The sequence below is a fragment of the Coturnix japonica genome, chromosome 13 (genome assembly GCF_001577835.2).
Source record: "Coturnix japonica isolate 7356 chromosome 13, Coturnix japonica 2.1, whole genome shotgun sequence".
Lineage (NCBI taxonomy): Eukaryota > Metazoa > Chordata > Aves > Galliformes > Phasianidae > Coturnix > Coturnix japonica.
This window is the reverse complement of record NC_029528.1, coordinates 13,886,603-14,438,066: the sequence shown is the minus strand read 5'-3', so window position 1 is coordinate 14,438,066 and position 551,464 is coordinate 13,886,603. Positions and strand designations below refer to the sequence as shown.

At 47.3% G+C, this 551,464-nt stretch overlaps 16 protein-coding genes, 4 long non-coding RNA genes and 1 other non-coding gene across 59 annotated transcripts; 14 read left to right on the top strand and 7 right to left on the bottom strand.

The window, feature by feature from the left end:
* The first annotated feature begins 71,256 nt into the window (after positions 1-71,256).
* Positions 71,257-92,017, top strand: LOC107320419. 2 transcript variants are annotated; one of them, XR_001558249.2, is made up of 3 exons: positions 71,257-71,478; positions 77,703-77,778; positions 77,921-92,017. It is a non-coding gene; the product is annotated as an uncharacterized LOC107320419 (long non-coding RNA). The 2 variants fall into 2 exon arrangements; XR_001558250.2 differs by having other exon boundaries at positions 76,002-77,778.
* Positions 73,714-99,886, bottom strand: LOC107320418. Of its 9 annotated transcripts, none has more exons than XR_001558246.2 (8): positions 99,651-99,765; positions 96,584-96,654; positions 95,244-95,473; positions 94,975-95,121; positions 91,775-91,974; positions 87,446-87,555; positions 81,052-81,147; positions 73,714-74,634 (listed from the first exon to the last, which is right to left on the bottom strand). It is a non-coding gene; the product is annotated as an uncharacterized LOC107320418 (long non-coding RNA). The 9 variants fall into 9 exon arrangements; XR_004308872.1 differs by lacking the exon at positions 95,244-95,473 and adding an exon at positions 90,688-90,755; XR_001558248.2 differs by lacking the exon at positions 95,244-95,473 and adding an exon at positions 85,196-85,306.
* Positions 99,430-119,860, top strand: DELE1 (DAP3 binding cell death enhancer 1). 2 transcript variants are annotated; one of them, XM_015876257.2, is made up of 12 exons: positions 99,430-99,563; positions 99,668-99,770; positions 99,882-100,002; positions 100,357-100,491; positions 105,366-105,421; positions 106,903-106,996; positions 107,706-107,848; positions 108,602-108,760; positions 109,883-109,975; positions 113,407-113,563; positions 113,796-114,060; positions 117,543-119,860. In XM_015876257.2, exons 1-11 carry the CDS (start codon positions 99,454-99,456, stop codon positions 114,050-114,052), a joined length of 1,428 nt encoding a protein of 475 aa, XP_015731743.1. In that variant the 5' UTR covers positions 99,430-99,453; the 3' UTR covers positions 114,053-114,060; positions 117,543-119,860. The 2 variants fall into 2 exon arrangements, with proteins under 2 accessions (XP_015731743.1, XP_015731742.1); XM_015876256.2 differs by having other exon boundaries at positions 100,354-100,491.
* On the bottom strand, positions 113,952-125,688 carry PCDH12 (protocadherin 12). Its single transcript, XM_015876255.2, has 5 exons — positions 122,695-125,688; positions 122,266-122,360; positions 121,609-121,760; positions 117,543-117,916; positions 113,952-114,060 (listed from the first exon to the last, which is right to left on the bottom strand). Exons 1-4 carry the CDS (start codon positions 125,443-125,445, stop codon positions 117,555-117,557), a joined length of 3,360 nt encoding a protein of 1,119 aa, XP_015731741.1. The 5' UTR covers positions 125,446-125,688; the 3' UTR covers positions 113,952-114,060; positions 117,543-117,554.
* Positions 125,689-128,000: 2,312 nt separating this feature from the next.
* On the bottom strand, positions 128,001-135,646 carry SMIM33 (small integral membrane protein 33). 3 transcript variants are annotated; one of them, XM_032447485.1, is made up of 4 exons: positions 135,451-135,641; positions 134,919-135,106; positions 130,612-130,818; positions 128,001-129,178 (listed from the first exon to the last, which is right to left on the bottom strand). In XM_032447485.1, the coding sequence occupies exon 4, from the start codon at positions 129,160-129,162 to the stop codon at positions 128,755-128,757; it is 408 nt and encodes a 135-aa protein (XP_032303376.1). In that variant the 5' UTR covers positions 129,163-129,178; positions 130,612-130,818; positions 134,919-135,106; positions 135,451-135,641; the 3' UTR covers positions 128,001-128,754. The 3 variants fall into 3 exon arrangements, with proteins under 3 accessions (XP_032303376.1, XP_032303378.1, XP_032303377.1); XM_032447487.1 differs by lacking the exon at positions 130,612-130,818 and having other exon boundaries at positions 135,451-135,646; XM_032447486.1 differs by lacking the exons at positions 130,612-130,818; positions 134,919-135,106; positions 135,451-135,641 and adding an exon at positions 129,962-130,188.
* ECSCR (endothelial cell surface expressed chemotaxis and apoptosis regulator) lies at positions 131,452-148,650 on the top strand. Of its 2 annotated transcripts, none has more exons than XM_015876364.1 (11): positions 131,452-132,067; positions 139,987-140,028; positions 140,247-140,297; positions 141,463-141,576; positions 141,936-141,986; positions 143,225-143,272; positions 143,842-143,940; positions 145,014-145,112; positions 145,674-145,710; positions 146,510-146,609; positions 147,124-148,650. In XM_015876364.1, the coding sequence occupies exons 1-11, from the start codon at positions 132,010-132,012 to the stop codon at positions 147,130-147,132; spliced, it is 708 nt and encodes a 235-aa protein (XP_015731850.1). In that variant the 5' UTR covers positions 131,452-132,009; the 3' UTR covers positions 147,133-148,650. The 2 variants fall into 2 exon arrangements, with proteins under 2 accessions (XP_015731850.1, XP_015731849.1); XM_015876363.1 differs by having other exon boundaries at positions 141,460-141,576.
* A 1,100-nt stretch (positions 148,651-149,750) lies between these two features.
* Positions 149,751-159,430, top strand: DNAJC18 (DnaJ heat shock protein family (Hsp40) member C18). Its single transcript, XM_015876025.2, has 7 exons — positions 149,751-149,896; positions 150,065-150,210; positions 150,983-151,168; positions 152,394-152,506; positions 153,414-153,523; positions 155,513-155,685; positions 158,640-159,430. The coding sequence occupies exons 1-7, from the start codon at positions 149,859-149,861 to the stop codon at positions 158,762-158,764; spliced, it is 891 nt and encodes a 296-aa protein (XP_015731511.1). The 5' UTR covers positions 149,751-149,858; the 3' UTR covers positions 158,765-159,430.
* Positions 159,431-159,549: 119 nt separating this feature from the next.
* On the top strand, positions 159,550-164,882 carry PROB1 (proline rich basic protein 1). The gene has a single exon (XM_015875997.2). The coding sequence runs from the start codon at positions 160,357-160,359 to the stop codon at positions 164,536-164,538; it is 4,182 nt and encodes a 1,393-aa protein (XP_015731483.1). The 5' UTR covers positions 159,550-160,356; the 3' UTR covers positions 164,539-164,882.
* A 182-nt stretch (positions 164,883-165,064) lies between these two features.
* Positions 165,065-166,362, top strand: MZB1 (marginal zone B and B1 cell specific protein). Its single transcript, XM_015876026.2, has 4 exons — positions 165,065-165,379; positions 165,535-165,641; positions 165,708-165,812; positions 165,884-166,362. The coding sequence occupies exons 1-4, from the start codon at positions 165,098-165,100 to the stop codon at positions 166,068-166,070; spliced, it is 681 nt and encodes a 226-aa protein (XP_015731512.1). The 5' UTR covers positions 165,065-165,097; the 3' UTR covers positions 166,071-166,362.
* SLC23A1 (solute carrier family 23 member 1) lies at positions 166,106-170,478 on the top strand. Of its 3 annotated transcripts, XM_015876015.2 has the most exons (15): positions 166,109-166,498; positions 166,872-166,928; positions 167,014-167,121; positions 167,198-167,355; positions 167,427-167,515; positions 167,593-167,660; positions 167,728-167,909; positions 168,022-168,142; positions 168,222-168,378; positions 168,496-168,643; positions 168,819-168,924; positions 168,996-169,125; positions 169,217-169,360; positions 169,693-169,788; positions 169,861-170,478. In XM_015876015.2, exons 1-15 carry the CDS (start codon positions 166,463-166,465, stop codon positions 170,106-170,108), a joined length of 1,848 nt encoding a protein of 615 aa, XP_015731501.1. In that variant the 5' UTR covers positions 166,109-166,462; the 3' UTR covers positions 170,109-170,478. The 3 variants fall into 3 exon arrangements, with proteins under 3 accessions (XP_015731499.1, XP_015731501.1, XP_015731502.1); XM_015876013.2 differs by having other exon boundaries at positions 166,106-166,928; XM_015876016.2 differs by having other exon boundaries at positions 166,462-166,928; positions 169,869-170,375.
* A 2,135-nt stretch (positions 170,479-172,613) lies between these two features.
* On the bottom strand, positions 172,614-180,559 carry PAIP2 (poly(A) binding protein interacting protein 2). 2 transcript variants are annotated; one of them, XM_015876027.1, is made up of 4 exons: positions 180,426-180,559; positions 177,158-177,317; positions 174,942-175,121; positions 172,614-173,724 (listed from the first exon to the last, which is right to left on the bottom strand). In XM_015876027.1, exons 2-4 carry the CDS (start codon positions 177,293-177,295, stop codon positions 173,659-173,661), a joined length of 384 nt encoding a protein of 127 aa, XP_015731513.1. In that variant the 5' UTR covers positions 177,296-177,317; positions 180,426-180,559; the 3' UTR covers positions 172,614-173,658. The 2 variants fall into 2 exon arrangements, with proteins under 2 accessions (XP_015731513.1, XP_015731515.1); XM_015876029.2 differs by lacking the exon at positions 180,426-180,559 and adding an exon at positions 179,054-179,343.
* A 907-nt stretch (positions 180,560-181,466) lies between these two features.
* MATR3 (matrin 3) lies at positions 181,467-205,974 on the bottom strand. 11 transcript variants are annotated; one of them, XM_032447362.1, is made up of 15 exons: positions 205,857-205,971; positions 197,558-198,636; positions 193,269-193,330; positions 192,593-192,634; positions 192,178-192,281; positions 191,132-191,184; positions 190,552-190,677; positions 189,827-189,952; positions 189,448-189,618; positions 188,630-188,761; positions 187,661-187,704; positions 186,800-187,190; positions 184,843-185,236; positions 184,138-184,259; positions 181,467-182,592 (listed from the first exon to the last, which is right to left on the bottom strand). In XM_032447362.1, exons 2-15 carry the CDS (start codon positions 198,446-198,448, stop codon positions 182,542-182,544), a joined length of 2,709 nt encoding a protein of 902 aa, XP_032303253.1. In that variant the 5' UTR covers positions 198,449-198,636; positions 205,857-205,971; the 3' UTR covers positions 181,467-182,541. The 11 variants fall into 11 exon arrangements, with proteins under 11 accessions (XP_032303253.1, XP_015731489.1, XP_015731488.1 ...); XM_015876003.1 differs by lacking the exon at positions 205,857-205,971 and adding an exon at positions 205,708-205,772; XM_015876002.1 differs by lacking the exon at positions 205,857-205,971 and adding an exon at positions 205,564-205,689.
* A 37-nt stretch (positions 205,975-206,011) lies between these two features.
* On the top strand, positions 206,012-297,681 carry SIL1 (SIL1 nucleotide exchange factor). Of its 4 annotated transcripts, none has more exons than XM_015876024.2 (11): positions 206,012-210,015; positions 218,121-218,240; positions 233,301-233,415; positions 236,587-236,722; positions 258,987-259,107; positions 260,212-260,308; positions 262,260-262,451; positions 266,712-266,833; positions 293,773-293,869; positions 295,684-295,848; positions 297,243-297,681. In XM_015876024.2, exons 2-11 carry the CDS (start codon positions 218,233-218,235, stop codon positions 297,588-297,590), a joined length of 1,401 nt encoding a protein of 466 aa, XP_015731510.1. In that variant the 5' UTR covers positions 206,012-210,015; positions 218,121-218,232; the 3' UTR covers positions 297,591-297,681. The 4 variants fall into 4 exon arrangements, with proteins under 4 accessions (XP_015731510.1, XP_015731509.1, XP_015731507.1 ...); XM_015876023.2 differs by having other exon boundaries at positions 206,012-210,026; XM_015876021.2 differs by lacking the exon at positions 206,012-210,015 and adding an exon at positions 215,939-216,019.
* Positions 297,682-299,608: 1,927 nt separating this feature from the next.
* On the bottom strand, positions 299,609-396,795 carry CTNNA1 (catenin alpha 1). 3 transcript variants are annotated; one of them, XM_015876000.1, is made up of 18 exons: positions 396,661-396,795; positions 384,995-385,101; positions 382,546-382,741; positions 375,457-375,623; positions 374,607-374,726; positions 372,282-372,548; positions 369,464-369,667; positions 336,957-337,037; positions 336,019-336,171; positions 324,755-324,847; positions 315,639-315,795; positions 310,365-310,565; positions 309,213-309,364; positions 306,664-306,774; positions 305,119-305,300; positions 304,255-304,360; positions 301,351-301,485; positions 299,609-300,612 (listed from the first exon to the last, which is right to left on the bottom strand). In XM_015876000.1, the coding sequence occupies exons 2-18, from the start codon at positions 385,097-385,099 to the stop codon at positions 300,325-300,327; spliced, it is 2,718 nt and encodes a 905-aa protein (XP_015731486.1). In that variant the 5' UTR covers positions 385,100-385,101; positions 396,661-396,795; the 3' UTR covers positions 299,609-300,324. The 3 variants fall into 3 exon arrangements, with proteins under 3 accessions (XP_015731486.1, XP_015731485.2, XP_032303251.1); XM_015875999.2 differs by lacking the exon at positions 396,661-396,795 and adding an exon at positions 395,495-395,515; XM_032447360.1 differs by lacking the exons at positions 382,546-382,741; positions 384,995-385,101; positions 396,661-396,795 and adding an exon at positions 379,671-379,760.
* LRRTM2 (leucine rich repeat transmembrane neuronal 2) lies at positions 343,002-347,512 on the top strand. 3 transcript variants are annotated; one of them, XM_015876017.2, is made up of 2 exons: positions 343,002-343,744; positions 344,078-347,512. In XM_015876017.2, the coding sequence occupies exons 1-2, from the start codon at positions 343,741-343,743 to the stop codon at positions 345,619-345,621; spliced, it is 1,548 nt and encodes a 515-aa protein (XP_015731503.1). In that variant the 5' UTR covers positions 343,002-343,740; the 3' UTR covers positions 345,622-347,512. The 3 variants fall into 3 exon arrangements, with proteins under 3 accessions (XP_015731503.1, XP_015731506.1, XP_015731504.1); XM_015876020.2 differs by having other exon boundaries at positions 343,003-343,744; positions 344,527-347,512; XM_015876018.2 differs by having other exon boundaries at positions 343,004-343,744; positions 344,506-347,512.
* A 19,759-nt stretch (positions 396,796-416,554) lies between the features above and the next one.
* Positions 416,555-422,805, top strand: LOC116654070. Its single transcript, XR_004308944.1, has 2 exons — positions 416,555-418,443; positions 419,858-422,805. It is a non-coding gene; the product is annotated as an uncharacterized LOC116654070 (long non-coding RNA).
* Positions 422,806-453,707: 30,902 nt separating this feature from the next.
* HSPA9 (heat shock protein family A (Hsp70) member 9) lies at positions 453,708-469,716 on the top strand. Its single transcript, XM_015876197.2, has 17 exons — positions 453,708-453,853; positions 454,553-454,611; positions 455,864-455,951; positions 456,050-456,231; positions 456,780-456,904; positions 457,355-457,428; positions 457,515-457,621; positions 458,127-458,289; positions 459,298-459,390; positions 460,379-460,588; positions 462,807-463,034; positions 463,753-463,857; positions 464,754-464,871; positions 465,534-465,628; positions 466,706-466,798; positions 468,151-468,291; positions 468,984-469,716. Exons 1-17 carry the CDS (start codon positions 453,770-453,772, stop codon positions 469,041-469,043), a joined length of 2,025 nt encoding a protein of 674 aa, XP_015731683.1. The 5' UTR covers positions 453,708-453,769; the 3' UTR covers positions 469,044-469,716.
* Positions 463,263-463,326, top strand: LOC116654078. The gene has a single exon (XR_004308954.1). It is a non-coding gene; the product is annotated as a small nucleolar RNA SNORD63 (small nucleolar RNA).
* Positions 469,717-470,519: 803 nt separating the features above from the next.
* ETF1 (eukaryotic translation termination factor 1) lies at positions 470,520-492,032 on the top strand. Its single transcript, XM_015876198.1, has 11 exons — positions 470,520-470,653; positions 470,753-470,876; positions 481,407-481,582; positions 481,808-481,947; positions 484,502-484,640; positions 485,436-485,626; positions 485,929-486,058; positions 486,795-486,950; positions 487,458-487,522; positions 488,611-488,758; positions 489,913-492,032. Exons 2-11 carry the CDS (start codon positions 470,791-470,793, stop codon positions 489,993-489,995), a joined length of 1,314 nt encoding a protein of 437 aa, XP_015731684.1. The 5' UTR covers positions 470,520-470,653; positions 470,753-470,790; the 3' UTR covers positions 489,996-492,032.
* A 3,642-nt stretch (positions 492,033-495,674) lies between these two features.
* LOC107320393 lies at positions 495,675-497,442 on the bottom strand. Its single transcript, XR_001558237.2, has 2 exons — positions 496,213-497,442; positions 495,675-496,109 (listed from the first exon to the last, which is right to left on the bottom strand). It is a non-coding gene; the product is annotated as an uncharacterized LOC107320393 (long non-coding RNA).
* Positions 497,443-497,502: 60 nt separating this feature from the next.
* FBXW11 (F-box and WD repeat domain containing 11) lies at positions 497,503-550,497 on the top strand. Of its 6 annotated transcripts, XM_015876272.2 has the most exons (16): positions 497,546-497,626; positions 504,289-504,362; positions 506,762-506,870; positions 511,410-511,511; positions 527,359-527,421; positions 528,508-528,733; positions 535,953-536,139; positions 536,660-536,750; positions 542,335-542,472; positions 542,765-542,883; positions 543,318-543,567; positions 544,718-544,836; positions 545,392-545,502; positions 545,819-545,897; positions 546,353-546,541; positions 548,054-550,497. In XM_015876272.2, exons 4-15 carry the CDS (start codon positions 511,461-511,463, stop codon positions 546,512-546,514), a joined length of 1,596 nt encoding a protein of 531 aa, XP_015731758.1. In that variant the 5' UTR covers positions 497,546-497,626; positions 504,289-504,362; positions 506,762-506,870; positions 511,410-511,460; the 3' UTR covers positions 546,515-546,541; positions 548,054-550,497. The 6 variants fall into 6 exon arrangements, with proteins under 6 accessions (XP_015731759.1, XP_015731758.1, XP_015731763.1 ...); XM_015876277.2 differs by lacking the exon at positions 511,410-511,511; XM_015876273.1 differs by lacking the exons at positions 504,289-504,362; positions 506,762-506,870; positions 511,410-511,511 and adding an exon at positions 497,503-497,519 and having other exon boundaries at positions 497,552-497,626.
* The last annotated feature ends 967 nt before the right edge of the window (positions 550,498-551,464 follow it).

Genomic DNA, 551,464 nt, shown 5'->3' with positions numbered 1-551,464 from the left:
AACGCTCTCCTGCTTTGTGTCAAATACTCAAGGGGAGTATGAGAGAGATGAGCACCCCTCTCGCTTGCTATGAAGTCATGGCAGCCCTTCAAATAAGCAGAGGGATATGGTTGGACATAGGGGCACAGCAGCTGACTGGAAAGCTGCTCCTCAAAGAGAGAGCAGCTCTCCCTCTAAGATTTATATGGTTTACCTTTTTCATTTCTCCTCCTGAAGTCTGACATTTAAAAATGTGTAATTGTGTTTATCCCTGGCAAGCTGTGAATGGCTCCCCGGGCTGCCTGTGCCTCCTGCTCCGCTGTATAAATTACACTGACAACCCCTTATTACAAAGGGAAAAATAAGTTAATGGAAAAGCAAAGCAGAAATAGATGCATAAAAAATCCCAAAGTGCCTAAGTCAGCAGAATTGCCCCCACGTGACCAGTCATTGCCGGTATTTAATTAAACAGGGATCGATCGTGTGGGTGAGTGTGAGTTTGTGTGTGCACACGTGGGGAGGAATCGGTACATTTACCCTGTATTTATTTAATTTTTTTCTAATGGTGAAGTGTTATTGATATTACACTGGCAGCGACTCCGCAGCAAGGTTGGAAATGCTGGAGCAGCCAGCGCTGGGCTGGGGATGTGGCTTTGGGGATGGAGCCTCAGGGAGATGAGCCACAAGGCTCAGCCATCACCAGGTCATCCCTGCAGGATGCTGAGCTGCATATGGGGAGAAACATCGAGCCCAGGGTGCCACGAACAAATAGGAACCACAGCAGCAAGTCAGTGTGCAAGCACAACCCATCACTGGTAATGGTGGGTGACATAGGCAGGGCTGGATTGTGGAGGGATCCCAAACACTGCAGGGTGGATATAGGAGCAGAGAGGTTTGGGAAAAGGGGAGTGCTGTCTGCCTCTTCTATAGTGCAGGTGAGAAGGAAACAGTGGGATCTCAGATCTTCTGGAAATGAGAATGGGCATTTCCTGTTCCTTGTGGATATTTGGGGGCTCTTTTGAAGATCAGGACCCCATCATGGGGCTCTGCTTCCTTATTTCCAGCTCAGCCACTCAAAACATAATCAGCCTCTTGGATAAAATGCAGTGCCTGAGCAGGCTATGGGGGAAAAGCAGGAAGATTCTGTAGAAGAACTGCATTTCAAGCAAAATAACCAGTCAGAAGTGTAAATGCTTGGTTGGCAATGCTCATCTCTGCCAACAGGAGCAGGAAAGGTGTTTCTCTCTGGGATGATGCCAGCACTGAGTGCCCCCCCTCCCTCCTCTGACCCCACGGGTGAAGCCACGCAAATCTGAGCACAGGCTCCTGGCTGGATCGATCTCAACCCAGCTATCCTGGGAGCAGAGTGAGGAAGTTACCAGCTGCTGGAAACTGCACACAGCTCCTTTCTTTTCCTTGCCTAATTGGAGGGAGCCAAGCTGCACAGGGCTGGGGAGCCAGCCACCAGCTCTGAATCACTGCTGCAGGAGACTGCCTAGGGCATAAGTTGCACCAGTATGGTCTTAATGGGGCGGGGGACTGAAGAACCCCCTTTTCCTATACTTTTAGAGCACATGGCATAAATATATCTCTGCTCTTTCTGTTCCCCAGCCCTTCTCTGGCCATGACACAAGCAGAGCGCGGTGTTTTTGTTCCTCCCCCTCTGCAGCAGCAAGAAGGTTTCACTCCCATAGATGTTAACCGAGAATTCAATGCAAAGAAAATAAAACCCCAAACAAAACAAGGGGAATAATTTCTATTTTTGTTTGGTTTTATGTTCAGTCTTACAGCCCTGACATCTTCCAGATAATGACTGAAAATCCCTTCTCCCTGTAGTCTGGGCACCAATCAATACTCCACAAGCAATTTCCAGTGCTCGGCTGGCTCGTTAAAGACCTAACATTCCCTTCCCTGGAGAAGTGGGTGGCACAGTGACTCACAGAAGGCTCAGCAGGATGCCATTTCTACCTGATGCAATGCTGAAACACGGCTTGAAATCCAAAATAAGCCAGAAAAGCTTTTTTTCTGAACATCAGTGCTAGACACTGGAGCCCTGAGGAGCCTTCTTGGGCTGGTCTCAGAGGTCCGGGCAATGCCATCCTTCCTTACCCATTACCAGAAGAAAGAATGGGGTCACACACAATGTGGAGCCCATCCTCATCTCCAGGCTTTGCAAATCTGCTCCTGACAAATCACTGCAACGCGTCCATCCTAAGTGGCTGCTGCTGCGCCTTTCAGCAGGACTTCCCTTACTGCACATGGCCTCTGGTCACACTGAGGCACATTACAGATGTCTGAGACTTTGCAGGGCTCTGGCAGCATCCATCCATCAGCCTGACAGCCCCAGCCCTCAGCCCAAGGCAGAAGCAGCACTGTTGGTGAGGTCCCTTTGCAGGCGGAGGCACCAAGTCTCAGCTCCAGGACTCAGTGGGTTCATGGGGTTCTTCAGGGGCTCTTCCAGGACCTGAAACCTGGTCCTGGCTGACTGCACAGGGAGCATGCACAACACCCACCTTCCTGCTGTAACCAGGTTAACCTCTCTGGCAGCATGGAAGCCCCCAGGGGAGCTCCTCAAGCTGACAAAAAGCCTTTCATTTCAAGTTGCTTTGCTTAATTACTCCAGGAGAAGTTTAAAGATGTGACATGCCATGAGCCTTTGAAGTTCAGAGAGACTTGAGCAGGTGCCATAATCCCCTTATTTTAATCCCGATGGCCAAGATACACTGACTGCCCTCTCTCCCAGTCTAGCAGGACTCAGGTAGCTAAAAGCTGCAGTCTTTGCTTTCCTTGGATGGGAATTCTGGATTCACAGTGGTCTGACTTCAACGGGGCTGGACCAAATAGCAAAGCAGTCGTTTGCAGCCTTATGCTCTGAGAAAACAAGGATGGAGGCTTTGGGCTCAGGAATGGGGCTTGGGAAGGCAGTTGGCTTCAGTACCTCCTGCTACACCGCTGCTCATCTGATAAGGAAAGTGTCACTTATAAAAAGGTTTTGGCACATTCCCCCAGAAATACCTGGCCCTCTTCTCAGTTCCTTATTGGAAATAGCTGCCAAAAGTCAACTCTGAATATTAGCAAACCATTTCAATCAGATTATGTAACTGCATGATGTGGAATAAGCTCAGAAATAAAGTCAATTGCAGAATAACAAATGATGTATTTACTGCAGTAGAGGTGCTGGAGCTTCCAAAGCTTCCAAAATGTCTTTTATTTATTTAATTTTTTTTTCTTCCTCAGAATTGAATTTCCTTGAAATCAATGTATTCCCATGGAAATTCTTTATTACAACAAAATGCCATCCAAATGCCATTTTCTGGTGGAAACGCTCTGTTGGTTCACTACTGACACAGTTCAACTACAGTGCTCATCCTTGTGGTAGCAATGTGCCAGACAATGCACACCCAGGGCATGTTCCTCTCCTCCTCCAGACATTCCCCCACACTCAATGGGCTCCAGGATGGGCCAGGAGAACTCACCTGCATGTCTTGTCACACCTTACCTGCAGAGTCCCTCTCTGGCAAAGCCTTGTGTCTTCCTATACCCACTTAGTACTACCTGTGACCTGTGATGAGATCTTCCCCAAGGAGCAGCTCTGCCCATGTTGGACACCATGAGAAATAAGAAATCTCAGCCCATCCCTGCTTGGGGAGAAGCACTCAGACCTGTTGAGTTCCCTCTCCAGGCATGGGAGTCGTTCATTTGCTTCCCATCCTGCACTCCTCTGGCAACAGATTTGCATCTTTGCCTTTGCATTTCAGCCGTGTGACTTCTCCCACACTAGAGATCCCATATGTTTGTCACTAGACTGGTTTATAGCCAGACTGGTTTTGTCCCCAGATGCCCTGGCCCCCTTGTAATCACAGCCCTTGCAGACAACAGGCAGCCCATGCTAAGCAGCTTCTGTATACCTTAATTCAGTAAACTTGGAACCAGACCTTCTTGGAAAGGGGTCATAGCAGCTCCTGCCCCACCAGATGCCTGCTGCCTGAAGCTCTGCTCTAACCCCTTCTGCAAAGCATCTCCCCTACAAGATCCCCTTGGCTATCCTCTCCCATCAGGATGAAAGGTGCTGGCCTTAATTTGTACCAGGGGAAGTTTATGTTGAATATTGCATTTCACAGGCAACCTACACACCTATGGCAAATTAAAAGAAGCTGTTTAGCTATGCAGAGAGACCTGGCTCCATTTTTCATGGTCAAGTTGGGCCATAGAAATGCAACTTTACCCTCCCCAACAATGGACAGCAAAGACTTTGTTCTATTTGCTCTACTCTTCTTCCCAACATGAAACATTTGCAGCCGTGGCTCTGCCCCACACACACGTGTTGCCCCACCACCTCTAGAATTGGGAATTCAGCTCTGAGGGTGGCATTGACTTCATGGTTCTTTTGTATATCCGTGCACAGAAAAAGAATGGCCTGGAGTCATGACATGAGGGACTGCAATGAAAAAGATTGCAGCAGAGAGACTGCAGCGTGGAATGACTGATTTTTATTTAACACATTAACCAATATACTTTTTCAAATATAGGCTCAAGCCTACTTAAGGCAAAGTTCAAGTTAATATTGATATTTGAAGGAAGAAGCACTTTCATATTAATCACCTAACTATTAAACCTCTGTTATGAGACAGAGCTTATGGGCTACGTCTCCAGACACATTTTCAAATGTTTTGGCCTATCTTTGATCCTTCTTAATGATGGAGAGCAATTATATAATGGGTTCAGAACCACACCATTCACACAGGAGGGGTGGGGTTTTATTCTCCGCAGTGTTGTCAGATAATATCTCAATAACATTTCTGGGAAGCAAAACTGGTCATCCTCAACTCACCCGGTGTTTTCGCTGATGCATTCCCAGATTTGCAGCCTGATGGCAGCAGGCCAAGGGCTGAACGTGAAAGAACAGAGTGAGGGATGTGCAGGAGGCTCCAGGGATGCAAAATCCTGCGGGTCTCTGCTCTGGCTGGAGATGCATTGCTGTCCATTACAGGAGGGGGAGGAGCAGGTGTGCACAGCTGCATGTGGGTGTGCACACGTGTGTGTGCATGCACATGTGTTTGTGCACGTTTATGTGCATGAACTTGTGTAATGTGTGTGCATGTGTACCTGTGCATGTTTGCGGTCATGCATATCTGCAGCTGTGCATGTGTATGTGTTTGTATGCAAGTGTATGTGTATGAGCATGCATTTGGGCATGTGTGTGTGTGCATGTGTGCAAAGGTGTAGCCATGTCTATAGGTATGCGTGGCTGCATGGCTGCATTTCTATATGTGTGTATGCACACATATACACATGAGTGTGTGTACATGTTTGTGCATCCATGTGTATCCATGGCTGTGCACATGTGCAGGTATGTGCGTATGTGCTCACATAGGTATATATCTGTATGCATGACACATGGTCATGAATGTGCACAAATCTACATGTGTGCATGTGCATGTGTGTGTGTGCATGTGTACACGTATCTATATGTGCTTACTCGTGCACATGTAAGCATGTGTGCAAACACTCACATGCGCACACACACAGCTGTGCATGCATTTATTCAGCTGTGCATGGACCAATGGCCATGTGTGCTCCCACCCAGCCCTGTGCATTCCCTGCTGGCTGTCTGCAGTGCATCTGCACACGTCTGTGGAGGGCAGGGCTCCCTTTGGCCACTGGTGCTAAGCACATGTGCTTCTGTTAACAAGTAGAGCAGATAGAGCGTCAGCATGGAAAAGCTGCCAATGCCTCAGGCACAGCACAGGGCAGCAGTGAGGGATGGGCTCACACTTGGCTTTTTCACACTTCAGCATTTCTGTGTTTTGTAGCTTAACGCTGACCTGTGTCTGTGACCAGGGCTGTGGGTGCTGGTGCCCACAGGGACGTGCAGAAGCATCATGCACACATCCAGAGCACAGAAGTGTCCGTGCAGGAGGCAATGTGTCTGTGAAAGCAAAGCTGTGTCCCCACCTGCCCTCCCAGCTCTACCACCCGCCGACAGGGTTCGTGCATTTCTGCCTTTGCAGCCACAGTGGTAAACTTAACCCACCTCACTGAGCCCTGGGGCTGGGCAAGGTGCACTCCCATGGTGTTGTGCCCACAAGGCACAGCCCAATAGTGTGCAAGGATGGAGCTTCCTGAAGGTTCTATGAGCCTCAGTGGGGTCCTAAAGCATTGTCTGAGATGGGTACAGGGGTCAGGTGAAGCAGAGCAGAAAAGCCCAGGCAGTAGCAAAGCATCTCCCCGGGGTCAGCGTGAATAAATAGAGACCTCTATGCAGCACCACTGGGCTCCATCTCCTCCATGCTGAGAGCACAGCTCTGCCAGTAATCACAGAAATGCCATGAGATAAGCTGACAGGAGCCCAGGATGCCACCCAACCCACCGTGTTCCCCATCCCAGGCCTCCAGGTCACACCTCCTGCCCAGCAGTGCAGGGGATGCTGACAGTACACAGCGCTGCCTGGGAAGCAGGGGAGGTTCTGCAGAGCCGATCGCTCAAAGCCCTTCTGTGCATTTTCTGCTGAATCCTTCCAAATTTTTCCTCTTTGAAAACTGGAGGGTTTCATTCTGCTCTGTTCTGGCATCTTATTAGCCTCAGGTTCCCTTGTCCTGCTGGGTGGCTCATTAGGGAGCAGATAATGAGCTTTCTCTGCCACCGCTGATAGCATTTGATGCAAAATCCTTAGCAGATACATTTGTTTCCTGAGTATTTCTTGAGGATTTAATTCTAATAGGTGTTAGCACAACGAAACAGGGGAAATGCTGTACAGAAATCAGATACACAAAAAGCCTCTTTGTTCACTAAGATTTTCCAGCACAGTGTCAGAGCTGCCCCACCAAAGGAGTCTGCAGGGACACAAATGGTCCACGGGTGGCTGGATCCTGCTGGAAAACAAAACTCATGCCTAATGGGAAGCAGTCTCCCACCCTGAAGCTGTGATGCTGCAGCCAGACCTGTTAAAGGTACACACATCCAAAACACATGAGCTCAACTCCCTCACCTGAATGAGCACCTGGTTTGCAGAAATCTGAATGAAGGGATTTGCTGATAGTGAGGGGGAAATGACATCTATTAGGGACCCTTTTACCTGACATGTGGCTTTTGTTTAGATAACCATGAGTTCTTTGCAATGATGGGTGCTTCCAAGCATTGCTGTTTGGGTAGTGACATCCACAGCACCTCTCAGCATGACAAATCCCAGATATATAAGGAAGTATGAGGTCCCCTATGCATTACATGTGCACACCTCAAAGGTCAATTAGTTTCAAGCCAGCTCTGATGTACCTGGGCAGTGTGATAGCACAGCTGGGGGGCATGGATTGGGAGTTCTGTGCTCATATTCTAGGTGCAGCATGGGGAGATGTGTAGAATAAATGCCATGTGGTGTTTGTCAGAGGTATCCACTTGCTTCTCCTGCCGTGACAGCAAACAGCACGACAGCACTGGGTTTCTACAGCCATGGCTGTTGGCTTTCAGACGGTGATTTGGTTATCCAAGAAGAAGAGGATAGAGCAGTACTGCTCAGGTGCCACCCAGGGAGGGGAAGTTCAAGCTTCTGACTCACCATTTGGGAACTGAGGTAGGGCAGAAGAAAGGAAAACCACTTCATTTGATAATTTATCAAATTTGATAATTTGATAATAAACAGAGGTCCATGCTCACCTCCAGGAAGGTTTATTTCTCTCCCATCTGAGCACACACAGCACCAAGCCGTCCTTCAGTTAAACTAAAGATGCACCTACATGGAGAAGCTTGCTACCATCCTAAAACCATCACAGAGAGGTGACCAACACCAACAGGGGGTTATTCAGCACTGCCCTGCTTGGGGTGGAGTAGGGTCTGGTCACAGGAGCAAGGCCACAGAGGTTGCTCCTTTGTAGACCCTCCGCAGTGGCACCAGTGAATCAGAGCCCTGACACTGCTCTGCTTTGTGCCAGCAAAACTCTGCGTCCCTCCCGAAAGGTGAGAGAGCACTTAAGCCATGTTAAAGCCGCATAAAACCTTAAACCCTTAGTGTCACATAAGGACTTAAACGCTTTAATACTGTAGCACATCACAGGACAGAGTTAAAGCAACATAAGCCTCCTTTAGCCTCTGTGGTCCCCAGAGGGCAGCTGCAGGACTTCCCAGGGGCTTCTCCTCTGCTGGCCCCACAACACCAGGAGGTGGCCCATGCTTCAGGAGCTGCTGCTCTGCAGGGTGCTATGGGAGCAGGAGGGCTCAGGATGAATGAATGCAGGAGGTCTTGGGTCCTCCAGGCTGGGATGCTCCATGAAGGCAGTGGGCAAAGGCCTCTGGAGCTTGGCAAGCTGAGGTGGTTTTCTCTCTTTCTTCTGTTGTGTGAAGAAAGAAGTCTTTCTGGTGCATGAGATGTGTCTGCAAGAGGAAAAGGACCCTGCAAGATCAAGGAAGAGCTTTGTCCATCACTTCATCCATGCACCAAGTAACAACGTGACAACGCACAAGGTCAGGAAGAGCCGCCTGACAACAAGCACACCCTATGCAAACACGTACACCCTGATCCACGGGGCTTATCACAGGCTATAAAGACACATTTTGTGGAAAACCCTGTTAAGATAGTGGCTGCACATCACCGCTTTAAGCCCCTACAGCAACTTAAACTGGCTATAATGTTAAGCCTTTAGAGTATTTTAAACTGCTTAGATTGCTCAAAAGACCAGCTTAATCTTAAACTGCAGCGCAGCTGCTTAAACAGTTTAAGCTGATCTAAAAGCTTGCAGGAACACAGGGTGCTTGAACTCTGCCCAGCCCTTCTTGTTGACCGAGACACCGTGCCGGCCTTCATGCACACAGGCTGACCTAGAGGCTGCTTTCCTTAATAGACTTTGCAGGGTTTGGAGGAGAAGAAAGACCCTGTGCTATCTCTGCCCAGCACCTTGGTGTGCTCAGCCTTCCCCCGAGCACCTCCAAGGGGAGGGAGGGCTCCAGGCACTACGTCCTCAATGGTGCTGCACAGCATCGTGGGGATCATCGCCTCTGGGGAGCAGCCAGTTCTGTTGGTCTTTGCAATAAGAGTTTTTCAAGGAATGATTCTCCTTAGATGCTCCCTTGCTCAGCCCAGCAGCAGTGAATGTTGGTCATCACCTTTCTCTAAAAGAAAAATTGCTGGAATATCCATCTTGGCCTGAATGGGGCACTCGTGGGAGTCAGTTTTCCCCCACTGGCAAAAGCTGGGAATTAAATGCTTTTTATAAAACTTTAGAGAAAATAATTGATCTCACAGAGACAGTTAACATCAGTGTGCCTCAGGCTGGGTCCTCTTGGCATGGACAGGAGTCAGAGCACCGGGGAAGTTCAACCTCCATAAGGACAGCAGAGGATGTTCTGTCCCTGAGCAGGATCCACATCCACAGCAGCTCTTGCTTCACCACCAGCTCAGACCAGCCCTGTGCATCTCACTCCAACTGCACCATTTTTTTCCCATTCAGATTCCAAATGTTTTTTTTTCTTTCCATTAAACTTCTGCTTCCCCAAAGTACCTCCTTTCCATAGCAAAAAAAAATTGACATTTTCTTCAGGAGCAACTGAGTGTGAAAACATTTCTTGTACCAATCTGGCCTGGCTTCCCTTCTTTGAACTCTCCTTTTTACCACCTATGAATGCTTGTGCAATGCCTAGATTTGCTTGGGATAAATGGGTAATATTCTGCTTTGTGACTGCAGTCTGGCTGGGAAACCTGCCCAGGTGTAAGAACAGGTAAATGTAGTGCCCAAAGCACAAATGATGTTGGGCACAGCAGAAGCTTTGCTTAGCAGATGTACTCAATACTGATGATAATCCTCACCTTATATATCAAATCTTCAGCTTTTATTTGTTGTGATACTCGGGGGGAAAGGGAAAAATAAAAGCAAGGCCCTGATGTACCCCATGGAAGACTGTGAAAATCCTGCATTGTAATTTTATCCTCTAGAACATTTAACATTCATATTCATCTGCTCAAGCTGCAAAGGAATCTGCACCTCCATCTCCAGATGTGTCTCATACGACGTGCAAGCACATAATTCATTTCCATTTTGACACGTTCAGCTCTCTAGGAGTTTAAGGTAAACACGCCTGTTACTTTATTTTCCTAATGTCTATTATTTCATTTTCCTAATGCCTGCTACACCAGGACCACGGAGTTTTGCTCTTCCTGCTGATGCTAACTAATAGGCCTTAATTGTCTTGCAGGGCTTTTGTGCAGTGTTATCTGTTTCCTAATAACTGGCTGGAATATGTCTTGCAGCACCATGGCTCAGTGCTCACACATCATCTGTTGACACACACACAGAGATGGAGGGGTCACCACCACTAAGAACAATTCTCCAACCTGACAAAGGTTATGAAACGCTGCAGGGCTCTGGGAACACATCCAGACATCCATGTACACTTTCAAGGCACTAGAAGACCAAGCTTCTCCCTGCCAGCATCCAAAGCTATTTCACAGGGTTTTGCTGAGATACAAAGACCTAAAAATAGGGCTCATGATCAGCAGAGGGGCCTGGAGGTAGTGGAGAAAAAGGCCAGAAGTGTCTCTTACCCTGATGACAACCTCAACATGGATTAGATCTCAGCATGGCACCCCCCTGGCAGAGCTCAGCACTCCCATCAAACACCTCTGCCTGCACAGAGAGGCCACCCAGCACCATGCCCTGACACCCAGCACCGTACCCCAACACCCAGCACCATGCCCTGACACCCAACATGGCCCATTGCTGTGCATGGCCCCAGGGAGCTCCTCCTGGTGCTGGGAGCAGCTGGGCTGCAATGAACTTGTTAGTTTGCACTCTCGCTAAGGAATCGTTATCATTTATTGATAGGATGCCTTTGCAAGCCCCAAGGCACTCTTGCAGGCTCACAGGCTGTGCACATATGAATTCAGCTCAGCCGGTGCAGAGAAGCAGTTGCTGCATGCAGAGAGTTACAAAACTGTTCTGGCCGGGATGTACATGAAGCTTTGGCAAAGGTGGCATCGACTGTCCCTCTGCATTTCACACAGTGGTTAAACAAAAAGCAGGATGGCTCAGATGGAGAGGGTACAGCTCCTCACTGCATGTATACGAGCCTTAGTTAAATGCAGTGTTTTAGCTGAGTGCCGTGGGTCTGCAATGCTGTTTTTTGGATGCTGTCCAGTGCCCTGGCAGGATTTTGACCTGGAAGATACTTGGCGCTGCTCAGACTTTGTTCCAGTACCACGTCCCTAATTGAAGCGTGGGCTGGACTTCACTTGGTAGTGCTGGCAGGAGGAGAGGGCTGCATCACGCAGCCTTTGCAGCATTTGCTGCTCAGACAGGAGCTTGCTGGGGGGATGCTGCAGTGACCAGAGGACTGGAGGGAGCTGGCTGCCTCAGCAGGACATCAGAGCCTGCACAGAGGGCCCATGTTTAGAGTAGCCAGTTCCTGACATCTCTGGCTGTGTGCCATGTTTGAGTGAGAGCCAAGGCTGAAATGATCCTTTTGGAGTCTGTTGCAAAAAGATGAAGTAATGTGTGTGGAGGTTTTTATTCAGGCGTTTCAGATGCCACAGAGGACTTGGTGAAAATCAAGAAAATCACCTAAACTTGGTCCTGACCTAACATGACTCTATGAGCTGCATGGCTCCTCCATAACACCCTGTCCTAACATTCCTGCAGCCTCACTGCTCCCAGCCCCAGCTCTTGGACATCCCCTGCTCCAGCCACCCACACTTCCCCCCTATCAGCTCCCCAGGCAGCAACACTAATCCTACCCCAAGCATCCTCATGGAGCACCTCCACCAGTTATGCCAATCTCCTACCCTCAGTTTTTTGTGAGCTGCCATGGGCAAATGAGAGAAACTCATAAGCAAAGTTCCTCAGGTCTCTGCCTCAAGAGCAGGACTGTGGGATGGGGTGAACTCGGAGCATACTTTTTGGTTTTGGAACAGCATTGACTCTATGAATGCTGTTTGGTGAAGAAATACAACACCTCTCCTCCTCATCTCGCCTTGAGTACACTAAAAGATATTCCTGTAGTCACTGATCAGAAATGGAGTGACTCAGTGAGATGCAACGTTTCCAATAAATGGGCAATGAAGCAGCTTGAGGTCAAAGCAAAGCTGCTGCTGTTTGCTAATGGAATACTCCAAAGTGCAAATTCATTCTCAAGATCGAAACTTTAAGGTCTCTTCTGCCCACTGAAGGCTCCAGGTTGGAGGTGCCAAAGCTCTTGAAGCTTCAGAGATGATGAGGATGTTTGGACAGACTGGAATAGAATCACGGAATAGGTGAGGTTGAAGGGACCTCGGGAGGTCATCTGGTCCTCATGGCACTGGGACAGGCCAGACAGAAGTGGAGATGACACCTCAGATCTCACTGCATCCTGGTGTGTGATGGAGGAGATGGACATGATCTGGAGCTAACTCAGTACCGAAGGCTACAACAAAACACTCCCATGAGGAATGACATCGTGTTGGTTCACAGAAACTCTGATTTACCTGGCACTTTAGGAAGAGCTTAGTGAAGGGGAAGAGAAAGCAGAGTGCTTATATTTGTTGCAGCCAGCACGCACATCCCATACCCTGAGACACATGCACCTGCCCTGCCATCAGCACACCCGGGCCCGCGCATCTCAGCAGCACAGAGACAATGTCTTCCCCTAACTGGGTTAGAGGAGATTGGATTAGCAATTTGTGAGTTAGTAAAAGTCTAAGAATGGAAGATAAAACAAAGTGTGACAGGCTAAGCAGCCCTTGTCACCGGGGATTGATCACGGTGCTAATAGCCAGAGACAGCCGCACATTAATAACACAATAACCCAGCTTTGGATATTGGCACTATCACAACCCTTTAACCTGGTAATAACTCATTGGGAAAATGCTACTGGTGTCCCAGCCAATGTTTCTGCTGCTTGCATCCCCCTCTGCCTGCTGGCATGGTGAAGATGGCAGCAGGACCACCATGGGGCCACCAGCACCGCCATGCCTGGAGACAGATGGCCCACCCCACAGTGGCCCATGGCTGGCTGGGGACGTGGCACCAGGGTGTCCTGTGGGGCAGGAGGAACAGTTTGGTGGGTGGAAAGAGGAGCTGGGTGGGTGGGACAAGGGATGGGCAGGGTTAAATCCTTTGTGTAGACGCATGCTATGGGATGGGGAGAGCTGGGCTGTGGGCTGCTGGTGGAGACTGGGAGATGGGGACTGAGATCCAGCTCAGAACGGTGACAGAGACACCAGAATTTGACAGCAAGTAACTTGGGGAATGTTTCTGAATTTCTTTTCAAAATATTCTCCATTTTAGTGACACGAACCATTCCCAACCTGCCTGGGAAGCCTTCTGTTGCTACTTCTGGCTGGATGGAGGGGGGAGGGGTTAAAAGAGATGCCGGGGGAGTTGCAAAAATAAAACAGGGTTTTTAAGAAAATAGGAAATGAAATCAGAGCTCAGGAATTTTGAAACATTTCGATCAAAATGTGGGAAAAAGGCAACAAACCCTAAGTCCTGTCGTGAGGCCGTCAGCATTGCCTTGTTTACAGAGAGTTTTCTGACTGCTGTTTGGTGTCATGGAGCACAGAGGGGAGGAGGGATGAAGAAATATCACTGCTGCTCCTCCATGCCCAGCACGAGACATTTCCCTACCTTGACTGGAGCCGGGCTCTGTGCTGGCACTTACCCAGCACTTGCATCTCTAGGCTGAGCTGCTCAGTGCAATGCTGAGAGCAACCGATTTAAGGGATTCAGAGGTCAGCAAATCCTGCCTGCCAGCTGCAGGAGATGCGGCACGGAGCAACAGCCGCAGAGCAGCCCTTCCTTTCCAGCTGGGACTGGGCAAACATCACCACATGTGCCTAAAACCCAGAGCTTCCTGCAGCCAGGTGGGATGCACTCAGGGCTGATTCTTCCAACATCTCTGCAGGATGTTTAAGGTCCTATTGCTGCACCAAGTTGGCCGGGTCCAGGTCTGCTTATGGCTGATCACACCCATGAGCTGTGCACAGCACCCAGTACATAATCCCTCCAAGCAGAACCAGTTTTTGGTCCTGAGAGCTGCACGAGGCCATGAAGCCCAGGTGAAGCAGCAGGGCCATGAAGGTCCTGTGTCACAGTATAAGGTGCTACAACCTCTATATTTCTAGGGATCCTGCAGCCTGTCACTGCTGCCAGGAGCAAGATGGAGTAACACATCCATTCTGCCAAGCAGTGGGGCAGAGAAACCCCTCATTATTACAAAATGGACTGCTTCATCAGTATAGCATTCTCTGTGCCTGTTGCCCATCAATAGCTGAGGCTTCAGTTCAAGCTCTTCTTTGGAGCCATGACCACATAGATACACAGAATCATTTAGGCTGGAAAAGTCTACTATGATCACCAAGTCCACATCAACCCACCAACACCATGCCCACTAAATCATGTCACTCGGAGTCATTCCCTGCCAGCAGTGTGGCCTGAGAGCATGGAAAACAGAACTAGGGGTTACCTATGGGTCCAGTACCACGGCTTTGTCCTAAGGGACTCCAATATCCTCCCACCCCAGGCTAGGAAAAAGGCAATTGTCCTTCCTTCCCAATGGGCTGTGCCCCCACGGTGCTTCTTCCCAGCTCTTCAAGACAGAAGCCAGATCTAAATAAATAAATATAAAACACATAGAAAAGCAATTTAGCTTTGAAGGATCCCTGACTAATTAATTTTGGAGGCCAGGATCAGCCAGCCTTGCCTGCAATTACTCTGACCAAAAATAAAGACCTCCTTGAGACTTGCTGCCAAACGAGGGGCATTTCCACCCACAGCCCAGATTAAGGGAGAGAGGGGGGAAGATACTACCCTACCATCCCCTTGTTTTTTTACCCAAAGGTGCCCCCAGTGAGAGGAGTTTTGCTGCAGTGCAGCTCTGATGCATGCGAGGGACATGCATCGACAGTGAAAAAGGGAGGGCTCAGCTTGTTTGGCTTAATTAGAATAATGAAGCTGTGAGCCTAATAGGAGGAGGTTGGGAGTGCTGAGGCTGTAATTGGCAGAGATTGGGAAGCGTGAGGCTGTCGGCTGGCAGCCATATGGAAGCAGCAAAGTGAGGGTAGTGAGTGACAGCCCGAACCTGTGGCGCACTCATTAATTCCAACAGCAGAACCGTGATTGATGTGTCAGCTCCCTGCTGCTCCACGATTCGGGCGGCTGGTTCCACCTTACGTCTGCTGCTACTGCTGCAATCCCAGCTGCAGAAGGGGAGAAGAGGAGGAAAGAGCACGGAGGAGGGTGAGAGCTGTAGGAGAAGCAGGGAAGGATGCAGGGGAAGGTGGATGGATGTAAGGATGGATGGCAGGAAAAGGAAGAGGAAAAGGAAAAGGAAAAGGAAAAGGAAAAGGAAAAGGAAGAGAAAAAGGAAAAGGGTAGAAGGAGGGATGGATAGAAAGAAGAAAGAATGGAAAGATGGATAAATGGAAGGAAGAAAAGGAGGAATGGATAGAAGGATGGACAGATGGAAGGAAGGATGGATGGATGTTCTAGCCTAGATGTTAGTACCTGCAAATACCTAAATTTGAAACAGGAGAGGCTCACCATCTTTCCCACCCTACAGTGGACAAGAGCAGCCCTTACAAAATGCCTACGGAGAAGCTATGCACTGCTCAGACTCAATTTCTGTTATTACTACAAAGCTTCCACCATGCTTCTGGCATTGCTATAGCATCATCAGACCTCACTGTGAAAATGTGTATAAGGAGCAGTGTCCATTTAAGCATCCCACATGGCACACTCCTTAAGAAGGCTCATCTGCCTGAGTATGCAGGGTAGGGAGGAGAGCCTGCCTCTCTCTGGGAGGGAGCAGAGCCTCTCAGAGGAAATGTTTGCAGGATACAGACCATGGCAGTGCACAGCAAAACTGGGGAGCATGGATAGAAATGCTTGGAGCACACCAGAATCAGGTTCCTGGTCTACAAACACTGGGCACTGGGAAGGGACTGGGCAGTGTCAGCTGAAGCAATTACCAGCTGTGAGCAGAAGATAGCTGTATATAAACCCTATTTAATTTCTATTCTGTCTGGCCCTGTTATTTTGAATCTTTTCCACTGACAAAAAGAAAGAAAAAAAGTAATTATTGTAGTTCTCCAAAAGCCAGCTTCAGTAGTTTAATTGTCCTTTTACCTCTCTTTAGGGAAGGAAAAATGCCTGGGCAGATCCACCTCAGTGCTGTGGTTGTCTTGGCACAGCCCCCAGGCAGCTTTCCCTCCTGGTGGCAGTCATGGCCATGGGATGTTGTGAGACATGAGGCGAGGAGAGCACCAGCTGTGACACCACGATCTGAGGTTTCATCCATCGCTGTCTGCCGGTGTGAATCAAGACTTCTCATCCCTCCTCCTGAGGAGAGCAGCTACCCATGAAGCAGGTAGGAGAACAGGGGATGAACTGCCAGAATGACAACTCATTTGGGTAAGGCTATCAAGCTTCATTTGCTTCGCCTTGTTGCCTTTGTGAAGGAGCACGCAAACTGAAGGATTACCTTGAGGAAAACAAGACTTCAGCTTTACCCACTCCACACATTCCCATAGTCCTCAGTAGGGGAAGCCAAGGCAGTTCCCCACTGTGTAGCTGCCCCCTATGTGCTGCAAGGCTAAGGAGGAAAACATGTTGCCTTCCCTCCAGGCTGCCCCACTGTTAGCAGATGGCCATCCCACTAATCCAAGGAAGCCAGAAAAGCAAGAGAAAGAAGGAAAATTGATTTTGATTGTAGAGTTCCATCCTTGGAATTCCATACAGCCGGGGTGGCCGGAAGCTTTGTACCCAGTGCAGACACTTTTCTGGTGGGTACTCATTTGTACGATGAAGACCATTAGTTAAAGTATCTCAGAATAGCTCTCGTTTGCTGACTGCATGGTGAGGAGGAGGTTTCTGAGCAACCGGTACCTCCTACACAGTGATCATGGCAGATCCTGGGAGTGGGATGAGGCTTTTGCTCATGATGAAGCCAAGGAAGGAGTGTTTCACGCATCTCCGTCTGGGTGCCTTCCTAGTGCTCTGTCATGGCTGATGTCCAGGTAGTAGGGCCATGTATGAGCTGCAGGACAGGTCTTCTATAGCTCCCTCTGCATGTGAGAGGTGCCAGGCTGTCCCTGCTGCAGGACAGCCATAAAACCATGGCAAGGCAGCAAGCTCCTGGGAGTCTGGGTTAAGCAAGCAGTTGAGCAATCAGTTTGCTCTTCAACAAGGTTTCCTACCATCCAGCTGCCACACATCTCCTAACTGGAAAAACAGACTGTTGCAGGCTGTTCTCATCCCTGCTCTCACAGCCATGCTGTAATTTGCTCTGCAAGACAGCATTGACCTCATTGCCTTTGGACTGATCACCACTGCAAAAGATGTCTGGCATCCAATCCAGCCTGTGGCTGCCCCATCCCTGGGGCTGTTCAAGGCCAGGTTGGATGGGACACTGGGCAGCCTGATCTACTGCCTTATTTAGAGATTGGCACTAGACAATCTTTGAGGTCCATTCCAACTCAAGCCATTCTATGATTCTTTGAACAAAACACTGCAAATCTGTCTGATTTCCCTGCACATTCTCCTTCCTATAGGCATTTCCATGGGTTGAAATGCAGAATTCAGCAGGTTGAGAGCCTGTGGGGCCATTTCCCAGGCTCTGTCCCTGCAACTCCTCATGTTGTCAAACTGTCCTCTAGCCACTGTAGCTGAGAAGATGAGACTGATGCTGATGCTCAGCTCTCCAGAGCCTCATAGGTCCTTTATGACTGGTGGACAACAGAAGGCAGTATTTGTTGAGTAGATAAGAGAATGGAAGTGATTGTGTGCCATCCCATTATTTCCTCTTTGTGGGCAAGCAGCACACCGATGGAGTGGGGAAGTGGGAAGATATTTGAGCTGGCCAAGGTACAAGGCTGGGCTATCTGAACTCCTTCTGTGGCTAGTCTTGGGCTGGAGAGGACATAAGGGATGAAGGCCAGGGTCCAGAGAGCCCACCATCCATCATGGCCAGTGTAAGAGTAAATAATGACCCATAAATCTAAGATAATGTCCCCAGAATTCCATGTGCTGGTGCTATAACCAGCCCCATGTGGCAGTGATGTTTTCCACTTGCTCGTTCTGTGCCGTGAGTGGCCAGCTGTGGCTGAGCTGGGAGTACCCCACAGTGATTAACACAGTGATGCATTTGGCCATGGTTGCAAGCTTTTGGGCTGCATGGGTTGCATGACTGGGAACTGGAGCTGATTTGGTTGCAAACAAGCCCTGTGATGTGGATCTGCTCCTTAATCACATCAGGCTCCTCAGGTTTCCACCGTGAATACTCATAAGTTCAAAATTCACGTCTGAAACACATGCTGCTGCATCTTTGTGTAGAAAACATTCCTGTTGGCAAGCTCTGCAGGAATGCTTATAAAGAACAAATATCAAAGTGTGACAACCGCGGCTGATTACAAATAGCAGGAACATTTGCAGAGAGCTGCTCTGCAGAGCTGGCCCTGCACGGGGCTCCTCCGTCTGCTGGCAGCACAGAGCCTGGGCTGCCTCCAGGGACGGCCGCTCCAGTGCTGCTGCCCATTGCAAGGAGCTGCTCTGAGCCACCAAAGGCAGGAAAAAATGGTGTGAAAGGTAGAAGGAGGGTGGCAGAAATGGACGGGAGAGAAAGAGAGGCCAGGAAATGAATGCTGAAAGCTGAAGCAATATTAGCTGGGAAAGGAGAAAAATTCAGCTCCTCCCGCAGCCTGCACAAAAGCAGGATGATGGACGTGCAGGAGTTATTCTTGTGCTGCCTTTTTAAAGCAATAACGAGGAGCTGGTTAAGAAAGCTCATGTCAGTGCTGCAGAACACACCGTCCCACTCCAGGACAACAAATTCCACTTCAAAATACCACAAAAAAACGTTCCTCCAAGCAAACAAAAGCCCTTATTGTGATATTTCTGGGAGCTCATTTGCATGCAGGCTCATAATATCATCGCAATGTATGTTGCCATGGGCATTCCCTCTGCATCCATGTCAGTGTATCGGCGCTAAGAGTGGCCTCCCTCATGTCAGACTGCCCAATGCTCTGTGGATTTTATGGGAATTGTGAATTTCTTGCTGGATGTGACCGACATAGTGGTGCTCCGGTAATAGCAGCACCGCCTGCTAGCAGTTAGTGTGCTCAGATATTAAATAAATGTTCATGGACAATTTTCAGGGTACGTATTGTACCATCTGTCATAGCAGCACTGCTAGGCTTTAATTATGGTTTATATTCTGTCTTCGAGCACCTGGATCGTTGTGGTGGGTTTTTTTTTTTTTCCATCCTGTTATTCCTGATGGTCTGCTAAATAGTGCCTCGTTCCTGCTTGCTGCTATTCCCTTTGAGCAGGTGGAACAGCCATATAAATAGAAAGGTGTCAGAAGGTGTGCGATACGTGAGGGCATCTCTTGCTCAGACACTACCATATGTCTGAGCCAATTCTATGACCGTTTCTAGATTTATCCCTGGAATATTTTGCCTGGGCTAAACGAATTTCTAAGACAGATCCCAGCAGGAAGATGGAGATCCCGATGTATGAGAAACTCAGCCCAGCCCCAGTCCCGGTGCTCACAGCCAGGCACAAAGCAGTTTGCTTTCTCTCTCCCTCCAACCTGGGTATTTCAGCCCAATTTGCACTTGTCAGCTCAGCCATGAGGCAGCATGAACTGTAGGTTTGCAGCTCCGTGATAAAAGTCACTGCCTGTGGGATGTGAGCATCGAGGGATGGCTCCGAAATAATCACTAGGTTACAGGGAAGGAGGGCTGCAAGCCACACTAAAACCATTGGTGGAGTGAAGATGTGCTTGGTCAGCGAGCTGTGATGCTGATACAGCAGGGCAGGATGCACAGTGGAGACAGGTGGGACTGTGTCACCCTCTGGGGCTTGTCCAGTGACAAAGCAGCACTCTGAGTGTTGGCAGACTATGGACAGAACCCTTCAAGGCTCACAAAGTGAAGCTGCAATCTCACGACGCCCACCTAACAATTTTTAGCACGGCATCAAACTGCCCCTCAGCCCAGTTTGCCCAATGAGAAGGCGTGCATGAAACAATAAGGGCACAGACCCAAAAGAGGTGGGGAAAATCCAGGCTGCCAGATATACTCGCATCCATGATATGGCACTTCCAATGAGTAATCACTTGCCAATACATATGGTGTTTTTGTAGATGTGAAATGTCATGGAACATAACGTACTGATATGTTTAAAAATAAATTGCTGGGCTAGCTTAAAAAATAAATGACTGAAGTGATGGGAGCTACGGTGCATTTTGCTGCGGATTAATTTTGTCATTCGGTTTGGGTAAAGCTTGATTCAGGTGTCAAACTCAGTATTGACTTAATAAACAGTTTTTTTTTCCCCTGGCTCTCTGAGGAGTGTTGGGGATCGAGGTCAGTCTCTTAATTAATTTATGTAAATTGCTGTTTTCTTCTCCTCCGTTTAAATGTTAGTGATACCTGTCTTATCTCCTCAGAGCTAATTGAACAGCAACAAACACGGAACCGAAAGCAGAGCTTCAAGAAATCACATGGAGGTGTGGTGGGTTCACACCAGCATGAGCTCAGCTCCACCCCGCTGCTCACTTAATGCATCAGGGGAGAAAATGTGGTGGCAAAAGGCTGAGGCTGAGATAAGGAGAAGAAGATCGCCCACCAAATACCATCACAGGCAAAGCAGACTCAGCATAGGGGAGCACAGCCAGCATAGCTCACAGCTCATCTCCGGCCATTGGTTTGGGTCCATTTGGAGCAGGGTGAAGCTGGCTTTGATCTGGCGTGGGGCAGCTCCTGGTCTCCCCTCCCCAGCTCCCCTTCTCCATTTTATCCCAAGAGCTCCCAACTAACTCCATGCTTTTCTCCCTGAGCCGCTCTACACACACACCCAGTGTGATTCCTCCAGCCACACAGCTCTGCACCAGGCCACCACTGAGGACTGGGTACAGCCTTGCCAAGATAGCAAATCCCATTTACATATGCTTTTTGTTTTCTTTCTCTTTTTTTGCCTTTCAGAACCGCATTCTCCTCAAGTTTTACTCTTCCAATAATGCCAAACTTAGAAGATATGCTATTTTTGATGTCTAAAGTCCTTCTTACAGACAATTTCAGCTCCCCAGCTTGGTAGGAGTAGGCATGGGCAGCACTGATGAGCAAGAAAACCCCATTTTGTAATAGGAATAACAAAAAACGTGATGTTTCCCCTCCAGATATACAGCACAGAAACCCTCCTCCGCCTGGAGGCACTCGAGGAAGAGCTTAGGAATGAAACTGAAAGGGTGATACAGAACAGGGAGATACAGGATGTGCAACTCCTTGGTGGTGGAGATTGGGTTGCTGAGCAGGGCAGGGAGACCCAGAGACGGCACCGAGGGGTTTCACCTGTGCCCACTGAAACAATGAGGCTAATAATACAATTAATAGTGCAGATAATGGAGCTAACCCCTAGGCAGATGCATGGGAATAGCCTGGTTTCTTGAGGAAGATAACAGCAGCAACAAGCAGCAAATAGCAGGTATTTCCACGAGGTCTGGAAGATTATTAATCTCAGTTTCTTCTGGATCTTTGTCGCTGTCTAATAAGAATAAGAAGAAGAAGAAGAAGAAGAAGAGGAAGAAGAAGAAGAGGAAGAAGAAGAAGAAGAAGAAGAAGAAGAAGAAGAAGAAGAAGAAGAAGAAGAAGAAGAAGAAGAAGAAGAAGAAGATAAAATCAGGCTTGGACTGATAATGGCAGGTTCAGCAAGAAACCACAAACAGACTTTCAAACCAAATTTTAGGTTGCTTGTTGGCTTTGTGGAGCTGTTTTCTTTGTGAGAACCTGAACACCCCCAGAGATATATCCCAAAGGCTTTTGTTCCACTTATTTATTTATTTCTTTAGCTACCTATTCATTTATTTATCCATCTAAGAGAACTTAAATTGGTCAGGGCTTGGACTCAATGCTCCTCGTGCATCCTTTTAGCTCGGGATATTGGAGATATGGGCCAGGCTGTGCCGATGGCCGCTGGCAATCCAGCTCCCAGCTGGAGCTGCTCCGGGACACCTCTCGGTCTCCAGCTGAGCCCATGACAACTGCTTCTTGGAGGTGGCTCCTGCGGAAGCAAATTCGGTGCTGCAACAAAGTGTGAGACCGTGGGAGGCGTCTACGCTCGCCCGGGCTCCTCCGCGGCTGGCGGCGAGCCGCTCCGCGCCAGCCTGGCAGCCAGCTGCCACCGTCCGTATGGCTCTGCCCACATGCATCCCCTCTGCAGCGATTTCCCAATGTGCAATATCAACATTGCAGGAGCGCAGGATTTTTGCATGTAATTATCCCAAGGTTTATTTGAATAAAAAAGGCGGGGGGAGGCGAGGAAAAGCCCTCCCGTATCTTGCAGATCATGCAAAGTCTAGCGGCTCTGCTAACAGAGCTGGGAAGAGCCTGTAGACAGCGAAGAGCCCAGACACAGCCATATCTGTATTTGCTTTGAAGTGTGCTGCTAAAACATGTTGCCATCGAGATCCTAAGCCCCACATTTTAAAATATTCATTGCCACAGCCCAGATTCTCTCCCAAGCAGCAGAAATCCAGGCAGAGACAAGAATCTATCTGGCATCCCCTGGTGGCTTCCTTTCTCCCTGCGGCGATGGGAGGACAAGTAGCAAAACAGGACAATCCCAGATCTTCATTGGCCATGGCCAGGTCAAGAAGAGTGGTTGTGTCTTGGGTCTCTGTGATAGGGAGTGCTGGGGTAAGGAAACCACAGTGAGGTATTTGTCGTAATATTCATAGACCCATAAGAGCTGTGACAAGGAGCCTTGGTGGGCTCCTGCAGTGATACCCCTTGGGAACATCTGGGCACATCTGGTGATGTCCAAGCAGGGTTTGGGATGTGCATGGCACCCAGGAGCATGCACACGGGTGAACTTGTTGTGTAGAACATGGGGTGACCACTGCTGCCTCAGGGGAGATTCATTTAGGCTGAGGATGCTGACCCCAAGTATGCGAGCACTCTGCTGCATGGATGGGGCAGAGGACCCCCACGGGCTCAAACAGAGCCTTCAAATAGCAAAGTGAATCTGCAGCCACACCATCATTTCTGAGGGTCACTGTTAGAGGAGTCCGGGTGCTCTTAGAGCATGGAGCATTTGTCTCTGGTTATTGTCCTGGCAATTTGTATAATGGATTAGGACAGATTAGCCCAGTATTCAGAGTCACTGGGTTGCTTTGCTTGTACCATGGGCAAAGGATTCAGGCTGTATAAGGGATGATCTAATAACAAGTATAATTGCTGTTTTATAGGCTGTAAGTATTGCCATGGCAGTGGCTCCCTAACTCTACAGTGAGGGCATTGTGTGGACATAAAACCACCAGCACTATGTGGCTCTTGGTGCAGCATCAGCCTGGCCATCCTTGTGCTGGCTCAAATGCACCCCAGGAGCTGCATACCTCTGCTGTGAGCTGCCAGCAGCAAATGCATCGATGCAATCCATGTAGGACATGAGGCCAGGCACCAGGAGATATTTATACAGATCCCTCAGTGCAAACATTCTTGCTTTCTGCTGCTCCAGAGCAGCACCAGAAGACACCTTGGGGTACAAAGGGCTTTCCCTTACAAGACTCCATCCCACTGCTTTCCTCTCCAATTCACTGGGTATTAATATTCAGGGGTGCAAGAGTTGATGTATCTCAGGTGCTCTGTGCTGCTCTGGAGCAAGCCGGCCCCACGCAGCGCACATTACAAAGCTTCTTAGAAAAGGAGAGCCTGGTGATTACGACAGCACTTTTCAATCATTCATCATTTTGCAAAGGGGCAGCTTCTATAGGTGCTTCATTTCCTATACATTCGTAATGTTTTAAGACTAAAAATAGCAAAGAATTTGAGGTGCGAGGACAGATACTCTCTGTTTTCCCTGCATTGCTTGCCCACCCCCCGAGCCCTCCTGCATGGCAGGGTTCTGCTCAGACTCTCTGCCTGCACATTTCCGTGCGAGCCCTGCTGGAGCTGAGGGACACGAGGAATTCACGTCCTGCAACTTTCAGCCTCTTATTTCAGAATTAATTTTGCAAGCTCCTCCTCGGACTGAGCTCTCTGTGGGCTCAGGCATAACAGGGCCAGTGAGAGGGGAAAGTCATGTTGCTGGTTAAATCTCCAAAGCAAAAAATAATCCATTTTAATGAAGGTTCACAATCTGCAATGAATGTGAAACAATGTTGTCAGCTAAGCTGTTGCATTATTCACTTTTATTTGTACAAGGTCCTTCCATTAATATTTGACTACAAGAGAATGCAATTAAAAATTTTCTACTTGAATAAACCCCTCACCACTGTGTTAGTTAAAGGATAAAAACCTTTTAGGCCGCTGTAGCAGAGAATTTAGCACAGTGGTTCTATGCACGTGGGTCACACTGAGCTCCTCCAGCTTCCCGCACCCCAGATTTTGTTCTCAGTCTCCTGTTCAGCTCTCAGCTCACTTTCCCCTCTGCTCTGACATTTTGAGCATCCCAAAGCAATTGTTTCCTCCTGAGCAGAGACAAAACAAGCAGGGGTGCCGTGGGTATGTGGGCAGATGGGAAGAGCTCACAAACTCACAATTCCCAGCAATTTCACCAAAATAATAATGCGGTTATCCTGGGTTGAGATGGATCCCAGCCTTTGCATTCATGTGCATGGGGTGTTCAGTGGCAGAGAGAGCTGATTTATTATTTAAATTTCTGCATGCATGGATGGGCTCTGAATCAGCTGTAACCACCCAGGGAGGGGAAAAAAGACTCCTGCCAGGATTCTGGAAGACAACTCGGAGAAGGCACGAAGTCAGCAAACAAACCACTCACAAAAGGAGAGATGCTGAGAGACAGGAGAAGAAGGGTGATGCACAAAGTGTGGGTTGGCATAGAGAAATATGGAGTGTGTATAAGAACAGAGGTTATTGGGTGAAAACAGAGTTCAGGTGGCACAGATGCGCATGCAGCCAGGTAGCTGCAGTGCAGCTGGGACCATCTGCAGGCTCCCCAGGGTACCCACATCCCATGGCTGCAATGGGGAATCAGCACAGGGAGGCCAAGGAATCCCTTCTGCAGCTCCTCTCCCTCAAATTGCACAGCCACACATAGAGTGAACTCTGGACCTCCAATGCTCTGTGCTTCAGCCCTTCCCTGATACAATGAGGATTAAGAAGCACATTCATCTCAGAGTGTTGTGAAAAATCAGTCCATTAGTTTGCGTCCCATTAATGTTATCTAGGCCAAGGAGATGAATAATTCTGTCCCCAGAAGAAGATTTGTATAGTGAGAGGCGTACAAGACGGGAGCAAACCAAACAATGAAGCTGGAGCGCAATGGTGACGGATGGCTCGTCAGGGGGATGCCATTCATCCCATCCAGGCATGCCTTCCAGCACAGCGTGTTTGTAAGCAGGGGCTGCATGATGCCAAGCGTTGCAAACCGCCCTAATTGGGATGTGTCCCACCTTGCGGTGATCAATTTGCAAACCATGTATTGCTTTCTTTTTTTTTTTTTAATGCCTGTTTTCTTCTGTAATAACTTCCAGAGCTCTAATCCTTGTTAAGCACTTGGGGGAGCACAGCCACATGCTCAGGACCAACCAGGACTGTGGGGCTGCACACCCATCCCACCAAAGCACTTGGCTCCATGTAGTCAAAGGTCTCACCATTAACACCCATTTGCCCTCCAAAGTATGGCTGGCAGAACATCTTACCCAGGCTGCAACCCAAGGCCATTCAGGTCATGAAAAGTGCATGAGCTTGGAGCTGCCTTCCCTCATAAAGACACAATGGCCCCTTCCCAAATCCCAGGCTGCACCTGGGATCTACATCTTTATCCAGGTGGAGCTGCACGGGAGCATGAGCACAACCTGTGCGTATCCAAACATGCGCAAGGAAGGACATGCTCACCTGTTCATATGATGCTCAGGCTCCACACATGCACAACTGACCCTCCTACCATGGCTGAATCTACTCACTCTGAACCTACCCCTTTTGCAAACCACTGCTCCAATCAGCTGTTGGGTCCGGCACGTTGTACAAAGTGAATGTGATCTGAAGTAGCTCTCTCTGACCACCTCCACAATGTTCCAAGATATGACTTCTGATGATAAGCAAAGAAAATATTTGCATTTCATCCCAAAGACCTCCGCTAGGTGTAAGCTCACCCTTTCACAGACAGCAACATGGAAAAATCTCAGTGTCAGAGAGGCAGCCTGAAAAAATTAAAAGCAAATGGAAAAGGCAGCAGCTTAACAGGAGCTGGCAAGTAATCTCATCTTCAGGGAGCCCCGCTTGTAACAGGTACAGAGCTGCCTGAGAAGGACGAAAGGTGCTAAAATATGATGTTTATTGAATGATCAAGGAGTGCTGCACGGCTGTTCAGAAAGATTTATTCCCCATCTGTGCATGTTTTCATTCTGCTGGCATTCCTAATAAATATCAACTCTTTCAAACAAAGGCGTCTCCATTTGCAAACGTGGTGGCAAAGGCTTCCATCCCCACGTGCTGGTGGCTGCTGATAATCCCAGGAATAAGGTGGATACCAAGGGAAATGTCCAAATCACACTGGAAAATCACCCTCAGAAATCATTGCCGTGGAATTAGAAAAGAAATAAGAATAACTTTAAAAAATTAAAATACAACATCACCAAATGCCAGGGACTTGGGAGGCAGTAAGTAAAGTTTGGCAACTTCCAAATGCATTACCCGTTGTTGCAAGCTGTTCCCGTGGCTCCCCAGAGGGCTGGTCCATAAAGGATAACAACCTTTGCCTGCTGGGAGCTATTAGCTTAAATGGTAGCGGGCTGCTGCAGCATTTAAGCCTGATTATAATAGTGCCATTGGATTTGTATGCGCTGGGATCCACACAGATGGATTGCACAGAAAGTCTGAGAAATTACATTCAGGAAAGGGAGTTAAAGGGATGGCTCTACGCATGGCAAGCACGGGATGACTGAAATTGCAAATAGATGTTCTCCAGGAAAAAAGAAAAAAAGAAGAAAAAGAAAGGAAGCTTGATTAAGTTAAATGTGATTCAGCCTTGTGTTGGGAAAGCTGGAGAAGAAATGGTTTTCTGCTCTGGAACATCTGCCAGCACCCAGCACTGGGCTATAGGCCATTCTGACATTGACTCTGGGCTTCATCTCCTGTTAATAGTGTCATTACTGTTCCACAAGTCAACACTTCATCTGTGCATTAAAGCCATGTTATTTTGCAAGGCAGCCTTTGGGTGTGCTCAGTGCCCAGGGAACTGCATGCAATCTGCCAGGCACCATTCCTGCACCGCCTGGAGACCAGCACTGTTCCCTCCCAGCACTTCTGGGGGTTCAGAGGACAGACCTTAAGCTGGGGAAGCTCATCGGATCAGATAGCAAAGCCTGATTTTCCACATCCTAGAACCAAGCTGGGAATTCATACCTGGCTAAAGCACGTCACCCAGAAAAGCATCAATCTCTCACGATTCATTTGGCTTTGCCTTGCAGGCACTGGGGTATTTGCACACTGCAACCACTTTCCCTTTGCAAACACAGAGGGTTGAGCTCCCTTGGTCTCTCTTGCTGAAGGAATTTTTTGTTCTCTTTTGGGGCTGCCACAGCATCCATGCATGGTTGATAGAGCAGAGTGTCCTGCGGCCATTCCACGTGCAGCAGGCCATGCCTGAGATGGGCACTTCAGCCAATGCAAAAGTTCACACAGCCTTACAGCAGCTTCTCTGTTTGCAGAGATATTTATAAGCTCCCACCTTATTAAAATAATCACTAATAAGCCTGACAGCTCAGCATAAGGACCATGTTCCTCCCATGCTCTGAAGCCAACACCTTGGCTCAGTGGTGGCTTTGCCACGGATGCTGGAATGAATGAAAGGGTGGAGGAATAAAGGAATGGATGGAGAGGGTAGGAATGGGCACAGGAATTATGAACAAGCAGGCAAGCCCTCTGCATCCACTCCCATACCACAACATCAGTCCTTGGCTTTACAGCCTCAGCCAGAGTCCAGCTCCAAGAGCTTTAACCCTTCACTGCCTCCCTAAAGCTCTGCTGCTCAGACAAACTGCTAAGGAAGTCTGTGAGCATTTTGCAAACTCCTTCTGTCTTAATGCTTAAAAAGGAAAAGGAAAAAAAAAAAATGAAAGAAAAAGAAGGACAAAAAAAAAATCACCATATTCCCTATTTAGAAACATTCTTGTGATGTTTATTGGAACGGGCTGAAAGAGCTGAGGTTTGAAAATTAGTATCTGGCAAGGAAACAGTGTCCTCAGGGGCCGGAGAACAAGCCGCGCTGGGAGGAAAGTGATGGGCCCAGCCTTTAAAGGCTGGAAAATTGCAAACCAAGTGTGCTCAGCAGTATTTCCCTTTATGCAGTTCTTTTATTCTTAAGATGAAAATTGCTCAGGACAAAAGCATCAGCCTGATACCTGGGACAGGCTGCTCCTTCCTCTCCTTCTCCCTGTGAAAACATGGGCTCCTTTGAAGGGGAGAAATGTTCAGCACGCAGCAGCTGCCAACATGACCATTTTTAATGTGATTCCCCAAGCTGTCCCCGCTCGGCTGTAGCACAGAGATGTGTGAGAGAGTGCAGAGCCGTCACTCCACTCTGCCTCTGTGCAAAGGGAACGTGCCCACTGCTGGCTGTTCACAAGGACCCGCCTGGTTTGTTCTCGTGCTGCTTTCCCACCCTGACATGACAGCAAAAGGGATTTTTGTCCCGTTCTCCAGGACTTGTAGTGGAGTTCCTGAGAGATGGAGCTCCTCCACGTGTACCATCAGTGTCGGCCCAGGATACAGATTTCACTGCATGCTTCAACGAGTGGGAGGACATGTGGGATGTGGGGAGGAGGCTCCTACGATCCGGGCTGCCCACGGTGCAGGGAAATCACATCTCACATTGCAAATCCCAGCCCCAGGCAGCGGCGTGCACAGAGTTAAGCCCATCGCCGGCGCTCCCGGAGGCCCCACACATTCAGCCCCTGTTCCAGGGGGACGAGCCGCCTGCTTTCCCAGCCTTTCTTCCCACACTCACCCTCCGCAGGGATTCGCGGAGCCCAGAGCTGAGCCCCACCGCCCCCGCGGCCGTTCCCACCGCCCGTGCAGCCAGGTCGGACCGTGACAGCCCCCTGCCGCAGGGCCCGGGTTGTCCTCGGGGCTGGGGGGCTTATAGGGGATGTTCATGCCTCACCTTCAGGGTCCCCAACGCAATCCCACGCTGCTGGATCTCTGTGCTGGGGGTTTGTTGTGCTCTCGACACCGAGAGCATCCACAGCACCTTCAGACCTGAGCAACCTCACATTGGCACACAATTAAGCTCACATTAACATCCCTTTGTCCATAACTACACGGCTTCAGCCTTTACTACACCCCATGCATCATCCACAGCACTGGGCAGCCCATTCACCCAGATGATGAAGAAACAGGGTGGCTCAAGATCCATTATTTGAGACTCCAAACCCAACTCTCTGACCCCTCGGAGCCTCTTTCTACCTGTGTGTGAGGAGCAATCACAGCAGGGATATGGCTCAGTGACTTACGAGCCAAAAAACTTGTCCATTCTCCACGGAAGTCCTGGAAGGCATCTGTTTTTAGGTTTTTGGGTGCGTTTTATTTCCAAATTATTAATTACCAACTTTGTATGTGAGCCATTCGCAAATCACTTTCAGTGCGTGTTTGTTGCTATCCGGGCTTTTCATTAGGAGGCTTAGCATCTGCTCAGGAAAATCCAAGAGGCCGACCTTTCCTTTCTCAACACAAAATGGCCCTTCCAGACCCTCTGAGAAATTATATCGAGGCATTTCCTGCCAAGGATGCAAAAAAATATTGATTTTTGTATACTCGGGTTCATTCATTATATTTCACAAAATGTTTTCGAGGGCAAAATATCCCACGTTTTGTTTTCAGTAGAGCCTGCAGGAATGGCCAACGATGCTTCTCAGCCACACAGTGATTAACGAATGTTCATTTTCAGGATTAAAAGAGAGAGAAAGAAAGAGCGCGGGGTTTTATGGCTATTTTCATTTCACTTACAACTGGAGAGCAGTCGCAGCTTCCTACACAAACGCTGCACCGCGAGCCTCTCCCTATGAGCCCCGCTCACACCTCGCCATGGTTAAGGTGGCAGTGAACAAATAAATAAATAAATGATGCTGATAATTAGCAAAATGCCTCTGAGCGCTATATGTGTCAGCAGAGTAATGAAGTCAGGTACACACTGTACTGTGTCAAACCAAATAACTCACTTAGTATTCCTCTGGTGCTTTCTTCCAAGTAAGTGCTGTATTTACTTCCTCCGCTTTTCGAGGTTTCAAAGAAATGGAGCCAAATGTGCATTGCATCAGGGGATGGAGGAATGCTGTCCATTGTGTGTAAGTCAACCCATGATCTCACCTTCTCTGCGATGCCTGGATCTGCCATCCTGGGAGGTCATGGAGCTTTGGTCAGGGCAATGCAGACACGATGTTTGTTAGGTTGACATTCATGGACTCCTAGGCAGGGCAGATTCATGTCTTATATTCATGTCTTTCTTTCTGCATGGAGTGTACTGGGTGTATCTGTGGTTTGAAATGGATGAAGACTCCAGCAGTGGCCATGGTGTCTCCTGAGCAGACCAAGAGATATCAGAAACATCATCCTTCCCACCAGACCTTGGAGCAATCTGCTCAATGACCAACTAATGAGAAGTGAGCAGGGACCTGACTGGGGATGTTGTTAAGTGCCCAAAGGTGCCACAGAACTCAGGTCCAACTTGGGGTTTACTCTGGTTTTTACAATTATTTTTCCTCTCTTCTCTTACAGATTCAGCTTCACAAAAGCTGTGGATAACTTACAGACTATGGAGAAGGAGATATACATAGAGCAGCCTGACAGATCCCTGATCTGGGCCACTGGTGGTGACTTATGACCATAAGATAGGGATATCAAAAGGAGCAGAAATGAAACCAGCCATAAACTGGGAAACAGCCCTGTCCATCTGATGGGAAAGATGCAAATCTCTGAGGCTGCAGTGATGTTTTATGCCCATGTCCTAATGAAGCTCAAGGTACATTTCTGAATACAGTCATAAAAAGAGACCTTTGCATAATGTTTGTCTGCAGATTGGGGTGTCACACTATGATGGCTTCAGAGAAGGACATGCTGTCCTCTTGGAAGTGTCACTGAAATATGTGCTTCCTCCAGAGACTAACGGACAGCATTTGTGTTCTCAGTTCAGTGGAAAATAAGACCCAGTGGGCATTTGGTGAGATATTTATCATGTCATCCACGCCTTGGGCCAGCAGCATGAGTGCAGAAGGCGCTGCTGGCCTCATCCTGAGCACGTCCAACCTGGGAGAAGCCTGTGCCAGCCATACCCCATGAGATGTGGGAGCAATTGGGGCGTGCCGTGATGAGCAGAGCAAAAAAGCAGGAGCTGTTCCCTTTGAAGGTAACACCAGGGCCAGATAGCCCCAGATCCTCATGCGATGTATTTCTGAATGAGCAGGGGGCAGACGTTCATCAGTCCAGAGTGACAGGCAGGGAGATAGGCAGCAACTGGAGGGAAAAGGCACAGTGAGTTGGAGATATGGCACAGGTCAGCACAGTGTAACGACAAGGTTGTTTTTGTGGGAAACGATCTTCTTGAACTTAATAAAATCGGGTAGAAGCAGCCAGCATTTATGTTCTTGATGGAGGAGTGTAGCAGAAAGAGCTAATTATCTATTGCAACCTGAGGCTTAAAAAGGAGACTGAAAGTCAGCATTTGAAATGCCATCCTCCAGCCTGGCCACTCAAACAGCGCTTGAAGAAAGCAGTGTGACACCATGAAACCTGTGGATGGGAAAAGAAGATGTGCCCATCCCTGAGTTTAGTGACACTGGGGCCATACCTCGCTCCCACACTGCAGGCTTTTGTCCACCAGGGCTGCAGGAGGGCTCCCACCCACAAGACCTGAGTTTCTTCATAAGCAACAGGGATACAGGAGCTGATAGTGGACACCAAAATGGGCTCTTTTATTTTTTTCTTAATTTTTAAAGACTTCAGTACTTGAAAGCCTCCTGTTGGACCTCAAAGTGTACCTGTTACTCTGTTCTCTTCAGATGATTTATTAATTACAGGCAGAATTACGGCAGAACTGCAGTTCCCTCAGTCTTGGTGATTTGTGTGGAACTGAAAAGAACTTCACCCATTGCAGGAACAAACCCTGTGTGCAAAGCCAAAAAAAAGGGAGCGCAGTCCTTAGAAGACTACACACAAAAATATCTATTCATATATATATATAGCTTTCGGTGATGCGTCTCATGCTTCAGGACTGAATCTATTTTTATGCTTTCATAAATGACCATGGAAGAGCATTTCAAACGGATCTCAAAGAATAACACCCTTTTATTCACAGGCACTGATACACACAGAATGGACTTGGCTGGAAAATAAAACAGGGCTTTGAAAGGAGGAGAAGAAAGTTACCTGAATAGATCCAGACTTAGAGCTCCATGAGATATTTCTCTAGGATGGAGAAAGAGATGTGAATTCCTATCTTAGGAAGGATGTAAAGGACAATATATGAAATTACCATCAAATCCTGAATGCAAAGAGACATTTGATATTGTTAAAGAAGAAGTTTAATGCCCTGAATGCCTACAGAGATGTGCTAAGCAGAGAGCTCCTGCTCTTGGTGGAAGTGTGGCCATGGGAGCTATGCTCAGTGCATTCGGGGGAATAGCAAGAGAAGATGCACCAGAAACTGAATCAGTGAGTGGACTCCTATGCTCTTTCTTAAACCAAAACTGACAGAATGAGAAGGAATGGTCTCAGGTTGCACTTGCAATGAAATCACAGAACAGACAGTACAAAGCCCACAGACACGTGCCTTCAGACCAGACCAAAAGACATCTCCTTGGAAATCAGATATCAGAAACAGGAAGAAAGGTTTCGTGATAAAGACACGGGGACCAAAGCTGGGCCTTGGAGCAACAGGAAGGTGGTCTGACCTGCTGTTCTTGAATGAAGACTTAGAAAACACAGAAACCCGTCAGAACCAGAACACTGGTATGTGGGATCCAAAGTTAGGATCTTACATTCCTTTTCAAGAATGTCAGCAGGAGGAGAACCAAATAAAAGCTGCCACTGTTATTTTTCTTGTTGTCAGTCTATGGTTACAAGTGAAAGCAGAATAGGCCTTTTTGCATCAGAGGATATAATACAATCCGTAGGTGTTGCAGGAAGAAAGAGGAAAGAAAAAGCAGAAGGGGAGGCGGGGAAGAAGAGCAGAAAGTTATATAAAACTGCAAAGTTTAACCCGTTTGGGGCAATAGAGGGAAAAGGAGAAGCCATGAGGGCTGGGAAGGTTGGGACATGTCCATCATTAAGGCGGCTGTGGGGATAAAAGCTGGAGCAACACTACAGAATTGCAGAGCGTGGCTGAGCCGCGGGGCAGAAGGGAAAAGCACCACACAAGAAATTGATTCCATTAAAAAGTAATCTCAAATTTAATAAAAGTTATGATTTGATTATAGCCGCGGATCCGGAGGGCAGGGAAGGAAGGGAGGGGGAGGGGAGGGGGGAGGCACTGGGGAGGGGGAATCAGCGCTCAGGTCTGGTCCAGCCCCCAGCACTGCTCCTGCAGCCTGCCCGGCATTCCCCAGCATCTCCTATCAGCAGTACAGCTCTGCTATCCTTCTGCTCAACCCAGGCACAGACAGGCAGGATGGAGAGCACCAGCAGGCAGCTCATCTGGGTCCAAACAGAGTTCACAAAGCCTTTGCCTCGCTAAGTTTGAGCAAAGCAGAAAGCAGCCAGCAATCCCAGCACACGTGCTTGCTTCTTTCTGCATTCCCACCCGTGCCACTTCCATCTGACCCCTTTGTATGTCCTCCCTCAGCCTCTCTTTATAGTTTCCCTTTCCTGCTGCCTGGGTGGCTCTCCCTGTGCCACAGCTGCCATGGGACAAGCAGGTTTGGGAGCTCAACCAGTACCAATGCTGTGCTGGGAGATCCCCATTGGCAAGAAGGAGATGACAAGGCTGGCACTTTCAGTGCCCTCAGCTGCTGCCCTTGGCCCAGCACCTGCTTGGATTGGTGGCTGGAGAACTGCTTTAATCAGGGCCTGGGAGAGAGATGGAGCCTGATTGTGGTGTGTCTCCTGCTGGTGAGCATGGTGGGGAGGGATGTGCCAGGCCCCCCCAGCAGAGGCTGGTTCCCCTTGCTTTTGCTGCACTACAGATAACACAGCAGAAGCATTCGCTTGATCAGAGAGATTTTGTCTTGCATCTAGAATCAGATGCCAAGAACCTATGGTTCTGCAGTCCAAAATAATCATAAAAATCAAAAACGAATTGTAAGAAGCCTTAAAGCATCGTGGAAACCCAACCCCAGCCCTGTTAAACAGGAGTAACAGCTCAGTGCGGGAGTGCGTGCCGGCACTGCAACCACTGCCTGCCCCTCTCCGGGTTCTCCATGTAACTCAATATGCTCCTATTGATCGAGTTGGCAGCTGGATGGCTGCCAGTGCCTTGTCAGTAAGTGTGCGTGAGTGATATACGTGCATGCATAACATCGCTACATCATATCAGTAAAGATGTTCCTTCAGGTGGAAGTGACAGGCAGGGGCTGGTAGCCGCATATCTACGTGTGTGCATACAAAGAAGGGTAGAGAATAATTAGTACAACACCAATTATCTGCGGTGGGGGTTTTTTCCTTGTACCTTTTAAGCTGAGCTATTCTGTTATTTGAAAGTCTGTGGTTAGGAAAGCGAAGAACACAAGGAAAAAGATAAACCAACATTGTAGCAGGACTAAAAGTAATCTGATTTTAGGAGTTAAAAGGGATCCAGGGCTGGATACGGCCCACTACTGAGTGGGCATGATAAAACTGATGGTGGTGACATTGAAAAGTCAAATATGTTCCAGAAATATTTCTCCTCGGTCGTTTTAAAAAATAAAAAGCAGGACTGCCTATTGTGAGTTTAGAGATAATGAAATAGTTTTCATTATAAACTAACTACGGTGGTTATTAAATTAAATTATTGAATCAAATGCATTTAAATGTGAGATGCTGTGCCCTGCGCTTCCAAGCATCTTGGAGCAGCTCCTGGGGAACCTGTGGCCTGATAACACGTGCTGTAACAATGTGCAGTGCTGAGAGCGCAGCAGAAGGTGGGGAGAAGGGAATGCTCCATCAAAACAAAGAGCAGAACCAGGCTGCTTAAAGTGATTTTGCTGAATGGAGGATCCTACAGAAAATAGAGGGGGAGACAGTAAAAGATTTGGCTGATAGATGGGGAATAATGTAATGTTATTCAAATACACCTGCTGATGACCCTCACATGGTTTGTGTCCCTGGTAGAAGCAGTGAGGGTAACCACTGGAGCAGTTTTCTGGGTCCCCCTTGAAGCCCCACGCTGTGCTGCATGGCTGGTGGGTTGTGCAGACTGCATGGGGACACTGAGCTCAACAGCTCTAAAATAGAAATGAAATCCAGGGGTTCAGAAGTACATCCCAGAGATTCAAAAGCCACAGCTAATCCTCCAGCATATTTTAATGTACTTAACTCCAGGTCTAAAATGCCAAATACTGCCACAAAAAGCAACGTGTCAGGGGAAGGTGAAGGCATCTCTGTGATCCTTGACTCAGGGAAACCTCCTCCTTGATCCCAAACCTGGTGACCAGGTTAACCCTGGGCATGGCAGCAACATGCATCATCCCATCCAAGGCTCATCCAAACAGCTGGTTTGACTCGATGATCTGCAGTTGGACTTGATGATCTTTTCCATCCTGAGCAATTCTGTGGTTTTATGGTTCTGTGATTGCTTCTTGGGAAGCCTAAGCAGTATCCCACTGCTTTTGGTGGCGATAGGTACAGCCTGGAGCATATTAGACCCACTCACATTGTAGTACATCAATATGAAAACTTATGTTAAGTTCCTAGGGAGGAATTTAGTTAGGATTTTTTTGATGAAAGATTTTCAGCACTTGCAATTACCTGCAGAAAAGGCTATTTACCAACCAGTCAATAGATCTCTTTAATTGCAGAGTTTTATTATTATTATTATTATTATTATTATTATTTTATTTTATTTTATTTTTTGGTTCTATTCATTAGAATTTGCCCAGGTTTTTGGACTTGGTGCCCTTTTGTGTGTCAGTGTGTCCCAACCAACTGGTGGACCACGTTCAGAGGCCAAGGCAAGGTCTGAGCACTGCTGAAAGCACTCACAAGAGGCTCTGCCTCCCGCAGGCATCGTGAGCACTGAAGATAATCTCTGTGTGGAATGGGGAAAGCTCCTAAAAACGGGTGCTATAATCTATAACACCAGAAAAGCTCTCTCAGCCCAGCCCTTATCGCATATTTCCTTACATAGGGGAATGCCATCTCTTTCACTTCCTCTGCTCTCCCTCTTATGATTTACTTCTTTTTTTAACCCATAAAAAGTCTAAAATGTCCTCTTGCACTTCTGTACAATTGTACCCAGGATTTTAATAGGAACATTTGAAAAATAAATACTAGCCAAGGAGCACATTCGTTTTTATTATAGCTATTCTCTCTGCATATGCAATGGTGAATTAACTCTCTTCCTGCAAGTCTCTCTTGATTTTTATGTATCAGTGGAGAGAAGCTCAGCCCATAAAGCTTGTTGGGTCCTGTAGATATTCATGTTCTTAAATATGTAAAGATACCCCAATGGAGACCGTACTGTTGCTCCTTTCTGGTGTGATTCTATTTTAGTGCATGTATTGCCAGTGATTTTCATTTTGTTTAATTTTCTTTAAAAGCTGAAATTCTCTCCAAAGCTGTTTCTCTTCCTATTTCTGAGGCTGCCTGTTATTGTTGCGGAGTTATAGCGTGGCATTGCCCGAATATAGGCAATTTTCTACTGCAAGCACATTATCATTATTCTGTCAATACATTTATTTCCTCGGAACCTCTGGGGCAGTGGTTGTTCTGCTCTAGCAAGCATCAGAAGTGGCAGGAACGTACTGATCCCAAACACATTTCAGGTGTCCTGGTCTATGTTGCGCTATGGGGCACCTCCGAAGAGCTTCCATCTGCCAAAAGCCATTTCCCATCCTTGTGTTTTTTGACCTGATCCCACTGTATCTCCGGGTTCATAGTGATGGGATGCTTATGGGTGTACGGCTTGAGCTCTGTGCCTTCTTTATTGAGTTACTTTTATGGCAGCTCATATCCTTCTGGCTTAATCTCATTTTATGTCTTTTTCCTCTCCCAGTCCTCATAGTGGTAACTGCCTCTGATATTTAAATGCCCACATACATGATCAGCCTGTCCTAAGAATAACACTTTACCTCATTATTTAGTAAATGCTGGGTATGGTCTGCTTTACAAATGATCGGGGCGGCGTGGTGCTCCCGTTGCGTGGGCTCTTCTTCAGTGGTCACAGTGGTAATAAATAGGGTTATTGCTATTGTCAGAGACATATGTTTTAAGGCCAACAGGGCCTTTATGATTATTTGGTTGGAGATTATGGATTGCTCAGAGCAGAATTTAAAGCACCGAGTCAAATGTAATAACGTGGAGGGGAGCGCACGTGAACTGAATGCGTGACACAAAGGCAGCCCCACGCAGGAGTCCATTGAGCACGGCGTGAGCACACATGGCTTTAATTGTGTGAGCAGCCACCTCCAGACCGCGGTGCTTCTGTGAAGCGGATCTCCCAGGCTCAAGGTGGCGAGGCTCCTGCATGCGCTCTCTGAAAAAATCACACATTATTTACAGCTTGGATTCTTGCTGTGTTGATTTCCAGCAGGCAAACCTTGGAATGACAGCGTCTGTTGGCGAGCTGGATGATGTACTGAATGAACCACTGCAGCCTCATGGGCCCGGGGATGGTGTGGGGAGGGAATTGTTCTTCCTCAAGATGCCATCACAAAATGATACATCCCCCCAGAAAAGCACATTCCTTGTGGGGTCTTTAGAGCCACTTTGCCTCACTCGGGTCCTGCTGAGTTGTTGTGTGGCTGATTATGATGCTCTGCAAAGAGTTGTTTCACAACTATGATTTTCCAATTACTTAAATCACCTGGAACCGAGGACTAAACCAGTGTTCCCTGTTATTTCTCTTTCTATTTGTTTTTGTGTGGAGCTTTTGGTTCCCATTTTCTCCCCCCAGAGAGCACTTGTATAAGATCCAGAGGGAGATATGCAATCCCCACCACCCTCCCTCTGCGGGTGGGCTTCGTTTCTAATGTAACACAGCCAAGTGTAGGCATCCAGCTGCAGGTATCTGTGAGACCAGGGGTCCCAACTGCTGTTGAAAGGACCACAGTGGGGTTCACAAAGCAAAAGCACGCACATAGCTGTGTGCTAGCTCTGAGTGCTCAGGCACTTCACATCTGGACTATATTTATTACATTACAGAGGGATGCTCCCCTCTGCACCAGTCACACTCTCTTGTGAATGTGGTCAAAGCTCAGATCAGATGGAGGAGAGCACGTAGGCATTTCAGGTTGGATATTAAGAATAATTTCTTCTCAGAAAGGGCAGTAATGCATTGGCACAGGCTGACCTGGTAGGTGATGAAGTTACCATCGCTGGAGGCGTTCAAGAAAAGGGTGGATGTCACACTGAGGGACATTATTTAGTGGGCATGGTGGGGTGGGCTGATAGTTGGACTTGATGATCCTAGTGGTCCTTTCCAGCCTTAATGACTCAGTGATAAGGGATGTAGGAGTTACTCTCCCCCTGCTCAAGATGCCTTTATGAGGAGATCCTTGCTTCCAGGCTAGTGAATCACTGATGCCAGGGTTGCAGCAAAGTGCACATCCCCTTCCCTGTCCTGTACCCCATAGGGTATGTTCTTCTCCATTGGTCAAAATTCCCCCATCAGAATCTGGGTGAGGATTTAATACAAAACATTCAGGGTTGTTTTGAGAATGTAAGGTTTTGTTTGAGGAATTTCATCATTACCAGCCCTTCCAGAGCCATTACCCATTAAAGGAAGCTGAGCTGGGAATTACCTATCAAGAGCTGTTTACCATACTGTGGCTTCTGTGAGAACAATGTGGTATAAACCACATACCAGTTAAGTTGTTTAATTAACTAATTATCTATTCAGAGTTTCTTGTAGCTCCTTTTATCTCTGTTCCTTAGCTACAGTACAATATGGAAATTAGAGGAAATTAAAACACTTTATTAGACAAAATAGAATCGACAAGGTAAGAAATCACAGCAAAAGAAATACAGACCAGCTAATCATGCTTGCAGTATGTGGGCAATACTGGTGGTAGGTGGATGGTTTGACTAGATGATCTTAAAGGTCTTTCCCAGCCTCAGTTATTCTGTGATTCTACAAGAAATGATGATTTTAACTCTAGCTGTTATAATAGAGGAAGCCTAGAAAATTAAGCCAGCAAACCTAAGTCACACTGCAGCTTCTGGCCAAGGAAGCTGTGTCCGGTTTGCAGGTGAGTGCTGTGGGAGCACAGCCATCCCATTCTGCCCCTGAGCACAATGTGTGTGCTGAGCAGGCAGCAACTATTAGCAGACAAAGCCAGGCAAGGCAAGGATGTGAGTGCGTCCAAGCTTCATGTCCAGGGGTTGTTCGTCACAGCATTTTTCTCCTGCGCAGCAGCCGCTCCCCTCCTCATGCATTAAGGAGAGAGTTAAAGCCAAAGCCCCTCGCGCAGCTTTACTCGAGGTATGTGCTTTCAGAGGAGTGTTTGGACACAAAGAGCCGTCTTGTCACTCAGGTAAACAAGACACAACTATCAAGCTCGGTTTGGGGCTTATCAATTGGAACCAGCATGAAAGTGCATTCCCCAGCTCCAGCTTGCAGTCGCAGTGACTGGTTTCTCAAGATAAACCAAGAGTGTATTCAAGTAGTTTCCTCACAGAGTGATATGAAAGTCACATTGTTGTTTCCCCACATCTTACAAGCCAGTTCCCTAAATAGGATTTCAGAGGAACAAAGTGAATGGGACTCTCATTGTACAGGCAATGGGAGGCAGTACCATGTGGGCTGGTGGCTGCTGTTCCCCTCCCTCTGCTGTAGTTTACCCACCCCCTATTTCTGGCAATACAAAAGCAGCAGCATCCCCAGCATTTGGGTGAGAAAGCTCCAGCCACTTGGTCCCTGATTAACTGCACAACTATCAGTGATCTTGCTTTGTCTCTTAATTGGAGTGCCAACCGATGAGGGCTGGCACAAGGTACGTGCATGGTGACCTGCTGGCACAGGGCCACAGCAAGCATCATTGTGCTCAGATGCTCCATCTCCATGCCCTAACATAGTCCTCCAGAGTATCACAGCCACTCAGGGGTGTCACAGTGCTGTTCCCCACCCCCCTCACGCCTCTCAGATCAGAGTGTCATCATGGAGAAATGGAACAGCCCTGCACAGAGCCGCGGATTTATTGTTGCTTTAATTACAGCCCTAACAGCCTCATAGCAGTGTAACAAACAGTTATTATCCCAGTTACAATCATACTGACAATCACGCTCCGTATTAATATGGAAAAGCATCGTTAGTAATGGCCATAAACCCTGCTGGTCTCGGTCTCCAGTTGAGCTCAGCCTTCTGCTGCAGTCAGTGCCAAGGTAAGGCCAACACCTATCCTCAGGCCAACACAAAGGCACTAAGAAAATCACACTGTGAAAGCCTGCACGGCTGCTTTGGTCACTGAGAAGCAGCAGCGTTGCTGATGAGAGATGGGAGGCTCGATGCAGTATGTGGGTCTTCCTCCTGTTCTGTGATACCCAGTGCTTTGGATATGTTATTATGCTCCTTCTATCAGTACGGTAATAATTTCAGTTCTGTTTAGCACAATATTGCTTACATTTAATAGGTCATATGTATCAGACAATATAAACATATATTAACTTTTATAAGTTATCAAATATTAGAGCTTGCTCTCTTAGAAAGAATGTTTTCCTATTTTAATGCTCTTTTGTCACAAATGAAGCTTTAAATTGAAAGAGATAGAAAACCTCTTCAGGTGCTGTATGGATTTAGTTATCATTTAGGAAGGAAATGTGACAGCTTTTGGGTTTAAAATAACATATTTTTTTACAATGCCTATTTATGCACAGCCATAACACAAAGGTCTTTCATGACAGTTACTTGGGAATAACTTTTGCTGATGGTTCCATCCAGTCCCAACTTGGCTATGGAGATGCTGGAGACACAAGGACAGCGTGGGGATGGGGATCTCCTGGTCAGTGCTGGGTCTCCTCCATCACCACGTGCCCCCTACATCTCTGCCCTGCCACTCCTGTAGAGCATTTAGCTACATAGAAAACTCCATCAGCTCCCTGGTTTTAGTGCCCATTAAATTACATGGTCCGCTCAAAATCCCAAAAACTTCCCCAAAAGCCCAAGTGTGATGGGGAGTGGTGCTAACTATGGCAAAGCAGAGGGGTGAGAGCTCATTTTAATAATGCATTGCAGTGTTCACGCTGCCCAAGTATCTGCTAACTGCCCTCAATTTTAGGTTTAAAAAAATATATATGGCCTTCTTCCAGGGAGAAGTGTATGTTTATCTGCAGGCAATAATTAGAGGCTGATGATTCAGGGGCTGCAAAAGGGATAGAAATAAAAACCCAAAACCTTTGGGAGGGACTGCAGGGAAGACAGCTGAAAACTGTCCTAGGAGAAATCGATCCTGAAACCCAGCCAGGCTGAGCTTCTCCCACATTTAGAGAGATGCTGTAGGGATGCCATGAGCCCACGCCTGCTCTCCATCACTCTCTTTGGGCCATCCCCTCTAGGGCTGTAGGCATCCCCTATGGGAACACAGCAGCCTGGGCTGGTACCCCAGGGCTCCCTCCCAGCCCTCTGCTATAGAAAGAGTGTCTGTCCCTGTCCCCAGAGCCCACAGCTGATCCCCTGATGACATCCCATCACCCTCCTGGATGAGACCATCACCATGTGCAGCACTTGACCCCAGGTGTAACATGGATGGATGCAGACTGGGGCCATCCCTGTACACCAGGTGTTTAATCCCCTCTGCACTATGAGACGCTCACAAGTTCCATACAGACTTTCAATAGCTGATCCAGCAAGGCTCCTGAACATGCAGTGGGGCTTGACTGGTGCTATTAAATAGTGATTTTATCCAGGTTCACACAGGTATTGGATGGGGAAATGGAGAGAATGTAGCATAAAATAGATTTTTTTTTTCTTTTTGCAGGAGCTTTGGATTAAATAAGTTTGTGGTAGCTGGTAGAATAAATTAGATAGGAGCTGGTGAGATAGCAGGAAGGATTAGAGGTGCTTTCGTAGGGCCAAGTGAATCTGAGGGGAGAATGGTTTGGGGGCAGTAATCTGGGGGTCAGTGGGAGCAGGGGAAGCAGAGGGGTGGAAGGGACCCCTCTGAAGACCACCTCCCCTCTCTACGCAGCCAGCAGTGATCCTGTCTGTTTGCTCACCTCAGTGCAATGCCAACATCCACCACCTCACTGCAGCCACAAATTCCCTTTCTCTTGTTTGCAGAGATGTGAAGCAGACTGAGGAAAACTTACTCAGTAACTCTATGAAGAAATCCAGGAGAGGACATTAACTCTGTGCTTCTCATCTTCATCAGATCACTGCCCTTTAAGTACGCTCAAGCTCATTTTGCTTTTGCATTTCTTTGCAATATCTACTGAGAGAGAGGTATTTATGCAAAGCTATTTCTCTTTCCTGTACGCTTCTCCATTGCCCTGTTATCATTTGCACATTAAAAAAAGCTTGTCCGCTACTTCCCTTTGTATTTCACCTTCACACGTTGAAAAAGCATTCTCCGGTCTTCTCATTGCTTGACAATATTCTTATATGGGGAAGGGTTTCCATTAATCCTGTGAAGGTGTGGCCCCTTTGCAGGATCTATCGCTTCTCTTTGGGTGCCCTTCCCTGACCTGGCTGGTTAGACCAGAGACGAGTCACTAATTAGGTTGTCTATTACCTCCTCCGTGAAACTCATTTTGAGCTGATTAAATGCATCTATAAACAGTGCTCATCTGTCTCCTTGCTGCACGAGGAAAGCGCCGCCTTTTCCAAATGGTGTTTTTGCTTTGACTGTAACATCTGGGACAGAACAGAGTCAGTTTCTAAGGAACACAACATGGTACAGACCCGCTGATGCCTCCAGGCTTGCTCCTGGCCCTGTGCAGAGGGACCCACTCATCTGTTCTGTACATCTCTTCTTTAAAAGCACTAAAACCACCAGACAAATCCAGAACGAGCCTGTGTGGCAGCTGAGCTGAGGTTATAGTGCCCAACACCAAGTGCCAGCAGGGTGAATGCAGCTGGGCATCGGTGGTGGCCAACCCAGAAAGCCACAGCATCAGCTATGGGTCAGAACGTATCTTTTGGCAGGTTGATTTCTTTTCATATCCAAATAGCTCAGATCAACACTGGGGCTGTGGAGGTCAGAAGGTGGCACAAGGAGCTGTTCCACTCAAAACATCTGAAAAGAAGATGATATTGGCATCATCCCTACACATAAGAGCCTCTGTTAGAGCCTTCTTCCAAGAGCAAACCTTGGGCAGCCTGTCTCATGACACCTAGGGATCTGCAGCAGTTCTCATTTCAGAATTACTGAATGTGAAGGGCTACAAAGATAATTGGGGGCATGAAGCATTTCTCTTACAAGGAAGGGCTGATAGACCTGGGACCCTTCAGCCTGGAGAAGAGAAGCTGAGAGGGTACTTTGTGTATGTTTTTAAGTATCTAAAGTCAAGTGGATGGAGCCAGGCTCTGTGTGGTGGTGCCCAGCAACAGGATGAGGGGTAACAGGCATAAACTGCAACACAGAAAGTTCCATCTGAACATGAGAAAGAACAACTTTCCTGTGAGGGTGGCAGGGCCCTGGATAATATAAATGAGTTGCAGGGCTTCAGGCTGGGACATCACCTTCCTGCAGCTGCCAGAAAGTCACAGAATCATAGAATCATTTGTGTTGGGAGGGACCCTCAAAGGTCATCCGTATTAGTTCCCCTGTAATGAACTGGGGCACCTACAGCTCCATCGGGTGCTCAGAGCCCTGTCCAGCCTGACCTTGAGTATCCTTATGTAAGAGAAGATGAAGGATGAGGGAGTTCTCTGCATCTCAGCGAGCGGAGCAAAGGAAAGCAGGACTTGAGGTATCGCTCTGCATTTCTAAACCTAAATATTCACCAATTGCACAGCAGCACCATGGAGCTGCTTGCCAGAACTCAAGCAAAATGTCACCTCCTGGGACACACCACCAGCCTCTTCCTTCCCACTGCATTATCCCCACAGACTGCACTGATGGCAGAGGACAGAAGCTATTTCTGGCAGTCTGAGGCTGCTGTCACACATTCCTGCAAAGCCTCCCCTCTGTCGGGAAGCAGCCGCTGATCAGCAGGGATCCTCATCCCGCAGCCAGGATGGAGAGGACACCTCCAGCCAGCCCTGCACATGGGCACACAGAGTGACAGCTTCAGCTTTGCACAGTCCTGGCCATGTTTTACGGAAGCTTTGAGTAAATGTGGAAAACACACAATTAGAGGCCATTGCGTGATTGATTTCTGGGCGCAGGGGCCTTTCCTCCTTGCCTGGAAGGCCTGGCAGGTATTATTTAAAGAGCTAATGAATGTTAATGGGCACATTATTTGCAAATCTTGAAGTGGAATATTAGATCAGGGCTCCTGTGTGTCATGGTAATCAGCTTTCCCTCGCTCGCTCTGGCTCGAGGGGGGGGAACACCCTGCAGTCGCTTTGTTGTATGCTTTTCAGATTAATATCCTTTTTCCAATCCAGCAGCTTTTCTCTGGGTGTTTCAGTCAAAGAAGCAGATGGCTCTCATGCTGGTATTTGATGCCTGACCAAAGGGATTGTCCTGTTCAAAACTGCCCCACTGGGAGTGCGGAGCAAGGATCCTGCTTTGTCTTCTCCAGAATGAAAAAGGAAAAGATGTGCAGAAGGAGCCAGGGATGGGCTGGCAGCAGCTCACCTTGGGGATGGAGGCTGGCCACTGAAGCCCTGAGCTGCAGAAGCAAGTTGGTTGCATGGCAAGAGCCTGGCCCAAGCTTCTGACAGAGGGAAAAAGCTGCAGCAGAGTGAGAAGAGCAGCTCAGCCTGGCACAGAGTTCAGCTTGCTCCATAGCACCCAACATGAGCTGCAAAAGGACACATGGCCTCTGGGTGACAGAGGAACATATTTAGGCACTGGGAGTGTTGGTACTCCAGCAGAGAACAACCCCAGGTGCTCGCACACGCAGTGCAAGGAAATGATGGGGAAGGCACAGTGACTCATCAAATCAATGCCAAAACAAAATACACAACCCTCACTATACATTTCCTGCATCCTAGTTGGTGAAGCAGGAGGATTTCTACCCAGCCTAAGAAGGGGAAGAGTCTTCTGCTCTGATATGTTTGCTCTGTTGCCTCTAGACATCTTACTGTCTGCCACCCGTTCTCTTTAGCATATTGGTGCCAACCTACTTTGTATTAACAGCAATTCAAATGTTAGCAGATGCTGTCCATGTTAATCAAAAAGAAGCTTAATACAAATATATGATTACTGTATGAGTATTGTATAAGTGATATTCGGCTGTCTTAAGCTAAAATAACAATATACACTTTTATCCAATCCTGATACATTTATAAATATATTTAAATGGGTATAAATATTTATAAATAGTTTCTGTAATCTCCTGTAATTAGGCTTTAAGCTCTGTGACAGGCAGCATCTGTTTGATCTGCGTGCGCTCGCCGTGTGCATGTGTCAGGTTTCTCTATTAAAGGCAGCGGAGCCGTGCAGGTGCCTCCGAGGAGCTGCGGGGCTGCAGGCAGCAGGACAGAGCAATAGGGGGACACACAGCGAGGAGAAGGTGAGGAGAGGATGGAGAGGCAGCACTTGAGTGGCCCCATTCACATCATTGCCCTGGGGGATGCCCATGTGAACACAACTGGAGGGATGTCCCCAGCTCCCATGGGTACCACCCTGTGGTCTCCACCCATGTACCTGGCTAAAGGGATGATAGGTGTGCCCTAACCTTCCTGCCCAACCAGCCTGGGCACAAAAGCGTGTGAGAGGAGCGTGTTTTGTCCATGGCCCTGGGGTAAAACCACATCCTGGAAAGGTGGAGGACCCTTTGCTGTTGGATGGGGAGGTTTGTGGGATGGAGACAAGTGCTGGGAACTGGAGCAAAATTAGACCCAACCAGGATCAGGGACTGCAGGTTATTGTCTTCTCCAGTTTGCATCTTCAAAAACAGGAGAAGCAAGTGAAAAATAAGCACATTGCAAGCTGAAAAGTTACCGTGTGATCTTTGCTTTGCAGCTTTGCTCCTCAGCTGTGTATCTTTAATCTTACCAACGTCTTTAATCAGAAGAAAATCTGCTTTATCCCTAAAGCCCAGGGTCTGAACATGGGCCATGCAAACAAAAGGAAGAGATTGCACAGAGGGGGTTGTATCCTCTGACTGCAGCTGTGATTGGTGGGCTTTAGGGCTCCAAGTGCTTTGTGGGGCTCTTGGGTTAGGTTGGGTTTTTTGTGTTTTGTTATCGTTTTGTGTTGTGTTTTTTTAATGAGTTATCATGGCTTTCTACAGATTTGCTCTACCATGGGCGGGTGGCCTAAGAAATCACACAAATTTGATAGGGGAAGAAATACTGTGGCCATTTCACTCCCCTTAGCACACCTCTCCTGCAACACAGTCCTCCTTGTCTGCCTTTCTCCCTCTTCCCTGGGGCCAAATGCTCTTGACAGCTTTTAGCAGTGATAAAAAAGCTCTGAGGAACTGATGAGACCAGGAAATAATCCTGCATTCCGCTTGAAAGATGAGAGCAGGGCCGGCACCGAGGGATTTCTGCAGCCCTCCTGCTGGCACGGGGCCTGTGGTGCCATCTGCAGATGGTGGTCCTGGGCATGGAGCGGGATGGAAGTCACAAGCTTAACCAGAAACCTGAAACAATGTTCCTTCCCATCCTCCAGAAATTTGCATCTTGCTTAGTCCAAACTATTCCCTTAGAATGGTAACACTGATTAAATTTTATGAACTGAAAAACGTGGAGGAAGGGTCTGATTTTTAATTTAGAAAATGTCAAAAGCATGTTTAGAGTTTTAAATTACTTTTTTTTTTCTTACTTTTTTTTCCTTTTAATGCACAACCTGAGGATTTTAATTGCTTTTTAACACTGTCTCTCTTATCAGGAATAACACTCGATGAATAATGGAAACTCTGGGTTGCCACCAAAATGGTCCCAGACTTGCAGAAGAGGCATTTGGAGGAGAGGTGAGACCTGGGCCATCACCAGGACACCTTTATGGGCATCCTGCAGAGGTGAGACCTATGGGGAGCATCCCAATGGTGGCCAGGTGTGCAGAGTGGAGTGTTGAGGATGCCAGGATGGAAGGTGTTGGGATGAAAGCATTGGGGTTGGATGGATGAGCGTGGTATATTGGCTGGGTGATGCCTGGGGGTGTGAGTGGAGAAAGCTGTGTGAACAGGGTGGAAACCAGCTCCATGCTGAGGGACCTGGAATACTCCCTGGGCAAAATGGTTACATGCCCAAACAACACCAAAATAGCTGCTTCTTGGGTCAACCAGGAGAAGCAACGGTAGATTCAATCCTGAGCAAGACATGGGGCTCATTTAAAACTCAATTGAAGAGCCTCTCTAAAAGTGCCCATCATGTACTTAAAGTCAGTAGCGTTGTAGGATAGAAAGAAAGAAAGAAAGAAAAGTTCATTGCACTTGGTTTCAAAAAGGCGATCCACATAAAAGAGGTGAGGCTTGTTAAGAAGAAATTAAAAAGCAGCTGTCAAAAGGTTAAAATTCTTCAAGGGGACACAGACATTGTTTAAAAATCTTCTATTAGATGATGAGAACAGATCTATACAATTATCAGAAGAGACTTTAAAAGGGCAAAAAATTAGCTGTTCTCATTAAAGAACAGACTAAAGGAGTTAGACAGAGGTAAAATAGTGTCCTCCAGAAGGTGGAAGTCACGTCCAAATGAGGAAAATAAGAAAGAGCACAAGATGACAAATCAAGCTTAAAACTATGATAAAGGAGAGCCCCTTTTTTATTAGCAGCTTTCTAAGGTATAGAAATCCCATAATTGACCCTTTTTGTCTATCACCTCAGCAGTAAGAGCTGTGCGGAGCCGGGGAGGGTGGAGGTGTGGGATCAGAGCCTGAATGTGCAAAATGGGATAATACAGAAAAGGGCCCGAAACACCTCAATAGTCAGAGCTGATGGTGAAAGCTGCAGCCAAACGACTCTGGACAATAAAAATAAGAGGGAATCCAGGAAATGTGCAAAATGATGAGCACGGCTGAAGCCATCTATTTGTACTTTAAATAGTCGTGAGCCTTCAATGAGCTGTTACTGCCCAGGAAAGATAACTTGGACCTTGCATAGCCATCGTGTTATGAAAACATCGCCTCAGCGATCTGTGATGGCCTAAAAAGTAAATTGAGCGTGGAAATTTTTAGAGGAAAATAAAAGTGTTAAACATAACAGAAGAGATCAATTTGTCATTGAGCAGATCAATAATTCACCTGCTACTTAAATACTGCTCACAGATCTGTTCCCTCCAGTGGGAAGCAAAGAGAGGAAACGAGAAAGAAGGGGAGATGCAGTGGAAGGCAGAAAAGATGAGGGCTGGAAGAGGCTGGCAGGAAGGAGGATGTGTGAACCAGGCAAAAGAAATGCTTTTTCATAACAATTTTGCATAATGAATGTTCTGCCAAAGGGCATTGTAGAGTCTGGATGGGCTGTGGAATAACTGAGCAGTATAAGGGAGAGCAACACAGGGAGATGCAGTGGGATGCTTAGGGTCCCGCTGGCCTTGCAGCACCACCCATATGGACTGTTGGTACCTCTTAACTCCAGTTCTGGTTTGAAGCTTCGTGGAGGAATCCATCAAGAAACTCCTGAGGTGGGATCATTAGGCCAAGCTGCAATGTGAGCTCAGAGCAGGAGGTCTACACGGCAAAGCAGGTCCAAACTGGAAACAGAAAGCTGCCTTTAGTACATAGCATGTAATTTAGGGTTGAAATGGTGGAGTCACCATCTCGGGTGTTGTTCTAGAACCGTGGAGATGTCGCACTTGGGGACACGGTTAGTGGGCATGGTGGGATGGGTTGATGGTTGGACTACACAGTCTTAGTAGTCTTTTCCAACCCTAATTCCATGATTTTGAATATAGGGTTTTTCACACTGTGGGGTACACCCAGGTGGCTTTTGGTGCTAAGGCTGGGCCAAGGTCCATAGTATCCCCTGTTGACGGGCTCTGCAACTGCAAGAGATGCCATGGGTATCAAACACCCAATTCAGCTGCAATAAAGAGTTGGAAGCCCTTACAGCCAAATCCAACAGTCAGCTCTCACACATGCTGCACGTTTTTACAGCTCTGCCAACTGATTTATTGGAAAACAGAAAACCCTCAAATTCTCAGAGCTATAAATGCTCTTTGTTTCGGTTCCTTCCTGACAAGCGTATTTATGATGATCACAAAGGAAAGATCACAACAAATCCTGGCAAAAAATGGAAGCTAGAGGAGCGAGCCAAGCTGCAGATAATAAGTAACAAATCAGGAAAAGGAGGAAGGTAATGGTTGTGATTAAAAATCAGATGCTATGAAATAAAGAACAACTGATGAGAGAAGTGAAAGTATCCATTCAAAAAACCCGTATCCAAATGCATAATGGACAACAAGAAAACACCTAAAATTACCTGAAACATGAGAAATTCTAGCAAAACGGTGATGGTAGAGATCCATTTTTTGATAGATGTGGTAGTGCTGCCAATAATAACGCAGACATTGCGGAAGGGCCCAAAACCTGCTCGGGGTCTGAAACACTGAAGACAGTGCTTTTTCAGCACATGCTCCCCTCCATTCTCTATTCCAACATCAAGCACACAACAGTTACCAAACTGCTAACAGTTTAAAAGATGTTAAGCTGCCACCCTTAATTAGCTGAAATAATTATTAATTTTTAAAGGCTTTCAATTAATTTTTAAACCAGTTTTCATCTGCACAATCAGCCAACTTGTTTATAAATTTGGGAAGAAAAAGCACTAAATATTTTACAGGAATGACAGGGGGGAAAAAAAAAAGAATAGAAAGGAGGTGTTGTGGTACTTCTTGTGAGCTTGGGAGAGAAAAAAGATGCATTTCCAAAAGCAGTTTGGGAGCCTGGGGTTTGCTTTTGATGTAGAAGTTTATTGCCTTTGTTATTCTCCAAAGAAAGCCGTGAAACATGTTGATTTGCTGGGTCGCGGTGGGTGGGAGGTGATGAGGAAGGTTTGGTTTGTGATTTGTGAGGCTGTGGGTTACTCTGGACATTTGGGATTTCCCTCCTGGTCAATTTGCCATGACTCAAGCAGAATATTGGCAAAATTGCCATAAAATTATCAGGGTCACCGTGCCTCTCATTTCATGATAAATCCAGATGCAATACAAACGAAATGATGTTTAAGCAGGGAAATGATGCACTCCACCCCTACAAATGCATAAAATGTGAAAATTTGGGTTCCAAAAAGGCATCTTTAAGGAGTAATGCCTTCAGCTCTGTAATGCAGCACTTCTTGCTCGGCCAGGCTGGGGAAGCTGTGCCTGACAGAGAACAAATTGCTGTTTGGCAACCATGCCTCACGTCAGTGCCTTCTGGCATCACCATCTGCATTTCAGCAGGGTCTTGTGTTAGTTGTGTCCTGGGTCATGACACCGAGCAATGGTGGGAACAGCTGGAGAAACCCCCACATTTCCCCAGGGCAAATCCAGCAGGGTATGAGGGTATTGCTCTCAAGAATTGCATGAAATTCAGTAATTAAAAGGATAGATCAATTTTTGCTCTAGTTTTTGTATGGCATACATATATGTATATATATATACGTACAGCAATGATATGAGGTTACACGGAGCCACCAGGTTCTTGGTCTACATCTTCACCAAGCCCAAGGTGTAGGTCGTCCTGGGCAAGTGAGAGGTGGGAGCAGGGATGCAGGTGCTGCTAACTTCCATGCATCCATCCCCAGGGCCTAACAGAGCAATAACACCATGTTTAAAACAAAACAGAGCACACTATTCAACACAAGAAAATAAGAAAATGCATCAATGGCATAGCTGGAAAGTTTCAGTTTTAGCCTCTCTCCTGGTCCCTCTCACTCCATATTGAAGACATTCACCATCTTTTGGCAACTCAGTGCTTTCCGAGGCAGTCCGGACATGTGATATCATTCATGTTGATGCAGTACAATCATTAAAGATTATGTATTTTTTTTCTTTGCCATAATGGGTTTCATTTTGAATAGAGCGTGCTGATGGGAAATATCCATTGTGGTGGGGGGGTGCAGTTCCCAGCACTGCAGCAGGAGTGGGGTGCTCCATCACCTGCACCCCTGGGATGAGATCCCCAGATTGGAGCTGCAGCTGCTGCTTGTTCATTCCCACACACATGGGGCTGGTGGGCACCGGGGATGTATGAGCAGCCAGGGACTGCTGCACTCTGATCCAGCCTGGCTGGGAAGCTGATGATGCTGCAGCAGCTGGGGTTTGAAATTGGGTGTCCCAAATCAAGCTCTCCCCCTTCCAAAATCCCAAAAGAGAAGCTCAGAACACATCAGTGGCCACGCTTCCAGCCCAGCCAAATTTGTAGAAAAAGCCAGAAAAATAAGGCACCATCCAGCCCCAGCAGTGCTGGCAGTTGTTCACCATCACTGGTGCATATCCCAGCCCATCTCTGTGGCAGATGTACTCCAGTCAGGATGGGTGAGAGGGGAACACAGGTTCTTCCAATCACCAACAGAGCCCTGAAGTTCCCACCAGTGGGCAATACCTTAAAGCTGAGCTGCACAGGGTGCAGAAGGACAGGATCTATTTGGATGTGCTGAAATATTTGTCTTGTGCTCCTACAGACCCAGCCTGCCTTGCACGCCTGTTTGCCTAACTGATGGAAGCTTGATAGCTGCAGCAGGGAGCTCATTAATTGAATTCCAAAGGGATTAATTACGGCAGGAATAAGAGGGCTCTCTGTCATCTTGCAGGTTTTTCCGTGCTGCTGGATTAGAGGGGCCTGGAACGTGGTGGAAGAGACCACGGTGATCTGCCGTGACACTGCTGACCTGCTGGGCACAGAGAGGGGTAACACCAGGTCTCAGTGGGACGCTATCTGCTGTTTCCTTTATCTGGATGCTGGAGAGGTGTTGAGGTGAGTGGAAGGAGGTGGAGATGGTTCTGCGCTCCCCTCAGGATGGCAGCTGGATGGACATGCAGCAGCACCAGCTTGATGTGGTGAGACCTCAGGGTGTGCATACAGCAGCATAACAGCAGCTATGTTAGCCAAGGTTTGTCCCCATTATGCCACAGGGTGCTTTGCAGGCTGGGTATGGATACAAGGGATCCCAAGAGCTGCAAAAACGTGCCCTGGCAAAGTGCTTGGCATGCAGGGCGCTGCTGCAAAGCATTTCCTTTGGCCCTGCGACCCGTCTGGCTGAGCCCCAGGGAGGGACCAGGATTTCCTGTGTTTAAAAATACACATTTTTATATGCATATATATATAAACATAATCCTCCTTCCCTCTTTCAGAAGTCAAAATTAACTCCAGCTGTGCCAGTGATGCAGTTCACCACGCAGACCCACAGATGTGGGAAGGTATTGCCAGAAAAGCAGTGAAGGGGCTTAAGGACTTCCCTGACCCCCACAGATGCTGGGAAAAAGCCGTTCCATGCTGCTACATTGTAAACCAACTCCTGGCCCTTCCTATTCAACAGCTTTACTGCTTGACACACCATGCAGAAAATGGTTCTTGGCTGTTAAAAGGTTTTAGCACAGTTGTGGGAGGACTTTTTGCCTGGCCCTGGCTGTGCTCTGCCTTAGGGACATGGTGGCAGTTTGAGGATGACTGAAGCAGCAGCCCTGGGTCCCATCACCCAGCACTGCTGATGCTGCAGGGAGGCCAAGTGGTTTTCTCATAGGGATGGAGAAGGCTGGGCTGACAGGTCCTGGGAAACCAAATGGAGGGGGTCCCCATGTGCAAAAGATGGTTGGTACGTGGATGTACCTCCTTGCACTGCTCACAGTGAGGGCACTGCTGGTCCTTGGGGATGCGAAAGGCTGAGCTGTGAGGGGAGCAGCTCTCACATCCCCCCAGCTTCAGCCATGGCACCAGCCCCTCTTTTAATTACTGTATGTTCCTCTCCTGGTGGAGCATATGGCTCCCCTTATGCTGCTGTCGTGTCCAATCTCACACAGTGGCCCTAGTGCTCTTAATCAGCAGGCAAGTGGATGCCTTGGTAAGTGAAAGGTTTATACAGGGGATGGAAGCAATGTGTTGGTTCCCCCCCCCCCCCCCCCCCCAACACACCTTTGGGTTCCTAGGAAATAAGTGCAAAGTGCAGCTCAGAGTGCCCCCAGATGCATTTCTCCTCTGTGCTGGGGCTGGAGCATCCAAATGAGGGAGGGAGATCCCAGGATGTGAGAACAGGATGAGGAGGGGCAGCTTGGTAGGAGGAGGATTATTGCTTCCAGCGTACCCTACCAGCACCCACACAGCACCTTGAGGGCAGGAAGAGGGGCACATATCAGAACTGTAGGAAATGCCTTGCTGGGAAAGAGTTGAGGTAAAGGGAGAAGTTCCTCTAGCCAATGCTTAATAGAAAAAGGACTAAAGCTAGAGACGGCTATGGAGAAATAAGAAATCCATTTTTTAATGGATTTGCCTGTGCTTTAGACTGGTTCCAAAAAGCTTGGAGTGATCCAATTAACAAGGTAATGAGTTGCTGAGATATTTACACTGCTTCTGGACAAGGCTCTGGTCCAGGGTATTAATTTGGTTGGGAGGGGGTGCATATTGCAGATAAGTTTCCATATTTTTTTTCCTTGTGGTTATTTTCAGACTCGGATGTTTTGGGGTTTATTTTCAAAGGACTCCCATTATTTGTGACTTAGGGTTTGTTCCCTGTGGGTGTCAGCTCCCCTCCAAAGGAAAGAAAGGGGCTTTTCTGGGGGCAGCAAGGCTTTATGATTACCCGGGGGACTGCTGGGAGGTTGCAGGACTGAAAGCAAACCCAATAGAAAGGATCTTCTTCCCAGGATACAACGTTGCTATTCCAGCTCATTCTCTATTTCTATATTTAAAGAGGTTCGGGTGTTCTGATAAAGCCCAGCTCTTAAGTTTTGGGGTACTTTGGCACAAAGTCTTGTGTTGAAGGTGCAGGTGGGCTCTCCTACAGCTCCAGGACCTCGTGGGGTTTTGCTGGGCTGTTATCAGTAATAGAAACACTGGGAAAGCAACATCTCCAGCAGCTTCAGGTTTCGTTTCTCCTTTAGCCCTTGGGTTTCCAAGGTAAACTATTATATTGCTAATATTGAGTGCAGTGTTGTTTGAAAGTAGTAAGGCTTCAGATCATCAGAGGTCAGGTTGTATTTGATTTTGGCCAATTGGCAGTTCCCTATGTTTGCATCTGTTCCTGGAAGTAAATGTCTTCTTGCTTTCTGCGCCAATGCCAGCAGGAGCCAAAAGCTTCCCAGCTGGGCGAGGGGAGATCTTTACCAGCACTGCCCTAAGCTGGGGAACAGAACATGAGCCCCCATTTCTGAGCTCTAATGTTGAGCCTTTTCCAGCATCTCTGACTGCCAGGCAGGAGAAGTTGGATTCAAGCCTCAGATGGAGCAAAAAGATTTGAACCTTGCAGAGGAAAATAAAAGGGTTTTGTGCATGTACCTCTCAGCCTGCAGCTGCAATCTGTCATCCTGCTGCTTCCTGCAGTACCTGGCTGCTCTGTACGTGTGTGTGGCCAAAGTTCCCGTGCACCTGGAGAAGGGGACAGGGTTAGTGTTCAGGATCCATGCGTGGATGTGTTCCGGCTTCCACAATGGGTTTGCACAGTGTGTTTCCTGGACAACACAGTACTTGCCCCATGAGGACAAACCAGCTGCCTGTGGGCATGAGGTCCAACCTGAGCTAGATGAACACATCATTCTTTTGGTCCTACTGGTGTTGTCAGACCTTTGGGTGATATATCTTGAGTACTTGGGAAGTACAAGTCTCTGGGCCCTGTTGCTTGCAGATCTCTGTAGCCACTGGATTTTCTGGTAAGAACACCTCACTAATTTGTTCTCCTGATGGTACTTGCCAGCATAATTCAGCATTAGGACTACAGAGATCAGTGTCCCAGGCAGGGATGCTCCCATTGATGGGGACACCCTGAGCAGCAGCTGAACGTCTCACAGGATGCACGTGTTTGGGAAATGATGGTTGAGGACGACTGTCCAAATAGCACTGCTGGATGCAGATCTTTCCACAGTGCCCTGCAGGATCTTCTTCCTGCATCTCTGAGTGATGATAGAGCTGGGAAGACCTTTAAAAAAGATTGATTACACGCTAGGAAAAGAAGCATTCTTTTTTTCCTCTTTTTTTTCTCATTTTAGTCTGAAGAGTCAGGTTTCCAAGCTTTGTTTTTCAGATTTTAAAGAAATACACACACCTGGGGGGAGGCAGGCGGGTTTCATTAACAGTTCAGCACAGCCCAAAACATGACAGCAAGCCTCCATTTGAAATTACCGACACGGCGGAGCAGCCCTGCTGGGCTCCCTCTTTGCAGGACTGCCAGCATCGCTGCGAACCCAAACACCTGGACGTGGAGGCTGCCTCTCCATCTCCATTAAGGCTCTTTTCATGACACAGCTTATTGTCAAGCACCGCTTGCATCTCTTGCCTTCTGACCAATAATTGTTGCTGTTGGCTTGCTCTTATCTCATTTATTATATAGGTTGTTTTATGCGTTTTTATTGCTTCTTTCACCTTTCATCTAACCGAGGTGTATTTTTCCATTGCCTTTTTAACCAGCGCAGCTGGTATGAACACATCTGAGCATCTTTTAGAACAGTCTTCAACATCTCTAAATTAATCACTCAGAAATATTTCCTGTGATTTTCCTACCAGTTTCTAAATACTTTCAGCTTGGGCACAGCATGTGCCTGCCTTGGTGCCCAGGCACGTATCACTTTTGGGCACAGCAATGAAATCAGGGCACGACGTACCGAGATAGCTGCTAATAAGGATTTTAATTTGGTAATCAGTTCACCCTGAGCCATTAGAAAGGGGGCAAAGATGGTGATATCCTGGAGGCAACAAATGCTTTGAGCTGGAAAATAATCAGGGTATGTTTCTGAAGCTTCAAGGATATGTGATTAAGAGCCACCCGAGGTCTCCCAGGAGCTGTGCCTGCAGCCACAGTAGCGTAGGGTGCATTTATCTCCCTTTAGGTAGAGCGAAACTCAAGTCACTCAATCTACATCACTCCCTTCAGGATACAGTCTGGGGACAAGGAGGAGAACTCTCCTCTTTTGGAAGAGATAACTCCAAAAATCCCCAGTCCAGGAGCTCTGCTGGAGGAGCAGCACGTTACCACGCGCCGGGTATTTTACGGTAGATGCCGGGGGCTGGTTCCTGCCTCCTGGCACTTCCTTAGAGAGAAAATAAATCTTGAATTACCTTGTTTTCATTTCCAATAAAACCGCATGCTGACAGTTGCCTTGGAGCTAATAATCTGATACGGTGCTGTGCATCTGTGAGTGTTTGTAGCACGGGTGTGCTGCTTCTGTGTTTGAGACTGACAGGGCAGCGCTGTATTGTTTTCCTACTGCTGTACTGTGTTCCCAGCACATCACAATAAAAAGAAATGGGAAGGTAGGTGATTTATCATAATACAAAAATGAAAGGCATAATAATGTAAATTATGCACGTCATTAACCACAATTTTTGCTCTATGGTGGACACAGGCTCTACAAGAAAATCACCCTTAGGATGAAGCCATGACAACTGTCTCTAAAGGGCTTCCTGGTAGATGCTGGAAGACCAACGTGCTCTATTCTCATGAGGTTTGGAGAACTGGCTGAGTCCCATCAGTGCAGTAATGGTAGGACAAGGCACCGGGTTGCACCCTCCCCCTGTACCCGTGTACATGTCAGGCAGTGTGGGTGGGATTTGTATGGTTACAGTGGACAACAGTGGACCAGTTGCTCTTATTTCCATGTCTACTCAAGGCAGCTGAAGTCAATGGCACAACCCACTTCACCCAACAGATGGCAGAATAAAGGTAGGTGAACCACACAGCATCCCAGCACAGGAGGCTCAAAACAGCCATCTTGAGTGTCTCACTTCCATCTCTAACATTCATCGAGGTGAGTCCTATCTCACACCACTGCGTCCTCGAGAAACAAAGGAGGGAGGAAAAATCTGGCAAATTGAATGCTCCTTCCTTTCCCATTTCTCACCTTTCTGCTCATGCTTTTCCCTCATCAAAGAGGAGTTTCAGCTTTATCACCAGCTCACTTCCATCACAGGGCAGTGGTGCCTCTTTGCAGCATAGAATGGGATTTCCCAGCCCCTTCCTCACGCTGGTTTACAGCAACTTAAACCTTCCAGTGCAGAATTTTCCCCTGTAAGAATCAGACCTCGTGAAAATAAATAATTCCCACAGGAAATTTCCATTTGATTACAAATATTGACTTGCTGGGGGGAAGTTTTTTTGTTGTTTTTTTTTTCAAAAGAAAAATCCATTTGGAATCAACGTTTTTCAAATTAAACATGTATGTTTCACTCTGTCAGAGTCCTTAACTTGGAAAAGCACCAATTCTGTTTCCTGTGGTTGGGGATTTTAGGAGTTGTTTCCATCCCTGTTTTTCTGCAAGAGCTGAACAAAAAGACGTGTTTTTTAAAGCCGGGCAAAGAGGGGGGGAAAGATTTGTTTTAATTGTGGAGGATTAAAAAATGTAATGTGAAATGTTGTTAGCCACTTCAATGCTTCTAAAAAGAAAAGCATATGTATTAAAATGGAGCACATTAGTAAGGATGTGGCAACCAGCAGACAGATGCAGGAAGGACTTGGTGTTGCACCAGTAGATAGCAGAGCTGTAGCATGGGCTCCCCATTGCTTCTGGGCTGAGCCCATAAGCACAAGAGAAGTCTTCCCCCCTGAGACCTACCCTTGAGGCATTGGGTCTGGGAGGTTTATAGGGATGACTGTCCTCAGTTTGGAGCTTTGTGCCTCATCAGGGTTGTGCTTCAGACACCCCTCTGTCATTCTTGGGTTGGGCATTGGTGACAGTGCCTGGAAACTGGGCCTTGCTGGGAGCCTGGAGCAGGGACAGAGGGCTTTTCCCAGGGGGGTCATCCCAGGTCCTCCAGCAGCCGCAGCTCAGGGCCCTGCTGAAGATAAGCAAGCTCTAGCAGAGACACTGCTCACTGGAGGCATCCCGGTCCCAGCCAGAAATTACTCCAGACAGGCAAAGTGCTTTTTAGGAGCACTTTATTAATAGACATGGATAACAAACCGCTGGTAACAAATGCAAAAAGCCCTTGGACTAAAGGGCTGTTTGCCCAGGCAATATTCCCACTGAGTTCAGCAGCCATTAGTCGCAGCGGGAGGCACCAGGAGCGGCTCTCGCTGTCAGGAGAGCTGAGATCTTACATCAAAGTATGAAAATAAATGCCTGATCTATTTACCTTAGTAAAGGTGCACCTTCTGTACCTTGCCAGCTACACCCCACCATGCAGCCACCAGGTTCCTGCAAGTGATGCTCTAGTCCTACAGAACAGCCTGGAGATGTGGTTGGTGTTTGGTCACTGCTCCAGTGAGCAGCGCAGATGTCTGGCCCTTGCCCTATGATTCCTCAATATTCCTTCTCAAACAATTGTTTGTGTTTCAGATATGCTGTTCTGTGCAGACATGATTAAGCTGTTTAGGGTGAATGATGTTGCCAATGAGGATAACCTCTCGGAAGGTTAATTAATCATTTGTAAACCGACCTTTGGATGCATACATTATTCATGAGTACTCCTGAACTAACAGGATAGATCATTTCCAGCCAGTGGGCTTTGTGGAGAAGTCCTTGGTAATTCCATAGCTGAGGGTGAGTGCTGAGGTGCAGGGAGGGCAATGCCTCCAGGCACCATCTCCATGCGAGGTGCCTGTGCTTTGCCCATTGCTCAGAGCAGAGCCCTGCTTTAGGCTGGACCACAGCCTGACAGCAGCTTTTCTTCCCCACCTGCATCTTTCTTCCTTGAAGCCTGACTGACCTTAAACTATCTTGAAGACTCCTCTCCAGGAGCTTGACATTTAAAAGTGCAGTGACAGAAAATAACTTCTAAAAAATACGTGTAACTTATTTATCAGCACTAGTAGAGGGAAAGACGAATTTAAATGAAGGCATACATATACATTGTGCTGCTCAATCATGACTTTTCGTTGTTGCTGTGTGGTAGCACTGTTTCTCCTCGAGTTGAGCTGCTCAGTGCATTACAGCAGCGTGTGAGGCTTCTCCCCATCTTCCAACCCTGGGCTGGCTGAAGAGGAGCAGGGTTGAGGGGAGAAAGGAGCCCTCGGTCAGCCCATGGCCAGCGAAATAACTGCACAAGGCTTCAGTCTCGGGGGAGCTGAGGAGCTAATTTAACATTTCCCAAGCACCAAAAGTCAAAGGAAGGAAACAACAAGCCAGCATTTATTGAGAAAACACCCTGTGGATCATTCCTTATCAGACTGCTTAGAGGATGGGGGGAGAGGGGGGAAGAGAGAGAGGAAAAAGAATAAGGAAACAAGAGACTAACATTGCACAAATCGGTGAGCTCAGCACCAGGGTAACTGCTTGTGTACCTGCAGGGAAAAGCCTGTGCATCCCATCCCACGCCTGCCAGCCCCTGCCCAGACACCCTGCTCCCACCCCACGCAGCAGAGCCATGGGGGAGTCTCCCGAACGTGAAGCGTTCATGTATCTTTAATTATTGTTGCAGCCACGTAAATCCATGCTGAATTAAAATTCATGATGGTTCTAGGGTACAAGTGCAAACAATTTGTTCGGTAAACTTTGCTCTAATTGGCATTCTGAAAATTTCCTGTTAATCAAGCCCCTTGGGCTCAGTTTACCAGTGTAGTTCTGCCTGCGAATGTCAGCGCTCGGAGGGTGCATGCATGTACGCCGACTTTAAGGGTCTTTATATGATATTAACTCATACACCTTGTCCTCACATTAATTTGCAAGTAATTTTTTAACAACCTTCCGTGGCCTTGCCTTTTATCTTGCTGCTTCATTACTTGCGGCAAGCGAGCGAGCGGAAGAGCCTTTGTAAAACTCAAAATTACATTCAAAACCGTCTCAGATCTGAATGCATCTGAAACTCCTCCCGGCGGGAGCCGTGTTTCCAGTGGCACTTGACTCCAAATGGCCATGGGGGAGAAGTGAAGGAATTCAGACCAGCACAGCAAATGTCAGTTGTGTGGGTGGTGTCACTGTACGGAGACTCCAGCCAAACCCACCTCAACACAGGGCTCTGCAGGTGGGGAATGCTGTCGTTCTCCTGAGCTGACAGTATGAATATAACCTGGAGAGTCAAGGTGTTAGCAGACCTGAGTTTGTCATCTCAGTACTGACATGCATGGAGAATGCTCCCAGGAGGCGTTAAGGTGTAAGGGGTGGGCTGCTGCAGATCACCACTTCCTATGTGCCACCCTGTCCAATTCTGGATCTGTTCTCCAAGCAGTCTCTGCTGCGGCCCCCACTTGGTCCCACCTGGGGGTCCCACCACCAGAAGTATCTGGGAGTTTTCCAGTGGCCCCCTTTCCGTTCTGCAGCCCTATCAGGCTCGTCCTTAATTCACATCCCAAAAGGAAAAGCTACCTGAGCATCTCTTCCCCCCAGCACAATCACACAGGAGAATGGAAATAACAAAATAATGAGTGTCTGACAGATCAGGGAAGCTGTGGAGAAGCTCTCTTGGATGGAAATATGCTGTAAGGAAATGCAGAACTGGCAGTTCCCTGAAGAGACTAGAGATGGTGCACAACAGCAAACTGCTCCCTTGTGAAAGCAGATAAGAAGCATAATTAGATGGCATTACAGCAGCATCAGGGTCTAGAAGCTGGAAAGAAATTGTATAGAAAGTGGAAGCAGGCATGTGCTGGGGGGAGAATATGGGAAGAATACAGGCTCACAGCATGCAAGCAGCTAGGGCTGCATGCTCGAGGTTTCAGGGGAAGCCAGCAAGGGTCTGCAAATGCATTAGCTGCAAAACGAGAGCAGCAAGACCTGAAGGTGCAGAACTATCTGGGGAAGGACAGAGCTTTGACCAGCTGTTCAAAGCAGGAATTTGCCCCCTCTCCCTCGTTTCAGGCTTCAAAAAAAAGGTTAATTGTGAACAAAGCTTAACAGAACCACCTTTGAAGGGAACGGTGGAGAAGGCCAACAAAAAGAAAGAAGTGTAAATCCATTTGGATTTATCAGATGTATTCAGAATGAGAAGATCTGATAAGATGCACCCAGGAACACTGAACTCTCAGTGATTATCTTCAAAATTTATGAAGGCAGAGAGGTCCCTGGAGATGAGAGAAGCACCTTTCTTTATAGTGGAGACTTTAAGAAAATTTGGAATGATCAACTCAATCTCAATTCTCTTCAAGAGGTTAGAAGAAAGTATTAAAGGAGCAACTTGTAAGATGTAAAATGATGAATAAAATCAAAGAACACGGGTTTGTCGAGAGCCAGTCATGTCAACCCAATTTAATTTCCCTCTTTGATATGGCAACAAGCAGACATGATGATGGGGAAGCAGAAAACGCAGATGTGAGGCCTTTTGCATTTCCCCGTGGGACAGCTTCAATAAAGCTGAGAAAATGCCCTGTAAAACCATTCAGAGCTCAATGGCACAGCAACCACTCTCCAAGAGGAGGGATCAAGAGGAGAGGAGGTTTCTCCTGCTTCAACCATCACTCTTGGGAAAGGACAATTGCCCTTCCTCTCCATACAGCCAATGGGCCACGCTTCTCCAACTTGGCATCCCTGTCGTGTGGCCACATCCACAGCTTTGCCCAAGTAAAATCGAGATTAAACCTTTTTATGCTGATTTCCAGTATCTCATGTTCCTTTACCCTTAATTTCCCCATTGTGTCCCCATCTCCACACATATTCAAGTAGACATGATTTGATGCAGCATTATCCCCACATTAACCCGAGGAACTGACACTGATCCAAGAAGATGCTTTCAGTGGAGCTTTGGACCCTCCATCCACCTTGAGAACAGAGCAAATCCCAGCAACCTGCAAAGCGTGAATGCGAGCGTGGAGGCTTTGCCACTCTGTTCCAGACAGATGGATGGATGTGGGCCCTTGCAAGCCATGATCAAGGGACTTGGTGAGCTGTAGCACAGCTGCTGGAGAAATGCAGGAACAGAAGCTTTTGATACAGTTTCAAACAATATGTAATTATCAGGTAGCTGAAAATTAGCCCATCTGTGCCTCGGGAAAAGACAATGAGAAGTTGTGTGTTACTAATGGCTGAAAAGAGCTGGCAAGACAAAACAGGAAATCTTCAGTAAACTTTTCTTGAAGGTAATATAATTACACGATGTAATCCCCAAATCTCACAACTTTTTGGTGGCTTTTGATAAAGCTTATGAGGTCTTCATCCTTCTTTCATTTTCATCTCCTCATTGAAGCCAGCACGGTTGCTGGCATTTTACACCGTGCCAGCCGTCTGCCTGGGCTACCTTCAGCAGCAGATGTGGGTGACATAAACTGCCTTTGCAACAGAACAGCTAACAACCTCTATCAGGTTTTCCTCAAGCAGATTGTAAATATCCGCATGCCTTTGCCACAGCTTCTCTATCTGAAATCAAAGCACACGAACTTATAATACTGTTTTTGAACAAAATTTCTATGCTGATAGAGTTGGAGGGTCAGAGTCCAACCCTCTGATCCGGGTCAAAGCACACAGCGAGCATCAGCACAGTTTAGATTTAGATCCCTTTTTGTTTTCTCTGCTTTTGGTCGTTGCTGATCCAGCATGCAAAAAAAAAGGGGGGGGGGGGAAAAGAAAGAAAAGGAGCATGCTATTTTTTTTTATTGAAGTGCCCCGAGGATCCAGTGATAAGGTCTTTGGGGGTCAGGGAAGCAAAACTGGAATGGCATAAAACTCATGCAAATAGCCTGGGCAGGGTAAATAGCTCATGATTTTTTTATTCATACTTTTGTCTGCGGAATAACTGGGAGCAAATTGCTTTTTCCTCTCCCGGTTCAAATTATTCAGAGACTTTTTCTGCTGATTTTTGCTATTCTCCCTTTTGCAAGCGTTTGCTCTCGAAGATGGCCCGCTTAGCTCTGAATGGAAAGCAAATGTTGCCTTCACCTTCAGTGAACTTTGAAGCAATTGATTTTACCGGCATAAAAGAAAAGCTGAGAAGCGACCGCTCGTGGCTTTTGTATGGGATGGGTTTTGCCATTTCACAACTGTCTGCTCATGAGGAAGCAGACGTTGCAGAAGAGAGATGACAGCTGCTCTTCCATCTCATCCCAGCTCAGCCAACAGCCCCATCCCCTTCTGCAGGTGGGATGAACCCCTGCGCCATCAGCACCTCGCCAGCCACCAGGCTTTGAACACCTCGTTATAGGGGAGGATTCCTGCAGAAATAATTCTCGCTGGCTTTTGTCTGATAATCTGAGGTCAAGGAAACAAACTGCTTCCTCTCTGCTCTCTCCAGCACTGCGGCGAGAAATGCAGCCAAGCTCCGGCATTGAGAATAAAGGCAGAGTTGGCACAAACACAGGAGCTTCTTAAATGAGTTTGCCATTAGCCGGAAGGGCTGCAAATTGAAGCGAAGATAAGCCCCTTAGCATTTCCCTTCTTTAATCCAAGCCTCATAAAAGCGGAGATGTGTTCCTATTCAGTGGGCTTTATACAGAGGCAGGTATTTCATTTACCCAAAAACCCCTGGATCGGATAAATTATTAATGTTATTTATAAAGGCAATTCTGCCATTCAGCAACTTCTTTTGGATCCCTACGCTTAATCTCGCTGCTTAGCATAAGATACACTCCAGTTAAAAGGCAAAATCACATTCCTTTACAAGGCCTGCAAAATAACGGAGTGCTGAGGTGCCTGAAAAAGGGTTGTAGTTTAAATACCGCTTTAAAGACTAATACATTTATCAGTGGCAAACACAAGCACTAACTTGTGCTTGCTTGCATCCTCCCTGCGTGCTGGCTGGGGCCTCATTCGCACTCACTGAGAGCCGTCAGAGCTGCTCAGAGCAGCGGAGATGCAAAGCACGCTTGTGCTAATACGAGCCTTCCTAAGGCAGCTTGGTGGTTGGGTGAGCCAGCAAGGTTCCCTGTCCTCTCCTGGTCTGTGTCCTGCATTGTGCTCCCAGACACCCAGCTAAGATCAGCTGATGGAGTCAGGATGCTCCAAGACCACAAAATGGGTCATAGAGGACCCTGGGGGAGTCACCACGCCACAGGGGCATCACAGATCTCAGCCCCAGGGAAGCCAGCGTGGTGTATCACCATGAAGAGCAAGGGAAGAATCAGGAGGAGCTGGGAGTGCTGAGGCTCAGCTGGCATCACATCTTCAGCTGCAATCTGGGGCGCAGTGCAGCGGTTCCCATAGCAGAGTGCTGGCACTGAAAGGTGGAGCAGCACCACTCCAGCAAAAGGGAGAAAATGGGTATTTCAGGGCAAATGCTGAGGAAGAGGAGACTCAGCATCACTGAAATCAGATGTGCTCAGTCCTCTAGGATAACAACAACAGCTCCTTGTTCTCACGTCAGAATTACACACGGAATTAACTAAAACATGATATTCTGATAGCTTTCAGATGGGAAACATTCACAACTGATGTGTGGGGAAAGTGTATTTGCAAAGCATTAGACCTGAGCTACATGACCCAGCAGGGACACAGTGAGCAGAGCCCGACACCAGGAGGGGCCTCAGAAAGAAGCAGCAATGGCAGCTGAACAAATCCAGCACACAGAAAGAATCCTGGATATTCTTCCTTAGCAGGTAGTTTTGAATTAGCTTAGGGAAGACAATGCATCCTAACATGCATCTTTCCGAGACAGAGGTGGGGGATCAAGAAATGGAGGCTGCAGCAAAGTGGCATCAGTGGGAATTTTCGCTAGAAGTGGTAAAAAGCAGAAGGAACACACCAAATCTGGCACCGTGTTTGGACAGCTCGCATGTCTGACGCAAGTAGCATTTAGAAATGCTACTCGAAATGTCAGAGGCCTCTTGGTGTAACAGGGACGTTCTCTCTAACCCATTTGCCCCCAGAAAACAGGGATGGCTGCAGAGGGGCCGTGGACGGAGCATCCCTCAGCAGGGAAACCCAAAGGACACTCATCCCCTGGCTCCTGTGGGCAACACTCAGCCCCACATGCATCCTGGTTACAGCCACAGTAACTATGAGCTGCGAGCCATCCTCTGAATCTGAGGGCAGTGCATGTGTCATATGGAAGGTGCTGCCTGCGAGCTGCAAAGAGGTTTGGAAAATTCCTCGTTAAACGTTTTCTCCATGCAGTACGTGTGATCCCCAAATCCTTTTTTCAGCATTTTCCTCTCCAACGCCTGCAAATACAGTTTAATTGAACAGCCAGCGCCGGCTGATGTTTCGTTTCACCACAATTTGAACCAAGGCAAAGTAGTTTTGTTTCCTGAACTTGCTCCACCTTTTCTCAGCGGGGTTACAACAGCAGCACGTATCGCTCACGGGTGGTGGTGCCTCTGGGGAAGAAGGGCTCAGGGGGATTTGGGATGTGTGTTCTCTCTTGGGCTGGATGCTGAGGACAAGCGATGGCTGGTGGGTGGCAGCGTGGTTTGCCTTTGATCAGCTGTGAGCAGGGGGGGCTCCCGTGGCTGTGCTTGGAGCTGGAGATGCCGAAGCTATCGGTACCACAGAGTGCTTTTATGTCAGGGGAGAATGAAAAACACAACTTATTATAAAGATTGTAAGTTTGTTCAAGGAGCTGGAATGAAATATTTAAACACAGCACCGCGGTATTTTATTCTCACAAAAAAACGCTGTAATGCCACTTGCAAATCAGAAATGTTTTAAAGTTTGCTTTGAAATAGCAGCATCTTTATGCAGCCATGAGGGGTTTTGTTGTTGGTTTGGTTCTGGGGGGGGGGGGGTTTGAGGGGGTTGTTTTGGGTTTTTTTCCTAGGAATGGGAAGAAAAGAGCTGAAATATTGACCATTTCCTCACAGATGAGATGTCTGCTTTTCAGTCTGTTCTGGTGAGTCTGTTTGGAGCCATCATTCCCAGCTGGAGCAGAGAGAATCAGCCTCAAGAGCAGCCTATGTTGTTGCATCCAGCGTTCAAATGATATTATCTTTGTTTCTTAGGCTGACGACAAGACATTTAGGTTGCAGAGCTCCAGTGGGCATTAGAGCTGCTCTGAAGGGCTTACATGATTTGAAGAAAATGTCATAAAAGAAATACAAGTTCTTGTCTAAAAACACAGATGTCCTACTTTTTTCTTATTATTGGGGCAGTTTTCACTTTCTTTAGGTGCAGCCGATTTGTTTGCAGTTTTTAATTTCCCTTTTTATATATTAGATGTTGTTAAATACAGGAACTCAACCTGTTTGAAGCTCTCTTTAAGTCTCAGCTACTTTCTTATGCATCTCCTGGCTGCTCCCAAGCACTGCACAGCTCCAGCCAGAGCTACCCAAGCTCCTGAGCTCCTGGGTCCAGGCCATGTTTGGACTGCACTCAGATTCAGTCAACATAAATTCAGATGCTGAATTCAAATGTTTAATGTCCAATTCAGATGCAACACCGGAGGTTCAAAGTGTTATTAGGAAAGGGTTATTCTATAATGGTAACCAAAGTATACTCGAATTCATTATCTTTGCAGGATGAAAAAGCCTGAAATCCCCTAAGATGGTGACTGACTTAAAGGAGCCCTTCTGAATTGTGTACAGTTTGTTCATAGGGTTTTTAATACAAAATTCAAAGAACCACAGAGATAGAATGTTGGCAAGAAGCATAAACACTGCTTAAAAATAACATACGAAAGTGTCAGAAGAAATGTATATCACTTATCCAAAGCATCGAGGATCAGAAATAGCTGATATGGTCGAAACGAGAGGCAGAGTATGCTAACAAAAATCCTTCCGAACTGAAATGGGTCTAAACAGACAGCGCAGGCAAGGATGTGTCTTGGCCAGTTAAATGCACAGTGATAATGTCAGGGCAGTGAAAGATTTGAAGGCACAAAAGATGGCTTCCTCCATTCCCCCCATTGCTTCACTGGCTCACTCATGTTTGGGGCTCTGCTTTCCTGACTGTGGCCTCTCTTGCTTCTTCTCTCCGAGCCCACCCGTGCACACTGATCTCCAAGGCACATAAAGCTGGCTGCGATACCACCTACCCTAAAAGCATATCGTGACACAGTTCCCACCTTACAGGTGGAACAGCACTGAAAACCTGCACACATCTGGTGGCACGTTAGATGATGCTTTTGGCTCGGTGCCTTACTCCCTCACCTGCTTCTGGCTGCTGCAAACGGGGAAGCAAAACTCCCGTGATCACCGTGCAGGTGATTAGAGGAAATTGCATTGCTGAAGCGCTCGGTGGCTGCAGCCCTGCTTCAGCTCTCATCTTGCCTGCTGGTAAGCTGCCAGCGAGAGGGAAGTGTAGGCATAAAATGAATAGCAGAAGAGATTGCAGGTAATTATGTTTCTTAAGCTGTTAACAGGATTGGCCATTTGATAAATGAGAGGATTTGGTAATGTTTTGTCACTGACAAGCCATTGTAAGATCAGAGTAGAAACAGGAATGTTTCTCTTCCATAGCACGAACGAGAGGGGAATTCTCCTGGGACACTTAAACTGTGAAATTTAGCTGAAACCTGGATGCCAGAGCAGGGGGGAGAAAGGACAGACACAGGGCAGCTCTTATGCATGTCACTCCTTTGGTTCTGGGGCTCCTCCAGAGCCCACTTTGGTGTCCCCAGAGTCTTTTGTCCTTTTATGGTGCCATCCACATCCCCACATGTAGTTTCCAGGATGCTCCCATGGATGCAGCCCTCTGCTTTGACCCCTTAGAGTCCTCCATCCCACTTGGCATGGATCCTGCTTTCATTGCAGACCCTGACACTGGAGGGCAGAGAAGGAGATAAGGAAAGAACAAATCCAGCTCCCTCAAACCGATCTCTTCTACTGCTTCTCCTCAGAGTTTCACCAGGGCTGCCTCTGCCAGCCAGGACACCCTCCTTGCAGAATCGGAGCCTGAGGCAGCCCCTGCCCATGTGTGGCACAACAGGAAGAGTGGAACACCCCTCCCCCTCGAAAAAATCTCCATTTCAGCTTTTCATCTCTTTGCTTTACCTGGTTCTTAGCAGCTACAGCCAGATTACTGGTATTGTTTGGGTTTCCCTGCAGTTATCAGCAGGGAAGGGTTGCTGCTAGAAGCTGTGCCCCTCGTATATCATTTTTCCAGCAGAGTGCAAGCAGAGCTGGAGGAGACACAGTCCCTGCTTCAGTCCTGACAGCAGTCTGGAGCAAGGGTTGGGTGCCCGAGGAAGGATGAGATGGGAAGCAATTAAGCTTCCTTCCTTTCTTTCCAGCATGTCCTACACTGGACAGGCAATAACAGAAATTCAGGAAGACAAAAGAGATGTGCACCCTGCCTCAGTTTCTTCCCAGAGACTGGAGAAGCAGCCCCCTGCCCATTGTATTTGCATGGGGAAGAAGCTTTCCTGCCCTTGCTTGGCTGCAGCTCCCAGCAGGCACTGGCAACCTGCACCTGAGGAGGTAAGTGCACGTTTGGGTAATGTAGGTAGCAGAAGACACAAATAAGTTCTGGCAGTTTTACATCTCAGCTCTTCCCAACAGCAAAGCGGTGATTCAGCCTAAACAGCTGGATTGGAGAGGAAGATAAGACATGTGTTGATGCCAGCTGCAATAGCTGGTAGCAGCATCCCGGAGGAACACATTGCTGGTAGTTCTATACCAGTGCCAGCTCCCTGAGTATCCTGCCCACAAGTCAAACTGCAATTGGTTGATTTCTGTAACCAACTGTAAACGCCCCCTGTCACGGGGGGATTCCCTTTGAGGAAATAGAGTTGGCCTGTTAATGCACTCTAATATCCAGAGTCCACTAATATCCACTAATATCCACTTTAAGAACAGTGATCTCCAAAGAGACTGGGTTATGTGGAAGCAGAAAGTCTTCAGCTGTCCTTGCACAACCCATTGGGGCTGGGGAGCAAGGTCTGGCAACCTCAGCCACCCTGGTGGGGTTTTGCTCTGTTGTGGTAGCTTGTCTGGTGGGGTCTGGCCCCCACTGTCCATCTTGGTGCTTAAGACTCATCTCATTATTAAAGAAAATCTTCTTGGAGACCTCTCATTAAGGCTTCCAAATAAGGAACTCTTTAGAAAAGTCTTCTCTTTAAGAGCAAGGAGACGAGATTTCAGTGCAGAGATGAGCTTGGTCCGACCAGAGCAGATGAGGTTGTCCGAGTTGTTCCGGAGGCTCAGTTATGTGAGTAATGTGGGCACAAAAAGAGCCACACAGGTTTCCTGCTATCACACAACTCAGTCCCTGCAGTAGCTGCTGCTTAACTTCCAATTAAGCTGGCAGGGCCTATGTCCTTCCAGATGCCCTGTTGTCCTTCCCCCTAAAAAATGCCATCTACCAGCTATTTAACTGCAGTGTTTATGAAGCACATTGCAGCAAAGGCTGGAGTTCTGCAGGGGCTGTGCTTGTTGGGGTCTTGATAAAATGGAGTACAGCACCAGCTGGGCTGAAGGGAGCATTGGTGAAGGAGAAGCAGCCCCTTCTAGCACTGCAAAGAATCAGGAGCTGTTGCATCAGGACAAGTACGGCTTTGGGCTGCCCTCTTTTAGCTCCACAAACACAGCCATGAGCTTTTCCTGATGGAGAAGCTGCTGGGAAAGCTGGGGATCAGGAGCAAGGCAAGGTCTGCTTCTGTGATATGTTAGCAAGGATTAAGCAGAACGTGCACCAAACCAAAAGTCACCTTGTCTCAGTCGTGGTTTGCTCCACCTAATGGTTCCAAGAGCAAAACCAACCCAGCACGATGCTCTCATTCCTGCTCAGCATTTCCTATGGCGCGGCTCCCCAGTGAGGGCTGCAGGGAGCAGAACAAGCCGGCAAACACTGGCCCCTCCTCGAGGTGTAAATGAAGGCAAAATCCAGTTCTTCCTACTTCAAATAGGGTCTCTAAAAAACAAGATCACTAACTCCTTGCAGCTCCAGCTGAAGTCTAAAATGGTGGCCCCAAGCGGCTGGTGGAAGGGCGAAAAAGCAGAGTGAAAGAAGAAGAAAAAGAGAAGAAAGAAGAAAAAGAGGTGAAAAAGCAGTTATTCTTAGCAGTGAGTATCTAGGAAAAGAAAATATGAGTTTAACCAAAAAACCAAATAGCAGGATAGGCACTCCCAGCTCTTCCATTACAACCAGTAGCACTCAGACTCCTGCTTTCATCCAAGTACAGGCAGGCATGAAGATGTGCTCAGTGGGTTTCTGACCCTCTGCTCCAGCAGCCAAGGCTTCACATCTCAGACACCCAGCAGGGGCTGGTGCTACACGCACGGATGGACCAGGCAAAAGCTCTCCCAGAGCTCACCCAGAAGTACAGCACATCCACAGGTGCACAGCTGCTATCAGGTAGGCTGCAGTTCAAGCATTGATATACCTGCTTTTGTGGTGCATTTAGGAAAGGAAGATGGTTTGCCAGCCTGCTCCTGGGGCAGATGGACAAGATGAGGCTTCCCATAGGGCTGACCCACAGTGGCAGCCTTTGCCATTTATAGAGCCCTGAAAGCCATGGGAACTAGAATAACCAGAAAAAGCTTTTATCTACAGCGAAGAGCATCTGACAGTGGAAGACTGAGCCAGCTGCTGCTTTTTGTCCCAGCCAGCCCAGTGAGACATGCCCACATGCAACCCCAGCATACAGTTCAGAAGCCAAATGCCCTGTCCAAGCAGCCTCAACTCAGCAGTTAATCCCAGCAGAGGGCAGCCCTCCTGCAGCCCTTACATCCCTGCAGGAGAGGTGCCAGGCCTGCTGAGTGTTCCTCCCAGTCACCGGGAAAGAAAAAGTCTTCATCCCAGATTTAACTGTGCTAGCAGCAACAAATCCCCTCCAGGTTTTTCATGGATCTTCTGGGATCAGCTGACCCAGCAATAGTGGGATGCTCGTGCCCATAGAGCCTCCTTGAGGTTTAGCATTGTTCACTCATCACTTTGGGGCACTTTTCCAACATCTCCTGCTGTGCCCACATCCTCCATTGCTCCTTACATCATCACGACTGTGCTCTTTGCCTCACAGGGGCTACTGCTGCTTCATTGAGGAAAAACAGCACCAACTGCACTGAAAGAAAAGCTCTTCTTCAGTAAATGAAGGCAGAATCAGACCCATATGGGCATCTCCAACATCCCAAGTCCCAGGCCAAGTTCCTATCTGCAAACTCCAACCCAGCGAATGCTGGCTATGAACTGGCTTACTGCTGGGAGGAGTCTGGGATTCCAGCAGCTCACCAAATGCCCTGCCTGGCAGCTGAATGAATGCAAAAGCACAAAATGCTGCTCTCTATCTATTTAGCACCACCCAAGATTGTTAGCAAACACAGTCACTAGGCACCAAACACATCACTGCCCCCAGCCAAACAGTCCCTGGTAGCAGTGGGCAGCTGGGAAGCCTCAGCAATGGGCACATCCCCTGCCAGTGACAACTCTGAGCTCACAAGGCCATCAGAACAACCCAGTTCTATAAGTTTATAAGTTAATCTAGTTTGGTGTTGGCAACCTTCAGCCTCTTTCAGTTATCCTTGCGGTGCTGTTTAAACATCTGAGCTGCCTTGCTTGGAAAGTGGTTCGTTCAAGACTGCAGTGTGAACACTTCTCCCTGGGAGGACCTGTGAGTAACCTTCATACGCTGATCTATTCATACATCTTTTCAGCTGCTGTCTGCTTTAAGCTCCTTATAGTTGCCATTTAAAAAAAGCACTGAAATAAAGGAAGGTTGCTGAATGCTGACAAAGAAAACAGGGTGCTGGTCAAAATATGTATTAAATTTCAAGTAACTTTTCCACTCCCTGAACCCCTCCACGTGGTTTTCAGTACTAAACCAGATGCTCTGTTGGGCTTCTGACACCCCTTCTCAGGTCTCTGTGTACATCTTGGTTCTTTGGAGTCTATCAGCCCAGTGGAATATGGAACATACACAGGGAGGCTCTGCAAGTACCTGCACCAATGTGTGGGGCAATTCAGCTCCCCTGACCACATCAGAACAGCAGCACAGGGAGGTATTTAGAGACACAGCACGAATCAGCCCAGTCAAAACATACAGCTTTTCCTTCTGTGCTCTCTGAGTTTGGCATATTCTCACTCCTCCATGATAATAATGTGAGGCTATCTATCTGTAAGAAGAGCTGTGAGGCTCCACTGCTTGCTAGCAACCACAAACCCCGCGTGACAGACGAACCGCAAAATAATATGGAGGTTTTTTGTGTGCAGAAAGAAGTAGCCCTGGCAAACACTGCTGAAAGCAGCAGCCAAGCCTCCCTGCTGAAGGAAGGCTCAGAAAGGCAGCACGCCCACCACACCAGCTCTCTTCCAAACACCAGCCCCACTCTTCAGCTGAGTCTAGGAAGGACAGGATGACCCTTGTCTTTGGTACCCATTGCTTGACAGAATAACTGAGACTTTCTAGTTAATGTAGGGGAAGGAGTTTTGCAACAACTCGAAGGAAGCGACATGAATATGCACCAAATATAGTTGAAACCTGCTGTCTATTGAAATGGCTCATTAATACCGCGCAGACAAAGCAAATGAGTGATGCTTACTGCAGAGTTACCAGCGAACGTATCTGTGCTCAGATTATTGAAGCAGTGCAGAATATTTCACCCCATATGGTTTGCCTGAAGAGGCTGTTTCAGATAATGGTTCTCATGTTGTTTCCATTGAATTTCAATATTCCCCAGAAGACGCTCACTGGAGCACTCCAGAGCAGCCCTGTGTCATTCGGTGCCGCGTGAACTGGCAGAATGCTGGGTACTTACAATTAAAAGTGGATTACAGCAAAAATAATCATGAGGTTCAGATTCGAAAGGAGGAGGCATTAAATGTTTTCACTGGAATCAGGTTAGTAAACCTGGCTTTCAACGGGATTGTTAAATGAAAAGTGTCACTCACAGAATAATTTTATGTACATGGATAAAATTAATCAAAAGCACTGGATGAAAACTAGCAGAAGATTAAGTATCTGCAAAATATGCCCAGGCACCACAGATCTCTTGGCAGCAAGGATGGGAAGGAAGGAGTGGGACTCACGCTCCATCTGCTGCTAATGAAAATGAAGAGATACAGCGGTGAGAGTGCAAGACGAAGGTTCAGCACAGGAAAGCCCCTCAGACTGAAAGTGGTGCAATGGTTGTTATGAGAAAAGAGAGCCACTGGGCTCTAAGGTACAAAGAACACACAGATAATACCCACACAGACAAACCCAATGGCCGCACACCCTGCTTTCATGGTACCGCCTTGTCACCTGCTGGGGGTGCTGTAGAAAAAACTTACCGAGATAAATTCGTATTCTCAGCCTGGGTAATTTGCTGGATTTCCACTTGATAGCTTGTGGTTGCAGGAACAACTATTTCTCCATACATTCTACGTGCTCCTATCTGCACTGCTTCTGAGCTCTGCCAGCCAGCACTGGCTCCTCTGCTGTGTATTGCAGGTAAAATCCTGCTCCTGCCTGAAGCCAGGATGGTGCTTGTTGTTGGACAAGGTCTCTGTGGAATACATCGCTCAACACTGGCAAGTCTCAGCAGAACACACATAGACTAACACAATGAGACTCGTGACATGTCAGATTTCAAAGGGAAAAAAGAAATGCACATCTCTCACCAGGGTCATTCCTTTGCTATATTGCAAGCCCTCGCTTCAAATATTAAAAGACTCCAGCTTGTCAGAAGTGTTCTATATGGGATCGCTATTGGGGAGGTCATATATACATGTATTCATATGCACACAGTATCAAATATATATGACAGAGATAAGCGTATGTATGTGAACACTGGGGAAATGGTGTGTTATTCCCAGCTCTTTGGGCATTTTACTTGGCTCTTTAAAAAAAATCAAGCAAAAATTAATAGACTGTCAGACACTCAGCATGTAATCTTAAAACAATTGACTCGCCTGGTTAACGTTTGTTAGTCATAGCAGCAAACAAACAAACACCGAAATGTCAAACACCAGTACTGCAGATAACTTGTTGTAAATCAATAGCCAGGAAAACTCCTGACCTACATGAACAGAAGCATGAAACAAAGAAACCTCAGAATAAAATCCATGGCTGACAGAGCTTAGTACAAGAAAGTTGTGTTTGCAAAAGAAACCCTAGCAACAGCACAGGGTCACTGCTCGGTGCGGGCAGTGGAATTGTGAAGGATTATGCAGAAAATGCAGAAGTGTTCAAACAGACTTTTATTCAGTATTTGGAAAGAAGGATGATTTGCTTTCATTGCTTGAAGATGATGAAATACTTTCCAGTCTATTAGTAACTGAGAAAGATGTTAGAATCTATCAGCAATGAACGTTTTTAAATCAGCAGGCTCAGAAGCTCCGCAATAGTTGGCAGAGAAGCTCCCGGGTCCACTAACACTGAATGTTAATAGCAGCAGATCTGTAAATGCCCAACTTATAAAATCTGTTAAATGAGAAGGGAAGCAAAGGGAATCAATGAACCATCAGAGGAAAGAGCAACCGTGGGTCAAAGCAAGGGAGGGTTTTTTTCCATTCCATCTATCGCGAGGACTGTCAGGGGTAATGCACAGTCCAGTTCTCCTAATGAACTGAAGCCACCACGGTCGCTGGGCTCATTGAACCCGACAGCTCCGAGGTACCGAGTTGTCACCTGGCAGTCACACAAACCAAAGTCTTCTCCTTGAGGGCACACAGAAGCACAGGGAACCAGCCCACAGGACTGCAGTGCTGTGATGCAGCTCTCAGAGACAGGAGCCCCACCTCTCCCAAACTGCAGCAGCATCCTCGTGTCTTTGCTGGCTCCAAGCACCTGCAAGAGAACAGGCTTGGTTAGCTCCACCTGCTTTATAATGAGGGGCACTGAGAAGTGAACTATATCAGCATATACTCCACACTGCTATGCAAGCTCACTCAAATAACTGAATGGGGCTAGAAGGCATTATTAGGGAGAAACCATCCCTGCCTCAGGACAGCACTAAAATACATTGCACGTGTCCAGCTGTGCACAAATGGTTCTCTTTGGAGTTTATGTATGTTTTCAGAGCACACGAAGAAAGGTGTGGCACTGAACAAACTAGTGCAAGTCGAACAGTGGAAGCTGTAATTCACTCTGTTTGATCTCCCGTTTAATGTAATGAGGCTTCGCTGGAAAAATAAGAGCAAAAGGAAGATTAATCAAAATCCTATGTGAATTTATTTATGGATCACAAAAAATGTTTCTAGAATATCCAAGACATAGTCGAGGGATAAAGTTAGATGAAGTTAGGATTTATCTCGATTACCTAACCTGGCATTAAAATCCTTTCCACTGATCAGCAAACAGAGGGATAAAAAGATTTCAGAGACATTATGTAGGTCTGGAATAATTCCCAGTACGAATTCCTATAAGAAGAGGAATTGTGGGAGGAATACAAATATTAATCAGAAGAAAAGGTTCTAAATTGGGAAACGGTTCTGGCAACGAGACAAAAATCTAAGTCATTAGTGTAACAACCTCTAATCCCTATCAGTGCAGCCAGTCTCGGGGCAGAGATAGACGTGAAATGGCTTTCTCTAGAAACATTTCGGTTTTGATTAATTCTAGCGTTCGGTGTGTGGATGTAACAAATATGTTGTGAAACGTATCGTGACAAAACAGAGACATTGGGCTGAACAATCCAAAGCCACGAAGAAAACTCATTTTCTAGGAAACGGAGGAAGAAATGTTAAAGCTGCTTTCCTCTTAACTCAATGCAAAAAATTCCCCGGTGCCCAACTCCTTACAACAACTTGCCCCAGAAAAGCAGCCTATCTAATTAAGTCCAGAACCATGATGCTGTTTTTGACCCTGATTTCCACTGGCAACACCCCGACAGGCACCGAAATACCTTATTAATTTTTATTTTTTTTCTAGGGATAGCAGTTCTGATTTGTTAAAAAAGAAATGAGTAAATATTTTCTAGGTCAAGAGAAAAAAATAATACTAAACAACAAGAAATGTTATGAGGAGTCCTGCGGTCACAGCATTCAAACAGCGTATCAGGCAGTAAGCTCAAAGTCCTGCCCTGGTGACAAGCGCTCATGTAAAGCTGATCATCCCCATCCAGAGACTGCGGAACATACATATGCATACCAAAGCTCACAGATTACTCAGAGCGCTCTCTTTTTTGCATGTAATTACAAATCTTTTCCTTTCAGAGGCTGTGCCAGCATAAGAAGCTCCCGTGACAGCCCCACAGTTGTGACAGTACATCAGTATTGGGACAGAAGGGGGAAGGAACTCCTTACGTCACATATTGGCAATAGAAGCACTGCTCCTGTAATCACGGTCTTTGTTAGAGGTATGCAATAAAGCAGGAATTCCATGCTGGAGTGGGACACTTGAGTGCTCTTCTACCAGACATGTGGACATGAGGCTCCAGCCCTTCTGTGAGAGGATGCTTCACACTGAATCACCATCAGCATCTCCCACCACCAAACCTTCCATGTTCTTATAGAAAGCGTCACTTTGAGCAAAAGACTTGAAAAAGATCCCCACGTTACTAATTGATTTTACCAGGGGCAGCTTGGTGTGCTTTACACCAAAGGATACAAAAGTCACCATCAAATTTAGCCCCCTTTAAGAGTTTCCAATTCCCATTTTATCATGGACTTCTTATGAAGTGTATTTTAAAGACAGCTGCATTAAATTCCACTTTTGCTTTTAAGCAGTGCTACCAATCTAATTAAGTCACCATCTTCCAAGCTCACACTGTAGACAAGCAACACTGTTTTCCAGAGGACTTTAAGTCCTTCTGAGCTCCGTGGAGCCAAGTTCAGATGTGCCTAAGCACAACAGAAAATACCTGCACCCATTTAAGAGCCAGGTGGAAATACCCCCGGGATGGCCAGCCGAGCAACTCAAAATGGAAACAAGGTGTTTTCTTCTCCTGCAGCACAAAATGAATCATGAAAATACATCCAAACAAACTGGAAAATGAAAGCAGGATTAAAAGAGGGATGTTTGGAAGCACACCACACAGCTTTATTCTAAACTAAACTTATCTGCAGTAGTAGCCATGCTCATATTTTAGTACAACCAGGGTTTTGCTTCCCCGTATCAGAAAGCTGGAGATGTTCTCCAGCTTTACTCTGCAGTCCTGCATATCTTGTTGGCTACTCCTCTGAGGCATCCAATCAACCTGACCACATTCATTCGTTATTGATTGCATTCGGGATCTCATCTGCAACTTCAGTGACGACGGGAAAACCCAAGGAGTCTGGAATGAGCAAGATAAGCTCAGCTGAATGTGGCTGTTAGCAATTCAAGTCTTCAAAAACCACAGGAGCATTACTCTAGTAAAGACCAGAAGCAGTATCTGAATTCCAGTACTTAAATCTTGAGCCCCAGGTAGGAGCAACTAGCTGGAAGCCCTGGGAAGTACAGAGCTGCTGGTGGCTTGCAGCATTCCCTTCATTCATTCAACTCCAAAGTGCTGAAGACCATGAACTATGAACACTGCCTCTCGTTCCCATGTTCTGGACATAACTAGTGGCTAGTTCTATGTCCATCATTACTCTACCTTAATATTTAAAACTCCTATACTGGATTTCAAGCAGTACTTTCCTTTTTCCCTCCCTTTTTCCCTCCTTCCCTCCAAGCCTAGGCTGGGGAATACCACGCTTTCTGTTCCTGAGATCCAAACCATGGATGCCCCTTCATGGCATTCAGTGACCTCAGGAATTGATGCTGGTGGAGTGCAGACCATTTTCTCACTCTCTGTTCTGGCCTGGAAATTGCCCTTGTTGTCCTACTCTGCATCCTCAGCGTCCATCCCATTTACCTCTACCTGCAATAGGAAGGTCGGGGCCTCTATTGCTTTTGACAGTTGAATGAGCCTTCATAATTCTGTTTGGCAGGACACCATCTTCCCATCAGCCTTCCAGAAGTTTTTAATTAATTTATACTTTTTGACCTACACAACAGCCTCTGGCGGTAAGTTCTACAATTTAATAATACGTTATATGAGAATGTATGACTTCTTTTTGTTTTAGACCTGATGCCCAATAATTTTGTGGGACAGCCTTTACTTCTATTCTGAAAAAATAACAGCCATCCCTTCGTCATTATTTTCTAGGTAGGAATTTTCAACATCTCTGTACCAGGTCTAACAATTTTCTCCGTCCGGACATGAAAACCATTCCACCTTTCTCATATACTCTCTGTGGGTGGAATTCAGATTAAAACACTTCGACTTCGTGGTGGAGTTAAGGTATCTACCTCACAGATTGACACCTACAGATAGAAGCCTAAATTTAGGTGTCTAGATCTCTGAGCTAAATAACTCCCACCCATCATTTTTAGTTCTATCTTTTATGCGACAGGATGAACAGAAGTGCACGTATTAATCAATATGTGGGTTTGTCAAACATTTACGTAGTGACATAATCATATAATCATGTTTTTCTTCTCCTTTTTTCTTTTTCAACATTCTCTGTCATTCAGTTTGAATTTTTGATTGCTGCTGGTCATTACATCAGTGCTTTCAGAGTGCTATCCTACAGTCACTCTATTTCTGAGTGATAATAACTTCATGTTCAATCCATAACTGAATAAGTAGAAAATGTGATTTAATATGTATATTCCCAGAGAAACTACTTTGCATTTATTAGCATTGACTTTCACATGCCACTTCTGACACAGTCACTCACTATCATGAGATCCACCTTCCTCTCTTGGCGGGGTTAGATGTGACTTTCTCAGTTAATTTTGCGTCATCCACAAACCTTGCCAGTACATTATTGAAAAGCACAGGTCCTAACTCTTAATAGTTGTGTGACCAAATCATGATGATCCTTTCAGTAGGAACATTGATGTTTTCTCCCACTTTTTGTCCTATTTTTTCTCTGTCTTATTTACCTACAGGAGGACACCGTTTTTTTTTTTTATCCCAGCATAACTGCTTTAAGAGCCTTTGCAGGAAGACTTATTGACATTTGTTTGGGAGTCCTTACACACTATATCAACTAGATCAGCCTTACCTACAAGCGTGTTGACATCTTCAAAGAGTTCAAATAGATTTATGAGACACGGTCTCCTTCTGCAAGAACTGTAATGACTTTTTCCAAATAAATCACATTTATGAAACCGTCTACTGGTTCTCTTCTTTATTATTGCAGTTTTTACCCACTTATTCAGTTTGGAAGTGAGATCTCCTGATCTATGGTTTTTCACATTAGTCCTGGAGTCCTTTTTCCTCAAGGCTGAAGACACATTTGCCACTTCCCATTCTTCTTGAAGTGTGGTCAACTTAAATGACACTTTTCATGCTACATTTAGCTTTCTCTTAATCTAGTGTTTGAGGTCTTTCAGAACTCTTGATTGAGCATCATCTTATCTTGGTGCCTTCTTACTGTTCGTCTTATTGATTTGTTCCAAAATGTCCTCTACTGAAACTTCATTTAGGGACAATTCCTCATACCCTCCACTGCTTCACCACTAATGTACCCCCTTTCCATCCTTCCTCTATTATTTGTTCCATATTAGAGCTTTCCACCTTTCTGCCAAGTTTCCGAGGCATTTATTATATCAATAACTTCCTTTAAAATCAGACATTCTTGTTCACCTCTTTTAGGCTTCAGACTTGCAGCATTTGTATTTCTATATTTTTTATTGATCTAGTTGCCCATTTTTCACAGGGCCTGCTTAGCCTGAACTTTAATTGCTGAGACAATTCTTTGCAATTTCCTTACTCAATACTATTGATTTCAGTTCTTTGCATTTTTCTAAATTACAAGAATTTGCTTATTTCTCTTGAAGAGGAGCTGCCATCTTGAACCACGTTTTGCTGCTTAGTTGGTGAGTTTCCACAAATCTCAACTATAAAAATATCTCATTGTTTCAGAAAGTTAAAACCTTGCAATCTAGTTCCACGTTGATTTATATAGCTTATCTCTCTTGTAAAAGCTACCTCACCAACAACTGAAAATCTGCTTGTCTGGTACTGGGACAATTTATAACACCATGTTCCACTTTCACAATTTCTTTTCCCACTCATTCCTCTGTCATTGGTATCCGCATGATTCACAACTCTAACACTAAATGTGGATACAGAGATCCAGAAAAGTCCTCAGCAGCACTGCAGAAAAGGAAACTTCCCCCCAGATTTTAATAATGCATTTTGGTTACATTTCCCAGAATGCGACTCTTGTGTTTAACTTCTGATTTTCTCTAATTCTTGTATCTTGCCATGATATGCTTCAGCCTCAGTCAGCAGTGTCTTTTTTTATATACTTGGATATTCATTTGCTCTTTTGGCACATTCGAGTCTTTTTATTTCATATTCTTGATCTTGATTAAAATTTTGACCCTGACCTTCAAAGTGCATCTTGGGGTATCCACAAATCTTGTGACTGAGTTCTTTGTTAAACCATACAAGCCATTAATTAACATACTGAGTAGAACTGGGCCCAGGACACACCCTAGCCAGGCATCAGTCAAAATAACTTCTCAGTCTGACAGTGCACCATTGCCACCCACATGACAGTAACATCACGTATCTTCTAAAGGATGAACCTGAAGCTGTGAACTGCATCCTGCCTCCCAGGACAATTGACTTGGCCATAATTTCTCTTACTCTTTTCCAAATCCAGACCTGCAGAAAGGAGGGCTGCCCACTGGATGGACTATTTCGAGTTCACTGAAAGCCCACTTATGGCCTCTGATCATGGCAGTATGTGGATCTATCTGCACATATGCCATAAATCTCATTGCCCCAGGAAGCACTGGCTCTTCTATGCTTTCACAATACAGTTATGTGTTAGGAGAAGGGCTGCAACATATGGTCTCTCCCTTATACAGAAAGAAGGTAAGTGTCTCACCCAGCCAGAAATACTGGGCACACTGATATAGACCATATTTCTTTAGTCTGCTTCCGAGGGAATAATGTGGAACAGTTTCAAAAGCTTTCCTAAAGCAAAATATGTCCCATCTGCTGCCTCCTCTTCATCTACTAGACATTATTTTCTCAAAGAAGAAAATTACAGTGAGATTGCATGATTTATTCTTGGTAAATCTGTGGTGGGCTTTTTTGTGTTTGGGTTTTTTTTGGTTTTTTTGTTTTTCTTAAACCTTCTATTTGCCCTCAATTGATCGTGTATTTGATTTTTTTTTTCAGACTCATTTCCATGAAGGGTGGTCTCTCCTTCCCTGATTTTCATTCCTCCAAAAGTTCACTGTTTGCCCTTGTACACTGCTCAGTGATCTTACCTGCCCTTCCAGGAACTTCCAGGACAGTCACTAACGCTTCAGTAATTGCTTCAGCCACTGTTTCACCCAGAGCAGTTTGAGGCCAGAGCTTCTGATCTGGAAGAGCAAAGATAGAACAAATACAAGGCACAAAAACAGTGTAAAAGGACATAAGCGGGTAGGCCAAGCCCAGATTAGTTGCTCTTATCTCCCCTTTGAGGAGGCTCAGGCTCCTCTCACAATAGGCACTTTAGAAGAGCACAGCATAGCAGGAAGCTGCCTCCCAGCTGAGGAAAAGCAAGCTGACAGCTCCAGGAAGGCTGTATCTCAAAATACATTTATAGTGAAGAACTTTTGGTCTACTGTGCTGATGGGAATTTAAATACCAGGAGCAACGGTAGCTGTGGATGTGATGACAGAGATTTGCAGACTTGTAGGCAGAACATGAAGGGGTCTTTTATGAGACACCTATGTGGATGCTAGAAAATGCTAGGGAGGAGCATGAGGTCCTACCACATGTCACAGATTTTAAAGGGAAATGTAAGCGAAGGATCCTGGAAGGCAAAGTCAATCTGCTGGCTAGAAGATTTAGCCCTAGGGTACTGTTGACAGTTTCTCCAAAACCCCTCCAGTTACACACACAACTCCAATTAGGCAGAGGAGAAGAAGATGCTATCCGGAGGTGACGGTCTCCATCAAAAGTCAAAAGTGAAATCAGACTTTTCACAAGGAAAACGTATATGATGTGTTTAATTAAGTGGGAGCTGGGGGAAATCTGTCATGAGCTAAAGCAAACATTACTAAGAGTTGGTAAAATAAAAATGCTCTGTGTATCCAGCTAGTTCAGAGGAAAAGCTCAGCACAGAGATGAAAACAATTCATACATGAAACTGTATTATATCAAGACGACATCAGACCAAGAAGTTAAACAAACCCAAATTAAGAACTGTTAATGTGTGTATATAAAGCAAAAGTAAGGTTTTAAAAAAGCTGTATTGACCCAGATAACAAAATCAGATCTCAACACAGCAAAAAAAGTAAAACACAATGACGAGGCTGATGGTGTACCATAGTGCGCAGTCACAAGCAAGAGGAAAGAATATAGGTCCTAAGAGTGAGATCATTTTTATGTATTTTTAAAACATTCAAAAGAATTTATTAAGACTAAAATTTGTACTGGAAAAGAGGATTCTGGCTGTACTGGCTGAGCCGTAAGGATGTAAGTATATGAGTGGAGTTATCGGTCACCAGTGAAGTAAGAGTAAGTGTTGGATGCTGACAGGTGAAATACTAAAGATGGGGACCTCTATTATTCATAAATAAATTGAGGTAATGGCACAAAGGAATAAAAGGGTGGAGATCCAATATACAGAAACACAGTACAACTGCTTTTCAGAACTATTAGATCCTGAACATTCGGGAAGACAGGCTTAAACATTATGCAAGATACCAAAGGAGTATTTTCAAGAAGAAGTAGTCAATGGACCAACAGAGAATATGGGCGGCTCTTATAGAACAGAAAATCATGTCTTGCAGTGTAATGGTGATGACTTACGAGGTCTTAATGGACAAGGAGCTAACCACCAATGCTCAGGGTTACAGCGAGATAAAATGGCAGAAGTCATTAGAAATGAGGAATCCGTTCAACCTCTGGGTACGGCACCACTGAAACTACCAGTATATCTAATTCTGATGTTCACATTTAAAGCTGTTGAAAGATTAGTTTGGGGGCAGAAAAGAGCCATAAGAAGTGTATGAGAAGAGCATGTAACCGAGAAACTTAAACAGCTCAATTGTGGGGTGATTCGATAACTACCTTCACAAGGGGAAAATATCAACCAGCACTTTTTAATCTAGCAGAGACATAAGAAAGACCAAGGGCTGAAAAATGGAAGTGATTCAAACCAGAAATGAAACACACATTTTTTAACAGTAGTGATGATTAAATTTGGGAGCAAACTACCACCTGAAGTGATGGATTTTGCAACTCTTGACATCTGGAACATATGTTCCTGTGAAAAGTTCAAGTTTTGATAAATAAGAATATCTTTTTCCTTAAAAAAAAAGCAAACAAAAAAAACCTATTTTGTTAGCAAATTCCTAGCCGATATTTGGGTTACTTCTCTACATTAAAAGGATAGTAGATGAGCCAGAGAAATTGCTCTGTGCATTGAAAGTTGGTAAAAATGATAATTAAAAGCAGAATAATGGAATTCCTAGATAAGAAACACGATTACTGTAGGAGCTAATTATCACAATGTCCGTAATGAACATTTTGCATCACTAATATTTTAGAATTATTCAAACATATCTTTATAATAATGATCAAAAGGGAACTGCTTGACATAATCTACTTTAACATTCAAAAACCTTTTGACAGCCTTTCTCAGGCAAGGCCTATTCCAGAAGAATCCTATATGGCCAGATATTTTGGGTGCTACATGAAGTCAAATCACAGACCGGCACGCAGAGATTAGAATAAGAGTCAGAACACTGCCTAGTATTACAAACAGGTATTTCACTACCAGATTTTGCTTTTATGTTGAGGTGTTAAGTGACAGTATTCCAAGTATAACTTTTGTAATTGCAATCAAGGCACCGAGAACTCTTGTGGAAGTGCTTTTAATACACCACAGGAATGAAATACGGCACATAAAGCACAAGCAACTTGTAGAGCATCATTAAACACACCACAATCATTAACGTGCCAAGGACGGCTTGTACATCTGTATGTAACACAAGTGGAGGAGCTGGGTTCCACTTTCTTTTTTTACATCAGAAAATTCCAGCTTATCCTGAGTCAATAGAATGTGAAATACAACTGAAAAATACACCCTCTTGGGAATTTTCATTGGACTGAGAATTGTGGCACTTCTCAGTAAATGTCAGGCTTATCAGTGTTGTGAGTAAGCATCAGTTAGCTCTCAAACAAGCTGACTCTGTTCATTTTCCTCAGTACTGTATGTAATATTCTCCTGGCAGGGAACAGCTCTTTTAGTAGACTGCAGCACAAATTTGTAAAAGAAGCTTGCCTCAGCTCTGATCCAAGAACCAAAAGAGATCCGGTATGTACTGTATCGCTGCAGAAAGATCTGCTTTTTGACTTAAAGCCCGGATTGCTTGAAGTTAAAGGAACGTAAGAGATATCAGTTTTTCCTTTTAGAGAAAAACATGGATTAATTGTAAGAAAACACTCTTCTTAGTATTTGGTTACCTACTCCAAATTACATCTGTAGCTTCAAGTATGCCTTTGACCCACGAGTGGTTAACGACATCAATATTTGCAACACATTTTCATCCTTTTATAAGGGTTCTTTGTTCATTTCCACCATGTAAGCTTTTCTCTTTATATTGCTAGATGAGACCTAGCAGCATCTTGGTGAGATCTTCATTAGCATTCAAATAAAAATTCATCGCTTGCTTGTATAGTGGGGGAGATGAGTTCAGTGCTCACTGTTACCATCAGAAGTGTTTACATTCACAGCTACGTTTCATTTTCTTTTGACAGAACATAACAAAGCACAAGAAAGCCTGCACTGGGTCAGATCGAAGGTTCCCCTACTGCAGTGCCTGCTTTTACATACAAATGTCTGGGGAATGAGCTTAAGAACATAGCCAGAATACAGCGATGCTTTCTTGGAACATTATTCTGTTTCCCAGCATGCCTTTGGACTTTTTGAACCACTGACTTTGCGTTTGCTATCTAACAGGTTATGCCATAACTTCATTTTTCTCCATTAACTTTTCCTAATAACCCCAGAGCACAAGTAAACTTGGAGCATCCATAACATCCCACAGCAAAGGATTCTGCAGCTTAATTGCATGTTTTGGGAAGAACCATAAGCCAGATTGGTTTCAAGTTCTTGCTTTGGAAGAGACACTGAGAGGGCTTCAGAGTTTGGAGAGGAGGCAACAAGAGGGATATGAGTAAGGCTCATAAAATTGTGGCTGTAGCTACAAGAGGCGGACAGTCCAGGCAGATGAGTGTCACTCTGACCCACTAGAGCATTTCCTAAGTTCCTGTAACCAGATTACCTGCATCTTCAGTAGACTTTCACAGGACTGCACAGTGGATTTGTGAAATGCAGTTTCTCACTGGAAAAACGTTCCCTAACAGACCAGATTTTATCCATTTATACATTATATTCTTACAATTTCCACTCACTTGCTCTGTACAGACTCCAATGTGACGGTCTGCAGTTCTCCATTTCACTCCTGGGGACCTTCTCAGCAATTGTTGTCACATTAACCATCTTCCATGCCTCCTGCAGGGAGGCTGATTTAAGTGACGGGTTACAAACTATAGTAGCTCTATAATTGCATATTTGTTTTCCTTCAGAGCTCTTGAGTGAATACCATATGGTCTTGGCACTTTCTGACTCTTCATCTTATCAATTAGTCCTAAAATGCATTTTAATGTCACTTAATTTGAGACAGTTCCTTACACTTGTCCCCATAAGTTTGGCTCTCAAGGGAGAATAACCAACCTTAACCACAGCAAACATCAACAAAGCTCTGTTTGCCTTTCAGTGCTTTTCCTCTCTCACAGTAATTCACAAATCTCTGGAAAAGTACCTGATTGTGTTCATTTTAAATATTTCTAGTCTTTCCTTAAGGATTTCCTTAAGGATTTCCCTTGCCTGCCCTATAGGTTTAGCTTGATAGTTTATAGGTTTTGGTGGTGGGCTGTTTTGGTGGGGTTTTTCTTGTTTGTTTTTGTAGGTTTTGCTGTTTGTTTGCTTAGGGTTGCTGTTCTTTTCTGTTTCTTTTTAAATAGTTTCTTTATTTGCTCAGAACTCCCAGACTTTGAATACTGACTTCCACTCAGCAGTTGGAATATTGCCTTTTTTGTCCCCTGCAGAATCATTCCACTTTGTGATATATTGCTCTGAGCTTCGGATAGGGTGTTTTCATCTAGTTTCTCATCTTCTGCATGCTTATATCCGCTGCTTTTAATTTCCTTTTAAGAAGCTCCTGCATTTTTGAATAGGTCCCATTCATAAGTTAGTTATTACTGTGAAGTAGTTATGGAAGGAATCAAATACCCTTAAGACAATCTGTCATTAACACCTCTCAGGAAAAAAAAAGAAAAAAAAGGAAAAAAAAAGAAAAAAAAGATAGGTATCAACCCAGGTATTTCAAAAGCAAGCAGGCTTTGGAGGAAAGAGAACAGCCCCAGCTGGAAAGGAAAGGATGGAGAGCACCGCCACCACACTGCACCCTTGTGGCTTACAGTAATTCATGATTTATATGTCATGGCTGAGCTGCGTTGTTTTTTGGGTGGCTGAGAGCAGGCTCATGTGAGGGGAAAAAACTGGTCTCACAGAACAACAACAAAAAATGCCAGCCCGAGAATAAAAACAAAACAAGTAGTATGGGGCCAGCCTCCATGGGATGCAATGTGAGCCATGCAGCCCCCTCTCTGCAAACAGGGCAAGCATGCAGGGGTAACAGCTCTTTGGGCCACCAGCCAATGCTGAGCCAGACTTGGACATGTCAGCAGCTGGTCAAACTCAGCACCTTTGAGATTCCAGTCCTTCTCAGCATACCGGTGTGTCCGGGTGGCTTTCTGTTCATAGCTGAGGGTGACCCAGCACAACAGCACCCTATCTGCAGAGACAGGCTCCCTCCTCGTGCAGACAAGATGTACAAAGTGAAGTGTAAATGGGAGTGCAGAGCAGGCAGCTGGCAGCATCCAGGCAGGCCTGCAGACACACAATAACTCACACAGTGAGGTCTACCAGATGTCTCAGCCTCACAAGGAAGCCACGCTCATATCCTACTGCTGGAACTGTGTTTTGCCTCCTGCCATGTTGCTCTCCTGCAAAAATGCTGGAAAATGCTGGTGGTTTGAGAGTTACTTTCCCTTCCTAAAACTGGTGGTACCTCAGTTTCGTGTAGCCAAGTAAATATCAACAGGAAATAAATCACAGCTTGGAGAAATGCTGTTCTCCACCCTTCCTCCAGCATCACTTGTTTACACTGCTGCGCTGCAATCTGAAAAATGCCATCTATAATGAATACTAACTAGTGGGAGTCTCTCTCAGCAATGTGTTACTAAGCCTGATTGCTGTGCAGTATAATACGCCAGGGGAGAGCGGGGGCTGGCTGCGTGTCTCTGCTCCATGCAGTCATAGAAACTGTCAACCCTAGGTGCCTCTGTGATCTCTGAGCAGCATGTCTCCCTACAACCTTTCCTAGCTACCCATTTATTTTTAAAATGTTACCTTGTTACTGTAGCTCTGTTCTTTCAACCAATTTTATTGTCATTATTATTTCTATTTAAAATTCGTGTACTTTTGCAATTTAATCTTTTTTTCCGAGCCAATTCACAGCAATATGTTAACTGCTGCCTTGTAATAGAAGTCACCTAGAGGTAACGTTCAAAAGTCCTCACTATTAAGAAATGACTCACCTCTCTGTTGCGAAATCTGCACCGAATCGCCTTTCACTCCTGCCCTCGGTAACTTCATGTGTCTCAGCTCCATCACCAAGAACGTTTCCAGCCTCGCAGTGAGCGCCTGCCTGCGGAGGGCACACACAAAACCAAAGGATGCCAGAATGACAGAACACTTTTCACGCATCAGTGATTTCTAAAGTACTTCTGCAGCTCCTCAAGCTATAAGAACCAGGAAGGAGAAGGGGACCTACACTAAAGAAGATGGTAAAAATAAAAAGGGACATAGAAGTAAAGCATCTTAACAGGTCCCCTGCACATCCTTCAAAATTCTTGCTCTCAAAATGGAATGCATCTGCCTACATTTTGGGACTCGGAGGATACTTTGCATTTCCCTCCTCTGCCAGTAGGTTACATCTTCCAAACATTTCAAAACACGACTATGGTAATTCTACACAACAAAATGCACAGAAAAGAGGTACCGACCACAAGGCTCGTTAATGCATGATTAAGGGTTTGTTGAGGCACGGGTTTTATTGCCCTTTAGAATACTGAATTCAGGCAAAACTCAAGCTTCTGAAATCCAGCAAAGGGTTCGTACTGATGCAATACATGTTCATCATTCACTGACACACAGGAACATCCATATAAATATACACACACCTCCTGTACACAAGGTACCAAATGCACCAGCAGAAGTGCTTTGAGACAAAGTCTAATACCTCGCTTAGGTGAGATCAAACTTAACTGTCAGGTGGCTGTTTTGAACAGGAGATAGGAGAACTCATCACACATGCGCTTACAATGAGCTGTGCAAAGGTCATTCTGTTCTGTGAATAAGTCCGTGTCAACACTGAGCACATATTAGAGTTCAGAAAACACTTTGCTGAAGAGATCCGGGCTTTGTGGGTTAAAAGGTTATGAAATTTATTCTAATCTCTATTTCTATTTTCTTAGATCTTCACTACCAATCTATTACAGGGAAAGGAAGTTGGAGCAGCTAAATTTAAGGTTTCCCAACTTCTTTTAAATGACTCTGATTGTATCTGTACAAGACTATTCAGACTTGTAGGACCAAACGTTCAGAATACTCCCAAGCTAACTTGAAATTTCTTATTCATGTGAGACTGAATTTGCTCCTTAATTTCTCAGACTGATTTTTTTTTTCTTTTTTGTTAAAATATTCTTTTCACCATTTTCTCAACAGTCTTTTGTGTCGTTAGCACAGGTTTTCTCCTGGTAAGAAGTCTATATCATTGCCTTCACAACTGTCCTTAAAGTTCCTACATGTTGAAGCAACTTGAATCATTAAAAGTTATATTCTGCAAGTCAAACAGAATCACTAAGGCACCAAAAGATTTAATTTCCAGGAAGAGAAAAACACCTGGATAATCTGAATTATTTCTCAAGCACACAGAAACTAATAAGGAGATGAGGGCTTGTCAACATTAACTCCTCATGAAGCAACCAAGCTGACTGGGTCTAATTTCCCTCTCTAGTAGATAAGACTTTGCAGATAGGGAAGAAGCAGCAGATGCCACATAGCTCAGTGTTACTGAGGCATGCAACTTCTCCCACATGACATTCACGAGTGTATGAATGCCCAAGTTGAAGCCACAACACAAATCTGGTCGGAATCCACACACTGAGATCAGTTTCCAATGGTTCACTGTGAAATTTAAAGGAGAAATTGAATGATTATTCAGCTTTCATCAGTTCCATTCAATATTTTATTGATAGCCAGGCTGAAGAAATGGACTGTTTATTAAACCTGCCAAGATTAAATCTGTGAAGAGTGACTACAAATACACAGGAGATAGAAGTATTAAAAACTTCTGACAACTTGGACAAGCTGTCTATAAAAATAGGAATCATCTCAATTGTAATAAGTGTAGCATTTTAACTTAGGCAGGAGCAAAGTACTCAAATACAGCACATGCAACAGGTGGGCAGAAAAAAAATACCTGAAGGCTGTGATAGCTCAAATGCTGCGTGGATATATTAACAGAAGAATTACCTACAAGACATCTTGCAGGTCCTCTTACTGTATTCAATATTAGTAATGCCTCAGTGCACAGGCATGTCCAGTCTTGGATAATGCTCCTCAGGAAGGGCTGACAGGGCAAGCAGCAAGCATAACAATGGCTAGAGGTCTGGAAAACATGACCTGAATCCAAAGGTGGAGAATAGAAGTGCTCAGAAGAGAGAAGACTGAGGAAAGAGGCAATAACAGCCCTGACAGGATCAGGACAGCCAGGACAGGTGCAGTAACAGTCCTGTAGCTCACAAAAGTCTGACACAAAGTGGAAAAGAAACATTTTTGCTTATGCCACGAATGCCACAAGGTGGGTTTGATCCTGTTGTGAAAGAAGATGGACTCAGCCATAATCTGCTGAGATTTCTCCCAGCTTCATTCTACAATGATTCTATGCTTAGCTGATGCTGATCAGTTTGTCTGTACTCAATTTGTCCTGATGTACCCAAGTGACTTCATACAGTAATTGCTCATACACATTTACATCATTTCTGCATTAACATCGTCATTAAGGTTACAGTGTTATACCTTCAACTTACCATCTCACAACTATCTGTCTTACAAATACCTTATCAAAATGCTATTTGCCAAACCAACCTGACTTGCAACTCATTAATCAGAAGCCATTTGAATAATTAGTGTTCAAATATTAATTCACTAAAATCTTTGTATTTTAATTTTCCTTTCTAACCAGCACAATGGGTAAAAGGGTTTATAAGCGTTTGGCATCACTGCTTTCAGTCTCAAAGAGCGTCAATTAGAGCTGCTGCTGATGGAGTCTCCCACTCCACTCACATCTATAGCTATAATTTTAGAAGGAAAAAAATATATATACATAAATCTTGGGCCTCTCAGATTCAAACTCACAGAAGGCATCAGAGCACTGCTGCTGCTATTAGTATCTGGTCTATTCCCTATTGCAGAAACAGAACCAGCAACACCTACACCCATTCTGACACCAAAAGACACGTATTTGAATGTTTTCTCAGATTATCCGTTCTAGTGATTACACATCCCATAGGAAGAATATATTCCTAATGGCTGCCACTGCAATTCAACCTGTTATCTCCAGTGTACACAGAATAGCTGAATGACACGACTACTTCTTAATAGCAGTTACTCGCTTCAGGTGCCAAAGGAAATCAGTGCTGCCTTATCAAACAGCTATAATCAATTAGTAATATTGATCAGGACCAGCTATAGCTCAGCTCCCCACATGACTTACCAAACTAAATGGTTGCACTGCAGTATTGATGGAAGGAGGATGAAGACCCTCACAAAGCTGTGCAGGTTCTGAGAGGTATGAAAATATACCTCGACTTCACTGGCATGCAATCAGTTAAATCAACATTATATAAAACCAGAAATAATGCAAGCCACAGACCTTGTTAGCTCTGTACATCCTTACACCATTGTTAAACTGAGTTGATATGTCAGAGAGAAAATCCAAAAGATTTCAGATTTATCATGTTAATTCTTTACATCACCCTCTCAAGAATTCACACTGCTGTCATTTTCTCTTCCATTCTGATTACCTTCTTTGCAACATATTGGTTTTCTTACTTTTACTGAATAATTCCTCGTCTATTATATCTATAATTATTCTAATAATTAAGCATGCCTTTTCATCAGCTAGCAGCTAATTACTTCTGCTCCTACCCAGCTCACTCAGAAAACAGTCAATTCATCTGTATCCCTTTCACTCTCACTGTTGCTAAGCAGTCAATGCCAGTCAGCAGTGGCACAGTAACTGGCGTTGTATGGATCACTCTGGCTTTAAGTGTATTCTGCAGCATCTGACTGGTGGTGCCTTTCATCCTCCGAGCAAATGCTTTTCACCAGTAAGCACGTTTTAGTCACATGCTGAAGTGCAGCACCTGTAGGTAAAGACTGCTTATCCCCACCACTTCCAGAGAAGCTTTGGAGCTGTTAGTAAGCAGCTACTACTTGCTGCAAGGTGCAGTTTGCAATTGGAGAGATCCAAAAAGAATCAGCTAGAAAGCCAGCTTCTACCACCTGCAGATTTCCTTCTTTTGTTGCCAGGCCTTACCCATGACTTGCTATGTGCAAAAGGAAGTTACAAAGCAGTCAGATCTCTCACTTTTCTGGCGTTATCACACACTATCCTTCCAGACTTCTTGGTACCCCATCCCATGTCAGGTAACCTGAGAAGTGGATATCATCAGCATAACTCTGCTATCTCACCTTGGCTCCCACAGCCTAGTCAAAGAGTCTGCTCCAAAACACACAATCTATTATCAAGCTTCAGTGATATGGTAACAAATCAGTCCTGACTGCTTTTCTCCAGTTACCTGTTATTTCTTCTGTTGCAGGTGGGAGAGAGAAGCTGATGCTTGAGAGCAGGGATTCCAAATGTCTCCAGCCCCAGCAGCCACTTCCTTGCCTGTTTACAGTCAATGGTGAAATGTTAGCAGCTGATCATTCCAGCCTTCCTAGACACCAGGCTAGGCCAAAATCCTTAAGCCTTTCATCCAGTTTATGATATCAGACTCTGAAATGAAATAAATAAATAAATACAATTTAAATATTGGCAATTGCTGCACTTGATTCCAGAGAAGGGAATTCAAAAATGAAAAAAATTGTAAAAATAAATAAAATTTTAAAAAACAAACAAAAAGAAAAACAAACAACCACACAGAGAGGCAGCCAGAAAGGCAAAATGTTTTTAGATGGCAGGTAGACTATTTTAGGATCCTATATTGGAGGCTCAAAGCAAATGCATATAGCCTGTCAAAAAAGACTTGAGAGAAAAACAAAAAGCTAGCATCATAAAACAGCAGGATCAGGGAGGCTGTTGGAAGTTAAAAGGTACCCGGCAAAAAGCTGAAGTTGCGTCTGAAAAAGGAAAACTAAAAAGAACATAAATTCTGGCAGACTAAATGTAAAAGCACAATAATGTAGACTGAAGAAAGAGTTTAGAAGCAGTTTGCTGAAGAAATGTAAAAAAAATTGTAATAAATCCTTCTTGAGCACATCATGAGCAAGACGGTTACAAGAGCCAGTGGGCTACGTAGGTATGAAAGAAATACTCAGAGAAGATAGTGCTATAGCCAAAAACCCAAAACATTTTTTAAATCACTATTTACCTGGGGAGCCTCAAGAATCTCTGAAACCACCACCTCATTTGGAAGAGATTCATAGAAGGCCTGTCCTAATTAAAAATATTGCTAGGAGTCGATTACAAAGTAGACAAAATGAATAAGGATCCATCACTGGGAGCGGATGATATTCATACAGGGATTTTATAGAATGTTAAACATGAATCATCTGAGCTAATACTTACAGTATGTAACCTTTTGCTGAAAATCACTGCTATTATCAAAGGGCTGAAAGGTAACTAATAAGAAATCAGATTTTAAAAATAAATCCAACAGCAACTTGAGAAACCACAGCACACTAAGTCCAATGTCCATACTGGTCACGTTGGTGGAAGCTCCGTAAGGATAAGTGAATACATGAATAAATACAGCGCATAAAGGGAAAGTAAACATTGTTTTTGCAAAAGGAATCTGAGCCTATTATATCCACTGGAATTCTTTGAAGGCATCAAAAGCACATGAGCAACAGAGATCCAGCTGAGAAATTTTCCCTGTATTTCCACTTCACCCCAAGCTTCCATAAACCTCAGACATTTAAGGTGATGTCTCCTCAAAACTAAACGGCTGTGGCCTACAAGCAAAGACCTCACAGAGATAAACAACTCATTAAATATAAAAGTTGAATATTAGACTAAAGGAAGAGTTTTCTCAGAGGACAAAGACCATCAATGGAATCCCATGGGGTTACATAATAAGTCCCATGGTGCTCAGAGTATTCAAAAACGATCTGGAAAGAAGATGGAAGAGCAAAATGAAGAAGATTTCTGATTAAAATGGAATTCATTAGGAAAATAATTGCTGCAAAAATGTAAAGACATGATGACACTGAGCAGACTCGCAATAACACGGAAGAGAAATTTCAGTGCTGACAACTACAATCTGGCTATCTAAGAAAAGCAACACCAACTTTCCAAACAGAGCGACACACTCTGAACCAGTTTGCACAATTTAGGAATCACATCTTGAACGTACAAAGCTAGTTCTATGAATACATCACCTTATTGCTCAATAGCAGTCAAAAAAAGAAAGCAAATCTTAAGTTCAGAATTCTTAGGGGGAAAAAAAAGGATGACTATGTCACTGTGTGAATTCATGCTGCATCTGCTTCTCAAATATCAAGTGCAGTTCTGGTATCCTCACCTCAAGTAAAATAAAAAAAGAAGAAGAAACAAAAAAAGTCTGCAAAAGGTGAAAGAAATGATACATGGCAGAATGACAAACACGATAAGAAGTACAAAAACGCTTCCATGTGAAAAACAAAGTTAGCATGCAGAGGTTGAATAGGAAGCGATGACTTGCCATTTGTCTTTCCCAATTGTACTGAGCAGGCCAGGTGCCAGCGAGGGGAAACGGACATTGCACGAGCACTCTGTCACCTGCCTCTTTGTTCAGCTGCTGAAGCCTTCATATTCTGTCAGGGGAATTTCAAGGCATGTGTAAGAATTACGACAGCTAGGTTTCAGGCACAGATTTCAGACAATCCCAGCCTGATTTCAGGAAAAAACATATGGGGAGTAAAGGAGGAACAAAAGACTGCTGTACTTGCAGTACTTTCTGTGCCTGTTACTTCTAAATCATCACTCATTAGAGGTCTCTGCTTCCTTTCCCATCTGCCCTTCCCACACTGCAACTTTAGAATTAAAAGCAAAAAAATACAACACAAGCACCACAAAACCATCACCACAGAACACTTAGGCAGCATTTACTAACATTTAACTGACTACGGCAACCCAGCCAGGTTGCCTCCATAGCATTTTAACACAGCTCCTTTCACCTTTTTATGCTTCTCTCATTTTTCAAACTCATTTGAGCATTGTGGGTTCGGGTTATTAGCTTGGCTCCTTCAAGGACAGCACTGCTTTCCAGTCAGATGTGCAGTGGCTTGCACCAATTGGTCCCCTACCTGCTGACAGCCTTAAACTACTGGTGAGCTATTAATAATACGAAAGCAATCATTTTAATTGCAACCCGGTGTCTAGAATTTAGGATCCGCACAAAGAGTTCCTTCTATCTAAAATATTATTGTCCCATTGTGCATTTTGGAGTTTAGCTCTCATTAAAAGTAATAGAGGGAAATAGTCTGTAGCAAACTGAATGTGTTTGTTTTCACAGTTCACCTCCTGCTCCTCTACATGAAAACATACTCTCACTCAGTGACAAGACCACAGCTGTTGCCATCTTTTAGTTACCTGCTGAGTGCAATATTTAGCTTGAGGGACACTGAAGTTTTCTGTTTGTTAGTTATCAGGTCAATAACTCTCACCTTATCACTTCACTTTCCATTCTGTTGATAAAACCTGTCAGCCTTCCTTGAGTGGTTCCTGGCCCTCAGAAGAAATCACATTAAATTGGCACAACCAAGTAAATCTGGAAGGGATGTGCTCCTGACTTACCAAAGGGGAGGGGGGAGGGCTCGAATCTCCCTCCCCACTCTTTGCATAGCTCCGATGTCCCAGCACTCAGAGCTGTGCTGAAATCTTCCCTACACATTCAGCAGTTCCAATCAGCTCAGGTCTTTCAATATGGCCCAGAGGAGATGTCTGCGGAGCCAAAATTGATATGGTTAAGTGCAAGAGACAATAATCATTTCTTCAAGTATAAGCTAAAAATACCCAGAAGAAAGTGGAATTTATAATGGAGATTTTAAAGATCTGTGACATACCAGAGCCTGCACAAGGGTTTTAATGAGAGGGAAGGCAATTTAATTGGTCAGCGAGGGCAGCTGCTTTCCTGGGTGAGGGGTCTAGAACGGCTCATATTCCCATTTAATGCCACGAGCATCACCGCTGTGCTTAACATGGCTGCGACAAGCCCGTGGTACAGGAGCACATCATCAGAATCGGGAGAACCTTGATAATCAACATCTCCGTGCTGTCAGATCACAGAGCTGAGCTACAAGGAGGAAGCAATAAAAAGAGGAGGCAAAAGCTGACAACGAAACATTTCCAGAGGTAATTGCACGACCAACCATCTTTGGTTGTCGACATTTGTTTAATTATTGTGATACGGCTCAGCGTGGGGCACGAAGTAAAAACAGCCCATTAAATTTTAAGGTCTGTTAATGCGGCGCTAACAGGGAGCTGCCGAGTACAAGGGTTAAAATCTGCAGGTCTCCCATGTGAAAACACTTTGGGAGTATATGTCACCATTCAAAGGAAACCCAGAAATAACTTCCATGGACCATTCAATTATAGGCAATCACCACACAGCACTCCCTCTACTTGTGGCATTGCTCATCAATCAGGTTTCCTGTCATTATGTCTCTTCTCATAGCAGTCACCAAAAGGCTCTGAGCTCCCTCCGAATTCATGTGACATTTACTGTCAGGGGCTGTCAACACCAAGAGATTCTCCCAGGGCCTCGGAGTTCATCACAAAGCAACAAGATATATCCCCCAACCACGTTCCCAGCATCAGCTCTGGATTACAGTGACTGACTGAGGGGCGTTGCAAGCTCCAGCTTATGCCCCAATACCTTCCCTTCCTTATTTTCATGTCAGAAAAACACAACCACGTTAAGAGAAACACAGCTCAGGTTTTAAGTCTATGATTAATTATGATCTCCCCAAAAACGTCCCTTATAAACCTATTAGCAGAAAGATGAGATTGTTTACTTGGAAACGTAGGCTTCCCATCTTTAGCATTGATCCTGCATTCATTGTCTGTTGAACAATAAAGTGACCTCGTGGAATAAATTTATAAACCTTAATAAATTGCAGTTGGCAGTATTGACAGAGTGTGTATACGTACATTTGTTTTTGTGTGAACGTATTATAAGAAATCTAATAAAGTAAAACAAACACATTTTCTTTGTCTGTGAGCTGTGAAACTAGATCATCTGTAATTACAGCGTTTCAAGCAGACTTGGTCAGAGTCGCCTGATATTGTTACCATACATTTCTAACTAGAGAAAAAATGTGCATCAAAGCTCTCATCTTCCACTGGGTTACTTTGCTCAAGATGCAGAAAAAGGAAACACAGACAAAATAATTACCCGACTCACCCAAAGACCACTGTGAGACAGGAGGAAACAGTTCCAGCACGCAGGGAATAAAGTTCCAGTGGCAAATGTGTCTTAAAGAAACAACGAGGAGCTTGGATGAGTTGGTTTGGCCCAGACTTCAAAGGGAGATTCACGTTAACAAGTATTTAAACCAACAAATCAAAGAGTGACTTCAATCCTAAGGCTTCTGTAAGATCTGAGATTTTGTATGACCTCTTAGAACTTCAGTGTTTGGTTTTAGCTTACTTCCTAAAGCCACCCTGGTTTCTTCTTTCCACCAAAATAAATACATTCCTTAAGGAGCCAAGTATTTATTTTCTTTATATTATTATGTGATAATTAACCCAGATCTCTCTGCCTCTTCAGGTCACTCAGTGGGCTATTCCACAGTTCCCCATCATCTGAGCCCAGGAAACCAAGCAGTTTTCCATCTAATTTACAGCCCATTTATCCAGCCCATACCTCACCAACCTGGTAAAGCAGTACTGCAGGAGACAATGTCAGAAGCCTTGCTAAAGTCAGCATACACAACACACGCAGCTCTCTCTTTGTTCACTGAGCCTGTCTCATCACAGAAGGCAAACAGGCTGGTGAGGCACAATTTGCACCTGTCAAACTCATAGTGACTGTTCCCGAAACCTTCCTGCCCTTCACATGCTTTGGCTTTCCAGGGAAAGGTGTGCCACCACCTCTCCAGAGACCGAGGTTACGCTGACTGCTCTAAAACTGCCCAATCCTTCTTCCCATCCCTCCTGCATTTATGCAGGATATTTGGCTTTTTCCAATCAACAGAAACCTCTCCTGAATTACCACGACCTTTCAAAGTGACCCTGCAATGACATCGCCTACTTCCCTCAGCATCCTTGAAGGCAAGGAATAAAATCCCACCACCTACTATAAGAAAAGCTGTAGTCAGGCACTCCGGCACCTGCAGCAATTCCTCATGGCTTATCACCTTTGTTCCCCGTGTCCTTTCCATTCTCTCACTGCAAGGACACAAAGCAGCTGACCTGAGCGAGCACACAGCCCTCCTGCCTGCACAGCTCAGTCCCACCACTTTAACACAGTTGCTCCCTTAGCCACATTATCCCACACCAACCTTGGCTATCTCCACTTGATTCTCGCCCTGGACAGTCCCCTGCCTCATTGCTCAGAGCCTCTCTCATCTCCTCTTCATTCAGCTCTTTTCTTTTTCCATAGTAGATGCCATAAATGCGCAGCAATTGCACAACTGAAGTTGTTCCAACTCCTGTGGCATCCTCATGATATGAATCAAAACAGATTAGCTTTGCTATTGACTTGCCAGTTGCAAAAAAGACAGAGTATCACACACCAGGCAGCTGGGGACTTGAAAGAAAACTAGGATAACAGCAACAATAATTCTGTGATTAGCTGAGATCTTGGATAAACCCATAGCAACAAAGAAAGTGTACGTTTCTAGGAGCATTAATTACTGATACTACATTGATGAGAGAGAAAATTATGGCAAGATTACAGAATGGAGGTGCTTATGTTTCTATTTTGCATCTAATTTTCATCTCCAAACAAACTTAGTAGCTTGGGAAATACATCCAGTAGCATTATAGCAAGACGATCACAACATCCAACATTTTATACAGATACGTTTAGTAAAACAGATAGCTAAACAACTTTATAATTACAGTGTCAGGACCGATCTGTGGAGAAGATGATAAACAACGTGCCCCATATGATACTATGAAAAAAGGAGAAGGATGAAGAACTAAAAGAAATCTAGTGGTAGGATAAAGCTTTCAGGATGACAGCAGAGTGATTGTGTATCCTCTTAAAAGCCACATTCAGAGCTGAACCTTGCAGCCATCCACACAGACAGCAGGAGTAATGCCGAACAAGAACTACGAGTTCGTAACGAGAATTACCAGCAAAAGGAAAACCATATTCTTGAAAAAAAAGAGACAAATTGCCGGAACAACCAAGAATTTATGTGCCTACAGAACTAAGAAACAGATAGCACAGCAGTAAGCACAACCCGGGACCCTCTGCGAGCTCCTCCATCACTGAGCCAGGCTGTGGGCTGAGAGCTGCTGCAGGTTCACTGAATGCATTATTTCACACATTGCCATTCACCGATATTTCATGCATTCAATTTCCCACTTATGAATGTTCATAACTAATCAAAGCACTGATTGCGGGATCGCTCAGGTTTCCGATCACACCTGACGTGACCTTTCTCATAGAACCACAGCATAGTTTGAGTCGGAAGGGACCTTTAAAGGTCATTTAGTCCCATAACCTGCAATGAACGAGGACGCTCCATCAGGTGCTCAGAGCCCCATTGAAGCTTGGGGGTGTGCAAGGTTGGGACATCTGCTGTATGTCTGAGAAGCATCTGCCCATAGAGCAACCCGAGGTGCAGCACATCACCTGCACATAGCGTACATCACACATCACATCACCTGCACACAGGGCATTTATTACTGGGTGCACACAGGGCATTTATTACTGGGTGCACACAGGGCATTTATTATGGGGTCCACACGATCCCAAACCCGTGCCCAGAACCTCCCGGCCCCATCCCCAGGTCCGCCGAGCTGTGCAGAGGGGCGGGCCGTGCTATCCGGCTCCTCTCTATGGTACGCTCCGCTCTATCCCCGCTCTCCTCCAGGCCTCATCCCGCCCCCAGCCCCATCCCGCTGCCTTCAGCCCGTTCCTCCCATTAGGACCCCTCTCTCCCCGCAGCCCCACGCAGGAGCTGCCGCCTCAGCCCGATAAAATCCGACACAAATCCCCCTCAAACATCCCCAGCCTCCCACCGTCTCTATGGCCGCCAGGAGCCGCTCTGCTCCGCGGTCTCCAAGCAACTCGTCCCTCTCTATGGTGGCTGTGCCGCCATGTGGCGGTTGTTGCTGGGCCGTGGCGGCCCTGCTCGCTGTTTGCTGCCTCCCCCCCGCCCCGCTGCCACCGCCGCCTCCGACTCCACCGACAGCCGCTGCACCGCGCGGTGAGTGCGGGCCTCGGCCTTACCGACAGCCAGCGGCCTGCCCTGCCCTGCTCTACCCGCCCTAAGCGTTGTGAGGGCCGCCCTCACCGCCTTGTGTCTTGCAGGTGTCAGCACGGCGGGGCCCGCGATGCCCGTGAGCGTGAGGGACGGCGGCAGGCGCTGCCCGGCCTCGTACCGCGCTACTCCGTGCTGGATGCGGTCACCTGGGTGAGGAGCGGTGGGACGGGGACTACGGGCATTGCAGGAGCTGATCGCCCTGGCACAGCTCCCCGGGCTGTGGGATGGGAACAGCCCTGACTTGTGTTGTCTCTTCTCCAGGGGGCACTGGCCGCGCTCCTGCTGCAGCTGCTCAGGCAGATCTCATGGCTGCGATCGCTGCCGGACGCCAGGAGGGAGCCCAGGCCGCCCTGGTTGCCCACGCTGCCCGCACAGCACACAGGTCAGCAGCGCTGGGTTGGGAGCTGGCTCTGAGCAGGGTTTATACCTCTAGACAGCAGACATCCCTCCTGCTGCTGTCACAATGTGACAGGCAGCTTTCAAGCTCTCTGAAGGGATTGAGGGCTGGTATCTGCTCAGGGAATCTTACTCTTTCTTACCTATTTGATGCAATTCTATATTACATCCTGATTCCCATTATATTTGTCTTCTGATCTGGGCCTTACACTGTGAGCTCTCCTGCTCGGCTTTGTCGCCAGAGCAGAGAAGGCAGCTAGAATAGATAAGTTCTGTTTTGCCTCCTAGAGTGGATGCAGCGTGGCTTATGGGAACTGACTCGTGTTCTGTGTTTCAGCAGTACCTGATGCCTCAGCCAACCTTCCCTGTGCCCAGTTGGGGCCCTGCCTGCTGCGGAAAACAGAGGTTGCACCAGAGAATTCATCCTCAGGCATCCCATTAGGGCCAGGAGAGAGCCAGCTCTGGGCAGAAGAAGGTATGTATAATGTGCTACAGGACAGGATACCCAGAAGAAGGATTTCAGAGTTTTTCTAAGGCAAAGCTAGAAGAAGCATATAGCCAGTTCTTGAAACATGGAGGAGGGAATGGAAAGACAGAACTTCGAAGTAATGAATCCAGAGACAGGGAGAAAACAGCTCCTGAAGGCAGGGAGGAGCCTGTGGTATAACTGTGCAGCAGTTTTGACTTTCTCAACGTTGGTCTGCCTTTGTGACCAACATACAACGTCCAGTTTCTGTTCTTGTATTGTGGGCAGACATTTGCAATCAAGAGGGTTCAGGAGATTATTGTGAAGTGATCTGAGAGATTTGCAAGACAACGCGACACTAAGGGAATTATTTTCTTCCAGGAGTATGAAAACAAGTGCTTGTGCTGCTGATGGGGTGGTAGAGGGGGTATTAAAGGAAGTCTTATTAAAATAGGTATTATAGAAACGGGAAAATATACTTTAAAAAAAGCAAAAAAGTCTCATCCTAGGTGTCCTAACATCTAAAGCATGAAGTCAGGTCAATGAAGGTCAGATTAAGCCTACAGTATGGTTATTCACTAGATACATAAATACTAATAGTATCTTTAGGACAATGTATGATTACGGTGTGGAAGAGATACGTTAAATAAACAGCTCACAGATGTTAGATGATTTAACTGTTGCAAGGAAGGTCAGGGGGGTTCCCCATTCATTGCTTGCTTCTGTGCTGAATTAAGCTACTGCCCATCACTGCTTATCAAAGCCATCTCCTGCCAGAGGTTACCATTCCCATCAGTTGGCAAATGGAGCATTTTGTTTCCATGTTCCTAATTAGCTCCAGGAAAACAGCCAGGTTAATTTACCTAAACTGCCAATTAGACTGTTTAACCCATCTGCTTTTGCCTGAAGCATATTAAGAAGCACTCAGATACACTGCCTTGCTGGCAGATGACTGGACACGGACCTCTGGGAGAGGTGGTGGGGAATAAGTGGAGACAGGTCTGTCTTCACTTGGCACAGTTGGCAGTGAATGTGTGTCTATATCTAACGGCTTCCTACTAAGAGTCAATAGGGAGAGCTTTTAGGCAAACTGATAAATTGAACCGTGACAAGTCACTAAGGCCACATGCTCTTTGTTCAGATGTTCTCTGGAGGTTGTGAAATCAGTAAGTCTCTAATGATGGTATGTAATCCAGAGCTGAAATCTGCTGTATGACCAGACTGAACACTGACAAATTAAACACTAGCCTTCAAAAAGCAGGGTTGTTTGTACCATAGAACTGCAAAAAAATGTAATTACAGGGTGATAGAAACTGTATTATAGAATAGAAATGTTAGGTACCTGGATGAGTGTGCTATATCAAAGGTCTGGAAGGGCTTAGGAAGCCATTTCTCTGACCAGCTTGCTCCATTACCTGAGTCTTAACAGAGAACAGAGTTAGAGTTTGTAAATCTATTAGAGTTCTCTGGAGAAGTCAACAGGCATGTGGAGCAAGATTATCCAGCTTTTAGCTTTCTGAAAATCTTTCAACCAGGACCTAAGCCAAAGCTATCAGGAGGAATAAAGCTGTTGTGAGGGAAGACAGAGGGACCGCTCTTGGGCTAGAAATTCCTTAAAGCGTAAGAAATAGTTTTCATGATGGAAAGCCATTACTAGTGGATTCCCCTAAGTGCTTTACAGAAACCTGTTCTGCTTAGCAGAGTCAGCAGTGATTTGGAAAAAGGTGATGAGTGATGTGACAGCAGAAGCAAATGTATTACAAAATTATTCAGGACAGTCAAACCTGAAAGTCGCAGCAAAAGATTGCACAAGAACCTAAGAGGGTAATCTCAGAGGAGGTTAAAGGAGTATGTGCAGGGAACTGTAACTGTAAATACACATACAGAGTGGAGAGTCTCAAATTAATGATTACATTGAAACTGTTAAGTCAGTGCTCAACAGCAGTGAGGGAAATGAAATGTTATTTGTTGCAAAGGAAGGAGCTGTGGTGAAATCAGGATCATAGATCTGTGTAAGTGTACCATAGCTGCATCTTGAACAGTTTAGGAAGAGCGCTCTGTCTTAAAAATCGGTAACCAAAATGGCATAGACAAGGGTGAGAAAGGGACAATTGTAAAGAGAGACGGACTCTTCTGCTTTAGAAGTAAAGACGGTGGGCAGCAGAAATGTGCTGCTCTGAAACAGCTGCTCTGTTTTGTTGAGTGGCAAAGACCTCTGCAGACATCCCAGCTGCGCAGATGACCTATCCTAGTTTTAGTATAACACAGTAGGGTAGAATCTATTAAAACAACAACAACAAAAAAAAACCAACCCACCTGTGTTTAAAAAGAAAAACTCAAGGAAAATTGTTGAGAAGTTGCTTTACGTCTAATTCCAGATCTGACTGTCAGCAAGTTTTCAGATGCATGATCACATCCTATTTTTTCATCCAATTTTTGTCTCGCTCAGAGCTTTTCTTGCCGAAAGTTAAAGGCACGTAGTGCAGGAGCAGGTGATTACAGCCATTCTCAGTGGTACAGCAGCTGAATGTTGCCTTGGGGAGTTGTTTTTTTTTACCCCTGACGGGACTGTAAAATTCGTTATTTCAATTCTGAGATCGCAGGCATTTCCAAAGCGTGTTTTCATTTCAAAGCACAATGAAACCAATTGGAAACACTCAGATTTTCCATGAGGCAGAAATCCTGGATTGTGGCCAGCTCTTGTTGTGAATTAATTCCTGTGAAGTGTTTGGATGTTTCGTTGTGAGCAATCTAGACTATCTATGAGAAGGTTAATAAATCTGCATTTGGAGTTAGCTTCCACTAACATTTGGTAAGTGAGGGATGAACAGTGGGGAAACACTAAATATTTATTAGCTGTAAGGTCTCATGGAGGAAAAGAAAAAAGGGTGTAGAGTCTTATTACATCATAACACAGATTTAAAGGGGTAGAAATATTGTTGAGTTCTAATCTCAATTTACTGAAGCAGAACAAGATTCTCTGCTGCTTGGGGGTGCCTTTATTTCTCCACATACTACTGAAGGAACCTAAACAATGTGTTAGATGGTGTGCCTGGTTTTGAGAGGGCTGCTGTGAGACAAGACAAGTTCTAAGAGTAATGATCTCCGTGAGGAGTTTTGATTTGTGGCTTGCCCAGCTTCAAATGAGACTTCCAAGAGAATTCATTAATCTAATCCATCAGGAGACAGGACTGGGTGTCAGGATTGGCTGGTCCCTCCGTTTTCTTCCAAATGATCTTCTGATCTCTGGGAGTGGTAACTCTAGTCTGGGAAGATCATTTTCTATCTGATCTGAAAATAAATGTAAAGTGCGACTAATAAATTTGCAGACTGTATTAATTTTGGTGGAATGATGAACTGAACCTGTGTTTGCCATAGTGATCTTCCTTGTTGGGTTAGTGAGACTTGTTTAGATAAAATACAGTCTAATACTGCTGGAGGGGAGTTGTCTATAAAGGAATAATGAGGCTGCAGCTAGAAGGCAGGTCACAGTTTCATGCCCTATAGTTTGGTGCAGGCACTAGAAGTGTCGTCTTCTTGCCTGTCCCATGCTCACTTCTGCCCCTGTGCCAGCACAGGCGTTTGCAAAGCCATATGGTGATGGCAGTTAAGGCACTGAGGCTCCAAGAGGACTGACTTCTCACTCCTTTAGTTCCCTGCTCTGCAGCCATGCAGCTTGAAAGGGTGATGGGAAGACGTGGGGAGAACACAGCTACTTCTGCTAGCAGCACCAACTTAAAGTGATCCCAGCTTCACCACCTGGTGTTAGGTGCCCGGTGGGATGTAGCTGCTTATGGTGATTCAGGTTAAAAAATAATTGGCCTCAGTCAAACCTCACTGTTCATCCTTTTTGCTGGAGGTCACTGTACTCTTGGAGCAGCTGGCATAAATGCTTGTGTAATCACTTCCAGCACAGTGCTGTCGAGAGCGAAGTGTCTGAGCTTTTGTTGTAGATGTTTTCGTTAGATAATTCAGATTGAACTCAGACAGATAGTGGCTAAACAGGTGGCTGTGCCACCATCCCTGTGAGGGCAGTGATGAGTAGGTGGGGTGATAACATGAGCCTGCAAACAGCGCAGCCAGAATGGCATGTTTGATCATCCCCTTGCAGAAGCAGGACTGTGCAGTGCAAGGAAAAAAGGAGCTAGGGTAGGCAAGAGCTTAGGCATAAGATCTCTGTGTGATGCTGTGGCCAGCAGGAACGAGAATGTGATTCTGACACATGCAAACTAGGCAGTTATGAATTTGAATGAGGAGGCAATTTTATCCTTTCCGTGACACTGGTGAGAGTGTCCTCACTTCAGTAACAATGTTGAAATTTCAGGAATAGTGGCAAAAAAAAGTAAGTCATAAAATTAATCAACTCAGGCAGAAAAGTACTTCAGTTGAAAGATGTGAACAGCTCAGTCTGTTTAGAATCACAGAAAAGAATCAAGAGGGGTTGATTAGTTGTAACAGGACTTTGAAAAAGAGAATGGGCTTTTTAGTGAAGAGACAAAAGCCTCAGAGAGCGGGTGATGGAGAGCAGAAACCAGATGTATTTTAATTTGAAATGAAGCACAGATTTTTAAAGCCACGATTACAAGTTGCTGGAACAAACTTTCAGAAGAAGTGGGAGACTGTCTTATTGTCCTGGCAGGTCAAGACTGGGCCCTTTCTGGAGGAGGTGCATTAGCTGGCTGCAGATTCCAGGGCTGTATTCACACGGTGCTGATTATGATACCAAGGCCAGATCAGTGGGAGTTCCTTCTGTTATCAGTGTCCCTAACTGGGCACATGATCAGTAGTCTAGGAAAGAACTGAAGAGCAGAGAAAGGTATCAGAAGGAAGGCGTGAATATACAGCCTTGCTTAACCCTGTTTTTTGTCCTTCTTTTAATGTAGGGGAGTTCCCAGTCCCTCAGTGCTCCAGCCTGAGGCCAATTCCACGCAGTACAAAGGTAAGCTTTCATTTTCTTGTGAGCTCCGTCTGTGCCTGAGGCCCCTTTGCTACAGAAAGGCATCTCAGTGCGACCCCAAGCAGAGCCTGAGCAATCCGCTCACACACAAGACTGCTTTCTGCACTGCATAGCTGGAGGCCGGGAGAATGAAAGATGTGATATGCTGCCCTTTAGCCAGAGTAGAGCTCCAGGAGCCACAAACTGACGTCCCCATCCTTTAAAGTGTCTGTGTAACAGCCCTGCTAGTAAAGAAGCACTGGAAGAAAATGTGCCCAAAAAAAACACCAAGTAGCACCAGTGTGGTATATCTGCATTCTGATGCTATCATTCACTGGGTGTCTGTGTGCTGTTGCTATTTTGATTTTTACCAGACAAGTCCATGACTGGAGAAGGTGGTGTCACCCCTCCCAAAGCTGCAAATTGAGACTGAGACTTGTCTGTTAGAGAGAGGAAGAGATACGTTGGGCTTGAAGAGGGTATATCAGGTTGAGTCATATGGTTATAAATCATATTATTGTTTTTGTTGTGATTAAGCCTGTTAATTCCTTGCAATCCAGAGCTCCCCATTTTAAAAGTCAGTCAGCTTAGCAATTACTCAAGGACATTCTGAACAGAATGGAAATATATTCAGGATTTAACAGAGTGAGATCCTCACTGATGTGAATGTGACCTCCTCTACCAGAAAGGTTTTCAGTCGGTCTGCCCAGGGAGGTGAGAAATGAGCTCTCCATCCATCTGCAGGGCCATGTGCAGTGGGGCAGGACTCTGGAGGTTCTCTGGAAAGGAGATGAGTTGGTTTGTGTCTTGTCCTCCTGAGCAGTTTGAAGTGCTGGGTGAGCTGTAAAGCTCTTTGGTGGCAAGGGGCATTTTTGCATCGAGACTGCCCATGCAGAGGCATCTCAGCTTATGTGCAGTGTGTGCTGCTGCCACTCGATGGCACTAAATTTGTATTCAGGCTTGGAAATGAGAGCTGCAGGCCAGGCTAATCCTCCCACCTCCCAGAGCTCTGGTGAAGTTAAAAGTACTGTTCATTACTGAGGAAAAAAAATCATTGTTTCTGCTGTGCAGGGTTTTATTAGGGAGACTGCAGTGTTCAGTAAGCTGTCAGTGTGGGCTCAGTTTGAATTGTGTAAAGGATATACAGGTATGTCAGTGCATGTTTGACAGAGAGAAATGCCACTTGTGCATTGATCTTGGAGGGCAAACAAGGGCTAATCTTACTTTTGAGGAGGTGAATGATGTGTGGTATTTGTTAAATTCTGGTATGATCTAATGATGTCTGCGTGAGTACACCAGGCTCCCTGCTCAGAGGTGAGCAATGTCTGTGTGAAACAGGGAGATTTTTGTGTGGACGTGTGACACCAGATTACATTACCCTCTTGATTTACTACAGGACTGTATCACACTCCATTTCCAAGAAGAATCTCTTTTAGGGTTTGTATGTTTTTACTGTCTTACAACTTTCTTCTTTGATTCTGCAGGAAAACCCAGCTCAGGGACAGCATTTAGAGGAAGCTGCTTTTCGGTTGCAGCAGATTTTCCGGATTGATATTTCCATTGCATTCAATATCCTTGGTAATGTGGACTCGGGTTTGTTTTGTCCTTTAGCCACACGTTCCTCTTTTTGGAGGGCCTCCAAATGGTTTCAGGCCGTATGTGAAGGCAGAGATGGCATATGCCCAAACTGAAGCCTTCTTTCAGCAATTTCAACTATACTTTGAGAGATTTATTGCCCTTTGTCTCATCCTGCCACCTGATTTATGTCAGCATTTTTAAATCCAGGCTTGGTTGAAATCTGCACTGTTGTCCTGACATCTGTATTTGGAAATTAAGTCATCTCTGTCCTTTTTGCAACATGAGCTGTCCTATCTTCACAGCTCTTTTTTCATTGTCTGAGATCTCAGTCTTCCTGGCAAGCTGAAAAAGCAATTGCAGAACTGCAACTCTAAGAAGAGCTGAAGGAAGATGTAGTGATCTAAGAAAAAACTCCCTGCCCTACATACACCACTAGTTGCAGCACTAGAAAAGTAAACTGCTTCTCCATTAACCATATGTTGTGCTAGTACGTGGTCCTTCTTTGCAATGAGATCAGAATAGTTCCTAAAATACAGTGTTGCTGTTTACCCTGTAGAAACTTTGATTATGTGGGGTGGGAGCTGGTGAGCCTGCTAGGAGTGAGCCAGACCACTTGGCATGGGGCAAGGATGGTCAGTAGCTCTGGGGAATGTCTGCTGTATTTGAGACTGCATTCTGCTCTTCTGTTTTCATACCATTTTCTTCCCAGGGATTGAAAGTATGAGAGCTGGCCATTACCAGATAGGCTATACCTGCTTCAAACTGGCAGCAGATCGAGGCTACAGCAAAGCCCAGTTCAATGTGGGTTTGTGTTATGAGCATGGCAGAGGCACAGAAAAAGACTTGGAAAAGGTATCCACAGCTTGTACAGTCATGTATGTGTGTGGCACGCACCGGGGAAGTGGTCCTCGTTGGGTGTGCAAACACATTTCTCCCTTTGAATGGGTGTGACAGTCTTTGAAGTCTGACTGGAAAATGCTGGAAATAATATAAGCTGTGGGTTTGCAGTGCTGGCTTCAGTATCGTAGATCCCCTCAGAGATGTGCTCTTTCTCATAGCTGCTGAGGTCTTGTTGCAGGTACACAGGCTGTGCCACTAGCAGCTGGAAGAGTACCCAGGAGAAACCTGTCATGTTGCTGTATTTAAAACACCGCTGCACATCCAAGCATTTCTTTACATCGTGAGCCATCCAGTTTGGCTACCTTAACTACAGCCTGCCACCTAGTGAGTGCAGCCATAGTCAGCATCCTTCTGTACCTGGAAAGATCTGCAAAGGCTGCCTGTTTTGAGTAGTTGTGCAGATCCCCACTGGCATGAAGCAAGCTTTGGTATCGATGGCTCGGTGCCATACCCTTCAAAACTCGGAATTTTGACTAGAGAAGGCAGAGGTGGTTAGAGGGCTCTTGTACAGCAGTAGTCCACTGTCTCACTTGAATGCCCTCATGTTCTTCAGCAGAAAAGTGTGGGAGGGTTGCCAGGGTAAGCATGTGCAGCTTATGATATGTCTGGACAGAGAGGTTAAGCTTGTCCTGGCCAGAGGGGAGTCACATCATGTTTGAGGGCATGTAGTACCTGACTGACACAAGCATGTTTCTCTGTTCCCAGGCAGCTTTTTATTACTACCGTGCAGCCAGCAGCTGTCACCCCATGGCACAGTACCGCTACGCTAGATGCCTCTTATGTCACAGTCCTGAAAATGAATGGCACAGGCTTCAGAAGGCAGTGACTTTCCTGGAGCAAGCAGCAGTGGCCGGACTTACAGAGGTTAGTGTCCACCATGTGGGAGTGATTTCATAGGAAAGAGAGCAGTATCTTTAGGACTAAAAGCAAAATTCTTCCTACATACTGTTACCACTGCCCGTGTATGAGGGCAGCCCTGCTTGCATGTGCGAGGCAAGTAGGTGTTCATTCTGTCAGTAGTGCTGGTTGTCTGTTTTGCTGTTGGGCTTTTTAGTGTGGCCCTCCTCAACCCCCTAAACAGGAGATTTTCCACATGCTTATGGAACTTCTGCTTGTTAGTAATGTGCAATTTTTGGTCCCATCATGTGCCTGAGATAGGTATTTGCTTCTTAGCTTTATTGGTTGAAGAGAGGATGCAGCCATAACTGATACCAACTGTATAAGACTCTACTCTACAAAAGAGGGCAGAGCTTGATGCACCAGTTCTTAGAAACATGCATGTAACTGTTCTCTCCAATACCTAGATTAGACCAGCAGCTTAGGAAAACTGACCTACAGTTGAAAAACTATGTTTCATTGCCACTCAATTGACAGAGTACAGGTTGCTTTGGTGGAAGAACTTCCATGAGATTCTTTGAGTAGGAACAGATCTTCATACAGTATCTCTGACTTTTCAAGATGATTCATCTGCATAGATCTGTGTACCCTGTCCTCCTTTCCCACTCTTTAGGGGATACATTTAGACATTCGTAACATCTTGTGTTACGAATACAAGCCATTCTGGCAGTGACTGTTTCTCATGTAGCACACTGTTCCAGGAAGTACATCTGCTGTGTCTAACGGACAGCTCACGAGTAGGAGCCATTCTCTGGCTCTGACTTCCACAGTGCAGTTTGAAACAAGATTCTGGGTCTCGTACTGTTAGCATGGTGGTGTTACTGTGTGTGTAGAGGAGTTCTGTAGATCGAGTGGGATTTTTTGTGTTTATAATGACAGAGTTTCTTAGGACAGTCTTTATTCTCCGAGCAGGCTCTGCTGCAATCACGATACCGTGCATGTGAGTATCACAGGTATCCCTGATGAGTTGCCAGAGATTATGTTCTGCTCCAGCAGCAGAGCTTTTACTGGCATTTGGACAACTTGCAAAAACAGGAGTAATTAAGGTGGAAAATCCTGGCTGATTTGTATCATGTGGTTTTGCTGCAGGCACAGGCTTATCTCGGAGTGTTCTACATGAGGGGGCTACAACCTAAGGAAAAGAGAGGCCTCAAGTACCTATTGCTGGCAGCAGAGAATGGCGTAAGTAATCCTTTTGTAAGCTGTGGCTGTTTTTAATTTGGGATCTTTGCAGGTTACAGGTGGCAGATTTCAGGGCTTCTTGGAGGTAGGAGTGACTGCTGGGACTTCACTGTGCTGTCTGAAAGGTCAGAGTGGAGCTCTGGCACACCCTGGGGAGGAAGCAGGCCCTGGGATGCACACCCTACAAAACATGAGCACAGAAAATGCCATACTGGGTTAGAGCAGTTCTTACAGAACCTGTGCTTATTCTGTTTCCAACAAATAGTCCCTTAGCATAATTGTAAAGCTTTCCTGCTATGGAGCCTTTACACCCTTCCAGTCAAAGTCTTTCACCACTGTATCACCGGGAGAACTTTGCTGTGTCTATCTTGAATCTGTTCTTCAAAATAAGCCCATTATTTCTTGCTTCCTACAGAGAGGATGAAGAAACTATTTCTAATTCTTTGCAGGGACTTTTTATGTACTTAAATACTTAAATCCCCATTCATCCTTCTCCCGTTGTTTCACTTTCTCCTCACACATCATGTTGTCTAGTTCTTCTTGCTCTCTGTTGATTTTTTTGCAAGTGACCCATGCTTTTTTTAGGTGTATTTTTGTGGTTTTTGGTTTTTTTTTGAAGGACAATGCCTGACACAGTACTGCTCCTGTGGTTTTACCCATCCTTACAGAAGTGTAACATCTCGTGTCTTGCAGCCAGGTTTCCGCTTTCTTTACAGCACTGTCATTGTTCACTCATTCTCAGATTGCAGTGTATTATAAGGAGATAGGGATTTTTTTCTGAAGAACTCTTTCATTTTATCTTGAGTTCCTACAACTTCTTTGTTATGGAAAATAATGAATAACTTCCCTCTTCTGGCAAGCACTTCTGATTCTGTCAGCCTTCAGTATGTCCTCTGTGAGTCATTTCTTTTGCAGGCTGCAGAGCACAAGTTTATTTTGTCTCTCCATGTAGTTAAACTGTAACATTTGTTTTGTCAGACTTCATTTTTCTAATCTTTATCCATTTTTAAAATGCTTGGACTAAAACTGGACTCAGGGTGAAGGCATGCCAGGAATATGGCATAGGATCCCATAATGAGATCCTATGCTTAGTTCTGTATTCCCTTCTATCAGTTCCTAATGCTGTTTTCCCATTTGCTTGCCAGTGATTGGTGACTTGATGGTTTCAGGTAGATATCACAGTGATTCCCAAATTCATGTCTGTATGCATTCCTTTACATTTGTCAGCAGTTTCTTCTGTGATTGCATTGCCCACTCGTGGTGTGGGGCCTTCATTAATTAATTCTTTACAGTAAGTGTGATCACTCTGAATGACATTACGTCTAATTGCAAACTTTATGACCTCATTTTTCACCCACTTTTAAGGATGCAGACATTAGACCAGTGGTAATAGACCAGGCTAGCCCCAACTGCTCAGACATCATGTTTGTGATGGTTGATATAGTGTTTGATTCCAACTCTGCTAGAGATCTGTAAGCTTCATAGATGATTTCTTCCTTCCAGCCTGATGCCAGATGCGTATGCTGCACGATCAATGAATCATCTCATTAAATAGTTGATTGTCCTTTACCGAATGCACAGTAAACCCCTGAAAGCAGAAAATGCACAAGGTAACTGCTGGTCCCAGCAGTGCTCCTTAGTAGGTCACGGTTTAGGTCACAGCCAAGACAGTTCTCAGAAGCCAGTCATGTTTCCCCAGCTCTGTTTCCCATTGGATACTGGCTACAGACGCACCACAGCCCTGTCTTTAGTGACTGGCATATGTGCAGGATCCCTGGGATGTAACCCCATGTGTTCAGCTGGAAAAAATCCTCTATGAGTATGTTCAATTACCCTTGGCACCCTGGAGTGTTTCAGTTCAGTAGAACTTATGTTTAGTTGGCTAGAAGACTATTCGTTGTGAGTAAAGGAGAAATGGCACTGTTTAGCTACAGCTTAAGAAAGAGAAAACAAACAGAGAAATTCAGGGATTTGATATTTTTCAGGTTTTTGCTGTGCTGAAGCCATAGGGGTGGCTCTGACAAGCATTCTTCCAAACCCAGCAACACTGGAGAGAACTGTGTTTTACTTGGTTACCAAAGTAACCATTTATCTATTTTATTCTCCTTTATTTTATCGGAGCAAGCACAGAATGTAAGAAACGTGTTAAGGAGTGTTCTTAAAGAACTGAGTCAGATTTCAAAGTATTTTACAATCACACATGCCATACTAATTTCAGGATCTCCTCTCCTGGTGGTGGTCTTTGAGGTGTTCGTCATGTAGGAGAGCACTAGTAGAATATTTCATACTTATCTCATCCTGTATCTTGTCATATCTGAGCAGTCAAACCTTCAACATGCTTACCTCATCTCTAAAGAAGTTTATTGCTGTCATAAACTGAGACTTGAAACATTCTGCAGGGCGCCCACTCATTGAGTTCTTTGCTTTCCTCCACCAGCTACATCCCAGACAGCAACACTTGCAATATGTTCCTTTCTTATGGCTTTATTAAAACTTGCAAACTTGCCACTTACGTGGTTTTTTTTCCCCAAAAGCCTGATTTAGATCATTTTTCTGGCAGTTACACTATTCAAGTAGCATTGCTGGCTTTTTCAACAGGAAAGGATCTGCATGACCACTTGCCTGTGTGGTTTTTTCAATGTCTCCAGGACTGTCATCTTTCTGTTTTGCTATCCATGAGACCATGTTCCCAGCATTGGATTAATAAAAATATATAAAGTGCACAGCTGACATGGAAACATAAAACATATCATGGATTTGGATTTGCTGACCTGTCTGCAGTTTCTGGTTCATTCTCAGCAGTTGTGTATGTCTGAGTAGTTCATGCTTTTTCTGTAACGCTTACTTGCTCGACTTCCTTTCTGCTGCCTGAGATTTCTTCTGGAATAGAATTAGTGGGGCCGAGCAAGCTAGTGGTGCAGTGTTGTGTTGCAGGCCTGATGGACTGCAGGGTTGCCAAGGGGAATCTTCCAGCCTTGGTAACAAGACCTCTGGCACTTGATATGTTTTTACAAGACATCTGTGTGAACTGCAGTAGGGTATTCTACAGGGTGTGTTCACAGTTTGGGTGTGATCAGGATGTGGGTACAGTGAGGCCTCTTAGCTCTGACCCCCATGGCAGTCTGGATGCTCTGGGGAGACAGCTGCTCTGTTGTTCCTGTGACATGGACCTGGTCAGTGAAGGGAAATTAAAGTGACTTTAATTAGAAAGGGATAGGGAGGAGTGGAGTCAGAGGTAGCTGGTGAGCATTTCTGCTTGACAATGTGCTTATCAAAGGAAGGGACAGCATTACCAAAGATACAGTATGAGGAACCAAGGATAGAGAAATAAACATCAAAGTTGGTATTAAGGACTGTCTGTTCTCCTGTTGTGTGCTGTCGTCACTTCTCCATCATGTGAGGCTGATTACTGTGCTGTCTCCTGTGGCTAGGATGCCCAAAGCAGATACCACGTGGGCGTTTGCTATGAGAAGGGCCTTGGAGTGCAGCAGAACCTGGCAGAAGCGATGAGACACTATCGACAGTCAGCTGCTGCGGGGAACAGGAATGCTCAGGAGAGGCTGCGAGTGATAGAAGAGGAGATGGAAGGTACCATGGGCTGTGGGTGAAGGGGTTTTGTGGGACTGCATCGTGGCATGGGCCTGTATTGCCAGGGGAAGGGTGGCATGGGACTGTGGCAGAGGAGTCCTTTTTATTGAAGGCAAGGGAGCACTTTTCTTTCTCAATTGTCTCCACTTCTTAGCAGCTATTTCCAGTCAAGTGGAAAAGCTGTTCCCATAGTCTGATACATCATTAAGATCTCATTTTAATGTACTTTCAGATGTGCGAAGAAAGTACCCTTTCCCTTTCGGAATGAGAACCTCTTCCTCCAGCCCCTGTTTCTGGGCCACTGAGCGCGTGCCTGCAGGTCTCCATACCTTCCAGCCAAGACAGCCTGCCCTCACCCTGCCCCACTCCTGGAGTGCAGACAGACTCCACATGATGACACTCAGCAGCACAGAATGGAGCCATGCCCTAGGAAACAGGGCGAGTCCACTGGAGCAGCAGGGTTTGGAGCCTCACCACTGCGGTTACTAGAGCAGCTGGTAAGTGGAACAGGCAGGCAGAAGGAAAGGTGGGCCTTCTTACCTTGTTGCATGGGACTGGAAGTAGGGTGGTAGTGAGTGGTAAGAGAAGGCTCCTATTCCATCAACAGAAAGCTGTATTACAATACAGAGGTTTTCAGATTAAAGCTGGTGATATCTCCTATGCCACCATGTAGCTTATCTCTCTCCCTGCCAACAAAAGGCCCTTGCTTTTGCTCCTTCACTTCCATCTGAAGCTGATCTCCCTCCATGCCACTGTGGGTATAGTTTGGGGCCATTATTTCAGTAGTTTTGTACATCTTTCATGTATCAGAGCAATGCTTGCAAGGCTCCGTATGGTGATGCTGGCAACTAACTGGGTGAGTCTGGCCTGCAATCCCTGAGGCAATTTGATCTTACTTCAGGGTAGATTTCCAGCACAATCTGGGCTTCTCTCTATATGGACACTGCTGCAGTTCAGTCTGCTTTAAAACCTTGTCCAAAGCAATGCAAGCAAGAGAATAAATCCACCTGTGCTGGTGGAAGTAATGCTGTCTTCAGCCATCCTATGCCTTTGTCGGTGCCCTTCAGTCCCCAGTTATTATTCCTTTCGCTCTGGCAGTGAGTTGCTCCCACGGGGGCACCCCTTTGAGTCACAGTGAGCAAGGTTTGCTTCGAAATTTATATTGTACGTGTGTGCTAAGCACGTCAGCTCATTTCCACCAAAGTGGCTAAGGGACGCTCCCAGCAGGCGGTAGCCAACGTCAGGCAGGCAGAGGCAAGCAGCTGGTATGATAATTTCTTCCACTGAGGCAGCTGAGTCCGGAAAAAGGCATTTGTCCACACAAGTTTAAGCTGATTCAAGGGCATCTGTACAAACTGTCCAGCTTCCTGTAGCTATCTGTGTTGCTTTGGTGCTTTGTGTAGATCAGGCTCTGAAAACAAAGGCGACGGCCCCATCCTGAACTTGCTGTGGTCTCCATTCAGCAAGGGAGGGGCACAGCCACAGCTCAGTGCATCCCATAGCTCAGATTGTTCTTCTAGTCTGGTCTTTCTGCCCAGACCAAACTTTCTTGGGCTGTTTCCTTTATCAAGCAGGATACAATTAGCAGGAAATTCCTCGGGTGTATTTCCTATTCTGCAATAATCCACAGCTTGCTTACACAGTGATCAGGATGGGACAGGAGTGAGGGATGGGGAGGACTGAAAGCAATTTGCAGAATCAGGACATTGAACCAAGAGGAATTAGTCTCCTGTTTAACCTGCTCGCTGTAATGTATTTTTGTGTAAAGACTGTCCTTTGACAGGCACATCGAAGTAATGTACCAGAGGAAGATGTGAGGCTCTGCCATGTATTTGTCCTCTGTGCACCCCCAAGATGCAGAAGAATCCTGTCAGGCTGCAGCTCCTCACTGTCGCAGATATGCCACCCTCGTAGTTTGCACAGCTGCATCTCAGTTAGAATTTGGCTCACTGTCATTGTTTTGGTGCAAGAGACTGTTTTGTTTGTGAAACAAAACAGCAAGACATTTCTATCAGCATTGTGGCAGTATGAGCATGCGAGGGTAAACTCATCAGTGGAATTTATTGACAGAGATAGGGTCATCTGTGAAGCACTTTGGAGATTCCAACTGCAACAGTGGGTATCTGGGGTATTAAGAAGGCCACCTAGGGAACTCTTATTGTGTAGCTCTTGAAATTTAGTCCCAGGAGCAACACAAGAAAAAAGAGCAAAGTAAAAAGAAAAGGTTTCATTTACTTTCCTTTAAAATTATGTGTCTGATTCTGTGCTCCTGTGGCTTGTGTATGTGCATGCTAAAAGCAGGGTGCAGTTATCTCCAGGTGCATGGAAAGGGAGTGCAGGTAGGATGCTTTTGAGATGCTCCAGGTCGTATCTGTTGGGTGGTGCTGCCCATTCTTATTCAGCATAGCAGTAAAGATGAAGACTAAAAATACCCCCCAAAGACAACTGATGCAGCAGCCTCAGTGCCAGCAAATTGCTTTTAGAGAAACCTTTGTTGTGTGAACTGTGGTACCCATGGAGAACTCAGTGCGGTTTTTTAATGTAAAGGTGGTGAGGCAAAGGAAGCAGTGTGTGCAGAGCACTGCCGGCCCTGTGCTGTGGTGGGGAGGAGGCTGGCAGTCTCTTCTCAACATATCTTTTGTAGTCACTCAGGAAGCAACAGTGTTGTGAGCAGTGGGAGCGATGGCTTTCCTTTATTCCCATAGCATGATTCTGCATAGCATCGCATTGCTGGAGTGCCCCATGTTTCTTTTGTGCTTTGTATCTTAGTTGGAAAGCAAAAACGATGGTACAGAGATAGGAGTCCTGCATGTGTGTGATCCAGCAGTGCGTACCTGTGGTCTCCATTCTCCCAGAATTTTTAATGCTTCTCTACCCATATGTCAACTGTGTACCACTGCCAAAGCCTACAGTATCATAGAATCACCAAGGCTGGAAAATACCTAAAAAAAAAAAAAAGAAACCCAAAAGACAGGTCCCTTCCCAGTGCTGTCTGCCCCTGTTGTCTTGCCATTTTGAGTGCAAGTCCTCATGGTTAACAACAAATACCTTTGTGTGCCTCTTCTGCTGTTACTTGTATCTGTATCTTATCTTTTCAACACATGCTGTGATTCCAAAGCAGTCTTAGAGCTCACGTACACATGGACCAAAATGAAAACCCACAGTATGGGTGGAGTTTGTGACTGAATATTTCAAAATGGTTTTCACGCTTCCCTTTTCCCAGGTTACCTTTGACAGACTCCAGCCATCTGTTGTCTGCTTCTGGGCAAGGGCTATTCTCCAAAATCCAGTGGCCCTCAAAAGGGAGCGCAAAGAAAGGAGTTGTGAGCACCTAGTGCAACCACAGGAGAGATACCAGAGCAGAAGGGGGTGATTTGGGGGCATTTTACAAAAATCCAAGTTCTCAGTGGTAGAAAAAAGCTGAAAGCATCAGTGAAGAGACCCCTTTCTGAGTTTCTTTTTCAGGCTTTCTGCAGACACAGCATTGTCTCAGCCAAATTGGACCTTGTCACAAAGATATAGTGCTAGAAAAAAACAACTATTTTATTTAAATAAGAACTGAGATCTTGAAGCCCAACTCTGCAGTACATTGCAAAGTCCATGACCGTGCAAGTTTATCCTCCGTGCTGCACAGTCTGTAGTCACATGGATATATCTGTGTCGTTCTCAGTTGTGATCTGACAAAGCCCCCTTGCTCAGTCTGCCTGCCCTGGGAGGAGGGGGCCCTTCTTCTGTTGTGTGAGTTGTGTGTGATCATAAGGTGAAAGATGAGGGTGGAAGAAGAGTAGAGACAGGGACGGGCAGGGGGAAGGGAGATAAACACAGTGAAATCAGTCATGGAGAAATTTGATGGGGTGAGGCAAAGGAAGATATATGCCTATCATGATCAGTCTAGACATGAATGATGCTCTGGACCTCTTAAAACACATGTGTGCCCAAACAGAGAAAGCTTTGTGTGACTCTTTTCTCCTTGTCACAGCTGCCAAGCTTCCTACAGAACAGGAGCACTGTCATCCAGTCCAAGGCTCTTCCCACGTGCTGACAGCTGCCGCAGAAGCCCTGAGCCTGTTTCGTTGTGCGCTTGGACCTTCTGGGACAGAATCATTTCAAAGAGGGTGCTCATTTCTGAGAGGAAGGTACTAGCCAGTCTCGTCCCAGCAGCGTTTGAGTCAGATCCGGTGCCTTTCCCAAAGGTCTCAAAGGTCCGTGGTTTCTCCTGCCCCACAGCTTCCTCGTCCTGTGGTGAGTGCAGGGAGCCAGGAGAGAAGACGTTGTCCTTGTAATTGCCAGTGGGTGGCAGGGAGAGCCGTGCCACCCACGCTGGGTCAGCCGTCAGCCTCTTGAGGGCCAGCTCTGGAGGGAGCAAAGCAAGAATTGGTGGTGAGACTGTGAGGTGGAGGAGACCAAAGGAGGAAAGATGAGAAACAAGGAGACTTCCTGAGATGGAATCTTGGAAGACTGACTGTAAGCAAACCTAGAGTTAAGCCACCAACAGCATCATTCAAACTGACAGCTTACAAAACAAACTGAAATTGGTTTCAAACTCCTATGTTTTGTTTTGTTTTAAATAACCAGTTGGATTTCTTTGCATTCCCACTTGTTTCTAGTGGCACTTCACTAAGTGGTGAGCAAAGCCAAAGAAAGTGAAGGTTTAGGACTGCAGGGGATGCAACAAGGGAAAGCTTCCAAAGGGGAAATGTCAAACAGAAAAAGGTCAGTGGTGGACTTCCCTTAAGAGTCGCTCTGGAGTAGGGAATGGCTGCTGAGTAGTCAGACTGAGACCAAAAAGAAATGGGTTATTGTGAAAACAGTAATAAGAGAAGTGGAATGAAATTCTGGATTATGAAATGCACAGCTGGGTGGTTGAGAGCTAGCAATAAAATATTGAGCCATAAAGTAGTTGTTCATCAATTGGAAACAGATGACCAGCAGTGGGAGCCTAGTGTGGGCGTTGGCTGTGGGCTCATTAATGTACCAGTAATGTGATTCTGCCCTGAAATGGGCAAATGAAATCATACAATGTGTTGGTCAAGGTATTCCCTGTTGGCATAAAGACATATCCGTGGCATTGTTATTAGGTCTGGCAAAACCTGATTAGAGGTATTACATACAAATCTGATTATCCATCCCTAAGAAAGAGGATCTGAAATGACAGAAGTGCAGAGAAATACTGTTGAGATGAAACAGGAGCGAGCCTGAGCTTACAAGATGGAGACCCCAGAGGCAGGGCTGCTTCTCCTGCTCAAGCAAATGCTCACTGGGGATCTGACTGCAACCTGCCATTATTTTGATGAGTTAAGCACCAACAGAGGAAATCTCTATGCTTAAAATAGTGTTGGCAAAAGAAGAAGTGATTAAAAGTGGCCGTGAATAAACATACACTGGAATTTAAAGGAAGGGCCTCATAGCAGAACGAGCCTGGAATATCTTCCTCGCCAGGCAGCAGGAAAGGAAATGGGTTCTTATTTAATAGCAGAGTTTTGCAGTGGATAAACAGACTGATGTACACAGAAGCTGCTCTCCAGCCCTGCACTGATCCATATCCTAAGCAGAACCCAGAACTGCTGAAAGGTGTGAAGGGACAGGCAGGTTTGTGAGACACCTTGAGTCAGAGAGCAGCAAGACAACAAAAACGTGAAATGCCACAACGGCCTCAATCAGAGGGCGAGAGTTGGTGTCATTATAAGAATTATGCCTCTCTCACTGACTTACAGTGAGCTCAGAAAGGAGGGTCCCCATTGTCACGGGCTTGTGCTGTTTCTAGAAGAGCCTGAGACGGGCTCAAAGATAAGTCTCCTTCCTCAGCCAGCTTTACCTTTTTTCTCTGAGACAGAATTGTGCCTCAGTGTGTGTAGGGTGATGGGGAGCTGGGATTCAGCACTTGGGAAGGAGAGGAAGGCAGATGCATTACTTACATTTTGTTTCAGTGGAAACCTCAAAATTCTGTCATGTTTGAAGCTTTCCTCCTGCAGTCTCAGCATTTCCTTTTCATCACAGTGGCTGTTCCTTAAGATCTCTCCCAAGCATGCTGAAGCCCCGTGCTTTAAAACAGCCACAGCGCTGTTCTCCTCAGTCTGTGTGCAACCACTGTGCTCACTGAGTGCTGAGATGCTTCGGCTGTGGAGCAGAGCAGCCTCCTCACTGCAGGGAGAGCTGAGGCTCAGTGGGCTGATTGTTCTGGCCTCTGCGACCGTGAAATCCTTCAATTAGGTCTGTTGAATTTGACTGATGACCTTACTGCCTTATTTTAACAGTGTTTTGTTTTATGATCAATAAAGACATATCTCTTGCCAGCCACTGGGCACTCTTGTTTTGCTGGTAGGGGATAGGTGCTGCTATACTGTTCTGAGTGTCAATAGCTCAGGTGGGGGCTGGCTGCTTTACAGTGTAAACAACGCAATAGCTGCAATAGCCGGCTGGTCCAGATGACTCCTGCAGTTTTTCCCCCACTGTGAATAACACAAAGACCCAGACAGCCCCCAGCCAGCTGTTAGGATACTTCTGAGCACAAGCAATGCTTCCTTCCTCCCTCTTTCAGGATGCAGGTCCACTTGTGTTTGTGTTTGGGAGAGAAGGAAGGAGTCCAGCAGTTCTGTTGTCTGCTCTCTGTTGCCTTTTTGGGAAGGCCTGGACTCACAGTTAGGACTATTTTTCACCACGGCTTCTTTTGTCACGTCCAGCACTACAATGTGAGCAGGAAGGCACCAGCACAGACTCAGCTTGCTGCTATTTACTGTGAAATTCAACTGTTTTGGTAAAAGGCTTTTTTCCTACCAACTGCACGAAGTTTGGGGGTGTGTCTTTTTGGCTGTGCCTGGCCATAGTATGGATTACTGAAGTAAGTTACCACAATTTGCTGCAGTTATTCCCCAGCTTAATACACCTGCTTGCAAGTGGCATGGAGAATATATAAACCAGTGCTATAAGCTGAGCATAAAGAAACCAACATAGCAGGCCATAAACATTGCTGAGGAACACTGAATAACCTTGTTCTGATCGGGGGGCATGGAGAGCTGTTACAGCCCAAGATCTGACTGCGGTGTGAAAGAAGTTGAAGCTGCAGCAGCAAAATCCAATGAATTCTTCATCACTGCGCTTGCTGTGGAGGAGCACAGAGGCTCCACAAAGCAATTTCTGCTGCAGGACGTGAGTCAGACTAACTCTTTCAAATGGAAATGCCAGTAGAAGAGATTTGGAACAAATCAATAAAAGGAACATGTAGAAAATGTCAGGCCCAGATGGTATCCACCCCAGAGTGCTGGAGGAACTCAGATATGAAATTGCTCAGTTTATTAGCTGTTGTTCGTTAACTACTGCTTCAAATAAATACAATATCAGAGGAGCAGAAGGTAGAAATGATGACATGAGCTTTTAAACTCATAAAGGTGAATCTGGTCTGGGCAGATTCATAGGAATCATTATATACCAGCTAATAGCTGAATTCCTGTTACACAGACAGGAACTGACACGGCATTTGTGTCTCTGAAGGAGGTGGGTGATGAGTCCTGGCTGATAGAGGACACCTGAGTTTGCAGAGGACCTGAGCTGAACCTGAATTAACAGCCAGGTTGTGTTAGGAACTAAGGGATGTTAAAAGCTGGGAAAGGGGAGGAGTAAGGAGTCATTAGTGGAGTCCCAACAGACCTGTGCTGTTCTCCATGGGGGTAAATGGTGCAGAGCAGTTAGCACTGATTCCATTAAAACTCCCAGAGAGGTAAAAGCAAGGAGCTGCTGAAGGACCTGAATCCCAGTGACATGAGCAAACACGGCTGCTGGGTTTCTCTGTCTCTGGATAACCAACATGGGGAACCGTGCATCGTGTGTCGGCTACGTCATCTAGTCCAACCATCAACCCATTGCTACCATGCCACGAAACCACATCCCTCACTGCCACATCTTTGCTCCAGGGTCAGTGACTCCACCTGGTCCCTGGGCGAACATCCCTCAGCCCAGCCAGTATTACCTTCCCTCTGAGCTCAGCACATTGTGTGCGTGCATCCCGCTGCTGTACCCCATCCCCAGCACATGCAGTAAGGCCACCTCACCTGCCTGTGGCTCCAGCAGAGTCTCCAGCTCCTCTCCCACCAGCTGCTGCACCGACAGCTCGAAGCCACTCTCAGAGTCACGGTCCTCAGCCTCGCTCTCTCCGTGCCCGCTGTCCTTCGTGCTCAGGCAGTCAGCATCCTGCCCCACTACCCTGCGAGGGCCCAAATACAAGTCACACATCAGCCCCTGCTGTGCTTATTATTTTGAAGATGGTCGTCCTAATCCCCCATAGAAATGGGTTGTGAGCACCATTCTCCAGCTGCCCTTCACCCCACAGCTCCATGCAACCCATTCATCTGCAAATGGCCTTTCAGATGGGCCTGTATGTGTCTTCAGAAATGCCTCTTTTGCAGCCATCTTAGTCAGTTCTGCTTGAAAACATAGGAGAAAAGGAAGAGGATCAGGAGTGCCACAGACTCTTTGAAATCTGGGCTCCAAATGGGTGCTGGGCAATGTGAGTTTGGAGGAACTGTCTGTGTGCAGGACCAGGTGAGGAGCACACAAAGCAGGTCTTCATCCTTCACCAAGCTCAGCAGAGGGAGCTGGTGTTGGAAAAGGTGGAGAAAGCTGCGTCTGGCCATGGCCTGGGATGGGAACAGAGGGGACATGGGAGTGTGGAGGAGGAGGACCTGCAGGGAGATGTGAGCACACCTTACCTGCTGCCATTCTTGGCCGTGTACTTGTTTCCCCTATGGTTTGTTTTGGGCTGGAACTGGCCCTGGTGCAGCAGAGACAACAGCTGGGAGATTTGCTGTAAGGCAGGAAAAGCACGTTGAGCCCTGCAAACACTGGACAAGATGCTTCCTGCCCGGACGTCCCCTCTGAGCCACACCACCTTTTTATAGCGTTTCCTCCTCCTGCAGATGGCTTGGCATCCCCATGTTGGGCAAAACAAGGGTCCTCACAGCCCACCTGGCCCCAGCACTTCCCCTGTGCCACAGCACCATCCCTGTATGATGTCCCCTCCCTAGGAGATAGGTTGTCCCCCTCCCAGTGTCACTCCCACTCCCCACATGTCCTGGAGACATCCACAAGGCAAATTTTGGGGTCTCTATGGCTGTTACAGATTATGGGACATCACCTACCTGCACAGGGGCTGACTCCATAGCGAATTCCCCATTGGGGCTCTGCTCTGCCAGGGCCACCAGTGACAGCCTCACCAGGCTGCGCAGGATGTGCTGGGGCGGCCGGGGCTGCGGGGCTGACAGCGGGGGATCCTCAGGTGGTAGCTTCCCCACCACGTCTGTGGGGCTGTTTCTTGGCCTATGAGATGTGCAGGGCTGGCGCTGTACGATGGGGAGGGTGAACATCCCCTGCTCCTCATCAGAGTCCCTGGAGACCTTCTGGTTCCTCAGGGTCCGGTAGAGAGTAGGGGTGAGGAGTGGGGGAGGCTGCGGGGAGCCCTCCATGCTGGGCTGTTGGGGCTCATTCCCCCAGGGCCGGCCCCGTGGTGTGGGCACCAGGTGGATGTCAGCCTTCTGGATCTGCCGGGGTGGCTTCTTCAGCTGCTGCTGCCTGTGGGCATCCTCTGCCTCCCGGCAGTTGTAAGCCATGCCGTCCTTCTTCTCCTTCTTGCGCAGGGACAGGGTGAGGGCCAAAAGGAGCAGGCAGCTGCCCAGGAGAGCAGCCAGGCAGATGGCGGCCACCACAGGTGGGCTTAGCCAGCCCAGCCCCCCAGATGACATTTTGGAGAAGGCTCCATGGCGTTGGAAGAGCAAACGTACGCAGGCCTGGGTGTGCAGGGGTTCATCCCCGCCATCACTGATGCGGATGGTCAGGTCTCGCTGGGTGCCAGCCAGCCCACTGGCATTGCTGGCATTGAGGAAGGCCTGTCCTGAGAGTGGGTCCAGCACCATGAGCCCCGCACCATCCCCACCCACAATGTCGTACCGCAGAGCCCCATTGCGGCCGGAGTCTCCATCTCTGGCCACTATGGTGAAGAGCAGAGGAGTGTCAGAGCATGACATGTTGGCCAACACTGTCCCCGTGGCACTCCCATTGCCAGAGGTCACCCAGACACAGCCCGTCTCTGCACTCACCAGCACGGACAGCTTGGCCATGCCTCCCACCAATGGTGGCTCAGTGACCACGGGTGCGTTGTCATTCCGGTCGAGTACCTCCAGCCGAACAGTCACATTGGAGGCCAACACAGGGTGGCCGCCGTCCTCTGCAGTCACAAGGAATTCCAGGCTGCTCATCTGCTCATGGTCAAAAGCTTGGAGGGCAGTGATGTCCCCACTGGTGGGATCAATGGAGACCAGACCTAACACCGCAGAGTCCCGGATGCTGTATGTGACCTTCCCATTGAAGCCCAGGTCAGGATCGGTGGCACGGACATTGAGCAGGAAGGCCGGCACATCACCATTCTCCTCCACGGCACGCTCGTAGGAGGTCCTCTCAAAGGAAGGAGCGTTGTCATTGACGTCGCTGATGCAGATGGTGAGGTGCTTCCATACTGCCAGGGAGTGCTCGCCCTGGTCCCGCGCCACCAGCGTCAGGTTGTACTCAGCACGCAGCTCCCGGTCCAGCACAGCATTGGTCATCAGCAGGTAGCTGTGGCTGTTGGTCTGCTTCAGCCTGAAGTGCCCATCCCCTGGGCTCAGGGAGCAGTGCACGCGCCCATTGTTCCCCGAGTCAGGGTCGCTGGCTGTCACCAAAGCCACAAAGCTGTCTTTGGGGACGGCCTCAGACAGCACAGGTGCCCGTGCTGCCCAGGTGACAAGGACATCGGGAGCGTTGTCATTGGCATCCAGCACCCGGACCAGCACCTTGCAGTGGGCAGGGATGGAGTTAGGTCCCAGGTCCTTGGCCTGCACATCCAGCTCGTAGGTGTGGGTCTCCTCGTAGTCCAGTGGGCGCCTCAGGATCACGCTGCCCATGCGGGCATCGATGCCAAAGGTGCTCAGCACCTCTGGGGGTGCGTGCTTGCTGAGGCTGTACTCGATCTCCCCATTGGGTCCCTGGTCGGGATCGGTGGCTGTGACCATCACCAGCAGTGTCCCAGGCAGAGCATCCTCCCGAACCTCGACCACCAGTGAGCTCTCTGCAAACACGGGGCTGTTGTCATTAGAATCAAGGACAATGACTTTGATCAAAGCGGTACCTGACCGAGGTGGCTCCCCGTGGTCAGCAGCCGTCAGCACCAGGTCGAAGAAGGAGTGCAGCTCCCTGTCCACTTCTTTAACCACCACGAGCTCAGCGTGCTTTGTGCCGTCAGAGCTGGAGACAACTTCCAGTGCAAAGTGCTCGCTGGGGGACAGCACATAGGAGCAGTGTGCGTTGGGGCCAGTGTCAGCATCCAGTGCTCGGTCCAGCGGGATGCGCATCTGCAGCGATGCACTCTCTGACATCTCCAGCTCCAGCTCAGGAGTGGGGAAGCGTGGCGCATGGTCATTGATGTCCAGCACTTGGACCTCCACGTGGATCAGAGCCAGCTGCTCAGCAGCCAGCACATCAAAGGACACCCAGCAAGGATCGCTGTGCCGGCACAGCTGCTCCCTGTCCACGCGCCCAGCCGTGCTCAGCTCACCATCCCCACTCTCCACATGCAGAGGGAACATCCCAGGGCTCTGCAGCAGACGGAAGTTCTCCCCCATTTCACCACTTTCTCCATGCTCAAAATGCTCAGCCAACGTCCCTATCACGGTGCCCTCCGGCACCTCCTCGAACAGCCGGTACTGCACCGTAATGGTGGCCACCTCCTGTGCATCGGCAGAGAGGAAGAGGAGCCACCAGAGAGCCCGGAGCTGTAGAGCCGAGCGACCCAGCAGCAGCAGCCCACCAAGGGTGCCCATTGCCCAGCAAGTGGCCGTGGGCTCACCCGACTGCCTCTGCATCCTACACAGACCTCAGGGTGCACACCGAGATGCCGTGTCTTCACGTGCTGCCTGTTGCCACTCACCAGTTGGGTAGAAGAAGAAAGAGTGAGGGGTTCTGGAGCCTGTCCCCTGCCTTACAATCGCCGTGGGATGGGTGGCCAAGCATCCTGGGCTGGAGCATCCCAACAGGGAGAAGTGGGGTCGGCCACCACCGCAGGCAGGAGTGGTGTCTGGCGGTGGGAGGTGGATCAGCTGAGCTTCCTCTGGAAACCCCACCTACAGGAAAAGGGAGGCCCAGCTCGGCACAGTGCCGGCGGGGTGGGGGCTCATGGGTCAGCAGGCCACGGGGTCTGTGAGGTGTGGAAGTGCTCCTCATCTCCAGCCTGCAGGGACTGCCATTGTGTTCACCTGCAAAATGCATTTGGTAGAGTGGGCAGTTCCTGCACCCAATCCTGGAGCCAACACCAAACCCACACGGATGCTTGTTTTACCAAACTGGGATCCTTCTCTTTGTCTGCAGAGGAATACACGCTTGGGGAAGCTCTCTCTAAAGCCCAGAGGTGACAATGGGCATCTATTTCTGCATCATCCATGCTGTTGTCTTTCTTACCTGCCCTCATTCATCATAATTTGTCCAAACACAGCTGTGATCCTCACTCCTCTGCTTTTTTTCTGTTGATTTTGAGGTCAGTGTGTCCATATTTTGCACCACGTGGCTTTTTATGTGCATCAGAGCTCAATTTTCCCCTGGGTGCTCAAGGACGACTTTTGGCAATGCAAGAAACTCAGTGCAGTGTACAGACTGGTGCAGCTCAGCCATGGCACCGGGACTTGTGATGCTGGGCTCAGCCCCACATCCAGGTGACCTTGGCCGAGTCATTTCCCTTCTTTGTGCGGTGGCTTCCTCCACGGCCAAGGGAGGAGAAGCCACGAGCTGTCAGCAGGGATGCTCTCAGGATGCCCGTGGTGGGAGGAGAGGATGTCCCGCAGCCCCGGGTGGCTTTGGGTGGTGGGGAGGGACAGAGCTGCTTCCTGCTGGGGTCAGCGTGGTCTCAGGAGCTGCTGTGTGTCATGGCGTGGCAAGCAAAGTGATGCAAAGAAATGCAGAGAAGGTGAGTGGGCGATGAGCTGGGACTTGCCAGGAGCGCTGCCAGGAGCGTAAGATTCGATGCTCAAAATGAATGAGGTCCCCTCCTGCAGTTGCTTCCTGTTCACCCACTGGCAAGCTTCCAGCTTGCAGGTGCTCCAGGACCTTCACAGCCAACTTGCAGCTCCAGAACTTCCCCCTGGGAGGCTGCATCTCACCCTCCACAGACAGCTCAGGGTAAGCACCTGCTCTGCTCAGCTGCTGCATTGATCTTCAGCCACCGCATGATGCTGCTCGTGCCTGAAGTGGATGCAGAAGCCATTCACTGGTGTGAGAGCCTGGCTGCTCAAAGCTCCACCACGAGGACACTCCTCCATCCCAGCGCTGCACATCACCACGCAGACCCAGCCTGGACACATTGGATCAATCCCTGCTGTAGCCTTCCAATTGCATGTTTTGTTTGAGGATAAATTCTCCCAGCAACTCCAGAAAGAGCTCAGAAGATGGATCTTCCCCATCCCTTTGGAAGAGCTCATAGAAGCTGGAAGGGTCCCACAAGGATCAGAGTCCAACCTCCAGCCCCACACAACACCACCAACAAACACAAACCCTACAGCTGAGAGCACTGTGCCAGCCCAGATGAGTTCCCCTGCCCTGGGAACAGGAGCCACCCCTCCATCCTCCATAAAGCACCTTTCAGGCTGCTGGGCTGGGCGGGGGGAACCTGAGCACAGAGCAAATACACCAGAGTGAGCCCCACCAGCAGCTGTACTGCCGGTTAATTGGCTTTATTTGCAGAGCTGAACACAGCTGAGCAATGGCAATGAGTTTGGAAAGGTGGGTTTTCCCCAGCTCCTCCTGCACAAGTGATAGATGTGGGCCAAAGCGTGTCACAACATCACTGAGCCCTGAGCAGATGCAGATCGATGACCTTAGTAATAATTACCCGTTTTATCTTCCTCCTTATGAATATGCGAGTGGTTCTTCGTCTTATCTTTGCAAACGCGACGCCTCGGTGCCAAGGTTGTCCTTTAGGGGGAGCTGCGAGCAAAGCTCCCGTTGTTTCTCTATTAAAGCCTCTATCAAAACCAATCCCTGCTTTGAACCCACAGAAGCAATGGTCCCTCGTGGGTGATCCCACTCCACACACAGCACAAACCAGAGAGTTTTCCCAAAGCCCAACCCCTGGATCCTCACCTGTGCTGTGGGTGACCACTGGGACCACCACAACCTACAGGCATCACCTAAAGAGCTGCTCCTGCAAGGCCATGAGCTCCTCAGGGCTCGTTAATTACAGGTGTGTTGAGTTACACATAACTCTGTGCTGCCATCCTTCGGGTTTATGCTTGGACTGAGCGATTTTGTGATCCTACAGCAGGGACTATCAGAGGGTTCCAGCCCAAACAGCACATCTTACCCACACAGGGGAGCTGGAAATGCACTGACACCTCTGGAAAACAAACAGGAGAAAATCAGAAGAGAAAACAACAAGGAAAATATAAATTACTTTTATTGTGAACACCAACATTTTCCAACAAGTCCAACCGCTACTTTGTTTTAAGGTAAAACAAGCTGGAAATACATGAGCTGAAGGGAGCCAGAGCATCAGGCAGGTCAGAAACATCCAGCACCCGGGGGAATGGGGAGCAGCCCCAGTTTGTTGCCCCATCCCCATCACTGCTCACATTGCTCTGCAGGCAGCTGTACCAGGGCCAGCAGGAGGGAGGCCAGCATTCAGCTCTGCAGCAGGGCCGTGGCATGGAGCAAAAGTGGGACAGGTGGCTTTCCTGTGCCACACAAACAGAATAACGAGGACACCATGTGAAAACATCCCTAACCCATAAAGCAATTCCAAATGATGCAACTTCCAGCTTGTGCCAAGGGGCTGAGCATTCGCTCGGCACTCCCCGGGTGGAAAGAGGACCGAGGCAGCTCTCCTGGTTGTTCCCAGGCAGCGTGGGTGAAACCAGGGTGAGAAAAACCAGAAAGGATTCTGACGCTGACCCACGCAGGATGACCCACTCCCAGCTCTGCCTTGGGGCAATCAAACACCAATGTCATTGCCTGGCTGCACTGCACACTGCCTGCTGACAGAGGTCTGGGTGTCAGGGCTGATGATGGGTCACTGCAGTTGAGCCCATCTGAAGACTGATATGACCCCAAAGTGCAGGAACCAGCCAGTCTTGGGCTGAGCCAACAGCCCAGTCACTGTTTCTCCCTTGGGTCCTGCCCAAACCTTGTTACAGGTACGTGATCTCGATGACATTGGGCTCGATGCTCCCACAGGGGAGATGGTGCCTGCAGGAGCACTGACAGCTCAGGCTGCCACCCGGCTCCCACTGCCCAGGCTGAGCAGGCTTCTTTTGGGAGCCCAGCTTCCTCCAGTCCATGAGGTGCACCCCATCATCCAGGTCCTGCGGCATGGGCTCCTGGTAAAGGGTGATCTGGATGGTGCGGAGCTGTGGTCCGTAGTGCACCACGACAATGATGAAGATGGCCAGGAGGACAAAGATGACGACGATGGCTGAGATGACAGGCAGGGCATCAGACTTCTTTGTCATGCTCCTGACCACGGAGATGGGAGTGAAAGCAGCTGCATCCTGGGGCTCAGGGTGCCTCAGCGGGCTGCTGGGTGCTGAGGTGTTCATGGCTGAGCAAGGTGACCTAGGACAGAGGGTGGAAAGGTGTTACTGTCAGACAGGGGTTGTCTGATGTCCTCACCTCCTGCCCTCAGCTCCACAGCTCCTGCCTGTAGCTGCACATGCAGCTCCCCAAGCACGGAATCTTGGAATAAGGCATTGGATGCCCTTTGTTTGGGGGTGCAGGGAAAAGATTCAGCCTGAGATAAGGACTGTGGGCATTGAGCAAACCCCACAGAGCAACATGCAGCTCCAGACTGGATATGGCCAGGATAAGAGCTCATTCCAACCACGTGCCCTGCAGAAAGGCACTGTAACACACCCCAGCACTGTGAGCAGTGGCACCCAGGGGCTTTAACCAGACCAAACATGAGCAAAACCTACACTTGGCTGCCCAGCATGACCAAGCGAGATCTTTCTGCTGGCAGAAGCACAGTCCCAGTGGGCTGCTGAGGTACAGGGCTGTCTTTGCGTGTTCCCTCCCCCAGTCTCACAGGACAGAGTAAATTTGGGTGCTCACATCTGTGTTGCAGGGACAGTGAGCATTCAGGCAGCAGAGAACAGTGGGAAGGCACTGCCCTACATCTCGCACCTTCAGTGGGGGGGTCTCCTCTCCCCACTCCCACGGCTGATGGAGACTCCTAGAGGGGGAGACTCCAACCACTCCCTCTTCCCCCATTCCCAGAGCCAACCCCAGACCGAACCCCGTGGGAGGCCCAACCCTCCCAAAGCATCTTCGGGACAGGCAGGGCAGAGAGCTGGGAGAAAAGCAAGGGAAAGCAAAGAGAGAAAACCGGCCCCAGGGTACCTGGGCGTCCTGCTCCGGGGGAAGCATCACCTCCAGCGGGGCAGGGCAGCACAGCAGCCGCAGGAAGGTGCTGCGGGGCGGCCGGGCTCACCTCGAGCTGCCACGTCACGCCCGGGGCTCCCAGCGCAGGAGGAAGCGCCTGCTCATCCCACAACGAGGTGCTGCCCTACCCCTACCTACCGCCGTGCCACATCAGCACGCCCGGCTGCCATGTGCGGTGACACCGCAGCTCCCTCCGCTCTCCCCGCCGAGCTGCCGCCTGCCACACAAGCGGCTTTTGTTCGGGCACCGAAAACCTCCCGGCCCTCGGAGCGCGCAGCCCCGGCTCTGCAACCGCAGGAAGCCCCCCTCCTTTCCCTGACTTGGGTTGAAATGTTTTCGCGTTTAGAAATTAGCCTCAAAATCGCCCTTCTGTGCCGGGAGCTCTTTGCACAACTCGATAAATGGTATCTCTGCTATTCCACGAGCTGTGGATCTTACAGAGCTTTGGCACTCGAGGTGATGGTTTAGTGGGCATGGCAGTGCTGGGCTGCCCATTGGATTTGGCATCCTGGGGGTCTTTTCCAACTGTAATAATTCTATGATTTGTTTTTGCAAAGCTGTTATGAAACACCTCCCCACACTCCCATCCCAGAACAGAACCGTCCTACCTGCTCCTGCTCAGCACAACATCCTGGAGTATTTCTGCTCCATCCTTCCCTTGCACTGCAGGGTGGGTGAAGCCCCGTCCCCCACCCAGCCCAGCGAGCTTCCAGCAGAGATTTGGCTGCACATCAGAGCTGCTGCATCTGGGAATTTGCACTCATCTCAGGATCCAGTAAAACCTTAATCTACAGCGTAACCTCTGAGCATCACATCTGTGCAAGAGGGAAAAAATAAATAAAGGTTGTGGGGGGGGAGGCTGCTCACAGAGGTTTTGTAAAAGCAAAGCTTAGGGCCTGATGGATTCGTGTGTGTGTACTGAGCCCTGCGTGGTTCCTGCACCCACCTCCTGGCTGCAGAAAGCAGGGCCCTGTGAGCAGCACCTGGATCTCCCAATGCCCTCTGTACAGTGACACATAGAGAATGTGCAGCTTCAATGCCCACAGCTGGGGCTCTGCAGCATTCCAGGGCTGCAGCAGGGGCTGGATGTGGCCCCTGGAGACTGGGAAGAGCTGTGACAAATGGCCCAGGGCAAAACACCCATCCCCAGTGTCCAGCCTCCCCCAGGCTGCCAAAGGGACAGCCCCATTTCTCCTAAGTAGGGCATTTTGTAAGGCAGCAAAAGGCTCTGCACCTTGCCAGAGCAAGTGTCCTAGTCTGTGAGAATCAGACCTTGCCAGCAGCCATCTGGGAATGGAATGGACTGCTGCCAGCCTGACCCGTCAGCCCAGCTGGGACCCTTTTCCATTGAAGAACCAGGTTAGGGGAGGCTGGAGCCTGCTTTGTGCTGTTCACGCTATTGGGAGGGTGCTGCTGCTGCCCAAACAGCTGCATCCCACAACCAGCACATCCCAGTGCCCAGCCCTACTGGAGCTGCACAGAGGAGCAAAACACGGGCACAGCACAAGGTGACTCCAGCTGTAAGATTCTCCGTCCCCCTACAGTGACTTCCAAATCCCCTTTGGGGATTTTAAGCTGTCCTCTCTCAGGTGGGATGGCAGAACCAGCTCCCACAGCTCAACACAGCCCTAACGAGTGATGAGGAGCAGAACCAGACCTGCAGCACACACTTGCTCCAAACACATCTCCAAAAAGCAGCACCATACAGAAGCTACCAATGCCCAAAGCCAGGAAGGCCCATTGTGCCTCTGTTCTCCCCCTTTATGAGAACCAAATTCCCCAACAAATCGATGGCGAGGTTTCCTTTGCCGTCGGTAAGCGATGTCTCATATCCTCTTTGACCATAATGGACTAAAAAACACAGTTCCCCTGTGGATTCAGCCCGTTTCCTTCTATTCTTTAACAGGAAGCTCTGCAAGAATCAGCCCAGGCAGGCAGACCTCTCCTCACCCTCTCACACTCGGGATGGACAGAGCCTCTGCAGGGCTGCTCAGCTCCACGCCGCGATGCTGGCTCCAGCCCTCCATCCGCTCCTGTGGCTGTTTGGCTGCGTGCTGCTCAGAGGTAAGGAGCAACGGGGCACAGGTGGGGGGCAGCTCTGGGGAGCCCAGAGGTGGGTGGCAAAGGGAAGCAGCCAGAGATGAAGCAGCTGCCATCAGAGAGCTCAGCCTTAACGTTCAGGGTGCTGGGATCAATCTGGCCCCAGCAGATTTTGCGAGGTTTATTTGACTGTGCTGAAATAACAGGACCTGTTTCCTGGTTAATGAAGGGATTGTTTCTGTTGAGGCACTGAGATACTGAGGCATTTTATAGCAAGTGACTTACATCAACTGAGGATGAAGGTGGAACTTAGAAAAATATGGGACATTTTCCTCACCTTTAATTTCACCTCTTGCTGATGTAAACACGATGAGCACGTGGCACTGCGACTCACACAGTACATTATATACATTATAACTCTGCTTCTAAGTTCTCTGCCACCCTCCGCTCACAGTGTGGGATGCAGTGAGCAAACCACAAGGATCCAGGCTCCTGCTGAAGTGTGACAGGTCCCCATCCTGCAGTCAGTGACAGCTGTAGCAGCTTTCAGCTTAAAGGCATTTGGAGGGCTGGATACTGCAGTATCACCGCTGCTTCTAATAGTCAGCCAGCTAAAATAATGTGTCTTGGATCCAAAGCTTTGATCATTAAACCATGGAAGGTGTCCATGGGTCATGGCCCCTGTGTTGGTAGTCCCTGCTCTGGTCCTGGGCACATGGCTTGGGAATTCTGCCCTCTGCATCCTGCTCCATGTGATGGGCCAGGGGCTGCTCTCATTGCATGATGCCAGCCTGGCCAGCACCTGCAAACAGCAGCAGCATTGCTGTGCTGCAGCTGCACCTCTCTGGCTTCAGGCAGAACCAGCTTTAAACATCATCACGTGCTTTGCCTCAGATCTTCATACCACCACCGATACAACAGCTCAGAACTGTCATAATTCTCATCTCACCTTTGGCGCTATGGAAAAGTCATTAACATGGCCTGGTTCTTGAGCTGCTGCAAAAGGCAAAGCAGCAGGCTCAGAGCAAGGGGCACAGGTCAGTCTGCAGCACCACTCCCAAAACATGGGCAGCTGAAGGGAATGAAGGACCCTTAAATGACACAGAGCAGCTCGGAGGACCCCTTGCACCTGAGGAGGTGGAAATAACATTTTAGAGATGCAAAGTTGGTCAGAATAGCCATGAACTTGTACCTGTCCCCGCACAGGCCCTGGGGACCTTCTTTAAGTCCTTTAATTCTTTTAGAAGTAACTGTAACAAAGCTTTAATGAGGTTCAGCTGCTCTTACTGTGGAATTTCTCAAGTGGGAAGTCCTGGAGCTCTTCCAACATATTTTTCATCCCCCAGAACCACTTAATGAAAATGTATCCAAACAGACTCTTCCTATGAACAGTTTCCATTACGACAGGCAGGCATTTCCCAGGCAAAATCTTTCCACCTAAAAACTCCTTCAAGCCGAGGAGAACCCAGCAGCATTTCCCCTCTGACTGCTGCTCTCCTTATCTGCATTGCAGTCAGTGAGTGAATGGATAATGCCACAGTGAAGATGCCATAAGTATGATCCAAACCATGGGATGCAGCTAAAGGGCAGACATCCAGCTAGCAGGAGACCTCCCAGACAGGACTTGAATCCTAACAAGTATCGAGCACTAGACTCTAGAATTGAGTCTTACAGCTCGTGCTATCTTGTTCCTCAGGCAATAAGAGCAGAACTTGGGGTTTTAGGCCAAAAAAGGCAGAGCAGCACAGCCCTGTCTGGTGTACCAGGAAAAGAAACCAGGAGTGGTTGGAAGTGTTTGTTCACCAAACAAACTGCTCCCTTCTAGTAAGATGAAACTGCTGATGACACTGCAAAAAAATGATAGAAGTAACTGGGGACCGTTTCCAGCAATTATGTTTCCTTACAATAGGTGAGTCAGCAACAGGTGTCCTTGCAGGAGACACTGCTGGTAACCCAAAGACAAGAAGGTTCCTGCTGGGAAAACCCACACACGGGCTTAAGCCCAGGCTGGAGAAGGAAGATCTGTGCCTTGCAGAGCACTAACACTGCCAAGCCCAGCCTAGGAGCTCTCCTTACCCCACTTACAGATGGGCCCATTCAGCACGATCCAAACACAGCAAAAAGCAATTTCCCCATTAGTCTTTTTTTGTAGACTTATGGGCTGTTTTTACATCTCAGCTGAATCATTTCAGTATAAAAGAGGAGCCTCTGCCATCTCAGACTGCAGTGGTCTTTGCAGGACAGAGCACTGGAACAGGCTGCCCAGAGGGCTGGTGGAGTCTCCTTCCCTGGAGATATTCAAGGCCCATCTGGATACCTTTCTGTGCAACCAGCTGTAAGGAATATACTTTAGTAAGGGGTTGGACTTGATGACACTCAGATGTCCCTTCCAACCCCTATGATCCTGTAATTCTGTGACATAGAACCATGGAGTGTGTCCATCCAAGCTCCAGGGGAAGCCCTCCACTGCTGGGACAGCAACCAGCAGTTCCCAGTGAGGGAGGAGATGCAAGTTGGGCATCCCCCAGCTCTCCCACCATCAGGCATTACTGCAAGTTATGCACATTTCTATGGGCAGCACAGCTCTGGGCAAGCAGCTCCAGGCACACAGTTCAACACATTCATGTTGCCCAGAAGTAACTCTAGAGCTGCAAAAAACTTTGGAGTCAGAGCAATCAGAACAGCATGCCATAGTGACAGTGCAGTGGAGGGGGACCAAGGACCACTGTGTGTTGTGCCTGCCACTTAACACAGTGATATAACACTCCTATGCCTTGTTTTCCCCCAGATAAGAGATAAGGGAAATAAAAAGACCTCCTTCAAGGAGTGCTTTGGAATCTAGGAATAACACATAACTGATATCCTGGTCACTCACCTAAAATATGAAGCCAGATGAAGTCTGCCAGGTCAAGAAGCTTTACTTGCCTCTTCTGCATGACATGGTGCTCCAGGGAGCAGCAGGGAGGTACCTCCTTAGCACTGATGCAGAGAAAATGAATGCACCTGGGCAGGGAGTGCTTCACCTGCCCCTCAACCACTCCCCTGAGGTTCAAGGCTGGTGACCTGAGAAGAGAATCATAGAATCGCTCAGGGTGGAAAAGACCTTAAAGATCATTGAGTACAGAGAAGGCAGAAAGAATGAGGACTAGGGGAGCTCCCTGTGGCACCAGCCCCTGACACACCTCACCTCCCAGCTCACCAGGTGGGAACTGAACCCATCCAGCAGATCCCACTCCTGCATGGTGCTTCACAAACAGTGCACAGATTGGCTGTTACAGCAACACCCTGCTCTGCCGGTGTGAACGTGGGGGAAATCTTAGAGCACTTGGAAAGAGAAAACAGGGGAATAAACTGGCAGAGAGCCTCCATGAATGAGGGGTAGTGAGACGTGCCTGATAGGTACCTACCCTGATCCATCACATTGGCTGTGCTGCTGCAGGGGGTGGTGATTTGTTTGCTCTGCTGATAGCTGCCAGAGGTACAGCACAGGAGCAAATTCAGCAGCTGATCTCCCACACCAGCTGGAACACACCACGTTTGGTTAGGAACTAAATCCTACAAAATAATGAGGACCACCTGCAAGGCGACCTGTACAGCAGCAGGGCATTGGCTGAGAGCCTAATTAAGGTGTGAAAGTAGCAGTGCTAAACCAGCCTGCAACTCGTGATGCTTTTCTTCATCCTGCTCTCCCCATCTATACCAAAGCAACATTCTGAAACAAACAGGTTGTGGAGAAAGAAGCAGGCAGCTGGGAGGGCTGCAGCACAGCAGCCTGTAGGGAGCAGGTTTATTTCCCAACCCCTACAGAGAAGTGCCCAGAGGGATGCAGAGGGCACAGGCCAGGAAAAAAAGAAAGCACACTGACACAGTGTGATGCTACAGGGCCCATTCCGTTCAATGTGGTTTCCCCACATTGTTTCTCTTATGGCTTGTTTTCTAAATTCAAGTGGTTTTTAATTGCCTTCCACAAGAAGTCTGACCTGCTCACAGCAGCTCACTGGTTATGAGCTCAGAGCACGATGTTCACAGAGGATGCCCAGCGCTGGGTGCAGCCCTCGGGGGGCAGAGAAAGGCTGGGATGGTTCTGAATCCCCAATGAGATCTGGATTTAATTCCTGCCTCTCTAAAGTTTCTGTAACACTTTGGCCAAGTCATTACCATTCAGAACCACATAGCAGTGAATTGCCAAATCCCTCGAATGTCAGCTGAGAATTAGGTGTTTTAATACCTCTGTGGGTCTGGGACCTAATTTAGACTGTCAGTTATCAAGTCTGCATAATGACACTTTTCCTCTCTTCCCCACCTTTTCTGCCTCAACCTGTGAGACCTGCCAGGCAGAGGCACCTTTTCTTGGATACCTATTAAAATGGGACTGAGACTTTTGCAGAGCTCTTCATTTTCCAGGTTTTGCAATGCAGCATTTTCTTTCATGCAAAAAAAATGATAACAGTTTGGTGTTGTTGCTCTCTGCTGCTTGAACAGCTGCTGCGTTTCACCCAGGAAACAGCTGCATTTGCATTAAGGGTCAGCATATTTTTGTCTTGTTGTCTAATTTCAGGTGGCTGGTTCTCTTTCCTGAAAGCCTTTGTTTATATAAGCTGCCAGCAGAGGTGCAACAAGCCTGTGCAACACCATGCAGGCTTTAGGGCAACCTGACATGCAGTAAGCTGAGGCAGAGCATCATCAGATCTCCCCCCAGTTGCAATGGGAGATGAGTGCAGTGAGCCCAGCAATACACACCAGGGGTCAGACGGTCCCTCCCCCCATTGGTTCTGAATGGATGGGACTGGTATCTCTGTACTAATACCAGAGACCTTCCTATGTGAATCCAGCTGTATGGCTCTGGGAACTTCTCAGCTGCCATGGACAGGCCCTGTGCTCCCAGCATTTTAGAAGGACTACAGCAAATAGAAGGAATCCAAAGTTCTTTTATTGAGAATTAAGAATTAAGTAAGAAAAAACCAGCTCTGAGTCAGAGAGACAAAATGCATCTGCAGCCTCGGTGTGTTTCCCCGGAGCCCTATTGCTCTGGTCACTAATCAGGAGTTTCCCTTTCCAGCAAGAGCAGAAAGCATGATTTCCCATTGTAAATCGCTCAGCACACTCGCCGTCCCCACCTAGAAACACACAATCCCTCTGTAAATCACTGGCACCCAAACACTCCACAAACAGCTCTGCTCAGCAGCAAGAAGTCGCCTGAATGGCTTTGATGTTGATTGCAATTACAGCTGTGCTGGCTGCGTGCTGCATATCGTCATTAACTGTTTATTTAGCCACTGTGCTACGGGGGGGAGTGGGGCCGTGCTGGGGCCAGCTGCTGTCACACCATGGTGTGACTGGCAATGGGGTCCCCATGGAGCTGTGGCACCGTGCTGTGCCCATATCCTGCTGCCCAGCCCCATGGCACAGCTCGCATTGCTCCCCGCTGTGCACACAGCTGTCTGCAGTCATTCAGCGGGATGCTGAGCACCTTTGCTGGAAGAAAACACCAAACAAAGCAGGGCTGTTGATTATTTAAGTTGGCAGAGAAGGTGTAACAAAAAGCGGGGGCCAGAAGTCAGAGCCAGGAGTGCTTTGCTTTGAAACAACACGCTGTTGTGTTTATAGAAGGGCCATTTATTACGGAGCCAAGTGCTAAAAGGAGCTCTGCATCCCTTGGCCTCTCTGTAGCAAGATGGGCACTTCTCTGCAGCAAAGCTCCAATGCAGCAGACCTGGGTGAGCAGCTCCTGGCTGTGAGAACTTCAGGGACCCCAGGGTTTATTTTGGCACAGTGATTTCTGAGGACTCTTTATGAGGCAGCGCTCAGGGGGGAGCTGGTCAGCAAAGGGATGAGCTGGAAGAGTGGTTGAAAAGTACTGAGAACATCTGCCTCTCATTTCAGCACTGAGAGATCCTGAGCTTCATAGTGCAGGGCATCACAGCACAGGGCAGTAATGCCAGCTCCTTTTTCCTGGTGCTTCCCATCTTTAGAGGCTGAGCTCTCAGATTTCTTCTCAGTTACACCAAAAATAAACTGACAGCTCAGAAGCCTTTGTCCCCCCCTTTTCCTCAACAAAGATGATGCTTTCATGTTACGTGTACACTAAAAAGCGCCTATGACAACTTCAAGAAGCAAATGTGTCACAAGCAATTACTTCTCCCTGTGAAGGAACAAGATGGTCTCTGTAAGGAAGTCTGAGAAGGATGAGCTGTTTGAGTTTGGCAGGTACCAGAGGATGGGGGCCCCGTGATCATCTCTGCTGTCTGCAGAGTACTTTAAGGTGTGTGCAAACCAGTACCCAGTAACTGTGTTGTAAAGATGTTTTAGAAGAAAACCAGTGCCAAAGAGAGAGCGTGACAAGCTATTGGGATCAATGGTCAGTGCCCCACAGCATCCCACATTGCAATGGGGTGCATTCCTCTTCCCCTAAAGAAGCATCTCTGCTTCTTTAAGGAGAACCGTGTGCCCAGAAGATCTCGTCCTCCCCTGGGGTGCTGTTGATTCAGTAAATGGTGTTGCATCTGCCTGTAATTCCCATTTACACTACCAGACTGCTGTTCATTTAGGCTGCTCTTCAAAAGCTGCAAAGGATATCCCATATTTCTCCTACGCAATCACTCGCTGCCATTCACTACCCTTATGTCAAGACAGTTTCCTATTGCCCCCCTTTTTCTGGCTGCAGTCTAAGTCCTTGTTTTCTGATCCTGTTCCCAATGGATGCAGAAATCAGATTAGTCTCTTCCTCTCTGTGTAATTAAAGATCTAATCACATCTCCTCTTCCCCTTCTCCTGTATGGACTAGACAAGACATGTTTCACCAACCTGAAGTCCAGAAAACCAGAGCAGCAAAGCATGGAATAGTTCTGAAAAGCCAAGCTCATAACCAAACCCCAAACTGAAAGAGGCTATGTTTTATTATGTACTCAGTGGTTTACATGATGTTTTGGTTCCTGTTTGGCTGGGATCGTTGTCATAAAACCTCAGAGGAAAAAACAATTACGGGTCCAAGACGGTTGCATGAGAAATATGGTATCAGTCAGAATCATGCCAGAGCCAGACAGTGCCTGTGGGGTGAGCTCTGAGCCCAGCAATGATGGCCCCCACATGCAGATCCCATTCCAGATATACACCAACACTGGGGCATTCACCTGAGCTCTCTCAGAACCTCTACAGCGCAGGCACCTACCGTGATGTACATGGCCTACATCACCTCTACAGCTCCCAGCAAGAGACAGGACATGGCAGGCTGCAGCTCCTCTCCCTGTATAGCACAGATCTAAAATAGATCAGATCAGTGGGGATTTAGAAGTGCCTGATCCTCTCTTTGATGAGAAAGGGAGCCTGGAGATTAGCTCTCTTGCAGGCAGGCTCACAAAAGAGGCACGAGAACAGGTGAGATGGGCCCTGCTTGTCAGGAGGACAGAATCTGGCTGCAGGCAGGCACACAAGCACTGTGCTGCTTTGCTGGATCTCCCCATGGGTCCTCACTTCTTGCAATGAGGACTCAGTCCTTATTGCTGACCCCTTTTGTCCAAAACTTGGAGGAACCTTCAGCTGTTGTGGGTCTCTGGTGAGATGGATCACCAGTAGGGCTGGATTCTGTTGGGTTTTGTGGCTGTAATGTAGTTTCTTTCATGCGTCTTAGCTACAGACAACATTGCTATCGCAGGCAATAACCATATCAAAATGTTACACAATAAGGATGTGTGTTTCAATAATGGCAGACAACAAAGTTAAGCCGGTTGGTTTTGATTCAAGCATCAACTGTATTTACATCTTGCAGTCCTTGTTCCCAAGTATGGGAACTGAGTAGTTCTTTTTTCCCCACTTTATATGGCTGCATTTTTAATTGGCACCTGCCTAATTATGGGATTCCAGGAGCTGAAGCTTAAAGAAAACATCACTGGTGCAAGTCATGGTCACAGGCTGACATTGTTAACACTTCTATTGTTCCATTTCAGGTACTACAACTGCCACAGACTCCTCCATCCACAATGTCACAGGTACCTTCTGGGTTGTGATCTGATTAAATATCTGTTGGGATATGGGTGTGCATGCCCATATGGGATGCAAATGGAGAGGCCACTCCCTTAACAGCTCTTGCTCCCATCACCCCCTTCCATTCTTGTGGGTCAAACCCCTTTCTGGCCCATCCTTCAAACCTTCCTGCAGTGATGTGGCATGTCTGGATGTCACCTGCATGTCTCTGCTTGTGTTACAGATCAACCTCAATCAGCAACACGCAACCATGAAGTAGAGAACAATACCTCAGGTAAACAAACCCAACAGGGAAGGATTGTGAGTGTCTGTAATCCCCCACAGAGGGAAGAAGAATGGCATATGTCTGTGACTACCTGGCATCACTGCTTTGCTGGGCAGCCCTTAATGCACAGAGAGCTTGGTGCCCAGTATATGTAAGCACAGAGCCTCACACACCAGGTCTGGCCTTGGCTGTTGGGTGTCATAAAGGAAGTACCAGCAGTTAAGCCATTGTTAGAGGAGTTTCCCTGCATTACACTCACTGTTCAATACTGCTTTCCAGATCTGCACATAACCTCAGCACCTCCCACACAACAGGTCAATGTGTTTCCTGTTTTTCCCTGAGGAGGAGAATGTAACAAGGAATGATCTCTCTCTGCTTAGAAAGAGATCCCCATACGGAGAGACCCCTAAAAGTAAAGGAGAAAGATCCCAAAGCAGTCTCAGATTCTGTTGCTGTGCCTTGCAGGAAAAAGAAAAAGAATGATTCCCCATTTCAGCATTTCAGTGAAGCATTTGGATATAAGGGAAAAGCTTAAAACCATTTTCACTCGTTGCTCATTTTACTGGAAAGCCACAAGCCTGGATGGGTAACTTACCTATAGATTCCACTTTGGTGATCTGCTTTTCTTGGAGAGAACTATGACAGCTTACCTTTCCCCCTGCTATCTTGCTGTGGATCTGCAGGATTCATGCTCTGGCTCTTCCAGTACGTGGCTGAGGAAGATGTCAGCCTCCAGGCTGCAAGAAGTAAAGGATTTGTACTTACACATCTCAGCAAAATGAAACATGGAAGTTAGCATTTCACATAATGAGCAAATAAAGACGTGGGTGCCAGGCAGCTTGAGCCAGTTAGCATCCAGTGATAAAATACATAAAGAAACTATCTTTATTTTGAGATAAAACCCTTCATTTTCTAAGTGAGGAAAAGAGGTGGTAGGAAAGCCAGGCTGGCTGCGTGCACCCCAAGCTCTGCCAGCTCAGCACCTCCTCACACAGCCAATCTTGCCAAAAGAAGCAAAGCTAATGGCAGAGCATGGAAACCCTGACTCCTCCAGCAGGGCTAACTGCTACCCCACAGCTCCCATAGAGCACAAGGGCGCACTGCAGAAGGAATGCCCCCCGCTGAGCAGTTTCTGAGCAGAGCTCTTTAAAGCAATGCTGCTTTTACTCAGCAGAGCCTTCAGTGAAGTCAGCAGCCCCAGCTGACCTGAATCTCACTCACACGGACCAGACCACCACAACCAAATCTTCCTCCAGCCCTCCAGCCCTGCTAACATCATCTGCACAGGGTAAGTACACAAGGCAGGAAAACCCCAACTGTTGCTCACGTGGGACCTCTCTATGCATCCTTTCTCATCCACGCAAACATGGGTGCATTGGAAATCCACCCCCTCCCCAGGTCTGCACTGTGCTACCAATGCACCAGCAGACTCTTTTGAATACATCTCAGCTTTGGCTGAAAAAGCAGCTCATTCCAGCTCACCAAATACACATGGCTGGATGTGCACAGCCTGGACGTGGCAGCTGGACATCTTGATTTTGGTTTGGAGTTCCCCTCCTGTTCATGCCTATAAGCAACAGTTCTCCATAGCATGACTAACGGCAGCTTCTAAAGCTAATTCTCCTTTGCTGTGTTTTCTTTATCCAGATGAAAAGTCCAGTGGAAGCAGAAACACAGCAGGAACTCCATCAACTCCAGGTACCTTATTTTTTTATAGACCAACAATGGGTGCAGACAATTTCACATCAATTAACTTGCTTTATTTAGATGGTGCAGGTTATTTAAGCACTGCTCTGTCTTGGTGTTGAGCCCTTAGTACCACCCAGAATCACCTCTGCATCCTTTTGCTTCTGATGGTTTGTTTAATCTGGCTTTCAAGCAAAGGTTAGAGAATTCAGGAAGAGTTTTCTCAGATTGGAGGCAGAATCCAAATAAGTGGGAAGACTGAAATCTGGGAGCTGGTCTGATTCTCTGTTAAAGACTCAGCCCCACAATGGTTGAGACTGAAAAACTGCTTTGCCTCTCAGATCTTCCCTCACTCACACAAGGTTAAAAACCCGTGGTCAGCCGTGCCTGACAGATGTCCACGCAGCGTGTCTGTGCCCAGCTGAGCCAGGGGCCAGGAGCATCACAGCAGATTGCTATTAATTATAACCCTGCTTTAGCTGAAAAGCTCCATACATCTTCAGCTACAGAAACGCTGCTGATGCTTCCAAAACACAGAGCTCCTGTCGTGTGAGACCCTGCATTTCCCAGGAATGAGGCACACACGGCAGGATCAGCACACAAAGCTTCTGTCCTCCACTTTTCAGAATGAAACACAAGGTTTGGTGACTGCTAGAGAACAACACAACTCCACATCATTACTGATTTCTAACCAGTTCAATTTGGTACTTCCACCACTGCCCACCCTGTGCCCCACTGCCAGGAGCTGATTTACACCCCTCTGGGCTGTACCTATTTTGGCCAACAGTGCTTTTGGGAGGGAGGGGATGGGGAAAGAAGAAAAGATGCTGGAGCCCTCGTTTGAACAACCTCTGTGCTGCCACAGCTGCGCTGCATATTGGGCAAGTTAACCCAGCTCGACCTAGCTTGGTTACTTCTAGATAAAACAGCATGCAAGACATGCCCACTAATTCCATCTTCAAGTCAGACAAGCCAAGCAGCCAATCCATGCCCATGTCCTTCTGAACTGCCTCCCCTAACCAGTTTGTTTGTTTATGAGCAATAGTAAATCTGTAGCTTTCCCAGTTCGCTGTTCCAGTGTTTAATTCCTATACCTGCCAAAACAACGCATGAGTGATAGCAGAAACTAAACTGAGCGCTTAGACAGGACTATTTGAATTCCCTGTTTCTCTTTCCAGCACGACATTCATTCTTCTGCTTAGTATGTGATATTCAAGGACAACACTCATTTCTGCTTTTCCTCTGCACAGGTGAAAAGTCCAAGAGAAGTGAGAGTCCTACAGCAGCAACAACTCAAGGTGCCTTCTCCTTTTTCTCATAGAAACAGGCATCAGTAGATGTTTCACGGCCCTTTTTACAGCCAACAGCAATGCCATAGCACTGCTATTTTCAGACATTATGATGTAGAGATAACAAGAACCCGATGGCTGTTAGCCATCCCATCTAGCCCTTCAAAAGCCTTGCAGCACTCTGGGGTTACATGTCACACCTGAGTAGAGAGGCTGTGAGTCACAGCAGGAAAAGGTGACAGTGTGGCAAAAGGCTGCAAGATGGGGAGGCAGGACAAGCTCCTTCCTCAGACGTGCCAGATCAGTCCTTTACCTGCCATGCTCAGCTTCCTTGTTGCTGTCCCAACAGAAAAGCCTGTGGGTGGGGAATCGCTTTCTCAGATTGTTGATAAGCAGAGCCACACCAATGCAATCTGATTCCCACTGAGGATGTTCACATTGGTGGGGCTGCCCATGATCCCCAGTTATTCTCTTCACTAAAGTGCATGTGCGAGTTAGACCATGTAGTTCTGCTAGAAATCTTCTTCCCAATCTTGGAAGGAAGGTTTTATATGATGGTATTTCCTCTCCCCTTGTAGGCACCTCAAGAACTGTTACCCCAGCACTGGAAATCTCTGTCTCTTTGCCTGTGCCTACTCCAACAGAATACGAGTCTCCATTGACTGTGGTAGCTTTCGGTAAGGTCTTGTGCAACCAGGGGAAAGGAGGGAACCTGTTTTGTCAACTCATGCAGGTTAGAACACTCAGCCCTGAAGAAGCTCTCCCCAGTTTCACTCTCCATGCCCAATCTTGGAGATTTCAGAGTGCAAGGGAAAACTCTTGAGAAAAAGGCTTGTTACCACCAAGTAATAAAGCAGGGAATAAACACTCTTAGCCATATCCAGCCTAACAAGGAAGGAGTCTGAAAGTGTGTCATGGCTGTGGCTGAACTCTGGATCTTCTTCCCAGAGCCAGACCTGGGCAGAAATTACGCCATTCTATGCCCTGGTTTCCCTGAAAGGGAACACAATAAATGCCTTACCTTCCTGTAAGCTTAGATAACTTTGCTTTAGCCCTGAAAGCCTGTTCAGCTCTGTCCCAGCCCCACGAAACTGCTTTCCCTGTACGTTTCCACCCTGCTTAGCAGGAAGCAGCCAACTCCTCCACACCATTCAGAGATTGTGCAAGGATGGAGCAAGAGATGCCATAACTTATTCAGACAATGGCTTTAAAGATGGGCACAGGGTAGATTTAAGATACCCACTTTTCTTTGGGCTGTACTGTCTTGCTAAGAGCTCTAAAGCCATCCTAACAAGGCACAGTTTAACTGATAGTTGCCAGATGTCAAAATCAAATCTGTGCTTGACCACTGGTTCGTGAGATAGCTAACGCTGCTCAAAGTCAATAACTCATCTCTCTCCATTATATTACATATTTATCTGACTGCACATACTTTTAGGATAAGATTTCTCAACTGCAATAGGGACATGTTAAGTCTAATTAATTGGCAATATAATCAATTGACCTCTGCCTTCCTATCACTGTCTTATCAACTAGGCACACACCCTTTGAAGCTAAAGCACAAGCTGGATTAGGTCACTCACTCCAGTAACTATTTACTTTTCTACCTATTACGCCCCGTGCTTGCTTTAATGAAAACACTGATTTCCTACACAAATCACAGTGAGAGTCCCAGCCCTGCACTACCCCAGAAGCCACAGACAGGAGAGTTATTAGATCAATAGCAGAAGGTTTCTTCATCCATCCACAGGTGTCATCAGCTTCATAGTCATCCTGGTTGTGGTTGTGATCATCCTCGTCAGCGTGGTCAGCCTGAGGTTCAAGTGCAATCGCTCCAAGGACTCAGAAGGTATTTGTCTGAGGCTGCCTGTCCTTCCCTGATCAAAAAGCCATTGTTTTCTAAGTTCATTTGGCAACTCCAAAATGATGGAGGCACACACATGTACACAAACACATAGTTAGGAATGGAGTGTGACTGCTTCTTTGGAGCCCCATTCCAGACCTATGTGCACAAGGACACCGCATGAAGTTTGCTGTATCTGAAGCATCTAAGCGTGCAGATTTCCTGCAGAAATCACACTCTGACACCGATTTTCCCTCCGAATCCTATTTCCCGTTAAGCACTGCCCACTAGAGGGCAAGACTGCTCTACAGCAAGGCAGGTAACTGCCAGAAGACTGGAGGTGCCAGCAATTAAACAGGCAGCGAAGCATTCACTCCTGCCTGTATAACGTTAAATTAGTTGAAGCGTTTTCTCTGATCAGCTCTCAGATATCCAGTGGTGGCTCTGATTTCGTGTGGATTTCATTTCTAACCCTGTACAACACGATTCAGAATACAGCTGACTTTTTTATTGCACAGCCGCGATGTTTTCTCACCTGCACATCACCAACTGCTTTTCTCCCTCCAGACAAACAGAAGCCAGGGAGCTCCATGGTGTCGGAGAGGTAAGGCTGCTCACAGCATTCATAGCCTGTGGAATATTGTGTTTTATTGCACAACTAATTTTAGCAGGGGAAAAAAGCAACTTTGGTTACATCAGGTGGAAAAAAAGAAAGGAAAAATAAAAGCATATCAGGGCTCTGAAGTAGGTGAAAAACACAGTGAGTGCTGGCAAACCTCATCCTGCCTCTGATGGAGTCAAAGGTAGAAATTCAGCTTTTAGGGTCCCCATTTCACAGCTGTGCCGGTACCAGTGAAAGTTCATCACCTTCCAAAAAGGAGTTTGCTTGTCTTTTCTTGCCTAGATACAGACTTGAGATCTGACCTTGGGCTTCTGAAATTCAGAGCAGTGTCAGCAAACACAGACCAGGTCCCCCACCTACCCCCAGTTATTTGCCAGTACCGCTGTTGCTGTTACCTGGCACAAATAGGATAAAGAGGGGTCTCGGTACAGAGACCTTTGGAAGAACAATGTCAAGTGGAGAATGGTCTGTGTGAACCCCACAGAGAATCACTGCTGCCCAAATAGAGAAGCTGCAGACAGAAAGCATCATGAAGCAAGAGCTGGAAGGGACCTAAAAAGAGGAGAAGTTATCATTGCACATTGCTCCTACTTCCCTATCCTTTCCCATCTGGGTAATATCTCTTCTTTGGGAAGATACAGGGGATGCAGGGAGCAGGGTTTTTCAGAGGTCAGCTCTGGTCCCTGCATCCCAGCCAGCCTCAGCTCTGTTAGTTTATCTCACTGTGTGGAGAAACTCCCTTCTTATTTAGAAAGTAATTAATGCTTTCTCTCATCGACAGCTGCTCTGCAGGCACAAGCGTGAAGGATAACAGCATCACTCTGATCTCCATGAAGAACATCAATATGAACAACAGCATGGCTTACCCACCATCAGAAAAGGTTTCCCTTTTAAGTGTTGCTTTTTAGAGAGTAAGCTGGGGAATATTTCTGCTGCAAAAGGGCATGTATTTGAGATATTTCCTTTGCCTTTACTTCAGAAATGTAGCAACAAGCAGCTACCAGGAAGCTCCTACAGGTCCATCCAGGTTCTAATGAGCTTGAATTCTGTGTGCCCATTTCAGATTTATCCAAGCTGCTTGAACTCTAATATTTCATACTTATGGGTTCCATACAGAGCTGGAGACATTACACTTAGAGACAAGGTTTACCTTTCTGAAGTCAAGCTCCCTGCTCTAGTCCACGCTTCCCATATACTCCTGCTCTGCAGAGCTGTTGGTGATGCAGGAGCACATTCCCATCAGTCCTCTCAGATCCATTCCAAATGAATAATTTATAACGTGGTTGGTTTTAAGACTAAACTCACACTTAGACTTGGCTTGAGGGACCACATTGCTTAATTTCTTTAGCCAGCCCAAATAGGCTGCTGAGGTACCACATTTTGTTCTCTTTGCAGGTGCTATGAAGACAACAACCCAGAACTACAAGATGACGCTTGAATTTCTAAGCTTTTTTTTTTTCCTTTGGGGAAAGGACAAGGGTGGACTTTATATATAAATTATTATGCTCTTTCTGTTCAATACACTTACAGTATTTTCCCCATCTAGGGGGGATCGGGGCTTTCTCCAGCTACAGCCTGACATACTCCACGGCTGATATCTAACTGCATTTTTGACAGGCCTTCAAACCCTCAGATCATTCCAGCAGCAAGAAGTATGAAGGAACCAACTACTCAGCTAAAAACCTGCTGTCTTAGATTAATGGCCTTTACAGTCTGTGCCAGACAGCCACAGCTTTGCCAGACAGTTAATCAGCGTAGACCCCCACTGAGCTAAACCTGTGCATTAGGAAAGCATGGTCTGAAGCTGAAGGCATAGTAGGACTTAAATACCCAAGTGCTAGGTCAAATCATAGCACAGTTGTTCCAAGCCCCGTCTGCACAGTCAGGGTGACCATGCCCACCTGCCTCACAGGGCCGTTGTGAGGGTCTATTAACCAGTGTCTGCAAAGCATTTGGAAAGCCGTGAATTAAAGGTGCTGCTGAAATGCAAACTGCCATCTTAAATGCTTCGTTATTAATACCTGAGCTTCAGGCAGATGGGTCGGTATCTTCCCATAAGTTCAACGTGCAAAGAAGAAGAAGTTGTTTGAAGTACAAAAGCAAGAGCACTGCTTTGCCAGGACCTTGTCTGAGTGGTCATAAGCAAAATGCTGAGATACTCCAATTCCTGAAGTTCAGCAGCCTCAGTTTGCTGGGAGAGCTTCAGTCCTCTGTACTGCTGCTTTCCCAGAGCTTCCCAACAGACCAGAGCAGCAGATACTCCTAGTTTCAAGCACCCCCACTACCACAGCTATGGTAGTGCAGATGCATCCACAGCGTGATGATGAGAACAGTGTTCTGCTAACCTGCACAGTGCCACAGCTCACCCCAGGAACCAGCTGCCAATCATTACTCACCCACTGCAAAATACAGCCCTGTCAGCTGAGCTATGGGAGTGATGGAGCCATCAATACCCAGCTTCCAAATGACTGTAGTGGAAACAAGGCTCTATTGGGAGGTTCTGGAGATCTCAGCTGCATCATGCACTAAAGCACTGACTCTCCAACTGCTTTTCCCCCTGCCTGTCTCCCTGAGGCTCCTGGCTTCAAGCTCTACCAGTTCCTGACTCAGAGACCTTGGAGCACCTCATTTACTTGGCAGCAGTGTGGTGAGAAACTGATTTCTCCTACCACGAGCATCAAAATCTATCAGCCCTGAAGGTAAATTGTGAAATCAAGGAAAAAGGATTTATCCAAGCAGGCAAAATAGGTATCACTGCACACATCCCCTGCACAGCCCAATGAAACATATAATTTACCTCGATCTAATGTTATAGGATGGATACGGGCTGGTTACTGGAGCACGCAGTGCTAAAGATAGCCGTGCTTTGCAGCACACCACCAAGGGCTCAGCATAATAAACGCAGTGTTTTCACCACTCTCATTGAGATCATTGCTCAGCACCCACAGCGGGTATTTTTAGGGGTGGTTTGTTTTGTTTTTAGTGGGTTTTTTGTCTGGTAAGAATCCTCAATGAAGTAGAACGTGACACCATCATACATCCACCAGGAGGTGGGTTTTTTTGTCTGGTAAAGATCCTCAACGAGGTAAAATGTGATGTCATCATGGGGAGGTGGGTCTGTGTGAGGGGGTCCAGGTGATGCCCAGCTCTGTAATGAGCCTGAGAGGGAGCACTGGGGGGGGAGGGGGCTGCAGAAGTGGGGGAGAGGGCGTTTGCTCCCATCAAACAGCGGTACAAGAACGGAGAGGGATTTAAGCTGTGTCTGGGAGGGCCAGGTTGGGTCACAGAATCACAGAATCACACAGAATGACCCAGGTTGGAAGGGACCTCAAGGATCATGTAGTTCCAACCCCCCTGCCTGCAGCAACACATACATTTATAGATCATGTTGACCGAGAACCATATCTCCACTAGAAACCATACCCGTAATCCCATTAGAGACCCATAGAATTAGATCACATAAACCCCCCCATGATCCCATAGAGACCATAGAGACCCCATAGACCCCATAGACCCCATAGAGACCCCATAGACCCCATAGAACCCCATAGACACCCCATATCGCCCCATAGTGCCTGTAGACACCCCATAGAGCCCCATAGAGACCCACTGAACCCCATACAGACCCCATGCAGACCCCATAGAGCCCCACAGACAACCCATAGATCCCCAAAGACACCCCATAGATCAGGCTGCCCATGGCCCCATCCAACCTGGCCTTGAACACCTCCAAGGACGGGGCATCCACAACCTCCCTGTGCAGCCTGTTCCAGGGCCTCACCACTCTCCTAGTGAAGAACTTCCCCTTAACATCCAACCTAAATCTTCCCTCTTTTAACTTAACCCCATTTCCCCATGTCCTGCTATTATCAGCCCTTTCCAAGAGTTTACTCTCCTCCTGGGTCCTAGGGAACGTTTCATCTCAGGGAACCCTATGACGTCACTGAGACTCGCTATGACGTCACGCTGCCCGCTCCGCCGCAATGCCCTCTGGGAGTTGTAGTCCCGGCCTGCTCCGCCGCTCCCAGCGTTCCCCGGTAACCGCCTCCGCGCACAAGATGGCGGCGCGGGCGGGCCGGGGGGTCGGGCTGTGAGCGGCCGGGGAGGGGTCGGGCTGCCCCGGACCCGCCATGACCTACACGGCGGAACAGCTGGATGGAGTGAGGCGGTGAGACGGGACGGGGGGAGGGAGACACGGGGTGAGACACTGAGGGTAGAGCGGCGGGGAGGCGCCGGGCCTGGGCCGGGGGGATGCTGAGGGGATGTTGAAGGGATGCTGAGGGCTGAGGGGATGCTCCGAGCCCGGCCGTGACTCCGCTCCCGTGTGTCCTTCCAGGATAAAGAGCTGCCGGAATTACTACGAGATCCTGGGCGTGGAACGCGATGCCACCGAGGAGGAGCTGAAGAAGGCCTACCGCCGGCTGGCCCTCAAGTTCCACCCCGACAAGAACCGAGCGCCAGGAGCCACCGAGGCTTTCAAAGGTGGGGGCCTGGTTCTGTGTTGGGTGATTGTGGGGGTCCCTCCCAGCCCAGAGCTGCGAGCTGAAGTCGGGCATCCTCTGCACCCTTGTTGTGTTGCAGCTGGATGCAAAGAGTTGGGAACCGGGCCTAAAAAAGCAAAGGTTTCACTCCCTACCTGTCAAAGTAGGGGGTGTTAGGAGGGTGTTTCAAATAAGGGGTTTTAGGAGGGTGTTTCGAAGTAAGGGGTGTTAGGAGGGTGTTTCCTCGTGCGCCGTGTTGGGGTTGTGTTTCTGTATGACCTGTTCACAGCCGCTTTCTGTCAAAGAGGAAGGAAGAAGATGAAGCAGACAGGCTGCTCCATCCAGGTGGTTTGACGTGCACTGTGAATAGATGCACAGGTATTGCTTTGTGGAGATCTCTGCTGGCAGAAAGGCTTGGAATGCGGGTCTGCGTGCTAATAGCTCTCTGCAGTTATTAACTTCTTTGTCAGTACTTAGTTCAACCTGATTGAGAAGCTACTTTCTGCCTCAGCCTTTCAATACGTGAGGTCTCTTGCATTTAAGTTTTCCAAATACTTCACCTCTCTCCATATACTTCAACATTGGTGTCTTTCTCCTGGTAAAGTGATAGCAGGCCCTGGGTTTCATTGCAGGTAATGGTGGTGTCCTAATGCTTCGTATATAAAGTGAATCAGTCTTTGGCCAAACTCACATTTTCTATGACTGAGCATTTTGTTCATCTGCTTACATCCAGAAGTACTGCACTGTAACGCTCCTTTCACTTCATTCTCCAGCAATAGGAAATGCTTTTGCAGTTCTCAGCAACCCCGAGAAACGGTTACGATATGATGAATATGGAAGTGACCACGAGCATGTCAGCACTGGCCAAGCCAGGCACTACAATTACTACTCAGAATTCGAAGCAGACATTACACCAGAAGAAATATTCAACGTGTTTTTTGGTGGGCACTTTCCAACAGGTTGGTATCTGTCTGTGCTGCTTTCCAAGCATCGTGAACTGGCACTAGGCCATAAAGCAGGTTCAGTTCCACTTGATACTGATCTAATAGTTAAATTATCCTTGGAAAAAAGCAGGGACCTGTAGGGATTTTTTTCCCCTTCCTATCTTAGGCCTGTAAACACTCCTTAAATGCACAGCTTACACTTAAGGTAACTCCAGTTCCTAAAAATGACCAGCTTTGCTGTCCAGCAGAGCAATGGGGGGTTGGCTGTTACGCTGTGACACATTCCTAACTCTCAATAATTGATGGCAGCACAAATTAGGAGTAAGAAAATTTTAATTTGGCAGTGAGCAAAATTTCATTACCGTCTGTAGCTGAAGACCCTTCTCTTTATTGTTCTTTTCTCCCCACTGCCTGATGTCAGCTATGGTTTGGGAAGCAAAGTAAGATGTAAATGCAAGGGACGTGAGGCATCTTTGCTGTTGGTTTTGCCCTTGAGATATGCTCCTGGGTGCCCTGCACAATCCACTCCTGTTCTTTCTGGATTTCAGAGCAAAGTTGCTGTTTAGATATTCATGCGGTGACATAATCAGAGTTTAAGCTTCTAATCAAAACACCGTATGCAGTTCTTTCCTCATCTTAGAATTGTTAAAAATAAATCAGCTACAGTCAATGTGCAAGGAAGGAAATATGAATCGTACCTTTTCTCCTCAAAAAGCTACTTGATTCATCTCTTCCCACATTATAAAATCGTTAAGTGAAATCGTTAATAGTTGGATGGAAAAGGAAATAGAACTGAGTGTAGAAGGGCATATGCAGTAATTATAGGAAGCCACAGTTCACGACCTGAGCCCGGTGGAAGAAATTAATTCTCCTTTTGAAAGGCTGGACGTGCAAGACAGGCTGCAGTCTTGCAAGTGAATATGACAGAACTATGAGGTGCAATTATTTTATGTACACACACATATGTTATGTATACAATGTTTTTTAATCTAGTTGTGTTTTTTAATCTCTCTCTTGAGCAGTTTCTGCATTTTGATGCAGATTAAATGGATGAGGAGCAAAATTCACATTTCTTTGGAATGTTTATTGGAATAACATTATTTTGACATTCAAGTCTAAGGTCTCCTAAGTGAATTCAGCCCACGTAGGATAAACCTGGATAATCAACTAGAAACAGAATTACAGGTAAATACCAGCAGCTGGATGAAAATGATGACCCTTTTTGGGCTTCTTTTAACAGGAAATATCCATATGTTCTCAAATGTAGCCAGAGATGCACACTATTATCCACGGAGGCACCGAAATGAAAGAGCATGGACACAGGAGCAAGAGGAAGAAGAAAACAGGCCACAGGTAACTGGGCTTAAACATCTCACCAGGGTGAGAGGTTGACATACCCCTCTGACTCCATTATAGACTTACGCTCAATGCTTTTCTTCAAGAGCTGTACCCAAACAGGTGTTTACACGAGGAATTAGATTGTTTCTCTTTTATCAATTGCTGCTTTGAAAGTAGATTGTATTGATAGGATCACAGGCCTTGGAGTTTCTGTAACTTTTCTGCTGGTGCTTGGTTCTTGCAGACTTGAAGGGCTTGGTAATCTAACAGTGATTGTTCCAAGTGTGGACTGATACTGGATATAGTAGTATTGCCTTGTCCTCACTACATATTTAATACTTCATTATATTAACATACAGTTGTAGCTCAGGTCAGGATGGGTCTGGGATAGATTTCTACCAGCTGGAACCTTCAGATGAGGCACCAGGTGTCACTTATTGCTCATACACCTGTGTATACACCTGTGCTACCCACCTTGGAAAAATCTTCCTCCAGAAGCAGTCCAGTAATCTTAACAAGACTGTTCTCAAGGGAAGATGGACTTTTCCTTGCCATCTCTTATAGACAGGCTCTGGAATAGGCAGTGTGCAGACAGCTAAGCTAGGGCAAATGAATCCGTGAATCCCACCAGCTACTGTGTTGCAGGCACAGTGCTGTGGGCATCTGTTGTCTTCTGCAGGAAGCTGAAGATGGGGAAAAAAATGCTCTAAAATTGGAAGAAAATGGCTTTAAAGAGCTTCCAGAGACTGTTAGTAGAAGTTATTTTAAAACCAATGTGTCATCCTGGGCAGAATTTGGAAATACTCATCTTTTCTCAGTTGGCTTTTAATACATCATTGATTTATGATAGCCTGATTTCTATGAACGTGCAGGTTGTTTTCCGTCTATATATTTGTCCGCTGATTATTGTTGTTCTTTTCAGAACTCTTATTCTGCGTTTATTCAGTTGATGCCCGTTTTCATCATCATAATCGTATCGGTTATAACTCAGCTGATGGCCACTAACCCACCCTACAGCCTGTTCTACAAGTCGTAAGTCACTTGAAAACAATCCTTCCTTTGAGATAAAGGCAGAAGTGGATTTAACGGAAGAAATGCTTGTTACTGTTCTGTCCTTCTCTTTCTCGAAAGTGTTATCAGTCTGTAGATAAGGAAATACCAGCAGTTTCTATTGATAAGTTCTCCTGAGTAAACTATGGTGAGCTTTATTGCTCTGTGTACTGAACAGATAGAGGTGCTGAGCCAGAAAGCTTAACCGGCTGGTGTGAAATGCTTTTGCATGGTGGTACAGTGGAAGGAATGTGGGTGTAGCTTAGCTATGGTACTAATCAGCCCCTGGCCTGCCAAGCCCAGCAAGGTCTGTGGATTGTCTCTTATGTTCCCATGTAAAGTAATTAGGAAATCAGGTCTTTCAGTATAACTTCAGCCAAAATGCCATGGGGAAAATTGTCAAGTGCCACAAATGATTAAAGTTTTGAAATGGCTTGGTTTAACATCCATAAAGAGGCAGTATTCCAAAGTTATGGAGGGCAATCTAAGGTGGTTGGATCTAGAAGCAGAAGGAATGGCAGACCTGCTGCAGTCTGAGTTGGTGGGCAGTTGGAAAACTCATGTAAACCTCTTGGCATCCAGTGCTGGGAGGTGGGAAGCGCTCCAGGCTGGTTTAGCAAACTTCTCTGTCTCTTACTGAGTTAGGAATGGGAACTGGCAAGGTTTGAGGTACCATGGGTGCATACAGCAGTAGCAGAGTACCATGTAAGCTCTCCCTGCTCCCAGTTAGGAGCAAAACTATTCAGGTTTAGGCCTGTATGTATGCTTTCCACCATCATAGTGTAGATTTAATTGGCCTGACATCCCTTACTACTCTTTACCACCAGATGTCAGTATGTAGATCTAAGAGAACAAACAGTTGGAGATTTTTCTGGTTTGGATTATTTTTTTTTTTGGTTCTGTTTTCCAGAGGGTGTTTTTGCTATCTGCCCGGCCCACGTGGAACTTCACACACTGTGCACTGAGCAGCTAATCTATCCTGGCTTGCTTCACTGCCTTCCCTTGTCCTGCTGATATGAGATAGCCTGGCTTGAGCCTCGTGTGCAGTTCCAGATGCTGTTTCTCTAAATCATATCTTAAAAAAAACTAAAAGCTAACAGCTCTAAAAGAATTTATGTAAGGAAAGCATACATTTCCAAGGCTTAGTGGGAGGAAAGTTAAAACAGAGCCCAGGAAATGGAAGGAGCCGATTGAATTCCATGGGTGGAATGTAACCTCCACATTTTTTGCCGTCTGCCTCTTTCTCTGGGCAGTGACTTAAAACAATGCCTGCATATCTGTGTTCAAATAAGGAAACTCCAAAAAGAATAGTCCAGCCTCTTGTCTGTGCCATTGTGGCCTATCCCACCTACAGGATGCTTCACACACTACCAAGGCTACCGGTGATTATAAAGCACTAAAGGGAAGTGTAACTAGAATCCCCTCTGCTAATTCTTATTTCTACTAAAGGATCCAGAAATCAGGAAAGTGTAAATCCATTTACATTGTGCTCCAAACAATATTGGGCTGTGTGCCTTTCCTATGGGTTCTGTATTTGACTTTTGTTTCCCACGGATTTCTGAACCTACCTTTCCAGAAGTTAACAGCAAACAGAAGAAAGGGTGTGGAGCTTCTGTTTGCAGATAAAATTGGTTCTCAGGCCCTGGAATTATCTTAACTGAGCTGCTGAGAACTCAGTATTGGAAAGGAACAGCTTTCTGAATCAGTTCTTTGTAGATATCTCCCGGTTCTGTATATTTTCACTATGTGGGTTTTCTTTTTCAGTGAATTCAGTTTGTGGTGATAAGCTTTCATGGCCTGAGGCTTGTAATTTCCTCACTGCATGGCTGAGGGAGCTATCGTCCTGCAGAGTGACTGCTCAGAAGCAGTTGCACAAATTCTCTTCTGGAAATGTTAATAACGAGACACATATTTCTGTTTCTTCATGTTTGAACAGCTGAAAAATCTCTTTTCTCCATCATGTTTTCACAGGTCCATAGGCCACGTTATTAGCAGAGAAACAGAGAACTTGCAGGTGCCTTACTATGTTGATAAAAACTTTGAGAAGAATTATCAAGGAGCAGAACTTCAAGAGCTAGAGAGAACAGTTGAAAAAGATTACATAGACTACATTCAGACCAGCTGCTGGAAGGAGAAGCAGCAAAGTAAGTTATTTTTCTCATGACCTATCAACAGTTGTTCTTCACAAAGCGCTGCCATTTTAGCTTCATGTTCCAGTGCAGATCTAACTTCTCAGATCTTGCAGCTGTATTTCTCACATCTGTTCTTAACACTGACTTTATTGAGGGGTTGTCAAAGTTTGTTTCAGGTGATTGAAAGAGAAGTGGGAAGTAGATTCTGCTATTCGAGACTTTTTCCACTCCATTTGTATGCTTGGCCAGCTCTTAGTGAAGATGTTTTAATCGCTAACGATCACTATGTTTATTTAGCTCTGATAGTTTGTTTGGGCTAGAAAAGACATTAATGTTTCCTTTGCTGAGGCAGAATCAGTTTTGCTTTGACTGGCTCTGTGAGAAGGTCAAATGACTCCTTCAGACTTCATCAGGAAGGGTCCAAAGCCTGCCCAGGTGCTGTGAAAATCTCATAGTGCTGCTGGTATCAGTTCTCAAAGACGGTCCCTCTGTGCTTATTTTATGCACTCATTTGCATTTTCTATCTTAAGGTGGTTTGAGAGCATGTTTTTCACCGTAGTCTTTTAAAAACAGGAATTGAATGCAGGGAGGGAGACCAGAAAAACGTGAGCATCAAGTCATTCATCTCATGTTAATTCCGAGTTGGTCAGTGCCCATGTGAAGGCACATGTTGTAACCCCAAACTGTATCCCATTAGTTGCTGCTGTTCTTTAATCCGGTACAAGGGGTAGCAGTAGTGTTGCCCTTCCCATCAAAGAATCTGAACAATTTCAAGTCAGGACTCTCCATCCAGAGGCAGCTCTTTTATATCACACCAGAATTACCAGCCTTGCTTTGAAGAGAACTACACAGGTAGGGACTCTGAAGTTAAAAAAGTGGATAAATAAGTAAAGAAGCCATAATATGAAACCCTTAAAGTCACAAACATTCCCTTAACTTTTGGTGTGCTTTGTTTGTGATCTCCAAACACCTGTGGCAACAGTGGCAGCTTCTAGGTACTATGTAGCTATTAGTAACCATACACATAGGCTTCTTGTGTGGGCTTGCTGTCGGATCAGATCTATTTATTTCCTTACAGGAAATAATACTATTAATTAACATAGTGCAACTGAAACGTGCCCTGTTGTCTCTTTCATGTGGACCTTGAGCTGAAGTGCTGTACCCCAAAATGGGCAGCGGGGTTTGCAGGTCTGAGGGGTGGTGGTCAGAGATGGTGCAGTGCTGAATGCAAAGCAATGCTGCCAAAACAACCCTCTCTTGAGCTTTTAACACAAGAAGTGTTCAGTGTGTTTACGACCCAGACCAGGGAGAGCAGATATTGAGCGCAGCTGAAGCTGTGCTAACTTTAGTGCAGCCAAGTTTGTCAATAAACAAAACTGGATACAAGATGGAGCACCAGGGAAAAGTTATCTAGGGACCTTGAGGCAGTTGTTCATCAGCTGCTGTTTTGTGACTTCATTCCATTGCTTCTCGTGTGTTTAACTTTGTGGTCGGCCTCTTTCTTTTTTTGCCAGTTGAATGTTCATTAATAGTCTATTTGTTCTATTCTACATTGGCAGTAAAAGGTTTTGCCCCATTGGATAAGTGTAAACCAAGTGTCTTCACTGCAGAGCTCTGATCTTTGGGACAGTAAACCCAGTCTGGTTTTGCTGCAGGGCCATCGAGGCTCTGTACCAGCACAGCTGAGCTCTGCTGGAGTGGCACTTGAGTCACTAAAACTGGAAATTGATTCCTGACCTGCAATAAGATGTTTGTGCCCTTCAGCTTGTGAAGCTTTTTGATAAATAGGTAGAGAGTCTTATGGCTTTAAATCTCAGGGCAGAGGACATAAGGCATGAAGGGCCCTATTGAGAAATCCTTTGTGCTCCAGCTGATTTTGTGAAATGAGAGGCTCGTTTGGTGTATAAAAGCTCTTTGAAAAATGGAATGTCATCAGGTAGCCTGTGCTTAGGGAAATTTTGACCTTTTCAGAAACAAATCACTGCTATTGTCGTAGCTGCATCTAAAATACTCTTCGGGGAGAAAACTATATTAAGACTTGCTTAGCTAATCAGCAAGAGATGCTGCCCTGAGTTGCTGGGGGAAGGTAATTGAAACTGTGGGATTATTTCAGTTACGTGTTGCACATTCAGGATCGTATTGTTAATGGAAGGGCTCGGAGACCTGTCAGACAAGTCCCTCACCTGGCTGCTCATCTTCCTGTCATCAATAAGAACAACAAAAAATAGAAGAATTAAAAGAATTTACAGTGCCTTCAGGGCAAACCTCTTGGAAGTGACTTATAGACTGATAAGTGCAGCATGAAAAAACCATCTGTATATCAAAGTATCAGACCAGGTGGGTGTTTGTGCCCCAGCAGAATGGGTCCATCAGAAGAGCTGCATTTCCCAGTTCCGTGGGCAGGGATGTGGGGCTGGTATCTCCTGTTTGGCTGCAAACAGCTGACACAGCCTTAAGAAAGCAATGGGAAGAGTAGGCACGAGGATCTCCTTCCTTTGGGCTCATCACTGAGATGCTGCTGACAGGTGTAGGGTAACCCCACCCTGGGGTCTGCAATGGGAAGAGATGGGTGAATTATAGGGTGAGGGTGTCGTGTAGTTGTAAATGCTGGTATTGACCAAGACAGTGGCTGTTAGCAGAACAAACACTGTCTGACCATGTTCTGGACACACAGCTTATGCTCTCTTAGTACAGTTTTGTACTTCATGCTTTCTTTGTAGGCAGTAAAATCACTCCTGTTTTTTGTTGGTACTGCAGTGGAGTTTTGGGGTTATTCTTAACTCCTTGAAGTCTCAAGTAACGATGCCAAGTTGGCAGCCTCTCTGCACAGAAAGCACAGCTCCACTGAAATAGCAGCTAGAAGGTGAACTTAACAGATGCTCTCAGGGATAACAAAGCACTGAGAGCAGCGACTGGAAGCCATCACAGCTTTATCCTAATGATCGTGTGCTGTTTTCATCTTCCAGAGTCCGACTTGTCCAACCTGGCCAAGCTGTACAGAGACGAGCGGCTGAAGCAGAAAGCGGAGTCACTGAAACTCGAGCACTGTGAGAAGCTCTCCAGTCTGATCGGAATGCACAAAGGGGGCTGACGGGGCCCCTGCCCTTCTTTTATTTATTGCTGGGTTAAATTATGTTTTTATTTTCCTCTGTATAAAAAAAGGGAAGGAGTCCATTGCAAAGGCTGAGCGCTCGATTCCTTCGTGCTGTGCAGAGATGGGCCGACACGAGCTGCAGGGCTGTGTTTGCTGTCATATACTGTACACTGTATTTGGTTCCAAGGACCAGTGGCACTTTGTACATTTAATTCTCTGGGAAATGTTACGAGTTCGGATCGTGTCTGTGCTTCCAGCAGAGCAGCCAGGTGTCCCATGTATCCATGTATCTGTATCTATGGCCCTGCTCTGTGCTCGGTGCACTGACCTCGTGCTGCTGGGGGCTCTGAGTTCAGTGCTTGGTGCAGAGCAGCTGCCATTGCTCCATGAGGGTCCATGTCCTTGTTGGATGGAGAGCTGGGAGCTGTGCTGAGCTCATGCTGGACATGGGGCTGGGGGTGCAGGGAGCACTGACTGCAGGGGGGGGTGGCCCTGTGCCGTATTTCTGTGTCATTCTGGTTCTTATGGGCAATCTCCAGCTGTGTCACCACGGGGCTCCTCGTGTTTTCCCGTCCAGTTTTAATGTAGCATCTTTTTACTCTGTCCAACAGTTATGAATGTTTCACTGTAGAGACTAGAGCTGCAAAGAAACACAGCCGTGTATCTGCCTTGTCCTTCATCCTCCTTTACAGAGCCGTTATGGGCTGTACTCGATGCGGGGGGTGGGTTTTGCTTTGGGCCGGGGCTGCGGGACCAGCCGCCATTTGCGGCGGGGTGTGAAGATGGCGGAGCTGTTTGTGGGGGGGTTATAGCGGGGCAGACCCCGCCCCCTGTAGCTGCGCTTCGCACGTGGCTCGGTCCGGTGGTCTGAGTTCAGACGGGTTCTGTTCGCCCCGTGCTGTACCGCCCGCACTGGGGCCCTGTGAGCCGGGCTGTGCACGGGGGGTTCGGCACCGGCTGCTCCCAGCCCCGCGTGTGCCAGGTTTAATTTTAGCCGCAGCATCGTGTTGCTCGGGGCTGGCAGCGCCGCTCGGCACCTGCTGCCACTGCCCGCAAACAGCCCCACAGCCGGGACTGACCCCGCGGGGGCGGCCGGATGGAGCCGGGCGAACCGAGAGCCCCGCAGCGCCCGGCCCGGCCATTAGGCGAGAAATGAGCGCGGCCCTTCGCTCGGACCCGGAGCCGTTCGGTGCCGGTTGGGTTTCGAGGCTCCCGGCCGCTCGCTGTCGGGTCGGGGCCGGGCTTCGTGTTCCCGGGGTGGGGACGGGGATGGCGGAGCGGCGCGGAGCCTCGGCCGCACTCGGTGCTGCTGGGGGTAACGAGCGGCTCCTTGGGCTCCCACCATCCCGGGACACGACACCCGCCCCAACGCCCCGTGGGGCAGCGCTGGCTCCCGGCCCGCGGGGTCAGGGCAGCTCGGTCCTTAGGGCAGACCCTGAGCCGGGGGCGGCATCCCGGCACCGCCCGGCACCTCCCGGCTCTTGGCATCGCCCCCCCGGGCTGGCGTCCGCCGTCACGCATGTGATCGAAGCTCCGGGCAGCGCCGCGAGCGGAGCAGAAGGTCGAGCGGCTCCGGGCCCGTCCCCACCATGATCCCCCGCGGCAAAAGGGACCCGGGCCGCCCCGCGGAGCTGCCCGACGGCGCGGACGGACGCGGGTCCCCGTGGGAGGAGGACGGGCGGCTGTCCGTGCTGCCCCGCGACGACCTCCCCAAGAGCGTGTCCGACTCGTCCATCTCCTCCTACCACTCCGCGCGGTGCTCGGAGACCACCGACACCTTCAACGACTGCCTGGAGTTCCTGGAAGAGGACGATGCCGTTCGCCTCACTCCCCCGCCGCCCTACGTGCCCCCCGAGGGTCCCCCACCGCCCGGCCCCGGCTCCGGCCCGCGGGAGGAGCGCGCCCGGCAGCCCCAGCTGTCGGTCACGGCTAAGAATAGCGCGGCGCCGGGCAGGACCATGGGCGCCCTGCGCGGAGACCGGCCGCCCGTCGTCGCCTTCGTGGAGCGGCCGAGCGCGGCGGCACCGGCGGCGATGATGGGCGAGGGGCGGCGGGCGCGGAGGGGCGGCGGGGCCAGCGACTCGGACGAGGCCGACAGCGAAGTGCGGGCGCTGACGGCCAGGTCCTTCCGCAGCCTGTCGGGCCCCCCCGGCTCCCGGCTGGACATGTGCAGCTCGTCCAGCCTCTCCAACTCGATGTCGGAGGACGGCGGCGGTGGGCGGCGGTGGGCGGCCTGCGGGGAGCCCCGCGGCACCGAGCTGCCCGGAGTGCCGGCCAAGGAGCTGTTCGAGTGTGTGGACGTGGAGCTGGAGAGCGGCGACGCCAAGAAGGGGTACGGCAAGAGGAGGACCGTCCCCAAGCGGCAGATCCAGCTGAAGAGGAAGGAGAGGAAGGAGGCGGCGTTCTTCCCGTGGGGGGACAGTTTGGCCCCGCAGCCGCTGCCCCCGGCCAGGAAGGAGCCCCCGGGGAAGGGCAGGGCTGGAGGCGAGGACTTCAGGTTCAACTACAAGCAGTTCGTGAAGACGGCCTCCTTGGACGGCGACGCCAGCAAGACCAGGATGGCCTCCAGCCTGGTGAGGAACGTGCTGGCCAAGAAGATGCAGTACGAGCAGCTCATCAAGATGGAGCAGCAGAAGGTGCTGAGGGGCAGCTCCACCTCCTCGGGGCCATCCTCTGCCGGCACCGACCTGCTCGGGGATGGCATGGAGGGCAAGTCCAGCTCGTTGTCCAAGTCCGACCTCAGCGCCTCGGCCGAGGACGTGAGGCTGGTGGACATGGGGCTGCGTCCTGTTGGTGCCCACCGTCCGGCCAAGGGAGTGGTGCTGAGCGAAGCCACGCGGGAGAACGTCTGCAGGCTGAAGAAAACCTTCAACGAGCTCAACGAGAGGATGCGCTACCAGGAGGTGGTGCAGTGCCAGCGCCTGCCCGCTGCCCAGCCCTGCGCAGAGAGGACCCCATACTGGCGAGCACGTGCCCTGTTCGAAGGCCGCAGCGGGGACGGGAAGGTGCCGGCCGTCACCCCCAGGTTTGAGAAGCCGCAGAAGCCGTGGCCCAGCCTGCGGCAGCGCGCCATCCGGCCCAGCAGGGCACAGCTCGTCCCCTTCGAGCCCAAGAGCTCGGTGCCTCCTGCTGTGCCGCCCCGCAGCGTCTACACCTCCCGGGCACAGGATGTGAGGCTGGGGCCACAGAGCCGTGGGGAGGAGAAGCCGCCACCAGCACCACGAGAGACCCCAGAAACCAGGACCTCTGCAGGTAACGCTGCTGAGCCAGGCAGCAAAGGGAAGAGCTTGGTGCCGCAGCCACGGGATGTGCGTAAACTGCTCAAGAGCAGCTACAGCCTCAGCTTTGGTGCTGCTCACAGACCCCCAGCTCCCGGCCCCAGCGGGGAAAGCACCGTGGAGCCCAAACCTCCATCCCCACTCATCATCCACTGCACTTCGGTGCGACGCAGCGAGCCAGCACCCAGCACCGTGCCGCCAGCCGCTGGGGACGTGGGGACGGATGGGGTCCGAGAGCCCCCACCAGCACACAATGAGAGCACAGCAGCATCCACCATCAGCCAGGCAGCACAGGGCTCACCTGTGCAGATCAGCAAGGTACAGTCTGTGCGGAGAGAGGCAGCCACCACCAAGAGCCCCCAGCCCAGCCCGGCCCCGTGCCGCCAGCGCAGTGAGATCCGTGTGCCCTCATTGGGGGGGGCTGTGGAAGAAACGCATGTGGAGAGTCACCTCCACGTCCTGGTTGGGCCTCGGTCTCCACCCGTGGCTGTGGAGGCCTCCCCGGCTCCGAGCAGTGCCGTGCTGAGGACGGAGAAGACCCTTCGCCTCCCACCGCCACCACGGAGCCCCACAGAAGAGGATGAGGATCACGGTGTCAGCACAGGGGGCAGCACTGGAGCAGACACACGTCGCAGCAGTGGGGACAACCCAGGGCACGTCCAGGATGTGAACTCAGCGGTGAGGAGCGCTCCGAAGCCGCCCAGCAGTGAGCCGGGCAGCCAGCAGACCTCGGCAGGGAACCACAGCCCCATAGACAGCACTGGCCCCACTGTGCCATTGAAAGTGAGGGAGACTGGTGAAGGTCCCTCTGTTCCCCCTGTGTCACTTGCCAGCAGGACACAGGAACAGAGGGAGACCAAGGAGCATGTAATGAAGTGGCTGGGTGCCGGTGATCCACAACTTACTGCTGGCCAGACCGACAACTCCAACTACTTGACAATTCCTGTGAAAGCCCCCAAATCTTCCCCAGTGCCAAAGGTGCCCCCGGTCCCCAGCCCAGGCACCACCTCTACTGGGACCCCTTTGGTCCCCCATCCAAACAGTGCATCCTTTGGGACCCCCTCAGTCCCAAACTCGACCACCACGCCATTTGGGACCCCTTTAGTCCCCAGTCCAGCCACCGCACCCATTGGGACCTCAATGGTCCCCAACCCAGCATCTTTTGAGTCCCCTGCAATCCCCAGCCTGACCAGCACATCCCTCGGGACCCCTTTGGTTCCTAATGCAGCCAACAACTCTTTTGGGACGCCGTTCTTCCCATACCCACTGAGTGCACCCTTTGGGACCCCTTTGGTCCCCAGTCCGGCCACTCCATCCTTTGGGACCTCTCCAGTCCCCAGACTGCCCAGCTCAACCTTTGGAGCCTCTTTGGTTCCCAACCCATCCAGTACACCTTTTGCAACCCTTTCTGTCCCCAACCTTGCTGGCTCATCCTTTGGGGCCCCCTTGGTCCCCAACCCATCCTGCACACCTTTTGCATCTCCCTCTGTCCCCAAGCGGGTCAGCTCATCCTTTGGGAGCCCCTTGGTCCCCATTCCAGCCACAACATCCTTTGGGACTGTTCCAGTCCCCAGGCCACCCAACTCAACCTTTGGTGCCCCCTTGGTCCCCAACCCTTCCAGCACACCCTTCATGACCCCCTCTGTCCCCATGCCAGCCAGCTCATCTTTTGGGACCCCTGTGGTCAACAACCCAGACCCTACTTCCCTTGGGTACCCATCAGTATCTAACGTGGCCAGATCTTCCTTTGCATCTCCCTTATTCCCCAGCCCAGCCAGTGTTCCTCTGGGTACTGCTGTGTCCCCCCATCCAGGCGGGGAAGCCCCATGGAGCAAACCCCTCCCTGAGCCCCCCCAGCCCTCTGACGCTCTGACCACTGCTGTGCCCCCCACCCAGCCCCAACCTCACATGGAAGACGTTCCCCGTAGGACCGAGGGCTCCTCGCCGAGCAGCAAGAGCACCCCGAGCCCCACACGGCCCTTTGCTCCCCACCCATCTGCACACCGCAAGATGCTCCTTGATCCCGACAGTGGAAAATACTACTACATGGAAGCGCCGCGGCAGCCCCAGCTGAAAACACTGTATGACCCGGAGACAGGGCAGTACATGGAGGTGCTCATCCCACCGGTGCCCGTGGCCTCACATGCCGGCTACTACCAGGCTCCCTTCAACCCCATGCTCTATGGCACACCCTACATGCCCTATGGCAGCTTCCCAGGGCTGTCAGCACCCCCGCAGCCCACCGCCTCCTCCCCGGCACATCTTGACCTGCAGGGCCAGCCACCGACCTCTGAAAACCCTGGAGGCTTATCTGGAACCTTCAGCCCTGATCCTAAGGGTGAGGGGACACCTGCAGCTGGGGGTCCTGACTGCGGGTACCTGGAGAGCCCCTATTACATCCCCACAGGGATGCGGGCCAGCCCCAGCCCCAGCCAACCCCCAGCCCGTGCCAGCCCTGCCAGCGCCGAGAAGGGACCACTGCCTCCCTTGTGATCTCCAGATGCAGTGCCAGCCCACATCGCCCCCAGCCCTGGCTGGAGGGACCCTGTGGTTGTGGCTGATCTGGTGGTGGGTATTGCCTGGGCCTGACCATCATCTAGAAGGAAAAGTGATGTTTTCAGCCCCGGTGTGTTCCTGAAGTTGTGGCAGTGTGGCCACAGCAGCAAAGGGACCACGTGGATGGCCCCGCTCGGCCCAGCCTGCAGCTCCCATCCCAGGGTGATGAATAGAAGCGCCGCAGCCACAGCACGGACTCCTGGAAATAGCAATAAAGTGCAGGGCCAGCATTAACCCTACAAACCCACCCGAGTCTGAGTCGTCTCTAAAGGGGACACGAGGGGCACACCCTGAGCAGAGCCTCATGCACAGCAAACGGTGCAGGTGCAATGGTGGGGATGGGGGTCACAAGCCCAGGGGGAGGAGGAGGTGAGACAAACCCAGGGTTGATGTGTGGGAGGATGGGGGCAGGACTGAACGTAACCAGGATTCTGAATTAAACCCAACACCAAAACAGGGGCAGATGCTGCACTGAGTGTCAGCCGGATGCAGGTGCATGGCTGCGCATGGGTGCCTGGGGGTGACACAGTCCGTGCCCGCCCCCATTGCTTCCAGCATCACCCAGCGGTGCCGGGGCAGAATCATGCAGGCAGCGCTGGTGCTGTGTGTGTCCCTGAGCCTGGCAGCAAGAGCCGGGGCTGAGGATGCATGTGGGGGCCCCGAGGTCCCCTCCTCATCCTACAACATCCCTGCGCCACAGATGAGTGCTGAGGACCGGCTCTCACCCCACATGCCTGAAGCGCTGCGCTGCGACGCCTGCCACGCCATCGCCTTCCAGGTGCAGGGGGGCATCCCCAGCAGCAGCCCGGCACCGCGCTGAGCGCTGCTGGGGGGTGAGGGGGGTGATGGGGTGGGAGAGGGGTCCCGGTGCATGCAGGGGGGTCCCGGTGCATGGCCACAGCGCGGCCACTTTCTGCTCCGCTCCTGCCGCAGCTGGAGGGGCGGCTGAGCCGCGCGGAGGCGAAGCAGGGCAGGAAGGAGCTGAGCGAGTCCGACTACGTGGAGGTGCTGGAGCAAAGCTGCGTGCAGGACTGGGAGCTGTGAGTGCTGCGACCCTTCCCCAGTGGGCAGCGGGCGGTCGAGACCCCAACCTCACATCCCTGCAGTTACGGCGTGCAGGAACTGAGAGGGGAGCGGCGGCTGACGGGGCCGGGGCTGCCGAGGCAGGAGGCGATGAGCGTGGCCATGATGGGGGGCCCGTGGCCGGGCAGGTGAGCGCTGCAGGGTGGCACGGAGGGGACACGGGGACGCTCCGTGCCCCGACACCTCGTACCGCCCGCAGGCTGAGCAAGATGTGCCACGGCCTCGTGGGCGAGCACGGCGAGCAGCGGCTGTACCGAGCGCACCGACGGGGCCACACCGCGCTGCGGGAGCTGCTGTGCCACGGCGAGAAGGGGCCGTGCGCCCACCTGGGGGCGTCTAAAGCAGGGGGCTCAGCCCCCCCTAAGGCGCTGCAGAACGAGCTGTAGCCAGCAGCCTTCACCTGCCGGCACTGCGGGTGGTTAATGCTTAATGCCTGGTGACCTTTGGAGCCGGACACACGCGGAGGGGACTCAGGGAGGTGGCACTGCCGGCTCCAGGCCCGGGTTGCCGGGCTGCTGCTGTCCCCATCCCAGCTCCGTGTGTTTGCTCTCGTGGGGACATCCCCGGTGCCACCCGTGCCCCGTCCGCGCTGTTACTCTGTAACCCTCCGCCTTAATGTTTGACCGAAGCGGCGCGGGCGGCGGTGCCAGCCCTAATTAAAGCAGTTAATCGCTCATCCCTCACCACCACCACACTCCCCGGTTTCACAACCCGCAGAGTAAAGTCCTCCCCAGCACAATATAAACCACCGCGTGGTGACATCCCCGCACTGCCCAGGATGGGGACCCGCTCGGGAGAACTGCCCCAGCCCCAGGTGACCGCGGCTCCCACCCCGACCCCTTCAGCTGCCCCCATTGGGCGCTGGGGACGGGGCAGGTGGGGAGGGGCACAGCGCCTCTGGGTGGCAAAGGGTGGGGGGGGCTTGGGGGGGCGAGGCCCAGGGGACACACTGGGGCCGTGGTGGGATGCTGTGGCTGGGGCATGGCACCCATGGGGGGCTACAGTTGCTCCGGGGACAGTGGGGACCCCACCACCGTGCACTGGGTCCCCCTGGGGCGGCACCCGAGGGCCCGGATCCCGGCGGGGGTGGCCGGGCGGTGTCCCCACATCCCCAGGAGGCCGCAGCCAGGTTCCCATGGCACGCCCGGCACAACACCGATCCACCCTCTGCCTCTCCCTGCTGCCAGGACGCCAGCCCGGCCCTCGCCCCCTCTGGCCCCCAGCGACCCCCGGGGGCGGGCAGGGTGAGCACTGTCCCCATCCCTGTCCCTGCGCCCCTTGGGGCTGCCGGTGGGCTCAGCGCTTCCCCTTCAGCCGTGCCCTCCCCAGGGCCCCGCGGCGGACCCCGGCCCACCCCCAGCTCGGCGGCAGTTCGACATGTTGTACCGGATCGAGGACGTGCCCCCCTGGTACCTCTGCATCCTGATGGGCTTCCAGGTACGGCACAGCCCCCACGGCCCCAGAGCCCCCCCCGCCGGGTCCCATCTGAGCCCCCGCACCGCTGTGCCCCCAGCACTACCTGACCTGCTTCAGCGGCACCATCGCCGTGCCCTTCCTGCTGGCTGAGAGCCTGTGTGTGGGCAAGGACCAGCTGACCGTCAGCTACCTCATCGGCACCATCTTCACCTGCGTCGGCATCACCACCCTCATCCAGACCACCGTGGGCATCAGGTAGGGCTGCTCCCCCCCCGCCCCTGGTCCACATCCCCCCAAGGGCTGCAGCCCCCCCTCCCACCCCGCAGGCTGCCGCTGTTCCAGGCGAGTGCTCTGGCCTTCCTGGTGCCCGCCAAGTCCATCCTGGCGCTGGAGAAGTGGCGCTGCCCACCTGAAGGTAGGAGCGGGACGCAGCGATGGCGGCACACGCTGCCCATCAGCCCTGTGCTCACCTCCACCCTCCTCCACCCCCAGATCAGATCTATGGCAACTGGGTGCTGCCGCTCAACACCTCCCACATCTGGCAGCCCCGCATGCGGGAGGTACGGCCCAGCCCTGCCCCACGCGGCCCCACGGCTGCCCCGCACCCGCTCACGTCTCACCCCACAGATCCAGGGGGCCATCGTGGTGTCCAGCCTGGTGGAGGTGTTCATCGGGCTGCTGGGGCTGCCTGGCGCGCTGCTCAGCTACATCGGGCCGCTCACCGTCACCCCCACCGTCTCCCTCATCGGCCTCTCCGTCTTCCAGGCTGCAGGCGAGCGGGCCGGCTCGCACTGGGGCATCGCTGCGCTGTATGTCACCACCATGAGCATGAGGGTGGATTTCAGGCCCTTGTGCCAACGCCGCAGGTATCCCTGGTGTCCTCAAGGTCCCGGTGTCCTCATGGCCCTCTGCTCTCTGCAGGTCCATCGTCCTCATCGTGCTCTTTGCGCAGTACCTGCGGAACATCACCGTGCTCCTGCCCGGGTACCGCTGGGGCCGCGGCTTCGTCCTGCTGCGTGTGCAGATCTTCAAGATGTTCCCCGTAGGGATGGGGTGGGGGAGGTGCTGTGCAGCGCTGCTGGGGTGTCCCCATCCCCACGTGTCCCCATGTCCACCCACAGATCATCCTGGCCATCATGGTGATGTGGCTGCTCTGCTACGTGCTGACACGCACCGGCGTCTTCCCCAGCCACCCCGACGAGTACGGCTACAAGGCCCGGACGGATGCACGCGGGGAGATCCTCTCGGTGGCTCCCTGGTTCCGTTTCCCCTACCCCTGTGAGTGACCCATGGCTGCCCCACGGTGCCACACAGGGGCAGGGCAGTGGCACACCATTGCTGGCAGCACACACCCCATGGTGGTGGCACGTCCCCACGCAGTGCTGCTCCCCTCAGGTCAGTGGGGGCTGCCCACGGTGACCTCAGCAGCTGTGCTGGGCATGTTCAGTGCCACACTGGCTGGAATCATCGAGTCCATCGGGGATTACTATTCCTGTGCACGGCTGTCAGGAGCACCCGCACCCCCAGTGCACGCCATCAACAGGTATGGCAGCACTGCAGGGATGGGGACTGCACTGCACACCGTCTGTACTCCCATTCTGTGCCTGTGGCTGCTTCATGCTGCCACTTCCTGGTGGCACAGCCCCACACCTCGGGCACGTCTCCAAAGCCACCACAGGGAATGGCACCCTCTGCTCATCCCTCTGTTCATCCCCCAGGGGCATTTTCACAGAAGGCATCTCCTGCATCATCGCGGGGCTGATGGGAACCGGCAACGGCTCCACCTCCTCCAGCCCCAACATCGGGGTGCTGGGCATCACCAAGGTACCACCCGACCCATGTGTCCCCACGGGGTCACAGCCGCCTCCATGCACTGCCTGTGTCCCCGTGTGCAGGTGGGGAGCAGGAGGGTGATTCAATACGGCGCTGGGATCATGCTCATCCTGGGCACCATTGGCAAGTTCACTGCGCTGTTCGCCTCACTGCCCGACCCCATCCTCGGTGGGATGTTCTGCACGTTGTTTGGTAACTGCACTGCCCAGGGAGCTGCACTGAGGGCTGTCCTGTCCTACAGCACTGCGGCTCCCACAGCACTCGGCCACATCTCTGCTTGCAGGCATGATCACGGCCGTCGGGCTCTCCAACCTGCAATTTGTTGACATGAACTCTTCCCGCAACCTCTTCGTGCTGGGCTTCTCCATGTTCTTTGGGCTGACACTGCCCAACTACCTGGACGCCCACCCCAAGGCCATTAACACAGGTACCAGGAGCCCCTTACACCACTTGCCAGCAGCATCCCAGTGTGATGGTGATTAGGGTGAGCAGGGCAGGTCTGTCAGTCTGAGCACCTTAACGTGGCTCTGCTTGCTGACCTGCGGTGTGAGGGCACTCGCAGGGCAAATGTGACTTGAGTTGGGAAGGCAGCTCCAAGATAGGACAGTTCAAAGGACCTTAGAGCAGCATGGGAGAGGCTTGTGAGTGGGCAGCGGCACCTCTGAACACCGTGTGCCCAACGTGGGATGCAGCACATGCAATGAGCCTCGAGCTTCCCGCCCCTGCACTCTCTGTGCTCTCAGCCTGTCCCTCCTGCAGGCATCCCTGAGCTGGATCAGATCCTGACGGTGCTGCTGACCACTGAGATGTTTGTCGGGGGAAGCCTCGCCTTCCTCCTGGACAACACCATCCCAGGTATGTGCAGCAGGCCGGGGGGGCTCCGGTGGGTGTCCCATCCCAGTGCACAGCAGCTGAACCTGCCCGCAGGGACGCAGGAGGAGCGGGGACTGGTGCAGTGGAAGGCGGGGGCACACGCAGACAGCACGGCCTCAGCTGACCTGAGGAGCTACGACTTCCCCTTTGGGATGGGTGCAGTGAGGAGAAGCCGCTGGCTGCGGCACGTGCCCATCTGCCCCCTATTCACCGGCTTCACATGGCGGGCAAAGAAGAGCCACACGGTGGATGATGGCACACAGGATGGCACCGATGGGATGGCTGTCTGCACCAAGGTGTGACGGGGGATGCAGAGGGGCTGAGCCAAGAGCTGGGCTCCCAACAGAGAGCACCGCCCGGGCTGCGAGCCCTCCCATCCCAACACAGCGCTGGGGAAGGCATTGCCTGTGGGAATGCTATGGCTTGGTTTAGCGTGGGGCTGCAGTGACAGCGGGGCTCCCAGGCGCTGGCCCACGCTGCCTTGAGCTCCAAGCCCTGCTGCAGCTCAGCTTCCATCGAGGCGCTGGGAGCACCAGCACCAGGTTGTGCCATGCCCTTGGCTTCTGCAGGGCTGCACAGCGGATGCAGCTGGTGCTGTGCTGGGTCCAGCATTCAGAGCAGTCCGTTTTAAGGTTATGCATTAAAAAAAACCCAAACCCACGGCCCCTGTCATTTATGACACTGGGTTTAATGCTGAAACCCAAAGCTGCAGGCAGCGCTGGGCTGACACAGCCAGGCACAGGCAGCCGCTCCCTCCCCACCCCACCCCAAGCAGAAGAGCACAAAGAGCAAAAGAGATCTCATGGGAGAAGATAAGAATGGTTTATCAGAAAATCATATGACTTGGGTGGGAAGGGACCTCAAGGATCACCACGTTCCAACCCCCTGCATCAGGCAGACCTGCAGCCTTTAGGTCAGATGTTACATGAGGTTACACCATGGCCCCATCCAACCTGGCCTTGAACATCTCCAGGGATGGAGCATCCATAGCCTCCCTGGGCAGCCTATGCCAGCACCAGTGAAAAAATAAGTGAATAATAAGAGAAGGAAGGAGCAGGAGGGAGAAAACCAACAACATCAAGATCCAAGCGATGCAAATGCAACCACCTGCCTCCTCCCACGGGCCCAATGGTGGCCAGCAGGCTCAGCAATGGAAGAACCCTCCCACTGATTTTAGTGCAGTGTGGAGCACAGCATCCCCCTGCCCAGCTGTCCTGGCTGTACCTCACCCATGTCATGGCCACCAGACATGCAGGCTGAGCAAGAAAAAGAGAAAGCCTTGAGGCTGTGCAAGTAATGGTCAGACCCCCAGCATTATCAGCACTGCTTCAGCCACAAACCCAAACACAGCACCCTTGGGAGAGCTGCACAGAAAGATAACTGCCCTAGACAGACACAGCACAGACACAAAACAGTTCAAAGCCAGCAGTTCCTAAAAGCCAGGGACTGACTGCTTTGTTTCACTGCACTGATTTTAGCACAGAACAGACATAGAGCCATGGATCACCCCAAACTCCTCATATGGGGTTGAGATCCTGGCTGGAAGCAGAGCCCTTCAGCACCTTCCCACTGACTCTACGTGCCCCCAGCAGACACCAGCACTGCACTCACCACTCCAACAAACCATTCTATGTTATGGAGTTGCCTGAGATAAGAACAAAGCACAAAAGCAAATCACAGCAAACCTGCATGTTTCGCAAGCTGGCTCCAGCTGAAGCATTCAGCTGCCAATCGCCCAGAGCTGGGTGCACCTGGGCTGAGAGCTCCCAGAAGGAGCTCAGGGACAATGGCTGCAAGCAAACCAGCTGCCAGCCCTGCAGGGACCAGCTGGTGGAACCCCAGCTTCAGCTCCAGCCAGCAGTATGTGGTGCTCTGCTATTTCCCAACCCCATCTTTGGGGACTCGAGCTTAAACAGTTTCCCAGAACAGCAGAAACACCAGAAGAGTTTTGCTACGTCTGGGAAGGTCAACAGATCTGGAAAGAGAAAAGGCAGCTCTGGGCAGGGAGGCCAGGAGTGGTGGTGGATGCTTTGCAGAGCAGCACTCAGCACATGTAAATGCTTTTGGGAGAGCAGACCTGCCAGCTGGAGAAGACAAGCAAAGCAAATTGGTTCTGCTGTAGTACTGGTGCAAAGCCAGTGCCTCTCCTGTTGTACAGCACTGTGACTTCTGAGGTGTTCCCGTTTGGTTTAACCAGAGCTTAAAAGAGGGGAAAAAATACATTAACAGCAAAGGTGGGCAAAGTTCTGATGGAAGAGTGGATCAAGGCCCCACCTGCAGGCTGCTGGGGGCTGCTGGTACATCCACCCCACAGCCTGCCCACCCTTCCTGCAGCTCTGGGACTTAATGCAAAGAACAGCATCGAGAGCAGCAGCTGCCCAGGCAGGGCCTCCCAGAGCCCATGTCAAGCAGAGGGTTTTATATAGCACCGTCAGCTGCTAACTGGAACTTCCTGTGCTGCCAGAACAGTGGGGCTGAACAGGGATTAACAGCGATGAGAACGCAGGAAAATATGCTCAGGCAAACACACAAAGCAGTCGGGCTTCATAGGAGGGGAGGAAAGAGCACAGCGAGAGCTCAGATCAGTTCAGACTATCCTGTCACAAACAGCCTTACAGACACCACATCTGACATGGACACAAACCACAGAGGTCGGAAGGGACCTCTGGAGATGCCCCAGTCCAAGCCCTGGCACTGCAGGCAGCGCAGGGAGGCTGCAGGTATCTCCAGAGGAAACTCCAGAGCCCCTGTGGGCAGAAGGAGGGATGCATTTCCCTGAGGTGCACATTCACGAGACAGTCACCAAATCATTTCTACTATTATTTATTTTTTTAAATATTTTTGAAAAAATATAATTTTTTTACAATATTTTCAACTTAAACACTATTCACACTGAACACGTATGGCAGCTTAACCTACCCAGGTATGAAGTTTAAGAAGCCAAAACTGTTCTAGCTTTATTAAAAGAAAAAAAAAATGAAACAAAACAAAAAGTCGTTGTGCTGTAGACTATCGTGTAGTGATGATTAAACAAAGCAAGGGAAAAGCACCACTCAAATCACTAATGCTAGGGTTTGCTTGGTTAAATCCAGCTATAATAAAGTTGTACGCTAAAAGATACGCAGACACCGCTATGTCCGTATGTGGGCTCTTGGAAGAAACTGTGATGAAACTCACATGTCCTGTAACATAATTCAGAAGTGAAAGGCTGCTAACATGATAACACACTGCGAGCACAGGGAATCCCTTCCTTCCCACCGCTGGGATGTCAGATCAGTAGCTGAGATCTACGACTCTGTGCAGGTCTGTACGACTCCTGTAGCAGCTCAGGCTGCTCAAAAGAAGCATGGATATATATATATTTTTTAAGGGGAAAATGTAACATTAGTAACAATACTGATAATTCAAAGGAAAGTTAGCTAATCTGCATAACAATCAGATAACCTTGCTTTCATTTTAAAGTTAAGGCATTATCAGGTGCAAACTAGCACCGGTTAACACATCTTAGTTAAAAACAGACCATCCAAAGCAAATTCCAAGCCCTACTTAAAAAGACAGAGTCTGCAGAAGGTTTATAAATGTGGTACTTCATCTCAACTTGACTGGTGCTTCCTACCTCACCGTCTCCTTTGCAGAGAGCCAGGGCCCAATTATGGTTCCATTAAACTTTTGACAGATTTACTTAGTAACAGTCTCAGCACTTTTTATTGAGCATGCAAGACTAACAAAACTTTGGCAATGCATAAGTGTAACACAGTGACAAGAAGAGAGAGCTTTTACAATTAAATCTTCTAATACTGGCTTCACAGTGTGGAAATTGTGCTACATCCACCAAAAGAGGGCCCAGTCTACTCAAATATTTAAGTACTTCACCCCAGGAACAAACTCCTTTGCGTTTGGATTCAGATTACTCTTGACCTGAGGAAGGAAAAAACAGAACTCTGGTTGAATTGTTATTTTCATCCTCTACTTCCAAACTGAAATACAGTTTCAGGAGGGCAGCATTAAGAACACACAGAGTGCACAGTACCAGGCATGGTGCATGGCTTCTGCACTCACTAGAGAAGCACACTTTGCTTGCACCTATCCATCCTTCATTAGCCCCACCTGCACATTTCAGTCAGATCAGAGCTCGGTGAGTAACAAAACAAACAAGGCATGCACCAGAACCAGCAACTTCCATTAACTTCCATTAACAGAAGAAGCTGAAACAGCTTCTTCTGTAGTTCAGCTGAAGCACTACAAGGCTTTTTGTTCTTACTTAAGCAAGAAGAGACTTGCTCCGGGAACTTAAGCCACCCCTGGGAATCCAATAGATACGAGCACTGGGCTGTTCATGTCCAACCCCCCACAGGGCAGCAGCTACTCTACAGTCACTGCTCTGCAGGTACGGGGGGGCAGCCAGCACCTCCAAAACAAGCTACTAGTCATTATTAAAAACAGAGAGAGGAACAGGCTTTTGTGTTTGAGTCCCAGACTGCTGCCTGCAGCTGCTTAACCTTGGAAAAGTTCATAGGCTTGTATCTGAATTTCACAGCACTTGTGTGATATGACTGCACGCTTCCTGTGCCAAGAACCAGTAACTCCCCTTTTGTTAAGGAAAACATGTACACGCTGCCCTTCTAGTTAAACTCCACACTGAAAAGCTGTAGAGCAAGAAAGAGGGAAATAATCTGTTTATTTAGCTGCTCCCTTCTTCTTCAGAATTTCTATAAAGAGATCTGCTATGGTACCAATGATCCAAATCAGACCCTGCAATGATTTGTACCTACTTAACGTGTAAGAGCTGGCAAATACAGAATTAAACTCGATGCAGTCCTGCCATGGCAGCTCAGTCAGAGCGCTCCACTCGCTGCCTCTCTCATAATGCAGTATATGCATGCCTGAACCCACTTGAATTTATGCCATGGCCTAAAAAAGGCACCACGTGGTTATGAAGAAAATCACCGAACAGGTTTTATCACCTGGGGGAGCATACCTTGCTCAGCTGCTGCACATTTCCCCTTCCATCACACAGAGTTTAAGAGACCCTGGCCTACACATAAAGGATTTTCTATTGCCTTTAGCAGCAACAAAAATCAGCCGTGGATAAAGAGATGCCAAGTTTTAGAAATACAACAAGAAAGTGAGTTTACCACCAGATCCTCCAGTGATGAGCTGTCACTGATAACAAGGTCATTGAACTGGTCCTGGATTTGATCCATTGTTTGTGGGAGATCACGGGCAGGAATAAACCATTCGTGCTCCTCCTCTTCTTCCAGCATCTCTTGGAAACAGCGCTCAATAAATTCTTCTTCCCACAACTCCTCTTCAATCTGTTCAACAACAAGAAAATGCCTTATCAGTAAAGCTACTGAAAGCTGACATCTCCCCTCCAATGTCTGTGCACCTTGCTGACCTCCTTTCTAGCCACACAACAGGACTGCTGGCAGAACACCACTGGTGCTGCACAAAGGGAAGCAGCTTTGGCTTTTTAATGTCAAGAAGTGCTTTGTCCCAAGAGCTGGAAGAGAACGGCAGCCCTGGCTGCTCAGGTAGCACTTCTATGGAGAGCTTGTAGAATATTGGTTCCAAGTGACAGAACCCACTGGATGGGAACACCAGGGACAACACACAGCTCTGCACACTCTGTAAGGCTCCTGGGGGAAAAAGCAACTGCCTGTCACCTGGAGCAGGGAGCAAGCAGCATCTCTCCCTGACCTGTATGCTTACAGGGTGCAGTTCTGAGTTATGATATCATATGATGTGAGCAGTTGTTGGGATTGCTGCCCTGCTGTACTAAAAGCAGGACAGATCAACTGATGCAGAACTGATACACACAGCAAAGATTAAAGGCGAGTTTTGCTTGGTTGTTCAGTAAACAAGCTTTGGAGGGTGTTGATCCTGACAAATTTTCCATGTCCCACATCAGAGCTCAAGAGAGGAAAGCTGGGAAATAGGAGCTGACTTGCCAGAAATAAGGGAGTAAAAAGAAAAAAAATAAATGATTCAGAACACATTAATTCAGTGGAAGCTTAAGCAAGTTCTCTTATTTACCCTTCACTCTGAAATCACACATGCACTCAATCCTCAAGTGGAAATTCAGCCACATTCCTGAAGTTTGTGTCACGGCTCAGAACTCCCACAGACTGAGGCTCCCAGTGACTGGGAACACACACAGCAGTTCACATAGTGCTCGAGATGCACAACTGCTGGGGAATGGGGACTTGAATCACACTAAGTGAGTGTGTGAAGAATTCAAGCCCCATGAGACACTGCCTTACTGCCTTCTCAGTTTCCCTGCTGGTAAAGCAGCCCAACAAGGGCAGCAACCTCCAAGGCAATCCTTCCTGTGAAGGTTTACCATCCTGTGTGTGTGGGCAAAAGGAAGCTGTGGGCACACAGCCACAAGCTTGTGTTACAGGAGGGCTTGTGCAGCTCCAGGTTTCTGTTACATGGATGCGTACCTACACGTGCTTCCAATCTAGAAGTCATAAATGCTTAATCCCCAAATGACTCTCACTTAACGTTGCTCATTTGTATTCTCCAGCCCTCGGTTAACTCGTTCTGCTTCTCACAGGGGGATGTGCCTCCAAAGAGGACAGCATCACACAGTACCTGCCTGCTGTGTTCTCGCTTCCTCCCCACCTGCCCAGGCAGTGCACCTGAAAGGCAGTCTATTCACTTCTGAGCCTGCAGCACATTCAGACTGTATAGGTGTACAGAGAAAGCAGCAACCCGAGTACAAAGACCAAGTAACCACTAAGAGAAGGGTAGCAGAAAGAGGTGGGCTCCTTCCTTCCTCCAACACAGAGAAAATTGTACCCAGGTATAAAGTGGAAGTCAAAGTCAAGGCTTCCTTCCAACCAGGTTGTGAAGACCAGCTCTAAGTTACTTACATGTTAATTAAGTGTTAAGCAACCCTACCAGGACTTAGGTATTAAGTCACCTAACAACTACATCCATCAAATCCTGTGTGAACAACAGCCCTGCCGGTGAGGCAGGTATGCACCTGAACGCTTCCAGCTCCAAGCTGCAGCTGGCATGTTTGTACTTGTGAGACCAGAGCAGCTGGGCAGCCCAGTGAGACCAGTCCCTGCTGAAGTGCCATGTAAAGACTGTCAGCTATACTTCTTATTCCCACCTGCAGAAGCAGGGAATTAATGGATGTTTCAGAACAGTCTGCACCTCCCTCATTTTCACCAAGACTACAGACATTAAGTATAAGAAAAAAAACTGACTGAAGCATTAGTCTGCTGCCCAGGACCATTCCTGGATTCCCAGCCCTGCACCCGGTCAGCAGGCACAGCACCACTCCCTACAGCTACAGCACAGCAAGGTAAAGCACCATTGAGAGAGAGAAATGACTTGCCTGCCTGTTAAACTCCTCTTCGTTTTCCATCCACATGTACTCCGCAAAGGGATTGTCATCTTCATGAGAGTGACCATTTATGATCACATCTTCACTGATGATGCTTGGGCTAGTACTGCTGCGACTGGGATCTTTCATGGCTGCGTCTTTGATTTGAAGTCTGCAATTAAGAAATGCAGTAATTAAAGATGTGCACATTCGTTTGTCGCCCCGCCCGGGGAGGGCTGCACCTCCGCATGAAGGTGCAGGTGGCTGCAGTGCGTGATGGCACCGAGATAACGCACAGAATGAGGCGCTCTGCTAAGGGCCAGGGCTCAGCACATCCACTGCTCACCATTCCACAGCTTAGACCTCAGCATCAGCAGCTGCTGAGCACCAAGGCTGAGCACAGGGATAAAATGGAGGCAGCACGCTGGTGTCCCTGCCCACAGGCACCGTGGGACAAAACCCAAACTGATTCAGAGTGTCTTTAACAACAACAATACTGCAGCTTTACCATCAGGCTCACAAAGCATTCAAGTTCAGAGACCCGTCTGCTGATTTCCTGCATGCTGCACCAGAACGTTGGTGCTGTAATGAGGCAATCCTATTGTTCTTCCTACACTGTGCTGAAGCAGAGATAGGAATGGTGGGAGAGCTGAGCACTGCTTGGAGCTCACACTGGCAGCACCGAGTACTTCAACAGCAGCCAACAGCAACAGCATTTAACAGTCAGACTTGAGTGTTCTTCATGTCTTGGTGTATTTTCAGGAGCTGTGCTGACCAGCAGCCACACGTGGCCACAGCCAAACTGCAACACCAGCCAGTGACTGGTACCTATTTCCATTCTGGGACCAAACAGTACAACCAATCTGCAATCAGACAGTGCAGCACCGAGAAAAATTCACTGTATTTTATTGTCATATCAACACTTTAGCTGTGTGCATATAAAAAATGACTTGGCTATAACAGATAGCTGCTTCTCCCACTGCCTATTGCATACACAACAGAGAAGCCTCCAATGCTGTTATAGTACTGGGGCTTCTCACGTTGAAATACAAGGGAAAAGCATGAGCTGCTGCTGTCCTTAATACCTACAGACCTGCCAGATCCCAGTGCCCAGCCGAGGAGAGCACAAAGAAAAGGATGCTGCCTACTTTGCTCCACTTGTGGGTCTGAATTCAAAGGCAAACCTTCGTGCAGAAGTCTGTTCAGCTCCCTGGCAGGGCAACAAATGAGACACAGATGGGTATTCCAGCAACAGAACATGAGTTCCTCTGGATGTCCTTCCCAAACAGACTGATTACAGGCAGTGCTCAGCACACACCTGGAACAGGCACCGCATGTAACACCACAACTCGAGCCTGAAATGGCTCTAAGCACCTTCAGCTGCTCCCACAGCACATGGAATGGAAGAAATAAAGGACTGCAGAGTCTAACAAGCCTACTTTAAAAAGAAACAGACACGTAATTAGCGTGTATTTTCTCATGCTTTTTATGAAGCACGCACTGGGCTTCCTGCACAACACCACCATGTGCTGCAGGTGAAATAACACCTCAGCAATGTATGGCACTCAGGCCAAACTCTGGGGAGCTTCTGTGCAGAGAACACTTCATAAAGGCTGAAACAAATGGAATAAGGATGATCATAAAAGCCTGTGAGGTTTATGTGCTGAGGCACAAGGAGCTTCCCTAGATCCTAAACACTGAAGCACAATGAGCTCTTTGGTTCTGGAGAGTGAAGAAGAGCAGCGCTTCATGTCTGGACCGAACTTCTTCCATTGCTGCTCAAGGATGATGTGGTCGACCCTCAAGAAAGACCCAGATCTGCGACTGGAAGCTCCAAGTTCCCAATGATGCCCTAACCCTGCTCGTTTACACGTACATATGTATTTTTTTACACACGTAAGCACTTACCCTGCACTAACAGCCAGGAGGCCCCAGGCCAGTCTCTTAGTCACAGCAGCGCTGCTCCTTTGATTTTCTGCGACTTACAAGAAATTACCCTACACAGAGCTCTGCTACTTGCCCACTTCAGACAGCAACCAGCCTATGGCAGCCAGGCTGTGGGGATGAGATCAGCCTCAGCTGGTTCAGAGCCATTAGGAGCAGGCAGCTCCAAGTGCTGCAACGGCCCTAAGAAAAAGCAGCACATAAAGTGGCTGCTGTAGGAAACGGGGCAGGAACCGCTGCAGTCTGGATAGGAACAGATGCACCTTTCATCTGTGAATGGGTGGAGAGCGAAGGATCTCAGAGCTCCGTGCACTATGACGGCACAAACAGCATCAGCAGCGCCACGAAACAGGAAAGCGGAGCGTTCTGATACGGCGGGGTGAGAATCGGCCCCAAACACTTGTGGGGTGGGGCTGGGAACAGCTCAAGTGTTTAAGGAAAGACATAGGGGAAAAAAAAAACATAGCAAAGAACTGAGCAATGGTGTCAGGAATGGAATGATAAGCAGAGCTCTGCTCTGTGCACCGAGGGCAGCGTGGACCTGTGGCTGCCAATGGAGCTGTGCCCACAGCCTGACCCGTGTCCGAGCTGCCACCAAGGAGTGATGAAAGGCCAACAACAAAGGAACGCGATGTGATGCCCGGTGCCCATAGGGAGCTGTGGGTGCACGGCAGGGCCCTGCGGCTCCGTGACACAAAGGGAACAAGGAAAAAAGGACGGGAAAAACAAACGCAAAAACCAACAACAACAACAACAAAAAGAGACTGGAAAAAAAGGGGGCAAACAAAAAGATGGAGATAAAATCAGACGGAAAACTAAGGAAAAAAGGGGGAAACTAAAGCCGTGAACAACAACAACAACAACAGGCCCCTCCCGCACCGCAGCGCGGGGGCGGCGCTCGGCTCCGGGGATGGGCGGCCAAACACAGCAAGGCCGCAACGGGAGGATACGGGCCGCTCCTCACGGACACAACGCGGCCCCCCCGGCCGGTCAGCGCCGTGATACCCGGTATAACCCGGTGTAACCCAGTATAACAACCCGGTGTTCCCGGTGCTGCCCGCAGGGCGGGGCCGCGGCCTTTGTTCGCCCCCAGGGCCGCCCCCGCTGTGCGGGAGGGGCCGCGTCCCGTCACGCCGCCCGCCGTGTCCCGGATGAGCGCCGCTCACACACACACAATGGGGGCGGATGGACGCCGCGGGTAACGCTGCCAGCGGGGGGCGCCCGGCACAGCGCCGCTATTACCGGGATGGGCCGCGGGGGGACGGACGGACGGAGGGTGTGGCGGCGCTCCCGCTCGCACCTCGCGCTGTCCCCGAGCCGCGGCCCCGCCGCTCACCTGAGCGCTGAGGGAAGGAATGAAGGCAGGAATGGAGTCAGGCCGCGCTGCCGCCCGCTCCAGCCGCTCGCTCCGCTCCGTGCCCGCAGCCACCCGGACGTGAAATCACTTCCGGTACCTGCGTGACCTCACAGGCCGCGCCCCCCCCTCCCCCGGAAGTGGCCGGGGGGCGCCGCGCTGCATGACGGGAGCACTCGCCGGGCGGCCATTTCGCGGGGCGAGCCGCGGGGCACGATGGGAAATGTAGTGCGAGCTGAGGGGAGAGCCGCCATCTTGTGGCGCTGCCGGGAACGGAGCGCGGCCATACTTGTTATAAACTCACATCCAACAGTTATAGTGAAGTGAAATGACTGCTAACAATGACAGCACTGCTATGGTGTAAAGACCAATGCTGGATAATAGGAAAGCAGCCTCCTAGAGATAGCTGAATGACAAGTGTCATTATAGACGAGTACATCCCTGACCCAATAACTGTTGTGTGCAGGATTCTGTGGGGCAGCTTTAAGACTAAATACATTCACTGCCTTATACACGTAACTTACTCTCAGTAACATGCAAGAAATCATCGTGGTACATTAAGCCTTCATTACTTGGATGTGCTCTTTAAATACAGGCTGTGCCATCAGCTGTTTGCTGCCATTTCACCACTGTCTCCTGCCCAGCTGCTCTCACAGCTGTGAGATATTCAGCTTTTCCTCTGTCCTCACACATAATGTGGCACATCCTCCTCACTTGAGGACCCAAATCAAACGGTGACACACTGAGGAGACAAGCTACTGAGATTAGAACTATACAAAGCGAACCATCGTATCCATGAGATGCATTTACTTCAGCAAAGCAGCGTGTGCCTACCAGTGTTTTAACCAGTAATAGTTTAATTTGTTTGGAAACAGAGAAGTCTTAGAAAGTTATTTAGTAATTTTCTAAACCACAGGAGTTAAAACATGCAATTTAAGGACAGCCAAGTTACAGTGTGCTACCATGAACGGGGACTAAGAGCTCAGTAACGCGATGGTTAACGTGCCAAACACCTGTACAAGAGACTGTTGCCTAGCTCTGTTTATTGGTAAATCACTTTAGTAACCTGAATTCACAAAGAAGCAGTAAATAACAAAAACTACAGATAAAACACAGGTTACACATGCAAATTCCTGTTCACATATCACATGTGCAGGTACATTAATAGCACAGTTCTAAAAGATTCTTGACAAAACCAGATCAACAGAAACAGTTTTAAAATGCAGGTATGAAAATTTCCATGGGCAGAATATCGAGATACTGCTGTTTTGGGGTTTTTTTGTGGTTTTTTTTTTGTGGTTTTTTTTTTTTTTTTTTTTTTTTTGTTTTTTTTTTTACATTTCAGGACTCCAAATGCTGCTTTTGAACATAGCAGAGGTGAACGACAGCTGCAAGATTCAAGTAAAAGCAGGAAGAGCTGGAGGAAATAATACTGCTCAGAGAACAGGCATTTACTGCTCACTAAAAATACAAGGTGGAGCTGAATAGGAAAGTCTACCAAGAGCTTAGGAAAATAAATCACAACGCTGTAAAGCTGACTAATCACTAATTTACCTATCGGCTATAGAACAACAATGACATTAAAAGAAACCGCAATTCAACAGTTAAAAATGCAAGTTACATTGAACGACTTTTCCAAAGTGAAATGCAATGACAGCCTCACACTCCAATGAAGCGCTGCTGGGCTCAGACTGAAGTACGGAATGTTCCAGGTGAAATAAAATTGCAGTGGTATTTTTTAGTTTTTATTGAGAACGGATAGACCAAATTTCAAAGCTTGAAAGTAGTGAATTTCACTCCAAGGAATTCTTGCTGTAGATGAGCTTTTCCACACGGATGCAGGATTTTGTCTTTAATAGCTCAGTGTCAGAATGAAAACTTGGTGCCATTCCCACATTAAGAACAATTTTTTTTTTTTCATTAACTTAACTGCTTATGCTTTTTGCTACAACACTGAACACATGAACAGACCTCTAACATCTACTGTATCTCACTAAAACAAAAGAAAACAGTATTTCCATCTACTACTTGTACTGCTTTTAAAAAAAGATTAACATTAAGAACAAAGCCACTCTTTTCCTTACGTCCATCCTTCTTTTTATGCTTCTTTCTTTTGCCTGTAGTCTTCTGCCATCTTATCCAGAATTTTCTGTTAAAAGAAATCAACCACATCTTGATATACTCAGAGTTTCTCACAGTCACAACATTAAGCCCATTAAAGATTAACCCCCCGTTTTCACTCTGTAAATATCTATGAATACTGACTGCAAAGGTTGTAACGAACACGATTGGCACTTCTGCACAAGAAGTGAAGCAGAGCTCCTCTAGCACTGGGTTATCATTACATCACTGAGCATAGAGCTCACCAACAGCTCACAGCTGAACGGCAGCCATCAAGCATTTACTTGGCCCTGCCATTACCATCTTCCTAACAGGCTGGCAAGCAAAGGGAGCAACTTGCCCACTGTGTGGATTTGTGACTGTAGCTCTACCACTTACCTGCTTGAAATCTGTTATCTCCCCTCTCTAAAGAAGGGTTATGTCAGAAATGTGAGGAATTTGGTCCCACTTTCACTCCCTGCCGGCAAAGTGCTTTGCCATTGTAAATAAAAAGCTGCTTTTCCCTCTTCCCTCCCCAGTTCTAAAAACACACCGAATCGACAAAGCACTCAAGAGCAGCTCTCTCTCTATTTGTGCCATAAAAAAAGGAGATCAGGTTTCATTCAAGTATAAAAGTTAGTAATTTGCTAACAAGTCTCAGCATTATTTGCCCCACTTCCCCATTTACATCAACCCTTCAATGTCCCCACATCAGGTACCTCAAATGGGAGAAAAAAAAAAGAAAAAAAAAGAAAAAAAAAAGCTATGGGTGATGGATGAGGTGGGTTTTTCTTACTACTGGATTCTGCATGGTAGTTGATTTTCTCTTCTACTCCTTGATAATGTTATTTGCCTTGAGACATTTGTTTGTGCCACCTGCCTTCTAAATGCGTAGCCCTGTATTTGTTTTTGGATTGCCTAGCATTGCATGGGAGAAAGCAAACGTTTCCAGGTCTGAGATACCACCTTATTCCTTTCTATAGAACCCATGGGCTTTGATTTCAGCTCAATAATCAACCCATATGAAACCAAATGAAGTGAACGCTGCGTTATTAGAGCCTTGCTTAGAACTTCCCTTTCTGGGCAGTGGTATATAAAGCAGCTCACAATACAAAAATACAGCAGCAGCATTACCATTCATGCCATGCAATCATGTGATACCTCATCCAATTAGAAACTGTCAAACATGCTCACAAAATCAGAAGTTGCAAATATGGATTTTTAACAAAAGTATTTAAATTAAGTTTAAGGTCTGCAGTTAAATATACTCTCAAAGGGCCAATTGGAGGAGATCTGAGTCACCAGAATTTACTTTGGGCCACTAACTCTAAGCCTGGCCTCTGCTCCAATCAGAATGCCCTCTATAATCCAAGTTTGCAAAGAACTGCTGGAGCCCATCTTTCACAGTGTGTATCCTGGGTACTTTTTGCAAAAGATGACGTTTTAGCCTGAGTTGGAAGTTAGAGAAAAAGCCAATTTCAGCTGCCTGGGAGCTTGTTTTTGTTTTTTTAATTCCTCTTCAGTCCGGTCTCATTCAGATCTATTCCCCAAGGAAAGAATCACGCCACTTAAAATGAACAAGTTTTTGCCTTACCTTCAACTTTTGATAATGAGGAAGGCTGCTGCAATGGGTCTTTTTTGCAACATCTTCATTTGTGTAGAACAGGGAACACAATTTGCAATAAAACCCTGTTTTGGGTACCACATAATTCACACCTAGAGAAGTAAACACCACAAAATAAACTAAGAGAACTACTCTACATCATTTCTTTAATGTCATATGTCATTTCAAGCTAAATCTTAAACCATAATCCACTTTACATTAAAAGCTGCTTTGTCTTTAGAAGTCTTTGGTTTAGTTTACTCAAGCCAGGGGCCTACAGTAATATGTGCAGACTTCTTTTGAAATCAACCTTTCAGTTTAAGGGTCCGTCTTACTGACTCCTTTGAAAGAACTAACAGCGTTCTGAGGTCAATTTGTGCCTTTTGAGCAGTTAGTATGAATCTAAGCTAATATCACTGCTGTGATTTGTGCTATTAATTGAACTAGTGTTGCTAAAACATACCTCTTCCGATTTAATTTCTGCCTAAGGAAAGTGTTATGGAAAACTGTATGAAAATGAGGGGGAAAAAAAAAGAGAATACTAGAGGTAGGGGAGGAGTGAAGAAGAGAAGAATGGAGAGCCCTAAAATGAAAGGCTCAGAGGCAACACACTGCCAGAAATAAAAGCCAAATGAAATGAGACATGCTACTGCAATGTATAGAGACAGATTTGAAAAGAAATGAAAACAGCCTTACCAACAGGAACATTTGGCTGGTATGGCCCAATCCTAAATTCATCTGGAATAAGAGCTTTCTCTTGGACACACTTCGTTTCCTGTTCGTCCTGGGTGTCTGTATTTTCATTGGCATTTTTCTCAGGATCTGGCGCTGTTGTGGAATCGGAAGCTTCAACAGCTTCAGCCTTCAGATTATCTTCAGTCTTGGTACCGTTTTCTAACGTTTCATTTTCCTGCTCTGGCTCCTCAATCTTGTCTACTTTGATTTCTGCCAAACTATCATCATTTTTGCCAGCAGATTTTACTGCCAAACCTGACTTCCGAAGTTTCTGATGATCTGAGTCCTCTTCATCACCAACCTCATCTAGAGTGACAAAGCCCTCCATGCTCCGTGGAAAGCCACCCACGTATCGCTGTTGAGAGAATGTTTTCCTTAAGTCACCTTAATCTTAATGGCTTCCCTCAAACCACCTTAAGCTCACTTGCTCAAAATGTCACCCAGACATGCAGAAGTGTAACAGGTTCTTTTAAAAGTATTCCACTGCTCCAGAGTCAAGCGTTCAATTTGCACTGAACATCTCAGCATCGTGAGTGTCCATGTTCTATCACATCAATATGTGACCTTTGTCTTGATAATTCCATTTTTTTTAATCTGTTATTTTGAAAGTCCCTCTAATGTGAAGTGTTTTTAAATTAAATGAATGCCATTTTAGGATGCAGTTTTTACTTGTAACAATCCCATAAGATCCTAAAATTCAAGCCTACATGAATCTAGAATCTTACCAGAATTATTTTATACTGACTAATAGTATGAAAGTTCATAAAAACTAAGAGCCCTCTGTCGATCAGTGGAAGGCCTGGAGCTTCCCCACTGAAAACAAACAAAAAGCCTGCAGAGGGCTCTAAAAACCAGCTTCACCAACAGTGAAACTGACAGGGAGACATCAGCATTCCATAGAATTAACAGTAATCATGAATAAGTGAGGGAAGCAGCATAAGTTTTGTATCTGTGCTGTAGGAGTTTAGTTCTTCAAGGAAACAAGTCTGGGTTTTGAGGTGCCTTATCCTGACATATAGGTATGTGAAAAGAAATAGTCATTGCCACTCACATGGGCAATATTAACCTTAACACTGCACAACTACCTTCCTGATAGAAGGACTCACCAGGACTGAAACCAGTGCACATTGAATTCATTTAAAAGCAGGGAATATGCCCCTTATGTCCCCTTTCCTACCAAAAAGACAAAGAAACACGACAGTCAGTAATGTTACTGAAGTTTTGCACACATTTTGCATCCTGCCCCACACAAACAAGTGTGATTTAAAAAAAAAAAAAGAAAAAGAAAAAAGCAGCAGCTGGTAGGAGAAACAACTGTGAGAGCACACGATCATCTGGGGAGAAAAACTCAATTCACTGCAAGAAGCACATGGCTTCCAAGACCTTAAAACTATGTATTTTTTTCCTTTCTCAATTGGAAATGGCCTTGGCTAACCCAAATGGACTTGTCTGCCTTTGCAGCTCAGCATAATTAGCAGACACTCATACAATTTTGTTCAAGTCTAAAACAGCCTCAAGTCTCTTATGAATCCTCAACCAGATGTCATTGTTCTGTTCAGTGCTCAAAAGAGTAACTACAGCTTGTTAGGGATAAATAGCTCCCCTGGCTGCTTAACGTTAGTGAAGAAAGGAGCAAAGACAGGTAAGAAGAACCCCAGGAAGTAACATGGGTGGAGATGCACAAGTTAGTGGCTTCTGTCAAAACAGAAACACTGATTTGTAACTGATTTCATTTGCAAGTTGCATCCAATGGGATCTTCTTTCTTCGTGGAAGCTTTAACACCTGTTTCTCTTCAAACAGGTATGACATGCACACATTTTAAAGACCCACAGAAAAAGATCTGAAATAGGATACTGTGGTGTACTATTCAACTTAAAGAGCTCTCTAGACTCAAGTAGTAGCTTGCAATATGATTACCTTTTTAAGTTTTTTCTTCGATGCTGGATTGGCCACAACATTTCCCTCGGTTTTGACGGTCACATCATCAGCCGGGTCCTTTTTTTCTTCAGTAGTCACATCAGTTAAATTGGCAACATCTGCATCATCTCCTGCTGAGCTGCCACTTTCCAGCAGCGCTGCTGCTTCCTCCTCATCCACTAGGAGCTCATCTTCAGATTCAAGGAGTAAACTAGGCTCATCTTGGTCTGCCTGCTCACCGCTTTTAGCGCCCGATGGCTCAGCAGTGTCATCTTGCTTCTCCTCTTTTACTTTATCTTCTACAGTGCCACTTTCTGGTTTCTGAGTAGCATCAGTCTTAGTCTTCTTATCACTTGGAGAGTCTTTACTGTCTGGAGAATATGTTCTCTTTCTGTAAAGAAAGAACACTTGCTTGTGAATCTGAATGGCATCCAGAAGCAACTAAAAAAGACCTTCTGTCTAGAAGGGCTTAGCTCTTCTAGACAGAAGCTTCCAAACTGTGGTTCTTTGTTCAGATAATGGAAGCTTGAGGGAAACTGAATACCATTCTTCAAGCATGCAAGAGGCTGCTGCAAGGAGGAACTGTCCTTACCAGACAGGACAACTGCTCCTGGGTTTAAATTGGAGGAAGGCAAGGATAATTAAGGACTGCAGCAGATTTCCTGAGCAGTCCAGGGAGGCTGTGAGGTCTTGTTTAAAGGAAAAGGATAGGTACCATATTGAAAACAGTTAACCTTAGTGCACAAACAACATGATGATCTCAGAGCCTGCCAGACTTCTTTAGTATAATTTCTATGCTTTGGACAAGGCATTTTCATATACCCTTTTAAACAACATTGTATTTTAATAAGAGGCAGTTACCTAGTTTTATCCTTTTTCAGAAGTTCGACTCCCTTGTTTGGAATCTAAAATTAAAGGAAGAAAAGTCTTAAGTCACAACAAAGTATTATTTATAGAAATATTGAAACATTGTTCTGCCTGGTCTGAGTTAATCTAGGCAAGCGCTACCTATTTAATTAATCCAGGAGTACCCTTTTACAAAGCCCAGATAGCAACCAATCAATGAACTGCTAAATTGTTACAGTATCTCCTTGATCTAGAAATCCCACCTGTCTTCACCAAAACTCTGTTATTCAGCACAAAAATAGGGTAGTCTGCTAGAGAAAATTATGTACAGCATCTCTTGTTTATGAGCTAATTCAGCATGTTGCAAGCAACCATACAAGTCAGCCAATCTAACCTTTTCACTACCACCAGGAGCGGGCTATGCAGGAAGCAGAAGACTCCCATCACTTTGCTTATTTAGGAATTCCTCAATAGGAAATTCCACTTATCTCCCATGTTAATAATACACAAGTTGAAGCTCTGGGTAAGGGTTTGAATTTGTCACGACATTCATTTTTGGTGCACAGTCATAAGCAATAGTAAGACTGCTCCATACTCCATGAGAAAAAGCCCTTATTTAACTATGCTGTTGATTAGGCAGCTTGACAAAGCCTTCTCCTACATGTAGTTCTGCCACCTAGCTTATGATTTTAAAATCACAGATCATTTGGAGAGAAGAAAGAGAAAAAAGGAACCACATAAGAGGATGTTTAAACAGAACATTTAGTTAAGAGCTGCACTGATTACTTTAAACTTTGATTTTTCATTTTTTCCATCTGATAGGAGAACCCTTCATTCTCTTCTACACCTCAGAACGCCACACTCCTGCTATGGATCATTTAAGCAGCCAGCACTGAATTCTCAAGGAACAAGAGGGGTCTTCTACTTCACTTTATACCTTCACCTACAATTACAAAACAGTTTGCAGCTAAAAATTCAACTTACCCTTAACACCAATTTCTTATATTTTTCAGACAGATCCACTTTCACACATCTGCCTTGGAACCAAAGAGCTTTGTTGGCACAGTGTTCAACCATGGCTAAAGCATCTTCTCTGGTCTCCATTTCAATGAAAGCCTGAAAAGATTAAAGTACACAGCACAAATTACTATAAAATAATTCTACTGGCAAAGCTATTTAATTTAGAACACAGCATTTCATAATGCTGAAATCAAATTGTGCCTTGGCTTTATCCAAGCCCTGCAAACTAGCCAAATATTTTAGTATTTGCTGAAGTGTCCTACATAACCTTGCTTTTGAATTCCATAATATCTGTGCACTACAAAGTTTACAAATTAAATGTCAGTTATTTCAGTAATCTGGAAAAAAAAGTCACCTTAAAGTGAAATACAAATCAACTGAAAAAGCACCTCTCTCATTTACTCTCTTTTACACTTGAGAGCACTACAGAGCTGCTTCTACTGAAAGAATGAATACTTAAGTGAAAGAAAGGTGTAATAGCAGAAGATAAGTATTAATGTTTCTTCAGCCTTAAAAAAAGTTCAAAATGCCTTCAGATATACATAACAAAAAGTCTCAGTGCTAAATTATACTTCACAGCTAACATCTGTTTTTGCTGTGTCTTTTTTTCCCTTTCTTTTTCTGAAGCAACTTAAGCTTACATTACAGTGACTTACACCCTAAGCTAAATAGCAAACCACCTACACCATTCCCATATCTATGCTACAGGAGCAGCCTAACATTTCTACACAGTTGTGTCTCAGCTTCCAACCCCCACACTCTCAGTTCCTGCCACTGGTTACCTGACTCTTCATCCTCATAAGGATGTAGTTCTTAATTTTTCCATATGGTTCAGCCAGTTTGAGCACTGCGTTATCAGAATACCCCGAGTGAGGTAAATTGCTGAGGTGAATCACACGACCAAGTTCTGGTTTTGGTGGCTCCGTTTTTTGGTCAGGTTTGCCTTCAGGTTTCTAAAATTAAAGAGTACATACATTGTTTAAAGTAGATACCGTAAGTAGTACATTTAACACTGTACCACTTAAAACACGTAAATAAATTATATCCCTTGATTAATTTGATATAGCTCAGAAGTACATAAAGTAACAATTTAAAAGCAGCGGCCAGGTAACAATCACTGCCTTGGACTGAAATAACATTAAATAAGCAGAAATATCTTACCTTTATCCTTTTGTACTTCTGTGACAGGTGGACTCTGACTGGTTTACCAAATACCAGCGCAGGTGTTGTTGAATAGTACTCTACTGCAGCCTGAGCATCTTCGGTGGTTGACATTTCAATAAATGCCTGAAAACATAAAAACACATTAAGCATCACCGTGTTTTTATTTCAGGTCTCAAACTCTCCCTTGTTTTCTCATAAATATGTCTACATTGAAACAAAAGTTGCCTTTTGGCTATGACGTTAACTGGCCCATAGAACCAGGCATGAATTTCACATACTTCACACAGCATTTTAGATCTGGATTTAGAACATTCAGTTGCTTCCTGCACTCCTTTCATGCTTTTTCACCTCTGTGAAAATACACTGGCTTTTTTCTCCCTTCAAAAAATGACACAGTGTATAAACTACATTTGAATTTCCAGAGAAAATTAAAACAACAAATTGAATTATTTGCAAACCATATTTTCAAGAAAGCTAAAATGAACCAGTTGGATTCTTAACAGTATTAAAGTTGAAACGCAGTACTACAGTATTTGTAAAAAGAAACACTCTAGTCACTCTTCCCTTCACACATCAGCTTGGTGATGAGCGCTATTTGGCTTAGAAGCCATGCATGTCCTTTACCAGAGCTTCAACTCAGACAGTAAGCATACCTAAGAAACCAAGCAGTCCCAACAGCACTAATAAAGGGCTAATAAAGCACTAATAAAGCCTAATCTTACCTCGTTGATCTTGTTCAGAATCAGGTGATTTGTAATTATTCCAAACGGTTCCACAAGCTGAAGCAGTTGATACCTCAAGTTCTTCCCTCTCTGGAAATCCATGATGTGAACAACTCTGCTCGTTTCCTATTGAAGAAGTACACACACACACATCATACACAACACATGTGACAACTAACCTTAAAATAAAACTTTGTAAAGATCTGTTCTTTTTTTCCTGCACTATTATTTTATAAAGTCTTAATTAGCAAACAAAACTAGACACACAGAAAATGCACAGCACCTCCAGGGATCTTCAGAGGAAGATGCCTGCTGTGACAGTTATACAGACAGCAGATTGCCTCATGTCTTCTTCATGAGAGAACATGCAGAGTTTGTGCACTTTTAAAACAAACATTTTGGAGAGTATTTGGCAAAATGAAACAATCTCTTTGCAAAGCTTCAATATTTCCTCACAAATAAATCTCAGCATTGTACTATTTTAAAGGCACACCACTCATTAAAAAAATAAAATCCAAGGAACAATACATTTGATTAAATAAGAAGCATATCTGAGATTCACAATGTATTTAATACTAACCACTCTGCCCTTCTGCATGTGTCTCGGTCCTTGCATATTTCCATTTCCAGCTCCTTCAAGAAATTAAAAACAAAATGAGCAAGCTCAGTTCAGCTGACAAGGCTGCCTGCTATTAACGGCTTCTTTACAAGTTCTGGACAGAACTTAAAATTCTAAAACAGAATCACATCAAGTTTTAAAAAGCCACTTAATTAGTGTCACTAATTGATAAATTAGTACTACTAAGCCTAAAAAGGCTGTTAATGTTGTATATGTCAAAACTCAAGTCTGAGATGTATTGAAAAGTTTACAACGATGCTGTAACAACATCAACTATTAAAACACCCATCACTCAATTACTCCTTTAATGCCTGAAAGATTTCTTATCAGTCAGGATTAGGTAAATCAATTAGTTTTGCTTTTTACTGACTCTATTTATTTATAAAGTAAGTAATAATGACTTCAGCTGAGAACCTGATTCTTATCCTGCCTTCCTGGGAAGATAAGGCTATTTCTCAAATCTATTTCTCAAATCCATTCCAAATCACTTTAGGAGTAAAGACAGACAACATTGAATTCTCCCAAGCTTCACCAGCATGTAGGTAGCTAAATGGAAGATGTGCAATAGATCGCTACACAGGAAAACGTGTACGACCCCAGGCATGTGTTGGTTGATAAATCCAACAGCTGAGAAAAGAAACCCATCATAATGTCTGCAGTAGTTTCAAGAGGGGAGAAAGGTGAAAGCATGGAAACAAAGTATTTATGGTGAGGAAAATAAATGAAAGTATTTCAGTTCCACCCCTCAGAGAGCACTGCTCTGTTGTTCCACAACACTGATCAGAAATCAAGAACTCATGTCTGGTTGTAAAGGATTTTGTTTGTTTGTTTTTCAAAACAAGGCAACTAAAACCCCAAGTATAACATGTGTTAAAGCTGGTGTTACTGCTGTGACTGTGCGCTGCCTACTTGATACAATAACAAGCCTCAGGAACACAACTGAGATCCAGTAACTCATGAGGTGATTTTCAGAAAGGGGCATCCAGTCTGGTGTCGTCCAGCATTACCTCTTGGCCCAACAGGAGGCCCTCCTAGGTGGAATGGAGGTGGTGGGGGTCCCAGAATTCCCGGTGCAGGGTTTGTGGACTGCTGCAGCATAAAGGGATCACCCCTAGAAAAAGGGGGAAAAAGATTAGAACAAAAATGGTAAAGCCTTTCTCCTCCAACCACCCAATTCCCAATGAGCATCCAAGCACAAGTCAACCTGAGCTGCTTTTACCTGCTCAGAATGCAGAGCTACCCATTTGAAGAAGTTATGTCGTTTCACATTAAATGTTAAAAAAACCCAGCTTAAGATAATAGTAATAATGTTCAAAATTACTTTAAAGCATTTAGATTAAATAGCAACCCAAACTACACAGCTCTGATTAGTACTGTACTGCTTAACCCAGCAGAAGAATAGCATGTCCATTCGTTACTTACATTCCATGTCCTGAATCACTGTCAGGGTTCCACTCTGGATATCTTAAATAGAGAAAAAGAAAAAAAAAAAAAAGTAAGAGGAATCCAATCTACGTGTGCTCACTTTTATACCTATACCTGTATTTTCATATAGGCTGCAATACCTTTACATGTTACACAAACTGCAGCATCTAATTACAAAAGGGAATGCTAGTCTTTATGAGAAAATTCCTACATTCAAAGTAACATGGCTGCTGATATATGTTAGAATATGTTATGTGTAGAATAACTTAATCATACAAAAACAATATCTTGGCATAAGCCTGATTAGTAAAAAATAGAAGTTGCAGCAGATTTGCAAGCGATGGGATGCAAGTGAATGGCCTCAAGGTGCATCAGGGGAGGCTCAGAGTGGGCAGGGGGATGTTCCTTGATGGGAGGCCGGTCCAGCGTTAGGGTGGGCTGCCCAGGGACATGCAGTCCCCATCCCTGGAGGCACTTAAGGCATCAGCAGGATTCTGATTTAAAAACCAGCACTTCTTTTGTGTCCCCAAAACGCACTATTAAAGCAGCATATCTTTATTCCCTGCAACATAAGGGGTGGTTTTTTAAGCTTGCTCTGAGCATCACAGTTGACAGTTGGTTACTTCTAAGTGCCCTCACACCACAAGAATGTTTATGTACTTCGAATTCATACATTTCAAGCAGCAGCTGACAGCGTCGGCCATGAGTCGCTCCATTGATATGGTGATTCCACTCCTGCAGCAAAGTAAATAACTGTAAGTTAGCCTGCTGTGTGTGGCTCTTATTTCTAACAAAATAACACTGCAGTAGTACTACCTTCTTTTCTAACCTAAAGTATCTAAGATTAATGTGATGATATCAAAATACTTCTTTAGTGCTCTGGAGACACTCTAAAACTGGACTTACGTCTCAACCCCGGAGCTGGGTGGGAAGGTCTCTGACCAAGGATGCCTTGCAATCTCTGGGCTTCACCCTGCCTCAAACATGCGAAGCTTGCAGGGTAACTGCCACAGCTTTCGTGTGTATTGCTGACGTTCCAACTTCCAAAAGTAGGTGCTGAGATTGTTACGTTTTTAATTTTTATTTTTTAATTTTTTTTAGTAATTTTAGAATTTCCTCTACTCTCTCTGCTTCATTCCTCACATTATCAAAGATGAACGTGGGCTACAGACTCGAGTTTTCAAAGCCAAGAAGGAATTCAGAAAGGAAAGACTAAAAGAAACAAAAGTGCATAGCTAGGACAAACTACAGCTATACATGTGAAATACAAAAACTGATGAGCATTTGAGGGGAATAGTCAAGAAAAACAGGGCACCTAATAAGGATGGTACAAAGGAGGAATAACAGAACTACATCAAATTACCTTAGTACCACAGTGAAGTTCTTAGTGGAAATATCCATTGCATATAGAGCAAGAGCTGGGACAGGTCAGCAGCGCAAAGGGTAACGTACCATGCCACAGGGAGCAACGTGTGGGAGAGTAATTACATCTTCTGGGGGGCAGTTTAACATCTGATGGGTTTTCATCAGCTCTATTTGCTGATGCAAACACACACACACTGCATTGGCCAACTGTTTGATACACCTTTTATTTTAGCTATAGGATTTCCCAAGCCTTGCCCTTTCCTGCTTTTTTCACTTGCACCCTACGCCATCCTCCCTGCAGCAGCACAGGGCTTTCAGTGTGTGCCCCAAGTGCCCACCTTGCGCTTCCCACAAAGGAGAGCAAACTGCACCTCACAGCTCCCACAAAGCACCAGCATTAAGCCATGCTGTGTTATTACACTCCATGATACACAGGAGAGAACATGGAGCAGGACCAATTTTTTATTTTTAAAGTCAAGGTGGAAAACGAGCACTTTCTCTTGTTAACTGCACAAGTTGTAGGCTCTGCAGCCCTAAATTAGCAAACATGCTTGCAATTAGGATGCAAACAGAAGCCCCAAAGCCCCACAAGCAAGTCCTCTGTCTGTGAAACACTCAGTACTTTAAAGCAAATATTCTTCAGTTTTGAGGCCAGTAGCAAGTTTTAGTGCTGTAATACACAGAGCAGCCCTTCTACCACTAACACCCCCTAAATTCAGCTGCACTAACTGTCAAACCTCACTGCTGACTCTGCAAGGATAACACACGTCTGGAGCTGCCTTAACATGCACTTGGAGACTGTTATGAACTGAAATGGAAGTTATCTGCAAACTGGAGCCAAAGTTTGGGGGATTTGATTCTCATATCTCATCAAACACTTTTTTATGCTGGCAAAGAAAAAAAAAATAAGCAGAGAGATCTGATGTATAAACTGGGATTATTTTCCCCCCAGGGAAATTTTCCAGCACAACAGCTAATCCATGTTATTAAGTTTTTATTAAGTTCAGTTCTTAATCTACACATTGCTTTCCTCCCCTCCTATATCCACTCTGAGGTGCCACTTGTCTGAGGTTGCAGGGCCCCAGATATTTACAGACACCAATTAATTCTGGGCATTTGTGTTAAAGCTCAAGAAATTCTCAGTCAAGTTTATTAAAACAGAAATGACTTTTACTTCAACTGATGCAAGCAAGAGGACACACTGTTCCCTAGAAAAGAAGGCCAAACTTAAGCACCTAATTTTAGATACTGCCTTATGAGGGACACAGCCAGGCTTTCCCTTTGAGATATATCACAGTTTCAAGTGTTTAACCTCCAAACTCATCTGCTCTACTGCAGCAGGCTCTTTGTTTGCAGGAAAAATAGTTGCTATGCATTCAACACCTCATTCCTTGACAAAGGGATCAAGATGGACTGAAAAGCTGGGCTAAACTTCATTCCTAATTAGTTAAAACAAGCTGGGTCACAGAGTCTGTATGCAACACAGTAATGAAGCAATTGGCAGCATCGCTAAAAGAGGAAAAAATGAGTCCTAGCCTGCCAGGCTGAACTCTACCAAGGGGGGCTGTCTGTCTCCTTGGCCTAAAGCAGATACACTGCTTTATCATAGACTTCTTGTTGTATATTCTGCAGTATTTTTATTTGGGGTTGGGAAAGTGAGATTTTGATAATACAACAATGAGTTTATATTGTCCTAGCTAAGAAAAGCATTCCCTTTCTGCTTTCCATACGTTTTGGTTCAAATCAAATTACTTCAAACGTTAAGTTCTGCTTGATTTAATTTTGTGGGAGATACAGAATAGGAAACTCTGTAACTGTTAGATATGCAAAGTGGAGGAAAAAAGGAGAGAAAGAGAAGAATTCTTGCTATAACAATATTTCTGAATCAGAAACAAAACCCAAATCGGGTCGTAAGAAACAGAAGATCCAATCTCAAATATTTTATGGTGTTCTCAGCAGCTTAAGCCAAACGTGTCACTAAAAAAAGATGGGTTTGTGTGTCGTAGAAGGAGTCACTCACTAAAGTTACGCTGTCAAAAGAATTTGGTATTTCTTGTACTTGGAAAGACACTTCAGGTTGGGCAGCCTTTAATTAAACAGACCTTCATACCAAAGCAAACGACGAATAAAGGCTAAAAAGAACCCTACTTACAGGAGCACTGCTGCCATCTTCAAGGGCCTCAGAAGTTTATGTCCTCAATCTAACCAAATGAAGTCCTTTATACAAAACTGAGTGTGGCATCTCAGTTGTTCGTATTTAAACCTTTCACAAAAACAAATGTCTTGAAAGTACGTAGACAAGAAACCCAGACTGTTGTGATTAATTTATACCAAGTAATTAAAGCAAAACAAGTTTGTAAAGTGTCAGATCAATTGGAGGAGTACAGCACGTGCTCTAAAGCGTCTTGATCAGCTCCTGGCGGGGACAGGACAACTCACGGTTCAACAAGATGGGATGTATAGAAGCAGCGCTTTATTGAGAGGGAACTGTAAAGAAATGGTTAGTAACAGTAATTCCACATGGCACCAATTTCACAGTCATGGCATGTACTGCATTTTCAATTGAAGGCTAATAAGCCACTAATTGCGACAAGAGGGGCACTGTATTTGCCAATTAGCCAATTAAATTGCCTAGTATCCTGAAAATCAGCAAGATGAGTCAAATTGGAAAAGCTGAAAGTGAGAAGGCTCTGAAAATACCGTCTGAATAAACAGGCCATTTTGAGTCAAGCGCTACCGCTGCAGAGAGCTGAACCAATGGTGGATAAACTAAGAGGGAAGCTTCAGCGTCACTGATCATACCCGAAGACCCACTGTACCTGCCAGCCAAGTAAAGAACACTACTAGGAACACAGAGCAGATACTGCAGCAGGCTGATTGCTCGGAGAGTCTACAGGGATAGATGCAACATGGGACAATAAAAAGTGAGTTGGAAGTGTCTAAGAAAGTTGTGAAAAAGGAGAAAAATGACGACAAATTTCAGCCATAGTATGAGATCGAGTGTTAAAGTGAAATTAAAAAGGCAAGAATGAGCTAATCTAAAACGTGATTTATTTTTACTTATTTATTTTTAAACTTTTTTTGCAAACAGGTTCCAGGGCTCTACATTAACTCTTTCCCTTTGGACAGGGAAAAAGCAGAACTGTGCAAGAATGCATCTTAACTACATGTAAACCGGTAATCAAGACAGATGTGGAGGAGAGCTGAAACTGGCTTCCTGAAGGGCACAGTAGATACACTGCAAAACAAAAATAACCCAAACCAACCAAAAACCCACCAAAAAACTGCTTAAATGCCAGATGTTTGTGGTTAAGAGAACATGTAGATGTAAAATATAAATAAGATATCCCAGTAGATGACAGCTGTTTGACTGGAAGTTAAGCAATCTGGGCAAACAAAATACATTAATGTAAAGCCCTGGTTTACAATGTTTGTTAACAATTACTCGTAAATAAACCAAGTGCCTTTCTCACTCTCAAACCAACTTTCAGATCATTTCAAAAGCAACCAGGCTATAGAAATAATTAAAGAAATAGGTAAATACAGAACAGATACTACAACGTAAAGGAAAATAGAAGTATCTGGTGCATAACTCACCTTATTAGAATGAACTGGCATATCACATATAGAGCACAGATGGGGATAACCCTTCGGTAAGAATCCATGGAAGTCTTCAATATTGCTATTTGGAGGAGCACCTCTCTTTTTCTCAAAGAGAGATCTCTCGGGACCAGGGCCGCGACCCATTCTGTCATACTCACTGTCAAATTTATGATAGTTATGCGAAGTCTCGCCATAGAAAGATTCATCCCTACACCTTTCTCCATCTCTCAATCTGTCATCTTCATAATCCATTCTGTCATAATAACCAGATTCTTGAGAACGACTTCCATGGTCATAGTCAACTACCGGGTTGAGACTAGGACCACGATCATCAAAGCTATCTCTTCTAAAATGCCTTTTTTCTTCCCAATCATCCCTAGGTACTCTGTACGGTGGTTCCCGTGTGGATGATCTGCCATCTCTACCATAACCTTCTTCAGCTCTCCTCCTTTTAAGTTGTAGAAGGATCTGAGGCAAGTTTTCAGGAGTGATCTTGTCCTCGGGATAGCGACTCAGTTCATCTAAGTCTCTAGCGGACAGACCAAAGCTGGCCAAAATATTAGTGGCCTGGTCTGCATCTCCACGGTGCTGAGAAGACAAAGGGAGCGGACCTCTACTTCCAATGTTAAATATAGACTGCAAATTATGGGAAGAGGTACTACCAGAAGACAGTGCACTATGAGATCCTTGTTGGTTCAATGAAGAACTCATTCCAAGATTCATTAAGCTAGCAAGGCGTGCAGTACCCTGGTTCATCCTTCCAAGAGATGCTGGCATATTTAAAGACTGGGTAGCAGCAGCAAGAAGGCCTATTCCTGCAGAGAGCTCACGCCCATGACCTTGTGAATCCCTACTCAGAGATGACTGCTGGAATGACTTGGACATTGTAGAACTAGAGCTTGTCTACTTTACGGATCAAAATCTTTGTTTGTTTGGTTGGTTTGGTTTAAGATGGCTGAAAAGAAAGCTCGCACTAGAAAGCTAGGCAAACTTCACTTCGAAAATGGTAACGCCAAGAAAGAGGATCAATAATGACTGCAGATCTTCTTCAAGCTGAGAAACACCAGACAATTCTGTAGAAAAACAAGCAGTTTTAGTCATAAATCCCTTTAAACAGATGCAGTTTTAAACTTATGCATCATGTTGATCTAAAACATTAAAGATCTCAATCTTATAAGGCTTTCATTATATAATAAAACAGATACAAGATGTACCCAGAACCTACAAATATCGTTTCAGATAAAAATACAGCACTATTTCCTGTACATTCTTCTACAAAAAACCAAAAATAAACAAAAATAAACCAACTACTTTCATACTGAAGACAAGTGAATTGCAGAAGTTTGGGATGCCTGGAAGCATCTAAAGTTTCCCAGCACGTGAGCCCTGATCTCTGTTTTATGGCTTTGTTTATAACCTGCAGTGCTGCACTACACCCTGTGAGAAGACCATAAAAAAACCCTCAGTGCACAGAATCAGAGATGACTTTGGCATATAACACACATTGAAAATGAAACCTATACCACCACAGAACAGGACGAAAAGAAGTTAAAAGTAATTGAAGTTTGGGTAACAAGTTTCTGCTGTAAGATCTGGTAAACAAGACCAACCACAATATTTCAGTCTTTATGCAGTTAAAATCCAATCACTGACGTGAAGATAGATGTGAACAAGAAAAACAAGTTTCAAATTTTTCAGGAAGTAAATAAGACCTCTTGCTCAAATTGCAGTTATACAGGTAGCAGCACATAGGAAGCGAATCTTTACTGTTATATTGCAGCTGTGACATCAGCCTGTACCTTCAGACCTCAAGCTAAACAAGGTCAGGCTTAGTTCTGGGCTGGGAGCCCAAGGGAAACCTGCAGAAAGAGACCCTGGGAGTCAGTAGATGGCACTGGGGCCGTGCAGCCCCGCCAGGCAGTGGCAGCTGTGGCTCTTACCCATGTTCGGCTGCTTTGCTTTGCTTCTGGCACTTCTGATATCATGACCACACGTGGCAGTTAGAGATCCTAAGCCAGCACTCAGGAGAGATGCTTATCCACCCTACGTCCTAACATAGACGCCCTAGCCTAGCACTTAAACTCCTGATTAAACTGCATTTATTCTAAGTTTCTAACAGTATACCTTATAGACTAATGGCTATCTTTCAAAATACTTTTTTTAATGCAGAGCAGGTATAAGCTGCACTACTTCTCTCCCATAATCCTTCAGCCTTGGGATCTATACACAAAATATAAAGCAATTTGACACACATGAAAACATTCCACAAGGGACATGTTGTTCTCGCACCCCGATGCAGTAAAGTCCTTCCAAATCTCTGCAGACACGTTTTGCTTTTGCTCTGCTCCTCAGTTACTCATGGCTTGAAGAAGAAAAAGGCAGAAATCGCATAGCACCAAACAAAACCAGCTCCTGAGAACAGGCACGTGTAGGGAGGAATGGGAAGGGTAAAAGGAAAGCAAAGGTTTTTCCTTGAAGAGTCCAGTTGTGCAAAAGGCAATTTCTTTTGTACTGGAAACAAGAATAAAGGTGAAGGTTCTGCATGTGCCTCTGCCCCAGCTGCCTGCTCAATGCAGAGCCCTGTTCCAGCACTGCACAAAGCTCTTCCACTCTGTTTTCATTAAGCTGTAAAGCACTTCCCATTTCTTTCTCATATTACATACAAAAGTAGCACTGTTACAAAATTACACTTCCATGGAGAAAAATAATGAATACTACAAAAGAAACTGAGCACACAAAACCCTGCCAGAATTCCACCCTGGAACATATCTGCTTCATACCATTTCCTGTATCTTTTGTTATTGGTACCATTGAATTTGTGGGTTTTAAATGCACATATTTTGGAGCTACTTTCTTGCAAGTTTAATTGTGCAGTATCTGGTTAAGGCTGAGACTGAGAAACATGGGATGGAAAGAAGTTTGGAAGTATCTGAGGCAGAAGATACAAAAGCACTGCAGAGGTGAGATAAGAACAGGGGAGGGCAAATCAAATGCTGAGCAGGCATCCAGGACAGGCTGAACACACTGAGCGCTGCTAAGCAGCATTTCAGCACTGCTAGAAAAATCAAGAGTCATTCAAACGAGAGAAAGCAACCGTATCCATCTGGTACCACGTTTGGTCTTACATACGGTCTGTACTCTTCAAACAGCTGCACAATCCTTACTCCATTTCTATGTCAAATTTCCTGCTCCTTTCATGCACTCACAGAGCGGTGTGACACCAAACTTAGTTTCTTCATCAAGTCAGGTGTTGGAGAGCTTTACAAAGCAGGCCGTCACAGTGAGGCAGCAGGCAGCCCTATGGGCAGGCACAAGGCAGGATTTCACTATATCAGGAAAGTTCTCTGCTTTCCAACATAACCCTTTCTCTTTGAACAGATGCTCGCTAATCCTCTTGTCACAATTTTCAATTGGCAGCTCATTGTCCACTGCTTTGCAGAGATTATCAGAGAACAAAACCCAACAGCCCAGCCCAGCTTGCAATTGGGCTGCAGAGTCTGATTAGATGCCGTGCTTCAACCACACAGAGCTGCACAACCACACCACGCTGCTGCAACCCTGCAGAAGAAAGAAGCAAGCAGGAGAAAAATAAGAATGGGAAGATGGGGAGGACAATAAGACAAAGAAACAGGGACAAACTTATGCTAAAACTGCAGAACTTTAACTGCCACGTGGTCAGGTCTGTGCACTGATTGCTTAGGAAAGATTTCACATCAGTATCCAACAGAGAGAAGCTCCAGCTGCCGACGTCTGCTGGCTTTGAAGAGTGCCATCAACTGAGTCACAGCACCAAGATGAGTGCGGCTGAACAAAGCCATCTAAAGATCCAGATACGATTTAGCTCAGCTGAAAGTATTTTGCTAATTGCTCTTCATGTAATTTCAGCTCCACCAGGAACAGACAGGCTTTCAGATATACATTTTTAAGATCTGTGGTCAGAAATTTGGACATAGAGAGATTTGAAAATACATCATATGAAGCTATCCTGAAACGAGTTTAAAGCCAAAGCGTTAATAGATTCCCAGACAAACGTGGGCAGTGATCAAACACTGTATCTGAGAGGTGCACAAGAGCTTTCTGTAAAGGCAGACAACAAAAGCAAGGGATTTGAATCCTATGGATCCACAGCTGCCAAATGAAGGCCCAAGTAAGGCCGTAAGGCTGGTTTCTCAAACAATACAGAAGAACTTTCTTTTATATGGAAAACTGATTACTCCCAATAGAACAGGTTGAGTTCTGGTTCCACATCAATTAGTTTTGTTTCTGACAAAGTTTGGCCCCCAAATTCTCACAGTTTGATCCCAATCATTTAAGATCCCCTCCAGGGAACAGCCCTGGGCTGGAAGTGTTTCAGGTTCCTATTCCTTCTACCACTCCGTTCCTCTGCTACGTGCAAACACATTGATCCTAAGCTCCTTCCTTTCTTAGAACAACTCCTCTTTGTCCCATTTTTCTTCATTATTAATAGAAAAGTCTCAAAAATGAAAACGACATTCACCTTCTATTCAGTTTCACTTTCACTTAAAAAACCCAGTTTGATTAAATTCCGTGTGTTCTGAGTAAATCCGCCTAGAATAAAGACATTAAGTAATCCAGAAGCTGAAAAATACACCATCAGTTTGCAGCAATAAAGGACTTATGAAGACTACACAACTTTGAAACCAAAGTCCCAAGTTTCCCCTCTGAAATCCCTGCTTTCCAGACCCAGACATGCAGATCTTCCCTCTCGTTTAGGTGTTACTCTCAGTGCTGCCATCTGTTTGCAACAACCTACTGTGCCGTGGAAGAAGCCGTACATTTCTCAGCACAACAGATTATAACACATCACGGCATGGAAGGTTACCTACAGGAGAGATCTGGGAGTTACAGACTTAGACTGACAGCTCCCCTTGTTGCTCTGCGAAATAACTGCAGTGAACACAAGAACCTGCACAGAAACTGGAGGCAGATGTTTTTCAGGAGCTGAACCTCATCTCAGGCCAGCAGGATCGTTTCAGCTTGGGCAATTAAAAGCCACCATTTTCTCAAAGGTAAAGGAGGAAGAACAGATTGTCCAGCAGCTTCATGCAGAACATGCAGATTATCACCCATTTCAGATATCAGTATTGCAGGCAAGGAAACAACTCTTGATGCTGAAGCAATCTTCAAAGGTTGTGACCTCAAAAGCCTTCAGCAGCACGTGGCCCATGGCAGCACGCAGAGCCGGGCAGGGCAGCCAGCCCCTTCCAGGGCTGTGGAGCAACTGAACCAGCTCCGTTCCTTAGGATTATTTTCAGCTTCATCTCAGCTTGATCGGAGGAGCAGGTGGTAACCTGAGATCTGGAGTTACTGTAACACAAGACTGCTTCAGAACAGAGAAATTACACATGAAAAGACTTGTTTATAGAAGGGAAATTACCTACTTCAGCCGTTATGACATCCTGAAGAACTGACACGGTTTCTAACACACGAGTGCACAGCAGAGCACTGTAGAAATAAGATGCTGAGTTCCTATTTCTGCTCATTACATAATTTCATCAATTCAAGCATCCCTTTCTGTATAAGGCTGCAGAGTGCACTCATTCCTTCACAGAAACAAAGACCCTGAACAGCACAGGAAGAGTAAAAGAGGGAAAAAAAAGTGCATTTAAGAAACTGAAACACAAGTGGCCAAGAATACACGGAATAGAAGCCAGCACTGCACTGACGGCTCCACAAACAGGCCGTTACCTCTGCAGCATCCATGCATTCCTTCCTACCACCTACATGCCCGTGATTACCGGCAGGCAGCAGCTCCACAGGAGGATACACACACACACACACACACACACACACACACACACACACACACACAGCCTCCAGCAGTGGGAAATGCTGTGTGAAGCTGTGAGCGCTGCTCCACAACGTGCTGTGCCAGCAGTGCAGCCCTGCACAACAGAACCAGCCAGGATCCCAGGCTGGACACTCTGCTCATATCATGCCCATGCACTCGCCAAAGGAGGCAGCTTCTGTGCACCCACGTCAGTTTTGGAGATAAATTGACTCTTCCAAATTGACTATGACTCTTCCAGGCAAGGCATGTACCAGAAGTGCCTTTTCAAAGGAAACAGATCACACAAAATGATGTAAAGACAGATCAAACCAGAGAACAAGAGCAGCATTCTAACAGACAACTAATTACCCTTTTTTTTTTTTTAAATGATTTTTAACTTCTGTATTTTGCTCCATCAAGCAATTAAAAAGTCTTCTGATGAATAACGGAGTGCAAGTCTGCCTGCAGGCGTTTCAAGATCCGGGCTAAAAGTGCATTCTTTCCCAAGCAGAACCGTGCTCCTGATGCCAGAGATGCATTCAAGCTGCAGCCATGCCCAAAGGAAAACCCTCCTGTTGGAGTTCTGGCTGCACAACGCTGTACAGGGACCCCCACGGGCTGCATTAAGTCAGAAATACAGTGGGGTATTTGGTATTAAGACTTGCTGGCTTCAGAGCGCTGAGAAAAAACGCAAGCAGCAAAAAGGGCTGCACAAATACGTTCATAAATGAAGAGGCTGAAATAAAATCGTGTCTCTGCAGCTTTGCTCACAACATCTTGAGCTGCCTCAGTGTTCAGCTCAGTCCGTGTGCACGGCAGAGAAGGGCAGCAATATTCCCTCATTGCTCACTGAAGTCAGGACCATTTCTATGGGCACACACAGACATCAGGGACTGAACTTCTCAGGGCGCAGTAACTTCAGAGCTTTCAAAACAGGCACATAAATGGCTCAGGGCATCACAACCAACAGCAGAAACACGAGCAAGAGATCTCCCTTCTGAAAAAGACAATATATTCTTACTTGGAATTCACCTCCTTGCCCAGCACACAACAAAGGGCAGAGATACCGAGAACACATCTGTGCAGGGCTCAGTTTCCAGCATCCTTGCTCACATTTCATTATTCCATATAATTCGCTTATGAACCATTTCTCTCATCACAATTCCGAGATAAAAGTTCACTAGTTTTGGAGTAACACGTTAAAAACATCAACGTACAGTTTGCTGCAACCTGCAGGGAAGGTGCTTTGATTTAATATGACTTTTAACACACAACGCTGCAGGGTTCACCCTCAGCAATACAAAAGGCACCGGCTACTGCTGTGCTCGCAAGGCAAAGACCTGCAGGGACCGTGCAGAAAGCAGCTCTCTGGGGAGGAACCAGAGCCACCCAGAGCCCGAAGAATGGAGGATGGATGGAAGGAAGAGCCCTGATCAATAGCTGAGAACAGCTGGATGTTCTTCCCAATGGACTGAAAGGAAACAGCCACAGACTAAAGATGGATTTTTCAGCTTCTGCTGTGCAGCATCAAGGCCCCGTTGGAGCAATGGAGCAGCATCAAGGCCCCATTGGGGCAATGGCACAACATAAAGGCCCCGTTGGAGCAATGGAGCAGCATCAAGGCCCCGTTGGGGCAATGGAGCAGCCGAGTCTCGCCCAGCTCATTTGGACTCTTGTATTTTAAACCCGGCAGAACACACGGCGCGTTATTAACGCGGCAGCGATTCACAACCGCAGCCACAATGACACGAAAGTGAAACTGAATAGAAGCAGCGCTTGGTCCGTCCCCGTCCCGCGGCCTATCCCGTTAATTAACATTGGATACCGGCCCATTAACACACATCGCACCGCAGGGCTGGGATGGCCTCGCTTTGTTCGGCCGTGCCGGGCGCTGCGGGCGGCCCCCAGGGGTGCGGGGTGCGCATGCGCGCAGCGCCTCACGCAGCGGCCTCGCGCCGGGCCCGCTCCCCATCCGTCCCCTCCCCCCCCGCCGCTCCTAACGGCCGGTCCCGCTCCGTCCGTCCCTCCGAGCGGCGGCCTTGTTCCGGTTGTTGGCCGTTCCGCTCCTACCTGCGGGCCGCCTCCCGTTGGCCGTCGCGCCAGCGGCGGGGGAGGGACGGGAGGAGGGACGGTGAAAAGCGGCTGCGCGACCCCGCGCGAGTCCCGCAGCGCTCGCGAGAGCACGGCCCGGCTCCCCCCGCTCACGTGCCCGTTGGCCGCTATCCCGCCGCTCTATCCCGCCGCTCTATCCCGCCGCTCTGCCCCGCCGTCCCGCTCCGCCGCCCGGTGGGATGTGGCCGGGCTGAGGGAGGCGCCGCCGGGCCGGGTCTCGCGAGAAGCGGAGGCCGCTCACCGAGCTCTCGCGAGAACGCCGCCGCTCCGCCGCTCGTCGCCTCATGGCCGCGCGCTGCCGACGGGGCGGGCTTTGGCCGCGCTCCTCCCGCCCACCGGCCGCGGGTTCGAGCCCGCCCTCCGCCTCCCTCATACCGCCAGCTCCGTTACCTGCCCCGGGCCGCGGCCAACCATCGTCCCGCCGCTCCTGGGCCGGGCGATCGGCGGGACCGAGCCGTTACCTGCGCGGAGATGTCTGTGAGAACGGGCTGCGGGCCCCGCCGGGTGCATTAGAATGTTCTAGTAAAGGGGGGGAAAAAAACCGCCACGAACCGGCAGCTCCGGGCTCCACAAGGCGCGGCGCATATCGCCACCGCGCGACCAGTGCGGGGAACTGAAGGGCGCTGCTCCATCCTGCACCGAGCGGAGCACACACGGGGCGGGGGATAAAGCAGCGAATCGAATCCAGGCGGTTCCCGTTGAGTTCCGTGCCCGAGTGACACCGTGTCCATCGGGGAGCAACGGCAGCGGTAATGGGACTGAGGGCAGCAGGGCAGCACGGAGCACAGTGAGGGCTCAGGGGCTGTGCAGTGCACCACAAGCACTGCTGTGAGCTTTGGGCTCACACAAACCAACCCTGCCCCTCTTTTTGTGCCATTACAGCCAGGCCTCAAGGCCTCAGGCTCAGCCCAGAGATGGATCCATCAGCCCAGCGCTGCAAAGAGTTCTACAAGGCAAGGAGTCAGCCTGCATGTGTTTGATGTACACATAGCTCATGCTCTGCGGCTCAGAGCAGATATTCCTATTTCTTGCCAAGTTTCAGACATACAGCAGGAGAGACCAACGACCTACATGTGTTTCTTGGCAGGTTAAAGGCCTCAGCCGTGAGCACACAGGCCCCTGTCCCTCCTGGGGGCATCTATATGTTAATTGTAACATAATGTGACTCAAAACTTGGAAAATTTTGCCCTGAAAATCTGCTGAGCCCGCAGCATTTCTCACTGCACAACACGGAGCTGTGCTCACCACGCTGCATTGAGACGGGCCGGGCGCTTTGCTGGGAGTGATGCCCCCATTTCTCAGTTACCCACTTTTGAATTAAGCAGCATCTTCCTCTGAACCCACAACAGTGCAGGAGGAGAGGAAGGGAGCAGCAGCACGGATCTCCCTGCAGAAGCAATGGAGGGAAGGATGCACACACTGTGAGGTCTGGGTGCTGCATCACCTCCCTGTCCTCCTCGGCTGCATTCAACACCGCAAACCCTCCCATATCCCACAGCCGAAAAACAACAGAAACAACAGCGAGCAAGGTGAAGTGATTTTAATCAACAGTCCAAAAGAAAACAATAGGATTCTGAACAGGCATCGGACATGGGCTCATCGTTTAATTCCCATTATACCTCACACGCAGCCCCTTTTATTTGCTAAGGCCGGATCCTGAAGCCATCACTCCGGAGCAGCACAAAGCCTCCACGTGGGACCTTCAGATCGGCACCGACGGCTCCTTTTGTTCCTTCGGACGGGATGGCGCAAACCTGCGATTAGAGCAGATACAGGAGTTAACACGAGAAGTATCCACCCCTTCCTTACCAGCTTCATCCCCCGCCCTCCGTTTTCAATCGAAAGACGAGCCGAGCTCGGAGCATTGTCCGCATCCCATCCAGGAGCAGCTCCACCCGGAGCCCCCCACTCTCGGCACACGGAGGCTGCCGACCCCCGGCTCTCCATGGCCAGAACGGCCCGTCGGGCCGGGGCTGCCCGGCAGCTCGCTGCTCTTCCAGCGGCATAACACCGCCCGCGCACTGCAGCGGGGGAGGCTGACTACCGCTGGGTGCTGCGGGACACAAGAACACACGGCCATAACACAGCCCGCATCCTCACCTCGTGCTCACCCGCACCGAAGAGGCCGAGCCCCGCCGCGCAGCCCGGGTGGTTCCGCAGGCGCCGCCCCTCCAGGCGGGTCCGGGTCCGGGCCGCTCCCCCAGGCGGGGCAGCCGCTGTTGGGCTGTGATGTATCTGTGCATTGACTCGAGGCTGTGGGAGCCCTTTAACATCACTGCGGTGCTGTCTGTGCTGCGCGGAGTTCAGGCTTTGTGTAGACTTTTGCTCTTGTGAAGGTTGGCGATGCTTCCGTTTGTGCCAGCTTCAATCTCTGATCTGCCTTGAAACAAAGCGTCTCGACTCGTCAATCCCTGACACCGCACTTGTGGGAGAGAAAGAGAACGTACTTAGCTTCTACCAGGCTGAGATGAACAACAGGCCCAGCGAGTGCTTCGGTATCAAAGAATAATGAGATGTTTGCTGACATCGGCTGTAGCTGAAATCCTGCCTGGGAGAGGAGGAAGGACAGCACAATTAAGCAGATGAAACCTCTGTGAAAGCTCTTGGCAGCCGATCAGCGCAGGCAGGCAGAGCTGTGCACAGAGCAGCTCAGGACCTGCTGCCCTGCCAGGCGCTGTTTGCACTCACTGCAGTTGTACTCGGCTCGGCATGCTGTGCTTGGCAGGGCTGCTGCGGCACAGCTTCCAAGGAAGGCAGTGCTGGGCTCAGGATGTCCCAGGATCATTCTCTCAGCAGCCAGAAGGGCTGTGGTAGGTGTAGGGGACATGTCTGCCAGGAAGCTGTGACTTGATTGGATACCCAAGGCAGAGCTGACGTGCTTCACTTGGCACAACAGCTTTTATCCAAGTTCATAAGTGATGTGTGAGCGTGTGCTTGAGCCTGCCTCACTGCATGAGATGAAACAATGCTCCGTGCCCAATTACTAGATAGGAAAGCTGTGCAGGAGCTCAAGGAAAGCCTGTGTTGTGAAATTAGAGGGTGTTCCTGACACTGAGAGTCACTGACTTCTGGTATTTGGCATTTGGAAAGCTTTTGAAGCATCTCCTTGGTGCTGCTGGAAACATCTTAAGGTTATGAGTATTGTCCCCACTCTGCACTCATGAATTATATGGGTTGAAACTGGAACAGTCTTAAGCAGCCTGTGCAGGGCTTGGCAGGGCTCGTTGTCCAGGCTGCAAGAAGAGATCACAAAGTGCCCTCTGTGTTTGCAATCACTTGTCCCTCCATCACTGTAGCTTTACATCAGCCCTGGTGATAACCCTGGATTTTCTACCCTGGAGCACAGCTGAGAACTGTTGTTCAGGCCCTTTCCAGTGACCATCCCATTTGGTTTGTGTGCAGCTGGGGTGATGTGCACCACTGGCAGCACATGCTGGGAGGATCTCTCCCAAGTGCAATGGCAGTGGGCAATGAGTGATGAGAAAACCCCATGGAGGCACCTCAAAGACCAAGGGCTCCATCTCCACCATGGGCTGTGTCGGCCTGTGGTGCAGCCCTGTGGAGTTCTGGCACCGTGTCCTCTTGCTGAGATATTTGAGGAGTAGGATGGGGAAAGTTAATGAGTTGTGAGCCTCAGTGCTAACTGAGAGCACCTAACGCTCCTCACCTTGAGCACCAGTGATCCTCCACCAGTGCTGAAGCATCTCAGCATTCAGGTTGGTGTGGATGCTTACAACAAAGCTGACCTCACTGAACTCTCTGGCTTCAATCAGGGAAGAAAAGTGCCTTTACTGCTTGAATGTGGCACTGTTTCCTTCCACGCTGAAAGAGAAAATTAGTCCTCAGTACCTAAAGAGAGACCTAAATCAAATTCCTCAGCCTGGAAGAAATTGCTTTCTTAGCCAGAGAATTGAACTAGAAGGATAAATATTAATGAAATGAATCATTTTCACTCTCTCAAAGCAGGAGTAGGGACTTCTCTGTCAGAGATGGATTTCCTCTTAGCCCCAAACTTGTTGAACAGGGGCACTCCTGGGCTTTCCAGCTGCCTGAACAAGAGCCACGTGCTTCATTAAGCTCCACAGAGGGGACCCTGCCGTCTCCACTATAATCACAAGGTGGCATTACAGACTTAAAAGCAGAGCTGGCTCTGCTGAGGGGCTGGAGATCTTTCCCAGACCCCGGGGTGTTCAACCCCAGAAGGCCTCTAAAGGAGCTGTGGACTTAACCCTGCCTGCTGAGCTTCCCATAGATCCGAGCCTCTGACACTTGCTTTTAATCATGTCACTTTAATGTCAAGACTGTAGTTTAATCGCGCAGCATGTGCAATGAATAGCTGCAGCGGTTGCTCCTGTAATCCATGAGCAATCTAATTGCACTGATTTAAGCGAGTTACAGTTTTGACAGTTAATGGCACACGCAGCATTTTCATCTTGACCTGCAACACCTCGGGCTCTTCGCTGCCTCCTCTGCCCTGGAGCAGACGCTGCTGATCAGACCAAATGCTGAAGCAGTTAAAGATGTGGCTAAAGAAAGGCAACAGTGAACCGTAAGTAAAAGGTATCTTGATTGTTTTTGTTGGAAAGCACATTTAGCACTAGCTTTTGTCTGCCCGAGAATGATTTGGGAGAGCTGCAGTAAAGCTTTCAATAATTCACAGCTGGAAAATGAAAACAAAGAAAAATGCTCCTCCTGGATATGTGGGTCTTGTTAAAAGCCTAAGAGTGCTTCAGGTGCAGCACACAGAGCCCTGCTGCATTATCCCTGTGTCCCTCAGCACCTCCCCTGGCACCACGGTCTCATGTCTTCTTCCTGCCTGGACACAGTGGTGGGTCCTGTGTGCTGTGCATGGAGCTGCTGGTTGCCCTGTAAACAGTGCCTGGCTCTGCCCACTGCTCTCAGGCCTGGGGGACACAGCCCGCTGGTGAGGCTGGTACTGCTGCAGGCTCATCTTTGCTCTATCTCCCTTAGGGGGCAGCTAACACTTGATCTTATCTTGTTGCAAAAGCAAATACAAAAACTATCTCCATCAACTCTACAACACCATGGACCTTCTTGGGACCCATGGGAAGGTCTGTCCTGCTGTGATGTTCCCAGTCTGTAACAGGGCTGTGTTAATGTAAGTCTCAGTTTTCTTGCAGGCAAGTGTGCACTCCAGGCTTCATTCACCAGTGCTTCCCCATGAGAACAGTGCTGTGAGATGCTGCAGAGGTCTCACTGCACCTCCATCCCTGGCTAAGGGTCCCACAATCTCCCAGAGGCCCTTGGGATTCACTTTTTTGGAAGCCAGATCTGAGACTGTAGCTGGATAAGACCCTCTGCATGTCCCCCATTCAGGCCTGCCTGTGTCTCTTCTCGCTGCCAGTGCCTGGCTCTTTTACTGTTCAAAGTGCACTCAGGCGATTCAGGCATCTGTGCAGTTTTCCCTTGGTTCTCATTTAACTACAGAGCAATTTCTTTTTTCCCTTTGGTCTCTGGCAGAGCTCTGCAGATGCTCTGCTCCCCTTCCCTCCCTTCCATTCCCTTCTCTGAGCTCCCCTCTGGCTGAGTGCTCCCCCCCTGCTGTCCCCCTTCTTTTCCCAATGCCATTTAACCCTATTTTTCTCTTCTCTCTTTCCCTCCTGGGTGTTTCTCAGTTCTGTGATAAGCAGCTGGAATGACCGCACTGCGCAGCCCTCTCAGCTCTGGGACTTCCAAGCCAGCCCCAGCCCTGGAAGCTGCAGCCCTGCAACATTTTAGCCTCATCTCGTCACTGAAAAAGGCTTTTTTTTCTTTCTTTTTCTTCCACTCTTCCTCCTCTGAGAATTAGTTTTTACCAGTGCAGCATGTCTAACACAGTCAGGGAACTTCACAGTGAGTTGAAATCACATTGATTTCCTGAGGAAGATGCTGCATACTAATTCCTCCTGTCTTCTTCCCGTGAGCAAAGCAGGTTAACAGCTTCAGGAAAGCACCCTGCTTTGTAGATGCTGTGATCCCCACCGCAGTCAGGATGGTCTGAGGTCTGTGTGACCATCATGGGGAGGAAGGGAGCCTTGACTGCTCTGACTGGCTCCTGGGACTGAAGCTGGCATTGATGGTAAAGTGAAGCACGTCACTTGAAGAACATCAAAGCAATAAAACAACATTTCCACTGTGTTAATTCAACTGTCCTGAGGACTTACAGGGGTCTCCCCTCTTGCTGTTATGTTAATGCTGAGATCTAGTGGTAGGAGGCAGAAGAATAAAAAGACCCTTCATTTACTGAGAGGGCTCCACTGCCCAACAGAAAGGCACTGCAGGGAGCCTCAGTGGCTCCTGGGGGCTGACTGAAGCTTCTTACAGTTGGAGCCCCGGCAAAAGCCCTCTCAAAGGGAGCAGAGCCTGAGCATTGAGCCTGTCTAGAGCTCGTGGCTGTGCTCATCCCCACTCTGCTGTTGTGCTGCTTTTGATTCCCATTGGTGCTGTGTGAAATGAAACGATGGAAGAATGAAGACTCCAGATCCAGTCTGCAGCAAAGGCATCCCAAAAGTGCTCAGGACCATTTCCCCTCAGTGAAGTCAGTGATGCTTCTCTCTGTGTCTGGGATAGTTTTTGCATCCTGAAACCTTCTGAGGGCAAAGGAAGGAACAGCATGAATGTGAAGGAGGAAAAGCATAGTGGTGGAGTGGAAGAGGGGACATTTGAGACTGCTCCTGAAACTCCCATAAGCTGTTTCAGATGCCTAAGTGGATTTGCCCAGCTTCAGCAGCTCCATGTGCTTGGCTCAGTGCTGGTAAGGGCTGATCTCCTCTCCTTGGAGACAAACCCACGCCTTCAGCCTGTCCCATCTCACTCCTCCTCCTCCCCCTCAAAACAGTCATTACTATCTTGATGATCTTTAGGCGGTATTAAACGAGAGGGAGGTTTCCATACAGAAGTCTCACTGTGATTAATGGATTAAGAGATTTCGTGAAAATTAAAGCCTTTCTTCACACTTCACGTTTTTTCCTTTTCAGCTGCTGCTTTCACCCTTCTACCACAGCACCAAAATCCTTGTGCAGGGCAGGGATCAAGGAGGCACTGGGGGATGCAGGGGAGCAGCCTGCCTTGCTCCATCCCTTTTGCTGATATTTTTCTCTATGTCAGCATCCTCCAGCAGAGCCAGAGTGATGCTGGATGTTCTTTTGCACCACTTTCCTCAAAGCTTCACCCTGCGAAGCCCCAGGCAGAGCTCACTGCTCACAGCATTTGCAGAGACAAGAAGTCTACGAGCAGGGCAAATTTATATACAAAACAACCCAGGAGAGGGGGTGTAAATACCTCTGTATTCACATATTTAACACCGGGATTCAGGATGCATGATGAGGAATCGGAACACTCAATGGAAAGTTGAGGCAAAACAGAGAGGAAATGAAAAAGTATCTGCAAGTGGCAGCTCAGACGAGAGACTGGCAGCCTTGAGGGTTTCCAGCAGCAAAAAGGCTTTCAATTACTGCTGTGCACTGCTGCTCGATAACATCTTCATTTCCCCTGCCACGCTGCTGGCAGGCTGCAGACAGGACGAATTGGGAAAACAAGTCCTCACTTCACTGTCGCCTTCTCTCCACTGTGGGCATGCCCGGCTGTTTTCCTAAAGCCTTGTTGGTAGGGGGAGATGGAGCTGAGGCCCTAAAAATCCACAGTGCATCTTGTTGCTGATTTATGGGGCTGTTTGCTTCCCAGGTGCCAGTAGATACCATCCTTCCCTGAAGCTCATGTACAAGCAAAGGACGCCCTGATGGTGGGGTCCCCCCTGCATCACCAAGCCCAGAGGGAGCCCAACTTCTGAAATCCTAAACCAAGCAGCTGCACCACCTTAACTCAGCCCTCGGGGGCTCTCAGGGGCTGCACTGATTTTTTACATATACTGGCACCATGTGGGCTCCCAGGACCTGTCTGGCACCACTGATGTGCTTCCCCGGTGCTCTTCTGTTAGGTAGTGTTACTGAAGCTGTGTGGGGTCTGGTAACCATTTGTAACTAACATTTGACACCACAAAAAACTGTCCCTTGGGCAGCAGCACAATGCAGATGCTGACACATAATAAATATCCCCAGGTGACCAGCAGCAGGGTCCCTGTGTGCAGCGTGGTGGAAAGGAGTTGCAAACGCTCTGCTGGATCACTTCAGAGCATCCAGCGCTGGGTGTTGGTGAGAAGTGATAATTTTAAGTCCATTTTTGCAAGGAATAACTTCTAGCAGTTTTCTCTCCCTTAAGCATGCAGCGCTGCCAAAGTTCACAGTCTCCTTGTTTCCACCTAATGGGAAGTGTTTCATTAATTCTTTTAGTGGTTACTCCCTAAACAGTGTGTGCCGTGGCCCAGAGATGCCCCAGCGGTGGGGATGAGGAGGTAGCAGCACTGGATATGGCCATGGGGATGATGATGCAGTCAAGCTGCAGCCTGCAGCCCCACACATTGAATGAATGAAGTTGTCACAACTTGTGGTGGGATGCTGGGGTCATCTAGAGCTGTGGGGCTCTAGAAATAACCTGTGCCCTGCTGCAGCCTCAGCTGCAGGGCTGAGCCGTCCCATGGATGCACCCGAGTGGGAGAAGTGGTGTTGCAGGCTGACACTTGCTGGGTTCACTGCCCTGGGCTCTGCATCAGCTTGCCCGCAAGCCTTCATGCTTCATCTCCAGTGCTGGCCCTGCTGGCACAGCTTCCCCAAGAGCAGGGATGGTCTCTCAGCTCATCATATTCCATTTACCACTCCAGAGCCTCCAAGCGACTGACAGCAAAGCCCCTTTCACCCACCAGCTGCAGGCAAGATGGATTTTTTTTGATGGCAAGCAGAACAGCATTTGGGCTGGTGGGGATTGGGGACTGCAGGCAGGGCATGGCTGATTATCACAGCGATTTGGAGAGGATGATGCTGAAATGGCAGAACTAGTCCTGCAGAAGCTGCTGGGTCCCAGCAGTGAGAGCAGAGATACAACCTCCAAAATCTCTAATTGGCAGCTCTGGGAGGAAACGTTGGCCTCAGCTCCAGAACAGGACAGGAAGGAGACTCGGGGATGTGGGAACATTGTGCCCAAGGAGGGGAAAAAGAAGAATAAATCATGTGCTGTGGGTGAGAAAGAGCATTTCCAAAGGATGCAGGGCAGCCCTGCAGCTCTGATGCCATCCACTCAAGTCTGTCCTTCCCACAATGAAACTGCTTGCAGAAATCAAGACATTGTGGTCAGTGGCAAAGGCAAGGAAAAGTTTTACGGGTTCAGCTTCTATTCCATTCCCTGGAGCAAAATCCTGAGCATGCGCTTGAAGCCCAGCAGCAGAAAACAAAGCCTGCCTTTAGCAGGAGGTGTTTAAACACAAGGAATCAATTGCATTAAGTGCAAATTCATCGGCTGACACCAGCACCTGGGGGCAGAGCGGCTGCTCAGAGCAGTGTGCGATGCTTCGGGCCGTGGGGAGCAGCAGCTCCGCATTCGTTAACACTATGGGCCAGTAACAGTGTCCAGCAGTGGTTGTGAACAGATACAGCTGAAGCCTGATGGATTAATGCTGCCTCCCACCAATACAGCCCGTGATCCATCAACTACCTACCTGCTTAGTCCTTTTCTCCATCCTTTTACAATCTAGATAGTGCATTTTATAGTCACTGCTAAGTGATGTGATCAACATCAATTACCTACTGAAAGAGAATCGAGTCCCGATTTAAAATTAAGTGCCGCGTTTTGCCATGTTCTTTCTATGTAGCCAACAGAATAATTGCAGCGACATAAAAACTAATTACACAGCTCCACAATTAGGGCTCCCTCCTAGCGCTGTGATTGCCTTTAACTACACTGATAAAAAACTATTCTCAGCCCCAAATTATTCTCTCACACCCATCTTTTGGAACAACCCTCTGTCCCATCAGATCCAACAGGCGTTGTTGAAGAACTCAGCTCTTGAAATGCAGAAGATCCTGCATGCAGAGCGTGTTTTTTTACATCTCTGATGTGTGAGCGATTACAGAGGAGGGGATTAGGCCGGCATTGCAGCACGCTTCTCTCTGGACCAAGCATGAGTGAGACTTTGCAGGCTGCCTGGGGCTGGCACCCAATGCTGCTGCCATTGGGATCAATGGCACAGAGACCCACACCCACACAAGGCTGTGGGTCTGCAGCAGCCATGGGCTTGTCCTGTATGAATCCTAACTTGTGATAAGGAATCCTGAATCCTAATCTTTTATCTACTATCTGCAACAGAGCAGTTCTATCCTGCAGCTAAAGCTCTTTGCTGCCCAAGGATGGAGTGCAGCCTTCCCCTGTGCTGTGCTGCAGGGCAGGACAAGCCCTGTGTCACCCTTCCCTATCAAGGGCAGCACCCAAAGCACTTTGCAGCCCACCATCCCGCTGCCGGTTGGGCTGGATGATGGTGCAGGTCCTTTCTAACCCTGTGGTTTACGATTCAAACCTGGTTCTCACCCGCTATTTGTGTGACTTTAACTCATCTCATGTCCCCCTCCATCACACCACCCCCTCCCCCGGCCATGCTGGCAGGCAGCGGGCGGAGCCTCCATTGCGCAGCCGCGTATCAGCCGGCGGAGCGTGCGCAGTGCGGAGCGGTGAGTGGGGGGGTCCGTGGGGTCCGGCCGTACCGGGGCGGCCCGTTCCGTTCCGTAGTGGATAAAGGAGGGATCCAGGCCTGTCGTGGTGTAGAAGCAGCCAACAAAAGGCCAGGCAGAGCGCTCAGCTCCTGCTGGAGGCAGCGTGTGACCAGCAGCTGGGCCTGCACCGAGTCACAGCCGGCCTGGTACCTGGGAGCAGACATTGAGTTAATCAATTTAATCACCCAGTTGTGATGAACTGAGCGTGAGGTTGAGCTCTGTCATCTGCCCCAGCACTAACGCAGCCCTCCTGCTTGCTGTGAGCCCATCTCTGTGCTGGGGGTATTGCTAACAAGGCTCCATGCTTTCTCCAACCTTACCGTGGCCAAACTGGCTTACACGTGTATTTGTGAGCCACCTGTAGGGTGCTGCTGTGCTGGAAGCAGCCCAAATATTGTCCCAGAGTCTCGTCCCAAGCACTGCAGGAGTGCAGCAGGTTCCTTCTGCACAACTGCTTGTTTGCAGACTTGAATGGACACAGATATTTTTCTATTACATATTATTTCTATCATCTGGAAACCGGTGATCCCTGCTGTGTCTTCCCTGCCCTTTGGCCTGCACAGTGCTCCCTATGCCCTGGACGAAGAAACCAGCCACTCCCACGTCCTCTCTCACTGTTGAGAATTTCCTTAGCATGAACAGCAGAAAGCTTCCCAACCTTCCTGCAGCCCCTGAGCCCCCCCTCTCCCTGTTCTTACCTTGAAGGACTGGTAAAACACTGATGTGGTCAAGCTCTGCTGATGTGATTGAAACTTGCCAGCTTTACAGTGAGAGTTTGCAAGGCAGTGGGTTATTGCAATAAATACATATAGCAGCCAGCCCTTCTGTGTGCTGATCCTCCCTGCTATGACTGTGGCTCTATTACTGCTCAGGTTTCCCCTGTGAAAAATAATATTTAACTTTCACTCCTGGAGCAGGTGAATCAGCTTTAATTAAGATTTGTCGAGCGCTTTGTTGATAAGCTCCCTATAAAGCTGGTTATTATTTATTATTAACATGCAGATATTCTTGGCACCTCAGATGTGTAATGCCACAACATGGGATCCTCTGGGAAACAGCCACGTGGAAAGAGATAGCGTGGGTTAAAGGCTTTGTCAAATCTCTTCTGGCTGTGGTTTGGGAGGCGTTGTGCTCCCAAAGCTCTGATCCAAGAAAAAAGAAATCCTCTGGGTTACTGTGGAATCTTAAATGTTCCTCAAAGTCACATTCTCGTTCTGCAAAGGACTTGCAGATCTTGCCCATGTGCTGGCAGAGCTCTGGGTCAGGGCCCTGCTGAGTTTGGTGCAGCTGTGTGCGTGTATGTCAGCTGTAGGGGCATAGCTGCTCTGTGCAGTACCCTGATACAGCGAGCCCTTAGATCCTTGCATTGCTTTTGGTAATGATTGCTGCTGATTCCTTTGGAGTGACAGGGAGCTGAGCTAGTTGAGGACCCTGAAAGGCCCCAGCCTGCGGTACAGGTTGGCTTGGTGGCAAGTTGAGCTGGGAGCTCTGTTTATGAGATCATAGGTGACAGAGGTGTGAATTGGAATGGGCACGGCTGTGCTCGTGCTGTGTGTTGCTGTGTGGGTGCCCCTCCAGCAGTGTGAGCAGCTCTATTGTATTTTCGGGAAGAGAAGGCTGTTAATTTAGCTCTTAAATGTCATTGCTGTAGTGGTGTAGGAGTGTCCAGATGGAGGGTACTAAAATAAAACATGAGGCTGGAAAAGCCACCTTGTTTGTACCCCCATCCTGAGGCCAGCAAGGGATGCTCGGAGCAGTTTCCAGACTGGGTCTCACAGGGCACTGCTTGGCCCATAGGGGCACTGCATTTTCTTTAGCATTACCTCTATCTAGAGTTTCCCCTCATGCTGTATTTGTGCATCTGATCTCTGTTTTTGCTGTTTTCGAGGGTAGTTCTTTGCTTTGTTTTTCCTGCTTTTCTTTTTATTGATCTGTGGGTATTTTTGGAACTTTCCTTTAAGTTTATCAATTCCGATCATGACCTCTAGAGTGCTTCAAGCTCTTAACTGCTGGGCACCCTTTCAGCTTTTATAAAAGTACTTTCTCTTTCATTGTGCAGGCCATGAATGAAAAGGATGAATAGAATCAAACCTGGTCAGAACTCTGAGGATCACTCCGTGACATTTTCTCCCCTTGCAACAAGGAGTCATTGACAGCTACCCCTGGAGTGGATGCGTGGGTGAGTCACTTTGTTGTCCTTCTCTAGACATTGCTCTGCCTTATTGAGGTGGGCTCACCTCATCTGAATTCTTCCGAGTTGCCTAAGAGTGATGGATGTGGGAAAAGACTGCTTTAATTCCTGTGTGCTGGCTGGAGATGTGATGGGCTGTTCTCTGTGGTAATTGTGGCCTGCACCTCCTGGATGGCAGGTCTTACTGTGAGCTGCTCAGTGTGGGGATGGGAAGAAATGGCAGCTCCTGGGATGAGCTTCCTTGGAGCAGCAGCACATAAAGTGTAGGAATCTCTCTGCTTTGGTTGCAGAGGGATGTGCGTTGGGGAATTTGTGTCTGAAGTGCATTGCTGTATTTTCATTGTAAATCTGTCCATAGTGAAGGTTAGGTTTGTCTGTATGTAAAATACATTTTTCTTCTCATGCAGTTCTAAGAAAGTTCCCTGTGCGTTTTCTCAACCCTGGAATAAAACTGGCTTGCTGTGGGTTAATTAATTACGGTGGTTTTCTTATTCCTGAATAGAGTCTTCATGTGGGAGCAGTTGCAGGATACCTCATTCCAGCAGAGCTCTGCTTGTTATGTTCTCAGTATGAACTGTGCTTAAGGAAGAAGGGTTGCTTTAACCAATGAAATCCATTTAACTAGGGAGAATGTCACTGTCCAAACAGGGCTGGCTCCAGCTGCCTGAGTTTGGTCAGTACTGAGCTTTTGTCTTCAGCTTTTTGAAGGTTAAGAGGCTGATCCTGTTCAGAAGTGCACTTCCATCCACTTACCATCTTTCTCTGCATGTCTGTGTAGCTGGAGGTGAAACTTGGCCCCACCAAATTAAAGGCCAGCTCAGGGTTCCTCTGTGTTTCACCTCCTCTGCCTCTCAAGGCTTGTAGCTGGAGGTACTAGGCCACTGTTGTTTCCTCTGTGCTCCGAGGTTGTCAGCAGTGTAACAGAGGAGCTGTGCCCTGTTCTCCTTTTTGCTCCACAAGTGATGTCAGTGCTCTGACCAAATTATAGTCCCAGCGAAGAAAATTCAGCTTCCCTCCAGCATTCCTGCAATTTCAGCCAGAGTTTGCTTCACTTCTCTCAAGGAAGCTGTGTGCTGCAGCTGTGAGAAGGTGGTGTTCCACACTGGGTACAGCAGAATTTCAGCGGTTGATAAATGGTAACCTGAGTCCATGTTGTAGAGCCCCCTGGGCTTCCCGTGGTGCAAGAAGCTGTTTTATCCTGAGTGTGGGTTCGCTGATAATTCTGTAGGATTTTCAGTGGATAAGAGTCCTGCTTGTAGCAGTTCTCTGCACAATCAGAATCTCTGCCAAATAATTCCAGGGTCTGCTGCAGGGAGGGGAAGATGGATTGATGTTAGAGAAACCTGTGGGTCACTGGAATAGGTGGGGAGAAGGTGCATACATATGTTGATCTGAAAGAGATACCAAGCCAGGTATATATCTTTAAGTCCCTCAGGAAAAGCCTAAGCAGTTGTCTATTTTAAACCAAAACAGTTGCTTTAATGAGAGTTTTTAAGGGTTTAAGTGTTAATTTTAGGACTTTTTATTTCAAGCATGCTTTCACAAAATTAACTTTTTCAACATAGAACATTTTAATGTCTTCTGTGTTGGTGCTCATTTGCAAGATATCTGTGCACAATTATTTCTTATGTACCAGTTAAATCTATCAGCCAACAGATGTCAAGAGTAGCAAAAATGCTATAATAATATTATGGTCTAATAATAGTTATAATGATTCTAATTACCTGGCACGGCTTTTGAGAGAGGCAGACTTGGAAATTAGTACAAATGAAATGTTTAACCTTGAACTATAGAAGGAGGAAATGGGCACTTGTGCAGATGTTTGAGCTGTGCCCCCTCCTCCCTGTCAGACACCCCATGCCTTCCCTTTCCTCAATCAAATAAGAATGGCAATACAGTTTGCTTTAAGTATTAAAACTTCATTCTCATTACAGCAGAGATAGAGAACAGGGCTGGTGAGCTGTAGATGAGCAGGTTTCTTGAAATAACTGTGGATGGGAAGCCCGGTCATTTTTAACCTTGTGCTGCAGTCTAGCCTTGCTTTCCTGCTGCCTGATGATTGCAGTGCACACAGATTGATCTCGCCCTGGGAAGGCTGGGGGAGGCTCAGCAGTCTTCATCTTTTATGCAAGCTGGTTGTGCTGCTTTTAAGTGTCAGGGAGGCTTTGACTCAGCCTGGGAAGCACAAAGCCAGATCCAGCTTGTCTTGGTGCTGCCATGCAGCTTTTGTGCTGACTGTTGTTAGGAAAGGGGGGCTGGGGGGAGTGCAGGTGATTGGGAGTGATGATGGGGGGCAGGGCTGCAGGTAGGTGACAGCCATGTTGTTGGCAGGTTTGGTGCTGCTTTGCCTCTGGCACCTTGGGCCATAGTGGAGACTGTCCCTCATGCAGGAGGGATGCTCTGTGCACCAAGTCTATGCAACTCCTGATTCATCTCCCTCCACCGTATGTTTCTATTAGGAAGGATCCTGGGCTGTTTCTTCATACACTTAGGTGGTTTTTGCCCAACCTTGCTTTGTGCTGTGAGTCTCAGGAGCTCAATGCATAATGAATTGCTTCTTGCCACAGCTGCTCATTTTAATTTTGCAGAGTGATGTTGGAGAGGAGTCCGTGATTCATGGGGAAGGATCCCACAGAGGAAGCGCAGGGTAGGCTGGAAGTTGACAGCTTCCAATGGTTATATGGCAGGCTGAACTTTCTGCCTCTAAGTAAGATATTCAGCGTGCTGATAACTCAGTGGGACCACTGGGAATTCAACTGTTGGTTCTTGATCCCCAGCATGAGCTGCAGCTGTGAATCTTTCGTCATCTTCCTGTAAGAGGAAGGATCCAGATGTGCCCTCACGAGGTTTTCTTTTCTCTTTCTTACAGGCCGGCGTGTTCTGCTTCTCACAGTAGTGAGCATCTCACACACTTGGCTCCTCCAGCCCACCTTCCTCATGGGCTGGCACTGCAGAGGGCTCTGCCACCCCCAGTCTTTTCTTGGGGAAGGTTTGCCTTTGTGCTGAGATTTGCACTGCCATCGGCTCCTTCTGTGTGTGAGCTGGTGTATTGCCATGGAGATGGGAGCTGCAGGGTGCAGCCTTTCCCAGACGTGTGTGAGAGAGGATGCAGTCTTGGGCTACCCTTGTTTAAAGAAAATTATTTCTCGGAGTAAATAGTTTGTCAAAGAACAGTTGGCGTTGCCCCAGATGCTATTAAGGAAAAGACAAATCTTGGATCTCCTCAAGCCTGAGCTGTAAAGCTCATGCAATATTCACTTGCTTTGCTCTTCTCAATATCCGACATTGCTCCTCTGACTGACGCTGACTCATTAACCTGTCTGTGCTTTCACTCTAAGAAACCAAAGTTCCCTTTGTTTTTTTTTGCTCCATGTAAATGTTAGCACAGTATATCTTGTGCTGTCTGCCACAAGAATGCTTTTCTACATCCCTTCTCTCAGTCTTTTGAGTGTTCTCTTCACTGGTCTGAATCCTCTGGCCTGGTTTCCAAAGGACACGTGGGGGCACTGACCTTCTCTCTGTCATTACTCCCACTCCCTCTCGGTGTGTTTCTCAGCACTGACCAGTTTCACCAAGGAGTGCTCAGAGATGCAGAGTTTGCCCACGTTTGATGTCCTTATCAGGACAGAAGCTGTGTGTGGATCTGCCTCCTGTGGGCGCCAGAAACCTGGAAGGGAGAGTAAGCAGGGCCCATGTGTCCTCCGGAGATGGGGAAGCACCAGCACTGCTAGGAAACAACAGCTGGCTGCTTGTGCCAGAGATGTAAGGGACCCTTTGTTAAGCCTGTGTGCATGGTTTGATCTTTGCCGTTGAGTTAAACGTTCTCAAGTTGAGCTTCTATTGCTTTACTACTGTTGTCGTGCATATATGGTACCCTGACTTCATGCTTATCAACCTGTGTGGGCAATGTGTGCCAAGAGCTCGTGGAAAACACCCTTCTTCCCTTTCCACTGCTGTTGCTGTTGCCCTTCTCCCTCCTGAGCTTGGATGCTCCTTGCAGTACTGGTGCTGAATCTCTCCTGAATGCAAAATAACACCTCTGGGCATGTCCAGCTGTGCCAGCACACGCCAAGTGCTGGATGAGCGTCTGCTGGCCTCCTGGGGACTTGGGGATGCTGCCCTTTCTGTTTGCCTGGTGCTGGCATATGCTTCCTTTGCTGGTATGTGGAGAACCTTCCTAGCGAGGTCTGGAGGAGCCCTCTGGCACCTCTCTGCCTCATTGCCTCCACATCTCATTTTGGTTTTCATCTGTAAACATCTCTTTGCCCTTGCTAAACACTGTGTCTCAATTTCTCTCTGCAGGAGTATTATTTAATTTGTAAATGTTTTAGGACGCTACTTGAAAGATATGATATGAAGCTGTATTTCATTTAGTGTAATGATCCACTAATGCAGGCATATTTCAAAGGCAGGCTAAGCTGTACTGTGGGCTTTAATTAAATTTTATTTTTCAAGTAAGCATCAATAGCCAGACAATAACAAATGGTGGACAATATGCATGCAAAATGAATTCACTCCGTTTTCATTCCCAAGGCCATAGGAGTGGGAATGTGTAGCCCTTATAGCGCACTTGCCCAGCTCACCATTTCTACTGTAGTGTGGTTACTTTAGGGACCTTTTTCAGTGTAGTTTGTCTTATGTTTCTTGGTCTCTTCCTGCCCCTAAAATCAACTCTGTTACACTGTGTTCAGTTAACAGCAGCAGCTTTGAGTCTGGTAGGTTCTTCTGGAAGCTCTGAACTTAAGGAGTTTTGAATATGCTGGTGTTGCTTTAATGCACGAGGGCTTGTAGCAGTGTGTCCTTGTCAGGGTTACGGGCTGAAGAGTGAGGAGCAAGGCTCGTGTTCCCTCAGAGGAAGCACTTGTCTGCTGTGGCAGTGAGGTTGTTGCATGTGCATTGCTGCATCCACATCAGGAATAAGCAAGTGGCTTTGCTTTAGTGCGCTGCTTTCCTTTCTTCCGATGAGCACGGAGTAATCAAGTGCAAAATGTGTGCAGAGGAGCTTGCAAAGTCTGTTCAAAGTCAGCAGGAGGCTGCTGGAAATCGTAATGGCACTCACAAGTGTGGCACTTTTACAAGTTTTCTAGGGTTAAAGCAATTGGCTGGTGATGTTGTAAATGAGTTCTTTTGTTTGGGTTTTTGCAGAGCATCGCTTTGGGAGGGAGCGAGATTGCTGTCTGAAGCAGCTTTGAGTCCTCGCTGCTTTTCTGGTGGCTTGCGTGGTTTTTGTTCTCTTTATTGTTCAGAAAATTTCCCATTGTTTAAAAACATAATCAGAACTTGCTGAGAAAATCAGTGCGGGTGCCCTGGAGCTCCTCAGCACCTCGTCCGTTTGATTTCTCTTTGAAATCTGCTCGAGTCAGGATGCTGAAGATAAGTGAACTTCTGAGAGGAGGAACTGCTGTCCTCTGCTCAGAGCTGGGAGTTGAAGCCGTGCTATGGGTTTCCATGTGAAGCTCTGCCTGCTGCTCAAGCGTCTCCTGTGCTGGGGTGGGTGCACGCTGAAGGGGGTCCGTGTCCTGTGCTTGTGGGAAAGCAAAGTGTGTAAGGTCTGAGGGAGGCGGCAGGAGCCCGGCTGCAGAGCATCACTGGAAGTGACGTCCTTGTGTCTGCTAACCACCTCCTCCAGGATATTTCGGTGTCACACTTGCAGTGTTATGGCGGCAGTCTGCGTGTTCTGCTTGCTGGAAGTGAGTGCTTCGCAGTTCTTCTCTGCACGTGCCAGCTGACTGTGCTTGTGCTGCACGAGGTGCTGGCAGGAAGCAGCAAGGCCGGCAAGTCCATGTCCTGCACCTGGTGCCATTCCTTGAGGCAGGAGAGAAATCCCAGTACACATCAAACAGCGTCTGGATATGACTTGTCATGGAACATCAGATGCCCTTTAAGTAAATTCTGGAGAAAAACAGCTGCTGAGGTTTGTGCTCCCGATACCGAGGGGAGCTCCCCGTGCCTGCCTTCTGTTTCCCATGTTCTTTGCTCCAGGCCAGTTTGTTCTGTTCGGGTTTTGTTTGTTGTTTATGTGTCGTGTCAGTCAGGCTCTGTTGTAAGATTTTGGGACAGACGTTGCTTTCTGGTGACTGGAGGCAGCGTCTCCTTCTCTCATCTTTCCTTTAGATCTCTTACCTTGCTCCCATTCGCTCTCACTTTGAAGTAAACCACCCTCCTTTGTGAGTTATAAAGCTTTCCATCCACCTCAGGCCTCCTCGTGCAAACAGTCTGTCCTGTGTTCATCTCCTGTAGCAGGGGAGATTTGTGTGGTTGGTCTCAGATGGGTGATGCTGACCGTCAGGTGGGTGCAGTAGTGCTTCTCACATTAAGGTTTGACCAAGGAAGGAGAACTGAAATCCCTGCTCATGCTTAGAAGGTGTCCAAGTGTGTTTTGGCTTTGTCATCACAGTGTCACCCTCTCTAAAAGGCGCTGGGACCTGTGTTGTGGTTGCAGGGAGAGCAGGAGAAGGGTAGGAAAGAAGAAAATGTGCCGTGGATGGGAAGGAGCTGAGGAGGAGTGAGGGATGGAGGAAAGAAGCTGAAGTGAAGGAGGGGGAAGAGTGTGAGGCTGGCTGGGAAGGAGCAGCACTTGCTCAGATGGATGAGAACCCACTGCAGGTTGGCAGCACTTCACGTTACTGAAGGTTGTCTACCAGCATTTGCCTTCATAATGGTTCCCTGGGCTGAGTGGGATGCTGTGCTGCTGGATGAGGAGCGTGAAGTCTGTGTTACAAGGGGCTTCAGCCCAGAGTGATAATTTAAAACCCAAGTTCTTTTTAGTAATGGATCCTACCGACGTCTGCCTACAGAGGAGGTGCTGCACAGGAACAGATTGCCTTGGATTGCCTTGTGCTGATGTGTTTTATAAATGGAAAGTGTTCTGGTCTTTGTGAGCACTTGGGTCTAGCGCTGGCCAGCTCAGGTTTCTTGAATTTTTCTTTTGGAGTTTGGCAGCCGTCTGCTTCAGGGAGTGCAGCGGTCTCATAAGAGTTGATTTGATCTGACACATGACAAATTGTTTCTGCTGGTGGGTACTTGAGGTGCAGTTTGTTAGCTGGCAGCCTTGGCTTTGTGGGCACTGGGGAAGTGGGGCAAGGCACGTCTGCCCTCCTCCCACACAGCATCATTGCAGCAGTGCTCTTGTAGCTCGCTTCCCATCCCAGCCTTCCTTTTCCTTGTTGTTAAATTGTGCTATTTGCATAGATTATTAATGTTGCTTATGGGCTGAGTGTTCCTGCAGATGCTCTTTGTGTTTCTCGTTGCACTTTGGGCAAAGCTTGCCTTTCTGGAACTGGACCCAGTGGCCATTAAGGATGCTTTGTTAAGTTACCTTTCTTTTGGGCACCCTTTTAACTCTGTAATGAGGAGTGGAATATTACTCTCCTCAGCAGAATTACTATCTAGTAATGTTACCTAAAAAGTACACGTCCCTTGTGAGATACTGTAAATACATTTTATCTCTTCTATTACCTGCTGTTTCAAGAATATGTCCCCTAAGCATTTTAATCTTGTTTTCCAGACTTGTCTCAGGGTGAGGAATCACTCTTATTTGCAACCTGGGGCATAATTACTCTGTGCATTAATTTTGTCTCTTTCTTGTTGTCCATCTATTATTGCTTCCAAGAGAAAAAAAAACCCTCTGTAAATCTCCACTGAGACAGGACTGACTGCTTGATTACCAGGAGAGTTATCCTTGCTAGAAATGTTTGTGGGACAGCATCCCCTCGGTGTGTGTGTGTGTATCAGGGCTGGCTCAGTGCTTCCAAGAGCAGGTGGGTCCCTGGGCAGTTGTGACACCCCTGCAGTGCTGGGTTGAGGTCGGGCTGCTCAGCCCCCAGGCTTTGTTTTGTCTCCTGTAGCTCTTTTCCCAGCAGTGCCCGGCTGCTGTTATGAAATAGAAATTGGAGAGGACAATGAGGGAAGCGGTTCCTCGGATGACCCTCTTTTGTCTGGGCACTAAAAGCCAATTCGGAGATTTTTGTAGAAATGCTGTTTGCTTTGGTTGTTTTTGCTCTTTAAGTACAGACTCTCAGAGCTGGAGACTGGAGGCCACTGTAATTATTTCTTCCCGTAAAGTAGAATAAATGCTGGAGCTGCTTAATGCACAAATGGCAGGGTCCTTGCCCTAGGAAAAGCAAGCTGTGTGACCCTGATGCTGCAGACCCTTCCTTGTGAACAGCCATCCCTGCCATGGGCTGGGTGCACTGATATCACTCTGCCAAAGCTCAGCATGTGCCATCTGTGGGCACTGGGAGCACTGTGGATGTTGGAGCCGTCCCATGGAGAGGATCCACATGGAGCCAGTGGTGCCTGGTGGCCCTGGTAGCACACACTGAGCTCATGGTGGCCAAGGTGTTCACTGTGATGCTGTCTTACAACACCTGCTGGGATCTGTGAGCCATACAGAGGCAGGTTCCCTGGTATGTCACCGTGTCATAAGGATTTGAGATGGAGAAGCTCTTGGAAGCATCAATACAACGTGTTCTGCAGTGACAAGATGGAGACTTGCGTGGTTTTCCTTCCCCTTCCTCAGGGAAGACACTCTTTCACACAGATCACAAGCCATGGCCCTGCTGGTGTTTGAAAAGACCAGAGGAATTGCAGAGACCAGCTCTTGGTACAGCATCAAAGCCTGCCTGTGTGAAGCACAGGTGCTCAGGAACTCGAACTCGCTGTCCTTCATGTCTGGGCAGCAAAAAGAAAGAAGGTCTCTGAGCCTGGAGTCACTTGGATCAAAGCTCTGCGTAGCGGAGACTGATAAGGTGAAAAGCAAGATTGCATGGGAAGGTCAGAGCGTGTGTGGATGGTGAAGGCTGGCTGGTAACACAGTGGGTCCCCTGGGGGGATCTGTAGAACTGATCATGGAGCTCTCAGTCTGCACTGCCCTGTGGGGTGCTGTGGCTGTGCCGGGTCGGGGCCATTCTGCGGCACCCGAGTGATTGTTCCAAGTGTTCCCTGTAAGAAGAGCTGGAGGGGCTGCGACAGCTGTGAGGCAGCGATAGCTATAATTAAAAGGATGCTGCACTGTCGTATTTCGATCTGTTTTTTTCCGTGCATCACACCTAAAATAGCTCCATCTGACAAGAGATCAGAGAAGGAAAGTATTTTTAAGTTGTGGACTTTCTGCAGTTGATGGTGCATTGTGTGCGGGCAGTTTCTCTTTTAACCTAGTCTCCTTATTGAGAAGCCAATATGTGAAGACTGAAAGGAGGTTATTACTCAATATGAGATCCATGACAGTGAACGTGGGTGTGGGGTGGAGCTCGTCCTGCATTCAGCTTCAGGAAGATGTTTGTCCCAAAGGTTTTCTGTGCTTCTCCTCTCTTTGGGCACGTCCTGAGCTGGTAGAAATGAATGTTCCTGTGCTCTGATACAAGCATTAGCCCCGACGCTGCTGAGCGAGAATGTCAGGTGTGTGTGCAAGCAGGCACAGAGCTGTCGTAATGTTGAATACATTTGTTATTTATCAATAATAAATGATGAATTCAGTTCTCTGATCTCTGAGGTGCGCTCTGGTTCTGCTCACTCCACCCAGCACTGAGCAGCAGGCCAGACCCTCTGCAGTTGTTAATGAGCTGTGGGCTGGCACAGGGCATGGCACAGCTCTGCTCGGGCTTCAGACATCCAGAGCACAAAGCTGTGCCCCTGCCCTGCATTTGCTGTGAATGCTGAAGTTTCTGAATGAATTTATGAAGTAAATTTAATAAACAGTAAATGATGTTCAGTGTTAAACTGTGTGCAGTTTGTATAAACAGTGCTATTTAAGTAACTAATGAGGTTTCCAAGAAAAAAGCTACTGGTTAAGATGTGTCTGCTGGGTTCATCAGGATGATGGAGCTGAGCAGCAGCTTTAACTGCTTGCTCCAGCACTCCTCCCTGTCATCCTTGGCATCACCATGTGCTGGGCATTGGTTCTGTGTGTGGTGCTGAGCGTGTCACACTGGTGCTGTGGTTGCAGACAGAGCTGTGCAGGCTTCGTCAGTGAGTATGGTATGATAGCAGTAAATATAGCAGCAGGAAGTAGTGTGATGTCTTGGATGGAAAATAAGATATCGAGGAGGTTTTATGTGTGATGGGGAAGCTCTGGCTGGGTGCAGCAGGGCAGAGGGGGGCTGGGGGATGCTCATTCCCCTGAATGCAGCCCTGGAGGAGCAGGTCTTACTAAAGGTGAACTGGAGATTTCTGTCACCTCCTTGGCCATCCCAGGCACTGCTGGGTCCAGAGGACTGATGGCTTACAGACTAATCTGCTCTGAGCCTGGGTGTCTGCAGTGCTGGAGAGTTTCCCTCTCCGCTCTCTGTTACGTTGGTGTAGGGCAGAGCAGTGTAAGGTGGTATTGCAGCTGTTAGAGGGGTTGACCGGTAATGTTAGCTGAAGGCTAAGCCTTCAGGGGCTATTCATATTTATTGTTGTGAATTATTAATAGTGGCTGTAAAGATTGCATGATGCAACAGTAGGTGCCAGGCTGTGTAAGCACATGTTTCTGCTGTGGTTGCCCTTGTCTTTGCTGTACAACTTTGCTTGTGGGACAGCATAGGATGGAGAGCTTCAGTGGGGTGCCAGCAGCAGCCTGGCAGCCATCCCTTCTGGGGCACGGCCTGGGACAGAGCTTGGTGGAGCTCTCTTCTATTGAAGTGCAGGACTTGCTGTCCCAGGGTGATTTGTGCCCAAGGAGCAGAGTCTCTATTGTTACTTATTTGTGTAAACCTAGAAGCACGGCCTCCTTGCTGTGTGGGCTCTCTGTAGGCTGCAGATATGGCAAGGTGCTCCCACTACCTCTTCCTTGCGTAGGAGTGCTTTCAACACACTACAGCATGGTCCTGGTAGGAGTAAGTGATGAGGAGCAAGCAAGAAGAATAAATGTTTTAGAAGTAGCTTATTAAGTGATAGCAATAGGATTGTCTGTACCGCGGTTTCATTCCATCCTGAAATCTGGTGTGGGGTGAGGTGTCTGCAGACAGGCTGTGTGTGCTGTCCTGTTACCTGTGTGTGAGGCACTGTGCTGAGGTTGTCCCTCAAGCAGATACGTGATCACCTGGGCCTGTGTCCACTGAGACACGGGTGTTTTTAGGCTGTCCTGTCTTAGCCTGGTTACAGGAAAATGGCCACATCTGCAGAACGACCCCATGTGTCCATTTGGAGGTGAGGGCTGTGCTGATCAGATGGAAGTAAAGGGGGAAGTGCGCTGTGAGAGGACAGCAAAGTGACAGCAAACCAAATGCCAAGTGTCAGTGATTTTATTGGAGCAGTGAAACTTAACTACAGAAGCGTCTATTTCTAAGCAAAAGAATGAATGATTTAAAAGTGAGCATAAAAAGCAAAATGTGAACAATTCAAACACGAGCATACAAAGCGAAATGCAAACAGTTTAAACAGGAGCGTACTGAAGCGGAGGATAAGTACACTCATCAAATTGACAAGGGATGCTGCTTTTGTGATTAATTTCACCCACTGATGAGCCGCAGTCGGGGATGCTGCCGACCTCTCACATTCTGTCTGACGACATCAGGCTTCTCTGCCAGGCAGCACCCCTGGAGCTTCAGGAGCTACTGTGAGCTGGGAGCTGCTCTGAGCAGTCTGTTGATACCTTTAAGGAGCAGTATGCAATAAATCATGGATTTCATACTGTTAATTGTTGATTGGTTATGCATGCAACTTACAGGGGCATCCTTTTGCTTTATGGCAGACCTGAGGAAAGGAGCATCCTTCCACATGTGCAGCACTGGCAAAACATGTGCTGTGGTCACTTTGTTTGTCCTCAAATGTCTTCTTCATTCACACAGGCTGGACTTCAGATAAAACCTTCCTCTTCCTCCTGTCCACACAGCTGCACAGCTTGTCAGAAGAGCTGGGACTACTATCTAACCTCAAGCTGTTCCTGAGACATCTCTCTGCTCCTCTGCTCATCAGCAGATCAACATTAATGGGTGCTCACTGTGGATCTGGGAACCCTATTGCTCAAAGAAATGAAATTCTAGGTTGCATCAGCTGGATTTCCTTTTCTTTCTCTGTTGTGTTTCCACATCACCTCACATGTCATGCTGGCCTTGGCCATGGATGCTGTCTCATTGAAACAATACTGGGTTTGGACAGGGATCTTGTAACTTGGTGCTGCAGCATCTGCTGTCCTGAGCGCATCTCCTCAGTCCAACATCCCAATTTACACAGTTGTCTTTAAAACCATTTTCTTAACTGCTTATTCCTGGCAATCAAACTTCAGGTCGAGCCTAATTGCTGGGCGCTCAGAGGCCTTTGTGTCACCAGTTCAGCTGAAGGGTTCCTGGGCTGTATTCCTCGGGGCCTTTTATTGTTTGATCGCTCTCCACGCTGTCTTATGCTCAGCAAGAGGAACTTTATGAACAATTTCTTCCTATAGACACGAAGTGCTTTGGGTCTGTTAGTTGCCATTGGCCGTCTCAATGAAGGCTGACTGCACAGGTACCGAGCCTGAAACTAGTAAATTTTCAGGCTGTTTTGTGATGCTTACAATTCCCATGCTGCACCCTTGATCCCTAGATGAGAACAAGGATTAGCTTATTGTTATTGCTTCCTCTTGGCCATAAAACAGAGCACGGGCTGGGGAGCTCTCAGAGATGTTTGTGTGCTCTTATGAAGCAGCTGATCAGAATTCAGATGAGGCTTTGGATAGATTTATTGAAGTGACACAGTGTGCGCAGTACACGCTTTGAGTTAGGACATGAAAGAGTGGTGCATTCCCAGCAGCAGAAGGCATTAATGAAATATGTTCCTGTTACTGACTTCCTTTGAACTGTCACCTATGACTACAGCAACTGCATTTGCGGGGCTGTGCAGCACTTACTGATGTGCAGCGAGTGAAACGAGTAAAATATCTCTTCTAGCAGAGAAGGCAGTGGGGATGTTGGGGTGTCTGCAGTCACCGGTGCAGGAAGCTTTTCTGGAGCCATGGGGCACAATTGCTCTGTGCTGCAAAGCTGGTAGTGAGCTGTGGCACGGGAATGCTGCCCGCTGTTACAAGGGGATGCTGCCAGGAGCTGACACTCCTTTGAGGGTGACCCTTTGCTCTTCCCTAATTACATGATTTTCAACCACAAGAAGAGGAGGATTGAAAATAACGCCCTGCTCCTTGCCGGGGGAATTGGCAGGGGTGGGCATCCTATGGCTGTACTGATGGACCACAGCTGTGTGTGTGTGCTGCTGCATCCAAAACGATGCCTGAAAATCAGCACCAGCTCTCTGTGCAGGTGAGGTCACAGTTACCATCCCTTCTGCTTTGCCAGCTGCAGGGCTGTGTCCAAAAAATGCTTTGTATGTATATAATATTACGTTTGGAAGTTCTCTCACACCATCTGCTTGTGTCTGCCTTGTAACGAGATGTGAGCTTGCACGGGCTTCTCTCCAGGAGCTTCAAACCCCCAGGTTTCACATGTTAGCTCCTCCTGCCTACCTGGGACCGAGGCAGACTGCTAATTGTTGTGCAGATGTCATGTTCCAGGCAGCCATGAGGTTGTAGGCTTTAAAGAGGCTGTGCTGTCACTTGCTACCAGCCTCCTCGGTACACGTGAGCTCTATTTATATGGGAGTGCACATTTTCTTTCAACCGCTGCTTTGTTGAATTTCTTTTTCTTCTTTTTGTTTCCAGACTTGCAGGTGAGATGTTCAGCATACATCTATTTTTTATTATCCCAGCTTCACCACCTCTTTTTTTATTTATTTATTGGTTTTGTTTTATTTATTGCCACTAATATGAAGAGAACAGCGTGGTTCCTATATAAAAACCTCTTCTGATGTGAGTCGGGGGGAGGGGGGTCTTTTTGTCTTGGTCAGTCTGAGTTTGAAGCCCTGAGTGTGGCATCAGCTGGAAGGACACGTTCACCTGCTGAGCATTTGAGCCCACATTCACTTCTCTGGGTCTTGGTCGTAGCTGTGTTGCATTTGGCAGCATCCTAAGGGAGGAGTGTGGATTTTGGCCATGGGTTGACTTTGCCACCTTCCTTGGTGTGATTCTTTGCTTTATGAGAGAGGAGGAGACTATCGGAGAAGGAGACTGGGCTACATCTGCGCAGAAAGCAATTACACGAGTTCATGGGTGGGGAAGAACCTTACAAAAATAATTCCACTGCGGGCTGGTGAGCTGATGGATTTGGTCCTGACAGCTCTGCTTAAAGCTTGGTTTTGATTCTGTGGAATTAGAAGGTGGTTGCATGAAGGAGAGGAAAACTGTGATGTTATTTGCCATCCTGATGGACAACAGAGGGAGAAAGATATTTAGGACTGCGTGTATGGGAGGCAGTTCTTTAAAACCTGGATAGGAGTAGGAGCAGGCTTGATGGAGGGATGAGTAATGGAGGAGTGCTTGAACGGAACTAATCAGTCCCATCTTCTTTCAAAAGACCTCATTTAGTTTAATTTAGTAGTGTGTAAATTTAGAGCCAATCAAAGGCAATACTTCTCCAGCCTATGTGCTGGCAGCCTCCCTACCCTCTCCCTACCCAGCACGAGGACAGGCAGGCTGGGCTGCCTTCAGGCTTCAGCCTCGTGCTGCGGCTCACTGGGAGCGTGGCTGTGCATCTAATGGGTAAATAAACCTGCAGCTCTGGGCTAAGATGGCCGGTGTCCTGCTTCTGCCCATAGTCCATGTGCTTGCAGTGTGGGAGCCATGTCCCACTGCATCATGAGCAGAGCCAGCCCCGGTGCACAGAGTGGGCAGGGAAGTCTTCGTGCTGCAGGAACTGCTGAGCAAATCTTGTTCATCTCTACAAACTGTTGTAAGCAAACTGTAGCAAAACCACAAACAAACCCTGCTTTTCCCTGTAGTCTCTTCATATTTTCCGGGAGGCGTGAGCCCTTGCAGGGTCAGTACAGAGTACTTTGTCATTACCTGCCATAAACTCCATTAGCAATGAAGTCAGCACCCTGTGCTTTTGTGTTCCCCCTGATGAGCTAACAGCTACATCTGGAGTGTCCTGCCACCTCACACTCCTAAACCTGTGCTGTGGTGAAAAATATTGGGTAAAGAATGCTGAAACCTGTGAAAATTTGTTCTAAAGTGTCCTTGTTTTGTTTTCCTTTGCTTCGCAGGTGGGTGGCAATGTCTCACTGGGCTGGTCTCCTCTGCACTGCTGCCAAAGTCAGCCTCCTGCTCCTACTGGTTTCTGCAGTGTTTTTCCAGTCAAGCCTAAGCGACAGAGTTCCCGTAAGTGTCTGGATGCCAGGTTTGCACAGGGTTGTTCAGACTCTGGTGGGGTCACACCTCCCTTGGTCATGCTGTAGTGTCACGCAGAGTCTGACAGCAGTTGCTCCGTCACTGCTCCCCTCCTCAATAGTTGATCAATAACAAAATTTCACAAGGGCTTCTTTCTTAAGACTATTTGCCTCAACCTCAGGAATCCCACTGTGATGCTCAGTCAAAAGGCTTTGCAAAGGGAGCTGTGCTCTTGGGCAACTCTCATTTGCTGGGTGTCACTTGTCATCCATACAAACAGCCAGAGCTAATGATGTGGTCTAGTGGCAGGAAGAGATGGCCTCAGTTATTGTGCTAGCTGTGCCTCTGTTGTCACTACAAGTGAGTCAGGTTTAGAAGAGCACCCTCTTGGGTTCTCATGTCTCACTTGCCTGCATTTTGCTGCTTGTGAAGCTGTGGTTGCAGTGGGTGGAAGCTGTCTGCCCTTTGCACTTGTCCACAAATGCAAAATTACCCCCCATTCTGCTTCTGAGCCCGGGGGCCCAGCCCTGTAAGATCAAATCTGGGAAGTTTCCTGGAGGTTTTTGTATGAAGGAGACTCTGTAGCAGTGCGGAGTGGAGTTTTGTTTGTTTGGATGTTTGGTTTTGTCTGTGGGTTTTTATTTAGCTTAATTTATGCTGTGGCTTAAAATTGATTTCTGCAGCAACACCCACATAGGGGATTACTGGCCTCCCATGTCCCTGGATGCTCACTCCTGCCTATGTGTTGCAGCTTGCTGGTCTGTTGGTTGTGTGGGCTGTGCTATTAACTGGAACATATGCGAGGGGCAGATTAAAGTATATGCTCTGCAGGCCCCGGATCCATGTGGAGTCAGGTACTGATGTGATAATTTATCTTCATTGCAGAGAGGGCAGGGAGGAAGCTGGAGGTGGAGTGTAGTTAGTTCAGCTGTAGGAAAAAGCTGGAGAAGAATATTGAGACAGCCACTGAGTGCCACCTGCCTGTCCTGGCAAGCAGCCCCATCAGCTCAGTAGGTAGTTACCTCTTAGATCCCCTTTTCCTGTGCTCCTCCTGCATGGGCTTTGTGGTGGTCACATCTCCGAGAACAACTATCTCAGCTGTCCCTGCTGAGGGTCCTCAGCTCACTGTAGTGGATTCAGACTGATCAAAGGAAGGAGGATTTTTTACCCTTGAGGTTTCCATTGGTCTTTAGAAAACGTCTTTCTTCTGACTGTTTTAATTGTGAAAACAAACCAAAAAGGATTCTGCATAACGATGCGATTTGTCGCTCTGCATAAATGAAGGTTTGTGTGGTGTTGCCTTGTTTCAGCACTCTGGAGATGTTAATGGCACACAGGGTATTGCAAAGCAATGTGGGGCCAAACTATGACAGTTGCATTTAAATGAGCCAAGTCACATCGTTTTACCCATATAGAACATTTAGACCACGGCTCTTCTCTTGAGCAGAGGCCATAAACATCAGCCATCTCCATTAAGTGTTTCAACAGATACAACGGTCAGGGGCCTGTCAGTAAATTTACAATGGACTGTATGGGTAAGTCCCTCTTGGATAATAATATAGCAGTGCAAATAAGCTAAGTAATAACTGCGCTCACTCATTTATTTCAGTCCTGTTGAGTCTGAGCTCAGAAAATGTTAACATTGATTTTCATCAGTAGAATCTGGCTTTTTATGTTTATGATTGTTACTGAGCTTTAACCATTTGTCATAATCTTAACAATTTCAATCCTCTGCTGCACTGAGCAAAAGCTGGAGTTAAGCTCTGTTTTCACAGTGTATTTCTAAAGTTTCGATCCCTTTTGACAGACAAGATAAAAACATTCTGTGGATTTGTCAACCATCGTAATGTGTTACCACTATCTCGGCTAATTGGATGTGTGCAGCTCAGGCTGCTGTTTTTCTTGCTCAGAAACACTCTCCTCGTCCGGATAATAGATATTTATATGCAAAGCATCCAGATTCTGGCAGTAAACATGCACACTTTTTTCCAAGGAGTGGAAGGAGTGAAGGCAGAACATGGCCTGAGATTTCCAGTTAACCTCTGGTCTTTTTTTCCTTTCCCTCTGTGAAAATATTGTAAGGTTTAATATCAGAACACTTCATGAAGTGAGCTGGCTGTAACTCTTACATTAATTGCCAACAATTAGGAGCCGTCTTTCCCTATAGACTGGTTATTTGAAATTATTCTGTGGTGTCGTTCTTGGCAATATCAGAAGCAGATAATGCTCCCTGCAATGGAAACAGAGCTATCTGGATGATTAGCCTGGACTGGGTTATCTGTTCCTGTGAAAACCAGAATAGCAGAGCCCAGCTTCCCGAGCACTTAATAGTCTGCTGTGAGATAGTACAAGGCCGGTACTTGCTGTGCACTCTGAATAATTTTGTCCTCTGAGGTTTGTGGTGACTCCCACCATCTCCCTGGGGAGACCTTTCAGTGAATGCTGAGCTTTCCTGAGGGGACAAGGACTTTTTTTCCTGCTTTTCATCCCCTTTGTACAATGCAATGTCCCTCCCGTAACTGTTCTACCACACCTCTGTGTCCACGTGCAGCAGCACAAGGTGAGCAGTGTGTGGATGGCTGCCTTGTAGTTTGAAAGGGCTTGTAGGGCACTGGTGTGTGCAAGGAGAAGGATGCTTCCATCTTCATCGTGTGGGCCGGTCGGTGTGTTGTCATGTGTCCTATTTTGGAAATAGCTGAACTATTTTGGTTGAAATCTTCTCCAAGCCTGAAATAAGTGCATTTAAGAGAAAAAAAATAAAAATGCTTGAGGCGTTCCAGTAGTGTGGAAAATTTCAGCTGAAAAAGTTTGAAGTTTGACATATTTTTAGGCGAGGGAAAACAGGGTCCCACAATGTTACACAACCCTAATAATAGTCCTGACTCCAGCCGTAAGATAGGTGAGGCTCTGCAGCAGCATCTTTTAAGCCTGCAGCCTGCACTGGAATAGGAAATAAGCTGCGTTGCTTTGTTCAGCACAAATGTCGTGCTAGTTATGCATGTTTAACCTTTAATATACTTTAAATCTAAATTTAACCATGTGGAAAGAATCTCGGATGTCAAAAAAAAAAATCTGCTGGCGAGGGAAAAATGTAGTATTCTCAGCCGGCACTAAATTACCCAGATGTGATTGCTAATGAGCTGAATCTCTTCTGTCCAAAAGGAATTTGCCCTTACAAAAATAGAAGAGAGCGACATAAAAGATGACAGCGGGAAAGAGCCAATAACAGATGATGATGCTGATCCCGAGGACCTGGAAGTGTTTTACCCGACACATCAGTGGCAAGCTGTCCGTCCAGGTAACGTGCTGATGACTAATTGTAGTGTCCCTCTGAAACCTCATCTGACACCACTGACAGGAGCCTTGTGGAACAGCTAAAAATACCTATTTGTTCCCATGACAATTTATTCTTTTGCTGCTGTTCAGACAAAGAGGAACGGACCCAGTGACCCAATACAGAGAAAAGCCACCATCACCACACCGACTGGCAACAAGAGTGGCTGCTAAAGTGCTTTCAGTTCAGCAGAGCAGGTCGGAGCGGGCTGCCAGTCACGTTGTAGGTGGTGACGTGTCTTGGTCACTAGCTCCGGAGCCCTTTCTCTCTTTGTGTGCTTGTCAAGACTCAGATTTTATAACATTTGTTGGCACGCAGTACTTCAGGTCTGCTGCGCTCCAGTGTGGGTTGATGAAATGCTGCTCAGTGGCAATCTGATTAAGAATTGTCACTGTAACACTACACAGCTTCTTAACAATGGGGTTTCTGTTCCTTAGCTGAATGAAACACAGCTTTTATTCCTCAAATCTTAACCAATGCATCCCACAGAAAAATCTCTTCAGTTATTTTGAGTTGGTATCTTTTATTAGACATTTGTGGGACAGTGTATATCAGAAGGCACCAACTGAGCCGGCTGCTTCACTGCAAAAGCCTGTGTAGTGGGCAAGGCTGTGCGGAGGATAAGCCCATTTGAACACATGGAAATGCATGAGCGTGCACACTTTGTTAACTAGGATGATCAGTAAATCTGCCTCTGTGGTTTTGGCCAAGGTGTTTAATCCACTTGTGCACTGGTGTCCTCGTGTGTGCACAGGTGCGATGGCTTCTCACCTCAGAAGGGTGGACTTACTAGTAATTAATTTTTATGGAGTGCTCTGAGTTTCTAAGAACTCTATTCAGTCTTCACTATTATTATTGAAAGAATAAATATGGGATCCATTTATCTTGAAATTTCTGCCAGTTAGAGCAAGATTACTTTTCAAATGCAAGTCTTTCTGTAACGGAGATGTCTACCAAAGCTGCACTATATACTTAGATTCCATTTCTGTACCATTATGTATGGAAGGCATGTGCTGTCCCTGCTCAGTATGCAGACTGGCAGATCACTACCACCCTTGCTGAAGCAGAATATGGATATACTTGCAGTCATTATAAATGTCATTGCTGTTTCTGTTCAGGAGTACCTTCTCCATTGCTTGGGTGTTTTGTTCCGTTTTATTTCTGTAGAAATTCCACGTTAGGTATGTGCAGTAAAGGACTTATGGAAGCAGAGCACTTGTCAGCATTCAGTGTGCTGTAGGGGAAGAATTTCAATTACTGCTGTAAAAAGACTTAAATGGTGGCCTGCTCGTGACAGATCCTCATTACAGGTATGTGTGCAGGCTTTGGTCAGAAACAACAGGGAAAAAAGAAGTCTTTTTTGACAACCTCCTGCCAGCCTGTTTTTTGCCTGCTGCAGGTTTGGCTGAAGTGAAATCTTGTGGTGGCTGTGTGGCTTGTGTTATACACATAACACCGCGTGTCCTGCTCATAACAGAGGGATGCAGGTTGGCGTTGTGACCAGTCCAGCAGCTCTGCACCCTCAGTTGTTTCCTGATGTGATTCCTGTGCCTGTAGCTGTGTGCCCTGCTGGCTGCCCTGACCGCTGTGCGCTCAGCACTGCTCAGGGGAGGCTGCAGCCAAACACTCCAAGTCTGCTGTCCTCTGCACAGCTCTGGGTTGACCTCCTGCTGTCTTCCATTGGTATCCGTATAGCGAACAGAGCCCTCCTCTTCCAGAGGGACCAAATGTCACTCACACTCTGGATCTTCAGTTTTAAATAGTAGAAGGGAGATCAGAGTCCCATTGCCCCTGTCACGTTCCTGTTTCATCTCGTTCCTGTTCTGAGCTCAGCGCTGGGTTTTTGTGCTCATGTCCGGTCCCACGGTTGCTCAAATTTTATATGTGTGTTGCCAGTTTTATTCTGCTGCTTTTCTTGTTCCTGGTTGCTAATTGCGTCAAACCACATTTCCACCGAGACTGCAGCAGTGTCATCAACCTGTAACCTGTCAAATCTCTCCACAAAATTCAATTGTTATTGTATATGTAATGCTGCTTTGTACAGTTGTTCCCTTGCTGCCTAAAATGTGAGCTGGGTTTTGATCGAGTTCTACCTTGTGCTTTGTGCATGCTTCAGGCTGCTGGAGGTAGCTGGATGCAAACACAGAGAGACAGTTACCCGAAGAGCTCTGCCTCCTGCAATCGGGAAGCAGGGAGCTCAGCTGTCTCCTCTGCCAACCGGCCGGGCAGCTGACAAGCTGCGGAAGGTTGGTAAAACTTCACCAAGTCCTTTAACGCATTTGTTAGGCACTGCTTCTTTTGCACATGGTACTAAATAATACACCAGGCACCGCTGGGCTAGACACAAAGGATACGTGCACCTTCAAACGTCTCCTGGCTCCTCCATGTGTTTGTTTGGTATCACCTAAGGAAATGATGACAGTGTCTGCAGGGCTTTTCTCTCTGTTCTTGGTTTGTGTGTCAGAACTTGCAGTTTGCTTGGGTTTAGGTGAGTGGGCCTGCAGTGGTTTGCAATGAATGTTCACTCCACTGATTGCCTCGTTTCCCATCTCAAGTTCTATCACAGAAGCAGACTTTTATTTTTGCAATGCTTCTTCTAATTTTTCTTTCCTGTTCTGTCTGCACTTTTAGCAGACAATAGTGCCGTTATGAATTCAAAGCTCTCTGGAGACACCTAGCAGAAGTGACCTGCTTTTGTTTCTTATGATGAGCTCTTCCAAGTGCATGGAGGTGAGTCTGTCAGCATGCAGGAGCACCCTATTGCTTTTCAAGGCAGTCTTTGTTGATTGGTGTGACCAAAACCTGATCCTTAGCCTTTGGCATGCCAGAGATGACTGGAAGCATTTGGATGGGGTTCTTGTTAAAGAAATTCCTTGTTTGTGTGGGTGGCTGTGATGTTGATTCTTATGATGAGTGTTGAGATTATTGCAGTCATGGCTGTTCTGCTTTTCTGTGTCAAACTAATCGATTTTTTGGGCTCTTACATATAAATGCATTTGTATACCATATTTCCACGTGGCCTCAGCACAACATCCTACAGTGCATTAGTACTTCATTTACAAAGCATTACCTGTTTTTTGTCATTTGGGCACCTCGTTTCCCCCTTATTATTAAAGAGCTGTTCCTTCTGATGGTTGGAAATTGGGTTGCTCTGATTATCTAATCACATCACCAACCAGCAGTTTTTCCACTTGACATTAGCAACAGAAGTTGCTCCTCAGGGAAGGCATTGCTGCAAAAAAAAAATATATAATGGCAAACTCTGTAAATAATCACTTTATTAGATAACCTAATGTGCAACTTTGAGGGGCCGTGCTGGTTTATACCACAGGCTTGTGCTGACCAGCATTTCATCTTGGCTGTGACAAGTGGAAGTGCCTGGCACAGTGCAAGGGCAGTGGATGTGTGTAGTGCTGAGCCCTGTACTTCCAGAAGCTGCCCCTGGCTCCAGGACAGTGGAGCAGAGCTGAGGTCTTTCTGGGCTGGTTTCAGTGGTTTGCTGCTTTTCTGTTTCCTTCTTGCAGTCACTATCACTCAGGTTTTTGTTCTTAGCCAACCTTTTCCTTTGGATGTTTCTGCTGAGATTCTAGACAGCTGTGTAATTTGTTGAAGAAGCAGAAAAGGCAACTACTTAATAGGGAAGAAAAAGGATTAACTGCCTTTGCCATCGCCGGGACCAGTGAGGTGGGGAGCCTTGGTCCTGTGGTGCAGCTGCAGATGGGCTGTGTCCAGCTCCGTGACAGCAGCACTTGTGCAGTCCCCAGCATGGCAGGAGCTGGCTGGCGGCTTTCTGGCCTGTCAGTTTAAAGTTGTGAATTAATGTGTCCAGTCTCCAAATCCAGATGGATCAGATGGGAGTCTCATCTGCCCAAAATGTGAAAATATTTACAGTCTACCTTGCGTGCTTTCCATTCGAGAGGAACCAGTGATGGGGCTGAGGAAGCCTTCCTTTGGTCCTGAGTATCAGAGCAGAATCTCTTGCTGGTGGCTGACATGCAGCAGCACTGGATCTCTGTCGGCATTGTAAGACAGGTGTTTGTATCTGCACTGATGGAGCACATGCTGCAGGAGCTGGGCTGGCCTTGGACCTTCAGCTGTTGTTAAACTTCTGACTCGCAGAGCTCCGTGCTGCTACCTGCCGTTATTCGGTAGCATCTGTACTGTGCAGAGTCATTTTCCTAAGTGCCTAATTATATTGCAGTTAAAAAATAAGAAGCCATGACTGCTGCTGTTGATCAAACTGCAAGAGAGAAGTTGATGTGAGCATGCTGTTGTTGCTGCTTCTGTGAAGATGAAACCATCTTAAGTTCAGCGGGGAGCTGATGATACATCACTTAGCATTTAAATATCCACGGCTGCAGCTTCCAAAGGTCCTCGGGCTGCTTTCTCTGTCAGTAGCTATCTTTGCTGTTCATATTTGTCCCAGGTCTTCCTGTGTGTCATTTACTGCACAAACAAAGTTTTATGCATACAGAAACATGGTTCTCAAAGAAAACATTCACACTGGGGAGGTAAGTTCAGAAGTTGCTTTGAAAGACTTGCTGAGATGCTGTTAGAAAAAGGAAGACTCTGGATGGGGAATAACTCAGTCCAGCTTTATTGCTAGTCTTTCTTTCAAGAGCTCTCAGCATCCAGACGAGCCAGCACTACTGGAAGCTGGGCAGAGCTTATTAAAGCTGGGAGGAGAAGGTGATGACAGGAGCAGGTTTGTGCACACAGAGCTGCCAAGTGCCCTGCCAGTCTCTGTCACTCTCCTCCACGTCTAAAGGGACCCCTCTGGCTCAGGAGTCCTGTGCCAGCCCTCCCCACAGCCTGGCTGGGTGACAGGAGGCGGTGTCCGGCTGGATATCTTGCTTGTACCGCTCAGCAGGATGCCTGGGTCCTGCTAATTGCTTTGCTGAATTAATGAATCTGTCCAAATCTTTGGCTTTGGTGTGACCCAGACCTGCCTCAAGCAGTTGTGGGCAGGTCTCTGAAATGTCTGTGTCAGTCCTGGCTAGAGAGGGCTGTGAAAAGTCAGTAAGCTGCAGGGCTCTGCTTGTTGTAGTAAAGCTTGAAGTGCATAAACCTCATTTTTACTGGATGAAATGCTTCTTCCCCAGTTCTTTAAAATGAACAAACCTGTGTTCGAGTAGGTAATGTTTGAACTGGGAGATTCTGTCTATAAAAGCATTTTCCAGCATGCTGTTGAGGTGCTGTTGCAGCTGCCAATGCGGTGATCATAGAACGATAGAATGGTTGAGTTGGGAGGGCTCATACAGCTCCCCAGCCCCATCCTCTGCCATGGGCTGGGTGCCCCCCACCCACTCAGGCTGCCCAGGGCTGCATCCATGGCCTTGGGCACCTGCAGAGATGGAGCAGCACAGTTCTCTGGGCAGCAGTGCTGGAGCTTCAGTGCCCTCTGAGTAAAAGAATTTCCTCCCTAACATCTAATATAAATCTCTCGTCTTCTGGTTTAAAGCTGTTCTCCTTTGTCTTATCACTGTCGTCTTGCATAAAAAGTCATTGCTGGGAGCATGATCACCTTCATCCCATGTAACTGAAACACCCTCAATACAGCCACGTTGCTGTGTGCTCGGACGTCAAGCTGACTTTCTCCTGGAGACAGCTGAGGTGCAGAACCTTTTTCTTTCATGCTCTGAAGTGGGAAACCATAGCAAATGACAGAACTTTATAGGGCAGTAATTGAACACACACATTAAAAAAGAAAGAAAAAAGACTCTCATTTAAGTAAATGTTCTGCTTCTCTTGTTTGACAGGCGTCCCCATGGAGCTGTGGTCTGTATTCCCCACTAGGCACTGACCCGGCTTGGAGGATTTTCCCCTTGTTTCTCCCCTGTGTCTCCGTGACCTGAGAAATTCTGCAGCCATTGTTCTCAGCAGCACGTCCGTGATGGTGTCAGGTTCAGAGAAATGAACTGGGAGCCCTTTTTTTTCCCCCCCAAGTGCAGATAACAGTTGGGCAGCTTCTCTATCACAGCCAATAGTTCAGATACTGGACAGAGTTGGAGGAAATATGTACTGATGTGTTTTCACATGAGACAGGCTGGTGACTCCCACTGGCTGCTTGTGTGAGCCCATTGCCCCCACTGTGTGTTAGTGGTTGGTTCGGAGCAGTCACAGTGTGAGTGATGGAGCTGTAGAGAAAAGTGGCTTTTCTTGTGCAGTGATAAGAAGCTGGGCTGCATTTTTGTTCAAAGTATTTTTGGAGGTAGCTTTGGTGATGCTCTGGCTGGCGTTATAAACATAGCATTAGTTAAAGGAGTAAGTATATCAGCTGTGTGGTGGTGGATGTAGGCAGAAGGAATCATCTGCATGGCTGTATTTGCTTTGTTTGGTGGGGATCTCCTCCCAGGCAGATCTCTCATTCCTCACATCCTTTTTTCATCCAAACCAGGAATGCTGTGAACTTGTGAGCTACAGAGATGCTTCAGCGTGTACTGGGGGATGAGAAATGTCTTAGTCTGGTTTTAATGTGTGAGCATGCTGTATTTTCTGTAATAACGTTAATAACCTTCCTGTGGCTGTTTAGAAGGATGAACCTCATTAAAGAAGAGGTATTTAATAACAGACCTATTTTTATCTCTGTCTTTATCTAACAGCCTGCCTATTTATTTCAAGCTTGTAAGAGTGCTTTGGAAGAAAAATGTTTTCCCTTCTGGAGAACATGTTGAGAGTGCACCCAGCCTTTGTAATCCTGTATTTCCCATCTGAGCATCTTCTTTCTCCTATGACCAGAGTGACCGTTCCTGAACCCCTTTCTGAAGACACAGATGTGGTTTGGGGCCCAGCTGTGTGTTTGACAAGTTCACATCATCTTTTTCATCATTAGGAAGAAAATCTTTTTTCTGTGATCCTGCTCAGGTTGTTCCTTCCTGTTTGAGCATGAGGACCTCACTGATATTTATATGAAGCTGATTTTTAGGTAGCACGAAGATGTCTGCTGGGTGTGCAGCACACAGTGAAGCGGCTCCTGCAGGGCACGGTCACCCTGCTCTGTCACAGCTCCTGCCTCCAGTCGGTGCTCTTACTCACATGTGGCTGCACAGATTCTTTTTAACATTTCCATACATTTCTATGGGGTCACAGTTGAAGCAGATTCTCTTTTTCCACAAAACCTTCCCTGAGCCAGGTGCTCTGCCTCCTGCATTGGTGCTTGAAAGCACCTTCCGAGGGAAAGTCTAAATATCCATCATGCTGTCATTGCCAACACATTTGGCAATGTGTTTTCTTTGCTCCCTGCCCTCTCTTCATTTCAGAACCTGCAATGAATTTGACTGGGGTATAAATTAAAAAGGGCGTTTGATGTTTCTTGAGGTCTAGAAGGTTGCTTTGCATTTGTTCTTTCTTGAATGCATGCTGAAACGAATGTCTGCTGTACTGAAACAGCTTCCTTTAGCATCTCACGGAAGATTCGGAGTTGAAAATATATATATATATATATACATACGTGTTTTCCAGCCCAGCTCTACCAGCATAAGCTCGGGAAAGAAATGTAATCTCCTTGGGTCTGTTTTGACGTTTTGTAGAACTAATTCCCATTTATTGCAAGAACTCTCATAAAACTAAATTCAAGTTTAATTTTTTATTACGTATTTACATTTTGGAAGGAGTAAGTGTGGCGGTGCTGGAAATTCTAATTAGGGATAACATCTCTGCTTCAAAATACCTCCCTTCAATTCAGAGATGCTTTTTTCTCTGTCCTGATTTTCTGCCTACTCCTTCAGACTGCAGGAAGTTTCGCTTGGGTCATTCACTTGCAACAGGATGTTATCTGAATACTGAATTAATGTATGCAGTCTGTCACTTGGTATTTCTTCTGTTCTTCTGCTGGAGATCTCCCAGGGTTGTAAAGTCCGTGGAAGCAGCAATGGCAATAACAGGAATGTGCCTGTGATCCTGCAAAGTGAAAGGGAAAAACATTAGGCTGCGTGTCTGTGCCATCACTGCAGGGTGTGAATAAACAGATCTAACCAACGACTTACATTCTAACCCCAGACCAGGTTTTATTTCTAGAGTTTGTCACGCAGCCCACGGGAAACCTTTCCGCTTCTGTCTGGTGGTATTTCCAAAAACACCTTGTAAATTATCCTCCAGACCCTATTTTAAGATGCATTTACCTTTTGATATAATCTGCTTTGCTTATTTGAAACAAAACCCACCTGTTCTTCATCCATTATGCTGCCGCTTCATGTGCTAACCGGCTACCTGCTAATTATGATTGCTTCACTGTTCTGCGGTTGCTGATATGCAGAAATGATCAGAAATTTGGTATCTTCAGTAAGGAGAGCTGTAATAAGCTCAACTGGATGCAGTTGTGGGCAGCCTAGTTGATGTGTCCCTGCTTGAACAGGGCTAGGGCTGGGCAATCTTGCAGCCCCACCAGTATGTGACTGCAGGACAGTGCCCTTCTGACCACAGTAGATCTCAAGGTGGGATTCACCGAGAGCTGCAAGTCCTGACGGTGATGCTGGTTGTTCCTTCCTGAAATGTGGGTTGAAACCTGCATGGAGCAAACATGGGAGGAGCTGCTGAGACTCTGAGGTGGGACAGCAGAAGGTGATGGCTGAGACAGTACTGGGGAGGATCTGAGAAGGGCTGGAGCCAGCTGCCAGAATCACAGAATGAAGGTGCCCCACCAGACCAGAGTCTTTGTGCTCTTTCCCAAAACCTTGGCTTGCATTCTGGGGTGGAAAGAGCCTGTCCTGCAACGTGAGCAGAGCGAGGCTGCAGGGAGGACAGCTCTTACCTCCCCCTGCCTGTGGAATGCCCCTGTTTGCTGGCAGGAAGGGAGGAGGAAAAGCTGAGGCTCTTCCACGTCCAGCTGTGTTGGTGAGAGGTGTTAATACAACTGCTCTGCAGGGAGCCTGTGTGTACACTCCCCTTTGTTTGCTACAGCACAAGTCCTCAGGTTAGGTCAAACACTGTCTGTTTCCACTGTTCAGTCCCTTCTGTACTCGATAGACTAATTTATGGTGTGGTTTTGTGGGTGTTTGTTTTCTTTTTGAGTTGGACTAGAGATGGTTTACCTGATTCCTTTAGGCTGCTTTGCAGTGCAGGTGATGCAGACAGCAGTTGGATGATAGCATCTTCTTTTCTCAAGCATCCATCCACAACCCACAGCACTGCCATGCACAGCCTGAGTGCAGAGGTGATTTTTCTTTCAGACTGAAGTACAGCGCACAAACAGATAAAACAAGGTTCTCTGTGAAGACCACATTGAGGACATTGTGTTCAAGGTCTAAGCTGGATGCGAAGTCACTGAGAGGCACATCGCACAGGTAGTGGAGCTGAGGACCCTCACACAAAGCTGAAGCAGCAGCTGCTGTTCTCTGCATCATCTCTGCCTGTGAAGGAGGGAGAAAATGACCCTTGTGCTGCATCGTGGTTAGCACAGTGGAGCCAGCACATGAGAAAGTGGTCTGTGTTCACCTGAGCATCACTGCTGCTTTTATAGTTCATCCCTCTGCACACTACCGACACTTTATGCTGAGTGGAGCTGCTCATACTTGGGGGGACAGGTCAACCCCAACTGGTGGCTTGTCAGGATTTGCAACACTGGCAGCTGGGGAGCAATGCTGTTATTAAGTGTAACACAGCACCTTGGATACAGAAAGCATGGGGAGACGGTAAATACGGATTGCTACACTGTCACTTTATAGTGTCACTCTTCAGAATACATTAAGACTTAGTTGCAGCGATTCCTGCAGCTCCTTCTAGTTGAATCAGTAAATTCTGCTCATTAACTCCACTGCTTCCTTTGACCTGGTGTGCTTAAAGGAACTATCAGAGGCACAGGAGCACCTCACTTACTTTCTTTACCAACTGGTTGTTTTTCGGTGTCAATCCGGCCGCTGTTCGGTTTGCTGCTGACACCCCAGTCAGGCAGTGCTTGTCTGCGGGGATGGGCCTGAAACGTGGAGCGCTGTGAGATGTGAGCACGTCGGCCTTTGGTGCCAGCATTTCTGTTTTAATCGCTGCAGCTTCCTGCGGGGACTGTGCAGGAAATGGAAAAGAGCTGAAAGGAGGAGGGCTGTGACTGTCATCATGAGCCTGGCTGCCTTTTCATCCCACCTTGACATTGTTTCAGCATGCGAACAGAATCTTGGACAGGTTTGGGATGTCTGGAGGCAGAGAAGAGTTCCTGGAGCTTCCTGAAGTACCAAAAGGCAGTAGCTGGAGCTCTGAGAGTCGCTCACTGCCACCTCACTGTGGGTATTGCCCCTCGTTTGTTGTTGGCAGCTCATTGTGTTGGTGCTGAGAACTGCACAGGTGTTTTTCAAGCATTACTTGCTCTACAGATGAAATCATGGCTATTTCTCCAGTTCTCTGTCAGGCACAAATCACAGCACCGCTGTGTTCGTGTGCCTTTGCTCCCATACTCAGCATTTAGCTGTCCAGGGTGGAAGAAAATGAGTTCAGTTCCAACTTGGTGATGATTTATTATGTTCCTCGCATTTAAGGACGAAATTTAAGTTGCCAAAAGCAGATGTTTGCTTGCTCCTTTTTTAGCTCTCGAAGTACTTTCTGTGTGCTTGATTGATGGACGTCCCCGTTACGTTAATAGCTGGGCTTTGCAGAAAGCTGTTATTACCAGGAGAATTTGGTGTGGGTTTCAGTTTTTCTTCTTGCATTGAAAATCCATTATTAATGTCTTCTTAAGAAAAAGGGCTTCAACTCAGGCATTTTGCTTTCCTTTCTCAGGCTCTTTTGCAACTGTCTTCTCTTAGACACTTTAAAAAAAAAAATCAATGTTACAAGCGTTCTTTGTATTTTACTGTGTGGTTGAGGGTTTCTGCTTCTTGCTATTGATTTCTAATTTTGTTGCAGGACATTTGGGTGCACACAAATTGCCGTGTGACAGATTGCTTTATACGTGTCTTCCTGGTCATCCCTGAGTTGGCTTTGTGCAGGTTTCATGATGCTGCTGATGCTGGTGACTGGCTGGAGAGCTTTACCTGCTTGTAGCATGAGAGTGTGGGCTTGGAGCGTTTAACCTCTGAATGTGACCATGTGCCTCAGGTTTTGCCGTTGGGTTTGGTTTTGTGCTGAGTGTGGAGGTGTGTTTGTGTGGTCTCGTGTTGCCATTACAGAATTGTTTTGCTGCTGCTGCTTGTGCAGCATAATGTTGTGCATCGCAGGAGCCTAAAGAATGTCAAGCTTCAGTTTGGGATGATAAACTGCATCTGCAGCTCTTTGGATCGATGCTGGTGTGAATCCTTTGGATCAGCTCTGCTGACAGCCCTTGGCATTTCAGAGGTGCAAAGTCCAAGACTTGCTGAAATAGCATGGAAACACAGACACATCTGGAGCTCCTGTAAAACCACATCTGCAGGCAGAGGCACTTGGAATGTGTCAGCACAGAGGTGGTGTGGGCATATCTGTTGGGGGAGCCTGATGGGACTGAAGGAGAGCAGGTGGAATGGTACGTGTTTGTGCATCCTCAAACCAAGCAGGGAGCTGAGCATTCTGCTCCAGGGCTCCCCAGGCACTTGTGGATATTCCAGGACCTCAGTGCTTCAGCAGCACAGGCTGCACGACTGCCAGGTGGTTTGGTTACAGCGATGTGCAGTATGTAGGTGGCGTGGATATACAGTCAATTGCTGCTGAATAGACTGGAGTGTTTGCTCATCAAGCTCGTCTTCAGTAAGGTTCAAGTCCTGCACTTCACAGAGGCCAGTTTCAGCTCCTTAGGAATTAGTTGTAATTTATCCCTCTGTGCTGGGAACCAGAGGAAAAAGATGGCAATGGCACTGCGGCCATGTCTCCAGAGTTACATTGCAGGGTGCGTGTGTTTCAGACCTGCTCACAGAGGACACCAGCAGCCTGACACCTTCCTGGTGACAGTGTGCTGGAGCTGGCAGGCAGGAGGGGCCGGCATGCATAACTATGGGCAGGCTTCGACCTTGCTGCTGGAACTTACTTAATGATTCTGTTGATGTTCTGGAAACGAAAATATAATTCAGGCCACTTTCTCCTCCAAGCTGACCCTGAGAATCTGTGAGAAGAACTACTGAATAATTAGGGGACTTTTTTTTTATCCCCTTCTCCTCTTTTTGCCAGAGTTACTGCTTGGTGTTGAACCACACTGTAAAGTGTCATTAGTTTCCTTGAACTTATTGGTCCAAGTGTACTTTGCATTAATATAATTACGTAAATTGCAGTCTCATTAATCACAGCATGTTCTGCAGCACATCACTATCTCGCCTTATTTTGCAGATGCTCTCACGAGTAGGAGCCCCTGCAGCCCCCAGCCAGGGGGTAAAAGCAGTGGCTGTGATGCTTCCCCTGTGCTCTGTTTTTACATCCTGCTTTGTGTTTGTGTGCTTTTTACCCCTGAGACCCAAGAGCATCTGCCAGCTGCGCTGTGGCTGAGGAGAAGGGCAGCTGGGATGCAGGTAGGTTCCTTTCAGGGTATTTAAGTTGTGCCATATCCCTGCCTGCTGCTGTGTCCTTCTGGGACCACAGCAGTGCCAGCACACTGGAGTCCAGGCTGCTTGCAAAGCTTCTGTGCTGTGCTCAGGACCCAGAGCCTGGGTTCTCACCTGGGGAAGTGCTGCAGGGCACTTGGTTCTGCAGCAGCTCCGTCTCTGTGACAGAGCTCTCAGCCTTCCTGGCAATGTAAATTCTCCTGGCTGCATGCTAAAATTACACTGAGTTATTGATTTATCTTTGAGAGGATTTCCTTCCCAGGGGACGTTTCTGGCCATCGTAATGATTTAGCTCTTCTGCGAGCACAGAATCTGTAGCAGAGCAGAGCTGTCCTCCTGCCTGTCAGCCCGCAGCCCCAGATCACACTCCTGAAAATGAAAGGGTATCTTGTCTTTGTGCTGAGGAAGCTGCAAGTCTCACATGAGCTTTTTTGCCTTGACCCCAACATTATTATCCTGGACTTGTTGCAAATGCAGCTTGGAGGCTGGTGGATACGAAGCATGAAACTGGTAGTAATGCACACGAGCTTGTGTGAGCGTGTTAACTCTTTCAGAAAGCTCCTGTTTGGTGCTGAAGGGGAAGGTTTGGGCCAGGATGTCAAAGGCAACATGTCTGTTGGAGTGGGAGCAGCCTTGCTCAGACAGAGGCTGGCTTGCTAGAATATATTAAAGCTCTTGCAGTTTTTATCACTGGGTGGCTGCATTGTGACAGATGTCAAAGATATTAGCAGGGATATGATGGGAGCAGGATCATGCAAATGTTTTTTTTCCTCTGATGATACAGGTTACGGCCCCTCTTCTCTTTCTGCTGACTCATGGAGCATCTCCCAAAATCAGGCCAGGCAATTTCCATTTTAACTTCCTCCTTGAGCAGCTGAGGAGACAAAGCCAATTCTCTACCTCCAGCCCTGAAGTTACACTCTGCGATTACAGCACTGAGCACCATCAGTGACCCTTCAGGAAATGTTTAAGTAATGTGTATAGAAGTGAAAGGACGGGACTTTTATGTCTTTGGGTGTCTGAAGTACATTCTTTGGGTTCCCATATCTATTCCTATTGTGGGTTTGGACCTGATTTCTGCTGCAGGGAGTGCACTGCACATTGGTCCAAGTGCAAGGCCGCTGATGTGCATGTTGTTAAACCCCCCCCCACAAAACCCAGCATCTCCCAGTGAGGCCCAGGAGGAATGTCTATTTATTTTCCTGTGAGCCAAGCATGGCACAACTACTTTCTTTCTCAGTGATCTATCTGTGAGATAAAACAAGTCCTTAGTGCCTGTCTTAAATACTGCAGTGTTGACAAGTTCTCTTGACAAAAATTAGGCTAATGTCCCTTACGACTGCATTAGCTGTAGAAATGAGGCTTTAAATTGAAGCTTAGGAAAGCACTATACCAACACGCTCTCCAAGGCATCTTCTTATTCCAGCTTTTATTATTCAAATTCATTCTCACTATGGCTTGGCAGCAGAGCTGGCAGACGTTGCACGCGGTGCGTTCTGCTCGTCTCACAGCCAGGCACTTCGGATCAGGCACCTTCCAGTGCTTAGCAGGGGAAATGTTGTCCAACTGTCTGCAGACCTGCGCTCTCTTGGCTCTGGTGGATGCTGTAGGCCTGGTGGAAGCGGTGCTGGGCTGTATTGTGACCATGCTGTGCAGCGTGAGTTGGGCCAGCTGACACACATCTCGTGGAGATGCAATCCCAAGCATTAGGCAGCACACTCTGCCAGCACTACAGCACATCGTCATCTGTCCAGAGATGGGGTGGATGCCCTGTCCCTGGATACACTCAAACTCAGGCTGGATGAGGCTCTGAGCAAACTGATTAGTTGGAGCTGTCCATGTTCGTTGCAGGGGAGTTGGACTTGATGACCTTTAAAGATCCCTTCCAACTCAAACAGTTCTGTGATTCTAAGGGAGCAACTGCTCCTTTCCATGCATTGCCGGGTTGTCTCAGGGCAGTTTTCTGTGCGTGGTCATCTCAGTGCTCTCTGGAGAGAGGAGGAGAGGCTCTTTGAGAGTGACTTTTCCCTCTCTAGGACAGATAACGAAGACAGCCATGTTTGGTGATGTTTTGGAGGTGCTAAAGTCTTGCACAATAAAGAAGCTGATGGTGCCTGACTCAGAAAAAAGTATCTACCAGATTCCTAAAATTAGGCAGGATAAATATCTCATTCAATTCCTCCTGTAGATTCTCAATTCTCCTGGTCATCCCCACTGTCCTCCTCCTACGTTCTGCGTTGTTCTCTGAATGTAGATAAGCGTGCAGCATCCCAGATGGGCTTTTGAGTATTACAAATACACCTGTGGGATGACAGTTATTGAACAGGTTGCGGTGACATTATGAGGTAGTTTAGGAATAAATAACATAGTGAGCTGGCGAGGGTTTATGCCTGGCTTTTGTAAATAACAGGTCTGCTCGATGTTGGCTTGGCGACACGGTGAGACTCAGGTCAGCAAAGAGTGTGTACAGCTGGATAGCCAAAATGAGCCCGGTGTGGCTGGGACCTCCGATCCCTGCTTTCTTCTTGCTGCCCAGAGCTTTGGAGCAAAGTGCTCTCCGTACTGCTGCACTTCACAGAATCCAGCCTGATATGAGCATGGAAAATAAATTAAGTGCTTTGTATTGAATTGCTAAGCCACATGCATCATGCTGTAAGCAGGGGTGTGGGGTGGTGCGTAAGAAATGGCTGGCTTAAAGCTGGGGATAAGGTTTTGCTTATAAAGCAAGACCATATGTTTTTGTCAGCGTGATGCCTTCATGCTACTGCTTTTTTTGTTGTTTTTTTTTCTTCCTGGTGTATTATCTCCTGTTGTAGTGCAAACGAGAGAATCCTTTGCAGAAAGGGAGGTGGAAGGGCAGCAGCACTTGTTGCAAGGAGCTCTTTGCCATTTGAAGCTTTTCTGTGTTGGCAGCGGCAGCAGCAGATACATCAACAGATGCTACAGCAGTGCCTCCCGTCAGAGTGGCACCATATGTCCTCCCTGAGCACTCCCAGCACTCCTTCCCTGGGAGCCTTCCTCGCTATCATCCGCCTTCGCTGCCATCGTTCTCTATCTGAGCATCCCATGAAGTGGCAGACGCGCCGTTCCCTGCCCCACGCCTGCCTGCAGGCTCTTGTCCTCTGCGGTAACTCCTGCTGCAAGGTGTTTGAGTTCTGATGGGTTTTTGGGCTGGCAGCTGGCTCTTTTTGCTCTCCTGGCCAAGGCAGCAGGTGGGTTTGGCAGGAGCTGCAGCCCAAGGCACAGCGGGCCTGAATAACCCAACTCTCAGCGCGTGCTTACAATTCAGAGAGCACAAATACTGGTGCAGTGGGAGAGCGCTGGCTCAGCTTAAATTGGCAGCCATAAGCAGTGGTCCAGCCGAGTGTCCAAATGTAACCGATGCTTTCACATGTCTGACCAAGTGTTACCTGTTGGAAAGCACCTTCCTTGCGAGCTTTTGTTCTCCTTTAGCTGCAGATCAATTCACAGAAGGAGGGATTGGATTCTGAAGACGTTTTAAAAACATTTTCATTATATATGGTGAGGGAAACAAATTACAGAGAAGACTTTTCTGCACTAGAACAAAGGAGGAGCTTTGAAACCATTTCCAAATAAACACGCGTTGGAGCGGTAGGCCTGACGGATGGTGTTTAAAGACATCATCATTACTGCAGCAAGCAAGCTGTTGACATTAAAATCCTATGATACAAAAAAGATTAAGTCCTCCCAGGGTTTGCTGTGGGCACTCAGCCCCCCATAACCTTGGCTTTATGGAACCCAGAGCACTCCAAATCCGTGCAGGGCACTCTGTGGCATCAGCCATAGGAAGGCAGAATCCCAACAAGCACCAGTAAGTGACTTCTGACTCACTGAATGAGAAACTGGAATAGAAAATGGCTTTTTCTGTGCCCTGAGGAGTGACTCAAGTCCAGCAGAAAGCAGGTTTTTTCCTTTGGGGCACAAAAGGGCGCCTGGGCAAGAGCAGAGATGGGGGAGCTTTGGGATGTGTCAGTGGAGTTCTGGGGGTTTCCTTGGGGGTGGCTTTGCTGCCAGCAGCAGCACTGGGGGTTGGTCTGGGAACAGGTTCAGATGGCTCCATCCCTGCTTGGAGTGGAGCACAGTCAGTGCTGGAGAAGATTTTGTATTTAGACATCACCATTTTGACAGGCTGAATTGCAGGGTGTTTATTAGCGTAGCTTGGAGTATTATAGAAAGGATTTGTCAGATAAATGGACCGACTAAGTCTTTTATGTGAAACATCCTCATTGGGTTTTTTGTTGTTGTTGTTGGTGGTGGTTTGGTGTTTTTTTTTCTATGTTCTGTTTTTTAACTGTTTCTTCAGCCCTTGATAATCCATCAGTTTCAGCCATTCCTGGAGGATGCGGTATGAGTTGCTGCTGAGAGCTGGTAAGCACGAGGGGATGCAGTGCCCCACTTGCAACAGTCTGTGGGGTGTTGATGCCCAGAACAGTGTCTGAATCCTATGTTTGCCCCATTTAGAAGAACACAGTAATTTAATTTTGTTCATCTTTAGGAAGAAGAGGCTGAATATCTGAAACTTGTGAGCTTTGTAGCCTTCTTCAGCAGTAATGTGAGCTCATAGCAGTGGTTGTGAGAAACAGTTTGTATTTGCTGCTTGCGTGTGCCATAAGGACAAAGCTATTCTCTCGTGGTTTCCTCGGTGATCCCAGCAAGTGATGTCTCTCTGTCCTTGTAGGTACTTTGCGCAGCGGGTTCTTTGTTCATACTGAGGTCTCCCAGGTGCCATAATAATGCAGAATAATGGTGATGGGAGCAGCTTGACGCTGTGAGGACTTTTGCAGACAGAGGCAGCCCATCAGCCATCCGGGCAGCCCTGGAAGGGATGTGAACTCTGCAGATGCCACAAGCACTTCTTTAAGTAATAGGCTGTGAACACTGTTGGCATGCAGTAATTATAAAAGGGAGTTTCCTCTCTATTTAATTACAGCAGGCACTCGAGCCCCTGCTGTCACTGACTGTGCAGAGCTGAGAGTCATGGAAGGATGGGCAGTGAGTTGGATAGGGCTTCACAAAGGGTGTGCTGCACTCAGCAGGCTGCCACTGCCCAGCAGGAGAGCAGAGTCACTGGAAATACGAGGAGCACACACAGTGGCCGTGGCATCTGCATAAAGTTTGGTCCAGCATCACAGAAGCTCATGCTTAAAGGTGAGCATGAGTGTTGGAGCAGGAGCTTCCTCACTGCTTCTGCTGCAAATGAGGGGCAGTGGGAGATGCCTGGGATGGCTCCTGTGCAGAGCTTTGGGGGCTGATGCTGCTGGGTCTCCCCCCAGGAGGTGACCTGTAGTGTATTAATTTCCTTTTCAGGTGGCACTGAACTGGGAGGACCTGTGAGTGCTGGGCAGCAAACTAATGTAAAAGGCCGCAAGCAGAAAAAGTGAAGGGCAGAAAATAGCAAAATGAGATTCAGGCTCTGTGCTTTCTCTTCCCATCAGTAATCCATCTCTTCTTGACCTGTGCCTGCTACACATCTTCTTTTCCTTTTGCATGTAAAAATGTTCTGTTTTGAAATAACAAGTAGCCCAAGGAGTGCTATGACTCAGCCTCAAGAAAACCCAGGCTGCCTCTGTGCTCACCACTGCTAACCAGTGAGTCTGGAGCTGAAGCATGCTCCAAACCACTCCAGAGTAATGCTTCATCTGCTTTTCTTTGAGCACAGCACTCAGCCTGGCAAGCAAACTGACAGCACCGTGCTCACAGGGCTTCTCGTGTGAAAACCCACCTGCTCAGCAGGCAGAGCACACAGCGGAGCACGCAGCTGGGAGGTGCTGGACAGTTGTCATTGCATTGCATGGGCAGAACTATCTCCAGCTGCTGCCTTGGCTCTGTCCCCTTCCCTTTGCACCAAAGAGGCTGTGGTTGTTTCTGACCTGAGCTGCACTGGGGCTGGTCAGTATCCAGGGGCTGATGCTGGTGCTGCTGGCTGCTCACAGCACTTCAGAGGCCACCAGAATTCCTCAGCATCTCCTCCCTGCCTGCCATGGTGCTGATGGCTCCTGGACCACAGCAGAGGGGAGCTGTTCTGCCTCTGGGGATTTGTCTCCTTGTGCTTTTTAATGATAATTTTTAAAGGAGGGGAGGTGGTTTTATCAGGTAACTTCTCAGGGATGCTCTGCCAGCCTTGTGCAGCCTTATTATTTTCACAATTGCAGCGGTGCTGGTTTGCTTTGCTGGGAACGTTCAGGCATCGATTTGTGGATTCTTTTGTTGCTTATATCAGAAAGTTCCATCCCCTCACTCCTCTGCGCTGAAAGAAACAAAGAGCAAAGAAAGGTAGATGCTATCTGCCAGTCTCTGAGACACCAAGGTGATTTCTAAGAACTGCGGAGCCAGCCACTGACTTGGTGGTTTGTTTTCACTCTCTTTCTTCTGCAGTGGTAAATGAGGATACTTGCTTGGGAGGAGAGCAGGCAGAAAGGAGGAGCTGAGCTCCCTGCTCCTTCCTGCTGAAGCCATCCCAGAGCAGCTGCCTGCTGTGGGAATGGAGCCGAGCTGCTACTGCTGGGCAGGTCCACGGGGCGCTGCTCTGTTGGAGGTGGGGAACCTCAGGGACAGGTTCCAGATTGCTGTGTGAGGTTTATTTATATACATGTGCTGCAGAACTTTCCCTGTTATTTGTCATGCCTGCTTATCGTTGTTTGAGTCTGTTTGGCTTTGCCTTGTCCCTGTGCAGAGGTGCAAAACCAGAGGCCAATGTGGGCAGCCCCACACAGAGCAGTGCACTGGAAGGGTGCTGGGCAGGATTGCACCTTTCTTGTTCAGAGAGGAAATGCTGCTGGCATTTCATCCTTGTCTGGAAACAGAGGGATGAGGTTACCTGGGGATTGCTATGTGACAGATCCTCAGCACAGCAGCCCTCTGCTTTCAGGTACTCTGCATATACTGTGCTGATTCTTCCCTTAGCAGCGCGTGTGATGGAAGTGTGTTGTTTTCCATTTGTTTATTTGCTTATAGTCTTGTTTTCAGCCCCTGCAGAACTTGATATAGGTGCAGAGCTTCAGAAACGTACACATAACAGAATAATAGATAACTGTGATTTGGTTACAAGGCAATAATTTAAGCCGACAGGTTTAGCTGATAACATAAAACACACAAGAGAAATAAGATCAGTTTATAAATGTCAGCAGAACCCCTGAGAGTGAGTTGCTGTCTCGCAGCTGACTCCGGTGCGGTTACTCCATCTAATATATTATAAGGAGAAATAAACGGATGTCTGAAAAAATCTGGCTGACCAAGATTAAAAGAGTGAGGCTATAAATTAAATCCTTCCTCGGTGTCACTTGAAGCAACTTTCAAGACAGACAGGACCCATCTGTGTGTGACGAATGCTGATGTGTCGCTAAGAGCTCGGGGACCTGGCGTGTCTACCCAAGGGGTAGAGCTGGAGGAACTGGAGGTCGCTGCAAGGTGTGGTTCTAAGTGTGAGTGTGCAACACACACCTGTTTGGATAAGCTTTTCTTTTCCAGAGGCATCAAGGAGAAAAAAAAGGGCAGAAAATCACTTAAATATAAAATAGTTGTTACTATTTTTAATTGAGCTTTGGTTCCCAAACAAATAATAAAAACAATAAGTAACAATGAATTCCTCTAGGAAAAAAAAAAAGCCATTAAGAATATGCTTGTGTATCAACAGAACGTTAAGCTGTGATTGCTTACAGACGCGTTGCTCCGGTGCGTGCTGCTGGTTGTTGAATAGTATCAAATTATAGGAATCAAAGAGAATCAACTGTTTTTGAGGGGAACGTCTGGGAGCTGCGCTCTGCAATGGGATTAACGTGCAGGGTTTCCAGCTTGCTCATTGAAATCAGCAGCTTTAATTACGTTGTTGAAGTCACCCTGCCCTGAAACGCGCGCTGTGAACAATCCTCCAAAGTTCCCCGAGCTGAACAAGGCCGCAGAGCTCACCCTGCCTCAAACATCTGCAATGTCTTAAGTGGATGCACGAATCTTCTTCTGAAAGCGGGGCTGTCTTTCCTGGTTTATTTCATAAGGCAATATGTTTGTCCTGCTGTTGCATCAACCTGTGCTGCTGTGCACAGAAACTCCTGCAGCAATAACTGCCGTTTAAATACATCAGAGCTGAGATTTCTGCTCTGGGCTTTGGACAGTCGCAGTCAAATCTCGTTTAGGACAGTGGAAAGGAGCAGGAGTAGAAAGGTTTGTGTCTTCTCTGATGGCAACATCCTTAATTCAGCCGTGCTGGGTTTGTGAGCTCGTGCACGCCGGGGTTCAGATTCTCTTTTATTTACTGCTCACTGAAAATAGAAACTGGGAGGACTGGTCACATGGGAGTCGGGCAGCCCTACTGGGGGCTGCTCCATGGCTGTGCCTTTTTATGTTTCTTTCAAGTAGAGCCCGTCAGCCTTGTTCCTCTCCCCTGGCAACAGCGTGAACTAATGTGGCCAGATGCACCAGCAACATGAAAGCCAGAATACACTGTCCTGTTGTAAGAGGGACGTTTATTTCTGGCTGCATTTGACAAATCAGGGACTGCTTGAGCAGGTGCTGTGGTTGCAGCCTGGGCTGCCCGAGTGCTGTGTATAACAAGTCAAGGAGCAGTGCAGGGGTTGGGCCACAGGGCTCTCCCCTGGGCTCACAGAGTTAACACAGATGATCACATCAATCCCTTTGCGCATCAAACTGAGGCAATGTTCTGCTGATAGGATGTGGTGGAAAGAAAGAGTTGCTATCAGAAATGCACTCAGAAATCCTGCAAACTGGATTTCCCTGGGTTCTGTGGGTGTTTGTACCTGCTGTATGGCTTCAGGCTTTGAAATGCTTTGCATTGTGACAAATGTTACAGTCTGAAGTAGGAAGAGCTGCATCCTTTGATCAGTGAAATGTCTCTTTGGTCTTCAATAGGCGGGATCAATCTGTTGATTCCCTAGATTAGAGGATTTTATGTATGAGAACATGCATTTATTGTACAAAATAATTATCCTTGTCTTCACTTCCCTTTGACAGGAGATGCTACCTGTCTCCTACATGCTGAGTTGTTTTATTCTAGACATCATCGTAGGAAACAAAGGAAAGACGAAGGAGGAAATCCATGTAGAGAAGCCAGTGAGCAGTTGTCTGTCTGTCTGTGTGCTTCCGGGTATGTGCAGCTGAGATTTCCATGTTCCTTCAGCTGTGATCCTGCTTTCTTAAGCAGACAAACTTCTTCCATTAAATGGAGAGGAAACAAAATGAAGAGGAAGCAACCAAACATTGTTCTCTCTCCATCCCTGTGCAACAGTTGGCCATTGTGATGTGTTTGTGCTGAATTGTGACCAAGAAAAATACTCTGAATTTCCCATCTTTTGTGCATTTAGAAGCAAAGCTTAATGTATTCCGTGTATTTTTGTTGGCAGGTAGCAGTGATCAGCTATTCCTTTTAATACAATATTTCCAAACCAACACAACCTCACATCGGTACACTTGATATTCAGTGCACCAGGCTGTACTCAGATGTGTGCTTTGATTTCATTTTGGCAGCTGCGTTTTATTCAGCAGTCTATTCCCCTTCCTCCAAATAGTCTCCCAATTCACTCCTGATGTAGGTTTTTAATGCTTGCTTAGGAACTGGCATGTAAGGTCAGTGTGGCATTTCTGCAGGGTTGAAGCAGCACCTGTGTCCCAGGGTTGAGTGCCCAGCAGTGAGCAATTTGCTGTCTGTACAGCGCAGGATGGGTTTCTGTGTGGCTCTTTGGAGCAGGAGCATTTGACTTCAGCCTTTTGAATACAAACCTGCAGTAGTGCAGGTGACCTAAAATAACCTGACTTTTTGTTTATAGGTCAAGCTGTTCCTGCAGGGTCACACGTTCGGTTAAATCTGCAGACGGGAGAGAGAGAAGCCCGGCTTCCAGACAGTGAAAGTGGGAAAAGTGATGCAAAAGAAGAGAAGAGAAGAAGAAGGTACGGTGACACAAAGCTCCAGACTCCTGGCTGTGCAGATCTGGACAGACTGTGGTTTCACGTCTTTCATTAGCAGCCAGGATCCCTGGTGCACTCAATTGCTGTCTCTGCTGGAGACGTAATTGCTGGTTTAAGGGTTCAGCGGTGCAGAAAACTGGCCCCCATCCTTTGTGTGTCCTTTGGAAGGTGGGTAGAAGTGCTGAGCATGGATATTCACACCCCCCCTTTGTGGCTTCCTGTGCCACAGTGAGGATGCAGTCTGAAACTATCATCCTAAACCATCAGAGCAGCTGTGGGAGCTTCGTTTGTGTTGACCTGAGCAATATGACATAGTTTTAACTCTGTGCTGCCTGAGGGCTTACAGCATTCACTTACATGAGTTACTGCTGATGGGCTCCTTAGATCACACAGCCTTCCCTGCACCCAGGCTGATGTCCAAAGTTTCTCTCATGCTGGCTTTTCCCTTTTCCCTTAATAAAGTCAGGTTCAGTTACTGTGGGTACCTTTCTTTCCTGAAGTAGGGAGGTTTGCCATTGTATTTGCCATTGCAAATGGTATTTATCTGGAGTACAGAGAGGCTCATAAGCTTCTTGGTGCCTCAACTGCTGGTTTCCTTTTTTCCTGTGCAGGTGTTTATGGCTCAGGTAAGTTCCCAAACCAATGAGGTCCATGTATAGAGTAATTCAGTGTCATAGATCTCCATGTTAAAGCTCACGAGTTCTTAGCAATCTTCCAGTGACACAGTGATCCTTTTGAATTCTGAAGCATTTTCTGGTTTTCTGTATTCCTACATGAAAGCAGAGGCATATATTAATTAGCAATATTTACTGCCTCAGGACTTGAGATTTTAGGCCAGCATGCAGATTCTAAAGCCTTTTGTGGTTGTCAGGGTGAGGTATCTGCAAACCATGCACAGAATACAGCACTGGGACTAAATCTTTTGTCAAGTGTGGAGTTCTTCTAGTTTTAAGTGAGATACATGTAATCTGGTGCTCCTAGCTCTTTTTCCCCCGGTATTATCCTTCGCTGATATATTACAGTGAAAATATTACAGATAAAATTGTTCACTCGTATAATGCTTTTTCTGTTTGCTTCCTCTGCAAGGCTGAACAAGATGGATATTGACACAAATTCATTCACATCCCAGGAGCTCAAAAAGGCATTGGCGAAAATGAAGGAAAATGAGAAAGCAGAAAGAACGGTAAGGACAGTTCCTTGTTTCTAAAGCAAAGCACAGGATGCTGATGCAAACACCCTGTGTAGAAGGCCTTGGAAGTACAATGGTTAAAACAAGCCACCACATTTCTTGCTGTCATTCTTGGTGATCCACTGCTGGTGTGAAATTACAAGATCTTTGCTGTGAACGCAGTGCAGGTGCAGTAAGATGACCAACCCCTGAGAGTTTTCTGTTTGGATACTGCTGTGAGTAGACCTGAATTAATAATGCAGAAACGTTACTTGCAAACACTTATGTGAACCCACTGCTCATTTCCTTTCCATTGTTTGCACTGTGTTTTTATCCATTGTTTAGATGTATTTGTTTAACTGCCACTTAGTTCACAAAGATGTCTGCAAACCCCAAAGCAGAATGAATTTCAATGTGGTGATGTTTGTAAAGGAAGTTATGTGCTGTTCCTTATCCTCATTAGAGTGAGGAAGTGCAGAAAGTTCAGCTCAGTCCCTTCTGTTTTGAATTCAGTGATGGTGACCAACCACTGGATGTAGCATCCTCTGAACACTTGGATCTCATGGCTCAAGTTTTCAGTCTCATCTGGTAGCAAAAACCAGATGGCTGTGCTGAAGCATAGGCTAAAGTTTGCTTACAGAAGCTGTAAACGTCCTGGTCAGTTACACAGAGGAGACAATCTGAAGTCAAACAGAATATGTGCTGCTTGGACCTGGTCCCCAGGATGGGACCAGCCACAGGCATGACATGGGTGGATTGTATATGATCCATTGTATTGTTCACAGCCTTTTTTCTCCTTTTCTGCTTACAAGCATTTCCTTAAGCCCTGGCTCCTCCTGCTGCCTTGCAGTTGAAGGGAAATTGAGGTGGGAATCAAGGCAATAGTCTTTGAGTCCCAGAAAATCTTTTCTCCTCTATCTGGCATCAGGGCAGTGTTTTGTTTACTGTACGATTATTTATGCAGCAGCCAGCATTACTGATAGCAGGACTTCTTGAAATGAGTGTCATTTAAATGCAAAAATTAGTGACACTCTATTATGTGAAAATAAGCCATATTTTAGAAAAACCTGTTAGAATAGCTATTGTCCCAGCAACTGGGCTAAAACCAGCTACATCTAATGGACCTAAAGTACTCCATTTAAAATCTCTCCTGCAGGGAGCAAATTCATCCTTGAAGTAACTGTGTCAAAGTAAATTGAGTTACACCAAGCATGCTCCTGTATATGCTATTGCAAAAGCAATTTCTCCTATGTGGTTGGAGTTGGGATAGCATTCTGTGTGTCTGTGCAGTTCCTATAGTGATTAGGCTGGCAATCATTAGTGCAGATTGTACATCATTAGATTGCTTTTACCTCCATCTCTGTTTCTTGCCATCTTGCTTTCTCCAGCTCTTGGGCAGCCCACCTTTAGTGTGTCCCCTCTGCTTTCTGTGTCCCTGTACACAGCAGCAGGCTTTGCCCCTCCTGTCCCAGTGTTACCAGTGCTGCAGCTCTTTAGGCTCCGATCTCTGGCAGAGCCTTCCCTACCACACACCCTTCCATTGCTCTTGGTTCCTCAAAGCTCTCTAGATGTTGTTTGTACAAGCAACACTGCAAAATGGCCACTGTCCTGCAATGAACCCCATGGCATCATGCTTCAGCTGCCTCCCCTTTGTGCAACATATTGCTCAGCACAATCAACTGCCACAGCACGAGAGCTTGCCCAGGGCTGTGAGCAAGTCAGGTCCTGAGAACATCCTCATACAGGCAAATGAAGACCAGCAGTGCTTGCCTTTGTTCAGTGTTGTTTTGAAAGGTTCACAAGGTATAGAAGAGGTGTACAGGTGCTAAGCTGCATGGGGAATGTGTGCTGAGACCCAGGGGCTGTATTTTACAGATAATTAGGTTCCAGGGCTTCTCAGAAGGGCCTGGGTTTGCTTGCTAAACTTTGTCTAACCTGCCTTATTTGATTTTCTCCTGCTTTCAAGGCCCACGAAGAAGAAGTAAGGAAGAAGTTCCGTCCCATAGAGCAACTGAAGGAAGAGTTTGAAAAGCTGAACGTGAAGATGGAGACGGATTATGAAATCATGGATAAACTGATCAGCAAATTTAACAGCTCCGCTTCCACGCTGGATGAAAAAGTAGCGGCACTTTATGATCTTGAATATTATGTTCACCAGGTAACAAAACCCCATTTGTATCTACCATGTAAAATCCAGGGACTAAGGTATCATAAATGAGGTTTTATTTTTCTTATCAGTATCAGGTAATATAAATTCCTTAATTAGCATAATCCTGGGACAATAACAGATAGTGGAGGGCTACTGCAGGCTTATTTTTTTATCCGAGTTTGAATAAATCAGCACTCGTAACAGTAGCAAGCAGTTTCCTAGGGGTTAGTGTTGCTTGATTTGTTGTCTGTTCTCAGGCTTTTTTTTTCCTGTCCTCTTTTTCTTTCTTTATATATGTGTTAATATTGTGAAAATGGGTTTATCTTCAGTTTTGTGGCTGAGTGTTGTGGTGGCTGCTAGAAGAAAGCAGCTGTATTTTCTCGCTCCTTCCATGGGAAGCATCTGTAGCTGCAGGTAGGTGCCCTTACACCAGCTGACAGAGAATGTCTTCGTACCAGGGAAGATGAGAGACACCCAAAGCCTGTGTTTTGTCTTGGCATGAGTAAGGAATGGCCTGCAGAGCCGTTCTCAGAACTGGTGGCAGAAATGACTGAAGGCTCAGGCAAACGGCCAGTTGCTGAGCATCAGCTGAGCCGTGCTAATTAACTGTGCGTGAGGCTGAATATCTCCTGAAATCTGTCCTCTTCAATTTGTGCTCACATTCTCTTTTCCCCCCTCATATCTCTCTTTGTGTGCTTTAAGCTCACACATTCTCAGCTCTGGTTTGCTGCAGGCTGTGGGCAAATCACTCTTTCTTTGCCGTCGGCTGCTGCGTGTCCATGCATTGAGGCTGTGCACAACCTTGTGGGGAGGATGGGGTTCTCCCTGCCCAGCAACTGGGAGAACTGGAGCAGACTGGGAGAGTAGTTGCCCTCATTTCTGAGGGTGAATTTATTAAAAAGCAAACACGTATTTTTTTTTGCAGTTAGCTGAAGGAATGAGCTGCTGGGAGTGGAGTCCCATGTTCCATCTAATAGAAGTGTTATTTCCAGGGCTCTTTGTCTTGTGTTTCCACATTAAATCTCTGTCATGCACACGCAGAGGCTTCCTTGCTGTTTGTTCTCAGTGCCTTTGTTTCACTGACTGCATCTGTCTGACTCAGAGAAAAACTGTGAACAATGGGCGCCCTCAGAGCTTTGTATTTATTTATACTCAGGCTAATTCTTGTGGTTAAGGGTGCCAGAGCATCAGGCCAGCATGCTAAGAAGTAGCCCCCAAACACACTGGGATGCTTTGCTTTCCAGCATCGTGTTCTGGATTATTCCAGCAGAAAATCCTGCCTGCTTAGGGTGAAGGATTTCAGCCCATCAAGAGCAGCAGGGAAATGATCTGCGCTGCCTGGCCAGGGACTGACTGGAGCATCAAAGGGAGCCGCATCCAGCATCAAATGGGTCAGACAGGGGAAATGGCAGGGAAGCTGGCACGGAGCACAGAGGGCTCCTTTGTGCATCGATCACAACGCCGCTCTGTGCCCGCACTGCTGGGGCAGATGGCTGGGCAGCACCTTCTCATCAGGCAGGAAGCTGATAAGAAATATGACTTGTCTGTAAGCCAGCATGGCTTTTCCTTCCCTTTCTTCTTCCAGTGACTTGAATGCGTCCAGAACATTATCTCTGCTTGGTACTGACTTGAGCAGCACTGGCTTAATGTAATTACTGAACAGCAGCCAGATCTGCCTGCACTGCATATCAGTGGGCTGACCCATGGCCGGGAGACCTGGGGCATCCAGCCTGGGTGCAGTGCTAACTGCATACAGAGTTCCTGTTGGGCAGCGCACACTGTGCCCCAAGAGCTGAGGATCATGTCCTGCTCCACAGCGTGGTCTGGGCATCCCGGGCCTGACTCACCACGAGGAGAACTGCAGGCAGGGGCTGAGCTCCTTCTCCCGAGCGCTGGCCCGAGGGCTCTGTACTTGCTGAGGGTTGGGTTGCCAGCTGTGCTTTGCTTCTCATCAGTCAGGATTCAAGTTGGCATGTTTGGGAACCCATCTTGGAGGAAGGATTGGCTTGCTAGGTTATCTGTGATGCATAAAAACCAAATGCAAATGTGAAGGGGCCAGAGCATAACTCATTTATAAACAGAGTTCACGGTGCTTGCACAGCAGTGTGCGGAGCCAAGCCCAACTCCATGCTTTGCAGGCTCTTTCTCTCAATTATTTACTCTCCTTATCTTTCTCCTTTCCCTCCTCTGACATGCTACACCATTTCTCGTTGCTAATTTCCTCTCCATTGCAGATGGTTGTCATGCAGCTTTCCCTCGCTCTCATTCTCCAACATTTCCTCTCTCATCTCCCCTCCCCAGTTTCTTTCTATTCCAATTTGAAGGTGTTCCCTGAGTAACTGCTGTCATATTTGTTCTTCTCCCATCCCTCTCCTCTCCAACCTTGCCTGTGTACTTTAGTCAAGAGCTCTTTTGATCTTTGCCTTTCTTTGTGCTGTTTTCAGTGGACTGAAATGAGGCACAGGCAGAGTGCCTCTCAGCAGCCTCTGCTCCCCAGAGAGGTCAGTGCCTCCGAGTTGTGGGGTTTGGGACTCGTGTTGTGGTTTTTGGTGTTCCTTTTCTCTGTGGTGAGGGAAGGAGCTCTCACGAGATACTCCAGAGAAGAAAAGGATGCTGCTGAAAAAAGAACTCACCTTCAAAATAGGCTTTGCAGCACAATCTGTATGCTGTGGCACAGCTCTGGCTGGCAGGAGAGCTGCCCCGCAGGACTCTGCTCTCAGTGAGGATACCACGGCGGCTGCGTTCATCCCAGCTGCTGCTGGGTGCAAACTTTCTGGCCTGTTATTGCCTGGTGAGTCTGTTCCTTCCTGAGCAGAAGAAAATGTCCAGTTCTGGCCTTAAATCTGCCCCCAAGTTCTTACATTGGAGCCATCAAAGCCCTGGCCAGTGGGGGGGATTCAAATCCTGAATGAGCTGCAGCAAACACACAGAGATGGACTTTCTGTTGGCAGCTTTGCAGTGGGACAGCGAGTGGCAGCTGTTGTCTGAGTGGGGGGAACGGGCGAGCTATAGCTCCCCAATTTGTGCTTGTAAAGGCTCATAGGACATAAAGCTAAATAGCTTATTTGTTCTCTTGGGTGCCTGAAGTGTGTGACGTACAGCCAATTTTGGTGAAGGTACACGGTAAAGAAAAAAATTAAGCTGGGCACGAAAGAACTGTCAGCTAAGGGAGCACATGGGAGCGGCGTGCAGTGTTTATTCTGTCCTGCTCCGTCAGCTCAGCGCTCTCACTGAAATGGGGAGGTCATTTGGCACAGTTATTCTAATTCTTCTGTTCTGTTTCCATCCACTAACACGGCGCTGTCGTCTTTGTGTCTTTCACAAAGGAAATTTTTTTTGCACAAGCAATTGGGCAAATTTGTCAGACGTTTCCTTTTAAGCTGCAAAAAAAGCCTTTAGAACCAAAATGCATCGATTTGACTTTGGACTGAGTTTTGTACTGGAAGCACTTTGCTCTGCTTCTCTGACTTCAGTCTGCAAAGCACCCAGAGCCCTGCTTTAACTTTCCCCCTAAGAACAGACGTTTGCTGTGATTTCTGCCTGCTTTGCCCCACGTCTCCTTCAAGTCAGAGACTGATGAATTTCCCGCAGGAATTCCCACTAACGTTTAAACTTCTCCCTAGTGGCGCTTAGTCCAATATTGTCGGATTTAGACAAATCATTGTATGGGCTGCCCCAGGGAAGGGCTCCTTGCTGGCGCTCCCAAACAGGGGCTGCCTGCTTGCTATTCACATCTGTGTGGAAGTTTTCACTGTGGTCATGGAAAACATGCAGGAACAGCCGTGCAGCGGCTGATGTTCTGGGGCTGCTGATGGGCTCTTAGACACTTGTAACTCCTGGTGCTACCATTAGAGCATTAATTAATTAATTGCGTTTGCAAAACAGATGATTCCCTGGGTTCGGGTAATGGCCGCTCAGGGGACTGAGCGGAGAATTTTCTCTGCTGACATCACTGTGCTCCCTGCACTCCCAAAGCACGTGCTGAGGGAAGCTGGGATGGTTAATCTGAGTGTCAGCAATGCCTTCTGCATTGGATAATAGTCACCTGCCAGCAGACACATGACGTCCATTGCTCACCGGCAGCACTGTATGAAACACCGCCACAACTGCTCTGTTAATTTGCAATTGCTTTTAATGCTCAGAGCTGATGAGATGGGCAGGGACGGGGAGCTGATGCTCCTTCTGAAACAAAGCGCTTCTGAAGAACTGCTGCATTGGCTCCACAGGCCTGTGGCCGTTCTGTGCTGACAGGGATCTGCTCTCTCCCAGGTGGACAACGCGAAGGATTTCCTCTCCATGGGCGGATTGCGGCTGGTGATCGAGGGCCTGAACAGCACGGAGGCTGTCCTGAAGGAGCACGCTGCCTTTGTGCTGGGAGCTGCGCTCTCCAGGTGAGCTCTGTGCCCCCACACCAGGTGTGCCAGCTGCTTCTCAGCCCTCTGGTTTATTTCCCATTGCCAGAGCTGCCAGCTTTTCTCCTCCTGCAATGCCCAAATTTCCTCTTCCCCCACCCGGCCTTTTCCTCGCAGCCCTTTGCTTCCCCCAGGCTTCCCTTCAGTGCATCCTCATCCTGCTCATTAGACTTAGCCAGAAGTAATTCAGCATGGGAACTGATGGCTTTTTTCTCTGAGCTCCTCATTTTTGCACAGTCCAAGGGGAATAGTTCTGCCTCTCCTCCTTTCCCCTTAGCAGCCCTTTGAGAGGGAAGATTTTGAGGATGATGCAGTTATGATTGCCCCGAGAACTCCTTTCCTCCTCCTATTCCTTGCTCCTGGGCTGCTTTAGGACAGTGAGATGCTGATTTCAGAAACGTAGCAACTCTCATGATCTCTGAAGGTTTTGTTCTTAGCCCTGGGGACACGTGCCTCTGACCTACAGGCACAACCTACAGGGTTTCAGTTAGGCAGGGGGTTACAGATTGATCTGGAGGATTCTTGTGATTCACTATGGGATGGCTGTTGCCCAGAGGAGCTGCTCAGGCTGCCTGGTGCCACCTGGGAACATGCACCACTCTGGCTTGCTATATGGGCAGAATGGGGATTGTGTTGGTGCTCGTTTTGTTTGATGGCTCTCTGGGCTTTTCCCTGTGCGTGTATGTGGTGTGCATTCATCTGAGACTTCAGAAATGCATTGGATGGACCCAAACTTCAAGGTCAGAAGCTCAGACTGAAGATTGAAAGTCAGGGCCATTATATCTGCTTATTTCTATGCCTAAAAATACGATCGCTTTCTCCGCCATTATAAATTATTTATCGCTTAGTCTAATATATGGTCTACAGATCTACATTTCTTTTGCAATCTTATATACAATGCAATTGGTCTTCAGCATGTGTAAAGTAATGTGGCTTCAGTGACAGCAGCAGGTGCCCTGATTTACACCAGGAAATGATCCAGCTCGTGGTTTGAAGCAGAGCTTTGACTCACTGATCACCATAAGATTCATTCCTTGACTTCAGAAATGCAGACCTGCCCTTCTTATGCCAGCACGCATTAATATTTGAAACAACATTATAATCTTTTCCTTAGGATCTTTAATGGCATGTGGATGTTTAATTATGTTTCATAAAGAGAAAAGTCATGCAGGGGCTCTGGAAGCATTTAAAGAAAACCTACAAGACATAAAGGGACTATTGAATCCTGCCTTCCCTGGCTTAGCTAATGTGACATTATCAGGACTCGAGAAATTAATTGTCTGACGATATGAGCGTGTAGCAGTGGCTGACGAAACTAATGCCTCGCCTGGTGTTCCTCAATTAGAAGTGCCTTTCTTTGGACAGAAACTGTACTTCTCCAACACGACAATGTGAAAATGTAACTTTGGAAACTTTGAAGCCTTTTTTTCTTTAAAGGATATTCTGACAGATGGTAATTTTTAGTGGTTCAGATGAAGTATTGTCTGAGAGCTCAGACATTCCACATTCCAGAATGTGAGGAAATATTATGCCTGGGTTTTGAATTTGCTTTTTTCTCCTTGCTGTGCTGTGCTTAAGCTTTCTCAGTAGACACCTACATGCCAACTCATCTGCTTTGTGCTAGCTCCTTAATTTGTTTGTTCGTACATTTTCTCAGGTTACTCTGTGCTCTGTTTTAGCTGCCAGGGGCATTTCAAGTACTTAATGCCAAGCAATTTGGGTTGTGTTTTGTTCTTTGAAGGGGTTGTTATTCCTTTCTTTCCCCCAGAGCTGTTCCTAATGGCCTCAGTCTGTAGGCTGCAGGAATTTTCTTGCAGTGCCTGGAGAAGCAGCGTGCTGGGCTGTGTGCTGTGCTCACCTGCTGGGACCAGGTCCTGTGCTGGATGTCTGGGCACTGAAGGGGCAGCAGTGCTCACAACCTCCTGCTGGCTGCTTGGCCATCCCCAGAGCAGCTAGTTTGGCTCAGGTCAGGGGTTTCAAGCTAAGCAAACCTTCCCCCCAAAAATCAGACTGTGATTGTAGCAGCTCCTCAGCCAGTGTGGGATGGCTGGAACTCCTTCTGTGGCTGAATCTGGAGGAGGGAGCTTTACCTGTGCTGTTGTGAATAGTCAGCTTGTGTTAGGCCCCAGAGAAACCACAGGGCTCTGAGCGGTCTCAGACCTCACTGAGTCAGAGCCAGAACCTGTAAAAAAGTAATAATAATATTCAGGTTTTCTACAGGCATTCTTTGTCCCTGACCGTTCAGGTGGGTACGGGTGTGAAGCTGGTGAGGGATGGGGCAGCCAGGTGCATCACCCTGATCTTGCTCTGCTGTGCAGACGTTTGAGCCACGTTCTCATACAGAGCCCAGTGATTTCCCAAGTCCACAGGCTAAAACCAAAACCTGATTTCTGTCCCCAGACTTGGAACTTTCTCAGTGCTGAGCGAGCTGCTGCAGGGTGAGCAGGAGCTGGAGATTCTCCCCTTGCTTTGGCCACGGTTTCAGTGTGGATTTAAATGCAGCTGCTGTAGGATGGGTGGCAGTGCTGCATCAGGCTGTGTCCCTGGAGCTGCCTGCCTGCAGTCCAGTTGAATTCTAGCTCAGATCTGAAAACCAAGTTAGAAGAAAATGGTTTTCAGGTATTGGCAACCGCAGCCCTGGGGCCGTGTAACCTGTGTGAGGTACTGAATCAGCAAAGGAAGGAGGAGGCAGAGGGCACAGCAGGGGCAATTCAAGATTTCTTCTTGCTTGAAAAGCAGCCTTAGCACAGAGGGGTCTGGCTCCCAGAGCAAGGAGTCGCAGAGTCTGCTTGCCTGGGTGTTGCTGGGACGGATGCTGTCCTCCAGGTGTCCATCTGCCTCTGTTTGTGAGCCTCCCTCTTGGAAGAGGGTGACCTGGTATGAAAGAAATCAACATTTCACCTCTTGTTTCTCTTCTACGTCCTTCATTTTTGACACTTGGGGTTTAATCGCCGCGTTTGTGACCAAATCAAACATCGTTCCATCTGGCAGAGCTCTCTGAGCGCCGCCCTTATTGCAACTCTGCAACCTCATCACAGCCTCTCTGTTCTTAAACCTTTAACAAAATGTTTTCCATTCAGCAGTTTACAAAAGTAAACTTCATTGGAACAATCCTCAAGTGCTCTGATTGCAAATAAAAGTTAAATGCACTAACAAAAATAATTGCCAGGCATGTGGGGTTGTACATTTAGGTATCCATAATTCACTAACAGAATATGCCAATACACAACATTATCTGGATTTTCAGTGATTGCATTAGCATAAAAGCACGTTAGCGTGTATCCAGTGGTACTAACATTGAAATATATATAAAGTATGAAATATTAAGATACGGCATTTTGGAGGCAAGTGAAACTGCTGTCTGTAAAACGTTGCTGCGTGTTTCTGAAGGTACGCTGCAGTGTCTTGGGGTGGCAATCAGCATTCGCACCATTGGGTCCAGACATTGCAAAAATGTCAATGTTTTATGCAAAGAGGAGCTATATTAAGCTAAAAAGATTGCTGATGAGAGAAGTGTCTTCTGATGTCCTCTGAGCTATTTACAGGCTGCATCTTCCTTTGTTCGCAGCACTGCCAGGCCTCTGCAATTTGTATCGAGATGTTTCACAAGGCTGGAAATGTTAACCAGCATGGATTATTTTGTGATTAAAGCCTCAGTTTTTACAAACTTTACAGCCAGGAAACGTTTTTCCACACCAATAATTTGAACATTTTAATATTTTGTAATAAAAGGATTTTTGTAATCCGTTTAAAAGGGGAACAGTAATTTATGTCAAACGCCTTCTTGAAGCTTTATCCCAAACGCTCCCCATATGCTTAGGGGTGAATTAGAGGTGAGGATGGAGAGAAGCTAAGCCATGCAACCTGTGAGGCAAAGAGAAGCAGTTGGTATTTCAGGGGGAGAGGCAGACAGGGCAAAGAGTGAGGAAGGAGCCACGTGAGGAGCCAGGACTGCAGTTCTGATCAAGCTGCATGGCTACAGACAGGGTGTCAAAGCTGTTCTCTGAGCTGGTGTTCGCTGTATGTCCTGGCAGGATGCTGGGCAGCCCCATCTCAGCTTCTTAAGCTGGGAGACCTTTCAGTGAGCCCAGATCTTGCTGTTCCCCATTTGGGGTTGGTGAAGTCTTGGGAGCAAACTCATCACAGCTGGTAGACTGAGCTTCGTCTTGTTAAGTTTCCTAGGGATACCTCATGTCAGCCCATTGCTTCTCTTACCCGTTTGGTTTGAGATTATTAATCCCTTAAACTCCAACCGTGTGCATCACAAACATCCCAGCAGCCGCTGTTCCCCTTACCAGCCTCAAGGTGCATTTCGGGCTCACTCAGGTGCACATGTATTGCCCAGCACCACAAAGTGCTTCTCTTTCCAGTTTGGCTTCTGCTTTCTCATCTTCTTTTCTTTGGGGTCCGGGCTGGGGAAATGCTGCCTCGCATCCCTGCCGTGTGTGTATTCGGAGGTGCCTGTTGTGCAGCGTGTGGCTGCTGTGCTGTGTCAGAGCAGCACTGGCTCCTTCCAGGGTATCTTTGTTAGAGGAAGATGTTCCCACCAGGTTTAATGGCTTTGAGTTCAGTTTGACCTCACTATGGAGCTGGTTGATACTTACTGCTGTTTGATGGTTAGGTCCAGTGTTAAGCAATAAAACTCAGAAAAAGTGAAATTAACGACCTTGCTTCAGTTCTGTCTCATCAGGACATCAGAATGTCCAGGCAGCAAAATACATACAGTTAGCTTAACAAGCGCTGTCCCTACCCATTTATTTCAAATCCATCTTCATGTTTGTCCCGTCCTCCTCCGGCTTCTCTTCTTACACCCTACAATCTTTTCCCATCTCTTCATTCATTTGCACTGTTTGCTTCAGTGGCCTTGTTTGACAACTCCGTGTGCTTGGCACCTCTCAGACACGGTAATTCTCGCTCGACTCCCTGCCCACTGGTAATTTCCTGCTTTGTAGGCTCTCTTCTATTTTGATTTGAACTCCTGACTTGTGTGGAGTTAGCAGCCTCGCTGCACTTCATTTCAAATTAATTTGATTGGGTCGCATCAATTTTTTCAGCAGCGATAATGAACTCAACCTATTTAGCCTTTCCCCATTATAAATAACCTTAACAAAAACCGCGGTGTGGTGTAAAACTGTGTTTCATCATCATGGTTAATTACGTGGAAGAATCAATCCCTAAACATTTTTCAGCGTCTAAAATGTAACAAGGAAGTGTAATTAACAATTATATAGTAAACTGCCGTCCTTGGCCTCTCAGGAAGGCAGGGAGAGCAGACACCAGGAGAAAAATCTAGAATCAAAGGTTTGCTTCTGTTTTCATTTTCCTGAGTGATTTGGCAGGTTAAATGCTGGTTAAATGCTGGTTAAATGCTGGTTAAATGCTGGTTTCTGGGAGCTGGTTGGGTGCAGCAGTGGAGGCTCAGCTGGACATCTGGGGCATCTCAGTCTGCCCCACAGGGATTGTTTTCAAGGCTGAGGATGTTTCACTTGTATTATATGTGGGAAGCTTTCAGGTGTTTACCACATCCAAGGGTTTGGGTTGGGTTGCACTGCTGGAAGGAAGGGAGAGAGGAGGAAGGAGGCTCCAAAATGTAAGTTCAGTTGCTGATGGCTGAAATCAAAGTGTTGGAACTCCTGCTCCAACAGTGAGAAAACCTGCAGCTTACCTCCCAGCATCACTCAGCTTTGCTCTTTCTAGACTTGGACAGAACTGGAGTATCCTCAGTCCCAGGTGTGTTTGCTCACTGCTCTGGGGCTCAGCCTGGGTGATGCACATGATCCCATCCCCACATCCCTCACCAGGAGGTGAGGCCTCAGAGCCACCCAGGTCCAGCGTTACGTAAAACAAGCTGCTTCTGTCTTCTCTCATTCAGTAAATGCACAAGGCGTGCTCTCTGCTAAAGTAGTTGAGTTATTGTGGTTTACATTTAAAATATGCATTTGGACTGGTTACCTAACCACTTTCTGCACAAGCCAGTGTTTCATCACTGGACACAACATCTATTCCGTTGTCACTGCAGCCACTATTTATTCATCATCCATGCTCTCTATTTATCCTTTCTACTACAGCCTCCGTGCTCAGTTAATGGCTTTACGAGCTTCAAAGATTTTCCTACATAACACCTACATTATTACATTATTTTCCTGACCTGCAGTGACTTTTCCACATTGCGTGTTCTCTGCATTCCCTCCAAGTAATAGGTGCAAAAAGCTCCACAAAGAAGAGGCATGTGTGTCTACTCTTTAATCACATTGTGCAAGAGGCTGTAGCAGCCCCTCGTTAATGTGTTTTTAGAAGGGAGGTTGAAGAAGTGCTTTGAATAGAACAAAGAAACAAAAAAGTGGAAGGAGGACGAACAATGGGAGCAGGAAATGCAGGATCTAGCCTCAATTATGTACCTGCACTGAGGTGTGTTTGGGGCAGTCAGAACTGACCCAATGGCTACATCAGTTGTTTGAGCATGTGTAGGAGGATCTGGATCCCATCCCCTTCTTGCAGGTCTTGCTATGTGCACCCTCCTACCCCTTTCCTGATCGCTGCTTTTGTTGGATTTAATTGCTGGCAGGCTCTGTGCTAGCATGCGTAGGCAGATCTGTCCAGGTTTGGTTTGCAGTGTGAGTGGTAAAGGTGGACTCAGGCTTTCAGAGGGGATTTGGGGACCTGCCTGTAGCTCTTGCGGGGGTCCATCCAGCAGCTGCAGGCATTCACAGCATTAGGGCTGGCCCTGGCCTGTGCTGGCTGAAGAGCCACCAAGGCTCAGCATGTGACCACGTTCCCAGGCTGGCATCTTCCAGCCCGCCTGTTTTCCAGTTATAGTGTTTTGATAAAGTGTTTCCTCTTGTGTCTGCTCAGATGCCTTCCGATTCATTGAAATAGTTGGTTATTCATCCACAAAGACAGTTCCTCGGGTCTTCTACCAGATTGCTTCCAACTTCAGCCCCTTCAAGGCTCTCCACATGTTTGTATAGGGTAATGTTCTGCCAAGAGAAAAAACAACAGCTTACTGGAAATTATCTTTTTCTGAAGAAACTCATCATCACTGCTGACTGCTTGCTGCTTCCCTCAGGTGCTGACGTTCTGCATCTTCTTGTGAGCTGGGTTTTGATCTGTATTTTAGATGATCCTAATTCTGCTCAAAAGAAAATGTCCGTCGGAGCCCCTCGAGCTGCCTCGTGTGCTTTGGAGGGGCTGACTGGCTGGGCTGGCTGGGAAGCTGGGCACAGCTCTCAGCCCCTCGGCCTCCTGGGGACAGCCCCTTTCCCACACCTCGAAGCCATCACCAAAATTTGAGAGACATTACTGCTGCTCCCTGACACCCCTGTGTGAGATCTGAATAGATTTGAAAACTAATTTGCTTCTCTGTACGTCACTTGTCCTTTCTGCTGCATTTAATGAGTTTCAGAGGCAGTGCAGCCACTTCCAGTAGGCTGCCGTCAAAGGACCACGTCCCTGCCTCCGTCAGAGTCCTGCAGCACGCTGTGCTCCTCGCACATTCTAACCAGTGCTGTCTCCTGAATCTGTCATGGAACGCATGGTGTGAGGTCTTACAGATGTCCTTTGCAGATTGGCTCTCCTTTATGAATCTTCAGAATGCCCTGGAAATAGGCAACAGGAAAGAGAAGGAACTCCGACAGCATTTGGATGGTGTTAGCAGGAGTGCACGGGACATGTGGGTCATGGTGGAGGTCCCGTCCATCACACTGCTTCTCCCCACGTTCATGATTCTTTATCAGTCATTCCTTCCCAGATGTTTGATTCTGCTTATTGCCCTGTGCATTTTGAGCATCCTTGCATATGTCTTGCCTGTCACAGACTCAGCATCACCTCTTTTCTTGGGAGAGGAATGAGTGAACGTGGTGCTGGTGGAGGCTGTTCATCCTTGACTCCATCTGCTGAGATCAATAATGAGAGCTGCTGCTTCGTATGAACCACCAGATCAACATAGGAATTGCCTTATTAATGCAGATGTGTGGTCTGTCTGGTCAGCACGCACCTGTGGCTGGAGTCAGTGCAGGTAGGAGCAAAAAGCTTGAGGTGGCGATGGTACAGTGAAATGCAGATGAGGTTCCCTTGCCTGAAGCAGCTAAAAACTGCCGTATGTGATGAGATGCAAGGGTTCTTGTTTTTTAAATCTATTTCTGTGGATGTGACAGAATTTAAAAGGGTTTCTGGATTCTGGTGCATGCCTGGTGCAGCAGGGGGCCGGCTGCAGGAATCCGCCGCTCGGCTGCTGCACACGTGAGCCCTCTGATCTCCCTCTGCGAGCTCCTGGCCTCCCATTGGAAGCGGGCTGCCTTGCCTTCCCATCCCTGCTCTGGTCGTGAGAGCCCATAAACAGGGCACTGGTGTGTTTGCGTGTCTCTCACTAAGCAGGAATTCACCTGTGATGTTTCCCGAATTAATACCTTGCCACTCTTTTTATTTAACAAGATCATTTTCCAAGCTGAGAACGGTAACTACCCTGAAATTTTCTTTCTGAAAGATGCTTTTTCTTCTCAGGCACTTTATATTGAAATCCGTCTTAATTTCAGTTCAGCTAGTGTGTGAAAACACACAATGCAGCAGTATCAGTCCCTGAAGGAATAAAGACAGATGGAGCCCAAAATGGGCTTGGCATTGTGATTAAGTGAATCCTTCCAGAGTTGCAGGGAACCAGAGCTTGGTCCTGCCCAGTCAGGGACCTGAGATCAGGTCAGTGGGTGAGGAGCCCCATATGACAACCACCACTGATGTCTCTCAGTGGGCTTCATCCCCTGTTGTTCCCCTCCAAGTGATCTGACATGGCTGCTGCTGCTGGAAGAGGGCCTGAGAGCGGGCAGAGCTGTGCCAGCGATGGGTGGAAGAACCAAAGGGTGTAACAGGGTCCCTGGTGCGTGATGACGTGCGTTAGTAACAAGCTGCTATTTCTGGTCCCGAGCTTCCCACAGCTGTGCTTCCACTGATGGCTCTTGTGTGGCTGTGGTGATGGAGAGCAGAGGGGGAAGGCTTTGAAGGTGTTCCAGCAAACTTGGGAACGTGGAGGTGCAGAGGCAGAGTGTGGTTCGTGTGTGCTGAGGGCTTCTTTGCTTTTGAGATGTGGAGGGTTCACCTACCCCTGAAAGGGAGCAATAGAGAAATACGGGTGTTGTTGTCTGGGCTGGTATCAGCATTAGCAGATGTTTTCGGATTCACACGCTTTTGGAGCTTTTCTCACCTAACTGCTGGAAAGGAGAAAGAAGAAGTGTTGCAGAAAGGACATCTCTGCTGTGTCTAATGGGATCAAGGCCTCCCCATGCAAATCAGCCGTACAGCTCAGACCACGCAAGCATGGGCAGCGAGCTCTCAGCAGCTTCGGCAATGGGGAGAAGCAGTGAGTGAAGGCTGAGTTGCTTTGCAAAGGCCAGAACAGGGCAGCACACAGGGTTGTGCCTGACTGGATAGGGTGCCAAGGGGACAGCTGAGCATAGTGCTGGCATCCCAGGGCATGGCCTCGTTTCCCACCCCATGGCTTGCATCTGTCCCTGTGCACAGGACGGTGGGTTGTGCTGGCACAGGGCACGCTCTCCAGGGAGGGTTTTGGGTGCCTCCACCCTGACCAGTTGAATGAGGCAGAGAGTTTTATGATAATTTCATGAAGGATTTAGTGTAGAAAGCTGATATTGCCCACAATAACCATGGTTTAGTGTGTGCACAGTGGGCAGAGAGATGGATGAGGAGTAGCCTCCATGGATGCACATCAGTGGGGAAGAAGAGAGCAGAGGGACATAACATCTCTTCTGGCCAACCAGGGCAGTCTTCCTCAGCTCCTGGTATGCTCTCCTGCAGTGCTTCTAGGTTAAGAATGCAAATAGGACCTCGCTAATTGTCCTAATGAGTGGGAGGGCTGCTGCAAATGAGCCGAAATTGCCAATCAATAGAGAGTTGAGCAAACAGGTGGAGCATCCAGCCTGGCACCTCGCAGAACATCCATAGTTCATTTATTCTGACAAGTGCAATTGAGGTTTTGTTATTCATGACACCCTCTAAGCACAGCAGGAAACTGCCACAGTTTATTTTGTGCAGGGAGGGAGGGTGTGTGATGTGAACTTTCTCTGCAGGATGGGGCCAGGAAGTCTCAGAGAAATTGTAGGGGGTTGTTGTGGATTTTCCCTTTCTCCCCTGGGGACTTTGTGGATTGCAGATCAGCGGATGGTGGATTAGTGGATCAGGAATTAGAAATGCATTTTTCATTTCTCTGTTACACACTAATGAACCGACAAATTTAATTTCTTTAAATCCAGCTGCTTTAGCTCAAATAAGTGAAGTCTTTTTCTGTCTCTTTTGGTAACCTCAGAAAAGCCTGAATCAAGATCTCCTTGGGCATCACGTCACAGAGATGCAGTTATTTGTCTTCAGCCTGTTGCTGTTATGAAAGTGGAGTCTGTTTGCAGAAGAGATCATTGCCCGTGGGTGTTGCTGCGTGGGGCTGTAGGCAGAGCTCCGTGGTGGGATGCAGCTCTCCTCCAACAGCCTGTCAGCACAGCCAGGTGACCTGAGCCTGCAGGAGCAGCGTGGCAGAGCCTGGTGGCTCTGGCTTCATATCTCACAGAATCACAGAATCACAGAATTACCCGGGTTGGAAGGGACCTCAAGGATCATGTAGTTCCAACCCCCCTGCCTAGCAGGGCCACCAAACATACACCTTTACTAGATCAGGTTGCCCAGGGCCTCGTCCAACCTGGTCTTGAACACCTCCAAGGACGGGGCAAGTTGCCTCCAGCCAACTCAGGCAGCCCTCTGGTTGCTCCTACATGCACATCATTCTGACATGCAGTGCTACTGCTCTGCTGAGAGTCTGCATGGCACAGCATGGGTTGTTGGCTGTCTCTAGGTGAGATGTGCTCGGCTCACATCTCTGCATTTCTCCTGTGCTCATGTACGTGAATGAAGCTGAGTTTGGATTGCTGTGGAGGGTCCCAGTGTGCAGCTGTGCTGTTCTGCAGGCCCTGTGGGATGCACCTCCCTACCCAAATTTGTGCCAGGGTAACACAGAGCAGTAAAAGGCATTTGTGTCATTAAATGCCTGACCAGCTGCGCTGTGGGACCTGATCTACAGGGGGAAACCAGCTCTATTGTTACCCAGACACATTTTGGAGCTTTAAGTGAGATCTAAACAAAGCAGCCTTGGCTTTTTGGAGCAGGCTTTGTTCGTTCACTTTGTGATCTTGAAAGTGGGTCTGAAGTGCAGCTCGGTGCCAGCACCCAACAGTGCCGTGAGCTCATGCCCATGGCTCCATGGCTGGAGGTTTGCAGTGGGAGCACATGGCTGAGCACAGTGCTGGGGTGTCACTGCTCCCCAGTGCTGATGGAGGGCCCTGGGGCTTTGCTCACCATATCTTGATTAACAATTAACGTGATGGAACTGGGAAGTGCATCTCATTTCTCCACCCAACCTGACAGATGATAATATATGTTTCTTGGTTTATTGCTGTGCCTTATTACAGCCTATTTATGATTGATTGAAAAGCAGAGGCTTTCGATAAAGAGAGACCTTTAATCTCCTGGCAGAGATGAGTGTGTTTCCCTTCAGGAAGCACTCAGTCTTTGCTGCTTTCTCTAACCCACTCTTTAAACTTGAACCTGGCGGAGACGAGAAAGAAGGCAGGATCAAAGCAAAGATAATTGGGATCGCTGGCTTCTGTGGGCAGTTTAAACCCATTATTCCTGCTCACTAACTAGTTATTCCTAAATAACTCTTGCTAGAGACAATTCAGCAGTTGCAGCATCTTCTTGATAAAAAGCTCTCAAATGTAATAACCATGGCAACAGTTGCTGAGGGCCGGCCATGGCGAGGGACAGAGCTGGGTTTGCTAAAGGACAGCAGACCCAACTTCACCAATAAGTGACTGTAATGCTCCAAGGGGACAATGTATGGTGAGCTCTGTGTGCCAGCCATTGGTCTCGTGGGGACCCATCTGTGTGCTCTGTCCTGGGGATGTGGTTTGCCTCAGTGCAGCTGTGCTTCATTGACGGTGGTGCATTCCCTTCCAAATGAAGGGGGGGTTCATTACCTGAAACCAGAGGAAACACAGGGATAGTCAATTAGGAGAGGCCAGGAAGGCAACCTCAGGAGGAGGCACAACCTCCTGTCCCAAGTCACAGATGTGCTTCGCACCAGTTGTGTGCCTGTCTGCCCCAGGTATGACTGCATCTTTCTGCTTCTTTCTGGTTCACTGGGATGCAAATAACTGCTCTCCAAGAGCCCGTCCAGCCCAAACCTCCGAGCTCTCACTTGGACTCCAGAGGCTGCTTTAATTCTGGGTAGATTCAGCATTCACCACCTTTCCGTAGATCCTGCCCTCGTTGCTAGGCAGCAGAATTAAGGTAAGGAAAGTACCTCGATCAACTGAGTCACTTCTTTGAGTTTCAGTAGGACTCAGTTGCATGAGGTGCTCCATTTCTTTTGGAAAAGTTCTCTTGTCCTTCCCAGGCACGGAAGGGATGAGAAGGCAAGGCAGGCTGTAGGAGGTGGCCAGTGGGTCCTGCTCTTTGTGTGTGATGGCAGCAGGTGCTGCAGGCAGGTATCAGGTACAAATACCTGACAGGTTGAATTTCAGAGCTGCTGCTCTGTGAGCCGTCTTTAAGACCACAATGGAAGTTGTACAGGTGATGTGAGAGGTGCCATGTGGTGTTGGAGCTGGAGGAGCTGGTAAGAAATGAGGCGTTTTGACTTGGGGGAGTTGGTCCTTGCCTGCTTGGTGCCATGGGGTGGGAACCAGCTGAGCTAATGGTGCTGGACCTGAGCCTGGGCCCTCAGCCCTGCTTCGTGCTGTCCTCTTGCCCAGGGCATCTTTGGAGCACTCGCTGTCAGGACAAGGCTGAACAGACCTCTCCAGATGTTCTGGTCTTAAGCTCAGGTTGGGAGCAGTTTAGGTTATGAGATCCAAGCCTTTCAAATGCCACTGTGGGAACCATGTTATTTTTATCAGGCAATATTCTCTTTCTGTTGTCTTATCTAAGCGAACATTCTCTAAGTCTGAAAAGTAAGAGGAAACTCTAATATTAAAGAGAAGAAAAGAAGAGGCTGCTGAAAGGCAGCATTTCCACAGATTTCTGAGAAGGAGGCAGTAAATACTCCACCTCTGCTTAATAATAATAATAGCTGGGCTAAGTATCTCTAAAAATATAAAATAATGTGTGCCTATTTGGAATAGTCAACATCCTTATCAGCCTGCTGTCATCTCTGCAAATAAGTTTCACTAGAGATTCTGGGCATGATTTTCAATGGCTCTGAGCAGCTGGAGCTTCTTTGACTTCAGTGAAAAGTCTGAGTGCTTGGCACGGTGGCAAACCAAGCCTCTTCCTTTCTGCCTCAAATTGGGTCTTGATTCTAAGTGAGATGAATTTTCTCCTCCTGATAATTCTGTGCATCTGAAGTGATTACAGCTCCGCGTGAGTGCTCTTTGCCGAGATTTGAATGCAGCGTTTTCTTCCGTCTTAAAAAGGTTCCTTCGAGCTTCTGATGCTGGAGAGGGGGGGAAAAAAAAAACCCCGGTGGAAACTGTCACGTCTTCCCATGCAGATCGGAGATTAAAACTTGTATTTTTGTACAACACATACGGGGGCTAAATCAGAAAACTTCTGTTCAGGCGAGCAGGTTTTGGCTGTGCTGCTAAATTCTTCCCTGGCGATGGGGAGGCAGAGCCAGCGAGTGGTATTATTTGGAGTTCTTAGAGAGTGAGCTTTAATGTTTGCTTAACTCCACTAAAAATAGACACCGCCCTCTTTTCCTAATAGGCAGCATTTGTCACACTTGATTCATTTCCTCTCCCAAACTGAGTTCCTTCATGAATATTCATCCGTACTCCCCAGGAATCCGCCTGTCCTCAGAAGTTGTACTCGGTGGCTACGCCGTAACAACGCGACTCAACCTTTCCTGCTCACCAAATACCCAGAGCCTGAGCTGGGAAATGCTGCAATACCAACAGCTCTCATTGATTTCTGTCTTCTCTGTGAGCCCTGATTGCTCGTTATCCCTCTAGATGAGACCCTTAACAAGGCTCCCGTTCCTGTTGTCATAGCAGCGCTGCGTAGCCCAGTATCGCAAAGTCTCTGTCACTGTTAATTGTGTGATGGGAGGATCATTTTGGCAGTTTTTCTAGTGAGGATTAGGCCAAAAGGTCCCTTCTGAGCTATGATGAATGTGGTTGCCTTCAGAAGGCACTATAAGTCGGTAGTTACAGGGTATTTCTGAAGGGGGAAGCTTTGCACAATGGAGAGAGGGACAGCAGTCCTTACAGGGCTCTTCCCATTCATGCTCAGATGCTGCTTGAAGCAGGGAAAAAAACTGGGCTGCTATAGGGAAATATGAGATAGGATTTGTGTGTAAGGAGCTACATCAGGAGCTCAGCCCTGCTGTCCCCAGAAGCCCCAAGCAAGGTGAAGGCCCCTGACCCTGAGCTGTTGGGCTGCAGGTTGGGGCTGCAGGGGAGCAATCTGCTGGTTCTGGGGGGCAAAGTGTTGGCACGGGGCAGGAGGAGCCTGAGTTCAGCAGAGCTGCTGGATCCACCAGCCCTTGGCCAACGGGGTGTTACATGGAAAGATGTCTGTAGGACTGCACGACAGGTAACGTGTGCCACCCAGCAGTGATCCAGGAGGACACCTGGGACATTGCTGTGTGTCTGCTCCTGCACTCACTCAGCATCCTCACCCCGCTTGCTCCTTATCACCTCCCAGCCTTGCTAATTGCTGAACTGAGTCAGGAGTTGGATGTGATGGTCCTTATGGTCTGTTCCAGCTCAGGGTGTTCTGTGATTCCATCACTAGGGCTGGTAGATCTCAGCAGCCTGTTGTCCTCACGAGGAACACCCGGGGGGCAGATTCCTGTTGCCAGTGGGTCTTTGCCAGCAGGGAACAATATTGCTTTCCAGCAGAGGGCTTCATAGGGCTCGCTCTGATCTTGAGAGTGAGAAATACGTGGGTGAGAAGGAGTGATCTGTTAACAACTTCCTCCCTCAGTACATGCCCTGCTCCTGGTGGAGGAGCACGGAGTGATGCGGGTGCTGTTGGCTCAGCACGAAGGGGTGATTTATCAGCAGCAATGCCATCATTAGCTCAGGGACCTGCCTGTGACACCGGGTCAGCACGCCTGCTCCCTGCACAGCACTGCGTGGTTGTTGGCCAGCAGTGCTGGGCTGGGGTTGTGTGTCATCTGCAGCCTATGGCTTCTCATCTGCAGGCCGGCTGCTGGCTCAGCACAGTGCTGGGCATAGGATGGCTGACTCCCTGCACGCTGAGGGATGGGATCAGCTGTGCTCCTTCCCACTGATCTCTGTTAATACAGAGGGCAGACGCGTCCTCTGTGCATATTGCTGGGTTCACTCCAGAACTCTGAAATTGAGCCAAAATAACCCATGACCTGAGTGCAGATACGAGCAATATTTCTGAAGGATTCTAATTCTAAAGGAAAAAACAGATCCTCACCCCTCAGCCTCTCCCCAGAGATGAAAACCTCCAATGGCTGCGCCCCACAAATGAGCTTTTTGTCTTCTTCGTACGTGCAGTTGGGAGCCAGATTTTTAAAGGCTGGCTTTGAATTTTACAGGCATTTATTATAGGCATGAATAATTGCTGGCACCGTGTTACCACTGCTGTTGTTTGCTCTTACGGTTTAGGCCAATTACATATGTAAGCCTCTGATTTACAAGCAAAAGCAGAACTAAAGTGGCTTTGTGGCCTACATTTGAAGAACAAGAAATGTGTCCCCAGTTCGTTGTAAGTCCCCAGGTTTGTGCCATGGAACATGGAGGTCCTTTGGCACAAATAAGGGTCCCAGATTGTCACAAGCATTGCTTGACGTGTTATGTCTCTGCACAGCATGAAGGACATGGACACAGAGCCATGTCTGGGCAGTGGGAGCTTGCCTAGATTTATCCCATGGCAAACATGCTGGAAGATTTGTGCTGGAATTGGGGAAATTACAGAGAAAGCACACAAAAAGAAGGAATTTGAGTTAAACAGTGGGTTCTGCAAGATGGACTTAAAAGCAAAGTGCTATTTCCCAGTGTGGTAATTGGCTTCTCTCTGGCTGTCAAGGGATCCCTCCTGGGGGCGAAGGACAGCCCAGACCTGCTGCTGAATATCACATCGATCAATTGAGATCAAGTTGAGATTTTTTTCCTTGCTTTTGCACAGTGGGTGGGAGTGGGGAGCAGTGGGGTTGGGTGGGTGTGTTGGCTTCTCTGCAGGGCTGGGTGGGACATCCCGTCCAGCTCTGGGATGTGGAGCTGTGTGGATCCTCCTGGGGCTGGTGGAGAGATGCTGCTGGGGGAGCTGAGTGAGGGCAGGAGCTGCAGGAGGTGTGAGGCCAATGATGGCTTCAGCAGCAGCCATAAGGGATGTTGTCTGCAGGAAGCAGCAAGAGCTCTGCTTGGGAAGGAGGCCAGACTTCATAATTGAGGGGATGGCCGGGGGAGGGTGATGCACTCATGTCGTCATTAGTGCAGTGCAGGTGGCTCCTTACCTTGCTGGGTTTGTGCTCGCTGCTTGATGCTGGCGCAGCCTCCCCTGTGTAACTGGGCTGGAGTCGATGTGACTGTGTCATGCCGAGCTGATGATGCTGGTACAGGATGTCCTCCCCAGTTCCTGTGCAGCAGCCTGTGACACTGCCCCAGGGATGTCTGTCTGTGCAGGAGGAACTGGGGAAGGACTCTCAGTTCTCAAAGTGGTTTCCCTCAGGAACGTGCAGCTCCTGCAGGTCGGTGCTGCCTCCCCCAGCCCTACAGGCAGAGCTGGGCACACACCATGGCTGGGAGAGCTCCACGGGGCAGCTGCTCTCCTCTCTCCTCCTGTGACCTACAAAGGACAGATGGAAATGCAAACCCAGATTTGTTTACTAGGCTGTGATCAGCTGGGGCTTTCTGCCCCAGCAATTGCTGACAACTATACTCTCCTAATGTGCCTTTGCAGAATGTGTGAACTCCTACCTGTGTCACCTTCCCATCCCCTCCTAGTAACACTGAGCGGTGGGAAGCAGCCATCACAACAGGTGCCATGAGTCTTTCCACAGTTCTGGAGTGCTGAATAAGTGCAGCCCCCCCTTTCTTCTTTCCCTCTTCTTGTTTAAGCTGTTTCTGAATCCTGGCATCTCAGAGTTTTTTCTGCCCCAGGGATTCAGCCCTTACCTCCCGTCCTGGAGAACACACCTCTGGCACCCCTATAGCTGCTCTCTGCTATGGTATTCATCTCAAGATCTTCCAGGCTTTTCTATACCAAGTCTGCCTGTTGGCTCCCTCCTCCACTGGAGCAGAGGAGGGCTTTTAGTCTTTGCCTTTAAGGTCATGAAAACTTAATTGGTATGTTGGCTTTCTGCATTGAGGTGTCCCTTCTCTCCATCCCACTGATGTAGGACACACTGCTGAAATTCCCCTCTTCTTGCATAAATGTCTTATTCCACTGCATCTTTTATGCAGCGTTCCCTACTGAAAGCGCTTTGCCTCCTGCTCCAGCCCTTTCTGAGCATTCAGTTCAGCTGTGGTACCTGCTGTGGCTTTGTTTCTGATGTATGCATATTCATTGCTTTATTAACATATTGTTTTAGCTGGTTTGGTCATTTAAAGTCCTTGGGAGTTTGGTTGCTAGTTTTTTCTCATGGCCTTTCTCTGACAATGGGATCCACAGTGCTTAGATTCAGCCTTCCTGTGTGAGTATCCTGAGCTAATTGCAGGCTGCATCTCCAGCCAGCTCCCAAAGGTGGGTCATTCCCTGCAGGACGGGCCTGAGACCATCTGCTATGGGGCCAGTCACCATTTCTGCTCACTTCCAGTGACTGAATTCCTCAGTAACTTAAAAACAAACAGTTATAGATCTCACTACAGCAAATGTGAAGCTTTTGACTATAGACTCGCCTTTCTGAATTAGCCTGGGCAGGCTCCTTGCAAATACAGAGTTTGCTTCTCCAGGGATGTATAGACACAGATTGGATCATGGCACCAAGGGAGCCCCGGCAGCGCATTGAAACTTGGTATCTGAGCTTTAGGTGTCTGACGTTAAGTGAAATGAATCCAACACTTAGAAAGATTGGGGGAAACGTTTCTGTCTTATTTTACATTTGGAAAATATGAAGGTACGTAGTGACTGTTTGAAAAACAACAACAGCAATAATAACAGTAATTATATGTGGGTGCAATTTTCCCTTATCTTTGAACTGAAGCTACTAGAAAAATCACTGCTGTGCTGATATTTGGCAGCGACGCCGATGTGAGTACCCACTTGTTTCTGAAAAATGCTGCTGGATTTTTAATGACCATCAGCAGCACAACCTTGATTTTAAATGTCATCCTAAATGTAGCAGTTCCAGCCTCCTCTGCCATAGCGTGTGGGTGTTGAAGGGATGAATCAGAAGGCAGAAAGCATTACTGGTGCTTTCTGTGACTCCCAGCTTTTCCTCGAGGGCTTCTCACCCAGGAGCTGCCCTCAGGAGCCCAAGGGCCCATCGGCATCACAGAGTCTGCTCCCTGCTGGCATGGAAGGACCTTGCCTAACCCTAACCCTGCCCTCTGCTGATGCATGGAGGTCGACTTGGAGATATATCCGGGAGTCCTGGTGTTCCTCCGGTCATACTTTGTGTTTATAAAAAATAGAGATTTGCAAATGCAGCTTTTAGCTCTATCTCCGCTTTCCCCCTGGAAGTGTTCCCCAGGCTTCTCTTCTGGAGCTGAAATTCTCTGTGCTTGGCATTTGCGAGCTGGTGATTTGCTTTTGTAAATGGAGCAGAGTCTCAGCTTTGAATTATGACTCAGTGAAACAAATCTCGTTTTCCACTTTAAAATTATCCTAATAGCACTCTGTTAAACCCTGTGGGACCAGGAACAGCCAAAGTTGGAAACATGACAACTGCGCCGGGTGCCGTTCTGCCTGCCATCCAGCACTTCCCCTGAGCTCTGATTGAGTGGGAGAGGTTGCAGGAAGGCTTGGAAGTGATGGGCCTTTGGTTTGGGAGCAGCCCCTTCTGACACGTGGGGACGCTCGGGGGGCAAAATGGGCTGGGGAGGCTGTAATGCTTGGTGTAATGCTTTGTGTTGTGTGGTTAGCAGAGGAATGCAGGGAGTGGAGGAGCAGATGGCGGGGTTAAAATAGGACAGTGCCGCTCGGAGGTACTGCTGGAAGAGCCAAGTGCTGTTCTCACACTTTGCATTGTGGCTCATGGAAAGGCTGCTCAGTGCCTGCGCTCCTCCGGCCGTCCCAGTGGGAACAAATGCTTTTATTTTATTATTAGCACTTGTCTTAAAGAAGCAGCTCAAACGAGGAAGCAAACAGATAAATAGAATAACCATCAGTGGCCGTAGCCTCGAGCTGCCTTTAACGTCTCCCAGGATTATTGGTGTGATGTGTTCTCCAGGCACTCGCTGCCTCTCGAGAGCACAAATGGAATACTGGGGGTCCAGCAGCCGACAGCGAGGCTTTGTCCTTGTGGTGCCCTGATGGTGTTTTGCATTGTTTTGTTTTACCTAAGGTGAGCAAATGGGCTTTGTTTGACTGTTGGAGGAACTCAGGGCATAATTCAAGGCACGCGGTGCGATGTTGCAGCTCTTTTGGGGTGCTGGGGCCTTCAGCAGCAGCAGAGAGCCATGTAGGAGCTTTTGGGTGCTCCCGTGTTTGCCACCCATTAGGCCAGCAGAGGTTTGGAGGTGCCTGGAGGCACTGCCCATCGCGGGGCCCATAGGCAGGAGCTGCTGCCACCGCTTGCAGTTGTGCTTGGGTTTCCCTGTCCGTAAATCAGGGAGGGCTTTGAAGTGGCTCTGATGAAAAGCACTGGAGGAACTCAAGGACGCAGCATTAATCTTGCAATATTGTTCTTGTTCCTTGCTGTGTTGTGATTTTGAAAAGAAATCAACACAATTCTTGTTGGCTATGGCTAAAATTACATAGAAATAAATGAGTTTTGCCCTCATAGAAAAACACTCACTCTTTATTAGTGCAGCCTCTGATGAAACAAAACCCATCCTTAGGCAATGAGATAGATTTGACCTATGGTGCAATAACAGCCTTTCAGAATTGCATATTGTTTCATACGATGGCATATAGAGCCCTAAGGTTGATTTACGCCTCAAAGCAGAGTGTGTGATTGAGCACCGAGGGAGTTCCTGTGCTGTCCTTCTCCACACACCACGAAGCGCCCGCTCGTCCCTACCTGGAGCATCAGGAACTCAGCAGGGATCCACAACCCAGCACAGCCCTGCGAGGGAGCAGCGCCGTCCCTGATGGCTGCAGGAGGGGCGTGAATCCCCCCAAGCTGCCCCTAAATCACAGAGCACTCTGCAGCAGGCAGCACAGCCCATCCCTCACCATCAGGAGGACAGGCAAGCTGGGCAGACGTCTGCGGTGCTGCTCCACCTCCAGCTCCGCGCTGACAGCGTGAAGTTGATCGCCCCCAAGAACCTGAGAGCTTTTCATCATAAATCGTTTGTGGGGTTGTGATTAAACTCCTGGAAGCTGAGCTTGCACCTGGGGCTCCGTGTGCACTGCTATCGGTGGGTGCATGAGCAGCATCGTGCAGAGCAGAGCAGCTCAGGGCTGTGCTGGGGCTCTCCCTGGCCCGAAGTGTGACTGTCCTGCCCAGTGCTCTGCTGCTGCGTGACATCTCCAGCTGTTCTTTTTATACCCACAGATAGAAATACAGCCCATCATCGTGCTGTTTGTGAGCATTAGCAGAACAACCTGCCGCAGCTGATTTTATTACAGCACCTAAGATTTTATTGTCCAGACCTGGTATTCACTTTTCTACTCTGCTGCACGGCGAGGTGAGGAGCAAGAGTGGTTTTACTGCTTTGCTGCAGCTCTGCCTTGCTGCTGGCACGGCTCCTCTGTTCTCATTGCTGGCTCTGGAGCAGTTGCCCCGGGCCATCCCTCACTTCGTGTTGACCCCGACAAGTGCTGGGCTCTGGCTGCACTGCCTGCTCCCTGTACCTGGCCTGCTGCATCCTGGGGGCTTTCCGATTCACTGTGCCATCTTTTTATTTAATGACTTGGTTTTACAGCTCTTTGTATAAATCTAATTATCCATCTGTTATGCTACATAATGGCACTGCAGCTTGCCTAATTGTTTCCTGTTCTAAAACATCACCCTTGCCTGGCTCTACCCGCTCCAGGCTCCTCTGCGAGGCCAGTACGTGGGCACATGGGGCTCTCCATCCTGGGAGCACCACGAGGCAGCTCTGCCTCGAGCCTGAGGTCCTTGGCTCTGGTTTCTCAGCTCACTGAAAGGGCCCATGTTGGGTGGTTGTGTTTCCAGAGCACATCAGAGAGCAGAGCCCTCCCCAGTTCAGCCCAGCATCGCTGTCCCCAGAGCTCTGGGCATGGTGGCCTTATCTGCAAATGGGAATTGATGGCCATCCTGCCTTGAGCAGGGACACTGCGGGGCTCCTCGTGAGCCCAGGCTGATATCTGGCTGATATCTGGGACACAGAGAGCAAGCCAAGGTTCCCCCAGCTTTTGCCAGTCACTTCTGTGCTATTTCTGCCTTTGTGGCATGAATCACGCTCCCTTGGTTTAAGTATCACATTAGCCCATCAAAACCCCACAATCACGCTCTCAGCTCCAACTTATTCTCCACAGTTCTTTTCTCCTCTTAGCAACAAATACTCAATAACCTAATTGCTCATTAAAAACCACGCTTGCATCTATGTAATCCATTATGTCACGTTGAGACACGTTGCTCTCGCAGGGATGCTGCTGCTCCCCCGCTACCGCGATGAGCGCCTGGCTTGGTAGAAAGTGAGAAGGCAGCATTGCATTGAAGTGGAGATTTTCATCTTCTCAGGGTTTTTTTTTTTATGTCTCTCCTATATTCCGTGCTTTTGAACATCTAACATCTCTTTTATGCTTCACATCTTTCATACGAAATTGTTGTATTGTGTTGCCGACTGAAACCTAGTTTTCCTTTTGTCAAGTTTTCCCCCCTCACCCCACTTTTCTTCTCCGCCGTATTTGGATCAGCACGACTTCTTAGGGCTCCATTTTGCTGGGCGCTTTCACGTCTCCTCGGGTTGTAGCACTGAAGGCCTTTCTGATGGTCCAGCTTTGGGGCTGATGCTTTCTAGGGCAGCTGTGCTGAGTGCAGACCTGGGGCCGGGCTCTGGGCTGTGTGTTCCTCCCCTTCAGCTCTGAACCATCACAGGGCTATCGTACTGCCCAGCACATCTCACTCTGTGCCTTCAAATGTCCCATCTCTTTTTCCATAGCGTGAGGCTCTGCAGCAATGGGAAGCCTCTGTGTTAAATATGTATTTTTGTGAGAGGTTTGCTCCCCTCTGTGCATCAGCATCATTTGCTTTGTGCTGCAGCAGAGGCAGCCTGCTGGGCTGGCATCACACAGCGGGGCCGGGTGGCTGGTCTGCAGGATGGGGGGGCTGCACCATTATCTGCATTGGGGTGTCTCAGATCTCAGATATAACATTCAGGAGGTGCAGCCAGTTGGTGCACACCTGGGGAGCTGCAGGGTCTGAGCTGCCTATTACGGCATGGAGCAATGGCAGGTTGCCACGTGCAGCACAAGGAGCAGAGCTGTTCCCACTTCTAGTGGGCACTGCTGAGTGTGGGGCACCATGTTGGTAGCAGAGCTCATTGCAGCCGTGACATGGGCATTTCCCATGGGAATATTTCATGCTGCAGCCGGTGCTTTGAATGCAATGGGACCAGTGCTCTTTGTGTACAGCACTCCTCACTTGGAGCGTTTTTATGCTTTCTTTTTTTAAAGCTGTAATTTGAAATTCAGCTGCACAAGAACTAGAGGCCCTTGATCACCCAGCATCTCCTTTCTGTTCTTATTCAGAGCCACAGGTTTAGAGCTGCAGGTGAGGTGAACCCCAGTCAAACCTTTTAGCAATTGCAATGTGCAGTTTTGTTTCTGTATCTGCTATTGGTCAGTAATTGTAACGTGGTGATTCCTGCAGGAGCTCCAAACCCAGTGGCCTCACAAGGACAGGTTGTTGGCCTTTTGGCTGTGATGCTGCTTGCGTTGTGCTGTGTTCCCAGTGCTCTCAGAGGTTACTTATTCCATCACCCTGCAAATTCCCAGCCAGATGCTGAGCTCTGAGGGCACCACACGCAGCCCAGGGCTGTGTATGGGGCAGCCCCAGTGTCCCATGAGCAGACTGTTGGGTGCTGTTGTGCTCTTTGCAATCAGAGTGAAGCCGCATCACTTCCCTGCCCGCTTCTGATCCTTGGCTTCCAGCACAAGCTAAATAGACTGTATTAAATTTTTTAGGCTGCTTCACAGCCTTTGATCCTTGCCTTTGATTTCCCACATGGTATCACAGTCCGCTGGTTCTGAAGAAACAAGAGGCCCATTAAGTGCTGCCCAACCTGGCGATGATCGTCCCTCTCCTGCATCTCACCACGCTCCCATCGAGGCCTGTGCTTGGGGACGTGCCCAGCCCCCCTCCACTGCCCACCCCCATCTCCACCTCGCAGTGCCTGGCTCCAGCAGATCTCAGAGCGAGGAGGCAGCCCTTCCTACCGGGGTGTGGATTGTGCTCCGTGTGGTTCGTACATTGTGTTGGCAATAAGCAGGTCAAGAAATAAATATTCTGTGTGTGTCCTTGCCAGAGCAGTAGAGATGAGGGCGTTTGCCTGCCTGCCCTGCTCTGTGCTTCCAAGTCCCCGAGCCCCTCCACACCACTTGACTTCTCTGTTTTTTTTAATTTAAATCTAATTTTGCTGCTGTATTGCAAGCTCCGTCTAACCGGAGAGCTGCTGCTGCCTCAGGGCTGTGCTGCTGCTGTTCAGCCTTCACACACCCTTCCAATGTGCAGACTGGATAAACTTTAAAGAGACTCTTTCAAATTTAGGCATGTGTGCCTTGGGTCATCCGAGGATGGGGCTCTGCATGGTGACAGTGTAAAGGCACAGCTCAGCAGGGAGTGCTCCCAGTGTCTGTTCTTTAGCAGAATGGGAGCCGGTTCCATGTGAAGGTGCAGGATTTGCAGCCCCCCAGCCTGCAGACAGCTGCTCACTGCTGGGCCATCCCCGTCCTACAGCCCTGCTGCTGCTGCAGATGCTTTAGTTGAAGGGAAAAGGCTGCTTGGGGCAAACAGCCCAACCCGATGGCTGCAGGAAGGTGCTGGGAGGCCTTTGGTGCCTGCCGGGGTCAGGACTGCTCAGCCCCAGCTCTGTGCCAGCTTTGTTTCAGCTTCCCTTCCCTGTCCCAGGTTGCAGCACACTCATCACCTCACGCCTGCGCTCACCCGTGTTCATTTTTCTCCCCTCTCTGTGCTGTGGAGGCTCGTGGTGTTTTGGCAAACAGGCCCCGGCTGTAATAATTTCTGTCCCCTTGTGGGAAGTTATAACTCCAGCACAGTGAAATATAAACCGGCAGGAGATGGAGTGTTTCCTCCTGCAGCAGGCAGGCCCAGGTACAGCTTTTCTTATCACTTTCTCTCCCTGCTGTTGTTTTGCCCTTCTCAGCCGAAGGACACGGTCACCCTCCTCCAGCCAGAGAGCAAAAATGTGCTGCACTGATACAGTGGCACATTAAATTGGTGCCGGGCAAAGGCTCCCGGAGCCTGGGGAGGAGGCAGCAGTGGGAGGCATAAATAGTCTTTGTCTTGTGGCCAAATCCGTGCATCCTCACTGCAGCAGAGTGCGGGGCAGTGCAGGTGGCCCCAGTCACCACCAGTCTGCAGAGCTTGGAGAGTTGGCCTGGGGTGGGATCTGAAGGTGCAGAGAAATGGACCAGGGGCGCTGGGAAGGAGGGTCCGGTGGCCGCATCCCTCCTGATGTGAAGCTGCTGTAGCCTGAGTGCAGCACTTGTACGGGGCTGAGCCTCACCCCTGGAGCTGCACCCTGCACCCACAGCTCTGCCCTCCCTGTGCATCCAGGGCTGCTCTTTGTGTGCAGGCTCTGCCCTGCTGCTCTCCCAGCTTCGTTGCAGCCTTTTCCTGCTGCTGATGCCAGCATCCCCTTATCTAGTGACAGATTAGCACAGGTTGAATTTTCGATGATAGCAGTCCACAGTCTGTCTCATTGTATTTATTTTGTTCGGGCTGCTTTTCCATGGGCTTGACAGTGTAATTTGTACAGATCTGTGCTGAATTTTCCAAACCCTCAAATGAGCTTTTTGTTAGTGGACAATTGATGGTGGAGACATGAAACAACAGAAATGCTGAGAAGTGAGCGGCACGTCGAGCATCCAGGAAGGCTTCCCAACCTCCAGAGCTTCTCTTTGGCAAAAACTCCATGGTTCAGAGATTTTAATTAGATCTAATGCTCCGGGTGACCAGCCAAGCATTAAAAGGCAGAGCAGTTTTTCCGTTATATCCCTTGCTGTGGAGTTTTTTATTATTTATTTTAGATAGATGTGACAAAAGAACTTCAAGATCCCAGTTCTCTTTGAATGGCACGAAGAGCTCTGCAGTCTGAGAGCTCCTTTCCATGCACCGTGCTCCAGAACGTGCCTGCCTGCAGCCTTACTGCCCCCATTGCCTGGAGTAACATTAATGTGAGATTGGAGGGGGATTTAGGATCAGAAACTGTATTTCCAAGTCTCAGAGTTGCCAGCTCCTCATTGGAGTCTGGAAGCGCAGCGTTCTCGTTCTCATCCTCACCACTAATGGAGCTGCAGTTCCTGCCTGGCAGCACTTGGATGAGATGCCAGGCAGAACCTGAACTCCTGCATCTCCATTTCACCAGGAGAGCTCAGCAGAAGCAAACACAGCCCAGCTGTGCACACATGGAGGTAGAGACCAAAGCTGTCACTGCTGGAAACGGAGCTGGAAAAAACCTTCCTCCTGTTGCCTGGTTTGCAGCACAGCCTGTCTGGGTTCTGTGTCTCTGGACTCCCACAGGAGCCCAGTCACAAGCCCTCAGTATGTCTGCCTTGATTCAGCTGGGCAGAAGGGCGATGCAGGGTTCATCCACCTCTCTGGGGGGCTCTCCCTGCCCACTTGCTGCCTGGGGTTCGTGTCCCACTCGGCAGCTCTGTGTGCTGGCTGTGTTGGACGGGTCTGCAGCACAACCCTGACAGCTCCGAGCTGATGTTCCCCTGTCCTGCCGTTGTGCTCTTCCATCTTTGCCCTGGGAGAAGTGGCTGAGGCTGGTGCTGGGATGCAGCCCCTGTGTGTGCTCACTGCTGGGGGCAGTGGTGGTTTAGCTGCCCTGGGCTGGGGCTGCTCACACAGAGCTGAGGGCTTTGCTGTCTTTTTGTGAGCTAATATCAAGCCACCAGTTCAATTCGAGGCTGCTCCCTACCCAAGTCCATTTATCCTCCGTTTTTGTTTTTTTATGACCCTGTCTGCCTCTGTCTCATTTCTTGTATGATTTTCAGCACTGGCTGCTCCGCAGCTTTCTGCAGCAGTGAGAGCTGGGGGTGTTTGCTGTAGCAGGGATGCTGACCTCTGTGTAATGTGGTGCAGTCGCTGCTTCAGAGCTGAGAAGAGGCTGAAGTGCTGGAGCTCTCCCTCGGAGCCAATGAGACCTGGGATCAGTGTGGGACTTCCTGCAGTCTCAGCCCCATTCTTCCAGCCAGAGGGACGCACTCAGCCTCCTCCAGTCCTTGAGAAGCACTCAATGAGAGATGTGTGGGTGGCCAGACCAGGCACAGTCTGTTTAAAGGCCCCGGGGATGGCAGGTCCTTCCTCCAGGTGAAGCTGGGGCAGGGCTGGTGCTGCAGCGTGGGCACACAGCAGCAGGGGAGTACGGCTGTAAATCAGCACAGCAACACTGAGCGAGGGGGAGGCGAGTGCCAGGACAGGCCATTAAGGAGCAGAGGCAGCGCAGAGCTGCAGGATTAATGGAGCAGTGGCTGCAAGGCCAGGGTGAGGGCGGGCTCCTTGCTGGGGGCAGATGGGCAGGATGGAGGCACACAGCAGGGCAGCACGGGTTGCCCAGCTCGTCTGTCCCCATCTGCACTGCCATCCCCTCGTTGTCCCTGTGTGTGACAGGCCTTTGTGTTTTTGTTTGCAGCAACCCCAAAGTCCAGGTAGAAGCAATTGAAGGAGGAGCGCTGCAGAAGCTGCTGGTCATTGTGGCTACGGAACAACCACAGGCTGTCAAGAAGAAGGTGAGCAGGCAGGGATCACTCCTGGGCAAAGCCATTTGGGAAGCAGCTCTCTACAGGGTACCACACCTTATAGTTTCTGCCAGTGTGGCGCTCACACAAGCACGAGACTCGTGCTGCATCCATTCTGGGGACATCTGATGGACCCCATGCCCCACAATGTGGTGCTGGTGGCCAGGCCACAGCCCATGGCCCTGATGGGTTGGTGCTGTGGTCTCGCTCATTGCACACAGGGGTGCACGTCATTGCCTTGGGGGACAGGCTGGATGCTGCAGCTCAGCTGTGGGGGGAGGCGGGGATGCCCGCAGCAGGCACCAGGCTCAGAGGGCTGCAAGCACAGGAGCTGACATTTGGAAGGAGCTAATTGCCAGCGCCTGCCCTGCGTCCTGCCCCCGGCTGTGGCCGGCAGCGGAGGCTGCGCAGCGTGTTGAGCGGCTCCAAGAGCCCCCAGCCAAATGTGCAGCGCTGTCCATTGGGTCGGGGATCCCTCGCTGCCTCCCCGCCGTGCTCCCCGGAGCGTGAGATCTAATTACCCTCCATTTGGCATCTGATGCCACCACTGTTTGTTGGCCATAACGTTTTCTGTCGGCTCCTGAACATCCAGCCCCACTTTTTAACATGGTGACCTTCCGCAAGATGGAACTCGATGGGGTGAGGCAACTCACAGCTCTTTTGTTTGTCTTTAATGTACCCGCCATTGGGCAAACAGTGAAGTGCTGCATGAGTTTTAACAAGGAGCTTCCACAAAGGTGTTCGTCTCTGGTCCATAGCAAAGCCTTGGGAGGAGCTGAGCAGTCTGCAGCTGTTTGGCTGCTCCCTCACTGCTGGGTGGGAGCAGTGCCTGCAGGGACCAACCTGCAGCTCAGTGTGCGATGGGAAGTTTGGCTGGGATGCACAGACCCTCACCAGCCCCTTCTGAGCCCCTGCTGGGTATGGACCCTGAGCTCAGTGCCATCCATGTACCCACGTGGCACTTTGGGGCAGAGCTGAGGCCTTTTTCCAAGAGGAAAAACTGAATTCCCGCAGCCCGTTCCTGTGCCCACAGTGCCCCCAGCCCCCAGGCCAGGTGCCCATGATGGGTTGTGCCCGAGCCTGCAGGTTTCCGCACTGATGCTCGCAGCACTGTGCTGCAGCGAGGCCAGAAGTGCATCCTTCACTCCCTGGTCCTTTGGCCTATGGTAAGAAAGGAGACGGAAACATCACTGATTTACCGGAGGCAACTGCAGGGATGTAAAATAGTAACAAATGGGGCCGGGGAAGCAATGGCTGTCAGCTTGGATCTGTCCGCAGAGCAGGGCACAAGGCTTGCCATGGCACGGGGCTGGATCTCTCTGAGACCCCCATGGCCCCATAGTTCTGCCCGATGGTGGTGTAACCCAGCACTGTGCTGGGAGCAGCCATCAGAATGGGGCTGTTGACCCTTGTTTACCCCTCTGTGCCAGCCCGTCTGTTAGGGACACAGAAGGGAGCACACGTGTGCTGCTGCCACACTCACAGTGTGAGATGTTGCTCCTGGACTGGTCCTCTGCCCTCATGAGGCAGGAGAGGTGATGTTCCCTGGTGTCCATCTCTGCCCATGGCCAGGTTCTGTGCCAAAGGCAAAAGGAGGGAACTGGGACAGTGCAGGTGCTGGCTGTGTCACTGTGGGTGCCCAACTCCTGCAGTGATGGGAGTTCAGGTGGGCATCAGCTGCGGGTTGTGGTGGGTGGATTGGGGAGGTTTGGGATGCTCTTCATGGCCGGGCTGTGTGGGAGCTTTGTGAGCAGCCCGTGCCCCCTGTGCTGCATTACAGCCCTGCTCCCCCTGCTCTCCTGCAGGCACTCTTTGCTCTCTCCTCGCTGCTGAGGCACTTCCCCTACGCCCAGCAGCAGTTCCTCAAGCTGGGCGGCCTCCAGGTGCTGCGTGGGCTCTTCAGGCAGCCGGGGACCTCAGCGCTGTGTGTCCGCGCCGTGACGCTGCTCTACGACCTCATTGTGGAGAAGGTGAGGGCTGTGGGCAGCGGGACGGGGGGATGGAGCCCTCCCAGCTCCTGGGCTGGACCTGCAGCTCCCGCAGCTTTATTTCCACGTACCAGGGATTAATGCTGCAAATGTCAGTTCAAACGCTGCCTTTCCTCGCCACCGCTTGTTATTTAGTTTGTGCGTCTCTCTTACTCCAGAGAATGGGAGTTAAATCCACTTTCGCTCTGTTTATGGCCAATTTGCCCTGCAGATTATGGCTGCTTTAATGCTCAGATTCCAGGCTCCGCAGAGGAATGGCTGAGCTCTAAAACAGTTGTTCTCCATGGGATTATGTGAAGGTGCACGTTACTGTGATGGCTGAGATCCCATCAGGTGTGAGCTCTGACTCCCTGTATGGGAAATGCTGAGTCCCAGCCTGAGCCACTGATGGAGCACCTGGGGAAGGGTCAGCCCTGGCAGCACAGGTGAAGGCAGTTCAGCTCTGAGGCAGGAAGGGGTGGGGGCTGCCTGCTCCTCTTTTAGGCCTCATTGAAGGGCTGACTGCCACTGGGGAGGGTTTGTGGTTGGAAATCTCTTCCTTGAGGAGTCTTTCCTGTAAGCCTGGATGTTCAGAGGTGGGTGAGCACCTTTTCCTTTGTAACACCATTCTATTTGCACTGATCTCTCCTTCTGCACTCCTGTATTGCCCTTCCTCTGCGTTGACCTTTCTGGCTGTAACGTGTGCTGCCCTGTTCCTCTGCTACAGCACAAGGGTTGGTGGGCTTGGCTCCTCCTGCCACATCTCGTGCTGCCCCTCATGCAGCCCCAGCTCTGCTCTGGCTGCTGGAGGTTCCTCATGCCCTGCAGAGCCTCATGTTTGTACCTACACGTGGCTGTTGCTGCCTGCAGCCCACCAGGCTCAGCCCCTTCCAGGGCCTGCAGGGAAAACCAAAACACGATGGAACCTGGTGGGGAGCAGGGCTGGGCCAGCAGGTTTGGGGCTGCCTGGGTGAAAATGTGCTTCTAAAATCATACAGTAACACCAGCCCCTGTGAGTGCTGGCTCTGCACTGAAGTGCAAAGCAGTGTCTGAATGATATTTGTCTCCTCTTTTTTTCATCCCAAATCCTGAATGCCAAAGTACAAATGGGTGTTCAGCAGTAGCCCTAATGGGAAATAGGGCATCACTCCTTTGTCTCTATGCCTGGCAGTTCAGTGGCACAGAGTGCTGTGATGGAGTGGGGATGGTAGAAAGATATTGAGGGAGGGCACCGTAGACACCCTTGGGTACCCAGCTGGCCATGGGGATGGGGCCATCCTGTGCCTATCACTGCTCTCCCTCTGCTCCTCTGGCTCTGGGTTTCTGTTGTTGGCTCCACAGAAGCCTGAATCCTCCTTCACCTCCCTGTGCCATCACCTGCCCCCTGTCCCCCACAGATGCTGCTGGAGGACTCTCAGCACAGCGACCACATGGAGAAGGTGCAGCAGTACCGGCGGGTGCAGCTGGTGCCGGCGGTGCTGGAGCAGGACTGGTGTGTGGCTGTGCCGGGGCTGCTGGCTCTGCCGGAGCATGATGCACGCGAGAAGGTGCTAAAGGCCGTGTCGGTGCTGATGGAGCTGTGCAGGGAGCGGTTCCGCGGGGACACGGCGCTCAGTGCCACGCTGGGGATGCTGCGCAGTGAGTACGAGGAGCTGGCAGCTGCTGAGCGCAGGGATGGCGATGGGGACGGGTACTTCCAGGAGCTGCTGGGCGCTGTGAACAGCATCGTGCGGGAGCTGAGCTGAGCTGAGGATGGAGCTTGGATGGGTCGGGACAATGGTGTGATGTGTGCTGGGCTGTGTCAGTGCACCGGGAATAAATGGCTGAGCTAAGGGAGCCCCTCCTGTGTGTGCCAATGGGTTTGTTATGGGACAGAGGTGCTGGGGGCTCCGTCCTTCACAATGAGCATCACTGGGAAACAGGTCTGTGCTCAGAGGGATGAAGCAGTTCCAGCTCACGCTGCTGCTGCCCTACAGACAAGGACCTGCTGCCAGTGCCCTCTGCAGCCCTGGGTCCACTCCTCCCATCATAGGACATAGTGGGTGCTGAGCTGTTCCTGCCCGTGGCTGTGGTCGGCCGGCTGTCACCGCTGCAGGGAGGCACTTATTGCAAGTATTGATTTTAGTGTTTGTTTTTCTCATTCCTTGGGTTTCTATTGGAGCTGCCTCCCTGGGATTAAAAACCTGCTTTGGTTTTATTCCCCAGCACCGTTCCCAGCTGCCTGCTCGGGGCTGGGGTTCTGTAGGGTTAAGGATAAGCACCATCTGATGGCTGTCACTGCTGGGGTAGGTCTCAGTGCTGGGCACCACGCAGTGCTAAATGGGGTTGAGGTGTCCTGGCCCCATGGCCCTCATGGTCCCCAAACTCCAGGGCTGCATGTAGCTCTGTGTATTGTGCCCTCCTACTGCTGGGGTGCCGGGGCCACCTCAGGGCAGCAGTGAGGACAGTGGTGCCCATGGAAGCACACAGTGCCCACCAGTGCTGTCCCTGCCCTCAGCAGGGTTCACTGCAGGGGTTGCAGTTCTGTCAGGCTTTGCCTTTCCTGCTTTCCCCCCTGGTCTGTTTGTCCCATGGTGCCCAGGTGTGTGGCTGCACAGATGTGCACAGCTCAGAGCCACAGGGTGAGCGGCTCATGGCCCAGTACAGCCATTGGCATTGCCACCAACTGCCGGAGGAGCACAGTGGAGGGAGAACACTGTCCTGAAAGGAAGCTGATCCTGGCATTGCTTACCAAGGAGCGCTCTGGTGCTCGGGGAAGGTGCTGCTGAGCTACCTGGGCAGTGTGGGCAGCCAGAGCCCAGCAGGCAGCACAGCACAGCGCTGCATCGTGCCTCACATATGCTGAGCACTGCGTGGGATGAGCTGCTCCTTTGGGTGCAGGGCAGCTCCTGCTGCTCTCCTCCACCCACAGAGGCAACAAACAAACAGCTGTGGTGTCCCTGAGCAGGGCAGCGCTGGCAGCACATCCCCACGTGTGCTCCTCACACTGCTGCCAGAGGAACAGCCTTCCCTCCAGCACTGCGGATGAGACGAAGCGCACAAGTCCTTCCCCAGAGCTTAATTGCATCAAGCAGTAATTACTGTAATTCTTTTCAATTGGCTCTAATAAAGTTACGGTGCCGCTCCTGTGCTGGATGCTGCCTGCCTGGGCCCTGCTGGCTCCTGAGGGCTGGGGATGCTCCCAGAGTTCACAGCCCAACATGAGTTTGTGTTCACACTAAACCTGGGTGGATCTAAGTGTCTGTTTGCTGCAGTTTGTGATGCTGTCACACAGGGATCCAGAGGAGTGGTTTGTGTTTGTGGCATTAAGGTGCAGCATTGAGGCCCTGGGTGTTTGTGGGGCCAGCACTGACACTGCAGGGCATTGTCACCCGTCCTTGGAGGCAGCAGCACTTGGGAGCAAAATGGGCAACATTAACTCCTAATCCTGACCTGCAGCTGGTAACCTGACAGCAAAGGGCTTGATACAGTAAACCGTGATTGAGGTAAATGGAATTATAAGCTAAGCACTGCCAAGGAGCTGCTCTCAAACTCAGTTACAGTCACAGCACTGCACCAACCCCTGGCCACGAACCACTCACAGCCTTCTGGGGAAGGAGGGATCTCGTTGGTGGGAGTAAAACACACCAACACCCAGAGTGTGTAAATAAACAGGGGTGAAGCGATGCCTGTAGGTACATCACCGCACAGCACTGCAGCCAGAGCTAACGAGAGCTGCTGGGAAATGCACACAGCGCCAACAGCACGAACAGCACAACGCAGGGTGGGAAAAGCAACTTTATTGTGTCCTGCAGCAACAACATCCGCCGTCTGCAGCCGGGCATTACCGCTCTGGTGTCACACAGAAGCCAGCAGTGACCCCAGCAGCCACGGGGGGCACAGGGATGGGAGGCAGCACAGGGAGCACTGCAGCCCCTCCCGGCCCTGCCCAGCCGTGTGCCATGCAGCTCCATGGCAGGAGCTGCTCGCTGTGTTCTCAGCTCCTGTTGGCACTCACAGCTCACTGGCTCTCGGCTCCCAGCAGGATCCACATACACACAATAATCTATTTGTAAAACCTTTTTTTTTTTTTTTTTGAGTGAAAAGCCTTAATTTTTCCCTCTGGATCACAAGGCAGAACGGCCGCCTCCAAGCAGGACGGTTCAGCTATCAGCGTTAACTGTTAGTGTTAGTGTAAAACCTCTTTGGTTATAGAATATTTCATTTAAAGCGAGATTATACAAAATAGTTTCCAGCTAGAAATACACCCCTGGAATCTAAAAGCAATCTAAAGGAACACACTCCCGCAGTCTGGAGCTATACTGATAGGTTTCGTGATTCGAGTATTTCCCCACATGATCTAAACAAAGTTATCAAAATTATATTAAGTAAATACATTTGGAGGAGTAGGAAACTCCTGAGAATCCTCAGGATGTTAAGAGCAGAGTTCTGGCAGTAGCAGTAGTGGCCTAAAGGAAAAACTGACCGACACGGGCACCTCTAAATGCTCTCCATCGCCTTGAACTCGCTGAGCGCCTGCACCGGGTTCACGTGCTTCTTCTGGGACGCCCGCTTGATTTTGGTCTGGGTCTCGTCCTGCTTCTCCCTTTTGACCAGGGGCTTCTTCTCCGGAGCCTTCATCTTCCAGGACACGGCGGGGAGGTTGAGCGAGGCCATGCCCTGCGACTTCTGGTACTTGGTGGACGCCACGTAGGACGCCTTCACCGTCTGCACCACCGCGTTCATCAGGTTCTTGGCCGCCTGGATGAGGGACATGGCGCTGTCCACCTGCAGGGAGGGAATGGGGTTACAGGAGGTGACAGACCCCAGCAGCCCCACAGCAGCACCCTGAGCTCTGCACTGCACCCACCCCACAACTGCTCTGATGGCTTTGCTCAAAGCCTGGACCCCATCCACACAGTGATGTTCCCCTGCTGACACTGCGCCCTGCCTGCACAATGCTCTGTGCTAATGGCAACCGAAGGGATCTGTGCTCCGCTGTTTGCTTTTGGGACTAAGCTTTAAAAGCAGCTTATTCTCTAATGAAATTAATAAAATCACAGCAATATCTTAATTGCTGATAATAAACATTTAAATCAGCCGGGAACATGAAGTTATATTACAAAGGGAGGAGTGCAGTGTTATCTTCACCGGGCCTGGAGCTGTTTGCAGGGTGGTTCCTACTGACAGGAGCTTTAAAATGAGACAGAATTCCCTTGCAGACACGGGGCCTTCCCCTGTAACCTGACAGAGCTGAACAGCACCCAGCAGCACTCAGCCCCATGGGCAGATTGCAGGGGAGCAGATAAAGCGGCAGATTAGATGGCAGATGCCTGCTCACATAACTAATTTATGGCAGGAGGGGATGTACGTTCTGAAGAAGCTGAATAATGGCAGTAAAACCCTGGAGTCCACATTACTGTGTAATGACACATCCACTCCTCTGACAGCACGATGCCTTCAGCCTCCCACAGAGGAGCACATCAAGCAGCAGAGCTGTGTGGCACCAAACGTCATCCTACGTACCCCAGACACGACGAGTTCCCCTCCAAGGTTCTGCACTTCAGCCTTCACTTTGCTGCAGATGTTGAGCTGGTGGCAGTACAGGGCGATGCGCTGCAGATAGGCCAGCAGGTCCTGCTTGCATGCCGAGTCGGGGCACTGCAGGGAGAGACACAGCAAGGGTTGGTGTGGGGATGGAGTCCATGGAAGTAACTTGTTCAGCTTTGCATTTTCCAGCACCCCACATGCTCACGTAGGGAACCCAAACACCCTCCAATGCCCCACTGTGATACCCTGTGACACACTGACACCCCGTGATACCCTGTGATTCTGTGGTCTGGGTGGCAGCAGTTGCCTTCGTGCCCCCCAGCCAAGCTAAGAACACACCGAGGCACCTGCAGCTCTCTTGGTTTCCATCAGCGAAGTGAAAACTGCATAACAAAGAGGTGAGGTCTGCTGGTTATTTTCTTAAGTGAATCAATACCAGCCAGCAGTGCAAGATGTTTTAGGGAGAGCTCACAAACACCGTGGGCCAAGGAGTTAATGAAACCCTGCCATTAGCATCTGGGAAATGCTCTCCATCTCCTGAGCAGCTCAGCTGGGGCTGAGTGCTGACACACACACACTGCAGTGTGGCTGGGGGTTGTGCACAGCTTGGGGTGCTGTACGGGTAGGAATTAGGAAGAGCCTGTGGTGGCAGGAAGCAACCAAACAGCAGTGGGAAGGTAAGAAATGGGATCAGAGATATTATTTAATAGCAGACATCAATATGACATGACTGGGAAACCCACAGCCTACACTGTGTGTGCTAATTCGATGAGCAGAGTGGAGAATTCAGTTCAAAAACCAATGATGTCTGCAAAGAGAAACTACCCAAGATAAAAGACAGCATCCAAGGCTGGATGTGGCTCTGGGCAGCCTGGGCTGGTGGTTGACAACCCTGCACGCAGCAGGGGGCTGAAAAGAGATGATCACTGTGGTCCTGTTCAACCCAGGCCATTCTAGGGTTCCATGGTTCCCACACTGATTAGGACATGAGGCAGCCCCGTGTGGTCCCAGCAGCACGTACAGCCATCAGCCTCCCATCACTGTGTGCAGCAGCACAACGGGGTGGGTTTTCCTGCTGTAAATATTTCAACATTAAAAAAAATAATAACAGAGAATTGCTGCAAATCATTTTCGTTTGTGTTGTACTCGGAACTCCTTCACGTTCTCCCATTCAAAACAAGCAGGCGGCTCCTCTGAGTGAAGGATGGAAGGAAAACCCCTGGGGAAATCTGCAGGCTGATGGCTCGATGCCTCTCAGCAGACATGAAATACCCGGGATAACAGCTGGGATGTTTGAAGGCGCTGCGTTGTGAAGCTGGGAGCCCCGACACGCTGACACCAGGGCTGTGATCCAGCACTGCCACGTGGGCTGTGGGACACCAGGACCCTCTGCTCGCTCACAGCCATGTGAGATACAGGAAGACATTCGTGCTCCACCGGAGCGGCTGCACGCAGCCCTCTGTCTCTGTCAGGTATGTCTGCAGAGCATGTAAGCCTATCTAATGAAATATGTAAGGTGGAAGTGTTAGCAGGGTGTGGAGTCACAAAAAAGCCATATTCCTGTCAAAGTGACTAACTGTGCTTTCCTGCTGGTATTTATCTCCTGACCTGTGCTTCATCTGTTACATTTTTACCCACTTGATGTCTACTAAAAGCAGCCATTTAACCTCCCCCCTTCCAGCACTGCTCAGTGCAGGAACCATCCACCAGGTTTGTGCCGAACACATGAATCAGAAACAGCAGCGTTGGGAACTTCAGCCCCAAACCCCCCCCGAGGTCTGTGACACAAACTGCTCCTCACTCCATGTCCCTGCATTCAGCAGCAGCGGCTCCTGATCCCCAGGATCGGGGCTGGCACAGCGCTACGGCTGGGAGCCCATTTTAAACAACACCTTCCTGCTTTTGCTCCTCATCAAACGCTTCTCACTGCACCATAAACACACTGAGGTGAGCACAGAGTCCTCTGGATGCAACGCTTAATAGAGATCTGCATCACAAAGATTTAATTTCAGAGTAAGACGGCTTCATTAGAAGCCTGGTATTATCAATTATGTTCAGAGCAAGACTGAAAAGCAAGCAACAGCTGCACGAAACACAGTTTAGAGCAGTCATGATCTCAGACCTAACCTACTTGCCTTGCAGGGCACCTTCTAAAGGCAGAGCATTATGATGTCTGCAGTTTGGGTGTGGACTCAGACCAAAGGTGTTTCTGCTTGTTCCAACCCAGCTTGTGCAGCAGCCCGGGACACACCACATAAACCCTGAGCTCAGTCCTACACAATTCATTCCAAATGCTGCAGCTCACAGAGCACACAGAGCACAGCACCTGCACCACAGCCCGGGATGATGCAGAGCACCCAGCATTCCTGACTCCGTATCTTCCATCAGCTCTGGGCTGGACAGAAGGAATAATGGTGAGGCCACCATTCACCTACGGGGCATCTGAAAATCATTCAGTATTAAAAAGCTGCCTCAAAACTAATATTACAGGTTGTGCAAACAGGCCACGTGCAGTAATTATGGCATTGCCTACACAGCCCTGTCACTGCTTTGGAAAGTGCTGGCAGCCTCAGCATGAGGAAAACAACAGGAACAGTTCCAGCCCTGCTGTGTTGAGGCACCGGGCTGGAGCAGGGCTGTCAGACTGCAGGTACCTGGTTGAAGCTGAGGAGCTGCAGGTTTCATGGCTGGACAAACTGAGCTGCCTGCAGTGCTGGGATGGCAGGAGAACAGCGAGCAGGAGAAGACACAACTCTGGAAATGCAGAAGAACAGCCCAGCCCTCACAGTAACCACAGGCTGCCACATTCACCGTGTCTGCAGCATGAAAACATCTGTTGCTCATCTGTGCTGGAGGGTCATTAAAGAAATGGTGACTTACGTGGTCAGCAATAGTGCGTCCCAGCTTGTCCATCCTTGACCCAGCCTCTGCGATCTTCTTGGCTGCACTAATCACATCTGATGTGTTTTTCAGTGGACCTTTACCTCTGGAAAGCAGAACAGAGCAAACCTTCAGAAAAACAAGAGCTGGAACAAGGCGCTGCTCTTCCCATTGCTCATTACAGTGGCAGCAAACCCCACAGCACAAATGAGGCTGCACAAGCAGGCGGGTCACAGGTGCAGCCATTAATGCCTCTTCATGCACCTCCCAGGCAGATCCCCCCCGCAGCCTCTCCCCACGTTCAGATTAAATGTAGGAATAAAAACATCTTAAACTTTACTGTTTCAAGCAAACTAATTATGATGAGAGATAACATTTTAGAAGGCGGATTTGTAATTTGCATGGAACGCAACATCAAGTTTAAAAAATAGTGTTGTATGAAGTCTAGTAAATGGATTTCAAAAGCCATCAGAAAAACACTCTTTCTTTTGCAAATAACTGTGCGAGGAACTATTTCTATAGCACAGCAATAACAAGAAGCCCATAGAACTTAATGTTGTAAAGAACTGAATGCTATATTTATGTGTAGTTGCATATATATGTGCATATATATATATATATGTCTATATATACACTCTTTGGGCCCAAATCCCCCTTAAGAAAGAAAGAACATCAGGCAACAATTGTGTCTATCTACAGACCAATCTAAACAGCTCCGGTCACTGTACAGTGACCTCTCCCAGGTTAATCCCAGGCTTTAACAGGTTAACATTGACAGTTACAAGAAGTGAGGCTGCTAAAAAGGACCAGCACCATCTCAGGCAGCTCTGAGAGGTGCTGTGTGCACAAATTACAAACACTCACCTGGTGAAGTCTGTCATTTCCATCATAATCATACACATTTGTTTGGCCAGAACAATTATATCGTTACCGCTGTCATCCCATTTTGATACTTCAGCATCCAATTTGCTCTTTTCTTCCTGGAAGCTCGCTACCTGCTCAGCAATCTTGGCCTTTTGCTCTTGAGGGAGCTGTGCCATGATAGCCTGAAAGAGAAAGCTTTCTCACAGAGCCTCCCCCAGCCACAAGGCAGAAGGCTTTGCTTTGTGGAACACTTCACTGATAGCCAATTTAAGTTACGTAGATGGGGGATAAAACTTTAATAGCAATCCTCTACCTAGAGGGTTTCCAGAGCGATTTCCTTCCATTTCAAACATGAAGTTTATGCTGTATGAATTACTACCAGCTCTAAAGAAGAAAAAATACCCAGACAGACAAGCTGACACCCAAAGCACAGCAAAACTGTGTGACTCCAGCCATGTTTGCCACATGTTACCATCCCTCACAGAACAGCAGCACGGCGAGGAGGGAGCAGCCTCACCTCCCAGAGAGCACAAAAGCACCAGCAGTGAGCACAGCTCCAAAGGCAATGCGGCAGTTTGATAAATAAGGCCCCACCATTCCTGCCTGGTTGTGGACAAAAAGAGCCTTCAGAAAAATCTTTCATGGCATTTTCCCAAGAGGATAAATTGTTATCGACCCAGAAGGGAACACGTCAAACAAAGGCAATAGGTAAGGCCTGCTTTTCCTTCCGTGTACCAATTTTAAGTTATCACCTGTTAATGATTATGTATTACATATCAGTGCTTTCATTTTAAACAGTCATAGGAAATTCACTCTGTTTAAATTACTTCATTTTCCAGCTGCTTTCAGCATTGTCTTGATTAAAGGCCCAGTGCCCAAACTTATACATAGGAAAACCTTCTGTAAAAAATGCCTGAGCTGCAAAGTTTGATGCCCACACAGCTGGTATTTGCCTGCTGTAACTCACAGCCACACCATGGAATTACTTGTCCTGTATCTTCCTGCAGACACTCCTTGCCTGACTAAATGGCAGTGCCTACAACATCTGCTTTAGGTTGGATATCAGGGGGAAGTTCTTTACTCTGAGAGTGGTGAGGTGCTGGCACAGCTGCCCAGAGAGGCTGTGGATGCCCCGTCCATCCCTGGAGGTGTTGAAGGCCAGGTTGGATGGGGCCCTGGGCAGCCTGGGCTGCTCTGAAATGGGGAGGTTGGTGGCCCTGCCTGTGGTGGGGGGTTGGAGCTTCGTGATCCTTGGGGTCCCTTCCAACCCAACCATTCTGTGATTCTCTGTGATGCCAAAGGATGCAGCAGCTCATCAGTACAAAAAGCAATCTGATCTTTCAGAACGTCTACAACAAAACGCTGGTGTTTGTGACATCCATCACACCACCTGCTGCATCTCACTTGAACTCCTTCTCAAAAGCAAACCAGAAACAGAGAATGTCTGCTTTCTGACCTAACCAAAATTTAACCTGGATCTTCAAAATGAGCTGAACTGCTTCTTGAAGGCAGGACACGCTCTGCTAACACAGAGTTCTTCCTTACCCTTGCGCTTTGTCCAGCAATGAGTTGGTCATCTTCTGTCTGAATGCTTGTTCTGCTTCGGACATCGAAATCTTCCGTCTCGAAGTCAGAATCATCCAACTCCTCTGGGGTCTGAGGGGAGAGAAGCACACCAAGAGTCAGACAGCAGTTTGAATGGCTCTAAAATCAAGGAGAACGCCGTGTTTGTGAGGATGGAAATAAGCCCAGGGAAGAACTGTTCAATGTCCTCAACAGGAAGGTGTGACAGGCCTTACAGACACGTGTGGTGAGCACAGCTGAGCGCTCACGTTAAACACGGTAGAAATCCCCCAAATTACTGAGCAGTCACTGAACATCTGAGATTTGTCAGAGGACACGAATGCACAGAGGAGCTGAAATACAGAGAAAGTCTTTCCAAAATGAACACCACCTTTTGCAACTTTGATAAATGTAAAAGCTTCGCCTCACATCCTGGAGCTAAAATTACATACAACTTTAAGCCCTGGTTCACAACCACGGACGTCTTCTTTAGCACAATTATGAATCAAAGCATCGACTGAATTAACAACAGACAAAACGTATCGAAATTTATTCTCGTCCCCCAGGAGAAGCTTAAAATGTTTAGCTCGTAAGGGCCAGCTTTTATGCTGTCGGCTAAACCCAGCTGACCTACTTCCCGCCTGCCTACCATTTATTTTTGCTACTGCCAGTCTATGGCTGGCAACATTTTTATACAGCTTATCATTTTAAACAGCCACATTTGTTCAAATACTGCAGCTCTGCTGAGCCTGGAACTCGAAGACAATTCTGCAGAGCTGGACCAACAAAGACCTTCACTGATAAATGCCACGAACTGTGATTAATGGGCAAAATGCAAACCAAGTCTTTGCTCTTCAGGTTTCTTTCCCATGCTCAATTTCATGAACTCGTTCCCTGATTCTGATGCAGACATCTCGTAACACACTTAAAATAAAAACACTTATGCAAAAGAGCAGCAAAAAGGCAGAGGTGGTTGAGCATGCTGACAACTGAGACGTATTCTGGCCCCAGCTCCTGCCCATGCCTTTATGAACCGAGCAGGGACACACAGTGTGGTACATCGGTGTGTCAGTATTTTAAGAACAGGGTTAAGATCCCCCCAAACCCATCTGCCACATCTTTAGGAAGATGCTGACAATGCCAGAGCCCCTCCCCTTCCTGCCCATCCGACAGCCCAGGGGGCAAAGACTCTTCTGGGGCTGACAGGAGGTTGCCTGGGACCAGGGAGCACAGAGCTTTGTTTCAGTAACTACAGACAGAGTGAGATTTTACTTCTGAAAACAGGCTGCAAAAGCACAGAGTCAGGTGAGGAAACGGCTTTTCCTTCTGGTTTCCAAGCTCCAGTGCTCAGGGTCAGGCAGCGTGCTGCCCCAGCCACGCTCTGCAGCATCTTGTACTGCTGGGAGGCCGTGCCCGCACTCAGCCAGAGCCCAAGGCCTGCAGAAGTGGGGTTCTGGCACCTTCTCTTTTCTTCTATACCTTACAGCCCTCTGGACAACAAATAACAACAGCCTGGCTTTTTTTATAGGCCGCCAGTGTGTCAGCAGTGTGCTGCCGCCAGCGACTGGCACCCTGACATCAGCAACAGGGGGAAATGTCAGCAGTCCTGGCACTGCCAGCTCTGCTAATTACTGCCGACGTGCAATTGGCAGCCCTGCTCCCATGTCCTGAATAACAAGGACTCTAGCAGGGGGTGAATCCAATTAGCTCGTCTGCGGAGCGGCAAAGCGCTGATATCTTCATATAACATTGGCTCTCTATTAAATCCCAAGCGTAAATACAAGAGAATTATATGGACAGCACATATGTGGCTGTCAGCGTTTCTCCTGATTTTCGATCCAACTCTTTGCTTTAAGCAGCAAACATGAAGGCAGTGTTGCAGTGGTTATCACGTATGTTCTGGGGCTGCGCGTTGTACCGAGATGCATCTGCAGTGGTTATGGTCTGAAGGACAATGAGTTTACCTGTGAGCAGGAGCTCTTCTGCCCCTTCACTGCTGCACTCAGGGCTGTGAACAAGTCTCTCTTTAACGAGGTTTGCCAATTAATTAATACATGCTGTAGAAACCTGGAGAGAACTACAGACCCAGCTCCTCTCAGCCCGTTCTCAGCTAACTAGCACTAATTCTCAAAATTTACTTAAGAAAGAGACATTAAGCTTTACATTCAGGCTCTTAAACCATGAAAAAGCATCTACAGTAGGAATTCATTCGCAATTGTTAAATCAAAGGTCACTGATTTAGCACATTAATAAACGAGGCATTAACATGATTTTATAAAAGATGCGTGAAGGGTATTTAGCATCACTACTCAAGGCTATCATTGATGCTCAGATCTGTTTAATGAATCTGAGTCAACACGCACTTCTGAAGTACTCCACAGAGTGATTAGCACTTTTTAAGACTGAGAACGTTAACATGAGCTAAATGAAAATCTTACGCTGTCTGCTCTGAATAAAATTGATGTGTGTTAGCTCAGCAACTGGGGGAAAGTGAGCAGAGGCAGAAAGCAGCTGAGGGAAGTGACACTCACTCTGATCATCAATACGGCTTTCCGGATGTCTCTGATTCCATCGTACACCAGTCGCGAAGCATCAATAAATTCATTCTCATCCATTGGCTGAGCAGGGTCTGAACTCAGTGCTTCCACGGCAGCCTCTACTTGCTCAGTAAAGCGTGGCATAACTGTATTAAGAGCACACAACAGCCGTCATTTCCAACCCTGATCCCCTCCCAGGTGTGTGTGTGGGAGCATCGTTATTAACTGTTGCTGGGAAGTGTGCAACAGTTCCTTCTGAACTCAAAACGTTTGTTACCAATCAACACGAATACTGGTGCTTCAGTCCTATCTGTGCTGCATTTTGTCTTTATTCTGCTGCTACTTGTTTCCTTCCTCCCCACACAGTGAAAAGTTTATCACACCCTCATAGAGCACAAGGAGAAAAGTCCTGGGGAAGCAGCTGCAGTCTGTGGGATACAACATTAAGCACTTGTTTCACATTCCTTCTAGACAAGGACACATCAGCGTGGGGGGACGTTACCACCACGAGGCTGGAGCTGCACAAGGCGCTGAGCAGGGCAGTGTGCGCCTCTGTGCCTCAGTGAGCACCATCATGGAGCCATTTACAGCCTGTTCAGCTCCTCAGTGCCATCGTGATTCTTCATCACAGTTGTAATTAAAATAAACACAGTAACTAATCCTTGGCAAACCCTCACTGAAGCACCCAGAACCATTCCTTACCTTAGACGGATGTTACCAGCTAGGTGTGATGGGGGACCAGGACCTACAAGTGCTTCTTCTACAAGGTACACAGAAATGTTCCCTCGCTCTGCTGGGGCAATGCAGCAGAAACCCTTCCAGATCGTGGTACAGCACTACAAGATGCCCGGTGTGCCCACAGGCCCTGACTCGCTGTCTGGGACTCGTTCCCTGGCACTTCCACTTGGCTCAGCTCAGGCTGACAACCAGCACAGCCAGGGAGACCTTTTGTGCTGCTGAGTTTTGAGCCAGTCAACAAAGCAAAATTACTTTTCTCATTTTGCAACAGCTCTGCAAATAACTCCCACTAATTTTCATTACAGTATGTAAATGGAGTGCTTAATAGATTGCATGGGCACACTGCTATCCATTTGCCCACCCACTAGGAACCAACACGAACCCGGGGTCCTGGAAGTGCTGCCTTACCTGTGTTGGACAGCAGCTTCGTCGCTTCCAGCACCTTCTCAGTGTAGACTCCAGGCTCGTAATTATCCATTTCAGAGGTGACAACATGAATGACTCGAGCAGCACGTCCTCGAATTGCACCAGCTGTGCGGTCTAAACCATCAACATCTTTTTCTTGGAGAGCAATGACACATTTGTTTACATCTTCTAAAATATGGTTCTCTGGTGGTAAAAGAAGGAGGATTTAGACGGTAATATCTTCCTTTCTGTCGTGCACATCAGCATTACAATTTCTCAGCCCTGCCCTAAGAAACCTCCAGCTAGATGCTGTAAAGCATTAATGCATCAGCTCGCTACAACCAGCCAACAGCTGTCCGTCCAAACCAGTTGTCATCTGGAGGCATCCAAACCTCCTGTCCCCTTTTTGTACTCAGTTTTGCCAACAGAAAAGCTGCCTTCAGCTGGAGCTTCCCTAAACTCGCTTCTTCCCATACACTGAGCTGCCAAAGCCCTCATTCCAAATACTTGCAAGCCACTCCCGCTGTCATTACAGGTAGGTGTCCCAGGCCACACCTCACCCACTGCTGCCCTGACAGACCAGGGCACTGGGTGCACATTTCTGGCTTCCTACACAGAGTTCTCCTACAACCACACACACACAGACCATGGGAGGTACCACACTGTGTGCCCTGCACACGCATTAGGACAGGTAACACACGCAGTGATTTATGCTGAAAGCGTTCCAGCAGTTCAGCACTCACCGCCTCACAAGGAAATAAAGCCACAAAACCTCCTTTTGTCATTTGCTTTAAGAAAATACATTTTAATAGACATGTTTTCCTTTGCTCATCAAGCTCAAGAGGTTCCAAATGAGTAAAAACCCTTAAGAGATTTCTGAGAACGCCTGGAGAGGTTTGGGTGCTCATCAGCAAACACCTTCCCACAGCTTACAAACTCTGCTCTCACAAACCCTGTCAAACACTTCTTTAATACATCAGCAGCAACGATTTGACACCACAGTCCAACATTTGTGCTGCTTTGTAAGAGACCTCCTTGGAAGCATCCCTGCTTTGTCCCTTAAATCGTTTCCAGCGTTACATTCTGCTGCCTTAAACACACAACACGGCTTCCAAAGGAGCTTCCATTCCCTGCCCAGGTGGTAAAAGGGCTGTTTTTGCACAGGCTGGGAGAGATGAATGGCACAGGGAGCTGAGAGAGGATTTGTATGAACTGGCTGGAAGGGCTCTGCCCAATTTACATAAAATGAACAGAGCCAGATGCAATATTGCAAGACTTGTGTAAGCAACCCAGACAAACAGTGCAATTGTGAAACACCTCTGAAGGAACTCAGCCCGGGCAGGTTCAGCTGAGGGCAGGATGTGGCCCTACAAGAGGAAAGTGCAGGTTGGTTAATGATGTGACAATTCAGTGAGCAGGCAGCCGCGCTGCAGCAGCCCCAGCAAGGAGCACGCACAGGCTGAGAATTAAAGCAAGAGACAGACAGCACTGCAAGTTACAACGGCAAAGAGAAAAGCATCAGTGTCAGGCCAAATAACACAATGTTTATGGCTTGAGTTCCTAAAAGAATAAAGTAAGCCACAGATCATTTAAAAGCCTCTTCAGATGATACGGGCTTTAATAAAAGGCACGGGTGAAATGAGGATGAATGTTAAAACACTGCCGACCACTTAATGCCCTCTGCAGATGCAGAGTGGCCATGGGGATGTGAGGGGGGTCTGCAAGGGCTGCAGGAAGTGCAGGACTGTCAGGGGCATCCACTCTGCTCCTGCTCTGCGGCTGGACGACAACAGATGAGATGTGACACTGCTCTGTGCCCGTACAGGAGCACACTTCCACCTGTCCTACAGGCACACAGACCACGGGTGCCCGGTGCTGAATGCCATCTGCTGAGGCCAAGGAGCAGGGCAGGGAAATGCTGACACACGGGTTCAGCTCCGCTACCTGCGGGGACGTCACAGAGCTGTCCTACATCAGCCTCGGTGCTGCTGAGCAGGAGAAAAATCTCACAGCAACAGAAGGTAACATGGAACAGAACAGCGGCAGCAGCAAAGGGATCTTGTCCTACTGAAGTAAGTACAGGGAAAAATGGTGTGGTTTGGTACCAAGGCAGGAGAAGGGAAGAGGACAGGCTATGTAATAGAAAATCTTTTTTAGAGCAAACAAAAACATACAAAGAACTGTGAAAAGAGAATTCAAACCCCCGTGACTGTCCATCCTCAGTCCATCGCCACAGTGCACTTTGCAGCTCCTCATCAAAGGGGTTAGGGACGTCTTTTCCAACACCTTAAGGAGGTGTGCTGGGGCCTAAAGGGGGCCAAAATACAACAGCAAGGTCCTAAAGTTTAAGTCATAGATGCAATTCTGCTTCTCTACCGTGCTCCCATGGAAGGTCTCAGAACCATCTCCATGGTGGACCTTTTCTTGACAAGGGACACTGGAGAAACCAGGTGAAGCCACGGTGTCAGCAGATGTGGTTATAGAACCAACACCTGCGTGTTCATACAGTTAAAAACACAGCATTTGTTTTGTAATAGGGACAATCAGTGGGACCACAAGTATTCGTCCAGAGGCTCTTAAGAAACATCTCCATCATGATGGATGGTCTCCAACTCAAACCTCCATCAGCACCAGAATGGGAAGCAGCACATGGAATGGTTTTTAAGCGGGTTCTGAAGGAGAACCAGGTAACTTCAGGACACTGGATTTGATTTTTACTCAGTGCTACCAGCAAGTGAAGGACAGTCAGGGGGAACCACAGGCAGAGGGCGAGGGGATGGGATCCATCAGGGGACAGGAATCACGGGAGGTCCTGAAGAGCTCTGAAATGAGGAATAACGCAAGGAGATGAGTGGGGAGGTGCAGGACAGAGGTCTGCACATTCACACACTGCAGGAAGTGAAAAAACTGTTCCCACCTTCTACACTGGGGGCAGTGACTGGAGCAAACAGGTGACGTGTCAAAAACAAGGAGGCTCTTCACACACAGCACAGCTAAGGCTGTGAATTCTGCACAAGATGCTGCAGATGTCAAGGGGTGATAATGGCTGAAAGAGCAACTAACACGACTTTAAGGAGAGAAAAACCTGCCAAGAACTTTTCAGAAGGTATCACCTCTGCTGCTGGAGCTCCCTGGACTGCAAACCACTCCTGGCTGGGAGCATTTAAGGAGGATCCTTAGTCTTTAGGAGTCTCCTGTCACCAATTTCCTACGTCCTAACAATTAGCCACTACCAGACCACTTCCATCCTAACAGAGCCTTTCTCATGCTGCACTCTTCATAAAACCAACCCGCAGCACTGCCCAGTCAGGTGTCCTCACTCCTGTACAACCATCCACTGTCATCTGAAACCATCTCTCTCATCAAGCCTGTTCTTAATTATAACAATTCTAGCATAAACTGATGAACAAAGCACAAGCTTTATGCTGGACACTGCAGGAATGTGATACTGTACACAAACACATGGACTGCACACTTTTATTTTGCTTACATCCCAGTTAGCAATCTATATAAACCCCACCATGCTCAAAGATCCCAATAACCCCAAAGGGAACCTGGCATAAATCACACCCATCACCATTTTATCCAACGACACGTTTCGACTTTCAGCAGAGAACTGCAGCAGTGGCATTTATATGGAAAGCATTTATCAAAGTTCAAACAAATAATACTTGAAGCAATATTTATTGCTTTAATATTTTTCAAACACCTCTCTGATAACGCAGCAAATACAAACAATTGCTGAAGGCACTCGAGCATCTGAAGCAGCCACTGAGCTTGGCATTGCCACGGCACTGCTCTGCTGCTGAGCACACAGGGCAGGGACGCTGCCTCCTGCCTCTGCCCCAGGACAGAAACGTCCCCTGCCTGCTGCCAAGGCCCTGCAACTCTTCAGAGCCATTCAGCACCATGACCTGCCCCCCAGAAGCACCCATCTCACCCAGGGGGGCTGCACAAGGAAGGAGACCACTCATTCCCACTGCTCTGACCCATTCTGAGCCCCACCTGTAGGCAAAACACAGCCAGGCAGCTTTATGCGGGCTGCAGTTCCACAGAATAACAGCTTTTTCTCTTTAAAATGCTTCGTACACTCGTGGACAAACTCCAAATGGAGCCATGAACTTCAGCACACAATTCTCTCTAAATATATTTCCCCAGAAATAGGCTCCTCGCAGCTGTGCAATTTCAGCTGCTGCTGCAACGACAAACACGCAGAAAGATAAAGAGAACGGGGACGTTCAATTGCCGAGTAAGCTTCTGCTAACTCACTGCAGAGAACGGTTTCATTCAGCACCCAGGGCATAAAACACACACCACAATACTGATAACTCTTTGTTATCTGTATTTTCACCTGCACTTTCTAGATACGTTCACTGGGTGATTCCGATCCCACACATCCTCCCGTGAAATATCGCTTTACGACTCGGCTTTCTAGGTCACTGGAGATGCTCCAGTCTGTTTGCACCAGGAAAACGAGGCCCTGGGTTTGTAGTGGCAATTTGTGAAAGCCAGTGCAGCCACAATTCATGTGTTACAGCTCTGTGTCCTCTGACTCAAGTGGAATTAGAGGACGTGAAAATAAAAATGCCCCTATTATTTCTAGGTCACAGCAGCTACTAACGGGTCTTTATCATCTGATGCTGATAAAACAGGTTATCTTGGCAAGCACTGTGACAAATGGAATTATTAATGTATTGTGATAAGTATCCGATCTTCCTTAAAAACATCAGTAAAACTGATGTGATTAAAAATATTCACAGAACATTTTCTATGGGAGAAGTTTTAATTAACTTGTACGATTATAGCTGGATATTAATTTTTAATGACGTAAGAAGAGTCCGAGGTGAATGGAGGAATTCTGCTCTGCCAGCCCATAGCAAAACGCTCCCACTTTCGGATTCACTGCCATCAGCAGTGAGGTTTGACTCCAAGAGCTACATGGTACCCACGGGAAGCTCAGCTAGCAATTCTAGATCCCAAGATTCAGAGCATCTTTGTATGTAAGCTGATCAGCCTGCTGACATGTAAATATGTACCTTTATGCATGCTCACTCTGCAGGAGCAATGACAAGTTTCTGGAGTACCTGCGAACCAAACTATCGCTGCTTTCACACTTGGAAAAATACCTTTCCATTTGTGCCAACATCTCCTGCTCTGTTTCTACATCACACTCAGCAGAAGGCAGCGCCTGCCAGGTGAGGTGTACCAACATCACTCCATCCAAAAACAACAGGCTCCAGAGCAGGTGGATACCACTGGTCTCAGCCCCCCCATTACCTGACACAGCCAGGAAGTCATCGATGGAGGTGATGTCATCCACAGCGTCGGTCAGCACGCGGACTTGCTTCTCCCACTGCTCTTTGAAGAGCTCCATGTTCTCCTGGGCCAGCTTGCTTTGTGGTTTCGCAGCCAGGGCCAAGGCAGCGTTGATGACCTGCAAAACACCACTGGATTTTTAGAGAGCTCCTAACTAAACAAGTAGGTTCCCTACATTTATCCAATGAACTCAGCAGCAAACAAAGCAAGTTTAGTAAGTTTTCAGGAACTTGATGTTTAAACACATTAGTGTTTATTGTGATGCTTTCACACCCAACTCATATGCGCTCCCACATTTGTTATGGTCAGTTATTGCACTCAAGGACTCTCAGCAGGAATTCACACCTGCCAGCTGCACCTTCCTCTAACAGCTCATGCTAACAAGGTGCAGCACCTTTCTGAGCACACATTATGTTGATAAATATTCTGACGTGATGATGTTGGCCCACTGGAGGCTGCATTTTCTAAGCGACTTACCAGAACCTGAGAAAAAGGTCCAAACGGATTAAGTCGAACAGTTTGAAAGCAGGAACAACATACAAATACAGAATTTAAGATACATTTTGTACTTATCTTCCTTTCCTTCAAATTTAAGTCTGTGCCTCACCAGTAATTGTTACAATAGCTTAAGTCTTCTGTTATGGTTCTGGATTAGGCAGGAAACAGGAGGAGAGGGTATTTGGTGCTCCCCTGCTGCTCCTCCCAAACACCCCTACACGTTTTCTTCAAGCTCTCTGTTAGACTGTAATTCCCTCTAATCCTACTGTTTTGCTAAGCAGAGGTGTTACACACACTGCTGGGTAACAAACCTACGCTGTGCCAACTCCTTGGTCAGTTAAATGTCAAAGAAGCCCCTCCAGGTGTGGGAAGGAAGCAGCCTCAAAGCCTGCTCCTCTTCCAGCATCCGCTCTGGCTCCTCTGTGCCTTAGCAAGATGACCTGGAGACAAGCCAGGCACGGGAAAACCTTCAGTCAGACCGACATGACAATCCTAATCTTGTTTTCAAGCTACAGCGTTGGAGCTAATTAACTCATAAGTTCAACGTGTAATTTTTCTTCTCTACTTTAGGACTGCATTAATTCCACAAAGTTGTTGAACAAAACATGTAAGCGCCAGATGTTCCTGCTTTTACAAAATCGACACTTTCTACCTGCTTCATTTGAAAGTGTCACAAAGCATTTAAAAGAAGATATAACTCACTAAACATGGAAATGATGATGATGTTAAAGATACGATGGCGTTGAATGAATCAGGAGAAGGAGGCTGATTCACCCAAGGGATGCAAGGAACGAACAGTGCCTGAGCCAAGCTGTCCTGCTCTGCAGGCTGCCACGCTGCAGCTGTAGATGGAGGCTGGGAATTTTGGTCACATCTATAAGAGAGCTTGATGGCCTTTGTAATGAGTGTGCAAACATAAGAAACAACCTGGCACAAACCACGATCTGTCAGCAGAGCTGCTGGGCTGAAACACACCTCTGAATCCTGGCAATGACAGCACTGCCCACGTCGCAGTCCCCTGCTGCTCCCCCTGCCCCAAAATAATACCTGGATTTTGTGCTGCCTGTGCAAGCAGTGGCAGGAACAGGAGTCCCTTTGGGGAGCTGGGGGGTGCAGGCTGCTCTGAGCTCTTCAATCTGTCCATAGCACTGCAGCTCCCCAGCCCTGGGGGCTCTGAAAAAAGCCTTGTGACACGCATAGAAATTAAGTTCAAAACCTTAAAATCAGTCAGAAATAGAGGTTTTAGAAAGGGAAGCCCATTCTCTGATCATGGTGCCTGGTTCTTAAGTCTGGCCAATGCCATTTCTTGCCTCAGCCTCATTTATGTAACCCACTGTCCATCTATCAGTGACAATCTAGATATCCAAAGTCTCATGAAGACAAATGCAAAATAACGAGCACTGTACAAACAGAATGGGGAAAACAAACAGTGCTCCATAAATCTGCTCTGAGTTTTAATCCTGCTAGCAACCGCTACTACGGAGACACAAGACAGCACTGCCAGGGCTCAGGATGCTTTCTGCTCCCCTCTCCCAGCCACCCTGGCTAACACCAGGTCCAAAAACATACTTTAAGCACTCAGACGGGTCAGCCCTACTGCCGATGGAACACATGGCCTGTGTGATTGTGTCTGGGCAGCAGCAGCCGGCTGAACCATTAATCTTTGTCAGCAGCACATGCCTAACCCCAGATGCCCACATTAAGCAGCTCTTCATATCTAATGGTAGAGCTGTCATAGACAGAGGGCTCAGCAAGTACTCAAAGAGCTCAAACAAGTCACTGCTACCAAATTCAAATGCAAGAAGCACAAACTGCACCGTTATCCCTCAGGCAGGTCACTCACCCACCTGCAACAGGATCCTTGTTTTGTAGTTATACCAGCAGAAAGGAACAGTCACCTCAAAGGCAGCTTAATAAACCTACCAAGCAAAACTAGCAGGTAAGATCTCCTCACAAACAGACCTGCCTTGTGTTTAGAAAGCAGCCAGCAGTGCTAGAGATGGGGATGATGGAGAGGTGGGGAAATCAAAGGCTGTTGAGAAGCTCTGCAGAGCTAAAGCCAGAACTACAGCTCAGTACAGACAACTTCATAAAGGTGTGCACGCCTGAATGTGTGCTCAGGAGGAAATTCAAGAGAGCTGATGCAGCCCCAGAGTCCTGTTTCATTGCACATACTCTGTCTCACAGTTATGAATCCACCTGTACACATTTAGCATCTGGACCTCCATCTGCACAGTGGTCAAAACATCCAGGAGAATCAAACCCTTCACTCTGTCAGACATGCAAAGCTTAAGATTTACACAAATCCTTCTGGCCATCATCTGGCTGGGGTAATATCCCAGGGATTACTGATCAAATCCTCCAAAAAAAACCAACAACTTTTCAGGTAAATAAACTCTCAGGTGGTATCTGGTATCCACTACAGAGCAACCCATTTATTTTCCAACAGATGCTTGGACAGATTTGGCTAAAGGATGGAAATATGGGATCTTCTGTGTCTGTAGATGCTGTGGGTGGTGGGCTCTGCAATTCCTTAATTACCTCAACTGAACACGTTGGGGAGTAAAGGTGAAGGGACTGATTGAAGCACACAATTATTCCTCCATAAAAACATGAAACACTGGGCATTTAATTCTATGAAATCGGTTACAATACAAATAACTCATAGGGAGGACACATCTAGCCCCAAAAATAGGCGGAATATGGCAAGACTACCTGAAATGTAGCTGCTTCCATGTAAAACACTTGGCAGTGCAAGGAGATATTCTGTATTTCAGAGCTTCTCAAAATTCTGCCAGAGCACTGTGATCACAATGACTCACTGAAGTTGTACAAAGAAAAGAATCAAACGGGGACATTTGAGACTATCCAGAAGGAAATGAAGCATGGCAAGAAAACACACTATTTTTATCGCTGCTTTGTTTCATACAGCGATTGCAATGCTCCAGTCATCCAACATGTTCCTGGAGCTGCTCTCCTGTGCCTGCAGCTGCAGCCAGGCCTTGGCAGCCCTGCCCTGACACGGGGGAGGCTGGGGATCCCAAAGCCTTGCAACTGATGTCTCAATCTGCACCTCACAGCCTCGTGGGAACAATCTGCTTTTTGGCCTGTTGGTTTGTTTCTCTTTTTCCCCTATTGAAAATAGAGATTAAAGACTGAAAAACTTTCTGGCCCCGCATCTGGAAGACCGACACAGAAGGCAGGAGAAAGCTCCTGCACTTTTGTTTTTCCCACAAAGAGCCACTCTGAACACTTGGCTGGCATGGCCGAAGGAAGAAAGTTCACACGGGAGAAGAAAATTACTTATTTGATTTGCTTTGCAATTCTTACCTATTGTACCTTGAGATTATTTCAATGCACACAACACCCATAAGCTACATAACAACTTGAGTCAGTGGCTGTAAGCATTAATTGTATGTTATTTTCGCCTTAATCTTTTTCATAAGGACCTTTTGCTCTTTGTAGGACACTGCTCCTTCTGCAGCTGGTTTCATTTTGCCCTGTTTCCTGTGGCACTGGCTTTAGGATGCTGCTGTGCCTTACTAAGGAGCACCCACACACCTCCCCTCACCTCAATAAAGAGCTGTTCTTTACAGCCCAAATATTTGGGGTTAACTCTTAGTTTGGGTTGTTTTTATGTTTGTTTTTTTTTGTGTGTGTGTGTTTTGTTTAGTTTTGAAATAAAGGGTAAGAGATCCTGAGAAAGTGATTTAGGTGCACAGCAGGGGAAGCTGGGGGGAGGCAGGCTCTTGTTGAAGCTGCCCAAGCCACGACTGCACCATGCAGTGCCCCTCAATTGCTCTGTTTTCTTGCTGTCGCCCCACAGACAGAGGTCATGCAGTGCTGCCATGCTTTCTGCTGCTGCCCTGACCCCCAGGGCTGGCTGGGAGGCACAAGAGCAGAGAGGGAGCACAGTTCTCAGCCCACAGCTCCCATACAGTCACCAGAAGGGCTCCTGCCCTGTGCCACCCAAGCTACCCCTCAGCAGGATGCCCCTGGCTCAGGTGGATTTTCATGCCTGTGTTTTTCTGCATTAAAGAAAACAATCTGCTTACTGGCAGTTTGTAAGAAACTGCTCCTAACTTCATTTTCCATATCCCAGATCCCCAAATTATCTCCGTCTTCACGTCTCCTCTGCTCCCAATTCCATTTTGCTACAAGCAGAAGCACAGTTCGTAAGCAGGACATTTAAGTCACTTCCACTTACATCCAGCCCCAGGTTTGCATTCACATGCCTGTGTGCCAGCCCTCTACGTACTTCAATACAGCAAAAAGCACTCTGCAGAGACTGATGAGCTGAAATGCCTGGAAGCAAAACACGCCGAGATTGCTTTGCACGATCTCCAGCTGTAATGGCAGTGACCAGTAAGTGGACAGAGGCTGATGCACTGGAGGAGAAGCACAGAATCACAGACAGAATCATAGAAGTTGCCTTCTGACTTCCACTTCTTTGCTCCAGTGTATAAAAGGTACATAGACCACTCTCCTTGCCTTTTTGGGATTAGTTTCAGGTGTCTGCAGAAGATATTTCCTCCTGTTGCTTACAGTGCCATGACCTCTGACACAGAGCAACACAACCCTTCCCAGCAGCTTATGCTGCCATCAAAGTGATTTTCTATATGTATGCTGTGTATATATGTATGGATGTGTACATACCTCTCAGCCCAGAACTGAATCCTCCTATCGCTGACTCTTTCTATACAGATCCAATGAATCAGTAGCTGCTCAAGTTTCTGACCTTGTTTCTCTGCTGGCCACTCCTGTCCTGTGCTGGTTCTTCACCAGTCAGCCTTCATGACACAGAACTTCAACGTTAACTTTTACACAGCAGTTTTTATGCCACCTGAAACCTCTGTGTGGGACTCCTTGCACTCCTGCATTTTGTTTGTGTGGCAGTAGGTGTGATCAGCATACGTAACCATCTGCCTCATCAGAAATCTATAAGCAGCAAATTGCTTTTCAAGCATTTCAAAATTGGAATGTATGGATGTGGAACAGCAGTCATTAAAAGAAGACATTAATACAAGAAGAGCCAATTTATTTTTATAAAAGATGTAATGTAATCCAAGACTCCTCTGAAGCCTGTTTAATCAGTGACACTCATTGACTGCGCAGGGTGGCTGAGCTCTGCTAAATGCTGGTTGTGTGAGAGCAGGCACGGAGCGAGCAGGGAAAGGATGGCTGCAAACGCTGCCTGTTGCCCTGCAAATGCAACCAGAGCTGCTCAGAGCGAGCCCTGCCACTCATGGATGGGACAGCAGCTCCTGCAGCTTCAGGTCCATCCTGCACCTACGGGCTGCTCCCCAGGATGGTTGGTCTTGGGGCAATGGGCTCCAGCACGCACTGGTGGAAGCAAGCAGCCAACCTATGGAAGTTCTGTTCTGTAATTAGTTTCTAAAATTCTGACTGCCATTTCACTATGAATCTACAGATGAACTTTAAAGGCTTTAAAGAATGGGAAAATCAACAAATCACCGGTAGAGGCAGCTGCAAATGGCAGCAGGCTGTCACATCAAAAGGCTGCAGCAATGCTCTCTCCTTTCATGAGCCATGCTGGGGCATTTTCACTGTTGCTTCCTCAACACCTACAGCCTGTATGATCACAAAGCTTGCTATGGTTAAGTTCTCTTCTTAGACATCTTACATTCAAAATGCTGTTACAAAACAGCTTTCACATGCTTCCTAAGCAAGTGCTTCTTGGAAACAGAACTCAGAAGCCAAAGTTACAAGCAAGGATCCAGGTTTTTGAGTTGAGATAAACAAAATCTTTCACTAATTTACAATTGGCAAGATCTGCGCTCAGCAAGAAGGCAAAGAAAACTTCCCCAGCACTTTGCTAAGCAAACGGGAGCACAAGCAACTATTCCAAGTATTTCACAGCAGTACTTTTCCGTTTCCATTCAGAAAGAGACGTTAAGCATTTCATTTTCCAAACATTTAACTGTAATGGTTAAGGACTTTTGTTCCTTCATCCCGACACACTGCAGACCTGCCCTTTTCCCTTACCTCCTAGGGAGGCACAAAGATGCAGGAACGCAGGTAACCCCTGTGGGAAGCTGGAAGAAATCCCTGCACTTCAGCAAGCAGAATTTCAGCAACAGATGCCCTCAACCAAAACAATTCAGGCTGGCTTTCAAGTCCTGGCTTCACAGGAAAGCACAGCAACCCCCAGCACGGTGTGATTTCAGCTCTGGGAGCCCAGCCCAGCAGCAGTGACCCAGCTGGCTGATACAGAGCATGCAGATCTTCCCAGCGGTTCTCCCTGGACCACAAAGCAGAGTTTAACTGCTAGATTTAGTCTCCAGCTTTGCCTTCCGCATTAACTGGCCGGTCACTCAGCAAACAGCAAGGATATGTGACTCAGATGACTTCTCTGGGGGAAAAGCAACCCAACCACACTGTCCCAGTGTAACCACTTGCTGCTGCAGTGATTTCTCAGATGAACAATTTTCCATACCTTCTCTTGGCTGTAATAATGAAATTTCAAACCTGCCAATGCCTGAGCCCTCTGGTGATGGGCAGTGAACGGTTTATTATCTACACCAACAATGCTTCCAAGCCTTGCCTTGTGTGAAGAGCTGCACAATCCCAACTTCAGCTGGAGAAGGCAAGTTATCGCAAGGGACCGACTAACTGCCCTACCTGAGATACTGCCTTTATAATTAACTCTACAGATCGATTTCTGTAGAAATCGTTCTTTAACCAGGAGTTCCCTACTCCCAGAATGGCCTCTACACTGCTAAGCTATTTAAGAAGTTACCTGGGGACTTAATCAAGTGCATTAAATTTCAGTTTCATCCTTTCTACCACAGCAATGCCTTGAATTAAATTTCATACATTACATTTCCTTGTGATATTGATATATTCACTCGAGTTTCAGAGTGTATTATAATTACTGATTGACTTCACTCACTCTGAATCCAGCAACTTTCTGCAAAAACAGCATCTAAGCAGAAAAAAAAGCAAAAAGCAGATAATATTGGGAGTAAATTTGTATTTTATGCCTAATTTGCAGGCTTGCCACCTAACGATACCCTGTGCACCTCGTCAGAAATAAACTGCAAAAGAAGCCTGTAATTGCCTCTAAAGAACAGCACCTCACTGCGCCGCTCTGTGCATGTAGGAGCATCTGGGATTGTTTGGGGTGTTTAGAGGCAGCCGATGAGGACAGCAGCATGCTGCACTGCATGGACTGGAAGGAGAGAAACGTCTGAACTGTCAGGAGGAAGCAGATGCCATTTGTAGAGCAGTTTAAATAAGCGTCCCTAAATATCTCTCAGGATTCACACGCTCAAATAGTCTCCCAGCATTAAAGTATCAACCAGAGAACACAGTGTAACATAAAGGCACTCTCACAAACCCTCTGAACATCCATGGTGCTATTTCCTAATCCCTCGACCGCCCTAAAACTCAGGCAGATTGCACAGCGGAGCATCAGAACTGCAGGCTTGGAAGCTCAGATGTGGAACTCACATAAAGCCAAATCTCATCAGTTCCAGCCCTCCATGCCCATTTCACCACAGCTCCCAGCCACGGCAAACGTATCATCCACAGCCCCTGAAAACAAAGGTTAACAACTGCACCTCCATATCTGTGACCACATTTCTGTGACCATGGGCTGCACTTTATTATTTCACACTGACTTGGCTGTCGTGATGCTCACCTTATAAAGGTGCAGACTTATTTAAATAGGAGGTTGTTGGACAGGAAGAGAAAGAAGAGATTAAAACAAACATCATTTCAAAGACCTTATAGACCTGTACAGGTCCTTTCCATTTATATACATACAGAAAAATGGGACTAAATTCCAAGCAATCCCGAGATGACAACACACCTTATTTTCACATGGTGCTACCTGGCCATTTGTGAGGACACATTTTCCATCAGTAATTAGTTACCAACAGCAGCTTATTTGCATGTTTTAGACCTGAACTTCCCAGTGCTTTACAAGATGCAGCCACAAGAACTGACAGCACTCTGCAGCTCTCAAAGTTCATTCCAGTTTCTTATTATTTTAAATGCCAACAAGTGGAGTATCAAAACGAAAGAGCACAGCCTAGCTCCTATATAAACCTAATGCCCTTGTTGTCATTAAGAAGTTATTAATTAAAGGACAGTCTCGGGCAGGTTCAAACTCTTCTTGCACAGCCAGTTTTTACTGATTGTGGTCCATCAGGAAGATTTATTGGCGTATTTATATTCTACTTATGCAGAAATACTAATAATCATAGCACACAAAAGAGCAGCGGCCGTGTCCTTACAGCACATCTCCTGTACCATGAATACTCACAGTAAGCCACTGCAGCTTCTCTGGTTTACTGTCTCACAGGTTACAAGAACTCCCAGCAAGAGGAACTTACAGCTATTATGTAAAGAAGAACCTCAAGATGCATCCTTAACACACACCTGATTACATTCTATCGTGTAGTTTTAAGTATGTAAGTCATGATGCGTTTAATGCTCTACATGCACTAAGGAAAATGTCAAGACCTGCAGAAAGGTCTGTAAGCAGACATAAAATAGCAGAACCACTCGCCAAATTATCCAGGCGAGGAGCAGGTTCTTTAGTGCTTCATTACCTGGGGACACAGGGCTTCCAGCTGGCTGGCTGACATGCGAACCAATTTGACACCTTCCTCGTTGTTGGAGATGGAACAGGCCAGGTTGGCAACCTGCATCAGAATGGGGAGAAAACAAAGAACTGTTAGCAAGCGATTTTTATTTTCCTCTACAAGGAGCTCTGTGACCAGTGACATGTCACAAAACACAAATGATTCAGTTCTAATGAATTCTGAAATCACTAACCATGTTTCTGATTCTGATGCACTTCCCACTGAGTAAAGGGCTGCTGGATCCAACAGGCAGAACTCAGCCCTCTGTCTGTGCTGGAATTCACCAAATAAAGCCACATGCAGGTACAGATGACACTGAAGACCCACCCCCACCTCCCAGAAAATTGGAACAGCATCTCATGACACTTTACTCCCAAACCTTGACCTGCTGCACAGCAGCATTCCTAAGTAGGCCATTCTGAAGCAGAAGAACTTCTGGTACCAACTGCCTTTTAGGAGTACACAGGACAGGGACAGCACTGACTTTTTTGGTAATTGGAGATATTCCTCATATCGGAGCTACTCTCAGGGGAAGGAAGTCTGAAGTAAGTTACATTTTGCAGCTGACAGGTGAGTGACAAGTATGTTATTCTGAGCCATTTGAACACAGAGCTGTAAAAATAGTATGGAGTGAATTGAGACGAACACTGAGTTCTGTCGTTCCAGGGGCAGAGCAACCTGCAAAACCCCGGTTAGATGCTGTAAAGCACCACTGTAAACCAGCAGAAGCGCAGCAGCACCACAAACCAGCTTTGTACAATAGAGTTTCCTGTACAAAATGGGGGGAAATTCCATCCTCCCTCGAGTTAAACCATCCTGTGCATCCGTACGCAAGTCACTCAGAAGTAGTACTGGCAGCTGTATCATATGCTTTCCCCCTCCCCAAGCTGTTCCCTTTACAGCAGATGTTCCCACACAGAATACATTACTGTCCCACAAACCATCAACCACATGCCAGCAGACTTGAGTGGAGCGTTTCATCAATTCCATTATTAATTTTGGGACCGCGGCATGTTCCCATCGCAAGGCACGCATCTTCCTTCCCCCACATCCAAATCCAGTTACAAAGGATGTAAAGCCGTCAGCTGTCAGGAGGAGAGATACGCTCCCAGCACTGCACGACTGAGTAAACAGATGCTGCAGCATATATTTGGACAAAAACAAACCGAAGTTGAAAGGAAGACTAAGCAGCGTCAACACACGCCGTACAGAACTGTGCCAGCTTTCTGCAGCATCACTGCTGAACTTCTCCACTTTCTCTCCTGCCACATTCCGCAGAGAAGAGGCCCCATATCAATAGGTGAAGCTGCTGTGAGCCTCAGCTCCCTGCAGGGCTGTGCAGTGTGCTCCCAGCTCAGCAGAGGTTCTGTCATCACACATGGCATGGCCACCAACAGGACACCCTCCGTGTCACCCTGCCAGGAAGGAGCTTTCCTTGTTTTGCTGTAGATCTGCTGCATCTTCAAGCCCCAGCTTGCAGGGAGCTGCAGTATATTATGCTTTTGTTTAGAGGCTCTAAAATAAAAGGCCAGTAAGATGTCATGATTTAAAAGTCAAATAAAGGTTTTGCTGTTGTTTTAAGCACAGGTCGTATTTTTGAGAAATACCAGTTTGCCAATACTTCTTACGGTCTGTATTTCGACGTCATTTCTGCCTCCCCACCAGCTTCTAGAAGTGAGAACACAAAGCCCTATTGAGATGAGGCTGGATAAAAGCTACATTGAGGCACTGCAGAATCAGCCTCTCCGCTATCTGGAGATGTTGTGCTCTCTCTCAAGCCAAGTGTGATGAATCAAGCGCAGAGAATCCTCGCTCTGTCTGAATACAGAGAGGCAAAGAAGTTGGTAATTGAGTGTCCCCACCACGGTGCTGTGCAATTTTGCTTTTTTTGCACAGTCATTTTTGTACAGTCATTTTTCTTCTGAATACCTCACTGATGGCAATTCCTCTTTAGAAACGGCCCGACTGGGACTGCCAACCTTTATGAAAGAAGCGTGTGTGCTTCCGTGACTGAGCTTCCTTGGCAGTTGAAGACAATCCAGTTGCTGGCTGCCACATCCCATCCTACTTCTGCGCCTCCAAATCTGAACACTTCAGCACGTTATTCCAAGAGCAAGCTATTCGTTTTGGCAGATTAGCCTCTCTGCCAGATTAGCAGACAAACTTCCCAGCAAACTGTGCTGAGCATCAAATCCAAAGCAGGAACGTCACGATGAGTTTGGAGTGCAATGGGTCAACCCCCACCCCACAGCAACGCTTAATGTGCAGATACTCTCAGTCTGTTGCAACAACTCACAAACCTCCTAAAATACCAAATTGACAAGTGCTATGTCAGCTTATGAACCACACTGTGAATGACATTACAATGACGTACTTCAAACAGTCATTAACTGGCCAGTGCTCCACGGCACAAACTGGGTGCCTGGATGATTAGGAAATTGAACTGCAAAGTGTCTGAAAGCACAGTTCATTGCTAACGCCTGCCTGGTACCTGGCAAACAACTTCAAGTTCCCTGACAGGGGGAGGAGAAGGAGCTCCTGGCCAGTTACCTGATATGTGCACATAATGCACAGGGTTTAGCAGCTAAGATGAAGATCAAAAGTGACTAAATTTGCTCTAAAGCATGCAGAGCATCTGCAGATCATATACATCGCTAAACCTTTCAAATAAAACAGAGCACCTCAAGCAAACAGAAGCTCCCTTCAAATCAAATGGAAATGAAATAGTTTTCCCGTCTCGCCGACAACATAGCTGACTGACATAGTAAGTGGTCAGATTTGATTTAGAAAGAACACTTGTGCTTGAGAGCAAAATAGCAATTGAATTCCCGCTGCATTTGTTCATTCTTACCATTCAATATCATCAAGCCCCTCTACATAAGCACTGCTGGCACAGGCATCAAAGGAGACAAAAAATTGCAAATAATGTAATCAGCCATAATGGCCAATTTCTTGAAAGAACTTAAAAATACACAGGGAGGCCTAGGCAGGCTGCAAAGCAAGTCAACGTGCTCAGATGCCGCTTGCAGCACAGCTAGGCCAAATTAAAAGCATCTTTTCCTGATGCAACTCCAAGGCACCGGGAGTTTTCAGAGCACACAGCCACCTCCCAGACCCTGCCTTGTGGATCCTGCAAGGGAGGAGGGATGAGCTTCAACCCTCATCAACAACAAGCATGTGGAGCAGCAGCACGATGCTCATGGCACAGCCATGCTGCCACTGCTCCTGCAGCCCAAGCTAATGAACCTCTGCCATGCAGAAGGCTGAGATACCTTTGGAAGAGGAGCCAGTTAACCATCCCCATGCAAAGTCTTCACTTTGTCTTCACTTCCAGCTTGACAAAGTCAACTGGAAACAAACTATTAGCGACAAGGTGCAGTTCCAAATTAAAGGAATAGGGAAAGATGATACCATCTGTCACAGTTCTAGCTATTTTCCTACAGAATTTACTATTTTTAATCAGGAAGAGTCTTGATATTTTTATAGTAATTTTTCCCTCTGTTAGCAACAATTTGCCAGCCCACGTTTGTGCTGTCGGATGTTCCAGACAATTGCTTTCTCTGACATTAGGCAGCGCTCACCTTTTCCACCTGAAATTCATTATTTACTCATTTCACTTAAAAATTTGTTCCTATGACAACTCAGGAGCTGAGGCTCCAACAATTCTGAGGCCGCAGCAGCCTCTGCTACAGCAGCGTGGGGTCAGCATGAACTTCTTACATCGCACCTCTGCAAGCAACCAAGAAATACTGCCATGGCTTTGCAGCTGTTAAACTGCCTCTCAGCACTGGACATGCCAGCTTAAGGAGTGGGGTTACTTCATACAGGACTGTCTAGTAAAGCCTTAATGAACTGCTTTTTCAATAAAAGACAAAAGACACAGGAGAGAATAAAGGAGCCATAATCCCTAACACACCCAACCTTCCTTTTTTCAAGGATTCTGAAGGCTGCATTGAAGAAGCACCACCACGCTCTTCCTCCTTACCTACAGGCCCTATTTTCAGCTTCTCCAGCAATCCAAACACACAAAGCACACTTAAGTGGGTGCTGGATGCAACCACGCAGCAACGGTGGGATCCAAAGAAGGCTCAGTAATGAGTTTATTGTTACATAATTTATTTGAAACCGTCAGAGCCCGCCTCTGCCACATGGCATCGTTACAAGCCAGCGTTGTCTCTGCGTACGGAACAAACAAGCACTAATTGAGTTTAAGAGCCCAACCACTCTTGCTTTGAAACTGTGGTTGCAAAAACAGCATTCCAGAGGTAAGAGTTTTCAGTGCTCCTATTGAAGAACTTAACGCTGCAGTTGGACAACAACCAGCATCCTCTCAACTGACACTCACAAACCCCTGTGCAAAAATAAGACAAACCCCATTCTCATACCCAGGTAGTTCAGGAGTTCCAGCAGCACACAAATTACACATCTCAGAAGTGTTCTTAGTACTTTAAGATCTGGTTAAACTCCAACATTTCAGCTTTTCATTCCCCCTTTTTTTGTTGTTTTTTTATCTTACAGTTTCTCTGGGAACATGAACTGCTGCCTTTAGCAGCTAAAATTGCCCATTTAAAATGAGTACGAAAAAAAAAGGACAAGCAGCAGTCACTGAATATTTCCCTCTTGAGGACAGATCCTCTCAAAACTCAGCTACAACAGATGTAATTTCCTCCTCGCCCATATTATGAAAACGGTCCAGATTCACTTGGCAATGGCCAAAGCCCAAGGAATCCATTCATCTGCAGAGAGAACCCATCTGCCAGAAGTAAGTGGTGACTGAGGACTTTCAGAAGTGGGGTGTCAATTAGAGTCCAGACTTCTCTCTGGAAATAGAAAAGGGTTTTATTACCCAGAAAGTCCCTACATGTATTAATTCACCCATGTAGCAGCCACTCAGGGTGATCACAAGCACGTCAATGTCCATCCCTACGAAGCAGAGCCCTGCCTTCCCTCTATCATGCTACCAGCGTCCCAGTTTTGCAGAGGCACAGCCAATTAGGAACTGTGTGGAGTGGTTTAACCACCTCAGAGTGGGGAGGGATGGACAGAGGACATTGGTGCAGGCCCACAGGGACTGTGCAGCAGGTCACCAGGAGTCCTGCTGTCAGCTGCTCTGTGATTTTATGTGACTTAAATAGTTGCAAATGCCTGCAGGTCTGCAGCAGGTACCTTGCAATGGCTTCTTGGGCAACACAATCCCAGTGTATTAACTTAAAACAGTGGAAGTCTTTAAATAAAACAAACCATACAACCTTTCTTTTGGGATGAAACCTCAAAACCACAGCCACCCTGTAGGCTGTGTCTGAGCACACAGATAAGGAACACAGTATCACATCTGGCTCTCAACCCAGACAAGTTGTCCACCACTGCCTCTCCCAGCTGTCTGCTGCTCCCCCACGACAGCTCTGTTCAACACTGGCAAGATCCTTCCATACCCCAAGAAAACATCTTTGTCCAACAGCCCACTTGGTGCTGTCGAAGTTGCAGAAAGAAAGATGACTTTGCAGGCTGTGGGATTTGCATCATGACAAACTGAACAGGCTCCATTTGCTGAGCAGCAAGTGCAGAAGGGAGAGGGCTTCTCTCACCAACAGGAAGGCTTTGCAAACAAAGAGGGGGAAGGGGTGTGCAGCATAAGACACCCAGCAGGAATTTGCTAACAGCACAGGAGTACCTTTATTCCCAGCCTGGTAGATTATCCTTTCTACTGACCTGACCTAGAGAGCAGAGCTGGTGAAGGAGCAGCAGTGTCCGACATGGGCACCGTGCCCCTCGGAGATGCAGCTGGAGCAGCAGATGCAACTATTGGCACGGGAACCATTCCCTCCTCAGACAAACAAGCTAAAGTGATAAAATGTTGTTACAGGCACAGAACACATCGGTTACACAAGCCGGTCAGAGCTACCATGATGGAAATATCACCACTGGTATGCAGTGCAGAGCTGATCATAAGTAATAACTTCTAAAGCAAATCCTCATCTTAGATGCCTCTTAGCAACATAAATGTTTTTCTTCAAAATAAAAGTGTTTCTAATAGTGCTATTCAGTGTCTGAATATCCAAGATAGTCTCTACTGAACTGGAGCTTAAGCGTCCTTTGCTGTAACATTTCCTTTCTGCTCAGCATGCTGTGTTATGACCAAAGGTTTCTGACCTGATACCTATCACTAGCTGTTCAAACCAGTTTGTGGTGACTCAGCTAACTGTTCGTGTCAAGTTTAATGGGAATTTTAAGTACATTATGCTCCTGAAGAAGGTGACAAAACAGCAAGAGGAATGAGCTCTACACAGACTTCAGGCAATCCTCAGTGGCTCTGTGTGAGTAATAGCCCAATACTGCTAACGAGGGAGATGATGAAAATCCAGTGTTGCATCAAGGCTGTTAATATATTAGGAATTAAAACATCTACATCACATCTATAAATGCTGTACCCAAAAAGGCTACCTAAAGATGCTGTAAAAAATCAAGACTTAAGTATCTGGAAAAGAAAGCAGCCCAGGACTCCGCTGCTTTTCACTACACTACATCAAGAGCATGTACATAACAGTGTCCAACAGCCCACATTTCATGACCTTCCATGGATTTCCCCCACTGTTGTTATTAGGAAGGAACAACAGATATGTGGGCTTGTCTCTTGCATGGCAGAATTAAACCCAGTTTGCCAAACTCTAACCTCACTCCCTTCTAACTTCTACACCCCTGGCCCAAGTGTTTGGAGCTGAATCCCCACACTACCTACAATCCCACAAGTAGTAATAAAGGCTGTCCCTGTGGAAAAGGCACAGCAGAAACGCCTCCTCAGCAGGGAGCAACAGCGAACCTGGGTGCTTTTCAATAGGAGCATGGCCAAAAACTCCAATGCCCATCCCAGTATGTGAGCATTCAAACTCATCTTCAACCACTTCACCCCTGCACTATTTTTCCTGTTCAGTTGCTCTATGTGCATCTGTAGTGAAATCTGGATTATGTTCAAGTCTTGTCCTTCTTCCTACCACATTTTTTCTTCCTGTTGGCTTTTTGATCTCTGCCACCATTCTTCACACCCTGCCATACATAACACGGTGCAGCATTAAACACCGGCCTCAAAGAAACCTTACAGGAACAGAAGTCACCCTATTAAAAGGTCTCTTGATTTTCATTCTGTATGCTGGATTAAATCTGTGCTTGTGGTTTTGCTGGAAAATGAAACAACTTTTTTTTTTTGCTGAGGCTTCCCTACATTACTGATTAGGAACGCGTACAAGGAAAGCGTGTTCTGTGAGTAGAACTTAATTTATTTATGAATTAGTTGACTAATCAAATGAACCTGCGAGGAAAGTTCACCGGTTCTTGAGCAGTGTCAGATTTTAGAGGGCACATCAGACTTATGCTGGGCTTTTGCTGAAGACGTTTGTTTTAAATTGCTGCCAAGGTTATCCACAGACAAATTACAGAGAACGTGCTGCTTCTCTGGAAGAGATATTTTGCTATGCATCTTAAAAAGGGAAATTACTCCTGAGTTGGACTAAGTCTGCCTCTTCTCTCCAGACCACAGCACAAGGACATTTCCCCTGTAACACACTTATCTTCAAAATAAAAGCAGGAAGATGACAAACTTCAGGTTGCAGATTTTCTTCCTCCCTGTAGGTTAGCTCACTGAACAGGAAATAGAGGTGCTCGGATACCATGGTAATGACTGATAATGACTCCAGCCTTGCAAATGCCAAGTTTTGAGAGATTAATATACCCAAAGATTCAGAAGAGCATTTCAAGTCAGCGTCTGATCTGGGTGTCAAGGACTGGGCTTGTCAGCGCGCCATGCACCCAACATCCATCTGTCGTGCAGCAATAACACGCACCTCTGATGGCAAACGTGACAAAAACATTTAAAGAACGAGCAAATCCCACTCCCACAGCCCATTCCCATCCCCAAAGCTTCAAGTTTCACCAAGTTTACCTTTGCTATGTCAGGTCCTTGAGGTGCCCAAATGCTGGCTACTATTTTAGCCCAAGCTGAGTGTTACCCATCTCACATGAAGGGGAAAAAAAAAGCCAAAAAACAACCCCCAAACCTTGCAGCTGTTTGGCTCCCTTAGGAATACACAGGCTGTAAGTATGAGCAAATCGGGGCAAACTGCAATAAAAACGTTACAAGTGTGCTTCTGGACAGCGGTATTTTTAGACCGAGGTCTGAAGAATTATTTCAGAACACAGGGACAGACAGCGAGGGCGACAGAAGGGGAAAATGTCAGTGAGAGAGGCTATGGATAGCTTACGGAGTTAAGTGCCCAAATGTGAGGCTTTCCAAGCAAATAAATTTGCAGTCTGCATCTGTCCGCAGGTTTTCACTGAAGACGCGAAAGTCATCTCGGTGTGCAAGATAAAACCCAACGCATTAAAAAAGGCACAGCGTCGTCTTTTCAGATAAATTGAAGTAATTGGGAAAAAACTGATGCTTATGAAATATCACGGGCAGCTCTCAGCGCCCTGCTCTTATCGGAGCTTCTCAGAGGAAGATTTGAAAATAAAATCGGACTCAGGAGAACCATCTGACCCCCACGGGGCTCCAGACCCGCTCCTGCACAACATTGATGACTATTTTTAAGTAACTACCAACCCTCCTTTTCAGAAATGTCCTTTAGCAAGCAAACGGCCACCGCACGCTTTTACCTGCACTCTGTCCTCATCTGTCTTTTCAATACCTAATTTCTTAAGGCCTCGGAAAACTTCTAAATTGAAATTACACAGTACGGTGACAAATCAACAGCCTAATTTTTTATTTTTCTCGAGCATTCAATAGCAAAATGTTTCTTCTCTGACATTTATGGCTCTCTCTCTCTGCAGAGAATAGCCCAAGTGCCATTACAGTGACTGCAGCGAGCAGCACGCAGGCAGCTCATACATAAGCACACTTCAAAGCCCAGGTGAGCGAAGGCAGCACAGTGACAACACTGAAAAACAAGCCTCGAGTTTCAGGACAGCCTCGTCTCTGAGAAGAAACATTAATTCTAAGAATGTCACATTTTTCCTTAATAGCAGAGTTTGAGAGCCAAGGTTCCTTTATCCATCAACATAAAACCCACCGGAACACAAGCACATGCTTTACAAACAGTATATTAGGAAGACCTGCATAGTCCACGAGTAACTTTAACTCTCTTACATTGACTCCTGAAGTGCTGTCCCTTCTGCTTTTCTTTTCTGCTGTGCTTAGATTGGCTTCTCCATCCCTGAGTTAATCCCAGGATGAGTACTGGCTATTTAATGGGCTGTTAGTGCAGAGTGATTTTGAAAGCTACCTTTGAAATACATTATTAAAGTGAAACAAATCTAATCTCACTATTTTACCCTTTCTTGGTTTTCAACAAGCAGGATAAAGGGCCAGTATTTTACTATGAAAGCACAAATCAAATGGAAGCCCCCTGAGACAGCTTTAATGGTACAGTTTGTCTAGACTACACAGGCCCAGCAGGCAAATCAGATTTCTGTGGTTAGACGTATTTTGGCTAAATCTGGCTCCTTCAGAACAACTAGCAAGGCAGTGGTCCACTGCCATGAAGGGAGCACTGTTAAAACAAAAACACCCAACTCACACACTTGGGTAGCTCTGCAGCTACATGGAGGGCCTGTAAACACAAAATCACAGTCCCCTCCTATGGTTAAACTCACAGGAAGGCAGCACCAGCTCCTCTAGGTCACAGCGCAGAGATGTGCACTGAGCACTACACACAAGCTGCAAAACTTCTTAGTTCAGATGGGAATCCTCAAAAGTTCTGTCCTGCAGGACAGGTCTCTGATGTACATTTCTCCTCTCTGCTTAGTACTGAAGGGAAGGGCATGTTCTGTTCTGCATCTAAGGCACAGGAGTCTGTCAATCACAGAGCACTACACAACACCACTGCTCTGCACTGCAGCTGTTTTGTCACATTTGATGTCTCGAGGCGTTCAGCAGCATTTCTGAGGGTAGTTATGATAAACTCCCCAGCACACTTATCTCCCACTGAAAGCAGGTGGAAGCAATCACTTCTAATCTCACCAGGTGGAACATCTTCTCTTTTGTTCTTACACAGACTTTATTGTTTCTCTGGATATCTGCAGTGGAGATTAACTGCCCACCAGCAGAATGATGTGGGAGCTTGCAAACACCCCTCTCTGTTCCAGCACCATAAGCACAGCCCTCCCCAACCTGCCTTCCGTTGCAGTGAATTTGACATCACAGATGACTCCACAGCAGCTCTGTGTCCCCTGGAGACAGGCGCTTTCCAGGAGTACTCTTCCCCTTCTAAGCTAGGCATATGTAGTAATCCATCTATATTCATGGAAGAGGCTTGTAAGTCATCTAGATCATGCTACTCTTATAGCTACAGCTGCGTTTTAGACAGCAAAAGCAATAAACAAGCTTTCAAAAAGTTGTTTCAGCAGCATATAATTTTAGCAGAACCTTTTGATGCCAGCCAGAAATATTATTTAATGCACACTTCCATGGGAATAGCCCTTCTTGAAAGGCAGACTGGTTGGTTCAACAGAAGCTCTGTAAAATTCATTTGCAGCTTGGCATTTTGCACACAAGGTCAGGTCAGTAAAAGCCATTATTGCACGCCAGTGACTACAGCTCCCACTGCTTTTCGGAAGCCACACGCAGTGTGAGGGTGTAGGGGGTGATGGCTCAACTAGCAAGGGGCAGATGTGGCAGGGTATCTTCTCTAACAGTGCCAATAAACTCCTTGTGTGGGCACTGTGTGTCCCTTGGCTGCCACCTGCTCCTGCAAACAAGCCCTTAAAATAATTTTCTTACACTGAAAATTAGATTAAAGATAAAGATTTGGATCTTTATTAGGAAAAGGTGAAGGGGATTGGATTTATCATGGCTGAAATTCTGTATGTGTGTTCACAGGCTCCAGGATTTGCCAGAAAAGAAAAAAGCCACCGGGATTCAGTAGCAGGACAAGGATGACAGAAGGAAAGCCATGCTGCTGTCTGCCTTACACTGTATCTTCCACCACCTCCAGTTAACAAAGCAAGTGAAGGTAACAGTATAATAGAACTACATGGGCTATGTAATAGCATCTGCCTTTTGATAAGCTTCCATTTTGAGTTATTTAAATATTACCTTCTATTTAAATTCATTAAAAGAACATTAAAAAGCAAATTTATTTTAAAAAATTGCTGTTTGTTTCAACAGAATTGAAAAGTGTGTTTTGCTTAGTCTTGACTTCATTTAAGGAGCGCTAATTCCATTTTAATTTGCACCATCTTACCTCAATCAATTTATTGGCATGTTCACGGAAAACCTGGGCATATTCCTTAACTTCTTTCTCGTTCCCATTCTTGGCAGCTTCGATCAACACTAAAAGTGGAACGTTTGTTTCCAGAAAGGAGTCTGACACGTGGTCCATCACAGCTTTGCGGAGCTACAATAAAAATAAAAGAATAAAAGAGGTATTTTTCTCGAGCGTTCCTCTGCTATTTTCCTTTCGCTGTATTAATATGTAAAGCTTAAGTACTTTTGTCGCTGATCCTTTTTCCTTTGTGTGACCAAGGCTTTCTCTGCACTAAGTCTTGTCTATACACTTTTTGCTCCAATTTAAATTAAATCTCCTTAAAAACTGGATTAGTTATGTAAGTGCAAGTCACCAGCCTGGCCACAAATATTGATTTAGCAACTCATATTGGTTTTGTCTGAGTAAATTTGCCACTTTCCCTCAGCTGATGAAATAAAATGCCCATCCAACTTCTTTATTTTTTTCTACCAGAATATAAACACTTCAAAATAAACTTCATCTACATCCATATTTACTTGAAAAAGGGAATATAGTGCTGTAAAAATAAAGAACCAAACAGATACAAGATTGGCGTTACCTTACAGTTCCAAGAGAAAATGTTATCTAAGATGAAAACCAACAGACTATTAAAACACAACTGGTTATGTTTAAAACTCATAACATGTTAGCATTTTTTATAGTCCCTGTTGCCATCAGGATGGCTAAGAATCCAGCACCTTTCTCACACAGTTAGTGGGGTTACGTTTCCACCTTACACTTATGAACAGGGCACTGCTTTCATTCACTCTACTTCACAAGCAGGAAAGCTCTCTACCAATTGGAACCAAATCAGCAGACTAAATACTTCCAAGACAGAAGACATGCAAAGGTGCATTGGTTTGTCTCAGCAGGTATTACCCTCACATAGCAATTACCTGTCTGCGCAAGTCTCTGGTCTTTTTGGTCATCTTATCAATGGCAGAATTCAGTGCATCACTTCTTTCCTTGCGTCCAGCCTGAAAAACAAGAGACAAAGAGGTAAACAGGCATTCAGGGTCTCCAAGTAAAACCACAATGATTTATTTCAAGACAGCTGTCAGCTCCTTTAGTATTACTTTTAAGTGATTATTCAAGTTAAAAGCAGAGTCTCCACCTCCTTGCCCAAGCATTATTCTTCCTGGCAGGCTCCAGCAGTTCAGGAGCATCTGACAGCGTAAGGTTGCATCTTTTAACACTCTTCAGCTTCCTTTCTGGAGAAATGGATGCTTTCCTACACCTAGGCTGCTTTTTGCTCCTCATCAGCCAGAGACTGCATTTAAAAGGCTAAGTTTAGATTTCTCTTCTCTGACAGCTCTGTTGACAACCACACAGCTCGCCGTGAATCTCAAGTCCCAGGCAGCTCTCCCTGCCTCAATCCTCGACCTTTTAGGACGAAGGGCGATGGACGGCACCCCAGCATCTCCTGTGGCAGATGGAGGCACCGGGTGGTGCAGTACAGCAGTGCTCCCTGTGCAGCTCCATGCTTCGCTATCACAGAAGGCTGTTCTCCAGCAGTCAATCGTAAGCCAAAAATCAATTATATTAAAGGTAAAATCTTTATAAAACATTTGTCAGGGATGAAATCCCAACGTCAAATAAGCATCCAGGCTTGCCTGCTGGGACCTGGATTTCGCCGAGTTCGATCCAACAAGTTTCACATTAGCACCATTGTTAAAAAGAGGGAAAGGGGCCAAGATGCAGTGGCAGCTTCCCTCTTCCTAAGCAGGCAGTGGGCTGAACATATCTGAATTTGTATCAAGTTGGGAGTGCCAGATAAGACAGTGGTGGTCTTACAGTCTCACAGGAGGGCTTTTCTATACAACAGAGCTTCTCTGAGAGTTATATTCAGTAAGCTTTATGCAAGCACAAACCAATTTCTGAACTTCTAAGCCACGATCAATATAATTATCCTGTGGAGAGAAAAAAAAAACACAACGAAAAACAGCAAAACCCATTTCACAGCACTAAAGCGAGGCTATGCCAATTATTGTTCTGCAGATGCCAGGCTGGTTTGAAACACTCGCATAGGCAGCCTTGAATTGAAAACACAAAGTCCACTCTACAGCAGGAATAAAACCTGAATAAAACCAGGGGGGAAGCTTTGGATCCTGTCAAGTAATTATAATTTATTGAATTTCTGAAGATTTGTCACTCCCCTACTCTAGTCACTGGCTCTCATTGCAAATGGTAACCAAAACCAGCTGAAAGAAGCTTGTTCCACCACACCACACCGCTCTAGCAGACTTGATGCTGGGCTGGTCTTCACACTTCAAAATGAAAACACAAACCTCTAAATAAGGTGGAAATGAGCGCTGCTTTTATTGAGCTGTTCCCCAGCTGGCTGGGCACAAAGCTGGCAGGCAGCTGGGCTGGGAGCTGTTCTGCAGCCCCTCCAGCACTCAGGGCCTGGGCTTTGCCTGCTGCACCCAACGCAGCCCAATGCAGGCAGTGTGCTCCTGGCAGCCCCCTGTGCCTGCTGACACATAAACCTGCCATTGCTCACGTTTCCATACCTCCTGCAGCGGGTCTGCTTCCATGATCTCAGAGTCCCCTTTTAGATACAAGGGAACCCAGGGATGGCTTCCACCAATGGTGTTCAGTTCACAAGATCTGACCACAGGCAGCCCTATGTAAAATGTTCTGAAAAGCATTCAATGTGTACATTAGAGGCTAAGCAGCTCCGATTTCACACTGCTGATCCGTTCCTATTAAGTCACACTATGTACTAACACAGAAATAGCTGTATAATCTAAACCCATTAGATATAAGCAAAGCAGCTCCGGTTTACTTCCATCTTGTTGGTGTTCTGAAATTTTGGTACAAAAGCTTGTCAGAAAGTATTATGAGCACTTCCCATGGAAAGCTGCAGCATAAACACCCCACTAATTGAGTTGCATCAATTTACCATCTTCATGGCTCAGCTGCTGACCCAGTGACTTCAAGTTCTAAACACCATCAAGGATCACCTCAATCCCATTGCTCAAGTCCCACGAATTTTACCCACTGGTTCCACCCTACAACTTAACAACTCCCATTTGAGCTAGTCTCTAAAGTAATAAAGCACATGTTAAAGGCTCATCACCTCTGGATAATCTGCTCCAGTAACCAATTACTCTTCCTATTAAAAAAACCAGCCCTTGTTTCTAGTCCAAACTTCCATGAGGAAGCCAACTAATGACACAGCAGAAGAGCGCATCCCAGCGATCAGCTTCTGTGCATGGGATTAGGACTGACAACAGTGAATCCTGAATATTCAGACTACTACAGGGAGTTTTAGGTATTCAGCATGGAAAGCAGCTATGGCCCAGGGAATCACAGGCTCTGCAGCCGGTGGCAGAGGAAGCAGCTGATAGATTCCTTGGATTTAACAGGGTCATACTGACCGCATCAGTCATTCTGCATTATGATACTACTGCTCTGCCCAGTATCACGGATAACACATTCAGCCACAGAGCAAATATACTTAAAATCTTCATTAAAACAGCCAGGACTGGTGTTAGAAGCTACACGTTTCCCCCACCCCTTGGAATCGTTGTTCTCCCACCATCAGTGCTGTTCTGCTTGGAAGGCAGCACAAGCAGTCACTGTCGCATCTTTGCTCTTCCAGATCTCACAGCTATCCTCACTACTTTTTTTTTTTTTTCCAATGGCTTAAAGCAGAGAAAGGGGATTTGTATACAGAGAGGCAAAGCGGAATCACTGTCTCGGTCCACAAAGCATTCCCTTTGTAGGCCTGCCATCTGACTCAGAAACAAAACCAAACCAAGCTCTTCCTGCAGCTCCCGACATTAAAATCCAACCGCAACTAACTCATAAATGTGAGAATGTACAGCACGGTGCTGGCAGTAAACAAACGCTATCTGGAAGCAACCAGAATCAGCAGAGCACATATTACAGTGGAGATATGCAGCCACGTTATTCTAGCTACACAACAAAAACGTCCCTTATTAATCTCAGCGCTTCACCTAAGATCAGAGAGTAATTGAGGAACAGCATAACAGCATCTCCCACCCTGCAGCAGTTCCTCTACCAAAAAACAACAAAAAAAAAGGTCATTTGCAAAGGGATTTCTGCTTCAGGTAACCTTTAAATTGTCTTCTAACCAAACCAAGGAGCAGTGCTGTGCTTAATGCTGGTGATTGAGTAAGTGACAAATGGGTGCTTGGCGTTCTGTCCTCGGGGCAGGTGGGGGAAGCCATACATCAGTGCAGGGCTGCTAAGCAGTGCTTCATGGCCAGGCATGAAGATGTAGTGCTCAGATTCAAGTCTGTCACATGCTTAATTCTCACCTTGACACCTCGCCTAATTGTATGTCTACTAAGGATGGCCGCCCATATTACCAAGAGAGAAGAGCTGCAAACAAATTCCAGGTATAACAGTTCAGATTCCAGACCATAAAGGGGAGGTGATGGAGCACGATGCACAAATTTCAGCAATGTTTACCTATCTGATATCTGGTGTTTGAAGAGACAGTAACATCCTGGCTTGTTATAGATGTGAGTGTAAGGAGTCTCCTATAGCTATTGCAAAGCACTGAAATGTAGGGGTTGCACAGCCTCTCCATTGGTACAAGCAGCAAAAGAACCCATGTGACAGTCCAGCCACACCTGTACTAGCCTCCTCTGCCATATTTGCACAGCAAGAAGACCAAAAAAGCAGCAGCTGATAGTCCCATGACTCCCAACATGCTGAAGATCATGAACAACCACCATGCCCATCTCCACACAGACAGGAGCTGTGTGCACAGGTGCAAATCCCTGCAGCACCCACACTTCCATTCTCCGCACCAGAAGCACAAAGAGGTTTCCCAGCCCACACCAGCATCATAGCGCCATTAGCCTGTTTGTGGGACTTAATGCACCAGGAAGGCTTCCACCAGATGTCAGCCTAGCTAAATGACAGTGCTGGCCTCGTGCTGCAGCTCTGCTTGGAGCGCATGTGTTCAGCATGAAGACCAGTTCTGCTGCGGCACAACAAGCCAGGTAAGGGAGGGGCTCTTTGGTCCTACAGCATTTCTTTTCAAGAAAGCCACATTTCCTCTTTCCCCCAAGAGTTACAGCTGTGGATGCCACCTCAAAGTGCCTGTTCTGGAAGGAGGCTCCAGACAGCACCAGTCCATGGCTTCCCTTGGCATGCAAGGAAGTCTGCAGTCACACAAGAAATGTAGTGGTGAGAATGAAGCAGGGAGCTGGAGTCTATTCTCAGCCTATTGCACCTCGGCACCCCGGGCAGCTCCCAAAGCACAAGGGGAATATTAGCACAGTGTCAGTTTTAAAAGGAAGCGGAGGTAAGCCTTCAGTAATGGATGCTGCTTCACAACAAGCATGCACAAAAACAGGTTTTGCTGAGAAAAGCTCCCGTAAAGCTCACATTAATTCTGTTTCCCAAACAGGAAAGTCACTGGCAAGGTGCTAAATAGCCCTTGTTTGGTTACAGGCCAGAGAACCAAGAGCTTCAGCAAAGCAGCAGCTCACCGTGTGCGAGCAGCAACTCCCAACTCCGTGCCAGATTACGCAACCTTCACGTGGGAGGAACCTACCAACAGGCATGGATGCGAAAAAGCAGAAGCCTTCCAAAAGGTACCCAAATTTGGCCACTCGGTAATAGTGCAAAGAGTGGCACAGCAGGGAACTAATTTTTCATCTCGGAGCTTTTTCAATTTTCTTAAATGACACCTTAGGAACATTCCTTAAAAGACTGTGTTATCATATTTATGCGCTATTAACATTCAGATCAGCGCTGGGGTCAGGACAGTGCACCAGATGAGTGCTGAGCAGCACAGCTACAGGCACGTCGCTGCTGTACTCCCCCAAGGCAACGGGCGGCTCAGGCTGGATTTCGGCTGCGTTCTTCCTGCACAGTGAATATTAACTATGGAGAAACTCTCGGAATAGGTCCGTGTCATTTCTTTACATGTGTTCCTTTCAGCCTGGAGCAAATGCTGAAATATTTACCGTGACAGAACAATTTAACACATTCACCTAGCACTGCCCCGTTTATCATTAAAAATAGTTAGGTTACTTATTTTTCTGTTCAGCTTTTGCCTTCCTTTGTGCTTTGTGTTCCCTCCATTTTACTTAACACCTCCCCTGTTGGGACAGCCACGGGTTGAGCACTGCAGCCAGGGACACAGCTCAAGTGTAGAACAAAGGAAGGAAAGCAGGGAGAAACCAGCAAGGCTGAGCTTAAATAAGGAACCAAAGTTTAATAATGAAGCTAAATGACCACGGACTTCTCAGAACCTCCTCTGGCACAATCCATCTCCATCCCTGTCAGCATGGGGAATTTGCTATTCTCAGCTCAGCTCCGTCCCGAGGTCATCACTGACACCTCCCTGCCACAGGGCAAACATCACCGAGCACCTCGTGCTGTGCGTCTCAAGGTGACAACAAAGTCCCACGGGAGAGTCTGCTCTGGACAGTGAGAGCCGCGATGTCCCAGCCTGCAGCCCAGGACCAGGCTGTGGCCCTGCAGGGCTGCTGGCACTACAGCACAGCTCAGGACTGTGCATGCTGGATGCAGCTCCTGCCATCACCATGGGTCCCAGCCCCTGTTCAAGGACTGTGAGCTGCAGGGAACCCCAGCTGTAAACGCAACCGGCTCTTCTGTATGCAGCAATAAGCGACACAAAAGCCAGGGTATAAAAAAAACAAAATTAAGATGGATTTCCTTGTTTCATAACTGCACGCTGTCAAGCAAGATTCCAATTAATTTTTTTTTTTCCTGTGCTTTAACGTAAGCTTTGCTTTCTCCCGACATTTCCCAGCACTCCAAACACATTTCTCACTGCAGGGACTCTGGGGCGCACTGCCGTCCCAAAAAGCACTGCCCTGCACTGCCCTGTGCTCCGCAGGGACCTCCAGCCGCCCCTCCTCCCTGCACAGTGCTGCTAATCAGCGCCCTCAGTCCAAGTGGGGCACACTTCACAGCCCTGAGCATCCCCAGTGCAGCCAGGCTGGACAGGCAGCCGGCAGCATTGAGGCTCCAGCTGCAGCTCTGTGCTGCCCTCAGTGCCAGCCCAACGCAGCCAGCAGGAATGCAGGGGGGGAGCGGGGCGGCGCGCGGCTCTCCTGCTCCTCACATCGCCGGGACGAAGGGCTCCGACAGTTGATTTTTTTCCCCCTCCTCAATCAGTGGTCTCAAACGCGACCACAGTATGCAGCACAATGCTTTAAAACAGCAAAGCTTCTGGAAAACCCAAACAAAAGGAACGTCACCGGGTGACGTCAGCCTATATACAGCCCTGCACGGTCGCAGCGCATAAGCAAACCCATTCTTGTGCCGCTTCCCTGAAAAGCTTTTCAGTAAATGCACTCATGCTACTCCAGGAGCTTCTCTCAGCAATAAGCCACCCATCTGCCATCAACAAGTTAGGACTAAAGGAACCCACAGCTGCGGAAAAAGAAAACGTGAGCTTCAATTAAACAGCCGAGCAGCCGCCGAGGAAGAAAACTTCTATTAAGCATCGACTTACAAACTGCAGCCCTGTCGGAGGAGATCACGCCGGCGCTTCCAAAAGGGATATTCTAAGCAAGCACGGTGGATTCAATTTTGCACTAATATCAAAGGACCCTAACGCGGTAAATTATTCACAGGCTGTCTCGCATTAGAGCCTTTCACAGACTCACCGTGTTGAGTCTCAAACTACGACTGAATGCAACCTCCAATGTACTCAAAAGAATGGGTAAGTGTGTGCCTTTCTCTCTCCCTTGTCTGATGAATGATGGCTGTGTGTGAAGGCAGCGGCGAGGTGCTTCAGCCCGCTTCGCTGGGGTGAGCCTTGCGAGAGGAATGTGTTCTGATTGTGACGCTGTAACCCTCCGTAATGCCGATAAAGACTCGTCCTAAGTGTAATAGCCGGTATTCTGTGTGTAGTACTAAGTTGTTTCTTGCATTTAGAATAAGCTTTTCGGAAATGCATGGAAATGTTATCTGCAGTGAAATCTTCCACCGTGATGTTCAAAGTATACTGATAAGGATATCCTATCTTGTTGTTTTCCTAAATTATATTCTGCAGGCTTACATTTCAAGTGGCCATTAGGGGCTCGTATGCTGGCAGCACTATATGCAATGAGCATGGTTTTAAAAATGCTGCCTGCCTTGGGCATGGCTTGTCCACCAAAATGTCGCTGTGAGAAGCTACTGTTTTACTGTGACTCTCAGGGGTTTCACTCAGTGCCAAACACCACTGAAAAGGGCTCTCTAGGTTTGTCACTGAGGCACAATTTTATTACTGAACTTGAAAGGGATCAATTTGCGAGCTTCAGTCAACTTACTTGGCTTCACTTAGATCATAATCAAATTGCAACAGTCAGAGAAGATTCTTTTCAAGGACTGTATAAACTTAAGGAATTAGTCTTAAGTTCCAACAAAATCTTTCATTTGCCCAACACCACTTTTAGCCAGCTGCTTAACCTGCAGAATTTGGACCTCTCTTTTAATCAGTTGTCCTCTCTGCACCCCGAGCTGCTCTACGGCCTCCGCAAGCTGCAGACCTTGCATCTGCGCTCCAACTCCCTGCGGACGATCCCCGTCCGCCTGTTCTGGGACTGCCGTAGCCTGGAGTTCCTGGATCTGAGCACAAACCGCTTGCGAAGTTTGGCTCGCAACGGCTTTGCGGGATTAATCAAGCTGAGGGAGCTGCACCTAGAGCACAACCAGCTGACAAAGATTAATTTTGCTCATTTCCTCCGGCTCAGCAGCCTGCACACGCTCTTCTTGCAGTGGAACAAAATTAGCAACTTGACGTGTGGGATGGAGTGGACCTGGGGCACCTTAGAAAAGCTCGATTTGACTGGAAACGAGATCAAAGCCATCGACCTAACAGTTTTTGAAACTATGCCTAACCTTAAAACCCTCCTCCTGGATAACAACAAGCTCAGCACGCTGGACTCCAAGATCCTGCGCTCGCTGCCATCACTCAGCACCGTGGGGCTCTCGGGCAATCTGTGGGAATGCAGCGCCCGGATCTGTGCGCTGGCCGCCTGGCTGGGCGCCTTCCGGGGCCGCTGGGAGCACCCCATCCTCTGCCACGGCCCCGACCACGCCCAGGGAGAGGACATCCTGGACGCCGTGCACGGCTTCCAGCTCTGCTGGAACGCATCCACTGCCGCCCCGTCCGCGGCGCCGACGGACGCTCCCACCACCGAGTACACGAAAGGAATCAGCTCCTCTCATTTCCATATGGGAGACAAAGAAATCCCCACCACGGCAGGCATGGTCGTCACCACCGAGGAACCCTTCCCGGAGCCAAACAATGCCATCTTCACTCAAAGGGTAATTACAGGGACAATGGCTTTATTGTTTTCTTTCTTTTTTATCATTTTTATAGTGTTCATCTCCAGGAAATGCTGCCCTCCCACATTAAGAAGAATTAGGCAGTGCTCAATGATTCAAAACCACAGGCAGCTCCGATCCCAAACGCGGCTACATATGGCAAACATGTCAGACCAAGGACCGTACAACGAGTACGAACCCACCCACGAAGGACCCTTCATCATCATTAACGGCTACGGACAATGCAAGTGTCAGCAGCTGCCATATAAAGAATGTGAAGTATAATACCTACAATTAAAGCAGATAAGTAACCTATTTTAAAATGGTAGGGGACCTACAGCAGAGTCTAATTTTTACAGATGCCGACACAAAGCCTAATTTTCCAAGCTACTCAATGGAAGAATCGTTTCTGGAGTGGTGTGGTATTTTTAAGTTGTTTTTTTTTTAAATAAATCCATGATATTTTCAGTGTTAAGGAAGCAATGATCACGTTCAACTTGCACTCCTAATGTTTAAAAGTCTAAAAAGATGCTCACCTCAAACTATGTAAAACGTTCTGTGTTATGTAACTCTCCGGCTGTGTGTACCATTTATACCCAAGTCTCCACTCTCCACTTTCCCCAGTAAAATCAGCCCGGGTGGAAGGAGGGAGGATGTCAGCACAGAGACCTGCAGAGGAACATACACTGCATTTGTTCCCCTGCAGCTGTGCGATGCCAAACATCCCAGCTGGCTCTGCTCAGTTCAGAGGCACACTGGAGGAAGGCTTCCTTCCTCGGATCATTTCCACTCGAGTGACAAGGGGAGAGGGAATAAAAAGGTGACAAAGGTTCAGGTGGGGATTTAGACGCACTGGGGACTGGCAAATTAATTGTTAAGGCAGTTTTCCTACCTCCATGCTCACAGTTTGGCTTGCTTACACATACCTTGCTCGAGCTCGCAGCAAACGCAGGCAGGAGCGGTTCACACGACCACCAATTAACCAGGATGGCTCTCCAGGCACTTGCAGAGTACCTGGTGGTGCTTAATTAGGAAGGTTGGTAGGATGATCTAAATATTAAAGGCGTTCAAATCAGATCAACTCTCTGCTTTGCCTTGATAATGCTTTTCATGCATTCGGGCTAATTACTTACGCCTACGAACAAACAGCACTTCCACACCTTTTCATGTGTAAATACCCTTAACACAAGTTTTTCTTAATTAAAAGTAAATATCAACCACGAGGTTAAGAAAGAAGGAAGGAAGAAAGAAACCTCTCTTTGTCGTCCCCCCCCTTCCCCCCTCAGGCTTCCTCTTGCTGGGAGCTATTTTCATGCACTAACTCCACGGTTTCTCTGGAGACAGAATTAGCCCCTGTAATATAAGCTCTCACTTGTCCTCCTCTCCCAAAATTCAAGGTAATTACCAGCTGGAAGCTGCGTACCTCCCGATACGTTAGGATAATGATTAGTTTATAGAATAGTTCACGGAAAAATGTTTTGTTTCTTACTTGATATGGGACAGAATCTAAAGTAGTATGCCATTAAAAAAACCTTATATAAATATATATATACACACACACGCACCTCATTCTTCAGGGGTAATCTGATTTCTTTAACCAGAGGTATCATATTGCTATTTATACTATATTATGAAATGATATGTAAATATTTGCAGATCTATGCAGCGACAGTGGTACTGAGATGCCATGGGGGGGGTTAAGGGGGGGGGTCTGCAAAGGATTACGTTATTTTTAAGTCAACTGCTCAAATATTGTAAACGTTCTAACCAAAGTTAAAAGGACCAGAGGGATGGAGTTTTTTAATATATATATACATGTATGTATAACTAAAAAACGTGTTGTGTCCAATGCTGCAGTGTCAAACAATTACCAGCAAACACGGATGAAGAGAAATTCCTCACAGTGTCAACATACCTTGAACGAATCAGTAATTACAGTATGCTAATTGTGTTGTACTAAACTATTCTGCAAACTTTCTGAACAGAAAAATCACTGCATAAAAATCTGTTCGCTATTTCACTCTGCTTTATATATCTGTATTACCACTTAGTGAGGTATTTAGGGTGCAATTATACAACAGTTTGATGTTTTATTGTGAAATGAATTCGTCCGAGGCATCTATAGCAAGATAAGTGTGACTTCTGTTCAGATTTTACATAAAGATTTTTTCAATTACTGGTTTTGAAGATATTAATTTGCATCATTTTACTTTTACGGTGCCCTTACTATGGAACAAATATTTTGTGTACTTCCTATGACTTTGTACTTTAATAGCAGAGGTTCAGAGAAGACTGTGGTTTTCCATGTAGTTCTCTTTGAACCCTCTGAACTGCTTATAACACGACAAGCCAATCTGCATCCATTCTAGGAAATCAATTGTTGCTTTTTCTGCTTTTACTGCTTTTAACTGAATACGATATATCCTGAGAGGCAGGTGGACAGGGAGTGAATGTGAGAGGGTGGTGAGGCCTTGGCACAGGCTGCCCAGAGGAGCTGTGGATGCCTCATCCCTGCTGGTGCTCAGGGCCAGCCTGGATGGAGCCTGGGGCAGACTGGTATGGTATCAGATTAAGTGGTCAGCAACCCTGCCTGTGGCAGGAGGCTGGATCTAGATGATCTTTGAGGTCCCTTCCAAACCAAGCCATTCTATGATTCATGGTTCTATGATTCCGTATGATTACAATCCACATGATTCAGCCCTAAGCCAATACAAAACCTTAGCATACAACTGCCTGTAGGAAGACTTGCTTCCTTCCCAGGAGTCAGTGCCCAGGGCTCTTCCCTCAGCCCCAGGCTCCTGCTGGGCTTGGCAGCAGCCCACCCTGCTGTGCCACCCCTACCAATGTTGGCTGACCCCATGCCTGCACCAAGGGTACCGGGGAGCAGCAGTGGTTTCCACTGAGGCACCAGCAGAGACAAAGTTCTGACTTAACTCATGACTTCCAGTGCCCGTATCATTAATCTCAGTGCATCACCACCACCCGTCAGATGGCAGCACTGAACACCAATGTCCGAGCTACATGCACAGGACAGAATCCCTCCTTCCTGCCCCACATGCAGCCAGTCCAGAGCTGGGAGCTTACAAGGCACAGAGCCAGGTTGGATGGAGCCCTGAGCAGCCTGATCTACTGGTTAGCTACTGTGTTCATGGCAGGAATATTGGAACACAGTGATCTTAAGGTCCCTTCCAACCCAAACCGGTCTATGATTTCCTGACTGCAGCATGAGGTTCATCCCACAGCAGTGCCCTTCCAGTACCCCAGAAGCCCCCTCTGTCTCTATCAGCTCGTAATTCTGCCCCAGAAAGTACAGACCGATTCTCCAGCTGTGTCCTCCATCCCTCTTCCTCCCATCCCATCACCCCAGTTTTTCTGGTCCCACAGGCTCTGCTGGCTGGGGGGCAGGGAGCCCACCCACACTGCCTCGCTCAGCCCCACTCATGTTTATGCTCCAATGTGCAGCTGCTCTCCCAAATGCCGTGGTTTATACCTGCCATTTCCTAAACCATTTGTTGCCAGGTTCCAGGCGCGAGCAAAGCAGTTCCATAAACATCACATTTAGGGTAACAGGTACAATAAAACCTGCAGAATGTCAAACACGAGCAGCAAAGTCAACTTGAATTCCCTTGGGAGGGACAGCAAATGGCAGGCACAGCCATCGCCCTACACAAGGACACCGTGAGAGGTTGTTAATCCTTTTTGGTTGTTTTAAAGTTACTGTCTTCCATTCTCAATGGCTTGTGACTCTTCCAAACAAAGAGAGGATTATAATAATTGCCTTAGTCAGCAGTCTGATTTATTTTGTTTATGGAAGACGAAGCAGGATGATTTGGCTTAAGTTAAGTGTTTTTCAGGATGAGCACTGACTGATGAAGAGGTTGTTAAATTCTTCTCTGAGACAATCACCTCTACTGCACAGCCTTGGTTTCTGCAGATACTCAACTAGGGGAACATTCTTTACCAGAGGGCAGTGAGGCCCTGGCACTGCTGCCCAGATGCGTGGTTATTCCATCCCTGGAGGTGCCCAAGGCCATGGATGGGGCCCTGGGTAGCCTGAACTGGTGGGGGGCACCCTGCCCACAGCAAGGATTGAGGGGGCTGCAAGGTTGCTTCCAAAGCAACCACCCTGTGATTCTATGATAAATGACTGAGGTGCCTCATCACCTCTAAGCACAGCATCACACAAACCATTTAGAAATGGAAATTTGTTCTACTGCTCTAGGATCCTTGTGCCACCCAAAGACATCCCCCAGCCTCCCCGAATGCCTCCACTTCCATTCCCCACCCTGGTGCCAGTGAAATGCAAACCAGGCAGTACAAGCTCCATTTGAGTCATCGTGTTGGAACAGGTCTGAATTAATGCTTTCAGCTCCCCTCTCGTTAGTCGCTCTGCATTAGATCATCGTTTAAATGCATACAACCAAGAATTACTTGATCGAGAGTAAAACGGGTTAGCGCTGAGCCTCCGATGGGAGCGCTCCTCTGCCAGCACAGCTCCCATTTCCATCAGAAGGAAACATAATTAATGCTGCTGAATCAATGTTGGGTTTTGTTTTGCTGCAGAAGTTACGTGATTTTTTAGAGATAAGCCCAGCCTGCACGCAAAGCCCAGCATCTGAGCCTGCAGCCTGTGTGCCCCTTCAAAAGCTGCAGTCTGCTGCTGACATGTCAACCAGAAACATCCAGTGGCTTTAATCAGAAGTCTGCACTACATTCTTGGTTTTTTAATGTGCCTAAGTTAATTTCTGTAGTACTTTAATGAAAATAAAGTTGATTTAATTTTGTGAGCTGCACAGCTATTAAAATCCATCTGTTCAGACCTATGAAGTCCACTGAGAAAGCTGAATTTCATCTTAATCTTTACATAAAAATTAAGGAGTTCAGAAAGGCGCACAGTATTACTCCTCCCCCAGTAAAAAGAACAAGAAAAGAAAGCCAAGAAACAGCAGCAGAACCTGAAGGCAGCTGCACAGAAGCAGATCTCCCCTCCCATGCCCCTCCGTACTTCACAGAGTCCCATGCACTGGAAGTGGGGCCAGATTTTGCTTTCTAAGCCATGGTGCTGGTGGGATTCTTGGGGATCATTTTAGTCAGCTGGAAACGCAGCATTTCACACCTTGAACAAAAATCTTTTCCGAGAGGTATTCAGGGAGAGGTGACAGCAGCTTTGATGGATATAACCAACCTCAGACAGGGCAGAACTTGTGCTATTTAAGGACAAAACACCACATGGCTCGTGCACCTGTGATATACACACAAACCTCCACCTGCCAGCCCTCAGCCACTCATTTGTTATAACAAACCCTAAAGTCCAAACAAAATCAGCACCCTGTCTTGCTTCTCACCCTCATGAAACATTAGCGAGTGAACTATTCTACCAGCTCAGCAACTCGAGATGGAGAGTCCTTAATGCACTGTATTGAAATTATAGTTAAAGCCAGTTCCTGATGGGAGGGGGGTGTAAGTAATGGAATAAAAAGAAGTGCAGTGTACAGAAAATTTTTGTTATTAAAATTGTGTATACTGTAAAACTGGATTTGCCTCTTTTTTTTCCCTTCCTTTTTCAAGCAGATGTGCCCAACTGCTTCCATCCAATGGGGTTTTAAGAGCACACCAACTGCATCCCCAGTCAGATCTAGGCTGGTCCCTGTGTCGTGGCAGCCAGCAGGACCTGTGGGCACAGCCCTGGGCCACATGGCAGCGATGCTGGCAGTGTCAGTGCCAGCAGGAGCCTGTCCCCCCCAGCAGCACTGCTCCTCCAGGTACTCAGCAGGAACCACAGCACACAGAAGTGTCAAACCACAGCACATCTCACCGGCTTTGAATTATCACAGCCTAGGAAGTGGCAGAGAGATACGGCCCCGTACAAGAGTCCTTTACACAGGCCGCTGTAACTCTGTGTTCTAAGTCACGGTGCTTCAACAACACCAGAACAGTCTCATTTAGACAAGTGACAAGTTCACAGGCACAACCCAAAAGACTCGATACAACAGCTAAGAAAAAGAACACGTTTCAGGATGTTCAATGATGATTACATGCATTACATGGAACTGCCAGCTAAAGTCACTTCACTATCTCAGCCTGAGCTGCTTCTGTGCAGCAGGTCTGGCTAACACAAGTTCTCAAAGCTTTTAGAAGCCAGTGGCTCCTCAGTCCTTCTCACACTTCAAAGCAGCACAGGATCAATGTATTTTCTCAGACTTTCAAAGAGATTGATTTTAAGCTAAAAAGCATCTCTCTAAAATGCAAAAGCTGTTGTTTTCACAAGGAAAGGTAAGACACATATGAGAAAAAAAAAAAAAAAAAAAAAGGCACACTGAAAATTCTATGCAAAACCTCTGAAATCAATTAGCAATAAGAAACAGGCAGCATTGCCAGCAGCTAGCTTTTAAATGTAGGCTGTGTTAAAACAACTGTGAAAAACTGAAGACTCAAGAACAGCCCAACAGAACTGAAGCACAAGAGGGAGGTTCGGACACCCCCAATCCCTTCCCCCCCCCTTCCCCCCTCCAGGCCTGTGGTCTCATGCTGTTCAAAGACAGAACTCTGTGCACGAGGTCACCCAGCCCAGAATCCTAAAGTACTGTAATTACTCTACAGTAATGTCTTCGTAAAGTAACTTTTTTTATTATACCAACCTTTCACCACCTATCACCAGTTTGATTTCTATTAGATAAGAAGAGGTTTGGCTGCTGAGGGCATTCAGCAAACATTTCCAGGCTCAAAGGTAACCAAACCATCATTACAGATCTGCTGTTTTTAATTGACAAGGTTTAAAAAACTGTTTCTTCTCATTCCTTCATCTGTTATGGGACCAAAACCTTAAACACACACAGAAATCATCTGCAGTGCCAACAGTGAGGAGCTGAGTGGTGTGGAGGGGAGAGCTGGGCATCCACCTGCAGGACACGCAAGGCCTCTTCTCCAGTAAGGAACACACACAGACAGAACCAGGGTGGTACCTCCACAGCCAGGACACTTTAAGAAACAACAAATCCTTTTACAAATACTTTGTTATTTTAAACGCAGTTCAAGCAGTTACTCCTGTTTTCTCCCAACAGGCTCCACTACTCGTATGCTAAACACTCAGACAAGGGAGGCACAAAGTGCTTTCATTCCTTTCTCCCAACTATTCACCCCCTGGAAAGGAAGCAGCGCATCCATTGTTTGATATGGGTGCGTTATGCTTCTATCAGTTTAACATGCAGCCTTACTTCACAAAAAGTCTGGAAGTAGAAAAGGTTCATCCATCAAGAAGGTTCTTAAATAATGAATGGGTCATAATTCTTTACCATCAAAAGCAATTAATTTTCTGTACTATAATCAGGAGAATAAATCTGAAAAATCCATTCTAATGGCTCCAAATCTGAAGGTAGTGTTGCAGCTGAATTCTTAATTTTAAAATACAAGAGCAACGAGGACTTCTGCTGTTTAAACATACAGTCTTGTACCAACCAGAACAGCTTTACTGCATATTTAATAGGTAGAACGGGTTTTGCGAGACCGCATGAGATTAAAGAATAGCACCAGATACAGGAAACGCATTTCAAATAGAAAGGTCCTTCCAAGATGCTTCCTAACCATATAGCTACAGAAATCCGGAGATATCCTTTACCAAGTGCACAAACCACTGCAGGGAAGCTTACTGCAAAAGCAGTGTTACTTACATGATTGCAAAGAGCTAAAAATACGGCCAAGAGCAAGGATGTGAATCCAGCTCAGCCCTACGGTAAGTGCTTTCCTTAGGAGGTATTAGCTCTCTTTTCTCCAGCTCCTAAATAGTCCATCACACACCCTCTGCCTCTGAAGCCATGTGCCAGTTAACCAGGACTATCATTTCCTGCCCTCAAACAAACTGCTTCAACCCCGATATCATCTGAAGTTTTTAATCTTTCAGAGAAGAAAAACTGCAATACTAATAGAGCCCATACCACAGCTGATAATGATACAATCTGTAACAGCAAGTATATGGGGAAAGGGATAAGGACACAGACTACAAATGAGCCTCCGACACTAAAAAAAACCACACAATGGCTCACACCAGGAAAACACCAGTGCATTCCTAACTGGTGAGTGCATCTCCAGCAGCACTGCTGGCAGCCCCAGCTCTGTGCACACAGAGCCCACCAAACCTGAGAGGGTCACCCAGCAAGCAGGCAGCTCAGCATGGGGACATGGGCAAAGGCCTGGTGCCTAACTATGCAGCTCATACACAGGGCACAGAAAGCTCCATCTGTATTGTCCTCAGGATAGAAAAAGATGCTTCAGCAAAGACGTGGAATTCCTTCTCAATCTTCCCAGATAGGCCTGAAGATGGAACCAACTGGGACGAGACAGAGCACAGGTTGCCACTTTGGCAGCTTTTAACAATAACTGTGAGCTATGTGGGTATCAATGGCATGTCTGTGGGGCCCTCAGGAACTCAACAGGTACGAAGATAGGCAGGAAGAGAAAATCTCTTCTAGCATATAATATAATATGACTTCTAGCATATAATATAGAGAATGATCTCTTCTCTACAGACAACCAGTTCAGCTCATCCATCAGCACCATGGCGCCTGTGTGACCTGGAGGTAAGGGAGCACTAACTCCATGAGAAATGCTTTTTTCCTGCAATCAGCATCCATTGCTAAGAAACCAGAAACACAAAGGTTAAGATTAGGCATTTGATTAGGTTGCACTACAGGACAAAAATACACAGTATTTTATATACTGTACCTGCCAAAATTGCTAACACAACATCACAGTCCCGAGCAAAACAAAAATGATGCGGCTTCAACAAGTTACCAGCCTGCAGCAGCTGCCAGCTCTCCATGGATGTGATGTTTGTCCTTCCTCACCTGCACCACGAAGCAGTGTGCTCAGCATCCTGCGTGCTCTGAACTTCTGCCAGGTGTTGCTGTCAGCCCGTAAGCGGAGAGCAGCTCTCTGCTTTAGACCAGCTACAATTCGTCATCCCTCCGGCTGAGGGACACCTGCTGCCGACAGCTAAAATAACTCAGCACCCACACAGTCCACAGCAGAGAAATCAGGAATAAGGCATCCCAGATATGTACAGACCACGCAATTGACATACCTTCAAACACTGCCAAACAAGCTGCCAATGCTTCTCCTACTCCAAGTTTCAGATCCATTGGCAATGTAGGTATTTGTTGACAAATCCGGAACTTGGAAGATCTGGAACTTTTCTTCAAGCTCCAAATGGGAGAAGCACTGAAGGACTGAATTCAGAGCTCGGCTCCCATAGAAGAACAGCAGAGCCAGCTGTGGATCAGAGGGGTTCCCACCCTGCTGGAGCTGCTCGGTGCCTCACCGTGACACAGCACCAAGACATCGGGATCCTCCATGACTAACAGCTGTCTGACAGCACGCCATAAAACACCGGAGACAAATGAAAGCGCTGACAAAGCACAGAACTACTCCAGTGCTCCACACAGATAAATTTCAGGGATATTACCCCTTCATATCTACAACTGTCCGTGGCCAACAATTAATTTGACAAAGCGTGCCAATGAGAGTGTCCAGAGACACATGAAGAAGTTTTATACCACATTCAGATGAACCACTGCTATTAGATTGCTGACTGCTTTCCTCTTCTCAGTGGGCACTCCATCATTTGAATAAGCCCAAGTAAAGCTGCATCATCAGAAGAGGAACTTTCAAACACCCAATATTCCTGTCCATTCATTCAAAAAAACTGTAATATTCATCAGGAAAATTAGTAAGTGATCATCAGCAAAGCACAGTTTCAGTTGTTTATGCAAACTGAAGTACACTGTAGCCCATTTCTTCTGCTTACTATAATGCCACTGACTGCAGTCTGCACTGTAACCACCAGACCACAGCACGGGTCCGTGTTTCCTGACCACCAGACATCAGCTGGTAGCCCAGTGAAACACGAGGAAGACATGCACAATAGATGAGTTTATGTATGTAACAGAACAACCCAATCACTCAAGCCTCAAAAATTACGTACACAAAGTATATAACTGCAATATGACAAAGTATGACAAAGTAAGCCCACGTGATACAAGTACACACAAGCAGTGCCCCAGGGGCACTCACTGGGAATCATGTTTAACTATCACAAGTTAAATCTCAGAAGTCACTAACAGGGAAGTTCTGCTGCATAGGGCAGAAACGCAGCAGGTCACATCCAAGAAGGGCTCAGGCCTCCCCAGACTGGAATCCGCACAGAGATACTGCGGTACCATTCTCCTCTAATGTGTTAAGTAATCATTTATTGTTATCTTTCTCAGATTCAGCCCTACCACATCACTCTAACCAGCGGCTGTAAAATTCCCTGCCTACTTCACAACCACATTTTTCTGAGCTTTCTACCTATTTCCAGCTGCAGGCCAAGTGTGCCTGAGTTGCTACACAAGGCTTTCAGTGGATGAACCATTAAAGTACATTTCTTTTTTCCGAGTTATTTGTATGTAGTTTCCTACACTCGCTTATGCAAGACATATTTTAAACTACTGAAAGAATTAGGACTTGGTAACAAGATCACACAGTCGACAAAGGTTGCCCACAGACAAGGCACAATGTGATAAAGGGCAACAATAGGTTTCTGTGATCTGACTCAAAAAAGCATTCTGAGCAGAAAATAGGACTTTTGTGATTATTGAAACAGCTTCTAGTAAGGACATTACACAGACTGATTCCTGCTTTGACAAGTTAAAAGAAATTAATGAGATACGTCGGGAAAGGCCTGTTTTACCATTCATTATCTTTTATCAAGAACATTCCTCTGACTTTGAAACACAATTCAAATTAGTGACATATTTGTAGGCTTTTCATTAACACAAAATACTCCAAAAATCTTTACTTCCTCATCTGAGGAGGGAGAACTCACAAGTCACTCAGCTTCCAGATTTCACATCTTTTAGCTTTAACAGCAGCAGACCAAAACCTTCATGAATTCCATCTGTAATGCCACGAGACTCACCTCAATCCAGAGCTGCCACTCGAGGGCAATGCTGGGAGCACGGGACACCATCAGCAACCTGTCACTTCACATGGAGTGGGAAGTTTCACTCCCAGCTCCTGCAGGAATCCAGTTAGTAAATAACTAACCTGTATACATACACACATACATACAAACCCTGCCTGTCCTCCAGCTGCATGGGTAACTACCAGTTTCATTCAAATACCTTCACAGGAGAGAGTAACTGAGGAAGTGCTCTTACAAGCAAAGGTGAAATCAAAGCTTTAAAATTACTGTGCAGTGCTACCGATACATTTATTTCTCGAGGGAATAAATGATATTGAGACGGCTCCAAGTAATTTTTTTTACTATTATTTTCACCAGTGAACTTGGGGAGGAGATGGATGGAAGAGAAATGTCTGGCCTGGGAAAGAGGAGAAATTAAACTGGTATGAAACGTTTGTGAAAGAGCTCTACCAGCTAATGGAGCTACCAGCTTTCTGTTGAGACTTATATCTAAAGAAGTTAGCAGCCTGGGTTTCACAGTTAAGTACATACAGGCTCCGTATCTCTGCAACAAATCGTTGGTAAATTCATCTCACCACATCACTGCTTAGACCAGCGTGGAAGGATGGATGGGAGAATGCCTTGAGTATCAAACCCGATGGATAACGCTTCTATGGGAGATACACGACAGCTGCTGGGGCTGGCAAGTGAGCTGCTACCACAGTCTCTTCTTACAGGCTAAACCTTTCATTTTTATGTTAATTAGTAACATAAACTAAAGAAAATCTCAAGTTTTTCCTAATAGACATATCCAGGAAGATGAAAAGCAGTCTGAAGCTTACACCCAAAGTCATTGTAAAAGCCGTGAAATATTTCAGTTTTTATCATACTTTACATGCATGTGAAAGGCTTTAGAAATAGAACAACTAAAATTGGAACAACACAGACCCCTGCAAGACTCAAATTAAAAAGAGTGAGCCAAGACAGCATATGCCCTTTCCAAGAGGAAGAGAATGCATTATAAATCTGGGAATAAAGCCACCTAACTCCTGGCAAGACAGCTCAGAGAAACAGATAATGAAACAATCCTGCCCATAAAGTCATAAGACATTCAAAGCTAGAATTAATGTAACCTTTATTCATTATTAGAAATAGAAATAGCTTTATTTTGTGACAGATTTTTAAGTATTTCCTGTAGAAAAGGCTTCAGCAGATCTACCCTGCAATATAGCAGTGAAATACTAAATCTGAAGTTGCCTTCGACAGGAAGCAAAAGGCATTAAAATCCCTGGAAATAGCATCAGAAGCTGACTAACTGCGGAGGGACCAGCTAACAAGCACCTCCAGCCTTCCCAGCACCAACACACTGCAGCCTAGCATCTCCTCTCCCTCCCACACACAGAGCTCAATAACTTCACTTTCCTCCACAGAAGACAAAATTGCTGGAAGTGAGAACAACCTCACTGACCACGGGTTGATGATACTGGTTTGAGTTCAAGAAAGCCAGCTTACCCTTACTTCTATCTCCTCCTCTCACCTAATGCAAGTGACTCACCAAGAAACTGGCCAGGATTAGAAAGGCATTAAAACTGCGGCATGCATAACTTTCCAGAGACACTATCAAGCCATTATTTACTAAGCTAACTAATTAGACAGCCACCCTTGCAGATAATGAGAATGCATTAAAGTATTTAAAATTCCAGCACTAGGCTGACACATACAAAGTGGCTGCCCTTCTTCAAAAGAAAGCGGATGTCAAAGGAAATAAACCAGTTAGGAAAGGCAGCAGGCTGAGGCGGAGCAGAACTGTGGTATCATCTAAGGAGGAGCTCAGAAAAAGGGCAGGAAGCAAAACAGAGAAACATGGGATGCAAAGATACCTCACATGTTTATTTTATCAATTACTACTTGCAAAGAAGCCACTAGACAGACGATTTAAATTAGCGTGAGATAGATGATAAAGAAGCAACTATTCAAAACAAACAGAAATCTTGTATACAACTGTACAATCTGGTGCAGGAAAACAGGGATAATGCAGATAATGATCTGAAAAACTAGTTGGTTAAATCCCCTTTTACTCCAAGGAAAAAGCTCTAAAGGAATATACAGTTCACTACAGCCTGGCATGAAACAGCTGCTTTCCTTTAGGCATTACCCACTTCTGAAGCAGTGCATATAACCAAAAGCCATAGAGGAAGGCTATAAAGTGCATTAAAAAAATTAATCCACCTCCTAGAAGTGACACCAGGAACACTCTGAGGCAATACAGGCTGCCTGCCTTGCCCTCTCAGAAAGGTTTCCTAAACTCCATCTGAAAGTACCCTTAGTTCTGGGGAGCAGGGAAGGCAACGTGTTCCCTAATAACGGTAGGAGATGTTCTCACAGCTCCACAGAATGGACTGGAGATAAAAGTTTAGAGGAGATTTCAGCATGCAGGAGTACCAGGACACAAAGACCGACTGCTTCATTACTACCATTGCCTTGGACTGGCTCTTACAACTCAGCACAAGAGCATCCACTTGAAGGAAGGCAAGGTCTTCACAAATCTTAATTACAGACCTGATTTAAAGTATCCCAGAAGAAGAAATAGGACCAACTCACAAGCCATTAGCTCCAGAAGGGTCAGCTGCTCAGGCACAGGACAGCAATGCTTTTGACTTTCCTCTTCCCAACCTAAACCTCGTTGCAGTTATTTCCGCATTAACTTCTCATTTTCTTGGCTTTTTTCAGTCCGCTGACCTCTAGAATTGGGATTCCTTGACTCCTGGAGAAGTGCCCAAAAACTCATTCTGCCTCTAAGGAAATTCACTATTTGGCATTTAAGGGGAACAGTATCAAATGATAGAGCTGCAGCCTTATTTTTTACTTGACATCAGAGCTCTCCTGTCACCTTCTTCCCCTGAAATGACTCAATAATGACAATTCTTCTAAAGTTGTCCTCAAAGTGAAGGTTCATAGTTGCTGTGGGGATGAGCAAATAAGCCTTAAGGTTACCAGAGGAACAGAAGCACTGCGGGTCTGGCCAGAGGCTCAAGAACTTTCTCCCTACATGATTTAATACAGTGGAGAAGGCACACCAGCAAACCCTGAAAAAACAGAAATAAATGAGGGAATTCAAACCAGACACAGAAGCCACCACAGCAGCAGAGGCAATGGCTGGGGTCCGGTAGCACATAGTGACCCCTACTAATTTTAAATGAAATTAACATACCCTTGGAAGCAATGCACAGTAAGGTTGAAAACTACCAAGGAAACACAGATATTAAGGCTTGGACCATCACTGACACTCACTGCTGGGAAGCTCTGAGAAGAAAACTACCTGTCATGACCCCCTGCCATTAGACAGAGGACTGTGAATGTGCCCACAAGTCCTGGGTCAAGATCATATCAATGTATTTAACACGTATTAGCCAGAATTATTCCAAGTTTTGCACATTAAGATATCAAATGCCTTGTCTCCTCTATGCCTCCTCTATGTCCAGCTTCTCTGCATTGTAAAATCTTAAATTTGGCATTAAAAGAAGGTTCCTGCCCCACTTGTAGGTGGAAATCATAGCCCAAAATTCTATCCATTTAGCACAAAGGTAACAGAGAGAACATCTATTTTATTTTTCAAGGAGCCCGTCTTCTAAATAGGAGACCAAAATGCATTCTACAGAAGCCTTGCAGATGAAAGGTAAGCGCGAATGAAAATCTAGAGCAAGCAAAAAGCAGAAAGGACAAAGAAAGTCCCTCCAGGGACACCTGCCTGTTGCTGGAACACCTTTCCTGCCTGAACTAATAAGCCAGTCTGCAGACAGCAAAGACGAACTTGTCTGCATCCACAGGAGCCGTAGCTCAGCTCTCCAAATGACTGCACTGCACACCCCCACGTCTCCTGAGCTTCCTTTGCTCCAGAGATGCTGAGCTCTTGAGACTTCACACATACAGAGTCAGAGACACAGAAGAGAACCTTCTGCTTTCAGAAACCTTTTTATTTGTCTAAGTACTATCAGGTTTCATTTTTCAAGCTCTTTCCACAGGTTTTATAAAGTAACTGATAATGTCAATTCACGTTAGCATATTCAGTACAACACAGATGACAGCACCTCAGGCATACAGAAAAGAGTTGGAGCTGAGAAGCTATTTTATATTTTCTGTCCACATATGGAAGCAGCAGAGCACCCTATGAATGGCAAAAGCATTTTTCTTGACAGTCAAAGGTTAACATATATGCAGGATGAGTCAATAATCCACAAATGGCTGCACATCACGCAACATTTAAGCTCAGCCTGAAACACAGAGGATAAAGAAAAACACACTCAGTCCATTAAAGGCAAAGCTACTTGTGAAAATGAGCTCGGTGGATGGCACTGACCACCACACATGCTGCAGACGTCCTGTTTTGCCCCTTATGGCTTGACCCCTAGGGAAACGCCTGCTGGTTTTATTTCCAATTGGCAATGAGAAAAATACGCCTTTTAGTACACCTCTGCAAGACAGTTCTTGGCCTGGAAGCCCACAGTTTTGCTACTGCTATGCTGAAGAAACCACCCTTTCAGACTAGCAATTCAGCAACGATAACCCTGACTGCTTGACTTTCTGAGTGAATAACCAGAGTTGAGCAGAAGGGTTTGAACCCTTGGCACATGCAAGTTGTCCCTCCTCTGCTGCTCCTCTTCCCATTTGCCTCTAACTCCTGTCCCTCCTGCTGCAGCAACACGTCCCTGGGCAAACCAAAGGCAAGATGAATTTTTCTCCTCTATTTCAAGATACAGCTTAACCCTCATCCTTTCCTCACACTAGAGGAGGATTAAGTCACTCTTCTGCCTCTATTTACATTCAAGAGGGCTGCCACTACTTGGATAAGCCACAAATGCTAATTATTCTGTATTGATTCAGTTGACTTTCCGGGACAAAGTAGCTGTAAAGCTCCAGGAGACATTATGAGCATTACAGAACATCAGCTTGTTTGAACAGGATAAGACACGCTAAGCCAAGAGCGTGGTCTAGATGTTAAATGCTACACCTAGAACAGAAGCTCCAGTGAAGACCCGTTCTGCTTACGTAGCTGTCTGTAAGAAAGTAAAGAGATGAGAGGAAAAGAAGGAAAGAGAGCTCAACTCATTATCCAGCTCCACCGGACAGCAGACAATAGAGCACCATGTGTGCACACAGCAACTGTCCTCTTTTCTTGCTTTGTTACCTTCTGAATCTCATCATTTAGAAAGACAGAACTTAATGCAGAGTTTTATTCAGATCAAGGAAAAGAAAGGAAAATCAAGGACCTGAGACACAAGCATTTGGTTCCAATGCACAAAATACAGTATTCCAGCTTTGCAATAATTCCATTGTCCCTTTCATCCAACAAGAGGGGAATTAAAAAGCCCAGTTGTGTGTGTAATACTTCTGCACACTGAGAGCATGATCCTGCTGGAGGCTACGAGGCTGTTTATCCACAGATCAGCAGTCACTGCACAATCTTACATGCTCTGCTCTATCTGTTCTCTCTGATTTTGAGAGAGTACTCAAGTAGCACTGAATAAACTGACTAAATATATTATCTGACATAGAGAAAGTTCAAATATTTTTATACTAAGCAGTAGAATTCTGAAGTGGTCTAAAAACAAAACTTTGAATTAGAAATCATACACATTTATATAAAATGTCCTACAGTTCAACAGAAGCGAAACGCTGCTGAGTGCCACATCACAAACATGCAGACGCCTCTTATTTCAAGCCTTCTTGCCACCCATCTTCAAGGCCATCAGAATAATCAAATTAAGAAGATTCTGTGTTGTACAATATTATAAAATATTAGACTAGTTAACATTGGAGATAGCACGTCTGACAGGACAGGTGAGGGCTGGGGCAGGACAACAGGTAGGACACATCCATCACAACCACACAAGGTACCCCCACGACTCAGCTCTCCCATTTACCTGCCTTCAGTTCTCCTTCAGCAGAATTCTGCTCCTCCTGAAGGGCAGCAGCCTTTATTTTAATGCGTGCTAAGGATCTAGAATAAAAACACTGAAAGGCATGTGAGGATTGCAAGTGGATTGCAGCTATGCAAAGCAATTCCAGCTAAATCCCAAATGCTGTCAAAATATTCCACTTTAAAAGGTTTTGCTGCTTGTTTGGCACCAGATGTCTCATAGCAGAGGCTGCACACAGTACACGGAGGGGAGCAATGATACCAGCAGGCTGCTGAACCCATTCTAGAACTGGGCCTCAGGTGCCGCTTGAGCTTTGCTGAGCTCCCGTAAGGGAGTATCTCCCTGAAGGTAATTATGACAACCGTACTCTTCTTTAAGAAACTCGTTTTCACTGCTCAGTACAAAGGCTGCCTTGGGCCTAAAAAAGCATTTCCAACTCGTAAATTCTTCCTTTTCTTTTAATAGGCCCAATATTGCCACATCAGAAGAGCTCCCAGAACATCCTCTGAAAGCACAGTCTGTGCCGAGTCCCAAAGCAGGACAAAGGGAAGCAACCTGGAAGCTTCTTTTTGGGGCTCAGAAACAACGAGCTGATGAGCACCACCTGAAATTCTCACCAGGCTCATCATGCTCACCAATTTACTTTACACCGCCCTGGAAGCATTTCCAACTTAAAAACAATATCGCTTCAGAAATTTCTCTATCTTCTTTAAGTAGCATTGTTGTCAATCTGATAACGTCTATGGAAATTAGTGCCCAGAGAACAGCACGCAGCTCTGCTCAACAACAGAGTCCGTGAAAGGAAAATCCAGAGGCTTTCAAGCCGTGTCCATCACTTCAGCACTCAACCATCTTGAACTGACAGAAACAATATTAAAAAGAAAGGGTAGATTATCTCAAGGCAGAATTTTTTATCAGCATCTATCATAAATATGGATCAGTCTGCCATCTTCATTCACATACACATCTCCACTGATACAGCTGCTTTCATTAAAAGGGCTGTGCAAAATCCTTCCAAATACATGAGTAGACTGATGTAAGTTTAACAGTCACGTGCAAATTCACATGTATTCCTTTCTGAATATGGATCCTTAATTGGAATACAAACTGCCGGTATTATTAATAGGCAAATTCACAATAAAAGCATCTCCGTTCTAAAGTCTCACATGTCAGTGGTAGAAATACCCTTCAGCAGCAGTTCCAAAGACAAAATCACTTCTCCCCAAACTTCCTGAAGATACGAGCTAGGTATCTCTTGCTCATTCACTTTCAAGCATCAGAGATGTTTAAAGAAGCTTTAGGAAAGAAAAGCAAACCAGTGGAATGACGATCAGGAGAACAAGCAGCACATTGCCCTGAGCACACTAACCACGGAAACAAAGTCCAAAGGAAGCATTTAGCAAGACATGGGACCACCAAGTCTGAAAGCAGAAGAGTGACATCTACATCAGGTATCCAGAGAGCCACAGCACCCCAGGCAGCACAGAGTCTGCAGTTCAGCTGCTTCGCTTACCTCCAAGATGTGCTTTGCAACAGTTGGAAATCTATTATTAAAGAAATACAACACCCCCTCCTCTGTCCCCACCATCACACCCTGCTATGGTTCTTCAGGCCAAGCAGAACATGGAAACTGGAAAAAATCAGCTGAAATAATCTGTGCTTGGAATGCCTGCTCTGAAGCTGGCCCCAAATGGTTTTTCTCCATTTGCTGCCAAGCACCTCTAATGCAATCCAGACAGCCAAGGACACAGTCAGAATGATAATATGAAAGCATTAAAATTCCCATTGAAATAGGACCTGTCAAACTACTTTATGTAACACGATTTATTGTTTCCAAATGTAGTAACAAGGGATTTTATTGTACAAGAGCATGTTGTACACAATGGGGCTCTGGGTTCACATTCCACTCTAGCCAAACCAGAGCTTCTGACAAAGTTTATGCAAGCACAAGTCTGTTACTTGTGTGCATCTGAAAGGGTAGTTAGAAGTATGAGAAACTGGTGGGGTACAGAATATGCTTCAAAAACGAGACTTCTCTGTACATTTCTGGACACCTCCAATCACTACTGTCTAATGGCTCAGTGTTCATGGAAAGAAACCCAACAGCCCGCATTCAACACGGCCAAACAAGAAAATCCACCATCAGAGGCTGAAGGAAGCCCTTATTTTCAGTCTTCCACATCAACCAGCCAAGTACAGCAGATTGGTATCTTTTGCAAGTTCAGCTTAGTAGTCAAACAGCTCAGACTGAAAGCTTCTGGCTCAGCTTCCAGCTGACAGCCTGCACTCTCCATTCTAACCTGTGAAACCCCAACCTCAAAAGCCATGACCTCCTTCATCTCTCATATTTAGCACAGTCACTAAATGAAGTCAAGCTGTCCATGCTCTAAACTAATAATGCCCAAGGAGAGCTCCAGCACAGAGCACAGTGTCACAGCTGAGTCTGTGGATGCTTCTGGATATTGCTACATCTCCATTCTGTGTACCTGCTTCTTAAAGGTGCTGAAATATTTCAGCTCTAATTAGCTCCCTGTTCTTTTTTAATGAATTCACTTCAACTACTCTAGATAATATAACTTGCAATGAAAGCCAAGGCTATAAATTTAAGGGAGTCAACCTGTAGGGTACAGAAAAGCAGAAACAAGCATTGTATCTGCTCTCTGCATTAGGGAGGGTATCATACCATCCTTCCAGTGCAAAGGATAAACTGGTGGTACTGTCCAGAAATATTCAGCTTCGTGTATTTTCTTAGAGGGGTAAACCAGAGTCAGTCAACATCCACCTACATAAAATGATGAAGCTATAACAAGATACAATAAAAAATGTCGGTTGTGCCCCTCCTGAATCCTAAATCCTAGCTTTTTTAGTATCTTCTTCATTGGTGAAACACTGATCTTGAACAATATTCAAGTAGGTGCTTTGTTCTGTCCCCCTCTCTCAAAGACTGGTATCAGCATCCAACTAAGCTCAGCCATGCTTTGAACATTTTTCCCATTTAATTAATAAAATACACACCATGAATGCCTAAATGCAACATCACACAAAGATCTGACTCTTGCCATCGATTATTTATATTACAAGTTCAGCTATGACTAAAGGTGGGTAATTTATTGCATTCGAGGCAGTTGAACTCCCATCCAAGACCTTGGACTATTCTGCTTTTACAGCGCTAGTCAGAATCAATAATGAATTTTCTTCAGCCTTCTGATTTTCGCTGTGCCACTCAGCACCAGCAATAAGAACAAAGCTTACTCAAAGTTTAAAAAAAAGAAAAGAAAAAAAAGTAAAATCACACTCAGATATTCATGTTTGCTATTTGAATCCAGGAGGGAACCGCAGTGCTAGTTTAAAAGGGAAAGTATTTCCTATTAGAGTCATGAGGCTGAAATAAGCCGAAGCCATAATGGAAGTCAGTCCTCCTTAGGGGAAAATGGAAGATGAAGGAGAAAAAAAAAATCACTGAAAAATTGAATGCTACAATTAAGGGATGAAGAGTTGGCATTTTTAGGATATAAATCAAGATATCAGCTAATAAAACTGCAGATGAAGTTCAAGAGACAAGAGGTATTAAGTGATGCACAAGACCATCTGACTTTACATTCACAAAAGCAGACAGTCCCTATGACTCAGAAGCTACATTTTCACGTAGCAGTTTCATCACGTTATCAACTCAGCGTTCAGCAGCTATCAAAAGCAAATCAAATATCAGACATTATTAACACATGACTAAGAAACAGAAACAAAACCAAAGCCACTACAACACTGTCCTAGAGTGCTTATGACTCTACAAATCAACAGCATGTCAGAGTCTCCAACAGACCAAATGGACCAGGCGCAGTTCTGGTCTCCAAATCTTAAAGAGAACTGAAAACCCAGACCAGCCTCAGCAGGAGGCTGAGAAATGCACCTACACTAACGTTTTCACTCCTGATCACTGCCACACTGCAGTTCTTCTCTCAGAACCTCTGAATGACTCAGCAAAGAGACACCAACTGTGCAGCAGCACCCAGCATCCAGGATTCACTATAACCAGCTGATGAAAGTTCTGCAAAATGGCTGAGGAAGGGCATCAAGTCCTCATTCCCTCTTCAAATCCCATTCTCCTGCACCACGCTGGTTAGTAATGAGGACAGCCCAAGCAGAGAGCTGGTGTCAAAAGTCTTCATCTTGGCAAGCAACTAATGAAAGTAGGACACTTCATTCCGGCAAAGAGAAGATGGCACAGCTCTGAACTATGTGGCACAGAGAAGGGTGAGGGGGGAAGAGCTGCCAGCTCTGAAATGAAAAAATTCATTTGCTTCAAACAAAAGGATGTTTCTTAATGCAAAAACATTTTCTTTATCAAGGAGTTCTCCAGCTTATGGATGCTGAAAGTTTATAACGGTTCAGAAAAACAAGACAGATTCATTGGAGGAAGGTCCATCAAGAGCTATTAAACACAGCCAGCAATGCTAGCTCTGGAACCATTTGAGCTACAGACTGCTGCTATCTGGGAGCTATTTTGGGCAAGGAAAACTACATACCTCCCTTGTTACTGTCATCTTTCTTGTAGGCATCTGCTATTGACTGCTGTCAGGACAGGAGACTGGCCTTGATGTAAATTTAGTTGGACCAGTTTGGGTTATTCCTCTGTTTTGAAAACAGTCAGATGGAAAAGGAAATAAAATCACACCAATCCAAGTAAAGAATATATAACTTTTATAATGAACTACTGAACAAGCAACTCTTGCCCTTCTTTTAATGATGTAATCACAGGTTTCATCACCATGCCAGCAAATGCAGGGGTCAAGGGCTTCTGTGATTCAGTTTCTTTATTACTGAAAATTGTATTTAAACAGAAGCTTCTGCCGCACATCATAACACAGCCAGCAATGCTTGCAGACTTACAGAACCCTTGGGGACAGGCCCAAGGAGACAGCTGAACCAAGGGTCCAAAAACACTAAACTCTGAGTTATAAACTACCTACGGAAAAAGCCTTTTTATTACCAAAGATCTAAAAGAAAACCCAGAAGCTAGAAGAAGCCACTAAAACAGAAGGCATTAAAACTAAAAGGGAATCTGCCTGAAGACATTCCTGTGCTTCAGCCCTTTCAGCATATTCCTCATTCAATCTTGCCTTTGAATTTTTACACTTGGCCAATAAATAGTTCCTATTCTACCTCTCAAACAAGATTTACGAAGCACTGCAAGCACAGTGCAATTAACAGATTTAATTCCTGATTCACCCCCGTCTTCAAAGGAAGATCAGAGAAAAGCACAACAGGAGATGGCTGGGCACGGTGCTGTGGGTACCTCCAATGTGCACACTATGACACTTCCTCTGCTGTGGCCGTAAGCAGCACATCCCTACTCTCTCTGTAGATGAGCCATGGCTTTTTCACTGTTTAGGTCCCCAGCTACTATTCATTCTTCAGCTCCATCATTCGGATTTCTTCCTGCCCTCAGTATGGATTTTTACACATCATCCCACATTTTCACCATAATTTATCTATTGCTTTTTCCACTCCATTTCACTGAATTTCTAATCTCATTTTCCCAACTTCACTGTCTACAATCATAATATAGCAGTGACTTTGAAAAAATTCAGTATGCTCCACTAATTTCACAATGTGTTAAAAGAGATAACATAGGGAATACATTCTTTCCATCTCGGCATGATTACTTTAACTTGCATATCAGAGACAGCAGTACACAGCCAGAGGAGCCAGATAGGCTTCTGGGCCCAAGGAAGTCAAAGCTCCAGAATCTTACATAGGTATTGACCAACTATCAATGAGAGAGATGCACTGAACCTTTTGTGCACAAGACTAAGCATTACCTCCTCCATACTTTTCATTTGCATTTTGAGGATGCTTCATTCTGTTGTGCTCACAGGCCTGCATCCAATCCAGCAGCGCATTTGATTGACGGATTGCTCCAGATGCATCATGTACTAATAAAACACTCTGCTCCAAAAGGCATTTTAAATGGCACAACACAGCGGTTGGCATCCCTGCTGCAGTCTCAAGCTCCATATAATGTCAATGCTGAGCACAAGTTACTTTCACAAGCAATTAAGACGGACAACATGAAGTACCTAGTTCAGCCTGCCAGCTATACAGGACTTGTCTTTTAGTTTTGTTCAGTTACTTTGCTCTTGTCTTCCACTGGTAGACAGGAACTCTTTCTGTACCTCTGCTCTCCAAACACCCTCACTCACACATGCAGGATTCAGAGCTCCATTACCTCATGCTGACGTATCTTTCACCAAGAAACAGCAGATTCAAAGGTAACACACAACTGCAGCTCTGCTGCTCAATGAATTCTACCATCAAAAGAAAATATCTTTGAACTATGTTTTATCCCAATAGTAAATCAGGCTTCACCTCAGCCCATCATGATTTCTTCAGCCAATTTTACTTGCCGTGACACTACAAGCCACTTCACTGCTGCAATTTCCACAGCTTTTCACCTGGAACCAATTCTCTTTTAAGAGTATTTAAGTTTAGAGACTTCACGTTGTTTAAATCTTCTGATATCCCAAGCACTGAACACTGCTAAAGCTATTCAGATTAAAATCTTTTGAGCCAAGAAAGAGGCAGCATCTGATATTATATCATGACGGCTTCAAACTTAGCAGCTCATCTTCATGACATAACACTTTTTCCAACTGTAGAAACACACTCAGGCTTCAAACCCTGAGTGCTTACATGCAGTGTAATGTACAAATGCTAGATGCTCAGTCCAACACTTCTACCAACCCGTTCCCACAATTTCTTACTCAGTATTCAGTTTTATCTTTGCACATCTTTTCTGATTAGATGGAGTAGCAACAGCAAATTAACTTGATTCTGAAAAATCTCTGACTTTAGCTAACAAGTTCACACATGCAAAATTTTGAAGCATAAAGAAAGTGGAGACGTTCTACTTTTTCCATAGGCCAAGTTACCTTATTCAAACTGATATGGTGGGGAAGGCAGCCTAATTCCACAGGATTTTTATACAAATCAATGTAAGAGTTATAACCAAAAACAGTTCTGAAGGGTCAATGCTATGATAACCATTTCTGAAGAGCAGAGATCAATCTTAAGGTAAGTATCACAGACGGTTTAAATGCACTCAAATCAACCTCCAGACTGGCCTTCTAACGAACCTTTCAGGACTCCTGGTTAACGTTCCAGTCCTATGTGAGGACAGAGTAGAGCAGCTTTCAAACCCCTTTTGGATAATCACATGGAGTTAAAAAAAAACAACACAGAAACTAAATAAACAAACAGAACAGAAGATACTCACATTCCCCATGTATTCTGAAAGAAGATCCTGCAAGGCCTGTCGCACCGCATTACACTCTGCAACTATACGTTCCCGTCGGTCATCACGTGTGCAGGATGAATCAGCCATCAGGGCTGCTCCACTAATGATGCTCTCCAGGCGCTCTTCCAGGGAAGGCCTAAAACGTTCCTCACTGAAGGTCGATGGATCCACAATGATTTGTTTCTGGTAAGATAAAGGTTTCAGAAGTTAGCAGTCAGACTGAGCAGTAAGTTACTGCGGGTCATCAAAAAGACAAACGTTTACAGCAACTCCCCGATCAGGCATAAAAAGCAAACAAAATTTTGGCATCGAGAGTGATTTTCTTGAGTAGTTTAGTAAAATTGCTAACAGGTTCCCCAGCACATTAGGTTGCTAGTCATTTCTTGCGCTGCTTTGACAGCTAAACCCAACTCAGCCACAAGAAGTCTCATTATATGAATGGCAAAAATCAAATGTGCCAGCACTAATAAAGTTCAAAGCACAGAACTCTTCTTAACTACATGTCAATCCGGACATGCCTTCACTATTTAAACTTGTCAGATATAATTACCTCATCATGAGCAAAAAAAAACCAACAAGAAAAACAAATGTCCAAAATTAGCCCTATATATAGTACTGCAATGTCCTAGTTTATCAAGACCTCCTTCCTTGACTAGTATGCAATTATACAGGTAAATACAACAGCATTTTCAAATTCATGTAAAATGACACAAATGAGAGCAGTAGCATACAAATTGATTTCTTCATGGCAGAAGTTTGTTACAGCTTCATTCTGAAGGACTATTAGTAAGCACAGCTCGTATTGAGAGACCTAAGGCTAAATAAGCAATACTGATGTATCTCCTTTCCAAGGGGCCAACATCATCATCCAGAGTTCACCAGGAAGAAGCAGTGTAGCACACACCACCTTGTGATGACTTCCAGGTGGCTTATTTAAACAGGTTCTGCAGCTCAAGGAAAACAGTACGACCATTTCAAGGTTTACTGATTTGTTTAGGGTTTGCATAGGTTTTCTCCCAGTTAAGGGGCAGGATGGAAAGATGTTACTAATTCATCATGAAAGAAGCCCCAAAGCTTTTTGCAATAGGAGTTTTCTACAGTCGGTTTGTATGCCAGCTAATTTCAACATTAATGTCAGCACAATTAGTCTCCCAGCTGAGTAACCACAGAATTCACAGCAGGTTTAGACACAGCTCACGTTGTTCTAAATATTCCCATTTGTCCTGAAAACTTTGGCCATTCAGGTCATACAGTGGTAGTATGCTACAACCCCAAAACTGCACCAATAAACGAGATAATCGCTATCTTGTTATCTTCTGGTAGTCATTTAATATTTTACCATCATGGCAGAAACGCTGAAGCACTTGGGAGGGACGTGCAAAACCTCTATTACAAAAGCACAATAACACTCACGCGTTAACAGGAAATGAAGTGCAGGGATAACATCTGCAGAGAACCTGGGCACATTTGTTTTGTCTGTCTCTGTTGGCGAGGCTGAGCAGACAAAGCCATTGCACACAATGCCCATTCAGGCTGGCCTGCTGAACAAGCCCTGCTGCTGTTAGTGAGTCACACGCTGTGTGAAACTAAAAGTTCAGAAGCTCAATGCAAGCTGCAACACTCAATAAGTCTATGGCCATATATTAGAGAGCTCATAGTAAAATATGAGCGCACAGCACAAATCATATTAAATGGTCTGAGCAAGAGTAGCCAATATACAAATTGGAACTGACATGTTTTTCAGTTCTACATACCAGAGCCGGTCCTCAGCATCCTGTGCTGGTACTAAAACTGCCTTCCCATCCTACAGATCTGATCGAACCTGTGATCCTTTGGGTGTTAACCCAATGCACGTTCTTCAGACATATGTAGCTGAATGTACAACTGACAGAATTTGAGATAGATTTAAAACTGAAATCTGTCACAAAGATCAAGATAACCACCATGTCCTCTTGTAACCCAAGAGATGACAGGGAAAGGCTTCATATTCAGCACAGGGAAAACCTCAAATAGGATTTTATCCTTTAGGGAGATGTTAAAAGAAGTTAAGAAATATGGAAGAAAGTAACAGAGGAGCAGGGGTGGCAAGAGCAGAAGAGGAAAAGGTGAACAATATTTGGCAAAAAAGAAGTACTAAGAATTTTGTGACTGACAGCCTTGTGATACCAAAAAAAGTTTTAGAGGGAAGTTATTTCCAAGGTGGTTAAAATTCTCAGACCGGATCAGCAATAGACACAAAATACTGGCTTCAGATGGAAAGTAAAAGTGCATGGCTACGCTCGGTAACTTATGGAGCATAAGATAAAGAAAATGACAGATCAGTACTACACATTGGTTTGAACTGACTTCATTCCCAACTAGATAACACATTAAACTTCCCACTCTATGTTCTTCTCAATAGGTAGTTTTGGGTAACTCCAAACACATTATTCACTTTTAATAAGTCATTTCTGTCACCAACAAGAGTAAATTACATAAATATATTATAAAATAATCAATTTCAAATAAACCAAGGGCTTATATCTACTGTAGCAGGAGGCTAACAGCTATTTTTGATCTAGTTTAACTTGACAGCCTTCAATCACTGAGAACTGCATATCTCCCTTCTATATTTTACCAATCCTAGTTTTGAAAAAGCCGATTTTCAAAAAAATAAAAGCCTGTTTCACCTGGGACTTGCAGTATTTCAGGTGAAAACAGTTTTACCAGGTAACAAACAAAAGGTGTTGCTTGTAAATCACGTAAGTAAACACAATACTTGGAGTTGCCACTTTTTATGTACAGGTTCAGAACTTACATCAAAATTGTTCAGAGCATAAGCCAGCTCTCCACCTCCACCCTGCTGCTGGGCAGCATCATCTGATGCAGTTGCTTGAGCTGCGTTTGAGATGCCCGTGACTGCTTGCTGAAGCTGTTTGTAGATCAAATCCCGGTTAGCTTTGTACGCAGCCACATCAGGGTGCTGCAGACAGGCCTGAGATGCAGTATAGAGAATAGGAACATTCTTCTGCAGGATTCCTCTGGCTGCCGCCATCTGATCACGGTGACCCACATCTTTCAATTCCTATTAGGAAAATTAAAGAAAGAAGCAATTGAAAACAGTCCCCACACATAATCCATATACTGTCTTCCTGCATCTTCAAGAGACAGGTGGATTCTTTGCCCGGCATGTTCAAATCTAATTCAACCTTGAGCTTTCCCCATATTCCTGTTATTAATAGCTCAACCAATCTCAGAACACAACAGCTCCATAAAAACTCAAATAAAAGTAGTATTACAGGGCAATTCACAGCTCCACATTTCAAAATCCAAGACGTGTTTGCTCCTTGCCACAGTAAAGGACCAGCACTCTGAAAGCAGACAATACCGCTACATCAGGAGAACTCAGAAGCTGTGACCTCACTTTTCCATATGTGCTTTAAGATGCCAAGAGATAAGTGACAAGCATCATTTAACTAGAGGAAGAAAAAAGAGAGGTAATCTCTGACAATCACTGACATTAGTCTTCTGGCTCTCTTTCAGAAGTAATTAATCAAATGAATTTGTGCAACGAGCACAGAGAGATTGTGTGAGAAATTCATATGGTTATTCTGCATGGTGCAGTTCAACCACAGGAACCACGCCATGAATTTTGCATCTAAGAAGTCAGATCTTAAATTTAACCCGTATACTCAAAACCAGTACGTTTCCTTTAATCTCACCTACAGGATGGAGCTCACTTCCCTCACGAGACTCACATACTTCATTTACAAGAACAAGAATATCACTCAACTTCTTATTCATCTCCAAACGGAGCAAATTAATCCAACGACCATAATTATTACTAATTGAAGGCTGAGTGAGCCCATAGGTCCTTTCACAAATACTCATTGCTGTGATTCTTTAAAGCACCATCATCTCCGCTTTGGAATCTAACTACTATGAATGGAGAGAGCTTCTGAGTCCTGCACAAGCAGCACTGTTTATAAAAAGGAAGAAGCAATGCAATTATTAGCAGCACAAACACTTTAAAGTTACCTCTTAAGCCTTACAGAGAGGTGATGAAAATGAAGAAGTGGGCTGCTTTACCAACAGAAAAAAATAAATAATCTGACAGACTCTTCAAAATGAATGAGTAATACACGACCTCTGTAAGACACACACTAAGCAGCGAGGGCACTCCAAGCAGGCTTTCAGATTTACAGATTTAACACAACCACTTCTCATAGTGTAAAACAATCCATCACAAAGCAGTTTAAGGACATTTATTGTATTGCCATCACAACCCCATTCCCATTTACTGCAATCAGATTCTAGATACATAACCAACCAGCAATCCATTTAAACTGTTCCTAGTTTATTTTCAAAGATAAATCCATGCAAGAAAACAAGCAGCGTGAGAGGTGCATAAACAGTTTGGGTTTGTATAGATCAGCAGAACAAAAAATACAGTCTACAAAAACTACGCTGTTTCAGATAACTGAGACTGCCTACACCTTCCTCTTAAGACTTACCTTACATAGGAATGAGTCACAACAGTCATGTTGTACAAAAGCAAATTCTACATGCAATTGAGGTTTGGCGCTAGCTATGCAAATACAGAACATACACGAAGGACAGGACAGTAAAACCAAATGGGCACTTTAAGAGTAGCCTTGGTGTGGTGCATCACTGCCTTGAAGAGTCGTAATTCTACCCCTAGCCATGACAGTACATCGGTGTGAGCCACAAAGACAGCGTGGTCTTGTGGTGAAAGCACCAAGCATTAAGCCATGTCCCAGTCCTCTTTCCTTACCCATAACTGCACTGCTTTAAAACAGGATGTTTTGACATGCACCAGTGCAATTCTATAGAAGCAGCATTTCACAAAGGTACTAAAGCATTAACATAAACAAATGCTAGCATGGAAACTTCAGTCAGAAGCGGTGTTTTACAGCTGGGCAGATTTTCTGCTTACCAGGCAAGTGCCATTCTGTTTCCTAAACGTCACCGAGTGCAAGACAAAGTATTCCAAAACAAACAAACAAAAAGTAAAAAAATTAGTAGGATCAATGGGCAGCCTCTCAGAGCAGCAAGGCTGCCTTACCTTCTTATTTTGAACAAGAGAAACAGCATTCACAAGTAAGAACTGCCATCACGGTACCTGCTGTCTTTTGGCTGCCATTATGTTAAGTTTGTCCACTTCTGGTTTGAGGGCTTTGTATTGGATACCCAGATCCTGCTCGGTGCCGGCATTCCTTAATTTCAAGATACCTTCTTCCACCTAAAAGAAGATGACATATTCACATATTTTTTCCCAAATAAATCACAGTTTACGAAACTGTTTAGATTATGTTTCAAAGCAGACAAAGTGATTTTCTTGTCCTTCCTTTTGTGTTTTCTTTTTGTGAGAGAGCCATGTCAGGGCTAACTATACCTCAAGCTTGGCTACTCTTTCATAGTCATTAGCTACCAGAGACGGCCAAGAATGCATAACTGGAAGAGGCCAGAGTCCCAGTGGAGCTGTGGCTGCCAAGGACAGAACCTCAGACCCCAGATGAGTCACACCAGTATTAAGCCTCACTGCATCTCAACCTCCACACAAACCACCCACCTCCTACTTGCAAATACATATAAACTTTTTAAATCACATTCAGTTTTACTTAATCCACCAAAGCTATTTTTTTCTACTAATAGCTAGTCACATCTGCTAGCTACAGGAAAGTAGAAGTCAATGAGGAAACCAAATTATTTCTTCATGATTAAAAGATTTGATTATCAAATTTTCTGCAGTTCACAGGCTATGGCGCATTAGTCTCAACTCTAAAAGTTGAGAATGAAGTGCAACACAGCATCAAAAGCTACTGACAGTGTCTGCTGGTTGTTGTTAGGATCATCGGTTGCACTCTTTCCCTTTGAGTCCCCCAACCCTCAGTGCTCCAGAGGCAAGCCACTGCGAGTGAGAGCTCCAGGCTCAGCGTGGCACGCCAGGAACAGCTCAGGCCTGCACTTACTACTTTCAGTTGAACCAACAGCTTGTAGACATCTGCCATGTCTGCCAGAATCAGCAGCCGAGTCACTGCAGAGAGCAGGGCACGCGCCGCTCGCACCATGTTGCCGCGCTTCACCGAGGAGCAGGGGTCATCAGCAAACTCCCCCGAGGCACTTTTCATCAGGTCACCTGCAAGAGAAGAAGGCCCCACATTGCTGTCACAGCATCTCAGGGTGTAAGCATTCCTGGGAGAGACAGCCTGGGCTGTGACAACAAAAAGCATTTGCCTAAATACAGCCAGCATTTCTGCTGCCTCCAAGCATGGTCATCACAGAACTGAGGGAGTGGGGCAGGAGGGAGGAAGGGTTAGGGAATCACACATGGTCTGTCTTTCAAACTATGCAGGTGCTTTGGTACACCACGGTCCTCTGGAGAGGCGAATTCAAGTGGCACTGCTGTTACAGGCAGCTCTGCAGTGTATGGTTATTCCACAGACAGCAGCGCTTTCATTAAGTGGAAGCTCTGCTTTCAAGCAGAAGGCAGCAGAACACCCTGTGAGCACAGAGAGAAGTGCCACAGCTCGTGGGGCTGTAAACAACTGGGAGCCAGGACCTGGCCGGCTGTGCCGCAGTCTGCACGCAGGGCAAGGCTCTGCTTCCTGACACACTCCAGCATTTCATTGCCTGTGGGGCTGCATCTGCTGCAGGAGAGAATGTGGATTTCAGAGAGTAACGGTGCAATAGGATAACTATGAAAGCAAAAGCTGCTTTAAACAGCTAGAAAAATTCATCCAGAAGCCGTAAGAGTAATTCCTGCATATATTCAGAGGAATAAAAACAGCCTTTTATTTTTTTTCCCAAGGGCAGCATTTTGCTCCTGCCAGCTCAATTCCTGCACAGCAACCAGGTTTGGAGTGCACGTTATTGCTCTTTGATCTCCTTGCATTTTGGAAACATTTAGAGAACAGCTAGGATATAGTTTAGAAAACACTGGGTGCTCAAGGTCAAAGATCTGTGGGCAATCAGAGCTGACCAGGAAGGCACACTAACTGCTCAGTGGCTGACGGCCATGCCAGAGGCTTCCCAAACCTGTTTGAGAAATGTCCAGCCAGCCAAGTGCCAGAACACAAACAGCACATTTCTCACAGATGAGAAAAGAACTTCAAATGATGCTTCAGAAGGGAGAGCTTCCCAGTGTCCCCAAACAGCGCTGGGATGGATCTGCATCTGAATCCCATGGCAATGCTGCACCATGACCTGCTCCCATGGGCCCCAATCAGGGGCATCACCCACTTTAACCACTCAAACATCACCCACAAGCACAGAACATGAAGATAACCATGTCACCCTTGCCCTGAAGTGTTTCCAGCACAGCCACCAGCCTGTCCGAGCAACCACACACAGACACTCCGTTCTGTTCAGATGCTCCCTCCTGTGCAACATCCTTCCATCATCTTAAATACTACTTCCAAGAATGGCATACAACATTTTAAGATAAAAAATGCACTACTTCAGCACTGTGACATATGACAAACCTGCTGTGCAAGTACAGACCAGCTATAAGCATCAATCTACAACTATCTCCTACCCAACTTTTTGAGGGCTGTGACTCATTATTTTAACAAGCATTAAGAGCCATAGTTTTTCACACGGGTGAAGGACAATATTCCTCCAGTGCTAGAAAACGACGAGCCATGAGATTACGAAATTATGTAGCTGACATGACTATTTATTCTAGAAGAGACAAATAATAGTGAAATTCATTTTACCACAAGGAGAAAAAAATATATCTATGAAGAACCTCAGGATTTAAGATACATTTGTCATGAGCTCCCTCTTTTATATGTAAAATTCCCCCTTTCTTCCTCCCCCCACCTTTCTCTCTAAAGAAAGCAATTGTTTTCACCAATTTCTTACTCAAAAACTCGGAGGTGGCCACTCAGTTCACTTGAACCTCAGAAATCACTAAATGAGGCTAAAAAAATAAGATCTTCCATCCGTTGCTTAAATCATCACCTTCCGTGCCAGTCCTGAGATGAAATGCTCTCCCTTTTCATTTTAATGAGAGATTTTAAAGATTTACTAAGTTTCAAACAGCTTGTCAGGGTGTCACGAGATAACCGGCTCCACAAATTAATGGGAGCTTCAATTTAAAAATCATTGCTTTTATTGTTTTTTTCCTCTACCAATTCAAGTAAGGGAACTTTCAGAAGCCTCGGGAGTTGTGGTTATTGGAACCACATCCAAAGCCCAGGAGGGAACCCTGCCCCGGCCTCTGCGCTGCTACTGCACATGGTGTACGGCAGGAGTTCAAGTTGGATGCAATATAATCTTCTCATTTTCAAAGCTGAGCCAGAGGTAAGAATGCAAGCTTGAAAGTGGGATTTAAGAGTTAAAAGATATACACCACAGAAGTGCCAGACTGCAACTCAGATCATACAGCTGATATGGATTCTTATAGGAGTAATCTGTTTTTCCAATATCACCTCAGATTTTTCACTAGATACTAGAAGGGAAAGATAATAAAAGAACCAAGAAAAGAAGAGGCAATGGTAGCCACACTATGATCTTGTCAATAAAATGCTAAGAATTCAATTAAATCTAATGGAACAAAGCCCATTTCAGAAATATTAAGATTTTAGTCCATCAAAAGAAAATTACCCATTTTCTAGTCTCATTCCCACCATGCCCACAGGGTCTGACAGCACTTTCAGACAGCACTATTAATCCTGCTCAGCAGCACGCTGCACGATGACCATGACAGAAGAGCCTTGCTCTGTGTGAGCGGAGCAGAGGAGGCAGGCAGGGCTGAGGCAGGGGACACCTATGTGCATTCAGGGGACACCCATGTACGTTTAGGGGACACCCATGTGCATTCAGGGGACACCTATGTGCGTTCAGGGGACACCCACCAATTAACTTCTATTTTTTTCCTTCAAGCTACAAATTCACGCTCATCATCTCGTGCCCTTCAGCACCCTGCAGATTAAAGCCTGTCTCCAGGCTGCTTCACTCTCAGTATCAGAAATACAAGGCATGCTATCAGCGTGCCCTCTCCTGCATATTCTCCCTTAGCATTTCTGAGCCATTTCACAGACCGGCATGGACTGGCCATGCCTTTGCCTGGGCAGCCTTCGGTGCTCCCATCCTGTGACCGTGCTCACTGCTCACTCTCACCCACGCCATACCTCTGTGCACAGCACCAATTCATCTCTGCAGAGCCCCCTATTCCCTGCCAAATGATGGTGAGGATAAAACCAGAGCCTGAGCACCGCTTTACTCTGTGTTGTGAGTCCTCCCTTCCACTGCTGCTGCCTTCAATGTCCTCCACGGGGGCACAGTGGGCTGCCCTGGCTTCCTGCTATATATGACAGAGTCCCTGCTGCACTCCAGCGGACACTCACTGATTCTTTATTAAAGCCCGGATTTTAGATTTCCTTTTGCCATATGAATATGGGGAAGTGATGCCCAGGGAAACAAAAAATCGTTAATTCTTTAAATTGTACCTTTAGTTCAATCCATATGCCACATACAACACTCATCCGCAGCCTGCCAAGAGCTGTCGTGGAGCTCCCTTCGCTTACAGCTTTTCAAAGGTCTCCAGTCCTGGGCTGGGGAATTACTTCAATATAACAAGAGGCAATCTCCAAAAATGTTTTTCTTGCAGTAGAATGAGCAGGAGCTCCGTAGTCTTTCAAGAAATTAAGCTAATTGGCCACAACAGACTTGTAAAGTTGAGTTTTCCAAGAAGAATTCAATGTTTAACTACGCTATTTGTGCAGCTGGCTTCCTTCTGTTCTTTTGAAACCCTTAAGCTGCGCATCTCATGTGAAGTACAGCTAAAAAAAAAACCAAAACACCTTTCTTAAGCTTTCATAATTCCTCCCCCCGTTCTGTTTTGGAGAAAGCTTCGCTCAAGCACAAGGCTGAGAGTCATCACACTGAATCAGCCTGTCCACTGCTCTGCAGGGCAACCTCAAAGCCCCCAGGATTCCTCAGGCTATCCATTCTCTTACCTCAAACCCTACACAATGCTTAATGTTTTCTAATTTTAAGCTTTAATATCTGGTCTTTAATGTAAAAACAGCAAGAATATAGTGTGAGGAACTACAGCGTAAGCTGACACACTGATATGCAGAGGCAGCAAACCACAGTCGGCAAGGCAGGGGAACAGGAATAGCCTGGTCAGCACAACCCTAGAGGAGTTTCCTCCTTGACCCCAGTGCTCACAGCCCACCTTAGTGCCAAGCATCTGGATGAACACCCTGTTGGATTCATTACAGCTCCAGCAGCTGCCACTTCAACCTGCACCAGCCCTTGGATCTTCAAAAAGGGTAAACCTGTATAGCAACAGTAACACGGAGCAGGAGCTTGTGGTGGGGGACATAAGAACAGGCAAAGCTGTTATGACCCATTCTATACCCAGTGAAGTCATAATGGCAAAACTCAGTGTAATACATACCACAGGGGGGCTGAAATCAGAGTTCATATCAGACATTTTCCCACCACTACAGTTCTTCTAAAGCCACAGCAGGACAAACACCGCAGTTTTGTTTCCACTAACATTTTTCTTTTAAGAAGTTTCAGTGCTTTTGAAGCAGTCAGAAGCACAGAGCCTTACACGGTCAGAAATCCTACTTTGGGGTACTCTGTGAAGCTGTTTAATATTTTAAGCAAGTTGTAATTTATTCTTCCATTCTAAAATCAAGAAGACTTTGAAGTGATCCACTTATATTGATTTAGTATGTAGCCACGCTATCCTTCATTCTAAATAGCTCTTTCCACTCCTTTGTTTTTACCCCCAACAAATAGATTTTATGAACCAGAGTGCTCACTAAAATCATGTACCCCCTCCATCTTCTTGCTAGGCTAAAAAAAAATTAAAAAATTAATTCTCTCTGATGAGACAAGTTATCTATTGTTCTAATCATCTTCATAACCTCTGTCCAGATTCATTCATCTCTTTTTATTACAGTATCTAAACCTCTCACTATTCTAAATAGAGGCACTATTAATTCTATTTTCCTGTCTTCTGCAGAAGAAAGATTGGGCTGCACATCTATAATCCGACTGCTGCCTTCACAGACACAGCCGCTCTATGGCCCTGCTGCTGACACAGGCAGCCAGACTCTCCTCTCTGCTTTTTGCCTCCCACTGCAAATGGCATAAAAATGCACCAGCACCCAATAGGTTTGTTAAGCAGATGTTTTAGAACAGATTAGCTTAACTGGGAAGCACCTACAAAGATCAGCAAGTCCAGCTTCCCACCCACTTCTGTGCTGACCACAAGTTGGAGCCTATTACTACAGGCATTAGCCAGCTGCCTTGAGCACTGGCAGGCACTGGTTGTTTGCTCCACTCTCATTACTCCAGTCTGTGAACTCCACTGGCCTTCCAGGCCACTGGAAGCATTTCTGAACTGCAGAGACTGCACATAAATGTGCTCTGCGAGTTTGTACCCCCTATCATTAGCACTACCAAAGTGCAACCCTCCCAACACAGACCCGTGGGCAGGGCAACAATAACCCTCACTTCCATGGTCTGTCACATCTCATTTTCCATCATTTGCTTCTGATTACCTCTAAGGTTCTATTTCCTTCTGACTAGTTACTCTGCTCAGGCTGCCCAGGCACTGCCCCACAACAGGGACACAGGACTCAGCCCCATGGTGCTGCCCCAGCTCAGCCATGTGATTATTGCATCCTCACTAACTGTTGTGGGCAGGAGTTGTATTCAGCTGCATCTTTAGGTCTAATGTTCATCCACACAGCTCTCAAAATGGATGCAGCTGTTTTCCCTGTGCATCAAGCTTCATGCAAGCCACAGGTAGCATGAAATGAAGAAGCAAAACAGAATTATGGTAGAAGTATTTTTAATCCAGCACCTCTCAGCTCTGAACTCTACCTCCTCTGCTGAAGAGCAATATAGCAGGGAAGTATGGACATCAGACTTGATGTCCATTGCTTGCCTCATCTCAAATGAGAAAGGAGCAAAAGATTCATAATTAAGCCTCTTGCATCAGTTTTTCCTACCAGCTTCTCACTGCAACATACAAACACAAATTCAGGTAATGCAATTTTGCATTCCCAAGCAATGAATACAACTCCCTCGCACACCAATCTCACTACGAGTGATGTGAAGATATTCACAGATGAACTCTGACTCTCAATACCGAGCAGCAATCAAGCAAGCACCAAAGAATTAAAAGCCTTCAGGACACCAGGGTCTCTTTTGCTGCTGTTTGTTGTTGTTAAGATAAACCAACTCAATTAGACCCCTTGCACTGCAGCCTTCTTACACGGATCTTTCTTTGGTCTGTCAACCAGGTTCATTCAGAACTGAAACCATTTTCAACTAATATTTCATCACTGTGAAACTTCAGCTACAAACAAGTAATTAATGCTAATGAGTTTTTGTTGTTTTGGTGTTGTTTTTTTTTGCAGCAACCACCATTAATACCAGTTGACTGGGTTTCACTGAAGCATAGAAAAGGCTCATGACTGGAAGAATGATAAATGATTTATGAGCAACAACATTTACTAGTGCATATTTTAGAGTAAGCAGCTCCATAGGCTTTCTTTGAAAGGACCTGCAAGAAAAGCAACAAGGAAAATGATAAAAATCAACACTAGATGTGGGGGAGGAAGTCTGGAATATTTAATGAAGGTCCTTGCATTCTGTTTGTCACTGTTTACATTTTGCATATTCAAGACATCCAGTTCTAAGTCAATATTCAGCTCTCCCTCCTACAATGCTGTTTTAAGCACATCCAAATTGCACAGAAGGTATCAACAAGTATTTGAGATGTGGTTTCATAACATTTATAGGCGGTGCTTTAGGGGGAGGAAGGTTACTTTTCAGCCTGAGGGGTTTTGTTTTTTATGTACTTCAAAGCCTCAGCCTTCATCTCTCCTTTGAATCTCTACTTGGGACATTTGATTTCCAGATCTGCCCAGTTAATGTTTTTGCTAGAGGAAGTCAGCTAGACAAGTTGACAATCCAAGCAGAGGAGTAATCCACAGGTAGAGAAGTAAAATCATTACAAACAGCAGCGAAGAGAAATGGGAACAGCCCCATTTGCCATGAAAAAATCCAGATCTAAAAGCCCTTACCTTGTTTGCGAACATCTTCCACAGCCGCTACCAGCTCCTCTTTGAGGAACTGGCTCTCTTTTGCAATTTTGTCTCCTTTGTCCAAGAAATTCTCTGTTGCTTGTTCAACTGAGGCAGCCAAAACATGGGCCTTCTTCGAGCGCCCTCGCTTCTTATTAGAGGGGCCCTTGTTACTGGTGTTAACCAATGTTGTAACCTAAAGGTATGAATGGAAGGGGAAAAAAATTAGAAGTTTATCATCCTGACAGCAAGGTTGTGCACGTGTAATTTTTTCCAACACCGTATTTGTAATACTTGCTCTACTGTCAGCTCCAAGGGTTAGATTTGCAAACAAGCGTTTTTCACTTCTCTTTAAACATTACCGTGCTTTGTGGTTCATTAGATGAGCCTTATAAACTCAGCTAAACTGCTCAGAGATTTTTCAGGAGCATCAGCAGACCTGAAAATGTTAAGAATTGATTTCTATTTGTATCTTTGATAAACTGCAATCTCAAAAACAGACCAGAGCTATTTGGCATCACATACAAGGGAACCAACCTGAGGACAGACTGGAACAGCTCTCCAGACATGAGAAGACTCAAAACAAGGCTGAAGCCGTGATCTACAGAAATCTAGCAACACGGCAGCTTTTCAATCACAACCAGAGAATATTAAAACCAAACAAGCAGGTGCAAAGCAAAATACTTTCTAGTGCTCACTATTTCTCTAAATCAACTCAAATCAAATGTTCACAGTCCTCCTGTAATCAATGAATGTTTCAAGCTTCATACTAAAGCCCTGCTGGGAGCAGAGTCCTCTCTGATCAGATGACCAGGTACTCCATTAGTGCAGGATCAAGATCTATTCCCTTCAATCCCACGCATACAAATGTCATAAAACCCAACTCACTTTTTCCATTAGCTTTTTTTTTTTCCCTCCCCTAAGTCCAGTAAGATTCATACTGAGCTATTTCAAAGGGACATTAAATTACAATGCTAAAAAAATTAATGCTCTGGAAAGCCCAAGGACTGCTGACATGAAGGTCCTCTGAGCTGAATCCATCTTCTCAGTAGGTTGGTTCACGTTGATTCAGAGAGGTAAAGCCATCTGCTGGGAGTATCGCTGCTCTTTGTAATGGAAAGCATTCGTATCTGGTAGTCTCAATTCATCATGTACTACAAATAAAAAGCTAGTTGCAGCAAGGCAATTTACTCAACTTTCTTCTCCATGTTTTCCCAGTCTCATCACTCACAAAATTTGGGATTGTCAGTAGAGCCTGCTGGGTTGCTTTAGAAATAGGTTACGGACAACAAACTTGGCCAAAAAGGTCCTTTGTTCAGTGAAGCTTTCCAAATCTTCTACTTCTGATAAGGAAAGATTCCATCAGTAACTGCAGCTTCAGAGCTATACAGCAAACAGATACAGCCCAGATGTGCACCCAGAGGGAATGACTGGAAAATTCTTTCAAAAGCAAGGACTAGAGCATAGCAAAAAACACACACATGGAAAACTTAACTTGCTCGTTTCAGTTCTTGCTTTGCTTAAGTCGTGTCCAATCCATATCAGCACTACAAAAATTCTACTGTTCGGGAAAATAACACTAAGAATATAAGTTAAATCTCTCCAGCATACCCTATTAGGTCTGGAAGAGAAAGATTAGTTCTTAAGAACCTCTAAAATGCCCAAAAGATTCAGATTACATTCACAAGATTCACCATAGTCTCCCTATATCTTCCCATGCATTTTACTGAGCAACATACACCATGCATAAACTTTAATTCACAACCCCAGTGCGAAGTGCAGGCAGAAATCAAAAACAGAAAGAAAAAAAGAAAAAAAGAAAAAAAAGGAAAAAGCAGCATATATTGTAACATACACCGAAACAGCAACAAGTGCCATGAAAGCACATTTCTTAAGTGGGACCCTGTTAGGAGGGGTTGGTAATTGATACTGCTATGGATTGCTATGGACTGCTATGGATGCTGCTATGGACTGCTATGGATGCTGCTATGGATAGCCTGCAATGTCCCTTCACACAGAGCAGGAAAATGTTGTCTCATTGCTTTGAAATTAATAAAATAATCCATCAGGAATTTCACCATGTATCTGAATCTCCTTACCTATATTTAGGGTTCCCTTCAGAATCTCAAAGGAAAGCTTTTGTCATTCCTCAGCAACAGGGCTTTGTAAATACACAACAAATTAGAAACATACAACCCAGAAGAGAGGTGAGAAACAGCGTATCAGCTTCTGCATCTCCAATTGAAATGCTGCGTCTAATCATGCACTGAGGGAGCAGAGCTAAGCCCAGTAACTGCTAAAATAAAACAAAGAAACGATTTCTGCCTTCTTCCCTTTCCCTGGGCTTGCAGTGTTGTTCTAGAAGCCTGAGTTACTAGACTGGAATGGCACATCAAAACAGGTAATCACCCCTTGGAAGGCAGCTCCCCACACCTTTTTTCTCCTTTACCTGTGTAACAAGAGGCTCCAGCAGCCTCTCGACCGCCAGCGTTCTGATCTCCAGGCTTTTGGGGTCCCATCTGAAGTTCACGTTTCCTGCAGTAACAGCCGTCATTTCTAGAAGAAAAGTGCTCTATGAATAACATGGCTCTCATTAATTCCATCAGAATTTAGTTGAAAAACAGAATAAAAACATAGGCTATTAAGTGTGCAGCACAGCCACCGTGTGTAAATTAAGTTCATACTGTGTATGGAAATATTAGTTCGGGTTCAACTGGTGCTATTTATTTATTTTTAATGGCTGATTGTGAAGCATGTGAACCTTACCTTTCTTACCTGTAAGGTTAGAAAGAAACTGAAAACAACAACAAAGCACCCGAAAGCCCCAATATTTCAACAGGATGATGACAAGACAAGTAAGGTTGTGTGGTGTCCAAGCAACACCAAGAGCATCACAGGTACGAAGGGCACTCTGCCCTATGTCTGCTGCCCTGCACACCCAGCCCAGGCCATGGGACAAGGGATGGGAACACTCCAGCTGTAGCTCAACAGGTCACCCAGCTCCACACAGAGCAGCCACCCCGAGCACCTCGGTGAGCATAGAGCTGGGCCAGCTCAACCCGCTCACCCAACACAGCATCTCAAGAACAAAAGCAGAAGAGCCGCACAGAGCCAGAGAACTCAGCTGGCTCATGTTTAACAGCTTGGAGATCTACTGCACTTTCCCTTCACATTTACATAGGAGGAAAAAAAAAAAAACCAACACAGATTTGCATGAAGAGAGCTCTTCAAAGCTGTCACCGAGCCTTTCCTTTCCATTACGCTTCTAAACCGACATCCCAATGGAACAGTAGAAATGATTACAGGAGAAGTTCAGTGAAATGGCTGGAATAGCTCTGCTCACAACAAAGCACCGGGTTAACGCCACGACACAGCCCTGCAAGTCAGCTTGTAAATCACACACCACGTTTCATTCCAACTATTTATTTTAAGTCCTCAAAATACAAAATTGGGCTTAATGTAGTTTTGTAACTTTATTTCAAGAAAGTCAGCAAGGATAAGTAATTTCCAAAGCCTCCCCCCCCCCGAGCACTTGCTGTTGGGGCTGTTTTAAACACTTGTTAGCTGATATTTTTAAATCTCACCCTGGACAGGACAGTGTCTGCACAGCATCTCAGCAGACAGACTGCTCTGACAGCACCAGATGTCCCTGGGCTGCCAGGCAGGCACGACGTCCTATTATGTTGAAGAAGCAGGAGGCAAAGCACTAATTTTGGTGCCCGGCGACGTTTACGACACATACCAAGAACTAACTGCTTCACAGCAATGCTGACAGTTACACGGGCTGAAACAGCAGACACAAATGGTTATTTCTCATAAAAAAATAAATTCTCTAGCACTTGAGAAGCTCGGAGAGCAGGCGGGGAAGTTGTGCTAAGCAGCACCTGGCTGCAGCCCCAGCACTGGCCCACTCCCCTGCTGCAGGCTGCCTTATAACACAGCAATACAGCAGCTAAATACACAATACTACACTGAAACACATCCTTGCCCTCTCCCCCCCACTAACATACATTTCTCAGGTGTTGTGCTGTCAAAGTGTGCACAGAAGCTCCTCTTTGCCCCCCGCCATGCATCACCTTGGCCTGAACAAGGAATTCCACTGTTTTATTCCCCCCAATTAGGTGAACATGAATGCTGCCTAGCCAAGAAAAATACGCTGAAAGCCTTTATGGTTCCTGAGATACATACCCAGGTCTCTGGAAAGCCCATTAGGTTTCCAGGTAAAAGCTGTTTCTATATATTTAATGCTGTTATGCCTCTTGGAGAAACAAAGCACAGGACTGGAGGTAACAGCAAGATGCATTAATTGTATTAGTAGGGTAATGAAGGCAATTCATCTGCGAATACGTTAGTATGACAGCTCACGAATTGGTCCAAAGTAATGGTCCATAAAACCACTTAGTATGAACTTTATTGGAGTTTATCTTTGAAACATGGCTTGATACCAAATACATTGTTTGGCAGCAACAGCTTGGGTATCATTTGTACAGAGCAGTAAATATGGTACTTTTAATACCCATGAAGAATACAATAAAAGGCCTCTGAATGCACATGTGAACTGGGTAGTTTCAGGGGATAAAGAAAGCCAGGTGAAGGAGGGCTGCACCCAAGATCACAAAGGTCCGATGCTCAGCGCTTCCTCCTGTGACTGCACAAGCTTTTACTTCACTGGATTCAAGTATCTTAATATCTTGTCAACAGAGGATAGCACAGCAGAGTGCTTAACTGCTCCATCTCTGAGCACATCCAAGGATTCCCATGACGACTGCAGAAGCTGTAGCATTTAATGCAGGCAGATCCCCACACAGCCAGCATAGCTGCAGCAGGACTGGGACAGCCCAGGGGCTACAGGAAGGGATGGCATAACCATGGGCTTAACCTGGCCAGCACGTACTGCAGGACTCAAGGACAAAGCAGCACACAGCAAGAGAGGAAGCAACACTGAATCTCAAGCACTGGAATATTATAGGAAGACACCGGCGCACAAGAAGCTGCGCTCACCCAGCTCATGGTTCCAAAAGCAGCAGGGAAGCTGTTTGGGAACCAGCATTCATCCTCCCACAACCCTCCAGGAGCTCGCTCCCATCTTCACATCCCACTCCCTTGGTGCTGGCACAGCTTTTCCCACGGCTGAGCGATTAACCAGATGGGGAAGAGCTGATTTGGCTGGAGGGAAAGAAACCCATTTCTGCAGGGCGGGATGTGCTGCCCATCTGGCTCACTGTGCTGCCACAAGTACTGATGCAAGTAGAGCAGCCACATGGCTGGCACCCCGGCACAGATGTACAATGGGCACAGCGATGCTGGATGCTGCTGCTGAGTTGTGCCAGGGGACACTGAAGATACAGATCCAAGTGAAGCAGAGAGCGGGAATGCCTTCCCAGCAGATGCCACCTCCAGATATATGAAGCCACAAGGTTATCCACACTCACAGCCCAGCAGGACAAACGTCAGCCCTTCAGGTTGTTACATGGTCAGTGTGGTGCTCACTTCAGTTGTATGCTTCCTAGAACAATACATCTCATGGGGTTTGAGCAGGGTAGGGGAAGATGATGAGTTTAAAGAAGCCACTTCCAAAGCTTCGCAATTGCTTTCAGAAGCTTTAGTTTCCAGCTAACAAGGACCTCGGCTGGAGCCCTCGCTGGGTACCCCACCCCCTGCTTTCTCAAATGAATCAACAGTTGAAGCTTAAGAACAGCTTCCCATTACACTTCCAACTACGTTTAGCAATCTTACTGCAGTACTACTGCTCCTTTCCCCGCCACCAATCTGCCTCAAACTGGCACCAACTCTGGCACCCACTCAATGCAGGGAGCCCAAAGACTCAGGGTAATAAAGTCTCAGAGGGGTTTCCACGGTGCTGGGCATAGGACAGGATGGAGGCAGCGTGCACAGGGTGAGCTGTGCCCTGCAGCACATGGATGGCCTGGCAGAAGATCGCTGCTCAAGCTACGAGGCTGTGTCTGCATCTCACACTAAAAAAGCTGGCAGGCCATGAAGGTGCTGCAGGCAATACGCATGCGGTGCTCCTTCTGAAAGCCACAACTAAAGATCGTACTGTTTGCAAAAACTGGAAATTCCAGGTTTTAAGAATAACCTCAGATGCTTAATTCCAGCATTTTGGCATGCAAACAACTTCTAAACTCGGGTAAGGGAGAGAATGAAGCCCCATGGCTTCCTTGCAGCAGCGTCCCAAAGGCATCCAGTGCTCCGCAGCCCATAAAGCAGCGTTCCCACAGTGAGCTCTGCACACTGGCAGCCCTACAGCAGCAAACAGGGCCCAGTGCTCCCAGTCCTGTTTTCCCAGGCTCTGCTCCCACACGCACCTGATGGCAACGCTGGCTCCATCCCACACAGCACTAAGTGAGCACGCCCGACCTGCTCTGCACCCAACCTCAGCTTCCTAAGCTGTGCACCAGAGCCAACCTTTTGGCTGTGAAGCAGCAGATCCAACCTCTGGTCTCCTCTCCCGCAGTGTAACCCCCACCACTTCGTGCCTCCCACACCAAGCGAGGATTTTTCTTCTCCTTATCTTCAAATTTCAATCACCCCAACACAAGGCTCTGCAGAAGGACCCTCACTGTTCTCTTAATAAAGGTGATGTGCAAAGCATGGCCCCAAGAACACAACGGGAGGCACAGCCAGGCCAAGCACCACTGCATGCTGGATTTGTGCACTATGCAAAAAAAGCAAAAGAATATGATACAAGACTATTTAAAATGCAATCCTTGGTTTCTACCTGGGAGGACACGCTCCATTTTAGCTCTCCGTGCTTCCCAGCCATTTGTTCCCATTTTGTGCAGCCCATTTTGCCCAGGCTCAGTAATACACGAGAACAGTATTTTGCAATTTATTTCTCCCTTTCATATTTCTCTATGTAGTCAGTCATGCTGAATTATAACCCCATCCTCTCCTGTGCTTGCAGGCTGCCCTTGGATATTCTGTGCGATATAAAGAGAATAGCCCTTCTTCCATCATCCAAGCATGAGCATGGAATACGGGGGGATTCGTGACAACGATCCCACTCCATCTTCCAGCCAGACAGCAAACCACACTTCTGAGCCCTCAAAGGAATTCTGGTTTTGTCTGTTTGCTTTATTATCCAAGTACCTAACGCAGCCGGCAGTCAGCAGGGATCTTCTATCCTCGCTGGAGGACAAGATACAACAGATACAAATCTATGGAACTTTGGTACTTCACATCCACTGTAAATGTCGACCTTGTAAACATCGTGGCATGAAGAAGGTTAAGACAAGCTACACGCGGAGCTCAGTTCCCACGAAGGGTTTCCATCGCACCCTCCTGGCAGTTATGGATTGTTCTTAATGTAGTTGAAGTATTCAGAAAAAGTGCTTTCGTTCTTCCCTCTTTCCCTTCACAACCTCCAGATGAAGTCCTGCCTCCTGCCACAACCACCCGCTCCTCTCAGTTGAGGAACGGCTGCTGGTCAGGGACATTTGGCTGCACAGTTCCTTTCAAGGAGGATTTGAGTGGTTTCGATCTAAACTGCTCTGAAAGCCAAGTACACACACTCAGCTTCTAGCAATCTTCAATTCCTTCTCAGCTACCAAATCTCGTTCTCCACCATAAAAGCAATGAAGTTTAAACCCCGCACAAAGTCCTAGAACCAGGTTTTGAAACACAAACTACAGATGTTGTGCTGACTATATTCATTAATCCCCAAAATATTCCCATCACTTATTCAACTTCACTACAAGTTTTAGTGCAGCCCATAGTAACCAGCCAAGTAAGAGGACAAATTCAGCTTAGGATAAACCCACTGCTCAGTAGATCCAGCAGAACAGGCACCACTCAGACCCAGCTCTCAGCTGTCTGTGTACACTCCTATTGCTGCTGTGGAAAAGGTTATGCAGGGTGAGCTGGAGCTGCAGATCAGAGGGCACTGACAGAAAGCTTTTCTAACTCAGCCATTTGTTTAACAAACCTCTGCACCTCAAGGAATGCAATCCAACCCAGCATCTCTGTGCAAAGTAACAACTTCCACAACAACTAAGAGCTGCCTCCTGCCTTGTCACCCAAGCCAGCAGCCAGCAATCTACTTCCACTACCAAGTTTTGTTCTGGCTGTCACATGCTGCAAACAGCTTCACCACTGGGACCACAGCAACAGCTCCACAGCTACAAAGGAGCCATTATTTGGGAGAAGCCACTGCTAACAACAGCCTCTTGCCTTCGGTTACATCAGCATTAGACTTTAGTTGTTCTATTTTGGCAGGACTATTCTGCCTCAAAGGAGCTGGAAGGGAGGTGCACGGGAAGCCAGATCACAGCAAGCATGGGCAATTACTGCTTTATTCATGCCACATTAAGGCTTCAAGTCATGGATGAGATCCTAAAAGGATGCAAGAACCAAACTTGTGCTTACGCCTGTTTAACTGTCCAGATGGATATCATCGTATGGCCCAACGAGCTTCCCGTTTATTTCTGCATGGCTTCTCACTTCCAAAACTCACACAGGATTCTAACAACATACAAAGAAAACTGATGATGCATCAGACGCTGCTTTACAACATACGCACACTCTTCCTTAGTTACACAGGAAATCCTTTTGCTAAGATTAATTTTACCATTCCAGATACAGACTTTCCAAGTGAGACGGCACATCCTGAGCTCTGAGCTCCCACCACGTCTTCCCACCCTCAAGGCTCACAGCTCTGCAAAGCTTCTCCAAAGCCATCAGGAACAAACAGGAGAGCTCCCTGCCACTCACAGCACCCAGTGCACCTCTCAGAGCCTGGGGACACACAGGAACTGAAGAGGCAGTAAATGGGCTGCAGCTACTGATCTTCAGCACTTGATCTGCAATAGAAAGTGCAGTTTAAGTTACAGGGTCAGAAATAAGCAGAACCTGACCCCACTCAAACCACCATCTCATTCCCAAAGCGACTCACTGTTATGTACCACCCCTCGGTGCTTCCAGCTGACCCCATCCTTCAATGCCAGACCCTCATTAACAGTTATAGGAGAGAAGAACAGAAATATTGGAGCTGTTTGAGCTGACACATTCTGAAAAATGAGAAATGAGACTTCTCTAATTAGAGGTTTGGTAGACAACAATTTGCTTAAACATGGATAAAATGGTCAGCGTGTATTGAGAAACTAAATGTGATACTCCTCAATTCCACGAGCAGTGCAGAAGCAACTAAAGAGTAAGGAGCAAATAAAACCAAACCCTGCAGACTGAGCACGAACGTAACACACAAGTGTTGTTTGGATGAGTTAAGTGTCTTAAATGATTGCAATTACCCGGAGGAATAAGTAAGGAAGGATGCTCAAACAAACGCCTTCTCCTCCATGCACCAATGGAGAGCAAAGCTTCTTTTATTGCTTGCCTGTCGCTTTCCCTTTTGGGGGATGATTTTATAGACTGAGGGGGAAGACAGAAGGAAGCCAAACGATTGTGGGGACAATAAAAGAGATCGCCAGAGTCAAAGATTATAAATAGGAAACCAGAGGAAGACACCAGTCACTACCAAAGAGCATCTATTGCTCCATAAATGCATCAACTGTTGCAAGCGATGGAATTCTGATTAAACCAGAACAGTAACGCTCACAGTGTGACAAGTAGAGGGAACAGCCCTTGAACTCCTGTCTTATTCTGTGGCAAATCTTTGACACTGAGCCATGAGACCCCTTAGGCCTCCAAGTCGTGTCCAAGGAACTTTGCTTTACAAGCAGGCACTACATGGGCACACTTAAAGCAGGTACAGAATGGGCAGTTTGTATGCATCCAACAGCGACATTTATGCAGAAGAAACACCTGCTTGCACAGTCCTGCACCTCCACCAGCGCACAGCCAGCTCTGTCCTGATATTTCAAAGCTGTCTCTTAATACAATTATCATTTTAGTCAATAATAATAACAAAGAGCCTCTCTATAGCTTCATCTGAAGATCTCAAGAGCACTTTGCAAAGATGAATACTAACTCGCCCAGTGTTACGCAGGTTAAACGTTATTTTATAAGCACACAGCTCAGTCTTGTTTACATAAAAAATTAAACTGACCCTTTTGGTTAAGTAAAGTTTAGTGCTAACGCAGCCCTCGTGCACACCATTTTATTTAAGCCAGTCTCCTGCGCTGAGGTTATATTATCCAGAAAGATAATGCAAAAAGAATCCTCCCTTAGAGCTGTGGAGATTGAACCCATGGAAGGACCCAGAACAAAGCAGTGAATAAATGAAAACTCTCTGGACCTTCGAGCAGGTTAAAAAAGAAAAAAAAAAAGGAAAAACAAGCCATCAAGGTCACCAGTTTGTGGTAGCATTATTTCTTATTGATTCCCTTATTAATTTAAAAGGTGCCAGTTTGGTAGTTCCCCAAATGTCCTCTTGATCTTGTGCTGCACAGCAGCGAGGACAGAAGCGCATCAGAATCATCTGCCCCAAACTCCCCTCATTTCCTTCAGGCAATATCCAGAAGAAAAAAAAAACAGAGGACAATCTTATTTCCTTGAGCCCTCATCAGCTCTCTCAAGCCCTGTAATTTCAGGCTCCTTGTCCCAAAATAACTACTCAAAGCCACTCCAGACCAAAGTGCACCAACATGCTCACAGCATCTCCTACCCCAGCTTACATCCACTCCCTGCCATCAGCCCCACGCTGACCAGGAAACCTTCTGCAGCATGTGGTGAGTCACAGCTCTGATCTGCAACAGCACAGACAGCTTTGAGAACTGAGATCTGCTTGGAAAGAAGCACACACTGAGAGCTGTATCTCACTGTGAGCACTGAAATCCTACCTGGCACACCACTGCTGGCTCTAGTTTGTTTGCTCATCCCTTGGAAACATTAAGGACTTCAATTCACTCTTAAGATTATAAAGACACAGATGTGCTAGGGAACTGTTTGGCATCCAGTTTGGTTTGTGTTCTCGCTACTGTTGCACTCTCTGTCTTGGTAAACTACCCCCCTTAGCTGTATGACCTCAAGCTTGCCTTCTCCATTCCTAGATGACTGAATTCAAAGAAAGCCTTTCAAGAGATACGTGGATGATACAATGATTCAGGTAGCTGCCTTATAAGCTAGAATTCTAAGTAAGGGAATGTCAAGAGACTGCAGAGAATTTCCACTTGCAAACTGGTAGTATAGGTTGGCACACTGAATTTCCATTGCTTCATAAAGTGTGGAAAAAAAGGTTACTCCTCTCTTACTCTACCAGAGCTGTTTATAAACACCCATGAAAGGGCCAGCAGATGTTTTATGTTGTACAGCTGGGATTGACTAACAAAAAGATGTAATCATGCCAGATAAAAGGTAGCTGGTTCCTTAAACAAGGCGGAATCATGAATCACATTCAAGTATCAGATTTGCTAATAGGAGAATCTATAGTAACCCATTACACACATGAAAACAGTCAACACCCATTCTAACCCTGAATAGAAGATGAAGAATCTCAGTTACTCAAGAGAAGGACCCAACTCACAGTTGCAGTAACTGCATTCCTCCTGTAACTCAATGAGGCACATCACTGCATCGCGCTCTGCCAGCCACTGCTGCCTTATGGCCCCACAGGTCGCTGCCAGTTGGGTTCCTCCAACAAAGGTGCTGCTGCAGTTTTTCTTTCCAGCCTCACACGTTGGATTAAAGCCATATGAAAATACAAGTAGTAACTGTCAAACATCTGCACTTCCTGGAAAGCTGTAACTCAGTTTGACCAATGCATGAGCTACATACAGTGCTACTCCTGATTAGCTATAAAGCCAAGGTAGGGTGGATTCCCAGAAGTAATAAAGAACCCAAATCCTCAAGGTTATACACACCGATGTTCTACAATGTAAGACTTCGAGTGATTTCCAGTTAAGGCACTTCAGCAGGGAACAACAACGGGCATTCAGCTTTGTGTTACATGACCTCATCTCAATATGGTATTGTGCTAACATAATATTCAGTCCTCTTTTATTCACCACGTTTCCTCTGATGTCCAAAGCCAAGAGGTGCCAGTAAAACCAACCCAGATGCAATACACCGAGTCCTTTCAGGGAGGACCATGGCCTTGTACTTCCTCACTCAATACCAACCTTACTAAGCATCCATGATGAGTCGACTGGCCATGCCATTAAATACTTCCATGAACTTAACAAACTCTCTTCATAAGAAAATAACCTTAGAAATTAAGAACTAACAGTAGATGCAACTTCAATGAAGGTCTGACATTCTACTGAAGTCTATTTCCAGCTCATAAACACTTCTACTTATGTGGATTCTTTTGCAAGATCAGTTTCTCCATCTCACAGCTGCGGGAGGAAGATATTCATGCTGCTGAAAACACACAAATTGTTTTTCTATTACATCTCTCAGTTAACTTTATCAGACCCACGGACACCCTGTGAAGCAGCTGTATATTGGTATTTGCCATTACACATGTCAGACACTGGAAATGCTGATGTTACACGAAGCTGGAGAATTTATGGAGACATAAATACTCGCTACAATATTTTAAGTCACCGTTTTGGGTGCGGGATTTCTAATCTCCACCCGCTGTGCTTCCCCCCGCCACCCTGGGTAAACTTTTAATCTCCACTGCTCTATTATTAGAGCTGGCTGGAAAAAGCTAAAGGCTGAAAGCTTGTTGTTTATTATGGAAAAGGTTAGGGCAAAGCCTTCAAAAAAAAAAACAACCAAGAACTAAATCATTGACTTTTCAGAAGAGGAACTAAGATATTTCCATTGAAAACTGTTTCTCTGAATAAAAAAATCAGTTAATGACTCAACATGAAATGATGCCCTTTCCAAAGAAAATATTTCACTACAGGAAGGAAAAACAAGTGTTAGCAAACACACAGCACCCAAAGATGGTCCAAACCGTACCCAAAGACCACGAGTTCTGTGAAGCAAACTGGCTTTCACACCATTGAAACACAAAATGACCACCCCACAGCCCAGCCCAAGGGCTGACAGGCCCCACTGAGCTGGGCAGTGTGTGAAGCCTCACCAGAGCCGGGCTGGGGATGTGCACTGGGATCCATGCAACCAGCAGAGCCTCCCCACCTCCTCCTCTTCCCTGCTCACCACGCAGGAATAACACAGGAAGCAACTCCAGCATCAGGAACAACTCTGGTTATTCAGCCCCTGTCCCAGGAAAATAAAAGGGGGGACGGGAGGGAGGGGGAAGATTGAAAAGGAAGTGGGGGGTGAGGGGAAAGAGCAATTGAATCCAGTCACCTCAGCCATGCCATGGGTGGTCACGTTGGGTGCTGGAACGAGGACACGGGCACTCCTAATGCAAACAGGGAGTGTGAGTTATTGCAGGGCATGGGGGTTATCGACTGGCAGCTCAGTCAGACACAGACATCGCCCTCTGGGTGAGGACGGGCAGACAGAAGCAGGGAATAAAGGGGGAACAAGAGAGGGGTCTGGAAGCTCTACGGGGTGTGGGGGGGTAACATGGGGGCAGACCGCAGCCAGCTCCCAGCAAGAGACACACACACCTCGCTGTGCCCACACCGGGATGCTTCACACGCGTTATGCTGAGCTCAGTGTGTGAAAGCAGAGCGCCTGGTGACCCCGGGAGGGCTGGTGTGAGCCAGCAGCTGGGGTCTGACACTCTCACCCCACGCTTTAAATAGGAGCGATGGGACACAAGTCGTGGCCGGCCAAGGACGAGCGGGGGCAGCGCCCAACGCCGCTCCCAGCTGGGGCGGACGGAGAGAACCGCGCTTAGAGCCAGGCCGCTCCCGAAGCGTCGGAACAGCCCAGGGCAGAACCGAGGAGCCGAACCGAGGAGCCGAACCGAGGAGCCATGCGGGCAGCCCGAGCCCTCGGGGAAAAGTCTCAGCGAACTCCGCGCCGCCACCGAAACTTGCCCGGACTTTGCCGGGCCCCGCCCGCCCTGATCCGGGATCACCCGAAACGGGGCACACCGACACACACAGCGCGGCCCCACAGCCCCACGACCCCACAGCCCCACGGCCGAGCCCCGCTCCCGGAACCCGGCCCAGGCCGCGCTGCCCCCGCCCCACTCGGAGCCCCACAGGCCCCGCTCCCCGCCCGCGGCCTCAGCTCCGACCGCCCCGCGGGGCCCAATGCAGCCGAGCCCGGCCCGTCCCGCCGCCAAAAGTTTCCAAGGCGCCGTTAAAGCGGCGCTAGTGCGATAGTTACCGGAGCAGGGACGAGGAGCCGCGCTGCGCCGCCGGACCCGCACCGACCCCCGGCCGCTTTGTCTGGGCCGCACCCGCTCCGTCCCGAGCAGGAAATGGGCTCTTCCGGGCGCCTCCCGCCGCCGCTCCCGCCCCGCCCGGCCGCTGTTCCCGTCACCGCCCGCCGCGCCGCCCCGCGGGCAGGTGAGGGCCCGCCATGGGGGTCAGCCCGACATGGGGGTCCCACCGCCTCCACTCGGCCCTGCACCCCTTCAGGCCCGGCTGCAGCACCCTCACATCGCCCCACACACCTCGTGCTTGGGGCAGAACCAACAATTCCAGTCACAAGCAAAAATTGTCCAGTTACCGGCCAGAGTGAGATCACAGCATGTCTGCGCTTGGGAAAGACTTTAGGGACCCCCCAGCCCACCCCCCACCAGCACTATTGCAGCCCCCAAGGGCCACATCCACACTCTCAGTGCCTGTGGGACGGGGCCTCATCGCCAGCTCCAGTGTTTTACCATCCTTTGTATGAAGAAATTATGATTATTATTGGTGTAGGGAGCCTGCTTTGGCAGGGGGGTTGGACTGGATGATCTCTAGAGATTCCAACCCCTACAATTCTGTGATTCTGTGATTATACCCAAATTAAACATCCCCTCGTGCAATGTGCTGCGTTCACCCTGCGTTTTGTCACTTGCCACAACACTGAGTGCTCCTACAGGCAGCTGTACAGAGCCAGAGGGTCACCCCAGAGCCTGCTGTGCTCCAGGCTGGACAGACAGTCTGTAAGTGCTGTTAGAAGAGCCTTGCAGGCCCCAAAGTCACAGTGTGAAGCTGCTGTCATGTCCCATGTTGGTGCTGTGGCTCCTGACTGGGACGTTACGGAGTTTAGTTGGTCTTTTGGTGTCTCATCTCAACACACAGAAGTCTGAAGCAGCATCCTTGTGCTGCTTGGTGCGGTCAGTGGCAGCTCCTGCTCTTAGGGAGCTTTTAGGAGCTGAGTGTTAGTCAATGAATGTAGATTTGTGGATGGGGAGAGATGTCTCCAAGGAGTAATGTATTTCAGAGGCTTTGAAGACAGCCAGTGACCACGTTTTCCCTGCATCAAATCACTGGTATTTTTCATAGTTTGTTTTGACATGACTTTTAATTCAAATATCTCTACAGAACTTACGCTCGTACTGGATTGTAAAAACAAATGAATAACTGTAATACATTTCATGACTCATTTGCCAGCATTTCCGAGTTACCTGAACCTATTTGCTCTGTCCTTTGATACCAATCAAAACACAGAGCTGGGCAGCCCTCAGGGAGCAGAGCATACATTGGAGCAAGGCAATTCAGCCCATGTAGATTCCTGGGGTGCCAGCCCCCAGCCCATGTCATGCAGAGCACACTGTGCTTCACACCATGGCTCTCGACACTGATTTTTCCCTGGTCCCATGCATTATCAGGGCTGCACTTCCTATCTAGGCCGTGCTCCTACCAGCCGCTGCTGCAGGAAGGCAGGCGGTGTCCTGCAGCGATTCAGATTGCATTTTTCCTTCCTGCGGATTTAACCCAAGAAAGGGATCCAAGGCAGGGAAGTAAAAACAACACCATTGTTTGTCAGACCAGGAAGAAAACAGGGATCGAGAGTCCGACCCTGTGAGCAAAGTTAATCGAAAGAAAGCAATTCTCTGTTATTATAGAGATGCTATTTATTAGGATGAAGCTGGAAGTTTGGTGTCTTAACAAATGGGCTCTCCTCTAGAAAACACAGAGAAAACAGATTTCTACGCTCTCTGTTTGTACCAAGCCATTAATATTTTGGTGTCGGTTGCACCAGGAATCCAAACTACTCATTTCTGATCTGCGGCGTACTCACAGTAAAATTGAGTTTACACTTCAATAGCTTGCTTTCTTTCATTGCTCCTTTTAATACCGTGTCTTGGCCTCCTGTGGTGGCTTCCACATTCACTGCTTTTGCACGTCTCACATCCTTTCAGGACAAAATGTCAGATTAAAAAACAAAACCAACAAACAACCACCTCTTTTAAAAGTAGAAACCCGAGGGTAGAAGGGCTGGAATGGTGGGGAATCACACGTTCTGTGCCACGCTGCTGAAAAGCAAAGCAAAAACGCAAGCAATCAGCTGGCAGCTCTGAAGGGTTGTGAATCAAGTGGAAAGACGCAGCAAACAACAACAAAATCATGTAAAAATAGAGCCAGCCAGGTTGGGATTGGACTTTGCCTCTTAATTAACAGCTCTCTCAGAACACGGTGGCAGGCTCTGTCAGCAAGACTGAAACGTGGGGCGTTGTTTGGACAGGCACCCAGGAACTATAGCTGGCACTTCCCATCCAGCACATGTCACTGAGACAGCATCAGGCTGTGCCAGCAGTTGAAACCCAATCCATTTTCTGCAATGAGTCAGAAGTTTTCTGCTTGCCCCTGAATTTCCCTTTTAACGGTGTTTATGGTTTTGTAATTCCATTTTCTTCTCGTGTTTTCTTTTGTTTTCAACTCTTTTCACCAGCGAAAAAGCAAACGCAAACCAGGAGGAGAAGCAGGCAGGGAGGAGAAGGTGCAGCAGCAGAATTGCTCAGCACAAAACAAACAAACGCTTTGGATCTTGCCTGTTAGGGAAATTCAGGGTGTAGCACGTCACAGGCTGTGGCTGGAGATTGCGCACTGCTGGCAGAGTACCTGCATTAGTCAGAGGTGTGCACGAGGCAATCGCTGCCTACTGCTGCATAAGGATACCTGTGTGGGTGTAGTCACAGCAGCAGCTGCCCTCTCCCTGCTGTAACCTGGGGTGGGTCTGCGTGCCAAGCAAGGATCTTGTTTACATGGCACCTGGTGTACCTGTGCTGCCTGCTAGTCACAGCTGACAGGGGGTCCAAGTGATGTGCTGTAGCTGGAATTGGATTTTCTGTTTCTGTGACAAGATTGCTGAAAGTAAACTAGTTGCTCTATGCATACATTCATGCCTGCTTCAAAGCGCGTGTTTGATCTTTGTGGGTTTTGATAGGAGCATTTTGGTTTTGTTGTTTTTGAGAAGTCAGCATTGAAGCAAAAGCGAGGGGTATGGAAACAGGACTGCAGGGGCCAGAGGTGGTAACAGGGGAATCGAGAGAATGGGAGAGGGCAGGAGATGAAAGCAGCAAGGAAGAAAAGATGGTAAGGTATAAAGCAGCATTGAGTGGAAGATCCTGCAGAAGAAGCTGAACTCTTGTCAGTGACTCTTGTCAGTGGCAAGACTGAAAATAAAAGACAAGTGTAGAAGAATCTCAGGGTCCACACAGCTGGGGATATGGGCTTAGTGGCAATGTTACAGCCCAACAAGGACAGCTACAGAGAAGCCACACAGTGCAGAGCCATGTAGCATCTGCTCATCCTTGGTCTGCCAGCGTGGGGCAGGGCAGGGACCTCACACCTGGGTAAGCAACATCCTCTTGGATGGCTCTAATGAAGGCAGCAACATAGCACAGTGCGACCAAACTGAGGGTCTGGCACAAATGCCACCTCATGAATGTCACGGCACCAGGTCCTGAGGGACCCCAGATTCAGTCTCCTCTGCATTTCCATGCTGCTGGGAGACATCACTGATCCTCCTCGGGGCTCTGACACAGAACAGCATAGGAAGCTCAACCAGGATCCAGTTAGGAATCAGTGCAGCCAGGAAGCTCATCTCAGTGCCCTGGGGGCATGGATGCCTCAGGACTGTGTTAGCAGGGTGGAAGCACTGGGAGGTGCTGCTTTTGGTGGGACAGCAGCCACGCCATCCAAGCTGTGCACAGCAAAGCAGCAGCCTCAATTAAACAGAGCTGAGTCAGGAGGAGAATAGATTTGCCAGCCTATCTGCCCCCACACAGCACTCCCACTGGCACTGCTTTCTGCCTGGGAATGGGACTGCTGCCCTGCTGGGCTCTGCTCTGTCCTGGGGTTAGCACAGTGTGCATCAGTTGGGGCTACAGCCACTGTGCCCATCCTCCTCTCACCACTCCAGGGCTCACAAACCATTTCATTCACCATCACTGCCCACTCTCAGAGAAAAGCATTCTACTAGAAACATGCTGGGCTTCATTCTTAGGAAGTGACTGTATCGGAACAGAAGCACTGCCTCCTCCTCACTGCTGAGTGTTCCCAGGGCCTGTGGAAAGAGAAAGCAATCCATAATGCTAGCGTGACCGCCAGCAAGGGGCCAGCAGCCCCTGTGCCCCCTCCTATGGTACGGGCATCCTGAAACAGGCAGAAAACAATGGAGAGAGACGATGCTGCCCCAAAAGGCTCAGCATGAACTGGGCTCAGCGGCTGCTGCTTTGCCAGCAGTGCAGCCCCAGCAGTTTGCATTCACCTCCCGTTCACACAGCCTTTGTGTAATAAACTGCTGTAGCCCCAGAGAAGGGAACATTCAAAAAAGTGCCCCGAGGCAATGCATAGCAGAAGCCTGAGAATCCTACTGTATGAGTCACTGACCTCCACACACTGCATCTATTTCAGCCTTTAATTAATAAAGTTTTACATTTCTATAGCACTTTCCATCTGGGAAGATGCTGAAACGATGTGAGGACTTAAGAGCAGGCAGCACCGCGGAAGGAAACGTGGTTCCCAGGGAGGTGGGACTGTGCAGGGCAGCAAAGCTCAGCCAAGGGCATGGGGAGAGAATTCTTAATTTTAAATAGAGCCTCTGTTATATCACTGAACGTTTCATATCCACGGAGAATAGAAGATTTCAGTTTCTAAGGCACCACTTGAATAAGTAAGCATTGTAGGCTGCTTTCTTTATCCTGGTGGGAAGCAGTGCAATACAAGTATCGTGTGATTTTAATTTAGGGTGTGAGAGGACCCCAAGATAACCAGCGCTGCTGGCTCAAGGCTTCCCTCCTTCCCAATGAACACCTTATTCCCACCTGCTGGACACAAGGCTCAACACACAGCTCTTCTTGGCTCACTTCTCCAGGGAGAGAGGTCTGTGCAATGAGCCAGCCTTGCACAGGGGGACCCAACCATTGCTCAGCCCCCCCGACACCCCTGGCTGTGCTTGGCCAAACTGGGCTGGCATCTGTTGGCAGCAAAGAGATTTCAAAGGGACATCAACATTCTCTTTTTCTCAGTGCAGTTCCAGCCTATTTTTATCTGCCTCTTTCTGGAAGAAATACATGGGCATGGACAGGGCTGGTCGTAAAATTTCATTGCTTTCCGAGGAGAAATTGCAGGCAAATTACAGACTAGTGCACTCCTTTTATGTCTGTGCTGCTCGGGGCATGTCAGCACCGCAGCATTCCCTTCCACCCTGCCACATTCCTCACCACCCATTCTCTCTGCTGGCTGATGGAGCTGCTGATGTGCCTCTGCCGGTGATTAAAGCACCCTGCTCATTCACAAGGGGTTCGTCGTGGTGGCAGTGGATTGTTGGTGAAACACATCCCTCTCCTGTGCAGACAGAAATAGGTACAAGTGGCCTTTATGGGGTTGCGGGGAAACAGAACAGATCGGTGCCGTTCTCAGATATAAAGAATCACAGAGTTGTTTACACTGGGAAAGACCTTGAAGATCATTATGCTGACTGCTGACCATGATGAGGTGGGCAAAGCCCAGACTCGTGTCCCACCATTGCCAATGCCTGAGTTTACAGAATCACAGAACCACAGGGCTTGGAAGGGACCTCTGGATGTTACCTAGTAAGTTCCTTGCAGGTTCACTACTGTAGGCTGCAAGGGAAAGTATCCAGATGGGTCTTGAAAATCTCGGGAGGGAATCCAAAGGTCTCTCTCCTCCCTGAGCTGGAAATCCCACTGCCACACATCAGAACCTCCTCCACAGGGAGATATGCTGTCATCAATGACAAGTATTGCCACCAAAATGTAATCAAAGGGGGAGTTATCAGCTTGAGTGTACTGAGGAATTTCTGTTTCAGAGAAGAGAATTATCATTGAGAAAACAATCCTGTAAGGTGGATGCTATTGACAGAAAAATAAAAGGAATACAGTCCTTACCAGACAGACCTAAGTTGCTCCAAATTGCTGTCAGCTTGAAATATCTCACTGGTAATTTGTTTTCAAATTCCTTCTCCCTAAATCTGATTTGTTGCTGTACAGTGGAAGATCTATTGGGCACGGCATCTCAGAGAGCGTCCCAGTGTCCTCTCGCCAATGGTGAGCTATCACTTCTAGGAGCTGGCAGCATTTGTTATAAAAAGGGACATCATTGCTTGAAAAGCAGGTTTTGTCTGAGGACGTGGATCTGCTGCTGTTGCAAACAGAGGCTGAGATCACAGGGAGGGAAGTCATAGGGGAAAAAAATTGCATCTCCTCTCATCTCTCAGCCTGTCCACACGGGCAGCTGGCTGTGCCCTGTGGTACAGAAAGGATGGGGCAGTGCTGTCCTGTTGTCTTCCCAGTTTCCTAAGAAAGGAATAAATATTTCATAAACACCACCAGGATATTTCTTAACCAGAGAAAACGTCGGTGGGGTTCCCACCTCCTGGGGTACTGTAGAAAGAGAATGAGCATCACACCCAGTACATTTATCTGCTGATCTGCTTTTCTCTAATGCAGGAGAGAAAGAAGTAGCGCTGACTTGGGGAACATCCTGCTGGATTCAGTGATGTCATGTGGGCCATGTGTGGGGCATCCCCTTAGCTCTGAACCATCACCCCCAGCTCTCCAGACACATACATCACTAAAGCAGAGTATGCCCCCAGCATTGCTTCATTCTGAGTCTTTTCAGGAAAGCACTGGCAATGTTAACATATTTCTGCTGATGTCAGAATGGTGCCGTGTTGTATCTGGAGCAGCAAATCCCCAGGTGCCACTGCCAGGCTTTGGGACTTCACGTGTCCTTGAGCTCAGGGACATTTCTCCTCTCTGCAGGAGCAGCTGGAGCAGCACAAACCCACCTCTTGCTGCTTGGAAAGGCATCTACACATCACAACCAAAGGCATCCTAGAGCCACATGGCAGAAATGGAGTTGTGTGCTCAACCATTTATAGCTGAAACTTTTCCAGCCAACTGTGTTCATCTGCTGGAGCAGAGCAATGGGGTCCCAATGGGAGCGAGGAGTAGGGAGCAATGCCCCAGTGCAGGGCAGCCAAAGCAGAGCAGTTCACATACAGTCCAACCCCAACCATCACCACCTGAGTTGTGCCTCCTAATTGGGGGGAAGGGGTGATTCCTTTAGCGCGGGTTTAATTGGGTAGATCAGGGAGGGGTGATTGGTTTTGTAGCCCCACAGACATTGTGTCAAAGGGGTGGTTTGGAGATTTTAGGAGGGAACCTGCGGGAGGTTCCACCAGGGGATTATGGGGGGAAGAATATGAAGGGATGGAGCCGAACAGTGCACTTCTGCTTGACTGATTTAGGACAGAAGAAAGGAATTGCCAACCAGAGCTCCTCTCTGACTAGTCTCCATCATGACATATGTGGACTTCCTGGGGGAGGGGGGTGTCTGCAGCACCAGCACCTTTTACTCAGCTGCTTTGCAGTGCTTCAATCTGAGCAGTGGTTAAAAAAATAAAATAAAAATCAAAGAGGAGAAGAGTGCCTGTAACCATGGCGATGCTCCCAGCTCCTTCTGCAGCCGCATCCCTCCTGCTGCATCCCGGGGCTGGCAGGCATTGGGAAGATGGAAATACCCAACAGCGAGTGGGGATCGGCCCCACCACTACATCCTCCAGGGAAAGAAGTGCAGCTCCAGGGGGACTCTTCAGATAATATGGAAGAGGTGGTGACCACCTTTTGCCACCAGAGCTTGGGGACACCCATATACAGGATGAGAACTGCCCAATGCAAATGGAATGAATGTGGGCCAGCTCCATCTGCAGGGAGCATCACCTTGCTTTAGCTCCGTGTTGGTCCTCCCTTCTAGCACTTGGGCCATTGGAAAGTGCTGGGCCACATCCTCCAGCACAGCCTGGATTTCAGCCCTTGGCAGCCGGGGAACTGCTGGTTTGGCTCTCATTAGGGTAAAACTGTTTAATTCCTTCCCAGCTCAACGCCACCTTCCTGCACAGCTCCGTAGCAAGGTCTGCACACAGAATATTAGGGATTAATGAGACAGGTGATTAAGTGCAGTTCTGCTTAAATTCAATCCCAAGAGAACAGACGTGGAACTGCCCTGCTGTGAATTAGGCAATAAAGTGGGGGAAAGTGGAAAACATGGCAGGGACCGGTTCTGTTTCATTAGTGCTCTCCTGCCTAACGATCCCAGCACCTCTGCTGTCAGAAAAAGGCAGAAGGCACAATTATAGCATGATTCCAGCAAACCTGTGCAGGCACTGGTCTCGCACTGCGATCCTTGGCTGCCAAGCCAGTCACAAAAGAATGTGCAAGGGCTGGAGATGGACTTGGGTAGAAGAAATGGGGCAAAACAGCCTTCCAGCACCAGCACCAAGCTCTGAGCCTAAGCACTCAGCAGCAGCACCATTACTTCTTCCAGGGGAACCAAGGGCATGGATTTGCCTCATGTAGCCCAGGAGAGCTGGGAATGCAGCAAGATCCCTGATAAAGGAAATCTCATCCCCAGGATCATAAATGAGCCATCAGATATCAACATCAAAGCCACAAGCCCCCAGCCCAGCTGTCCTGTGCAGCTGAGGGCATCCACGCTGGCAGGACTGAAGCAGTTAAGGCTGCCCAGCTCATGCCCTCTGCTCACAGCTTCATTCTCCTTCCAAAATACCGAGATAAAACTACCCATGAGCATCACTAAAGTCCTTGAGAGAAGATAACTTCAATTCCTCCATCTGCTTGCAATGCTCCACCGACTGAGAGCTGGGAGTAGGCACAAGCTGAGCTCTCTGTGCCCAGCAGCAGCAACGTAGCTCCTGCTGAAACATCTGGGTTTGTGCTCCCCCAAACATCACACTGAGATAAAGCAGGGCTTTTCTTGCACTTGGCTCACGCTGAGTATAAAGGCAAACTCCTGGTGGCACAGGGATCCAAAATTCCCACTTTCTCCCCATGCACAATGAGCTGCTCAGGAGCAGAGCACACTGCCTGCAACCCTCTGCTCTCTGTTCCCTGAGGTTTGCTGGGAGTTCATGCCCCAGGCTGCAGTCTGATGGAGAGAGCCAGTCCTGCACGCTTCAGATGGATATAAAAAGGATATGCAATCAGACATGCACTTAAGCAAGTATATTACCAAGCGAAATGACTTTGGTTTGACTAAGCTAATTAAAAATGGAACAAAGCAATGATCAGATTAAGGTCATAATTAATAACTCCATAGGTTCAAATTATCCAGTCACCAAATAAATACTGCATGTCAGCGGAGGAAGACACAGCAGATGACTGGAGGGTACGGGTGTCCTGCTCAGAGCTCCTGCAGAAGCAGCAGCTATTTCTGAGTGCAGCCCATTTATGCACCACATTGGCTTCACTGTCAAGAAAACCCCACTTGTAGGGCTCTGGGATGTGGGAATCACATGGACTGCAGGTGGGTGGGGGGTCCCTCATCCCAATAACCAATGCAGGAGCTCTACGAGCAGAGACCACATCTTATTCTCTCCCCACACAGCCATTCTCCTTTGGCGGATTTTAATGCTTTGAACCTTTTTAAGGCATCACAGAGCCACCTGGGTCAAGTGCTGTTAGCTGGCGTTGTCTACCTCTGCACATCCCCAGTACCCCAAGGACTTTCCCTCACACCCTGGCAGCCTTCAGCCCCATCTCACTCATCACAAACATCCCAGAAGGGATCTGACATACAAAGGAGGAGAAAAGCTTTGTCAGTACTGAGAATGGGGCTTTACTGCAGCCCCAGCTCCCAGACCTTCAGCCCCTTTCTTGGAGGTGGCAGTGACCCTTAATCATGCCCTAAACCACCTCCCGGTGCAGCTGGGGATGGGCTGCCACACTGGGGCACCCACATTCATAGAAAACTACCAGAATTTTGCATAAAGCCTGCAACTGCTGCCAGTCTGCTCCAGGCTTTGGGGGCAAACTGGCAGTCAGGGTCTGGCCGCAGGACCCCCATCCCTCCAGGCAGATGGAGGGAGGCACAGCCACAGATATTCACTGAGGAGCCCTCTGTGCCAGCAGCTGAAGCATTTTCCCCAGGGAAAAAAATAAAAAATAAACCCTTTTATGATTTATTACTGTTCGCAACATAAAATATCATTGCAAATCTAGCGTTTCACTGCTTGGGCTGCAGCCCTTGGGAAAACACTGCTAAGCCACACCAGCAAAGCCCCAGGCACTGCAAGAAGCCACAAATCAATTTCACAAGAAGCCACAGCGCTCAGGTCCCCAAGCAAGAGAACCTCAGAGCTCCACGTGTCCCTGCCCTGCACCCCCTGGCACGGCAGCAACAGGCTCACACGGCTCATCCCCATGGCAGGAGGGCAGGCACTGGGTTTCCTCCAAGTGGTTCTTCCCTGCTGTGCTTCCCTGCAGCTCTACAGTCTGGAGGAAGAGCAATGCTACTGTGCTCCCAGCAGCTTTTCAGCACCATCTTCTTAATTAAGGGAGACATGACTGCCTATGACACAGGTTGTGAGGCTTCTGTGTTGCTATCAAAGCCCTAAAGAGGCTTGAGTTGCAAACTAGTGGCCACCAGGTGTGGGTGAGCAGGAGCACTGCACCACTGGTTTGGCCAAAGTGAAAGCATTTCCCTCCAGAAAAGCATCCTGTTGCAGTTTCTCTGCAGTTTCCAGCACATACAGAGCCTTTTGCAAACAGCCCCACATTGTTTCTGTGTATTTTAATGCTCCACTATTTTGGGAGCCTGTTGCAGACCCTCTCGGCTGCTCAGGGAGCAGCTGTGTTCATTGAAATGCCAGCCCTGCTGCCTATTGATGCTGGGATTTGGGACACTGCATCCTAAATCCTCAGTGTTTGGCCAAGTTTACATGTTCAGAGGACTGTAGTGAGGCTCTGGGTATGGAGTTTTGTCAGCAGCAGCTGCAGCAGGGCAGCCAAGAGCAGGAGGCTTTGCCAATTGCACGATCCTACTGTTAATTATCTTCATTAAGGGCACACCACTGGGTGACATCTCCACAGTGGTTGAGTCACACATCCCCAGAGCTGTACCTGTGGATGTGCCTGGAGCAGACTGAGGGCTGAGTGATGGGACAGCAGGGCAGGGGCATGCAGGGAGCACCCCGGATCCCCCCGGCTCCTTTATCTCCATGCAGGAGGAGAGGGAGGGAGCAGGGATGCCCAGAGATGCTCTGTCCCTGACCCCAGTGTGTCCCCATGCTCAGGACATGAGTGATGGGGAAAGCTGGAGTGTCCCCTCCAATCCCTCCCCTCCCAGCCCGTTCCATAGCCCTCAGTCACTGTTTATGAAAAGCAAATGTTTTGCTGTTAGCTAATCCAGCTTGTTTGTGAAAGCCCCGAAGGCTCATTTTAATTGCGAGTAAATGATTCTTAACGATATAAATCAGAGCCAGCAGAGGCCGGGAGCATTTGTGATATCTTGCACTGTAACCAGGAGTCAAGAAATGAATTAAGCTCAAATTGAAAAGAGGAAGGTTTCAATCTGAAATTGGGCAAATACGAGACTTCATCAAGTAGAGATAATCACTGTGCGGGATAATAATGAGGCTCCAGCTTAGCAGTTTTGCATGGAGAATCCCTAACGTGCCTGTAGCAGATTTTGCTGCCGCAAGCATTGCAGGAGACAACTCAATAAGGAGCCCAGTGGGAAGCAAACACCATGGCAGCCCCAGTGCCCTTGGCCTCCCTGCACCTCAGACACACTGGGTCCCAAAGCCATTGGGATTCCCAACACTGCCCCAGTCAGCCCCTCCATGTGCTTACAATGGGTATTTTGGGGAAATTTCTATGGAAAAATGGCCCCCACAGTAACTGAAAGCTGACTGGCTTTGCTTAATCTGCTGTGCAGCTATCAGACTAAACACAGGACAAAAGCATTAACACAGATTCCCAACAAGCCTGTGGTCTCCAGGTATGAATTGGAAATCCATCGGGCCAAGGGAGAAGAGCTCACGCAGCCGCTGCCCTCGCAGTGCTACGTGCTGTGTCCTCAGCAGTGCATTAGTCATGGAGATGCCATGAAGTCACCCAGGATGCTCGCTGGACTGAGCAGGAGGGAAAAGTCAAGCCTGAAGGCGAGGTGAATTGTTTCTTGGCTGTAAATTATCTCTTTGAAGCAGAGATGAGGTCTCTTCTGGGAAAGGGCTGAAGAAATCCTCTGTGAGCTCAGGAAAATAAATGTATTCACATCACTGCACACCTTGGCCAGCATCTGACCTCTGAGAGTCACCAGGGGCTGGGGCAGCTCTGTGCCTTCACCCTGCTCAGCTGAGGCACTGTGAGGCAAGCAGACATGAGGGGCTGACCTGAGACCAAAGCAAAGCCCAAGTTTTTGGCATCCCTGCTGGAACGTGGCTGTTTCCACTGTGCAAGGAAGAAAGGAGGTGGCCCCATGGAGGGGTGGGTTATCCCTGGCCAGCCCCAGCCCATACTTCAATATACCCCATGGCTGGGGGGCTTCTGTGCAACCGAGAATAGCTGGGTAACCAATCCCATCCAGACACCCACATGTAGAACAGGACAGAACACAACAGCAGGGTACCACTGCTGTCCATCCACATGTATGTAGGGTAGGACAGAGCAGTACAGCTGGGTTGCCAGTCTCATCCAGCCATCCAAACCCACACATACAGCATAGGATGCAATAGGATAGCTGAGTACCCATCCATAGGAATATAAATATAACACATATATATGTACATATTAAGAGAAGAGCCCTTTACTGTTTCAGTCACACCACAAGCTTGATTTCCTTGCTGTGCTACTGCCAGCACAAGGAGCAGAGCAGAACCACACTCCTGTAAGGCTGTGCTGTGTTTTGGGGCCAGCTGCCTCTCCCCCCAGCTGCAGGATGGGACATTGCTGTGAGCCTGTTGAGCTCCATAAACATCTGCAGGGTTGGGGAAAGCCCCTGAGTGCTGGGCTGAGCTGCTCCATGCAGCACCTCGGGAGGTGAAGCTCCTGTGCTCCCACCCGTGGTGCTTTCAATGAGAAATTGCTTGTTGACGCACATGGTGCTTTGTGATTACCAAACTACAGTGCAACAGATCCCACCGGCACGCTGCAGAGCTCGGGAATGAATACAAGAGGCAGACTTTGCATCTTTTATGTGCGTTAAACATCAGTTGAAACGCAATTAATTCTTCCAACCTGCACGTTGGGGATCGCAGGGTGCTGTAATATTGATGGGCTCTTGTCATGAGCCCACCCCAGGGTCCTGATGTTTGGCAGGCAGATGGTTTGCCCCAGCTGAAGCCACCAGGTGGGATGTGTGGCCACGAGCCCCCTGGGATGGTGCCACCTCCTGTGGTGCTGACCCACTACTGGCACTGCTCAGCGCACAGCAACCATTGCCATAACCCGGTCAAGAAGCAGCATTCATGAATTATTACAGCCAAAACCCAGCACAGAGGTTGCCCTGATGAACTCCAGGTGAACTTCCTCACAACTGTGAAAGGAACGAGGCTGGCTGGGTGCTCAGATAGAGCCCTGGGAACACTGGGTGGTAGGAAGGCCCCAATGGCTTCACCCACCCTGACAAGAGTCTTGGAGATGTTCAAAGTCACCTGGACACCCTCAGGGTCAGGGACTTGTGCAGAAAGGACTCCAAGCAATATTTCCTTTCCTCATTCACTCACACCTGCCCATTCCTGGGTGATGCCACCCTCATTATAAGTATGGCCATACAGCCCTTACTGTGGCTTCATACAGCATACAGGACAGGAAGCCTTGTGATGGGCTTCTGCTGGTGCCAAAGCCAGCTGTTGGTTCCAGTGATGCTTTATGAAGCTGGCAGCTCCTGTTGGACAGGGCTTCATCCAGCCAAAATGCAGCTGGGATGCTGCTAGAGGTTGAGTTTGAGTGTGTTTCAAGAGAAAAGCAACATTTAACTGGATGAAAGCAGAAAGACCAATTTTTCTTCTCCTCTCAATAAATGTAAGTTCCACTTGCTCCCAAGTTGACCTAATAATTGTAATTCTAAATTAAATGTAAATGTATTGGCTGCTGGTAAAGGTCATCCCACAGAAAATGGCTGTGTTTGCCTCTTCTTCAGATGCATGAATACTAAGCATGTATAATTCACAGAATCATTAGCAGATAAAGACATTCCCCACCTTTGCTCCCTCACTCTTGAGCAAATCCATTGCATAAGTCAGCGAGTAAAAGGAAATCTGTTCAGCCTTACCTTCTATAGCTGGGTCCATCTGCCAGAAAAAGTGCAGTGCTCAGCACGGCTCGGGACTTGGCAGAAGGCTGCCTGAGCTTGGGTACAGCTTGGGCTGTGACTGCAGGACCTACAGCTGCTGCCAAAGCCCCTCCATCCCCAAGGACAGGAACCCCTCAGCCCCCTCCCACCCAACAGCGCTCACAGAGATAGAACACATACATCATAAAGACTGCTCTAAACTAGAAAGGAGGCGCCACATCGTGGGTGTGCTGTTGGTTCTAGTCACCCTCAGCAGCCTCAGCTGGGACCCCAGCTCTATATGAGCTCAATTTCTTCCTTACATATACTTTTCAGACTGATCTGATTGCTAAGGGCTGATCAGTAGTGTTTGGGTTGCCCTTTTAGGGTGATCTTATCAGTGTTGCCCCTGTCCTGGGCACCAAACCATAGGGCTGAGCTCTGCAACAGTGCTAACAGTTCCTAGCACTGGGGCTGGTTAGGGTCTGCTGACAGCATCTAGAGGATGCAGCAGGAGTTAAGGCCTCCTTTTGTACCTGGGCAGCAGTCAGTGAGCCAGGAGAGCAGAAAGCAGCACTGGGGGCAGGTAAGCACCAGCTGCTCCTGCATTTGGGCAGGGGACTGGGAAGTCCATTGTAGGAGGTGTTAGTCTCCCTTCCCCAGCAGCACCTCCCCAAATCCTAATGGCAGGATCTGGGTGCATCTCCTCCATACTGGGCTCTGTCCTTGTGCCTTTGTGCAGCTGCATGGAGGGAGGCAGGAGGTGGCAGCATCCTGGGGAGGTGTTTGCTCATCCTGACACCTTTATTTGCATAGAAGCATTTGGGGCTTTTTGTTGCTGGCTGACTTATTGTGTGAGTTCTCAAAGCTGTGATACTGAATTATAAATTGAGACACTGTATCCATGAAAGATTGCTCTTTGACTATAGGCAGCATTATCGAATATGGCAGTCACAATAAATGCATGCTATAAAGCCGAGCTAAATATGCTCTGCAATCCAAGATGTGCAAATCAAGCAAAGAGAAAAATAACTGTAATATTTTTTTCCAAACAATTCCAGAACCTTGGGTGATGATTTTGTTTAGCTTTATGCGTTGGCTCCTTGGTGAAACGCTCTGGCAGCAGATAATGAAATGACCTACTTCTGCTGTCTTTGCTCATGACAACACATAAATTAAGAATTATGCCCCTTCAAATTAAACTTATTGTTTTTGTGGAAGCAGGAATGTGGAGCAGGGCTGTGTGCTGGGGGCAGGAGCTGGTGCTGCCCGTCCCCTGGGGCTCAGCTGTGGCCATCAGCTCTGGCTCCCGGGGACCTCTTGGGCCTCAGGGCCAAGCTGTGCTGCTTAGCCATGGCTTAAGTAATGCTCTGGGTTTAAACTAAATGCTGACTTGAAAGCTCCTGTAAACTGGTATCACTTAGAGCAAATGCCTGGGGAGACCCTCCCTCTTGATGGGGATTGCTGTGCCTCTGCCTGCGTGCAGTGTGTAATGCATTGTAATACTTTCTGGCCGGGTGACAGCAAAAGGATGCTTGCTTTAATTGAATTTCAGATGGGGAAGCATGGTTTGCGGCCTGTGGGGCTGGGACTTGGGGTGGGGTGGGGGTCTCTGAGCTGTGATGGAGGCATTATTGAGTCAGAGTGTGGTTATTTGTTAAAATGACATCTGTGTGCGGCTGCTGCTGCTGTGGAGCCTCGAGGCTGGGTCAGGACAAGGTTGTTTAATAACACTGTGTAATTTCCTGAGGAGGATGCTGAGGGCTGGGAGGAAGGAGTGAGGTCCAGGAGCACTGTGTGCTTGCAAGGAGGGCTGGAGAGCTGGGATGGCTCCTGCCTTCCCCAAACACATTCAGTAGTCTGCGTGGTCCATTATGAAACCAAGTGCTGTATTTCCATAAGCAGGAAGCTAAATATAGAACTCAGCATGCTCTGTTTCTGCACCCTGGGGGCACTTTCCACATGTGCCTGTCTGTGCTGGGGCTGTGAGTGAGCGCGGGGACATGGGGACACCTGGAGCAGGATGGGCCCAATGGCTGGGGATGGCATTGAGCTCCCACCCACACGGGCTGCAGATGTTCTCCATGTTGATGCCACTCCCAAAAATGTCTTATTTAGAGCAGATTTTATTTTCCAAAGCAGGCTGAGGCTCGGTCTGAGCTGCTCGGGGCCCCTCATTTGGAGAGATGTGCTGGTAGGGCTGATCGAAGGTGCTCCAGCATCATGGCTTGATTTTCTTTTTCCTTTTCATGGCAGATTGATTTTCCTGCCCATGTGCTGCCCCCCAATGAAGTTCCCAACACTGCTAAGTTCAGGCCCCGCTTTGTTCTAATTATTGCTGTCTCCACACAAAGTGAGTGAGGCAAATTCCGTGGTCTATTTTAAGGCATAAGGGAGATGATAACCCTGCAGAGCTGGGGAGGCTGTGGGGAGCGTTGACTCAAAGCCCTGAAAACAAAACAGCCCATGTACACCTGGAAAGCAGTTTCAGGGCCTGGCCAGACCTTAATCCTGTCCTGTCACTTGGCACCACCAAAAAGAGCCTGGTGTTATCCACTTGACCCCTGCTCTTTGGTAAGGACCGACTGGATCCCCTCTCAGTCCCAGCTGAGCTGGAGCACGTAGAGTTAGAGCTCATCTGAGCTGAGTGCCATTTTGGAGATGGTGTTTTTACCAAATACCTCAAAATGTCTTAAAATAACCCACCCAAGTACATGGGAAGGCTCAGACTGGGAGCAGCACTGGAGGTCCTCTGTGCCACCCCAAAGCAAAGCCAACCTGAGCTGGATTTGTCTCTGAATTTATGCTGCATTTATTATATTTTTAAACATCTTTGAGTGCAAATCTGATTATTTTCTATTTGAAGCCTCCAAAATTCAATCTCCATTTAAAAAAAGTTTCCAGAGCTTAACTATGGCCAATGGCTGAAAAGATGGCTGCAGAAATAGGTACTTCAAACATCAACCATTTGCTGGCCTATCCTGGATCCCTTTTCAGAGACACCCGTCCAACTTGGAATGCCCTGCGGGGGCTGTACCCCATCCCTGTCCCTTGCAGAGCTTCTGCCATGAGCACGAAGGGCTGAGCTCAAACCTCACTGAGCGTGGAAGCAGCACCTTTAAAGGCTGTTCCCGGTGTGTGCATAAAGCCAGCTCTGTTTTATTACTCCCATTTTGTTTTTCTTCCTGTTACTAATCTCATTATGCTTAGGAGTGTAAATTTAGGTTGGCACAAATCTGTATTGCTAAAATATTTTACCTTAAGTTCTTCGAAGCTTTCTCCATCTGTGAGGATAATGCTAAGTATTAATTAACCAGCTAATCCTATGCAGCGCTTGCAATACATAAAACACCATGTGGAAGAGCAGGTCCAAAGTGTGATTCTGACCTCACAGCAAACTCTGGGGAGAACGATGTGGGGTTTCCTCATTGCACTGAGTGGTGCCAAGGCTGATGTGTGCTCATGCCATGCAGTGCTGCCCTGCTCCATCCCCATGGCCTCACCAGCCCTGTGGGGCAGTGGGGTCTGCCCTGCTGCCCTGTATCCACCCAGCTCCATGTGTGTGCTGCAGAGGGTATCGGTGCAAAATTAATTAGTGGAGTAATTGAGCTTCTGATATCTAATGAGCAGGAGAGATCAGATCCATGCTGACTTGTGTGCAATCAGCATCCCTCAAAGAGGAGCTGCAAGGTTTGTGTGCTGTGTCAGTACGGTCATGAGCAGAAATCCAGCATCTGCCTTTGCAGTGCTAAGCAGTAGGGGAAGTCAGTGCACTACTGTGCTGTGATCTCCACTGGGGAAACAACCTGCAGAGCACAGTGCTCAGACAGTGACTCCTCGCTGCTCTGTGAGACGGTGTCCCAAACCCACAGCCATGGCTGACCCATGTCCCTGCAGGACATGGCTCTTGGTTTGGGGACATTGGGCTGTCCCTGAGGGAATACAACCTTTTGTAGTGGAGTGGTCCAGGATTCACATAATGTCACTAAAATCAGAACCTGGAATGCTATTTCTAATTAAGTGTTGCTCTGATACTTCATATTTTCTCCCAGCTTTGCAATATTCTGATAATTGCAGCCTCGCTCCCCTCCCTCTGGCTTTAATTTGCAGCCCATCACAGTGCTGGTTAGGAGAATCAATCTCTAAGGTCATTATCTTGAGCTTCTTCCCAATATGTCCTCCTATAGTTTGACCAGATCGTTGTGTTCTCCCTTCAGATCTCTTTTCCCCTCTATGGCTGCTGGAGACGAACGACCCATGGCTGAGCACTCCTGGCTCTGCAGGGCACAGAACAACCCTGATAAAAATGTGCCCCCAAAGCATTGCTGGCTGCAGACTCTAATTACAGCACGCTTCTCACTGTGGCTGCACGGGGCAATGCACTGACAGCTCTGGTGTTATCTGCTGCTTTGGTTTGTCCCATAGAGCATCCCCTGTGCTGCAAATGGGGATGAGACCCCAGCTACATTGGTGAGAAGCTTGTGTGACGTGTGGCTTCTTAATGGAGGGAAAGGGGAAGGAGGAAAACCAATTTAGAGACCTTAAGCATGAAGTCTCAAGTGAAGTATTTACTTTAACACTACTCCTTATCCCTGTTCCTCTTAGGCAAAGACTTTTTACAGCCTTGTTTGGCTGCCGTCTGGATGGCATTAAGGACAGCAATAACTGTCTTTTGAGGGGCAGAAGGGAAAAAAAATGAGCCAATATACGCTACAGAAATTGCTGCTGTTCTTCTTGGGGCCTGATGCCATTTCCTGAGGCTGAAGTCCAGAACCTGGGCAGCGCTGGGGCAGCTGCTGGCCCTGCTGTGCCCTCCCTGCTCTGCAGATCCCCTACAGCACAATGTGCTGCCGTTTGCCCCATCTCACCCCAGCGCTTGCTGGCACTATGTTAAGGGATTCTGTTATCCCCTGTGCAGAGGTTTTCCTTCTCCAAACATTCTGGCTTGCTCTCTGCACCCTTGCACTGCTGTCCCACAATTAACAGCTGCTCTCCTCCACTTGCAGCCTGGCTCTTTCATTGCTGGCTCAGGGCGTGCTGGAGGTGCCAGCAGTTCTCCCAGCGATCCTTTCTCTTATTTCCAGTTTTCACTGCCTATTTTTATTTCCTTTTATCTCAAACCCTTTTTTTCCCACCCAGAAATGATCCCGCCAGAGGGCGATTCCGTCGGTAGTATTGCTTTAGCATTTTAGACTTTTCAAGGACTAATGAACTTTATTAGATTATAATGAACTTATTACTCAGCGCTGCTGACCTGCTTTCTAAAGAACTTGAATTATTATTTGGAACAGGCCTGTTGAGGGACTGCTTTATTCTTCCTGCAGTGCAGAGTTGGGTGCATTAACTCTTTGGATTTCACTGTTTTTTATTCAACTTTGGTGATCTGAAGATCCACGTGGAACACAGCAGCTCTGTGTTCTGCAGACTATGGGCTGCAAGGATGTGGAGCTCCGGCCTTTGGGAGATGGACCAAAGCTGTTGGCTCCCATCTCTGGCTTCCAATGCATCGCTGTGTCTTGGCACCACGAGAGGCTCTTGGGGACACTGAGAAATATCCCCTGGCCAAGTAATGAAAGCCCTGAAGCTGACACCTGGGCCCAGGAGGTGCTGGAAATGTTTCTAATCTCTCCTCCTGCTTTGCTTCTCTGGAAGAGGAATTGATCAGCCTGGAGGAGAGGAGCTCAGGGGAGACCTTTATCTCCCAGGAAGGAGGTGGGATTTGGGGGGGGGGGGGCTGCCTCTGCTCCAAGGTAACAGAGATAGAATGAGAGCTGATGGCTTCAAGGTGCATCAGGGGAGGTTTGGGTTGGGTTCAAGGAAACATTTCTTCTCTGGAAGTGGTGATGCAGCAGCACAGCTGCTCAGGGAGGTGGTGGGGTCACCGTCCCTGGGGGGTTTAAGAGCTGTGGAAATGTGGCACTGAGGGGCGTGGTGGGACCAGGCATTGCACTGTGGTGTTTGCTCACAGCCTGCTGGAGCCCTGTACTCTGCTCTGTGTGAGCAGCAGGGGATGGATGCAATGTGAGTGCATGAGTCAGGTGCTGGCAGGGCATCTGCTTGCTGCAAATCAGTGTTCATCTCTGTGATGTGCTCTGCTGGGCCAAAGGGAAGGGGGCAAAGGGAAGGGGCCTGGCTGATCTGGCTGCCCCCATGTCCAACTACAGCCCAATGGAGCAGCCAGATGGAGAGGGGTTTGACAGCAGGAGGTGGGGGGAGAGAAGCATGGACAGAAAAGGACCATGAGAAGGGGACTGAGCCCATGGCACGGGGATGTTGGTAGGTGAGCAGTGGGGTGGGGCTGCAGGGCAGGAGGGCAGAGGCTAGCACTGCTGGATGTGCATTTGTGGATGAATATTGCTGGCAATTATGATAATGGCCAGGATACCCAAACCTGACATCTTCCTCGTGGATGATGAATAAGCTGTCTGACTCCTGTACATTTTTTATTCAAAACCTCAATGCCAGCTAATCCAGAGCTCCTGTGCTAAATGCTAATGAGGAGAGCACTGCCTGCCGCCCATACTGAGCAGAGAGGCAACTCCTGGGATCAAGAGGGTTAAGTATTGAAATTGTCTCGTACATTAAATAATTAGTAGACAAACAGATTGACTTCTTGAGCCATCACCAGCCCCATCTGTTTCCTGTGCGCTTGCTCTCCCTTTGCCTGATGGATAACTGGGCAGAGCCACACTGTGTTCCTTGCCCCACACATGGGCACGGTGCAAGGAGAAGTGAGGCTGCCCCATACCCAGTGGGGAGCAGCCAAACCCCACACGGGCAGTGATGGAGCAGTGTAGATGCTATGTGCCCATCCCTGCACACTGTGTGCTGCTGCCGGGCCCCTTCCAGCTGGAAAAGAAACAGAGGGCAGAGACCCAGGAGAAATAATTCCGCTGCGCTTCAGCCCAGCTCACAACAAAACAGCACGGAGCACAGGCTGCAGGCCGGCCGGGGGGAATGCTTTGAAAGGCCATTTGCTGTGCAGAGACGTTTCTGTAAATGGTCCAGATGGAGGCTTGAAAGCTTTTATTCCTTTATTTCCTTTTCGGTGCTGATGCTCGAAGGTTTCCTGTAATTGCTTCCCTGTTTTTACTGCTCTGCGGCTTTCCTGAAATATTTTTTGTTTTAATTACGATATTGATTTAGATACGGTGCTAAAAAAGACCCCTGAAAAAAGTTAATGAAAAGCAATTACCAAGGAGTGCTCTGATGGGAAGGAGGTGCGTGGGAGCCAGCCTGGTTCTTGTGGCCATTGGAATAGGTGGGCCATGGGAAGGGGCATGTGGGTTTACATGTGGGCAGGGCTCTGCCCTCCATGAGGAATTGGGAAGGGATGTTATGGCCAAACCTCTTGGCAAACCATGTGCAGGTGCCCAAATCTTGCTCAGCCTGAGAACTGCGGCGATGCAAGGCACCCTACTGCCCACCACACAGGAGCTGTGCTCCTTGCTGTGCTCTGCCCTCCCTGCTGGATGCCACAGGGCGACCTTTTGTTTCTTGCTCTGAGATCTTTTTGTAACAGGGTTCTCCCGTCAGGCTGTTACCATGACAGATCGCTGCTCAGCGGCGTGAGTGTGACGTGGGATGTGGAAGAAAGGAGGCACTGAGAGGCGCTGAGTGTTATCTTGTCAAGGTAATAAAAGAGATGAACCTTAGGACTGTCATGGAGAAGTTGACTTTTTTTTTTCCCCCCCTGAAATATGACATATTGCTGGGAAAACTCTATTAAGCATTTTTAAAGGTGAAAACCCTTCATCCAGTGGACTCCTGAGGAAGGTTCTTTGGCATAGGATATATAAAGAAAGGCTTTGCCCTCAGATGTTCCAGCATGAAAGGGAAGTCCTATGAATACTCACCAGATTAATGGGACAGAGGACCTATAAATATGCCAGAAAACCCTCAGTGGCTGGAGATGAAATAGATGCCTTGTTGGGATGCAAATGAAGGGATCCTACAAGTGATGCTCACAGCAGTGATCAGGTTGAGATCAGCCTGGAAAATACCACACCAGTGTTTGCACAGACCTTCCTGGGGTGTGCAGCAGCAGGAAATATGCTGAAATGCATCCTCTGGTGCAGCCTTTGCTTTTTCCCATTGCATTCAATCTCATCATTGAAATGGGTTTGTATGTGGGTCCATCTGGTTCCTTCCTGCAGTACTCTGGAGGGTGCTGTGTACACAACTGCGGTGCTGGGCACAGTGTTTGCTGGGTGATACCTCTGGGTGCAAGCTGGGGTAGGAAGGAACATAAAGTACCACAGTGTCTCCATGTTGGGCATGGGGATGTCTCTCTCAGCCACATGTTGTAATACACCACTAGGGCTTGGGATGCAGTGGTGTTCTCATCTGCTACCTGAGCCACTGTCATGGAAGCGAGGAGTTGGTGGTAAGCAACAGGAAGCATCCCAAAAAACAACCTGCTGTGACAGTGCTGGGAGATGAGTCGAGGTGATGCTGGTGCTTGATACTAAATGGTGCTGAGCTCAATGCACTGAGGAGTGCAGGGAGGGAGCACAAACAGCCCACCCTGTTGGTACCTTGAGCCACTCCTGAGCAGAGACTGGGGGTCACCTTGTTGATCCTCACTGCATCCAGCCTGGGATCATGCTGGGAAAGGAACTTGGAGCAATTTGGACCACTGTGTTCACCTGCAGAGGTTGTGTGTGGTGAGAGAACAGTACGGCAATTCCCCCAGACAATCCAGCCAAAACCCAGCCCCATCTTCAACTTCATCATGGGCTGGGGAGATGCCTGCATCCATGCAGGTCCTCTGAGCAAATTTGGGGTGGGGAGGTGCCTTTGGTGTGGGTCCTGGGGGACAAAGGGGAGGACATCTCAGACCATTCTCTGTGTGCTGAAGACATTTTAAGATTGGATGCTTTTTTACATGATGTGGTCTTGTTCCTGAAATGTTAATCAGTGGAAATACAAGTGGTTGCTGGTGATGCTCAGCACTCTCCTGCTCTGTCCCCACATCCCTCCTGGGCTCTGGATGATGGATGGCACTTCTCCTCACTCCCTCTCACTGATCCCTCTCTTTTTGCTAGGTGCAGTTGCCAGCAGCAATGCCAACTCTTCCCCCATGGATACCAGTGCATCAGCCCAGCATGGAGTGTTTCAGCTCAGCAGCATTGTGCGTTTCCCCACACAGTGGCAGGTGATACCAAAGGTGGTGACCCCAGGCTGGCAGCAGTAAGTGCCACTTTTCCATGCACAAAATGCAATCAGCATCCAGCTGCTATTACCAGCACTGCTTGTTATTGATGATGGCAGCTATCACACCCCAATGCACTGTGCACAGCATCTCCCAGCTCTGCCCTGAGCCCACAGCAGGCTCATTGCCATCCAGCCACCTCCATGCACCCCCCAGAGCTGCTTTGGGGTTAGAGCTGTCCTCATAAGTTGCAAAAACCACTGTGCAGCCTTCTGGGGCACTGAGATGCACAGGTCCTGTTTAGCACACTGTGTTGAAAGGAAAGTAATGGATGTATCTGGCTTAATGGTCTAAAAGTCTGTCTTGTGCAGAAAACTCAGCGTCCCCAAATCCATTTTCATTTATAACATTATGAGCGGTTCTACTGGCAGTGGTTTTTTCTTCATGTATTTATTTATTGGAGGGAGAAATTCCCCATCCCAGCATAATGCTCTTGCTTGGATTGTGTGGCTGAAATGTGGAGTTCTGAAGTTCCAGCCCTGTGCTCAGCGTGCTCCCTGTACCCTGCAGGATGGGGCACCTCAATGGGTAAAGGCAGAAAGGCAAAGCAGCTGCCAGAGAGCAGAAAGAGGCAGAGTTCACCAACCAAACCCAGAGCACCTTCAGCACGAGCTGTGCTGAATATCCATGCTGACCCACAGGCTGAGCTGGCACTGAGCAGGGTCCCAGCCCGTGTGCTGGTGGTTGGTGCAGTGCTGCTGGAGGAGTAGGGTATTTGTCATCGTGTCGGTGACAAATGGCTCTGCTGAGTAGAAAAATGGGTTATTGATTTGTAAGCGGAAGTGTGGGTGAGGTGGTGCCTGCTGTGCCCGCTGCTCCCAGCAGCGCTGGGGACGTGAAGGAAGAGATGCAGCCAGGCTTTGGCACAGTCCTCTGCTCTCCTTCCAGCCCAGCCGGGCTCCAGCAGAGCACTGTCAGTGCTCAGTGCAATGCAGGCAGCTGCTGCATGGAACCTGAGCCCCCTGCTCACAGCCGGGGGTGTGGGAACCAGCATCAGTGATCAGCCCTATATTGGGGGCTGCAGCTCTCAGGGTCTTTCCCTTGGAAAGCAGCCTGGATGTCTTGTTGTCCTTTTTTTTTTTTCTATGTTTAGCTGCTGTTGCTTCACCCCATCACACCTTAAACAACCCGAGTGCAATTAATCACCGTTTGCTTCTCTGTGTTTGCATGGGATTCCTTATCCGCAGTAAATCCTGGGGGGAACAGATGCAATTATGAAAGAAACACCTATTAAAAAGAACTGTATTTGCCATAAAAAATGTCAGGACAGTTGTCCTTTAGCTGTTTGCAGCGTTGCCAGCTGCAGTATATGATCCTGGTTTCCAGCCAGGCTGTGGGGAGCAGGATGGGAGAGGAAGGGGCAGCACACAGCTGGAAACCAGAGAAGGGATCAATGATTTGCTGTCAAGCAAAAGGATGGATCGAGCAACTTTCTGCAGGAATCTGCCCTTGGTCTAATAGGAGTCAGTGTTTTCCCTAACGATCCGAATGATGGAATATTCACTGCTACCTCCACAGAGGGCTGAGATGGGAATAAGTGCTGCAGTTGCAAGAGAAGGAGACTTCTCATGGCCTGGCAAGAAGGACAGCTCATGCTGAGTGCTCTGCTGGGGGCTGGGGGGGCCCCATTGAGTCACAGAATTACAAATGTCGGTAAGATCTCTAAGATCAGTGAGTCCAACCACCAGCCCATCCCACCACGTCCCTCAGTGCCACATCTACACACTTCTTGAATGCTGCTGGGGGTGGTGATTCCTCTGCTGGGCAGCCTGTGCTGGTGCATATCCATTGGAAGGGATGAAGAAGAGCTTGCAGAAATCTCTCTGGAGGGATGGAGCTCACTCAGCAAGGCAGGGCCAACCCCCAGCTTCTTCCATCCTCAACTTCTGTGAGCCCACCTTGTTCCAAAAGCAGCATTTCATCTCCTCTGATTTCTAGGGAAAGGTACCTTATAACTTTGGAAGCGAAACCTGGTGCCTTTATCTCAAACGCTTCAGGAGACATTAACCCAGCTCTCCCAACACAGGGCAGGAAGGGGGGAGCCTGCAAACACAGCCAGAGCGGGCTCAGGTTTGAGCAGCCTGGCTGCCATGGAAAAGCATTGGGCTTCTGAACACAGGGAGTGTGAGCAATGTTATTGGTATGAAATGAGGATAAATAAATAAAAAAAGTCCATCCATTCCTCTGGCAAAGGCAGCTGGGCATTTGGAGTGGCGGTGTTTGAAATGCAAAATGTACCTCATTGGAGAGTTGTTTGATGCCATTCATCTTCTGAGCGTGCCTGTGCTCCTTGTTTGCGGTGTGCGGCTATAAACCATGCTTTGTGAAAGCGCTCCGGCTGGCTCGGAGGTAAGGAAGAGAGAAGGATGCTAATATCAGACGTTTCAATCCCCACTGCAGCCTACATTGCTCAAAGCAAGATGACTTGCAAACATCTAACACAAATGAGGAAGATGAATCGTATTCAAGGTCAGGCTCTACGCCAGGAAACTGATAGAGGCAAAAGCGGTTAATTGCTTTAGATTCCAACAGCCCCCAAACGTGCCCTGCGTACAGACATCCCCGCCTCGCGCTGCCATGGACCGCACCACCCAAACCGGCAAATAAAATAGGAAATGGAGGTGCTCGTCGTGATTTTTAATGTCAAAATTAGATTCACTGTTGCCTTATGGTCTCTGTAATTACCAGACATCACTCATCGTTTTTCTCTGCTCAAGGGATACTCTGTTATTGACCTCACTGGGAAGATATAAATACATTACTGAATGGAAATATCGCCATTACCATTGTGGGAAGCTCTGCACCGTGGCTCAGAGGACCCTGAAATCTTTATCTCGCTGTACCTACAGCAGAGAACACCTGATACTGTTGGTGCGATAGCAAACCAAGAGCTTTCAGAGGGGAAAAACCTATTTCTGGTTATTAAAGAGAGCTGCAACAGCAAACAGGAGCTGCCAGAGGAGGCAAACAGATAAAAATCCATCAGTGCAGCCCTTGATGGAGGTGCTGGGGGCACAGCAGCCTCCTGGTCCTGGGATGGTGGGGCCACACCAAGCTGCTCAGCAGTGCAGCAAGGCAACAGGACCAAAGGGTGTTTCATAGGATGTGATGAGCACTGAAGGCGAGAGGAGGAATCAGTTGTCCTTGTCCACAGCAGTCACACACTTTGTTTTCTGGGTCCTTGGGCAGCCTCTGAGTAAATAGCAGTGCTCAGCAGTGAGACCTTCTCCCAGGCATCCACGTTACCCTGTGAATGAAGGATCATGACCACTGGGGCTCCTGAGGCCGCCATCCCCATCAGCCCCTCTTGTCCCTGCTCTGATTCCCTGTCAGTGAGCTTGTGGAGCCAGGGAGGTTTCTCTGCTTTCCCTTCCATGCCAACCCACCCCATGTTTATTTACTTGTACACAGCTGATGGAGTTGGAGAGAACTGATACAAAAGAGAGAAATGGCCACTTAACTTGGGAGAGCTGAGAAGCCCACGATGTGTCTGAGGGATGGAGGGGTGAGCAGCCATTCCATGTGGCTCTGGGCCCGTGCTCTGCTCCCAGCTGGGTCCCTCCAGCCCTCACTGGGATGCGGTGCATTGTGTGTCCCTGCAGGGAGCATCGCTGTGCCAGTGCCTGCACGGCATCGTGCCCGGCCCTGCTGTAAATGTCACGCCAGTGTCTGTAAGTGCCCTAACATATTGGAGATCAGCGGCGAGGGGAGGGAAGATGACCTTTTGCATTTTGCCCAGAGCAGCCGAGGGTAATGCAATTATAATTCTGTGTAATTCATCTCCTGACGCTGCCGTGGCTCAGAGCAGCGCAGTGAAACAAGGGGCCCCGAGTGTGGCTCCAGGGAATGTCCCAGCTGGGGAAGCATCCCCGAGCCCTGCGGTGCTCATCTGTGCCCAGTGCTGCACTGGGTGCAGCTGGGGCTGTTGCACAGAAGCCCAGGGTGCAGCACAATGCACCCACAGCAGCCGTGTGGCACCGAGCTGCGATTTGACTCTGCTGTGGGGTTGGCCTGTGCCTTTGGAGCTGAACCAGCAATAAGCCTCCTCCTGGCAGAGGGTGCGAGGTGCTGTGACCCCCTCAGTGATGGTGCTGCAGAGCTGCACCCACCTGGCATTGCTTTTCATTGCTCACTGATGGCATCCTGCTGGTCGGGGATTTTATCCCCAGTAAATCCTCCAGGAACCCCTAACAGCACAGTCAATCTTGGCAATGTCTGTGACAGTGGAACTAGACCTCATTTAACTGTGAGTTTGGTCTGTGGGTGCACTGCTCCCAGTGCCCACCAGCACCAGGTAGGAATCACACAACATTTAAAGGTGTTTTGTTGTTGAGTGGTGGAAGAGAAAGCATCAGAGATTAAATGGTTTGGTTAATAGGAGAGGTTTGGAGGAGTGCATTGTGCTGGGCATTGCCGGCATCTGGAGGCTGTGTGCCCCTGCCTTGCTACAGGGAAAATCCCTGATTTGGGGTGAATTAACCTCAGGTTTGTGTGATGGGGTATTCTGGGCAACGTGAAGCTCAGAGCTGAAACCTCATGGAGGCTGAAGAGGCAAGGATTTGTTCAGCCTCTGCTGCAGTCAGACTGCAGGACACAGCAGGGACATGGCCTGGAGGCTGCATCACTGTGCACCGTGTCTGCAGAGCACAGAAAAATGGCCCTGTGCAGAGAGAGCCAAGGAAGCTCCTCCATCAGCGCAGGGTGGTGTGGGCTCAGTCAATGAGAGCGATCTCCTGAACACCAGCCCCCAATCCATCTCCTCCCTCTGCCCTTCGTGCTGCCCACGGATCCTTCACAGCACTCATCTCGAAGGTGCCAAGAAATACATCTTCTCCTATTAAAAACTGCCCCATCCTTGGGCAGGGGAAACAGAGATGGCCACTTTCCATGCATGGGGATGTGTCAGCCCCTCTGCCCAGCTGCCATGATGGGTGCTGATGGACCTGGTAGGCAGAAGGTTGTTTCCAACATCAGTGATTCCATTATTCTATTCTCAGTGTTTGGCTCCCAGTGTCAGGATGGCCCTGACTCACAGCTCTCTCCTCCTTGCAAATCCACATCAAATCCCAATGCTTATATCTGGATTTGTTGGCTTCTTTCGGAGCAGCATAAAGAGGAAAGCAGAAGTTAAAACAACACAGCACCTCCCAAGTATGGATTGAATACAGTAACTACCTTCTTATTTTATAACAGACAAGAATGTGACCTGCTTATTTTGGAAGCATGGATTTTTCTGTGTGAAGAATGGGAAGGTGCTTCTCTGGTCGATGCCACTTAATTACAGCACGAAACATTAAGGAGCAGAGCTGCATCCCCTGCTTCCTACAGCCCATTGGTGAGGACAGGACCTGTCCATACCATCACTGCCCCACTGTCCCAATCTTCCCTTGTCCCTGTGGGGCAGGGATGTAACCCCCAGCTCAGGCTGCTGATGACCTTGGGCATCTCCAGGGATGGGGCACCCACAATGCCATGGCCCCTCTGCCCTCATGTTTTCTTCTCTATCTGGAGTGGTCCCCAGGACCACCTGCATGGACAAACAAGGCCCACCTGGCAGCCCCAAACACCAAAGGGTGCATGGAGAGAGGCAGAACATTTACATTCACAGCTCTGCCAGAGGTTGGGGATTTATCTCCGTCCTGGGAGGGAGCCTTATTAGTGGCTTTTGGGTACACGCTCCTGAATAATGAGGACAATCCTGTCTCGGGAAGATAAATCCCAGTATAATGATGCCATTGTCTTTCCTTATTGTAACTCTGTCAGCACCTCATTTAACTGCTGTTTTACCCAAAGATTTTGACAGCCTGCTTTAGCGCAGGAAGGATAACACAATGCTTCTTAATTGCCACCAAACCTAAAATTAACACTGGGCTAACGAGCGTGCTCCCGGCCCATTGGGGCCAACAGGCCGAGCATGGAGGGCTCCTGGCACAGGGCTGCCAGAAACACAGACATCACCCAATGCGTGCACACAGAGGAGCATGAGCAGCAAGGAGAGGGGAGGAAGAAGCCGAGGGCACGGGGTTTGCAGGGTGCCCGCTGTCCTCGGGAAGCAGCTGCAGCTCACGGCAGCTCCGTCCCAGTGATGTGACACTCTGTGGGCACTGTAAGAATGAGCTCAGTCATGCCCTGGAAAAGAGAAAACTCATTTATTTATGAGGCTGTTTGATTTCCTTGCGACGCCTCATCTAGCAGCCCCTCTCCATTAGAAACGCTCTCAAGCTATGCGAGAGAAAAGCCATTTCTTATTATTTAAATTAATAAAGCAGCCGCAAATTTTTACTTCATTTTTAAAATATGGCGATAGAAAATATCCTTCCATGGACCATTTTTTTTTTCCCCCGTAGTTTTCTTCTGGAATATTCCTAATTATGGCCATTATTAATTTTAACGACTCACCCGTCATCAATCCCACAGTCGTTTATAAGTGTCCTGCCGCTGACTTGGAGGAAAAAAAAACGCAAAGCAGCTCCCTCCCCCGGCTGCCTCCTTAATGAAACCTGGGATTACTTAAGGAATTGGCACTTGGCCCCAGCGATGCAGAATTGCCCGGTCCTCGGTCAGAGCCGGCCCTGTCCACCCTCTGATGGATGGCATCATTCAGAGCTTTTATAGGCACAGTGAAAGAGGCCAATCTGTCCGCGCTGATAAATCTAAATCTTGTATCATATTTCATAGCCCTACCAGACGGCGGTGGGAAGCCAACGTGATGCTGCGGCGTCCCAGGGAAATGGCTCCTCTGGGACCGCTGGGCATCACCGGCGTCCTTGGGAGAGCTGCAGAGTGAGGAGGGAGCGGGGCAAGGTCGGGGTGGGAGCTGGGAGGAGCCGCGGGGTCACATCCCTGTCCTCTGCACCAGGACAGCATCCCCAATGGAAGAGCTCCCAGCTGCACATGGGCACCAGGCAGCACGGGAGCCCTTCTGTTGGAGAAGATGCTATTGGAGTCCCTGGGGCTGCTGTGCACAGGAGTGCGGGCTCACCGGGCTCCGGTTTCCTGTAGCACCCAATGAGAACCACTGCTCCTAATGGTACCCAGCAGGCAGAGTGATGCTGCTGTTCTCCTGGTGCCGTGAAACCAGGGTCTGGAGGTCTGTGGGTGCCTCCCTGGCAACTTTGGGTACACCCAGATTCACTGCCCTGGTTGGAGAGCCCAGGTTGGGGCTATTACCAGTGTGTGCTGGCAATACAGCTAACCCCTCCCAGCACCCCATGCAGCAGCTATGCATCCATCCTCCTTACAGCCCCTGGTATATTTCCTCTGGCAGGGCTTCATCTGCAGCCACTGCTGCTAGGTTTATTCAGACTGGCCAAGGGCAGCATGGAGAGGGGTCAGAAACTCTACCTCTGTCCTCAGCATCCAACAGACTGGCTCGAAACCTGTGGCAATGCTGAAATATGGTTTATTTTTGAGCGTTTTATTTCTGGCCTTAATTTCCACTGTGCTTGGGAGGAGGGGAGAATACTAAAAGCATTCAATCTCCTGAGGAGCCCATGAGGATTTAAAAGGTGTTTGCTCTTTACATATGCAAGGTTTAGCGATGATAGCTTGAAATGTGAAAAAAAAACCCACATTTCCTCTTTACTGCAACTCTAACCAGTGAAATATGGGCTGGCCAGCAGCTGCCGCAGCCGTTTTATCCTCCGATTTACTGCTCTCACTTCAAGCCCAGTCCCGAGAGCCTGGCTCCCTTTGTACCACTTTTCTATTAGTGCTTTTTATTTGTGGCCAGGAGGCAGGACCGTGCTGCGTGCCAGTGCTCTGTGCTTGCCGAGCTCAGCTAAGCCCCTGGAGCATGGCATTGCTGCAGCTCTGCGTGCTGTGCTGGAACGGATGGGGATGGGATAGGGATGAGGATGGGATAGGGATGAGGATGGGGTGGGGATGCTCCTGTTCATTGCATCCCAGCCCTTGCATGGCCATCCCCTCCATCCCTGTCGCTGCTCTCCTGGCCGTGCTCCCAGTCCTCCCAGTGTCTGCAGAACAATGCCAGCCCAGGTCGCCTTGCACTCAGCCGAGGGCACTTAATCACTGTCTCGGTGTGATGGAAATACGAGCTGCTCCTGTGCCAGTCAGGACGCGCTCTTCGTGCACGGCCAAAGATGAGCAAGGAGCCATCCGAGCATGAAATAGTTGTCAGGCTTCCAGAGGGTCACAAGATAGATGGATTATGAAGTGAAGACTCCCACGGATCTCAGATGATCAAATAGAAAAGCTGCAGGAGAAGATTGCTTCAGCTTATTGGGTCCTGGGAGCACTCCCCTGTGCTCAGAGCCGCTCTGGAGCACAAAGGCTGCCTGGTTCCAACGAGGCTCTCATCAGCTCTGGGTTTGCCCCAGGTTCAGCTGTCACCGTGCAAAGCTCTCACATCTCGGCCATCAGCACAATCCGTGCTGTTCCTAGCTCAGTTCCCAGAAGTGGGCAGGCTTCATTCCTGTGCCACGTGGAGCAGGAGCCACCTGGAGTCAGAGCACTTGAAGAACCAGAGATCGGGATTAGGGGGACACAAGGTGAAGAGGAGCAAATGGGATCAGCTGCTGCAGGTCTGCTGTGGAGGATCGAGTGCCTGCAGGCTCAGCACCCCTCTGCCATGCTATGGGACACAGAGCTGCTGATTCCCAGGTCCCTGCCAGACAAGTCCATTGTGACCTGGATGTGCAGGAAGTTCAGCTGGGTGCAGGCTCCTTGTTCATTTCTCCCCTTCAACAGATCTCCAGCTGGGGAGTTCCATGGTCATATAACCTGGCTCCAAACATGGCTCCGTGCCACCCCCACCTGCCTCTCTTCCCTGAGCCAGGGCTGAGCCCTGTGTGAATTAATTGCTGGAGTCCATGTCAGTGCCTTTATGCAGTGCTGCTGTGTAATTCCATCCCCTCGTTTCCACTCCCCACTCATTGATTCACTCCGGGTTGGTTGCAATCAGCCCAACCTCTTCTCTCTCTGCAAACCGCAATCCCAGCCTTAATACATAGCATCCCCCATGTGCTGGGGTGAGCTCAGCGCCCCCAGACTCCAGCATCAGTGCCAGCCCTACAGGTGGGCTTTGCTGTGCTCAGTTTGCCCCTGCCCTCATCACTTCTACCAAGCTGTTTTCTCCTGACTGAGCAAGGGCTGAAGCTGGGCTTTCACAGTGAGCCCACGTGCAGCACTGCTGTCTGTAGGGACGTTCTTAGTGGGCATGGTGGAGATGGGCTGACAGTTGGACTTGGTGATCTTAGTGGTCTTCTTCAACCTTAATGCTTCTGTGATTCTATGCACATGTGGAGCTTGTAGGGAGTCCAACATTACAAATTCCTGCAGAACTTCATAGAAAACCACCTCAAAATCCACCTACGCATTGTGGTTATCCCCATCTCTTCTTGCTCAGGAGTCAATCCAGCCCTACCTACCAGCAAACAGCTGAGCAGAGCTGAGATGGGAGCCATCCGCTGGGGGCTGAAGGAGAGCCTCCAGGTGGGCTGTGCAGCAGTGATGGAGGTGTTGGGATCAAGAAATCATCTTGCTTATTGATCTCTGGTAAAACCTCGTAATTGGAAAAACAGTGATTGTGTGCGTTAATGCTCATAAAGGAAGGGAGCAAAATCACTCTGAGGCTGACAGTGCTCCAATGCCTGCAGTCCCTCCTGGAATGGGACAGCAGGGCTCCCTGCAGCCGCATCGCTCCATCTCAGGGCACAGAGCTGAGCACCCACGCTGGGCCTCATCCTCCATGCTGCCACCAGCAGGCAGAACTTCATCCCACCCAGCCTCACCTATTAGCATGCTGCTCTGCTCTCAGTTTCATAAGCTGGTCTGACTTTGTGAGATAAAAAAGTAATAACGCTGCCCTCTATTATTTATTAGCAGCCTTTATTTCTCCCAGCACAAAAAATTCCCTTCCTCCCCAGCTTGGCTGGGAGCTCAGCATGATGCTGTCACCCCTTTCTCCAGGTTGCAGACGTGATTTGGAGAGGATGGGGCACCTCTGCATCCCAGACATCGCTGTGTTATCAAGTCTTTTTCTCCTATAGCCAAAACACTGCATCATACCAGCACCATGAGGAACATCATCTGTCCCAGCTGAAATCAGGACAGTAGTAACAAAGGGATACTGCAACCTTGTACAGGACATGCTGCAGGGGGGGGATCCATCCCACAGGTGTTTGCAGCAGGTTTTGTGACCCTGCCTGACACCATTCCTTTGTTTTAGCCCTGTTGTCCCAAACAAGAGATGTCCATTACCATGGTGTGCTCCATGGAGCGTCCCAGGATCCCTGTCAGTAATTGGGAACAGAGGGAACACTGTGCTCATCTTCAGCCTTGTACCCTGGCCACAGTGCTGGGAACAGAACCCCTGTTTCCAGGTAGACCTATGCCAGGAGGCATCAGGCTGACTCTGGAGCTGCATCTGTCTGCTTAGTGCCCAGAGATGTGCCAAAACATAGGCTCTTATTTCCATCATCTTTCTGCCATCACTGCTGTTCAGGCAGTTCAGGTAGTGGCTCTCCCCATTTTGGCTGCCATCCCTGGCATGCAGCCCCAGCACAGACCCTCTGCACCCCATGGGGGCACAGCCCTGCTCCTGCGGGCACCGGAGACCAAACCAGATGGGCCATGTCAGGGAGGAAGGGTCCCCAAAAGGAGAAGGCTGAGGTGCAGAGCATTCCTGTCCGAGGGGCCACAGGGCTCTCTGCTCTGCACCCACAGCTCCTTCCTCCTCCCAAAATCCCCAGGAGAAGGAATTTCCCAGCCTGCTTGGGATCAGTTCCCAGGCTGTCAAGATGTTTTTCTCTTAAATAAGATCTTCAGAAGGATGCTTTTCGGATCCTTGCAGCCTTATTTATTTAGTTGGTTTAGTTTAAGATTAATCAGAAATGGGGAAAGAGCCAGAGACATGCAGAAGAGACTCTAAATAATTCTGAGTGATTGAGAGCACCGTGATTAATGGGATCTGCCAATGCCATTCGGGTGGGAGCAGCCTTCCGAAAAATGGATTTATGTTAAATGGAAAAATACAATAATGTCATTCACAACAGGAGAAAATGCGGTAGAAAAGCCTGCCCTGAACAGCAGTCACATATAATTCAGGTTCATGATGAACCAAACTTAACTTCTCTAAGCTCTGTGTGTCCCGACTCTAAATTCATCCATTATTTTTGATTATCTGCGGCCCTACCCAAGTGCAATATATTACTTTGTACAGCATTCACCACGCTTCGCGTCGGGCGCAGTTTAATATTTCATACTGTTCATTAAGTAACACATTCAGCTCTGCTCACAGCGCCTCATTCGTGATCCCATCTCCGTCACCGCAGAGAAGCAAACAAACAGAAGGTGAGTGGAGGAAGGCAGCAAAGAGTGCTGACCCTGAGCACTGATGTCTATGCAAGGGGATGGTGCTCTCATTCACCCAGCTCCTATTGGAACAACCCAACCCAACAGGAGATGAGCCAGGACCCGCAGAGACCTATTTGTCCATACACACGTGCAGGGTCCATTTGTTGCTCCCTCTGCAAAGAGAAGCTGTGCTCAGTGAGCGCAGTGAGCAGAGGGCAGGGCTGTGTGGGCCATCGGAGCAGCAGCTGTTGGATCAGGGCTCCAAGAGCACTCATTTTTTCCTCCCATTGCCACAGCCGTCACCAGTGGGCAGGATTCTCTGCCTTCTCTCCCTTTCCTCCTCCCACCCCATTTGCCAGCGCAGAAGAATTACAAGAACAGAAGGTGAAGATAGATCTTCCTCCTTTATTTTTATTTCTTGTTTTTTGGCACCCACCCCTTGCTGCTCCGCCAAGCCTCTCCCGCCTGCCTCCAGCACCCACGCAGCGGGGCCGCTCACCACCCATGGGTGCCATCAGCTCCATCCCAGCACAGGGAGGGGGTGGCAGAAACCCCAGGGGGAGCGGATCGCCTTCACCTGCACCCACTGCCCCAGCCCCATCCAGCATCCCCACCATCCCTCCCACTCCATGGAAGCACCCCCAGCTCTGCTCATCCCTTTCCCCTGCACAGTGTGGGTGCACGGGGGATTTGTACATCAGCACTGTGATTTTTTTTATGTATGTATCTCTGTGTGTGTGTTTTGCTCTCTGTTCTTCTCTGAGTAATCCCTAACATTCAAAAGCTTTTATTATTTCTTTTTTCTATCTCTGCTGAGAAATGAGCCAATGCTTTTTTTTCCCCAAAAAACTATCTATTATAACCCCAAGATCTTGTTCCCGAGAGTTAATAGTCAGCTCAGAGCCCATCATTTTCTTTCTGAACTTGGGAATGTTTTTTTCCCTTGTGCACCACTATTTATCCACACTGAATTTCTCCTGTCACTTTCTTGGCCGCTCACTCAGCGTAAGGTCCTCCTGCAATCCCTCACAGTCAGCCCCTGTCCTTAATATCCTAAATAATTTGGAACCATCAACAAAGCTCTCGTTTCACTTCCTCTCCTGCTTCACTGAGACTATATGTGGGGAAGTTCTGGGGAGATGGGGCTGGTGAGGTATGTGACCCATAGAAGAGGGGCACGGGGGGCTGCAGTGCTGTGCTTTCTGTGGGCAGAGCAGGGATGGGCTCAGGGCAGTCCCAGTGATGGGGAACCTTTAGTACTGGGGGTGGAGGGGATGTCTGTGATGGGATGGAGCTGAACAAAGCTGTTGTCAGATATGCTCTGGTCATGCTTTGTCATAGAATCACTTAGGTTGAAAGGGGTCTTAGAGATCATTGAGCTCAGACCCCCAGACATGAGCAGGGTTGCCATCATATCATTGGACACTGCAGGCAGGGAATGAGAAGGGTCCTTCATGGCAACGCTGTTGTGCTCTGCTGAGGATATAAGACAAGATTGGGGCACAGCATCACCCATAGGACCAACAGCCCTCATCCACCCCGGGGCTGGGCACACCCCATGGACTGACTCACCGTACTCCTGTGGTTTATTGGGGAATGGGGTGGAGGGTCCGTGCTGCCCATCAGGCTGAGCGCATCCCCCGGAGGAGCAGCCATGGTTTTCCTGCTTGAGCAGATGCTGCACAAAAATCAATGCTCCCCGGGGAATTGTTCCAGAAGGTGGATGGAATAAAGTGATTCACAGCACTGAAAAAAAAATAATATATATATATATATAAAATAAAATAAAAAGAGAGACATCAGAGCTCCTGGAAGCTGTTCAGTTGGCATCGTGAGGTCTGCGAATAACAGACGCCCAAAGGAACTAATGTTTTAAGCCAAAGCAATTTGGGTAACAGGACAGGCTTGGGGGAAAAGAAAACACAGTGCCAGTTTTTGGATTATGCTGCACATCAGTGCTAAAAAAGAAGCCACACATGTTGTGAATGTATAGCCCAGGAACACGTTTTATGAGCATATTCCTAATGTGGCGCGTGTGGCGCTTTCTCTTATTATTGATAATAACTAACTATAGCTTCTGCTTCTGCTCTCCCTCCTGTTCTCCCCCACTCAACTGCGGGATTTAACAGGCCAGTGATGATACCCAAAAGCGGGATCCAGATTCCTTCTAATAGCATTAAAACGTCCTGCTGAGCACAGTGGCTGTTTGGAGGGCCCATCCCTGTGGGTTCATTTGGGTCTGACACTGGGGGGCGTCCATCTCCCAACCTGGTATCTGTGTTCAGGCTGTTCTTGTAGCTCTTGTGCGGTGTTTCTTCTGGCAGCTTTCAACACCAACATCTCTGTACCCACACTTGTATCTGCTATGACCTGCACAGCAGCAGGTACTCTGTTAGTGTCAGCCTTGTAGAGCAATGTACACTGTGCTCCTTTGCTTTTACCCCTTCGCTCTTGGAGCCCAGGGATGGGCTGGGTGATTTGCAGACTCAGCTGAAGGTGTTTGGTGGCCTTGGTCCCAATGAGCTCAGGCACAAACATCATGGCTACGTGGTAGAACTGGTGGTTTTGGGGTCAGATCTGAGGTTCTGCCCCAAATTCTCACTTCCTCCATTTATCAGCATCCCACAGAAGAATCCATTCTGTACTATGAATCAGATGCAGCTTGGACCACGTGTCTCCACTGATCGTGGCCCATTAGGGTTGGCCTCCACCCCTTATCAGCATCCCACGGAAGAATCCATCCTGTACCATGAATCAGAAGCCAGTTGGGCCACGTGTCTCCACTGGCCGTGGCCCAGCAGGGCTGGCTCCCACCCAGGCAGTGCAGCCAGCTCATCCCCACCGTGTGGTGCCGGGCTGGGGGACGGAAGCACAGCTCACCCCCGTGTCACGCCAAGCACCACCGTGCATCGGGCTTGGCATGACAGCTCGGCTGCCTGCGGTCGTCTATGGCAACTGAGCCACCTTGGTAGGCTGAGCTGCCTGTGTGGGTTTGAAATTGTGTGGTTGTTTTTGTTCCCTTGTAGAAAAAAAAAAGACAATCTGATTTGTATGTAACTCTGAATAAATTCCTTGTTAACCTTTAGAGCCATCTGGAGGGAAAGTGACTCCTCGCACCATGGCAGAGAAGGGAGAAAGGCTTCTAATTATTGGTTTTGGAGGGTTTTGAAGGGGCTGGAGGCAGAGCAAGGTGTACTTGGAGATCAGGGTGGCATCTGGGATCCCCAGTGATGCCTGAACAGAGCCCAGCATGGAGGTGTTGGAGGATGGAGTGTGCTGGAGGTGCCAGGAGGTGGCTGGTGGCAATCTGCTGCTGGATCAGGAACAGCTTCCATCTGGTTGTCTCACATGGAAATGGAGATGGAAAACCCCTTTCTGAGGAGCATGATGGAGCTTTCCTTTTGCCATTGGGGTCACGCTGCCCCAGGTCTGCACACCCTGAACCCTACTGAACATCCGGCCTTTGGGGCTTCTGTTGTTATTCAGTTATGAAGGGCTGAAGGTCCAGATCTGCTCCAGGTGCTCAGGGTCCCTCAAGTCAAGCAGGCAGAGTTGGATCAGACCTGGAGGTCCATCCTCTGTGTTGGGGGATAAGGGGCTGCTCCTCTTCAACATGTTGGGGTGGCAAGGAATGGGAGCAGAGGTCTAGGGGGATATTGCCCATGCCATGGTTATGGTGGCTCTCTGGGATGGAGATTCCCAGCAGCCCAGACAATGGGATGGATTACATTTTCCCCATAGGAGAAAGCAGAGGGAGTGGCAGCCAAATAAACACAATGCGACTTTATTTTCTTCCTTTCTCCATTCCTTTGAAAGTTTATAAATATTTTGAAAACTTTCCAAAGGGAGGGGAAAAAACAGCAAGTTGTGCATCAGTGACTCAATGCAGTGTCACTTTGCTCATTAGGAAAGAAGGAAATCACATCATTACTGGAATTAATAAAGAAAAATCTCATGGTTGACTAGGAGAGGGGAGGGGGTTTACTTTGAACTGATCAGATGTAACAATGGTGTGGCTGCTTTCCAGCCATGCTGAGATCTGTCTGAAGGTCTTAATTATAAGCAGCTCAAAAAAGCCAATGAGAAAAGGAATTTACAACACAAAAGAAATAAATTAGGTCTCAGATGCCACTGTACATATGTAATGGTTGGGATGCTGAGGAAGAGGAATCTCTCACTGTGGCTGCCACTACCCGGATTTGGGGTAGTGGGGGTCTCTGGGGTGGGCACCGTGCTGGAGAAATGCATGGAGCACGGCTCCTGGGGCTGGGGAGAGGCAGCAGCCCATCCTTGGGGCCATACTATTGCTGATAACTGCGCAGATCATTCACCTTCACCCAGAGGCAAGTTCTGAAGCTGCTCCTTACGCATCGATCTGCTGCAGCCTCCCGGTAACTGCTTACACCGGGGCTTTTTCAGGTTCAGGTCGGATATTATCTCTCCCTGCTCCTGTTTGTGTTTGCGCAGCGCATCCTCATTAATTAGGATGTCTTGTTGGACGGTGCGTGGTCTTCGGGGAGTTCCTCTAGTGATTTGTTTACAGATGTCAGGTTAGCAATAAATTGGGAGAAATAATTGACCTTTCCTGTAAGACTTTGCTAATCCTGTTTCTTCTTAACTGTTTCCAATGCTTAGTGTACTGCAGTGTTTTTCTTAATCAATTGTTCCGACTGCGAGAACATTAAAGGAGATGCGATCAGGAACACGTAGCAGTGATGCCATTTTAATGATTCATTCACTGCTTCTCATTAATTCATTGCGTTTCGCATTTCTAGAGCTGGCTGAAGAAGTTTTCAAGACTTTACACCGTTCATTAAAACCATCTCTTCTCTTTGTTGGCCTTGGTGCTGAAGGGCTCCATGGGTACAGGGCAAGGATCACATCCCACCAGGTCCCAACACCTGGGAGCACCCGCTGCTGATCCCAGCCAACATGCAAAGAGAGCAGTCAGCACAATGTTTCTATTAGAACCCGTTACTTTTAAACAACTTAATTTCCCCAATGAACCGAGCCACTGTAAAGAGAAATCCCACGTGGCGGGCTGAGGATAATTGTGATGTTCTCATTAGAACTGCTCAGACTGCATTGATTTATTTATTTATCTTCTGAACTTTTGGAAGTTATCTCAGACAACGTGGAGGAGATCCAGCTTTCGTTTCAAAGGAAACAGTTCATTTTTATTACTATTATTTACTTACTCATTTTGTACTGTGTTTCCAAAACCCTTGGAAATCAAAACCAGAGGGAATAGAACATGAAAATATTGGGGTTTTTCCGTGTCATTTCTTTAAAGAGCGTGGTAATGCTTCCTCCTGGTCTGCCACAATCACCACAACCAACATTAATTATGGGAGCACCAACACCTGGCACTGCTGCCCGGAGTGCTGTGGGTGACCCATTCCTGGCAATGCTCAGAGCCCGACTGGATGAGGCTCTGGGCAGCCTGAGCTCACAGCAGAGTGTTGGAACAGTATGATTTTTAAGGACCCTTCCATTCCAACCATTCTATGATTCTACCATTCTGATCCTATAATTAATAAGGTAGAGACTGAATTGTAGCTGTTGGATGTAGCCCATTCTGCCCCATATCATCTCCTCCTCCCACTGAGGCACAGCATCCAGCAGCACAGTGGTGCATCCCTCACTGCCTCTGCACAGCTCCTGCATTCCCCAGGGCCACGTTAATACCGCGCCAGACCCAGCAGTCTGCAAATCACACCGTCATTAGCCGGCGCCTCGGTTGTGTTTCGTAAGCAGCTGTCGGATTGAGGCAGCATGGCCAATGGTGTGCTATCTCTGGGCTATGGCAGCCTTGGGGATGCTCTGGGAATAGTTCTGGCCAGTTCAGATCTTCTGTCACCATGCACATTAGTGTTAGCAATCTCCCCTTCTGTCAAATACTAGCTTGAGGAAGGAAGGGCAGAGGGACCCATCATTGCACGCATACTCAGAGAGACAGATGTCATCACCATCACATAGATTTATGCTCCTTGGGACAAAAAACAAGCTAAACATTTGTAAAATCAAGCCATTTCTAGCTGTCAGGATAATGGAATGTGCCAGGAGGTGGATGGTGAGTGCCCCAGCCTTCCTTCCTTGCTCATTTGACTTCGTAATTCTGCCCCGTCTCCGTGCAGATTCTCATTGTCCTTGCATGGAGGAGCACAGCATTGGTGATATGAGATCCCCCCGTCTTCACTTTTGGGGTCATTTGGGCTTATTTTTGTGATATTTAGTTCATATTTGCTGACAGGATACACTTTTACCTCTCCTGCTGGACTGTGCAGTTAGCTGCGCATGGATGGTTCAGGTTGGTTGGAACCTCTATCTGTTGGATATGATTTTGTTTGTGCGAGGGGAAATCACACAACTGTCCAAAACTAAGTAAATCTGAAGCTAAAAGAAACTCATAATGATGTAACTAAAATAAACCCAGAGCAACGGGATAGACAATGGGCAGGAAACTGCTGCTGCAGCTTGGACAAGCTGTATGGGGCATCAGATCTTACCTGAAATGTATCCAAAGCCTGAGAAGACCTGAGAACTCCTGGATCTGTCACGGCTAATTACTGCTGTAATGCTGAAGGCACTTGGCAACAGGGCTGCCCAGGGAGATGTTTGCCATCACCATTCAGGGCCATGGTAAATAGCAGCGTGGTAGGGAAGTGTGGCTCAGCCCCAAATAAGGCAAAGGGAAGCCATGAGCTTGAAATTATAATATTTAATGGCAAAAGCCTTCATCTGCTCTCATTGCACAGAGCTGCATGTGTTTCCCCCACATATACAATAAATACTTTGTGAGACTCTTGAGGAGGAGGATTACAGCTGAAGAAGCCCATCCAGCAGTGGAGGTGCAAGGGTCATTCCATCTATTTCCAGCACATCGTTATACGGCAGAGGACCGTGGCCTCTGCATAGATTTAACAATCTGATAAATGGAGGATCCAGCCAAGGTACATGAGTTTAGAGCTTATTTTATGAGACTGACCACATGGTGAATCTAATAGTGCTGAGCTAGCAGCCTTCCCCATACAACTGCAACTAATGACCACCTCTAGAACTGATACAAGAGCAGCACGGGGAGATGCATGTGTGGCTGTAAAGGCAGAGACCTGCAGATGTAACAACTGCAGCAAATCCATGATGGGAGGCAGCTCCTCACCAGGAACCATTAGCAGATGTGGGAGAAAAGCCTTAAAGTCAAATGAGGAGAAAGAAACCTTGTGGCCATGAGTTGCCCAGGAAGGGGTCCAGCAACTGACAAAACCAGAATAAGGAAAACACACCAGGAAATGGCACTACTGGAATGCACTATGCAGGGAAAGGACCTTGGATATGAACTTCTTCTGGCTCATCCTGATGCCAGGCAAAGGAAGTACTGCAGGAGGCTGATATGCTGTCATGGGCCATACTGAACCAAGAAGTCAGGCCTGTGGCCCTCCAGCTTCTTCTGGCCACCCCCAGCAGTGTGTGGGGCCAGAGCACACACCACTGCCTTGGAAAAGCAGATAGGAAACACCAGCATTTGCTATTGCCCCTCCAGCCCCTTCTGCAGCCCAGTGCACAGTGCTGGCCATGCCCCCGATTCATTCAGCTCTTCTGTCCTGCTGCAGGCAGGAATGGTAATTGTGTGGCTGGCAGGCAATCATCGTGCATTTCAGATTCTAATAAGCACTTGCAAGACAAACGTTCGGTTCATCTTCTCAAGCTTCCTGTGAGGACATACAAAGCTGTGCAAAACATACCGAGTGGGCATCCTGCACTGAAATGGTGCAGGGTGGGTACAGTGCAGCACCCGGAGGGAAGTTCTGTGTGAGCTCACCGGCTCTTGGCCACATTGTCATTAATGAGATGATTTGGGCAATTGTCTTAAAGAGCAAGATAATGCCGGGTCTGGTTTTGAGAACGCTCAGCCATAATTGTATTAACGGGATGAGTGCTGACGACTTCCCAGAAGATGCGATAATCCCTGTGTTGTGTTGCTTTGCTGTTATGGCACTTTGGGCCAGACAGCATGCAGCTGCAGCATTCGTTTCCCATGGGCCGCTGCAGGGTGCTTTGCTTTAGCTGTTGGAGGGCCACTGTGATTTCAGAAGGTCCCTGAGTGTGCCTGGTGCTCCAGCTCCTTGTCCTCCCATGCTTTACCACCTCTGCAGGGTCTCCCCAGCAGAGGGATGGCCACGACATCAGCTCCATGGTGTAAGTTGGACTTCATCATGTAAATAAGAAAACAAGCTTTGAGAGGTGTCCTGCCTTTTGGGTGGCCGGCCAGCACGCATGCTGCTCCTGCTGATTTCTTCCCCCTGTTTCCAGCTTCCTCTGGAGCTTTTCCAAGTGTTCATGGCCATGAGTTTTCTTGGAGTCAGAGCAAGAGCTTGTTTGACATGCGGTAGCTGTCCCAAATCATTACGTTTTGCACTTACTCTAATCAGAAAGATGAGATGCCATGCTGCCATAGCAGTGCTTGGATCATAGCTGGGCGTAGGGAAATACTTGTCATCATGAGCTGTCATTCAGCCTGGTACCAGTTAGCCTGGCCTCGTGGCTGAAAGGTGTGAGGGATGAGTAGGAAAGCAGCTGTGACTAATGGAAGCTCTCCTGCAACATACGTAGTCATGGGAGTTAATGAAAAGAGGAAAGAGAGCTGGCTCTTGAACTCTCCATCCGGAGAAGTGAAGTGTAACACCAGGCAGAAAAAAAGAGCTATCATTTTCAGATTCCTTTCCAGCAATTATTTTGTATTTCCAAGTATCTCTAAGCTCTCAGAGCAGCTTAGGAGACCCTTTTCTGAGTATTTCTTGGAAATCCCCAGCATCGGAACAAGCAACCCCATTCTGGCCCCATCCCTGCCCTTCATGGCAGAGGCAGTGAGGGCAGGCAAGGGCCAGGCCCTGCCATGCTGGGTGTTTGTCCCACTTGAAGTGTTTGTCACCATGCACTTGATGCTCATCGGAGCAGGCGAGCGTAGGAGCAGCTGAACTGCTGCCTCAAGCTGCCCCTTCGGATTGCATTAAGTCCTTGTGGCTCGGTCTTACTGCAGCAAGCAGGGGAGAGCACACAGCGTGTAAGCATTGAAAAAGCCCTGTTCCATTCAAGAAGTTATGGCTGGATTAATTATTTCTGACTCTTTGCAAGAGATGAATAAATGCTGTACAGAGAATTTTGAGAATGGGAGAAGTGTCCTGAGGAGGCCAGGTGGGGAAGGACAAGGAGGAAGGGGACAAGAGCTGTAGGGCTTTAGTTGGGCTGGGGTTGGGTGCTGCATAGAGGATCAGGGGGAGAAGAGGTACCTGTGCCCATGGGAGGTCATGGCTCTGCTCCTTTGAGTTATCTGGGGCTTTCTCTGCCATTTTTACTTCCTCTCTTGTGTGCCTGAGTTCTGGGGCTGCCCACCTGTGTTGAGGAAGGACTGGTACTGGGCTGCTAATTTGCCTGGAGCTGGGATGGCTACAGCCCTGTGGGCTTCCCTGCCCATCCATGGGTGCTCAAACCACCCTTGGTGTTCTGTCCTCTTTGCTGGCATGGTTTCAACCTTCCCCTCAACTGAGATTCTGAAAAAGCCTGTCCTGGTTTGCTAATCATTGCTGCTCTGTTAGCACCTGCGGCACCAGACAGGGAGGCAAACAGCAGTAACCGGGGAGGAAAGGGCTCCAGCAGAGCTCTGGTTTCATTGCACCTACCTTTCTTCCCCCTTTTAGCAAAAGTGAGAGAGCCAGGCTGCATATTGCTTTTCACACGCCTTTCTTTTTATCCCTTTTATAATCAAGCCAGCTTTGAGACAAAGGCAGCAAACTTCCAGCTGGATTCCTAGGAGCAGCTCAGTGACCAGAAGAGCTGCCAGACACGTGCATGGTCCTGTATCTCATATAGCTGAGTCCATAGCCAGGTGTATTCAGCACCAAGAGCTCTGGCTGCTACTTGCCCCCAAGCTTTCAAACAGACTGGAGGATCCCATTTAAATCAATAGTGGCACTGACCTGCTGAACCAAGACATGTTGTGGGTGCCCCATCTGTGATTCTATTACTGAGCCCACCAAGCACCCAGTGGGATGTCAGCTTTACTTTCCAGCAGCAGCACAAGTCAGTTTGAGTAGCACCACGAGCTCAACCATGGATCTGTGGGTCCCTGATGTCTTCTATGCATCCCCACCACCAGAGGCAGATGCTCTGGTGCCCAGCTCTCTGGCCATGAGGAGCTGTGGTGTTCATGGATGCAGTGAAGCAGATCACAGTAATGGTGATGGGCTTGGGTATGGAGAGTAGAGCAGCCCCTGCCTGCTGATAGGGCAAATAGGTCTGTCAATTAGGGAGAGGCCATAAGGAGGGAGAAAACTTTCATTTCCAATGCCTTTTAATGGATTTTCTGGGGTTAAGGACTGTCTCTGAAGCAGGCGAGGGATGACATCAGAGACATCTTTAAAAGGTAGAAACAGATGTTACCCACTGTTACGCCTCAGAGAAAAAGCGATGGATCCCAAAGCCCCCTAATGCTCACTCTGGCCACTTCAGAGCCTCCAAGATGGCAATGCCATTAGATGCACAGCAGGACGAGCATTATCTCTGCTTCCCAGTTTCCCTGTCTAGGGCATCCAAGAGCACAGAAGATGTCCCAGGTGGGTGTTCCCATCACCAATACCATAGCAGGAGGCGGTATTACCATAGCAGGAGGAGGAGGGTGGAGACATCAGCTTTCCTGATCCCTCTTTTACCAGCTCCAAGCACAGGGATGCTCTGCAGTCACAAGATCTGTTTCTCAAAGCATCTTGTGCTTCTGCACCTGCACATCACAACAATGTCAAGGATGTGATTGTTGATACCTGCACAGGCTCCTTTGGAGCTCCCAGCATCCCAACCAGCTGGCTGCTGGTAAAAGCTCTCTGTGATTCTGTGCACTGTGTGCAGGAGCACTGTAAATATTTAAACCCATCAGAGCGAGATTTCCTAAGAACTCTAAAGAGATTGATTCCCCAAACCCCTGTGACTGCAAACGGAGGCTCCGTGCCAGCTTCCTCCCAGCCAGCGTTTTCCAGGGAGCCTGCATACAGCTCTGCGATGTGCCAGCAGATTTGGGACTCACTGCTCCTGATAGAAATCCCTTTCCCCAGCAGTGCAGGATCTGCCAGCAACGAGATGCTCTGTTCAGACCTGCCATGCTCTATCTTCCTGCAGGTCTGTATCTCAGTTGATGCTCTTCCTGTGTTTTGTCCTTGGCAGCCTCCAGCTCTGGGCACAGCACCATGGCTCAGTCACACCTGGATGCACAGAGCCCAGCATGGAGATCCCTGGCCATGCTCCTGGTAGAGTGTTTCCCAGAGTTGGGGATTAATGGAAGCAAAGATGGAGCATGACTCCAGGAGCTCCTTGGGCTTCCTGAGGGCATGCAGCAGGACCAGCAGGAGAGACAGCCTGCAGCCCTCAGCAGCACCCCAGCCACCTCGTGTCCCCAGCAGGAGGTGAGCAGGCAGGTGGCACTGGCTGGGCACAGCACATGAGCTGCTGGTTGGGTGCCATGGGATGGGTCCCATAGGATGCAGGGACACGGGTGACACTCTGAGTGCTTCCCAACTAGAAGGAGCAGGGATGGGGGCTGCAGGGATCTGTGAAATGCGGGGTATGTTGACCTGGAGTGATGCTGCAGGCAGCAGCTGCTCCTGTTACGCTTGGAGATGTTTTCCCAGCTCAGACCAGAAATGCTAAAACAGGCTCTGCCCGTGCTTGCCTGAGGCCAAGTGAGCAAAGAATCACGCAGCACGAGGAGAAGAATATCTAGAGGAAGGTCAGAGAGCACCATCCATGAGCAACGCCGGAGAGAACTGCAGCAGTTCCAACGCCGGGGGGAGATGGGGTGGGATGAAAGGAACAACCACAGCGCTGTCAGTGCAGATTGGGGCCGGAGCGATGCGTGTGAAATCCCTGAAGGGCTGTTGCCAGAAAAAATAAAACCCAACAGAACGTCAAAAATCCAAATCGTAACAAACAAAATAAGCAAAGGGGGAGGGTGAAAAGGAATAACGAGATGGAGGGGGCAGCAAGGTGTGCAGGAGATAGGCAGAGGTAAGTGGTGCAGCAAGTGGGATGGAGCAGCGCTGCCCAGAGCAGAGATGGGCTGAGCATAGCTGCAAATGAAGCAGGGATGTAGGGGCGTGAAAGAGGTTGTCTGGAGTGCAGATAACAAGCTGCAGCACACAGGGCTGTGGAGCTGCGGCCAGGGAGATGAGCAAACTGACAGCCCTAATGGCACTGTGCCCCCTGCTACCCCCATCCTGACCTAACCCTTACAGAGCAAACCCCACGTGCTACATTTTCCATGATAAAACAGTAATGGAAAGGGACCCACAAGTCCCTGTGAGTCCTCTATGGCTGTGCCCGGCTCCAGCTGCCCCTTTCTGCAGTGCCCTGACAGCATGTGCTGCTCAACTGTTCTCTGCGATGGATGGAGCTGCTGCAACAATCGCCACCCCGGTACAGTTAGTGCATAAATAACCTTAAAATATCAGGACTGTGGAAGGGAAATCTCCATCATTTCTATGCGGTATTTTTCCATCAGTGCGTTCCATGGCTGGGCAGGGTGAGATGAGTGGGCAGGGATGCAGGAGCAAACCACTGCCTGTGTGGGTCACTGGTCCTCTTGTGCACATAAAGGGGTGATGGGGGGCACGGGGCTTCATCTGACTGTGGGATGTGGGATGAAGACATGACCCTCTGTGTGATGGTCACTTTAAAGTCACCTGGATGGGCTTTGAGACAAAGTGTTCAAAGCCAAATGGAAGACTCACCCCTGCCCGTGGGGTCAGGGTACCCCAAAAGCCCCTGTCCCCATCCTGGTAGCTGTCACCCATTCAAGGAGGACTCCAGGGCCCAGAGTGCAACAGATGGGAATTACAAAGCTTTTAAATACGGGTGCATCCTACAAATAAAAACAGGACAAATCCTACTTGTAAAGGGGGCCTGACACCTCCAGCTGCTGCCCCACCACTGTGCAAAGCAGCATCACCCCACAGCTGCACTGGGACAGGTAGGGATGGGGCCACGGGTGGGTGTTACGGTGCCAGGACTTGGGGCTGTGCCTCAATAGGGCTGAGAGGGGAGGGCTGCAAGCAGCCCAGTGCTGAAGGATTAGCAGCAATCTTGTTTGCAGCCAGCCTCCAGATGATACAACATAATAAGACATATAACAGCCTCTTGGAAGAAAGAAAGTTATAGTTCCCACAGCAACCGTAACTCAGCCGCGTTACACACATATATATATTAAGGCATAAATTTAACAGCATATATTTTAATACAAAATGCTGGCAATACACATGGGGGCAAATAGCAGGGGTTGATCCATCATGTTTGGCTCTCCCCATTTTCTCCTGCTCCAATCCCTCCCAGCTGCAGCCCCAGTGCAGGGAGGGGGCAAAATGGCCCTGGAGTGGGTGCAGGCCAAGGGGCACCCAAACCCAAGGCATGGAAATGCCATTGGAGGCAATGGAGCATCCCACAGGGCACTGACAAATTGTCTTGGACATGGCGAGGATTTCTCCCACTGCTCATAAGGCTGAATGCAGAATGAGATCCTTTCAACTGATTTTTTTTTTTCTTCTTCTTTCCAATTCTGAGGGAATTGTGCAACAGGGACATCATTCTCTATTACTTTTTATGAAATGGCCCAAAATCACGATGTTTTAGCTCATTTTTCCAAACACATTCCAGACCCCAGGAGCAAAGCACACATGGTGCTTTCCCCCACGAACTGCTGATGGCTGGCAGTGATGGTTGCAGACACAGGGACAGCACACACTGCATTGATGGCACGTCCCTCCCGGTGCCTCAGCACCCTGCAAGCAGCACAGTGCTGCCAGGAGGACACATCCTGCTCTCCTCCAGCCACCCCAGGCTGATGTTAAATATGTGTGCTTATATATGTGTGTATATATACCTGTATGCTATTTACTGAGCAATCCCAGCTAATCTCTATCCATCCAGGGGTTTAAGATGCCCTTTCAGCAGGGATTTGTAGCGTTTGCTACACTTATTTCCTGAGAATGCATTACCTGGACTTTCGGATGAATAATGTAGGTCCTTGTTCAGCAAGTTACTTACAAATGTGGAGCCTTAAACCACTGAAGTCCATGGATCTGCTTGTGTACTTAAAGATAGGCACAGGCTTAAGTGCTTCAGTAAATCAGGGCCTTATAGCCCAATTTGGCACTCCTAATAAGGTCTGTAGATATAAATAGCAGGCTGTATTGACCCAAGGGTGCGTTTGCCTTGGTCAGTGCTACATCTTGCAAGACAAATGCCAACAGTCGAGGCAACAAAGCCAAAATGTCCTTGGTGCATACAGGGACCCTGTGTACAAGCGCAGGGCAGAAGGTGCAGGGCAGAGACTTCTTACATGGTCTGATGGTGACAGAACAAGGGGAAATGGCTTTAAAGTAGAAGATTTGGGTTAGATATTAAGATGATACTCTTTACTCAGGGGTGAGGCTGCTCAAAGAGCTGTGGGTGCCCCATCCCTGGAGTTGCCCAGTGCTGGATGGGGCCCTGGGCAGGCTGAGCTGGTGGGAGGCACCCAGCCCACAGCACAGGGTTGGAAATAGATCAAACGGGATCTTTCCTCCAACCAGATGAAAGTTAAGGTTTCTTCTAAGCCAACCATTCTGCCGTTCTATGAGGCTATGGCCGCTGGGCACTGGGATGTTGGATGAGTCAAAGATGAAACACATCTTTAGGGGAATCACTGCTGCCAAGATGGGCTTTCACCCCACTTTATCAGGTGGCTCATCCATGCTCTCGAGGCTCCTCGTTAGAGCATTGAAATGATCTGTAAAGCTCAAACTCATCTTTCTGCCAGCCCTCCTGAGCACTGCCCTGCGCCCAGCCATCCTCAGAGCCCAGCACAGCCAAGCATCCTCCTGAAAGCCCCTTGTAACTGTGATTTTCTGCCTGTTCTGGCTGAAATTATTGCCTGTGGAAAATGCATGGGTGCCTTCCCCGGGATTTATGGCAGAGCTGTAGGTGTGTGTCTGCATGCGGAGCCCACAGGCTCTTTGCTCAGCTCTGGCAGAGTCTCATTCCGCTCCAGCCCTCCCAGCCCTCTCCCCACCATGACTTTGGAAGAAGTCTGCACACCACAAACCAGCAATTTTTAACATCAAAGCACACAACATCAGAAATCTTTCGGCTCTTACAAGTCCAGAGATAAAATCTCCATCTGAAGTATTTTAAAGCAGCGTTTTAGGGTCTAAACTCGAGTGAGCAAGGATTGTTTAAGCATTTCCAAGCCATGAGGCTCACTGGGGCTGAAGCAGGGGATGCAGTGGGGGGACAGCTGGAGGTGGGCTATCTCCTCCTTAGCAGCATTTTGGGGATTCTAAATGAGGTGGAGTTGGGCTGTCAGCAAGAGCTGTGGATGCCACCCATTGTCCTCCCCAAACCCGCTCCCACGAAGGCCTTCAGTTCATTACTGTGTAAGAAGACTGGCTTCTCCCCAGTGAGCAGCTCTCTGTGTACGTGTATGTACAAAGGAAGGCTTCTGAGCATAGCCAAGGTTGGGTGTAAAATAAAGGCACGAGGTTGCCTTGCTTGCATGCACACTGCATTTTCAGTGTAGGTAATTTGGGAACGATATCCCACTCCCAGCACAGGGAGGACTTGCAGAATTTGTGAAGTGCTCAATGTTTTTATGGAGTGTTTCTAACCCTCTTCTCTTTGTGCAGTAAAGCTTGGCAGGGGAGCGGCTCACCTGCTCGTAAATTAGAAGGCGAATTAAAGATGTGCCTTTGTATTTCTGCTCTCACCACTTCTACCTCCTGCTCTTAAGATGTCCAGGGGTGGCGATCCTTGGAGGGGGGGGCAGCAGCCCCATGTGCCTCTATCACCTGCATGGGATGAACAGAGATGGGAGCTATTGCTGTGTCAAAGCTGCCCATGGCCCAAGTGTGGACTGATGGAGCAGCAGGGCAGGGCTGTGCCATACATGCAACACAGCCTGGAATTTCCTAGAATTGACTCTTGCTCCCAGGCTGTGAGCAGCCTGGATTTGGCAGCCTTCAACCTCCCAATGTGGTCCTGGGTTTTGCTACCCGCTGCAAAGCTCCATTAACCAGCGGCTTGATCTTGTATTAACAAGGGGAAAGAGGCTGGGAAAGGAGCTGCAATTAAGGGAGGTGAAAGTTAAAACATCAAGGGAAGTTTTTAATTGAACAGTAGCCCTGCAGGGAAACACAAAGGAGAATTTGGCAGTTTTGCGGACAGTGATAATGTCACACTTTTTTTTAGGAGAAAGAGGAGGGAAAAAAAGAGAGCTGGGGTGGTCAGGAGCTTTGAAGAAGTAGGACGGGTACAAAAGGAAGGAGAGGGAGGGGAGAAAGGCTGCTGTGTGCTGCTGGCTCTGCATCACCACCGCATCCTGCCATGTGCCAGGCCTGGCAGGAGCCTCCATGCCCTGCTGTGTGTGTGCGGCTCCCCAGAAGTTTGGGCTATTTATTTCAACTCAGCACATTCAGAACAAAAATGCAGTTCCCTATCAGCCATAGCACAGGACTTAAACTCAGCACCCCGCTGTGAACTTATCAACACAGCCCCCAGAGCTCCTTCCCTTGCAAACCAGAATAAATTGGGTCATTTGGTATTTTGCCATTGACAGATTTTGGTGAGCTCAAACTGAGCCTGTGAGCCTCCCACTGTTTGCTGCCTGGCACCCAGGGCCCTTTTGCAGGACTCTCTCTTTGGAGAACAGTCCTTACCATGAACCCAGGGCTGTCTCAGTCTGTTCTCCAGCCAAGCCATCAAAGTTAGATTTTCTCTTCTAGGATTTAGTTACAGGGATGGAATTTCTGGTCCTGTGCAGCCACCTCCCAGCCTTACCCTGACACAGAGCTGGTAGGAGCTCACTGGCAACACAAGGAGGAAAGTACCCAGAGGAGTGCGAGGCACAACTCAACCCGAAAAAGAGAGAGACTTCAGTGCCTGAACTGTTTGTGATTGTTGGCTATGCCAGTGCAAGATGATAGAAGATGCTCAGAATTTTCTGCCTTTATCCACTTATGCAGTTTTACTTTAAAATTAACGTGGATGCCAATATCAGCCCCTTTGCAGTGCTGGGTGACCGAAACAGAATTAAAGCAGCTATGTAAACCGAGACAGCAAAGTGCAAAGCCCAGCAGCTGGTGGTTGAGAACACCGAGGTGTAAGGACCGGGAGCTGAGAGCCCTGGGGACGAGTCCAGGACGAGCAGCTCCTGCCAGGTCTGCATTTGCTGAACCACACTCACATCACAACGCTCATTTTCTGCCCTGTTGGGAACTGCAGCTCCCAGGGGAACGGCTCCTCCATGGGGACTCACTGCTGATGTCGTTCATCCCATGGGCTGTGCAGCACCCAGCGAGGCAGGCTGCTGAGCCCACGCAGTGCGGCGTTCCCTCCTGCGCACAGCAACGATGGTGAACACCCTGCTGGGACCAACACACCTTTAATTAATGGCAATTTGGTGGAAAATCCTGTAGATTCAAAACAACCCTGTGAAGAATTGAGGCGTGCTCTCTCGCTCTGGTTTATTTTAATCGCGTGCTCAGGGATTTATTGAGACATCCAGGAGGTGTTTTTGAGCATTAGGAGGCTCCCTCCATTACAGATCCATGGGTTTATGTATGTAATGGACTTCTAATGGAACTTGAAAACTGGAAAGAAGCCAGGGCTGGGGAGTCCTCAGGGCGTCACGGCTGGCACCCAAGGAAGGAAAAAATGGAGAGGGAAAAAGTTAATGAAAACATATATTTGTATAAACAATCAATGAAGATCGTGTTCGTGTGTTAAACAACCACCTTGAAATTGGTCTGTCTCTAAGGACTGAGCAATTGCAGACTACCTTAGCATGAATGATTTATGACATTCATGAACTTGGCAACTGCATCAGTTTTCCTAAACCTGGCAGCAAACACCACCTGCATATTAAGTGAAGATTTATGATTTATAAAACTCACCTCATTATGCAGAGGAACATGAATTGTCTTATGTGTGCAGTCTATAACTCCCGGGACAGATGAAAAGGCAGCTATGACACACAATTTATGTGCTCTGGCTGCTGAAGTTTGTAAGGGAAAAATAGGCAGAATATCTGGGTCTTTGAGTTGGGTATGTTCAAAGCTGCTGAACAGTGGCTAAAAACACCCACTTCCTTGGACAAAAAAAAAGGCTTTGGAAAGATGCCCTGGCTTGTGCAGACACCAAGGGCAGCAGTCCTATGTGCCAGGCAGAAGTCCCACTGCTGTCCCCATGCTCCTGGACTTGTACCTGTGTCATGTCCCCTGCCACACAGCAGTCTCCCCTGCCATGGCACAGTGGGGCAGTCACAAGCACCTCCCCTTTGTCCTTGCTGGATCCATCTCCATCTGGATGAAGGGGCATGAGCTGAGAAATGCAGGTCAGTGAAGGCTCAATGGGTTTTGCTGCTCTGGGGGCTGCAGTGGGGCTGTCCCATGGGGGTGGCAGGGAGGAGTGGTGCAGGGGCTGGGGAAGCTCCTTAAGATGGAGCCAAGGTGCTGTGGGACATGTTCTCTGTTAGGAACAAAGGGGCTGAGCAAGGCTGGTATGGCAGGGGGAGGAGAGGGGATGAGGCTGGAGGCTGCCTGGGTATGTCCTTGTTCTGCTGTTTCAGGGGAGACACATTCACTGTTTATTTATGCTGTAAAAACCAGCATTGTAGCTCTTTGAAACAAACCTTGGTGCTACTGGAGAGGAGGGAGTCAGGAATGTGAATGGCTTCTTATTTCTTCCCCCCCTCTCACTGTCTTATTGCCAAGGTAGCAGAGAATGAGTGAATTCTCTCTTAAACCCAAATCAGGAATTTTTCTCCTCCAAATGTTCCTCATTTTTTTTCATGCCTCTCATGGGGCTGATTTCAAAATGAAATTGTTGTAACTGTGAGCATAAAATAAATGGGAGGCTCTACCTGGCCTCGGTTGCTCCAGCAGGAGTTTCCAGCACAGCCCTGGCAGCTGGGGAAGGGCCGTCTCCCCCCGCCTCACATGCAGGCAGCCAGCACAAAGCAGAGCTGCACGAAGCTTTCTGCCTCGTAGCTTACAAAGGAGAGGAGGCATATTTAGGAGACGACAATGGAAATGGTAAGGATGTATTAATGGAGTGATTTATAACACTTTCAGATTAAAAGAAAAAACAACCCACAACACAACAATAAGAAAAAAACACCCTGTACTGTTAAAGGATAAAGACACTACATGAGGACTCGTGCTGGCTGGGGATTTTGCATCCTCTGGGTTGCATCAGGGATGGGCAGTGATGGCTGATGGATGCAAACACAGGGAGCAGGTTAAACTGGCATGGTAAAAGGGCAGCGAGGGGGAACTGCTGCAGGAGGGAACAGTGTGGTTACAAGAGGGTGCAGAGGGGCTGCCCTCTGTGCCTCGTGATGGCCAGAGGGTGTAGGGAGGACTGTGTGTTCCCACAGCTGATAGAAATCTAAAAGCATGGCTCTGCAAACAGCAGAGAGGGAAAAAGGAGTGGAGAGACTTGGGAGTGTGGAGGGACGTGGACCCTTGGGCTCATGCTGGGAGCTGTGGGATATCTGGGAGAGATGGTGAGAAGCCCATCATGAATCAGGCAGGGCGAGAGGTGAATCACACCAGCACAGCACAGGACAGGCTTAAGCCAGGGCAAGCACGAAGCAAAGCCTTGTCAAGGTCCCCAGGGCTCTCCTGCTGGCTCAGCCTCCCACCACACCAGTGTGGCACAGCTTGGTGTGACCTTCAGAGCAGCAGGACAGACAGACAGCTGTCAGCATTGCTTTGCCCCCCTCGAACTGCTCTTTGTACCTCAGCTGCTTCAGATCAGGGCAAAGAAAATCTGCAGAGTACTGCATTTGGAAGTTTTCGTTTGTAACATGCTAATTGCTCTCATTATTATGGTTCCTGGAGGCACCTCGTATCCTTATTACAGCAGCCGCAGTCGTGCAGGGGTGAGATGCGGTTTGCTGCTCCCTCTGGTTGCTGCGTCCTTGGTTGAGTGACAGGTCTCAGCCACAAGCACTGCAAGGAGAAGGTCTGGTGAGCTGCTGGCAGGCTTGTGGGCAGCCTTTGTGTCTGCAAGCCGGTTCTGTTGCTTCTGCATTACTTCCTGACACATTATATGATGCTCCACAGGCTGCTGCCTGTTGCCAGTCCCATCGGCACCACAGGAGGAAACCAGGAAGGATGCTGTGGTGTCAAACAGCTCAGTGCTGAATGCCCACCCCAAACCCTTAATGTTCTTGCTGCAGTCCTCCCAAGACAACAAGCTAACCAAGCATCTGGTGTAGTTCATTACTACAGTGGGGCACAGGAACTGCTAGATACCCAAACCAAGGAGAAACACCTCCCTGCAGCTGGGGGGCTTTATTTATGCCCTCTTCTCATTGCTCCTGTGCACCATAGGCACATGAGATAACCTCCAATTCAAACATGAGCTTCTCTTGCACACCAAGCATGGTGGGACTCTGCTTGGCCTCCTGCTGTGCCCAGTCCCTGCTCTTTCCATCAGTCTCCATGTCAGGGCACAGGAAAGCAACAGAAGTGCCACTTTCTGACAGCTGCCTCCGCAGGCTTCCCTGTACCAAGGCACCTCAAGCCATGCCTTCCCCACTCAGGGTGACTTCATGTAGGAGCAGGAGAGCAGGAAGCATCTTCAGTCCCTGCTGACGGGAAGTAATGGATGTGGATGCTAACGTGGATTCCCTGTGGGCCTTGTCATGCTGAAGGCTCCGGGCTGCCTCAGCGCTGACAGACGCCTCAGACATGCTTCTCCCTTTGAGAAGGGGAGCGACCTCCCTGTGTTTCACCGTTTACAGTGACATCCTTCAGACAGATGCCTGTGGAGCTGACAGATATGGCAAAGCAGCTCGAAGCTCTCTTAAGGAAACCAGTTACAGCCCCGCTCCGCTCTTGGGAGAGTCCAAGTGATGCTGGGCTGCTGATCCTGCTGGATGTAGGATCCTGTAGGACGTGGGACCAGCCCTGGCTGTGCTTAAACCACCTCAGGTATGGCAGGAAGGCAACAAGTCAGGTCCCCATGGGCAGCTCCTTTGCACCACATCTGTGGCTCTGCGCTGTGGATGCAGTGGTCCCACTGTGGATCATCCAAGGGGAATGGCATCGCTTACACCTTCAGAGCAGGAGGATTTCCTTTTGTTTTGCCACCCCTTGCAGTGGCTGCTGAAATACATTCCCCTGTAGTTCCCCTGGGAGCAGTTTGGGCTCACTTCCCACCAAGCCCAGGGTGAAGCTTCTTCCCAGCATAACCGGGCAGCACGGAGCAGCAGTGCAGAGAGCTCCTGGAGCAGTGCACATAAGCTCGCTTGTGTTTTAATTGCAGCCCTGCCAATGCTTGGGAGCTGTCAGTGATGTGAATTAAGCTGTCACTCTCTCAGGATCACGATGCAGGGAGCGGTGTGTGAGCAGCGCTACCATGGCTGTCTGCTGCCCCTGCCTGGCACAGCAGCGGGTGACACACATTCCTGCCTGGCATAGCAGCGGGTTGAAACCCATGTTTGTAAGGCAGTGGGTGATACCGGTCCCTACATGACATGGCAGTGGGTGACACACAGCACTGCATGGCATGTGGGACCATGTGGGTGAGCCCAGCCCCTGCCCCATGGCCTGGCAGTGCTGTATGTGTCTGACTGCTCACCCAGCACCACGGCTTCCCATCAGCACAACACATGGATGCTGTCAGTCCCTCTGAGCCCTGCAGGAGCACACAGCGAGCTGTTAGCCAGGCATATGTTAAACCAGTGTATGCTATGTGGGCTGTTGGATGGGGATGCTGACCCTGCAGGGCCTGGGGGTGTCCCCTAATCTCCCCCTTGGGCTGCAGCCCCCTGGCAGCCCCCATAGCACTGTGCCCCCATAGCACTGTGCCCCCATAGCACTGTACAGATCTCACTCATGGCTCCATCACTCCCCCCCATGCAGCACTAAGATGCCCGCAGGAGCCCCGCGCATGCGCAGTATGGCCGCACAGGCACAGGGCGCTGCGCGCATGCGGCTCCTTTGGTAAAACTGCGCATGCGCATCCGCCCCCTGACGCAATGCCGCTGCAATCGCTCTCGCTTTATCCTGTCCGACCTTGAGTGCGCGGCCGCTCTGAGGCCCCGGGCTGCCCGCGGCGGTGCCTGTGTGCAGCGCGACACATCGGCTCTCGTTCCTCCATCAAGCTGTGCGGGAAGAGCTCGATTATTCTCTCCCATCCTCTCACCAGCTCCACACAGCTTCGTGCTGGCTGCAGCTTGATAACAACACCCTGAGAGTGAGCGCTGCCAGCAGGCAACCTCTCAGTCAGCCCACACCGTGGGTCCTTCTGCTATCTCTTCCCCCCCCCCCCCCCCCCCCGCAACCCACGTGGTAGAGGCTTCCAGAAGCGGTTCCGCGCTCCTCGTCCTTCCCGCTCCGCCATGATGGCCGCCAGCCGAGCTGCCCGCCTGCCCCTGCTGCTACCCAGGGGCGGCCCCGTGCCCGCAGCGCCCGGCATCGCGCAGGTACGTGAGGGGGGTCAGGGGAACCGGGAACGGCACGGCCTGGCCTTGGGGGGGGAGTGTGTGTGTATGGGGGGGTGATGGCGGACAGCGCGGCCTACAGGGCTGGGCCTCACTGCAAGGAAGATATTGAGGCCCTGAAACGCGTTCAGAGGAGGGTTATAAAGCTGGGGAGGGGTCTGGAGCACAGGCCTTACAAGGAGAGGATGAGGGAGCTGGGGTTGTTCAGCATGGAGAAGAGGAGGCTCTATAGCTCTCTATATTCCTGAAGGGGGGTTGTGGTGAGCTGGTGTTGGCCTCTTCTCTTGTGTAACCCATGATAGAACTAGAGGGAATGAGTTTAAGCTGCACCAGGGGAGATTCAAGCTGGATATTAGGATATATTACTACTCAGAAAGGGTGGTCAGGCATTGGGATGCACTGCACAGGGAGCTGGTGGAGTCACTGACCATGGGGGTGTTCAAGAAACACTTGGATGTGGTGTTGATGAATATGATTTAGCCAGGAAGTATTTGTAATGGACTAGATGATCTTCTAGCTCTTTTCCAACCTTGATAATTCTGTCATTCCTTACGTTTCTGCTTGCGTTTAATGTTAAAAGAAGAAGCCGGGCTGTTGCAATAGGGCTGCGTTACTGCAGGAGTTGTTCTCCCCTGGAAGTCCTGCAGTGTTGGCTTCTGAACGTCCCTCTTTGTTTTATAGACCTTCTGGAATGGCCTCAGTCAGAATGTCCTCAGAGCGGCGGCCAGCAGAAGATACGCGTAAGTGTCGCCCTGTTTATCCACGTCTGTGTTTAGTGTTAATTCTCACCGTTTTCAGCTCAGAACTGAGGTGCTGAAGCAGCAAAACCAGCGTGGTGCTACCAGAACCCGTTACTACCACAGTTCTAAGGCTGCAGCACTCACAGGATGCACGTTGCTGAGATGTATTTGATGGAATGAATGAGATGGAACAGCTGGAACAAGTTGTTTTACGCTGCCTGTGAAGGCAGGATGATGATGTGTGCCTCCATCTCACTGCACATCAAGCTCATTTCCATCACTTTGTGCATGTTAATTGCTTGCTTTTTTAACAAGATAGTGAGTAAAGAACAGCAGTTGTATAACTCAGTCAGGTGTCTCTTGGGCAGTGCTGACTCTGGACACAGAATGGGAAGTCTGTTTAGGTCAGGAAAACTGCCCAGCTCTGATCAGTACAAAGAAACCGAGCAGTTGTGAGTTTTCAAGATCACTTTGTTATGTTGTATGAGTGTGGTTAGGGCAGACAGACACTGTGGGAGCGAGCAGGTGATGTCCTGGTAATAACCAGCCCTGCTACTCTGTGCTTCTTGTCCCAGAACGTGGCTTTGTTTATGAAGGAGAGCTGCTGAGTCAGGAGTTCTTTCTAGCCTTGGAGGTGATAACGCAGCCTTCCTAGAAGGAAGAGGGAGGTTCAAATTTGCCTTATGTGAAAATCACTATCATTAATGTATTGCTTTTTAGGATCAAAAGGTGGTTATTTCTCACTTTCTCAGATAATTCTGCTTAGGCTTAGCTCATTTTGTCTTTATGTGTTGTTCACTCCATTCTAAGCAATTATAAATGAACTCACCCAGTTCACTTGCATCTTGACTCCAGGTAGATGCTTTCTAACAAGTTTGAGTGTGAAAATCAAAAGAAACCCAAAGCAAGTCCAGGAGACTTCATGTGAGAAGGGCTGGAATTAAACGCAACTTATTTTACATCTAAATCTTAATGGATGTTGAGAACTCACGTGGCCAAGACTTGTTGAAATAATAGCATTTTTTGTACTTAAACATTGTGCTGTAAGTGGTCTGATTGAATAGAGAGCCCATAGTTTAAAATCCAGTGTAAGAGTTGGAGGGCATGTCATGGTCTGAGATAGAACATGGGTTTGCTTCAGTGTCTGGTCAAAAACGAGTTCATCCTGCCTTCACAACAGAAAGGTTGTTGCTATTTAGTTAGCTGCCTTCCTTTAGTAGTAATGTTATTTATCCTGTCATGTGCTTTACAGCTCAGAAGCAATTAAGGGCGCCGTTATTGGAATCGATTTGGGTACAACCAACTCCTGTGTGGCTGTTATGGAAGGTAAACAAGCCAAAGTAAGTAAGAGCAGATAAATCAACCCCATGTTTACAGCTGAATTAGTGTTTTCAGAGGCAGTGCTTTCTGATGGTGTCCTCTTGTGGTTTTTACATAGGTGCTGGAGAACTCTGAAGGTGCCAGGACAACGCCTTCGGTTGTTGCCTTCACAGCTGATGGTGAGCGCTTGGTTGGAATGCCAGCCAAGCGGCAGGCAGTAACTAATCCTCATAACACCTTCTATGCTACCAAGAGGCTCATTGGGAGGCGCTTTGATGACTCTGAAGTGAAGAAGGATATGTAAGTGATGGGGGGGGGGAGGGGGCAGTTCCACCTGTGACAGGAAAAAGAAAATACAATGCTGTATAATGTGACCAGACATTGCCCTTGTTTGGGAGAAGCGGTTTGAGTGGTGGCTGGGTGGTAAGGGAGGTATGCCCTCATGTCTCAAAGCTTTACTGCTTATTTTCTGGGGGCCGTGCTATATTTTTATTTTAACGTTTTTAGAGAAGTAATCAAGTGGAACAGCACTTGGACTTTCTCCCTCAGGCACTGTGCTCAACAGTCAGCATCTACCAAAGGAGACTTTTTGCATTCCTGAGAGTATTTAGAATCAGTGGTCTATGATTGTGCCTAAGGCTTCTGATTAAATGCTGTAGCTGAATAAGGACAGAAGTATATTGGTACTTCTGGGGCACCCTGGACCTGAATACTTCAGTATTCTTTGTCTAGAACTTGCATGTGTTGTTCTGATGGTGCTTATTGTGGTGGCTTCATGCTGTTTCTGTTGAAACAGAAATTCCATGTGGCGTTATTGTTTTTCCTTACTCTATATTTTATATTTTTAGTAAAAACGTTCCATTTAAAATTGTCCGTGCCTCCAATGGTGATGCCTGGGTAGAGGCCCATGGGAAGCTGTATTCTCCAAGCCAAATTGGTGCCTTTGTACTAATGAAGATGAAGGAGACTGCAGGTTGGTACAGTTCTATCTTTGCTATGTGTAAATACGAGTGTGAGCCCAGTGCTGTGAATTGGTAACTGGCTGTGCTGCAAACATAAGGAAACTTTATTTGACATGGGAATTCTTGCATAGTGAGGTGTCCTGGGGAGCAGACTGTGGGAGGGGTTTGGTGGTGGGCCTCAAGGTGGGTCAGTGTGTCTGCTTCAGTCTTTGGAAGATATTAATGCTTTACATCTATATCAAAATAGAATTCCAATTGAAGTGTTTTTATTTTAAATTGGATTGAATGTAGCACCCTTGCTTCAGAAGGGGGAGCTCCTTTTCCATGCAGACTTCTAGTCTTTGTGCCTCCCAGGCTGCAACTCAGGAATATGATTTCAGACTAAGTAGCAGCAGTGTTGGTATTCTTTTCACTTTACAGATAACTCTGTTTTGTCTTTTTTCTTTTTTTTATTCCTCCAGAAAACTACCTGGGGCACCCAGCAAAGAATGCTGTGATTACAGTTCCTGCTTATTTCAATGATTCTCAGAGACAGGTATTCAGCAAGCCCTAAGATTTTCAGGCTTATAACTGTATTTAGTACCAGTTCTCAGTGCTTTTTTTCTTCCTTTCCCACATTAGGCTACGAAAGATGCTGGGCAGATCTCTGGCCTGAATGTTTTAAGGGTGATTAATGAACCAACAGCAGCTGCTCTTGCCTATGGTCTGGACAAGTCTGAAGACAAAATGTAAGTGCCTGTTTGTAACACCCTCAATTAAATCAGCATGCTGTAATTTGTTTTGTAAATGCATCTTTATTTTTATCTTAATTGCTGGTTGGAATTCAGCCAAAGTTGACTCTCAGAAGTGAATTGTGCTATGTAATGTCACCTGTATCCCATGCTGACTCTATTAGGCTGAGGAAGTTCATCACTTGCAGCTACAGCTTAATAACAAAGCTGAGTGTCAGCGTAATTATTTTACCTGCTGGTGGGGATGATAAGTGTGGCTCGGGACAGCAAGGTTATGTGCCATCATTGCATAGCACATTGTGCAGCAAAAACTTCTACCCAGGCTCACTGCACTCAAAGAACGTGCACACTGTAACCTGCTTATTGTTACCTTTACAAAAAAGCTTTTAACTTCTGTGGACAGCAGCATGAATTCTGCACACTTCCATCTCCTGGTGGAAGTGGTTTCTGAGCCACGCTACTTTGTTTAGATAGTGATGTTTTTCTCCATCTGTTCTTGTAGCATTGCAGTTTACGACTTGGGTGGTGGCACTTTTGATATTTCCATTTTGGAAATCCAGAAGGGAGTCTTTGAGGTGAAGTCAACCAACGGTGACACTTTCTTAGGTGGAGAAGATTTCGACCAGGCTTTGCTACAGTATATTGTTAAAGAGTTCAAGAGAGAGGTAAGACATCTCATCAGAATTCAACCTTGCATTGCATTGTCTTCTAACATCACTTAGTTGGTACGTAAAGATTGGAATTTTCATAAAATCTTAGAGCTTCATTTGGGATCTGTGGTACAATCGAAATTTACAACCTATTGAAGACACCTGACATCCTGCTCTTACATTTATTTTCTTGAGGCTGGATGTTTTTCTCCTGGAAGATAGATTAAATAGTAGGATTTCTGCTTTTTCCCTCCTGACGTGGCGGGACTGTTTAGCCTGGGGAAGATAGAGAAGGGATCCGATCAGTGCTTATAAATATCTAAAGGGCACTTGTCAAGTGGATAGGGCCACGGGTTTTTTTGCTGGTTCCTAGTGAGATGAGCTGGGTCAACTGGCACAGGCCAGAATGCAGGAAGTTCCATCTGAACATGAGGGAAAACTTGTTTTCTGTGAGGGTGATGGAGCAGAACAGACGGCCCAGAAGGGTTGTGGAGTCTACTTCTCTGGAGATACTTAAAACCCACCTGAATGTTTTCTTCTGCAGTTTACTGTAGGGAACCTACTTTATCGGAATGCTGGTCTAGATGATGCCCAGAAGTCCCTTTCAACCCCTATGATTCTGTGATTCTTTAATTATCCTGTGTTTAATCTGCTTTACTTTTACTGATGTGATCCTGTGGACTAATGGAATGTGTCAGCACAGATGCATGCAGTACATTGTTGGCTATGGGGAAATTTCAGTGTAATTCCAACTCCATTGTGAATCCTCGCCTTTGTATTCTGTGATACAGCAGCTTTTGTAGCCTTTTATCAGTATCTTACTAGATGATCTCTTCCAGAGCAGGGAGGGCTAGCAGACACTTTTGAAATGCTAGAGGAGTTTGCCAGTTGAGATACCAACAGAACATGTCAGGGTGTATTTGTACAAACATTTTTGCAGTCAGGATTGATTAAAAATATGAACTGCAATGAAGGAAAGCTCTTTGTGACTCACTGCTAACTTAAATTTTTTTTGTTGCTTAGACAGGTGTTGACTTGACTAAAGACAATATGGCCCTTCAAAGGGTGAGAGAAGCATCAGAGAAAGCAAAGTGTGAGCTTTCTTCATCTGTGCAGGTAGGTGGCTGGGTTCAAAGCAGACCATCAAAACGTTTTACTGCACTGTTCTGCATTATTTCTGGTCCCATAACTCTGAAGTAGCTGCTTTTCTCCTGTGCTAACGGAGAAACTTCAGTCAAGTGGCATCAGTTGAACTGAAAGTTGTTCAGTGGGATAACCTCACAGAGTGTGCTTAGGAACAAAATCAGTTGTTGGAAAGCAGGGAGTGATCACAGATGCTGGATTTTGCTTTTGTTCTGATGCCATGTTTTCTCATCTTGCAGGGAATGTCACCTTGTTCCCAACTTACATCTGAAATATGAGAATTTAGTTGCAGCTGGTACTGCTCTGTTACTGGAAGTACTTGTGGCTCCGTGTGAGCAGTTCCAAAATCTTGTGATGCTATTCCCACCATTGAACTAATAACAAGAAACAATTTCTATAAAGAATCTTATTCCCCAGCAGAGGTCTTATCTAGAGAATAAGCAGCCTATATGCCTTTTTCACCCATTTTATATCTTAATATATTCAAGCACACCCATTATTCACTACTGAGTGAGAATCTGGAGAGGCAGTAAGCTAAGGGTGTGATATTCTCGAAGTGAAATTAAGGTCAGTTATATAGTAATTGAAATGGGGGTTCTGCCAGTCTCAAGGTTTTGAATAAACTTTATTTGTTGGCTGTTGGGAAGCTCATAGCTCAAGGTTCAGGCCAGTCACAATGGTTGCATAGTTCTGCCAGAGACATAGCAGGCTCTGTGTTAGCAGGCTCCAGAGCTGGCAAATACAGTCTGTGCTCACCAGGAAAAAAAAAACAAAAACAGCATCTTCAGTGCTGAAGGGAAGGCAGCTTCCTTTCGGCCTTGTCCTCCCTATTTATGAGCACGCTGTTTGTAAAGTAAAATAGCATGTAGAAGATGTAGATGTAGAACAGAACCTGATCTGAAATCTGTGGGGAGTTGCCTCTCTTTCCATTCCTGCTTTTCACACTGTTTTTGCGCTGCAGACGGATATTAACTTGCCATACCTTACTATGGATGCCTCTGGACCAAAGCATTTGAACATGAAACTGAGTCGCTCGCAGTTTGAGGGCATTGTGGCGGATCTGATCAAAAGGACAGTAGCACCATGCCAGAAAGCCATGCAGGATGCTGAAGTCAGCAAGAGTGACATCGGTGAAGTCATCCTCGTGGGTGGCATGACCAGAATGCCAAAGGTATGGGCTGTCCTTGCCCTGACACAGCTGGAACTCCTTGCTGTTAAGGGTGATCTGTAGCAGTAAAGCTGGGTGTCTGGTAACCTCATAGCTCTAGTAGTTGAAGACCCCAGGAGCAGATGTGCCAAGTAGCCACATGAAAGGGGTGGTGAGGCACGCTGCTCCTGCTGCTCAGCGTGGGTCTGGGGGCTGTATCTTGTAGGAGTTTAAAAAGATGAGTGGGAGAAGCATTGGGAACAGAAAATTCAGCTTGATTTTCTGTTGTTGACTGAACATTTGAGGTATTGGTGAGATGTACAGAATGTTTTCTCCTGTCCACCTTTATCACACACAGAAATCCACTTCAGTAATGGCTGCTTGGTAGTCTTTGCTTTCCAGTAGCTTTCTTCACGTGGCTGTTGTCAAGCACATTTACTTGGCTGTTCTGAACACTCATTACCTAACACCTGGCCCTGGTGTTACGGTGATAAGCTCCAAGTAACTTAGAGGCTTGTTCTGCTGACATGCACCGTCTTGCAGATAAGGCACTGCCTTCTGGTAACGTACTGTTTTTGTTCAGAGCAATGCAGACTACTGTCTAGCTCCCCTGAAGTCAGTGCTGAACATGTGTGCACGCTGCTGTCTTCACAGATACAGGTGAACGTTTTCTACAGCGATCATAAGAACAACAAAAAAACCACCAATCCTGTTGGCAATGATTCGGGGTTTGGTTGGGCTTTTAAGTTTGTTTTTTTTCTCCCCGTCCTGTAATGGAGTGGCTGCAGTTGGTATGTTAATAAGTGCAGAAGGTCACACAGGCAGGGGAACCAGAGGGACAAGATAAGCAAAAGCTGCTGCTGTGAGCAAAGCTGAACTTGGAGTAACCTTCCCAAAGCCCAGGCTGTTCCAGCTAGGAAATGAAAGAGGATAACCACATATAAAGTGAGAAAAGCAATTCTGGAAGTGGGGAACATTACGTACCCATTGGGAGCAGGATAAAGTATTAAATACTTTTTAGTTACAAGTTTTATTTCCCCCGTTTATATACAGCTCCTGTACTTAGAGCTTTCCTGAGTGTCTGAAGCCAGAGTTACAGCTCTGGCTCTGAGATCAGTACCTGTATGTTGTGCATAGCACACAGTGTTCCCTCATATATGTTTTTGTTTGCTTCACCCCTGCTGGGAGAGAACTTGCCTTCATCAGAGTGCTCACGTGGCCAGCGCTCCAGGAAACATAAAATGGGTGGTTAGATGTAATGGTTCTTTTGTGCTGCTGTAAAATTTACCTCCAGAGAGAGAGAGACTTGCAGTTAATTATATGGTTGTGCATAAAGTGTCTTCCTCTTCCGCAAACACTGCCTGCAGATGCCCAGTGCTGCTGCACATCAGCAGAGACATTTGCTTATGGTGCAGTTTCCCAGGCATGCGATGCTCACCTGTGTCAGTGTCTGCCTGATGAGCCCTCTCAGGGAGGAGGGAAGCTGTGAACAGGAACCAGCTCCCACACTTTTCTCTGTAAGGGAGAGAAATGAACTACTGAGCTGTGGCACTGCTGGTGACACATTACTGCATTCCCTTCTGGATGCTTCAGCACTCAATCTGTTGCGATTGTGAACCTGTCATTCCAAAGGGACACAGCAGTGAAAAGCTAATAATGCAGCTTAGACTGTCTGCTGACATAGCTGATCTACCTCTATGTGAAACAGCCCATTAAGTAAAGAGCTTTTTCATTTCATTTATTTTTTGATTTTTGTAATACAGAAACAAGACGAGCTGTCCTTGCAGTCTGGGTGTTTGACCTTCCTTGTGCTGTTTGCACAGTTGTGCTGCCCTTGACAGCTGTGTTCTGCCCATTGTTGTCTTGTACAAGATCTGGAGGAGCAGTTCTCAACTCCCACTTGATAAGCACGGGGTGATCCTTTCTGAGGATAGCTGGCCTTTGTGAGAGGGCCAGTGTAGTGTGTGCTCAAACTGACTTGTAGTTGGCTAACTTGACTGTGAGAAAACCTCCAGAGAAAAGGATTTCTAGACTAAATTGAATGTGTTTAACAGGGTGCTTGAAAGATGGGGAGCTAGGGGGCAATCACAAGCCTAAAGCTTAGTCTTTCATGCCACTGGACTATGTGGCAGCAGGAACATAAAGATATAAACCCTTGGCCAGAGCTGGAGTGTTCTTGTGAGCACAGCACTGTGCAGTAATGGCTCACTCTCTACACGAACTTTGCTTTCTCCCCATTCAGGTGCAACAGACTGTGCAGGATTTGTTTGGCCGTGCTCCTAGCAAAGCAGTTAATCCTGATGAAGCCGTTGCTATTGGTGCAGCTATTCAAGGTGGTGTGTTAGCTGGTGATGTTACTGATGTGCTGCTGCTGGATGTGACTCCCCTCTCCTTGGGGATCGAGACGCTGGGGGGTGTCTTCACGAAGCTCATCAACAGGAATACTACCATACCAACCAAGAAGAGCCAGGTACAAAATCACAGTGGCCACGTGTTTTGCAATGGTCTCAGCACCCAACAAAAGCACCTCGGCAGACAGTCTTCTCACAGAGGAGAAACTTAGAAGTCAAAATTGAATGTTGGCCATCAAATATCTGTTACTTATTAGTATGCCCAAAAGTGGAGAATCAACTGAATTGAGTTAATGTGTGCCAAGCTAACTCGGGATGTTTGTCCTGCTCAGGACTGCAGTGTGTATGTGCTATGATGGAATGTCAACACATCATTCTGAAGAATTGTGTAGAGACCTGTAACTGAGCACAGCACCTGCTTAATTAAGCCACCTTTCTTAGTGTTTTTTCCCCAGATATTTTCCTGTGCTTTGGGCCCTTAATAGACTTGGGTGAGATCCTTTCTCTCACTTTGCCTTGGCTGGATCACTGGTGTGCACTTTCTGATAACACTTGTTCTCTCTGGGGTGTGGGGTTGGGACAGGAGCCTTGCTGCTTCAGGAGACAATGTTCTGTTGTGTGGCTGGCTGCCAGCCACTGGAGCCCTGCTGGCGTGGTGTTGGCAGCTTTTGCACATTCAAATGCATTTAAGATGAAATGCCAGTGAACTTGGCTGTTGCTGGTCTTGGTGCTCTATTGTTTAGTCAGAGCTCTTTAAGGAATAGGAATGTGAAAACAAGAATCAATTCACATATTGCAGTTTAGTAGCTGTCTAGTTACTTTATTTGTCTTCCACAGGTGTTTTCTACTGCTGCGGATGGGCAGACACAAGTGGAGATTAAAGTGTGCCAGGGGGAGAGAGAGATGGCCAGTGACAACAAACTTCTTGGCCAGTTCACCTTGGTACGTTGGCTACTCAATATTCATGACCTTAGACTTGACTTTCTTTGAGAAGGTCAGAGCTTCCTCTGTGTCAGGTTACCCCTGAAGGCAGTAAGGAGGGATTTATCCTACCGAGGACCTTTGATGCTATTTGTAGTATTAAAAAAATAAAGGCAGTGATTTGAAAATGAAGCCTGATTCTGGCCAGCTTTTCTATGGCAGCGGAACAGCTGGTATTTAAAATGGAGCTCAGAGTTTCTGAATGGTGTTGTTTGATGCAGTGGCTGCTGTAGCTTTAAGGCCAGGTTCAGACACACTAGATGAGCTGTCTCCATGTCTGGGAATGAAGAACTAATGAGCTCTGCAGAGTTAGACCTGTGCAGCAGATAATCTGAATGCTGAGCTTTCTCCCAGTGTTTCAAAGATGAGAATCAAATCAGGCTCCACACTCGTTTGGTCCCTAAGCTGCCTCATTTCCAGCCCAGTTCCATTTTTCTGCAAGTCCCTGTGGATCTGCCCAACCTACTGGAGGACAGTCGTGCTCCACTGACTTGCATGTGTGGCACGTGGTGGCTGACTAACCAGCTCCCTGCAGGATTGGATTGCTCAGCTATTAGTCAATGACAGCAAAGTTCCGTCAGGTACAACTGTCTGAACTTGTTGCTAGAAGAGCCTTCCAAGAAGAAGGGGATTGCCTTCCTTTTGTACTTCTAAAGGAAATCTAGATAATCTTGAATTTGAGATACTGCTAATTCACAACACTGATGCCAACAGGTGTTTGAAGGGCTCAGCTTTGAGGCTTAGTTAATCTTCAATTCAGCTGGCAAATCACCAAGATGATGTGCCCAGTGCTGGAGCCTCATGTCCTAAGCCTGTGTCTGCAGGGCAGCTCATGACTAAGCATTTGTCCTTTGCAGGTTGGGATTCCTCCAGCACCACGTGGGGTACCCCAGATTGAGGTCACTTTTGACATTGATGCTAATGGTATCGTTCATGTGTCAGCCAAGGACAAAGGCACTGGACGTGAACAACAAAGTAAGTGCTCTGGGATGCTCTGTAGGGCTGAGAAGGAGGGGTGTGGAGCAGTGTGTTGTGGCCTGGGGGGACAGAAGTTGGAGTTTGGGAATCCTGCACCTTGTTCCTGAGCTGTGCAGGGTGCACTGCTCCTCCCAGAGTATTGGCTGCTTACAGAGGCTGCTGAGCCTGCCAACATGGAGGTGCCAGCTCTCAAGGGAGAAATCTGGTAAACTAAAGCCATCCTGTGACCCTGTTTTGTTTCTCATTGTTTTGTTGTAATATGTTGAAATTTAGGCATATTAAAGCAGCAGATATTCTTCATTATTTTTCCTTGGGTTTTGTTTTTTAACCTGCTAGAATCCATTTTAGTCTGCAGCCTTCTTGTACACATTTACTTTTTAGAAGTAATAACTGGTGAGCAGACAAGGTGACATGCAAACCGCTGGTCAGGATGTGTCTAGCAAAGCTGGGGAGCATGGATCCTAAGCTGATGGGGTTTTATCCTGTTGCCTGCATCACTGCCATTCCCAAGGCTGGCTGCTTTTGTATTGCCCATGGAGCCTTCACAGGTGCAGGGTCCCATAGCAAGGCAGCTGCCAGTGAGTGGGTTCAGGAAACAATAATCTCCTTTCCTCAAAGATGAGAGCGCGTTCTTTATTAACATTACTTCTCTCCTGCAGTCGTTATCCAGTCTTCTGGAGGCCTTAGCAAAGATGAAATTGAGAACATGGTGAAGAATGCAGAGAAATACGCAGAGGAGGACAGACGAAGAAAGGTAAAGTGATGGCAGCAGTATCTTGCAGTTAGTAGTTTACCCACTGGATATTGCCATTACGTGCTATCATGTGTCACCACCTTGAAGGAGCCCTAAGTACTGATCTGCAGGTTTGAGCTGTTTGCTTGTACAGTTATGTAGATATGTGCTTGCTTATATTCAGTGGACACTTCAAAGCTGCAAGAAAAGATGCACGGAGGGACATTCTGTGGTTCTTAGGATGCTTTTGAGTTTATTATGGAGTTTAACTTACAGAACCTGCTAATCAAAGCTGCACCAAATCCTCTCCCTTTTTAAGTGGGAAGTTGTTTTCAGTAGTCCTTCAAGTCTTGCTGTCTGGCATCTTAAAGGTGTTAATTCTGATCACAGTGCCCTTGTTGCCCTTGTTGATGCACATGAGGCCATGAGGAGATGTTAGAAAGCCTCACTGACACTGTCAGAATGGACTGGCACTGACTGACTGACACTTGCCATTGCTGAGTAGCTGAACCAGGGATATTAATAGGATTAATGGTTGGAACTAATTGGTTTAAGAAGAGCAGGACTACTGAATTACACTTCTGAATACAGAGCATTGATTTTTAGGCAGGCCTGCCCAGAGGTACAGCACCAGCCTGTGTGTAGTGAGTGCTGAAGCTGGCACACTGAATTTACTGCCTTGTGTACTGCTCTGTACAAACCTGTCTCAGATGTTCCCACAGCCCTATAAATCTTCCCTGCAGTAAGTGACGGGATCAGGAGAGAACTAAAGGAGAAAATGAGTGGAATAAATCCGCATGAAGTAGCATTTCCATGCCTTAAAAGCTCTATAAGTGGGACTTGCTGGGTACAAGAGTTAGAACTGTGGCTATCTTGCCTTGTTTAGACTGCCCGTTGGGCATTGGTGGTGCTGGAATACACCTAGGAAAGGCTCATTTGCTATTCATTTCTCTACCTTGCTGTAAAGAAGGACCGTGGGTGGGAGCTAAAATGGAGTCAGGCAGCTTGGGAAGAGAAATGTTAAAAGCCAGTTCATATGTATGTAGTTTGTAGCACCAGTGCTGTGTGCAGTAGGCCCTTATGAGTTCTCTTACCCAGGAACGTGTGGAAGCTGTAAACCTGGCTGAAGGCATCATCCATGATACAGAGTCTAAGATGGAGGAATTCAAGGATCAGCTGCCTGCAGATGAGGTAGGTACCTTGTGTTACCTTAACAGTAAAGGAGGTAAGATACTTTCACAGCATCTTTGCTCAAAATCTCATTTAATTCATAGCTGACTCTCACCAGCAGCTCCAGCTCTGTGTGTTGCCAGTCTGCATGAAGACAGCACAGTCACTGACTTCCAGGGTTTCCCACTTGAGTGGGATGGGTGTGACTGGGAGGATGTGAAAGCATATCGATGTGGTTTGAATGATAGCAAATATCTCGTTTCAAAGTGTGAATTCAGTGGAAGTGAAGATCTAAGAGCCTGAGAAGCTGTTAATCCAAGATTCCTGCGTGAATCGTGTCCTTGGCCTGGCCTTGCGGTGCTTTATAAGGGCTGCTGTGGCCTGTGTGAGAGCATTGCTCAAAGCTGTGCCTGCCTGTGCTCTGCAGAGGGACAAAGGAGAGCTGCTGTGCAGTCCTGGTGATCTCAGTAGTGTGAATGCAGCAGCTGAGACCTGGAAGGCAATGAAAGTTCTTGTATTCACTTAGCTCCTTTTTTTTTTTCTCTGTCTTTGGAGTGAAGTGGATCTGTGTTCCCTGTGGGGACTGTTCCCAGTGATGTTTTTTGGGGGGGGAAACCAAAGGAAAGCGAGTAGCGGTGCTTGAAAGAAGCGCTGCGTGATCTGGGTAGAGATAGCAGCCTGGCACAGACCTCAGTTGCCTTCTCAATCCCATGGGTCTGAATGAGGAGAACTCTGCCCACGTCCTCGCTGTGAGCAGTGCTGAGCAAGCGCTGCTGGCACAGCTGTCCCCCAGTAACCTCCCTTCCCAAGCCTGCAGCGTGCCAGCCTGACAGTGAGATGCCAGACTGTGTGGAGGGTTTGACAGATGGCTACAGGGGCTGGGATGAGACCGTATTGCTTTTGTTTGCCTCTCTGCTCCTCCCACGTGTAACAAAGGGATTAAACAGGGTTGTGAGCAGCGTTACTTGTTGGCTTTCCGACAGAGCCATAAATACAGGTGAAAATCAGTTTTCTTTTCCCTTTACTCTGGCTCTGGGGCAACTGATTGGCTGGTAAGGAGTGCCAGGGAGAGCAAGCTCCTCCTTGGTGGGCTGCTCAGTCCCTGCAGTGTTTTCTGTCCTTGGCACCTCCACTGAAACTGCGAACAAGGGACCAATTAATGCCAGCCGTGGTGCATTTAGTGAGGTGGACAGGTGCCCATTGGGAACTGAGCGCAGTGCTGGTCCCTGCAGACCATATGGCTCCAATTTGAGACTAACTTCGCAGCTTCTGACAATATAAAGGTATCTTTTTCTGTGGCCGCTGGGTGGGTGGGATGGATAGTGAGTGAACACAGAGCGGTGCTGCATCATCTTTCTCTGATTTCTTTGCAGTGCAACAAATTGAAGGAAGAAATTGCTAAAATGAGAGAACTTCTGGCTCGTAAAGACACTGAAACGGGAGAAAATATTAGGCAGGCAGCAACCAACCTGCAGCAGGCTTCCTTGAAGCTCTTTGAAATGGCGTACAAGAAGGTAGGTTCATGGGCATTTGTGTTTTATAGTGCTGGGATGAGGAGGGGTGAGCCCTGCCACCAAACAGGGGCTGTGCTGCTGGTAATGCTGTGTCAGTGCAGCTCCTGGCCATCCTGTAGATAGGCTGCCTCAGATTGTGTTACATTACTGCATAGCATTGTATGGGAAGATGCCGGAACCTATTAATAAGGAACACCAGTAACACATGGATCAGGCTTTCCTCTGTATGTCTACAAGGTACTTGAAGTAGTAAAGTGATGCTTGGAATATTTTAAATGACTGCGTGGCAGGTTTCCTGTTCACCCTGCCTAAAATCCCCATAATAAGACCTCTGGGATATTTCTCTCAGCCTCCTTCATAGTGAAGGGTCCACCTGTTGGAGCCCGTCTTGGCAGATGTACTTAACCTGTCCAAGGGATATTTATTGCCATGAAAATCTGGATTCATCCATGTAGCCTGGATGGTGCTCAGCCATCCTTCCTGCTGTCAGACTGCAGTGTAAGCAGATAATTCCTTCCTGTTAGTAGCAGTCATGCAGTGATAAAGATGGCTTCTGTTCTCCAATGAGCAGTTACCTTTAGAATTGAAGAAAAGGTGAAGAAACCTTGTGGGTCTATAAGTAACCAAATGGGAAAAATGGATTTGAGAAGCACATTGTTGTTACTGTAACTAATAAGCTGATTCTATCACAGATGGCCTCGGAGCGAGAGAGTTCTGGAAGTTCAGGAGATCAGAAGGAAGAGAAGCAATAAGAAGAAGCCTGTCTTACCTCGATGAGAGCACGAAGATGAGGTGGATATTCTTGATGCTTGGGAGAGAAGGGACCTTCCTGAGCAGAAATGGGCAGAATTCAGACTTACTGTGTTTTTGCAGTATTCTATATATAAAATTCTTCAATGTATAAACTTAGTGATGTGTCCGCTAGATAAATTGTCACATGATGGAAGTTAATTCATGCAAGATGAAGCTCTAAGTGTTTGGCCCTGTGGTATTTGACTGAGGCTCACTGGGACTCGCTGAGCATTTAATTCTGATACTTGGCACAATGGTGTATTAAATCCGAGATGAGAGTTTAGAAACCATGTTATTAAATCAGAAGGTGGAGACTGAAATTCTGGTGGATCTGAGTATTTGTGAGCAGGTAACGAGGCCTGTGAGCAGTGCAATGCTGAGGCTGGCTGTGTTAGTAGGGAATATTCAGATCTGCAGCTGGGTGAGCAGCTGATGCTGGAGGAGATGAGTGACTGCAAATGTGGTTACAACGTTTCTGATAGAAGAAGAGGCCATGTGGGGGTTGTACTTGTGTGGGCCTCCTGCACCATCCTGTGTCTGTTCTTTGCTTATGGCAAAACAATTTCCTGGATAATAAAACTGTTATTGGATCCATTCTGGATTTTTCTTTTTTAAAATAAAAGCAGAAAAGTATCCAACGTGGAGTTGTTCGTATGGTGGAAAACAGGGGGCTGTGAACTGCTTGAGAGCATCAAACAGCTGCAGTGCAATGGGTGGCTGCGATTTGTGCTTGACTTGAGCAGGGAAGGAATGGACTGATGTGAGGTTTGGGTCTGTCCTGTGTGTGATCACAGCTGCCCTCACAGGGGATGCATGGACGTCCTGCTGTGCTCTGTGCTCTGTGCTGTACCTTGTCCTGCTGTGCTGTATCAGGCCATAGGCTGCAAACAGCAGTTGCCCATTGCAGCTCCATGCAGCCATAGCTTCACCTCGGTGCTCCATCCCCTTGTCCCATTACATGGTCACCTCAGTTGCTCTTTGCTGGCTGCGTGTGTAACCTGGAATAGTACAAAGCAAAGCCTGTATCTCCCTGTACCTGACGGGGAACACATCAGAAGCCATTAGAGGAGGCTGGAAGTGCAGATATAACACAAACCCCCCCTTTTCCTTCCAGTTGTGGCCATGGAGGCTGTGGGTGCCCCATCCCTGCAGGCTGGATGTGGCCCTGCACACAGCAGGGTTGGAGCTGGATGATTATTATGGTCCATTTCAGCCCATTCAGTTCTATCACACCCAGCTCCTGCTCTCATCTCTGACCCCAGCTCTTACCCCCTGCGCGGCCCCTTTAAGAGCCCCCTCTCTGTTCTCGCGAGACTTCCCCACACCTCGCCTCACCGGAAAACCTTGCAAACTACACATCCCACAACCCCCCGCGCGTTCCCTCCCGTCATCCAATAGCGTGTCGCTCCGCTCCCGCGCGGGGTGGATGGGGTGGGCGGTTCCCCCGGAAGTGATGTCACAGTCCCCATGTGAAGCCGATTGCAACACATGCAGCGCGGTGAGGGGGAGCGCGAGCGGCAGAGCGACGTCAGCGCCAACAGCAGCAACGCCGGGACGGAGCGGGACTGAGGTGAGAGCGGGGACAGAACGGAACGGGATGGGAACGAGCCGGGATGGGCCGAGCCGGGATTAATATATATATGTGTGTGTGTGTGATGTGCCGCTACAGGCCGCCACAACCGGAGGAGGAGGAGGAGGAGGGAGAAGATGGCGGACGATCCCAGCGCTGCCGACCGCAACGTGGAGATCTGGAAGATCAAGAAGCTCATCAAGAGTCTGGAGGCGGCACGAGGGTGAGAGAGGGGGGCCGGGCCCTCAACCCTACAGCCCTTAGCACACAGTGCTGCTCCCAGCCCCGCTGCCGGGCGCTATGAACGGCCGTACCGGGCACTAGTGAGGCCTCATGTCCCCCCCGGTGCTGCCGGCAGGTGGCCGGGTGGATAAAGCGGGTTGAGGCCCCGCAGCGCAGCCGCCAACGGGAGCGGTGTGTCCGGGTGAGGCGGAAGGGCCCCGCGGCCTCACGGGGCGGGCGGCCGCTCTTTGTTGGCGCTCTGCTCTCGCCCACGTTCCGCCGGGTTGTTCGGGCTGTTCGATCCCATTCTCCTTCCGTATGAAAGTGGAATGTTGGCCTTGAGCTTTAATGTAATTCTTTCAGCTGAAGTAAAAGTGTGGGCTGTTCCTATGGTGTTCCTCCTCCCCCCATGTCAGAGGGGGGTACAGGCCTGTCTGTGTGGGTCAGGGATTGCTCAGGCTTATTGCAGGAGCTGTAGGCATCGAGAAAAGTATATGCTTCAGTAAAGTAAAAATGAAGGGCAGCTCCTTAGCCAGCTTTATGGCTGCAGTTCCATAGGCTGCTCTAAATGGTGTTAAAGCAATGGAGGTGCTGCTGCCATCCTGCTCAGTGCACCCTCCTGTTGGTGGCTCTTTGAGCAGCTCCAGGCCAAAATGTCCCTGTTAGTGCTGGTGGAGTGGGCCGGGGAGCCATCCAGCTGGGAGCTCAGACAGGGAAGAGGGAAAGGAGAGGAGAACCGGAGCCAGATCTCCTTGAGTTTGTGTTTTTAATCTAATTTGTGATGTAGCCATGTAAGGGTTGGGGTGTGGGAGAGGGGAATGTGGAGCCGGGGCTGTCCTTGTCTCCTTCAGAGCTGCCTTTGGCTGCCTGAGCTGATCACTCAGCTGTGCCTTCATGCATTGCTGACAGCACGTGTTGTGCTGGCAAGGGTGTCATAGGAGGACGGCTCTTGCTGTGGAGCTGGGGGGGCTCAGGCAGCTACAGGCATCTGTTATAGAACGTGAAGACCCTTCTGCTCCCTGTATAGTGCTGAGGGAGGCTGGGCTGTGTCTGGGAAGTGTTCTCTTTCTGATTTTAACTGCAATGAAAGCATGTCTGCATTGAACAGCAGCTCTTTCTTTTCTCATCATTGGGAATAGGTGGATGTTGAAGAAGCCCAGGTTAGAACTGAGAAGTCTTGGAAATAAAGTGAGGTTGGGGTGTGGGGGATCCCCTGGGTCTGGGGCAGCTGCCCATTTGTCCTCCCCCACCCATCTGTGTTCCCTGGCACACCTGAACTTCATGTTCAAGATGAAGCAAGTGCAATAAAATGCATGTAGGACTTTTAGGTGAGCCCCCTGGTCCGGCATATCTACTAGATGTTGTGATACTCTTGTTTGTTGTGTGTGTTAGCTGCTAAACCACCTGGCTAAGGCTGCTGATGCCAGCAGTCCTTGCTGTAAGCAGGATTATGCCAGTTACATGTAAATGCATGTTCTGCTTTCAGGGAGTCCCAGCTGAAATTATCCTTCTGTCTTTGGGTCCAGTAAGGGGAAGAGATGCTGTAGCTGCTACCCAGAAGCATTAGGTTCACTGGCACTAGAGGTGTGAGCCAGTGAAACAGGCTTTTCCTGCCTTTGGGAGAGTCGCTTCCTCTTCCTGCCAAGTAGGAAGACCTGTTCTGGGGTGGGTTAGGGGGCAAAGCCTTTAAATAGGACGGCGTGGAAGCCAGGACTCCTTGGTGTCTCCACCTTCCTTTACTCATGTACTCCTAATAGTGACCCAGCAGTCGTGTCCCAGTTTCATGCACTGGTTGTTCCTGCAGTGGATCAAAGGACGGGAAATAGAGGAAGCTGGAGCTGGGCATTCAGGCTGTGTGTGACAGCTGGGCACTTCTGCTGTTTTCCAGCCATTTCTATAAAACCTCAATAAAATTTGTGGAGTATTCCCAGAATGTTAAGGAAGCACAAGAACAAGGAAATGCTTTTATCATGCCTGGGATAAATGAGGTAAGTGGCAGCGTGTGGCCAGAAAATGAGGAGAGAAGATTAGAGCTTCAGCTTTACCAGAAGCTCATCAGCTGGAGGGCAGTGAGGGGAAAGCTGCTGCTTGAATATTAAGGGAGCATCCTAGCAAGAATGTCTTGTTACCTTTTTCAAGCTGTGCTCTTCTCTGGAGAGCTGCTGTTACCAATGATCTCTGGTTAGCAACAGCCTGGCAAAACCAAACACAAAACCCAGCACTCCTCCAAACCTACCCCCAAGCCCCTCTCTCTGCTTGCAGGGGGTAGAAGGAGATGAATTTAGTGTCTCGCTCCTGAAAACAGAAGTGTCTGTTGTCTCTGTGTGCTCCTCCAAAGCAGAGCTGCGAACTGTCTGCCCCTGTGCAAAGTTAATGAGTTGGTCTTTCTGATATTGTGATAAGGGAAAGGGAGTAGCTGGTGTCTGCAGAATGTGTGTGAGAGGGGGCAGGTGGGGCCTGAGTTCTGTGCTTCAGGCTATTAATCATTCCAGCCAGGAGCAGATGAGGGTGTGAGGCCAGTGATGAGCAAGTTCTGCCCTTGTGAGAAGTTCAGCCCTTCTCTCTGGTAGCTCGAGCTGCTCAGATTCTCATCCAGCAGCTCAGCTTCTCCCTTACAGCAGCGTTCAGCTTTGAGCAGCCAGCAGTCCACAGTTGGTTTGTGTAACACACAGTTGCAGTGAAAGGCCGTGCCCCCCCGGTAGCTGCAGCTGTTTCTGCACTTGGATGTTGCAGCAGCTTGAGCAGAAGTGGAGTTCGCTGCTGTGTTTTTCCTTACCCTGTTTCTCAGGGCTTTTCTGTTATTGCTTCACACAGTTTTCCAGTGTCAGTATTAAACTGACAATCACTCTTTGTTCTTCCATGGTTCAGAATGGTTAGCAGGGCTGAGTTCAGTTTTTCTGCTCATGTAAGCTGTAAATGCTTGGCAGAATCAAGTAGCAGCAGCGACCAGCAGTCTCCTTTCAGGCTTAAGCCTGAGATGTCGCACTCGAATAAGGTTTGAAAAACTTCTCCAAGTGCAGTAAGGCAGGAAAATGGAGAAACAGCAAGAGAAGAGGGCAGTCGTGGTGTCTCTGGAGCCACAGGGAAGTGAAATGAGGCTGTTCCTGACTAGGGCTTGGATTTTGTCGAGTTGAAACTTCCATCTGCTCTATGGGAGAAACCAAATGGGAGGGAAATAAAAAGCAACCAGTAAAGAGAGGTGTGAAAATGTACAGGAATTCCTGCAAAATGAAATGTCTGATTGTTCTACAAGCTGACCCGTGGTGTGGTGCAGAAAGCTGCAATAGCATCTGGGCATCCCCTCAGCCCATCTGGAGCCTTGTTGGTCCTGGTGGAAGGGCCCACCTTTGGAATTGGCTTTGGTCTGCTGCTGCTTCCAGCCATGAGCGATAGTGATGGGAATCTGCTTGTGTGGAGGTGGGTGGTGGGCTGTGCATCTCTGCACCTTGTGCTGGTGTTACTCAGGCTGGCAGGGCTGAGACAATGCAATGGCCCTGGAGAACATGACACGTTGTGGTCTGTTCTGCTGTCAGCACAGTGGGCCTTGCCTTTGGTCACCTCAAAGCCCAAAGACTTGTGAACTGCAGGTGTTTCCAGCAGCTTTCACTTGTGTGGGGAATGTGAGAGGGGTATGTGAGGAAAGGACTGGATGGGTGGTGTGGCACACGGGGTTTATCTTTGCTGATAGCGAGTTCTGTGCTTGGGCTTTATGAGCCATCATTAAAGCGTGTTAAAGAGTGTTTAGGGAAGAGGTTATGATTTAAGTTCGTATCCGAGCTAAAGTGCTTTCTCAGTCCAGTTGTCTTCAGGGCCTTTTCCAAAGAAGGGCATGTTTCTGTTGGAAAGTCAGAATATTAATACTGCCTTTTGCTCTCAGTAGCATGAGGAGGAGCAGCAGAGAAGCTGGTGTGGAAGTAGCCCATGGCAGGGGGGTAAGTGAGGGCTGGTTGTTGTCTTGCACGTTGTGGCTGCCTGCTGAGGTCTGCCCTGCAATGGGGACAAGCTGTGTACACACTTCAGGGCTTGTATTTGGGGGTGGCTGGATCTGTGTCAACTATGGCTGGTCTGTGGCAGACAGGAGGGGCAGCCCCCATGTCAGAAGAGCTGCTGATGCCCTGCCTGCGTGTCATTGGCGTGCAGCACTTCCTGGGCCTTCTCACCTGCCTGCTCTACCTGTTCCTTTTGAATTATAGCAACAATTAGGTGCTGTTTTGAGAATACGTTCTAGCAGGTGGCACGAAATTACCTGCTCTGGGAGAACTGTTACGTGTCAGACGAGCTGCAGTCAGTGTTTTATAGCCTTTGGTAGTTTGGTAGCCCAATACCCTCCTTTACAACCACGTGAATCATTGCTGAACAGCATGATTCATGCACAGATCATCATTCACAAAGAGCTAATGAATGAGACCCTGAGTGCTGAAGACAAATGACGTGGTAGGAGATGGGAATGAACACCTCGAAAGAGGACAGTCTTTTTTGGCTTTGTGGCAACGGTTCTTTCTTTCCCCTGTTGGCTTCATATTCCCATGCAGCTCTGAGGCATTAACATCTTAACGAGCAAATCTGGATTTGTGCTTCAGTCCCTCAGTGTACATCTTGTACCCAACTGGCCCATTAGCATAATGCAACAAGTCTTTAAAACTTGGAGCATTAATAATTGGAGGGAGAGCAGGGGAGCTGTGTCAGAACCAGGCCTGCCAGTGAGTCACAAGTGTCTGAAGTGCAGAAATGTCTGTTCCACTTACTGGTAATTGGAAGTCCGGGCTTTCTGCATTAGGTCAGATGCAGCCAGTGAGGCCTATTCAGAACGTGGCTATGCAATTATCTTTGTGTCGTGTGTTGCCTTTGATCCAAGGATTTCAATGTGGTGTTGCTTCACCTTCCCCATGGGGTGCACAGTATCTGCTGGTGCTGATCAGACGTGCCCCAGTGATGTGGGATGAAGGCTGGTTCCCTCCTGGAGCCCCAGGACCCACATGGGACCCACACTGTTGCCACAGCAGCAGCCCAAGCACAGGAGCTGCTTGTAGCTGAGGTAGATCTTGGAGCAGGAGGTCAGGGTGCTGCTTGTGCTGAGCTCTGACAGCAATGTGTGCTGGGCCCATGGGCAAGGACTCAGTTACCTGCTACCTTCAGACAAGTGATACCTGGCCGAGTCCTGCCGTGTGAAGAAGTCAGTGACCCAGTTCTTCTGTTGCTGCCCTTCTGTCCCCGGGGATCGGTGTGTGCTGAGCTCAGGAGGCAGGTGCTGGCTGTGGTCCGGTGTCTGCTGGGGGGGCTGCACCACCTTACCAGCCCTTGGCATGTGCTTGTAGCTTTGCCTCTGCTCCTGGGCAGGAGCAGCCACCTACTGCCTCCCTGTGGGAAGCTCTCCCCTGCTGCTGGAGCTCACTCCATGTCCAGGGTGGGTGCTGGCGTGCTGCTGAGCTCCATAGCCCTCACTCAGCTTGCATGGCACCTGGGGGCTTTTCCTCGCTTCCTCTTTGAGGAGGTCAGTGGGTTAGGCTGAGAGGACAGAGTATCTCCTCAGGGCACTCCTAATGCCTGCCTTGAAGTTGTTTCTGGTTACACAGAATGCTTTGTATATCATCTTCCTGTAACATGGGACCTTCTGGCAGATGGGATAGAAGATTCCTGTCTAGGGCTCTGGGTCAAGGTTACAGCATGAGAGCGTGGTGCTGTGTGGACTGAGGCAGCAATAACTGCATGTCCTTGTGCTGTGCAGCTAAGGGATGTCCTTCTGTCCAGGGCAGAGGTGGTTTCCAGAACTGACTGTGGAATTAACCACTTGGCTTCCTGGACTTGAAGGGCTTCCCTTTCTCCACTTAAAGCTTAACACTGAAAAGTGCTCTTGAGGAAAGAATGGTTTGGTCTCCCAGCTCCACAATCCCTCCCCTGTGCCTGCTCTCCTCCTCATCTTCTGCTTCTTCTCTCCTTCTGAGATGATACTCGTTGGCTCACAGGATTTCTAGGAAAAGCTGCATTGCTTTTGCATCTGCAGTCATCTGTGTGGGTTTGGCATCTCAAGTGAACTTATACCACTTCCTATTTGAAGGAGGCTTTGTGGACATAAAGTCTTCAAAGGGCACATCTAAGACCTGTCTGTGCACTTCCCAGCCATAACTCATGATCTGTGAGAGTGTAATGTAGAACTTCCCTTAGGCAAGGTCAGTGCTGTTACACCCAGCCTTATATGAATAGGGAGTGTCTGGTGGCCTGTGTTCTGTGTGTGAGTCTAAACCAGCAATTTCATACTTGCTTGTACCAAAGGACATTTACTTTTTATAGCCTTTCATTCAACATCTCTGGATCAAAAACAAAAGTCCTCAGCTGTTCTTTTACATTGCTGAGCAAGGGCACGTTATCTGAAAGCTGCTTCACGCTTCTGCCGGCGTCTGGTGGTTGCATGTAGGCCTTGTGCTGCTCCCTTGGTTCCCAAGTAAAGCAAGGCATTTGTAAGCTGCTGCCTTGTAAAAATAAGCTCATCTCGAGTCACAGAGAACGGCTGACCTCCCTTGCCTCTGTGTCTCCATGTTATGCAGTGTGCTATTAGTGTAAACTGCTTCATTGTGGAAGAAGCACAGCTCAGCTGTTGTTGGTCAAGTCTCTGATGCCGTGGGGTGGGCCAGGAGCTGCTATTTATATTGCATGGCTGTTACATGAGTGCTGTCCCATGTCCCAGGAGGTCGGCTGCTCCTCGGGAGGAGAGGGGGGGACAGCTGAGCCAAGGGGACACGTTGGTGCTGCATTGGTGCTTCACGTGGGCATTGCCTTCAGGTTACTGGGCCTGTCTCTGCTGTGTCAGCTGGAGCTCTTTGGTCTGAGCAGCAAAGCTGAACTCCTGCAGATGGAGATGGCTGCCCGGAGCAGGAGGCTCAGCTGTAATGACACCTATCCATGGGATGCGTTTGGCTGCTTGTTTCAGATGTGATGCACTGCTTGCTGTGTGAATTGTGTTCTGTCAGGGTGGTTTCTTCGTGTTAAACTCAGAAGTGCAGACACAGCACCACTCCTGAGGCCGGCTATGGCCGGGGGCTCAGCATTGCTGACCAACTGGGTGAAGCACTGTCTGAAGTCTCTGCTTTGCTTCTGAAGAGCCCAGCGTGTCGTGCTTTTAGATCCTACAGCTGTTATGAGGCACGGTGGGATGGTGCATCTTAGGAAGTGTAAGAAGATGTCACACTAAAAACCTTCTGGAGGCCAAGGTACCCCTTTAAAGGAGCACCAGCAGAACTTGTCCCTTTGGTTCTGGACAAGACCAGAATGGATTCACACCTCACACACTGCTGCTCGCTGTGATCAGTTGCTGGTGTTTGTAGTTCCCTCTCCCACACAGCTCTGGTGGGTTTTAGGGGTGAAGCTGGAGGTTCTCTGGGATGGTAGGGGTAAATCCAGAGCCTGGATCAGGGCTGGAGATACCCACTAACTCCAGGCCATGCTAAATCTGAGCTAATTGCCCATTCCTGGCAGGGCTGGCACAGTGTGCTTAGTAACCATAGCACCCAGCAGTGAAGTGTTTCCACTTTTCCAGAGGTTGGCACTTAATTGCCCTCACCCTCCCAGTTTCTTTGCAGGTGCCCTCATTGCTTCCCATTGTTTTCTCCTCTGTAGTTCTATGAGCGGTGGCACATTTTGTGCTGTCCTGCAGACAAGGATGCCAGTTTCTTACAAAGCAAACATCTCAGCATTTTGGATCTCGGTACACATCCTTACATTGCAGTGGCAGCTATTTGGCTGCTGTGCTGGCGCTCTGAGCCCGGAATAGAGACAGCCACTGTCTGAAGCTGCTTAAAACTTCCTGGCGCAGTTCAGTCTGCAAGCATTAGCTTCCAGCTGATGGAGCAGAATTTATCTTGGGTGCACTGGAACCAGGGGGGAGAACCTCTTGGCAGTGCTGAGCAGATCGTAATGGGCAATGACCCGGGTCCCTCCCTGGGGGAAAACTGGGGGTGATGTGGGGCGCAGTCGGCTCGCTGTGTGTTTGATCCCTAGCTGCAAGTGAGTGCTTCCCTTAATCCAGATTGATTATTTAATTGTTCTCTCTAAGAGCTCAGTAATGAAGTTCTGCCTGGCGCTGTGCTTGCTGTGTGAATCGCGGTTGGCAGCAGCCTGCCAGGCACAAATGACCCATGTGCTCCTGGGTAGCAAAACCCATTGGTTTCAAAGAGTGCTGCTCACAGAGGCTGCACCAGCACGATTCCCATACAGTGTTCCTAGAGTGAATGTACTCAAACTCCTTCAGCAGCTGTGGAGGAGGACGAGGCATGGGAGGTACAGAAGTACCTGTCATTTTGCTGAGGCATTGGCTGCAAAGACCAATAGGAAACCCAGAGGCTGTATCGCTATGCAGAGATGCAGAGTACTTCCATCCCCCAAGCGTTTTTGAACCAGTGTTTTCTTAGAATTTCTTTGCTGCATTTTGTCTCTGAGGCACTTTTACGAGGTGGAGCTGCAGATTTTCAGACCTGGCTGTCCTGCAGGAAGGTCACGTGCAGGTACAAGCTTCCTTTGGAGGAGGAAAGCCATTTCTATGGCAGGTGAATGTGGTCTCTGTGATGAACAAGGCAGCTCTGCACCAATCTTCATCACCTGTGTGCAGATCTGCTTCAGCTGATGTCCCACTGGTCCAGGGACGTGCTCTCAAGTAGGGGTCAGATCTCAACCATGCCCACATGTAAAGAAGGGGGAGCTGAGCAGGCAGCAGTGGGTGCTGTTACCTCTAATGAGCTGGGCAGGCTGGCTGTGATGTGTACTGGCTGGGGCTGCCCCTCAGAGTGTGGGGATGTGGGTGGCAGTGCTGGGAGCTGAGCACCCACTGCTCTATGGGGCACTGCAGCAGTGACTGCCTGGAATAGCTTTGGCTGAGTAAATAGTGATGAAGGCACGTCAAACCTGAGAACTGCACTTGAAGTTGATGATGGAAGGTGCTTTTGGATATAAATCTGTGCCGGAGCTGAGCTTCCTCATCTCTGCTCTCAGAGGAAGAAATGAGCTTGCTTCAAGAGTGTTACTTAGAAGGAAAGTGACTCTACTTTTCTCAGATAGGCCTCACTCAAAGGAGCCTGCTGGGAGAGGGAGGCCGTTAGGTGTCCCCAAGGCGTGTGCCATTCACCAGGGAGCGAGCTGCTTTAATTGAGTGCTACATGCAGTATTCTTGGCTGGCATGACCTGGAAGTCTGCGATAGCTGTTAGGCAGCACAGAGCTCCTCCTGGGAATAATGCATGCGAGTGTCTCTTTACGACTTTCTTGATTAGTGTGTATGAGGATCTTGGATATTAAACCCAATTAGTTGTCTTTAAGGTCAGAGACTTACTTGACCTACCAGCATCTGATTCAAGTTGGCCTGAATTGAAGGTCTTTGGGAGAGCTGTGCAACTTCTGTAAAGAGGCCAATGAAGTGAGGCTTCCTAAAGCGCTTCCCTGCTGCCTCTGTAGCCCAAACACTTCATGTAGGGGCTGTGTTACAGCATTGCAGCTCCTTGTCCTAATAGAAAGAAAATCCCAAAGAGCAGAAGGTATTTTGGTTTTTCTCGTGGCTGAGAAATGCTGATCACTGTTGGTGATCCGGTTCACAATGAGTGCAGCTTTTGCTCTTGAGAAGCCTACAGGACGTGGTAGGTGTTTGATTTTTATGACATTAGTCTAAATGTGAAGTATGAAGCTTGGGCTGAATTTGAGATGGTGCAGAAGCAGCACTTCAGACATCTGGGATACTTCAGTGGCGAATGGGAGGTACCTGCTGGAAGGCAGACAGGAATGTCCCTCCTTTTCATTTTGGCTTTGGGTGGAAATGAACCACAGTGCTGCTTTTGGAAATAAAACCTCTGCAGGTTCCGTCCCAAAGCCATGAGAGAAACAAATATCAATCTTTTTTTTCCATTTAGCTTAAGCCAGCTCTGTGATTTGTGGGGTCTTATCTCCTGACTCTGTGCCTGGGGCTGGTGCTTCTGAGCCAGCAGTGCTGTTCTTAAGTACACTGTTATTTAAAGCAGGGGGCTTCCCTTGGAGGTGCAGTGTTAGCAGGGAAGTAGAAAAGAACGACTGCAACAAAATGACCTTCCAGTTCAGTTTTTTTGCGTTAATCTGAGGAGAACAATGTGTTCAAGCAACTCTTGGACTGGTTTGTGCTCCAGCTGTCTGAGAACAAATGGAATGGGCTTCAAAATGTCCTTAAAGTATGTGGCTGCATTGTTTTAAATAACTGCAAGCAGCCCTCAGCTGAAGTTCTGTTCTCCTCAAGTCATATGCCAGGTTAAACAAGCACCTTTTGGAGGACTTGACTGTAAGTGGCTAACATGAATTCTTGGTTATGGAGACAAGTCTTTTGAATAGCCTGTTATATTTTCTTTTCCCTCTCACAGTTGTCCAGCAGAAGATGAACTGCCCTGTTAGCAATGGGTTGAAGCATCCTCTGATTCTGGGGAAGCCACGGGAGGAGGGAGGAGACAATTGTTGGCGTGGAATGTGGTATGAATGCACAATGGTTCTTTGGCTGGTGGCTGCTCACAAACTGTCTTTTTCCTTTTTCAGCAATGGTACCAGCATGATATCGTTGATCATTCCCCCCAAAGACCAGATATCACGAGTGGCAAAAATGTTAGCGGATGAGTTCGGCACTGCCTCCAACATTAAATCCCGAGTGAATCGCCTTTCAGTACTGGGAGCCATTACATCTGTACAGCAAAGACTCAAACTCTATAACAAAGGTAACTCCTAGCGTCTGTGGCTGCTGGCAAACTTCCCCCACTTGGAAGCTGTCTTAAGTTCCTGTATACGTAAGCAGAATTCTGCTAATCAGATCTGTTAGCCTGTGCTGCTGTTCTGCTTTGGTATTCTGGATCTGCTGGGTGATGGCTTTAGGGGTAGCCCTTGGAAATGGGTAGTAAAGTGGCCCTTGCTTTTAAACTAAAATGGTGTTATATTCTGTGCAGTACCTCCAAATGGTCTGGTTGTTTACTGTGGAACAATTGTGACAGAAGAAGGAAAAGAGAAGAAAGTCAACATTGACTTTGAACCTTTCAAACCAATCAATACATCTTTGTATTTGTGCGACAACAAATTCCACACGGAGGTAAGAAGTTTCCTCTCGTCTACTGCAAAGCCAGTGGACAAGATGTCAGTGCTTTGCTAGATTCACTCAAACAATCCTCAGTGTGTGAGTCCATGGTTTGTAGAGCAGCTGCCTTTGATTAAGGTGTCCTGCTGCTGATGGCACTGAACGTCTCGTGACTGGCTGAAATGGAGAAATGTGTGATATTTGCTGGAAGGAGCTGAAGAGCTGAGTCCACCTCTTGCTATAGCTGGTTTTATGTCCCACTAAGCAGCTGCTGAGTTTGTGTAACCCGCAGACATTACCTCTTCACTGTAATTGGAAGCAGTCTTTTTTTTAAACCTTAGAGGCCCATAGATCTTATTCCAAGTCAGGCCTTAAAGTAATGCCAAGATAACTTCAGTGCTGCCAGTCTTGATAATAGATGTGTTACCTGAGACCCCTGATGAAGAAACCTGCATGTGCATCAGGAGTGAGGTGGGATTATTTTCATCCCGCATCTACTTATCTTAGTCAAATGAATGGTTTGAGGCATGTTTAAATTAATGTGGGTTCCTGTAGCTTTAACTGTGTGAGGTCCGTTTGTGTCTGCATGTTTTGGCTCTAGCAGTGGCAGTCTCAGAGTCTTCAGTAGGTGACGGCACTTCATGCCCGTGATGTTCAACACAAATAATGTGTGAACTGATCCACCTTTGACCTGTGAGGTGTGGCAGCTGGGTACAGCTCTTATGGGCTCAAGTCGAACTTGTGTGTCCCATAGGTGACAGAAACCAGGAGGTAGGTGAGAGTCAGGGGCAGAAAGCCAGGGGAGATATTTGTCCTTGCAGTTGTTGGCAGTGGGTGGATGGTGATAGGCTGCTTCTGCCCTATCAGGAAAGGGATTAATTTGGTCTTGGCCACAGCTCCTGCTTCAGGGCACTGATTCAATACTAAAAAGTAGCTGCTGCCCAGCGGGCTGTTCCCAGGAGGCAGCTGTTAATGCTCTTGCTGGTGTGTAGCACTGCTCAGCAGGAGAGTGCCAATAACTTGAGAGGAATTTTTGATAATTGATACTACTGATGACGTGATTACTAACAGCATCTTTCTGTGGTGGCTCTTTGCTCTCCTGTGTCTTATTTGAGCATGTGCTTTATTTTTACTTGGTATTGTCTGCACTGCGGAGTCAGATTTAGCTGTGAAAGCCCACTGCGTGCTACCTCAAGCAGTGAGATGATGTTAGCATTGGAATTCAGATTTGTCTGTGGTTGTTGGATTTGGTTGTTAAGACATGCTTTTAACCTGCTGGTTCCTGGTGTGTGGCTGGAACTCCAGACAGGGCATCTGCCAGGGCACGTGGATGTCATAGGGAAGTGAGGACAGGTCAAGGAGTGGAAAAAAGGGCACGAACTTCAGTGTTAGGCTGAAGTGGGAAAAGGAGACTTCCCAGGCTGAGGGAATGGAATTAAAGCACGTATTCCTTTTTTGTACTTGGTAAGTTGGGTGGTGGAATTGCTGACAGAACTAATGAAGAGGAAATTGGGGGAATTGCTGATCATTGGATACTTTAAGAATAAGAGGGAATTGAGAATATCAGAACCGTAGTCATTTGCTGTCTGGCAAGGGTATCTGATAAGATTTTCTCTAGACATGTTATTGCCTGTGTGAGACTGAAGTAACTTCCCCAGAGGGATATGAACCCTAATGTGTTTCTGAAGGCTAGGATTTACAATGACTTATTTTGATATCTTGGCTGGAGCGTTCATTCCAGTCACACGATTTGCTTGGCTCTGTCCCAGTTAAATAGATTGCAATGTAATATGCCACTTCCTCATCTCATTCATCCCTCTGCTGAGGAATTAATACAGAATATTTACTTTGGCCAGAAGATTCCATTAAACCTTAGTGTCTGTTTCTTTTAAGCCTGAAACCCGTAGACTTGGTTGTGTGGATTTTGGATAAAGATGACTGGTTTTTATTCTTGCTGCTCAGCCCAGTGATCAAGCTGGCAGGCATGCAGGCAGTTAGGGATCCAGTGGAGTAAACCACCATCACTCTTTCTCTATTAAATTGGTGACAAAGCAATTTGGGACTCCACAAGTTCTCCATCTGACTAATGTATTTCTGTCAGCATTCGATATAACATAAGAAACAAGATTCCCATTCTGTTCTTCTTGGACAAATAGAGTTGTGTGCTGTGTCTGCCAGTTCGGGTTGCCTTAAGAGGGAACAGCAGGTGACAGATTCCACTGCAAAAAGAGCTGAGGTAACCGCAGATGTCCCACACCAGCAGAATGAGGGCTAAGCAAGAAATGAGACAGTAAGGCTTTGCTGTTACACTTGATTGTGACCACATATGATGAGCTGGTAACACTGTGAAAACAGTTATCAAGCATAAGTGTTAGTTTCTTTCTGTATCCTTCATCATTGGAGGTGTAGCCAGGAGTAGTTCCAGCTTCTGAATCTGCCACCCTTTGATTTCTTTGTAAAAATCTTAGTAACTGTGTATTGAGCTGAGGTACGTTGTGCCTGGGAGTCATCTTGAGCCAGGATCTGCAGCAAACCATTTCTTCATGGTGACAGCACTTCTCTGTTCCAGGCTCTCACAGCGCTGCTTTCTGATGACAGCAAGTTTGGCTTTATTGTAATAGATGGTAGTGGTGCACTCTTTGGAACTCTTCAAGGAAACACAAGAGAAGTCCTGCACAAATTCACTGTGGATCTCCCAAAGAAGCATGGTAATGTACTGGTTCACCTCTAAACTGCTAAATACCGATGTGTTGGGAGGGGGATGTGAAGGTACAAGCAGGAGACTTAGCCTGGATGTGTACAGCTGAACTCAGTTCTTTGCTCCCTTGAAATCTGACAGCGAAGCCTCTAGTCTGAGCCTTCTGTCAAAATTAATGAATCACAGTAATGTGCAGCTGATCTCCTTAAAGGGCTACTTGTTATTTTTTTGATGCATCTGGTCATTTACTTCATTTGGGGATCTCAAGCAACAATGAAAAGCACAAGCCTGTTCCTTGCAAGAAGCACAGAGGCTCCAATTGTAGCTCCGTTATGTTGTGCTGTATTGCACTAAGTCACTAGTGAATTTAGCGAATTGTCTGTTAGCTACTCTTGGCTTATTGTCCAACCCCATAGCTATGGAGACAGACATATTCTCTGCTACAGAAACGCTGGGTAATGGTGTGTCAGTGAGGACGGTATGTGAGGCAGTGAAAATAGCTTTTACTGAAGGTACAGGATGTAGAGTGTGCAGATGTGCAACGTTTCTGTAGAGTTGCAATCTGTACTTAAATAAATAAACCTGCTGTGAGATGCACGGAGAAAAATCTTTCTGTGAACAAATAACTCCATTTGCTTTCTGTTCCAACTGAATGCCCCTAGCTCGGCTTGTGGCAGACTCATTCGGAAGGCTGCGTCTGCCCTTGCCTTCACTTATTCAGGGCCCAGTGGGGACCATGTACTAACAGCCTTCCTGAAATGAAAAGTCTTCTAAATTTCTACCTCACATCTGTTCTCTTGTGTAGGTAGAGGAGGTCAGTCTGCCTTGCGTTTCGCTCGTTTGCGAATGGAAAAACGACACAACTATGTAAGGAAGGTAGCAGAGACGGCTGTGCAGCTCTTCATTTCTGGTGACAAGGTGAACGTGGCTGGTCTCGTTCTAGCTGGATCGGCCGACTTCAAAACTGAATTGAGTCAATCTGACATGTTTGATCAGGTGAGTGGACGTCTCTGAGTAAAGCTCAAGCGTGTAAGTTGTTGGTAGTAACGTGGTGGTATCACAGTAGCTCTGGTGTGAGATGCATGCCCAGAAACAAGTAATCTTGATGCCGTAAATGATTTTCCTCTTCTCTGAAAGCTTTGAGGTCCCTCTGACTCAGAACAACCCCTGCTTACAAGTGAACAAAATAAATTAATGATGTGACTCTTGCCAGCTATTTATTCTTGAGGTGTTATGAGGTAGTTCTATTTATGGTAAAGCTGTCTAATACTTTTTGTCTCTTTTTTTTTCTTGCTTAGCGGTTGCAATCCAAAGTGCTCAAACTAGTTGACATTTCTTATGGAGGAGAAAATGGATTCAATCAAGCAATCGAATTGTCAACTGAGGTCCTCTCCAATGTGAAGTTCATTCAAGAGAAAAAACTAATAGGTATCTGACTACGTATTTAGTGTTTTCCTGACCCACATGTACTTTGAATGATCTTGTTTTAGGCCTGGCTGAATGGATGCATTTCCTGAATTGAAGAAAGCACAGATTGTGTGATGCTTTCTGTTCTCCAGACACCTTCTTAAATGCTGCAGGATTTAATGTCACTTTAAGAAGTGTTTGCTTTGTTGCTGTTTTCCCCACCGGGGCTCCCCTGACCTCCTGTCTATCATTTAATCAGCAGCTGCCTTAGTTTCAAGCGTTCTGGTGACGTTGGGATGGGAGGGAAGAAAACATTTCCTCAGATTGCTTGCATCTGCAGCATAAGAATTAAGATTTGTTTTTAAGGTGGCAGTAGAAATGATCTCTTGTCTGACTGTCAGCAGAGAGATGCTGTTCATTTGAAAGTATGAGAGAGCAGTAGTAACATAACAGTAGCTACCTTACACTAGAGAGAACACATCTAAGTAGTGTTTGCTGGTGGATCAGTCCAATTGGCTGTTCCTTAGTTAAGGTAAGCCTTCAAATGGATTGAGATTTCTGACAGGGCAGGATTTGGTAGAATTAATTTACTGATGATGAATCTTCTGAGTTGCATGCTCTGCTAAGTTGTCATACACCTGTTTTTCCTACAGCAGCGTTGCAGTTCTGTTTCTTCTTGCAGTCAGATCAGGCTTGTTAAAAATCCATGTGGTGTGAACTTTGTTCATGACAATCTATTTGTATTACTTGGCTGCAGGACGATACTTCGATGAGATCAGTCAAGACACGGGGAAGTACTGCTTTGGCGTTGAAGATACACTAAAAGCATTGGAGATGGGAGCAGTAGAAATACTGATAGTTTATGAAAATCTGGATATAATGAGATACGTTCTGCACTGCCAAGGCACAGAGGGTAGGTGGTGCTTCTGTGGGACTGGATGGCGTACCCACCTCACTTGGGTAGACCTTGCTGGAGAATATCCTCAAGTAGATCTTAAGAAACAGGTTAAGGGAATGTTGTGTAGGCCCAAATCTAACTTGCAGCTTCCCTGCTGTTCTAGGGAATAAGTCTAAAACTAACAAACTTCCATTGTGGAGAAAAGAATTGCAGTGCTAGGGTGACAATTTGTCATAACACTGCCATTGTCTGTCTTTCGCTTGTGTAAGTATAAATGCACTGATACCAGTGCATCACAGAAGGGAGACTGACTTGAGTTCTATGGCCATTAGATTTTTGTGGCTGTTGGGTGGGTTTTTTTCCCTTTACACACTGGTGTACCTTGTTCAGCTTCTCACAGAGCATCTGCTAGGAAGGAAGGCAGTGTCAGCCCTCTGTGTTGTGGCTCTTCTGGTCTCCTACTGATTTCAACCTGCTTCTGATAGTCTCATCTAACCTATTATTTTTTTTCTATCTTTTCAGAGGAGAAGATCCTGTATTTGACACCAGAGCAAGAGAAGGATAAGTCCCACTTCACAGACAAAGAGGTACTTTGGCTTTGCAGGTGGTACTGTGAAGTCAGACTGATTGTCTGACTTAGTTTGTCACAAGCGTGTGATGGTGACCTTTCATGCTCTCAGAGGAGACCTGGGGAGGGTAGTCTGTGGCTCCTCAAATTCAGCTTCAATATAACCCCTGGTTTGGGCTTTTCGGTCTAGTCTTTCATCCTGCTTGTTCGGAGGCTGTGTAAATTAGGTTAGGTGACAGGCAAGATAGTGTCTTTGACCACCATCAACCCATTCATCAGAGGAGTTTGGTAGCTGCTCTGTGTCATATGGTCCGAGGTCCCAGATATTACACCCTGCTCTTTGTTCACTGCTTCAGTCAATATAAAAATGTATCTGTCATTGACTGTCGATGTGTTTCATGCCTTTACGGGCTGGAAAGCCTCAAGAAGGTGGATCTGTATTGTTTGATAGCAGTGCAAGTTGGGCAAAAGTCTGTCCCATATAAAAATGGTGGTCATCTTTATCTTGCATTAGGACCCTCCAGCACAGCCATTCCTAGCTGCTTTTTCTCCTTTTGGGGGTAACTGCCTGTTCCTTCTGTGTGCAGAAGGTTTACGTTATTATCTGAAGTGATGTAGTGTTTCTATGCCAATAATCACTTGACCTTCTACTTACAACACTATGCTTTTTGCCTCTGTATTTGCATAGACCAGTATTTCCCAGAGTAAACAGTGCCTGGTTAGATGAGTGCCAATAAGCTGTTTGCTGGGTACAAAGTAAATCTAAAGAAACAGTGAAAACTAAGTGCAGTATGAGGTGACAGCAGAGTGGAAGAATAAACACTTCCTCACTGACTTCCGTGGTATGGAAGCCCAAAACAAGAGCCGTCAGTATTTAATCTCTTAGCACCAGGAGTCTTGTGCTTGTGCCAGCAATCTCTACTACTGAGACCCTGGCAAATGTCATACTGCTCTGACCTGTAGAGCATGAAGGGCTAATGTGTCCATCTGAAGACAGACGAGACACTGATGTAGAAGGCAAAGACAATTTGCAACGTGAGTGTTATTGGCAGTTAATATGCAATGACTATAACATTATTCTTTTCTCCTCCCCAAATGTCTGCATAGACTGGCCAAGAACACGAACTGATAGAAAGTATGCCCCTTCTGGAGTGGTTTGCAAACAACTACAAGAAATTTGGAGCAACATTGGAAATTGTTACAGACAAATCACAGGAAGGATCCCAATTTGTCAAAGGATTTGGAGGAATCGGAGGTAAACCGCAGAAGGAAAATGCTGCTGTGTTTTGTTTTTCTGTAGTGGGTGATCTGATAATTTGGTTCCAGCACAGATGGAGAACTAAAGAGATGAGTCCTACTCTTATAATCATTACACCAGTTTAAGAAACCTGTGTTTAGCAGGGATCTCCAGTGTACATTCCACAAACAGTGAGATGATGGCACATGTTAGGCAGCTGTCACTTCCAAGCCATTCCTTAGATTGTTTTGCCCTTCAGGGTGCGGGGAGGTCCTTCTTTCCAGCTGCTGAATTTCAGAAGGGCTGTGAGCTGCTTCCATCTGTATGTACAGCTGCACTGTGGAACGCTATGCCCTACTATGTAGAACCGGTGTGTGACAAACACAAGTCTCATTTTTGAAGCAGATGGATATATTACTTGTCTCTCAAAACTGATCTGTATTTTGCCCTCCAGTCTGAAGCTTCTTTTCAAAAGAAGGTATTATTAGACCAACTTTATGGAGAAATAAAGGTTCTGCAGTCATTCAGTCCATCTCTTAAACTCACCAAGAAGCTTAGCTTGTAGTCTGTTGGAGGTGCAGGTAGTTAACAGTCTTCAGTCTGACAAAAGTCAGGGGTTGAAGGGTTTGAAGAACAGCACTCAGAGGAAATAAGCTTGAGGAGTTTGGCTGTGTATGGAACAGCAGGCTTCTAACCTTCTGAGGGTTTGTAACTGTAGGAGTCTTCTGGTCTTGTCAGATCCAGGCTCTTTGCATGGTGGGATACTGTTTAGTTCAGATAATGCTCCATTGTAAAAGTTGCTCTCTGAACATAACTGCTAGGCCTTAGTCAAAGCAGTCGTGTTAGGGCAGATGAGCTGTATCTGGTGCTTCTTGGAGGTGCAGTCCTCCTAGAAGTGGACCAGCTTTGCCATAAGGAAATTGCTCTGTGCTAGGCAGGTAGGTATTTCTCTTGGCAGTATATTATGTTGAGCTGTGACACGTGGCCGTGGCGTTTGCACTACTGTAGTGTCTGCTATCAGCCACCAGCCTGTACCTATCTTGCTATACAAATGCAAAGTTAGCTTCTGCAAATTCAGGTGAGAAACTTGATGTACAGGGAGGGAATAAACCTGTCAGTGCTGTCCGAGCTCTTTGAGTTTGGAAGAAGCTAAAGTGTGTTGTTTTTACCAGGTATCTTGCGGTACCGAGTGGACTTCCAGGGGATGGAATACCAAGGAGGAGACGATGAATTTTTTGACCTTGATGACTACTAGGTAGTCGACCTGGGTCCGGCAAAAACGTGCCTCGCCCCTCCAGCATCCAACCCAAGGAGCAAACTCATGGTGGAAAACACGACAGATCCCTGCCTTAGAATTGGAACATTTCCAGAACTTGATTCACAAGCATTGGATTTAAAAAAAGCAAAACCCTACACTTTGATTTGTCATAGTGTCAGTACAGCAGCAAACTACTAAGTTCCTATATGCCACTTCGGACTAATTTAAAAAGAATCCCAATTTTTACTTTTACTCAATGGTGAAATTGGTTGCTCTTGTATTTTATGAGAATGATTTTTTTAACCTTCATGATGCATTAACTGCTGTAAACCTCTTCCTTCAAAAAATTAATAGAAATAAGATCCTACTGGTTTGTTTCTTCTTACTTTGATTGGAGAAATCAATTGCTGCATTTTGCAGCAACGTGACCCATTTACATGGCATTCTCAGCTTAAACTGCAGAAGAAGAAATGTAATGAAATTGGAGCCATTCATTCTCTTCAAAAGAGTGAGGAAGCACTTACCTGTGCTAGCTTTATGAGGTGTGGCTTGCAAATTCAGATGGTCTGGGGAGGCTTACCAGCCAAACGTGCTTTTGCCTACGTGCAGAAGCACTGCCCTTACAGACTAGGAAAAATGCACTTCACTGATTGCAATGAAAATGCTGCTGAGGTCTTTGGGCTTAATTGGATTTGAGCAGTGCAGCCTTCAGGATTTTTTTTTTCCAGTGTTGACAAAAATAAACATGATTTAAGTGAAGTAAGGTACACTTTGTTTTGTTCCTCAATCATTTTATTTTGGTTTTGCTTTAGGACTGCGTAAGGTTTCCTTGATTATGTGAATTTGATTGAACCCACAGTTCTTCAATGGAAGCGGGTGATTTCCAGAAATAATCAGTAATCTGAGTCCTTGGCTGAATCCTTAGTGCTGGTGATTTGGGCTGCTTGGTGTTGAGGTGAGCTTCAGCACAACCCACCAAGGCGTCCATCTCCCAGCACTAAGGAATTCCGCTGTAGTGGCTCTTAAGTGTCCTGTAAATCTGATGCTGAACTCTAATGAGCCCTTAACGGGTTAAAAATTCTGGTTGCATCGAGACTCCGAAGCTTTTCTTGTCATGCCTACTATATAGGATGCGTTTTGATCTGGTAGGAATGGCCAAGGATTTTTTCAGGTGGTCCTGCAGGTGGAGTTAGCACTGGTGCAAGATGATGAATGTCTTGCTTCTTTTGGGGGTTATTGGGTTCTTTGCTGGGCACTGTGACACCTTCGTGCCTGGCAGTTCTGTTCTTTGCTGGGATCACTCTGAATGCATCAATCAAAAGCAGCTTCTGTTGCTATAGTTGCATACCTGCCTATTTTATTTTATTTTTTTTCCAATAATCCTGTTTCACTTGAATGGAGGAGGAGCTCGTCTTAAACTTCTGCCACACTGTTCTTTGAGGTCCAAAATTACTGTCATTGTGAGCAATATAACTTGTAACCCTGGTTTATAAGCTGGCAGATGGCTTTGCTGTTGTTTTCACATCAAAGCTGGAATCTCTCTCGGAAGGTGTGACTGGGTCTGCCATAGGTGTGCACAAACCCAGCTTTGAGCTCACCTGCGGCCTTCACAGCAGTATGTTCTGGATTTTGCCATTGTAAATGGGTCTAATGTGACATGACAAGACCAGAAAAATTGGGTGTAAATTTCCATTTTTTGAATATACTGCTTGTTGTTTCACATGATACATTAGGGTATGCAGCTCCTTTTTGTAGTTTTTATTTTTACTATTTAAGTTTGGAAATGATGCCAAATTTTTGTATTTCTTTAATCAATGTGTTCTCTTCAGTGATATATATTGCATTATATATTGATGTGTATATCAATATATACTGATATGTATTACACTTACACATACAAACACATTAAATGGGGGTGAAAAATCCTAGCCTTCGCATACTATATAGCCTCTGCAGAGAGATCCCAAGCAGTGATATCTTGGTGTTGTGATGTACAGAAATGGAGAAGAGTATTAAACCATATTTAAGAATATAGTATGGACTCCTGATTTATTTCCTTTAGTCCAGGGAACGCCTGCTTTACTCTGTATTATTTATGCCTGCAAGGCTTCAGATCCGTATGTGAGCTTTAAGGTTGCTGCTACATAACTGAGCTTGAGAACACCTTGTGCTGAGCTGTGGCAGAAATTTGACTTGAGAGGGGGATTAAAGAAAACACACCACACCAATAAAAAGTTGAGAAGCTGTTGTGTGTATTATCTTACCTTACCTAACGTGGTCTTTTAGAACTGTTATGGAGCTGAAAAAAATACTTTGCAGGTGCAAAAACTGATGCTTAGTGCTCCCGTCACAAATCACCTTTGTGCTGAGAGGCCCCTGTTACCCAACCCTCCATGCAGGACTAACCCAGATCAGAGCTGTACTTGCTGCACTCTGGCCTACCTGCTGTGCTTTTTCCTATATCCAAAATAGATGCATTGATGGCTTTGCCAGGGCCGATACGTAAAATATGCCATCAATAGCAGGAGTTCTAAGCCTAAGTTCTAGCCCCCCACTGCTCTCACCTGGTAGTGATTGTCTGAAGCTGAGCACCCACCCTTGTGCTGCAGTGCCGAGACAGCAGGAATGTGTGCTGCGGTTGCTGGGCTGCTCTTCCTTTCCATGTAGGCTAATACTGCAATAAGATTTGCTGCTTCTCTGGGGCAGTTTGATAAGGAGTTCAGCTTCTGAGCCCCCTGCCTTGTTTCTTGGTCTGTGCTGTATAGGCCGGTGGTTCTGGGGTTCCTGGGTGCTGGAGGCTGTGGAGCTGTGGCGTTTCTGCTGATAAGATAAAAACCATGCACAGAATGCTTGCTGTGTGCATCCCATGCTCTCTGCCGCCCTGGTACAAACAGCTGACTGCATTCAGCTTGTGGTGCAGATCAAAGCGTTGAGCTGAGATCAGCATGAAATGAGGCATCCCATCGGTCAGGGCACATCATGGGAGAAGCAGGAAACGTGCACCCGGCCTCACTGCTTGCTGTAATCGAGCTGTGGATGTGTGTTGTTTTCTGGAACATCACACTTTCCTCAGTTAACCTTTTAATGACACTACCAGCAAACCTGATTTCTGATGTTCAGTTCTGAATTCCAAAAAGAGGAGCAGCAGAGCCTGGCTGTTGTGGAGGGATGCCTGAAAGCTGTCTAGTTCATTGTCACAGGAGCTGCATGCCAGACCTCTGCTCTTACCTCCTCTACTAATCTACATGGTTGCTTCTCATATCTCTTCCCCTTCATGTTTTAGTGAGGAAACACAACTTGGTCTGCTTTGCAGAGCAGCCATGTGAGCGGGGCTGGGTCCCCTCACTGTGTGTGTCTGGCACCTTCCAGCTGGCAGATAGCAGTGGCACTTGGATCCCTAACATCACCCAGGGATGTGTCAGCAGAAGGATGGGGCCACTGAGGAGAAAAGTGATGAAGCTATTGCTTGTAGCTGCTGACATAAGGACACTCATCCCTTTAGCCCTTCGGAAACTGCTTTTGTTGCAGGCTCGCTTCTGTTTGAGTTGCAAGGGTCAGCGTTAGCACGTTTGAAAGTCTCTGACAGTGTCATTTGAAAGCACTGACTTAGTCTTTTTTTCCGCCCTGAATAGTGCCGTGGGCTCAGAGTGGTGACGGGCACCTATTCTGCCTGGCATGTGCACAGGACATCACCCTGCAGAGCTCAGAAGTGACCATGTGTCACCGCAGCAGCTCACAGAGTGGGTGGTTTGTGCTTAAAAGCCATGCAGTGTGGCTCCAGCATCCCTGCTAACTGAGCATCCTCCTGCAAGGGATCTGCTCAGGCTTTGCTGGCTGAATTTCTATTTTATGCAAAGTTAAGTCTGTCCCACTCTTATTGCATCCCCCTGTCCAGTGTGAAGTTGGCAATGTGTGTTCAGGTATTTGGATCATAGTCTTTTAAAACAGTTTCTGTTTTTAAAACAGTTTTTTGGTTTTTTTTTTTTCAAAGCTGTAATTACAGCCAAATTTTGCCCTTTAGAACTCATTATTCAGGGTGCTGGAGCCCGGCCTGCATGTTGTCACCATCAGCCTACAGCTGCCATTGTCCTGGTAAGCTGAGCGCAGCCGGCGGCGCTGGAAGGCAGCTCTGGAATTTCGCTCTGCTATTTTTAGTCGGTGGCAAAAAACTGCACTTCCAACACTTCTGAATCTCTGACGATGCGTAAATAAATGAAAGGGCAAACACCGGCCTCTCACTAACAAAGGGACACACAGTGACCTCACCTGCATGGGGTCAGCAGGGACGAGCCCCTCTCCTTGCTGCAGGGCTGCTCTATGGAGCTGTCTGATTATTGCCACGCTGAGGTTGCTGCTGGCTTCTTGCCTTTCTCCCTGTGCCTCTTTGCAGGCTGCTTCCCTTTGGCTACTCTCCAAATAGAGGGAGATTTCCCTCAGTTCCTGGGGTGCTGTGCCTGCTGGCCGGCTCCTGGAGCAGCTGTGGTCACTCCATGGATGTGGCAGCTCTGAAATGGGGACGTGGAGAGCAGAGCTCCTGAAGGATGCTGTGTGTGAGTCTGGGCTGCTGAACTATTTGGCAAGTGTTGGATTATTCTTTTCAACTCCATCGCCTCTAAAGCTGCAAGGCAAAACCTGTTTCTAACCCATGGTTTCTCTCTTTTAATGTCAGGACCCCATCTCTTCCTTGTCACTTTTTTTCCTCCCTCTTTCTCCACAATGATGTCTTATCTCCACTAAATCTTCTTATTTTTTTATAGCAGGATGGATTATGTTTGCAGCTTAATGAATTTTAAACACTTTCCTCCCATGTGCTCTGTGCCTCCCAGGTGTGACAGAGCCCACAGGGATTGCACAGATCTTTGTAAAGCCATGGGTTGCAGGGATGGCACTCCTTTAGGCCCACCTCTCCATTTCCAGGTTCCTGCTAGAAGCTGGGACTGCCTCCTGTGGAGAAAACTAAGACATGTCTGGAAAGATGTGACAGCACGTCTACAGAGGTGTGAAAACAAATATATTCCAGGCATCCAAGTTAGAAAATAATGAGGAGGGTGTATGGTTTTGACTGTAGTGGAGCTGGAGACCTCCCTGAGCACTGCAGGGTGCAGAGCAACAGTGCTGGGACGGCTGGGTCACAGCCCATTCCTGCTGGTTTGATGAGGGCTGACCATAGGTCTGCATCAGGCCAGCTCTGCTGCAGCTTTGGGGTGATTCTCACTGCCCCTCATTGCAGTGGCTGTGGGAGCTGTGTGTGCAGCGATGGAACAACCCCAAGGCTGCTCCAGCACACCCCACCCAGCCATGAGTCATGGGATCCGGGCACTGCAGCTGGGCACAGTCTCATTTCCCACACCTGATCTCCATTTCCTTCCCTGATCCATTATCTCCACATCTACATTCAACAAACAAGGGCACGGGAGGAGCAGCCTGTGTCTGGTGCAGGTGGGTGCTCGGAAGCCCATTCAGCAGCACTGCTGCCTGTGTCCAGTCATGCAGCATCCTGGTGCACAGCAACCACACACACTTTGTTACTCCAGCCCTGCAGGGTCCTGCTGTGCAGGCCCTTCCTGCAGCCCGAGCTCAGGGCTCTGTCCTGACCAGCCCCATAAAGCAGGTGCAGGAGTTGTTACACATCCAGCTCTTTATGGAAATTAGAATAAATCATCAAACTTTGTATCATCCATTTTGGATACAAAATATTTATTGAAGGAGGAAGAAACATTTTCATAGTTGTAGTGTGCTGGTCCCTGACCTAAGAACATTTGCTTGTATCTTGCTCCTTCCAGCTCTAAGTGAAGTAATATCGTTCTGCCAGCAGGGGTATTTGAATGGGATCTGCCTTTCCTTCCCTGCACTGCAGTGCATTACTATCATTGAGCAGCCTGCTGCCCCTATCCAGCAGCCGAGTTAATCGAGATTTAGAGCACACACCCCAAAATGTGCTCTTCAAATTGTAGTGATTCACCAGAGCAAAGTGCTTGACTCTACCAAAGCCAAGTGATTCAGCAGAATATTCTTTGTATCTCAGACTAATCAAAGCTCTGGTTCTTCATCCACCTTGTTAAGCCTTGGGTTGGAGGAACCTCTTTGTTTTGAGAAGGTCGCCAAGAGCCTCTGAAACAATTTGAAGTTACAAATAAGAAGCTGTATGTCATGTAGTCTCAACCTTCCAGGTACGCAGCACAAAACCCAATAATCTGATTTTTATAGTGCTTACCTTGATTCCTGCCAACACCTCTTTCTTGTTGTTATTTTTCTACCAGCGTTGATGCAAGTTACACCTTTTTGCCCAGGTTTCCTCCAACAGCTTCAGAGTCCTGCAAGTGCTCCTGTAGCTCTTCATGCATTAACCACAGCTCCATGCAGGCTGCCAGGCCACGGATTCACCTCCCTTCAAACCTCTGGGGGAACATTTGCCTATTTCTTTTCTTACACATTCAGCAATGCTTTGTGCTTTCAGAGGACAACACATCAGTGCCTTGTCCACACAGCACAGTGGTGTTCAATGCCTTGTCCATACAGCACAGTGTTGTTCAATGCCTTGCACACACAGCACAGTGTTCAATGCCTTGCACACACAGCACAGTGGTGTTCAATGCCTTGTCCATACAGCACAGTGGTGTTCAATGCCTTGTCCATACAGCACAGTGGTGTTCAATGCCTTGTCCACACAGCACAGTGATGTTCAGTGCCTTGTCCATACAGCACAGTGATGCTCAATGCCTCATACACACAGCACAATGGTGTTCAATGCCTTGCACACACAGCACAGTGATGTTCAATGCCTCGTACACACAGCACAGTGATGTTCAATGCCTCGTACACACAGCACAGTGGTGTTCAATGCCTTGTCCATACAGCACAGTGGTGTTCAATGCCTTGTCCATACAGCACAATGGTGTTCAATGCCTTGCACACCCAGCACAGTGTCTAGGTGCAGTGTAGTTCTGTAGGCAGCTCTGTGACACAGCATTGTCCCCATCAGCACATCTCTTCCCTGTATTATGAATTAACGCACTTTATGCTCGCTCTGTCTCATATCTGCTGTTCCATTTGGTCCCTGGAGCGAACAATGACAGTGAGCAGCTCAGGATCTCTACAGCAACCGTGGAACAGCTTCACCTGCCAGTCGTTACTTGTAGGCCGCGGTGTGAAGGTGTGAGGAATCCAGCCCAGCTGTAGCAGGAGGGGCTGTGTGACATGTGTTCCATGGTGATGTTAATTGTTGTGGTGAGGGCTGAGGTGACACCGCGTGCTCTCCCATCACAATGATGGCACCGTACACCTGTGGTGTTTCCCAGCCCGGCGCCATTTTCTCTCCACACACCCAGGCCGCCTTCCCGGGGAGCCCCCAGCAGCCAATAGGAGCTCGGCACCGCGGGGGGCTGCTGGGAATTGTGGTCCGCTACTAGGAAGCGGGCGCCATGTTCTTCCGGGCGTCGTGACGTCACGTACGTGCGTGCGTGTGCGCGCGCTTGGAGGGGGGGTGGGCGAGCGGCGGCGGGGCCTGGCGGGTGGCGGGGCGGGGGGGGGGGGGGCGGGGGGGGGGGGGGGGGGGGCGGGCACCGCGCGGAGCTACCGCCGCTATGGAGCCCGACTCGGTGATCGAGGACAAGACTATCGAGCTGATGGTGAGTCCCCCCCCCTCCTTCTCCTCCTTCTCCTCCTCCTCAGCCTCCCGTAGGGCCCGGCCAGCTCGCTCCGTGTGGGCCTGAGGGGCCCGGCGCTGCTCGGAGGTGGCTGCGGGCCTGGCCCGGCCTCGCGCCTCTCCCTCATCCTCCATTGGGAGCCGTGAGGTAAAAAAAAAACGTTATAAAAACCAATGAGTAATTGAAGGAATAGAGAAACTGATGGATAAACGTGTATCCAAATAAAGGGGGGGAAGGTCCGGAATTCCGGGCCTGGGGGGAGCTGCCCTTCCGGCCGCCCAAGCGAAAGGCCCCGAATTGCTGTTAATGGGGGGAGCAGCTCTAAGCTGTGAGGAATGGAATCACCAACACAGCCATGTTCGCTGCTTCATAACGCTGTGTGCGTGCTGTGATGCTGCTGGTGGGATCCTGCACAACGCAATGGAGCTGGATGGTAAAAAACAGCTGGAGTGGGCTGTTATTGCGCACTGAAGGGGAGCTGGGTGTAACGGGGCTCACCCAGCAGCTCTGCGAAATGCCAGCTGCCCTCTGGTATTACTGTGGGGATGCAGAGATGGAAAGTCAAAAGGAAACGGCGTTTCAGTGCTCACTGTGCATCGCTGAGGCCAGAAGCTTAAAGGCCGTTCTGGGTGATCCCGCTGTCCCAGCTTATTTGGTGAGCTCACTCATTGCCAGCGACATCAGAGTGGCTGCGGTGCAGGTGTGTGTTCCAGCAACAGAAAACTGCCTAATGCATTTCCAACACAGGCAGTGCATCCCAGCAGTGCTTTCCTAACTGTGCCAGTGGGTTGCAAATACCGCCTGGCCTTGGGGTGTGTGAGCTGCAGTGATGAGGCTGGAAGGCATCGTGGCCTCGCTCAGGTTTCTTGGTTGCCCTTTGAGAAGCGTTCCCTGCTTTTGGCCAAATTACCAATGGGTAGAAGCAAATGGAATTTCTCAGTGCTGATAGTGGCCCTGTCCCCTTTTACAGCTGCATCTTGGAAATGTGCAAAGGGAAAGTCAAATATGGGTGGGATATTAAGATTTTCATTACATAGGAGGCTTAAGAAACAAGTTTTTTCCTTTTTCAAAACAGTATAAAATTTTAGTAGGGTGAACAATTAATTCCCAATAGAAATCGCTATTCCATAAAGCACAGCTGGTAGTTTAATTTTGATCCTTCCAAAGGCTTGTGCAGAACCACTTGTGTCTGAGCAGAAATGCTTCCCTGGAGTCACCAAAAGCCCATTGAAATGAAGCCCTGCCACAAAGGTTCTGTGCTCTGCTGTGGTGGCAGATGAGATTCCATGGAAGGTTTGAAACAAAGAGAGCAGAAGTTGTGTTGGCAGTTTTCAGCCAGCAATCACAGTGTTCTGTGCAGCCTCTTGTTGTTCATAGCAGCATTAAACATTGCAAAGCCAGAGATGAAGGTGCAAAACCTGATGGGATGCTCCTCTGTTCATGAGTGTTATTGTCAGGAAGAAGAATGGCTGCTTGCTTACTGTTCCAGCCTCCCATTGATCCAGCAGGCTGTATTTGCAGCCCTTTGGGTGCTTGCTCAGTGCCTTCCATTGCCAGGGCTGAGTCCTCAGTACTGCAGGTGCAGATGGATGATGCAGGAGTTCTGAGTAGCTGATAAACCAGAGATAATGTATCAACACGTTAGTTGCATAAAGTCAGAGAACAGGGTGTTCTAACACTCAACTTTTCCTGTGCTGGATGGATCATTTTATTTAAGGCAAAATCAGTCATAGAAATAACCCCGGTCTATTTTTAAAGCTGAAATCTAAGAGAAATATCTTAAGGCTTCAGAGTGACAACTTCTATTTGCTGTATGAAGTTCTAGCTCATGTTCTGAAGTTGCCATCTTAGGGCAGCTGGAGGCTTTAGCTATTATGTTCTAGCTCTGGAAATCACATCGTTAGCCTTTTAACAGCGATGAGCAGGTGATGTAGTTAGGACTTGCCATAGCTTTCAGTTGTACATGGGATATGGTACTTGGCCCTGTGCTGGCACTCGGGGGGTGCTATGTCCATCGGATGCACTGTGTGAGCGGGTGAACGATTGGCAATGAGGAGTAAGGAGGTAATCCAGAACAGATGGAGGGATGCCAAAAGGATGGAAAGGGCTCTTTCTTTGCCTGGTTTTGGTTTTCTCTGTGAAATCAAATCACAATAACCTTTGTGCTCTTCTAAAGGATTGGACTTTCTGAAGGTGAAATACTGACAACAAATGATTTGTGAAATGTGTGGGATGGAGGGCTGTGCTCAGCAGCACCACCACCGTGTGCTTGTTTACATTGCGTTGGAACTTGTATCTTAAAGTTACATATATGGAAAATATTCTCCTTCATGTGGCACCTTTGTTGTCTAGAATGTCTCTCTCATTACGTTGTCCAGTGTTTTAAGTGCCTCCGTAAATAATATAAGTGAAGAACTTCAACATTCAGTATGTTGCCAAAAGTCTTTCAGTTTCTCCTGGCAGAACTTTGATGGGAGCTGCAGGTCTTCATACTCACAAGGTAACAACATCTCAGAGCAAAGTGTTTCTCACAGGACCACTTTACCAGCAGCAACTTGTGGAGATGGTGCTGGTGCTACACAGGATTCCCTGGCTCACTGTGGCTGGACATGCCCCCAAACTGAAGCTTTACAGTGCAAAACAAACCTGAGCGTTCTGGTTGGAAACACACATACAACAGCTGGATGTGTCTCCATAGGCCTATAACGTTCTGCTTTGTTTCTCCCCTCCCTCAATCAGTGCATGCCAAGCAGGCAGTTGCATTTTGTTCAGATTTTTCCAAATGTTCTTGGAGGAATCCTTAAAGGAGGAATCCTTAAAGGAGGAATCCTTCAGAGAGTTTGCTCTTGTGATAGTGATGGACTGGGCGATGGTTGTATTTGCATCTGGAACAAAGCAGGCACTGTTCTTGCTCCAGTGGCTGTTTTGCTCTTAATCAAAGCCTGGGAGCCCTTGGGGAGCCAGCAGGACCTTTGGAGACCTGTTTATTAACTAGTTAATGTGCTTTCTTTGCTGGGATAGCAGGCTATGCCTTACAGTTCCCTTTATTTGTTAGCTAAATGAGCAGCGTTCTGAGTTGCGTGGCAGACATGTGAGTGTGCAGCCATCACATCAGTTGGGGGCAGAAAGGGAAATGGTTGAGGGCAGGTGTCTGACGTGGTGAGGTTGCTTGCTGCTACCCTTTGGGGCAGCAGATGTAAGATCTGCACTGCTGCAGAGGTCATCGGACTGACGGTCACGTTTCACAGTGCCCGTAAGAGGAGGGATGATAGCGTAAAGTGAATAGATTTATGTGACTTTGGCAACAGTACAGAGCGGGAAGGAAGAGCTTAAGGAAATGAATTAGAGCTGGGTAACTGAATTTAAAGCCAGCAGAGCTATGGAGAAATGAGAGAAATAGCCAGAGAAGTGTGGAGAGCTGTATCTTTTGGGAAGGGCTCAGTGGAACAATAGGCTGAGTGGGGAACTGGTTACCAAGGGAAGAAGGGCCTGGATGAGTACAAAGATGCTCAGTGCAGGTAGCAGGCGAGAAAAGCCAGCTGAGGTGCTGGTTTGGATGGCAACAGCTACTGTCTATTCGAGCAAAGGAGAACTGCAGATGCTCCATTTGCAGGGAGAATTCTCAACCTAAGTATCTTTAAATTCTTTCTGAGGGAAGCTTGCAGTTTTTTAAGGAAGCTCAATGCTGGCATTCCACCAAAGCCTTTTAAATCTCATTTGGGATTATTTTTGCCTCATTTCAGTTAAATTATCTAACATGACTCGATTTGCCAGCCTCTGCAATGGCAGTGAGTGCATAAGAAGCAGCAGTCAGAGCTGCCTTGGTGCCTGATAAGCACGTGTGACCTCCAGCCCCTGTGAGCATCCCCAGGGAGCTCCAGGGCACTGCACTGCAATTGCACAGGCCCTGAATCACGCTGAGAAACCCAGTGTGTTAATGGCAGTGTGGGATGGTACCTACATGCAGGCATGTGCCAGCCCAGCCCCTTACCTGCTCCCGGGTGCTCCTATAGGAACTCTTAGGGTGCACGTATGGCATTGGTGCGTGTCAGGCCATGCAGGCTGTGTCTGTCCCTTGGGGAGAGTTGTTGGGTGTTAAAGTTTGGCTCACCAACAAGCGTTGCACCACCATCTCAACAAAACAAACGGAGCTGTCTTCTTCCAAGCTGTGCCCTGAGAGAGGCCCGGGGACATTTCTCTGCAGGATGGATGTACCTTTTCATTTTGTGTGTATTTTCTGAAACACCTTCGCTGCTTGTTAAATCAACTTGATGTATGGCTTTTGATGCGTTACGTTTTATTGCTGTGCAGTTTAGAGGTCAGCGTAGCGTTGGCATTTTCAGTTTCATCTTCCTGTGCTGCTTTGAGTGCTTGTGCAGCAGGGTGAAAAGCAAGATGGGCTTCACGTGAAATGGATGGTGCAGAGAATGGGCCAGTGAGACAGGAATGGTGCGTGGGAGAGAATGAGAGGCCATGGCTGTAAGAGGGCTGCTCTGCAATGAGCTACTGCTATTGCCAGGGAGAGAAGAAATGGAAGGGAAACGGGGATATGTACTGAGTTGTTTAAACTAATGCTGATTAATAACAGTACTTACATTCTAGCTTTTTTTCTCTGGTGATGTTTTCTTTATCCTACTGCCACTGTTTGTTGCATAATCTGATTTCACAGCTTGATTTCCATGGTGCTGATAGTACTTCGTTATTCACAGCAAATCCAGTTTTTCTGGAAAATCCCTTCCTTCTCCAGTTTGTTGGTGTATTTATGAGCTCAGTGGGGTGACATCTGACAGCCTGCTCCATTTTCCTATGCTACTTCCATGCATTTCCCAGTACGAGTGGTGAATGACCCAGACCAAATAATGCAATATTGCAATGCTTGTTGTGCTTTAATAATAAAAAGGGGAGTCTCCTTTTGGAAAATCAATTCATTTCTCAAACAGAGTAACTTAACAATGGCAGTGCTTGGAGGGAGGTGTGATGTTTCTTCATTGCTTTACTGAAACAGGTCCCCATAGGAGTTGCATCCTTGTACTTGTAGCCTGCAAACCCAAAGTGCTTAGAGGTAATCATGGAGTAGTTCCTCATCCTGGGCCCACTCCTGTACAAATGTAGACCAGTTTAAAAGATGTAGGTAGGTACCTGCTTGGTATAGGAACAGGGGGGACCATTGTGCTTTCTGTGTAAACTGGCATAAAGCTTTTGGGCTCAACTCTTGGCTGTGCAACGTGGCCAAGTTTTGTTTCCTTCGTTGGCCTGGCTAAGGCAGTGAGCTGTGCGTGGTCTGGCCGGGCTGTGTTCTGTTTTGTGCTGCTGAGAGGTTCCAGAGTGTGGAATTTTGGCACAAAAGCCGTGTACGTCCTGCTCCGTGTGCCTCCTGGGGAGGTGTGTGTACAGGATGGCTTGCACACTGATGTGCCGTTTCGATCTTCTGCCTTTTTAAGTCACACCAATTGAAACATTTCAGACAATAACGCATGCGGCTCTTGGAAAGCCTATACTCAGAATCTGTTTGCAAAACTTAAGCTCCAATTACAGCTTGTATTTGATAGGAGATCTTTTAAGCGATTCTGTCTTGGCACCAAAGGACTAGCCAGGGAAACTCGATATTTGTGTTGTCTCCATCACTCCTTGATGGGGAGAAGCATCCAGGAGAAAATCAGACCTGTGCTGTCACACTCCAATTCTTGTAAGGAATGCCTTCCTGCTTCTGCTGCTGACATCCTGCTGGCTCTGTTGTGACTTAGCAAATCAGTACATTTATATAATTTTGATAGCTGGCTGAGCTATATTGTACTCTTACAGTTCTGAGTCATGTGCCTTGACATCTTATTGCTTTACTTGGCAGTATTCGTGTATTGGATGTGGTATTAGACTTACAGCCCTGCTTTGCCTTTGAAGTGTATGTTGCCCTGTGGTTGCTGCCTGCTTTGCAAAGGATCAAGAGGCAAAAAATCATCCCACGCTGAAGATGCTCCTTTGCTGGTGTACAAGGATTGGATTGAAAGGGTCACCATGGGAGATGGTGGTAGCACATTGCTCTGTGGGCAGTGCAGTGATGCGTTCTAGAAAATGCTTCTGCTGTTTCTGGCTGGTGTTACAGGAAATCATTCTGTTGTCTGTCTCAGACTTGTAGAAAGGTCTGGCTGGGAGTCACACAGCCTGGTCTGCTTAGGGTAGGTTCTCATTATTCTGTTACGTGTGTAGCTGGAACTTCCACAGGCTTGGTTTTCTCTTAGGTTGCAGTTAGAGCTACTTCAGAGACAATGTTTCCTACTGTAAGCTTGTTGCTGGAGCCACGGACTCCCAGCCTGTCAGTGCACACAGTGTTTGTCAGGTGTAAGCAGGTGGATGAAGCTACGGTGGTTACATCACCATTAGCAGCACAGTCTTGATCTTTGCAAAGTGAGCTGTTGCCCCAAAACAGTTTGTTTAGGATTCATTCGTTTATAACATGGGAAAGAGCAATTTGTTGTCTGTGAGTCCATTTCTTTGTCTTAGATCCACCAATCCAATGCCCCACTAACACAGGTGTTACCGGTAAAGGTGTATTGGCCCTAACAGCGCTAGCAGTGCATAATTGGGATTTCATTCAAGCAAGGATAGATACACCAAGCTGAAGATGATTGGCTGCTCTCTTTTAACAGAAAAGAAGGAAAGCCCATTCGAATCCCCTTTCATTCTGGATTGGTGGATCTGAAGCGCAGAAACAAGGTTTCAGGTAAGCAGTCACCCTGTACTATATCCTGCTGCTTCTGCTTAGATGAGTTTGTCCGCAAATTCAGTACCCGCTTTAACTGCTCGATGTCCCTCAGATAGCAGAACACAGCAATTAGCTGCCGGTGTGAGCTTAGTGTTCAGAGTAGACAGCTGTGCATTGTTAGGATGCTGCTGATCTCTGAAGGCCAGGCCTAGGAACGTGGGGTAGATGCACTAGACAGCAGTATCTACAGATAAAGGGACATTAAGCAAACACTTCCCAGATCTTGCTTCTGGAAGGAGGAGGCAGCCTCATCAATGACCGGTTCAGAAAGTGGCAGCTATCTGCTTTGATTTCTGGCTGTATTTTCTCACGAGTTCATTGGAAATGCAGAGGACTTCTCCACTCGTTTGTGTGACGAATTTCAGTAGCTTTGTCCTGCTGAAATACCATTTGAAGTTCTGTTCTGGGCAGCACTTGGAATCAGCATTTTAAATCCTCAGGGAGGTTTCAGCTTCAGGTTCTGTTACTGATGGTTCTCAAAGCAGTTCTGAGGAGGTGCTGCAGAGCCGCAGCAGGTTTGTTTCAGAGTAGCACTGTGGGTGTTTTGAGTCCTGTTGCTCTGAGACTTTGAAAAGACTGTGAAGGGCTGCAGTGTGGAGTCTCAGATAAGTTTGGTAGGTATCTGCGTGTGTTAAGAGGGAAAGTGAGATTGCTGGTTGATAGAGAAGCATGTTGTACCTTGAATGTCTGGTGGGAAGGTGAGCCCCTCTCCTAAGGCCCAGCTCTGTTGTGAATTAGTGCTTTAATGAACTTGTCAACTCATTTCTAAAGCTAATGTGAAGCAGGTACACCTCAATTCCTTTTGATATTAATAGCAATAACACTAAGCCGCTTGAGTGCTCTCCTCTGTAGACAGCTATTAAAACAAATGTTAAGGCCTCAATATTTAATATACCATAGGAGAAACTCTTGTAGGTGCAGCTGATACTTTGGATTATTTTAGCTGTGTGTTTCTTTTGCTGGTATGGTATTTTTCTGCAAAAATTGTACTTGCATTTAGTAGATGAAAGCATACATAATGAATTGCTTGTGCACAGGATACTGTTGTTTCCAGGCTTGAGTTTTTGAGTAGTTAAATTAGGTTGGGGTGAAGAAGTCCTGGATGTGCTTCTTAGTTCAGTCTACAAAAACCCTGATTAAACTCTGAGGTTTAATCCTCAGTCTGACACATTTCTTGCAGTCTCTCCTACCCCATCAGGCCATCCCTCACCTCAGAGTTACACTGCAGTAAAACCTCCTGGAGCATTTGCTGCCCTGAGTGTGTGCCCTTCTCTAAAATGAGAGAATTGGGAGACAGGACTGATGTTGACATCTCTAACGATGAGAACTGAAATGAGAAAATAATTAACATGCGCTGGGGGGAGGGAAGGAGAAGCTGTAATGTGCACTCCTGCTGATTAAGATCCCCAGTGTGCTGGGATTCAGTATTATAGGAACTGCTGAACTGCTTGGAACGTGGAACAGTCCTGTCAGAGCCATTCAGAAAGCTAAGCTGAGCACAGATGTAAGTGTACACACATTGCAGGCTTAGGTCTCATCCTGGTTTTGAATCCTACATTTTTAAAAGCAAAGTGCAAGTCAGCTTTCAAAAGCTGTTGAAATACTCCCCTGCAACACGAGGAACACAAACTCTGAACGTGACTGCAGCATTTTCTCACACACTAAGGTTGGATTTCACATGTACTTCAACTCTTCCAAGTTAAAGTGCGCTCTGCTTTGCCCATATGTGATTTTTTAAAATCAGGTTAATATTTGTTAGGTTGCACTAGTCCTTATCCTTAATAACTTAATACAGAAACGAGTCAGAGCCAACTTAATAAGCCTCATGTACAGGTTTTGAAGTGTGTAGCTTACTCACTGTAAGATTTCACTATTTCAGTTGGCAGCACTAGGTCTGTGCAGCTGCTTTTTTCCCTCTGGTTCTGATTTACTGTTAGCAGGTGTGCTGATGTCTGAATGTCTGGAACACCTCTGCTCCTTCAGCATAAGGGAAGGAAAGCCAGTTTTCTTCTGAGGTGGCCTGTGTGTAACATAGGATGTGCTAGTGCAGCAAGGACTGTTACAATTCTGAGCTTTTGAAACTGTTGCAGCTGGGATGGCTTGTCTGAAGGACATAAAGATTAACTTAAATACTGTATTTCAGAAGATTCGGAGTGATTTCAGTTAACACCGTAGAATAACTATGTTGCAAATGTATTAGGATTTTCTTTGTAATCTTCCGTGTCCTCCTGAAAAGGAGCTACTGCATTTCACGAGTCTTATCCTGATGAATAAATGATAACGGAGTAAGGTTGTGTTGCTGTATACAAAAAAATGCATTTAATCTTTTCTCCACTGAATCCATGTTCCTTTTGTAGCATTCGTTTTGTTGTAGCGAACGCATACTTTGATCTTCAGGAGCAGAGCGGGACTGCATTGTTGATCACGCTTCTGTGAATTCATTGCCCTATGTAGAAGAACTGCGTGGTAATGGAAAACAATTTTTCAGATCAATTCTCCTCATTTGTCTTGCTTTGAGCTTCCTGAATTCTCACTTAGTGTTCTCCCCAAATGCGAGAATCTTACGTGCGGGTCTTGAATGACAGCTGGGAGGCTGAGCAGAGATGGTTTTGGAATGGCAATCATTTATCTAAATAGATTTTTCTGATGGAGTTGTGACTCAGCTATTGGTTTCTTGGTGTTTTTTTGGTTTTTTTTTTTAATGGTCTGCTGACAGTAAAGGAAAAATCAAAATTGTTTTACAAGTTCGAGCGAGTTTGCTACTCTTTCATTAATTTTTGAGAAACTCCCTTTTACTTCCATAGCTCTTCAAAACCCAGCAATGCAAGAGGAAGCCAGATCTCTTGTAGGGAGACTGCCTGCTTGACCTGGGAGTGTGGCCATTAAAGCAGAACAGATAAGCACAGGAGTTGCGCTCTGTGCATTGTGGGGATGGTGCTCAGCCTTCCAAAGCAGCCGCTCAAGACTGCATGTGAGATTGCATTTTGTATGTGGAAAGGTAGTGATGTGATGGCACCGGTTCATACTCGTATGACGCATGTGAACACGCCACATCTCTCAAGGGACAACTTGGTTTTGAAATGAAAATAGGAAGAGTGCAAAGCCTTGCTATTGGTCTGATAAATTCTCTTTGGTTCACAGTACCTCAGCAAAAATACTAAGTGTGCCAAAATGTGCAACGTAGTGAATGTACGACTGTGCCAAGCCAGGCTGTCACTTGTGGAACGTGCTTATTTGTGTTATGTGCATGCCCACACACTTTACTTCCAATTAATTATTCACAATGACGAATATACCTTGACACTTCTACTTTTCCACTTGCAAATACTCAGGGTACTTGTTCCAACGTCCAGTTGGTTCAGCACTGTTTTGCTTATCAGTATTTTGAATGAATCACTTCAGGTAAAGCTGACAGGTAAGTTCTAGATGACATCCCAGCAAGCCAAAGGGCTGGGGGTGGTCGCCAGCTCTTCCCTGCTGAGTGTAAAATAATACTGAAGGCCTTTGAACAGTCTTAACTGCTTTCTGTTTTTTCTCTTACTGTGGTTCATGCTGATTTTTGAGAAGGTTCTGGGCTTGATATTAAATTTGCCTTGGGAGCATTAAAATTCTATAGTCATCCCATCTGAAAGTCAGAGTTTGTGTCAGAATCCCCCTTCAGCAGCACTTAAAATGGGCTGCCACTGGGTGTGTTCGCAGACAGAGCATTTCAAGTAACAGCTGTTACTCCCCGAATTTATCAATGTTAAGCACTAATGGAAAGAAAGAAGCATCAGTTCAACCTTCTGGTCCAGGCCTAAATCAAAAGTAAATTGAAAATCTTGAATAGCATGTAAGTCTCTTACAACTGAATGCCCAAAGAGAATTCAGAGGGAAGATTGAGGTTTGTTGGCTGTGCCTGGCCTTCCCAGTCTGAATCTTTGCTCTTTGGAAATGCAGAACAAGAGCTGAAGCACTGAGGAGCTGATTGGTTTTCATGAGGAATTTGGGAAAAGCACTTCAGGACGTGGGAGCCCGGATGATTTGTTAGGAGCTTCTAAGTGATTTGGGTTTTGTAGTAAACTGTGTGATCAGGAGGTCATTGCAGGAGGAGTGAATTCATCTGGTTAGCTGTGCTTCTTGACAAATGTGTTTCTTGTATTTCTATCTGTAATTAAAATGTAACTCCCTCCAAGCTTTTTTTGACCTGCCTAGAAGCATTGCAGGGGCAAGGCTGGCTTTGCTTTCAGAGTGGACTCCCCCCAGTGTGTAAACCTGCCTCAGGTTATCTCTGTATAAATAAATAGAGTGTGATTTTGATGAGAAATGTTGAAATGTCACAATTCCAGTACTTTATAGAACTTGTGCTAATAAGGGTTAGTCATTAATGCTGCCTTAACTGTAACATTGCAGCATTGCCATCACCGGATCAATTAGTTCCATTGGGAGCACAAGCTCAAGTCCACGTTTGTTTCTAGAGTTAACTTAGTGAGCATGACAGAATATTTCTTAATTTATTTTTCTTTTACATAAGACAGAAATCAGCAATGTTTCAGTTGGGAAGTAAACGCTAATTTTAGAGGCACCAGAATGAAAAATGCTCTGGACGTGTTACCTTGATTGATGAAACAGCACTTTGCAAATATGGGAAGTGCTGTGTGAACAAAACCTTTGAGGTGTTTGGGGTTGAGGAGGTTGTTTTTACCCCTTATCCTTTAAGTTACTGCAGTTCAATATATCAGAAGTTGTTTTTCCACCCGCCTTTTATCTGGGATGAGCTGGGGTAGGAGCCAGCCTCTCTGGAACCAGAGCCTTGTGCAAGGACTTAGTCATGCAATTTCTCTTCCTTTTCCCGTTCCCAGTCTTTATTTATAGTGCTGCAGCTCACTGGGAACCTGCTGCAAGGCAAGTGGAAAGTGAGGGCAGAAGCTCAGGTGGGTGTTACTCGAAAAGTAGGAGTCTTCATACAGCATTGTGCTCATATTTCTGACTGATGGCACCGATGCAGACAGGGTCAAGAAAATAACGCGTCAGGGAAGCCCACGAATATTTGCACATTGCTGTTTGAGTGTGAAGTAGAATCTGTAGCATTGTGCAATGTCATTGCTGCACTGAAGCATCCAGTGTTCTTTATGAATCCTTTTATTCAGGATTTCCTAATACTGTGGAGAAGTTTTTGGTGTGGCTTCGACTTGGTGTGGAAATGGCTTCTTTGTTTAATGTGTTAAGAACTAAATTACAAAGTTATTCTGCTCTTCAGTTCTTCATAATGAGCTCATTTAGTGAGAGCCATTCCTATTACCAAATGCAGTCTCATTACCACCTCATTTTTAAGGCAGTGCAGTAGACTGTCTGTGCTCTGTCCCACCTGATGAGTGCTTTGAACTTTAAAGGTATAAAAACCTTTTTTTGCTGTCTTGCTGAAATTCAGATAGTTGCGCTGATATCACTGATTGTCTACAGCAGTTCTGGAAACTGAATTCCAAGGGTTCATTTGAGGATACGTCACATCAAGTAGCTGTAGATACTGGGTTAATTGGCAGCTTAATGGAAAATCACATTTCTCTAAGCTTTAAAGAACCTTTTAATAATACAAACTATTGAAGAAAAAAAAATACAAAAAAGCATTAATTTTATTTTTTACTTCTGTCCATAAGATCTCATTACTGTGCATAGTGCAGAACATCCGTTTGGAGCTGCACCCTTCCTACGTAGGACTGGAGGAGAGAAATCAAGTGGGTTTTGGTGCTGATGGGATCATCCTCGTCCTGGTTGTGCTTTCATTTCTCTTTAGCACGGAGGTGAAAATCGTAGGTTTTCTTGTGCTTTATTCATAAGATATGAAATCAAATTTGCAAAAAGGTTTTGCCTTCCTCAGCTGCTCTGGGTTCCCTCCTTCCCCTCATTACTGGCAAATTAACTCCTTTCCTCCAGCCTTCACCTGTGGGTATTCTGCTCTCAGCTTCGACATCTGTGCCTTTTCCTTTTAACGATTTGGTGTTTGTTACAACTAATTTGGAAGCCCACGTGAAAGTTACAGGAAGGCAGGTTTCAGAGCTGGGTCTGTGACTGCTTGATAGTAATTGAATCCTTTTCTCGAACTTTATCTGATGGTTGTGTAGTGTGCTATTGTATCCTTAAAAGGAGCTGGGAAATAATACCACGGAGCTATAAAAGGTCTGGAGATTCAGTCTGCATTGAATTTCTCCAGCTTCAGAGAAACATGTTTGAAAACATTCCCCAACTTCCAGCATCACCAGTGTGGCACTGAGTAGTTAAGCGTGATTCTTCCCAGCTCGGATGCTGAGATGAGCCATAAATACTGTTGGGCTATAATTTGGCTGCCAGGATGCCTTTAACTGATAACACCAGCTCTTCCCCCAGTGACCCATTTAATCAGGATACCATGCATGTTGACTAAGCAGAGCTTGGGCTGGCAGTCTGAATTTAGGCGTAGCTCCTCTTTTTAAAAGAATGACTATTTTTGGTTGTGTTGGTGTCCCACACCTTGGCTGTAACCTCACAAGTCAATGCGGGCTTTGCTGTCAGAACAAATAAGCACAAATGGGGAAAGCTGAGACAGCGTGGGGTGCCAGACCTTCATCACCAACTCCCCAGGGCTGCGTTCTGAAGAGCTGCCACCTAATGAAGGGCTCCTGTGCTCCTCTTACCTGGGGCAGGGGGTGGGGGAGGCAGTGCCTGGCAGTCCCAATGCTGAGCAGGCAGCTACCCTGCATGGCTGAGCTGGGAACTGCTGGGAGGGAGCTCAGTGGGCACCTGGGCACCACAGCCACGCAGCTGCAGGTGAGGCAAATCAGTTTGTTATCCTTATTAGGGCAAAGGGATGGCTTATTTCCTGCAAAGGATCTTCAGTCGTTATTTTACCCTTGGCCACTAACCTTGCAATGAACGTAGAAATGCTGTAGATAAGTACCCATGTGAACGTACTAATGAGTTGCCTGCGTTGAGTGATTTGTTGTGGCATCTAACTGCTTCTTCTCTTCCTTCCTTTTTGTCACCCTGCAGTGTTCTGTGCCAAGGTCTTTGTGGCTAGGCTGCTCCAACCTGGTAGAGAGCATGTGCGCACTGAGATGCCTGCAGAGCATGCCCAGTGTCAGATGTCTCCAGGTGCCTTTCTTCTTTCTTGTTGTAAATGTTATGCGTATGCTGTTGAACTTTGTTAAACTCATAGGACTCTGTTTAATCGAATTGTTAAGTCTGCTAAATGTTTTTTGTGCATCCTTTTTTTTCTGAAATCTTCTACTTAACTGCATTGTAGGAGTGAACCTTAAGAGTACTTTCTGTACAGGAGGTTCTCTGGGGGGTGGTGAGCTTTTGTGTTCTATTGCCTGTTTATGAAGTTGTGATATAAGTAGCATAGTTGTGCATGTTGCCTGCTACGTTTTGCTTTCTCATTTAATTAAAAAGAAAAAACAACAACATCAACAAAAAACCCACAACGCATCCTGAGCTTTGTCGTTTCTCTTAAATTGCAATGAACTGAAAAGCCTGTAATGTTTTTGTGATTTAATTTAGAAAGGGTAAGCTTTTAATTTTTTCTACTAAGAACAGCCCTGCTTTTACAGCCTTACGTTTATCACTGCTCGTGGTTGAAGGCAGGGCAGTTAGCATGGAGCCCTGCAGCTTTGGCAGTTCACAGAGTCCCTTAGCAATTCAGCTTCTGAAAGCAAGGAGCAGGGGATGGGGGTGGCTCTTAGGGGTGGGGAACTGCTGCTGTTGCTTTACTGGTGTGGGAGGGATTGGAAAAGATAAATAACAACAGGGAGATTTTTGATACCAGCTCAGTTTTGAGCTCCCAAAATATTTACTCTGGAAAGTAAATGCAGGACACGTGTATTGTCTATGTGGCGCTTCCCCCAGTGTTTCAGAATGCATTGTTTTTAGCAGATGTATCGATGATTTGATATTGGTAACTTCTGTAACACAGCGGTGTTGTTCGGTGGTTTGGTCTTTCATGTGAACAAAATGAGCATTTGAGAGAAGCTGCTTTTGTGAATGAGAACGTAAGCAAAGTGAGCTTGGTTTGCAGTCAGTTTCCACTCAGACACAGGGCAATGTGAATGCTTGGCCTTAGGGACTAACAGTCTGCACGTGAAATGCAGCTCTAAGTTTCAAAATTAAACATCAGGATTTGTGTTAAAATATACTTTTTCTGTTGGAATGTTTTATGTTTATGGTTTTTAAGTGATGGGGAATAAAGTTTCTAAGGTAAATGTATAGATGGACAGTAGTTTTACAGGATGGGATACTGCGTTGTGGCCAAACCGTGGTAACAGCAGGTGTTTGTAATCATGTGTGGGGCACAGGGCTGGAGCTGCCCTTGGAGTTTGGGCATGTGGTTTATGTGCAGCTGTGTGGGATGGCCTGAGAACTAGATAGCAGCAGTTCTGCTGTGAGTAACAGGATTCTGGGTGGTGGTTGAGGGTCTTGGTTTTGTGACTGCAGGCCGTGAGGGGGGGTAAGCCGCTGGGCAGTGTGTTGGGCTGGGTGGGATCTAGATTTCAGTCAGGGTGTGCATGTCTGCAAATAGCAATCTGGGAACTGGGAGGACTGTTTAGTAGCGCTGAATTGAAATAATGGCAAACTGTGTTATTCTGAGCAGCTTTTCTTAAAGCGCCTTTTAACAGTTTGAACAGGTACGTAGTAGTTAGCTGGAAGCGTAGCAGGTGTAAGCTCAGACCAGGCTGAGCATTAGATGAATTGATGCTGAACACACTGTATTCCAGACTTCACTTGGTATCATTGATGGTAGGATGAAGTACAGAACTGTGTTGGTGAATGTACTGCTGAGTACACGGTGTTTTGGTGAGGTGAGCTGTGCTCAGCAGGCTGCTCACAAAGCCAGCTGTAGCCATCACTGCTCATAATGTTGTTCCAAAGGCCCATATGTGTGTGTGCAGCAGTGACGTTTTGTAGGACTACAACCGAGGTTAAGAGTTCTTCAGTCTTTTAGAAGCAGCTGTGAGGGATTTAAAAAAAGAGTTCTCATTTCAGGCATGTGACTCATGAGCCCCGTGGGGAACTTGGAAGTGGAAGTGGCACCAGTTGCTTTCCCCATTTTTCTGTTTTTGGCACCGTGACTTGCCTTTCGTTGTTCCTTAGCTTATGAAATAATAGAAATGGGTAGGGCATGTCTGCCTGGAGGTACGTGATCAGTAATATTAGAGTAATGATGATTAATAGTGAGTATAAGGGGGTGAATAGAGAAGCTCTTCAGTGGCATGAAGCTACCAGAGTGTTGTATCAGTTATCTGTGTGTTACGTGTATAGGCTGTGAATGGTCCAAAGGAGGAAGAAATCCTAGTCTTAAATCTGGGTTAAAACCTAACTGTGCTTCTAAAAATCAAACTGTAGCATTTAAGCAGATGTCTTCTGGTGCCAGTGGGTTGGACGGCCATGTTCTAATTCTTTAGGTTGAGTCACACTTTGTATTCTGTGCTTTTCTCTTGCAGAGAAATTCCTGCTTATTTAGTGGGATTTTCTGGACAGATGCCCTGCCCGAGGCAGGGAGTTGGAATCAATGATCCTTGAGGTCCTTTCCAACCCAAACCATTCTGTGAATATTTGCCCTTTTACTGTGACTTGTTAATGAATGGACAGAGATACGTAATTAAAAAAACCCCACAACATGGCTGGTGTTACTGCATGGAAAAGCACGTCCTGAATGCCAGTTACCTGTTGAAAATACTGTAGAATCTGAGGGCTTATTTGTGACTACTGAATTGTCTTTAATAGCGGTTTAGTAACAAGGTGTTGGCCTTCCCATTCTGAACACACTTGGATTCAAATAGCTGCTGTTCTCATCCTGTCTTTGGTACATATTTGACTGCAAGCAGCCTGGTGTCTTACACGAGTGTTCCTACCAATGTGCCCTTTCTTGCTTCCCCCACTCACACCCCTCCAACGTGGTTTCCTTGCTGCTCCTTTTTATTTGTTGTCTTTCAGGCATCACTCTGTTGTCTGCAGTGTCCTGTGCTTCCTTAGCACTGTCCCAGGGCTGTGCACCACAGGGAGGTGACACTGGTGTGGTTCTTGCCAGAGCCCTTCCTGCTTGCACATTACAACAGCAATGCATTGATTTACTCCCCATAACTGGAAGCTGTCTTTGCAAAAATGCCTTAAGAGCCTTTTGAATTGACCGATTCATAATTTATTACTGCTTGGAGGAACTTACAATTTGCTAGTGGCGTTATGAAGCGTTAGGGCTTCAATGTTCTTTTCCTTATGATGGCATATTCTGCAAAGGAAACGATTCTCTAGCGATAAGGAATCTCAGTGCTATCACAGCTGAGCGAGGGCACAAGGAAGAAAATGGAATTTATTTATTGCTAAGATACAATTTAGCATGAACTTGCCAACACTTCTATTTGTTATTCTTCACTAATTTTGAGTTTCTGGTGGTTGGTGTTTCTATTCAGATACCATATGGAAGTATAAAAATGGAAACCAGAACCGGAGAAGATTGTATCTGAAAACTAAGAATTGATTTATCGATGTGAAAACTTTCAGCATCTTATTTTTTTTTATTGCCGTGCTGTTGTTTTCACAGCACAGATTCAGACACGGACTCGAAGCAGGGCTCTTGAGATCACAATGCGTGCAGTAGGTGCGTCCTGTTAAAGCCTTTTCCTACGGTGTGCAAAATCACAAATGGGAGAGTGATGAATGGCCTGTCACTGTGCTGCCTGCCTCCTTCTCAAAATGTTATTCCTCCCCGCAGCTGTTAAAATGAGTTGTAATAGCCAGACAACTGCTTTCCTTCTCCTCTTAGGTTTGAAATCATTTACAAATATTTCTTTGACGTGTTTTCTGGTATTTTGCCTCAAAACAGTCGGACTGTTACCGTTCCTTCTTGGAAACAGTCCAACAGGTCCATTAAAAAGAAATGCAGATTTGATTCCTTTTTATTTTGTTTTTGGAAGGAACACGGTGTTCTATCCGATCTCTGAAATATTTCTGCTTGCCCCTGTGCTTTAAACAGCTTCTTTCTGAGACACAAAGCTGTAGAGCCAAGCCCAGCCTTTGTGGAGGGCTCTCATGTGATGGTTGGGCTTGAGGATCACAGTGGGCTTTTCCAGCCTCGATGACTGCATGGTGTCCTGTGATTCAAGCTGTGGATAGTGGCTCAGTGCACCTGTTGTACAGTCAGATGATGCTGGGTCTGTGAACCGGATGGTTAATGCCCATTTTTTTCCTGTTGCACAGCCCTGATGGGGGCTGGACACCCATAGGATGAGGAAACATGAAGTGCTGGGAGATTTTTTTTCTTTCCCAAGAATGATTTATTATCCAGAGGAAAGTGTTGCGATAAGCTCTTTTTTCAGTCATCCTTTGTGTATCAGAGTGCTTTCAGTTTTATGACTTTAATTATTAACTAAGCCTGCTGCTTCGTCGGGGCAAGAAGAGAGACCTTCACTTTATTGGGTCAATTCATGGTGTTTATTTTCAAGCAGAAGAGGATGGTTACTTGCTGGATGACTTTGAGTGTTAGCCAGTGAGCTCAGATCGAGCTATGAACCAGGGCTCTTCCTCTGTAGCCTCTTTAAGAAGCAGAAGTGTTCCCTGATGTCAGAGGCCTCACACATGCACTGAATGTCTGAAAGTTTTAATTCCTGATCCCCCATCTTGAAGTATTTCTGTGTAATGCAGGCGTTTAAAGTTACTTGACTAGTGACTGTTAATTACAGGGCAGTGCTCTCACCTCTGCTTTTTTTTCTTCAGAAGCTTTTAGTATTCAAAAATCAGCTGCCTAATCTGTAATCTTTATGGCTGTGATAGAGATCAGAAGGAATGTGTAGTTCCTTGACCCTCTGTGATATTTCACTAAGCTGCACTCTGCAGAATTCTGAATGTAGGACCAGAAATGGGAGCTTAGGAATGCACTCCTCGTCAGTCACTTGCTAACTTGCCTTTGCTGGTGTTTCTCTGTGGTGCTGTTAGAGATCCCAATCTTTCTTCTCTCAGGCTGGGAGGGATCCCTAAGGAGGCAAGCACGCTTCTTGATGATGGATTCACCTATCAGCCGAAGATGCTAGACCTTGCTTCAGCAACTCCCGAGCCATGGCTTCTATCTGCCACAGATAAGCATCACTTCAAGCATCAATTTATGTTCCTCGGAAAAGCTAACACAGTTGTGCTGAGGCTGATGCATTTCACAAGCAGTGGGTGGGAGTTGTTGTTCCTGATAGCCCTTACAGAAGCCTGCATCTTGGTGCACAGAGATGCTGGGCACGCCTTTGTGTGCACGCTTCCTCTGCCTCTGTTGGGAAAGTGGGGGTTTTTTGCTCCCTGCCCCTGTTAGGGCGAGAAGAAATCTGTGAAGTAAACTGCCATGTTCTTCAGCCTGCCTGCTAATAATGCCGTGCTTGTGCTGGGAGGGAGTGGAGTCTGCCATAGCAGGGAAGAGGATATGCAAGGCGGTCTATTCCATGGATGTCTGATGCAGTCCTTGTCCTTGAAGATGTCTGCTCTGCCTCCCTTCAAAGAATTTGCAGATTAACAGGAAATAAAAATTTCCTGCTAAAGTGGAAATTAAATTTGTTCAGCTCCTTCACCCAGTGCTGGTAGGTTTTGGGTCACAGGGTGACAGCCAGGAAACTGGTGGGGAATTGAGCTGCAGTGTTGATAGCAGCATTAGTCGTGATTGTGCCAGTGTGAATAGTACAGCCCATGGAGAGTCATCACTGTGCAGGGATGTGAGGACCCCTGGGATTAGCAGGCAGGGTGTTCCCTGGTTTCTCTGGGCTTCCTCTGTGTCTGATCTTTGTGCTGGAGGGTCTTAGTGGCTGCAGTGCAGGAAAGTCTTAAAATACATGGTTTGGTTTTCATGGGTAGAATGGACATAAATCACAGTTGCGGATGTGCCAGCAGTTGACGAACCCAACAGTACCGAGCCAATCTTCCAGACACCCACGTATCAAATATAGGAGAAGTGATATAGCAGAGAAAGGAGGAACTGGAACCAAAACTTTGTAGTGTTCTGTAGGATGTTTCTATCGCAAATGTGACTATTTTGCAACCCTTCGCTACAAAGAGGTGCTGTAAGTCCTGAATTGATGCTTGGCATTGTATTGGTGCTTTTAGGGACTCTTACCTTTTGGAGCTGAACTCTTTCCTTTTGAGTTCTTAAGTGTTATCATTCTTTAGGTTGACACGTGCTCCTTGATACAGATATTAAGCCAGATTTGAAAACCAGAGCTCTGGAGAATGCTCTGTTTTTGTTCAGAAATATGCAGCAGTTTTCCTACTGAAGTGATGTGAAACTCCAATGTCTTCAGAAAGAGAGGAGATAATTGTTGGCCTGCTGCAGCAGTCCCAGCTTTGGTTTCAGGGCTTCATTGCACAACACGCTCCTTTTGGCTGCGACGCTGCCTTTTGGATCCTGTAAAACTTCACCAGCTCTCAGTGGGAGCGTTGCGCTGTGCTGTAACACAAAGTGAATTGCTGAAGTGGTGGGTGAAAAACAATCCCTCGGAAAACGGAATGTGAGACACTGGGCACATCTTCCCCTGCTCTCAAATCCCTTTCTGTAGACCCTTCAAACCAGAGACTTTCTGCTATTAATTAACTGCATGTTGAAGTTGCAGGGAGAAGTGGTTCTGACCTCAGAGGTCAAGAGCATTTAGACCTCCATTATATAAATCATGTGAAACCCCAATTAGGCGATTGCACATTCCTTTTAATACCTGGATACAACTGGCACTTCAGTGTAGTGTTTGGCTAAGCCCAGGCAAGGCTGGGTGGAGGTCTGGACCAAAATGAGGATTTGATTTTAGCATCTCTCATTGCTGAAGGCTTCTTTCTTAACCAGAGCTAGTCCAAGGCCTTTTTCTAAGAAAAGGCTTTCTCAGGGCTTTTGGTTGAATGTCAAAAATGCACTGAAATTGGGTATTAAGCTAAGGCTTGTTTCATACAATTAATGAGTGGTTAGGATTTTGTGGATTAATATGGCTTCGTTAGCTGCCAAATTGGAAGTACATTGCTGTGCATCTTTGGAGGAAAAACATGGTCTTACAATGGCTCTTGAATGGCACTGGAATCTTTCTTGGAGCCGCTGGCTGGTTTGAGGCTTTATTTTTATGGAGTATTTGTATTGTGCTAGCTTCTATAATTTCTTGTGTGCAAGAATGCTTCTTCCCACACTTGTATTTTGCAGAAGACAAATACTTGAGGTTACTGAACACATTCTGTGATTTTGCTGTTTCAGACTCCTCCGTGTTTTTGAGTAATGTTTTCATAACTTACAGAAAGAAAAAGCCTCTGTAGGATCCTCTGCAGAATGTGGCTGCAGTTCTCCTGCTCCCTGGGGAAGAGCAAAAGCCAGAGAACAAGTTCTGGCATCATCCTGATGGCCACTGAAAACAGAGGGATGGAGAAGAAAGTGCCAGGTCTGCTCCTAGAAGTGACGCAGGCGAGCTTAGAGAATTAGTTGTTCAGTTGAAGCTTGTACTTCTGATCCTTAAATTCTCATTTGTCAGTCTTTCATGATAACAGACTTGATCCTGTCGCCTTGAGGTTCCTGGGAGTTGCTCTGTGTGCTTTGGTGTGTGTGTAGCAGCTCTCCTGTGAGGAAAGGTTGAGGGAACTGGGCTTGTTTAGCTTGGCAAAGAGAAGGCTCCAGGGAGACCTCATTTTGGGCATCCAGTACTTGAAGGAGCGTATAAACAGGAGGGGGAATGGCTGTTTATGAGGGTGGAATAGGGAATGGTTTTAAACTGAGACAGGGGAGGTTTAGGTTGGATATTAGGAGGAAGTTTTTCACCCAGAGGGTGGTGACGCACTGGAACAGGTTGCCCATGGAAGCTGTGGATGCCCCATCCCTGGAGACATTCAAGGCCAGGCTGGATGTGGCTCTGGGCAGCCTGGGCTGCTGGTTGGTGACCCTGCACACAGCAGGGGAGTTGAAATGATCATTGTGGTCCTTTTCAACCCAGGCGATTCTAATATAAAATAAATATATAAATGACAGTGGGGATGGGAGGAGAATTGGATTTTTAAGAATGACTTGGTGATTGAGGTTCTTTTAATAGACTGAAGTCTTTGATGCCTACTTGTTTTCTTTGTATGGCTTTTTAGGCACCTTTGTGCTGGGAGCTGGGCTCAGCTGCTGTCTGGCACACTGAGGTAACTAAATTTGGGTAGAGTGGGTTTCACGTGGATCCAGAAGCAGAAGTCTGAACCTAAATTCCCTCTGGGCATCCAGGAATAACCCTCAGAGTATTTTAGCTTTGCAGCAGGCAACCAAATTGCAAACATGCTTAATCTGTACATAGGCTGATTTATTTTGGATGAATCTGAAGGCGTCTGAGGGTGACCTGCTTACCAACTAGATCTGAAATTTGCTTCTCAGATGCTCCTCATCCCACCTGTAATCTGAAAAACTTATAGGAGGGGTGGGAGTTGTGTAGGAGAGTGTGTGGTTTGTTCTCTGGCCACTCAGGACAAGTGCCTGTGATGTAGTGGAAGCTCTGACAACTTCAGCTGCTTTTAATTCAGTTAGTTCAGAGATTCCCAGCATCCACAGTTCGAGGGATTTTCAGCAGTGTCGGCAATAAGCCGGAGCTCTGTACCACACTGCAAAGCACTGAGATGTTTTTGCTGTGGGCAGGAATGCAGCCGGCTGCATGCAGCACAGAGCCTGCCAAGGAGGGCTGGGTGCCCGGCTAAAAACAGGCAGGGCTTGTGAGCTGAAGGTATAATTCAGCCTCTGAGTGGGCTGGCAGAGCGCTGCGCAGTCCAGCTGGTTGAAGATAAAGCCACTTTTCAGCTGAAAGGAAAATGCGATCAGTGCGTAGCAAAGTTAAGCTATAGAAGTGAGAGGGAAAGCACTAAATTAATGCGTGGGTTTGGAGGGCAGGAGCTGCTTGGTGGGGGCTGTGGGCTCTCACATGCCCTCCTGCAGGGCTCCCATCCTTATGTGCAGGGAAGCAGTTTGCCTGATGTCTGTGTTGGGCAAGCCTGCATTATGGTGCTCAGAACAGTGCAGGGCTGACTCATCTGAGCCACAATTACACAACTCAGTGCTCTCTGTCCTTATGCATACAGCGTGTTAAGTTGTGATGGATGCAGGCAGCTTTTGGTTACCGAGTCTTTGCTCCAGACACTCAGAAAATTAAATGGGATCAGGGTGTGTTTGGGACAGTTACGCAAGGAACATTTTAGGCACCATCCCCTTAGTACCTGGTGGGGTAAACTCTGCCCTAAGAAGTGCAAAGCTGTTGCATATTATTAAAAAAAAAATAGGGGAGTGCTCAGGCAATTTAAATCATCTGACAGATCAAAAGCATTCTCCTCCCTGTCTAATGTTAGCAATTACACCTGCTGCTGGAAACACTGGTGTCTCCTGGGATCGCAGTAATTATATGTTTTTTTTTCTAGTAACATCTATTGAGTGAAAATACACGCGTGCTGGAAAACAGCTGGTAGTTTGGACAGAAGTAGCAGGGTTTTCTCTTGTTCCAGCCTAAATTGACTGCGCCCCACACTGACTTCTGAAGTTAACTTAATGTTGGATTAGACGTGCTAAATATTAAGAGATGCACAACCATGTATTGACTGAAGAACAGCAAATTAATTTTGCAGTCATGTAAGGCAAAGATTGACACTTTAGAAGCCAAGCTGGAATACTGATACTAATTGCAGTCCTGAAAGCATTCATGATTAATCAGGATAACCTGTTGTTAGTAGCCATTTGTGTTCTCACCTTCAGAATAACTGTTCTAGAGCGCTTGAAGTGCAGAGACAGCTGAGGTTTTTCTATCTCTGAGCAGCGATTGAACTTCTGGGTATTGGGAGCTCTTATTGATCAGGCAGAGCTTCCTGGAAATCAGGCCCCTGGGAGATGTACAAACGGCAGCATAAAAGCATCAAGTATCCTTATCTAATGTTCAGCCTGTGAGCTGTGCTCCGAGCAGGGTTTGTTCTCACAAGTGTTTGTTCTCACCCTGTTACCCTGTTGGTGTTTAAGGTATCTGTTGGTACTGAGTCTTCTTGCAAACCTTTCTGTGGTTACTCAGAGGCTAATAAAAGCGATGCTTTATTTCCAGCGTGAGGATTTCCTTCTAATTTTGCCTTCAGCTGTTAGATCTTGGTACGCTCTCAATATTTCAAGTATATTTTCAGTTGAACTTCCAGCAATAATTGCACTACCTGGCAACTGGGGAGCCTGGCTGCTAGGGGAGGACTGAACGGAACTGAGCATGATTTGTATGGTTACTTAATGCTTACATAAACAGTTCAGTTTAAGCTGAAAGAAGAAATTAGTACAGATCTCAGATACAGGTATGACCGTGATCAGCAGAACCAACTTTCAATCTACTTGAAACCCTTCAAGTTGAACTCACTGACCCTTAGAGCTTTGTTTTCATAGTGCTTTATAGCGACGGAGCTGTGGATGAAGAGTTTTCTCTGCCATCATGTGTTTTCTGAATCTCTTTTATTTGGCACATTATTTGGCTGTGGGCTCCACTGTCTGCTTTTCATCTCAGGGGACTGTTTTCATGCAGGTAGGGCTTAGTTGTCTGACTAAGTTGAAAATCAGAATGAATAACAGTGAATGACAAAAAGAGATGGTGCATGGCCCCATTTATTGTAGGTATCCTGAGCTGAGACCTGGAGCTGTGGTGTTGGCCATCTCCTCTGTGAAGCCAGACATCTTTGTTACCCTGCTCTCAGTAACTGCTCCTAACCTTTTATTACTCTGTTGATACAAGAATCTTTTATGTGCTTCCTCCCTAGTAGCCTTTGGCTATACTTGCAGAGATCTTTTTGAGGCTCCGAGTCTTTCCAGTTGTTAACATAGGCGCGTTATTTCAGTGGCTGCCTATTTCTGAGCTGGAATTCAGAGCCATCAGAGTATTTTGCATTCCTCTGCAGATTTGGAGAAGAGATTTTGTCCTTGATGTGAGAAGAGCTGCTACGTGTTTTATGTGGTTCTCCTGCTTCACTTAGTGCTTGGGCTCTCAGTAGTTAAAAGATGTCAAGTGTCAAGATGTTNTAATAAACATCATTTAACAGATTCCTGGATCAGAAATTAGTGATCAGTCACTTCCTGAAGATGGACTTGTGTTCATTTTAAAGCGCTCTCAAGCCATCTGGGGCTTCCTGGCTATTTCAAAAGCAGGAATCCATGAGAGACACACAGCCATCACTTTCAGATGTTAGAAATTTCATGCTGCTTTTCTTCCTCATCCCCTTCCTGATGTGGTCCCATTGTCGTGCTGGGTGGTGGATGCCTCTCCTCCCCTGGGTGCTGATAATTAGTGCCTTCAGCAGTCTCTGCCTGGCAGAGCTGGTTTCAGAAGGCAGTGTGAGTCTGCGGGGAGCCAACTTCAGCCTCTGTGTTCAACTTCTGAGTATCCAAGTATGTATGTAGTTACCGCTGTCATTTCTTCAACTTCTCTAAGGCTAAACGTAGGCATGATTTGCTGAAGGAAATCAGAGCTAAACTGCTTCGATTGGTTTTGTTCATTTCATAGTTTAACTAATATTCCATCAGTGAATGGGAACTTTGTCAGAAATGAGAACTTGAAATACTTGGCTTACTTGGTCTCAGATTCAAATTGCTGATCTAATGTTGGGGCAATGAAAGCTCCTGTTGGCCACCGCTTTCCATTTCACCGTAATACTGCTCTTCCATTTCTCAAGGTAGCACAGCTCCTGTCTAGTTTTGGCTAAACAGATCCATCCTTCAGCAGGGAGGAGTTACTGGAGAGTCTCAGCAATGTTGTTTTCCTGGCTGGGAGCTGCTGCAGCTGATTGTGAGTCTCGTCCCAGTTCCCAGGGTTATTGCTATCACCTCTGTAATTGCTCTGTCGGCACTGGAACTAAAACTGGGTTAAAGAACAAAGCTGCATCGTGCTGCTGCTGTTCAGTCGATTAAGTGTCTAAAAGCACTTCCAAATGCAGTAGCTTGGTGCAGAGCTCTCAGCTCTACCTGCCTGTAGCTGGCACAGCTGGTAGAAGACGAAATAGCTTTGTGCTGGGAAAGGTGCACCTCTTCTCTTGGGTTCAGGGAGTGAGACCTGGCAGGGAAATGGAAGTGCTGTACGTTTACATGGCTGTGGAACTGTAAATCCTGGGGAGATGCCAGAGTTTAGTTGCTACCAGGTATGTGAGGATCTTGATTGACACTGTGATTTATAATGTTTCTTTGATACCTGCAATATTTTTCCCTTTTGGAAACGTTGATGATTGCTTTTATTTTTTTTTGAACTTTTTGGAGTCAGATTTCTGAAGGAAATGAGCTTTACATAATGATGTTCCTTGTCAGCATCTCTTTCTTCACCACAAAAGACTTTCGCCACGTCCACCTGCATCCCACAGAAGGGTGGAAATCCAAGGGCTGGAAGCAATGCATGCAGAAAAGAAAGTTCAAGTTGAAGGAAGCTTGGAGTTCTTGCAGGGCTATTGGAAGAACATGGGATGCTGCAGCATGGAAAGCAGCTCATGCACTTTGTTGCAGCTGCTGATTTACTGTTAGTGGGAATGGAGACGGGCTGTTCATGGAGTGACTTTATTCAGCTGAGCGTGACCGTAGGGCAGCATGAAATGTCTGCTCAGAACCATTGTTACTGTGTCGCTGTCGCTGCCTTTCCTGGTAGGGGATGGAGAGTGCTTGTTCCAGGCTGACTAATTAAGGAATGACAGCTGGTTTGAAATATCATTCTAATTTTGCAAGAGCTATGAGTAAGTTAACAAGAATTTCTGGAAAAAAAATGAACTTACAAGCGGGATTAATTGACAGTATTCAGAAGCTCGGCTTCTATTGTGAGGAGCTGATGGGCTTCTGTGGTCCTGGCAATAGCACATCCCGCCTATTCTGCCTATGAATGCTGCTCAGCCCCATTGTAGGGACTCAGAGCTGCACAGCTGAGCAGGAAGGAGTTCAGTGCCTGTACCTGTGTTCATATTGTGGGGAAACAGGGTGTGGGTGAAGTTCCTGGTGCTTGGGAGCTGCCGGGAAGCTGTGCAGGAGAGCAGCAGGAAGCTGGGTGTTGAGGCTGGGTGGGGTAGGCAGCAAGACACAGGTGGAGAGCAGGGAATGAATGGCATGATAAGGAGGAGTGTCCAACTTGTAGATGCCTATCTGCCTTCTTGCTCAATAGTTGGAGACCTTCCCATGCAAGGACTGGTGACACCAGCTGTTATGGGTTCTGGAATTCTTCTGATGGGCACTGTGGATGTGTAGGACAAATTAGAGCTGTCTGATTGCTTCTTCCAGGCACCAGGACAGGATCCGCCTTGGCATCTTGTGTTCTGATGTGTTAGTCTGGGAACAGTGTGAAAATCCCATGTGAGCTGGGACATACGTGATCTGGGAATAGCCAGAAAAGTTCAATATGGTAAAGGGCAGAAGTAGAAAGGATGTATCAGGAAGAGAAGATAATAGGGAGCAATTTGGAGCAAGTTTGGGATAGGAGAAGAAGACACAATTAACGCTGTAGTAGATACCATCAAATTAACGTAGCTGTGTGTTAAGTACAGTCTCATAGAAAGAGTTAAATTTCCAGCTAAAAGTGGATCTGTGCGGTCTGCCCTCATCTCTGCAGCTCAGACATCAAAAGGACGTGGATGTGCCTGTCAGCAGCACTGCTGTGTGTGCCAGGTAGTTGCTGTGGAACCAAGAAACTGTTCTGGGCCAGAACTGTGCTGACCCCCTGAAGAACGAGGGACAAGTGGAGAGGGGTTGAAGTAATGCAGCGTTCCTATTGCTCCAGTACAGCGCTGTACAGGACACAGCACTGCTCTGAAAGCCTGCTACCCTTGAACCGAGCAGCGTCAGAGCCAGAGCAGAATTTGTGTAATAAGAGCTTGCTTTGTAGTCAGCACAGTGTGGAAGTCTGAACATCTTGGTCAAGTTTTTCTTGTGTGCTTTGTGTTAGAGCTCTGCTCTGCTCTAGCTCTGTTGTGTGTTCCTGGAATGAAAAGCATTGCATTTAGAGCTTTATTCATAGCCTACATCCCAGAAAAAGATAATGGTGACCGCTGAGAATTTTCCCAGTGAAGAAGCAGAAGAAAGCAGTGACAGACACTGCGTAACCTACTGAAGGAAAGTGAGGTTGGGCTGAACTGATAGAAGCTGGGATTTCTGCAGTACCCGAGCCAGGCATGGCAGTGGGAAACTTCAAGGTTTGATACTCTGAGAGTTCCTCTTCGTGGCTCTTAGGTAATGGCAGCTCATAGAATCAGTGCATGTTTTTAACCTTAAACATCAGAAGAAATTGTGATGTTCCTTACTCATGTAGGTGCGTACTAACCGAAAGCACTGTCAGAAATAAGTGGGAATTTCTAAGTAGTGTTTTAATATTTATGATTTTAAATTGACAAACGTGCCCGGTGTGATTCCCTGGAGCCATGCCTGCCTTTAGGGCCAGGCTAGTTGGCGTGGACCTGCTGGGTGCCAGGAGGGCTGCAATGGGCTGTGCAGCACAGAGTCCCATGGGCACAGCTCTGCTGGGGCCCGGGGTGTGCTTCTGTAGAGACCATAAATGGGAAGTGGGGCTTACTTCTCTAATGTTACTGTTCGTGTGTGTCCAGAAGCACTGGAACACACCTATCTGGGGAGTAGCAGAAGTACCTTTACTGCCTTTGTCCAACTCTGGATTCCCTGCTTGCATCTCCTGAACTTGTATTTGGTGTTGCTGTTTGTGCCGTAACCAGACAGACTGGAGCGTTCTGTCACCCAGCAGACAGTTTTCATAATGACATCTTGCCTCTGTGTGAGATGTGATTTTCATATGTAAGAGCAAGGCAGGAGGGGGCTCAGGGTAGGCTTCAGAACCAGCCCAGGAGTTGAGTGGTGGAGCAGGGCTTGCCTGTAGGGATAATGCTGCTAATTTTTGGTTTCAAGTTTGCTGATTTCGGTGTGATTCACTCCTAATAAGAGAGGGATGGGGAGACAAAGTGCCAAATGTTTATTGATGTGGAGCAGTGTTTTGATTTGGGAATGTAGCTGTTAAGGAGTTAATCCATAATCAGCAATGGCAAGTGTAAAGGAGATGTGTGACTTATTTCATCATGTGTTTGACTGGACTGTATTGTTCCTCTTTCCGCTGAGAGAGGGGAAGAAAGATTGAAAAAAACTAAAGGCAATGTCAGGTTTTCTTGATGGCCATCTGGCAGTTATTCAGCTTGCAGTGGGGAGGGCAGGCTGGTGGGAAGCTCAAGTGTTGGAGCACCAGTGAGCAGGCAGAAAGAAATGGCAGCTGGGGTAATGACAGCAGAAATGAGCAGGTAATTAAAAGAAGGAAAGATTCTTATGAAGTTGAGTGACCTCTAAAAAGAAATATCTGTGGCTGAATGTTGTTAGAAATCCTTCCATCTGTTGTTCCTGAGCAAAAGGGAAGATGAGGAGCAGTGGTGAAGGAGGGCGAGCCTTGAAGTTAAATTGGGGTGAAGGAAGCTGCTGACTGCCAAGGGGCCATGACCACAAACTGACTGCAAGCTGCAAGGATGTTCTGCAGAGAGCGATCCCTCCTCATGCTGAGCTAAGTCTGCAAAGAGGAGTTAATGCTCTGTTGCATGCAAGCAGAATATCATGATTTTTTTTTATTTTATTTTTTTTATTTTCAACTGGATGTGTGTAATTTTGCTTTGGCAGAAAGTGCTACTTGATTGCTTTGACAGGTTTAATTACTTTGGCCTGAGTAGGATGCAAGTGAATTTGTTTCCCACTGAGAAAAGCGTTGAAAGGCTGCATGAAAACCCTTCAAAGAAATTGAAGAGGGGCTGGGGAGTTGTCTTTACAGTAAGTGGGTTTGATAAACCTGTCAGTTAGAAGGGGAATTTATTTACAAGATGCAGGTTTTGTGGCCAGAAATCTCTGCTAATTCCATTCACAGGGAAAATTAATTTTACCTGTTCAATTAATTTGCTTTTCCATCATGCTTGTACAGCGAGGATTTGCCATAGTATGAAAAACAGAAAATTAAAGTCTGAATTCCATTTTTCCTAGAACACGTCAGTGATGGAGGATCAGAATGAAGATGAGTCTCCAAAGAAAAATACCCTATGGCAGGTAGGTCTGTGTGCATGGGGAGAGGTAGGCTGTGGTTTTCTTTGGGAAGCTTCCACATGCTTGTGTCCGCAGATACATAATCATCCTTATATGTGGTTGACTATCATCCTGAAATAAGCTCAGTATTCAAGTGAAGGATGACATCAATGAGCAATGCTTAAGAAATGATTGGATCTTAAGTTCTGTGGTTTGTGCTGACCTTGAAATGACACAGTTGTGCTTCAAAGGATATGCGTGAATACGGTGCAGCCTTTCAGAGCAGGTCACCTTTGTTTAAAAGGAAAAATCCAGCACTTGCTTATAGAAGGGAACTGCAACCAGTTGGCTTTGGACTATTTTGGGAATATTTAGGAGAGCCTCAGCAGCACTTTTTGATGTCATAAATTGCTCAGAAGACCGTGGCATGAGCCTTTGATTCTCTTTACTGATAAGTAGCGAGTCGTGGGGTGGTGTTCTGAAGCATCCTTATTTGTCGCTAAAGCTCCTAGGGTTTATTTTATGTGGATGCCTCAAACATTGAGATGAGCTGTTTTTCCAGAACCAAAACAAGCATTGCTGCTTGACATCACATCATTCTTGGGCCTTGTTTGTGGGCAAACAGTGCGACAGCGACATGGAGGGTCTTGATGGTTTTTATGTTAATTGGGGAAGTTGTAGCCAGCTTTTGTACATAACTGAGCATGTATTATTTTAAGTGCTAGAGCCTCTGTAAAGCATTTGTGGGGGCAGACTGCAGTGTGCAGCAAAGGCAAACTGGCGTGTGCAGAAGAAACCACTTAGTTGGAAAAATTTGTTCTAAAACAGGTAAAGTTTTTGAAGTTAAAATTGTAAGAGGTAGGAGAATTCAAGTCTCAGCTTAGCTAATAACTTCTGGTTTGGAAGAAGAGCCTTTCGCTTGGCTTTATCTATGGAAGATGAGGTGCGCACAGCATTGCTTGTAGCTTGAACAATGTATCGCTCGTAGCTTGAACAATGTTTAAAAGCTTGGTTATTGTCTTTGTTTCTTCTCATGTTCTCTTCATTGGAGAGTTCTCATAGGGCTGATTTTGTTCATTTTAAGTACTGACGTTTTGTTTCTATAAACAGATAAGTAATGGAACTTCATCTGTGATTGTCTCAAGAAAAAGACCATCAGAAGGAAACTACGAAAAGGAGAAAGACTTGTGTATTAAATATTTTGACCAGTGGTCTGAATCAGATCAAGTTGAATTTGTGGAACACCTTATTTCACGAATGTGTCACTATCAGCATGGACATATTAACTCTTACTTGAAGCCCATGTTACAACGGGACTTCATCACTGCATTACCAGGTAAATTATTACTCATTTTACAAGAAGCGTGTTTATGAAAGCGTTTTTCTGGTACACTGAATATATGCAGGCTTTGTGAACATCCTCTAGATGTAGATTGGCTGCTTTAAATAATGTGATGTCTCCTGGTCAAAGGAAACGCAGGAGGACAGCTGAGTCATTCACTTCTGGGATTAATTGAATTGGCCACTGGATGCCAGTGTTGTTCCATGAAGAGTAGTTTGAGTTGGATATCCTGAAGACAGCAGGTTTTCCAAATCCTGAATGAAATGCTGCCTGCACAGATAAACGAATCTGGTTTGTCTGATCCTGTTGCTGACTCAAGAGCAGAAACAATTGGGGATTTCTGTGTGTTGTCCAGCTTTGATTTCTTTCTTCACTTGTTCAGAACCTCCAGTGCCACAGATCAGAGTATAATTTTGTCAACAGTTTGAATGTGAAATATATTCTTTCCCTTAAGGTATTCATATTTGAAAATATGGAGCATTAATAAGTAGGTACACAAAATCTTTCACTTCTAAATTTCCTGGAAAATTGTGGGGTTTTCTTTCCATTAATTTATGGAAGGATTTCTTCTGGAAGGTAAATACGTGGGTGTCATTCTCAGAATGAGAAATATGCATCACATAAGCAGTCAAATATATTCTGTTTGCCACTGGCTGTAAAATAGCACAGACTGACACCTGCAGTGAGTGGTCTGTGGCTGGAGGAACTCAACTTTTGGAAGTAGTGATGGGATTTTGACTCATCTGTCAAGCATGGTTGAAATGAAATTCATAGTAGCCAGAGGGATGAAGTAGGAGGATGAAGAATATGGGGTAGGACACAGAATAATACAGAATCTCATGTGCTCTAGTTCCTTTTTATTAAAAAAAGTCTTTGAAATAAGAATGGAGGCCATGAAAGGGAGGAAATTGCCTTTTCTCTCACATCTCCATTTCATAGAATTTCTTTTAAAAGTAGGCTTAGCTTATCAAGGCACATGCATAGAAAGGTGCTCCTCATTCTAACTCCTTTCAGTAGTGGATGTTTCTTTCAGCTCACTTTGCTCTTGATTTCCTGATTTCTCTGGGGGAATATCTGAGATGTAACAAAAAAATAATAAAGTGAAATAGACCATCACAGTCATCATGTGCAAGCATGAGCTTCAATTATACTTCTGTTTGCCTTTATGTTACATGTCAAGGCGGATATAATGGAGATGCATAGTTCTTTTGTATTACATTTGTATTGCTGAGATGTTTCTGGGAGCTTCGTAGCTGACAGTTGTTTTTACTGCATTTATATATGTAACAAATAGATATTTATTTTGACAACTTTTGTTGTTTGGAAGATGTGAATATTGGAAGCTGTTCCTATTTCCTGTGTCAGCTTTTCTTAAAGGTAATATTGTAAAAAGAGATGCTTCGCTGGGGTTGATTTGCTGTTTTCAGTTACCTTGCTTTGGTTTGCTTATGTTTGGCACTACCTACAACGCTCTGAGAAGCAGCAGCTGCCTCGTGTCATGAGGAAACCTTGGGGGCTTTATGATGTTTTTATTCATTTAGAAAAGTTATTTTTCTGCAGATACTCATGGTAGAAAATGCAGTTTCCCAGAATGGCCAATAGAAGCCAAGTTTCCATGTGATACTGTGCTGCAGTGCTGCTGGCTGGGCTGCTGAGCAGGGAGCTGCCCTGTGCAGGCACCTGTCCGAAGTGTCTCTGCAGAGAATAGTGGTGTTTGTTGCCTTTTGTCTTTATCCCAAATCTCCAGCATTTAGATGGGAACTCTGCGCTGTCGGTGCAGATTCGTTACTTCTTGGGTTGCATTAGGACACATCAGTTGCTGTGAGAGCAGAAGAAAGGATTCATTAATTCTTCCCTTACCATCAGGCGCAAGGAGAAGTGGATTTGAACGTGTGGTGTTACTGTGTAGATTTACCCAAGAGCTTAATTTGACACGATTGAAATCAATGCCATTGTAGAATGACTCTGTCCCTACAGGTCAGACTGTGCTCAGGCTCTTTCCTGCTGCCTCAGTTCCTGCAGATCCCACCCGGATTTCTGCAGTGATCAAAGTCAGTGCAATTGCATGAGCCAAGTGACTGCTTTGTGTCTAGTGCTGGTCAGGTTCATAGAGCTGACATCCCATTTTTGTGTTCCCTTGACATACGAATTGATATTTGCTCATTGAGTTTACAAATTCCTGTGGATTTAATTTTATTTTTTTTTTAATTTACTATTGAAATTCAACCAAATCTTCATCTGGTACCTATAATGAACAACAGCTGGGTTTTTTTCCACCATCTTCCATAACACTGCAAAAGCTCTGGAAGAGATGTGAGGGTGGGGAATAACATGATTCGCTGTTAAGTAAGCACACCAATAACTGCTGGATGCATTTTACTGAAGAAAATTCAAAGGTTTTAGTCCCTAATTTAGAATCTGCTTTTCACACTAAATGTTCAGAGACTTTTAATACAAAACAGGCATTTGCAGCCACGTTGGGCTTTAAGTTGTCAGAAAGTGAAGTCCTGCATGTTGTCTGATGGGATTATCACAGGCCCATCTGAGCTGCAGTGTAACTAGCAGGTCCCATTGTGCAGCTCCACATAAATATTTCACTTGACACGGCTTTGGTGAGAGTGAGGTCAATCTGTATGTCTTTGCAAGCAGAAAGAATTGGAAGAATAGACTTGATGGCAAAGTGAAGAGGTTGTACTTTTGTGTTTTGCATGCAGCTTTCAAGGCTGTGTGCGCTCATGGAAGTTGAGATTGCTGTATTCTAACAGCATCAGAAAGCACTCATTGCTGACCTCTACAGATTTATTTTTAACCATTATACAGGGTTGTAAAAATGATGCATCTGCTAATGAAGGGTTTCTACTCTTAATTTGCATTTGGACCTTAAAACTCAGTGAAATACAGGCTTCATAAAAAAACAGTTTGTATGTGTTGAAGTGTAAAGTGTACCGCCACAGACTGGGATGTGTAGAGACATTCTTGCTGTTGTGAAGCTGTGGCAGCTGATTGCAGCAAGCTTTTATGAACAGCCTCGATTAACTCAATGCAAAATTGATGAGTATTTGGTACTAGGGTTGCACCACATGCAGGAGTCTGCAGCAGTTCTGGGTCTGTCAAGTGATGGGAAGCAGCCAAGCACCTGCCCTGCCTTAAGACTCCCCAGGCCTTGTTCCTTAAAGCATCTGTTTGCTGATGGGTGCTCAGGTATTAACCCTCTTGAGAGCCTGTAGAAAACAATTCTTATTAAGAAAGCAAGCTTTCTGTGTATTTTAAGTTAATTAGATTACTTGCTCTCATTAAGAACCACATTCCAGCCCTAAAAGCTGCGTTACAATGAAATGCTCTTTATAAAACAGGATTCTGAGCAGGACATGGGTGCCAACCAGGGCTGTGGGTTCTGCATGTAGCCCTGAGCTGGCCAGAGCTGTACTGTGTGCTGCTCCAATCGCCTGAGGAGCAGGGACATTGGCTCCCAGCAGCACAGCAGCCGTCACCAGCTTCACAGTGTCTGTGGGCATCCAGCAAGTAGTTGCTCATCATCCCCCTGAAGGTCAGCACAGGTTCTGGAGAGACTGTTGGGCCTTCAGGCTGCAGCTTGAGGTCAATGTGCTGGCAGATGGTTGCTGCCTTGCCCTCATCTTGGCTGGCTTTATTGCCTGCTAGAAAGCACGCCATGTATTTTGAATACCTTAAAGTAGATTTTATTGTCTGTTAACCATCATATTTATTTAATGAGGTTGCATTTGTCTTCTTAATTTGATTGCATTTCTGGACTTGCAACATGAGGTGGATTTGGATCCAGGTTTTCACAGCTGCTTTTCAAAGGAGTGTTACTGCCCTTTCAAATGTAGTTGTTTGAAGACTGAACAATTATGAAGCATTTCTGCTTTTGCCTGTCATTTTTCTTAGTTCTGCACAATGGTGTTTAATGTGGAGAACTATCATTTGGAAAAAATAGTATTTCACAAGGAAAAGAAAACTAAAAGCCCTTGGATTAGAGCAGCTGATGAATGAGCACATTGTATTACTTGATCACGTTTTTAAATAGGGAATTACAAAACCTTGGGCTTTGACAATCCTGTATTTGCTTAGCACCACAAGAGATAAGATGGAGAGCCAGCGTGGTGTTTGCTGCCTGCTGTTATGGCTGGGAACCTGATGCTCTTTATTGGTCTCAAAACAGCAATGGGAATCAAACTGCCAAAACTGCCTCAGTGACACTGAAGTTCTTACACAAAGGATTTCAAATAGTAGGTCTGGATTTCCAATAGGGGAGTGTGCTGTTTGCTGCTTGTACTTGATTCTATAATGCTTAACCTGCTGCTGGAAAGCAAGGGGGTACTGCCTTCCTCACTCTGAAAGGCATTTCAGTTCTGCTTAGAGCAGACCTAGGTCTGTTTGGTGCTATCTGAAGATGATCTAGGTATGGTACAACAAGGGTTGAAGCCAATGTGTGCATTTATTCAGTTCAGAGGATGCTTTGCAGTGTGGCTTGTTCGTTGGGTTAGCTACTGGTAACTTCACAGCCCCTTGGCATTCTTGTCTTGCTTTGTGGTGGGGTAATTATTTAGTTCATTGCCAGGAGATGGCAGTAACAGATAAACTTTTATAGTAGTATAAGTGCATATGAACAGTGCTTGGATGTCCTGTGTTATCTGTCGTGTTCTGCCTTAGGAACTGGGACTTTACAATGCAGAGACTGCTGAGAGCCATGAGCAAGGTGTTAGCAACAGATGGATGCCAGCAAGGAGACTTTGTCCCATACCCTTCATTTTTGAGGGTGTGGTTGAAAAAACTGCGGAGTTAGGGTTTGCTTGAAACTAGTTAGCTGAGAACATTTAACTTTCCCCATCTGTGAGTGTTAGTCTGCCCATGTGGTGGCTTTTTTCATTTAAGTTTAGCCAGTCTGGCAGCGTTACACTTCTCAGGCCTGGAATTACAGGAGCATCCAGTAGGAGGGTTTGTTCAGCATGGATCCTGCTGTCCCATCTTTGTGATGAGAGATACACAGTGAGACTCTGACCAGAGCGTGTCTGCTGAGGACGGCTGTTCCCTTGGTGGCACAGCTAGGTTATTTGATGAACTTCACATGATTCTTTTGCTCGTTCAGCTGCAGGCTTTCAGGTGCTCAAGTGAAGGATTTCTTTCACACCTTAAGGGTGCAGATGATGAAACATTTGCCTGTCATCATTCACATGCTGCTGGCTTTTATGGAACCCAGGCATAGCCAGAGTGGGTTATTCCTCTAACATAAAGAGAAATTAAGGTCATCTGAGAAGATTAGCTTTGTGTGTGCCTCTGCTCTTCGGGCAGGCTGCAGCTGATTAAACCCATTTTTCACGTGGCAGAGACAGGACAGCATCCTGTAGCTCTGGGCTGGCAGAGCACTGAAAGTCAGTGCTCTTGTCCTGCTGTTTTACAGACATTCTGTTGGCATCAATGTTTACATCCCTTTTTAAGCTTGAAACATAGCAGCCTGATCCTGGCCACGCTATCAGTTCTGTAATTTCCTAGCATTCCTTAGTCTTATTGCCTAGTGATTTGACTAAGGATCCTTGTGCAAATCATAATGCACCAGCATCCCCACACTGTGGTGCTGGAAGAAGAGCAAAAGCTGTTCTGTGCCCTGTTGGTAACACCTGTAACCTTCAGCATCACAGAGCTGCTCACTCAGCAGAGCTGTCTTGTTTTCACAATATATGTCCTGCTTTTCACTGTGAGTGGAGTTATCATCTTGATTCCCAGTGGTTTTGTGCCTTTAACATTGGGGAAGGACCTTGCAGTGATTACATTGCCCAGTGAATCCTTGGGATAGTTGCCAAATCACAGTAACTTCAATGTATCCTCAGTAAACAGAGCTTTGAATCCTTGATAGTTAATAGCAAGGTTGGGGTGGAGCAGACTGTAAGACAGCTTTCACAATGTGTACAGATACAAGCTGCCATTAGTGCAGGAGGTGCTGCTGCTCATAGCTGCACTGAGATGCTCCGTTGTTGGGAGAGGGTTCCTTGACTTTGGGATTACTTGGGTTGGAGACCCACTGGGAGAATTGTAGAATCACAGGTTTCAACCTGGATTGAAAAGGACCTCAATGATCACCCAGTTTCAACCCCCCTGCTATGTGCAGGGTCACCAACCAGCAGAACAGTGTGCCCAGAGCCACATCCAGCCTGGCCTTGAATGCCTTCAGGGATGGAGCATCCACAACCTATCCCAGCAGGTGAAGAGGAGATGCAAAGCTACCATCTGTTATTATGGCTGTTTTACATATGTTGTGAAATCTTTGAAGCTAAACTAGCGTTACTTTGGACTAGAATGTATGGTTCAGAAGCTGAGCCACCACCTGTCAGTATTTCAGAAGTACTTGACTCCTGGGGACCCTGAGCTGGCTTCAGTTGAATCTTACACTTAGAAACAATCACCTTGCCGGGATACAAAATTAAGTGCTGCATTGAATGTGGCTGTGTTAAACCTGAAGTTATTTAAAAATGAATTATTCCTCTTGAATTTTTCTGTAGCTTCAGAGAAGCTGCAGCTGCCCTCTGCTGCTGGTGTAGTCCTTCAGTAATAACTTCCCTGAGCATGGAGACTGGTGGCAGCCACCTGTGAATCAGCACAACTGCCTGAGCTGTTAAAGCACCACGTTCATGTAATGCATTTGTCTGATGCATTCCTGCTGCTTTCTCCTGCTTACACCACGCTGCAGGGTGTGGAGCATACCTGAAATTAAGGAGAGGCATTGGCATCTGGGATGTCTGTGTTCTTTGATGTTGAGTCTATCTTCTGCTAAGTTATCTAATGTTACACATAAGGCAGCAGGAATCAATATTACAACCTTGTATTACAGATCTTGAGGAATACCTGCTTCTTGGGCCGTGTAGCCCCATGGATTATGTGCTTAAAACATCCAACATTCTGTGCTGAGAGGCAGCAAGGTGCTTCTGCTGCTGATGCACAGCGGTGAAGCTTAGTTTGCTCTCATTCTTTCTGTGAAAATGGAACAGCCTAGTAGTAGGAAAGGACTAAGGAGAGAGGTATTTTGGTGTATCTGGTGGGATTTATTTGTGACTGATACTTCTCTGTATGATATGATTAATCACATTTGCTCTGGTGCCTTAAATATAAAGCTGTGTTAGCTTTCTCTCTGTACTGTAAAACATGTTTAGTAGTTTACTGCGAAGTGATTGACGTGTTGATTGCCTTTATTTCTTTGTAGAGCAAGGCTTAGATCACATAGCAGAAAACATCCTTTCCTATCTTGATGCCAGATCACTCTGTGCAGCAGAGCTGGTATGCAAGGAGTGGCAGAGAGTCATCTCTGAGGGAATGCTATGGAAAAAATTGATTGAAAGAATGGTACGCACAGATCCGCTGTGGAAGGGACTGTCAGAAAGAAGGGGTTGGTAAGTACCCAGACAATAATTCATCTCTTACTGTGTTTCCCTTGATAAATGAAACTAATTGTGAGCATTACCAAAGAGCAATTGATAGTATCACTGCAGCTCTTATCCCTCCTGTGGACTGCTGGGGCAGCAGCAGCAAAGAAGCTTTTCATCCTTCACAAGGATATTGAAGGTATCAGGTGTTCTGCTTTAGAAATGTGTTTGTCTATGCTCTCTAGTGGTGTGCCTAAGAAAATGCAAGGCATGCTGTAAGGAGCTGTGCAAGAGGAGGACACCCTGCTGGTCAAAGCCTTGTGAAGCAGAGGACCCTCAATCAGAAAGCCATAAGGAAAACACCTGTTTCTTTTCAAATATAGCTGTCAAATTGTAAAGTCACAAGGGTTATAATTTCAATACTACAAATTATGACAAGTATTCTGTAAGAATGTATTGTAAGTTCTTGTTCTTTGCAGATTTTGAATTCCTTTGCGGTTTGGTTTCTTCATGATAAACTGAAAAATATGTTTCTGGTTCTTTCTAGGGATCAGTACCTGTTTAAAAACAGGCCAACAGATGGCCCCCCAAATTCGTTTTACAGGTCCTTATACCCAAAGATAATACAGGACATAGAGGTATGTTTTCTGACATGTCATATCTGCAGTAGAATTTATATTTATTTCAGCCACGTGATGGGTATAAAGTTTTGGTCTGAAGTTCATTAGTGGGGAAATGTGTTCTGATGTTTAAGGCAGATGTGATCTAATAGAATCATTCCGCTATGGCAAATGTGAGTCTGTGTTGCTTGGCACTCTGTAAAATCATTCAGAGCTCTTAGTCTACCTGTAAAACGTAACTGCTGCAGAATATAATCCAATTTTTAAATATTTTTAGCCCCTGTTACACAATTAATGAACATCTAAAGGTGCAGAACTAAGGGTTAAATGTCACACAGGTGAAGAGAGATCAAATTTGATGCTTGCTACCTGAACAATGCACATCTTAGTATTTGAAAGGAGTTGTATGTGTAAGGAAGGGCAGTGACAATATAGTGATGGTAAGTGATGGTGGTGTTGTACCATGTCAGTGCTTCAGGCTTTTGAAACACTGCTGTTTTTAGGTTTCCAACCTGGAGTGGGGTTGGTGTTTTTGCTAATAGCCCAGGGTCCCCTATAATTCATCTGAATCCAAGGGTATATTAGATTTTTCTTATAAATCACCCTTTTAAAACTTTTTTTCCCAAATTGCTTCTCTAAAGAACTGTCAAAGGAAGCTTTTAACTTTGTTTAGAAAGGTGGGTGGTGGGCAACAGTGGCAACAAGAGCTAACTGTAAGGCTTGGAATGCTTCCTAACTTTCTTCTGCTTGGTTTTGATTTTGCATCTGTTCGGGCCTTTTAAGCCTAAAGTTACACTTGCCCTTACTTTCATACTTCTCCAGTTTCTTCACTTTTCAAAGCAATATGCGGAATAAGACTTTCATTTTAGCAGAGTTGAAGAGGTTTCTATCTCTGAATATCAAGATGTTTTTTCTTTAAATGTTTGTCTGGGCCTTTAATGAGATCTTCATTTTCTGTCAGAGCTTAGGCAGCTCATGATGAGCCAGTGATGCAGACGCTCCATTTGTCCTCCTACCAAGGCTACTGTATTAGCACTGCAGTGTGATCAACTTAGTATCTATATTATCTTGCATCCAAGGGGCCCAATTTCTTTATTTTTAATACAGTAAAAGCTATTTGATGTGACAGAAAATCTAATCAGTCAGTATTGTACCTGTAGAGAGCAAAGATGGAACGTGTTTTGCTATGCTGTTACTGATGTGAGGAGGTACCAGTTTACAGAAGCTGATGCTGCACTGGCTTTGTGAGTGGAGATGAGCTCTACAAGTAATGTCCTCCATTCTTCTGGTTGACTGAGAGAACTGAAAACTAATCCAAGGCTTGAATTAATGATTGGAAGGGAATCTGAGGAACGATATGTAGCGAATGTGAATTGTTTTCTTCAGACTCTATTTGCATTCTAGGTCAAAAGTCCACGCAGCCATGAAGTGTCATTAACTGCAAGGTAGGACAGGCTGTGATTCAGCAGATGAGGCTCCCTTGCCTCTCTGAAGGTTTATTAGTGCCAGTGTCTGTTTATTTCATGCCAAACACATTTTAGGAACATAATGTCACTTCTGAAGTCATCGGATTCGAAAAGAAGAGGACATTTAGAGATCTGAAACCAAATTCTTGGAAAGAGGTCTCTCCCTCCACCGTGAAGCCAAATATTTAATAAGGTTTCATTTCACAAGAAGTGGTCCAGCAGTGCTAAATGTCTCCAAGTTCTATGTTGGATTGCCAAGCCCCTGTAGGATATATATATATTTAGGGGAAAACCCATTTGTGGGCATATCTTAGCAAATGGAATTTGGTTTTGTGAGACTTGTTTACAGAATTTTTTTTGCTGCAAGGTGTCCTGTGACTGGGTGCAGTCCTGAAGCACTGCATGAAGGTCAGCTGTTTGGAGTGGGTTGTGTTAATGGGCAGCGTGACAAGATGGGAAGCTTAATACTGCTGATTGCAGAACCCCAAGTCCCTGGATTTTTTCCATATTATTTGTGAAGCCTGGCCAACTATTTGGTTTTCCCTGCAGTTCTAGCACAAGTATCCATGTGATGAGTTGAGAAGACTGTTTCAGAAATGTCATGTTCTCGAAGTTAAGGGGAACAAGTTCTCATCTTGGTTCTGTGGAAACGTAGGTCAACCTTATTCAGATGAGAATTAAAATGTGATTTTTGCTCTGCATTTTCAGACTTGAGCCACTCGAAAGGCACATCTTAATGTGAAACTGGCCTGCAAACAGGCAGATTGTAACTGGCACAGGCCTTGACTCATAGCTGAGAAGGGCAGAAAACTGCTTTTGGGTCTCCATGCTACAGGGCAGGTCCTCAGCTGGGCTTTTTTCGTTCCCTTTGTCTATACTACTCCTGCTTTCCATAAATTGGCAACCAAGGCCTTTAATACAGTTTCTGCAGGCCTCCTTCTCTTCCTCTGTAACAAGTGAGCCTATTCCATTGTCCATATCTATCTCACTCAACATCCAATGTGTTCTTTCTGTGGCTTTAAAATGGGTTCTGCAAGGCTCCAGTGAGACTTGGGGATAGTGTTACCTAGTGGACCACTGAACAGCTTCTTGTGTATCGGGTTGGTTGCATGCAGAAGGACAACACTTCATCAACATACACTGTTCAGCAAGCAATCCCCTTGGTTTTGGGGGTAAAGATAAACCTGCTTTGCAATAATATTTGCAAGGATAAAAGTCCCATATTTAGCCAAGGAACTGAACACAGAGTACATCATTAAGCATGGGGAAAAAAGACCCTGCTCTTAATAGATTATCCTTAACTGAAGTATAGCAAATGTTCCAACTGCTAGTTCAGACGGATTGCATCTTTTTTATTGTCCTTGTACCAGTGGACTTATCTTGGAGTGGTTAAGACTTGGCTATTCCTCTGTATTTTGGGCTTCTCTGGGAGTTTTTCTAAGTGCTTTTCTGTCCAGTTCTGCAGTTCCTCAGCTGCAAACTGGCTCTCTGCATAGCAGAGGTTTTATCTTCACATTTGTTCCCTATCCCTTGTGTCCGTACTATTGGCTGTGTAGCATACTTGCTGCTATCACCCTAAGTGAGCATTAGGAAGCGTGTGAAACTGTCAGCCGTGCCTGTAAGCCAAGGAGACAGTGTTCTGCACTACTCACTTTTAGCTGTGAAGCCCATGTAGAGGGGCTGTTACCTTGGAGACTTGCTACAGAAAACGCAGTAGAGTGCTGCATGAATTGGTGTTAGGTTTGTTGCTGTAAGCATGCAAATAAATGGAGTCTCTCAACATTGACCCCATGGTGCTTGTAACAGTCTATAAAACAGAGTATTTTCTTCCTCTCTGCTCATATGCACATGCATACCTACTGAATGTGTACGTAGTGTATTGAGATATCTCCTGGAAGGAGCTGCAGCTGAAAACCTATTAACTGCACTATTTGGTAACAACCAGGAATCTCCTCTAGCAGAAGCTTTTATGTGGTTGGCAGTATTGTATTAAACATGTTCCTTTTCAGAGGGTCCTCCAGGTTGCCCACCCACTCAGCTGCATTTAGTCATCTAGAATAATGTTATTCCTCTATACGTACACATCTGTTTTCACTCTGTTGCTAATTTAAATGCTGCTGTATGTTCTCTGTGTATTGTGGCTACTTTCCCAGCACACTGAAAATTTACACAGTGTAAGGGGATTTTACAAGTTCTCGAAAAACATGAAGTATTTTCCCACAGTAGCCACAGTATTTAACGTAGAAATGAAATGATATCTACTCGCAGAATTAAAATGTGCACCTGCATGTGACTTGTTGCTTTATGGTGCCTTCGTGTAGACGTTAAACAATACCTTCGTTTCTTTTATCTGATGCCAGCCTTTTCTTGTGGTAAGCTTATTATGTCGCTTCCTACGGTGAGCTGCTAAGAGTTAAGCCAACACTAGTCCCAAAATGTTTGGTCAGCACACTGCTACCGACTGCTGCTCTGAATAGAAAACTGCTAGAGACAGCTGATTGCTGCAGTTCTTAATGTGTTCTGTAGCTATTGGTAATGGCTGCCACAGGAGCCTGAGGTGTGGAGGTGCTCAAATGGTGTTGCAGTGCCTGGAGGTCTGAGTAATCCAGCACGTGGTACATAAAAACTGCTCATTTCTGACCTTTTCAAGAACGTTCCTGTAGGGAAACTCTCCCTTAGGCGACTTCTTAGAACTGAATATAAATGGTTTCTGAAGCTATTTAAATTGGATGACTTGGATTCGAGATACTTTATCTCCAGTGTATTCAGTGTTAGTTATTGCACTGTTAAATATCTTACCTTCAGATCTCTAGTTAGAATGGCTCCTGCTATTAGTGTCTTAAATTCTCTGCTGTTTCCAAGGCTGGTCTATGAGCTCTATAACAGTGAAGGAATTAACGAGTTGCAGTTCTGCCCTCCAAGCACAGATGATAAATCTTCAGCTGAAGCTTGAGAGCCCTTCCTTCCTGACACATCCATCCCATGCTGAGGAAGTAGCAAAATGAGCAGTCTGCTACCTTCAGAACAGGAGCCCAAGTGGAGCCAGTGTCAGATCTGAACAGCCTGAGCCCGGTTCAGTTGTGCTAGCTGGCTGGAAAAGCTGATCCCAAACTGGGAGATGACTTTCTATCTTAATTTCATTAGCTTCCCCAACAAATTGGAAGAGAATGAGTGGGGATGAATAACTTGTCAGCATGCTCTTCCAGAAGCTTCCTTTAGTACTTCTAATTTAGACAAATTCCCGTGATACATCAGGTTTGTATTATAATTGTGGATAATTCTCTCCGAGTTGCGTAATGGGAGACAATTGAAGGAGTAAGCACATGGAAAACAAAGCAATACACTGTTTTCTGCTAAAACAGGCATATTTTCTTGGAATTGGGAGGTCGTAGTTGCAATGTTCTGCAACTGGATTGTTCTGGTGCCCGTGCTGGAAGATGAAAGGTATTCCAGCCTGTGGGGTACTGCTGGTGTTGTTGCAGAGCTGTGTGCAGACCTTCTGACCAAAATCCCTTATCTCATGTGTCTTTGAAGCCAACATTGGTTTTTTCACAAGCAGGAAAAAGCTGATCACAAGATGGAGTTAATTCTTGTTCTGCCATGAAATAGTTTGTCTCCTTTTAAGGTGTCCTGTCTGTTACCTGAAAGGAGAATTAAAAAGAGTAAGTTAGCAGAAGCTTCCATATCTCAGTCCCTTGGATGCATGACAGCTAATGCAGGAAATGGCTGGGCAGGGGCAGGAAGGTGCAGGGATTGATCTGTATGCTGGTTACTCAGTGGTGCTGAGCACACACCATACAAGTTCTTTGCCATTGCTGTCAGATGACTGCATACATACAAGGTGAAACTGAAATGTATCTTTCTGATGGTTACTCTGAATGCTCTGATGAAGGCTGCTTGAGTGTGATTTTCAGCACTGAACGCTGCTTTTGTCATGGCAAAATATCGAGGTCTAAAGTCGCAGTGTCATAAGTGCTTTTATGGGTGGGTGGAAGAAAAATGTATGTGAATTTTGCATTTAAATCTTAAGGGTGAACTCTGTAACAGTGAGAATAGATTTGCTGGGCTTCTGTTGAAGTAACCACACTGGAGCATGCAGCCTCGTGACTAACTCCTGTTGTTTCACCTCTTGTTAGACTATAGAATCTAACTGGCGATGTGGGCGACATAATTTGCAAAGGATTCAGTGCCGCTCTGAAAACAGCAAAGGTGTCTACTGTTTACAGTATGATGATGAAAAGATAATCAGTGGCCTACGAGATAACTCCATTAAGGTAAATGCTTTTTTGGTCTTTCCTTTATAAGTGCCCCAGCATTTCTTCTTGTAAAACAGGTTTTTGTCTTTTCACAATCCTTGGTTGTTTTGCTGTAATGCCAAAAGCTTCCATCAAGGAGACTCCCCAAGTTAGAAGAGAGGACAAAAGTTGCTGTCTGGACATGCAGCCAAGGGTTCTTGCTGCTGTGTCCAGGTTTCTTCATTTCCTCTAAGTAGCAGCAGTATTCAAGTTTTTTGAACCCGTGTTCTTGGCAAGATGTTTATAGATTTTATTTTTATTTTTTTGACAGATTTGGGACAAAACAAGCTTGGAGTGTTTGAAAGTATTAACAGGACATACTGGCTCAGTTCTTTGTCTGCAGTATGATGAAAGGGTCATTGTAACTGGATCTTCAGATTCTACAGTGAGGTGAGTGTTAAGTTTTGGGGCAAAAAAAAAAACCTAAAAAAAAGTGAAATTGGGGTTGGGAATATTTGTAATAATCTTCAAATATCAGAAAACATCCCTCGTGTGAGTGTGATACCACTATTCCAAAAATAAGGTGTTTGCACGTGGGAAAGCATCATGTTCAGTCATTTTTTCCCCAGTCTGTCTCATGCTTTGTGGTGTTAAGCATTGTGAAGGAATGTGACCCGTATCATTCAAAGCACAACATGAAGTAGAATGGCTGATGCATCAAATACATGGTGAATACCTCATTTAGGTTTCTTACATCACCTTCTGACATACTTTAGTTATGACCTATAATGAAAGGAGGTTTTGTATGTGGAGCAACAAACACAAGACTTCAAATATGCATAATGTAGTTCCTTCATTTGGGATAAAATTCTTTTCTTTTGCAGGGTTTGGGATGTAAATACAGGTGAAGTTCTGAACACGTTGATTCACCACAATGAAGCAGTGCTTCATTTGAGGTTCAGTAATGGCTTAATGGTGACATGCTCAAAGGACAGATCCATTGCTGTCTGGGATATGGCATCACCTACTGACATCACCCTGCGCCGTGTCTTGGTTGGCCATCGTGCTGCTGTTAACGTGGTAGACTTCGATGACAAGTATATTGTGTCAGCATCAGGTGACAGGACCATTAAAGTAAGTTGGCTGAACTCTCCTGTGGGTCTGAATGCCTACTAAGCCAGAAAAGCTTCTGAAAGTTACAATTCAAATTGGAGTAGCCAAGGTTTTTGTAAACAGTTCTGTGCCTTTCTCCTTAGCATTCAGCTGGCTGCTTCCTCCTACTAGTTGTTAATGTCTTCTTGCTCATAACAAGTCTTGTAACGTTTTTGTTGTAACTGTTGTACAGCTCCAAAAAAGTAAAGCCTACTCTAATCTCAAGTTGGATTTGTTTGTTAAATGTGGCACATTTTGTGCCTTTTTCCAAACGTCAGTTTTTTTATTTCAATTGGCAGTCCTGTTCCAGACATGAAATTTATCAGCAGTTGCTTTTCCATTCCACACCTTCCCAGCTAAACCAGACTTTGCTGTGTTTAAAGAATTAAAATGCTGTATTTTGAAAAATTTACATACCAGAAAATTTGAGTTACCCAAAGTGTATCAATATAACAAAAGCGTTTCCACCCTTCCTTCTCTACCACCAGAGCTACCCTGGAATGTGCCAAAAAGCTCTTGGCAGTTCCATGTCTGAATATCTGCCAAGAAACCCACTGCACTTCTTTTGGAAAAGGAGCTACTTTACATGAGCCCTTTATGTTACAACTTCAATAACAGTTCATTAAAAAATGAACAAATTTCATCAAAAACATTAAAAGAAGAAGCAGCCACAGGCTTTAATAGGCCGTGGCTTTGGTCTTCTCTTAGAAGCAGATTGCTAGCAGTTAATTTGGTAAAAAAATACAGCTTATTTTTGCATATGAGGTAACATCCTCTCTTTTAAAGGATTACTAACTTACCAAGATTTAAGTGTCATCAGCCTTTCAAGGTCGTTTGGACCAGTATCACCTGCTACTTGAAAATATTTTACGTATGCCCTCTACTTCCAACCTCCCAGTCTTTCTCATTGACACTATGTACAATAGCAGAGCTGATGTCTCTTGTCATTGCTAGGCTCTGTAATGCCATCCTCCACTTACACCACGTGCCTCCTCTTTACCTGCAAAAACACTATGGAAGATTTCATTCTGCTGTCCAGCAGAAGTCAGCCTCAGGCTTCTGCTTATGAGTTTGTAACAGCTTCTGTTGGAAGTCAGAAACCTTTATTGAGCATGATTCTCATGTTTCGTAGGTCTGGAGTACAAGTACGTGCGAGTTTGTTCGTACGCTAAATGGGCACAAGCGTGGCATCGCATGCCTGCAGTACAGGGATCGACTGGTTGTCAGTGGATCTTCTGACAATACCATTAGGTGGGTGCCAGCAGGCTGTCAGTATGTATCTATGTACATTTACACATGATAACTCATGCAAACCATTTTCAGTATATCTTGCCATTGAAGCAGATGCTGTTCAACTAGTTAATATGTCACATCCATGTGAAAAAGTGAGACTGTGAGGTTCAGATGGAGGGAAACAAAACCCTCTATTCCTGTAGTTTATGACCTTGTTTTCTACTTGAGAGATGGAGACATTGGTCACTGGTTTTCATGCTTTCTGAACCTTTAGTAATTACTGATTTATGCAGGACAGAAAAGTATGTTAAGGTTTCTTAAAATAATCTAGCAAGTGTACAACCTTTACTTAATGTAATTTTGAATGTCTAGATTAGTTTTTATGTACTGCAGCTGCAATGCAGTTTTCTCTGAATTGCATACAAGGAAAATCTAGTTCTACCAGCTGCTCTTTTTTGCAAATTGTGGTATTTTCTGCAGGAACCCATTCAGTAGTATGCTGAAATCACTGTGTGTAAGGTAAAGGGATAGCCTTGAACCTGAAATGCTCAGGCTTTCTTCTGTTCTTTTAAGGTTATGGGACATTGAATGTGGTGCCTGTTTAAGGGTATTAGAAGGCCATGAAGAACTGGTCCGATGCATCAGGTTCGACAATAAGAGGATTGTTAGTGGAGCCTATGATGGGTATGTTTCTAAGAGCTATTTCAAAAGGTTCCAAACTGACTTGTGTATACAAATGTAGTTAGTTGGTCTTGAGTATAAACAACCCACTTGGGCCATCACAAAGACATCACTGTATTTGCTGCTTAAAAGAAATACAAAACTGCCCGTGTTTTATGGGATTCAGCTTTAGTAAATTAGTGAAGATAAATTATAACATTTTGCTCGATGCTGATAAATCAGCTGGAGGGAAGATCTGGAATATTCTGTCCATTGCTTTTAGAAGTTTCTGTGCTTACACTTGAAACAATGCTTTTAACCTTCTTATCTTTCTTTATAGCAAAATTAAAGTTTGGGACTTGCAAGCTGCTCTTGACCCCCGTGCCCCAGCAAGTACATTATGCTTGCGTACGTTAGTGGTATGTATAATTAATTAATTAATTTGAGGATTTGAGCAGTGTGTCCTAGGTGAAGCCATGATGTGTACAAAAACTGGGTTAGCAGCAGTGTTGAATGTGAAATGTTATGTAAGATGGAACCCCTGGTGTGGACCGTTATTGCCAGCCAGTCTTTGTAGATCGATGCTTCCTGATAGACTGTGTTAGTCTTAATAATGTCAGCCTCAACATGTGCAGTGGGCCCCTGCAGGGGAGAGGCAGGGCTTATGAGTACTTTATTTGAAAGCTGTGTGTTATGCTGAACAACGTTTATGTATGAAAACTGCTTTTCTTTAGAGTCAAGTGTGATTATAACTAAGGGCTTCTTAAACAGAGCACCAAAATTTTAATACACCATTCTGCATCCAGGTCTGAGTACAAACATAATGAATTGTTATCCTCTTCTTGGCCTCCTAACTGATGTCCATTACTCACAGGAACATTCAGGACGTGTCTTTAGGCTCCAGTTTGATGAATTTCAGATCATTAGTAGTTCCCATGACGATACAATTCTGATTTGGGATTTCTTAAACGTGCCACCCAGTGCCCCAAACGAGACTCGCTCTCCATCTAGAACATACACTTACATCTCCAGATAACAGTCTGCACTTTACTACCCTCAGAAGGTAAGTCTTTGTCTCTTCACATATATAAGTTTATCACTTCACCTGTGTGGCATAGTTGTGTTCTTGTTGCGGAAAGCTTGGTGCCATCACTGGTTGTGTCCCCATACCCTATAGACAGAGATGCTCCCGTTGGCTGCTGTGCCACATGGAGCAATACCTAGGTGAACTTTTACTGTGGAAACTCCGAGGCTTGTTGGAGTTGAATGGTTACTAGTTTTGATTTATGGAAAAGCTATACGTGGTTTGTCTTAAGCGCAAGAGGAATATGTTGGTGACTTATCTTCTTTCTTGCCACCTGTGACCTGCAAGATCTGCTGTCAAGGAGATCAGTGGGTGAAATATGAAGAGCCTTTGGCGGTGTGTTCTTCCTTTCAAATTCTGCACACTTGACAATTTTTAGCAGCTTATGTCTGACTTGTCCTGTGATGCACAACTGAAAACACGCAGGGATATGATCCAAGGAATTGCTAGTGTTGATAAATGACTGTCCCTTAATGATGTTTCCTGTACAGGAGAGATGCTGTGATATCATTTTCTGAAGGGTTTTTCTGAAATCAGAATCCACAAAGCATAAATCTACATACAATTATGGTCAAACAGCTAATATTTCATTATGACACTTAATGAAACAGTTTTATATGCTTTCAAACATTATAGTTTTCTGTGTTTTGAAACAGCCCCGCGCCCTTGGTTTTTTACAAGGCTTGCAATGTTGTGCCTCTTCAAAGCGGATCATTTTTGACAGTCCTGGCAGTTGGCTGTGAGAGTTTTATTGCTTTCTGTTGAATTCCTGTTGTTTATTGTAACATGATAAAAATTGTTACCATATGATAGTCTGATATTCTTATATTAAGCACTAGGTCTTGTGTTAGGGGGAAGGGAAGCCATTGGTTAATGTCTAAAGATGTTTTAACCTTTGGCAATTTCATATCAGAACGGGGTGGTTCACCATAGTCCAGAAAAGTGATTTTAAAAAGTGGCAAGTAGGACTGAAATTTGGGTTTAATTATGCCAAATATTTACATGATGTGACTGGATGGGGGAAACGGAGTCTAAAACTAGTTTTGGTGTGTTGTGTTTTCTTAAAATCCCATTTACTGGAAGTGAAATTTATATCCTGAGCAAAGCTTGTTCCTCTGCAGCATGGGGGGAAGGAAGGTTCCGTTGTCACTCCTTCAATTAAGTGCTCAGCATTTAGCAAGATGAGCAGGTGGTTCAACTTTTAGTTCCCCCAAAGGTATGTAAGAAAGATGCTCAAATGTTCAGAACATATTCTGCAGCAAAGGCAGTGTCCCATGTTCCATCCATCCATCCTTGGAGGAAGGACTTCTAACACAGAATGGTTTAAAGCTGTGTACCTCCTTCACATGATAAGCACTGTACTCCTCACAGGTGTTTTGTAGTTTCAGCCTGGAGTGCCTAAGATGGTGCTTAACCTTCTCCGTATGTCTCCAAAAGGTGCTTTTTGACTTGCGTGTCCTGTGAGTTCAGTTTGTCTTTTGTCTCTTTCAGGGTTTCACAGTCTTGAACTACTGGATTTTGGCTCCTACATGCCTGAAGATGTTGATCGACAGCTAAAGTCAGAATTGGTTCTAGATGCTGTGTAGATGCAAAGCAGCACGATTCTATATCTAAATTTCTTAATCTTTCCTGCTCTCAGTGGTCGTCTTTGAATTTACTACAAATTCACTGACTTCGAGTAGATGAATTTCAGAAGCCTTCCCTTCCCTGCAGTGAGAAATCCAAAGCTTCACATGTATATTGTCCGTAGAACCTGAACTCAGATGGCTTGTTTTTCAGAAATAAATCAGACGTCAAGAAAGGACTTGGCCTAATTTATATTGCTTTGCACTTTTGTCTGACTTTAAAGAAAAAAAACATTCTCCGATGAAATTTGGGTGCCAAACACATACCCAGAATGTACAGAGCTTTGCTTTCAAAGTCATCGCTGTCCTTTAGACTTTGCTCTTATGGCAGATTCAGAGCCTGGTTTGTTTGATAGAGTGTACGTTGGACTCTTAGAAATATTTCTGAATTGCTCAGTAATATTTTTGGATTACAGTTTACTTGTTTCTGCTCCGATAATTTCTTTTAAATTAAAGATTTCCTGTAATTCAGGCTAGGTTATCTAAACTAGTTGTATAGCACCGTCTTTTCCTTTTAACTGTGCTCTGTACGACAGCCGTCCTGCGCTTCCTAATGTTTGGTATAGTAAAAACCTTTCCGTGTGTGCTTGCCTCATTTCAAATACTGTATAAGCATGTAGATATGATGTACATAACAGTGTAACCTCCGGGTGCTGGGAGTCAGGGTTTCCTGGCACTGCACACTAACGCAAGCTGTGGTAGCACTTGGCAGCAGGATGTTCTAACTACTGGCACTGTAGGGGTTAATATGAATTACCTAGACATTTTCTCTGCAAAAAGGAGGTTTTCAGTATTCGTTAGGATTTTTTTAATGGGAACTACGTATTTTAAAATGTAATTTCTAAACTTTTTAAAAATTAAAAAAAACCGAAAAAACAGACAAACCAAGAAGAAGTTTAATTTATGTTCTGTATCTTATATTTTGTGCCGCAGTATTTACAGTTGTCTTTCTTTTACCACCAGTAGGTTCTCACGGCCGCCTGCTGACGTCCTTTAGCATTAGTTTGGCTGCTCAGTGGAGGAGGTGCCATGGGCCAAAGCGAAGTTTATTTATGTTCAGTTTGTAACCCTTCCTCATGGTGGAGGACCCTTCAGGTCAATGCTCTGATCGCCCTGCAGGGTTCCTTACCCGTAGCTCTCAGCTGTAACCATATTGCAGCGTCCTGGTCATGGTTTCTCTTTGTTAGCATGCTTTTATTTGGGAATCTCGGTAGTTCCTTTTTATGTTGTCTCAGCCTCCCCTCTAATTTATGTGCTCACATGAACGCTACTGCATTTCTCTTACATTGGAGTAAGCCGTGGACAGATGCAGACTTGAATATCGTACCTTCGTTAGCTGTGTGTGACTCTGCTGCTGGCTTTTCTTCAGTGCTTCAGTCAATCTCAGCATGGAGTGCTCCCGTTTTCCTGGTGAAGACGTGTGTTGGCACAGGGATGGATCACCACGGATCGTTGTGTGTTTGTGTCCCCTGGCTGCACTCTGTTGGGTTGGAGTTTCTCCTCCGGACCATCAGGAAGGCTGAGGGCTGTCAGGTTCCTGAGTGCAGGGAGGCATCACTTTGTGTCAAACCAGCTCAGAGAAAGTGTGAATCAAGACATTGCCAGGGTGGTACAGCAGAGCATCTGTAAGGTTCTCTCCTCTTCACATTGAGAAGTGTTGGGGTCAGTGTTAAACTCCCATTCACGTGTTACTGCGACGTCTTCCCTTCCCCAAGATGAACCCAACGTGACGAAGTACAGAAGGCTAAAAACGGCTCCTGATGGTGGCAGTGCTGTGTGAAGGTATCTCCCTTCCCCTCCTCGTCTGATAGCTTTAATATCAAATGGTTTAAAATCTGTTGCAGCCCTGAAGACAACCAACCAACCAACAAAGCTATTTGTTCCTGAAGAACGGAGTCCTTTTTTTTTAGGTGCATGTGTAAGATTGAAATTCCTGTTTTTTCCTGGGGAGATGATGGTATTTGAACATGCGGTCTGAACTTCTTTGTGCTTTGTGTAACATAGCAGTGGACTTTTGTGATTGGCACCCAAGGAACTCGGCTCCTGGGATTCACGGTAGAGATCCTGGCCGCACTCTGGACTTTGATTTGCTGACATAATTGAGCAACTGTACATTACTGCTATATTAATGTTTCAAAGCACTGGGATAGTCTAATTCTAACTTGTAATTATGTTTGCCAATTACCTGTTTGGAAAGTTGGTGTATGAACAGCTTATTGAAACTGTTAAATTGTACAGATATCGTTCATGATCTAAAGCTTTGTACTGTGGAATGTGCTTAATAAAAAAACAAAACGACTTTGAACTTAACTTGTCCGATAAATGGATGGGTGATGTCGTGCCATTGTGAATGTCTTGCTGGGGATCATTACCCAGTTAAGCCCTCAGAGCTCTGAGAGGCATCTACATGTACCTGCAGTATCACTGCCAGGTCTGACTGAGCAGTGGGGCTGGATGCTACAAACTGCCCCGAGCTTCCTCCTTGGCAGCTCTAGAGCTGAGTGCTCCAGGTTCTATGTCTGGACTTGCTGACTCTCCTCTGCTGCAGTGTGTTTTTCCTTTGCAGATGTCTGTTCTTCATTTACCTCTGCTTCTCACCATGTCCAGAAGCTCTAATAGTTTTTTCCTGTCTCTGAGCAGCTGTGAGATGCAGAAATCCAAGTGGAGAGTGTGAGCGGGACGGCCTGGGCTTTGGGAGGGTGGTGGTTACCCTCTGGGAACACTTGTAGAGATAGAATAACTGGAGGGGAACAGTGTGTGCAGAGAGGACTTGGATGCAGGGTTACACCTTGCTGTCCTGTCCTGCTTAGCTCTTGTATCTCTGCAGAACCTGGTTGTGCCACATCTCCTGCTGTGGGTCAGCACCTACCAGGGATGGCAGCAATTACAGCTGATGAGTTTCAGGTGTTTGCTCTTTCCTTGCTCACTGGCAGGGCTGCCCAACACTGCCCTGCAGCGTATGCTGGGCAGACACCAAACCTCTTTGCTTGTCTGGAGCTGGGAGCTGCTTTCTAACAGAGCAGGTGTTGGTTACCATCCTGGAGGTGACACTTGGAGCTCTTGCCCTGCTATGAATACCCATTTCTGCAGCATTTATCTATTGGGCTGAATGAAGGGAGCATCTGGAATGGGGTTTTTTTGGCCTTTCTTTCCGAAGCTTTATAGCAAATTGTGCAAACACATGCAGGAATCGTTACAAAACCTTTGTGTGTCCAAAGAATTAGCAGATGTTATCCCTCTACTCTTTTAGGGAGCAGGGATGAGCCTGTTTGCTCCT

Excerpts from the sequence above, each read along its gene's own strand:
- DELE1 (XM_015876256.2), top strand. The coding sequence starts at position 99,454 with ATGTGGCGGTTGTTGCTGGGCCGTGGCGGCCCTGCTCGCTGTTTGCTG. Across the intron at positions 100,003-100,353 it reads GCTGCCCGCACAGCACACAG|CAGTACCTGATGCCTCAGCC; the intron begins GTCAGCAGCGCT and ends TCTGTGTTTCAG. Across the intron at positions 108,761-109,882 it reads CAGTGGCCGGACTTACAGAG|GCACAGGCTTATCTCGGAGT; the intron begins GTTAGTGTCCAC and ends GTTTTGCTGCAG.
- PCDH12 (XM_015876255.2), bottom strand. The coding sequence starts at position 125,445 with ATGCAGAGGCAGTCGGGTGAGCCCACGGCCACTTGCTGGGCAATGGGC. Across the intron at positions 122,361-122,694 it reads TGGAGTCAGCCCCTGTGCAG|CAAATCTCCCAGCTGTTGTC; the intron begins GTAGGTGATGTC and ends CCTGCCTTACAG. Across the intron at positions 117,917-121,608 it reads TCTGCTGGAGCCACAGGCAG|AGCTGGCCCTCAAGAGGCTG; the intron begins GTGAGGTGGCCT and ends TGCTCCCTCCAG.
- SMIM33 (XM_032447487.1), bottom strand. The coding sequence starts at position 129,162 with ATGAACACCTCAGCACCCAGCAGCCCGCTGAGGCACCCTGAGCCCCAG.
- ECSCR (XM_015876363.1), top strand. The coding sequence starts at position 132,010 with ATGCTGGCTCCAGCCCTCCATCCGCTCCTGTGGCTGTTTGGCTGCGTG. Across the intron at positions 140,029-140,246 it reads CTCCATCCACAATGTCACAG|ATCAACCTCAATCAGCAACA; the intron begins GTACCTTCTGGG and ends CTTGTGTTACAG. Across the intron at positions 141,577-141,935 it reads GCTAACATCATCTGCACAGG|ATGAAAAGTCCAGTGGAAGC; the intron begins GTAAGTACACAA and ends TTCTTTATCCAG.
- DNAJC18 (XM_015876025.2), top strand. The coding sequence starts at position 149,859 with ATGACCTACACGGCGGAACAGCTGGATGGAGTGAGGCG. Across the intron at positions 149,897-150,064 it reads CAGCTGGATGGAGTGAGGCG|GATAAAGAGCTGCCGGAATT; the intron begins GTGAGACGGGAC and ends GTGTCCTTCCAG. Across the intron at positions 150,211-150,982 it reads AGCCACCGAGGCTTTCAAAG|CAATAGGAAATGCTTTTGCA; the intron begins GTGGGGGCCTGG and ends TTCATTCTCCAG.
- PROB1 (XM_015875997.2), top strand. The coding sequence starts at position 160,357 with ATGATCCCCCGCGGCAAAAGGGACCCGGGCCGCCCCGCGGAGCTGCCC.
- MZB1 (XM_015876026.2), top strand. The coding sequence starts at position 165,098 with ATGGCTGCGCATGGGTGCCTGGGGGTGACACAGTCCGTGCCCGCCCCC. Across the intron at positions 165,380-165,534 it reads GCCACGCCATCGCCTTCCAG|CTGGAGGGGCGGCTGAGCCG; the intron begins GTGCAGGGGGGC and ends CTCCTGCCGCAG. Across the intron at positions 165,813-165,883 it reads GGGGGCCCGTGGCCGGGCAG|GCTGAGCAAGATGTGCCACG; the intron begins GTGAGCGCTGCA and ends TACCGCCCGCAG.
- SLC23A1 (XM_015876013.2), top strand. The coding sequence starts at position 166,650 with ATGCTGTGGCTGGGGCATGGCACCCATGGGGGGCTACAGTTGCTCCGG. Across the intron at positions 166,929-167,013 it reads GACCCCCGGGGGCGGGCAGG|GGCCCCGCGGCGGACCCCGG; the intron begins GTGAGCACTGTC and ends TGCCCTCCCCAG. Across the intron at positions 169,126-169,216 it reads GATGTTCTGCACGTTGTTTG|GCATGATCACGGCCGTCGGG; the intron begins GTAACTGCACTG and ends CTCTGCTTGCAG.
- PAIP2 (XM_015876027.1), bottom strand. The coding sequence starts at position 177,295 with ATGAAAGATCCCAGTCGCAGCAGTACTAGCCCAAGCATCATCAGTGAA. Across the intron at positions 175,122-177,157 it reads AAGAGGAGTTTAACAGGCAG|ATTGAAGAGGAGTTGTGGGA; the intron begins GCAAGTCATTTC and ends GTTGTTGAACAG. Across the intron at positions 173,725-174,941 it reads CATCACTGGAGGATCTGGTG|GTCAAGAGTAATCTGAATCC; the intron begins GTAAACTCACTT and ends TTCCTTCCTCAG.
- MATR3 (XM_032447362.1), bottom strand. The coding sequence starts at position 198,448 with ATGTCCAAGTCATTCCAGCAGTCATCTCTGAGTAGGGATTCACAAGGT. Across the intron at positions 190,678-191,131 it reads ACATGCAGAAGGGCAGAGTG|GAAACGAGCAGAGTTGTTCA; the intron begins GTTAGTATTAAA and ends CTTCTTCAATAG. Across the intron at positions 188,762-189,447 it reads TTATGAGGATGAAGAGTCAG|GCTTTCATTGAAATGGAGAC; the intron begins GTAACCAGTGGC and ends TAATCTTTTCAG.
- SIL1 (XM_015876024.2), top strand. Across the intron at positions 233,416-236,586 it reads GCCTAAGCGACAGAGTTCCC|GAATTTGCCCTTACAAAAAT; the intron begins GTAAGTGTCTGG and ends TCTGTCCAAAAG. Across the intron at positions 262,452-266,711 it reads TTGAATATTATGTTCACCAG|GTGGACAACGCGAAGGATTT; the intron begins GTAACAAAACCC and ends GCTCTCTCCCAG.
- CTNNA1 (XM_015876000.1), bottom strand. The coding sequence starts at position 385,099 with ATGACGGCTGTTACTGCAGGAAACGTGAACTTCAGATGGGACCCCAAA. Across the intron at positions 372,549-374,606 it reads TGGCAGCCAAAAGACAGCAG|GAATTGAAAGATGTGGGTCA; the intron begins GTACCGTGATGG and ends TTTTCCTAATAG. Across the intron at positions 306,775-309,212 it reads AAGCCGTATTGATGATCAGA|ACCCCAGAGGAGTTGGATGA; the intron begins GTGAGTGTCACT and ends CTCTCCCCTCAG.
- HSPA9 (XM_015876197.2), top strand. The coding sequence starts at position 453,770 with ATGATGGCCGCCAGCCGAGCTGCCCGCCTGCCCCTGCTGCTACCCAGG. Across the intron at positions 454,612-455,863 it reads GCGGCCAGCAGAAGATACGC|CTCAGAAGCAATTAAGGGCG; the intron begins GTAAGTGTCGCC and ends TGTGCTTTACAG. Across the intron at positions 457,622-458,126 it reads GACAAGTCTGAAGACAAAAT|CATTGCAGTTTACGACTTGG; the intron begins GTAAGTGCCTGT and ends CTGTTCTTGTAG.
- ETF1 (XM_015876198.1), top strand. The coding sequence starts at position 470,791 with ATGGCGGACGATCCCAGCGCTGCCGACCGCAACGTGGAGATCTGGAAG. Across the intron at positions 481,948-484,501 it reads ACAACAAATTCCACACGGAG|GCTCTCACAGCGCTGCTTTC; the intron begins GTAAGAAGTTTC and ends TCTCTGTTCCAG. Across the intron at positions 487,523-488,610 it reads CCCACTTCACAGACAAAGAG|ACTGGCCAAGAACACGAACT; the intron begins GTACTTTGGCTT and ends ATGTCTGCATAG.
- FBXW11 (XM_015876271.2), top strand. The coding sequence starts at position 497,582 with ATGGAGCCCGACTCGGTGATCGAGGACAAGACTATCGAGCTGATG. Across the intron at positions 542,473-542,764 it reads TACGAGATAACTCCATTAAG|ATTTGGGACAAAACAAGCTT; the intron begins GTAAATGCTTTT and ends TTTTTTTGACAG. Across the intron at positions 545,898-546,352 it reads TATGCTTGCGTACGTTAGTG|GAACATTCAGGACGTGTCTT; the intron begins GTATGTATAATT and ends CATTACTCACAG.